Source organism: Pelodiscus sinensis, chromosome 1 (genome assembly GCF_052426305.1).
Source record: "Pelodiscus sinensis isolate ZL-2025 chromosome 1, ASM5242630v1, whole genome shotgun sequence".
Taxonomy (NCBI): domain Eukaryota; kingdom Metazoa; phylum Chordata; order Testudines; family Trionychidae; genus Pelodiscus; species Pelodiscus sinensis.
This window is the reverse complement of record NC_143052.1, coordinates 240025923-240525304: the sequence shown is the minus strand read 5'-3', so window position 1 is coordinate 240525304 and position 499382 is coordinate 240025923. Positions and strand designations below refer to the sequence as shown.

At 43.1% G+C, this 499382-nt stretch overlaps 6 protein-coding genes and 2 long non-coding RNA genes across 29 annotated transcripts; 2 read left to right on the top strand and 6 right to left on the bottom strand.

Moving 5' to 3' along the window:
- Positions 1-21159: 21159 nt before the first annotated feature.
- On the top strand, positions 21160-114633 carry EDAR (ectodysplasin A receptor). Of its 3 annotated transcripts, none has more exons than XM_075918069.2 (13): positions 21160-21740; positions 31162-31195; positions 75810-75878; positions 76370-76492; positions 78232-78413; positions 87966-88051; positions 98141-98227; positions 101333-101458; positions 101554-101628; positions 101902-101974; positions 102722-102881; positions 107561-107621; positions 112317-114633. In XM_075918069.2, exons 2-13 carry the CDS (start codon positions 31193-31195, stop codon positions 112634-112636), a joined length of 1365 nt encoding a protein of 454 aa, XP_075774184.2. In that variant the 5' UTR covers positions 21160-21740; positions 31162-31192; the 3' UTR covers positions 112637-114633. The 3 variants fall into 3 exon arrangements, with proteins under 3 accessions (XP_075774184.2, XP_075774182.2, XP_014424752.3); XM_075918067.2 differs by having other exon boundaries at positions 101330-101458; XM_014569266.4 differs by lacking the exon at positions 31162-31195 and having other exon boundaries at positions 101330-101458.
- A 10007-nt stretch (positions 114634-124640) lies between these two features.
- CCDC138 (coiled-coil domain containing 138) lies at positions 124641-177002 on the bottom strand. Of its 6 annotated transcripts, XM_075918023.2 has the most exons (15): positions 176837-176991; positions 170004-170064; positions 165161-165299; positions 163399-163523; positions 161197-161381; positions 160216-160374; positions 150551-150670; positions 146354-146431; positions 146161-146271; positions 144211-144363; positions 142212-142328; positions 140181-140373; positions 134608-134784; positions 126250-126388; positions 124641-125250 (listed from the first exon to the last, which is right to left on the bottom strand). In XM_075918023.2, exons 1-15 carry the CDS (start codon positions 176915-176917, stop codon positions 125091-125093), a joined length of 1998 nt encoding a protein of 665 aa, XP_075774138.2. In that variant the 5' UTR covers positions 176918-176991; the 3' UTR covers positions 124641-125090. The 6 variants fall into 6 exon arrangements, with proteins under 6 accessions (XP_075774138.2, XP_075774129.2, XP_089631530.1 ...); XM_075918014.2 differs by lacking the exon at positions 170004-170064 and having other exon boundaries at positions 176837-177002; XM_089775404.1 differs by lacking the exon at positions 170004-170064 and having other exon boundaries at positions 134608-134745; positions 176837-177002.
- A 6334-nt stretch (positions 177003-183336) lies between these two features.
- On the bottom strand, positions 183337-250779 carry LOC102450376 (RANBP2 like and GRIP domain containing 4). 2 transcript variants are annotated; one of them, XM_089775403.1, is made up of 30 exons: positions 250641-250779; positions 245720-245787; positions 244844-244955; positions 243691-243843; positions 240970-241200; positions 240343-240488; positions 236577-236769; positions 235951-236041; positions 233579-233788; positions 230860-231038; positions 228814-228989; positions 227844-227967; positions 226034-226195; positions 222997-223134; positions 221380-221526; positions 216431-216610; positions 216268-216351; positions 213017-213155; positions 212714-212811; positions 206895-211893; positions 203291-203368; positions 194286-194453; positions 191556-191648; positions 190401-190603; positions 188898-189111; positions 188240-188335; positions 187848-187990; positions 186136-186409; positions 185675-186009; positions 183337-183898 (listed from the first exon to the last, which is right to left on the bottom strand). In XM_089775403.1, the coding sequence occupies exons 1-30, from the start codon at positions 250710-250712 to the stop codon at positions 183593-183595; spliced, it is 9612 nt and encodes a 3203-aa protein (XP_089631529.1). In that variant the 5' UTR covers positions 250713-250779; the 3' UTR covers positions 183337-183592. The 2 variants fall into 2 exon arrangements, with proteins under 2 accessions (XP_089631529.1, XP_075774028.2); XM_075917913.2 differs by lacking the exon at positions 203291-203368 and having other exon boundaries at positions 183404-183898.
- Positions 250780-251106: 327 nt separating this feature from the next.
- LOC112544353 (uncharacterized) lies at positions 251107-254514 on the top strand. Its single transcript, XR_012900193.2, has 2 exons — positions 251107-252329; positions 254198-254514. It is a non-coding gene; the product is annotated as an uncharacterized LOC112544353 (long non-coding RNA).
- Positions 252746-398485, bottom strand: LIMS1 (LIM zinc finger domain containing 1). Of its 11 annotated transcripts, none has more exons than XM_014569273.4 (11): positions 397930-398134; positions 290649-290808; positions 285977-286043; positions 283036-283156; positions 281673-281822; positions 273279-273429; positions 271196-271288; positions 268658-268706; positions 256664-256739; positions 256296-256431; positions 252746-254335 (listed from the first exon to the last, which is right to left on the bottom strand). In XM_014569273.4, exons 1-11 carry the CDS (start codon positions 397959-397961, stop codon positions 254321-254323), a joined length of 1050 nt encoding a protein of 349 aa, XP_014424759.3. In that variant the 5' UTR covers positions 397962-398134; the 3' UTR covers positions 252746-254320. The 11 variants fall into 11 exon arrangements, with proteins under 11 accessions (XP_014424759.3, XP_075774085.1, XP_075774075.1 ...); XM_075917970.2 differs by lacking the exon at positions 397930-398134 and adding an exon at positions 397395-397542; XM_075917960.2 differs by lacking the exon at positions 397930-398134 and adding an exon at positions 352776-353285.
- Positions 398486-410175: 11690 nt separating this feature from the next.
- Positions 410176-465842, bottom strand: GCC2 (GRIP and coiled-coil domain containing 2). Of its 4 annotated transcripts, none has more exons than XM_075917908.2 (23): positions 465700-465841; positions 458467-458529; positions 457603-457687; positions 454576-454643; positions 453345-453449; positions 447703-450141; positions 446542-446611; positions 445144-445244; positions 444956-445054; positions 443323-443442; positions 440137-440301; positions 439643-439747; positions 437768-437930; positions 436096-436196; positions 435901-435978; positions 433624-433761; positions 429364-429485; positions 426126-426302; positions 424219-424436; positions 421505-421699; positions 417561-417700; positions 415626-415827; positions 410176-414106 (listed from the first exon to the last, which is right to left on the bottom strand). In XM_075917908.2, exons 1-23 carry the CDS (start codon positions 465703-465705, stop codon positions 414036-414038), a joined length of 5031 nt encoding a protein of 1676 aa, XP_075774023.1. In that variant the 5' UTR covers positions 465706-465841; the 3' UTR covers positions 410176-414035. The 4 variants fall into 4 exon arrangements, with proteins under 4 accessions (XP_075774023.1, XP_089631527.1, XP_006114617.2 ...); XM_089775401.1 differs by having other exon boundaries at positions 421505-421615; XM_006114555.5 differs by lacking the exon at positions 465700-465841 and adding an exon at positions 465342-465673.
- A 6769-nt stretch (positions 465843-472611) lies between these two features.
- Positions 472612-482739, bottom strand: LOC102452353 (sulfotransferase 1C1-like). Its single transcript, XM_075920619.2, has 7 exons — positions 482567-482739; positions 481057-481194; positions 479813-479910; positions 479384-479510; positions 475177-475271; positions 474761-474941; positions 472612-473518 (listed from the first exon to the last, which is right to left on the bottom strand). The coding sequence occupies exons 1-7, from the start codon at positions 482736-482738 to the stop codon at positions 473406-473408; spliced, it is 924 nt and encodes a 307-aa protein (XP_075776734.2). The 5' UTR covers position 482739; the 3' UTR covers positions 472612-473405.
- A 446-nt stretch (positions 482740-483185) lies between these two features.
- On the bottom strand, positions 483186-489496 carry LOC149525724 (uncharacterized). The gene is made up of 3 exons (XR_016348788.1): positions 489279-489496; positions 483544-483618; positions 483186-483239 (listed from the first exon to the last, which is right to left on the bottom strand). It is a non-coding gene; the product is annotated as an uncharacterized LOC149525724 (long non-coding RNA).
- Positions 489497-499382: the final 9886 nt, after the last annotated feature.

Here is a 499382-nt window from a genome sequence, read left to right as displayed (position 1 = left end):
AGACATTTATGCCCAGATGGCCGCCTCCCTGGCAGAGCGAGGACACCCAGCCCAGACCATGCAACAGGTCCGGAGCAAAGTGAAAGAACTCCACCTGGGATATGTCCAGGCCTCCGAGGCCAGCTCTCACTCAGGAGCAGGACTCCACACCTGCCCTTACTATGAAGAGCTGCACCTCATCCTGGGGGGTGGGGAAACGTCTCCCCCCCCTCCGGTGGACTCTGGGGTCGAGACCCCCGTAATTGTCTGGCCGGAGGTCACCCCAGAGGAGGAGCAGGAGGGCCAGGGCCAGCTGGCTGTGCTGGAGGAGGAGGAGCAGGAGATGGGGACCATGACCCTCTCCCTCGAGCCAGTCACTGCCAGCCTGGATGTCTCCCAAGCCTCCTCAAAGGCCTGAGAGGGATCTTCAGGTGGGTTGTTACACACACAGGGCGGGGGAAGTGGGCGCACAGGGTGCAGGGCTGCTCAGGCTGCACATCATACTGCGGTGTGTGCATGTGCAGCCATGTGCAGCGGGAGGGTGTGGCATGCAGACACACCAGAATTCCTCACTCAGCACCTCCTAGTTAAGATGGAGATAATAGTACTGCTCTCTCTCTCTCTCAGAATGAGGGGAGGGCAAAAACATTAAAGACTGTGAGATAATCAAACAACACAATAGTGGGGAGCTTCCTAGATAGCCACAATAGATTTTCTCACATGTGGACTACAGATATGCTGAAGTAACAGCATAGAATAGTCATTGTAGCTTTAACATTGGAGCTAAATAACATTCTTGCTAACATTAAAGATTGAACTTCCAAAGGAACATAATAAATTGCCTGCATGACGTGCACATGCATCTGTTGACATATTCATATGTAAGTGAACAAATACATATAAATGCAACTATGCATTTGTGCATACAAATGCATGCATGTAAGTGGATACCTATCCACATTTTGTGGATGCAGTTCTGGAGACTCTTGAAAAGGTTGCCTAAAGACAACAAATCAAGTAAATTGAGATTAAGGCTACTGCTGTGTTCTTATAAAATCTTTTAATTCCCAAATTTGAAGCTCAGAGTACATCAGGTCATCAACTTTGTTAATCATTTAAATTAGCTTGTCTTAATACGCGAAGTCATGAAGTCTCTGATAACTTACAAATGAAGATAATCTGGATGTATTATTGAAACCGAGGTGGCACAGGCATGGGAAAACCAGAAATATGTAAGGATACAGCTAAGGCAGTAAAGCACACTTTTTAAGACCACCACCTGAGCTATATATCTATGAACTAATGCTATTTATGAATAATTTATAATTAATGCTTCAACTCTCCATCTCTCTCTTTCCTCTGTTATCTATCTTGTCTATTTAGCCTGTCAACTTTTGGGAGGAGGCACCATCTTTTACTTTGTGTCTGTATGGCACAATGAATCTCTGATCTTTTGGGGGTATCTCTAGGTACTACTGCAATACAAATAATATTGTACAAATTTATCTATTAAAACTAGCAGATGTACCCGGCATTGAACGGATCTGTAACTGGAGGATTTTTATTTTTTTGAAAAATGAAAAATATACATGCGTTATTTCAATTATTATATTTTTAAAAAATGAAGGAAAATGAAGGCTGGAGTGGGAGTTTGGGAATAAGGTGGGGCAGCAGTAGGTGTCTTAGGGAAAAGGGTTGGGAGGTTGAGGAGTCTTGGGGCAGGGATGCTGAACTCAAGCCATGTGGGAGGCGCAGGCTCAGGACAGGGGACTAGGAGGTGGGGGAGGGGGCGTACCGGGCCCGCCCATGAGTAAAACTGACTTGGGAGGGGCCAAGCTCTGGGGGCAGGCAAGATGGCGGAACCCCAACTCTGCTGGCCACTCTCTTGGTGCTGCAGGTGCCCCCAGTGGCCACTTTCAGTAACATGTTACTCCTCTCTCCACCGCCTCCCTTTCCATGTTATGGGAAACAGTCCCATTCCTAGCACTTCCTGTTTTCCAGGCACAACCAAACCCTGACCTTGGTTAAAGTTATGATAAGAGGAATCTGCATACCACATTTGGTGGTCCTAGCTCTTATCGTTTAGGTGGAGTTCTGGAATAAAGGGACAAACAGATGCACAGACAGATGCAATATAAAAAGAGAGAGAGATTTTAGAGTGCGTCTGTCTGTGTGTGTCTGTGAGTCTGTTCAAGAACTCATCCTAAATGGTAAGAGCGAGGTCCACCAAATGTGGTATGCAGCTTCCTCTTCTCCTAACTTAAAGCAAAGTCAGGATTTGGTTGTGCTAAGAAAACAGGATCTGCCGGGAAAGGGACAGTTTTCCATAACACGCAAAGGGGGCGACTGATGTTCGGAGGGCAGGAGCAGCCTGAGGCAGGCTGTGGCAGCTGGCGCCCCAGGCGGAACGTGTGATCAGCGCCCCCGCCTGCCCAGCCCTTAATGGGGTGATGTCATCATCAGGCGCCCCATGCACCCCGTGATGTCATCATCGGGCGCCGTTGAAGGTGGCGCCCTAGGCAACGGCCGAGTCTGCCTATAGTCATGGGCTGCCCCTGTCTGAGGGACACTATACTGAGAGTGGCCGTGAGCACAGGGGAGAGCTATATACAGAGTATCCACTGGGGATAGTTGTAGCACCAAGGGAGTGGCCAGCAGGGCTGGAGCTCTGCCATTTTGCCTGCCAGCCCACCAGTAAGTAGCCTCCTTACCCGAAACCCTTTCCCCCATCCCAGCCCTTGGCCACAGTGACAAAGGGGAGAGAAAAAAGGCCCCTGGCAGCTGAGAGTCCTGGGGGGAGAGGAAAGGAGCGGAGGATAGAAAAGGGAACCCTGGTGGTCAGGGGGTGCTGGAGGGAGAGAAAAGGCAAATGCCAGATGGAAATCCCCTACCCTGATTCCCTCCTCACATCCACAGCCCTCACTCTCATACCCTTCAGCCCCAGCCTCCTGCATTCCCTACCCCACATTCCCAAGGCCCTTCCTTGACTTCTGCACCCTACACCCCACTAGCCCCATCCTGAAGGAGCTGGGCAATGCCAGGTAAGTCTGCTAGTAATAATATAACATAAAATATTATATATAACAATTATTGGTGATTATGATTATATAATTATTGTGTATTGCTTATTATAATATTATTGCTTATTATTATATCATTTTCATCATGTGCAGTTTAAGGAGAAAGACCTTGCTTTGGAAGGAAATAGCTATTAAGCTTTAGATGCCTTAATCTCTCTGTGCTTCAGTTCCCCATCTGTAAAATGGAGGTAACAAAGCCCCCTTATTTTACAGGGATATTTAAGATAAATTCATTAATGCTTCATAAATTCCATTTTGTAGAACCCTGGAGATCCTCCTCTCTGCCCCGTCCCCCACTCAACCTTTCCTTTAATCCTATGCCTATCCCTGTCCAACCATGCGTCTGTTCCCCTCATGTTCCAGGCCCTCTTTTTCTCACTATTCCACTTTGTTCCTATCAACCCTCCTGTCTAAGCTACCTAACTAGCGCTATGCCCCAGACTATCGCGAGCCTCCAGCATTCTAGTTAAATTGCTTTCTAATTCTCCTGCACACGCCTGATGCCAAGAGAGGGGTGAGAGCACAAAAGCATGCCTCCCTGCTTACAGTTCTGGTGCCTGGCCCCATGTGGGCCAGGAAGAAGAAGAGAGAAAAGTCCTGCTCAGCCCCAGGAAGGTCAGCAAAAAAACATCTCTCTGATTCAAGGCCCTCCTTCCTAAGGACAAATTTCAAATCCTTGCTTGTAAGCATAGAGGTGCAACAACTCATTAATAACACTGTTAAAAATCTAAATATGGAAATACAACTTGTTTTCTCCTAACCTCTTACGTCACTGTCAAGGCTGTTCCCCACTCTTGCACTCTGAGTGCAGAAGGTGGGGACTCACAAGAGACCTTTAAAAAACAAACAAACAAACAAACAAAAAAAACCCTTGCCTCTACAGGCTCTGCTTACCAAAAAAACCCAACAAAAACCCCACCTCCCCAGAGTCACAAATCCCCAGACTTTGGGGAGGTAGCTGCCACCATCAAATGATTTTATCCCTAAAAATGGGCAAAGACTTGAATTTTTCCTCCAGGGTACCCCAAGTTATTTTGTCCCAAAAAAGCTAGAAAAAACAAAAAGAGAAAAGCAAGCAGCAGGCTTTGGTAGACTTTTCATAGTTTGAGCCATGCAGACACACACAGACCGATAGACCTCCTATACATCTAATTATTGAAGAAAAACTGGACTAGAACCCCACATCCTTTAAATCACTGCTGGAGTACCTCACAGTGTGCTCTGGTTAGTTCTTAGAGCTTTCTGGGGTGGCAGGGGTGCTGCACAGTGCACTGCAGGCAGCACTGGGGGGGCACTATGGTCTGGGCAGCTCTTAGGGCCAACTGCCCTTGGCCCCACCTCTTCTACCTCATGCCTCACCCCTTCCAGGAGCACAGAGCACTCCCCTTATCTTGCCAGGGGCCCAGCATAGCTGTTAGCGCCACTGTAACTCATTCACTAAACATTCAAAATTATTACTCTACTAATAACATATCACGTCCCTTATGTGGTCTTAAAGAGGTAAAAACAATGAGAATGAGAATGTTTGGTCTTATGCTTTACAATGCATCAGGAATGAGTGAATATATTTTAAGGTCTTGATAATTTGGTTAATAAAGTGATTCCATGAGCTCTACCAGGACCTTTACTATAAAAATAAATATCATGCCCACTGAATGATTACAAAATAATTCTCAGTTTATTTACAAGATGGGGCTATATTCATACTCCAGCACATGCTGACATTCTGTGCAAAATCAACAATAAAGAGGGCTGATTTCATATTGGTTCTCTATCCTCAAAACACTCAAAGTTTAACAGCATGCAGTGTCTATCTTTCACATAAACTTGTCAAAGACAAAAATTATTCTGAAAAGTCTGGCCTTAAGCTCCTTGGAACAAAAGTAGGTACATTATTCTGCAATACATTAATAGCATCTCTAGTGAGCTGAGCCAGGAAAGTGCTAAAGAGTCTTATCTGTTTCTTCAACTTAACATTTTAACTACAGTTGGAATATGATGATTTTAATAGCTTTTGATAGAATATATTTTGATCACACCACCTTGCCATTTGTTGTTTTACTTACTTACTTAATAATATATACACCATATCAAACATATATACGTCTTCATAGAAGTTTAAAGGAGACAATATATATACTGTCTGAAATTGGCATTTACTATGTCAGAGGACTACTATGTCTGTAAAGTAGAAGTTCTGGAAGTTACTACTAATGGCTGGAATGGTCAAGATGAAGACAAGGAAACACCACCAATAAGAGTCAACCTAGCAACATTCACACATTATACACAATTCTAAAAGACAGGAAGGGCTCGTCTACATTGGCCCCTTTTCCGGAAGGGGCATGCTAATTTTTCAGATTGTAATAGGGAAATCCGCGGGGGATTTAAATATCCCCCGCGGCATTTAAATAAAAATGTCTGCCGCTTTTTTCCGGCTTTTAGAAAAGCCGGAAAAGAGCGTCTACACTGGCCCCGATCCGGCCCGATCCTCCGGAAAAAAGCCCTTTCAAAGTAGGAATAAGAGATCCTCCGGAAAAGGGCTTTTTTCCGGAGGATCAGGCCGGATCGGGGCCAGTGTAGACGCTCTTTTCCGGCTTTTCTAAAAACCGGAAAAAAGCGGCGGACATTTTTATTTAAATGCCACGGGGGATATTTAAATCCCCCGCGGATTTCCCTATTACGATCTGAAAAATTAGCATGCCCCTTCCGGAAAAGGGGCCAATGTAGACGTAGCCGAAGACTGCAGGTATGAAATCAGGATAAACACCCTCAATGAAGGATTAATAAGAATTTCAGGAGGGAGTATAGGTGATGGAAATAAATTGGCACAGCTCTTTCTGGAAGGAAAATGCTTATTGGGAGCCTACTATTCATGCTCCTATGAAAGTTTGGAATAGCCAATAATTAGTCCATAAGCAATTTACAGTCAAACTCCAATAGTCCGGCATCCAATTGTACGGCACTCCCGATAGTCCGGCATCAAAATGGCAAGAGCCTAGTGAGTGAGCTTTGGCAAAAAACGAGTCACAAGGCAGCAGCGGCAGCAGCTGAACAGAGCAAAATCAGATGGGACTGAATCAATCTGCCATTGGCATTGTGTGATGCTGGACAGTGCTTGTGCTACAATAAAAAGGGTTAAAAACACTTTATATACAGTATATACTGTACAGCCAGTCCCTGAGTTACAAACACATCGATTTATGACCATTCGTATTTACGACCAACCTCCTATACAGCCGGAACCCGAGTTATGAACAAAATCTGCACTTACGAACAGTGCAGCCATACGTCAGTGAATGTAATCCAATTTACGAACACATTGAGTTACGACCAAGTGCTTGGAACGTAACTCGTTCATAAGTCAGGGACCGGCTGTGTGTGTGTATGTGTGGCATATCTGATAATCCGGCATCACCTAGGTCCCAAAGGTTCCAGATTATCGGAAGTCTACTGTAGTTAGATGATCCTTCTCCTCAGCTAAAAATAAAATAATATCAGTACAAAGTAGTGTATATTTTATAGAAATGGTAATAAGAAAAAGCACCAGGATTTAGAGTTATATACAAAAGAACAAAACTAATTCATAAAGAGAATTCTTTGGTTCAGAAATAATTTTACAATAGCATGTACAGAAATACCAATAGATGGGAAGGGAGAAGAAATAGCGAAGGGTGAAAAAATGATAACGTGTATAGCTCTAAAACTATACAGACAACAAAACCACAGAAATAGTGATACTCCAGATCCACACAGAAACAGAATATTTTGAGGATGACGGTGTGGTAAGCCTCCAATGAGCTCTAGTCAAAGTGTTTTAACTGAGGTCCAACATTAGAGAGCTTTAACAGCTGTATTTAGCATCTGACCCTGCCTCGTTGATGTCAATGGCAGAACTCCAATTGATATCAGGCTTCCTAAAGTGACTTAGCCAATTCAAACTAAACACAGCTTAGCTAAGACATCCCACTCCACACTGGTGTCTTGCTCTTGGGTTTCCTCAAGTTCCTCCTCCATTCATAGTTTTCTAAAATCACTTTTCTGGAACCCTCAATTATCTGAAAAATGTATCTATCCAGATTTTTATAGAATTTTCCTCCCCATGGTATAAGGGTGCTTGAGGATCATGAAGATACTGTTTTGGATAACAGAGTTTCAGATAAAATGTGATTCAGATAATTGGGTTTCTATTGCATTTGAAAATAGCCATAGAAAAAATTGCCTGAGCGTTCTCTTAACATTTTTCATAGATTTGAAGGCTAGCAGGGACCCCTCTGAGAATCTAATCTGAACTGCAGCAAAATACAGACCAGAGGACTTTTCTGAACTAATTCCTCTTTGAACAAGAGCTGAGGTTTTAGAAAAAAAAAATCCGATCTTCATTTAAATTGCCAGTGATGGAGACTCCCCCACAATCCTTGGTGAATTAACTCAGTGGTTAGTTACCCCTCACTGTTAAAACAGTTGAGCTGTAGAGATGCAGAGTAAAAGTTAGGAATGGAAAAATAGTGATAGGCAAGAAAAACTGTGCAACTTTAGTAAGTGTGTCAAAGTTGAAAGAGTACTTTCTCAGCAACAATACTGATTTTTTTACTATTTTTACAGCAGTCCTCAAATTCTGCATTCTAGGAAAGGAATGATGATTTATTGTGTGCATTAAATTAAGGATACTTTTGTGACACTAGAAATGTGTCAAAGAAAAAACAGTTTCTTGCCATTTTAACCAGAAAGGACACCCTCTCAATGACTTAACCACCTGCATTCTGCTACAAAGACCTTTTACATCTGCACTTGAAAGGGAATCTTCTGAACTGTCATTCATGTTAAAATTCGACACTCTCTGGGAAGGAATGAACAAACACTCAAACTATCTTACCCATTACCAAGATAGCTTCCCCAATTATCACCTCTAATAATTAGCTCACAGACATCCCACTCTCCCCACCTCTAATATCATCAATTCACAGACACTTACCTTCCTTCCTCCCCCCCCCCCCCCGCATCCCCCTCCTGTTCTGAAATGTGATTTGTCCTTTTCATATGTGTTCATTTTTTTTAATTGTATCCTTTGGTATATATGGTTGTGACTATTTTCTTCCACTATTTGATCTGAGGAAGTGGGTCTGGCCCACGAAAGCTCATCATCTAATAAACCATCTTGTTAGTCTGTAAAGTGCTACATTGTCCTGCATTTTGCTTTAGAAATGTGTTGTTATTCTAATGTGTACTAGGCAACAAAAACAGTACTGTTAGCATTGAGAATGTAGGGCAAAGGTAATAACTATCCTTCCCCCCCCCCCCGCCCCCCGATCTGTTCGCTGTCCTCCACTAAGGATTTTATATGATGCTGAATATTAGAGGAATGGTTGAAATCTTTGACTAGGTTGACCCATGTGTGATACAATTTGGATAGGGTCTCAAAATATGCAGTTCTTCTTCGGGTACTGTCCCTGTGGGTGCTCCACTGTGGGTATCAGGCTTGTCCCGGCACCGCAGATCAGAGAACTTTCAGCCAATGTCTGCCGGACTGTGCATGCGCGGCAGCCATCTTGTGGCTTTTCGCACCATTTCTGGTTGCGCAGTCCAGCTCCGCCAGTTCCTCCTAACTGTCTTTGGGCACAGACAGACAAACAGCTCCCTCTCATGTCTTTCCTGACAGGAATTGAGAGAAGGGAAAAAGCTGTTATAGTTGTTATAATTAGTTGTTCTGTTTACTCATAGTTATAGTTAGTTCATAGTTCTTAGTTAGCACATTTAAAAAAAAAGAAAAAAGAATAAGTTATAGTAATATTCGTTATATGTCCCATTATATGTCCAGGACCTGACAGTTTTTGGCCAGCGTATCTCCTCATTCAAGATACTATCATTACCACTGCCATCATTCACCTTCACCAGCTTACTCAAGGAGTAGGTCAAGATCCCTTAGGTCTCTCTCATATTCCAGAAGTTCCAGGTACAGGAATGACCATAGATGTTGATACAGGCATTCACCCTACCATGATGACCATTGGCGCAGTCACTATAGTCACTGGGACCAGTGTTTCCACTCACCTGCCCATTCAAGGGGCATTTCACCATCACCTGCTCCTTCATACATTGCCCCAGACAACAGCAGATCTGCCTCTCCATCTACAGAGAGACCACCTCCGCCCACCGGTGACTAGCCAATAACGGTCCAACAGCTTACAGTGGAGGGGTCACACCGACAATCCCCCACAGACATAGCGACTTCCTCTCCGGATGATGCTGTATTCACAGGAGACACCGCACTGACAGACAACCTGAAGAGGCAATACTCGAAATAGCCAATGACATATGGCAAACTCCTGCCTCCATGCCTCTAACCAACAAAAAAGCGTACAAAAAGTACTTTATGCCAGCCAAGGGAATGGAAATTTTATTTAACCATCCGCAACCCAACTCCTTGGTTGTGGACACGGCACAGCAGAGGGCCAAAGTACCTCATTACAAGAACACCACCAGGGATAAGGACAGCAAATAGCTGGACCTCCTAGGCAGGAAGGTGTACTCGTCAGCAACTTCAACACTCCATATGGCAAATTACTCTGCCCTATTGGCCAATCACAACTTTGATAATTATGCCAAACTAGTTCCTCTCCTTGAACACCTTCCGGAGACTAAACATCAAGTCCTTAAAGCTATTATACAGGAAGGCTACACACAGGGCTGTCCTTAGGCATAGGCAGAATAGGCAGTTGCCTAGGGCACCAGTATTTCTGGGGCACCACAAGCAGTATTTCTGGGGCACCACAAGCAAACTGGGTGGGGTTGCAACTTCTTTGGAGGATAGGGACATAATTCAAAATGACCTTAGCAAGTTAGAGAAATGGTCAGAGGTAAACAGGATGAGGTTTAATAAAGAGAAATGCAAAGTGCTCCACTTAGGAAGGAACAATCAGTTCCATACATACAAGATGGGAAGCGACTGTCTAGGAAGGAGCATGGCGGAAAGGGATCTAGGGGTCATAGTGGATCACAAGTTGAATATGAGTCAACAGTGTGATGCTGTTGCAAAAAAAGCAAATATGATTCTAGGTTGTATCAACAGGTGTGTTGTAAGCAAAACTCGTGAAGTCATTCTGCCGCTCTACTCTGCACTAGTTAGGCCTCAGCTGGAGTACTGTGTCCAGTTCTGGGCGCCACATTTCAAGAAAGATGTGGAGAAATTGGAAAGGGTACAGAGAAGAGCGACAAGAATGATTAAAGGTTTAGAGAACATGACCTATGAAGCCAGGCTTCATGAACTGGGCTTGTTTAGTTTGGAAAAAAGAAGATTAAGGGGGGACATGATAGCGGTTTTCAAATATCTAAAAGGGTGTCACAAGGAGGAAGAAGAAAATTTGTTCCTCTTGGTTACTGAGGACAGGACAAGGAGTAATGGGCTTAAAGTGCAGCAGGGAAGGTTTAGATTGAACATTAGGAAAAAATTCCTAACTGTCAGGGTGGTCAAATATTGGAATAAATTGCCAAGGGAGGTGGTGGAATCTCCCTCTCTGGAGATATTTAAGAACAGGTTAGATAGACATCTGTCAGGGATGGTGTAGACTGAGCTTGATCCTGCCTTGAGGGTGGGGGGCTGGACTCGATGACCTCTCGAGGTCCCTTCCAGTCCTATTATTCTATGATTCTATGTGTAAGCAGGGGCTAAACTACTGCTTGCTCTCAGCCAGCTAAAAGGAGAGAGCTGCCCTGGGGGGTGGGTGTGCTCACTCCAATTGCTTAGCTCTGCAAGATAATTAACTGTTGACTGTTGATATGTAAATACAGCTCATGCCAGGAGGGGGAAGGAATCCGAGGTGTGGTTATGTAAATCCAATTCAGCCAGGGCTGATGGAGGGTCAGTGTTGGAATGGAATGTGGTGCATTGTAACTAAGTTGGGGCTGTTGTGGGGGTCACAAATCATGCTGCCCCTAAATGTGGGAACTGTAAAACATGACACCAGTGCTTGCAGGAGAGACACCATCATTGTAAGAGGTCTCCGAGGAACAAGCCTCCCCCCTGCCAGAGCTGAGTGAACTGAGATGTGGGGGGAGAGGGGGAAAGGGTTTGAGGGCTGAGTCAGCCTGCTTCATGCCTGCCAGGTGGGAGCTGAAAGACTGGCTCAACCTGCCTCCTTCCCTCTGGTTTTAAGAATAGACCTATAGCAGACTCCATGAGGAGTCTTTTTGCTAGTCCAGTGGGAGCTGGAATCCTTTGCCAGCCTAGGTGATGGCTAAAGAGTTGAAATCACTAAGAGCTGAAATCACTGGTTTGGCCGGGAGCCAGACCCATTGCAGCCCGTGGAGTGGCTGGCAGGAATGACTGGCTGGCGGGAGTGGCCAGCTGACTACAGGGCTACGTCTACACTTGCAGCTTCTTGCGCAAGAACAGCTGTTCTTCTGCAAAAACTTGCTGGGTGTCTAAACTACACAAGTGTTCTTTCAGAAGTTAATTTACAGTACAGCATTGGAAAACATGGCTTCTTCCGGAAGAGTTATTCCTCTCCCCACCAGGAATAAGCCCTCTTGTGCAAGAGCTCTTCCAGAAGAGACCAGTGTAGACAGGCAACATGAATTTCTTGTGCATGGTTAAAATTGCCATCAGAGCTTTCTTGCGCAAGAGAGTGTCCACACTGCCATAGATGCTCTTGCGCAAAAGCATATCTCTTGTGCAAAAGCACATGGCAGTGTAGCTGCTCTCTTGTGGAAGAGTTTTTGCACAAGAAGCTGCCAATGTAGAAGTAGCCCAGGAGTAGCACAAAGGTGGCCTAGCCTCAGGCTCAAGGAGGGGACTCATCTGGATGATGTGTCAAGGTCTGCACTGACTGAACAGAGCTGTAAGTGGGGCATGTGAAGTGGGGTATGGAGAAAGTTTGGGTAAGTGAACTCAGTTGTGGTATTTTCCCAAGATAATGCCATGTGACTTCTCTTTCATTACGTTTCTTTTCTTCACTCAGACTCTGTGCTTGCTAGTGGGGAAGCATTGCCTCTCAGAGGCACCCAAGGGTGTGTGAATTTCCCAGGCTACTGGGTGGGGGATCGAGCCAGTTCTGTTTGAGATGGACCCCTAGACTATGTCTACACTGGTGGCTTCTTGCACAAGAACATCTTGCACAAGAAAACGTCCACACTGCCATGTGCGAGCTGTGCTTTTGCACAAGACATCCATGGCCGTGTGGATGCTCTCTTGTGCAAGAAAGCTCTGATGGCCATTTTAGCCATAGGACTTTCTTGTGCAAAAAATCGCTGCTGAGTGTCCACACTGCCCTCTTGCACAGGAGCTCCTGCGCAAGAGGGCTTACACCTGTTAAAAAAGAGTGTAGCTCTTGCGCAAGAAGCCCTCTCTTACCACGCCTTCCTGTACATCTTCTTGTGCAAGAGCGGGTGGACAGTGTGGATGCTTTCTGGAAGAACAGCTGTTCTTGTGCAATAGCCCGCCAGTGTAGACATAGCCCTAGATATTGAACCCGGCCTTGGTTGCTGCCAGGCCTACCCAGTGGAAGGGTTACACATGTAACAGCAGGGCTGGGTCCTAGAGAGGGCCGAATGCGCTGCCTGCAGCACAGTCTGAGGGAGGGGATTGGCTGCTGGGGTCTCTGGGAAGGGAAGGGGAGGGGGGAGAGGTGGAAGAGCAAATCAGGCATAGGAGCACCAGTTTAATAATCCCTCCTAGGGCACCATAAATCCTAAGGATGGCCCTGGATACACAGCCTCCCGTTCCACACTTCACATCGCATTGGACACAGCAGACCGGACCACAGCTACATCTGTGGTCATGCGCAAAGCTTCATGGTTACACATGGCAGTGGTACCTAAAGAGCTCCAAAATAAGGTAGAGGACATGCCTTTTGATAGGCAAACCTTGTTTACTGAAAAGACTGACCAGGTCCTTCACTCTGGTAAAGACACATGCACAACACTCAGGACTCTCGGCATGTATACACCACCATACCATCATAGAAGATACACACCGTACTAAAGGCAGAGGCCTTTATCATATGTACCTTCACAGGCACACCAGTATGACCCACAACGACACAGGCAGTGTCTCCAGAGGCGGCGCCCACAAGCTGCCAGACCAGCACATCAACAACCAAGCAAGCAGCAGGTTTGATGCATGCATCAAGGGACTGCAAACCATTCAACTACTGCCCACTCACAATGCCACCACTGCACTCTTTCAACACCGCTGGGCCACAATAACATCATATCAATGGGTCATGCAGCTTATCACATCAGGCTACGTGATCCCCTATACGTCTCCTCCCTCTCCCACCTCTCCTCCTCCGTCCCTCTTCAGGGACCCATCCCACGAATCTCCTCTCAAACAGGAGGTGGCTCATTTTCTCAACATTGGAGCAATAGAGAGGGTACCAAAGGCCTTCCAAGGGAGGGATTTCTACTCCCACTATTTCCTAACAGAGAAAAAATCTGGGGGTTGGAGACCCATATTAGATCTTCAGCGGCTGAATCAGTACCTCTGCAAGCAGTGCTTCAAGATGGTGACGCTAACAATGATCATACCAGCACTTGAGCACGACGATTGGGTTGTATCCCTCAATTTACAGGATATCCTTAATTCCATATTACTGTTCACCCGGCTCACAGGCAATTCCTCCACTTCCTGGGAGGTGCCACCCACAACCAATACAAGATCCTTCTATCTGGCCTATCATCAGCGCCCAGGGTTTTCTTCAAAATGCTGGTGGTAGTCGCGGCCTTCCTTCATCGACTAGGGATCATAATTTTTCCCTACCTGGATGACTGCCTCCTCAGAGCTCCCTCTTTCAACAAGGCATTATGAGTAGTCAACAAGACAACATCTCTGTTCGATGCCTTGGGTCTCATAATCGACGTCCAAAAGTCATCCTTCAATCCACAACAATCTATAAAGTTCATAGGAGCCCGCTCGACTCCATTACGGTGTGCGCTTACCTGCCTGCTTCCAGACTTCATGCCATCCAAGATCTTGTGCAGATCTTTACTACGAGTCCCATGGTTCCTATACTTATCTTCCTGCAGTTCCTAGGCCACATGGCAGTGACGACATACATCGTAGCCAATGCAAGGCTGCACTTTCAATGTCTCCAACATTGGGTATCCACGATATACGCTTCTCACAGATACAACGTGCATAGAATGGTGGTCGTACCTACCATAGTCAGACAATCTCTAAAATGGTGGACTATCCCCCACAACATGTTGGCAGGTATACCGTTCCACCGACCCCAGCCTACTGTCCAGATTATGATGGACACATCACTACTCGGCTGAGGATCTCATATGCAAAACAGGCAAGTTGAAGGCCACTGGTCCCCTGATGAATCTCTCCTCCACATAAACTTGCTTGAGCTCCATGCTGTCTCCAATGCCTGCAAACACTTTCTCCCACTTATCCGCAACCAAGGAGTACGGGTACTCACAGACAATATGACAACAGTCTATTGTATAAACAGAGAGGGAGGAGCTCGTTCCCACTCCCTTTGCATGGAAGCTGTATGCTTGTTGAATTTCTGCAACTGACACAACAAGACTCTTGCAGCAGCCTACCTTCCTGGGGAGGACAACATCATGGCAGATGCGCTCAGTAGGCGTATTGCTCAACAACATGAATGGGAACTGCATCCAGAGGTTCTTTGCACGCTATTCGAACACTGGGGCCACCCATCGGTAAGCCTCTTCACCACACAGTGCAAGGCAAAGTGCATGCAATATTGCTCGAGGGCAGGCATCAGCCACGCATCCAGGGGGGATGCTTTCCTCTACAACTGGGGTCATTGTCTCCTATATGCATTTCCTCCCATTCCCCTAATTCCCAAGGTCCTGGAGAAGGTAATTATGGACAAAGCAAACGTGATTTTAATAGCACCATTCTGGCTGCACCAGACTTGGTTTCCTTACCTGTCCTGTATGTCACCCCATCCTCCATACCATCTTCCAAGTTGACCCGATCTGCTGACACAGGATCGTGGGCAAATTCTACACCCGCAACCGGATCACCTCACTCTGTCCGCATGGCTCCTAATTGGTTCCAACAAAAGGAAATAAGTTGTTCTCATGCGGTCAAGCACATGCTATTACATAGCAGAAAATCTTTAGCTCGGGATACTTACCTTCATAATTGGTGAAGATTCTGAGAATGGTGCTTGGGCAAGAATCTAGAACCCAGCAAAACTTCTTTACACTCGATCTTGGACTATATTTTATACCTCAAGCATTTTGGGCTCGCCTTTTCATCTCTCAAGGTGCATCTGGCAGCCATTACAGCGTTTCACCAACCTATTGATGGTTATACCGCCTTCTCCCATCTGACTACAAGAAGATCCATGAAGGGCCTGACTAATCTTTTCTCTGAACACAGGAAACCTCTGGACCCATGTGTAGCCAGACAGAGGCCCCCCCCATCACATCCATCTTGCTTGCCCCTGTGATGTGCTTGGAGCATACAGAGCAAAGGGAGCAATAAAATCAGCATAGTCGTTGAAGTCTTGACAGAGGCCCAAATATACTGGCTCATCTGACCCTGGATAACTGTAAACATAGATATGAGAGGGTGATCAAGCCAATAAGCTGACCTAGAGGCTGAGAAAACTGCCCTTGGTTGGCACTTATATTGATACGATCACACACACTCCCGGCCCAGTAAAGAATGTCCAGTACTCACAATTTAGTTCTCTCTCTTGCAAGTGTAAATTAAGTTGAAACTCCCTTGTAAGAACTGGCGTCACAAAGACGGACCAACACAATTTGGCATCTTAGATACGAAAGAGGACACAGGCCCCATGGGTATAAAGATGGGTCCGGCAGCACACTCACTCTGAGCGTCAATCTACCATCTATCTGCAGGTCAGGTTAGGTGATTGGCATCCCAAGGTTCCACGGGGATGCCCACCTCATATTCGTCTTTCCGAGGAATTGAGAGACTGATCCTGGCCTGACACACTGGAATCAAGAGACAGAAAAGGGGGTGAAAATTGTACCCGTATATGTCTTTTTGTTTTAGTGCATGCATATAATAGAGCTCTCTAAAGATTAAGCTGTCACTTGGTACCATTATTTTCTATCTCCTTTTTCCTCTGTAACCATTTTTAAGATCTATACAGGCAGTCCCCGGGTTACGTACAAGATAGGGACTGTAGGTTTGTTCTTAAGTTGAATTTGTATGTGTCGGAACTGGTACATATTTAGGGGAAACTCTAGCCAAACATTTTTTTTAGTTTTGGATAGCATAGGGAAAGGTTAACTCCCCTCTAATGTTTGTTTTGCTGTCTCTTCCCCTGTTCAGAAGATTTCACATCTATTTCTGTTCCTGTGACAAACTCAGGACTAAAGGAGTAACTCATCAAATACCAAACAGCTCTGCACCATGCTTTGAGCTAATAGCTTTATTTCCACACACCACCCAGGGTTCTAGGAGGAGGGTCCTTTTTTTGCTAACACAATGAGGCCAGCACTTTGTTTGTTTTGGTGGAGTCTTTGTTTGCCCAGGGAGCCCAGCATGTATAGAGGGGAGGAGGGGCGGAGAGGCTGCTTTTGTCTGCTGTTCGGCAGCCTGTTGCTCAGGGGAGGGGGCAGCCTGTTGCTGGCAGGGGCAGCGGGCATGGGGAGGCACTTTTCCTCTGCCCAGCAGCTCTGCGGGACCCCAGTCGGAGCCGGCCCGAGGAGGAGGAGGATCCTAGGACCCAGGTGAGCGAGCCCCGGGAATGCTGCTGCGCATGTGCGGGAGTTGCCTCACCCCGTTCGTATCTAGGGATCCGACGTAAGTCGGATCCACGTAAGTCGGGGACTGCCTGTATTTGCTAGCAGTTAAGAAATAGAGCAATAGCCACTGTAACCATATGCTTTAGAAGTCTCTTTAATAAACCTGTAACTGGTTAAGTTTTAACCTGACCCCTTCAGTTGCTGTAACAGAACCAAGCACAATTTAAAAGAACTACAGCCGGTCCCAGGGGAAGACGCAGGCAGAGCTGGGTGTTTGGATCGTGTCTCCTCCAGGGGACAGATCCGTAGGGGCATCTGTTGGCCTTCCATAGGCTGCCCGCTGAGAAGGGACCCCGGTCCTAGCAGTTAAAGACATGGGTGTAATAAGCTCTCCCTGCAAACTTTGGGGCATCTATCAGCCTGTTGGCTGCCTGCTGCGAAGGGACCCCGGTCCTAGCAGCTAAAGGCATGGACGTAAAACTTTGGGGCACCCGTCGGCCTTCCCTAGGCCATCCGCTGTGGAGGAACCTTGCGTTCTAGCAGTTGAAGTCTCGGGTGTATAACACACACACACCATGCACTGCCCTGACCATCAGCTGACACCATGGAACCTAGAATTGGTCTTGGACACCTTAACGTGTTCACCATTTGAGCCCTTGGACACATGCGATTTCGGTATCTTAACCATGAAGGTTCTGTTCCTCTTAGTGATCACATCGGCTCACAGAATGGGAGAACTAGCGGCCCTTGCGGCTGCTCCCCCCTTTCCCATATTTACAGCACAGAGAGTCATTCTACATCCCCAACCTTCATTTTTGCCCAAGGTTAACTCCTCCTTTCATATAAATGAACCCATTATTCTTCCTATCTTTTATCCAAAGCCACATTCCTCGGAGTGTCAAGCAAGACTGCACTCCCTTGATGTACGCAGGGCCTTGGCCTTTTACATCGAAAGAACTCGCAATCAGCGAAAGTCCCAACATCTATTAGTTTCACTGTATGACCATTCCAAGGGTCGCCCACAGTGTGCACAATGAATTCCAAAAATAATAGTTTCCTGCATCCTACATTGCTCTGAATTAAGGAACAAGCCATTTCCACACACAATAAGGGCCCACTCTACTAGGGCAATGGCGTCTTCGGCAGCTATCCTAAGGGGAGTTCCCCTAAAAGACATTTGTTGAGTGGCCACTTGGTTGTCGGACCTCACATTCACAAAACACTATGCACTATCAAACATACTTATGACTGATGCAGCAGTAGCCACTGCAGTTCTTTCCACGGCGGCAACTCATTGACTCCGAACCTGCCACCTTCACTCCGGCTAATGCTGTGGAATCACCCACAGTGAAGCACCCAAGGGACACTCCCCGAAGAAGAAGAAGAAGTTACTCACCTTGTGCAGTAACAATGGTTCTTCGAGATGTATGTCCCCGAGGGTGCTCCACAACCCGCCCTCCTCCCCTCTTCAGAGTCTGTTGTTTATGTCTTCTAGGCTTCGACGATCAGGAGGAACTGGCGGAGCCGGACTGCGCGACCAGAAACAGCATGAAAAGCCGCAAGATGGCCACCGTGCTTGCGTGGTCCAGCAGACAATGGCTAAAACATCTCTGATCTGTGGTGCTGGGACAAGCCTGACACCCACAGTGGAGCACCCACGGAGGGACACACCTCGAAGAACCATCGTTACTGCACAAGGTGAGTAACTTCTTCTTTTTTTGCTCACCTTTAGTTGACTGGTTGAATTCATAGGCAGATACAAATCTCAGAGTTTTGAAGGAGTCAGGAAGAGACATGAGGCTGGAAACTGGGAGGATTTCTGGCAGATAGGTGGTCTTTTCTTGAATGAGTCCTGAGTCAGTGTGTTGTGCTTCCCAATTGCCTCCCCAGCATATATTCCTTATTCACGTTACCACCCAGATATTGTTCCTCAGCCCTAATCAAGAGCATGAGGCAGGTGTAATACAACAGTATGGTCACGAAGTTTAGGGTAGACCTTGTGATGTGGAGAAGCAGGTGAGTTAGTAAGAAAGGAGGCAGGTAAGTAGGGAAAGGGAGCTGGCTGTGGAGGAAAGATTAATTGTATTGCACCTGAATTAGACAGCTGGGGGAAGGTCCGGAGTATTGTTCAGAGGAGGAGGCACAGTCAGAAGTGATGTATGAGTCTATTCCTATTTAATGCTCAGTTAATCTTTAGTGAAGCCAACCTGTGCACCAAATGAGGCACAGGTGGAAGGAGGAAGCTTTACTCAGATACATCTTAGGAATGGGAAGAAAAACTCCAAATGGGCAATAGGAAGGAGGCCCATTGTCTGTGCTGCAGGATGGTCACACAGGGTATGTCTACACTACCACCCTAGTTCGAACTAGGGTGGTTAATGTAGGCAACCGAAGTTGCAAATGAAGCCCGGGATTTGAATTTCCCAGGCTTCATTTGCATCTTGCCAGGCACCGCCATTTTTAAATCCCCGCTAGTTCAGACTCCATGCCCGCGGCTACACGCGGCACGGAGTAGGTAGTTCAGATTAGGCTTCCTATTCACCTCGCTCCTACTCCGTGCCGCGTGTAGCCGCGGGAACGGAGTCCGAACTAGCGGGGATTTAAAAATGGCAGCGCCTGGCAAGATGCAAATGAAGCCCGGGAAATTCAAATCCCGGGCTTCATTTGCAACTTTGGTTGCCTACATTAACCACCCTAGTTCGAACTAGGGTGGTTGTGTAGACATACCCACACAGAGATACCTCTCCTATGCACTTAGGACTTCTGCCACTGAGGAAAGAGCAGATTTCACTTCAGTTGCATTCTTTTTGTTGCTTCGTTTTCCCCAACCCCATTAAACATTATTTTTGCATTGAAATGGATGCCACAGTTTTTGGGACAAATGAAGACTTGAAGGTTTTTGTATTGTAGAAAGAAGGGAGAAATGGTGTCCATTGAAAAGGGGAAGGGGAAGGGAGTCACATAGACAAGGGCCATTTCTATTGCCCTTTGAGTTATAAACTGCAACAGTGGGGAATATTTGTCCGATATACATAGCAGGTGGACACTGTTGGCACATGATGGAATAAATTATATTTTTGGATGAACAGGAATATGTGTTCTTGATCTTGTAACTTACGTGGTTAGGTCCAATGATGGTGTCAGCAGAGTAAATATGTGGACAAAGCTGGCAACGGGGTTTGTTGCAAGGGAAGGTACCAGGGTTGGTATTAGTGTGGTATGTCATGTGGTTGTTGGCAAGAATCATCTTGAGGTTAGGTGGTTGTCTATAGGAGACTATGGGTCTGTCTCCCAGAGCCTCTCGGAGTGTAGTATCCTGTTCCAGTATAGGTTGTAGGTTATTGATAATGTGTTGGACGGGCTTAAGTTGGGGGCTGTAGGTGATGACAAGTGGTGTTCTATTGTTGGTTTTCTTGGGACTGTCTTGAAGTAGATGGTTTCTGGGTATTCGTCTGGCTCTTTCAATTCATCCCTAATATCATTATCTCATAGACACAAGCCTCCTCCCCACCCCACCTCCTCTGTTCTAAAATCTGATTTGTCAATTTTGTGTGTGTTCACTTTTTTTTAATTGTATCCCTTTGGTATATATGGTCATGCCAATTTTCTTCCACAATTTGATCTGAGGAAGTGGGTCTAGCCCAGGAAACTTCATCATCTAATAAACCATCTTGTTAGTCTTTAAAGTGCTGCATAGTCCTGTCTTTTGACCAAGCAGAATGGAAGTGATAAGCTAGTGACAATCTCAGCCAAGTTGGGCACTAGCAGCTAGGATTTCTTCTCTGCATATAAATGTGAAGCCATTAGTGGTACTCCTATGAAGTCACTGTTTCTTGGGAGTGACAACCATTCCATTTAAAAGAATCCTTAACAATATAATACAATCTTGAATGACACTTTCATACCAACTCACAAACATGGAGGCTGACAAGGTGTGGCATGGGACAGTGCCATTTGCACACCAGGTTTTTTATGCCAATACACAAACATTTTGAATATTATCCTAGCCAAAAAGTTTGGTGTAGGGGCCAGCTGCCAAGCTTTTCGATTTTGTGTGTTACAGACCTCATCTTATGGACCTGGAATTTGCCAAACTCTGTTGGAGATGAAATGCTTTTTGAATTCCCTTGCCAGAAAAATATTATTCACTGAATCACCCCACATTGCCAAAATTTCATATTAGATATTGGACAGTATTTATGATACTAAGCAGTTCTTTAACGTCAGTTGGGATTAACTGTACGGTTGGCCAGGGAAAAAAGTACATTTCTGTTTAGCAATAAAGTTTGAGATTTCCAAAGTTGTTTGTCCCATTGCGAAAAGAAACCACGACCTTGTGATTTTTTTTGTAAAAAAATGTGTGAGAGAAAGCAGAAACACACACTACACATACACCCAGCCAAGCCAATAGCCAAGGTGTGAGAGCACTCACCCAGAAGTGGGGCAAATGTGGGGTAGTGTCATGTTCTCATGTTCTGAAACAGGCAAAAAATCTTTTTAATCTTTAAGTGAATTATGTCCATATAAACAAAATTAAAAAATCCAAAAGTGCTATAGAAGTGTATAAATAGTCATGAGGAGAATTGGAAAAGAGCAGGTGTCAGATCTGTGTAGGATAACTGCTTGGCTTTTCTAATCCTGTGGTACACCTCTAGGTGGTGCAGGTGAGTTTCCACAGAAAGAAAGCACCTTTTTCGTTCACTGTAGTTTTCAAAATTTTGAAGCCAGAGAGAAAGCAGCAAAAGAAAAGTTATTGGGAAGTCCTCTGAGACAGCAAGTATGTAGAGAGCTGACAGCAGAACATTAGTACTGCACCTCGGCACACTGGAATAAATCAGTGGACTCTGTGAAGGATGCAACATCTGTCCGAGAGCGACTCTTGCCACCTGTGAAAATCTTTTGTCTTATTTGGATTTCTAGAGCTTTATTCCCAGACTGATCTTGAGCGGATTTTTGTTTTGTTATTTATATCTGCATCAGGTAAGATTTTGTATACTACATTTTATCTCTCTCTTTAAAAACTAGATACTGTTCCAAGGCAAAAATGCAACTGTAATGGGATACAAATCAAGAAACACTTCTGAAAAGCATGTCGTAATTAGGGTTAGTTTGAACAAGCACTACCTTTCAGCATGCATCTTTGCTTAGGGCATTAATGCTAAAGATCTTTTGTTATTTCTGCACACATTACAAAGTAAACTGAATGATGAGCTGCACATTTAATTAAAGAATTAAACTTTTTTCAGATATGTTGTTTAGTGAAAGTACCAATACTCCCATTAGCCAAAAAACTTCTTTGGAAGTGTTCAGCATAATGTGACTTCATTTGAGAGGAAGAATACTTTGGATTTTATTTCACCACCCAGCATACAAATGTAACCTCTACACCTTGCCTTATTGCTATACCATTCTGAACAAAGAATGTTACTACAAGATTTCAGTGCACCAGCTGGGGGATGAGGCTGAATGAATGTGAGTAATTAGGTACCTGCAAATTCAAGTTTAGGAGCATGCCGAGTTTTGTTTCCAGCAGAGAGGTTTCTCAGCCCTGCTATAGGAGAGCACTGTGGAGCCCAAGTCTTGAACAGAAGAGCAAATTATGGTGCTTTACCAGACCCTTGAGTGTACAGTTTAGCATGAACTTTGAAAATACAAGGGAACTTTTGTATGCTAAAAGGAAAATTGATTTTAATTTTTGCAGACTCCAGATCATCAGAAGTTGCACAAACAGCTGCTGAATATAATTTGTGTTCCAGGTTCTGTGAGATAATGGGCACAGTTCTCAGTTGATGTAAATTAGTGTCACTCCATACAAATCATTGGAGTTACATCAATTTATACCACTGAAGTGAATTTAGCTGTGTTCATCTGCTGCAGCAGGGGAGTTGACTAGGAGCATCGATTTTTATGCGTAAGAAAAAGTACAATACCAGGACTTAATCTTATAATTGTCACTCCCTAGAATAAGAGTTGATGAACTGGGCCTACTGGTTCTAGTCCCCCTACTCTCCAAAAGAAGATAGTGATGGATGTTGCAGTATCCAGTTATAAATCTGGAAATAGGTCCATGTCAGAAATATTGCTGGGGCCAGACCATGGAATACCATAACATTAAGAAAGGACATTAGCTTTACTGGACAAAAGGAAGTTAGTTCAAATGATTAAGATCAGGTGTATTCAATTTCTCTTTCTTGACTGTCAATGTAATTCAAAAGCAACTTTGGATTTGGAATACTGTGTTTAAGAATGCCACCAAGAAGAAAAATTATTAAATGTTAATGTATTTAATTATTCCCTTAGGACATGTACATTTACACTTGAGAGTACGTAGGCAAATAAATTACTTTTTGGCAGCAGTCTGTTTGGCTCCAAACTGTGCTCAACAGGTCAAATTCTGAGTTAAACTGATGTAAATCAGAATAATTCTTCTGATTCTGGTTTAATGTAGATCAGAATTTGGTCCATATATTTTTCCATGGGCATACAATGTGGTTGTTATTTACCATAAAACACTGACATCTGCAGGGGAATCAAAAGAGGCTATGGCCAACAAACTCCACTGGGTTTTCTCTTTGTAGAAGGTGGAAAAATCTTTCCATAAATGTATTGGATTTTTTAAAAAAATGGATAGATAAATGAACTCTTTATTTTAATATCAGTTAGTGAGAGATGATGTTCTCTATCAGAGACTCACACTATATTATTTGAAGCAGATGTCAGAACAAATACAGGGTCAAATAGTTGTACCATGAGGATACACACATTCTTTCTGAGAATTACTTCATTTAAATAAGGGTATACGTTTTACATTTATGTTTGACACTGCCAGGAGGATGTGAATATTCTAAAATAGACCATGGCTTTTAACTGAACCATGAATATGTAAATTATCCAAATTTCGCTTTTGAAAAAAACAACAGAATATTCTTTCATAAGTGAGACAACAAGTGAAGATAATATTTTTCTTGTTTTGACATCCTTAGAGTCTTTTTCCCTTCTAATATTTTCAGTAGACAATTTTCCTTTAACCAAGCCAGGTCGGAATTGGGATTCAGATTATAGCTTTGTTGCTCCTTTGATCAGTTAAAATGTTAAGAAATAGGAACATGAGCTATTACTTATAGCTGAATGAACACTCAGAGTACATCTATTCTGCAGGGCAAAAGTCAAATTAAGTTATGCGACTTCAGCTGTGTCAATTGCGTAGCTGAAATCGAAATAGCTTACTTTGGGTTTTAGCGCTGTCTACACAGCAGGAAGTCGAAGGAAGAGCACTCCTCCTTCCACTTCCCTTACTCCTTGTGAAATGAGAGTTCAGGAGTTGGAGTAAGAAGTCCTCCATCTCGACATTATTTTGAAATAATGGCTTGCTGTGTAGATGCACTCTTTGTTATTTTAGAATAATGTCAGTTATTCTGAAATGCAGTGTTCCCCATAAGCTGTGTGTGGCTGTGCAGCCACTCAGGAGAGAGTCAAATGCTACTCAGCTAATTAACAAAGTGTCCAAAGCTAGGTTTTTATGCTTTTACTGGTGGGGCACATTCACACATGCCTCATTGCACATAACAGTTATTCCACGCATGGATGGAAAAAATCTGCACATGGATGGAAAAAATTAGAATTCCATTTTGTACTAAATGCTTAATTATTCATTGGGCCAGAGTGACTGAGTGACTGGATATCCTACTGGCTAGCATGCCCACACCTGGGGAAACAGGCTCCAGGTCCTGGTACAATGACAATGTCAGTATTTTATACACAGTACAACAGCTTTAGCAGGACAGTTGACGAGTCTCATATCAGAATGTTATGTCGTGGGGAGTTTCACAGTACAGGAAGAAATCAGTGGAAAGGCAGAAAGCTTGAGTAGCTGCAGGTGTCCATTTTATTGCATAGCACAGAACTCACTAGCACAAGCCCAGACTAGCTGGGCTGACCCCAGTGACCTACTCAGTTACTATAACAACAAGATCTATATCTACAACCCAAACCACAACACAGAATACTTGATAACTAAGTTAATAATGCCCCATGCCCCAGTGGTGAGCAGACCAGGCTTCAAATCCCTGCGCCCGGGTCTCCCACATACAAGGAGTACCCTAAGCACCTGGCCATTGCACACAAATGTGGCTCCTGTTCCTCCCTGTTTAGTGTGGGGCCCAATCTGGTAGTTATATTTTTAGGTGTTGCCAAGCAAACCTATGAGATCAGGCCCGATAGATGGGGGAAAGCTTAGGTTGTCAATCCCACTGTAGTTTAGGCATAAATTAGGTGCTGAGCAGCTCAATGGTGTCAGGACTTAGGTAGTTATGTGCTTCACCAGTGGCAGAACATAGGTGCCCAGCAGAGTTTACCAGTGGAAATGTAGGGCTTGTCTGCATGAAGCCAGAGTATTTTCTATAGGTGTAAACCCTGCCAGTGTGCACTAAAAGGTGTCTAGCTAACATACACCAGCAGAGTGTACATGGAGCAGTCAAAGCAAACACGTTAGAGTACACTGCCATTCACATCTTCACAGTATGGACTATGGCACCATGCAGACAAACCCATAGGTACCTACGGACTGTAGGCATCTACAGAACTAGGCGGCAGCTGACCAGTGGATTTAGGCACCTAACCTGGCAGATACACATGTAAGTCCCACTAGTGAATCTAACCCAAAGAGTGAAACTCTAGCCCTGCTTCCATTGACTTCAGTGGGGCCAGGGTTTTACTCCAAGGCTATGTCTAGACTGCCTCCTCTTGTGCAAAGAATATGCAAATGAGGCAAAGCATGGCATATTGCCGTGCCTCATTTGCATAATTAATTAGCTCCATTTTTGTGTAAGAGGCTTTTGCACAAAAAGGATCCATCTACATGTCTCCTTTTTGTGCGAAAGTCCCCTCTTGCACAAGAGCCATTCTTCCTCTTTTTTTCCATGAAGAACGGCTCTTACGCAAGACGGGGTTTTGTGCAAAAAGGAGCTCCTTTTTGCGCAAAACCATTTGCACAAAAACAGAGCCTCGTTAATTATGCAAATGAGGTGTGGTGATATTCCATGCTTTGCCTCATTTGCATATGTTTTTGCGCAAGAGGAGGCAGTCTAGACATAGTCCAAATGCTTTGCGTCCTTCTCACTGGCTGCAAGGCAATAAAAAGCCAAACTCTTGACAGAACTCTGTTAACTTCCACTGGTAACTCTCCTGCCCAGATGTCTTGTGGCACAATAATGTGCTTTATAAGTTGAAATTGTGAGGTAAAAGCAGACATGTTTCAGTCTGCTTCCAAACAGGAAACTCTGAGTATAATGGTAGGGGAAAATGCTATTTTCAAATTTCTAAGAGGGTATATTACAAATTATGAACAAAAGGCTAACAAAGACTATTTTAAAGTATTATCAGATATCACATTTTTAAGACACTGTCTGACGTTTTCTTTAAGGGATTTGGCTTTCAGAATCTCTGTAAAGAGGTGAGCACACATCCTCCACATTGATGCTTGTGACTGCCACTTTTTGAACTTGTCATAAAATAGAGTTTTTTATGTTAGCTTAGAACTCAGTCCATTTATCTCTTCAGCTATTTATTTCTATGGGGTCTATAGGACAGCCCATTACCGTAGTATTTGATCACCTTACGTGTCAAATTAACAGCAACAGCAAAATCTTGAGTCGCCTTCTTGGATTCTTTGGTATGTCTCCTTTTTTTAAGAGTGAAAACTCTGCTTGGGATTGGATTTTTGGTTAGGACTTTTCAGGTGTTTTTAGTTTCCTTTTTTGGTTGGTAAAGGATTAGATAGAAGAGGGAATCAGTGTTGTGCCATTCTTCTGATGGAAAGACCTTTTCAAAGAGGAAGGTTCTCCAGTGTTTCCTAAAAATTCTGGATTCTGATCTCCTCTGGAAATAACTGGAGTTCCCTTTTCAGTATTGAGGGGGAGGGGACATAGAAGAGAAGAGGATTCTAGTGTCCTAGCATCTGCCTCACAGCAGACCCAAAGAAGGTCAATATTCTTCTGCGCAGTCTAGGTTAGCAACAGCTGAGTCATGTGTGATGTGGCTCTCATCCAGCATACCTCACACATGTCATGAGAATGATGTTGATGAGCCCAAACACCACAGAGCTGGTACAGCAGCACCTGTGATAAGGGCTTGAGGAGCTTTCTAAAGAATACTTTCGGGGTAGGGTCTGAGGGGGAGGTGCCCACTGGGGCTGTAAATTGATTTTTTGAGGGGTCCTAAAATTGTGATGGATACAGCCCTAATTTAGTCTTAATCTCTCTCTCTCTCTCTCTATATATATATATATATACACAAATTTTTCCTGCAGGATGACAGGGTGATGTCACCATGTCACTCCATGTCTATAGGACCCAACCCCCATCCACTACCAGCCTGGCCCTTCCCAGGGCCCAAATGGAAAGCTGGGGCTGCCTGTGGCCCAGCCCTTCCCGTCCTCTCCCCTTTCCAGTAGCCAGGGGGAGAGCTGTAGTGGCCACAGTCTCGGCCCAGCCCTCTCCAGTGGTGGGGGGTGAAGAGGGGAGAGATGGGCCCACTGTGGCTTCAGCCCGACCCCTCCTGGCATCCGATCTCCTGAGGTCAACCTTGCCCTGTCCCCCGTCCCCACCAGCTGGTGGAGGGGGGGAAGCAAAGAGTTGGGGCTGGGGAGTGTAAGAGGCCAGAGGTGCCTAAGAGCCAGGGCAGTCTTGGGGCTGGGCCCTCCCCAGCAACTGGGGACAGCGGGGAAAAGCCAGGGCCAGAGTGACCTTGGATCCTCCCTGGTGGGGGGTGGGAGGAAGAGCAATGGCCTTGCCCTGGCCCCTCTCAGGGGCCGGGGAGATAGCCAGGCCCAGTACAGCTTTTGCCCATCCCTTCCTCCCTCCCTCCCTCCCCCGGTGGCTGGGGGAGAGCCAGGTGGGACTTCACACTGGCCCCTCACCCTGGTGGCTGGGGATCAAAAAGCTGGGGCAGAGAGGGGGGCAAAAGTTAGGGTGGCCTTGGGGCAGGCTCTCCCTGGCAACCAAGGCAACGGGAGAAGAGCTGGGGCCAGAGCGGCCTTGGACCCTCCCCAGCGGCAGAGTTGGGGGAAGAGCTGAGGACTGGGTGGCATCAGCCCTGGGTCCTCCTCAGCTGAGAGGGGGGCTGGTGAGCATAGCAAGCAGGGGGCACAGCCCCCTAATGACTCAAACACAATGCACATTTTTCCTTTTAATTGTATATAGATTCCACTGTCTGGGTAATGTAATAGGATGAGCTGTGCTATTATAACTTACTAGGTGATAAATAAGCGTTCCACAAAGACTGGCTTCTGTAACTAGAGGACATGACCTACAAATGCACTCTGCATCAAAATCAAGCCTCCTGGTGGAAAGAAGGAAGAGCAAACAGAGAATTTCAGACAGAATGAGGATGAAATTGATGGACTCTTAAAAAGCAACGGGCATTAGACTAGTGTTTCCTCTTGTCAGAAATAGTTACTGTATGCCCTAAAACACAGGACCATTATTCATCTTAAAAAAAATTTAGAATGGGATTTGCAAAAGCATTTACCCTTGGCCTAACCCTATTCCTATTGAAGTCAACATTTTTATCACTGACTTCAATGAGAGCAGAGTTAGGGCAATGCTAAAATTTTTGAAAACCTTACCCTTTAAGTATAACTGCAGGAATACTGAGAGGAGACCAGGAACACCTCATCTTTGTGTGACTTGAAATTTTGCCACTCCCTTTTCTTCACTTTTAGTTAGGGGGGTGATTCATCGGTACAAGATTTCCCATTTCCAAAAAAAAAAAAAAAAAAAAAGGAGGTGGCCCCAGTTCGGTGGAAAAGTCAGAACTAAAGTCTCTGAACATCACAAGGCATATTTATTTCATATTGTTCAAATGCAATTTTCCTTTGAAAAGTGCTTTCATTTCAGTTTCAGTGCAGAAAAAGGATACGCAAGTATATTGTCAGTTAAGGGGAGTGTGTGTGTAAAGTCTGATAATTTTGCACCTGTCACTGTTTCACCTGCACTCTGCCCACTAATCCATCTCCATCAGAACAACCTCAGACTAAAAATGTAAGTCTTAATCTAGTGGAAAAGGAAAAGTCCCAGATTTCCAGCAGGATGCCCCGCAATTGCTTCTAGCCATAACAAATAGGTCCTGAAATATCACACATAGCTGTATAGAGATATACTTTATAATTTTAAGAAGTTTCTAATATTTACTTATTTTTCTCTCTCCAAGTCCTGTGCAGGCAGATTCCCGGCAGTTAAGTGAGCCAAGCTTTGTTGGCAGAGGAATCTGGAAAATAGCAAAAAAGAAATAAATATCTAAAAATATTTCAAAAATAGATTTTTTTTTTCTGTCAACTGAGTGGCATATGCAGAGATACAGAACTTCTCGGCACACAATTGGAAGGATGTACAGAACACATTCATAGCTTCTCTACTCATGAGGGGTATGGTTTTCCCAGACTGATAATATGCTTAATGGCCCACTGAGTGTTCTCTGTCTCTCTCTTCACATAGGCACACTGAATGTGTCCTTAAACTCATTCTAGCAGGAATTTATATTTAGTTTTTCCTTGAACTACTTTTCTTTACTTATTCAGGTGAAACTTCCATTGATCTCAGTGGGAGATTTGCCTGCAGAGAGAGTGAAAGATTTGGCCCTTTGGGAGTAACTATGCCTTTTTCTATTATTTTGTCTCCTAGCATGATCGATTTCTTTAATAAATGGTTGCAACCAGCACCCTTTGTTTTCTAATAGAGATTAAGTTACATATTTTGTGAAGCTAAGCCAGAGGCACAGCTCTTGTTCGCTAAAAATGGGAGTTGTTAAGTGGATTTGGACCTAAAATGCAAGTAGATCAGTCTCATCTTTTTGTTGTAGCTAATGAACACATTATACCTGACTGAAATAACTTAACCTAAAGGGCAAAAAATAGTTATGTATCGGAAGCTTTGAGATGGGCTCGAAGGTAAAAACCCCCCATCACTTCTAAAATAAGATTAAAGCAATTAAAGGATAAGGCTCATACTTAATTTTCTTCCATAGATGCAATTTTTCAAGCAGTGACAGCACCAAACCCTTTTCAAGTTATATAGCTATTTCACATTTGGCAGAAAGAACAGGAAACCATCTGTAGCAAACCAGAACTGTTGTAAACATATTTAGCAATAAAAAAGATTAAAAGAAATAAAATGTTAACTTTAAATGGTACCTTTGAAGATGCGAGGAGCAGGAGGCAAGGATTTAGTGTTCTTTTTTATCTACTAGAAACATATCTACTGAGTTCTAGAATAGGCAATGACGACTTGAAAAAGTTGAATATTTCAGCAGAAGGAATGTAAAGTACCAGGAATGAAATGAGGGATTTTTTTGTCTTTTTTTTCTTGCTTTCTGTGATATAAGTTGTTATATAGATGTGTGGGATATGTTACGATTCAGTTTTCTGTACACTGACTGATCCAGCAAAGCATACAAATACTCAGATAATGTGAGAAGTCCCCTAGAAACCAATGGAACTACCCATGCTTGTAAATTTTTCTGGCTTAGGAGCTGTACTTTTAACTATAAGGAACCTCCCTCTCTAAGTTTTGCAGGGACAGTGCACTGTATGAAAGATAAGGGTCTTGCCACACTGTCATCTCTCATGAAGATTTAGATTTGTTCTTTCGTTGTTCTTTTCCATATGCTCATTGGAGCTATCCAGACTGAAATAATCAACTTTTTGCTCTTTGTGTATGAACAATGCAAAAGTATTCTTTCGCTATAGAGTAATTAAAAAAGCCTGAGAGATGTGCTGAGATCAGTGGAGTTTGCCGGTATTCAGCAGCTTGCCCCATACTGTTCTGCACTCTATGGTGCATTGATATGTAAGTGGTACTAAAATTGCTAAAAAAAAATTGATAATGACAACAAACCAATTATCAAACAGGAGAGCTAATCGAAAAATGAAACAACACAGTCACAAAATTGTTCTTGAAATATTTATTAAAATGAGTTGAAATTTCAGAGTTTGATTACAGTCTCAGAAATAAATTAATTTTGTAATTTTTATATTAATGGAAGTTTCTCAAATGGCTCCAGAACAATATACATGAATCTAATTTTAGAGGATAACATTTCTGGCTACCAAAACCTAAAGATGTCATGGGTTCCGTAATCTCTTTTCATTACTAATGTCTGAATAAATTGCAGTCAGACGCCCAGTTTTTCCAGCTTCAGGACAGATTGTGGTTTTGTTTCTTTCTTTTTTTTTTTTTTTAATAAGTGCCAGGCTGATGAGACATTAAAGGTTTCTTTCCAACAGTATGAATGTTGGGTGGCTCCTACCTCCCACACTGCCCAATCTGGTCTGCCTCCCCAGCATCAACCACTGAATTTACATATCTCCATTATTTCTTTGCATCTATCAACTTGTGCGGCCATTAAGATGGGAATGAAAGAAGAACAAAAGCAGCACAATGGTAAGAGAAGACATCACAATACTCTCACCTCATAAATCTAAGTAACTTGGAATCTCCCATAAGAGAAAATTGTACCAGGTATAGCTGAGGGTTAGTAATCTCATATACAAGGTTAGTTGGTCCGTAGCAGTTGTAACAGTGAGACTATCATAGTACTGATGGAAGTCCATTTGAAAAGGATTCATACCTGTGGTATTTTGATTTGAAATGATGTAAAATAATATTGGTTAGAAAGTTTTTGTGAAGCATTTTTGTGCCAGTTCATTGTTAGTATTGCGATAAGTTTACATGTAGCAAGCTGGTGATATTATTGTCTTCTTTGGAGGTGAAAGCAATTTCCATTTTAAATTCAATTTTATAGTATATATAAATAAAGTTGAAGTGTGCTTGCATATACCGAACATAATATATAAACATATACTTCTGCTTTAGGTGAACTTAGTGTATTTTTGTTAACCCAATTATTCCTTTCATATGTATTTATACATTAAAGTGTTTCATAGACTGAAATGTAAGTGACAAAGTTTTACTTAAAGAAACTTTTAATACCACAAAACAAGAAGGGCTTGAGCAATGTCTAAATGTACTGCACATAAATGTGTGTTTTTCTACATGTAACTCTCAGTGTTAAAACATAAATAAAGAGGTACAATTAAAGAGGGAGGTAACCCTTGTAAATTTTCCTCTAACCCCTTTCAAAACAAAAAAATCTGGAAAGACTACAGTTGCCCATTACGACTGACATATGGTCCTTGATTTCATGGAAAACTGTCTCCAATTCTGTTAACTACAGAAGCTAATTTTAATATAGTGGATCTAATATTTTTTGCTTATTGTCAGATTAGTTGCACAGGTTAGTAAGATGGATGAAAGCTGATACATTCTGAATATTATTTTTAATTACAAAGAGGTTCTCTCTCTAACCTTTTCCCCTCCCCCCCTCACTTATATACAAGTCAAACATATATTCTCAACAGGAAATTAGAGACACGTGTATTGCACCTATCACAATCAGGGGACTGATGGGGCCTCTAGGTCAGGAGTGGGCAAACTATGGGCTATGGACGGAGTCTGGCCCATCAGACCTTTTTACTCTGGCCTTTGACTTCCCACTGGAGAGCGGGGTGGGGGGCTTACTTTGCTCCACATGTGCTGTGGCTCCTCACAACTCCTGGAAGCAAGGATAGCCAGGGGGCTCTGCAAACCCTGCCCCCTAGCCTAAGTATGAGTTCTGCAGCTCCCATTGGCCAGGCACCACAACTTACAGGAGCTGTGGAGGCAGCACGTAGCTTTGTCTCTGTATAGCAAGAGTGGGAACAAGCCACTATGTCCAGGAGCTGCTTAACTTAAGCACCACCCGAAACTTGCACCCATGAGCCCCTCCGAAGCTCCAACTCACTTTTCCTGTCCTGATTCCCCTCCCACCCTCTGAACCCCTTCATACCAGCCTGGCACACACTCCTGCACTTCAAACCCCACATCCCAGTCTTACCCAAGAGCTCGTACCTCCAACCAAATCCTACACCCTCCCACTGCACCCCAACAGCCTGTCTCATCCTCATCCCCCTCCTGTCCTCAAAACCCCTTGATCCCAGCCTCGTTTACCTTCCAGCATCCCAATCCCCATCATCCCTGGCCCCACCCTAGAATCAGAACTTCCATCCAGAACCCTGACTCCCTTCCCATACTCTATTCCCAATATTGTGAGTATTCATGACCCTCCACACAATTTCCCTACAGAGGTTTGGCCCTTTGGCCAAAAGATTTGCCTACCCCTGCTTTAGGTGCTAAGAAAATACAAATAAGTAATAATAATAAAAGACAGTGCGTTGCAGGTGCAATTCCCCTGCCATTGCAGGATTGTCTGCCACAGAATATTTGATAGAACTTTGTCCTGTCTAGATTGTTAGGTCTGGCTGAAAAGTGGAAATACACATATACACACAAAGTTAGAATTCTGGAGGCTTAAGAAAAAGTAAGTGCACTCAACTTATATTACCTGTGCAAATCTGACATTGCCTCTTAATTAAATTGGCATAACAATATATAAAAGTCAAAATAACAACTGACTAGCAGATTATTGAAAAAGGAGTTGTTGAATGAAATCCTACATTTTAGTAACTTTAATTTTAGCTTCTTATAATTACCATAAATATATATAAGAAGAATATACCAGTAGAAGGTTGTAAAATTCCATTTCCTTATTAAGGGTATAATTTCCAATGTTTTATATACCTTTGACATAGAATACAATATAACTTAATAAAAAGTATGACATATTAGTTGTTAAACACAAACAAATGTGCCAACTATATAAACTTAAAAGTCCATATACATTTGATACATTGCAAATCCCTACTGATTTCCTGCTTCATTTATAAAAAGAATCACACTATTCCTTCAGTACATGGATTTAGAGGAAAATTTGCTAATGAATCCTGTGATTAAACTAATAGAGGAGTCTTTACTGCTTCTTCAGCTAAATAGCATATTTGACTCTATATAGTCAACAATATTTATAATTATTTCAAAATACAAAAAGGGCATAGTTGAAGTTGGTGGAGAAAAATAGATTACTTTCAGTGATAAGTAGTGAAGAAGGAATGTGTGTCATGAGTGGAGTGGCTACATCTCATAATTGTTTGTTTCCAGACTTTCACATTTCTGAGGTGGAAGAATGAAAATGATAAAACATGTTGGCTGTGTCTACACTGGGCCACTTATTCCGGAAAATCAGCCGCTTTTCCGAAATAAGCTGCGAGCTGTCTACACTGGCCCTTGAATTTCCGGAAAAGCAACGATGCTCTACTGTACAAAATCAGCTGCTATTCCGGAAAAACTATTCTGCTCCCGCTCGGGCATAAGTCCTTATTCCGGAACACTGTTCCGGAAAAGGGCCAGTGTAGACAGCCCAGTAGTCTTTTCCGGAAAAAAGCCCCGATCACGAAAATGGCTATCGGGGCTCTTTTCCGGAAAAGCACGTCTACATTGGCCACAGACGCTTTTCCGGAAAAAGGGCTTTTCCGGAAAAACAGCCTGCCAATGTAGACGCTCCTTTTCCGGAAAAACTGAAAATGGAATAGTATTCCATTTTAAGCATTTCCGGAAATTCATGCCAGTGTAGACACAGCCCCCATGTGCTGTAAGTAAACGGTGATATGCATTTTCACCCTATTTGGCTTTTAAGTTAGAGATTTTGCCACCTTTCCTCATGTAAACTAGTATCTTACTTCATATGTAGGCCACTTATTTCAATAGCTGGTATGACTCATTGGCCACATGGAAGATTGACACTCCAGAGGTTGATCTTCTGTCATTCGATTTAGTGGGTCTAGTATGGACCCATAAATCGAATTATGAGGGAAGCTCTGGCTGGTACCCAGTATGCCCTCTCTGTGGAGGGGGTGGAAACACGATGTATGATACATTGACTCCAGCTATGTAATTAATGTAGCTGAAGTTGCGTATCTTATTCTGTAGTGAAGACAGGCCATTGTGAATAAGGTTGGTAAAATTTGTCTTTGCATTTCTTGTTGACTGATCTTCTCTCTCTTAAAGAGCTTTGAATGTTATATTGTGTTCATATGTTTTGTATTTCTACAACCTGCTCCTGGATCTTTCTATCAGAGGGATGCCCATGTAGGGGAAAAAATACACACTTCAATACTTCAGCTGAACAGCTCTATTCATGTAGCAGTCTGAGGCCTTGTCTCCACTTACCAGGAGATCAGTGCTGCAGAGATCAATCTTTCAGGATCAGTTTAGCAGGTCTAATAAGGACCTGCTAAATCAACAACCGATCATGCCCCCTTCTACGCTGGTTTGCCATCAGGGTGCAAGGAGTAAGGGAAGTTGTTGGGAGAGTTTCTCCTGTTGAACTCCCCCTCCCCACTGTGGGGACAATGTAGAAATTTGAACTAAGGTATGTTGATTTTATTAATTCAAATTACCTTAGTTGGACTTTGCCCCCTAGTGTAGAAATGATTTGCTCCCGTGGCCCTCTGTAGGCCAGTTGAAGTTAGTCACATTTCCTTGAAATCTGAAGGATACATCATTTCAAGATGCTAGTAACAGGCTTGATGGTGCATTGCTTTTCATAAAGGGGTGTCTGAAGCCAATAAGTATTGATACAGCAGGTTTTTGGTTGTTTCCCATTATCTGCCCACAAAAAAAGTGCTAGCAGCATATCAAACAGCTTGTTAGCAACAGTCAAAATACCCTTGCCCCAGCACACATTGGTGTGTCTATCTTTGATGGAATTAATCATAACAGAAAGATAATTCATTTGCCAATACCTTCACTGTTATCATTAAAAGATAATTTATGGTTTTAATTAAATGTCACTTGCAGTCAGATGTGATATACAAATTTGGCATTGAGGTGCATACATGGATTTATGTAGCTCAAATACAAAGCAGAGCCAAGCCAGCAAAAATTCAGCCTGCAAAGTAACTCACATGAAAATATTACTAACTACAAAATGTTTTGTGCAGTGTTGTTACAGATGTGTTGATATTGGAGAGCCAAGGTAGTTGTGTACTTCACTCACCTTTTATGTACAAAATGCATTGCCATTTTAAACTCTTTCCCATCTGTTTTTATGTTCCCAATAGGATTAGCTTTTGTATTTCAACAGTTGAAGCATTTCAGAAAAATGCTTCAGGGGGCTCCCTGCATTGCGTGACATTGTGGGTTCACCAGTTGTTTTATATTTGATGGCTGTATTTTCCACACCTTTTCTCTCTTTTTTTTTTCACTTTGATTTCCTTCAAACAGCTTTTCCTTTGGGGAAATGATATTGTATTATGTAGTTTTGCTGTTTGGAGCACATTCAATGACTTCGGTATAAAAGCCATTCTTTTTCTAGTTATACAAGGCAGTACTTATTCAGAGCCAGACCACTCCTTCTGGTAACTGCCTGACAATGGCCTTAAAAAAAAAAAGTGGGTTAAAACCAGTAAAAAGTGTCCAAGGTGGGGGAAATGAATGGAAATGGCATCACATCTCTTCCTTTGCTCTGAAGAAGGAAGGTGATGGGGCTGGAGATGGAGGGACATGCTGCTCAACAAAGCATCATCACCCTGCTATAGGATTTTAGATGCAAAGTTACTCTGACATTATTAACACTACTTATGCGGAAACCTCCTCAGCACACTGACCGCCTCCTGAGGGCATCAGGTTTTCAGCCAGCTGACATTCCTATGACAGTATGGCTCCGTTGGAGGTTATTCTGGTACGTGGATGGGAGGAGGGAAGGAAGACACATATATGACATGAGATAGGAACTTGTCCATTTTCTCTCATCTCATCCTGAAGGTGGGGGTTGGTGATTCCACCTCCCTGGAATGCTTAGCATTCTCAAAATATCAACCACGGCCTTTTAAAGGCTGTGTCCCTACTCTGTTCTCTGTACATACATCCCATGAGGAGGAGAATAGGTTTCACCTGTGAGTGACAACTCACAGCAGCTCCTCTTCTATGGAAGGGGTGATTTGGCTCTTTGTCATTACTCAAACTTCTCACAAACTCCAGTGAAAGAAGCTTCTGAGTGACATGTGCTGAGTTGTACCAATAGTTATTTAAATGAGACCGCTATTTCGTAAAATGTACTCAGCCTTACTTTGCTGCCAAGAGCTAAAGTGTCAGAATGAAATATAGAATGCTATTTTTTCAGGTACCTAATGACTTAACTTAAAAAAGCTCCAAGCTACGTGTCAACAATAGAATCCTGCCTCATGGATCTATGTTCCTTTTCCAATCTTCTGACTATGGTCTCATGAAATTGATTTCTTTAGGAACCTCACAAACCTCCTGCTGACACTAGTACAAGGATATCAAACCTTGAGAAATGTTGCACAAAAGCAAAACCTTTCACCTGTGGGAAAAAATGAGGTAATTGTGACAGAGCGTAATTTTCTCTCTGTACTTCATTTAGAGGACTGTATCCCAGACAAGGGTTTTTCTTTTGTGTAAGTTTAAAAACTGACATTTGCATTTTCTTTTTAAATCTTAAATCTATTGCATTCAGACTTGCAATGTGTAGCTGAAAAGGAACACAGTGCATTGTGTCCTAGAAACATTTTTTATTTGTATTGGAAGTTAAATTTATGAGGACGTAATGAGAATAGGATCCATCTGAGTTGGAACAATCAGACCTCAAAATCTGAACATCCCCAAAGCCTGGAAATTGTGCAAAAGACTATTGTCTTTAAAATGGACGGTTAAAACCCTGAATCTAAACATCCCTGAACATTAATTAGAAATCCAGATCCAAAGCCTAATGTTGGGGCCAGCCCAGCATTCACTGATGTCAATGGAAACACTCCCACTGACCTCACAGGCATTGGATCAAGCTTCCCGTGACTCATGTCCATCTTTAACAAATAACTAACGAGACGTGCAGTCTAAATAATATGCGATAAATCAGCCTGTTGAGGCTGTGATGACACGATATCCTTCTGAGACCAGTCCTGCCATACTTCTTAGTGCCTAACCAATGAAAATCATTCTGAATGGATCAATACAAAATATCATTTTCTCTTTGATTTTATTTCAATGATTATTAGGCAGTGACTCTCTTATGGTATTGTCACTATGTTGCCACCTTGGAATGCCTAATTGTCTGCTGCTGCCACCACAAACAACTTCCAGCTACAATGTTCAATATTTCAGATTGCATTCATGTGTTTTTATATAGCACCTACCATATTATGGCTGGGGCCTCTGAGTGATACTGCAAAATTAATGTTAAGTCTGCAAATTGTTGGAGGTTTCTTCTATTTATGACAGGCTTTTTTTCCCCCTGTCCACATCCCCCCAATGTATTCTATAACTAGAGCATTGATGCCTGTTAATATCAGATTTACAGCAACTAAAACTAGAGGATATTTTGTGGTCTGTCCAGAACATGTTGCCCCTCTTCTGCATATTTGGTTTTCTGATCGATTTTCCTTCACACCCTTTTTCTTTTTTACACATGCTAAAATTTTGTGACTTACACTGATCCCACCTGAAAAAAGAGGATGAAAAAGCCTGTAATCATCTGAGCTTTTCTGGAATGTTGAAGCCTGAAGCTTCTCTGTATATAAATGTTTGATGGCATGATGTTTAGTCTTGAAATAGGAAAGGAAGTTGGGAGATAGAAAGTAGAGATCTTCAACTGTTTCTTCTTGGTTCCAATGGTTTTATATAGCCCATCCTCCCACTAAGAAACATGCCTAAAAATATTACACAACATTATTTTATATCATAGCCTGTCTCATCACTGTACTAGAATGTAAGTCTGTCAGGCAAGGGACTCGGTTGATCATATATAAAGTGTGCTATGCACACTTTTGCCTAAATAAAAACATGGTCCCAAGCCTGAATCCAGGAGCCAGGCACTGCTGCCTCCTGCATGTGTACTCTAAGTCGTCAAACCCATTTTATATTTGCTGTCCCCAACCACTCCACTTTTATCTTCTCCCACTGGCTGCATTAGGCATTTGATTTTTACTGGAGTGTGATCACAATTCCATGTGCATTTATCTTAGATTAGGTGGTCATTATAAGATGAAGTACCTGAAACAGTCAGTCAGTCTGTGGTTGATTTTGAAAACAGACGAGTCTCAACAATGTGCTTAAAAGAAGGGTGGCAGGTATAAATCGTGTCTTCAAACAACTAGGCACATTCCAGACTTCAGAAACACTTCTTTGTGTAAAGATTTTTTATATTCCCTCCTTTTCTTTTCCTTGGGCTTGGAAGAGGATAAAAGTGGAAGGGTGTGTGCATTCGTTTAGTCTGATAATGAAGGTGAGGCTCATGGGCGTAGTAATTTGGCAGGCTCTCACTTCCTGTAACAGTTTAAAAAATTATCCAAGGGCTGCTTAAAGACGAGCATTTTTTTTGTGAAGCTGTTGGTGGTTCATTCTTACGAAGGACCCATGCAATTAATCTTGATTGTACTGAGTAGGCAGGTTGTCTTTGTATACTTTTTGGATCTATAATTAATGAGGATCAAAAAAATGTTAGAGGCATAATATTTAACAAGCATAGTTGAGGCTGTACAAAATAGGCAGCAATTAGAGAAGTAAAATTAAAACCAACACCTTTTTCTTCAAAGGATCCTTCCTTATCCAGTGATAGCTATTAAAATAATTTTTGATGAAAAATAGTAGGTTCTAAACCCCAAAGGAATATGGTGATTTCACCACATTAAAAGATGTCTATTCTACAAGGATGGTCAAAGGGTTCTGTGGTACTGATTCCCACCAGCTTAATTGGAACCTAAAGGCTCTCAGCACCTTCCAAAATGAGCTCATAAACAGAGTTTATCATTTATCCAGAAGTTTTAAGGCAAGTGTGTATGTTTGTGTAAAGCAAAACTTCAAAAGCAGCTTCAGGATTTTACATGTAAAAAATAATCTGAATGTTTTTGCCTTTGGGAATTTTGTAGAACAGATTATCTTTTCTCCTTACTGATTATTTAAGTTTCAGTTGGAACAGTTAATAGGTTATTTAGTTCTTGATAATAGCACTTCAGATACAAAAACAAACAAACAAAAAATAACATAGGAATTAATCAGCTGAAAACACAGGACATCAGGACCTCACAATTTGATTTGGCACTGTCCTCTTATTGCCCCACCTCTTTTTTGTCATCACAATAGCTAAAGCAAGGAAATCAAGAAGCAGACACCATCTAGGAAATTCAAAACATGGCTGGCTCTAAATATCACTGATTCACAAAACAAATGCATACTTTGTTCAAAAGGAACATGAATTTTATCTTGATAGGGATCGTTCATTTCATATGAACAGTTATTTTTACATTTGTGTTGCAAATAAATATATGGAAACAACTCCAGAATTGGTCAGGCAGCAATCAGCGAAAATCAGGTTGTGATCTCTCTGATTTAGGGTGCATTTAAATTCTTTTAAATAACTGTTTACCCTGGAGACCCCAGCGTGCTGTACATTTCTCTGTTGGATGTCCAAGGCAACAACAACTGCGGCAAGGGAGGTTTAGGTTGGACGTTAGGAAAAAGTTCCTAACTGTCAGGGTGGTTAAACACTGGAATAAATTGCCCAGGGAGGTTGTGGAATCTCCATCTGTGGAGATATTTAAGAGTAGGTTAGATAAATGTCTATCAGGGATAGTCTAGACCATTTTTGGTCCTGCCATGAAGGCAGGGGACTGGACTCAATGATCTCTTGAGGTCCCTTCCAGTCCTAGTATTCTATGATTCTAATAAATAGAAGAGCTGACTGATACTGACCCTGAGCAACACAGAGGTGGGCAGAGGAAGGCATTTTGAACAGTTCAGTCACAGTGCAGTCTCCATCTGTTGAGGATACCCACACACAATTAGTCAGTTCAGTCCAGAGTGTCAGAGTGTCTGGGGGGGTATGTCTGCACAGCCTTTTGGAGCTTACATGAGCAAGCCTCTCAACCTGGTTGACCCACCACCCCTCTCCCTGGACATCAGAGTCCATGCTGCAGCCCTAGTCACAGTTGCAAAGCTCTGTCTGTACAGCTATTTTTAGAGCACTAGGGTGAGCTCCACCAGCCTAAGACCATGGACCCAGGCTGGGAAGTTCACTGCTGCTCTCTTGACACATTCCTCATGGACGCTGAGCTCTCACATAGGAGCGTCCACAAGTAATATTTTCTGCCGTATTAGCCAGGGGAAGTGATTTGGTCCCATCCCTGCAGATGGGGTCAATCTCAGGTTAGTCATGCCTTCATTTATTCTACTGCAACAATGTGATATACCTGAGCATGAAGCCCTTGGGAAACTCCAACTCCTTCCAAAACGTTCATCCCTTCAGCAACATGGGCTACTGTACTCCAGGGATGTTAAATTGTGTTTAATCAGCTAATCCAGTAGTCGAAGGAATTTCCATCAAGCACTTGACAGTGGGGGAACCTGAAGAGCTGCAGCAGGATTAGGGTGCGTCTCTTAGAGTTGCCAGGTGTCCGGTATTGAACTGGACGGTCTGGTATGTTTGCCTCCTGTCCAGTAAAAAAATCCAGAAAATACCGGACATCTAAAATGTCCAGTATTTTCTGATTTTTTCCCAGCCAGGAGGCAAAAATCCCAGGCTGTCCAGCTCAATACAGAGGCAGCCTGGCAACCCAGACGGGTGGGGATTACTAATTTCCCACTCAACCAAGGCAGCTAAAATCCCTGCAGCCTGGGGGCATTGGGGAGCCGCTCCCGGGGGGGGGGTCTCTCTTACCTGCCCCCCAAGCGCTGCCCTGGGAGAGGTTCCTGGGGAGCAGTGGGTACAGGCACTGCTGGAGATTCCCCTTCCCTGCTGCAACCCGGGCTCTGGGGGCCCTGCAGCAGCCCGTGCCAGGGCTCAGGGATCCGGCTCAGAGCCTGGCCCCAGAGACCCCGCGAGCAGTGTCAGCGAGTAGCTTCCTGCAGCCAGGCCGGAGCCAGCGATTGCTCCCCCCACAGCGGGACTCCCAGCCGCGACTCCCGTACCCAGAGCCTACTGGGGTCCTAGTGAGAGCAGGGCAGGAGAGGGGACTCCCCACCCAGGGTTGGAGCAGTTCCCAGCCAGGGGGCAGGTTGGCAGAATTTTTGGTGGTGCCTACAATGGGTCCAAGACCGCCCCTCCCTCACCTGCCTAAGGCTCTGGGAGGGATTTTGGGGGCAGGATCAGGGCTGGGGCAGGGGACTGGGATGGGAATTTGGGGGTGCAGGCTCTGGGAGCTTGTGGGATTTTCAGCAGAGACAGTGTACTCATAAAAACGTATTTAACCCCCCCCTAATATTTAACTGGAACCCCCCCACACACACACACACACCTGTTATAAACTCTAATTAAGTTTGTTTTGCATGATCACTCAGCCTCGAGAGTTGTTAAGCAACAAAACAAACAAACACACACACACACACACACACACACACACACACACACACACACACACACACACCGTAGCCCCTTAAAAACCTCATGGTGAGGAGGGGGAGGGAGAAAGGCAGCACATGGAGCCATTTTTCACTCAACTTATTCCCTGTACACTGGATCTGGTGGGGTGGCTCAGGGCTTTCTCCCCCCGTTTTCTGCCCCCTATCCCCGCTGATGTTCCAATCTTATGGGGGGCAGTAAGACTGTAACACCCACACTGGCTCCCTGCTATGGGAGGGGCTAGTGAGTTGGGGCTCCAGAAGAGCCATATCTGGTTCCCCAGTGAGCCATATTTGGCTCACGCACAATAGGTTGCAGACCCCTGCTTGAGAATTTCAAATCAATTTCAGAGTCTCACTCCTCATCTTCAAAGTGCTCCATGTTCTGGGCCCAGGATGTCTAAAAAGTTGTGTAAGGCTCTGGGACAAAGACCATGGTCAATAACTCCACTCCTCTGGCCCAGTGGAACTCTCCACAGTGAGTATAACACTCCTCCATACTGGAGATGGAGCTTTCTAAGGGGCAGCCCTGAGACTATGGAAATGAGCCCCCTACCTAGGCAGTAAGGATCATCACAAGCCTCACCACTCTCCAATCTGAACAAGAGGCACCTTACTGGGACCTTGCCTTCTTTAAGATAAACCGATAACAACAGGAATATTTATATTTAAAAGCAAACACCCTTTTCCACACCACCAAACCTAGACACTACAGTGCATATATTTCTCCATCTAGGGAAAGACTGAGCAACAAGCAGCATGTGCACAATGCAGTCACATTGCTCAAGGCACTGCTGGTAAGCACTCATATATTACAGTGAAAAGCATGGTAAAAAAAGAACCTATATATAATTGAAGTCACTGGACTTCATGTGAAGTATGCTGCGAAGAAGCTGGTTCCACCCAGTGTTTTTAGGAAGGAGGAGTGTTCTGACATTGAGTAATGTACAAATACAGGCAGTCCCCGGGTTACGTACAAGATAGGGACTGTAGGTTTGTTCTTAAGTTGAATTTGTATGTAAGTCGGAACTGGTACATATTGTAGGGGAAACTCTAGCCAAACATTTCTCCAGAGCTCAGTTTTATTCTCCCACACCTCACTTCCCTCAGTCCTTTATTCTCAAGCTGAGGTGGCTGCTGAGAAAAGCCGCTCCGCATCTCTCTGGTCTGCTGGGGGGGGAGGGCACTAGCTTTGCGTCTCCCTGGTCTGCTGGGGGGAAGCAGCTAGTGCGGGGTTGCCTCACCCCATTTGTAAGTAGGGATCCGATGTAAGTCGGATCCATGTAACCCGGGGACTGCCTGTAGTCTTACTGCGCTCAAAAACATGTTCCCAGTCTTAAGAAACTCCCATTTGGTTGGGAGAAACTTAGGCAAAATCAAATAACAGAAAAAATATCTATTCATTACATCATACTCCCTTGTGAGTGTTGCATGCCTCCTAAGAAATGGGATTTTTTTTTCAGATGTTCAGAAATGTCTGACAAAGAGCCTCATTTGTTAATTTAATATCTTCTTTCCTAGTGCAATTTCTTTCCTTCCAATCCTCCCCAACCCCTTCCCAAAAAATTTCAACAAATCATCTGGTCATCAGTCTGATGAGTACAGAAAAGCACAGCTTGTCTAGAGAGACAAGCTGCAATGGCATGATATCACTACACTGATGGTGGGCTGAGGGAATGAACAGGAATGTACAACCTAAAGCCTAATAAAACTCAGTCTTAAACAAATGTCAGCAGTTTCCCCCAACCATGAATAATTACTTGTTTATTGGAAGACAATAACTACTCAGGAAAAAAATGGGTACATAATTTTAGCTATAAAAACTGCATGCTCTTAAAATGAGAAATCTGGTTTCTGTGCAGAGGGGCCGACAGCTTTGCCTGGATAAGCTGGAGGGAAGGGCTTCATGCTCCCAGAAGGGGTAGGTCCTTGAGCAGAATAGGCAGGGCTGTGGGCAGCCAGCTCTCAAGCACTGCCCAGAGCATGTTGCACAGAACGCCGATGGCAATTTAAAGGGCCTGGTGCACTGGCCACTGCTTTTGAATCACCAGGCCCTGGAGAAACTGTCCCCCTCTATCAGTGGGCCTGCTTCTGTGAATCCCACAAGACGTGGTATTGTAAAACACCATGAAAAGGAATTAAAACACAAAACCAAACCCCCAAGTTATCCATCTACATCACCCACTGTGCCCTGTTATTCATGTTCCTGTCTTTCAGACTATATGGTTTCTGAGGCAAGAACTCTATTTCTGTGTTTTGAACAAAAGGTTGCCAATTATTAACCAATAATAATGAATATTAATGATAAACAATTATTTATAGGTAGACAAACTGCTGAGCTGAAATTCACATGCGAACTTGACACCACCAGAAAGGGTCTGAATAGAGATTGGGAACAGCTCCCTCACTGTCATAAGTAATTTTGTACTTTAGGTATCCTCACCTTCTTATCTACATCTATCCTGATTGAATTAGCTCTGATGTAACACTTTCATCTCTGTACCCCTGCTATCTGTTTCTTTTTCTTTCCCCTTGATGCATCTGATGAAGTGAGTTGCAACTCATGAAAGCTTTATGCCATAATAAAATTGTTAGTCTTGAATGTGCTACTAGACTCATTTTTTTAATTAAGTGTGTGTATTTCCAATGAGTTCCCACAAGGATTGGTTCTTGGCCCTAAATTATTTAACATTTTTACTAATAACCTGGAGAAAAATGAAATCATTACTGAAAGTTTGCCGATGACAAAAATTGGGGGAATGGTAAATAATGAAGAGGACAGGTCATTAATTCAGAGCAATCCAGATTGCTTGGGAAGGTGGGCACAACCAAACAGTATACATTTTAATATAGCTAAAGGTACACCTCTAGAAATAAGGAATGTAGGCTATACCTAACAAATGAGGAATTCTAGCCTGAGAAGCAGTAACACTGAAAAAGATCTGTGGGTTACAGTGGCTAATCAAGTGACAAGGAGTCCTGTGGAATCTTGTAGGCTAATAGATGTATTGGAGCATAAGCTTTTGTGGGCAAAGACCCACTTCGTCAGATGCGTCAGTGACTAATCAATTAACGTAAGCAACCACTATGACACTGTGGCTGAGAAGACTAATGCAATTCTTGGAAGCATAAATAAAAGGAATTTTTAGTAGGATTAGTCGGATTATTTTTCCTCTGTGCAGGTGCTGCTAATTTCCATTTGTGGTATTCACAGTAAGAACATAAGAACGGCCGTACTGGGTCAGACCAAAGGTCCATCTAGCCCAGTAGCCTGTCTGCCAACAGTGGCCAATACCAGATGCCCCAGAGGGAGGGATCACAACAGGTAATCCTAACGTGATCCCTTCCCTGTCATCCACCTCCAGAGAAACAGAAGCTAGGGATACCATGGCTAATAGCCATAGATGGACCTAACCTTCATGAATCTATCTGGCTCTTTTTTGAACCCTGTTAAAGTTCTAGCCTTCACCGCATCCTCTGGCAAGGAGTTCCACAGGTTGACTGTGCGCTGAGTGAAGAAAAACTTCCTTTTGTTTGTTTTAAATCTGCTGCCTATTAATTTCATTTGGTGACCCCCTACTTCTTTTATTGTGGGAATAAGTAAATAACTTTTCCTTATTCACTTTTTCCATACCAGTCATGATTTTATAGATCTCTATCATATCCCCCTTTAGTCTCCTCCAAGTCCAAGAAAGATGTAGATAAAATGGCTATGAGAATGACTGGAGGATTAGAAGACAAGCCCTATAATGATGCCCTCGTCTATTTATCTTACCAGAGGCTAGGCTGGGGGGAATCTTGTTTATTAAAAAAAAATAGTAATAGGCTCTTCAGTGTAGCAGGCAAAGGTAAAACAATATCCAAAGGCAGGAAGTTGAAGCTGGACTAATGCAGATTTTAAAAAGGCAGACAAGAATTGTGGCAGATTCTGCATCACCGGCAATTGTTAAATCAAGAACGGAGTTTTTTCCAGGAGATCTGCTCTAAGAATTATTCTGGATATGTTCTCTGGCCTGTGTTATACAGAGGGTCAGACCAGAGAAGCACAATAGTTCCTTCTGACCTCAGAATTAATGGACAACAAGGGACTGTTTCAGCCCCTGAATCAGTTTGACGATTACAAAATTAAATTTGAGTACCTAAAATGTAGTCCAGGCTTACAGTTCCTCAAGCAAAGTGAGTGTTTCTATCACAAGAATGGAGGTGGTCGTGGTTTTTTAAAATCTCTGCTTTATCTTTTACCCCTGTCAGAATTTGGAGATTTCCACAAACTCCCATTAAAAAAAGACAAGAAAAGGGAAAGTTGAGGCATGCCTATATTAGGGATATGTCAGAGCGCTCTCTTGCCATTCTGGCAGACTGGGATCCATAAATAATACAGTGTCAGGAAAATGAATGTCTGTGCAGCTATATGTCTGGCCAAACATTACACCTTTTTAAGGTCAGTGGACACTATCACTTGGCCTGCGTCAGGCTAATAAAGCTGCTGATCCCAGACTTTTTATAAGAACATAAAAACGGCTGTACTGGGTCAGACCAAAGGTCCATCTAGCCCAGTATCCTGTCTGCCGACAGTGGCCAGCACAAGGTGCCCCAGACGGGGTGGACCGAAGACAATGATCAAGCGATTTGTCTCCTGCCATCCTTCTCCAGCCTCTGACAAACAGAAACAGGGTTTCTGCTGTTTAGAAACCCCCCTCCTAGTGAGGAGTGTGACTATGGGCCCCACAGGTAGAAAGTCAGGGGGAAATCTCAGAGTATCTGGCACCTTTAATGAAGTACAGTGATGAGAGACTGGTGAATGAGAGAAGTGCTTACCTGTAGTAATTGTTCTCTGAAGCAATATAGCGTGTAACAATAGTTCTTGTGAATCATGCTCCTGTGTGTGGCCATGGTCCTGAGGCAATTGGAGCCAGAGCAGCCAGCAGTCTTGACAAGTTGCTGTCAGGAGTCCAGGGCAGAGCCTACATGTCAGGAGATTAATCATCTTTTCCTAAGACAGACTGGCTTGGCTGGTACTTTGGAGGAAGATGTGTCTTGATATACACCACTTCAATAGTGCACCTGGCTCTAAAGTTGTTGAAATTTAAGCATGTTTTTTGACAGTTACGTGTTGGTCTCATTCATTACTTAGAGGATGAAAAGAGACAGTTCTCTCCTCAGATCAATTTCAAATTCGAAGGCTGCTACAACTGCATTCTGCAGCTGGGACTATCGATTCTGGAGCACATCAAGCCCAGTTTTGTATCAGACTTCTGGAAAACATGGTGGGAGGCAAGGAAAACTTTTAATTGTTCCATCGGGGACTTACCTAGTTGCAGAAACATTGGTGAGCAAACCCAACCACCCAGAGCAATTCCAGGACAAATGATGCTACAGTTTTGTCTCTCCATGAAGATCAGGGTCTGATTGCACTTGGAACCTTTTTTGAAGCCACTAAACTGCTTTATTTCTCAGTTTGCAAGACAAAAAGGCACTGGAGGAAGAGAAAACTAAAACTCATGTTGACCAGTGCCGAGAATGAAGGAGAACCCAAAACCCCACAAAGAGATGGGAGTCATGGAGTGTGTTGACTGACAGGTGATTAGTGATGGAGTGTGTTGACTGACAGGTGATTAACAGAGCTGAAAGTGTAGCTCTGAGTAGGAGAGGCCAGTAGAGTGACAAGGGCTACGTCTACACTGCAGGCTTCTTGCTCAACAGTGCGGCCACACTCATTGGATGCTCTCTTGCATATAAAACCACCCGGAATCAGTTCTAGCCGGGCTTTAGGTCACCAGTTGCCCCCTAGATAGCCGTTTCTCTGTTTCTGCTGCCTGCTTGTAGACCTCCATTGAGGGACAGCAAAGCATCAGAAGTGCCTGCTGTGGTTGTCCTGTTCTTTTTGGGGACACCACAGCTATTTCCTGTTGTGTGCTATGGAGCTGCAGCTGCCCCTGGGCAGGCGACGGCCCCACATGGCCATGCTGCAGTTCCTGCAGCATTTTCTTCCATCTGCCTACATGTTCCTGCTGGACATGGACTCCGAACTCCTCCGCGTCACCCTCTGCATGGCTGCAGCTGCTCCACTCTGGCTGCCGTACCCTGCCATACACAGAAGGTTCCGGATGCTGGAGACCAGTTCGGACTGGTGGGACTGGCTGGTCATGGAGCTATGGGACGACTAGCAGCAGCTGCAGAACTTTCGCATGTGCAAGGCCACCTTTCTTGAGCTCTGTGCCTGGCTCACACCCACCCTCCAGAGACATGTCACCCATCTGCGGCCTGCCATCCCCCTGAAGAAGCAGTTCGCAATTGCCCTCTGGAAGTTAGACAGCTACTGGTTGGTGGCCAACCAGTTTGGGGTGGGGAAGTGCACCGTCGGGACCCTGCATTGGGATAATTTTTATAGTGGGTTAACAAAACTGCAAGCTGCAAGGATGGAAACACTTCAAGGCAGAGGGTGCTGCCAGTCTTAAGTGTTAGAACACCTCTTTTCACATGGTCATAACCAGGGCTCGCCAAACCGCGGTGAGCCCCGCTCGCCAGCCACGCTGTCCGGCGATCTGCGTATGTGCAGATTGTTCTGCGCATGCGCAGATCGCCCAAACCTGGCTCTTCCGGGTTGCAATTTACTCGCCATGGGACTGAATAAAGTTAGAAGCTTTTGAAAGCTATGCACTGGGTATACACAGCAGATTTTTCAATAAGCTGGGAGGTCGTGTTTTTTAAAGATCTATTCTGTGAACATGTGTGAGCAGCTCAGAAAGTGTACACTTTAAAAAATTAGTTAAAAGGCAATAGGCCTACCCCCCAGGCAGTTCTTCACTTTGCTTCTTGTGCTCCCAAATGGTGTGTTTGCGGTTTTTTTTCAGTTAGTCATAGGCCTCAAAATGATTTTAAAGTGGCATAATGCCATATATGTTTTAATTGTATAAATAGATGTAATGAAACTATTGACAATGGCATAAAATAGTTAAAGGGCTGGCTACAGGAATGCCGTAATAAAGCATCACAAAAGCTCATGATACTATATATAAATTTTTGTTAGTCTCTAAAGTGTCACAGGACTACTAGTCTGTAACTTCAAAAAACAACAAACATGGGTACCCCTCTGGGAGGATAGGGAACTAGAGGCAGAGATGGAACCATATCACTTCATGCACTTCTGATGAGGTGTGTTATAAAAGAACCTAAAAGGAATAGAAAAGTGTCCCTAGAGATGGAAAACAAAACAAAACAAAACAAAAAAACAGGAGGACCCAAGCACAAGAAAAAAGATGAAGTTGAGATTATTGTTAACTTAAGTAATAGCAAGAACACAGGCAAATGCCAAGTAGGGAATAAACTGGAACTATCCCTAATGGGTTTGTATTGTGTTGGGAACAAAGAGGGAATGTGTCTGCAAGGCACTGCTGAGCCCATTGCCAGGATCGAGGGGGAAGGTTTGTGCTTTCCCTATCTGGGTTTGTCTCTAGCACAGGCTAGATCAGCCTTGAGGCTACCTTAACTTGCACCCACACTAAAATGGTGTTGGATTGCTACCTTATTTGGGTCAGCTATGGCAACTTGTCAGACTGTAACAGGACAGGCTGTGCTCCTGTCCTGCAATCCCACACAAACGGTCTTGTACAGCTCTGACCAGCTGTGTGTTATTAATATTACCACTACCAGGGTCATCCCCAGCAAGGTGCAGGCCCAGGACATAGGCGTCGAGTTTCTAATTTGCCAGAGGGAGCAAACCCTGGCTGTGCCCAGGCCCTGTTCCCACTGCAGCTCTTCTCCCATGGTCTTATTCCCACCCCATCCCCCACCTCATTCTGACCCTTCCCCAAGCATGCACCCTCACTCCTCTCTCCCCCAGTGCCTCCAGACACCATTAAACATCTGATCCCCAGCAGGGAGTATGTGTGGAGGAGAGGAAAGTGTTGATCGGTGGGGTTCACTGGCATACAGAAGGCATTGGGGGAGGAGGAGGTTCTGGTAAAGGGATTGCCAATGGGTGCTTAGCATCCACCATTTTTCCCTATGGGTGCTCCAGCCCCAGTGCACTCACAGAGTTAGCATCTACCATAATGAAACACAGGGCCCCACAAAGCACAGGACCCAGGGCAGTCCCTCCAGTTCACCAAACCCACCACACCACAATCCTGCTCAGCCCAGTGTCCTTCAATTCTCAGCCCTGTCTCCAGGAAGCAGACACAACCCCACCAGCCAGAGTTAGCTTCCACTAAGCCTTGCTAGCCCACTGTCTCCTCCCTCCATGCTTTCCTCCTGTGCTTATTAGCTACCCTCTCAGCTGCAGGCCTAATTAGCCTCTTAGCTCACCAACCCACAGTCTGATTAATTAAGTACTCTGCCCCTCAATCAGGCTTCTTGGGAGGAGGAGATGAGTTAGTGTGTATGTGATCAGAGTGCTGGCTGTCAGCCCTCTGTTCCACAGATATAATTTACAAGATAACTGAATAAGCACTATTCAGTTCTATATGAAATCATCCTTTAAAGGCAGATCTAAAGCATTATAAAAAAAGCATGTATAAGAGTGCAGGATTCCTATATTTGCTGCTGACAAACCACTCTAAAGCCTTCAGTCTGCTTTTATCTTATTTTTATACCCTACATACTATTTAAAAATCCTTCTGTCAAAGACACTCACTCTTGTTAGAATACTTAGTATGTTCAGAGCCAAATTCTGATCTCAGTTACACCATTCTAAATTCAGGGTAACCATCTTCAAGACAGTGGAATTAAGAGCAGATTCACAGCGAGGGGTATAATAGAGACCTGGATCTGGCCTTATGAGTCTATGACTAAAAGATGTATTTTTAGGAATTCTATTACCTGAACCCATACACACATTCCAAGATTTATAGTATTTGGCAAAGAAAACACTAGCATTATATACTTGATATGACAACATTCCCAATAAAACACCGACAAATACATTTTCACACCCTTTAAATATTTCTGTACATAGTATCATCAAAACAAACAGAAATGCTCTGTTAAGGTTTTCCCCTCTCATCTTTTAGACCATATCATGAACAAAACCTGTATTTAAACCAGCCCAAAAATCACTTTTGGTTTGATTTTATAAATTTATCTTTTTGATTATCTTTGCCAAAGATCAGTATAATATGGCCAAAAATATCAAATCATCTGGGCTGTGTCTAGACTGGCCAGTTTTTCCGGAAAATCAGCCGCTTTTCTGGAAAAACTTGCCAGCTGTCTACACTGGCCGCTTGAATTTCCGCAAAAGCACTGACTTCCTACTGTAAGAAATCAGTGCTTTTTGCGGAAATACTATGCTGCTCCCGTTTGAGCAAAAGTCCCTTTTGCGCAAAACTTTTGCACAAGAGGGCCAGTGTAGACAGCTGGGATTTGTTTTGTGCAAAAAAGCCCCAATCGCGAAAATGGCGATCGGGGCTTTTTTGCTCAAAAGCACATCTAGATTGGCCACGGACGCTTTTCCACAAAAAGTGCTTTTGCGGAAAAGCGTCTGTGTCAATCTAGACGCTCTTTTCTGAAAATGCTTTTAACGGAAAACTTTTCCGTTCAAAGCATTTCCAGAAAATCATGCCAGTCTAGACGTAGCCCTGGAATTTAAGATATTACTCTGTCAGGCTTTTAGACAACTTAATAGGCACTGTCACATACTTTTTGCCCACATTTCCTTAGGGCATTGCAAAGATAACAGGTTTATAAACTTAAAAATACTGTAAAGTACTGGATCCATAACATCTCTTTTAAAATTGGCTGAAAACTACATTCTTTAGTGAAATAGCTACAGAAATCCATTATGATGTTATTTTCTTAATGCATCCCCAGCTCCTATCATTACCACTACATGTCTTCCAAAGCTGGAAAGAGACATATTTTCACTACAGAGGCCTATTGTCTCCACAGAACTAACCCACACCTTGATATGACTGGTAATCGTTTCTCAAGTAGAATCCAAAACAGGAACAGCTGGGGTTCTTTAGGTGAGGACTGAGGTTTGTTACATGAGTTATGTGAAAATACACGCACAGCATTTGGCTCAACTGTACCTAGTTTTTGACAATGCTAATCATTACTCATTTACATTTATTTTTACTGTTTAGTTTTTTACAGTGCCCCACATTGTACCATTTGCAAAGTACAAGAGACAATGTCTCTTCTCCAGAGAGCTGACAATCCAATTCCTGATGTGAAATAGAGAATTCTTTCCCAGGTATCTGGCTGGCTGATCTTGCCCACATGATTGCCATATTTAGGGTGGGAAAGGAATTTTTCCCAAGTCAGATTGGAAGAGGCACTGAAGTATGAGGTTACCTTGCTCTGCAGTGTGGGACATAGATAACTTGTTGGTTTGAAGTAGAGTAAAAATGATGGGTTCTCTGTAACTTGAAATCTCTAAATCAGGATCTGAGGGTTTCACTAACTCAGCCAGTTATGGACTGACTATAGGAGTGCATGGGTGAGGTTCTGTGGCCTGTGATGTTCAGGAGGTCAGATTAGATTATCATTATGGTCTCTTCTGGCCTTAAAGTCTATGAGAGAGAAACAAATATGGAAGGAAAGACTGAGGAAGGGAATGAATTACAGCAATATAAATATAGAATCACTGGGGTTTATTATGTGTATGTCTGAAGGACATTTTCATGCACACATACAAGACAGTCACCTCAAATTCATGCATCAAGCGCAAAATAAAAAATACCCAACCCAAAGAATACTTTCTGAACTACACCACTGGACAGAGGGTTCATTCATAAACCATTCTGAGGTATTTGATCTTAATGCCTTTGCATCAAGCATGAGAAGACATGACAGATGGAACTTAAATGATGGCAAAAGTTTCCACACAGACTGACTCAGGTAAACACAACTATTTTTCTATAGTGGTGTCCCTGGAGATAGTCACTTAGGGTATGTCTAGACTACATGCCTTTGGCGACAGAGGCATGTAGATTAGACTACCTGGCATAGGAAAATGAAGCAGCGATTTAAATAATCACTGCTTCATTTAAATTTAAATGGCTGTTGTGCTGAGCCGATCAGCTGTTTGTCGGCTCAGCGCGGTAGTCTGAATGCTCTGCAGTCGACATCAAAGGCATTTGTCGATCTCCCAGGTATGCCTCATCCCATACCTGTAGCATTTTTTTCCTCTGCGTGTGCTGGTTGCCCTCACTCAGGACACCACAGCACTCTGCAGCATGGAGCCCCCACTCATAGGCACTCTGGTGTTTCTGCGAGCCTGGCAGCACATTCTCCAGGCAGTAACAGTCTCCCTGGTGTGCCCCACTGGGGGCTTGTGCCTCATTCCTCTCTCACGTCCTTCCACTTACCCCTCCCTAACCCCTCTTACTGCTGTACAATAAAAGACACATGTTTATTACAACAAAGCCTCTTTATTGAACAAAGCTGGGGTGTGGGGGGGAATGAAACTGAGTTGAGACTGGGGAAAGAAGGTGAGACAGGGGAGGAGTAAACCTGGGAGGAGGGAGGCAAGGGGAGGAAGGGGGAGGAGAAGCTCAGGGTCTCACCGGGCCAACGGTCTCCCAGCACCATGGGTGCGGGGGCCTCGGTGTCCCTGGCAGTGTGGGGAGGGTGGAGAGGAAGAAGCAGGAGTGGGAGCAGGAGCGGTAGCTGGGGAGGCAGCAGGGGCTGGAGCAGCAGGAGGCAGCAGCTCTGCCCCAGGGTCGATGACCACCGGGGGGGCATGGTCTGTCCTGCCCCCCAGGATGCTGTCCACGACATCAAAATAAGGGCAGGGGTCTGGGTCTGCCCCTGGTTGGGAGCTTCTCTCTGTGGCCCTGGCATATGCCTGCCACAGCTCCTTTATTTTCATGCAAACCTGCTCCTGGGTTCGCATGTGGCCTTTGGTGGCCAGGTTGGCAGCTATCCACCTGTAGATGGTTGCATTCCTCCGTTTAGTGCAGAGATTTTGGAGGTTGGAGGCATCCCCCCAAACCTGAATTAGATCCCTGATCTCCTCACTGGACCAGGAAGGTGCCTGACTTTTCCAGCCCCTGGCAGGCTCCTGGGAGCTGGCAGACTGGTCCTGGGGAGTGGTGGAGGGCTGGCTGCTGGTGGCTTGCTGGCTCATGTTTTGGGGCCTGTGACGGGGCGCCGAGACCCCGCACCCAACCCCCGGGACTTTGTGCCCTTGCAGAGGGGCAACGGAGCACCTACCGCCGGTGCGCCGGTTGCTCTTGCACCGCGGCTCAGCTGAGTGGCGCCGCGACTCAGCTGGAGGGACGTCTCGGTACAGCTGAGTTGAACTCAGCCCCTCCAGCGAGACGGGGAAAGAGGACGCACCGCGTCGGACGTCAAGGGGGCGGGGCGCTTAAACCCCTCCCAGGTCGGCGGGGACTTTAAAAGCTTGCCAGCCACCGGAGAAGGGGGAGGACGAGGAGAGCACGGGGGCTCCCCGGACGTGGAAAGAGACCCAGACGCACTCACGTCAGTCTCCGCAGGGGGGGACACGACGTCGTGAGTATCGACACCCTGAAGACGGGGTAGGGGGAGGAAGGAAGTAGCCCAGGGCAGGGCGGCGAAGTAGCCCGTGGGCTGGTGTGTTTAGGGGCACACCCCCGCCAGCCTGACAGGGACTCAAGTGTAGTCTCCGTCCTTAGGGCCCTGGGCTGGGGCCCATGAGTGAGGGCGGGCCCGGGCTCCCCTTCCTTCCCCCTTCCGAGGCAGAGGCAGACATAGCCAGAGCTGACTCCCAGAGCGAGGTTATTGACTTAAAAGGATGGGTGACTGTACCCCGGGACAGATCGAGGACGGGGGCATGGTCACAAGATGGTGGAAAATGTGGGCACCTTATGCCTACCCCGCAACCCTGGATCAAAAAGGGGGAGGGGGTCAGGGAGCCCCTAGGGGTTAGTAAGGAACTAATTCCCTTTACGTCGCCCCAACCATGTGGACACCTTTTCCTTTTTTTTTTTCTTTTTTTTTCTCTCCTCTCTGTCGTCATGTTAAATCCCAGCACGCCATAACAGAAGAAAGACATGGAGCCGGGAAAGATTTTAGCATGGCTCACGGAACAGCAACGGCAGAATCAACAGCAACAAACGCTACTTATCCAACAGCTCTCGGCCCAACACCAGGAGCAACAAAGACAACTGGTGAGGGAGCTGGCGGAGCAATTTCAAACTCAGCAGGAGCGGTGGGCCCAACAGTTTGGAGCCTCCGCCTAGGGTATGGCCAGTCTGCCACGAGATGAAGAGGATGGGGAGGACACCACACCCATGACTATCCGCCTTACTAAGATGGGGTCAGCGGACGACCCTGAAGCTTATCTCACTACCTTTGAAAGAGTGGCCACGGCCGCCTGGTGGCCAGTTGAACAATGGGCCACAATCCTCGTGCCTTATTTAACGGGGCAGGCCCAGTTGGCATATCGGGGTCTAAGTACCCGCGATGCCCTGCACTATTATAAAGTTAAAGAGGCGATATTGGACCAAATGGGTATTACCCCAGAGACTTATCGCCAGAAGTTCTGACAGGAACGGTACTCGATGAAAACAAGGCCACGCCTGATAGCCCAGAGACTGAAAGAAGCGGCTTGGAGATGGCTCGAGCCCGAGCAAAAGAGTGGCGTGCAAGTCGCTGAGATGGTGGTATTAGAAGAGTTCATGAATATACTCCTGGCCGGGGGCCAGCGCTGGGTGCGGCGCCACCACCCCACTACGGTTGATGAAGTGGTCGAGCTCATGAACGACTATGAGGCGGCAGAGGTGGTAGACACTCAGCTGAAGGTAGGCAAGTCTCCCCCTCCCCTGAGACCGGAACCTCTGTGTTTCTTGTGATCCCGAATGAACCCAGGGCCACAACCAGGGCAGGGCGGAGGTTGGGGCGAAGGGCGGAGGTTAGCCCCAGCATGGACTGCTCCACCACGGGACAACCCCCAGGATAGAATCCGCCCCGCGAAAGAGGGGGACCCGACCAAGTCATGCCCTAGCACCTCAGGAGGGGCTTGCTATCGGTGCGGGCAGGAGGGTCATTTTCAAAAAGACTGCCCGTACATGGATTGCGCCTATGCACATGCACTAGCAGGGGAGCAGATCCACCAGAAAAGGGGTGGCAACAGGATTATGCGAAAGATCCGCATCAATGACTGCCCAGTAGTAGGGCTAGCGGACTCAGGATGCAGCCAAACAATCATGCGGGAGAACCTAATGGGAGAAGGAAACCCCCGTGGTCCCCCGGTACACGTACAGTGCGTGCATGGCGACGTACATCGGTATTCCACAACCTGGGTGCAGATAACTGACGAAAATTGTGCCAGCTGGTGTTTCGTGGTGGTGGCTCCAAAGCTGGTATACCCCGTCCTATTGGGAAGAGACTGGGCGGGGTTCGAGACAGCCTTAAGGGACTGGCAGCAGCCTGGGGACTCCGTCCGCGAAGGAATGGTAGGCCAGACCGGGGCTGGCCGGGACCCCCACCCGAACCCGACAGGGGAACCAGAAGATGATCCAGGTGAAGGCACCTCGGGGATCTCAGTGAACCGGCCCACGGAGAGCACCTCACTGGGACTGTGGGAAGGGGACTTCCTGCGCGAACAGCGCGAGGATCCAGTCCTGCAGCACGCATGGTCAGAAGCAAGAGAAGCCACCAAGGGGAGCGACACCGAGGAGCGACAGGCGAGCCTTCCCTATTTCGAGGTACAAGAGGACCGGTTATATCGGGTAACGAGGGGAACGGATACTCGGGAGATAGTGCGTCAGTTAGTGGTGCCTCGGATGTATCGGCACCAACTTATGGATGTGGCCCACACCAATCCGTGGGCAGGGCACTTAGGCTACGAGAAAACGGTACAGCGGGTTTTACAGCGATTATTTTGGCCCAGGGTGTACTGCGAGGTAAAAGAGTTCTGTGGGTCATGCCCCGAATGCCAGAGGGTTGGGCCTAAGGCCATCCCAAAAGCCCCTTTAGTGCCCCTCCCTGTGATAGAAATCCCCTTCGAGCGCATCGCCCTAGATCTAGTGGGACCCCTTGAGAGGACAAAAACAGGATATAAATATATTTTGGTGGTAATTGATTATGCCACCCGTTACTCTGAGGCAGTTCCCCTGCGGGATACCACAGCCCCCACTTTGGCTACGGAGTTAGTGTAGATCTTCTCCCGGGTGGGAACACCTAAGGAGATTCTAATGGACCAAGGCACAAACGTAACTTCCCGCCTTATGGGGGAATTATGCTGGCTACTCCAAATAAAAGTGTTAAAGACCTCCGTCTATCATCCCCAGACGGATGGACTAGTTGAAAGATTTAATGAAACCCTCAAGGGAATGTTGCGTAAGTTCGCAGACCAAGATCCCGGGGAATGAGACAGGATGTTACCAGCTTTATTGTTCACGATCCGGGAGGTCCCCCAGGCTTCCACTGGCTTTTCACCTTTTGAACTATTGTTTGGACGCCGGCCACGGGGGATACTCGACGTGGTCCGGGAAAACTGGGAGGAACAGACTAGTAGAGTACAGGGGGCTGTCCAATATATCCTTAACCTTCGGCAGAAACTGCATGAACTAGGGGAGTTCGCCAGAATAAATCTAAGGGCCGCCCAAGAAAAGCAGGCTAAATATTACAACGGAGGCGCCGGCCTACGAACTTTTGAGCCCGGGGATAGGGTACTTTTATTATTACCCACGCAAGATTCGAAACTGTTGGCCAAGTGGCAGGGCCCCTTCGAGGTGGTCCGGAGAATAGGAGAAGTAGACTATGAAATAAGGTTGACAAGGGGTCGAGAAGGTACTAAAATTTACCACGTCAATCTCCTTAAAGCATGGAAAGAACGGGAGGGCCTGCTGGTGAGTCCCGCTCCTGCCGGCTCTGACTTAGGGCCCGAGGCGATAAACGACCCCCCTCCAGCTCCATTCCAGATAGAAGTTACACTGACTACGACCCAGAGAAGGGAAATGGAAGATATCTTACGGAGATTTCCAGACGTAATAACGGACCAACCCGGACAAACGATGGAGATATAGCACCATATCGCAACAGAGCCTGGAAAAAGGGTACGGGACCAGATCCGCCCACTACCCAGGAAGATGTGGGAAACGGTAAAGGAAGAAGCACAACGCATGCTCAGGTGGGGGGTAATAGAAGAATCCCGCAGCAACTGGCGGAGCCCAATAGTGTTGGTCCCAAAGCCCGACAAATCGTGGAGGTTCTGCATCGATTTCAGAAAAGTGAACAACATCTCACGATTCGATGCGTACCCCATACCGCGGGTAGACGAATTACTCGATCGGCTGGGGGAAGCCCAATATCTCTCTACTATTGATCTGACGCGGGGATATTGGCAGATACCATTAACAAGGAATTCACGAGAAAAGACAGTGTTCTCAACCCCTTTTGGGTTATACCATTTTGTACGCATGCCTTTGGGTCTCCACGGGGCAGCTGCAACCTTTCAATGTTTGATGGACAAGATCCTGAGAAATCATGGACAATACGCAGCAGCCTACATCGACGATATCGTTATATATAGTAAAACCCGGCCGGAACATTCACAACAAGTAGAGGTCGTACTCAAGTCATTACAGGAGGCAGGACTCACGGCGAACCCAGCCAAGTGCCAGTTTGGAGCCCGGGAGGTAACGTACTTGGGGTATACAGTTGGGAGGGGACAATTACGCCCGTTGATTGATAAGATCGGAGCCCTGAGGGACTATCCCGCCCCGAGAACCAAGAGGCAGGTGCGCCAGTTCCTGGGCCTGGCCGGGTATTACCGGCGCTTTGTCCCCAACTTCGCGACACTCGCTACACCCCTGACAAACCTAACCCGAGGGGCAATGCCACAGAAGGTAAGGTGGACGCTAGAATGTGAGGAAGCCTTCTGGGCCTTAAAAAACCGATTAACCCATGCACTGGTCCTCACCCAACCCGATTTTAACCAACCGTTTACTTTACAAACGGACACCTCGGAGACAGGGATAGGAGCAGTATTATCGCAGGGGGAAGGCCCAGGAGAACACCCAGTTGTTTATATTAGCCGAAAGTTATTTCCGCGGGAGTGTAAGTATTCCACAATAGAAAAAGAAGCTCTAGCCATAAAATGGGCTATTGAGATGTTACGCTATTACCTCCTAGGAGTCCGGTTCCAGGTGGTGACGGACCACGCCCCGTTACGCTGGTTACAAACAATGAAAGACACCAACTCACGTCTAATGAGATGGTACTTAACGTTACAACCATATTCATTTGAAGTGGCCCACAGGGCAGGAATGAAACACCAGAATGCAGACTTATTTTCCAGACAATATGAGGGGGAGGAAAATGAGGACACAGAGGTAACAGGGAACTTAAAGGGGGGGGGGGGTGACGGGGCGCCGAGACCCCGCATCCAACCCCCGGGACTTTGCGCCCTTGCAGAGGGGCAACGGAGCACCTACCGCCGGTGCACCGGTTGCTCTTGCGCCGCGACTCAGCTGATTTACGCCGCCGCTCAGCTGGAGGGACGTCCCGGCACAGCTGAGTTGAACTCAGCCCCTCCAGTGAGATGGGGAAAGAGGATGCGCCGCGTTGGACGTCAAGGGGGCGGGGCACGTAAACCCCTCCCAAGTCGGTGGGGACTTTAAAAGCTTGCCGGCCACCGGAGAAGGGGGAGGACGAGGAGAGCACGGGGGCTCCCCGGATGTGGAAAGAGACCCAGACGCACTCACGACAGTCTCCGCAGGGGGGGAACACGATGTCGTGAGTATCGACCCCCCCCGAAGACGGGGTAGGGGGAGGAAGTAGCCCGTGGGCTGGTGTGTTTAGGGGCACACCCCCGGCAGCTGGACAGGGACTCAAGTGTAGTCTCTGTCCTTAGGGCTCTGGGCTGGGGCCCATGAGTGAGGGCGGGCCCGGGCTCCCCTTCCTTCCCCCTTCCGAGGGAGAGGCAGACATAGCCAGAGCTGACTCCCAGAGCGAGGTTATTGACTTAAAAGGATGGGTGACTGTACCCCGGGACAGATCGAGGACGGGGGCACGGTCACAGGGCCACTGAATCAGGTACAGCGACTGCTGGCTCTTGGCTGGCAGGCTTGGAGCTGGCACAGGCACTGTGACCAGACTCTTTCCTTTAAGGGCTCCAGGTGGGAGGGGAAGGGAGGGGAGTTTTCTTGGTTGTGCTCGGAGTGGCCACCAGGGCATCCTAGGAAGGTCTGGAGGCCCCCTATTCCAAAATAAGCATCTAAACAGCGCTTATTTCGAAATAGTAATTTCAAAATTGGCACTACTCCTCATGGAATGAGGTTTACCAATTTTCAAAATAACTTTGATGTGTAGATATACCCCAAGTGTTTTTATTAAGTACAAATGGTAAGATTTAAGTGGTTGCAAGTGGAAACAGACAGATCAAAGTAAATTACCAAATTTAAAAAAAAGAAAATACATAGCTAGTTCTAATTCACTATGCATACAAATTCTTACCCTAAAGAGCTGTTCTTATTTTAAGCATAATCTTCAAATGAGAGACCAATTCTTTTATTCTGACTTGGTCTCCAGCCCTCTTTGTATCCTTTTAGAGTGTGCCAGGCCTTTTCCAGGCCAGCTGAAAATAAAGTGTTGATAGCTTTTCATTGCTTAAATAGACTATCCCAGGGTGGGACTCTTAGGCTGTGTCTAGACTACATGGCTCCATCGACAGAGCCATGTAGATTAGGGTTGTAGGCAAAGGGAAATGAAGCGGCGATTTAAATAATCCCTGCTTCAGTAAAATAAAAACAGCCACCACGCTGTGATGACAATCTAGACGCGTGACAGTCTAGACGCGGATCGGTCGACAATGGAAGCCTTTGTCGACTGCTCCCTTATGTCTCGTGAAACGAGGTTTACAGTATCGGTCGACAAAGGCTTCTGTTGTCGACCGATCCGCGTCTAGACTGCGCTGTGCTGGATCAGCTGATTGTCAGCACAGCGCGGTGGCCATTTTTATTTTAATGAAACGGGGATTATTTAAATCCCTGCTTCATTAACTATGTCGAGTAAACTAGTTTACATGGCTCTGTCTAGACATACCTGTCTAGGACAGGTGACTACTGATAAGTCTAGAGCCAAGTTTGCATTTTCTGTTCTTATGAATTGTTTGCATCACTTTCTCTCACTCTAGTTAAATCTGTATTCTTTCTTATAATAAAAACAAAAAGTCAACTTTTCTAAGGGCTCCCCAGCGCTATGTGGTTTACAGGAGTGGTGGTTTAACATAATACTGGGGTACACTGTTGCTGTGGGTGCAGAAGATCTGGGGTTTCCTCAGGTACCCTGTAACAAGGACTGAATATCACAGGGAACAATTCGAAGTGTCTCGGGGACTGGGATGCAGGTGATAATCTACAAGGCAAAATTAGGGCTGGTATAGGCTGAAGGACACTGCATCAGTGGCTAAAACTTTGGTTTTGCCAAGAGCTGATGCCCAGTTAAGAAAGACTTGCTTTGGTTGGAGACAGGGGTATCAAGGTGACTCAAAGGCCTGGTTGTCCCAAGAACTGTCACAACATACCCTTCATCATTACTCCGATTTGCCACAGATGCTAGACAACTTCAACTAGAAACTTAATATCCTTCCTCCAGAAATTCTTAGGAGGATATCTCCAGGAATTTCAGGCCAATTAACACTATGTCTACACTACCAGTTTTTGCTGGAAGAGGCAATGCAAATGAAGCGCTGATTAGCATACGGTTGCACTTCATTTACATAATATATTCGGAACTGGTTGTGTGCAAAAACGGCTTGGAATATATTATTCAAATGAAACATGACAATATGCTAATCAGCGCTTCATTCGCATTGCCTCTTCCGGCAAAAGCCATAGTGTAGACAAAGCCCAAGAGTTTGAATAGCAACAATCTTCACATTTGAATTGAGTAGCTAATAAAAACTATAGCTCTAAATCTCAGTAATTCCCCAGTGCACTCCATTTCTAAAATTCCACTTCGTGTAAACAGGCATTAAAAAAGTGTTGCCATTCAGGGCAAGGTAGCATCTTATTTAGTTCTGTCAAAGAGATTTTTCTAGAAATCATGCTGTATATTTGCTTTCATATTACTTTGAAAGAAAAAGACTGACAATCTCTAAACCAGTAAAACGGGGCATCCTGTTTGACAGGAAAGAACCAAATTTGTGTCTTGTTGCTTCATGCTTGGACTTGAATTTTCTAAACAGCTTCTCTGATACAGGACAATACTTAGTTATTTATAACCACTGAACATCCCAGTCATCTATGTGATCAAATCCCATCTGCGGCTGGGTCATTTCAGTGTCAGTGAATAATGACAGAGGTAAGTGCACTTATTTCTGCAGATGTGGAAGGAGACGGGGGAGGGGGAGGGAGAGACAGACTAGAACTAACAATATCTAACCCCCTCAAATGTTATTTTTAATTATTTAAAACCCTCAAAGCAGACTTGCAAAGCCCACAGAAACATTTTCTGATGTGTAATTTTATTCTAGAATGAGCCCAAGTGAGATATTTTCCCTTGGATCATTTTTCTCAGTTAGCCAAGTCCTCTGAACCGCTATCAGATGCCCACACTGCAGCAAGTAGATATAGAAGACTGGCACTTGTAATAGTCAGTTTCAGTTAAGAATCAAGACGAAAGAGGAGACAAGGCAGACCATACATTCTGATAAAGGAGATACAGGAAACCCTCGCCATTCACGAGGGATGTGTTCCCTCACCCACCGCAACTGGCAAAATTTGCTAATACTGGGAACCGCAGCTCCCAGCCCCTGTGGTGAGTTCTATGTGACTCCTGAACTCATCACAAGGGCCAGGAGCCATGGAGAACTCACTGCAGCTGCTGGGAGGTACAGGGGACTCACCGTGGCTCCAGGGAACTTACTGCAAGGGGCTGGGAGTCGCAGTGAATTCCCCACGGCTTCTGGACCCACCATCTTCCCCCAGACAGGGACAGCAGAACCAGAAATCTGCAAATTGTGAGGGTCTCCTGTACTTTCAAAATGGCCAATAGACCCCTTGACAAAATTGAAGACAGATGCCATCTGAATGTTTGTTTAGGTTAAGAAGAGATGTTGAGACTAGGAATGTTAAGATGCATGTAATGAAGTAAGTGTGTAAGTAAGCACTGAAAATTTACACACGGGGGGTAGGCAGCTCCCAGAGCATACTAGCTCCTGCCTGCACTGCTGCCTGATATAGAGGCAGCTGCGCAGGGAGGAAGGGAAGCTGGTATGTGCTGGGAGCCAGCTTTTAAGCTGGCTCTCCCCATGTACTGGGAGCCTGTGTGTATCCATGCACGTCAACTGTTGAGCCCAGGCTTGTTGGTTAACCGTGTACACGGTTACACTTTCACATCACTAGTTAAGACTAGGTCAGGATTAAGCCTGCTAAATTGTGGTATTAGGTACCTGTAGCTGCACTGAGCATAAGGTAGTGGTAACATGCTTGAGTTAAACCCCAGCAAATCTCAAGTTCTTTTTCTAGACTAGACAAACCCCAAATGACCAAGGCAACACTCCTATACAGAGACCCATTGATTAACTATTCGCACATTCTGTACTGAGACAACTTGTGGAATCCATTTTGATGCCTCCAAATACACCTAGTTGGTTACAGGGTCACAGGACTCAGTAAAACTGGTGTTCTGAGAACTTGGTTTGTCCCATCACGAAAACCTCCTGGGGGCAGGAGAAGCAACTGAACAGAATAAGAAGCTAGTACATAGAGAACTAGACTGAGACTTAAGAGACCTGGTTTCTATTCCTGGCTCTATCACTGTCTCATTGGGTGGACACTCTGTGTTCCTCAATCATCAGTAAAATGGGGAAATACTGACTTTCTTTTTAAGTGCTTTGAGAGCCACTGATGAAAAGTGCTATTATGCTATATAGCGCTAAATATCATTATTCTAATTGCAGACTTCAGGAATGCTTGAGCATGATCAGAAAGGAACAGAAACGGAGCATTTCAGAAAGTTGTAACATTACTTGCAGCTACCAGTCCTTCAGTACTAAAAACTCTTAGTCAAATGGGGAGTTCCTACATGTCCTTTGCTAGAAGCACAAGAGCTAAGAGTAGGAATCATTTTAATATGGTATCATTAGAAAAAAGTAGCATATATCTGCAATAGTAATAACTGGTGCAAAGTTTCCACTAACCTGAATATTTTGCAGGTCACAGTATATTTAAAATACTGATGAAGCACATGTACCTTTCTCGGTGATTTTCAAAACACTGGTAGCTGTGGTCATCTGCAAAGGCATGTCTCTACTTTTAGGTCAGATTGACTTGGAAAGTACAGTAAAGCCCCCTGGGCTGTTTTGGTACAGAAATCACTTCTGCACATTGTATCTTTCTAAGTCCCCAAATGAGTACCGTATTTTCCGGCGTATAGGGCGACTGGGCGTATAAGACAACCCCCTATCTTTTTAATTAAAAGATAGGGTTTCATCTTATACCCCAGCGCCCCTCCGCCTCCTTTGCTCCCGGTGTCCCTGGTCTGCTGGAGATGGTCCCCAGCAGACCAGAGGCACCGGGAGCAAAGCCGCCAGGAGCGCCTGGGCTCCCCCCCCCCCCGCTGGAGCCCCTCCGCGGCTTTGAAAGCCTCGGGGGAAGCCGGCGGGGGGGCATCCCAGGTGCGCATGGGCTGCCCCCCCGCCGGAGCCCCTCCGCGGCTTTGAAAGCCTCGGGAGAAGCCGGCGGCGGGGCATCCCAGGCGCGCATGGGCTGCCCCCCCTCCGGAGCCCCTCCGCGCCGCCGCGGACAGAGACTACACTTGAGTCCCTGTCCAGCTGGCGGGGGTGTGCCCCTAAACACACCAGCCCATGGGCTACTTCGCCGCCCTGCCCTAGGCTACTTCCTTCCTCCCCCTACCCGGGGGGTCGATACTCACGACATCGTGTTCCCCCCCTGCGGAGACTGTTGTGAGTGCGTCTGGGTCTCTTTCCACATCCGGGGAGCCCCCGTGCTCTCCTCGTCCTCCCCCTTCTCCGGTGGCCGGCAAGCTTTTAAAGTCTCCACCGACTTGGGAGGGCTCCGGCGGTGGGGCATCCGGCGTACAAGACGACCCCCGATTTTTGGGGGATGTTTTTTAACTTCAGAGGTCGTCTTGTACGCCGGAATATATGGTAAAACAAGGAAGGGGACTCTCTCCTTCACTCGAGCCCCTTTGCCTTGCTGTGTCAGTGTCCAAGGACTGTGAAAGCCCTGAATCCAGCCAGGGAAGGGTTCTCTCAGCGCAGGCTTTGCATAAAGCAGTTTATACTGTCCTGTAGGACCATCACCATAAACCCTGGTCTTGGGACTATGTTGGGGGCGGAGCATGGCACAGGGCATTCTGGGTAACAATGCCACCCTTTGGCAGCTGAGGACAGGCTGCTATAACTTAGGCAGCCTTACACAGAGTAGTCTAAGGCTAGGTCTTCACAAGGGACCTTATTAGTGACACAGCTGTTCCAATGCAGCTGCGCCACTGTAATAAGATCTGCTATGTAGCTGCTCTATGCTGACAGGAGAGAGCTCTCCCACTGCCATAATTAAACTACCCCCAACACATGGCGGAGCTATATCGGGGTAGATGTTCTCCTGCCAGCACAGCACTATACATCAACAGAAGCATTGATTGGTCGGGGTGTGTGTGTGTGTTTTTCATACCTCTGACCAACAAAAAGTGCTCATGTAAACAGCCTATGTTATTCCACAGCCCTCCCCAGCCCAGAATCAGGAGGGCACATACACAGCTGAAACCCAACTTTAACTGCTCTTCCCCAGTGTGCAAGGACAGTACTGTGTCTCCTACAGCAGGGCAATGGTCCTTGGGGATTCTTCAGACACACACCATCTGCTTTTATACTGATCTATCTGCAGGCACCTGCAGGATGGGATGCAGCTGAATTCCTGCCCAGCACTGTACAGCTCTCATTATACATGTTCAACCCTGCATTGCATCCCAGATCTTGACACCAGGCCAAACAACTTGGCTTAGTGCTAGAGCACGCTGCAGGGCTTCTCTCCTTGCCCACAAGGTAGCAGTGGAGCTACCTTGCAGCCCCTACTAAGTTTAGTCTCATGGCAGAACAGGCGCTGCAGCTTAGAGACCCCTGCCTGTGGGGAAAACCTAGAATATTCTCCTAAAGAGAAATCCTCCATTCCTGCTCTTACCTCCAACCACAGCACCAGAGCTGCTGTGCATAAAAGCTGAGCTTTCCGGGTGTGCAGGAGGTCTTTGTATGAACTCCTGATATCAGGCCTCTCCTACACTGGCTTCAAGGTCATCTCTGTACCAGCAGAAAGATGGGAAGAATAGAGAGACAGTGGTTCTAACATTTAGGCCCTAATGTGCTCCTCTACTTGCAGGCTTTTCCCCCTGAGACAACACAGCTGAAAAGCAATTGGGGCTGTATCGATCATATTTAGCCATCGGCGGACTTACATTGCTGTGCTTCCCATTTTGTATTTAGTTCCAAATGCAGTTTGACTTTTCTTTGCAGAGCAGGACTTCCCCACATTGGAATGCCTGCCATTAGCAACCACCCACATTGGCAGCCTATTACATTTCTATAGCACTCCAGAGGAATATGTAACACTCCCAGAGATGCTTGAGGGGTAACAATTTAAAAAACCAACAACATCTTCATGCTTATTTATTCCCTGCACCTTTGTAGCCAATTTAGAATCTACTGATCTCCATGCCAACAGATGGTTTCTCTTTAAACTGCCTATAACTTTGGGGGATTGTTTCACCATAAAATTTATGCCCATTGCACGGCGAGCAGAGTTCTGTAGTTTAACCATGAACACAAAAGTTGTTTATGGTATTTATTTCTGTTCTCTTAAGTGGCTGTGATGTGACGGCTAAACATTCTTGATCAGGGGTTGGCAATAATTTTTGTTGAGGGGAGCACGCCAAGATTTTGGTAAGTGGTCAAGGGATACACTTTTTTATGGAGAGGATGTGGGGTCTGGGATGCAGGCTGGGTTCAGAAGAGAGCTCAGGGAAGGGAACTGAGGTGCAGGGGAGAGTCTGGGTTCTGAGATGTAATGTGGGTGAAAGAGGAGGTTGTGACCTGGGGCAGGACATTGGGAGCAGGGTCTAGGAGGAGGTCTGGGTGCAGAAAAGGATTCAGGCCTGGGGGGGGGGGGTGTGGAGGAGGCAGTTTAGGATCTGGGAGGGAACAGGGGGACCTGAGAGAGGGGAGATAAGGGTTCAGAGGATGTGGGTGGTGAGCTGGGGCAATGGATTGGAGTGCAGGAGGGGGTGCAGGGTTGGGGAGGGAGTTGTGACCTGGGAGAGGGGAGGTACAGAAGGTTTGGGTGGTGACCTGGGGCAGGGAGTTGGGGAGCAGGAGGGCTGGAGTGCCAGAGGCGGGCACTTACGTATGCAGCTCCTGGCCAGCAGCCCAGTGGGATCCTCAGGCAGGCTCCTTGCCTGCCACAGCCCCAGGCCACTCAAAGTGGCTGGCTGCTCCATGTGCCTCTCTGCACAGTGCATAGCTGGCGGGGGGACAGGAGGTGGGCAGAGACTTCACATGCTGCCCCTTTCCCAGCTCCCATTGGCCAGCTTCCAGCCAATAGGAGGTGAGAGATTGTGCTGGGAGTGGGGTAGCTACCCTCCTCCCCCCAGCACATGATGCAAAGAGACATGTGGAGCAGCCAGATGTTTTGAGTGTCATGGGGCTGCTCCATGCCCGAGGGGCGTAGGAAGATGAGCCAGATTGAAAGGCTTGGTGGGCCATATCTTTCCCACAGCTGCTCTAGATGGTTCTTGGTCCTACCATGAGTGCAGATGACTGGACTTGCTGACCTATTGAGGTTCCTCCCACTCCTATGATTCTTCTAGAAAAGACTGTCTCAACAGCAAACTGTGAATATTTTAATATATGTGCTAAGTTACTGCCCTCTAGTGGAATCAGGATCTATTTTAGGAAGGCTTGTTTTGTACTATGCAAAGTCTCCTTATCTTCTATTTGACTCACAGAAAGAAGAGGCTATAAAGAAAGTGTGAAAAAGTTGTAACACAGAATAAGATTAATCGGGGGGGATTGTTTGTTATATCTGAATGTATTTTGGGAAGTTAAAAACTGCAATTTATCTAAATTTTATAATGCCAACGATAGCCTGATCTTGTGAGACCTCTCAGCTCCTATTGGAGTCATTGGGCACTGCGGGTGCTCAGCTATTCATAGAAAACGCTTAGCACCACACACGATAAGGACCAAAGGGAAACCAAATCATAATTTTTAAAGCGCAGTTAAATGTAAAGCCTCTTTAACATCAGGTGGTATAAAGATTATTATTAAGCAGCCCAAAATGGTTTCATTTAAGCTTTTACAAGACCCCTTCTTCCTTTCTGTCAGCATATTGTTATTTCAAATAATTAGTAATAATGGCTTAGCTGAGAATATTAAGTATTTTAGAAATCGGCTTTTAAATCAACTTTATTTTTGCATTTCCTGGTCTCGCTTTTTCTTCGGGATTCTATTGGCTCCCCAAGGACCCTTTCTTGGGTATATTTCTGTTGGGGGCTTTCTACATCCATATACAATATAGTGAAGAAAAGAAGAGGTGTATGATTTAGTTCATGGACACAATCCCACTATCAGTGCATTCCAGAGATTAAAGTTTGTCAATTGGTGGTTTTATGTAAATAGAACCTAAAAGAAATGAGCACTGCTAAGAGAATAGGTTGCAAAAATCTTTGTTCACTTTCCTCCTTCACTCTACTCTCTTCAGTAGTTACAATTGCCCCTGTTGGAGCACTGTGCTATTTTACTCTGGCTCTGCCTTAGGGCAAGGAGAGCAAGGCAGTTGCCTTGGGCCCCGCGCCTTCAGGACCCTGCACTGCCTGGCACCCACCTGCCCCTGCCCACCCGGCTGCTCACTCACTGCCCTGGCTGGGAACCACCGGGCCATGTGGTGCAGCCAACCACAACATGTCGCCTTGGGCCCCACAAACTCTTTGGCTGGGCCTGATTTGACTGATTCTACTCACTTCGTATCGGATTTATTACTTCCTGCCACTTCAGACCATGTCCCCACCCACGTTACATCTGGGCTTGTTTTGGGGGCAGAAAGTGGGAGTGTGAGGGGGGACAGGAATAGGGAGCGGATAGCCTCACCAGGCCACTGGACAAAGTGGGGTGGCCCGGCTTCACACTCTTGGCTCTGCGGGGCCTCAGGCAGAAGTCCCCCCCCTCCCCAGTGATGTCTGCAGCACACCTTGTGGTGCCCCTGCCTCCCCAGACAGCCCTAAGAGTCGGCTGGAGTGCACAGTATGATGCTCCTGTGATAATTTAATGGGCTTGGGGCTCTTGCTGCTGCAGCTGGAGCCCCAAACCCCTTTGATTTACTGGGCCCTTGGGGCAACTGCCCCATTTGCCGCCGCCCTCGCCCTCCTTCCCCATTGGCAGGCCTGTTCAGGAATGAAGGGGTAAAAGAGTGTAAGGCCTATGCACTGCAATACATGGTAAATTTGTGCCATCATCCTGCCCATTGGTGATTCTGCAAAAGTGTGAAAAGTATCTAAAAATCAACAAAAGGAGAGAATGCAAGGGGGAGGGCAAAGGCAGTCAGGAGTAGGGTGAAGATGCAAGAGGCTCCTGTTCTATGTTTAAAAGGCTCACTGTTATGCTGTAGTCCTCGTCTACCCAGAGAAGAAACAGGCAATAGCCCTACCAACAAATCTGCTCTCTCTTTGGAAATGTGTACACTTTAAACTTACAGACGATGGCAAACAGTCTTCACATTCTGGGAAAATATTCAAGGTTTCAAAAAAGTTCTTCCCCTGAATTAGAATAAAAAGTCAAAATATTGAAAATTTTTGCGAACCAACAAAAAAAATTTAGTTCGGCTCAACCTAGACATTTTGTTTCAATTTAAAAAAAACGTTGTTCTGAACTAGGAAAATCAGATTTTCTCTTCATTTAGAATATAACACAACAGGACATTTCAATCATTTCAAAAATTTTTCCAAAAAACCCTGAAGTTGAGAAATGTATCTAAAACAGACCTTACCTGTAAACAGATTTGGTTTTGATGAAGCAAAATTTTTCTACCAGAAAATAATTTACCAAAAATTCCTGATCAACTCTTATTAAAGTAGTTTATTGCTAACTCTTTTGAGCCCAAGCAGTTAGCCATGGTCTTGCATAGGACTTTTGTTAGGAGAAATTGGTGATGAAATCAGGTATTTCTCTGATGCAATCCTGTATATTTACAAAGAAGGCTGTGTCTAGACTGGCAAGTTTTTCCAGAAAATCAGCCGCTTTTCTGGAAAAACTTGCCAGCTGTCTACACTGGCCGCTTGAATTTCCGGAAAAGCACTGACAATCTCATGTAAGATTTCCGGAAAAGCACTGACAATACTATGCTGCTCCTGTTCGGGCAAAAGTCTTTTTCTGTAAGACTTTTGCGCAAAAGGGCCAGTGTAAACAGCACAGTACTGTTTTCTGCAAAAAAGCCCCGATAGCGAAAATGGCGATCGGGGCTTTTTTGCGGAAAAGCGCATCTAGATTGGCCACGGACGCTTTTCCGCAAAAAGTGCTTTTGCGAAAAAGCATCCTGCCAATCTAGACACGCTTTTCTGAAAATGCTTTTAACGGAAAACTTTTCCGTTAAAAGCATTTTCGGAAAATCATGCCAGTGTAGATGAAGTCCTATTTACTGAACACAGAAGGACTCAAACAACAAGCAGCAGTTTCCTTGCTCATAATTCCAAGCCTCTTCTAGCTAAAACTACCCAAAACTCTTGGATTGCTTTTAGGCCCATGTTACAATGTTGGTTGGTTTTGGCTGTTTCTTTGGCTCTCTGCTTCTCTGTCTGCTTCTGACTCACAGACACAGATAACCACATAGCTGAAATCAACTCAGTCCCGAGGTTATTCCATTTAGTCTTTGGATGGTGTTGTCCATTATTTCAGCACTCACTAAGCAAAGAGGCGATTAATTATTCCTTCATTTAGCCTCAATGAAAAGTGCCTCGCATGTCCAACGGCTTCAACAACATGGTGTTATTGCCCAAGATCAAAATAACAAAGTTACTAAGTGCTCCCATCTCTGTTAATCTGCACTGAAATCTTCACTCTTTTAGGTATGCCTACACTGCAGCTCTGAGTGTGTGCCCCAGCTCAGGTAGACACCAACTAGCTCTGCATAAGCTACTGCTCTAAAGGTATCAGTGTGGCAGGAGTAGCACAGGTGGCAGCTAGCTGCCGGAGTACATACCGGGGGAGGGGAGGGTCTGAGTGGCTTTGTACTCAGGCGTCTAACCTGACTACACTGATATTTTTGGCATGGTAGCTCAAGCAGCGTTACTGCAGGTCTGCCTTCCTGAGCTGGGAGGTATGCTGCCACCTGCAGTGAAGAGACACCCTTTAAGTCCCTCCTTTGTCTCCCTCAGGTGCCCACATCAGCAGCACCATTAACTTCAGTAAGAAAGGTTGTGATGACTCTCCCTGAAGCCTACTAACATTACTTCTTCAGTCACGCTGTTATAACATCCCACCTATTTGGATTTGTCCTGTGGGATCAAATGACTATGCTGCCCTAAGATCTCAGCATGTTCCTTTGCAGTATTCACAACCCTGCTAGCCCACACTGCTTGGGATTTCATTTTAGATTTCCAGCATGATAGACCAATGTGCTGCCTCTGAACCACCAGGCTAGCTCAAGCTTCAGAAATAACAAACCCTATTCAAACTCAGTCAGACAAAGAAGGGGTCCTTTTTACCCCCCAAGGTGGTATTAAAATAAGATCTTTTATCTGCAAACAAGTGGCCTTCTTTTCAGAATCTCTGAGCATATGAAGATTCCATGGATTTCAGGGTGATTAGGAGCAGGGCTGGCCCTAGGTTTTTTGCTGCCCCAAGCAAAAAAAATTTTGGCTGCCTCGCCCCCTCCTTTTTGTTGGCTTTTACACATTTGCACTTCGCAATTTTGTTTTGGTGACAGAGACAAGATTTCCAGCTCACACGAAGCTCGTTTTCAAGAGTGGGAAACGTACCTTAAATCTCTACTTTATTGTTCTTATAGAAATAGGCTACTTTTTATTTGTGGTTTGAATGCATGAAAAACTATTAACACAAATAGTTTATATTTCCTTAACTAAGTACCAAAAATAGAAGGAAGAACTTGTGCCACATCTAAAACTCAAGCAGTTTATGGCTATACTTAATCAATCTTCAAACCAATTACAATCAGCTAACAATACCACTCTGTTTAAACATACTTGTCAACCAATTATGATAACTATAGCACATAAGACATCTAAACTACATCAATAAATAGTTGTATTGTTAAACTAGATTTGTTTTGGAATGCAGTGGCTCCTTATGTGGCTCTAACACATCTATGTTATCAGATAAACGGAGATCAGTGGGTGTGCATGTGCACATTATTTTTGTGTGTCCATCTTTTTAGTAGCCATTATATATTCAAGTTTATGAGGTGTTAGAGGGAGTGGAGAGTTGTATGTGCCCAATATAGCTATAAATGGAATGAAGCTTGCCTTAGAGACATCAAACACAAAAGTTTACCCAGATCAGCGAAGTTTAATTCTTTAAAGAAATATCTATGAAACAGCATGCATGGTTCATTGAAGAGCGTAGAACAGTTAATATTCTGTGTGTGTGCGCGCGCGGGCGCGCGCTGCATCCTTGTTTGGTTCTACTTCTACTACAAACATGAACAAGAGAAATAAACTAGGAACAGACTTCAAAGGGTCCGTGGGGTTGAGACTGTTGGGGGCTGGGGCCTGCGGGGAGAGGCCAGGGGCTGGGCCAGTGGGCTGAGTGTTTGTAGGTTTGCCAGGTGTCCGGTATTTTCTGATTTTTTTACTGGACAGGAAGCGAAAATACCAGACACATGGCAACCCTAGGCGGAAAGGTGGCTCATGGCTTTGAGTGGAGAGGCTCTCAGAGGATTTAGCGGCCACTGGGGAGGAGCAGGACTAGGAGACGGGGGCAGCCAGCAGGCTCCGGGCCCAGGCGCACATCGTGCCAGTGCTGGCTGCGCAGCCGCGGTATCTCCTGCAACCCTATAAATTGGCAGGGCAGGGCGGGGCAGGCTAGGCATTGCCAGGGGAGAGGAGGAGCAGGGAAGGAGACGGGGGCGGCCAGCAGGCTCCGGGGCGCATTACATCGGCAGCCCCTTTACATCGGCGGGGCGGGGCTAGGCATTGACGGGGGAGGGGCGGAGCAGGAGAGGAGACGGGGCAGCCAGCAGGTTCCGGGGCGCATTGATGGTGCCAGCTAGCTGCGCGCAGCCGTGGTGTTTCCCAGCGTTTCCCAACCATGGCCCTTTAAATTGGCAGGGCAGGGCAGGGCAAGGCATTGCCTGAAACGCCACCCCTGGCAATGTGCCGCCCCAAGCATCTGCCTGATTTGTTGGTGCCTAGAGCCGACCCTGATTAGGAGGTGCTCGTCAAATGTGAAAATTAAACCAAAGTACAATCAACCTCTGCCTAACATATTTGATTCATTACATCTGTCAGAAAGATCGATCTGGATGTAACTGCTTCAGTCTTGCTTAATGTATTTGTACATGGAGAAAAAAATGCTCCAGAAATCACCCCATTAAAATGTTGGCATCTTAATGGAATGTTAGCACTTAAAAGAACACTGCTGTGTTCTGCTTTAGCAGGCTTCAGCAGCACAGTGGTCGGTATCATAATGGCAAGAAGAGACACAATCATTTGCATGATTTTCATATGCTATGCAAAACAGAATTAACCTGAACTATGGAGCTGTGCCCAGCTCATCTGTGATGTAGATACTATCACCACAAACTTGTCACAGAAGCAAGAAACAAGGTATTTAGGCATTATCTGGCTACATACATGATTTGTGAAGTAATTTGCCAGTGCTAAGCTTATGTTTTGAACCCTGCAATAATAAAACTTGTTGCTTATTTAAAAGGCTTAAATATGCAGCAAACCTAGCTAAAAATGGATTTATTTAATGTCACCACAGAATTTCCTCTGAGTATTCCTTTGACACAGCTCTGGATTTCCTTGCTTTTGTGGTCATGTGCATATTACCAATAATCTTTTACAACGTGTATTAGGCAAATCTGGCTGGGGATCTAATATTTCTCATTTTTCCAGAACCTTATCTGCTTTAGAACTGAACAGGTCTTCCCCTTTAAAACAGAAGATCTTCCACTTTTGCTCTTTTCTCAGGTGGAAGTCCTCAAGATATATGCATGATGTTTTACAGATATCACAAGGGCTACTTTAAAAAGCCTTTGAATGTGTCAGAGCATTGCCAAATGACGTTTCTTAGAGTGTAGTTAGGATCTACTATACCAAAGTATTACAATAACATTTCTACCATTTGAGAATTTTAATTTATAAAATCTGTGCAGCAACGGTATCACTATGTTTTTCATCGTGTTATAGAAAGGATTGTACCTCCTTTCCCAGGATTTGTTTATGAAAAACCCATTTCCACACTCTCACTGGTATTTTTTTTTTTTTAAAAGGAACTTAACATTGTTCATATTTCTAGAGGAAGTTACTAGAGATGCTGCGGTCAGAAAGATTGTGAAGAATGTTTTTAAACTACTGACTTTCTACCTAATACCTAAAGCTATGAGTTGTTAAAAGTTCTGAGCACTCAACTGAGGTCAGTTCTATGCTGCCCGGACATCTCCCTGGGTCCTGTGAAGGACAGTTAACCTTAACTGGTGTAATAGTGCTCACAATCTGCCTTCTCTCCTCCCACAGTAGCAGCAGTTGGGTACCCTGGGCCCTTTAGAATCGCCAGGCACTGGAGCAATTGCTGCCCTTTGCTTCTTTCCTCCTGTTGATGGACCTACCTGTAATCCAAAGTACCATAGGGATTAGGACTCAGTCCCAACCACAGACACAACTCTTGGTCCAGCACTGATCATTCACCGAATGCACAGGGCTGTTTGTAACTATTCTATTTATAACATTCCTCTCCACCAGTCAGCCTCTCCCTCCATTCCCACCCCCACCCCTCACACAGAGTGTTGCTGTTTGGTTGGCTCAGCTCTCAAGGGATAACAAAAGGTATGAACTCTCAAGGTAAACTGCCCACAATGAACACTTCCTATATAGCTTCATAATAGCTATGAGGCATGTTTGGTAACTTTTACAACCTTGGTTCTTGACATTTGGGGGTCTTCCTAACGGAGTTGCCTGCCCTACTCATGTTCAAAGAGACAATGTCCAACCGAGATCCCAGTCTTTACCCCATGGCTTCTCTTCCCAGCTCTGGAAAAATAGTCTAATTCTCTGATACAAAGCGTAGGAGTTACACGAGGACAGTCTCTGTTCTCAAGGAGAGGAAAGGGCTTTACTTCTAAAGTCCATATTTTAGGTTTATATTCCTTGTGTGTGCATCTTTTGAGATTTCTAGAACTTCAGGCATTGCTTATAAGATGTCTTGTGCTGATAGTCTCCATGATATGGGAGGGAGCAACTCCATGCCCCTAGGTGGGGCGGGCCCTGAGTGGCAGGACTTGGAGCAGGAAGCCCTAAGAGCAACCTGGAGCATGGTGCGTATTGCAGGAGCCCTGGGCCCCTTTGAATCGCCTGGCCCCAAAGCAATTGCCCCATTTTTCACCTCCCCTGTCAATGGTCTTGGTGCTGTTCATACTTTGACAGCAGACTAGAACTAGAAGAGCTCACAAAACCAACCCCCAAATTGTGAATGAAACAGCCTTTACTTTGAAGAGCAGAAAGGGGAAGAGGACAGAATACAAACCCACACACAGACACACTTTAAGAATATTTATTGGAGCTTGCATAATAATGACTGGTTATATCTTTTCAGGTAGAGTATCAAGAAAATATGGTTCATTTGGGTGAACGTAAATGGACACATGTGTTCCCTTTTCTGGTGGTATGTATTTAATTGCCTCTATGGTATAACCAACTTGCAAAGGGGTTTGTGTGCATGTGGTTGGTTGATTTTTAAGTTCAGTAAAGTAACATAGCACTTCCTGTCTCAGCCCCCAATTTAGCCACCTATTCCTATATAGCAGAGCATAAAGCATGTGCTAACCATAGTCCTCTGCTTTAATCTCATTGATTTCAGCGGGACCTAACCAAGTAATTAAATGCTTCAGTGAATTGCAACCTCAGTGCTTACGTCCTAGTAAACTGAATTCAACTCTCAAGCTTTAGGGCACCATCCATTTGCTGGAAAATGTGTTTTTAAAATGCCCATAAACCGTTGCATCTCCACTTGCAGGCAATAGTATTAAAGATATTTTGCACTAAAAGTTAATTCATCAGTCTGCCAGACCCTAGCTGGCAGGCAAGGATAACATGTCTAATGGGAAACCTGGTTGATAAAATTAAATATTTGACATGTCTAACCTTGCGTGACAGGTGTGGCTAGCGCACTCTGCTAATGCTGAGTATTCTAACTGCGGTGAAAATGAATACTATAACCAGACCACTGGAATGTGCCATGATTGTCCCCAGTGCAAACCAGGAGAAGAGCCTTATATGGTAAGTTCAGAGTCTCAGTCTTATGGTAAAACATCACACCTAAGCCTGAAATGAGAAAAAAAATGTCCTACAAAAATTAAATCTGGGCTGTTTTTACATTGGCGTAAATTACGAAAATACAGTTTAGTGTGTCTGTGCACTGTTAAACAGAAGTGATTACAGATCTCAGCTATCCACAGGTTGAACCTCTCTAGTGTGACACCCTTGGGACCTGACCCAGTGCCAAGCCAAAGAATGTTCTCAACCCCAGGACGTCAATATTGTCTAGCAGCATTACCTACACTTCCACTGCTTACTGGGCTCTTAGAAGACATTTAGGGGTAAATTAGGACTAACAACAGAATAAAACAACGAGAGCCAAGACTGGTGGCTGTAAACAAACTTTATGGGACTGCGGGAAACTTGGCCACACCCATGAGACCTGGTCCTCCCATTAACTCAAATTATGCTGGACTAGAGAATGCCAGTTTAGAGAGGTTAACCTGTACTACTAATCATACCAGAATAATGATGCTCAGAGGACTGCAGTGCTATTTGAGATCCTTGGATAAAAGATGCTATACAAGTTTAAAGGATTCTTGATTCTCTAAAAAGTATTATTCATTTTTAAAAGATAGACATGATTTGTAGCTGATTTTATATTTGTATTAGAAAAAGAAAGGAAAAACCCAGACTCACCCCCGCACACATGACCGCACTTGCTCAACTTCAAGCCTGTATGGCTACTCATGTGCTTAAATGCTTTCCTGGACTGGGGTCTTACTCTTTTATGCTTCTCTAAACCACAGTCCACAAATAGCAATGTTTTAAAACATTTCTTATATAAAAAGAACATTTCTTATATAAACCCACAATTTTGCCTGGAGTCTCCTCTTAGTTCCCATATATCAGCTAATCAGCAATTTAAAACCTGACATTGGTGATTTTGTGAGATGAATAGCTTGAAGTGCTTGCTGACACACACACACACATCTCCCTGCGGACACGCTCACACAGGGAATTTAATTTTGCTTTCCTGCTGAAACAGTTTGGCGTTTAAAATCTTGGAAGCCTCTGCAACATTTTAAATTACAGTTCCCAAGTAGTCATTTACTATGTAGCAGATAATTTGCATATTAAAAATATAAATTACTGAAAACTTATTTAATAAACTAAACTTCCAATTGTAAGTTTTGCACAGTTGCTAAACCTGAATAAATCCAATAGGAATAGCCAGCTGGTATTAAACCAGAACGCCAGTGCTGTTTTATTAAATCTAAACTGACGACTCATCTGGGAAATCAGAGTTAGGGGGTTACCAAGTATTGTGCAAACATTGCCATAAGGGAAGCACCCCCCCAATCTCTTCTCTTCTCACTGATTATAAAAACACCTAATAATCTGTTTGAATAGTCTCATTTTCAATGGCCTAATGTGCAGTCACCATTTTTCTAGTTGATGAATGGGTGAAATTCACTTCTGAGTCGTCAGAAATTTAACATATATGGCTAAGGGGAATTGCTGTTGAGAAAACAAAAAAGCAGTCCCCTTCTCTTCCTACAGTCACTTTGTGCCGTCTCCTCATCATTTTTCATCCTTATCAATATAGATCACAGGAGACTGACCCACAAACTTGGCTCTGCTTGGAATCTTTGGGATTCTATTGTACTACAAAGCCACCAGGGCCAGATTCGAGTGATCTCTTTTCCTATACAGTAGCACCAAGTGTGGTTCTATCATTCAGCATCTGTCTGTTATAGACTTGTGGCTACGGCACCAAAGATGAAGATTACGGCTGCGTTCCTTGCCCGTCTGAAAAGTTTTCCAAAGGAGGTTACCAGATATGCAGGCGTCACAAAGATTGCGAGGGATTTTTTCGAGCCACTGTCTTGACACCTGGTGATACAGAGAATGACGCAGAATGCGGGCCTTGTCTCCCTGGGTAAGAATATCACAATGAGTTTTTACAGACATAGCCTTCAAAGTGCATCAAGTGTCTTTTCCACATTGACACCTCTGATCTCTTCCGGTTTCCTCACCTGCTTATAAGTACAATGTCTATTAGTCATAGTTTAGGGTATTGAGAAAAATAATACTTGCCACTATGCAAAAGCTTTTAAGTAGTTGTAGTAAATAGGCATGTGCCTTTAAGACCACTGAAATGCAATAAACTGGAGGAATATTTCTTAGGGACAGAATGGGAAAAAGATGATGGCTTTTCCCTTAAAAACAGCAAAGGAGACTTCCTGAAAAAGACCAGCTGTCAAGTTTTGCAATGTAAAGTATTTAGTACGTCTGTAGTACAGCTGTCTAAGATATGTCTACCCTACAGAAAAAAATTCCAAGACAGGGAGTCAGAACTGAGTTGGGCTTGCACTACAGGGCTAAAAATACTAGTGTAGACATTCCCGCTTGGGCTGGAGCCCAAGGTCTGAAAGCTACCTACATGCCAGGTCTCAGAACCTGGTTCTAGCCCAAGTGTTAATATCTGCCCTGCTATTTTTATCCCTGCAGCATGAGCTGGAATCATTTGACACAAGCTGGGGAGGCTGGTTGCTGCAGGATTTTTTGTTTGATTTTTTGCATTGTAGATGTACCCTCAAGAGCTACCAAAACCATATGGCCTTCTAATAACACCCTCTGAGATTAATAAATCAATCTTGTTCTGTGGCTAGTGCCCGTCCTTTATTATGGGAAGACAGCAGTAGGCAGGATAAAAACGAGGAATTCAGAGAGAATGAATTATCAAGCTGGTTTGAAGTGAACATAGAATAAATGCTAGGTACTAGGGTCATCTTTGAGCTATACTGAAAATAGAGAGCATAATTCTGGAAGGGAGAGGAAAATATAAAAAGTGCTAGAACAAATCATCAAATCAAATATATTAGATGTGCTCTTTGGGCAAGTCTACACTAAAAGGTCCTACAGCAGCACATCTGTGCCGCTGTAGCACATCTGGCAAAGATGCTATGTTGATAGGAGAAAATTATTCCATGTGCATGAGAGACGGAAACTATATAGGCGGTAGATGTTCTCCTGCTGGTGTGGACATCCACTTAGGTTCCTGTAACTTGCGTCACTCAGGAGAGTGTCTTTTTCACACCACTGAGTGACACAAGTTAGATTGACTTACACAGAAGTATAGACCTGCCCAAAGATACATTGTCTTAATATCCAAAAGATATATACAAAAGCTTCAGAGGGGTAGCCGAGTTAGTCTTTAAGATGCTGCAAGACTATTCATATTTTTTTTAAGTTTTTCCAGTTACAGACTAACAAACCATGTAGATGGTATCATGAGCTTTCGTGGGTTGTGCCCATGAAAGCCTATGATACCATATACATGTTTTGTTAGTCTTTAAGGTGCTGCAAGACTATTCGTTTTTTGAAAGATATTGTCTTTTAATGGCTGCATACACATGTATGCATTTTTTCTAAAACTTTATTTTAGTTGGGTTTTGTTAGCAACAAAATTCATGATTTTTCTGAGATACATCTTTGCACCTTTTAGTTTACATTTACTGCTCCCACTGACATCAGTGGGAGTATGCAGTACGGGGACAGAAAGTACAAGATAGCTCACACTACTTAAAATGCAGTTGTGCTAGTAAAAAGAGAGATTGCCATAATTCCATAGGGTACGTCTACACTTGCTCCCTAGTTCAAACTAGGTATGCAAATGTAGCTGACTGAAATTGCTAATGAAGCGGGGATTTAAATATCCCATGCTTCATTAGCATAATCTTGCCCGCACGGCTATTCCTCTCGCCAGCTGATTCGAACCAGGAAGTGCACCCCGGGATGCATTAGTTCGAATCAAACCCCTTGGTTCGAACTAAAGCGTCCCAGAGCGCACTTCCTGGTTTGAATCAGCTGGCGAGCGGAATAGCGCGCGGGCGAGATTATGCTAATGAAGCATGGGATATTTAAATCCCCGCTTCATTAGCGATTTCGGTCAGCTATATTTGCATCGCTAGTTCAAACTGGGGAGAAAATGTAGATGTACCATAGAGTCATGGCATCTAAGGCCAGCAGAGACCACTAGATCAGTTAGCCTGACTGACCATATATCTCACAGACTGCCACCAAACCACACAGCACCCACACTCTGAACCCAACACCTAAAATTAGATCAAAGTATTACTAGAATCATAGAGCTGGAAGAGATTTCAGGAAGTCATCAAATCCAGCCCCCTGCCCAAAGCAGATCAATCCCAACTACTGCCTACATGAGACTAATTGTGGGCCATGGGTAGAGAACAGCAGAAAATTGATTGACACATACCCAGTTAATCACAACTAGCAACCTGCACACGGTGCAACAGGTGGCTTAAAAACCAAAACAAAAACAAGGTCTCCCTCCCCATCTGACCTACAGGAAAACGCTCTATCGACTTCACATGTGATGACAATCAGACCGAGTTTATTGAATCAGTGATTCCATGTGAAATTCTCAGTTTATAGGTAAAAAGAAGGGCTTGTCTAGCTGCCAGCCAAGCCAATTTGCCTTGCAACTTGAAAAGAATCCCGCTTGACTTTCTCTTCATACATCACACCAACAGTAAGGAAGAATATGAAGATTAAACAATGGCCTCAGTCACACCTGTATAACCTCATGGAAAACTAATGGAGCTTCACAGGTATAACCCAGGGTTCAATCTGTAAACAATAAGGCTGCACAGCTGTCACTCGAGGCATGATGGGAAGATTCTGTGTTTGCACAGGTGAGAGTAGAATTTGGATTACAGCAGGTTTCTATTGCTAAACGGCTGGTGCGGGAGAAAGACAGACAGAAAGAATTCATTTGACTTTCAGATCCCACAGTGATTTTGTAGGGTTGGCAACTAGAAAAACATCTTCTAACTTGTAAGCTGAAGAGGTTGGATATGAAATTAGTGAGCTAAAATATGGAACTCCACTGTGCAATTTTTACAGACTCAGACCCCATTATGGAGAGAAGCCCTCCAGGCTGCTCTTGCATAGCTGTGGAAAGCTGTAATAACTCCGGGCTGCTCTGCCAGACCAGGATATCTGGAGCAATCAAACTCTTGCCATCTCCTGAATGGGGACAGGGAGGCAGGATGGCATGTAGGCAACTCCCTGCCAGGCAAAAGCTCCTAAACACAGGAGTAATCCTCAGTGGGCAGGGCCTCAGTTTGCAGAGTAGAATGGCAGTTACCAAAAGTATTACGTGGAGTGTCCAAGATGGGTCAAATGCTATGATCTTGACCCAGGACTATATCCTGCCCTTGGTGCTTAAGCAGACATACCTTGTGGAATCAGTGGCTTTCAGTTCACACTTAAGACAAAATTCTATTCTATTAGTAGAGCTCTGCCTGCTGCTAAAGTGAACCCTCACACCACTTGCTTCAAATAACGCAGCAGATAATTGTATAATTTTGCCTCCGTATTTGCTATATTCCCTATAATAAATGTTTGTGAAGATTCAGGTATTTGGTGTGAGACCTTGGATCTCTCACACCCTCTTTGTGCCTAACCTCCCCATAGATAAAATGGGAATAATAGTATTCATCTATGCCTAGGGAGGTTGAGAGACATAAAATCATCAATACTTGTGAAATACTGTGACATCTAGTTGGGAGGGTGTTAAAGACATGAAAAGCATTACAGTGGAAGATTCATGCCATCAAAATCCGTGAGAGTTTTCTTCCTCTTGATCCACACTCTCCTTTCTACAATTAGTGTTTGTGATTTGGTTAGTAAGTCCTTTCCAATATTGTCCAAATACTTGGAGCATAGTACAGTAACAGGAGGGAAAAAATTGCTGTTTAAAGTTCAAAGAAACGGATTAAGGTTTACAATTGGAGCGCTTACCTCAAAGCGCAGAGGAACACTTACATGCCCTCTAGCACCTTCCCCAATTCTTTTTTTTTTGGGGGGGGGGGAGGAGGAACAAAAAATAAACTTGTCATGCTGTATCTTGGTGAAAACTGAAGAAATATTTATTCAGCTTGATTTGATAAACTGAAAGAAGGGCTGTTTATCTTCTAAACCATTGTGGCAGTCAGATACTGGATCTACACTCTCCCATATTTATCTTTAGGGGGCTATAAATTGGCCTGCCATTCTCACTTGTGGTTTGGCAATAATTCACTGCTTATTTATTATGCAGCACTGATAATCCACAGAAGAATAGTTAGCAAAGGCGGGGAGGTAGACTGGGTACGGAAAGAATAAAGAGAAAGAAATGAGTATCTTTTCAAGTCTACTAAAAAAAGCCAATATCCACTAACTTGTGGCCTCTCTTAGTTATGTCTACACTACAACAGAACACCCACAGCTATTCTAGGTCAGCTGACTTAGATTTGTGGGGCTCCAGCTGTAAAAGGCTATAAAAATTACATGTTTGGGATTCCAGGGGTTCCCAGAGCCAAGACTCCAGCCTGATTCTATATGGCTACACTGCCCTTTTTATAGCATCACAGTGTTGTTTAGGTGTACACCCTTTTGTATGTTCAGATACCCTGTTTTTTGTATTCTTACCCTTTTATTACCCAAATGTGACCAGTCAAAGTTTCAGACCCTAAGGATGTCCCATTTGGGAGTAGAACTTGATGATGAAGCCTGGTATTTTCTTTGATAGCATTTTGTTTATTTAAACAAAATGTGCAAATTCCTGCATCTCCAAGCAGATGAGGGAAGAGAACCAACAGGAGCAGTGCCTTAGCTTACAGGCTCAAGCTTTGTTCAGCCAGCTTCCCCGAGCTAGACCTCTCTCTGAGGTTCTCTAAGGTTACACCAGACTTGTAGGTTGTTCCTTGGCTTTTTTGATCTAAACATGAGTCTCATTTTGTGCCTTCACACACACTTACCCAAACAATACTGAGCAAAACCCTTCCACTCAGTACTTGGGTTCACAACACCCTTTTAACCTCAAGTCTCTCGCCAAAGGAAATTTTCTTGACAATTATGGTAACAGAAGGGTGTATTCACATCCCATCTTAAAGAAGTTTGTGATTTGTGCAGTCACCAGTGCCTTGCAGTATAAAACAGTACTTTAAATCATTTATTATATGTACTAGCTGGCAGGCCACAGAATAGTAAGGAGGTCAGTAATTACCTCTATCTATATGTTACACTGTCTGGAGTGACTCATTGCGAGCACCAAGCTGTCAGAAAACAGGGCAGACGCCTCAAACTGGTAGTTTATTCTATAATCAAATTCCACCAAGCCAACAACAAATGTGAACTCCTGCATCACTGTACCAATCTTGTTGTCAAGTCACAGATGGTCCTCTTAGACTCTCTAATCTATTTTGCCATCCAAACCAGACTTCATGATAATAGTTGCAATAACTAAAAAAATCTCATGACATCAGTTTTTCCCTAGTCACGGACCCTCGTCCCAGGTCAAATGATACTCCAGATTTTATACTGAAGACAATACTGGCAGCCAATTCTGTAGGTTTACCAGCTAAGAAAAAAAAATCCAAACAGTCCTGAAATCAAGCATCTTTCTTTGAATCCATATGTATAGTTTTTCACAAAGGACGGGCTAACAGTTTTCCAACCAGGTGTGTTCTGTCTGACAGATAGTGCAGAATGCACTCAGTTCTTGATTAGCATGTCAAAAGATTTCTTTGACAGGTAATTTAGTCGCCAGGGTATCTACCATGTAAATGTTTGTGAGAGCGAACAATAGGGATGTTACTAGTGTTCAATAACTGAATACTTTCTCATACTAGCAAACGCTTTAATCTAGGTGTATCTAATTACAAGGGTTAAATAATGTAATAGTAAACAGGATATAGATGGGCAAAAATTATGCAATTAACATCACATTTAATCTCTATTAACACACAAGTGAATTGGCCTATGGATCTAGCGGCTGAGCTACTCTGTCAGTGTCATAGTCTGTATGATTAGGTACATATTGTGGCTCCAAGAGCCAAAGCAGCTCTTGAGGAAGGTGTGAAAAAATGCACCACCCAATAGGCAATAACTGCTGGCATTATATCTGTGGTGGCCCCCTTTGCCTCTGGAGGTGAGGAAGAGAACATGTTCAATAGCAGTTATTGTTAAAAAACTAGGAATGTACATGAGTACTCCAGTCAACTACTTGCATTCCTTCCCTCCCCGCCACACCCAGAGACAGCAAGGGGGGCAGGAGGGAAGCAGGAGGCAATGCTGGGGGTTGTTGCCTCTCCCTCCTCCCCTTCCCCCATGCTGCTGCCTCTAACAGAGGCAGCAGCACAGGATGGGGCATGGGAGGCTGCCATGATGCAGTCTCTGTCCACAGTAGCCAGGGCAAGTCCAGCTCAGTCCTAACTTGCACTGGGTCTGGCAGCTAACCCCACTCTGGCTCTGCATTTTAAAATGTAGTAATAGCCAGGTGGCTCTTTTACTACATTTAAAATGCAGAGCTGCAGTGGGGGTAGGTCCCGGATCTGGCACGTGCCAAGACTGAGCCAGGCTTACTGAGTTCCAGCTCGTGCTGGGTCCGGGACCTACCCCCACCTGAGGCTCTGCAGTTTAAATGTGGTAGGGGCCCAGCTTCTTGCGGACTCAGCTCCTACTACATTTAAACTGCAGAGCCACAGCAGGGGTAGGTGCTGGACCTGGGACAGAGCACCTCCCCTTATCAGCTAATCACGTAATTGATACAAATTGTGTTGTCTACATGGATTAGCCAATTACCTGCCTCTTAACATCCTTACTAAAAACGTTCCTCATGTGTATAATGGGCTGTCCAGTGCATGTCTGCTTAGCAGTGAATGGAAGACTGAATCATAGCCATGCCTAGACACATGTCTCTTGGGACAGTGTGCCTTCATGAAGCTGCAGTAGGTCATCTTTGGCATTATTGCCTCTTCTGCTTTCATTCCCATTAGCATACCAACACACAGCAGCTCTGTGCAAATACATGACTGAGTATAGCCCTCTGATTGGGAAGAATGGTTTTAAAAACAGTATCGAGGTGAAGGCATGCCAACGGATTTAAATGCCATAGAAAGTCCTTCAGCAATGGGTATTTTGTGACTGATATTGCAGAAGCTATAGTGACTTGTAGTAATGGGTTCCGAAGAGTTTGAATGAACTGTGAGTTGAAATTTCAACAACTAGAGGGAACATCTTCACTGGTACTGTCTATTGCACTAAATCAGGATCAGGCTTAGTAACTGAACATGGGCTCTTGGCTACTTGTTCCTACTTCAAGGTGGTAATGTATTGACCATTTGCATTGGGTTTGGTTTGGTTATTTTGGCATCTGGCCAGGGAAGGTTTTGGTTGAAAGAAATACAAGATCTTAGTTCCCCTGAAACTGGGCAAGTTATTTAGGTTTTAAGGAATTTTGCCACGACTGTGAGTCTGTTTGGTGTTTTATACCTCTGACCACTATTAGAAAGCTGAAATGTGTACATCTGCCATCATCTACGTGACTCTGTATGTTGAAATGCAGATTAAATTACAAGGAAAGAGGCATCTGTTATTTCTTGAACTGTAAAGAGCAAACATATATAATGGGCTATTTTAGAATTTTGGTTAATAGTTTCAGTGATAATTTCTAAATATAAACGTTCAGACAAAAAAGTCACATGTGCATTGTCACAGGGTGGGTATGCCCAGCCCCCTAAGGAGCAGGACCCTAAACCTTTAAGACCCCCCAAAGAGGGCATCCCATGTGCAGCCCAGTCTGTTTGGCTCAGGGCCAATTACACCCCCTTGTCTCTACCATGATAGTCCAGCCTAGCAGCCACAGACAGTAAAACACCCCTTCTTGAAGGGAAGTGAGGCCTAGCAGACAAATTCTGTTCCCACTCCCTTCCCTCAGAGCAAGGGGAAGTGCAGATGCTCCTTCTTGCGCAAGAGCCTCTTCTGAAAAAAATGGTGGCTCAGGTATGCAAATGAGGCTCGGAGATATTCCACGCTTAGCCTCATTTGCATATGACTCGCGCAAGAAGCCGCAAGTGTAGACTTAGCCCTAGTGTACTAAGTCCATAATCAACGCTCTGTTCTCCAGGAGTAAGGCCAGAGTCAGCATCACAACTCTAGCGCCACCCCTTGCGGGTGTGGTAGTGAGGTGGAGGACCCGGGCCCACCCTCTCCACTGAGTCCCAGCCCATGGCGCTGTCAGCGATGAGCTTGTCCCACCACTAGCTCAGCAGGAAATCTGCCCGAAACACAGTGAGTTCTTGAAGAATTAACTCCCTACACTGGGCTACTTCCTACCAGACTCACCAAGGATGAATTCACCAGTTTCCTCTGGACTGGAAGCTTCTCTGGCCATTCCTTGCTGACTGGCCTCTGTAGTTCAGTCCGTCTGTAGCTCTTCCTCCAGCATTCTTCCTCCCCCTTCCCTTCCTCAATGGTGGTCAGCCCCGACTGAGCTGCTCTGCCAGCCTTTATTATCAGTCCTCCAACAGGAGCATGCCCACCAAGGCTGTGGCAGTGGGGCTTTCTTGGCCAGGTAGCTCTGGTTAACCCTTGCTGGTCCAGTGCACAGTTGGCACACCCCATCATAGATAAAAGCAGAATTCAGAAAATATTCAGGGTCAAGAATATAGATTAGATACCACAATGAAAGGTACAAAATAAATGCCTAGTAATAAGTAACATATGTTCGGTAGTAGAGTCATAGAACACTAGAACTGGGAGGGATCATGAGTGGTCATTGAGTCCAGTCCCCTGCCCTCATGGCAGGACCCAGCACCATCTAGCTCATCCCTGATAGCAGGTTGGATAGAGATCTTTTAAATATCTCGAGTGATGGAGTAATTAGACCCATGTATTAAAATTAGGTGCAAGACATAGGAATGTTATTTACTGACCAACATTTTAAGACTGTTTTCTCATCAGTTCACGTATGAATGAGATTCTTGCATGCATACTGCCCAGTTACCATGTTCTGACACAAAACTTTAAGAGGAAAACAGAGGTGTAAAACACAAAAATCTTCTCTTTGCCAAGAGGGACCTAATACAGACCATAAATCTCATGCTAAAGCTAAATAAACCATCCCCCGTAAGGAGTTGTTTGAAATGCTAAATTATAGTCTGATATTCTCTGCAATTGGGATGATTTTTCTAGTCATGGTTGGTGGCCTGCTCAAATTGTGCTTTTTTTCCTCCTTGGTTAAGGAGATTATTCTTGTATGTAAAGAAGACAAAATAAATCCAACTGGTGATCTTGTCTGGAAAATGACTGCTCGAAGAGAAATACTGTCCTTGTTTAGCAAGTCTCATTTCAGGACATGCTGTAAACTGTAGCAAGAACACAGCAGGCAGAATAATGTTTTAGGCAGTGTTGCTGCTTCAAGTCATGTATGGTTTATGGTGCATTAGCTGCCTTGAGGAGGGGAAGGGAAGACAAGAAAGGCTGCCTCAAATCAGGCGGTAAGAAATGATAATGTCATCAAAATGGTTATAAAAATATTAAAGTGATTTTATCTTAGAGTAATTGCTTGCTGCTCAACCGTACTCATCTGTGATGGATGCACTCTTAGTGTTTTGCCTTGTCTTGCCCTTTATTGTAGTTACTACATGTTGGAAAACCGACCAAGGAACATCTATGGCATGGTTTGCTACTCATGCTTGTTGGCACCTCCTCACACCAAAGAATGTAAGTGTTCCTTATTTGTTATACATTTCATTTGGTTTTTACTTCGATTCAGTCAGAAGCTTCATATGCAGCTCAGCATTTTGCTGATGCATATGCCAGTCAAAAATCAGAGTCAACTCTCAGGAAAGTTGTGTTCCAGCAAGACCATACTGCAATTTAATCATACAATTCAGGAACATTAGAACTTTTACTTTTATATCCTATTATTCTGTCTTGTAGTGTTTTTCCATATCCAAAATTACTCATATGTGATCAATTATCCTTTTCTTTAACTGGCTGCTCGCTAGTCCTTCAGTATCTTTAGGACTCGTGAGTTTCCAGTTTCTCTGAGGATACCATACTGGGTGATAAGCAATACTGGAATTCTAATTAAATGCTAGTTCCAATTAGCCACTCCTCTGCTGGGTTCCTGCCCCTTCCTTACAAAGTCAAAAAGCAGGGAGAGAGGGTCTGCCAAAAAGGCCGGGGTAAGAAAGAGCGGATATACAGCTGGTAATATGTTTTAGCGGGAAGAGCAAGGCTAGTGAATGAAGATGGGTCCCTTTTGGAGTTCAAACTAAGAAGGAGAAAAAGGTCTTATTTAATAAAAGCAGAAAGAGCAGGATTAGAATATGGTGTACGGCTATATTGTGAAGAAAGAAAGAGAGGGGAAGAAGCTAAGATTACTTGTCTCCTGTTGCTACATTTGCACAATCAGGGCAAGAACAACTACTTTTGGGGTTAGTAAGGTTAAAACTGGAAACAAAGATATCCCTCACAGTACATGTAACATCATCTCATTAGTTTGGCATAAAGCAGTGGTTGTCTTCTAATCACACAGCCTCACCCTGTGGTCACTGGGAAGCCACCAAATATGCAGTATCTTTCCCTACATGCAGGTAAAAAAGCATCTTGCTTCTTCATGTTCTTGTTCAGTCATGAGATGGGAGGGCTGAGATTAGAATTTGTTTAAGAAGTTGCTGAACTTCCATTTGATAATTGCAAAGCGAGAGATCCTGCACTCCAGTAGCTTGAATTGGGCTGATGTTTGATCCATCTCTGCCCCAGAGGAAGGGGAGAGAGACAGCCAGCACACCCTACTGTAGATAAAGCCTATGGGAGCTGATCACCTCTTTTTGTGGGGAATGGAGGAGGTGATGGGATTAGAAATTCTCTGGGGGTGAGAATGGGGAGTGGACCTTCCCTCAAATAATCAAAAGAGAGAGTGTGAGGAGGGGAGGTGTAGGAGGCGTGAGACAAATGAACACAGGAGGGCCGCACCCCAGCCAGCAGTCAAGAGGGAGGCCAGAGAGCTATTTTCCCTTCAAGCTTTCATTATTATTACAAGTAATAATAATGAAAGCTGCTCAGGCCTTCGCTTTTGAAAAAAAAAAACCCAACAAAATCCATCAAATGCACATGTATCGTGACACTTGCTCTAATGTATTGTATGGGATTGTCATAGAGCCATCTGAACAGTTAGGTAGCTATGTGGCAATTAGTTGATTAACAGACAATCACAGATACACAGCGAACAAAATAAGTGATAGGTTCAGAATAGTTTTGGTCTTTGTTCCAAGAGGTGGGATTACTGCAAGGAACTGTACACTTGTGACTACAGGTTGAACTTCTCTAGTCCTGCACCCTTGGGACCTGAGCGGTGCTGAACCAGAGAATTGTTGAACCATGGGAAGTCAATACTGTCTAGCAGCATTACCAATGCTTCCACTGCTTACTGGGCTCTTAGAAGACATTTAGGGATAACTTAAGAGCTAAATAACAGCACAGAACACGACTGGTGGCTGTAAAACTTTATGGAACCACGGGAAACTGCCACGCCCTTGATAAATGTACATCTGACTAACTAAAATCATCCTGCACTGTGGATGTTGCCGGACCAAAGAGTGCTCTGCCATTTCCTTTTTCCATCCACAGTCAACAGCAGCCACCCCTCCATCTTCTGCTCATGTTTGTCCCATCTTTACATAAATGAGGACATGGAGAATGGATCGGGCTGATATAATAGTCATAACACCCTGAACTGTAATGAGCTTGAGCACATGATTAATAGTCTTGTAAATTGGAGCCTCAATCATGCCAAACATGTAAGATATGGAACATCTGGCAAGAAACCACTGCAGGGTTAAGGCTATTACCCAATTCAGAAAGGCAAGTTCTGTTTTTGTAGATGTATGAGATACACAATATAAACACATCTAATTCTTTGAAAAAAGTCTGTGTACCTGACTTAGTAATCACATTCATTCTGAATTTGCCAAAGGCACCAATAAATGAGTAAGATGCACATTATCTTTGCGAAAAAGTCTCTAAGGGGTAGCTGTGTTAGTGTGTAAATTTAAAAACAACGAGTAATCCTGTGACACTTTAGAGACTAACAAAAGCATATACAATATCATGAGCTTTCATGGGCAAAACCCACTTCTTCAGAAGCTAACAAAAAGGGGAGATGTTCCCAACAGCCTTCAGTTCCTTCCCTAACATGAGAATTCTTGTCCTGAGACGCCAGAGAAATGGAGAAGGTGGGTGGAGGTGCATCTATAGAGAGGTGACAATCTCATCCAAGAGCTACCAGAAAGTAACCTCTCTTTCTTCTTCAAGTGGCTCCTGACTATTCCTATTCATGAGAGATTAGTGAGCAGTACAACCCAATAAGAAGGCAGGTTGAGATGTGGTAGGTGAACAAGACCCTTTTGAACCACCAGGCCCCAGGGCAGTTGCTCCCTTTCTTCCCCTTTCTCCCATCAGCAGGCCCAGAACAAGGACCGCAAAACTCCCAAATGAGCATTAGCTCTGGATGGCAGGCAACAAAGTGCTGGAAGTGACGTCACTTTCACTCTCCCAGATGAATCCTCAATAAGCAATTGGCTTTTGATTCAAGTACAAACAGACCTTCGTTAAGAATCTTGCAAATTCTATGAAGATAGACGGCCTAAAATTGGTGCTGCCATCAGATTAGTTGTGCACCTTTTGATAGGTCCAGGTGAATGAATGCCTGGCAAAGCATAAACAAAGTTATGAAGGAGACTTGGTAAAATACAGAGAAATTAGTGGCCTGTTTAGATGAAAAGAGTGAAGTCCTGTGGAAATGCAGAGGAGGACACCAACTAAATCACACTTCTTATAGGGACTACAGAATATTGGGAAATTGGCCCATCTCTCCATGAACAGCAGCAAGGGACTAATACTTTCTTTCCAGCCCAACTTTATGTTGCAGATAATAAATAGCAAATGAGAGGTCACAAGATCTTTGTGAAAGAAGACTGACAGCAAAGCAACTGAGATAGCTGCCATTGGGATAGTCTTTATAAGACTAAGTAAATACAATCTCTTGTGTTTGACTTAGGCTGTGAGCATCACGTTGCTTTAAAAAAAATCCAGTTTTGGCACACAAAAATCACTCCGATCTCTCCATACATAACAGAAAGCAGCAGTGAGATTAATCAACCTATCTAGGTTTTAAAACTAAAACAAAATAATGCTCTGACAATTTAATTTTTTAAAAGATACTACAGTAATATGTAATTATCAGTGAGTGTACTTTAAAACAGATGAGATTTTTAATGTATAAAATAATTTATTAAAAGGCTGAAGGCTTCGTATGTCATGTTCCAATGAGGAGCTCAATTCTATAAAAATATATAAAAATTATTTTAAACAAATTTTTTAAAAATAAGACTTAAGGCAGAGTCTTAATCCCAAGAAAACTGATGGCCAAATTATAGCCTTCCTAAATAACAAGCTTTATAATGGAAAAGCTGACAATCTCTTATTGATATAGCACTGCTAATGAGCGCCTTTATTACATTCCGAAGGTACTATATACAGGTACCTATAAGAATGTAATTTACACTACCATACAACTGGATTTCAAGTTTTTTCCGTGACAAGTAGAGAGTGATTTCCATATGTGGTGCTTAGAATTTCTGTCTAAACTATGTCTAAATCTTCAGAGGTAAGTGACATCATCCACACTGGAACCAGAATTAGGAATGTGGTCTGAGTACAAGCCAGGCTTTCATAGTCTAGATATGTTGTTGGATAAGCCCCCTCCTTTGTCAGCTCCAAAAAAAGCTGACAAAAGCTGGCAGCATAATTAACAAAAGACCTTCAAAAACTGGCAGTTTTCCATTCACCTTGTAATGCAGGTGCATTATTTGGCATATTCTTCAAAACCACATCTAAAGTAAAATCTTAGTTCGTAATATAATTTGCAAAATTATTAAATTTGATCTCAGGTTTACAATATGTGTAATTACTAACACCCTCACAAGTATATTTGAAAGATAATCTGGTTGCAGCATCAGCGTGGAGTTCATCATAAGGCATTCCCATTCTTTGGTAAGCATATGGAAATTCTTGTTCAATCATTTCTGGATCATGCATGTACTGAACTTTGAGCATGTGAACAGACTCTGAGTGAACGGAGGACACCTCCACATGCTGATGTAGGACAAGGTAGCACCTATCCCTCACTTTGAAGTAGGAAAGCAATGGTATAAAGTGCAGAAATAGTTCTATCACCATTTCTGGGCCATTTGCTTGGACCAGTGTTTCCCAATTGGTGCTCCGGGGAACCCTGGGGTTCCGCGAAGCAAAACTAGGGGTTCCGCAAGGAGCCAGCACTCCCCCGCCCCCTCTGAAAGAAAGAGAGAGCTGGCTAGCCAGGAGAGGCATGGGCAGCAAGTTGTATGGGCTTGTGGTGCCCATGCTCCACCAATATTTGGAGCTGCAGAAGGCCCCAGCCTCCCCCGCGCTTCCTCCCACTCTGACCCCAGAGCGTCTCTCCCCTGACCCCGTCCCTGTCTCATCCCTGCCGTGCGCAACCTTCACTGAGCTCCCCCTTGCTGGCTGCTGTTGCCCTGTGCAGCTTGCTCAAACCGGAAGGCAGGGAGACACCCAGGTGTGATGTAATGTCATGACCCGGGATTTTAAAACTGCTGGGTGCTGCATTGCTCCGTGTGGCTGAGTTGCAGGTTCAGAGTCTGGGGACGGAGCACAGACTCCAGCCCTGCAAAGTGGAAGGTAGAGGAAGGGGAAGGACTGGGACAGGAAGGGGCTTATGCAGAGGGGGAGGAGAGAGGAAGGCACCAAAAGGACAGGGTAGATGAGAGACAAATGCCAGGGGGCCAAGTACAGACAATGAGGAAAAAGGCAAGAGGGGAGGTGTCGGTGGGAGGGGGGACAGAGTGATGCTGGGAGAGGAGAGAGTAAGGACATTGGGGGCTAGAGGGAGGAGGGAGAGGTGCTGGGAGAAGGCTTGAAAGAAGGGGTGGGCATGAGGAAGATGGGGATGGAGCAAATCACGTATGATGGGAACGGGGGCAGAGAGTAGTGAGAGCGTGGGCATCAGGGAAAAAGAGGGCAAAGGAGGTAGGGGCAGTGAGGGAAGGGGGAGGCACCAGGAGGGTGCAGGAGTAAGAGAAGGTGCAGGTGCCAGGAGATTCTGGGGGTGAAACAGAAGGACAGACACCTGCAGGGGAGGGACCAGCCTCAGAGGAGAACGGCAGGGCAGGTTTGTAGAGGGAGGTATTAGGAGAGGGGATGAGCAGGGGTAGCTCACATGAGTGGGACTACTGGAGGAGTGGGCACAGGGGGGAGTGAAGGGCTGGCGAAGGGGGGGGGCAGGTCTCAGGAAGGCTGAGGGCAGTGAGAAGGGCAGGAGTCAGGACAGCAGAGGAGAGTGAGGAGTTGGGAGGAAGCAGGCACCAGGGGAGGAGACATGTCAGCAGAGAGAAAAGGTAGAGGTTTATGAGATATTTATTAATAACTCGAGTGCCACAGTGGCACATCCAAACAAGCCACATGAACTCAGTACTGGTGCTCAACACAAAATTCATTTTGCTCATGCAAGGAAAGTCTTACATCCACAAGCCCATGCCTTGCTTGGCACCCCAACCATCCACTTGAGCCCAACACTTCCGAGCCTGGAGCCCCCTCCCCGAGCCAACATCCCCTTCTCCTGCATCCAAATTCCCTCCCAGAACTTGCACTTCTCATCCCTTCCCACACCCAAATCCCTCATTCCCACCCACACCTCCTGTCTTAACCTAGTGAGACCGTATAAGGCTGGGGATAGCAAGTGATGGAGAGTAGAGGAACAGAGCGGATGAGGCCTCAAGGAAGGGGAGTGGGGGGGTTCTTGGGGAAGGAATGTGATTTTCATGCATTGGTGGGTCCCTCTCCCTCCTGCCCCCCCCCCTTTTTTTTGCTTGAAAAACCTAGGGGGGGGTTCCTTGAAATTCTGAAAAGCTGAAGAGTGTTCCTCAGCCAAATAAAATTGGAAAACACTGGCTTGGACAATCATTTTATGCACCTTTATGTTGCTCCTTCCGTTCATGGAGGAATGACAAACTGTTAACAATATAAGAATGACTAGGAGCCTGATCAAACAAAACAGAAGCAGTTCAATAAATACATGTTTGAACTCAACTAAAAAAAAAAAAAAAGAAGAGGAGGACGAGGGACAAGATAGATCTTGTTGGACTACCTAAAAGCAGACAAAGCCGTATATTATTTCCCTGTGTTAACTGAACTGCAGGATAAGAATAGTAATTGACTTGTTGCAGCCTGCAAGCATATGACATCACAATTGTCATTCCCCCTCCCCGCCCCATATCATTGCAGAGGCTGTTCATTGACTAACATGCCCCACTATCAAATTGTGATGAAAAAACAAATAGAGACAGATCACAGATAGTGAAATTCAGTTCAGTGCAAAGAACTACTACACTGGTAGAGAAATTAGGGAAATATTTATCCTTAATATCCTCTTAATAAAGAAACTAACTTCATTTTGCAATTTTTAGAATGGTCTAACAGTACAGGGTGTCTTAATAGCTTATACCTCACTTCTCTATGGACCAGGTGTGACATAGGGAAGTGACTAGAGGCCAAAATAAGTGCTTATTCTGCAGCTTTAGAAATTAAGGGGAGCTGGGAATAAAAGAAGTAACAAATAAAGACTTCCTTTTGTGGAGCTATTTCAGACTATACTATACTCACTAAATCAAATGCCAGAACGTTGAACTTTGGCACAGGGAGTAAAGACGCCCTTTAAGTATCTCACTGTAATAAGACTTAAAACCAAGAATTAAAACTTAGGGTTAGAAAAGACCAGTCTCATCATTCCTGCAAGAACATTTAAAGAAGTCTATATATATAAAAAAAATTAAAAAGTTTTTGTACTTTTCTAAGGTGCGACGTAGTCACCATCAAGCAAAATAATAAAATTATTAATTCTTCACATTTATCTTGTGTAGCAAAAGGCAAATATTAGGGAGTTGATTCTTAGACTAAAAGTGCTGTAGAAATAGTCTGTTTGTGAGAGCATAAGTTACTACAATCATCAAAGACTTAGTCTGGCAGATTCACACCACAACTGAAAAATGACTAATGTTATTATGCTGTTCTGGGAAATATGGTAAGGAATTTCAGGGTCTTGGCCCATCACTTGAGGTCTACTGGAAATTAAGCTGTCTGGCAGACTATGAAAAATGTCTCATGGTCCATGAAGTAAAGAAATATACGTGATGTTTAAATAAAAATGTTTTTTAGAAAATGAAAATATATTACGCAATGTAAAATGTTCCTGTGTGCATGGATTGATAAAGTCATAACTTGGCATAAAGAATACATTGCAGATGGCTTTAAAAGACTTTTTTTCTAATAATGGCAAAACACCTTCCAAACCTCATTTGGAGGTTTGGAATGAAATAAATATTAGTTTCATTTTTAAAAAATTGAAACAGTATTTATTTTTATAGAATTTTAAATGTTTTGGTTTGTGAACTGAGGCACTTTCAATGCTATATAGGTGAAATAATTACATCTATTTAATCTTTATAAACGTATATATTGAAAGACAGCCTTAGTTTGCAGAAGCCATAGCAACCATACTGATGACTAAGAACCATGGGACGCTTGTGAATTATTGTGAATAAATCATAGAACCAAGTCCTATAAGCCTTCATCAGTCCTTACTTAGGCAAAGCTTTCATTGACTCAGTTTCTCATTTGTTTAAAAATGAGTTTTGCCTGAAAAATAACTTTAGGGTTAGACTCATAGAAGTTAAAAACAGAAAAGACCTAGGTCATTTAAGGTATGTCTACACTGCAACACTATTTCAAAATAACTAGCGCTATTCCGAAATAACTTAGTCCACGTCTACACAGCAGGCAGTTCTTTTGAAATAGTGTCAAAATACTGTCACGCTGGAGGACTTCTTACTCCAACTCCTGTAACACCCATTGTACAAGGAATAAGGGAAGTCGGAGGAAGAGTGCTCTATTTTGAAATAAGCGCCGTGTAGATGCTCCCTATTTCAAAATAAGCTACAATAAACTTCTGATAATGCGGCACCTTTGGGACCTAGGTAGTGCCGGATTATTGGATATGCCGGAGTACCGGGAGGTACTATAAGGGGGCATACTCCCAACCCAATCCCCCTCCCCCAGAGCCAAACACCTCCCCTCCCTGCTGTAACCCAGTCCCCCCATCTCCCCCAACCTTTATGTCTGGGTCCCAAGGCAGCTGCCTGTGCTCAGTGGTCGGCTGCTAGCAAGTGCAGGCTGGACTCAGTGTGCGCTGGGGACCATGAGTGGAATGGCGCAGGGCCGCGAACGCGCATGCGACTCACGGTGGCCCAGTCGTGAGAGCGGCTGATTGGAGTACTTCCGGGTTCCAGTTGATGCCGGACTATTGAGAGTGCCAGACAATTGGAGTTTTACTGTATTTTGAAATAAGATTCGCAATTGACATAGCTCAATTTGCATAGTTTATTTTGAATTGAGCCCTGCAGTGTAGACGCACTTAGAGACACAAGGCAAGGCATTATCTTTCATTAGACTAATTGGTGAGACGGGTGAGCTTACACAGAACTTCTCTCTCTCACCAAGAGAAGCTGATCTCATAAAAGACTTCATCCACCTTGTCCAGTGGCACAGAAACATGAGGAGTAAGGGAAGTCAACAGTAGCATTTGCTCTCATTGGCCTCTTGCTGTGCGGACACTGCCAAGCTTGGCTTAAGCTAAGTCAACTCCAGCTACGTAGAATACATAGCTGGAGCTGCATATTTTAAGCTGACTTTTCAGGTCTAGCGTAGATCTGGCCAAAGAGTATTCCTAGTTTCAGACTTCATTCCCACTGTTTCTCTCTTTGCCTAGAGTCAAAAGAAGCTCACAGAACTGGCATTTTGCCCCAATTTGTGACCCAATTTTCCATTCTGAAAACATAGCACACATATTGCATCACAGCTGAATTTAAAAAAAATTACAATTGATTTTTTGTAACCAGTCACAGAACTCAAACAGAAAGAGCCTATTAAATTATCCTATCCATCCCTCTGTCATTGCTAGTTGTTTTCTATGGTTGATTTCAGGACTTTGTCTGACAACAATGGTGGTTTTTTGTTTTTGTGAAGATAGATTCTAGTTGGCAGGATCAAATTAAGCATGTCATCCTGCATGTCACCCTAACTATGCAGTTTCACCAAAGGGAAGGCATCCTGCAGTATCATTTGCTATCTTCCACAGGAGTTTTCACTGGCATCACATAGCATTAAATACCAATCAGGACTCCATAGAAATCTCATTGAGGCAACCTGAGAGAGGCACTCATTTGAAGACGCTCCTAGATGACCTTTCTACATTGGGGGTTGCACTGGCTAGCTCCAGACTCCATAATGGAGCAGGAATCGTGAGTGACTTGCACCTCCTTGACGCATTGCTGGCAGACATTCTGTTCCCCGTTTGCACGAGGGGAATCTATTGAGCAAATCTGAGCCTGCGTATATCATGGAACACTTTGTCTGCATACAGGTTACCACACTAGTCAATGGGATTTTTGAAAATTCCTTCCAGTCCTGTGCAAAAAGATGCACTATGGTAAATACATTTTTCAAAGTGTCAGAAATTTGGGGATTGTTGGCATTTCAGAAAATGAAAGTGCCTCCGAGGACTATTTTTTAAAGGAATGAGCAATTCAATGAAACTAAGGGAGTGCTCTGCTTACTATGACAAGGTTAATAAGACATGTCTGAAATGATACAAGATAAGCAGAGAAATTTAAGGCAATTTTGTTACTACTGCAGGTGCTGGCACGAGTTCTGGTGTTTCAGCCATTTTCCCAAGTACCTCTGGCACAAACACGCTCTCACCTTTTCAGCATGCACACAAAGGTAAGAAAAGCTTCCTCAAGTTTATTCAACAGCTATTTCTATAGAATACAGTATCAGCAGGTAAAAGGTACTGTTGAACTGAGAAACACCTGCTGTGAAACTATTCTGCATTGTTTTTCCATACGTTAAAAATTACTAACAATAATCATAGTTTACAATGATTTTTAATCCAAACTGCTATTTCAGTGGAGGTGAACATAAAATGGACTTCAACTGAGTTGTCCTGATTTATGCTGGAAATTAATTTAGTTCATTATTTTTTAGCAATAAGGAAATGGCATTAACGCCCCAGCAGGGACTGCCCAGGAATATAAAAATAATTTAATAGAACTATAAGGCCAGTCTCTTTTTTCATTAAAACAAGAAATTCTACACTACTCCTTATGATCTGTCAAAACTACATGAAAATAAGAACAATGCATTTCAAGTGAGGGGAAATTGTCAAAAACTGACCATTGTGTGTGTGTTTTTGTGGTGGTGGAGGCCACATTTCCAGACATTTTATTGTCTCATTTTTAATTCAGCTTTCCACACCGAAGTATTTATCATTTTTTATAACTCTACATGGCTTTTTATAGCCTCGCTTATTGCTCTGATTTTACTTACCTTAACTTAAATTCACCTTCTGTCAATGCTACGCGTGAATGTAGAAAAGCAAGTTTATCAATTCTTTTACACACTGTGGTTTGATCTTCTCCCTTTTCTTACCTCTCTTTTGAGAACATTAAAAACCCCTTGAAGCAAAATGACATCAATACGATCAAACAGTTCTTCTGAAGCATGGAAATGACATGTTAAAATATTCAGATGCTCTTTCTGAAGTAAGGGCAAATGTAGTTACCCCTATGATGAATTAATTTCATGAGTGAGCTTCAGACATTCAGAGAGAGAGAGAGAGAGAGAGAGAGAGCGTACATTAAGTCAGCTTTTAGGTTATTTATTATTGGCTCTGACTTTCAATTCTTCTCTCTGATATCAAGTATATGATACTTGGCTTGGAGTACAAGATCACGTACTTTGGATTCCATTCCCACCTCGCTGTTGAGGGAGAATTTTCTTTTTGTGGCATTGTTTATTTGAGGAATAATCACTCTCTTTTATGTCTGGACTTAAAAATTTTCTTTTCTGATGCTTAATTTTCATCCTAGTTTTGCTAATTTATTTGTATTCAGATATAAGTGGCAATGTGACTTGTCTGAAAATTCCAGTGAGGGTTACAGATTGTGCCATAGCAATGAAGATGGTCTGGTGAATGCCAGCTACGCATTGTTCAGTTCACTTGCAGTTTAGTTTCATTTTATAGTATTGATCATAAGATTCTTTTGATGTGTCTGTTGGGCTGTCAGATACTGCTTTGGCTTAACTTGAGTCCTACTGAAGACAGCACACAGTTACCATGAGTCAAGTTTAAACTACAGCTTTCTTCTCTGTCCTTTGTCCAAAGGGTCAGTGTTAGGACCAATGCTCTTCTGAACATATACGCTGTTGAGTGTTATTTTTAGGGACTAAAACCTATATTTTCATTGGCAGGCCAGACCTACCTCATGCTTCTAGCCACTTGTCATGCTGCTACCATGATATCCAGTTATGGATGTCACATTGATTTATAAAATTATCTAATGCTGATTGCTAGTGGTTTTCAGGTGGTTATGTTAAGTGCCTAGCCTACAGATCAATTTTGGCAATACTCTCTCTAGAAGAAAGAGGATGGGTATTAGAAGGACATATTTATTCATGGTTTTATATTAACATTTCATAACTAGACCCTCCTTCTATTTTTGTCACGATATTACTCTGACAACACAGAATTATTTATCAGCAATTCAATTTTGCAAGATGTACTACTGTAATTTCATCTTTGTAGGATATTCCAAAGATATAGTGTGTAGACAACAGCAACCCTTCTCTGCCAACTGAATTTTTCATTGTTTTAAGATCCCTTTTTGGTTCCTCATCACGTGTAATGATTTCAAAGTTCAGTGGTTTCTTCTCTGAGAAGCATGTGTAAAAATGACAGACTAGTTTTATAATCTATACATGTCAATACAAATTATACTGAATATATTAGAGATTTTACCTGCACTTCTTACAATAGTCTACCACAACCATTTTAAACATGTTCACATTGATGGAACATTACCCAAATGTATGTGCTCGGCTACATCTATGAAAAAATGATGCATTTTGTGGTTTTACTGAACAGTTTCATTATTTTATAAAGAAAGGCCTAATAACTGATTTTACTATTAAGAGAAATACCCAAATTTCACTCATGTTTGAGAGCTAGCATTTGTTCACAAGTTACACACAGTGAACTACAATACCATATGTTATGATATGGAATAACACCATTTTTTGCCATAGAAAGAGTCAAATCCTACCTTCAGATGTGCATACCCAAAAAGCCTGTTGAAACCAGTTGTGAGTGCAACCATGAGCAAAATTGGGCCTACAAACCTGTTTCCATTGTCAGCTGCTGTAAATTTCACCTTACTATTTTCACCTGTTAGTAAGGATGACAAACTTAATTCTCTCAGGAGCAGACTGACCAGGTTAGAAAAGAAAATTACCAAAGAAATATTCATAAATGTTCTTTTTACAATTAATAAAACATTAACAAAACAATTAAAGCATAAACAAAAATTAATGAAACAGTGTGTAGATATATTTCAGGTTTTTAAAATTATGAAAAAAGAAGAAAATATGAGCTATCAAAATGTAACCTATTGAACACTGAAAATTTCACAAGGTATTTGAAAGAGTATAGGATAGTTTCCTCTTAATAAATAATTTTTTAATATTAGTAGACATTAAAGCTTTCTTCACCCTTGCAGAACACATGGTCTAGTATTTTACATAATTAGCATTAATAATTGCAGAATGAACTATACCGATTTGTCAAATTCTGTATATTGGTTGACTTTGAAGAGTAAGAGCCATGTTCTGCAAGGTCCAGCAAAATTTCAGTTTGAATAAATAAGCTAAGTTTTAAGTAAATAAAGGAATGAACTAAGAATTAAGTTTAGCACAGACCTCAAACTGATAAAAGTTCTTTGTTTTCAGTAATAGCTCCTTTATAGTAAACTATTTTTGTGTCTCCAGCAGATCTTTCAGGACAAGGGCATCTGGCTACTGCTCTTATAATTGCCATGTCTACTATATTCATAATGGCTATTGCCATTGTCTTGATCATCATGTTTTACATTGTGAAAACAAAACCTTCTGGTCAAGGTAACTGTGTGGCATAAGAAATTCCAATTGCAAAATGCTGTCTTCAGACAACTGTTGAGAATGACTATTAATAAGTTACATTCTTTATATTCTAGCATGTTGCACTGGCCATTCAGCAAAAACAGTTGAAGCCCAAGCCAATATGCAAGAAGAGAAGAAAGAAGTACAAGGTTTGAGCTGTTATAGTTTCCATTTTTCCCCACACCAGATAACACAGGGCTTAAACTCCCTTAATCCATCTTCCTGAGCAACTTCCAATTTTTTTTTAAACTCTAATTCTATTTATTAAAGCAATATGCAAAAAGGTTTCTGTACCACCAAATTTGCTCTTAATCCTGTGAGAAAAATTAAAAAATGTAGAAGAATTCAGGGAAACAAGTTTACAGTCAGTTGCCAGCTGCAATCGCTCTGCCAATTAAACATCTTTATTTTTTGATTTACAGAAAATGTTGTGATCTTCTCAGAGAAAGAAGAATTCGAAAAACTGACAGCAGCTCCAGCTAAGGCTGTTAAAAGGTAAGTAAAACACAAACATTTTAGCTTGGTTAAATTGGAAAAGGAATGTAACCATTTCCAGATACTTGAGGCAAAGGAATTATTCATCATGGCACAAGGGAATACAACAAAAATGAAATGCAATTAAGACAAGGGGAAAATAGGCTAAAAGCTTCCTGAGATCTAATAGAACGAGGAATAGTTTACCATGGCAGTCCTGCCAGCCTCACTGTGGCATATTTCCCCAAACTCCACTTGTGGTCTCATTCTTTACAGGAATCTTGTAACTTTATTGGTACAGGATTATTCCTGGGCCACCTGCTTATGTCAACCCTGCTAAGGCCTAAATGTGGCTACTTTAATTAAAAAAAAAAAAAATCACACTAACCTCAGCCTGCAGGGCTTTCATTACATCCTTACTTTGCTTATATACCTAACACATACTGTTCTTACATATGTTTGTCAACCTTATACTCCTACAATACTATCTTACTTAGGCCTATACGGTATCTGCTACTTACACCTGTTCATTGTGTATTGATTATATATCTATTGATGGAGTTAATTAAACGGTATGTGTGACTGTGTAACAGAGAGACAGTTGCTCATTGCCAATAGTAGGCTCAAACCTTAATTATATGATCCCTCGGGATAGACATTTTTTACATAAAAAAAATTATTCCACTGTCTTTAAGATAGGAGAAAAGACAGAAATGGACTCAGACCATGAAAGGCTGCATTGCCATAAACTTAGCTTACATTTTCCAGTGAAAACGATGCATCCTCTGAGAATGAACGACTTTTAAGCCGCAGCATGGACAGTGACGAAGAAGCTGCCGTTGATAAACAAGGGACCCCAGACCTGTGCTTGTTATCCTTAGTTCATCTCACCAGGGACAAATCTTCTCCAAACAACAAATCAACTGGGGTAAGGCTTTTTTTCAAAACTGAAAATGGAGAAGTAGTTTGACAGTTTAAAAAAAAAAATCCACAAACTATCACTATATTAGAACAATGTATTACAAGGCAGATCAAACTACCCTACAGGAAAGTTTGCCAATTTCTTATTAACTTGCAAATCTCAGCTGTAAAGACAGTATAGTTTTCCTTCAATGTGCCAAAAATGCTGCGTGTGCACGTATAAAATGCACTGTCATGGGCTGAGAAATTAAGCACTTACAAGTCAGGAAATTCAAAAACAAGTTTCCTACAGCAACATTAACTGTGCTCTTTTGAACACTGTACATTTTAGGATATACATTTTAACAAAAAATCAAAACATATGTCATGCATTTAAACAGACAAATCAAGAAAGAAAAATTAGTCTTAGTTTTCCTGGTTAAATGCACGCCTTGCTGTTTTATTGCCTTTTGTTCAAATGTACACTATAAAATGCCCAGCATTCAAAAAACAGCATTAATGTTGCTATATGAACATGAGTGTATGAACAATGGAACTAGTGTTAGAGGGAATCTTACCTTTTGAATTTCTTGACTTCTGTGCTTAAGCACAACATGCTCATTTCTACATCTTAATGTTTCATTAAGATTAAGTTTTGTACTTAGCTTTCCTATTTATTTTTCAAAGTTACAAGATTCACTTTGAAGGTGGTTCCGGTATTTCAAAGAACTACTCCAAGGCTATGTCTACACTCATGGCTTCTTGCACGAGTCATATGCAAATGAGGCTAAGCGTGGAATATCGCTGAGCCTCATTTGCATACCTAATAAGCCACCATTTTTTTCAGAAGAGGCTCTTGTGCAAGAAGGAGCGTCTACACTGCCCCTTCTTGCGCAAGAAAAACCCTCTTGCGCAATGCCGTCACACCTATTACTTTTCAGGAAAGAAGCCAAACTTTCTAACCCATGTTAAAAAGAAACTTTTTCTTAAAGTTTGAAGAGTATAACTATTCACCCTTGCATAATTTAAATGGCTGAGATGAATGTAGCTCAAAACTTTCCAAAATAGCTCATATTTCAACTAAGACCAGACATGGAAAGTTTTGGCCCCAAGAGAAATGCTTTTAAGCTTTCTTTTAAAAAGCTACTTACAGCTGGTAATTAGCATTAATCGTATGTATGAGTTTTCCCATGGGAACCTCTTTCTAGCTATATATTGCATTAGGTTGAAAACTGGTATATCAGTTCTCAGACCAAGTGACACTAAGGATGTTAAATAGTGACTAATTGCATAGTCTTTGATGGAAATACAGATTGTGTTCAAATGTGAGGCATGGAAGCTGAATGTCTTATGACCAAACCAGGTTCCATGCCTTGGGCAAGCACTTGGGAGTGGAGATGAAGTAATAAGACCGACCATAGAGCTCAATGGGTGTTGAGTGAGGTTAGGGACATCTAGAAAGGTAGAAACATACAGAAAATCTCATAGCTAGTTTTGGCAGCCTGGATGGCTCCTTCCTATTTAAAAAATATTATGCAATGAGCTACAGAGAGATCCAAGGTCAAAACACAAAGATAGTTCATTTACAGCGCAGAGTCAACAATTTCAGCCTTTGTACAAAACAGACAGATTCTGGCATTCCTTTGGCTAGACTAGGAAGGGAGGAGTGTATTAAGTCTCTCTTTGCACTGGAGATAACCAACACAGAGGAAAGCCTCCCAAGTGGAGAGAAAAAAGAGGACATCCAAGATGCTTTAAGTGGAAATTGGAAACCCTTAGGGGAAAAAAAGCTAAGCTCCTGACACATTTATAATGCCACTGCTCCAAATGCAGAACTACTGTGCTTATGTAGCCTTGGGTGGGCTACACTTTACTGCTCGACTCCAGTGTTGTCTTAAAAAAAAAAAAAAAAAACAACCCACCCCCATTCTCATATAAAGTAGCTGGAGACCCAAAGTTCAGTTTCTAAGGAATTTCAGCAAGGATAGAAGACTGCCAGCCTCCCTACATACAAGTCACAAAAGAAATGGAAGAAATGAATATAATTAAATAATTTTATAAAAGCTTATGATGAAGAAACAAATCGTCTAATTTGTACATAACTATTTTATAACCCAGACACTGTCTTCACAGTTACAACAAACATAAATAGAGAAAACCAAAAGTAAAATTTGAACAGTTCAGTCCACACAAAACACAATAAGCAGAAGCTGAGAGATCTCAAAGGCTTAGATTTAATTCACCAACGTCTCAGTTTCTGTCTCTGATCATCAAATCTGCACAATATTCTTGAGTCTGAACCATCTCTCCACATGCTTGCAGGGATCCTCAGTAAGGATGTTAAGGACTAGTTGACTAGCGGATAAGCAAAAGCTTATCGGATAGTCCAGTCAACTAGTTGAGTGCCCCCCCCCCTTGCTGCCTCTATCAGATAGAGGAAGCAAAGGTGGGCGGGGAGGGGATACTTCAAAGCAGCAGTGCCAAATGGAGCCCGTACGTGGGTTCCATCCAGTGCTGCCGCCTTTGAAACATGAAGGGGCATTTCAAAGGTGCAGCACCACACAGCTGATCCCTGGCTCAGTTGTGCGGCACTGCCCCTTTGAAACACTGCCTCAGTGTTTCAAAGCAGCAGCGCTGTGTTGAGCCCAGGGTCAGCTGGGGACTCTGAGTCTCCCGCTGATCCTAGACTCCATGAGGGCACTTCCACTTTGAAATTCACAAGAGCCCCCACTGGGGACTCTTGTGTATTTCAAAGCTGGCTCGCCTGCATGTGACCCAGAGTCAGCAGGACTTCCCACTGGTCCTGGGCTGCATGTGGAGTTCTGCATTCCTCCTTGCAGGGTCTCTTGTACGTTTCAGAGGAGGAATGTGGATGTGCCTATCAACTAGTCAAGTACTAAATTAATCATTAGTTAACATCCTTAATCCTCAGCTGGAGTCCAGACAGACTTCCTCTGCTGTGGTCACTGCTAGACAGCCAGATAACTGATTAACTGGTCAGTTAACTCATAAGTGAACAGACTTAAAGAAAACCCTGTTGCAAGAAAATACAAAAACTGAGTGTAACAAAATAAAAATGACTTTTTCCCCATTACTACCTTTAAAGACAAGCTGAAGAACCACACTGACTAAGGAAGTAAATGAGAACATTTTGGTTAAAATCAAAACAGCATTCAAAACATACAGTTAACACAGAAATTATTTTCCCTCCCAGTTTCCTTTTGCTAACATTGCCCAGGTTCCCAGCTAGAGGGTTAACATCATCACTACCTGCTGAAAAGTGCTTCAGAGGGAGTGACACCAGCCTGTCCGCTGCTCCTGGCTCAAGCTCTCCCAGTTCACCCAGGTTACACCCTTACAAAAGCAACAATCCTATTTGCTTGCTTATGGAGTCTGAGCCCAGCAACTGAGACAGAACCTATTGGAGCAGACCACAAAACTACCATACCCTACTCCACAAGCTTCTAGGTATGGAGTACTAAATTGGCTCAGCAACAGTGACCCAGACACAACTCACTCCTACCTCCCAACCAGGGGTCTCTTAAAGTAGTATCTCCCTATTAGCTACATGGGTTACACAATCCCAAACTTCCAAGTTTTTATTACGAAATTAGTAACACCAAGAATATAACAGATCAAGTGAGCAGTAGTCAGTCACGGGTCTACCACCACAGGTCTAGAAATCCAACTGATTGATGTACCTGGGCTTTTACAGGCCAAAGAAAGTGAACCACACAAGATCATTCCACAAACCTAAAAGCTCAAGCAGGCTTTTTTCAGGGTGTTTTCTAAATACATTTTGTGACCACTGGTGGGTTTGTGAAACAAGTGCTTGGATCCCATGAAAAGGGGGAATTTTTCTAATAGCGCGCTCCTAGCTAGGGCTGACTTGAAGACAACAATTCTGTATTATGACAACTTTTAAGGTTTTAAAATTGTTTTCATTTGGCACTGGAACAAAGACAAAATCTTTTCAAGTGTTTCTGCAAAATAGAAGTGTGTTAAAACATCTGGTTTCACATTGAAAAGGTCAGATCAATTTATGTCTCTCTCATCAGAAATGCTCAGAGTTCCCTGGACTTCAGAAACCCTTCTCATCTAAATCAATCTTTCTGCTCTGGCTTTGACAAAAGAACATATTCTGGCAAAAATATATGTAATTGAAAAATGTTCCCACCAATATAATCTGACCCTCATGCCGCCTAGCAACAACTCCTCCAAGTGCAATCCTCTTGCAGTGTGCTGGGAGAATTAATTAATCACAGCTGGCCCCACCCTGTGTATGTAACAGTCCCTGCATTTGGGGGAAACACAGCTGTGGTATTCACTTAACTCCCTCCTTTGGGGTGGGTCTTTAAATGGAAATTAAATACTAAAACACTTGCAGAAGAAAGTTCATTAATCCAAATTAGGATGACTGGGACACAAAGTGAGAGCTCCACCAGTGGAAAGGTAAAGCAATGCCCTCTCCCCCATATTTACTTTTAACTCATTTACACTTCTCTTACTCTTCTATGAAACTGTAGGATCTTTGGAAGCTACATGTACTAATTCAGTGTGTTTAGAGTCTTGGAAGAATAGCCTCTAGAGAGCACCTCAAGCAGTTGTATTGTGTGTCTGGTAGCCCTGTTTGCTTAGCGCCTCACCTGATTGAAGAAATAAGGAGGTACTAGTCTTTAAAATATGTTTTGTTGCTGCTCTCTTTAGATTCAAAGTAGAAGGAAAAAGATACTTGATGTGTACGCCAGTGTATGTGGTGTTGCTGAAGGTGAGTGTGAACACAATGCATCCAGACTGTGTAGAACTAAAGCATAACTACCGGCTGTGGAATATATTTCCGTTAGCCTTCATAACTGTCAAAAAGTGATCTACAAAAGAGATGATGCAAATTATAAATTGTATAATTTGTACTAGGTATATATTTTAAGTAGGTTAGAGAAACAAACTCATTAAAACGTGTCCTGATTAATTGAAGATGTAGGGAAGATCAGATTTGTATTTCAGCTCTTAGCTTCCTCTCAGCTGCTCTTAAATCCTACCCTGTTCAGCCACCACATCCTAAAAACAGTAGTTTTCAAGTCAGACAATTCGATTTAGCTCCTGATTACTTCTGCTACTGAGGCACAGTGACATGGATTCATTTCGCTACATCACAGGGTATACAATCTTATTCAATTTTCTCTTTAATTCACTCTTCCTCTGTGTGCTCTATGGTTCAGTGAGATCCCAGCTCTCACCAGACCACTGGTATTGAATTTGAAATGGAAAAAGTTTTAACAGCCTCAGAATCAATGAATGAGGGGTACTTACAAAAATCAAAGTGTAGGACTGGAAGGGACCTCGAGAGGTCATCTAGACTAGTGGTTTTCAAAGTGGGGTACACTGACCACTAGTGGTCCCCAATACCTTGCAGGCTGTCCATGGCTCAAGCACAATTCCCCTTATGTCCCCCTACAGAGGGGAGCCTGCGCTGATGCTCCAGCCTCGTGGTCTTTTCCCCCGTGAGGTTAGAGTGCCAGCACCAGCTTCTTGGGAGAGTGGGTGGGGAGAAAGCCCCAAGACTCACTGTGCAATCCGGCTTGCAGGGAAGAAGTGGCTCCGTTCTCCACTTCCCGTCCCCTGGCTGGGGGAACAGCAGTGCACAGATGTGTTACACGGTGTTACACGGTGCCTTGGAGTGTGTGTGGGGGGGGTTTCTAAGGCAGATAAGTACCCCCTTCCCCTCATGCACAGACCCTACACCCCTCCAACCCTCCCACTAAGACCCTGCACCCCAAGCCTGCTCCTGTGTCCTCCTCCTGGGCCAGACCCCCTACTCCTGGCCTGCTCCTGCACCCAGACTCTGCACCCAGACTTTGCACCCTCACCCCCTACTGTACCCCACCTCCTGCCCAGATCCTGCACCTTCATCCCACTCACTGGCAGCCCTGTCCTGCACACTGAATGCCTTATTTTGGACCAACCCCAGAGCTCAGGGAGTCCACAAAATCCACTAACCCCAGAAGCACAGAAGAGTTAATCTGGCCTATGGGAAGCCCTGAAGCTCAGTCCTCCTTCCCGCCATGGGGCTGGAATGCCAGGGGAGTGAGGTGTCTCAATTGGGGGCCACATCAGTGAGGGTTGGGAGTTTCTGGAGGTTTTTTGTGGTTGTTGTTTTGCTTCTTGTGCTGTTTTTTCTGTGGGTCAGTAGCCCCCTGACCTAAAAAGGGTTCCCCACCCCTGCCATTAATAAAGACAATGTCAAAACCTTTTGTGTTGGACATAAATAAGTATTTTACTTTATTTAAAATGAAGTTTGGTAAATAAACATGAGAAAGTTAAAGGGCTTAATCTGTTTAATTCCAATTAACATTTCCTTTCTTACTGGTTAAAATAAACTGTTCTTCCTAGCTACAACACTAGGGCTACGTCTAGACTGACATAATTTTCCGCAAATGCTTTTAATGGAAAAGCACTTTTTGCGGAAAAGCGACCGTGCCAATCTAGACGCGGTTTTGCGCAAGAAAGCCCCGATTGCCATTTTTGCCATTAGGGCTTTCTTGCGCAAAACAGTTTTCAGCTGTCTACACTGGCCCTCTTGCGCAAATTCACTTGCGCAAGAGGGCTTTTTCCCAACTGGGAGCACCATAGTATTTGCGCAAGAACACTGACAATCTTACACTAGATCGTCAATGTTCCTTTCGCAAATTCAAGTGGCCAGTGTAGACAGCTGGCAAGTTTTTCGGAAAAACTTGCCAGTCTAGATGCAGCCTAGCAAAGTGGCTTTGGTGTAATTATATAATTAATGGTGAGTTTCCATTAGCAATTGGTGGTTTGTGGAAAGGTTTGTGTTGAGCCAGGTGGGCTCCAGGCCAAAAAGTTTAAGAACCACTGGTCTAGTCCAAGTGTTCTCACTCAAGGCAAGATAGTGCTTAATCTCCTAGATCGTCCCTGACTGGTGTTTGTCTAACTGTCAGGAATGACAGAGATTCTACAACCTCCAAAGGCAATTTGTTCTAGTGTTTAACTACCCTGACAGTTAGGAAATGTCTTCTAATGTACAACCTACACCTCTCTTGGCCCAGTTTAAGCCCACTACTTCTTGACCTAGCATGCAAGGTTAACAAGAACAATTTTTCTCCCTCCTCCTTGTAACATCTTTTATGTACTTGAAAACTGCTATGTGTCTTCTCAGTTTTCTTTTTTCCAGACTAAAGAAACCCAGATTTTGTAGTCTTTCTTCAGGTCATATTTTCTAGAGCTTTAGTAATTTTTGTGGTCCTTCTCTGGACTTTCTCCAGTTTATCCATATCTTTCCTAAAATGTGATACCCAGAACTGGACACAGTACTCCAGTTGAGGTCTAATCCGTGTGGAGTGGAGCAGAAGATAACTCCTCATATCTTGCTTAAGACTCTTGCTAATACATCACAGAATTATGTTTGCTTCTCTTCCCCGTCCCCCACCACCACACACACTCACATTGTCACACTATTGACTCATATTTAGCTAGTGGTCCACTATGGCCCCCAGATTCCTTTCTACAGTAGTCCTTTCTAAACAGTCCTTTCCCATTTTGTATGTGTGCAACTGACTGCTCCTTTCTAAGTGGAGTACTTTGTATTTGTCCTTGTTGAATTTCATCCTATTTACTTCAGATCATTTCTGCAGATCATTTGGAATTTTAATCCAATCCTCCAAAGGACTTGCACCCCTTCCCAGCTTGGTATCACCTGCAAACGTTATAAAAGTGGTCTCTCTTGGTCATTATCTATATCACTGATGAAGATATTGAAGAGAACCAGGCCTAGGACCTAGCCCTGAAGGACCCAATTCAATATCACCTTCCAGCTTGACAATGAAGCACTGATGAGTACCCTCTGGGAATGGCTTTCCAACCAGTTCTGCAACCACCATATTGTAGCTCCATCTAGGCTACATTCCCCTAGTGTTCATATGAGACAGTATCAAAAGCCTTACTACAGTCAAGATACACCACATCTTTCACTTCCCCATTTTCACAAACGTTTGTTACCGCACCTAACAAAAGCACTATTAGGTTGGTTTGACACAGTTTGTTCTTGACAAATCCATGCTGTTATTTATCATCCTATTATCGTCTAATGATCACAGATTCTAAAGTATTTGTTGCTGATACTGTCTCCTGAACTACATCTAGTATGATAGCAAAACTGTCGAGCAAAGAGCATCTGTTCAGCCACCTGATCAGTGCTAATATTGACCAAGCTCTCCCATGGAGGTACTTGGATTATAAAACCCTTGCAGGAGTTGCTCGGAGGCCATAAGCATCATGGCACCAGCTGTGTTCGCCATCCTGCAAGAATACCCTTCGATGAGGAGGGAGGAGCATGTGTAAAACACTGAACCCGCTGTGGGAGAGAATTATCATCAGCAACGTATGCTCTTTGCCATTAAATAACTGAATGTTGTACCACTAGAAAACTGGTATGAAAGCAAGTTTGCAAACCAAAAAGAAAATCTTCTCCTAAACATGCTTAGCTTTATCTGTTACGTGTGCACTAGGGATACATCTTTAAGTAGCTCTGTGACAGCTACTTTAGGATTAGCTGAGAGAGGAGACTTCCATATGTCAAATCAATGAAACTTGGACTCTTCAGCTTGAAAAAGAGACAACTAAGGGAGGAGGGGTTATGATCGAGGTCTATAAATGAAGACGGGTGTGGAGAATGTAAATAAGGAAACGTTACTTATTCCTTCTTATGGCATGAGAACTAGAGGGTCATCAAATGAAATTAATAGGCAGCAGGTTTAAACAAACAAAGGGAAGTATTTCTTCACACTACACTGTCAGCCTACGGAACTCTTTGCCAGAGGATGCTCTGATGGCCGAGATTATAACAAAGTTCATAAAAGAATGTTAAATTCGTGGAGGATAGGTTCACCACTCACTATTAGTGAGGATGGGCAGGGATGCAAAACCATGTTCTGAAGTTTCCTAGCTTCTATTTGCCAGAAGCTGGGAATGGGCACTAGGGGATGAGTCATTTGATTACCTGTTCTGTTCATTCGTGATGAAGCACCTGGCCATTGGTCACTGTTGAAAGACAGGACGCTGGGTCATAAGGACCATTGGTCTGACCCAGTATGGCCATTCTTATGGTCTTATCTTAATCATTTTGCACCCAAACTCACACATGCATTCTTCTCTTAACCTTTCTCATATCTCATTAATTCATTGTTTCAGTTTTTCTCTTTCAAGACTTTTCCAATTTGATACTGTCATTTATGCCTATTAATTTAGACCTACTCATGCCAAAATAATCATGTAAAAATAACCCAAAGAGTTGACCATCAGGCAGTGTGCTTCTCTCACATGATTTTTGGAGTGTCCATATTTAATATTGTAAGATGTTCATAAGTGTAGTACTGAACTTCTAGTATTTCTAGTCATTATCAAGGTCCATATATAGAATCTTCTGATTCTAAGAATATTTACTTTGTAGGTCTCAGTCCCACAGAGCTACCATTTGATTGCCTGGAGAAGACCAGCAGGATGCTCAGTTCAACGTACAACTCAGAAAAAGCTATTGTGAAAACATGGCGCCACCTTGCTGAGAGCTTTGGACTAAAGAGGGATGAAATAGGTGGTATGACAGACGGCATGCAGCTCTTTGACCGTATCAGCACAGCCGGCTACAGCATCCCAGAACTTCTAACCAAACTAGTGCAAATTGAGCGGTTAGATGCTGTTGAGTCTCTGTGCGCAGATATTTTGGAGTGGGCACAAGTGATGCCTTCACCTGAACCTGCGGTTACAACCTGATGTGAGGATCATTTCCAAAGATTGCACAAGAACATTGATCCCAAGAGCAATGGTTCAAAGACATAGGACAGAGTCTTAAAAAGAACTGGTTTTCTCATACACTACTTACATTCCATGTTGTTCCAAAGAGTAAAGTGAAGCAGGATTTGCAACTGAATTTATCTTGCACATAAATAAACAAGGGCAAAGAATTCTTCGGAGAAGTTCAACATGAAATATTTAGTTAAACAGAATAACTCTTGTTAAATAGTAAGTGGATACTAATATCCATTTGCCACACAGCTTACAAGTATAAGTACAGGTGAGTGTGTGGATACCATTTAATTATTGTCTGAGGATATTTATATCACCTGGGCTCTGTTCAATAACTTAATAGCTCTCTATAGTTTGTTACAGTACCACATACAGATCTATCAGTTCTCACACATTTGATTGACAAATACATTCCTTATACATACCACAGATTTAGTGAATCCAGAAGTGTGTGCATAAAGTTATATAAACAAAGTGCTTAGATTAACTAATTATACTGTATGAAAAAAGTTACTAGTGGAGTCTATATGATCCAAGTGCTTCAAACTACAATATACAATGTGTTAGAGCAGTCTTGATTTATGCGGACATTTCAGAAATTGTAAATGCAAACCACTAACTGACAAGACATGCTGGTGAGAAAGTTGGCAGTGACTGCCCGTAAGCCAAAAGGACATCTTTTTCCTCTTTTCTGTATTTAGAAACAGACAGTTATCTATTGCATTAGAGGACATTTTGCTTTTTAGGCATTAATGATATCAGTGCTTCTTAAATTATATTCCAAACAGAATCAAACAAAAATTGTGCATATTCTATGACTGCAATGCAGAAAACATAGAACAAAAAATGTGGATTTAGTTAAACACTTGAAAAAGAAGAAAATGTAGCAAATGAAGTGGTATTTGAAAAGCTGTGTTCTTGTTGTAAAAATATATGAACATAGAGTTAAACAAACCATGGAAGCTTTATTTTGAGATTGTCCACAGCAGCAATTTATCAACTTATTTGTTTAAAAGTTAACAAATCTCTATTTTTCTTGACAGTGTGGGTTATAAACCTATAATTGCAGGGACTAGAAGCCAGTATCTGTTAACAATCCAGTTGGTTAATCTATAATTCAGTTCGTTGTTAGAATGTGTAGTGACAGATTTCAGTGGGAATTATTACTTAATTAAAACAAATTCCATAACTTTTTAAATTAGAAATTGCATGTCTGAGCTAATGTGTTATAAAAATATCAGTCATATCCTTGACTCTAACAGCCAGTTTTCCACCACTGAGAATACAGAATTTATCTGTGATAGGACTGTAATTATATGCTGAATGGCTAATATCATTTAACACCTAAGTTTGCCAGTTTGATCATACTTCTCTCCTTGAAGGGACATTTTCTGCAGATGAGCTCAAAACTAAAAACCACAAAGTACTGGACAAAGGGATGTTTAAAAATCTGTGAGTAAAATTCTGGCTCCACTGAAGTAAATAACAAAATCCCAATTAACTTCAACGTGGCCAGGATTTCGGGCCAAATCTGTATTTCTGAAGTTTGAGTTCATCTTTAATAAAGAGAAAAGTTGCTCTTTTTCTTATGCCAATATATAATTACACAGTTGTCCTACAACTATCAGACTGGTCTGCCATTTATTGTTTCATTTAATATTAATACATCATGTACTTATGTAAAGACACACAGTAATCATTTTTTTTATTGACTTTGAAGAACATTAGGCCCTTGAAATGACTGGTGCCAACATGTACACAGACTATTTAACATTATTTAATTTAGAATATAGAGGGTTTTTTTTTTTATTGTATTACACAAAAGCTGTACAGGAATAAAAACAAAATATTTCTGTATCTGTCAAAAGGCATCATTTCTAATAATTTTGTATAATACTGTATATATAAATTATTATATTGTACAATATGAATAAACATATATGCTAATAAAATAAAGTATTGCATATATTTGTCATGTCTTCATTTAAATTGCTTATTGATCCAGAGATCTATAATTAAATAAATTACTCAAAGGACTAGCAGGCACTTCAGTCCTATGGGACAGACTGCTTACACAATGCATGTGAATGCTTTGAAATAGCAAAGGCAAGGCATTTGAGAGCCTAAAATCAGGACTGTATTCTTGTAAATCTTGATTTTGGTGCACATTCTGTTCCAGTCAGACTTTAGGAATTGTGTGAAAAAAGCATGAAGTCATACAAGGGCAGGCCTGGCCAAAGAGTTTGCGGGACCCAAGGCAGCATGTTGTGGTTGGCTGCACTGCATGGCCAGGGTAGTAAGTGAGCAGCCAGGCGGGGAGCAGCGCGGGGCCTGAAGGCGCAGGGCCCAAGGCAGGGAGCCCAGATATTCCATTTAGCCAAATTTTAAAAGTAGTTTTTAATCCACATTTTAGACTGAATTGTGTTTCCCGTAAATGACATAAATCAAACCATAACACCCAACCAACCTACTGATAATTAACCAACACCTTTCCAAAAAAGAGAGAGGAGGGGAGCCCCAGAGTCCATCCTGGAAAGCTGATGTACTCTAGTGTTTCCAGTCAGAAGGCTCAACTATGATTTTTTTTAAGATGTATTTCTATCATTGACTGAGTGACAGATGCTAGTGCAAATCCCAGTGTGAGATAGATGCTCTGATTTAGAGAGGCAAATTATCCAAGGCAAAAAATTGATATTACCACTGCCTGTATTTTAAACTTATTCTGGATCAAGGCCTCCACGCTTCCCTGTCAATGAACTGTAGCTCAACACTATTTTTATGTAGTAAGCCATTTTATGCAGATCCTGGGATAGACAGTGGACATCTCAAAGGACAAAAAAGTTATGGAACAGGCTAGTAATAATTTTTTTCTTCTTCGAGTGCTTGCACATGTGCATTCCAGTCTTGATGCCTTACAAGGCTGGAAAGCAGGAAGAGGCATTAGAGTCTATTTGAATGATGACCAAAGGACAATGCCGCCAAATCCGGCATCAGTGCTAGCATGGTGAATGATGTTATGATAGAATGAAAATATGTGTATTGTGACCAAGTTGCCACTTTGCAAATGTCTGAGCCATAAACTTTGGCCAGGAAGGGCCCAGAAGCTGCTAGGACTGCATTGAATGTGCTGTCACTCTGCATGGTGGGGATAGCCTTAGCCAAATTGTGGCATGAGTAAATACAGGAGGCTACCCAAGATGCTAGCTGCTGAGAAGAAACAGGAAGCTCACAGTCAGAGTGTGCAACCTTTCATCATCTTTATTCAAAGGAGGCTTCAGGAAAAAAAATGAAGGCAGGTGAATTGCTTGGTTGATTTGGAAGTTAGAAACCACTTTTGAGACAGAACTTGAGTGAAGATGCAGGCAAACTTTGGCTTTAGACTAGAAAAAACAGGCTAAGAAGGGCTGAACATCAGGGGTTGCAGTTCTCCATCTCTTCTGCAAAAGTGTTGGCCACCAAAAATAGTCCATTGAAAGATGCTGTAATGAGCAGATAGTTAAAGATTCCCAAGCAAGCCCCATAGACTTTGACTATACCAGATTTAAGTGCCATAAGAAAATAGTCTGGTACCTGAGAGTGGCAAACCAGTTCTGCAGAGGCCATGCATAGTCCAGTCTGATTTTTAACAGCACTCTGTGTACCATAGCTTGCTTGTCTGGGGGGAGGGGGGGGGAGCCCATACTACGGATGTAAGAGATTAGCTGGTTAACCTTAACAGGTGATGCGTATTGGTTCCAGTTAACCAGTGGGGGCTCAAGCAATCCATCTGAGGTAGGAGGGGCTGCAGGCAAGCCCTCCCACCCTTAATCAGTTAACCGGTTAAATGGGATTTTACATCCTTAGCCCATATTGTGACCTAATAGGGAACAAAACTTCCCGATGTATCTCATTGTGAACAGGCCTATTGAAAGAGTCCCCGAGAGCTGAGGAATGAACCTGGCTACATCTGGATTAAGTCACAGTGACTCGCAAATGGCCTGTGTAGGTGGTCCGCAAGTTCACTCTGCCTTCCTGGAATGCAGGTGGCTTTGGGAGCAACCAACCTGGCAATGCAAAAGACCCATAAAATGAAACACCTTCTGGCAGTGCAGGCTCAAGGGGGCCCCTTCTTGTCTGTTGAGGGAGAACACTGCTCCTGTGCCGTAGGAGGGTGAATAGGCTCTTCCCTTTCACCTGGCATGAGAACGCCTGATACACTAGCCAGCCAGTTCTCAACTCCTTGATATTTGTGTGTAGAGCCAGGTCCTCTTCAGATCATTACCCCTGCATGTGAAGGAAACCCAAATGAGTCCCCCAATCCAGGGCAGATGTAGCTGTACCGCCACTGGCAAGGGTTGACGGAGAACAAAGCGAATGCGAATGTAAATGGTTGCAGGGTCTGTCCATCAATCCAGAGAGGCTAATGTATGAGGGAGCATCCACAACACAGGGTTTAGAGGATAATGGTTTGGCAAGGGTTCAGCCAACCTTGTAGAATCCTCATCACCAGTTCACAGGGCTGCCTTTCAGCCTGCCGGCAGCTCCCCAGGTTTTTACAGAATACATGGCCGTGGTGGCTTCTGCCTGAGGAAGTCGGGAATACAAGTCCATACCTACTTGGACAGCTCACTTATGAGAGGCCATTCCAGAGCTCAGGCACAGTAGTTTCTTCAGTCAACTTTCAAAGCACTGGGACTGTTGATCAACTGAGAAAAGTCTATCCTCTCACCAGTTCAGAGGGTAGGATTTACAGGGGCAGTTCTAGACTCTACTCAAGTCAGAACTTTCCTTCCAGAGTCAAGGTTTCCTGCAATTTGCTCCATCGTTTTACATCTCAAGATTTACCCAGTCATGGCAGCATGAAATGGGACAATCTGGCATACCAGATTACATATGTACAGAAGACAGCCCAGAAGCCTCATGCAATCTCACTGCCATACATTTTGTAAAAACCTGGGGTTTTTGGGCAGCCCTGTGAACTAGCAATAAAATGTGATTATCAGGAATCTGAGATGCTTCCTAACACCTTGCTAAAAATCACCAGATGGAAGTAGGAATCATTTAAGATCAGGATGGCATTCCAGCCTCCAAGATCCAGCTAGGACAATATGGAAGCCAGCATGACCACATGAAACTTTATCTATTTTAGAGGTCTGTTGAGTTGACTGAGGTCTAAAATTGACCTGAAATCTCCCTTTGCATTCAGTGTTAGAAAGAAGCAGGAACAAAACCCCTACCTGGATGACAGAATGAATGTCCTGAAGGAAGTGCTCCTCATGAGAGTGATCCCTGAAGAGGGACAGGGAGAGAAAGTGGAAAACACAAATTATATTCCACTTCCATGGCATGTAAAACCCATTGGTCCTAAGAAATTTGTGACCAAGTACTGAGAAAGTGGGATGGACAGTTTGCAAACAAAGGGGAAGAAGGGACTGGAATCTCAGAGACTGGTCTGGCATCCTCAACGGAACGATCAAAATGGTTCCTAAGTTCTCCCAAGATCCCTAGATGGACTAGGATGAGCTGTAAAATGAGAAGGAGCAGGCTTGTGCTTCCTTTTTCTCAAAAGTTCCTGCTGAAGCACAAGAATAGGGTATCTGTGGGACTGCTTAGGACAAAAGTGCTTTCTAAAAGGGTCAAAAGTATTATACCCAATTACTCTTGAGTTGCATGGAGTCCTTTAAAGCAGCTGTTAAGTTTCTCCTCTGTCTGATCTGAAAAGAAGGATTACCCATCAAAAGCAGGTTTTAGTCTTCGGATCTTCTTGGAACAATCCTGAAGACTGAAGCTGTGAGCATCTATGTGTGATGATGGCAGAGTCCATGATTCTTGGGCCAAATCGGCCACAGCCAAACTGTCCAGAAGCACTGTTCTCGCCACAAACTGTCCTTCAGTCAGCAGCAAGAGGAGCTGCTTTTTAGTATCCTCAGGCAGCTTTCCTTAGGTTTCAGATTATCAGCCCAGATGTTAAAGTCATAGATATCACCCTAATAAGGCCTGTTGGTTGGTGATGCAGGCTGTGGTATAACAAATTTTTCTAGCCAGCTTTTTGGCATCTGTTAACTTAGGGGTAGAGTTCCCGCTCACTGGCAGCTGAGATAATGAGCGACCCCAGAGTCGGGTGGGAATGAAAATGCTCAAAGCCTTGGGAGAACACAATAGGTGAGTGGGGATTTGCCCCAGACAGAGCCTTGATGGGTTCCAAAATCACCTCATTGATTGACTGCCAATGAGTTGGTGAGAAGACTTCCTAACCTCCTCTACTTGAATGTCCAAGGATGAGACCATCATTTCTAAGAGCTCTTCAGAAGCCCTGTAGTCATGAAGCATGGGTGAGGATACTCCCAAGCAGCTTCATCTGAGAAGGATAAGTTTAAAGAGAGCACGAGCTGAGGCAGAGCTCCTCTGTCAATTGCTCACAGGATCCTTTTGAACATTTCCTTCCTGCTCTGATCCCTAACGCGAAACTCACCCAAATATTTTATCTCAGAAGGCTGGTAACCGTGTAGTTTTAATGGTTAAAAACTATGAGGAGTCCTGTTGCACCTTAGAGAGTAACATTTATTAGTTCATGAGCATTTATGGGTTTTAACACAGGCAGTAAGAGGGAACTGAAGGATTGGGTAAGCTCCAACTTTCATACCTGCATGCAGAGACACATGGCAGCAGAGGGCACTCAAATGTCCCAATGGCTACTGGTGAGTGAAAAATGTCCAGCAACTGTGCAATCACTCCAAGAAAAACCAGGATATTTAATCAGCTTTTACTGGACTGAATCAACCATACCTTAATTGAAAAACTTACATACAAGTCCTTGAATTTCTTCTATAGCTCATTAAAGTAACTGGTTCTCTCCCATGCCCCCCTGATTATTATTTTAAGACACAGACACTGGAATCAGGACTTCTCATAAAAGCAAAATGAGAAATTTGGGAGCATCCATTCAGCAAAGGGAGCTACAAGTCTAACAATAAGTAGCTTTGTCCAAAGATACCTACGAGTATCCACACATGGTATTTCCTTTCCATGTACGCTCTATGAAACCCTACCAGACTCTCATAAAAGAATATACTCCTATAATCCATCAGAAAACTGTGGATTGAAGTTGTCTTTGGTTGCATTATTAGAGACACTCCTTCACAAGAGAACCATCAATGGTTGTTGTCCAGGTGGAAGTTAAACATCATTGAATATGTTTCAGAAAGGAAGAGGACAACCCTGATGATCAGGCCTACTTCTCCTTTCTTAATAATAATCTTTAAAGATTATAAAAATGGGATAATTAAACTGAGACATTATGGTTCCCAGAGTATATCACAGCCCAGCATATGGCCACCAAGAAATAGGAGTTCAGATTATTTTACATAAACTGCCAAGTTTTCAGACACTACTAGATGGGTAGCATGGGCTAAATTTGAATGGATTATCTAGAGCTAAAAGGCTCAGTATGAGATTATCAATTCCCAAGTCTTCCAGTTCTACAGAAAAAACTCTGCCTCTCATTAAATCATGTAATGTCACAGCTGTGAACTATGAATTTTCCTCAGAGCTCTTTTTAAATTTGATGTGATAAATTAAACCACTGCTGTCAGATATTGATGCTTATTATGAACAAATAAGGGGAAACATATTGCTACAGTATAAGGGATAGCTTTTGCCTGAAAGTTTAATTTATCTATCTGCTTAAAAATCTTTTCCCTTTAATTTATTGTTGGGTCCATTTATTTTAAACATTAACTGAGAAGGATTGGGTAAGAAAACTGACTCACATATTGAAGTTGGTAGGTAACTATGACTTGCATGCCATTATGAAAAGGAGGCACTTGATTGGCTAGCAAAGATTACAGCTATGTAGGTATACAGTACAATTGTTCAGGTCAAGACTTGTTAGCCAATATATTTTCCTGAATCCATTGGGTTTATGAAAACACAACAGTCCCCATTCAATCCGAACAACAGCTACATCTCTTTGAAATGTTCACTTAGGTTACATCTAAACTACATCCCTCTGTCGGCAGAGGAATGTAAATGAAGCACTTCAAAAGTGCAAATGAAGCCAGGATTTAAATATCCTGCATTTCATTTGCGTAATCACGTAATAGCGCTCTTTCAAAAAAATGCTATTTCGAAATTGAAACCACAGTCTAGACATGGTTCTATAGAAAATGGGGCGCTTTTTCGAAAGATCCTGTAAACCTGTGGTTTCAATTTTGAAATAGTGCTTTTTTTGAAAGAGTGCCATTACGTGATTATGCAAATGAAGCACGGGATATTTAAATCCTGGCTTCATTTGCACTTTTGAAGTGCTTCATTTACATTCCTCTGCCGACAGAGGGATGTAGTCTAGACACATCCTTTCTGTATATTTTTATCAAACTAAGGGTGTAGCTGAAGCATAAAATATCTATTTGCCCCCTTGTTAAAGGGAAAAGGAAAGATTTCTCTGGTGAGCATGAAGTAGTAAGACATGAAATACTGCCAAACATAACACCTAGGGGCTTTCTTAAACAAAATTTCAAGTCTTGGTTGTGAAGCAAACTTTCCAAGTGACCAAATGCAATGCCTCTTCCTACCTGGCCTCTGTAAAGACTCATAGCTTTGCCAAAAAAACAGCAGTGAAATTAATCCACTTGTGGTCAGTTGCACAGCTCCTAAATCAGGCGGGTGCCACAAAACTAACAGGCAACTTATCAGCTTCATGCCGGAGATGCTGATAGCTCACAAAGGGTACATCTACACTGCATGCTTATTTTGAAATTAACTGTTCTGGAATAGTTATTCTGAAATACCTTATTTTGAAATAGAACATCTACACTGCAGGGAAGTCTCAAAATTAGTCCGAGGCAGCCTTCCCTAATGTAGATGTGCTATCTCAATTTAGAGGCCCAGGAGGGAATAACTTAGAATGGTCCTGGTGAGGGGCTATTTCGAAATACCAGCAGTGGAGGGTCTACACACGCCTTATTTTGAAATAGCTATTTCAGAATAGGCATTATTCCTCATAGAATGAGATTTATAGATTTTGGAATAAGCCATCTGTTACTTCAAAATTATATCGAAATAACAGAATGGCTGTGTAGATGTTCGCATTGTTATTTCCAAATAACGCTAATTATCTTGAAATAAGGGGGCAGTGTAGATGCACCCAAAGCTAGGGGGTGCAGCAAAGGCAGGCTAGTTGTGGACCTATCCACAGAGGACAAACAAAACAGAAATGGCAGGAGGAGGGAAGCTGGAGCTACAGGCTCCTCTTTTCAACCCTTCTTGCAGAGGACAGAAGTGATCGGGGAGAAGGGTAGAGCAGTGGAAATGCTCTAGTTTTCTCACAGCATCGAGGATGCTGTGGAAGGAGTGGGGGGGGGGGGGGGGGGAGGGAAAGAAGGTCCCTTTCCCATATAGCAACTAGGAGTGGATAGAGATTTAAGCTTAAGGTAATCTTGAAGGCTGAGCAAAGGAAGGCACCCTAGTGACATGGATCTATTCCTGACCTGACACTAGTTTTCTCTCTGACCTAAGTTGTATTTCAACCTCTGTGCTGTTGTTACCCCCTCTGTAAAGTGTGATTGATTATTACAGCTGTTTGAAAATTTGTCAACGATTTTCCAATTTAAATATATGCCTCTTATGCAAAAACCAAAATTTTTCATGGGATTTTTTTTTAGTTTTCACTACCTGGAAGGTTTGTACACTGGTGAAAGTGACAAAAGCTTTCTGGGAGGGCTGTCTCCCTCACAGCTTTGGGAAACAGAAGCACAGTGCCCAGGTGCTCAACCTGTCCTATGACTCCAGGAACCCCATGGACAGAGAGCCCCAGTACTCTGCTTCCTCAGCGCTGGGAGCCATACAGCCAAAGTGCTCTACCTCTCTGATTCCCTCTAATTAGAGCTGTGTGTGTAGGTTGCCTCCAGGTCCATAAACCTTCGACTTCCAAGGTCTGCAGCTTTAGGCTACCCTGCTGTGAAATGAGGAGCGGGAAAGCCACAGAATCTGTAACTCTATCCTGGTTCTGTGGCAGGAAGCCTGAGAGCTCCAGGCTCTCTGCCACAGAGCTGAGAAGTCCTGTGACGGGTTTCCAACATCTGGGGCAGCCTGCATAGTGGGGCTGTCCCAGAGTCTGAAATTCTGGGAACTATGGCAGCTGCCCAGAAAAATTGACAAGAAAGTGAATGTCACTTAACAGCTGTGGGTCCTGAGGAGGGGATTTGGTTTTGGAAACAATACCTATGTCAGTGTTTCCTTGACTCATTTTGGTGGGATTTCAAGTTTCCATGACATTTTAAAAACTGGATTCATTCCAGTTTGGAAAAGCAACAAACCCCAAACCAAATTTTGGAACAGCAAAATATCTCATGAACCAGGAATTCCAGGTTTTCCTCTGCTTTATCTGATAATACTTTCTTATTGCTCCCTCCCCCCAAGAATGTTGTGCGTGTGTGAGAAACACTTTAATGATGAAGATGTAGATATTATGCTGGATCAAGTTTCCATAGAAACATATCAGAAAGTTGAAAATTTGGAATAAAAGGCTTTAAAACAATCAAAATGGTTATTAGCATCTTACCCGGTTTTTATCTAGATAAAAAAGCACAATATAGCTGTGCAAACAAATACTATCTTTCAAATAATTATTTTTGTCTTGTTAATTGCAGTGTATTTGCCTCATAAATATATTTTAATTTGAAACTTTTATAAAAAAATAAGATTCTAAGAAGCAGCCGCTTTTCCGGAATAAGCTGCGAGCTGTCTACACTGGCTGCTTGCTTTTCCGGAAAAGCAATGATGATCTACTGTAAAATTGTCAGTGTTTTTCCGGAAAAACTATGCTGCTCCCGTTCGGGCAAAAGTCCTTTTCCGGAAAAAACTGTTCTGGAAAAGGGCCAGTGTAGACAGCACAGAAGTCTTTTCCGCAAAAAAGCCCTGATCGTGAAAATGACGATCGGGGCTTTTCTCCGGAAAAGCGCGTCTACATTGGCCACGGACGCTTTTCTGGAAAAAGTGCTTTTCCGGAAAAGCATCCTGCCAATGTAGATGCACTTTTTCTGGAAATACTTATAACGGAAAACTGTTCCGTTTTAAGCATTTCCGGAAAAGGGTGCCAATGTAGACGTAGCAAGAATGAATAATAGCGAAAAGTTACCAGAAATCTCTCCCCCCCCTTTTTATAAAATTATGTCTCACCAGATATACTCACGAATGACTATCTTTCTTAATTGATGTAGACTGATGTCTTAAAAACTGTCAACAAAAGGTCTGACTTCGGTCACAGCCCTATTTTAAAGACCTTGTAGTAAAAAATATATGACTAGAAACCAAACAAAAATATTTAAAGGGCATTAACACTAATCTTCATACTGACTAGCCACAGAGTTCATCAAATAGTCTTATGGCAAGTTCTTAAATTATAATGATTTCAATTATATAATTACAAGGAGTTACAAAGCATAGATCTTATAGTTACAGCAGAATGGCATAACCAAACACAGAAATTAGTAATAAAAGGCTTGTTGGACCAAGTTTCTACAAAGTGACTCATTTTGTATGCATATACACTTTTATGAGCACCAATACCTATATGCATATATGTCAAAATGAATTGGCTTGAAAATAAATATAATTAAGTGCTTGAAAAGTGCATATAGAAATTGTGTACATAAGTGGGAAACTGGACTAAGGCCTTTTTGGAAAATAAAATAAAAAAGATTCATTTTTATTAAAAGGCTTTTAATTGAAGTAATATTATTCCAAAAATTGTAAAAAATATTTTATATTTTCAGATATATTTCAATCAAATTCCATACAAAAATACAAAACCTGTATTAGGAGTTAAAGCACAGCAATGTACAGAAAATATACATATGTAAAGAAAACACAGTGAACAGTAATTCCTGCAAGATACTAGATATTGCAGACCAGAAGTTTCTCACTCTCATACCTAGTATAATACACCAAGTTCAATTTAATCAAAATTTGACTTTCGTAAATTAAAACAATCATTTTCCTGCAATATATTTGTGAAAAGACTAATATCTCCATATTATGTACCACCTGCATAAACAAAAACAATAATAAATGTTGGTAAAACACTTTGAAGAGTTTCAATTTTAAACCTTTTTAATGCCAATTCATTTTTCACAATTTTGTGAGGAAAGTAGATACTAGTGGTGTGCCTCGCAAAGAGGCATCAGCTGTTTAGAAAAGAATAGCACAGCGCAGAATGTATTTCAGATAAATAAAAAATTTAAAAACAAAGAAAGCTTATTGAAAATTGTGCAATTTCCCACCTTCTCTTTCAACAATACACTGATTTAATAATGGAGGACATGACAAATTCTAACCTATACAGTAATAAAACAAGCTATTGATGTTCTTTTGCTATTTATACAAATAAATATATTGTTTGCACAAATCATACAAACTATAAACCATAATAAAATACAATTCATTAGTGACTGGAGACAAAAGAGTTGGTCTTTGTTAAGCCCAAATTAAAGAGAATTGAATTAAGGTTAATACAGAGAAAAGCATGATCTGGATGTGTTGTCCTCTGTAGCTCTTGGATCACGAGATGAATAGTAAACAATTCAAACATCTTCTTATTACTTCTGTAAAAATTTGTAATATAAAATTAGTCAGCAACAAATTCATTAGATTACTTTGAAGTGTGTGAAGAGAATTTAAAATCACTATTCTAGAAAGTTGACATTTTTAATAGAACCAAATATATTTTATATTCCACAAATCTATTTTTTGACATTGTCAGTGATAATGGTTAAATTATCTCCAATGAAAAATATTGTTTATTTTTGAATTTTTTCTTTCAACTTAGAAACTTATTTTCCCCGCAGAGTTATGGGATTTTATTTTCAAGATCAAAACTAATCTGTACATCCCTAATTTTCTATAAAAATATTCAATACCTAATATGAATAAAATACTTTAATTTAGGCCTCTGTTATTTTATAAGAAAAATAATCAGATCAAGTAATGCACTGAAGGAATTAGTACCAGATGTGATACCATTAGGCAGATGAGAGCATGTTGCAAAAAATTGGTAAAGAAACAATCAAGGAGAAAGTTGCTCAGAAAGGGTCAAAATTCCTTTTTCAAAAATTACTTATTGGGCATTTAGAAGCTTAAGGTCTCACAGTAAGTGGATAAGACTTAAGACTCCTAAACGCCTAAGTCACTTTTGAATATAGGATCTAGGTTCCTATATCAAATAGGCTCTTTTGTAAATTTTACCTCAGAAAGACTATGCTACAGAGTAACTCAGCAAAAGTGAGGGTCAGTTGAGAAAATGAGGCCAAAGAACTATGAGGTGGCATACAAGTTAACTCAAATATAAAATAAATAAATACTAGCCCAAATATGAATTTATATTATGTAACCTGAGATGCACAAGATTTAGGAGCAAATTTTAAAGATTCATTTTATAAGCTAAAAGCTATTCTTTTAATGGAACTAAAGGCAAAATAAGTTTGCCATTGCTAGATCTAATATTTGCAATATTGCTAGAAGTGCAGATACCTAATGAAAAAAGGAAGAAACCAAAAATCATTTTTTATTAAACAAGGACTACAAAATAAAAAAAAAATATTTACTTGATTCTGGAGAGTTTTTGCAGTATAATACTGATTTTTTCCAGTATCAGTAGATCTAGCTTAGGATTTCGAAGCAACACAGAACAAGTACGGAAAAAAGACTCATTACTGCAAGCTTCTAGGAAAGGCTGCAAAAAACCTGTAAAATAATAATGTAATGTTTTCATCAATTAAATTTGATAAACAATCCAATGTTATAGTTAATGAAAAATGAAGTGCACTTTATACTTGCAATGCAACAAGACAAACTACACAACTTTCTGGCCTAAACTTTACACAAAACTCTAACAAAATCAGAAACTACATAAACCTGAATACATCATCAACATTTGGATGTAAAATAAGGGTAAAATCCCGTGGAGGGGTTCTTTTAACTAAAGTGATAGGTATGTCAAAGATGCACAATTATCTAAAACTCATGTATCAACTCATGTGATCAACCAGGCAGAAGAACTAAGGAGTGGCAAATGTGGTTCACCAAAGATTGTTTTAAGAAACTGCAAAATTACCTTTCAACAGATGATGCTGAAATAGTTACAGGAGCTAATGTGAAACTAGGTAGCCTTTCATTATCAAAATGTTTGTTTAATAGTCCTAGGCTTGAAGATAGGTGCAATAGTAACTGAGCAAAAAAAAAAATCCATATAAATATTAATATAATTCCCTTAATGCTAATGCACACCTAAAGCTTTCGGTCAAGTTGTTAAGTTTTATTAACTTTTGTTCTCTTCTCCATAATTTTACTGCTTATATATACCATGGAATCTGTCAGCATTTTACCACAACATTCTTGTACCTAATTAGTTTACATGTCAGATTTTGTGTTTTAGAGTTCAAATGAGAAATAAATGTTAGGACTGACATGGAAAAGTGAATGCAAATACAAACACATGCATCATATTGCAAATTTCCCCACTTACTGAAATAAGCATCAATGTGCATTTGTTCCAACCACTGGCAGAGGATTTAAAATAAATAAATAAATAAACTCAATCTTCAGATTAGTTTTTATTTAAATCAGTTTTTATTTCAATTAAATGTATTTTTCTTTTTAAAACTAAACCTATTTCAAAATAAATTTGAAATTGTGACAATTTATTATAAAGTTTAATCCTACTCTAGTTCATTAAAACAATTTAAATAAAAAAGTACAGTGGTTTTACTAAGTCCTCCTCAAATTATGAATTAAAGGGTTCTGAAATTATATAACTGAGGGAAATAGCTAATCATAGAATACTAGGACTGAAAGGAACCTCGAGAGGTCATCGAGTCCAGTCCCCTGCCCTCATGGCAGGACCAAATACTGTCTAGACCATCCCTGCTAGACATTTATCTAACCTACTCTTAAATATCTCCACAGATGGAGATTCCACAACCTCCCTGGGCAATTTATTCCAGTGTTTGACTAACTTTTTAGGTCAAGTCAAATAAATATAAATATATCACAATATTGTGTGCTAAATTCAATAGCTCTTTTATTTTCAGTCTTTAACAAATGTTAGTATTTACATTTTCACAAATGTAAGTGCTACAGTTCTGTTCTGCATTTTTAGGGCTTTGTCCATCTGGTAGATTTAGATGCTCTACACTAGTATAGTACTAACAGGTTGTGCATTAACTGGTCAATATAGATCTTGCTGAGGCACACTAAAGATTCTCTAGTAAGCTTCAATATAGTACTATTTGTAACAGCACATGTTAAAGTGTACCAGCTAGGATTACACAGATTAATTAATGTCATATTAGTGTGCTTTAGAAATCACATCATTCCTCGTCTCCTCCCTCCCCATAGAACACATTACTCCACCATGCAGACAAATCCTTGGGCACCTAAGTACTTTAAAATGTATATCAATTCACTAACTCAAGATACTACTTCATTTACTAAATCCATTTTAAATGAAAAATATGCTCTGATAAACTTGACTTCTGTTTCTTGCATATAAGGCAATTTGATGAAACTAATATACAAATGTAAAATATGTCCATAACTAGTAAGTTAGCAAAATGAAGTACCAAACTGAGTGTAAAGGCTGTATTTGGTTGCAAATCAACATGTTCCAATATCTATAGGCACCCATGAGAATGAGCTTTACTTTAGGAAAACAACCAAAAAATACAAATACAAAACCAGACTAAAATCAATTATTTAAATCAAGATTTCCTGATTGCTGATGTCAGCCATTATTAAAATACATAATTTAAATCAATTAGCAACAATTAGATAATATCACATTCTAGAGCTGCGTCAACAAATCCTGCTTATATAATGAAACAAACATTGAAAACTTAGTTTTCAATTTAAGAAATAAAGGACAACGGCTATTCACTGATTCAAAGCAGTCTGATATTTCAACATAAATCACAGAAAAGACACAATAAAATGTTTGACTTTCTTACATATACACTATATTTTCTGACAGCATGGTAGTAAAGGGACATGGATTTGGGAAGATGTTTCATAGCTTATTTTTTTCCTTGTTTTAAACATATTTGTAAGTCCTACTCAAGGCAACTTAGCAGGATATGCAAACCACAGCATTAGGTAATGAAGTACAGAAAGTGTTTTTTAATAGCTCCTTTACATATGTTGTGTAAAGTACTTTATAAATGAGATGTCAAAGTGCGGCTATCAATCCAGTGAAGATGGATGCACCTTTGTTTTAAAAAATAAGGACATACATATTTTATTAGTCATAATAGATAGCCTGAGAGTGAAATACAAGATTGTAATTTATTTCAGGAGCTCTACTGAACCCAGTGTAAATTCTCAGAGTGGTAGCCATGTTAGTCTGTAACTGAAGTGTAAATTGTAACCCAGAAAGCACAACTCAAGTAACATAACACCATTTAGAACAAGTGCTGAAAAGTCTACTTGGAAAGAACAAGTGGGATGTTTCTCTTTGTCAGCATGAGGGGTTAACATCAATTTCTGCAGAATTTAAGCTTTCATATATGTTTCTAACCCATATGATTGTGAAGATACTCTTCCAAATGTAAACAGTATGCAAAGCAATGTGATGATGCCAGCCCCTTCCTCACAGAATATAATTAGTTGGAAGTAGAACAATCAAAAATAGTTTAAGTATTCTAAGAGGATTTTTTTTATAAACTAAGTTTACAAAATACAGTATTCAGCAGTATCCTGTTAGTAATCCCATGGTAATATAATATATTTAAATGTGCGTTTATTTAAAAAACAGATTGTAGAAATGAAAGTGTTTCTAAAACATATTTGAAAAATGTCTATTTTGGTGGTCTGTCATCGTAGTAATTAGATGTAATTTTTCTTGTAAATTTTTGGTGACTACAAAGTCTATAACTGTCATGTCAGGAATTCTGTACAAGTTACAGTATTCTGTACAAACCTGCACAGGCATCCTTAGACATTTGTACCAACTTGCATTAGTAGTTCAGTTTCAGACGTACACTGCAATGGACAATAAGCAATTAATTATTGTTGACAGTTTATATCAGACTTCCCTGAAAGTGATCAGTCACCAACTTAATAGACTCAGCTACTACTAGTCAGCAATTGAAATAACACCAATGGAAATTCTTAGTGTCACAATGTAAGCAACACCTCCATTCTAAATTTAGGTGTATGCCATTTTCAAAAACAAAGACAGACAGAAAGTATATCTGTCAGTGTACCATGCTGAATAATTAAACAGTAGGGTTTTTTCTGTGCTTCATGTGGAGATGTAAATTCTATTAGCATTGGTGGTTAATGTACATACTTACCAATGAGAGGAATAAGAGACAGCAGTAATGCAAGTGAATGAAAGGGTAATGACAACGTGGCTGACTGGAGAAGTCTTCCCTTTGACTATGGGTCATAGCAAAGAATTTAAAAGGAAATGAAATTGTTCCCCCACTGTGTAGAGTCAACTGCACTACATTTATTTATAAAAGAGTGGAACAACTTGATAAGTTCCTGTATCTTATTGTGTATGACAACAGTTGTTTGGAAGCAAGATGTATTTGATGTGGTATTGTTTAATCATTATTTTCTGTTGTAGTGTCCAAATTCTCCTAGGTGGTTTCCAAACCAGAGATAATTCATGCCTGATAAAGCAAACTATCAAAAAAGCCAAAGAAAGATGAAGGGTTGAAGAAAGGGTAAGAAACAAAACTATCAGGTCAGCAAGCAGCATATATGTTGGTAGCTACATATTTGTTTAGGTTATATCTATTTATTTTAAGTTACATATTAAATTCTCTGTCCTGTATCATCTGTCCATCGTTCAATCCTCAAGTGCAATACCAGTGTTTTTATGACTGCCACAAAAATTGACACCCATTTCATCACAAGTATAACAAACGAAGATTTGCTTTTGATGTTTATATGCTTAAAGAAAAACGGAACCCATTTATTTAAGCTCAGCCATTTGAAAATCCAAAGGGGATGTTTTGACCAAAGTATTTGAATGACTGTACTTAGAATTTTCTTTTTTGAAGCTGCCATTTTTAGCAACCATTACAGATAGTTTTAAAAAAATGTCACCTAGAAATTACAGTTTAAGTTATTTTAAAAAATTAAAGCACAATAATTTAAATAATGCACACTATTTAAAAACTTATTTCTCTTTATTTGCATTTTAAAAAGTTTTCTATAGTAAAGTCAGTTGGAGACTTGTTTACATCCTCTTGCACAGGGTTCCCATGCTCCGTGTTCAATATGATTTTAATTTTCAGCAAGATGGTCAAAGCCAATGAAAGGGTTTAAAGTACTTGTGTAAACCCCTTTCGTAGATACAACTTGTGACAATTAGTACAACTAATACCACAAAAACAAGTAAGGATTAAATTTTCCTCTTTTCTATTTTCATCCTATTACTTGTAACTATGTCACATTTATTATGCTAATTATATTCTTTGTATTTATATCCATGCAATATTTGTGGACTTATGCCCAAAATATACATCTACGCACTATTAGACAGATAAAGGAGGTTAGACAGTATGACCAAGTTCTATCAATGAGACAAACAAGCTTTCAAACTAATATCTTGTCTAATATCCTGGGACTGACACAGCTATAATACTGCATATTATACATACAGTACGCAAGGTATATTTACATATGGCCCTACTTACTACATGGTGCATTTTGGTCAGTTTCATGATCAAAGGATTTTAAAAATAGTAAGTTTCATGATTTTAGCTATTTTAACCTAAAATTTCATGGTGTAATTATAAAGGATCCTGAGTGAGCCAAAAGAGAGTTGTGTGGGGTCGCAAGTTTATTATAGGGGGAGTTGCGGCACGGCTACATTTATTTCTGTGATGCCTTCAGAGCTGGGGAGCAGGAGGAAAGCAGCTACAACTACTGAAGGCACAACTGCCACTAGAAGCAGTACAGGAGTAAGGATAGCATGGTAAGGTAATGCCACCCTTACTTCTGTGCCTAGCACAACAGCCGTCACTCTCTGGACACCCAGATCTCAAGGCAGTGCAGAAATAAGAGTGACCCTGCCTTAAAATAACTTTGTAGTCCCCCCCCCCCCCCGTAGTTCCCTTCTGGTACACAACCCCTAAATTGAGAAATGCTGGTCTCCTCTGTGAAGTCTATACAGCATAGGGTAAAAGCACACAAACAGACCAGATTTCAATCTGGGAGACCAGATTTCACAGTCTGTAATGCGTTTTTTCATGGCCTTGATTTTGTTAGGGTCCGATATATATATAAACATAATATATATATATTTTGTGTTTTCCATATAAAACCATTTTTATAATCCTCATCCATGTTTGTTGCTCTTTTCTTCTCTCCCTCCAAATGTATCATCTTTCAGGTAATAAGCTACCCAGAACGGAATGCTATATTTCAAGTTCAATCAAAGCAGAACCAAGGGACCTGGGACAAAATGTCCTTATATATTAAGTCCAAATCTCACCTGGCCTTTTATTCTGACACATCACATTGCAAACGTAATTATGAAAATATTCAAGACCACACAAATCATCCAGAATGGCCTTCAGTAAGTATCACAGCAAATTTATTAGCCACTTTTAGAATAGGATTTGTTCAATTACAGAATAGCACACATTCTTTTACTGTGGTTACCAGATAAAAATTCTGCTAGTTATTATTTTTAAGTTCTGCTTAATATGATAAAAACGAACTTAAGAAACCATCACACACTGGTGACTGTTTCTAATAGTATTTAGAAACTTATATTCTTTCAGTAATACAGACTGAATATTTCCATTTGATCTTTGATGTTCCCATCCTGCACATAGTTCCAGGAGACATTTCACTGACTTTAATGTGGCTACTCACACAGGTGAAGTGAGGCACACGTGCAACTATTTGCATAATTGGGACCTTAAGTAGAAAAAAAATGTCCAAACACGATCAAAGTATATATGCTCAAAAGTTAACTTTACATTTACTAATTTACGGAGACCAAGTATGTTTGTGCTTAAATTCTTCCAGCCTAATAGTCTTGGAAAATATCAAAACCTTTGGATTAAAAAAAGGAATATATAAGCAAAAAGGTGCTACTGCAAAATGGAGAAAATATAAGTTAACTATCTGTAACTGGACTTCCAGATGACAAAAGTTACTTTGCCTTCTCAAAACTGTTGTTCTTCAAGATGCGCTGCCCATATCTGTTACTTTGTAGGTGTGTATGCATCTCATGCACAAGCAGTGGAGAGTTTTCCCTTGCTCCTTATACTTTGCACCAAGTGTATAAAGGGTAGAGTAATCATGCCCCTTTCAGTTCCTTTGCATCAGAAAACTGATGTGCTGGGGAAGATAAGCTGAGTAATGGACATATGCAACATCTTGAACAACAGTTATAAGAAAGTGGCTAGCCCTTTCTCTTCAAGTACAGGTTGAACCTTTGTAGTCTTTGTATCATAAAGTTTGTTTACAGCTACCAGTCCAGGCTCTCAGTGTTCTGTGCTGTTATTTAGCTATAATTTACCCTAAATTACTTCTAAGCAGTAGAAGTGTTGGTAACGCAACTAAACAATATTGATCTCCCACAGTCCAGAAAATTCGCTGGTTTGGCACCAGTCAGGACCCAAGGGTGCTGGACTAGAGAGGTTCAACCTGTACTTGAACATCTCTGTTACACCACGGGTGACTCCCAAAGTGCTATCAGAGGAGGTGGAGTTTGAAGAAAAGGGACTGCAAGATTGCTTTTCCCAAGTTAACATGCTCTCTTGATGCAGTAGTAAGAACATAGTGACTGGGAAATGTGTGGACAGAAGACCATGTTGCTGCTCTGCATGTGTCTTCAAGAGGGACCTGCTCCATAAACACTGCTGAGGCAGCAAGCACTCTGGTAGTGTGAATAGTCAACTTCTCAGTTGGCAACTTGCTCCTAATAGCCAAAACAAAGTGATGAAACTGGTAATCCATTCTGAGAGTCTGAGTCATAATAGGATGACTCTGATACATTCCATGTAGAAACGAATATCTGGGTAGAAGCCTGGAAAGGTAGAGACACAGCTCTAGGGAAAGAAAAATGTATCCAAGAATGACTTAAGGCTATGACCTCCCCTGGAGCAAAACTCGGAACATTTCCTGTTCTGCTAAGGTTCAAGTAGGTCCATATTGGAAAACACTCTGAGATACCATAGCCAGGATGTCTGAGTTGAGAGACTATTTGTGGTTTAAGGCACAACTTCTTATCAAACTATCATCTCCCAATAAAACAACTACTTCCCCAAACATCTACAATTATTAGTGTTGGGGGAAATAATTAAGTAAAGGGGGTAGGCCTCAGTGGAGCGTTAGGTATGGTGCAAAATATGAACCAAAGTAAGGCTGTGAACCAAAATAGGCCCTGTCAGAATAGCAAGGCTAAATATCAGCTAACTAAGTAAGCTACATGGGGACCGCAGGGCCCAAACGGCCACTTGTGCTGCTTGCTCCTGTGCAGCAGCCTGGCTGAGCGGCGCAGAAGTCAGCCGAGTGCCATGGCGGAAGGGGAAGGGGAGTGGGGCGGTGACATATACGGCCAGGGGGAGGAACCCCTGAGTGAGAGGCAGGAGGGGGAGAAGAGAAAGAGACAGAGAGAGAGGCGGGAGGTGGAGGAGATCTTGGGGGGAGGGAAGCAGTAGGAGGGGGGGGGGAGGGGGAGAGAGAGAGAGAGACCAGAGACTCAGGAGAGAAGACCGACATGGAGGAGAGACCTTATGACGGGCTAATTGGCTAGTACATGAAGAATGAGATAAACTGCTAACTCATGCAGCTAGAGGACAGTTTTACAAGAAAGTACTACTGGTATTGCATACTGAATTCAGAAAGGAAGTATTTCATTTGGGTTTTAAGTTTCATTGCATTTGTTTACATTGTATAATTCTATATCTTTATTGTTTAAAACTCAGCAAATTTACCAGATTCCACTGTCATCTGAAGTAAACCATCAATGGCATTAGAAAGCAGACCTCTACTGGATATTCTTAAGTGATTTAATATGATAGGCACAGATTGGTACTCCAAAAACAAGGCCTTTCCTTCATCTGTCTTCAAGTCTACACAAAGGGAATCAAATGCTTGAGCCAGATAATCAGCTGAAAAAAACATTAAAATGCAAACAATTTTATAATCATAGTTTTAATGACTGATCTATAAAACTCAGTATAAATAGCTATTGTGTGATTATTATATAGTTATAAAATGTAATAAAATTAGAAGATTAAATAGATCACGTTATTAAAGTTTAAATTGTTAGACCTTTATTTTAATATTTCCTGTATTTCTAATAGTTAATTTACTGACCCTTTTTTCAAAGTAGGGAACAGGGAATTAGGGGGCAGCCCAATTTTTAAAAAGTATGACACAATGATAAGACTTACATATTTGCTCGAGACAAATGAACCCTCTTCTACATTCTATAAAGGTTTATAATCCAGATTACCAGAATTACTTATTTCTATACTACAAGAAAGATGAATGCAGAAATTCAATTTCATGCTCAATATCATATTATTTCCAATATCAACAAGAAATAAATCCACATAACCAGTGAAATCACAATACCCATTGCTATGAACATTACTTTCTTCACGGTATTTAATACTGTTTGCTTTATGGCTTTGAAACATAGAAATATGTTGCAATAGTTTTAAATTCTGAGTTAGTCCATATCCTGTTCTGGGGTGGCTGGCACTACTTGAAAAATTTTTGAAGTAGCCCCCAGGGAAAAAAATTATCGCCCACCCCTGAATTAGATAAATGGATTGTAAGGTGGATAGAAAGCTAGCTAGATTGTCGGGCCCAATGGGTAGTGGTCAACAGCTCAATGTCTGGTTGGCGGTCGGTTTCTAGCAGAGTGCCCCAAGGATCAGTTCTAGGGCTGGTTTTGTTCAATATCTTTATTAAAGACCTACCTGAGAGGATGGATTGCACCTTCAGCAAGTCTGTGGATGACACTAAGATAGAGGGATAGGTAGGAACGTTGGAGGGCAGGGATAGGGTCCAGAGTGACCTAGACAAATAGGAGGATTGGGCCAAAAGAAATCTGATGAGGTTCAACAAGGACTAGTGCAGAGTTCTGTACTTGGGACGGAAGAATCCCAAGCATTGTTACAGGTTGGCTATGTAGCAATTCATAGGACCTAGGGATTACAGTGCATGAGAAGCTGGATATGAGTCAACAGTGTGCCCTTGTAGCCAAGAAGGCTAATGGCATATTAGGGTGCATTAGGAGGAGCATTTCCAGCAGATCTAGAGAAGTTATTATTCCCCTTTATTTGGCACTAGTAAGGACATATCTGGAGTACTGTATCCAGTTCCCTCTCCCCGCCCCTCCGTTTAGAAAGGATGTGGAGAGGATCCAGCCAAAGGCAACCAAAATGATTAGGGGACTGAAGCACATGATCTACAAGGAGAAGCTGAGGGATTTGGGCTTATTTAGTCTACAAAAAAGAAGAGTGGGGGCAGGGATTTGATAGCAGCCTTCAACTTCCTGAAGGGAGGTTCCAAAGAGGATGGAGAGGGGCTGTTCTTAGTATTGATGGATGGCAGAACAAGGAGCAATGGTCTCAAGTTACAGTGGGGGAGGTCTAGGTTGGACATTAGGAAAAACTTTTTCACTGGGAAGGTGGTGAAGCACTGGAATGGGTTACCTAGGGAGGTGCTGGAATCTCCATCCCTCGAGGTTTTTAAATCCCAGCTTCACAAAGTCCTGGTTGGGATGAATTAATTGGAGTTGGTCCTGCTTTGCCAGGAGGCTGGACTCGATGACCTCCTGAGGTCTCTTCCAGCCCTGGGATTTTATGATTCTATGATACATTTTGGAGACATCTATTTATGTACTCAGAGATGAAGAATAGTCCTGCATAAATACAAAGAATGCAACTGCTCCATTTCCACTTACTTTCATAAGGATCATCACTGTACAGTATTTTAAAATATACAGTGATGAGAGACTCAGAATTAAATAAACTCACCTAAATATCGTAAATAACCACAGTGCCTATATTTTAGACTTAGCTATTCAAATGGTTCTCAGTATTTCAGAACACCACCACATTATTTAGTTATGAGATGAAATAATTAAATACAATGGAGCCAATTCTGTAGTAGGAAAAGTTTAGTTAGAGTGCCATCTTCTGGACTTCAATGAAACTGCAGAAGAAAAAAGTAATCTTTTTGAACATCTTGCATTATGAACAGAATAAAGTCAGTGTTTTACTTTCAAGGGGTGATCAGAATTCTGATGTAGTGATTTTATGAATGCACTTTTTATTACTGTAGATCATACTTAGCTATGGCATATAAACTATTGGTAAAAAACAATGAAAAGCTAAAAAGTTTTATCATTTTAAGCACTGCCCTTGAAAAGTCTCAATGTCTAGTTTTTTTTTTTCTTTTAACGTGCCAGCAGGGATCAACACCCAACATAATTCTCATTTTAAAAGTATATTTTACATTACAGACTACTGGTTAAGTAACATTCTTCCAATTATTAGAACTTGTACCTGGTGTAAAAACTTCCAAAATAAATCTAAGGCATACCAAATATCATTATCAGGAATTTTAGTCTTCATAAGATAAATATAGCACAAGCAGTGCAGGGTAAACTTCTACATAATACCACATTAATGTGCTTTCTATCTATTCTGGAGAGACCAAATATATAAGTATGAAAGCATAGTTTAGTCTCCAGACTGCTGAGGCAGTCCTGGACTGATGAGGGGGAGGGAAGAGCGCTTTCTTTCACCTGCCTGGCTGCCTTCTGCTTAGTGAAGCAGCCTGTAGAAGAGCCCAGAGAGCTCAGCTGAATTCACGGCACCTTCTCCTACAGCGGAGTTCCTCAGTCAGTTGGCTCCTTCTTATTGGACTGGCGTGCGATGCCTTACTTTCACCTCTGGTTAATAAATCCAACATGGACTGCATGGAAGAAAACAAGGAACAGATGTTTCCTTCTGATGCCCAACAGGAGAAGAGAACCTTGTCCAATTGGCGAGGTGTGACTTTTGGAAGGCCTGCTGCTTCCCAGAAGAACTTGCTGGACCTTCTCTGAACTTGGTAAATCCCTCTGGATTTAACCATGGAGCAACCATGCTGTGAGGTGTAGAGACGTGAGGTTGGGGAGTAGCAGTCAGCCATGATCTTGCAACAGACAGTCCAGACAGCTGAGAAGGGGCCAATGAGAAGCTACTGCTATACTGCCATGTTCATGAGTGTACTAAACAAGTGCTGGTATGGCCAAGCTAGGGCAATTAAGATGACTCATGCTCTGATGTTCTTGATCTTTACTAGGTCCCAGCTGATGAGGGGAATTGGCATCGGAAAGGGAGCAAGAGTGATGGCATTTGCTGTTCTGCCTGCTGTTGAACAGACCCAGTTTGAGATTCCCCCACCTCTTCAAGAGCTTGCAGGCCACATCTGGGTGGAGGGACCACTTGTGGTGAGACACTGCTGAGGTGATCTGCTATTTGATACCAGGGAGATGAGAAGTCTGCAGATCAATGTTGTGGCTGATACAGAAATCCCAAAGGAATAGAGCCTCTTGGTAGAGGGCCAATGAGCATACACCATTCTACCTGCTGATGTAGCACATTGGAGCTGTGTTGTCTGTCAGGATTGTCACTACTTTACTCAATAGTTGAGGCAGCAAGACTCCACAGGCCAACCAGATTGTCCTGAGTGCTTTGACATTTTATGTGACCCAATATCATTTCAGGGACCACCTCTCCTGTGTCTGAAGTCCTCCCAGGTGCACCTCCCAGCCAAGCTCCAAGGTGTCTGGCTACAACTCAACAGAGGGAGTGGGCTGTTGAATGGGACTCCATCTAGGACATTTTACATAAGAACGGCCATACTGGGTCAGACCAAAAGTCCATCCAAGCCAGTACCCTGTCTGTCAACAGTGGCCAATGACAGGTGTCCCAGAGGGAGTGAATCGAACAGGTAATGATCAAGCCATCTCTCTCCTGCCATCCATCTCCACCCTCTGACAAACAGAGGCTAGGGACCCTGGTTCACCATGGCAGTAAGGTAAGATCTGCCAGAGGAATGGGAACAGCTCTTTCCAGATGATCGCTGGACTGGCAATATGTTGACGCTAACCATTGCTGGAGGGGACACATACGGAGCCTGGCATGGCGCACTGCATATGTGCATCCTGCCATGTGGCCCAACAGGCACAGGCAGACATTGGCCATCAGGGGAAATGCAGATACTTCCGCGATAAGGCTTGACAGGGTCTGAAAACCATCCAATAGCAGGAAAGCTCTGGCATGGGCCTAACCTATCCTTTATACAGGGATTATCATGAACTTCTTGGCAATCACCACCAGGCTGAGAGACCTGCAAGCGGTCAGTGTCTCCTAGATGTGCCATCAAACCGTGGATCTGGACTGGCTCATCAAGAGTCACTCCTCAAAGGTATATTTGCACCCCTCTGTGTCTCATATACACAGAGATCACCACCAACTATTTGGTGAACACTCCCAGAGCTATTGCCAACCCAAAAAAGAGGGAAAAAACCTGATAGCAGCTTGGACCCACCGTAAACAAATGAAGTGTTGGTGTTGTTCCATTTGGGACCAACTTTAACTCTAACTAAACTACTAAGGGATAACAAATAACTATGAATGTATAAATTTTAACAGGAGAAAAGGCCTTTAGACAGAATAGAAAGATAGAACACTAAAACTGGAAGGGACCTCAAGAGGTCATTGAGTCCAGTCCCCTGCACTCACAGCAGGACCGTCTATAGATCATCCCTGAAAGATGTTTATCCAACCTGGTCTTAACAGAAAAGAATGACTAACAACACTAGCACAAGACATCAGAATATTCCAGCACCATCACCGGAGGCAAGAAGGAATCATGCCATGGATGCGCCACTCCACTCGCTAGTATCACTCTTCTACAGATACTACTGAGGGAAATCTTCTGGCACTGGTGCATGTGACAAGCACACACCTAATGTGATACGGACATAAGCAATCACTCAAACAACATAAAATTTCCCTAAAAAGCATAAAACTGTATAAAACTGTTGCTTATTTATTTCAGCTATAAACATCCCCCCCCCACCCCCACAACTATCTGCATCACTCTAAACAGCCATAACACAACTCAAAAAACAAGATTCAATTCTAGGACTTTGCATAAAGCATCCTTTATTTCTGTATAATTTCTACCCTTTTGGATACCTAAATATGCAAACATGTTTATCTTCAACTTCTCTTTTTGTTGTTGATCTACCTTGTCAATATCAATTTATGTCATCTATAAATGAGCATCTTAATATAATAAACTATAACTTCTGAAAGCATTGTTTGTTGCAGCATGCTTACTTTCTTAATAAAGTAAAAACTTCAAGAACATATTCCTCACTTTACATTTACAAGATACTTCAGACATTGATCTGATATCTATTTGATAGACTTTGTGCATTTGGTTTTACCCAAAGGATGTTGATTAAATGTAATAAAACATAAGAACTCACCTTGTGTTACTGTTTTGAGTATAATTAAAGTTGATACAAATCTCAAAGGTAAAATGGAACTCTTAAAGAAAGCTGCTGTCTTTGGTTTACTTTCAGCAGACTGCTCTGAAGAGCTATGTTTGTTTCCCTTATTTGCTATGCCTTTGAATATGTCTTCACCAAGTCTTCTCATAGTTGATGTCATAGTTGAATGCTGTTGAAAATAGTGTATCCATTTTATAAGAGTAGTAAATATAATCAGACAACTTAAAATGAAGTTTATTTTAAAGTACTATATTTATAAATAGGTCTGTACATTCTACAAAGGGATATTACACAAACAGGTGGTAGACAATTAAAAGTATTACTATTAAGCTTAGCCAGTATTACCATTGAACAAGACACAAATACATCTAATCTAATAAACCCTGACTAACACAATCAACTTTTAAATGATCTTGTTTTGTCTTGATACTATCGGATAACAACTTAAAAGCAGTTACTGTTTGGTTAAATCTAGAAGAATACTATATTTGCAATACACCCATCGAGAAAATTTAAGTATACAATTCAAATTTTAAAAATTGAATTGCAAAACTACCAACCTGCACAGTGAGTGTGAACATAAAATTAGGACAGAAGGAAGTTTTAAATATGAGATTTAATTTCTCTATGAATACTGTCAATGGATTTTGATTTCAAGATTCAGACATTCACATGTTAATTTTCTTTAAATGATCCAGTCCACGTGAGACTGAAATAAATGGGTAATGAATGTAAAAGAAGTGATGTAGTTTAGTATTGGTGAAAAGAAATGTTATAAATGAAAACAAAGATTAAGAAAATAGTGGCTGTGGGATGACATTCTATACCCAAAGTTTCAGCACAATGACATTTAAAAGAGACAAGCTAGTTCTCTTTTCAACCACTGCTATCAAATATATTCCCCTATGGAAAATATTCAAAATTACAGCTAAGCTTAAAGAAGGGAATCTTCAAAGTTGCCTAAGGCTATTAGATGCTCAAGTTCCATTGAGACTCAATAGCAGCAGGATACCTAATTCTTTTAAGAGCCTTTGAAAATCCCAACCAAAAGCAGAATGGATTTTGGAAACACTGAACCTAGTTATGAAACAGTGCGGCAATAAAATGCCTTCAAACTTTAAAGGAAATTATCACTCAAGTATATATGCTTGGTTATCCTTTTGCTGGGGTATACTCTTAAAACCCAAGTAGCCTTTATAGTCGTTCATATTCATATTTTTTTCTAAGTCTGATCCACTAAGTTTATTTTCTTTAGTATAAAAATATAAATTAAGTAATCACAATTGTATGCAATTAAATTAGGAGAATTTATGCATAATAAATTGACATATTTGTTCACCAATAAAAGAAAATATTTATCATTGGTGTTCAGGTCACTGAACTGAAAAGACAAATCAGGGGACAGAATATATTTCTCATATTGTAAACGTAATGCATCTTTAGAATGATCCAAATAAATAAAGTACAGATTCTCATGTAAAACAATCTGCTTTATAACTTCCGCAACATTTATTAGAATCTGAGGTGCTGGTCTTGCAAAAAATTAGACACATGCCTATCAAAGAGAATACTCAGAGTACACAAAACTGGGCAAGGACATAAATTTTTGCAAGACTGAACCCTAAATAGGACTCCATTTATGCTACTACAGATATGGTTCTGTAAGAAAATGTAAGAAAATCCTTCTCTAACAACCAACAATAAATTCAAGGGAGCCACATAAGTCCCTAGACAGATAAAACAAGGTTCTATAATATAATACTAAATACAGAGTTGATAAAAACAATTATGACCTAACAAAATACTTTTAAATGACTATCTTTTTTTTCCCCTTTGCCTCATATCTGCAGCAAATTATTTGCATTTGAATGTTGTGAAGGCTACTGGGTTTTTAAAACTATATTCACTATATGGATTTGTGTGTCAGTATCTAAGCATTTTCTAAGAATTATCATTCTGAAAATGAAATATTAAAGAATTATTCTCTAAGTAGAATCCATATTTTACCTGTGTCGCATAGTCTAGCTGTCTTATAGCCCAGTAAATAAACTTAATTACAGGAATATGTAGTTTAGGGTTCACAAATGGCATCCACTGGAGTTGTTCTGCAATGATCGGTAAAAGCTGGAAAAACATATAATAATATAGTTTTATACAGCATCTGCCACTAAGTAAACAACTTAAATCCCTGGATGATAATGGATTGCACATGCAAATATTTATCTGGCAGATCCAATGCACTGTATACTTACTCTATGTGGTAAATGTATTCAAATGTTATTCTAGATTAACAACAACATAGCTCAGATTATTATTATTTTTAAAAATTCTACAAGTAGACATTGTAGTAGCATTATATCACAACACATGTTATGGAGGTGTTTGGTCATGAGACTCTAAGGACTGATTTTTAAAATAAATGAAATTTTCTCTAAAGGCATGTGCCCAACCATGTGAAATTGCACAGAGGATTAGGTTTTATGCCCTATGAACTTTTTGGTTTCCTCTTTGTAAAATGTACTGATACCTTAACTCTGCCCTCAAGGAAAAACTGGTTACTGATCTCTATGGTAAACATACTTCAGGGTGTGTTGTGCATATATATACATTGAACAACAGGTGTGTGTGTGTATGTCTAATGCATCTGAATCAAAGATTTTTGCTAGCTGTACTTGGACATCTTTGTGTATGTAGCTGAGTGCATAAAAGGCAAAGCCAGCCTGATTCCCCCTCAGGTCGTTTTCCAGCAGAAAAATGACACTTCCAAATTACAGGGAAAGGAGGACAAACACATCTAAAGAACAACAGTTACAGTAGACAAAGTAATCATTGTTTCTCTTTCAAGTGATTGTTCACATATACATTCCACTGTAGGTGATTTACAAGCAATTTCCCTCAGTGTAGTGAGACTTTAGACCTATGTGGACAGGGAATGAAGTATAGATTTGTCAAAGTCCAAATTGGCCATGAGTGATGGCATAGTGTTTGGAGAAGTGAAGACATAGCATCTGATGAAGGCACCTACAGATGTAGTCACCTTATAGATGTCCACAGTCAGTATGTTAGTTAGAAAGGCTGTGGAGGTCACTTGTAGACCTGGTAGTTACATTTGCCAATTCATAACAGGATTTTATGCATGAAGATATACAATATGACACACAATGAGCCAAGACTGCTTAACCTTTCACTCTTTTTGCATACGGCACAAAGAGTCTAGATAGGATTCTAAATTACTTGGTTCTATGGATGTAGTTACATATGATTCTGTACACACCTAGGGAGTGCAGTCTTTGCCCTCTGTCAGCTTGGGCTTTGGAAAAAATACTAGTAAATAAACAATTAAACTCAGATGAGTGCCTATAATCACATTCAGGTGAAACTTGGATGTGATCTTAAAGCATTATCATCCTTTGAAAAAGATTTAATGGATACATCAATAACACCTATTAACCAAGAATCTCACCTGGCAGATGTAATCACTATCACAAATGCAGTTTTCATAAAAAAGTGGAATAATGAGCAAGATGCCCTGGGCACAAAGGAAGATCTCATTAGGTGTGACTGATAGGACAGTGTACACAACTAAGTCCTTTAAGAAACCTCACTAACATCAGATATGAGAAAACTGATGAGTCTTTAACATGAAAATGAACAACAGAAAGGATGGGCAGATGAACTCAACAGAAAATTCTGGTTGTTTTGGGGCCCTGAACCTCAGCTCAAGAGCATTCATACAGAATATAAATCAGCATGTCCAGAGAGTGCCTTGTTGACTTTGACCAAACACTTTGACCCTGTAATTTTCTTTAAATTGCCTGTATTTGTGGTACTAAAAGTGTCAAAACACACATTAAATACTACTGTCTGAATGAATCCAGAACTGTTACCCATAAACAATTATCTTTGTTTTTAGGACTGTAAACTACATAAAAAATAAAACCATCTCAAGTTGGCCATACCGTTATCAAGGTTTTTTTTTTTTAAAAAAAAATCAAAACCTCTTTACCTTTGCACACTTTTCTTGTGTATCATTTTTGTGTGTGTATGTTAGTTTGTGATTCTCTCCTCTTTCTTCCTCTTTTTTCACTTTGAGGAATTGATCTGAGATCCAGTCCATAAGAACAGTTAAAAGCTCATAAACATGTGAATTAAGTGGTGCCTGTAACAATCATAATATTAATTAAGGTTATATAGCTTTTCCAAAACATATGGCATATTATTAGATCCTCTCAAAGGGAACAGACTGACATGTCAAAATGTGAAAACTGCTTTCGTAGTCTATTATATGTATTTGGGGTAGGATGGTGCCATGCCCGAGAAAAATTAGTTTAGGCCTTTATTTGTAGTAATTATTGGTTGGCAGAAAATACACACGTACAATTTGCAGGTCATCCTAGGAAAACATCTTTACGCACAAAACAGGACCATTTTACTATGCTGGCCATAAGAATCTGAGATGAATTGTGACATACAACTGCATAATTCACAGGTTTTGTCCACATGTAGTAATTTTTATTTGGGAAACATTAGCTACATCGAACAAAACATGTAACCATCCTGTATGTAACACACTGCTATTAAAATGTATCTCATTAACTATAACTGAATAATATTAATTCCAATAATGAATAAGTTCAGAGAAAAGACGATGACGACTTCAGAAGAATGGACTGACCCTCTCCCCCACAATTAACATTACATTAAAATACATTAACTCAGAATCCCAATGTGTATCAAAATATATTAGGCTTGTCAGGAAAAGAAAAAAAAAAGTGTATTCAAAAAAGTTTCTTGGGGTAGCCCCTCAGAGGGGAAAACCTTTAAAGCAAAGATAAAGTTGCATATAATATTTCAAGCTGTATTCAAAAGAATTGTATTGCTAGACTTCATATTTATAAGAAGGGATAAAATGATAGAATACTGACAGAAGGAACATTATTGAATAGGACTACACTGAGATAAGAAATATTATTTCACAAAAGCAAAAGGGAATGTTTCAAGATGAAAAGGAAGGAAGGTGACTATATTGCAATCATACATAAAACATGACAATATTTAATAAAGTTCCCCCCTCACTTGAGGCCTTTTACATTACAAGCATTAAGAGCATAATTATCTCTGGTTTAAATCATCCCATATCTGACATCACTTACCAGTTTTTCGTTTCAGTTAGCTGTAGAGAGCTGCACATAGAGATTTTACTTACATTATGGTAGTAATCAAAATGTGCTAAGAACTTTCCAAACATAGTAGAAGAAACAGGCATACAATTTTAAAAGATAGACAGATTAAAAGATGGAGAATGAGATGCAACATAAAATCAAAGTGATAAGAATTTGAATAAATGAACTTCTTTTTAGTGGCAAATTTAAATGTAATTCTTTTTCCAGTTAAACATACTAAATTTACCCCAATGCAATCTCATTGTTTTCAATTTTACTGTTCTTATGCCCCGAACATTTCAACCTTTTCTTCAATGTAAATGAGTTCACTCAGGCTATGTCTACACAGCAGCATTATTTCGGAATAACTGAAATAATGAATTTTCTGAAACAACAAAGTCTGTGCCTACACAGCAAGCAAGCAAGCAGTTATTTTGACATATTGTTGAAATAATGTCAAGCTGGAGGACTTCTACTCTGACTCCTGTAAACCTTATTTTATAAGGAGACAGGGAAGTTGGAAGAAGAATGCTATAATTTGGACTTCCTGCTGTGCAGGCAGTGCCAAAAACTGAAATAAACCATTTTGACTTAAACTACGCAATTGACATAGCTCAAGTTGCATAGCTCATTTTGGCTTTAGCCCTGATGTGTAGAAATGCCCTCATAACATAAGTAAATAACTTCATTACTTTCGTGAAGACATAGCAAGTGGGCCTTCTAGAAAGATATTCAAACTTGTAATATCCACTAATTAAAACAGACATTTTCTTTCCTCCTTGCTTATGTCTTACCTTACAAATTTTTGATGTTGCTGTCATTTTTTCCTGCTTCACAGATTTAATTTCTTGCATTGCTTGAGAAACATCTTTAGATTTCTGTATTGTTAAAAATTCATGCTTCCTCTGCAACAGGATACATTAATGAATTACATTTGACTTGTTTCTTACAAGGGAAGACGCACTGAGAAAAAACTGTAAGTCTTACTTGTAAATTATCTAAACGAGCTTGTACTTTTTTTGCTTGAAATTCCAATTTCTTGTTCTGCTCAGTCACATCACTTAACTGAAAGAATTAGAAAATACGTTAAAAATACCTCTGCATTCAAAACTTAAGTTTAAATTCATTCTTTACTGCATATAAAGGTTGTTTAAAAATCACTAAACTAAGACAAGGTCTACAATGGTGGAGAAAATTGATGTAAGATATGCAATTCCAGCTATGACAACTGCGTAGCTGCAGTCGACATAGCATACATCGATTTATGGGGCAGTCCCACAGTGGAAGGTCAACAGGAGAAACATTCCTGTTGACTTCCCTTACTCTTTGCAAGGAGTACCATAGTTGACAGGGATGTCGTCAACGTTCTATTTAGCGGGTCTTTGCTAGACTCATTAAATCGAATGCAGGAAGACTGAACTCTGTAGCACTGATCTCTGCAGCAGAAAAGACAAGCCCTTAGTTATAGACAGCCAGATCTATTAAAGCACAAGTTTATCTGCTCTCAGTGTGAACAAAGCAAGAGTTAAGAGTATTCTCCTTTTTCTAAAATGTGCCTGCTAGAAAAGCTGTAATGTCATGTTATGTATAAGCCCGTGGTCCCCAACACAGTGCCCGCGGGGCCATTTCCATGCGCCCGCCAGGTGCTCGGGGCTGGCCTGGCACCGGGCGCATGGCGGGGGGAGCGCCGGCCCCGGGCGCGCGGCGCATGGCGGGGGGAGCGCCGGCCCCGGGCATGCAGCTATGGGGGGGGGCGGGGGGCATGGGGGGGGGGGGGCCGCCCCCGGGGCGCAAGTGTCCCCGCCCCCTGGCGCCCGGCGGGCAAACGGCCACGCCCCCTGGCGCCCGACAACTTTGAAAGGTTGGGGACCACTGGTATAAGCTATGTTCTGTGAATTGAGAATTCAACTTACAAGCCAAGCACTGGGCTAACTGTCTACAGACACCCAAATACAAAAACCATAATTTCAGAGAATCTCACTCTTCCTAAAAGGACATATACAATTACTTTGAAATTACCTGTGTGCATAGATCTATACCAGGGCTACTCAACTTTGGAAGCCCCGGGGACCACAATGATACCCACAGCACATGCTGAGGGCCACAACTTAAGCATGGTTGCAAATATATGCAAATAGCTTCATTCACACTGACGGGCATTAATACAAAGATTAAGGCAAGACTACACAACACACAGGCCCCATTTAAGTCAGATCTGCTGATATTAATAAAATGCAATATTTACCTGATTTCTACCCATATGACAGCCCTTTTAATGAGCAATGACAGTGCAGCAATTTAACAACTAAAATGCATATCAACAGAAGACCATTATATTGATTATTACCCAAGTACCAGCCCAGACCTCTCTCACCCTGGCCTTGCTGCCGCCTCGCTTCCCAGCTCTGCCATTGCTGATGTAACGTAGCTCAGTGAGGCACTACCACTGTGGCAGATGCAGCAGGTGTGCTTTGCCGCTGTTTTTGCCACCCCTTTTTCCCCCTAGCCCCAGGCCGGCAGGCAGCTCCCACACACATGCAGACGCGGCTCTGCTTGTGGGGAGGCACTGCCACTGTGGTAGAAACGGCAGGCGTGCTCTGCCGCCTGGCAGCTGCTGTGCACGTGACCTGGCTCAAAGCCACACGGTCCGACGCTGCAGCTGGAGCCCCAGCAATGAGGCAGGCAGGCAGCTCAGGAAGTGGGTCAAGGCACCGTGGACTGCATGCAAAGGGGCCACAGGCCGCATGTTGAGTAGCCCTGCTCTATACATTATATTAATGAGTGTACAGTGATAGTTATAGGTACATTTTCAAAGCCTCATCCACGTTTCTAATTTCTCCAGTACACAGTCACTCTGGATAAGCATCTACATGGTAGAATAATGTCAAACAACAATGATTACATAGAACCACAGAACCATACACCACACACCAATTTACATTGGTGCGCTGAATAAAACTGAAAATTCTCTCTCGGGTTCTTCATTGGTTGATTCTTGCTCAGGCTCAAACAAATCACCATAAGCGAAGGCTGGCAAGCATTTGCCGTGCCCCTTGTGTCAGACTGGTAGGGAGCTTGAGGGAAGGGAGGATTGGGATTGCCTTCCTCTGCAGTATGGGGCACAAGTCACTTGCTAGAATCTTCATGGTCTCTCATTTAAATCAATCCCCTACCACTGCCAGGGGTGCAGGCATTTTTGCACAGAAGTCACTCCTGTTGTATGTCACAGGTATACAACAGCTTATCCTATAATGGCTTGTAACAGGTTCGGTCCTGTGTGCGAGTGCCTGTTGGTGACTGAGGGGGTGAAGGTCTCGCAATATTTAACTTGCCTGTCTGCGGATGAATCAATGTCCAGTCCATGGCCGAGGTTCAGGCCTCTTCTTTTACCCTTCCTTGCTCGGGTGTGGTTTGCAGGGGTGTGTGTGTGGGGGGGAGAGACGATCCAGGCCCGCCCACTCCTCTGGGTCCCGGCCCAGGGACCCTATACATCGTTTCATCCAGCCCTTCTCTCAGGCTTTGTTGCTGAATTCCCCTTGTCTGGGATTCCACAGAGTTGTCGCTGACCAGCCTTTTCGTCGCAGGATCTAGCTCCACTCAGTTAAGGGGGTCCAGCTCCCACTCTGAGCTGTCCAAGGTTCTGGGTGTTCCCCAGTCAGCCCAGAAGTCTGCCTAGGTTGAGCTCCAGGAAGAAACTGATAGGCCTTAGCTTGCAGCTCCTTATATAGCAGCCTGCCGCATCCTGATTGGCTGCAGTGAAGGCTGCCCCTTTTACCCTGCTCAGAGGACCTCTCCACTACTCCTGTGGCTGGCCAGGGTGCTGAAAGGCCTCCAGCAGGGAGGTCAGGCTTTGTCCACCTCATCACATGGCTATAATACTTTTGTTAATTCTGGTTGTTACGTTTAGCTAGCAGTAGCTATGGGGGTTTAGTGGCCTGTGATATACAGGAGATAAGACTTGATGATTTGATGGTCCCTTTCCAGCCTTACATTTTAAGAGTACAGCTGACTTTTTCTTACTGCCGTAACATGAAATAGGATGACATCACATACAAAAAATCCCCAATCAATAATCAAAAAGGGGAAAAAGTAAAGTAACATGTATACTCTCCCATCTCCAGAATATGAAATAACTCACTGTAAATCATTTGCAGCAAACCCAGCCTGAAGTAACAAACTGAGTCTACTAGTTGGAAACTATCACTGACTCTTTATATTTAAGTTAAAATGGAACTAAATTCTGCAGCAAATTTCTTCAGCACACTGGTACAAACAAAAAATTATGTTTCATTTCCACTTACACTTCCCTGGGTTATTTATTTTAGTCTGTCCCCATATTTTGAATTTGGAACAGATTTTCATACTGCAAGCATACACAAACCAAAGGATTTGGTAGTTGGATAGAAAACAGATTTTTATTTCCTGGTGAGCATGAGAAGTAATTTCAGATTATGGGGTAAACCTAGTAGGGGAAGATCTGCAATGAAATATAGATTGGAGAGGACAATTACAATATCAATATTTTAGACTTGAAAGTTAACAATTCAGTGAGATTAATAGGACATTTGACATCACTATGAAATGTTGTTTCCTGTTGTTTGAGTCTAAAGACAATACTGTTATCAGTTTACACTTAGGCTATATTGTCAAGGTTATATTTACAACTACAAATGCTAGAATTACATATTATATTTAAAAGCTTGAATTCAGTAGCGTAATTCAACAGCAAAGGATAGATTCCACAACATTATGGAATACATGAAGGTATATATGCGCTATTATCGAGATCAGAGCTGTATTCTGATTATTAGTAGGCTATAGACCTTCTAATAATCAGAATGCAGCCCTGACCTAGGCCTAAGGGTCTCAATTTCTGTGTCAGACTATTGAATATGTTTTTCTTGTGGATTTTTTTTTATGGATAACTTGTTGCTAGCTATTTAGAAGAGTAATTCAAACTTCACCAATATTTGAAATTATAACAAAAGCACCAACCAGTTAAAAGAAAAAAATATGATTCAAGTTGTAGGAAAGTTGTAGAAAGGGAACAAGAATCATTTCTGCTCAATTATATGAATCTTGTTTAATAAGACTGCAAATACAATCAGTCAACTTTCCCAAAATGATTTAAATTGATCCTAATATTTAATTTTTTTAATGAACAAATATGAAAACAGCTCTTGCCTGTTTTTTTAAAGAGTCATTCATTTCCTTCAAGGCATCAAATGATGATCTGAGTCTCTTGTTTTCTTTCGTCCTTTCTTTCAAGGATTCTGACAGCTGTTGAACTTCTGCCTCATGTTGCTATAGAAAAAAATAGGATTCATGATATACCAACTAGAAACAATTTGTGACTAGTATGTTAAAATACAGTGCCTAATTTTCAAAGGATCAGGTGTGCAATTTTGCACGCCCAGATATCCTTGCACTTTGCGCCCATAATCTGTTGATATACAGGACATTCCTGATTTTCAAAAAGAATAATCATTACAACATGGATGCAAGCAATACCTGGCCTTTCTGGTGAAGTCATACCCCTTTTGAAATCCACCAAGGGTGTTTACACTCAAACATCCATTAAGTTTAAAAGTGGACGCTTATTGATTAATGATGTTGGTTACACTCAGTGAAACCTCTTCCCCTGGAGCCAGGTGGGCAAGGGTTGCCTAATCTGCACCTGGGGAGGAGGCTTCATTGACACTAAACTTTATACTGTGGCTCTCAGCTAAGCTTTATACTGCAGAGTCTGCAATGTAGCTAACCGTGTAACTGCTGAGATTTTCCACGGTTATACAGTTACCTCACAATTTTTAACATCCCTAGTAGGTACCATATAATCAAATCATCTCACTTATGTGTGTGTCCAAAGAATCAATTCCATAAATAAAAGAAGTGGAAAAACAAGTTAAAAGTGGAGGAAAAAAGGAAAAACTAATTTTTAAACTGATTGTTTGTAAGGAAATGCTATGAACCTTAGCCACAACGATACCCAAATCCTCCTCAGCAGATCAGCAAATATTCCTAATGGCATAAAGTGTCCCAGCAGCCTGCAATAAAGTTTTACTTGTACTTTGGAAGCTGAATTGGAATTTCAAAGAATTTATGCAGGAGTTATTTTAATACAGGCAGTCCCCGACTTACGCGGATCCGACTTATGTCGGATCCGCAGTTACGAACGGGGCTCGCCCCGGAGGACACGGACTGCGGGACCTCGCGGTCCTGCCGCCCGTGTACTCCGGGGCTTTCTCCGCGTCTCCCTGGTCTGCAGACCAGGAAGACGCGGAGCAAAGCTGCGGAGGGGCTCGGGGAAGCCGGCAGCGGAGCAGCCCAGGCGCGCCTGGGCTGCCTCGCTGCCCGAGCCCCCCCCCCCCCCCCGCGGCTTTGCAAAGCCTCGGGGGAAGCCAGCAGCGGGACAGCCCAGACGCCCCGCGGCTGTCCCACTGCTGGCGTCCTCAGAGGCTTTGCTCCCCGTCTCCCTGGTCTGCTGGTCTCCAGCAGACCAGGGAGACGGGGAGCAAAGCCGCGGAGGACCCAGGCGGTGGGACCGCGGTGCGTCTCGGTCCGCCGCCTGGGTCTTCCTGGTCTGCTGTGGTGGGGGGGGCCCAGCTAGTACCCCCCCCCCCCAGCAGAATAGGCTTTTCTCCAGACGCCTGTGGCAGAGCAGCTGGGGCGCTGCCGGTTGGTCCCGCAGCGCCGCTCTGGGCGCTACTGGACCAACCCGGCAGCACCCCAGCTGCTCTGCCCCAGGCGTCCTGATTCAGCCGCTGCTGGTCAGTTTCAGCAGCGGCTGAATCTGGACGCCAGTTCCGACTTACATACAGATTCAACTTAAGAACAAACCTACAGTCCCTATCTTGTACGTAACCCGGGGACTGCCTGTATGTTGAAATAATTAGAGAAACAGGTAACAGTGAAACTGGGAGATCATGTAATTTTTCCTATACTACAGATTAACAGCAGCAAAGACATGCATCGAAGCAGGGCACTCAAAAATGGAGACTGAAGAACGACAGAGTAGCAGAGACAAGGGGGCTATGGAGTCTGAAAGTGAAGCACAGAGAGGATGCTCCTTTTTTCCAATCTTCTAAAGGACCGTGGAAGGTTTCAAATTTACTTAGACGCCTACTAGCCAAGTTTGATATTTAAAATGACATGCTAAAGTAGACAAGAGACAACATGTTGGTGAAAATGTTACAAGTTTTTTCTTTCCCACCAGCTGTGACAAAAATGGGTAGTGAGAGAAAGGAGAGTTTGCCTTTATCTGAGAATTATGGTCTTTTGTACTAGTTTTCAGTCAGCAACCATAGAATACTAGGACTGGAAGGGACATTGAGAGGTCATCGAATCCAGTCCCCTGCCCTCATGGCAGGACCCAATACCGTCTAGACCATCCCTGATAGACATTTATCTAACCTACTCTTAAATATCTCCAGAGATGGGGATTCCACAACCTCCCTGGGCAATTTAGTCCAGTGTTTGACTACCCTGACAGTTAGGAACTTCTTCCTAATGTCCAACCTAAACCTCCCTTGCTGCAGTTTAAGCCCATTGCTTCTTGTTCTATCTTCAGAGGCCAAGATGAACAAGTTTTCTCCCTCCTTATGACACCATTTTAGATACCTGAAAACAGCTCTCATGTCCCCGTCCCCCCCAATCTTCTCTTTTCTAAACTAAACAAACCTAATTCTTTCAGCCTTCCTTCATAGGTCATGTTCTCTAGACCTTTAATCATTCTTGTTGCTCTTCTCTGGACCCTCTCCAATTTCTCCACATCTTTCTTGAAATGCGGTGCCCAGAACTAGACACAATTTCAACTGAGGCCTAACCAGCACAGAGTAGAGCAGAAGAATGACTTCTCATGTCTTGCTCACAACACACCTGTTAATGCATCCCAGAATCATGTTTGCTTTTTTAGCAACAGCATCACACTGCTGACTCATATTCAGCTTGTGGTCCACTATAACCCCTAGATCCGCTTCTGCCATACTTCTTCCTAGACAGTCGCTTCCCATTCTGTATGTGTGAAACTGATTGTTCCTTCCTAAGTGGAGCACTTTGCATTTGTCTTTATTAAACTTCATCAGACCATTTCTCCAATTTGTCCAGATCATTTTGAAATATGACCCTATCTTCCAGAGCAGTCGCAACCCCTCCCAGCTTGGTATCATCTGCAAACTTAATAAGCGTACTTTCTATGCCAATATCTAAATTGTTGATGAAGATATTGAACAGAGCCAATCCCAAAACAGACCCCTGCGTTACCCCACTTGTTATACCTTTCAAGCAGGATTGTGAACCATTAATAACTACTCTCTGAGTACAGTTATCCAGCTAGTTATGCACCCACCTTATAGTAGCCCCATCTAAGTTGTATTTGCCTAGTTTATTGATAAGAATATCATGCGAGACCGTATCAAATGCCTTATTAAAGTCTAAGTATACCACATCCACCGCTTCTCCCTTATCCACAAGACTCGTTATCCTATCAAAGAAAGCTATCAGATTGGTTTGGCATGATTTGTTCTTTACAAATCCATGCTGGCTGTTCCCTATCACCTTGTCACCTTCCAAGTGTTTACAGATGATTTCCTTAATTACTTGCTCCCTTATCTTCCCTGGCACAGAAGTTAAATTAATTGGTCTGTAGGTTCCTGGGTTGTTCTTATTTCCCTTTTTATAAATGGGCACTATATTTGACCTTTTCCAGTCTTCTGGAATCTCTCCCGTCTCCCATGATTTTCCAAAGATGATAGCTAGAGGCTCAGATACCTCCTCTATCAGCTCCTTAAGTATTCTAGGATGCATTTCATCAGGCCTTGGTGACTTGCAGGCATCTAACTTTTCTAGGTGATTTTTAACTTGTTCTTTTTTTATTTTATCTCCCTTCCCACTAGCATTCACTATGTTAGGCATTCCTTCAGACTTCTCGGTGAAGACCAAAACAAAGAAGTCATTGAGCATCTCTGCCATTTCCAAGTTTCCTGTGACTGTTTCTCCCTCCTCACTGACCAGTGGGCCTACTCTGTCCTTGGTCTTCCCCTTGCTTGTAATGTATTTATAAAAAGTCTTCTTGTTTCCCTTTATTCCCGTAGCTAGTTTGAGCTCATTTTGTGCCTTTGCCTTTCTAATCTTGCTCCTGCATTCCTGTGTTGTTTGCCTATATTCATCCTTTGTAATTTGTCCTACTTTCCATTTTTTAATATGACTCCTTTTTTATTTTTAGATCATGCAAGATCTCATGGTTAAGCCAAGGCAGCCTTTTGCCATATTTTCTATCTTTCCGAGGCAGCGGAATAGCTTGCTTTTGGGCCCTTAACAATGCCCCTTTGAAAAACTGCCAACTCTCCTCAGTTCCCCGCCCTTACCTATCAGCTCTCTGAGTTTACCAAAATCTGCCTTCCTGAAATCCACTGTCTCTATTTTGCTGTTCTCCTTTCTACCCTTTCTTAGAATTGTGAACTCTGTGATTTCATGATCACTTTCCTCCAACCTGCCTTCCACTTTCAAATTCTCAACCAGTTCCTCCCTATTTATTAGGATCAAATCTAGAACAGTTTCCCCCCGGTAGCTTTTTCAACCTTCTGAAATAAAAAGTTGTCTCCAAAGCAGCCCAAGAACTTATTGGATAGTCTGTGCCCCACTGTGTTATTTTCCCAGCATATATCTGGATAGTTAAAAGTCCCCCATCACCACCAAATCTTGGGCTTTGGATGATATTGTTAGTTGTTTTTAAAAAAGCCTCATCCACTTCTTCCACCTGGGTAGGTGGCCTGTAGCAGACTCCTAGACATCACCCTTGTTTTTAACCCCTTTTAGCCTAACCCAGAGACTCTCAACACTTCTGTCTCCTATGTCTATCTCCACCTCACTCCAAGTGTGTTCATTTTTAATATATAAGGCAACACCTCCTCCCTTTTTTCCCTGTCTAGCCTTCCTGAGCAAGCTGTACCTTTCCATACAAACATTCCAACCACGTGTATTATCCCGTCAAGTTTCTGTGATGCCAACAATGTCATAATTGTACTTTTTTATTAGCACTTCCAGTTCTTTCTGCTTAATACCCATACTTCTCGTATTTGTATATAGTAATAAATGAAGTGTTAACATTTCAATAAGTGTCTGTTAAATTTTTCAAGCCCTGCCTTCAGGCTCCTATAAAGCTAAGCTGAAAAACTTGTCTTATACAATATCTTAAAGGTTGAAATATTGGAATCTATTATGTATTTGAGAGAGTTTGTCTGACTGTTTGAGAACTCCTCTTAACCTAAATGGTCAGAGCTAGGACCACCAAATTCTGTATACAGCTTTCTCTTACCATAACTTAAAGCAAGGTAAGGGTTTGGTTATGCCAGGAAAATGGGATGTTACTGGAACAGGATTGCTTCTCATAAAACCAAACAGAAAAGAGACAGAATCACCAAGCAGGTGAAAGCGGCTAGCTGGAAGTATGCCTCCCCGGGCCAGGATGGCCCCAGCCCTGAGCCTTCCACCTCTCAGGAGCTCTATGGGACATGGGGTTGCTGAAAACCTCCCCTCCCAGTTTTGTATGGGGATGTTGTTGACTTTTCTCCTTCATCACTATCAGGGTGATGTGAAAGTGCACAAACTTAATCGAGTTAAGGAACTGAGCAACACTGGGTAAATGTTCTAGTGTGACTTGTGGGGAGCAAGAACAAACATCAGCACCAAAGTCTTTAGTTGGATGTTCTGGAACTTACACCTAAAAGTTCAGTCCTTAAAACAGTATAAAAATAAAATAATTCTAACTTATCTTAACAACAAAGAGCTAGACTCAAAAAATATAACTCACTTAACTGAAAAAGAACCCAGTTTCCTGAAAGACACTTAGGGTACGTCTAGACTACATGCCTCTGTCTCCAGAGGCATGTAGATTAGGCTACCAGACATAGTAAAATCATCCCAGGAGGCATACCTGGGTGGTCGACAAATACCTTTGATGTCGACACCCGTGCATCCAGACTATTGCGCTGAGCCGACAAACAGCTGATCAGCTGTTTGTCGGCTCAGCGCAGCAGCCATGTAAATTTAAATGAAGCGGCGATTATTTAAATCACCGCTTCATTTTACTATATCTGGTAGCCTAATCCACATGCCTCTGATGACAGAGGCATGTAGTCTAGACGTACCCCTAGTAGCTATATTGGTAGGGAACCCTAGGACTGAGGACTGAAAAACTGCAGAATGACTACAGACTACAGGACTGGGGGGGGGGGGGGAGGGAAAGGGGGGGAGAATCAGCAGAACCACCATAGGACTGAAAAAAAAGCGTCTCCATCCTACTGTGTTTTACAGGTTGCTGGACCATATAACTTACACTAAGAAAATTTATTAGGAGCTTTGATAATTTTGCAACATGCCTACCAGAACTTCCCAGGGAATCAGACTTTAAAAGGGAAATGCTACATCCTTAAAAATATATCCCCCTCCTTGGATCTATAGCACAGAGGCAGTAAAAAATGCTGTGAAGATACTACATGTTAAGGTTTTGTTGATTTTTTTAAATAAATTTATTTCAAAAGAGATGATCAAGAGCTTATTAAATTGCTGCTGAAAGAAAATATGGGTTCTTGTGGAACAGGGAAAAGTTTGAGTCCAGGAAACATAGGAAAAAGTAATTTAAAAATTAGTTTAAACAAAATAGTAAGGAAAAATAATCTACTTTCTTTCATCCTTACACTGCTAAAGTATTTTTATCGTTAAAAGATATATTGCATATAATGAAAAAAGTCATTCTAAAATCACTGCAGGAAATGAAATGTAAATGTCATATTAAAAAATAACATTAAAACCACCCAGATTGTTGTTTTGTGGATCATTAATACATATCTCAAATAATACGTGTCTCAAGATTGAGGATGTTAGTGTATAGTCGTTTAACTGATAAGCCTAATCTTATCAGTTAATCCAAACGATTATGCACACTCCCCCCTCTTGCTGCCTCTGTATCTGAGGGAGCAAGGAGGTGCGGGGGAGGTGGGAGCCGGTGCCTGTGAAGAGCCAGCTTTTAAGCTGGCTCCTCATGGGCTCCGGATCCTGAAGATCTGCCTGCTTCCCCCAACCTTGTGCTGCTGCCTCTGGCAGAGAGGCAGTAGTGCAGAGGGTAAGGGGGCAGGTGGGAGCTGCCTCCCTTTCCCTGTGCTGCTGCCACTGTTTCAGAGGCAGCAGTGCAGAAGCTGGAAGGGGAGAAAGGGACAGATGGGATTCCGGAGCAACCTCTGTCCACGGGGAGCTCAAGCCCCCGGTGGACAAGGGCTGCTCCATGGGAGGGCCTGGGCCCCCAGCGGACAGAGGCTGCTACCTGCCTGCACTGCTGCCTCTGGATCTGCTGCCGGCCTTGCCCCAGGAACCATCAAATAATTGTGTAACTGACAAGTTTCGGTTTGGTTACATGATTATTAAACTAAATGACATCTAACATCCCTACTGAAAATATATTACCTTACTATCCACAGCTTTTCATCTCATGGTATTCTTGTTTCTTTTTCTTAAATTCAGAACAAATTACTACCCCATGTTAAGTTTAAACTTTACAAGAGCAGATTTTCCTAACTTCATTCTGTTCTTAACCTACCCTATACCTTATTACAAGGCCTAATCCAAAGCTCATTGAAGTAATTGGAAATAGTCTAATGGACTTCACTGGGCTTTGGATGTGACAGTCTTTTTCTTCATTACTTTATTATTACAGCTGTTCAGGGGCAATTCTCTTTTGCAGCAACTTTCAAGGGTTTTAAAATTTCACAGCAGCTTTTCATCCCAGATCTATCTGAATCAGACAGAGCAGGAACGTGAACTTAACCCAGGGCAGAGAGCATTTGCATCTTTCTTTCTCTCCTCACTCCAGACCCCCAACCCTCTGACAAAGTTTTAGTCAAAAAACAATATGGCTGTGTCTACACTGGCCACTTATTCCGGAAAATCAGCCGCTTTTCCGGAATAACTTGCCAGCTGTCTAACAGTGCTTTTCCAGAAATTCAAGGGGCCAGTGATGATCTAATGTAAAATTGTCAGTATTCTTCCGGAAAAACTATGCTGCTCCCATTCGGGCAAAAGTCCTTTTCCGGAAAACTGTTCCGGAAAAGAGCCAGTGTAGACAGCACAGTAGTGTTTTCTGCAAAAAAGCCCCGATCGTGAAAATGACGATCGGGGCTTTATTGTGGAAAAGGGCGTCTACATTGGCACAGACGTTTTTCCAGAAAAGCACTTTTTCCAGAAAAGCGTCTGTGCCAATGTAGACGCACTTTTTCCGGAAATACTTATAATGGAAAACTGTTCCGTTTTAAGCATTTCCGGAAAAGGGTGCCAGTGTAGACGTAGCCTATGTCTTCACAAATATTTTGGCTTCAATGAAACAACATATCAATGACATTTCATTCAGTTGAAAATGTTTTGATCAACTTTTACCTTTTCTTCCTTTCACTCCACACCACCTCCTCATTCACTCTCCTTCATTTCACACTTACTGTTTTTTATCCACCACTCACTCTGTGATTTTCACTTTCCCACTATGTTTCCCAATCATGAACCCAATTCCTCATTTCCACTAGCTGTACAGAAGAGCTAATAGTATAAAATAAAGTAAAAGCACTACAGAGACTCTTTATACAGCAGGCTGTGAACTGGATAAGCAGATTTCTAAGTTAAGGTGAAATTTTGCTCAACAGTACACTTAAGACACATATTAACACACCATTCAATGCACAATCTCATGGCATAAGCACTCAATACTGCACATCTTCATATGTGCAATGCTGAATCATTTCAAAATTCTAATGGATACTTTCTGAAGAAACAAAATGTAAAAACTAGACTAAAAACCACTTCGTGCTAAGGGGAGCAAATTCAGTCAATAGGAAAGTTGCACATTGCAAAAAAATGTAACTCTGGGTTTGTCTAGACTGCATGGCTCTGTCGCCAGAGCCATGTAGATTAGCACACAAAGCCTCCTCGTACCCTAACCCCGCCCTGTGAGGAGCACGCAGCAATTTGAAGTGCTGCATGCTCCTTGTGGGGCGGGGGTAAGGCAGAGGAAACTTTGTGCGCTCCTCCCACTCCCAGGTCAATCAGGGCCCAAGAGGCGGGGGAGCGTGTGATGGCTCCTCCAGTCCTGCAAGGAGCACGTATCACTGAAGTGCCACATCCCCCTCACAGGGTGGAAGTTTCGTGTGTTCCTCACCCCTAACTGGCCTAGGGGCGGGGAGCGGTAAGGCCTCCGCTGGCTGGATCAACCCGCTTGGCAGGTCGGATTCGGCCCACCGAGGCTCTTTTGCTCACCCCTGCTTTGGAAAAATATATGATTTCACTAATCTTACAGTGGCCTTTTCTTTCCTTAAAAGTTGTAGATTTTACAAGGCTTAGAAAACCTCATGCAAATAAATATTGTTATAAACATCTAACTGTAGAATTTGCAGTTTGGAACAATCCAGCTCGTTTTCAGTACAACAGCAAAACAGAATTATAGGATTTAGATTACAAGAAATATCTAACCGATCACAAAGTTTTAGATGAGTTATCTCCAACCCTTCTTTTAGATATGCAGAACAAAGACACACACAGTTACATTTAAATATTCTTTTAGAAATGGATAACATTGTTCTCCAAATTATAGCAGCAAAAAGCAACCCCTAAACCAAACTATTAAACTCATTTTTCTGAGAAATTGACCAAAATACACACAATAATACTTTATCCTTTATAGCTATATCAACCTTTCATTCTAAAGATCTCAAATCTCCTTACAAAAGTGAATATAGAGGATGAAATCGAGGGGCTGAAGAAATAAGTTAATTGTCTTGCCCCAGAAATCACTCTAAAATAAATTACTGTACCTCCTTTATAATTTGAAATTTTGCATGAACTTCTTCTTCAACACCTCTTATCTTAGTCAAAGCAGCTTCATGTCTGAAAAGCAATGCTTCTCTTTCAGCTAAAAAATGTTCTCGTTTCTGAAGTTGCAGAGCATACTCCTGCTGTGCTGAATTTTCTTGCTGTCAGAAAATATGAACAATTTTTAAAAAATTATAAAAAATACACTTAATTGAAATACAGTCATTTTGTTAGGGATACCTTCAATTTTACAGAGGTGTATATAACCAAATGCACTCATACTCAGTGAACCATAAAATGCTATACATAAAATGATGCACTGGGACACAATGCTGAAAGTCAACTACTTTCAGTACCTCATCGTAGTGATCTGACTGACTCCCATCACGGATTGGTTTCTGCATAATCAGGTCACTTCTACTAGGCACCCAGGATTTAGGAGCTTAATTTTAGGCACCTAAATCTGAAATTTCTGGTTAATACTAAAAGTTTCAGAGGGCTAGCCATGTAAATATGTAACTTTAAAAACAGTAAGTAGTACTGTGGCGAGAGAGAGAGAGAGAGAGAGACGGACGAACAGACACACACACAATCATGAGCGTTTGTGGGCAAAACCCAGTTCTTCAGATGAGCTGATCTTGAGTGGAGCTACTTAACAGTGGTTAATACTAGTTACTGTAATGCTTTGCCTTTTATCTGATGATTTCAAGTCCCCTATCAATTTATAAGACAACACTGTCTCAGACAATCTGCTACAGTCTCATGCAACACATTGGCTTATATTATGCTGCAGAATGATATGAATAGCAACTTAAAAAAATTAACAATATGCAATTGTCCAGGGAAGAACATTAAGAAGGAAAGTAGAGTGCCACAGATTTAATACATTAGAAGTTTTTGAATATTCAATAAGTGCACTCATACTCAGTGAGTTTCTGAGGAAAATAATCTAATAATATTCTAAAATCATTTCCAATTCCTACCTGCAGTTTTTGATGTATGACATATAGTTCATCATATATCTGGTTGATGGCAGATGGTATTAATCTTTGACCACTCAATACCTCAGTTTCAGGCTTGCTTGCAGTCTTCCTAACCAGACCACTACTGATATCATGATCACTACATGTTACTGTGTTTGCAGCCAAACTGGATGGTAAGGTGACATCTAATAAATAAAAAAAAACATTTTATACATTTTATTCTTTGCTTATACTAATATATTACATGACCATTTATTGTTAAACAAAACACAGAAACACATTTTAAGCTTTTGCGATTGAATAGCAGTGCATTAGGCACCAAAGTGAACAGTTAGTCTGAGTATCTTCTAAGGCACTCAGGATATATGTTCCAAATCTTTATAATCTATTTCAAGCGTGTGCAAAATACGGCCTGTGAGCTAGATTCAGCTGGCCCAGCTAATTAGCTGAGCATGTATGCTTACAGACAACAGCACCAGTGTGGTGGTGGTGTGTTCAGCTGTCCCTCCCTCATCTTGCTCAGTCCTGCAGCTGAGCTGCTCCCAGGACCATTGTGCTAGAGCTGTGCAGAGGGGTGGGATGGGGACTATGAGATGAGTATGCTAATGTCAAGGTATCCCCCAGCCCATGTACCCCATCTCTGCAGAGCAGGGATAAGAGAGAGGGACACACAGGAAAGTTGCTCCAATTGGATGTATGAATGGTGACCGAGAGCAGTGTTTCTCAAAGAGGTAGTTCATTGTTCCTAAGATTTCTCCAGCAGCTCGCTCGCTCTCTCTCTCCCTGTCTCTGGGAGCAACTCCCCCTTCAGTCTTTGGGCCACACACATGCACACGCTTCCCCTGAATCTGTGCCACACACATGCAGTCACTGTACACACACTCTTCCAGTCTTTGTACCATACAGTCACACACATATAATCTGTGTCACATACACACACAGTTTCTCTCTAGCCCCACTGCTCCGCCCCTTCCACCTGAGGTCCAGCCCTTAACAACTTCCCAAAATTCATGGAGCAGCCTCATAGCAAACATGATTGCACACCCCAATCTATTTTCTGTTATTTGTTTCCCCCACAGGAGGAAGGCGAAAATTTGTTCCTCTTGGTTTCTGAGGACAGGACAAGGAGTAATGGGCTTAAAGTGCAGCAGGTTTAGATTGGACATTAGGAAAAAATTCCTAACTGTCAGGGTGGTCAAATATTGGAATAAATTGCCAAGGGAGGTGGTGGAATCTCCCTCTCTGGAGATATTTAAGAACAGGTTAGATAGACATCTGTCAGGGATGGTGTAGACGGAGCTTGATCCTGCCTTGAGGGCGGGGGGCTGGACTCGATGACCTCTCGAGGTCCCTTCCAGTCCTACTATTCTATGATTCTATGATTCTATGATTGTTATTAGTTTTCTGAGCAATGTTGTTTTATAAATAACGCCTTCAGCCTACATGGAGAAATCCAACAGATATCATTAGGGCTACGATTACAGTGCAACACTATTTCAGGATACTGGAGTATCCCGTTATTTCGGGCTCACTATTCCAACTTTCCCGTAAACTGTATTCCACGAGGAGTAAGGGACATTTCAGAATAGTGGGTTATTTGGTGCTGTGTAGACAGCGCCAAATTACAAAATAAGCTATATCAAAATAAGATATGCAATTTGTGTAGCTATAATTTGCATAGCTTATTTCGAACTACAGTGAAGTATAGACGTAGCCTAGGAGATCTGTGCACAGGTTGGATGCACAACATAGCTATTAAGTGCTAACTATTTCTCAGTGTTTTGATTGGTTCTATTGGTGATAAGGGGGCAATGAGAAGAAACATTATGAGAGATGTTTTATGAAGTCAAATAATGCCTGCGAACGCTTATTTAATCAGACCACCTAGTCTGAAAATTGAAAAAGTTTCATTTTATACACTTGGAAGTACTATTTTATATGGCTGGGTTTCTGTTTTTCTCTATTGAGCTATAATAATCAATAATCAGAACTGCTTGTCAGAGACTTAAAAAGATCAATCTTTTAGAAAAAACATTTCTTGTCATAACTGTATTATTTATATATAGACTAGATCTACTAAAACATTACATCTCAAAACTAAAATACAGTTTGCTCAATTACAGGTTTTATTAATTGGATTATGAATAAGATTCAGTTGAAACTTTGAAAAGTTGAGGTTGAATGTAATATTTTTCTGATTACCTGTTTCTGTATATGTGTACATGATTGCATTCTGAATTGCATTAGTTGCAGAAACATCCACTGTGACCTCTTCTTCTAGTTCTAGCTGACTTGAATCACTGAGCAAATCCAGCTCATCATCAAAGCTAAAAAATACAAATGGATGGATGACACTAATGTGAAATTATACAGTGCCATTTTAAAATGTTATGCATGTAGAATAAAGATTTGCACAAATACAAATGTTTCTCACTCTAACATATGTACATTTGACTGACTGAAAAGAGATAACACTAATTTGCAAAGTACTTTGAACTCCTTTACAAATGAAAAGCACATATAAAATACATTGAACATTGAAACTGATGACTTAATAAAACACGTGGCACAAATACACAATTTCATACATAAATCCTTACTTGCATGCAACAACTAAAACACTTTTGAAACAGAGCAAAGCACAAACAGAATATCTAGAGAAGAAAATAACAAGTGTGATACATGTTCTCTCTCAACTTGCTGCACTGGGGTAATAAGAACATCTCTCTGTAGTCTTCTAAAACAATCTCTTTCTAAATCGGGGGGGGGGGCAATAATTTTTGATGGGGGGCCACTCCAAGAATTAAGTAGTGGTCAAGGGCTACACTCTTCCATGATATTAATGGAGGAAGTGCAGGGTCTGGGATGTAGGTTTGGTGCAGAAGGAAGCTTGGGGTAAGAGGTTGTGGTGCAGGAGTATGTGTGGAATCTGTAAGGGGGTATGGGTGCAAGAGAGGTTTCTGACCTGGAAGAGGGATGTAAAAGGAGAAGTTGTGACCTGGAGAAGGTGCGTAGGAGGGAATTGTGACCTGGGGCAAGAGTGAAGGAGAGGATGCAGGGATTTGGGTTGTGACCCGGAGGAGGGGTATGTGGGGTGTGTGTGTGTGTGCAGGGTCTGGGAAGAGCAAGCATGCAGAGGGGTTGGGTGCAAGACTGAGGGCAGAAGGTTGGGGGATGGATGGGCTCGGGTGCCAGAGGCAGGGCCTGACCAGGAGGCACTTACCTAGGCAGCTCCCAGACAGCAGCCCTGCCTAGCAGGTTCCTCAGCCAAACAGGCTGCTCTGATGGCTGAGTGCCTCGGGGTAGGAGTTATTCATGCACTGCCTGTTCTGCAAACAGGAAGCTCCCACTGGCTGCAAGATTATGCTGGGAGTGGGGTAGAGTGTGAAGCCTCTCCACTTCTCTCCTCAGCCCCACCCTGGTTTACGACATTCAGAGAGCTACTCTGAGCAGAAGATGGAGATGAGTCAGGCAAGGAGCCGGGTTGAAGCTCCCACTGTGCCCATAGGCCAGATCCAGCATCTCGGCAGGCTGGATCCAGCCTATGGGCCATATTTTGCCCACCCCATTCTAAATACATTTAATACTATCCAGTCAACTCTGGCTATTTTCCTTCCTCCTCACTTGTTTACTCCCTTATATCGCTCAATCCCTGTATCCCACTAGCTGAGCCAAGCACATATAGTTATCTCAAGTAAGTGGGTGAGCTTCCTTATCCAAAATGAGTATTTACATTATTATGCGAGTCAGACAGGAGCTAATCTTTAGTGACCACAAAAACATGTATATATAAAAAAATTATGAAAGCTATGCCTTGCACTTGGCAACCTGCTGTTGGCTCGGCTTGAAAATCCTACATAATGTGTTAAGGATTAACTCATTATTTGTTTGGAATTTGTGGAAGAAATGCGAGGAAGGAAAAGGAGTCCAAAGGTAGATGAGGGAAGGAGGGCACAGCTCTTACCAATCCAAATTTTTGAAACTCCTGAACAAGTCATTAAGAGGTTTGCTATAGTGCTTACTTCCACTCTGGGTACTTTTTGATTGTGAAGCATTTATGGACAAAGGCATAACTGTATTATCTGATGAACTGTCCAAATTACCTATAAAATAATTCAAATATTAAATATTTCATTTTCCCATTCAAAAGCACAAGTTAAAAATGATTTAATATATATGTACCCTGTAAGGCTTATTGCTAAGAACAAAATCCTGAATCATAACACATTAGACCAAGCTCTGACAAGTAAGGAATTAAAATTAGTGATACAAAATATTAGATATATTTATTTTAATAATACTTTAAAAAACTGAAAAGTTTCAGAGATTACTCAAACTAATTAAGTCCTAAAAAAATCCTTAAAAATTAAACTTGATAAAAAGTTCTATGTAAGCTCAAAAGCACCCCGATATCTACATATGGCCAGGTCAGTCCTGCTCCCTGCAAGCCGATTCATTCCCCGCCCCCTGTTCTCCCCGCTGCGCCTCTGGCCAGCCCCACTTCCCCCAATCCCCTCCCAGGCAGCCAGTTCTCCCCCGCTTCTCCTCCCAATCTCCCTTGGCCAGCCCCGCTGTCCACGTCCAGCCTTCCTTCTGGCGGCCGCTTCTCTCTCTCTCCCCACCCCCATCCCATCTTCCCCGGCCAGCTCCCTGCTCCCAACCTTGCGTCCCCCAGCAGCCCTGCTTCCACCGGCCCCCCAAATTCCCCAGCCCTCCCCAATTCTCCCGTCCAGTGCTGCTTCCGGTGGCCGGCTCTCCCCTCCGCTTCCTCCCCTAACTAGGACTCTGCCAGGAGCCGGAACATCCGGCTGCAGACTCCGCCCAGGCCGGCAGAGGGCTTGTGGGACCCGGCGCCACATGGGCACTCTGGGAGTGCAGAACACCCCGGCAACCACTCTGAGGCCCGGTAGTGTTTTCCTGCGGCCCGGTAGCGGGCCGCAGCCCATAGTTTGGAAAATGCTGCTTTATGGTATAGCTATAAAAGCAACATATTGATACATAGCAAGGTAATATTCACTACCCATCTCAAAGATCTCCCCACAAATCAACCCCCTCAAAACAAAACACATACTCTATTTCACACAATCCAACTGACCCGTTCTCATTTATGTGCCAAGAATAACAAAATGCTTCTCTCTGACACACCTCCTCAAACATATATAACAAGATTGTCATAGATATACTATACACTTACCAGGAGTGGGGTGTGCATGTAGTTAATTTTTATTCTATGGATGAAAGTAAGACTGTAGTGCAGTACTAGGGCCACTTATATTCACCCTTGCTCTCCCCCAAAACATTATGGCTACGTCTAGACTGGCCCCTAATTCCGGAAAAGTCATGCACAGCAGGTAAGTCAGAATAGGGAAATCCGCAGGGGATTTAAATAAACATGTCCGCCGCTTTTTTTCCGGCTTGGGGAAAAGCCGGAAAAAAGCGTCTAGATTTTCAAGTAGGAATAAGAGATCTTCCGGAAAAGGGCTTTATTCCAGAGGATCGCGCCAGTCTAGGCGCTTTTTTCCGGCTTTTCCCCAAGCCGGAAAAAAAGTGGCGGACATGTTTATTTAAATCCCGCAGGGGATATTTAAATCGGGGATATTTCCCTATTCTGACTTACCTGCTGTGCATGACTTTTCCGGAATTAGGGGCCAGTCTAGACGTAGCCTATTGGTAGTAGTGTTCTCCTTTAACATCCAGCTACTGGAGCTCTTTAGACACTGTGAGAGCAATACAGACAGTCCCCGGGTTACGTACGAGATAGGGATTGTAGGTTTGTTCTTAAGTTGAATCTGTATGTAAGTCGGAACTGGCGTCAGCCGCTACTGAAACTGATCAGTTTCAACCGCGGCTGAATCTGGATGCCAGTTCTGACTTACATACAGATTCAACTTAAGAACCCCAGGTGTCCCCAAGTCAGCTGCTGCTGAAACTGATCAGCGGCTGATTCCAGGAAGCCTGGGGCAGAGCAACTCTGCCTCGGGCTTCCTGTAGTCAGCCGCTGGTCAGTTTCAGCAGTGGCTGACTTGGGGACGCCTGGGGAAGAGCAGCTGGGGTGCTGCTGGGTTGCTCCACTAGCGCGGCTCCTCGGCGCTACTGGATCAACACAGCAGCACCCCAGGTGCTCTGCCCCAGGCGTCCTGATTCAGCCGCTGCCGAAACTGACCAGCAGCGGCTGAATCAGGATGCCTGGGGCAGAGCAGCTGCGGTGCTGCTGGGTTGGTCCGGAGCGGCGCTGCGGGACCAACCCGGCAGCCCCCAGCTGCTCCACCCCAGGGGTAGGCAAGAAAAGCCTGGTCTGCTGGGCGGGGGGGCACTAACTGCACCCCCCCCCCTCCAGCAGACCAGGGAGACGGGGGTGGCGGGACCGCCCAAGTCCTCCACGGCTTTGCTCCATCTCCCTGGTCTGCTGACCTGGGAAATGCGGAGCAAAGCCGCAGAGCATGCGGGCAGCGGGACAGTCCAGGCGCGCCGCGGCTGCCCCACTGCTGGCGTGCTCCGAGGCTTTGCTCCCCATCTCCCTGGTCAGACCTGCTGGTCAGACCAGGGAGATGGGGAGCAAAGCCGCGGAGCACGCCCGCAGTGGGACAGCCCAAGCGCGCCCGGGCTGTCCCGCTGCGGGCGTGCTCCAAGGCTTTGCTCCCCGTTTCCCTGCAGACCAGGGAGACGGAGAGCAAAGCCGTGGACACGCATGCCCGCAGCGGGACAGCCCGGGCGCGCTTGAGCTGTCCCCCTGCGGGCATGCTCCGCGGCTTTGCTCCTGTCCCCCTGGTCTGCTGGGGGGGTCCAGCAAATTGCTCCTGTCCCCCTGGTCTTCTGGGGGGGGCCAGCAAAGCCGCTGGACCCCCCCAGCAGACCAGGGACACCCAAGCAAAGCCGCCACCTGGGCGGCTTTGCTCGTTTGCCCGGGAGCAAAGCCGCCCAGGCGGCGGCTTTGCTCGGATGTCCCTGGTCTGCTGGGGGCGACCAGCGGCTTTGCTGGACTCCCCCAGCAGACCAGGGGGACAGGAGCAAAGCCGCCCAGGCGGCGGTTTTGCTCGGCTGTCTCTGGTCTGCTGCGGGGGTCCAGAGGCTTTGCTGGACCCCCCCCAGCAGACCAGGGAGACCGGGAGAAGCTTTTCTCGCCCCGGAGGACAGGGGTGGCGACCCGCCGCCCGTGAGCTCCGGGGCGAGAAAAGACCCGTTCGTAAGTGCGGATCCGACATAAGTCGGATCCGTGTAAGTTGGGGACTGCCTGTACTATTTTTATCCCATACCTTCCTTACCTGCAGCCCTTCTCACAGAGAAAATACATAAGCATTAGCATTCCTCCCCTGCCAGACCACCCAAACCTGTAACACAATGAGATTTCTTCTGGAGTACTCCTGTAGAATACACACTAGGGAAAACGTAAACATAAATGTGTAAATGGTTTACGGCCTGGGCTCATTGGTTAACTTTCACGGTTACACGCAGGCACCTCCCCCCCCATACACACATTGCTGCGAGAGGCAACAGTCCGGAGGAGGAAGGGTGTTCACACTTGCTCCCACTGTCTACAGATCATGTCCATGTTGGGAGCACCATCATTTACAGTGTGAGCAATCCACCATATGTATGTATCCCACAGTGCAATATTGTGGGAAGGCAGAGCTGATCACTGTGCTTCTTGGGATTCCAACTTTTTCCACAGCCTCCTCAGATGGAACAGCATTCTGAGTAGCTCCATGAGCTCTCCATGCCGAGAAATAAATAGCACAGAAGTTTGTCCTCCTTCCCCAGCAACATCAGTCTGCCTGCTGCTGTGTTCCTAGTGCAAGGCAGAACAGTAGCATGCCAGTGATATGCTCTTTGTTTGTTCCCCAAAAGGAACAGCACACACAGCTTTGAAATACTTCCTGGAGCTTTGAAAGAGAAGGGTGCGTGTCTATAGCACAGCAGAGATTAGAACACTGAGCAGAAAGATCAGGGCAAGCATTGTGGGATACTGGTAGAAAGACAAGACAAACAGCAGTGTCTACATTGACTCTTGTAGTCAAAAAGAGTGGTGGAATTTTTTTTTGTCATGGAAACTGGATGTTTTTCCCATCAAAAATCATATGACAATGTGTGTTCTCATTGTTTTTTTCTAAAAGGTTACAAAATTTGGTAGGGCAGACAAAGCCTTTGAAAGAATAAAAAACGACTCCCTCAAATCACAGGAATTCCTAAGATAAATTTAAGGAATAGTGAATTTGAACTAGGGATATAATAGTATAGTCGATTAACCGATAAGCAAAAGCTTACAGGTTAATGCTATAGACTACATGCATTTCTCTATCCCCTTCCCCCCCCCCCCCAACCACCAGTAAATTTTTTAGCAGGCTGTCCAGCAGTCTGGCTCACTCCTGACTTCTGATGGGTCTGGGACCTACCCTGCTGCAGCTCTGCATTTAAAGTGTAGAGCAGGCAGGCAGTTCGGCTCAGTCCTGGCTTGCACTGGGTCTGGGACCTACCCCTGTAGTGGCTCTACATTTGAAGTGTATTAGCAGCCAAATTGGCAGGCAGCCAAGCTCATTTTCGGCTTGCGCCAGGTCTGGGAGCTCAGATGTCCACTAGATAGGTGCTGCTGCCACAAGCAGACAGTCTGCAAGGGGAGTTTGTCTCCTCAGGAGTGAGGCCAGAGCTCACTGGCTGCTGGCCCTGCCCCTGGGAACTATAGAATAGTCAACTAACCAATAAGAATACATGAGGTTACTCGACTATTCAACTGACTGATATTTAACATCCCTGATTTGAACTGATGTGCTTTTTTAACAAAGATATCCAAAACATACTTTTTGTTGTATTACCTGTATATATTAGGGAGCTTCCTTTTTTACTTTTGGTTTGTAATGAACAGGAAATATAATCCTAAAAGAAAACAGAAAACAATGTGCTACTATTTTTAATTCCATTATAATGTATGTTAAAATGTACATGCTTATTGTTTATAATGTTTTCATTAAGAATCTGTTGTTAAAAGATGTCCACTTTGAGCAGAAGATGATTTTTCCCAAATTAAGTGATCCTGACACATTCATAAGCAAATAAATAAAAAACCCTATACACTAATCAAGCTATTTTCCCATAATCTAAGAAGGAATGAGTCCTAACATTGTTTCTATTTTTAAAAACTTGAGAAACCTTCAAATATCTTAGTGATAAGAAGGGCACTACCAATTTCACAGCTGTGAAAATCCATCAGGGACTGTGAAAAAAGCCTTTCCCTGGGGAAAAAAACGGTTACTTACCTAATAACTGTTGTTCTTCAAGATGTGTTGTTCATGTCTATTCCAATTAGGTGTGTGTGCGTTGCATGCACAGATTCCGGAGCTTTTCCCCTTAGCAGTATCTGTTGGGCCAGCCAGGGAGCCCTCTGGAGCAATGCTGGTATATCAGTGCATATATACCCCTGCTGGCCCTTCACCCCCTCAGTTCCTTCTTGTTGGAGTTCTCCAACAAAGGGACATGACATGAAAATGGACATGAGCAACACATCTCAAAGAACAAGTTACGAGGAAAGTAACCGTTTTTTCTTCTTCGAGTGCTTGCTCATGCCCATTCCAATTAGGTGACTCCCTAGCAGTGCCCTATGAGGTGGAACTGAAGCCTAACACTACCTACATCACAACAGATTGTAGCACGGTCACATCTGCCCTGGCCTGCTTAGTAATCTCATAGTGCTCTGAGAAGATATGCATGGAGGACCACGTGGCTGCCCTACATATGTTAAGGATAGGTATCTGTGCAAGGAATGCTGTGGATGTTGCCTGCGCCCTTATAGAGTGCACGGCCTACCCATGCTGTCATAGGACTCCTTAATGCATGAGGTAATCCAGGATAGGCATTGGGTCGAAACCGGTGAGCCCTTCATCCTCTAAGCTACTGAAATAAAAAGTTGTGGAGATTTACAAAACTCTTTCATCTTCTCTATATAGAACGCTAGGGTCCTTCTAACATCCAAGCAATGTAGGGCCTGTTCCCTAGGTGAGGCATGAGGCTTTGGGAAGAAAACTGGCAAGTAAATGTCTTGTGACATAACATTGAGACCACCTTAAGGAGGAAAGCTGGAGGTGGACGTAGTCTAACCTTGTCCTTGAAGAAAATAGTGCAGAGGGGCACCGAAGTGAGGGCCCTCAGCTGAGACCTCCCTTGCCAAGGTGATTACAATCAAGAAAGCCACCTTCCACAACTGGTGTTTCAAAGAGCAGGTGGCAAATGGCTCAAAAGATGCCCTCATGAGACCCATCAGGACTAAACTAAGATCCCAGGATGGCACCAGAGGAGGGGAAAGTATTGGGAAACAACCTGTCTACCCCTTTCATGAAGCATTTTACCATTGTTTTGGCGAACGTGGACATGTGACTCTCCCTAGGGTGAAAGGCTGCAATGCATCTTCAAGGAGGATGTAGTGAGGCCCTGATGTCTGAGGTGTAGCAAATAATCCAAGATTAGGGGGATCGTGGCATGCATCGGGTTTATTTCCCTTTGCTCTGACCACAAGGCAAATCGCATCCACTTGGCTTCGTACAGTGCCCTCATTGAAGGTTTTCTACTCTCTAGCAACATCTTCTGCATCTCCTGCAAGCAAAGTTGTTCTAGCCCTGTCAACCACGCAGGTTTTATGCTGCTAGGTGAAGGATTGCTAGATTTGGATGGCACAACTATTTACAGTAACTACCTACTAATAAACTAGTAAAACAACACTCAAGAGATAAGAGAACTATATACAGAACTAAGGATAAGGACTATCAGTTTTAAACAGCGCACCAGCTACTGTCACAGGCGGTAAGAAGGAACTGAGGGGCCAGCAGGGGCATATATACCGGTGCCACTTCAGGGGGCTTCCTGGCTGGGCCAACGGATACTGAGTGCTAAGGGAAAAAGCTCTGAAATCCGTGCATGCGGTGCACACACACCTAATTGGAATGGACACGAGCAAGCACTCAAAGAAGAATCTGGTATCTCCTTTATTCTAGGAGTGCCCCATAAAAAAAGAGATTCCTACATCTGATCGCGCAGGGAAAGGACAGGACCTGTCCCTTCCCTGCAAGCTGTTCTGGCGGCAGGGACCAGATCAGACCCACCTTCAGTACCTCCCCCTGCTGCAGGACACTAAGACAGAGCAGCCTAAGGTTCCTGCAGCTGGAGGAGACCTGTGGAGTTGGATCATATCTTCCTTGTATTATAGAGTGGGTCCTATCAAAGGGGACTTCCTACTTCCAATTGGGCAAAGGAAGGACAGGATCTGCGAACTGCTCTAGAGGTTGTGGTGAGGGGAGGGACCTGACCCAGATCCACTTCTACCTCGACCAGTCGATCGCGAGGTGTTCGGGCAACCCCGCCCCCCATTTTCTCCCCACCCCTGAGAAGCCCCACTACCTACCTCTAGTGTAGTGCCGACTTCCCGCGGGGTGGACGGAAGTCCTCTCTGAAGCCCGCGTCACTTCCGGGGGTTCCGGAAGTGCGCGGGCTGCTCCCCCTCCCACAGCTCTGTTGCGTGCTGAGGGAGGGGGTGTCGGCCCTAGAGAAGGAGTGTTGAGGCTTCCCTGCACCGCCGGCACCAGAGGGGTGAGTTGGGCGCAGGGGTTTCCCTGCGCCGTGGGAGCGGGAGTCGGTCCCGGGGTTTGGCCGCGCTGTGGGAGGGAAGGGAGTTGGCCGGGCCAGGCCGGGCCGTGGGGTTTGACCCCGGGGTAGGCGCCCATGGGGGTTGGCCGCGCATGGGGGTTGGAAAGGAGGTTTGGCTCTGCCGCGGGAGGGGTAGGGGTTGCCCCTGGTGCAGGCTCCCCCGGGGGTTTGGCCCGCCACGGAATGGGGGGGTTGCCCCCGAGGCAGGCTCCCGCAGGGGTTTGGCCCTGCCGCGGAAGGCGGGGGTTAGCCCCGGGGCAGGCACGCTTGGGGTTACCCTGCGCTGCAGGGGGCCCGGAGGAGGCATGTGCTGGCTTCCCGCGGGGGGAGGGAGAGAGAATCCTGGGAGGAGGCAAATGCAGGTGACTCTGCTGCCACTGGCAACCTGTCCCCACTCCCCAGACTCCACTCCCCTGTCCCCAGCTACAGAACTCTGTCTCCACTCCCGTCCCCACTCCCCAAACTCTGTCTCCATTCCCCTGTCCCCAGCTACAGAACTCTGTCCCCATTCCCGTCCCCACTCTCCAAACTCTGTCCCCACTGGCACCCTGTCCCCTGCTGCAGAACCCTGTCCTCTGCCCTCCCAGCACCCTGTTCCCTCTCCCCTACCCCCAGCCGCAGAACTCTGTCCCCACAAAATGTATAATTATAAATACTTCATTTTAGATTTAAATAGCATAAATAAAAAACAGACCATTAATTTCATAACTATAAACACGTGATTTTAATTTTATATATCGCATAATTTAAAAATAAAGTGTTTATCAGAGTGTGTAAGTAAGGGCTGGGGATAGCAAGTGATGGACAGGAGGAGAATAGAGAGGGCGAGGCTTCAAGAAAGGGGCGGGGCGGGGCGGTAGATCTTCACCTGTTCTGAGATTTAAAAAGTGATCTTCGGTGTAAAAAGGTTGGAGACCACTGTCTTAGGACTTCCTGAGGCTACAAGAATCTCTTTGCCTGCTGCCTTTGGAGTCCAGTTTGAAGACAGCACAGAAATGAGGGTGGCAATTCCACGATCCCCCTAAAACAGGTTTATTGACCCCACCCCCTTTCCCGTCTCCTTTTGAATCAGAACCCCACGGTTACAACACTGTAAAATTTCAGGTTTAAAGAGCTGAAAAGGTGAAATTTATCAATTTTTAAATCCTATGGCTGTGAAGTTGGCCATAATGGACTATGAATTTAGTAGGGCCCGAGAAATAAGGACCGTTCAAGCAAATAGGCATAACTAAATTAAGTAACCATAAAAACAGTCCTAGATGTCAGCCCATCGCTCCAACCTTTCCTGCCTGCCTCCTCCCACCCCACGCGGATGCCTCGGATACAGAAACAGCATGGAGAGGGGAAGGGCAGGCGGCTCCCACGGAGTCACCTGCCCCCCCCCATATGTAAACATGTAACCACTGAAAATGTCACTGGTTACACATTTACCAAACTCCTCCCCTCCCATCCCCATGCTTTTTAACATTTCCTAGTAGAGCCAGAAGATTGCCAGTGGGCTCACCTGCTTTATCCTCACCTGAGAGCTGGAAGGCCTCAAGGCCCATGTAGTGCCCAAGGGGTTGAGGAAGAGGCCTGAGAAAATAGATCAAGGTGGATTTATGGGGTGGGAAAATCCAGCCTGATTTCTGCCCCCATCCGATTCACTAAGAGAGCAGAATGGGTCACCGGAGCCATCCATTTGTCTCTAGTCCAGAGAGCTTTCCTCTCCATTTGCCCCATACCCTCTGCTCCCCACTAGTACAGATTGCTATTGCTCCTTTGGCAAAATCCTGGTGTTAAAATGTAGGTCTTCAGTTACTTTGGCACACTGCCAACGTTTTTGCTGAGGCATTCAAGTGAGAGAAATTCATAGTCCATCATGGCCAAGTTCACAGCCATAGGATTTAAAAATGGATAAATTTAATCTTTTCAGATGTTTAAACCTGAAATTTTACAGTGTTGTAACCGTGTGGTTCTGATTTGCTCCTTTGGCAAAATCCTGGTGTTAAAATGTAGGTCTTCAGTTATTTTGGCACACTGCCAATGTATTTGCTGAGGCATTCAAGTGAGAGAAAGGATATGTCAATTTTTAATAGTTCATATCTTGCCAAAAGCTGAACTGCATTTTTATGGGACAAAGAAAAAGTAAATGGCTAACCTGAAGGTGTTCTCTCTGTCAAATATCAATGGCTTTTTGACAAACAATAAGGTATACACATTCTTCAAAGAAAAAGTCCCAAGAATGGAAAATGTTAAGTTTTCTTAACATAAGGATCACTAACAGCTCTCCCTACCACTATAATATGGCTCTAATTCAACAGCAACCCTTTTCATTGCCCCTTTATTGACAATTGTTGAGATCACTATCTTTTCCATAAATTAGACTTTTAACCTCACAGACATCTTTAACTCTTCCTGCTCTCTTGCCCCTAAGTCTATCCAAATTGTCACTTTCTTACATATCATTTCTAATATCTGACCTTTCTTTTCTGTACTAAAGCTCTCATCCAAGCTTCATCTCTTGATTACTGCAACTTCATGACAACCAAATCTTTCTGTCTCATCATCAACCAATACAAACCGCAGCTGCTAAAATTACATATTACTGCCTATTGCTCTCTCTCTCTTTCAATCCATTAGTTCTTCCTATTCCATAATATCAAGTTCTAGCTTCATGTGCTAATCTTCAAGCACATTATTCTGCTCTATCACCCTTATCCATGTTCTTCCTACCACATATGCTCCTATTCTTTCTTCAGCACTCTCCTGATGCACGCAATGACCTGTCTGAACTGATCCTCCTTCAAATCCCTACCCAAAACCCACTTGTATTGTCATGCCACAAGTCTACCAACTAGCAGTCATTTCTCATTGTACAGTTGTTACACAGATTTGTGTATTTATTTAGTAAGTCCTTAGATAGCATGATGGGTTCTACAAAGTACCCTAAAATAGATGCCTGATGTCCCATAGACATCAGGGCTCACTCGTGCAAAGTGCTGAGTAGAGTCTGGTGCCCCGTGCCTGCCTGTACGTGCTGTTATTTCACTCAGTTGCCTACGAACAAGGAAAGACAACATAAGGAGGCACCTATTTCCACGGCCACCCCATTCAACCATGCTGACACACAACACACAAAAGCCTACATGGAGAGGTGAAAGTAAGAGGGTGTGCCCTAATGCTCAGCTCCAGCAAAAGCTAGATGCGCTGCAACAAAAGCCAGCATGGAGCTATTTACAGAGCTGGCAGGGACCTGGGTTGCACTAGGACAGTATCTGTACAAAACGTTAAGTTACTTTCATCCCCAGGTCACACAAAGCTTCCATAGGACTCAGTGGCCCCCATTGCCACTGCCTGGTGAGTCCTTACTTTGGAGGACGTAACTCAGGGCTATTCAACTTTGGAAGCCCCTGATACCACGATACTCACAGCACATGCTGAGGGCCACAACTTAAGTGTGGTTGATACACATGCAAATATACAGTATATGTAAATAGATGCAAATGGCTTCTTTCACACTGACAGGCACAAATACAAAGAGTAAGGCAAAACTACACAACACGCAGGCCCCATTTAAGTCAGATCTGCTGATATTCATAAAACGCAATAGTCACCTGATTTCTACCCACCACAGCCCTTTTAATGCGCAATGCCAGACCAGGAATGTAACCACTAAAGCGCGGATCAGCAGAAGACCATGATTCTGACTCCTGTTTTGTTTTGGCTCCCACCCCCGTGTGTTGAGTAGCCCTGACAGGACCAACGCTGAGCAGTGAGAGAGGGACACGGAACCATGGACCTGTGGGGCACCACGAGCCTGCCCAGTGTCACACGTGGGGGGCGGGGAGGCAGGTCCCCGCCTCGTGCCCCACAGCTACTGGGCGGGTACGTGGGGGGGGGGGGATGCACAGACCCGCCCCCAGGGTCCCGAATGGGGGGGGCACATGTCGCTGCAGGGAGCGGCCCGGGGGCCACCCAGCTCCTCCGCCCCCCGACTCCAGGTTTCCCCCGCACGCGCCCCGGCGTCTCTCACCCCCGCGGCCGGCCCGGGCCCCCCGCCCAGGTAGCGGCGCCGCAGACGCTCCACGGAGCCGCTCAGCGCCGAGCTCGCCATGAGCCGCGCCGCCGTCTCGCGCACATCGGCCGCCCGTCAGTTGGCCGCCGGCTGGGGCAGCACTGAGCATGCGCCGCGCCGCGCCGCGCCGCTCAGAGGCGCGACTGCTGACGCTCTTGCCCGTGGTGAGAAGCTAGACAGCGCGCCCAGCGGTTGCCAGGTCTCCCGGACCGGAAGGACCGAATGACGGTGTAACAAAATTGTGTCCTGTCCATCCGGTCCGGGGGAGTTGGCAACACTAGGTGGCAGCCGGGAAAAAGGAAGGGAGGGAGGGAGGGAGCTGTGCTGCTAGACATTGAGCCCAGGCGGGGTGAGCTGCCTGGAGCGGCTGCACAAATGTACGGGAAGAGGGTCGAGGGGCTTCCACCCCGTTGCAGGATGGAGCATCTCAGCACCCGCTTCCTTGGGTGAAATAGTTTATCCGCCCCCCCCTCCCCCCCCGTGATCCCGGGTCAGTTTACCTGTGTATACAGGTGCAGCTCATACATTTGTCTCCTTTGCCCTCCACGGTGCCTGCCTGCTCCCTGCTATCCACTGGAGATGGAGCTTACTTTTTAAAATGTTATTTGGGGTGTTCCCGATGCCTGGTCATTCACCTTCCATAATATTGGATGGCCTTGTGCTATATAATGGGTGTTTTAATAGCAATCATCATTTAAAAGAACTGCTGGTAGCTTCAGCAATCGCAGCTGTGTTTTAACAGTTGTAACAGTTTTTAATTCTAAATGTTTGTTCTTTTTTCATACACTAATTTATTACCTGGGATCATTGGACATCAAGACTGACTGAATTCTCAAACTGAAGTGAAATCTTAAATGTCCTTCAGTCTGATCACCCCAGCTAATACCCAAACTATAGATAGATAGCTAAGAATGTCTGTTGAGAAATAGAATAGTGATAGAAATGTAGCCGTGTTAGTGTTCATTTTTTTTTAAATTGTATCCTTTGGTATTTATGGTTGTGACTATTTTCTTCCACTATTTGATCTGAGGAAGTGGGTCTGGCCCACAAAAGCTCATCTTTAGTCTTTAAAGTGCTACATCAGTGGTCCCCAACGTTGCGTGGCTGCCGGGTGCCCGGGGCGGGGCCACCCACAAGCGGCGCACCCGGGGGCGGCACTGTGCATGTGCCGTGCACCCGGGGCAGGGGCCGGCAACGCACCCCGGGACAGCACCACGCATGGGCCGCGCGCCCGGGGCACCCACGAGCCCCAGGCCGGCACCGCACATGTGCCGCATAACCAGGGGAGGGGCCGCCCATGCGTCCCGGGCCTGGAGCCGGCACCATGCGTGTGCCGCACGCCTGGGGTGGGGCCAACCCAGATGTTCCAGCGGGTGCCCAGAAATCCCCCGGCGGGCGCCATGGCGCCCGCGGTGCTACATAGTCCTGTATTTTGTTAAGAAATAATGGTAGAAATGTAGCTGTGTTAGTCTGGTGCAGCTGAAACAAAAAACAGGACTGTGTAGCACTTTAAAGACTAACTAGATGGTTTAATAGGTGATGAGCTTTCATGGGCCAGACCCACTTCCTCAGATCAAATGGTGGAAGAAAACTGTCACAACCATATATACCAAAGGATACAATTAAAAAAAGTGAACACATATGAAAAGGACAAATCAAATTTCAGAACAGAAGGGGAATTGGGGGGGAGTGTGGGGAAATGGGGGGAGATAAATGTCTGTGAGCTAATGATATTAGAGGTGATAATTGGGGAAGCTATCTTTCTAATGGGTAAGATAATTAGCATCTTTATTCAAATTTGCCTGTAAAATGTGGAATTTAAGCATGAATGACAGTTCAGAGGATTCTCTTTGAAGTGAAGTCTTAAAAGGTCTTTGAAGCGGGATGCAGGTAATCAAGTCGTTGAGACAATGTCCTTTCTGGTTGAAGTGGCAAGAAACTGTTTTTTCTTTGTGATCCTGTCTGATATCTGTTTTGTGGACATTGATCCTTTGGCGAAGTGTCTGAGATGTTTGTCCAATGTACATAGCGGACGGACACTTTCAGCACATGATTGCATAAATTATATTTCTGGATGCACAGGAATGTGTGTTCTTGATCTTAGACAGGATCACAAAGAAAAAACAGTTTCTTGCCACTTCAACCAGAAAGGACATTGTCTCAACGACTTGATTACCTGCATCCTGCTTCAAAGACCTTTTAAGACTTCACATCAAAGAGAATCTTCTGAAATGTCATTCATGCTTAAATTCCACACTTTACATGCAAATTTGAATAAAGATGCTAATTCTTACCCATTACAAAGATAGCTTCCCCAATTATCACCTCTAATAATTCACAGCTCACAGACATTTACCTCCCTCCCCCCCCCCCCAATCTCTTTTCTGTTCTGAAATTTGATTTGTCCTTTTCATGTGTGTTTTTTTTTTAATTGTATCCTTTGGTATATATGGTTGTGACAATTTTCTTACACCATTTGATCTGAGGAAGTGGGTCTGGCCCATGAAAGCTCATCACCTATTAAACCATCTTGTTAGTCTTTAAAGTGCTACACAGTCCTGTTTTTTGTTTCTGTTGAGAAATAAGGTACCTTGCAAGACTGCTAGCATCTGCCATCTAGTGGAAGCATGCTCTGCAAGCATTGGAAGGCAGAGCAGAAGAAGGCTATTTCACTACTAAGTTTCAATCCCAGGCTTGAATGCTTGGTTTACAGTGGGAATTGAAATCAAACTTAGCCACATTAGGTCAATTTTATAAACAATGAGTCGACACCACCAAGATTTTCAGAGAGGTAGCCTAGTTAGTCTGTAACAGGAAAAAAAAACCTCTAAAACTGCCCCACAAGCGGTCTAGGAGCACCTTAAAGGCTAACAAAATATGTAGATGGTATAACCTTGTGGGTACAACCCACTTCTTTAGATGACAGCTGACCACCAAGACTGTTCTGTCAACCGTAAAAGGCCATTGAAGTCAATCTTGGTACTCCTGCTTTCCCCCACACTCAGTAACACTATATTTGCTCTTCTAAGGTTGACTTTATGATATTGAAGACTTGGGCTATGTCTACACTCGCGGCTTCTTGTGCAAGTATGGCCATTCTTGCGCAAGAATCTGCAGAGCATTTACACTGCCCACCCGCTCTTGCGCAAGGAAATTTACAGTACGGCGTGGTAAGAGGGTTTCTTGCGCACAAGCTACGCTCTTTAACAGGTGTAATTGTGTAGGAGCTCTTGCGCAAGAGGGCAGTGTGGACGCTCAGCAGGGATTTCTTGCACAAGAAAGCCTTATGGTTAAAATGGCCGTCGGAACTTTCTTGCGCAAGAGAGCATCCACACTGCCATGGGAGCTCTTGCACAAAAGCACAGCGCGCACATGGCAGTGTGAATGTTTTCTTACGCAAGACTTCTTGCACAAGAACCCTTGCACAAGATGTTCTTGCGCAAGAAGCCGTGAGTATAGACATATCCCCCGTGTGTTCTTTGCGTCTGGGAGGTGTGTCTCAGCTGTGACTGCTCTGGCCAGGACTTTCAATTCTGGTGCTCTCTAGGTGCACGCGAAGAGCCCTGGATAAAATTGAATTTCATTTCCTGTGGGGCCAGCTTGGCAAGCAGACCTCAGAGCAGGCAACACACCTCAGCAGTACAGCTGACCATGAATGCCCAGGGTTGCAAATGAGAACGACCATAGCACCTGCAGAAAATCCTGGAGCTCATTGCTATGTGGGAGAGGAATCCAATCTTACAGAACTACATACCAGGGGGGAAAAAAAAACCAGATATCTGTGCTAAGATCGTAAAGGGCATGAAGGAGAAAGGATACACAAGGGACACTGAGCAATGCCAGATGAAAATGAGCTCAGGCCGTCATATCAGAAGACAAAGGAGGCAAACAGCTGTCTGGATCATTGCCACAGTCATGCCACTTTTATAAGCAGCTGCATGTGATTCCAAGGGGAGACCCCAACCAGCATCCCAAGCCAGTCTCTGGATTCCTTGCAAAACACTCCACTGGCAGCATCAAGGAGGACAGCATAGATAAAAGATGAAATAAATGCAGTAGCAACCCCTGCTAACATGATAAATGAGAATTTCTCTTATTTTGCTAACTTTTTTATTGCCCTAAAATTCTGTATTAAGCCAAATTTATGTATCACCTCCCATGCACTGAACCATCCATAATTTTGGCATGGGCAGTAATTTCAGGAAACCTCCGGGCATGACAAGTGCAGTTATTTGGTTGTCATTTCATGGCATTAAGGGATTATAGTTAAAGGTCACCAGGGATCTTTCTTTAACTTTGTTGCAACAGGCCAATTTATCAAAATTGTTCACCACTTCCAATTAAGTTTTAGTGATAGAGGTTTCTCAGGTTCTTGTAAAGATGAGACCTCTTCATGCTGGCCGCCAAACAGCCCAAGATTCAGATGTGGAAGACCCAACTTCAAGCCCCTGCTTTGCCATTTGCTTACATCTTAGGTGAGTGCAGAGGTGAAAGTAAGCTGGTGCATGCAGGTGTGCCAACTGGGTAAGAAAGAGCTGACAGACTGGGGTGGTTGGCTGCAGAAGGTGGGGTGCACTACCAGTTGTATTCCCAGGGGCTCTCTTGGAGGCTACCATACTGAGCAGCAGACAGGTTAAAGGAGCTGGCTGGGGTTGTGCTGCTCTACTGGTCCAGGACTGTCCCAGCCTTATGCCCACCCCTTGGCACTACTTAGTGAGGGCAAACAACCCCTGCTGCCTGAGATTCATACTGGGACACTCATATCCTAGCACCCTCCACTCCCAAGCCAGAGGAATGCAGGCACACTGTGCTCTTTCCTCTCACTCCCTGACAGGAAGGGGAAAGCAAGCAGTGTCCAGGTACAAATTTCAGCCTTCCTCAGACACCCCAACCTTGATTCCTGTACCCCCCCATGCTCCCAGCCCTCTACCCTGACAACTGCCTCACACCCCCAACTCTTACTGTGCACCCCCCACAACATCCCTACTCAGGGTAGGGGGTCGGGTAAGGACTAGACGACTAGCAAATAAGCAAATGCTTATTGGATAGTTGACTGGTGGATTCTCCCACCCCACTCCACTGCCTTTATCAGTTAGAGGGGGTTACTTCAAAGCTTCAGTGCCACACAGCTGAGCCCGGGCACTGCTGCACGTGGAGTCCAAGGTCCCCAGCTGATCCCAGGCTCCAGCACGGCATTTCCGTGGAACCCAGGATCAGCTGGGGAGTCCCCAGCTGACCCCAGATTCTGGGGAAACATCACATGAAAACTGTGGTCAGCTGGGGAGTCCAACTGATCCCGGTTCCGATGAAATGCCGCTTGGAGCCCGGGATCAGCTGGGGAATCCCCCATAGACCCTGAGCTCCATGCTGTGCTGCTGCTTTGAAATGAACAAGAGTCCCTCTCACTGGATTCTTGTACATTTCAAAGCTGACACGCTGTGTGCAGCCCAGAGTCAGTGGGACTTCCGCCTGGCCCCACGCTGCACAGGAAGTTCTGCATTCCTTCTTTGAAATGTACAAGAGCCTCAGTAGGGGCTTTTGTACATTTCAGAGGAGGAATGCAGAAGTGCCTATTCACTAGTCGATGGAACTTCTATCAACTACTTGACTACTAAAATAACCGATATTTAACATCCTTAGCTTTGAGCCCCCACACCTTTCAGTCCCTGCCCTGATTAGGGATGTTAGCAAGTAGCTGCTCACATGATTAACCAATAACCTTGGACTTATCTGTTAATCTTAATGGTTACATGCACCTCCTCTTTGCTGCCTCTATCAGAGGCAGCATTGAGGGGGGGGAGAGGAGATGGGAGTTGGTGTCCATGGGGGGCCAGCTTTTAAGATGGCTCCCCCTTCATGCTGGCTCCAGGATCTGCCTCCCCCCACCACCAGAGACAGCAATACAGGGTGAGGGGAGCAGGTGGAAGCGGTGCTCTGGGGGAACTGGCCTAAGTGTCAGCCATCCTCCCCCGCCCCATGCCTCTGGAAGAGAAGTGGAAGCACATGGAGCTGCTTCCTCCCATTGTGAAGATCCAGGCTGTAAGGCTCCTCTACCCCCACAGTGAGAAACACCCTGCTCTGGGGCGGGGCACGGAAGGAGTGGGGAGGAGAGCAGAAGAGGAGGAAGGCCTCAAGCCCACCTGCAATACAGTTGCAGACCACTAGTAATCCACAGACCATATTTTGAGAATATGTTCTATAGTGTTCTAGAGTCAAGGATGGCAACTTATTTGCAGCTGAATGTCCTTAAGAATGGTAAGGAAAATGAGTTGCCAACTCTTTATTTTTCAATGCATCCATGGGAATAAGACTAAATAGTTCTCACACAGAGCTACTTTAGTTTGGAAGCATGATGGCTAATTCTGTATTCCAAATACAGATACATCTGTGTTGGAAATCAAAACAGATTATTCATGTACTATTCCTTGTACAAACCAAAGTGAAGAAAAGACAATTGCTTTAACAAGACTAGGATTTAATTTTAAATTTTTCATATTTTAAAACAAATATCGGGATAACATATGCCAGTGTTTGAACTTTTATTTCACAACATGCAAAGTCAATTAACACATAAAAAAGTACTCTATAAGTTGTAATTTTACATTTATACATCAGAAATGTCAATTTAAAAAAAGCTGAACATAATTAGTCTACAACAGCTCACCTTTGATTTATACTGTTAGTGCACATATCTGTAAAATCACTATTGTGATGTTATATTTGCCCACAGTCTGTGATGACAATGCTTCTGCTCACCAACCCTTGGGGAGAACCAAAAGATTCAATTTTTTTTACAACATCCATGCCATCCGTCACAAACCCAAATACCACATGTTTGAAGTCCAGGTGTTCTGCTTTTTTAAGTGTGATAAAAAACTGAGAAGTATTGGTGTCTCGGCCACGATTTGCCATCGACAGTAATCCAGGACCAGTATGTTTCACTTCAAAGTTCTCATCTTCAAATACATCTCCATAAATGGACTGTCCACCTGTTCCATCCTGCCTAGTGATATCTCCTCCCTGAAAGTATTAATTTATAGAATTAACTCATTATAAGCCTATAATTATCTACAAAGTAGGAAACTTGTATGTTTTCCGGTAAGAAAAAACGAATTAGAAAAATGTTAAGAGCCCATATGTCTGGATATTGACAAAGACAGACAGAATGGTCTCATTCTAGCCTTAACATACAGATGATCATCATAAGCCAACAGAAAACTAAAAACGTAAGCACTCGTGGCAAGGTTTATTATGTGCTAATTTATGACCTGTGAAAGCTACAGAATCCTCTATGCTTGTGAATTACTGGTGTCCTGTTTTCTAGACAAATCTACTTGAATGTGACATGTCAGCACTTTACTAAATTGGGCAGATAAGTTTTTTGGGTTTGTCACAGGGACATCTAGAAAAATTAACTCGTGAATTTGAAGTGAATTAACCGCACCAAATCCCTGTGTGGGCACTACTATTTGAAATTCAAGTGGCCTTAAAGTAAATTAAAGCCAAATTAAGACCACTTAAAACCAAAAGAGAATGTTCATATTAGGGTTTAACAGGATTTCACTAATACACTTCAAATTCACAATTTTAATCATTTTGGGCTAACTTTCCTGGCTGGCTATGTAGACAAGCCCTTTATTTTAAGCCATGTGTTAACAAGCAAAGAGAAATTAAATATTAACCACTAAGGGCACTCTGCAGCTACTATAAGTCACTAACGCCCTTCAGATTAGTCCACTATTTTTTCTAGTCCACAGCTATACTAGCCTGGGCCAGTTAATAAGGTAAACAACCAAATGGATTATTGCTAGCATTATGGAGGATACTGACTGAGATTACTACATACAGGAATAAAACCAAAGTGAAGTGAAGTCCAATAATAACAACTGTAAATTGGCAAATGGGAGGTCCATATGCCAATACAATAGGATTGGATGATAATTGAATTCTAGTGTTACAGAAAGGTAGCCTCTTTACCTGACAGTTTAGGTTCTCAGTCTGAGTACTGAAATAACTGTACTAATATCAGCACCATATTGGCTGGACACTCAGATATAAACAGTTCTCAGGCTACTGTCATTATTTGGCATAGATTAAATCTACAGAAGTTAGTGCATCAAGTCTGCACAGATGAGAAAAAAGTGTGCAAGTCAGTTTGAGAAAAGGTATTCGGCCTACCGAATCTGTGTTACTTGTGATGCACACTGAGCCAGAAAGAACACAGCCTGATTTTCAGATGCAGGTTAAATTTTAAGACCTAACCTTTTGAAAAAAGAATTACTTGTAAATGAATACGTTTAAAATGGAAATCATTGAGGTACTGTAAGAGGAATTGTACAACTTTTTAAAATAAAAATCAATTTTCAAACAAGAAGTACACTTTTAAACTAATGAGTAAAATATTGTCCACTGAATCAAAATCTTCGTGTATGTCTAAATTACATGCCTCTGCCGACAGAGGCATGTAAAATAGGCTACCCCACATAGTCAATGAAGTGGGAATCTAAATATCCCTAGCTTCATTTAAATAAAAATGGCCACCACGCTGTGGTACGCAAGTCAAGACACAGATCGGTCAACAAGGGAAGCCTTTGTCAACTATTCCCTTATGCCTCGTTATTTAAATCCCCGCTTCACTGACTATGTCAGGTAGCCTATTTTACATGCCTCTGTAGGCAAAGGCATGTAATCTAGACATACCCCTTGGTAAAATCCTCGCTCCACATAACAAATGGTTTTAGCTCTAAGAAATGAAAACAGATTTTATTTTAAGAAAAATCTTCAGCTTGCACTTACCTGACAAACAAAGTCAGGAACTATTCTGTGAAATGTGGAATTCTTGAATCCAAATCCTTTCTCCCCTGTGCACAGGGCCCTGAAATTTTCAGCTGTTCGAGGAACAATATTTGAAAATAGTTCCATGGTTATGTGTCCTAAAGGTTCATCATCAGCAGAAACCTCAAAATACACTACAGGATTGGTTTTCTTTGACAGTTCTGCTGCCAGGGATACATGTGCCCTCTGAAGTTCTGACAAATGTTGTTGGCATTCTTCAAATCTCCTCTTGAAGGAATCAGCCATTTCTTGGCTTTTAAAGCGAACTGCAAGCTGTTCTACTTTTGCATCTCCATCTGCAATGTAATTCCCAGAACAGATTATTCATAGCCTACTCTATCAGTTTAAGTTTTGTCATACAAATTAGGAAAAAAGTCAGGTGTTTAAGTAACCTACAGAAAACACTATCTTCTCAAACTCACCAGCATAATCTGTGGCTGTCCACACTAAAGCATTGTTCGAGGTATTCAAGGGCTTTAAATTCATTGTTTTTGTGATTACATGATTTGCACACACTTTGAGAACTTGGTCCCTTCTCATTAAAATTCTGTAATATTTCTTCTGTGTATGGAAGAGAATCTTCATCTCTCCAACTCCACGCTCCTTCCACTGATTGACTTCTCTGTCCCATCGATAGAGTTTTGCCCTTTCTTTGAAGAGAATTTCTTCATCCTCTTCTCCAGATTTAACCTCCACCTAGAAAGCAGCAAAGACAGCATATTAATGCATTTCCTAGACAGATACTGTCACCAGTAATCTACTCATACATTAGATATAATGGGTAAGAGCTTTCTAGTACACTGATTTTACTCTCCTACCCCTGCTTTTAAAAATTTCCTCAAACATACTTTCTATTTAAAATTTTGCATAAACTGGTCTGTAGCCAGAACAGATGTATTCCACACTTTGTGGTAAGATGAACAAGTTGTTTGAGATAAACCTCACCTGCTCAAATATTTCATAATTAGAAAGTTAACTTTTTATAAAGTCATCTCAAATACTGCTTGGACTAGAAAATTTAAATTTGCACTAGAAGTCCTTGACATGTCCTGGGGCATATTTTCTAGCAAAGGAGATTCCAAGCTCTCAGTGGACAGATGCTGCTCCCTGGCAGCAGCCTTTGCCCATGGCGAGGCTGGGCCTCCACGGACAGAGGTTGCTTTGTGGCAGCCTCCCCTGCATTGCTGCTTCTGACAGAGGCAACAGCGGGGGGAGGTGGCAGGGTACAGCCGGGGGGGAGGAACGGACTTTTAAGATGGCTCCCCCCAGCACCAGCTCCTGCATGCCTCCCCACTTGCCTCTGCAGGAGGCAGCAAGGGGAGGCAGGAAGGTCTGCAGAGCCAGCACGCATAGGGAGCCTGCTTGAAAGCTACCTCCCCACATGTATCGGCTTCTGCCTGCCCATATCACCCTCTACGCTGCTGTCTGAGGCAACAAGGTGGGCGAGGAGAAGGAGGAGCAAGGAGAGTGTAGGCGGATTTGGTGCTCATGGAGAGCTGGCTTTTAAGACAGCTCCTCACAGGCACCGGCCCTCCACTCCCACCCCCACCCCCACTCCTCCCTTGCTGCCACTAAGAGGCAGCCGGGGGCGGGAGTGTAGTTGACAAGATTAACCGAGGCTTATTGGTAATCATGTAGTCATCTACACGAGGACATCCCTACTTAAAAGGGTTACTGGTAATATTGTGCACTTTCGCACACAGACTAAAGGTCCCTAGTAGCAGTGAAACTGTACAGGCTTCAAGATAAAATTAAAGTAATTACAGAAGCTTTAAAAAAATATGCCTAAGGCAGCTTCTTCATACAATGTTGCCAATTTAATAGCATTATCAGAGTCATGTTTTCCATCCCATTCTAAGCCAGGTAGATTCCCTAAAAATGACTAGCCCTGATAGTATCTATTTTTCCCTCTGGTTCAGGATCCACTTTGTCCATCTGGGGCCTCAGGAAAACAAAACAATATTTTTAGAAAAAGCAGATGTTTTCAGCCAACCTGAATGAAATGCAAAGCCTGCTAAAGAGGGGTTTAATTTAGACCTGTAAACTACTTCAGTTTTACTAATCAAATGTGTTAGTTTCACAGACATAGTTTAAAGAGATTCTGATAGAACAAGTATCACCAAAGACATCTTACCTCTGGTAAGGACACTATAGGTTCAAAGTGAATATCATCACTATGTACAACTTCTTCATCACTACCATCATCTTCATCTCCTTTACTGGCTGTCTGTACTCCAAATACAGTTGCTCCAGTATCTGCCCATTTGAAGTTTTTATCTAGTTATGAAGAGTTTAAAGTTTCAGACATATTTCCAATTACTCCTATACACACACACACACGTATAGTACAGTTTAATTTTCATAAACTATGCCATTTCTAGAGAAGACATTTAGTTTACAAGTGTTCTGTCATTCACATTTTAGTACCTTATGAACTAGCAGATTTAATGCACATAACATTTGATATCAAGTTGTATCAAAAGAAATTCGAATGTGAATTTATTACCAAAAGCATTTGCATCTTACCTTTAGAACCAAAAGCAAAATCCCCAGAATTTGAAGCTAGATCTGCAAATGACAGGCCAGAAGTAGTGCCAAATCCAAATGCGATTGTTTTGCTTCCTATTCACAATGAAAGTAAAGTGAAAGGGAAACCTTGAGGGAAAGAAACTGGCAAGGATGACTTTCACCACAGCACTTTATAACTGTACCTAATACCAAGATGCAGAAAGTGGCTGATACAACTATGAATCTAGGGATTACAGCATACTATCTCCCCCTCCTTTCCATATGAAGGCCAATGTATTGGGATGCTCCAAAGTGACTAACAGCACCTTAAACATTTACCCCAGTAAAATATAAATATAGATAGATAGATTCTTTTGGGCCCCCTATAAGAACATTTAAGTGACAAATTACCTCTTTGCAAAACTGCAGAATCTTACTAATTTTGCCACACTCCCTATTTTGTACACAATGTACAGTTAATGGATATTTAATAGCAGCATACTGTAGTATGGTCTCATAATACTAGAATTACCTTTGATGCACATGGTCATTTTTCATTTATTCTTTTGATCAGTACAATGATTACATAGCTAAGCAGAATTAGTAGCATTCTAAATCAATCTTGGTTACCTATAGTCACAGTTATCTGTAGAAGTCAGTCCCAAAAAAACACTACCTTGGTTTGCGCAATCTGTTAAATTTGGATCATTTTCTTTTTTAGTTGACAAATCAACAGGTTTTTCATCAGTTCCTGACAAAGTCTGGGATGAGTGCAGGGATTCTGTAGTTGAATCTGGTTCTTCACATTTACTGGTTGATGGAACAGACAATTCAGTCTCATCAGTACGGACTACATCAGTTGAACTTGTAACTTCATTTTCCACAGACTCCTAAAAAGAAAATATCTGTGATTCCAATAAATGCTTTAAAAGAGCTAAAGAAATACCAGAATACCTAGAAATCATCTGCTTAAATACTTTCAAAAGCTGTCAGAACAGCAGCATTAGAAATTAAATGCCACTACCCCCCACAACTCCCAAAAGAACAGGAGCACTGCAGAAAGATGGGAGTATTGGAAAACTATTTAAAAGTTACCACACATTTTGAAAGGTAAAGCAACTTTAGCTCTTATCAATTTCAATGGGATTTGTGGGTAATCAATATGTTTTAAAAAAGCCAGGGCATAAATGCTCATGGAATTCGAAGAAAGAGGAGCACAGAACACAAGTTGCAACCCAACATCCCTGTCAGTTATAAAAAAATTTTCCTAGTGGAAAAGTTTTTGGGATTCAGAGCCCTTTCCTTTGGGTCTGTAACAAATACACCAATATAGCAGTATCAAAAATTAGTAGCCAAAGTGCCTGAGTAAGCAGGCTAATAGATTACAGACTTCAGAATATTTCAGAAGGAATTATTTTGTAAATATAATGAAGTTATCACTTAATACTACTGAAATGTTATTCTCCCATTATCTTAATATATTAAGATAATGTACACTATACTAATATTTTGATTAACTTGGAAAAGTATCCTTATGTTCACATTCTTCTTAAAAAACACTTTCAGAAAAAGTAATGCTCTAAATCTTACAAATCAACCAAATCTTCAGTTCTATAAAATGTCAACTACACTGAGCTCATAGGGAGTTTGAAGATTAGTAAATGGTAAAGAACTTTGAAAATATGAAGAGTTGGAGTGCTAAAGAAATTCCATTGTATTTAATTAATATTAATTAATTTATATATAGATATATTTTATCTCATTGTGCACAAATTTTTAAATTCTGAAATTTAAACTTTTTAAAAAATGGTCTCTGAACAGCTTCAAACATTTTGTCTGAGATTAGAGTTGTTTGCTTTTTTTTTTTTTTTTTTTTTAAAAGGAAAAAATCTGAGGATTACCAACACATTGAGACTCAAACCGAAAAGGAAAATGTTTCATAAATGGTCCCAAAGTTTTAGATGTCTCTACAATAGATTCAATTGGCATCCGAGTGAGATTACTCCAATACAGAAGAAGCGATTTGACTCTTACTACTTGATGTACACCCGATATTTGATTTTAAAAAGCTAAGATTGCTTCAATAACTGTACAGGATATTCATGATGCTAGTTCAGAATTAAGAGTTAATGTAGCTAAAATGAATTTGAAAAGTCATGCTTTGAATTTTAGTTCATACTTTGGCTTCTTGAACTTTTTTAATTTCTGTCTGAAAGTCTTCCAAGTTGTCATTTTCCTCATCAGTATCACTGCCAACACCACAGAAAAATGTAGAAGGAAGCTTTAGAGTTTCTGCTTTAGCCTTCTCTTCAGGAGTTGGTTTCTTTTCCCAGACAATAACACACTCCCTCTCATTCTCTGGTTCATTTTCTTCCATGATTCCTAGAGATACAGCACATCAGAAATTACTGAAAAGTAGCAAACAGAGAAGAGTTCTGAAGCAAAATTTCTAGGATAGAGTATGAATAATTGGTCAATTCCTACTTCAAGTAGCCCAGAAAGGAGGTTTGGACAAAGTTTTAGCTTCTACACCAGTGCTATAATTGTGCCCAATTTTAGTTTGCTCTCCTAGACTTTGTACTTTTTATTATATTTGGAAGCAAAGTTTACATTGTATATAACAGGGGTGGCCAACCTGTGGCTCTGGAGCCACCTGTGGCTCTTGACGTCAATATGCGGCTCCTTGCTCAGGCACCAACTCCAGGGCTGCAGCTACAGGTGCCAACTTTCCAGTGCTCAACATCCTCCTCCAAGCGTATTGCACCTTTGCTCATTCTCTCTCCCACAGAGCCTCCTGAATGCCATGAAACAGCTGATTGTAATGGGTTGGAGGCTTGGGGAAAGAAGAGGAGGCGCTGATCGGTGGGGTTGCTGATGGGCAAAAGATGCTGGAGATGGGAGGAGGCGGCACCTGATGGGGACTGCTCACAAATTACTGTAGCTCTTTGGCAATGTACATTGGTAAACTGAGGCTCCTTCTCAGGCTTAGGCTGACCACAGCTGGTATATATCTATTACCCTCCATAAAGGTGCAACACTGATAGAATACAAGGTATAGCAGCTTTTAAGATAAGATTATTCTAAATATTTAGATATGAAAAAGCAGAGTTTGAAATTTTAAGTTAAGCATCAGTTTTAGGGTTATACTTATAGAAATGTAGCCGTGTTAGTCTGGGGTAGTTGAAGCAAAATGCAGGACAATGTAGCACTTTAAAGACTAACAAGATGGTTTATTAGATTATGAGCTTTCGTGGGCCAGACCCATTTGAAGGGTTATACTTCAAATCAAAAAGTGTAGCTGAAATTCCCCCCTCCCCTCCAAGTTTTTATTTACCTTGCATGGGACCTTCTGATGTTTTATGCTCTTTGGGATCATCAGGATATAACTTTCCATTAAGTTTCTTAACAGCCATTTCATAGTCTTCATCTTAAAGATACAGAATTTAAGAGCGAGTCAGTGATTTTACACCACATACCTTTGGAAAACATCAATTCCAACTACCCCATCCAGATTTGCAGGTCACTCATGTTAGTGACTATGTAGCTCATGATTCCTGCTAGCTTCTAATTTGAGAGAACACAGCCAAACAGGAAAACATTAACTTAAGTATTTCGTATGATGTGTATATTTGTTGATATACTTAAATATTGCAACACTCTCAATATAGACCATGCTGATTCTTAGGATTCATGATGTCCAAAATAATTTCATATCAAGTAGTTCCACAGCAGGATTAAGAACAAATTTACGCATGAACAGCTATTAATTAGCAACTGGATAAGGAAGCAAAGGAAATGGATATTTAAACATTTTAATTTATAAACATGCTACAAAGTCTTTAAGTATTTATTTTTCAGGGCAAACTTTTGCTACGTTAGACCAGAATACTCTAGAGCAGCCAGACAAACTGAAACACTGAACAGCCTAACATTAGGATTTTAAAAAATATTTATAAAATTCCACTATTTTAAGAGATTTTAGAGGACCCTCTTCTGTTTTCCACACCATTTTAAAAAAGTTCTAGGATACGTATATTCATAATTTCACGTTTTCCCAGAATTGCCTCCCAAATGTAATGAGGGTGTGTGACAGGGCGCTTGCCCTGCACTGGCCCTTTAATGGCAAACCCCAGCCCAGAGCAGGGCATGGGAGTTTAGCCCCAGTTGAGGCCGTGTTAGCTGATTAGGGCCCAGCTCGGAGCTATACAAGAGGATGGGCTGCTGCTCCGGGGTAAGAGCAGTGAGAGCCTGGCTACTGGGGGAGTAGGAGGCTCCCTGGAGTTAAGGCAGTGCTGGGGAGGCAAGGCAGGGCATGGGGATCTCTGGTCAAGCAAGCTCCCAGACTGCAGGGCCTGAAGCACGGCCCACTGAAGAAACAACCACCCCTGGAAGGGGGGCTCAGAGACTGATGAGGGCACTGCCGGAGGGCAGTGTCCTGAAGAGGACACCGTGGCCTGGAGGGAAGAGGGGAGACACCACCTGAGGGAAGGCACCAATTCCCAAGACAGATGACTGGTGGTGCTGTGCTGGTGAGTGAGCCCCCTCACAGGGTGGCAGAAAAAAAAAAAAAAAAAAGCAAAACACGTCATCTGTGGTTTCATTTCTAGTCTACCCTGTCTTGATGCTTCTGGCATAGGGATGTTAAATTGCGATTGATCATATATTCGAGTAGTCAACAGAATTTCCATGGACTACTTGGTAAGACAATGGGGAAGGGCGTGCTCGCTACCTTCCCTGTGGCTCTGCAGTTTAAATGTAGCAGGAGCCGGGTGTTCAACAGCCTGACTCTTACTACAGTTAAACTGCAGAGCCGCAGTAGGGTTAGCTCCAGGGGCTGGCACAAGCTCTTACTACATTTAAAAGGCAGAGCTGCAGCATCCCAGGACCGGCGTAAACCGGGACTGCTTAGTCCTAGCTTGTGACGGCCCCGGAATCTAATCCCACTGAGCCTCTGCCTTTTAAATATAGTAAGAGCTGCCTGGCTTTTAAAGCTGACTTTTAAAGGCAGAGCCACAGCAGTTGGGGACCCAGCACTAGTGGGGACTGATTCAGTCCCTGCTAGCACCAGGTCCCCCACTGCACCTCTGCCTCCCCTCCATCCCCCCTCCTCCATCCCACAGAGATGATGCTGGGGGGAACAGGTGTTTAAGCCAGCTCCCCCCAGCACCAGCTCCTGCTCCCCCAATTCCTAGAGAGGCAGCTGGGGGGGGGGGGGGGGAGAGAGAAGAAATGCGAGTAGTCGACTCAATTACCCAATAAGCTTAGGCTTATTAGGTAATCGACTACTCTTTTACATCCCTATTCTGGTGTTAGACCCTTGAGGTCCTGAACATACTATACTGAATCTGCTTTTTATGGTCCCAAGAGTTAGCATAATTGTTATAAGCCATATATGGCTGAGCTTTACTATAGTTATGGAAAAATCTCTTAGGGTATGTCTACACTACTCTCCTAGTTCGAACTAGGAGGGTAATGTAGGCATACCGCACTTGCAAATGAAGCCCGGGATTTGAATTTCCCGGGCTTCATTTGCATAAACTGGGCGCCGCCATTTTCAAATCCCTGCTCGTTCGAACCCCGTGCCATGCGGCTACACGCGGCACGAACTAGGTGGTTTGGACTAGGCTTCCTAGTCCGAACTACCGTTACTCCTCATTCCACGAGGAGTAACGGTAGTTCGGACTAGGAAGCCTAGTCCGAACTACCTAGTTCGTGCCGCGTGTAGCCGCGTGGCACGGGGTTCGAACGAGCAGGGATTTAAAAATGGCGGCGCCCAGTTTATGCAAATGAAGCCCGGGAAATTCAAATCCCGGGCTTCATTTGCAAGTGCGGTATGCCTACATAGTTCGAACTAGCGGGGTAGTGTAGACATACCCTTACACAATCTCTGGCCACAAGAGACCAGAGCATTGGGTCTTCAGAATAGAGGTAATGCTTCCTCAGATCATAAAGATACACCACCTGCTCTTTTGCCTCCAGTAAATTTTTATTGGTCAGGGCTCAAGAATATTACTATTACTCCACTGTAAATCCAAAATGGATCAACAAATTTTTAGCCCCTTACCATCGTCCTCTTCACTTAAGTAGCCAGGCTTATTCTTGTAACAGAAGAATGTTGAAGGCAGTTTGAGAGAATCAGCAAGAGCTCTTTGTCCAGGGGTAGGTGTTAGCTCAAAGACAATGAGTACATCATCAGAGGGAAGTTCTGCATCAGCTTCTTTCTTCCTCCCAACTGTTACAATATCAAAGATTAACAGGATCAAAATGAAGACACTTGAGAACAAATCCGAAAAACTCTACATCTGAAGTCATTCTGAAGACAATATTAGACCACACATGTGAACTACAAATATAGAGAGAGAGCCACAAGAAACTAAGCATCAAAATGACGGAATACCAAGAAAGGGATTTAGTGTGAAGGAATGTCCTTCCAACATTAAAATGCACTAGTAAATACTTAGGTGTCACACCATGCTTTACATTAGGCATAAAACATTCTTCAGTCTTTGCAGCCCTTGTTGATTTTCATCATACAAGTTAAGTTAGATCCAACTGCTGCATGCATTTCTTTTTTAAATTTACTATGGGGCTGTGGTCCCTGCTCGCCAAACTCCGTCTGTGGCAGCTGAAACAGGGCCTCTCTTCCTACCCATGCCTCAGCAGGAGAGGGGCTGCCACTGTCCCTTCCTGTGGCCAGATGAGGGCTGGGCCTCGATAGGGCAGGGTGTGTAGCTGGGCGGGAGGGTGCAGGGAGTCTGGCTAACCCAGGAGAGGAGGGAGCCAGTGCCTAGGGAGTGCACGTGGATTGCTAAAGCCAAGCAACAGTTGCACCTGGACAGGCGAAGGAGTAGACAGCATCTGCTGGGGGAGGGGGAGGGGGGGGGGAGGGGGAGGGGGAGGCGGGAGGAGATGTCAGGTTTCCCTTCTCCATGGGGGGCTCCATCTCCTGCCTTCAGCAGGTTCCTTCTGGGAGACAGGACTGGCTCCATCTAGGGGCAGTGAATGCAGGTTGCCTTGGGCTGTGGAGACTCCTTGCTGAGAGAAAACTTTCCCTTTTGGCCTCCATCAACCAGCACTCTGATTTCCACCCCACGCATGGTGGCTGCTTGCTATCCTGTCTCTTCAATGCCCTCCACGCCCCCATGCTAACCACAGCCAGGCCCAGCGAAGAGCAGCAGGAGAGAGAGCAGCGCTCAAGGACAAAAGCCAAGAGTCTTGGTGTGTGTGGCTGGGTTGGCTGAGGAGCTCTCGTTGGGGCCCTACTTAACTTCAAAGGCTAACCTTGTAGCACCCTCCCCCTAGGGACAGCCGGAGGGTCCTGGTGGCTCACCTCCCACTCCCCCAGGAAGCTAGTGCTGTCACACTAACCTTGCAGGGGGTGGGGGAGAGGACGACAAGGCTGGAGCTCCAGACAGGTGAAGCAGGTAGCAGCCTGAGGCAGGTGGTGGCAGCAGTTCCTGCTGGGTCATGGAGTGGTGGGGCCCTGGACCCAGAAGTATAAGTGGGTCCAGAGACAGCTTCCTGCAGGGGATCTGGGGACCAGAGGGGAGCCTAGGGTTCACCCGAGGGGCTGGGGTGGGGGGACACCAAGCCATGGCGGCTGCTTCCCCTTCTGAGTGTGCAGAGGCTTGGGGAGGTGACGTGATTACATCACTGTGATCCCACAGGAAAGTTTCTTATAAAGCAATTTAAATAGTAAAGTTTGGATATTTTTGGCATCCAAATTACTATGAATTTGAACAGAACATGATTTTGTTACAATTCACTTTAGAAAATACAGAGGCAGAGAACTAGGGATGTAAAATCCCATTTAATTAGTTAACTGGTTAAATATTATGTTTAGCAGGTTCACCAATTAAACCAGGGTGGGCGTGGGCAGGCTAGAGTGGCCTAGAACCACCAAATTAAGCAATATAGTTTCCTCTTACCATAACAAACTAAGTAGAGTTTAGTTGTGCCAGGAAAATGGGATGTTCCCAAAATGGATTGCTTTTCATAAAACCATAGACACACAGAATCATGAGGCAGGTGAAAGGAGTTAGCTGGGAGCATGCCCTCCCCACTCTGGGACTGCTCCAGTCCCAAGCCTCCCACTCCTCAAGTGCCCTTTAGGGAGGAATAAAACTCTCCTCTACCTCTCCCCCGTACCTTTGGGAACATTACTGGCTGTTTGCCTTCATCAGGGAGTGAAGGGAAAGTTCAATTTGATCCATTATTCACTCTGGCTGGGGAGTGCAAGTGGCAGATGAACCAGGACCTCCCCCAGCCATGTCCATTGGAGGTGCAATGGCTATGGAGAGTTGCTTCTCACCTGGCCCCAAGCTGCTATGGTAAGAGGGCAGAGGTAGTCTTCTCTCCCTAGGGCTGCCTTCACTGAACCCCTCATCCCCAGCCCAGAACAATGATTTAAATCAGTGGTCCCCAACCTTTCAAGGTTGTCGGGCGCCAGGGGGCGTGGCCGTCCCCCCGCCCAGCGCCGGGCGCCAGGGGGCGTGGCCGTCCCCCCGCCCAGCGCCAGGCGCCCGGGGTCCCCCCCCGCCCAGCACCGCGCACCCGGGGCCGGCGCTCCCCCCGCCATGCGCCCGGTGCCAGGCCAGCCCCGAGCACCTGGCGGGCGCATGGAAATGCCCCCGCGGGCACCATGGCGCCCGCGGGCACCATGGCGCCCGCGGGCACCATGGCGCCCGCGGGCACCATGTTGGGGACCATGGATTTAAATGAAGAAACAACAAAATTTAAGGACCTGAGAAACCCCGGTTAAAATAGTTTGTAAATCAAGCCCCATCAGTACATTAAAACAATGTCAAATTAATAGATTTTTAGCATAATGCATGAGCCAAACTTCATTGGACTTCAAAAAATCTATTTAAACTTAAAACCAAAACACACATCTGACAGCCAGCAAAAGTTTGATTAAAAACACTTCTTTGGTCTCAAAAATCACAATTACATCTCTTCAGGCTTTTAGAATCATACAGAGATAAATACACCTCAATCCTGAATTGGAACTCTTCCTTCCACCATACTATTAGCACTAATTTAACAGCATCAGATCCAAGTGCTAAAAATATCCTACTTTTTAGTTCATGCTTCCAAGGGTGTCCCTAATCTGCAAGCATTTCCCCAGAGGCTTTCCCCGCCACTACCATAGCAGCGGGCGAATGGTTCCTGGGAATGGCGTGGGGCGCGAAGCCACGTGCGCTCCTGGAAGTGGGACACTGGCTAAGCATCCCACCCCCTTCATGCCCAGATCCCACAGCGAACTTTCTAACCTGGCAAATTCTTTAATCTGGCATACACTGTTTCCCAGGGTTGACGGATTAAAGAAGTTCAAGTTTATTGCTTCACAGAGTTTCATACTTGGCATGTAAGGTTACTCTAAGCAAGCCCACTTCAGGATGTTGCAATGGAAATAGTCCGTCATCTCGTTAAAAGTACGGTTTCTTGTTTGGTATATATAACCTTAGAGGTATGTCCTCTAGAACAAAGCTGAGGTAGAATGGGAAAGCTCATGCTGCTAATACTAGCTATGGTACAGACCCATTCAATAGCTACCCTACAGGACTTCAGTTTCCAATATTGCCAATCCAGAATCTTTTGTGAGCACGAAATTAATGATTTACTCAAATGTTAAACATGCAGAAAACATACATTACATCCATCCAATAAAGTAGTTAGTTTCAGGGTACACTGTAGTATACTAAACAGAAAAGTCTGTTCAGCGTAAGCAAGGTTGAGGCCAAAATCCCATAATAATGAGCCCAATAGTTGTCTTATCACTGGTCAAACATCCTAGTGTTCTAATCCTCACTTCACAAAATGCATAGTTCAGAAGACAAGTTACAAAACAGGTATTCCTGACAAGCGACGTAAAATTTAGCCAGAATTAGTTCAGTTTTAGAAAAAGTCAATTTGTCCTTGGTTTCATGTTTTGCCCAAAAATGTGATTTTCCCATTAATTATATGAGTAAACATGGCTGAGCTAATTATAGTATTTTCAACATAGCTATAAAAAGTTAAGTTAGAATAGATACAAGGAAGAATCAATGCTGTTCATTCCATATGTTAGAAAAAAGGCATTACTCATCCAAAGCAGCTCTCTGCTGCTAGTCTAGCATTTTAACTTACTGATGTCAAAACAGCTCTGTATCAGAGTCTGGACTGCTAGTGTTTGATAGCTGTGAACTTTTTTTTGTTCAATATTGAAGACTTTATAGGCCTGAAGAATAACTGAGTAACCCTTGACTATATTTTAATAGGGTGGATTTGATTTCAGGTATGTCCTTTATTAATTCCTTTCCATTCCCCTCACATCAAATCAGTACATATGAAGGTTCAGCTGTAGGCAAATGTGGATTTTAGTATTTAATATTAACTTCTTAAAAGAATGAAATTCATACCATATTTCCAAGGTCTGTAAAACAGAAAAAACGTATAGAAGTATGGAGTATGTCTTGTAGAGTGTTTAATCTATCTGTGACAGTTAAAAATACTTTGAAATGGCAAAACAAAACATGGATTCTTTGCATTTTCCATCCAACAATGCACCTTAATGGAGCATCGCAGAAATAAATTTTGAGGTAGAAGCAGTTTTTAAAATCAGGAAATATTTTGAGCAACTTCATCCTGTGAATGTAAAATCAGAAAGTGTTCCCTATTTTAGCTTTTCCCTCTTTTACAAACTGAATAAATGTCAAGTTATGGGTAAAATATTACCCTACATATTAATCACTTTTTCCTCTGTAAAGGAGGAAGAGTAAGTTAAAGAAAATGTTAGAGGTGTAAAGAATCAAGGATATTTACTTTATTTCACAGACAACAAATGAGAATAATTGCAGGTTTAAAATTGAAATCTGATTACATTTGGAAGTAGCACCAATGTTCCCTCTAGTCTTCCCCTCCACATGCGAATTTTTTCCATCTTTGTGCAGAACAAATTTTATGTGCACCAAGGCATGTGAGTGTGTATACCACCAGTAGAAACAAACAGCCTAGCTGCGGGTGGTCTGTTAATCAACTGGCATCATGTGGATTTCTCCTGAGTGGCCTCACAAACACATAGCTTGCAGGAGCACTGAGTAGCACTACTGCTCTTTTAACAAATGAAAACTTAGTACTGGTAGAAACATTTAACGTTGCTTTTTAGATAATTACACACTTTTTGGATATTGTAGGAATTAATATGGTTAGAACAACTGGTGCCAATACTTGACCAAGTTTTACTTAATCTTGTTAGAACTGCCAGTATTTAGGTTACAACCAGGGTTTGTTAGATCTGGCCATACATATTTAATTTTGAGAACTGTTGCAGCATTCAACAGTTAGTCTCTACATATTCCTGTATTATTTTTTTTTTTGGAAGATTGGACAGTGTAGTTATATTATTTAAGAAAAAATAAAGTTTATTCAGCAATTAACCACACAAGAATATTTTTTAAAGTTATGTGCAGTGCAACTCCTAATACTTGATGGCTAGAGACCACAGGCCTCAGAAGTAAACAATTAAGGCAGGCATGTCCAAAGTCCGGCCCGCGGGCCAAATGTGGCCCGCGGTCGGATTTAATACGGCCCCCCGCTTCTCCTGGCTCCCCGGTGCTTTTTTCAACTGGCGCGCGCAGCACGCCACTTCGGGCCGCCGCCGCGGTCCCAGACCCTGCCCCTGCACTCCGCTTTGGGGCTGAGAGTGCGGGGACAGCCCCCACTTCCTCCCCCTCTCCTGGCTCCCCGGCGCTCCTCTGAACTGGCGCCGCTTCCAGCCGCGCCGCCACCGTCCATGGCGGCCGCTGCGGTCCTAAAGTCTGCCCTGTAGGGCATGTCCACAGCCCCGCTCTCCCGCTTGGCTGCGGGTTCGCCCTGCCCCCGGGCCGCCGTGAGGCCAGCGTGCCCTGCGCTCTCCGCCCGCCTCTGACCCTGCAGGCCCTCTACCTTGGGGCTGAGAGTGCAGGGACGGACTCCACAGCTGCTGAGATCAGGGACGGACTCCGCAGCTGCTCAATCTCAGTATCTGTGATTGGCCCAGCGCACTGTCAGCTTTCTGGCGGGCTCAGGCACGTGGAGCTGCGAACACGCCGGAGGTCATCATTAGACACTTCGCCACAAACAGCCACAAAGGCAAGAGAATTCTTGTTGGGCAGTGTATTAGTGCAGTGTATTACTTGGGCAGTGTATTAAACCTCTGGCACTGCGCTCACATGATTCCTTCCCCTTCTGGTCAATTTAAAAAAATGGCGACTGTAAATAAGAGAAGGAAAGTTGACAGTGAGGGCCGCCGCTTCCAGGACAGGTGGAAAGTGGAATATTTCTTCACTGAAATACAGAATCACTGTGTTTGTCTGATATGCCAAGAGACTGTGGCTGTTTATAAGGAATTTAATGTCAAGAGACACTACCAGTCGAGACATAGCACATACGACAAGCTTACAGGGCACGACCGCAGTGAAAAGTTGAAGCAACTTGAAGCTGTTTTAATGTCACAACAGAAATTTTTCATAAGAGCCCGTGAGTCAAATGAAAATGCCACAAGGGCGAGCTATGAGGTGGCAACATTAATTGCTAAAAATTGCAAATCTTTTGCTGAGGGTGACTTTATCAAAGAATGCGTTATGAAAATGGTTGAGAATATCTGTCCCGAGAAGAAGCAAGAGTTTGCCAACATTTGCCTGGCTCGTAACACTGTAGCACGGAGAATTGAAGAGATTTCATCAGATATTAAGAGACAGTTGACATCCAAAGGAGTGGATTTTGACTTCTTTGCAATAGCCTGTGATGAAAGCACGGACCTATCTGACACAGCTCAGTTGCTGATTTTTATAAGAGGGGTGGACGATGAAATGAATGTGACTGAAGAGCTACTTGACCTCCAGAGCCTTATGGACCAAACAAGAGAAAAGATTTATTTGTTTCTGTTAGTTCCGCCATAGATGACATGAAACTGCCTTGGAACAAAGTTACTGGGATTATTACTGATGGGGCACCTGCCATGGTTGGTGAACGAAGTGGATTATCAACCCTAATCTGTAACAAGGTGATCGAAGAAGGAGGCAAAGCTATTAAACTCCATTGTATCATTCATCAACAAGTTCTCTGTGCTAAACATCTCAAATATGATCATCTTATGAAACCGGTGCTAAAGACTATTAATTTTATTCGCTCTAAAGCCCTGTGCCACCGCCAGTTTAAACAGTTTCTACTGGACATCCAGGCTGAATACGAAGATGTTTTATATCACAACGATGTAAGATGGCTCAGTCGGGGGTCTGCACTGCAGCGTTTCTACTCTCTCAGAAAGGAAATTGGAGAATTCTTGGAAACAAAGAGACAACCAATGCGAGAACTATCTGATCCTATTTGGCTGGCTGATTTGGAGTTTCTAGTTGACATAACAAAGCATCTGAATGTACTGAACACGAGTCTTCAGGGGAAAGATGCAGCGGTGAACCAGCTTTATTCACACCTCAAAGCCTTTGGGACAAAGCTGCAACTTTTCATAAGGCAGTTGTCACAAACACAGCCCAATACCATACATTTTTCAGCGTTGCAGGAAATAATGAACAGTTTTCCACAGGACAATATCAGTGCGCAAACGAGCAGGTATGCAGCAGGCATCGCATCTCTGGCTGGGGAGTTTAAACGGCGCTTTCAGGATTTTGCAGCTATTGAAAAGGAGATGAGCCTTTTCTCCTCTCCATTCTCTGTTGACCCCGATGATGCTCCAGATCAGCTGCAGCTCGAGCTCATTGAGCTGCATTGTGACAGTGAGTTACGCAGTCGTCACCAACAGCTCTCTCTTGTGAACTTTTACCGCCAACTGGATAAGAGCCGGTTTCAAGAGATTCAAACATTGGCTAAAAAAATGCTGAGCTTGTTTGGCTCAACATATATGTGTGAGAAGATGTTCTCTGCTATGAACTTTAACAAGAACCACGTGAGGACAAGACTAAGTGACTCTCACCTGCGTGACATTTTGCGCATCAAAACCACTGCCTTTGAACCAGACCTAGCCTATGTGCTGCAGTCCAGATCTCAGTTTCACCCTTCACATTAGTGTAGGCAAGTTTTTTTTTCAATTGAGATGAATACATTGTAAAATCTCAGTTAATGTCAGTTGGTCTAAATCAGTTATAAATATATTTGGACACAACATGTATAGTTGGTGTTATGTTCCTGTTCATATTTTTTTAACTTAAAAGTTGATAATATGTAATGTACTTTACAATGTTCCTGACATATATTTCAGCTTCCTGGATTTTTTTTTCATCTGGCCTTCAGATATGAAAGGCAGAGTGATTTAACACTTGTTTAGATTTGTCATCCATGTGACAAAATGAAAAGTATGCCGTTTGCAATAAACTTTGCATAACATAGTTAATTTGCATTTAATTTTAATGGTTCAAAGAATGTCAGGCAAAATGGTCGGCCCTCACGCATGTTCACTTCATCAAATCTGGCCCTCTTTGAAAAAAGTTTGGACACCCCTGAATTAAGGGATCAGTGAATGAACTTTCGAACACTTCCAGTAGAAGACAGGTGAACTCAATTAAGATACTGTCTGGAAAACCTCAAGAGTTCAGGACATCTGTGTCTCCCCCATTTCACAGATGTTTATTTTTAAAGATACACAGTTCTTACTGGTTGGACATTAGGAATGAAACTGAACCAGTCTGAAACCCTCTTCATAAGGAATTCCAACAAAATCCTGAGCATACTCAGTAAAATTTCTCATACCTTTCCTCATATTCCTAAGAGAGATTTTAGCAAACAGATCTGAAGCCCTTATAGTAAATTTGAAGCAATGCAAAAGCTAAAAGCCTATGAAGTTGAGTAGTACAAGACCACTCAATATGCGAATTACAGAAAAAAAAATCTCCAAACTAAACTGAGAGGGAAAACAAATACTCTTTCACTATGACAGGTTCAGACACTAATTCTAACTACTGCTCTTTAGCATGCATATTACATTTGTTTTAATTTTCATACTATTATATAGCCAAATGCTTTATCACAATTGGGCAGCTGTCAATACCGGCTAAAGAGTGATTTCATTACACATTCAGTGCAGTGTATAAATACCTTTACTATCAGATTGAAAGGAAGGTGTGCTGGTCCAAAAGGCCATTGGATTAGATTTAAAAAGGGTAAAATTAAATCCTAGAAAATAAATGTGAGTATAAGTGTTTATTTGGCCTTCTAGAGGGCACAAACATACCTATGTCTGAAGTGTACATCTCTAATATCTACAGACTTCAATTAGTTAACGAATGTTTACATTGCCTGCTGTATCAGTTTATTGATTCAATAAATGTAAACAAGCAGCAATCAATTTTTTTCCTACCAGGATACTTTATGTATATAATACTTTCTATAATTCTGAAATTCACTTATAGCCCAATATTCTGAGTTAGACAAAAATGGACATTTAACAAAATCTGACACTAACTTTCAAATGCAAATACAATCCTGTGCTTCATAAAATATGCAGTGTCCTACCAAATTCACAGCCATGAAAAGTGTGTCATGGACAGGAAATTTTGGGCTTCCCTCTGAAATCTGGTCTTGTGTGTGTTACCACCTTATATTTTACAGGTTTCACGGGAGAAACTAGTTTCTCCAATTGGGGATCCTAACAACAGAAGGATATAGTTCTGGGGAAGGAGGGCGGGGTGTTTCCACAAGGTTATTTAGGGCAGTGGCTCCCAGTCTTTTTTATACTGTAGACCTGCAAGCCCATTCAAACTTTTGACAGACCAGTAATATTTTATTCATTATGGTAATTAATAGAGATGTGAAGAACTAGTCAACTAGGCACTTCCTCCCTCCCCTGCACTGCCTCTATCAGAAAGAGGCAGCAAAAGGCAGGGGGGGAGAGAGAGGAAGGAGTACAGTACTTCAAAGCAGCAGCACTGCTTGAAGCCTGGGGCCAGACCCTGGGCTCCACACGGCACTGCCACTTTGAAACGCTGCATGCAGCCTGGGGCCAGTTGGGGTGTCCCCAGGCCACACGTCGCATTTCAAAGCAGTTGGTTTTAAAGCCCTAGGGCTGTCGCTACACTTCAAAGGAGGAATCGTCCTACCGACTAATAGAACAGTCAATGCAAAATGCATCAACTATTCAATTAGTCAATATTTAACACCCTTAGTAATTAGTTTTAAGAGGTCAAGTATTATTGTACATCATATTCGTAGGCATACAATGCATGCCATAATGGGTCAGTTTGCAGATATCTACAACACTAAAAAAAAAAATTCACAGAAAGAATTCCCCTTTGGCTGCTGGGTGGGGCAGCCTACCCACATGGGCAACTGGTGCCTGCAGAGGGAGGGGCACAGGGCAAATGCATGTGGAACACCCTATTTAGCAACTAAAATTTTGTAAGGGGCATAGGAGCTGGTGCCCCCAAGTGCTACCACCAGTCACATTTGCCCTCCACTCTACTGCCTCATGGGGTGGGGGAGCTGCCATTGTATCTCCCCCATGTCCTTCTATATAACTCCTAACCTGTGTGTCTCCTTTCCCAGGCAGGCTGCTCTTGCTCCCACAGTCTCTCCCCTGCGTCTCCCCTTTCCCTCCTTGTGACACTACCTCAGTTTCCCTCCATTGCACCCCTGCTCCCATCTGCCTCATAAGTCTCTCTTCAACCTCCCTTCAATGCCTCCTGCCTCTCCCTCTAACACCTGCCTCACGCATCCTTATTTCCCCTCATCTGCCCCTGCCCCTCCTCAGCCCCCTCCTGACCAGTGTTCCTTCCCCCTAAGCTGTGCAGCAGCAGTTTCACAGGTGATTAATCAGCCCCTCTCAGTCAGCTCCCTGCATGGAGTCCTGAGGCTCTGCCGGGCAGGGCTGATTGGGCAGGGCTGATTAATCACCTGTGAAGCTCTAATACTGCCCAGCTTAGAGGGAACACTGCTCCCAGATCCCCCCCTCTCCAGGGCTGGCTCCCCCTACCCCTCACACACCTAGAGCTGGCAGCAGCTAGCTCTGCTGGGAGCATCACAGGGACAAACCCTCCCCCTACAGCCCAGGGGCTGGCCAGGCTGTTGGTGGTGCCCTAGGAGAGGATCTTGGGGAGCAGCTAAACTGGCACTGCTGGAGATTCCCCCTCCCAGCTGTAGTCTGGGCTCAGCAGTAGTCCCTTTTGGGACTCAGGGATCCGGCCCGGAGCCTGGCCTCAGAGTCACTGTGAGCAGCAGCTGCAAATTGCTTCCTGCTGCAGAGGCCGAACCCAGCCTTGGTTCCCAGAGGCCCTGCCTGCTGCTGGTCCTAGCACGCAACCCACAACCCTACAGTGTGTTGAAGCTCACTAGCCAGCAGTTCGTGGACTGGCATTGGTTTGCAGCCCAGTGGTTGGGAACCACTTATTTAGGGGGATTGCCAACCTTACTTCTGAGCTGTCTTCAGAACTGGACAGCCAGAGAGCAGTGGTTTTGTCCAGGTGCCCAGATCTAAAGACAGCACCCCAACACCAACAGCACAGAAGTAAGGGTGGCCATGATGTTGCACTCCATAATCTTCACATAAATATAAGTATGACATAGCTGGCATAGGCTTTATGTAAAATACTTTATGTAACATACTAGAAAAAGCTATATTCTGCTGCATGTGTGCATTCAATTTGTGTGCATGTATCATCCCTGTATATGAAGTTTGAAATATGAACTATAAACTTGTTTTACTAACACTAGTGAGGGCCACACTAAAGGTACTTCAGAAATGTCACGATTCATTTATAAGGACAATGACCTGTAAGCGGTGTGTTTTTCCTATGGACCAGCGATTACAGGGGTGGAGCAATAATTTTTGACCGTGGGCCACTTCAGAAATTTAAAAGGTGAACCCCAAGAGTTTGCCTAGCAGAAGATACACCACATTATTCATTCACTGCCTAAACAAAACAGATCAATAGAATCTGTTCAGTGTCTTCAAGTTAGACCTCTGGAGTGGCTGTGGGCTGCTCTTTTATCACATGAAAGACTGGAGTCAAATTTAATATACCACACAATTGTCTTCATGAAGAATATTTCCTGACTTAAATAAGTTTAAGACATCATTCAGCTGCTTAAAAATTTAGGAATCAGATAAACAGTAAGATTAAAAATCTAGGTAAAGCCTAAACAACACACATCAGCAGCACTCAAGTTTGTGTTTTATGGCAGGTTTCAGCTAAACCTCTCTAGGAAGAAATGGAAGCCAAAGTTTTCAAACAATGACTAAAGACATGTCCCTGCACCTGAACTTAAGTACCAAAATAAAAGCCATGACTTTCAGAAGTGATGCCTATAAAAAGACTACCTATTTAGGAACAAGTCCAATTTGTGCATTCTGGTTCCAAACTGTATGCAACCATATTTGAAAATGTTCATCCAAACCTCTAGGTAATTACTAGCTCATCTGAATTCCTAGATACGGACAGTGTTATGCTGACATACTACACTAGTTCAGACATCTCCAACCCCCTTAATATGCACAAAGAGAGAACAATAAGCTAAAGAGGTATTGAAGTTTGTATTAACCACTGAAGAGAACAGTTCTGACATTACTAGGACAATTTACTGTATTTTAATTGAACTGCAACACAAAAACCTCCACTAACTGCTATCCATGACAAATTATTCAATAATAGTTTTAAAAAAAAGTTTCTACTTAGTATAAGTCACTACCAATTCAGGTAATACTTACCTTTTTCTAGCGTTTTAAATGTGTAATTAGAAGATTCTGCTGTTGACGTAACCAAATAATTTTCTCCCTTGCTGTCTGTAGGCTTCTGATTGGCAATGTAACTTTCCTGAGGCTCGGTTACAGTGATCTCTTGCTCTCTATGCTTTATGTTTTGAGACACTGAACTATCCTCTTCATTTTTGCTTTTTGAAGGAGAGTTAAAGCTAAAACCAAACAGAGATCCTGTAGCTGAAGTATTTCCAAATGTGAATGGCTTTGATTTTTCACTACTAAAAATGCTCTTGACTGATTCTGAACCAAACACGAACTTTGGAGGAGAAACCACCGTTTTTGCTGGTGTTTCAGAACTGCTTGACACCTCTGAAACCTCTACAGTCACATCAGAAGTATCACCATCCTGGCTCAGATCAGTTCTCTCTCTGGTAGTTTCCTCCAGTACAGCTACCGCAATTCTGCCACATGGAGACTCTCTTGGTGTACTGGCACGTGAAGAAAGAGGTGTGATTAGAGTATCTTTTTCTTGGGCATGTTTTGCTTCATCAAAAATTTGCTTAAATGATTCTGCAACATCTTGTAGTTTAAATCGCACAGCCAGAAGCTCTACCTTTCTTTCCCCATCTGCAAAATCACATGCAGTCCATACCCATGCTCTCTCTGTTCCTTTCATCTGTTGCATGTTCATGTCTGGTGTTATTCTATGATTGGCACAGAGTTTTAATACCTGGTCTCTTCTCATTACAATACGAACTTGTTTGTTGTCATAGTTCTGCAAGATCTTTATATCCCCAATACCTCTCTCTTTCCACTGATTGGCATCTTTATCATATCTGTAGAGTTTAGCTCTGTGACTGAAGACAACTTGTTCATTTTCTTCTCCACTTGCCACGTCTACAAGGTCAGGTAAAGGTACCACAGGTTCAAAGTACTGACCATCTTTTTCTTCTTCTTGAGTAAGATCAGATTCTTCATCTGTACCCACAGACAATCTGCTCTGATTCTGTTTGGCAGGAGACTTTGATGGGCTCAAGGCAGATTTAAAACTAAAATTAAATCCTGTTGTAGACTCCCCAAATCTGAATAGGTTTTTCCTCACAGGGCTACTTGCCAGTGGTGAGGCATACACAGAGCTGCTTACACTGTCATCTAAAGCTTCTTCACGTAAATCATAGTTATCCCATTCCAGAGTTGGCCCACTACTATCAGCATGTGGCTTTATAATTAAATCAGAGACATTACTGGCTGAATTTGAGTTTTTATTCTCCTCTTCTTCCATCAGTTTAGTTTTATCATCCGTCAAGAAGGTTTTGAGATCTTTCAATCCACTTTTCATTTCTTCTGCTTTCTGTATGAGTTGAGCTGTTCTACCTGTATCCACAAGCTTATGTGGGGTTTGTAGTGGTATATCCAATAGCAGTCTCTGGCACTCTTCAAATTTCTGTTTGAATTCCTCAGCCTGCTCTTGTGTTTTGAATTTAGCCGCCAGCTGCTCCAACTTTGCATCTCCATCAGAAAAGTCACTGGCCAACCACATCCATGCTTTGTCTGAACCAGACAGAGGTTTCAAATTCATTGTAGTAGTTATCCAATGGTTTGCACACACTTTCAGTACCTGTTCACGTCGCATTAGCATTCTTAGTTTGCCATTAACTTCATTTTTAAGAATTTTTAAGTTGCCAACACCACGTTCTTTCCACTGGCTTGTTTCTGGATCAAACCTAAATAGTTTTATCCTTTGTGAATAGAGCACTTTCTCATCCTCTTCCCCTGTCACTAGTTCCACTTTTTCAGGCATTTGGACAACAGGTTCAAAATGGATATCATCATTGTCATCTGTCTTATATGTTTCATCCTCCTTCTCAAGATCAGCAGAAGTATTAGCCTTGTGAGCTGCTTTAGAATTCTGAGAGGAAAATAACTTTTCACCTGCACCTGAAAAGCCCCTGAAGTTTGGATCTTTTTTACCAAACTGAAATCCTTCTCCAGAAGTAGTTTGTGCTAAGTCAGCAAAAGTGAAAGTGCTGCTATTCTGGCCAAAAACTAAATCACTATTCTGTTTGTTAGAAATGCTATGAGACTGGATGCAAGCTGAGGGATTCTCCTTTTTGTCTTTTTCATCACCACTGTTTAAGCCACCAGTGGCACTTTCTTTGGGTGGCTCATCCTTTGCGATATTTTTACTAGGCTCCTGTATACCAAATTTAAATCCCCCTGCAGTCACAGGCATTGAAAAGCTAAATCTTTCTTTTGCAGATTTAGCTTCAGTATCTGAAGGAATCTGAAAGGTGAAGGAAGATGTTTTTCCTTGTTCTGCATGACCAAATTTAAAACCTTTTTCAGAAAAGTCTGACTTGAAACCTGTTCCCAGTTGTCCTCCAGCAGGTTCAGGTAATTTGCCTTTAAGGCCAAATGTAAGAGTTGAGGGAGCATCAGGAACAGACTTACTACATGGATTTGACGCTTGACAAGCCACACAGTTTACTGAAGAGCCTTCATTTCGTACTAAGCAAACATTGCAATCCCATTGTCCTTCCTTTCTAGCGAAGAGTCCCTCAAATCCACTTTTCTGGGGTTTATTTGCATCAGTGGTAGAACCAAATCTGGGAGCAGGAGATACGTGAATAGTAGATGTAGACGCATTAGGCTGATTTGGTGATTTAGGATTCTGACATGCAACGCAATTTACAGTTCCTGCTTCATTTCTAACTAGGCACACAGAACAGTCCCACTGACCCTCTTTTTTAAGAAATACAGCTCCAAAATCACTTTGTGTAGTCTTCGGAATAGTAGATGTAGACACATTAGGCTGATTTGGTGATTTAGGATTCTGACATGCAACGCAATTTACAGTTCCTGCTTCATTTCTAACTAGGCATACAGAACAGTCCCACTGACCCTCTTTTTTAAGAAATACAGCTCCAAAATCACTTTGTGTAGTCTTCGGAATAGTAGATGTAGACACATTAGGCTGATTTGGTGATTTAGGATTCTGACATGCAACGCAATTTACAGTTCCTGCTTCGTTTCTAACTAGGCACACAGTGCAGTCCCACTGACCCTCTTTTTTAAGAAACACAGCTCCAAAATCACTGTGTGTAGTCTTCGGAATGTCTCCTTGGCCAATTTTAAATGAAGCTTGCTGACCAAATACTGGCATGTTAGTTCTATTTTGATTTTGGCAAGCAACACATTTAGATGAGGTGGGTTCATTTCTTACTAAACATATATTACAATCCCAATGGCCTTCTTTTTTAAGAAAAACTGATCCAAATTTATTTTGTGCATTATCAGTGTTGAAAGCTGCAGTAGTTTCAGCTACTGGAGGAGCATACATTTCCTTGTTTCGTGGGTTTGGACTTCGGCATGCAATGCAGTTCTTAACAGTTGCTTCATTTCGAATCAGACATACATTACAGGCCCACTGATCTGCCTTCAATATAAACTGTTCCCCAAATCCACTAGTAGTAGTACATGCGGATGGGATTTCTCTACCAAAGGAAAAGGATATTGGTGTAGATGCCGCTGATGTAACTGGAAAACTGTTTTTGCCATCAGATCCTTTTACAGAACTGCTTGCATTTTGGAATGGAGCCTGGCAAGCATTACATAGGGATGCAGTTAAATTGTTTTTCTTTAAGCAGGCACTACACTGCCACATCTCCTCTTTCTTAAACTGAAATCCAAAATTTGGGGTTCCAGAAAAAGCTTTGCTAGGCTCCTTGCTATCCTGATTTGAGGTTTCTCTTTTAGTCTCAACATTCTGTGTGGCTGGTACACAAACATTTGATCCTGAGGTTCTCAAAATATTTTGCACTTCTTCAAATTTCTTCTTGAAAAGCATTGCTTCTTCTTTGGTTTTGAATCTAATGGCTAGCTGCTCAGGTTTTGCAAACTCATCTGCATAATCTAAAGCATGCCACACAAATGATTTGTCTGAACCTGCATTTGGTTTCAGCTTCATATCCGCATTTATGTAATGATTTGCACAAATTTTCAATACTTGTTCCCGCCTCATAAGGAGCCGAATTTTCCCAGATATTTTATGCCTTAATATTTTCACATTTCCAATGCCCCTCTCTTTCCATTCTTTAGATTCTGTGTCAAAACGGAACAGCTTTGCTCTATTGCAAAAGAATTCTTCTTCATCTTCCTCACCTGTCTTTACTTCAATCTTGTCAGGGAGTGGCACAACAGGCTCAAAGTGTGGACCATCATCATCATCATCACCACCATGCATGCTTCCTCCATCAGTTTCATGGCTTCTATTAGCCAGATCTGAACTTAGAGTTCCAAACTCTTGTTTTCCAGGATCTTGGAAACTGAAGATGTCACCCTTGTCAAAACCTGAGGTTTTAGGTTGGTTGTGTCCCATATTTTCTGTAAATGAAATACCTGTAATATTTTTGTTACCAAAACTGAAGACATTTCTTTGATCATGAATTGTTTTTTGTCCTATATATCTATCATCTTGTAAAGGTTTATCTGATGTCAGAAGACCCAAGAGGCTTTCACTGCTATTAAAAGTTGCATTGGGGTGCTGGGCAACAATCTGAGGTGATGAAAATGTAAAGTCTCCATCATTAGATTTGAAATTAGAGTTGAATTTAAAAGTGGTTGGTTGAGTTGACTGTGCAGGTGTTGTGAAAGAGGATTTTGTTCCATCTGCTGGTACAGGCTGCCCAAATGTAGATTTCCCAAATTCGATCACCTTTGATTCTGCAGATTTTGGAATTGGAGGAGCAATTGAAGGTTTTGTGAAATAGCCTGGTTCAGGCAACGGAGGATTTGTGCTTGTTTGTGGAACACTGTAATTATAATAGTCATCAGCTCCACGTGGAGACAGGAGTCCAGTCGCAGGAGAATCAAAACGCAAAGGAGCATTATACATTTCTTGGGAAAACATGCAGGCAGAGGTGTTCTGCAGTGGTGGTGTATGCATTGGCTGTTGATAAGCATATATATGTTGCTGAGGTGTAAGCCTGTTCATGCCATAGACTGGAGCCTAAAAAAAAAAGAAAAATTATAATTTTCTATAATGTACTATGGCAATGCCCATACAAACATAAAACAATCTCGGCTTTAAAGATTGCTGATGTTTTCATTTTTAACCCTTAAAATAAGCCTCAATATTAAAGTGAAGTATAACAGCTATGATTTCCTTTCTATAGAAACACCCCCCTGCTCGAGCAAATACTTATTTCTTTTCTTTAGGGATATAAAATCCAGTTTAATTGGTTAACCCATTAAACATATTGTTTAACTGGTTAACAGATTAAAGATGGGATGGGCAGAGCTGCTCCTGCTCAACTGGGGCAGCCCCCGCCCTCCCCCACCCACATCTGGGCTAGGCAACCCCTCAGTCACCAACCACTGGGTCTGGAGCAGCCTCCTGCCTAGGGCAAGCTTCTCCAGCCCACACTGGTTAACCTTAACCAGTAAGCCTTACCTTAGGATAGAGCGTGAGGTTACTAGTTAAACAATCACATCCCTATTCTCTATTCTTTCCTATTAGCCCAAAACTTCTTCCAATCCTACAGAGAAGCAGATTTTAGTTACAGTCAAATATCTGTCAATGGCTCTTATAGCAACCATGTATACATTAAACTTGAACATAAGAGGTTGCTCTTTGGATGATACTACCAGAACCACACTTGGGCATTGAGCACAATCCATATAAAAGAGTGAATATCCCACAAAGTTATTGTTAGAAGACCTAATTAAGAATTAATTTCATAGATAGATGTTGAGAATTGTTGAAGCAGTAAATGGACAGATCTTCCAAAGACTATAATTCAAAGCAGTAAGTTAACAGATCTTCTCACCTTTGTTGGTGTTACATTAGTAGCAGCTGTTCTGAGAAGATATTGAGAGTTATAGGCAGGCGACTGGCTATAGTAGACTGATGGGCCAGTAGTAGCAACTAAAAGAGAACACACAAGAGTTTAATTCAATTTTGCCATCCACCCAAATGAGAACCCTCTTCAAAAGGTAATACTTTATGATAGAAAGGTACTTTTAAACTCATTTGCAATGTTGAAACCTTAAATGTCTAATTTAGAGCAGATTTAAAAGCTGACCAAGATCTTCTGAAAACAAGATCCCTTAAACCCTCAATGCCAGTTTACCTGTTAGTGGAGCTCCATGAAAGTTTTGTGTTCCCTGATAGCCATCTGACATTGCATCTGTGCCATAGCCTTCAGTAGGCCACCGATGAGATGACAAGTTTGAGTTGGAATTATTGAGTTTCATTTCATGCATCTCATTCTATCAGGAGAGAGCATTTATATACTGTTACATTTTAATATTAAAGACAGGTTCAGTTGCATGTAAAAACAAAAGTAAAACAGACTGATTTTTAATCCAGATACCTTTGCTATCCACACCTTAATTTTGAAGAGATTACTGCATCTGTTTTCTTCATATATAGCAATTTACATTGAAGAGCTCTTAGTATAAACTAATATTATTCTATTACTGAGCCAATACACAAAACCAATCAAGTACCAGCAATAAATGAATTGAACACATCTGAAGTGCCATGTTCAACATTATATAAATATCCAATTCTTTCATTCAGAAGAAAAAAAGCACACATCAGTAGGCTAAAACAGGCCTGAAGAAAGAAACTTAAGAGGCAAGTAATAGGGTAATTGTGTAGTCAACATAATTTATATCAACTACATGATCAGTTGATAAGGGAAGGCACTCAGGAGCTACTCCCGCTGCAACTCTGTGGTTTAAATGTAGTAAGAGCCGGAAGTGGGGATATTTAAGCTGCAGAGTTGTAGTGGGGATAGCTTCTGTAGCCGACGTGGTCAGGGCCTCGGCTGGCCCCCTGCACTGCTGCCTCGATCAGAGACAGCAGCAAAGAGGGACAGAGGGGCATGCAGCACCATGGAAATGATGCTTGAGGCAACTGGCTTCTCTTCTCTCCCCGCCCCCTCCTTGCTGTTTTTTATATTGGCAGATATAAGCTTAAGCTTATCAGGTAGTCGACTAATTGACTACTCTTATACATCCCTTGTCTAAAGCCAAAATGGAGTCCACAGTCAAAGACAATGGGATGTGAAATTGCTTAGCCTCCCTGTCAACATTCTGACCAGCCTGTAAGTGTTGCTGTAACTTTGCAGGGGCATGTGACTAGAGCACGAGACTATGAACTCCATTTTGGATACCTGTATTTTTCCACAAACTGGTATGGGAACCAAGTCTGAAACAAAAGGTTCCCAGTACAGGCAGTCCCCGGGTTACATGGATCCGACTTACATTGGATCCCTATTTACAAACGGGGTGAGGCAACTCCGCACTAGCTGCTTCCCCCCAGCAGACCAGGGAGACGTGAAGCTAGCGCCCCCCTCCCAGCAGACCAGGAAGACGTGGAGCGGCTTTTCTCAGCAGACACCTCAGCTTGAGAATAAAGGACTGAGGGAAGTGAGGTGTGGGAGAATAAAACTGAGCTCTGGAGAAATGTTTGGCTAGAGTTTCCCCTACAATATGTACCAGTTCCGACTTACATACAAATTCAACTTAGGAACAAACCTACAGTCCCTATCTTGTACGTAACCCGGGGACTGCCTGTATATGGAAAAAGCATTGTAAGGTAGGAAAGTTCATCTGTTCTTCACTCCCCCCAACCCAGTACCTGAGAGAAGCACTGAAACTTAGAACAGAAGTGGGGATCCTAAGCTACAAAGCAAGTGCACTTTGTGCCTGGAGAATCTGCAAGCCCGTGTGTATCATCCGTCAGGGTAAGAAATTAATTTGTACCCAATCTTTTCTAGTGTTTTAGATCAAAGCAGATTAGCAAAAAACCAAAACCGCAAATTAAGTCTGTTTGCTATCAGTTATCATTTACAATTTATCTTTCATAGTTAATAAATTTTATTTTATGTTTTAATCTATCAGTGTGTCTGATAGGTCTGGGGAAAATCTCAGCTTGGTTAATACAAGCATAATGTGCATATTCTTCTCCACATTGCAGGAGAGGCAAACTAAGTAAATTCATACTGGTCAGGATTTTGACCAGGGAAGGATGGTATAGCTCTGTGGTCTTAAACTAGGGAGGCTGTGGATTATTTTGGCTGCAGCCTCTCTGGTTTATGTGGTGGTTGGCAAAATCCTGTAGGCAGGCTGGGTGTGTCCCTAGCTGTGTGAATGGCAGTGGGAATACAAGACTGGGAGCAGTCTAGTCTATTACTGTAACAGTGCTGGGAAGGAACCCAAGCTTGTAAGTCAGAGGGCTCAGTGGTACCCCAGTTTCAGGTAAACTAGGGAATGAACCTGTAATAACATTTAAGTTTATTAAGATCGTTTTCTTCAAACTTTTGCTACATGTAGATTTAATAAGCAGTAAAAAATTCTTCCATTATGAAGAAGATGAAGCACCTGTATCTCCCTCAGGCCTCTTCCCCTCCCTGCTGGTTCTGCTGCTTTTGTCAGCATTGGGAACCTCTGTTTACCCATTTCTCCAGCAAAGTGCATTCACCTTCAGAATGCTTTCCTCATCAGGAACACTCTGCTCAAGACTGTCTACAAAAGCAGTGGTCTTAGAGAGGCTCCTAGCCCGAGCAGAAATAGCGGTTTAAGACAAGCATCTGCACCTTGTCTGTTGTCTAAGCCTAGATTAATACACTGAAATTGAGGGGAAAAACCCCCAAGAACCCAGCATTCCATATTCCCTCCTCCTGCCACAAACACTTTTGGCTCCCCCAGGAACCCTTTGTGGGTTCCCATAGGAGTGTCAGCTCACAATTTGAGAAGCATTGCTCTATGGCTCCTATGCAAAGCAGATAAACCACCTCTTCCTTTGACTGATTTTATAAGGGTCCCTGAAAAGACAGGGATGAGGGACTGAAATAGTTGCAATAGCCATGGGCAATGAACTTGCAGAACCCTTTTCTGTTTTCACAGCCCACACAAGAAAGCAAGCAAGGGTGAAAGCAAGCAAGCATCCAAAATGTGGATGCTTGAGTGCCTGAGTATGGCTCTAAAAATTCTCATGGTACAGCCTGACCAACAGCCTGACAAAAACATTGACTCAGCTTTTTCCTTGGTGGGGACTTAAGATTGTCACTCAAAGTAACTGCCCCATTATATCTGAAGAGCTTGCAATTTTGAGTTGACATGTAGATGCCCAGAAAACATATTAAGGCCCTGGAAGCTTTTGAAAGCATGTAGTGAATTGTGCATACTAAGTTAATGTAATCCTGTGCCCGCAAATACTTTGAAATTTTCTGTGTGAAATTTTCTAATATCGCACCATTTTTAACAGTATGAGATTTGTAATTTAATGTTATCATTAGTACAAATACTGTGTTAGAAGCACTTTTCACTACATATTCCTTGATAAAAATTAATTCAATTAGCTTTTATTTACCTTAATGGCTTCTACTTGCTGACAGATCATCTGAAGTAAAGACTTCTGATCTTCTACCCAACGAGGGGGAGTTTTGGGAGAGAACTGAAAGAACAATGACTGAATCTTATCACGTGAATTCAAAACAATGTATTTCACAAGAATTTTGTGTTATTTGATATACCTTGTAGCTTTTAGTTGGTGATAAAGAAAATTTTGTTGGTGATGGAGTAGAGTGTTTAATTTCTGAATCAGCAATTTGAGATAGACCATTCTTGAAGAAAGGGCTTTCTTCACCACAATCCCCAAGCTCCTGAACTACTGTATCCAGCATCTCCTTGACAGTTTCTATTGGCACTGGTAACTGAGAGAATTACAATAAAGAGCTATGATTTATTCACACATTTTTAAGGCTTAGGAGTATATTCTCATGTTGAATTTAAGTGCAAATCAAGTATAAAGCACAAGTAAGCACAAAGTTTCATGTAAAAACACCACATATCACACTGACTATTCCTGAATCTATTTGTTTAGATGAGTAAAAGTGTTTGACCTGTTAAACCTGAACCTTCTAGCTTTGAATATATTATTCTTCCTTGGCAGTTTCCCATAAGGCTTTTGCCACTGTCAACTACTATTTACATGGTATATTGTGACTTGCCTTTTCCAAAGCGCAATGCCTATTCTGCATGTACATCACTACAGGACAAAAACAGTAAATGATAAGTTTCTGCATGAACTTTAACAGAAAGAAGACTCGTCTAAATAGTCTCTTTTCCTTCTGTAGAAGGACTGCAAAGCAGGGATGGGGTTCACCATTCAAGAAAGGAGAAGAGTATTTGCATACAAACTGGCTAATCTAGTGAGGAGGGCTTTAAACTAGGTTTCACAGGGACAGGTTACCAAAGTAAAAAACAAACATGGAGACCTGGGAGATGAGTCAAATGGGAGGGGCTATGGGCTATAATAGCAGAGATAACATAGGGACACGGCAGAACTGGAGGGCAAAGTAAAATCAGTATCTTAGATGCCCATATACAAATGCAAGAAGTATGGGGAGTAAGCAGGAAGAGCTTGAAGTGATAGTAAATAAATACAACTATGTCATAGTTGTATCACAGAGACTTGGTGGGGCAATACATATAAATTAGAATATTGGTATAGAAGGGTACAGCTTCCTCAGGAAAGATAGGCAGGGAAAAAAGGAGGTGTTGCCTTATTTATTAAAATGTATACAATTGGACTGAAGTTGAGATGGACATAAGAGAGACTTGTTGAGAGTCTCTGGGTTAGGTTAAAAGGGGTAAAAAACCCAAGGGTGATGTCATACTAGGGGGTCTACTACAGACCACCCACCTAGGCAGAAGTGGACGAGGCTTTTTTTTTTTTAAACAACTATCATCATCATCCAAAGCACAGGATTTGGTGGTGATGGGGGACTTCAACTATCCAGACATATGTCTGGAAAAAACACAGAAGGGCACAGATCATCCAATAAGTTCTTGGACTGGACTGCAGTGGGTTTTTTTTATTTCAGAAGGTTGAAAAAAGAAACTGGTTGAGAAAGCTACTGTGGGGGTGGGGGAAAAGAGGTGCTCTTGATTTAACAGGTAGGAATCAGTTAAAAATTTGAAAGTGGAAGGCAGCTTGGGTGAAACTGATCATGAAACCATTCAGTTTGTGTTCTAAGGAATGGTAGAATGGAGAACAAAAAAATAAAGAAAATGGATTTCAGGAATGCAGATTTTAGTTAACTCAGAAAGCTGGTAGGTAAGGTCCTATGAGAAGCAAGACTAAGAGGAAAAATAACTGAAGACAGTTGACTGTTGCAGAGAAACGTTACAGACTGCCCCCAACTTGTGACGCGATTGGTTATTGGGATACCATCACAAGTCAGGGACGTTGTAACTCAAGCCCACATTTACGACAGGAGTTGCGTGCCGTCATAAATGAGGGGCCGCGGACGTAAGTCAGGGGATTTCAGCCCCTTCTACACTTACGGAAAAGGTCGTATATGCAGGGAGTCGTAAATCGGACCATTGTAAAGTGGGGGCCTCCTGTATTAAGGGCCCAAAAGCAAACTATTTCACTGAGTAGGAAAGACAGAAAGCATGAGACCACTTTGCTTAACCAGGAGATCTTACATGAGCTAAAAATCAAAAAGGAGTCGTATAAAAAGCAGAAACTAAGTCAAATTACAAAGGATGACTATAAGTAAATAATGCAAGTATGTAGAGGCAAGATTAGAAAGGCGAAGGCACAAAACAGGCTCATTTTACTAGAGAGATAAAGGATAACAAGAAAACATTCTACAAATATATTAGAAGAGGAAGACCAAGGACAAGGTATGCCCACTCCTCAGTGAAGAGTGGAAAAAATAGTAACCGGAAACTTGGAAATCACAGAGGTGCTTAATGACTTCTTGATTTCCGTTTTCACCAAGAACATTGATGGTGACTAGATGCCTAACAGTGAATGCAAGTGAAAAGGGGGTAGATTTAGAAGTTAAAATAAAAAACCGAACAAGATAAAAATTACTTAGAAAAATTAGATGTCTTCAAGTCACCAGGGCCTGATGAAATGCATCCTAGAATACTTAAGGAGCCGATAAAGGAGGTATCATTAGCTACCATCTTTGAAAAGTCATGGAAGTCAGGAGATATTCCAGGAGACTGGAAAAGGGCAAATATTGTGCCCATCTGTAAATAGGGAAATAAGAACAACCCAGGAAACTACAGAGCAGTCAGCTTAATTTCTGTGCCAGGAAAGAAAATGGAGCAAATAATTAAGGAATTAATCTGCAAACATCTGAAAGATAATAAGAGGAAAGGTAATAGCAGCATGGATCTGTAAAGAACAAATCATATCAAACCCATCTGATAGCTTTCTTTGATAGGATAGAAAATCTTGTGGATAAGGGGGAAGCAGTAGAGGTGGTATAACCTAGACTTCAGTAAAGCATTTCATACTGTCTCGCATGACTATCAATAAATTAGGGAAATAATCTAGATGAGGCTACTATACAGTGGATGCATAACTGGCTGGATAATAACTACTCTGAGAAGGGTTAACAGCGCCCAATCATGCTGGAAGGGCACAAGAGGGTTCTGCAAGGGTCTGTTTTGTGACCGGTTCTGTTCAATATCTTCATTAACAATTTAGATATTAGCATAGAGAGAGTACGATTATTAAATCTGCAGATGATAGCAAGCTGGGAGGGGTTGCAAGTGGTTTGGATAAAGTTAGAATTCAAAACAAATCTGGACAAACTGGAGAAATGGTCTAAGGTAAATAGGATGAAGTTTAATAAGGACAAATGCAAAGTATTCCACCTAAGAAGGAACAATCAATCAGTTTCACACATACAAAATGGGAAGTGACTATCTAGGAAGGAGTACAGGCAGTCCCCGAGTTACGTGGATCCGACTTACGTTGGATCCCTACTTATGAACGGGGCTTTTTTCGCCGCAGAGGACGCGGGCGGCGGGACCGCCCAGACGCGCCGCCCCCATCCTCTGCGGCTTTGCTCCGCGTCTCCCCGGTCTGCTGGGGGGGTGCAGCTAGTGCGCCCTCCCACCCCAGCAGATCAGGCTTTTCTCGCCGCAGAGGACGCGGGCGGTGGCACCGCCAAGACGCGCTGCAGTCCCGCTGCCCCCATCCTCCGCAGCGAGAAAAGCCTGGTCTGCTGGGAGGGGGGGGCAGGGGGGCCCCCCCCCCCAGGGCAGGCTTTTCTCGCCGCTGGTCAGTGACCAGCGGCTGAATCTGGACGCCTGGGACAGAGCAGCTGGGTCGCTGCCGGGTTGGTCCCCGCAGTGCCGCACCTTGGCACTGTAGGGACCAACCTGGCAGCACCCCAGCTGCTCTACCCCAGGTGTTTCCAAGTCAGCCGCTGCTGAAACTGATCAGCGGCTGATTCCAGGAAGCCCAGGGCAAAACAGCTCTGCCTCGGGCTTCCTGTAGTCAGCTGCTGGTCAGTTTCAGCAGCGGCTGAATTGGGGACACCTGGGGTACAATATGTACCAGTTCTGACTTACATACAAATTCAACTTAAGAACAAACCTACAGTCCCTATCTTGTACGTAACCCGGGGACTGCCTGTAGTACTAAGAAAGGGATCTAGGGGTCATAGTGGACCACAAGCTAAATAGGAATCAGCATGACACTGTTGCAGAAAACAGGATTCTGGGATGCATTAACAGAGTGTTGTGAGCAGGGCACGAGAAGTGATTCTTCTGCTCTTCTCTGCACTGATTAGGCCTCAGTTGGATTACTGTATCTAGTTCTGAGCACCATATTTCAAGAAAGACAGAGAAATTGGAAAAGCTCCAGAGAAGAGCAACAAAAATGATTTAAGGTATAGAAAACATGACCTATGAGGGAAAACTGAAAGAATTGGGTCTGGTTGGAAAAGATGGCTAAGAGGACACATGATAGCAGTTTTCAAGTATCTAAAAGGGTATTTATAAGGAGGAAAATTTCCTCCTCGACCTCTGATAGGACAAGCAGGAATGGGCTTAAATTGCACTAAAGCAGGTTTAGGATGGACATTAGGAAAAACTACCTTTGTCAGGGTGGTTTAAAAGTGGAACAAACTGCCTAGGGAGGTTGTAGAATCTCTGTCACTGGAGATATTTAAGATCAGGTATTATCTAGATGGTGCTTGGTCCTGCCGTGAGAGCAGGGGACTGGACTTCATGACTGAGGTACCTTCCAATTCTAGTATTCTATGATTTAGAAGCAATACTCATCAGGGTAAAATCATTGGTATAGAGTTAAAACAAGTCAAATATTTAATTTACATTGTAACCTTACCCTAATGTTTGTTCAAAAATAAAACTTCCTTTTTCTTGTAGTTAATTTTCAGAATCTTGACTACAATATTGATTTCACATTTTTTAAAAATAAAGCTTTTTAATAATTGTATGTGAAATATTTCAAAATAGAAAAAAGCCTGTTGACACTGAATAAAAAGAGAACTCTGCCTGGTTTGGTCTTAAAATGTATAGGTCCTTCTTAAATACTGAATTTGGAAAGTGTTCATGTTCTATCAAATTCTAAAAGGATATTTTAATACATGAAATTTCCTGCTGACACATGGAATCCATCAATAATAAAGCAAACCAAATTACATACCTTATCAATTACTGAAGGGTCTGTAAAACTTTCATCAATGATCTTTAATAGATAGTCTCTACTCTTTTGCAGATAACTTTTGCACTCTTCTTGTTCTTCTGGTGAGACTGCATCATTCTCAATCTCTTCAGCCTTTCTCTGGAAAATCTAGCCAACAAAGTACAGGAAATTCCCAACTTACAAATGGGTTGTGTTCCAAGAGTTTGAGAATCAGTTATTTGGAATGCTGAACATATTTTCCCATAGCAACTATGTTATAAATGGTGTTTAGGTTGCCAGGCTAGCCTACAAAAACCTAGTTGACCCACAATGTAACTGTGATACCGTATATTTGCAATGAAAAATAGTAGAAAACAATACTGTTCCAATATTAATAAACAGAAAAACAATAAAACTGACTAATAGTTTATTTAGCATTGAAGGCTGGTGATTAAGGAAAGGCAAGTTTAGGGGAAAATGAGGAGGTAGGCAGAGATTCTAAAGGGGACTTCTGGGCATTCTTTGGCCACAGTGCCAGATTAATAGAGCTCTGCAGGAATACAAGATTTGTATCCACATCTGCAAAAATGAACAACATATCCGCACCCATATCTGTGGATGTGGATACCTGTGGATATAAGCAGATATCCACAAATTTGTAGGGCTCTATATAGATTAACTTTCTAGGTGTCTGGGGTTATTCGATGTTTGGAACTGCCTTGACTCTGGGGTGGAGCCAAAAGTGAGGGGCTCAGAGTATGGGCAGGAGCTATGGGTTGAGGCAGGTGATGGCTCTGATTGGGAATGTGGGCTTTGTGGTGGGACTGAGGCCGCTTGGGGTGCAAGAGTAGGCTCCAGGATGGGGGACCTGAGTTTGGAGTGTGGGAGGAGGCTCAAAGCAGGAGGTGCGGGTGCAGGGTCTAGGTGGGAACTAAGGTGGCTCAGGGCGGGGTACAGAGTCTGTGTGAGAGATAGTATATATGGGAGGGACTCAGGACTGGGGCAGCGGAGTTAACTTGGGACATCTCTTTGGTGGCTCAGGCCTCGGAGAGGCCAGGGGACAGTTGGCTCTGCATGTTGACCTGCACTTATCTGCAAGCACAACCTCCTGCACCTCCCACTGTTCCAGACTCCTGGAAAATAGGAGCAGCAGGCTCAGCAGCTGTTTGGGAAATCCCCAACCCTATTCCCTAGCCAGCATCCTGCTTGTTTCCAGCCACCATGCCCCTGCTTCCTCTGAGTCCTACGTCCCCTGCTGGCTCAATGTGAACGGGGACAAGGAGTAGAGCCTGCAAAAGGGTGACGGCCAGAGGATGAGGCTTACTGAGCTGCTGCCAAGCCCATGTAAAAAAAATGTATAAAAATAGTAACTGTTATAATGGATAAAAAGTATACATCAATTATACTGTTAACAGTTTAAACTCCATGGGGCTGCTGCAGTTAACAGGAACTGAGAAGCATGAGCTTATCAGTTAACTGGTTAACAGTTTAAACTCTTACATCCCTACTCATTACCACCTGCTGCTCTACTGAAGGGGAACAGACTTATTTGCAGAAGTTTGTAACTGGGAGAATGCTGGTAATTTTTTTTTTAAGCATATTGTATTAAGAACATAAATTAAAATAAATTACACCTACTAGTGCAAGATTCCAATATGAAACAACATTTTTAATAGCTTCAAGTGCTAGCAAAGCATCCTCAGTTTTTCCATCAACTGCATCCAACATAGCAAATGCTATATATGCCTCCTCTTCGTAGTCTGCAACCTGAGAAACCTATCAAAAGAAGGTTTGTCAAAAACTAAACACAAAGTAAAGCTTGCATCCACTAAGCAACTGTTTGATACAAAAGTACATTTAACCTTACATTCTGGAAATACTTTAAAAAAAAGCATTTCAATCGGAAGTTTATTTCCTCTTTTAAAAATGTCAATGTCCTTTTTGTATTTTTGAGCAACTTTTGAATAGTCATGTGACCGCACAAAATACGGTCAGTTACACAACCATTTGATAGTTCCCAGGGACACAGCTGGCAAGCAGGGTGCTCCCAGCTCTACTCGGGATGGCAGGGGGAGCCGGTCCACAAGGAGAGAGAGTTTAAAAACCAGCTCTCTGTGTGGACCGGTGCCTGCCACCTCATGCTGCTGCCTCTAATGCAGAAGCAACAGTACGGGATGAGAACAGCCCGTCTGTGGGAGGTACGAGCTCCTATGGGACAGAGGTTGCTCCAGAGCCAGATCCCCTGCGGACAGGGGCTGCTACCACAAAGCAGCCTGGGTCTGCCACAGACAGAAGCTGCCTCATGGCAGCCACCCGTCTGCTGCGGCCACCACCTCGGATAGAGGCAGCAGTATGGGCAAGCAGCACCATGCAGCTGGGGGAGCCAGCTTATTCTATCAGAGGCAGCAGCACCAGGGTGGACATGGGGCTTATCAGTTAATAGTGTACTCTACTACACCCTGAAATCCCTACATGTACACTTATCTACTACATTTTCCTAAGGCCCAGAGGTTTCTCATAGTAACCATGATATAATCATTTCTTTTTACCAAGCCTTTGGAAGACTAAGTAGACTGCTGTTAGCTCTGGGCTTTTCAGTAGAAAAATGAATCAAGCTGAAGTCCAAACAAAAACAGTTACTGAAAGATGATAGATTATGCCTCATGCAAGATGTTTGGTCAAGTTATTCTACTTATTACAAGGAAAGAGACTAAAAGACACACACGCAGCTCTTCACCCCTGAAAATACGGCTCGTGAAGCCCCCTCCACCTCCCCAGGCACCCCTACAAATGGCCCCCAGCTCCCTGTGCTCACCAGGTGCAGGGGAGCCGTCTGACGTGGCAAAATGGCAGTGGCTGATGGTAGCCTGATGTGGACAAAAAGCCTAACCCACAGTTTTTAAAGGAGCATCATCCTTTTCGTTTTGCTCAATAACTCTGGCTGGTTGGGAGCTCTTCCTTTTTTTTGCGCTCAAGAATTATGGTGCAGCTCTTCACATATTTTCTACCGCTGCTTCGGCTCTCTTTAATGGGTTGGACACAGCAATAGCAGAGTTCAATAATGAAAGACAGTGAGCAACAGCTTAACACCAGAACAGTGAAACTCAAACTGTGGGTTGGGACCGCAAAGCTGGTTGCAAGTCATGACTGAGGCCAAATATACAAACCTGGAAGACTCGCTTAAGATACGCAACTCCAGCTACTTAAATAATGTAGCTCGAGTCAACGTACCTTAAGGTGAGATTGGCGCCGTCCTCACAGTGGAAGGCCAATGGTAACAAATGCTCGTCAGTTCCCCGTAGTCCTCAACTATCAAGAATACTGGTGCCAACTAGGGGTGCCCTTAGCATTTGACTTAGCTGGTCTTTACTAGACCTGCTAAATCCAATGCCAGAAGATTGATCTATAGTGCATAAGTATAAACATGTACACATTGGGGTTGCCGGTGCTGGTTTAAAGTTTCTAGAGTCCGGAGCCAAAGCTGAAGCCCAATCCCCATTGCAAGGGACTAAAGCCCAAGGGCTAGGTGGCAGGGTTAGGTTACAGGCCCCATAGCTTGGGGCTGAAGCCCTTGGGCTCTGCCCTCCCCCCAACCTGGGAAGGTTCAGGCTTTGTTTCCCCCTTCTGTAGTCATGTAGTAATTTTATTGTAAGAAGGGCATCAGTGTGTAGTGAAGTTTGAGAACCCCTGTATTAGATCTAGGTTAAATTAGGCATGAGGAAGAATTTCTGGCAAGGTTATTAAAGCTGTTAAGTAGTGAGGACAGCAACCAAATTATTGAAATGCACAAAACCCCACTAGAAATCACAATTCTTAACTTATCTGAAGCACTAAAGTGAAGCTGGTTCTTTTTTTCCACCCAAAACATTGTTTAGCTGAAAAATGCAGATTTAAGTTGACAAAAACATTGCGAATGTGTGTCTGTTTCAGAAGATTCTATCAAAAACAGTTTTAGATGTGGGTGAGGCAATATCAGGTTCTATTGGTGGGAGAGACAAGCTTTCGAGCTTACACAGGTTTTGGAGGAGAACTCTGGGTAGAAACTCAAAAAGCTTGTATCTTCTCCCAATAGAACTTGATCTAAAAAAATATTACCTCACTCTCACTCTCTAATATCCTGGGACCAACAAAGCTACAGCTACACAGTTTTGGAAGAGTCACAAAACCCCTTTTACTCCACAGTTCAGTGGTCAGGGCACTAACCTAAGGTATGGGTAGACCCAGATCCTTGATGGAGCTGTTCTACTTATAAAAACTGATTTATACTTAAGCCAAAGAAACTCTGAGAAGGTCTCTATAGCCTGGCAGGATGCTCACCCAACAGGGAAAACATCTGGGTTCCAATCCTTAGTCTGGGGCAGTGATTCCAGATCCCATGTAAGTACTCTTTTAGGCTATTGGGTAAATGGGGCCACCACTATTTGTTTTGTGACTCTAGCCCCAAATGTTATTTGATTTTATTTCAAAAGGCAGGTGTCCAAAATTCAAACACAAAATATTTTGATGGTTCCAAATTGAAGTCTCTTCCAACTTTGTTCATTAAAAAAGGTTATGTATCAATGCAAAAACACAAGATTTTTCCAAACTGCCAGTGAACCAATACAACATAGCTCCACAATAGAGCAAGCTTCAGGTAACTTTCAGCCCTTCAATCTTATCCAGCTTATGTTCGTACCTGTATATCTGCACTATGGAAGTGTTTGAACAAAGGATCAATAGGTTCAGGAACACTTTTCTTCTTTTTGATGATTTCCAGAATAGGCAAAACTTTTCTCCAATAGTAAACGCTGCGTCCAATGTACTCCCTTTGGTCATAGAAAGAGTTTAGGCTACTGCCCTGTAAAGGAAGCAGAAAAGCAGTCATTTTTAAGGAATTTCAGCTACTTAATATTTTTCAGATTGCTACTGTTTCAATTAGTCTTCAAAAGGTACTTATGCACCTGTCTGACTCGTCAAGTGAACCTCATACAATCTCGGCCTTAAACAAGCCTATTTAATGCAACATAGCTATATTAAAAAAAAGGAGAGATTTTTAAAGGACCAGTAGCAAATGACCACTGGGAAAAGAAATGCAAAAAAAGTTATTTCGTTTGGCATAACATGATCAGGTGAACACGTAATAAGTTTTCAGTTTATTTCTATTCGTTGTTAAGTTAATGATGAAGTATTTTACAACACTTAAAACAGATTATGTAAGCTATAAACAGGGCTTGACAAATAAAATCTACTCGCCGCAGGTGAGTGTACCAGCTAGCAAGTGCAGGGGCGGACTGGCCCGGTGGGCCGTTGTGATGGCTGGCCGAAGCCCGCACTACAGGCGGCACAGCCCCATCTGATCTGCCGGCTGGTGGAGAAGCAGAGCACTGCCGGGAAGGCGGAAGTGCGGTGATTCCCAGCGTCGGGCTGCTTGCGTGCAGCTCCGGCGTGAGGAGGTGGGGCACGAGCAAGAGGGCGGGATGCCGGCAGATGCCAGGATGCTGGCGTGACGTGGCATCCTGACATCACGGCTGGCGACCGCTGGATTCAAAAAGGCTCCGGCAACCTCGCAAAATGGAAGGCAGAGCCAGGTAGAGGAGGGGAGAGGGTCAGGAGAAGAAGAAAGGGGAAGGCACGAAGGGACAGGGGTGCAGGAGAGAGAAATGCCAGGGGGCCAAGTGCAGACAATGAGGAAAAGGGCAGGAGGGAAGGGGTAGTGGGAGGGGGGACAGGGTAAGCGCATTGGGGGCTAGAGGGGGGAGGGGAAGGTGCTGGGAGAAGGCTTGAAAGAAGGGGTGGGCATGAGGAAGGCGAGGATGGAGCAAGGCATGTGTGATGGCACAGGGACACGAGGGGAAGAGGGTGGTGAGGGGGTGGGTATCAGGGAAAAAGAGGGCAAAGGGGGCAGGGCAGTGAGGGAAGGGGGAGGCATCAGGAGGGTGCAGGTGCCAGGGGATTCTGGAGGTGAAGCAAAAGGGCAGACACCTACAGGGGAGGGACCAGCACCAGAGGAGAGAGGCAGGGTGTGTAGAGGGAAGTGTTAGAAGAGGGGATGAGGAGGGGTAGCTCACATGATCAGAGTGGGGCTACTGGAGGAGTGGGCACAGGGGGGAGAGAAGGGCTGGTGGAGGGGGCAGGTCTCAGGAAGGCTGAGGGCAGTGAGAAGGGCAGGAGTCAGGACAGCAGAGGAGGGTGAGAGGTTGGGAGGCAGCAGGCACCAGAGGAGCTGATGGAGCAAGGGGAGGAGACATGGCAGCAGAGAGAAAAGGTAGAGGTTTATAAGATGTTATTAATAACAGGTGATATTTATTAATAACTTAATTACTGTTCTTATTCTTATTAGGAATTTATGCCATTAAAAAAACTTTTTTTGGGGGGAAGTGGGGAGTGGCGAGGCCCTCTGTCTGGCGAGTAGGGTTTTCCGTAATTTGTCGAGCCCTGGCTATAAAGATGTTATAGTTATAACTACTTAAGTTCTAATGAAGGTAAAAACATTTTTACCGACTTACTGTTTTATGAAGACATTTTGCCCAGTGAACAATTAGGGCAGGTTGAAGTCCATGCTTCCCTAGTGCTCTGAGTGTGTTTATTTCATGCTGGACTAGAAGCCGCAATTTTGCTGCTGTTCCTGGTCTGAAAAATGAAGATGACACATTGCCCAATTAGCCTGATCTATTTTACGGGAGAAATTTTGCTCAATTCATTACAGTAATGCAAATAAATTCTTATTATGCAGATTATCTGTTTTAAATTCCTTTTTAGTTTCCCATTTACCACATAAGCAGAAATACACTAATCAGGGTTGTGCACCCCAGATAGGCTCTGAAGGATTTATGTAGGACTACAAGGTCAATTAACGTACCTGGCAGCACCTATGAGAAACCAAAAGAAAATATAATTGATAATGAATACCTACTGGGGAGAGACTGGGCAGGGATTATAAAACTAATAAGTTTTCAGCAAGGAGAGTCTGCAGTCACTGTCTGGGGAACAGAAGATGTACAGGAAGGTGTCTGAAGGAACAGACCCTGGTTGCCAGCTAAAGGGTTTGAAGGCTAGTACTGAGAGTAGAGATGGACTGGGTTCCCCTATCAGCCACTGAGAAAGGTGACGTCAAACATTCTGGGTATAAGAACAGAACCCAGAGACAGATGAAAAACCAGCTATAAGATCATTGAACTACAGCTGGGCTGGGTCTTACAGTATAAAGGTCACCCCTTCTGGTGTATCAGCTTTAATCACAGGTAACAGTGAAGAGATGGTGGCATTGACTTGTATTTGGGCTAGTTGACCAAGTGTACTACTCTTACCCTTATTTAGATTAAAGGTAGCCTTACTGATGGTACAGTGACACCTTCACTTGCAGTGCATAAGTAGAAGTACATGCTAGGAGAGACTACAGTCAACTGATTAATTGTGCTAAGATGATCATGTTAAAAGTAGCTTAAATGTATAGAATGTAAAAATAAATAAACTTACATTGTTTTTTTGTGTATGAGGTTATAAACAGCATCCCACCAGTTTCTTTGCCTTTCACTACAGAGCTGTTTGCTCACTGGCAGTGGTAAAAACTGAGGTTGATGTGAACTGTAGTGAGTATTAAACGTCTCTTGTAATTGTAAGTGGCTAGTAAATATCACTCCAAGTAAAAATACCTGTTTTCATAAAATAAATGCATGTTACATTGTGCAATTCATAGAATCATAGAATAATAGGACTGGAAGGGACCTCGAGAGGTCATCGAGTCCAGCCCTCAAGGCAGGATCAAGCTCCGTCTACACCATCCCTGACAGATGTCTATCTAACCTGTTCTTAAATATCTCCAAAGGGAGATTCCACCACCTCCCTTGGCAATTTATTCCAATATTTACCACCCTGACAGTTAGGAATTTTTTTCCTAATGTCCAATCTAAACCTCCCCTGCTGCACTTTAAGCCCACTCCTTGTCCTGTCCTCAGAAACCAAGAGGAACAAATTTTCGCCTTCCTCCTTGTGACACCCTGAAAACCGCTATCATGTCCCCCCTTAATCTTCTTTTTTCCAAACTAAACAAGCCCAGTTCATGAAGCCTGGCTTCATAGGTCATGTTCTCTAAACCTTTAATCATTCTTGTCGCTCTTCTCTGTACCCTTTCCAATTTCTCCACATCTTTCTTGAAATGTGGCGCCCAGAACTGGACACAGTACTCCAGCTGAGGCCTAACTAGTGCAGAATAGAGCGGCAGAATGACTTCACGAGTTTTGCTTACAACACACCTGTTGATACAACCTAGAATCATATTTGCTTTTTTTGCAACAGCATCACACTGTTGACTCATATTCAACTTGTGGTCCACTATGACCCCTAGATCCCTTTCCGCCATGCTCCTTCCTAGACAGTCGCTTCCCATCTTGTATGTATGGAGCTGATTGTTCCTTCCTAAGTGGAGCACTCTGCATTTCTCCTTATTAAACCTCATCCTGTTTACCTCTGACCATTTCTCTAACTTGCTAAGGTCATTTTGAATTATGTCCCTATCCTCCAAAGAAGTTGCAACCCCACCCAGTTTGGTATCATCTGCAAACTTAATAAGAGTACTCTCTATCCCAATATCTACATCATTGATGAAGATATTGAATAGTACGGGTCCCAAAACAGACCCTTGAGGAACTCCACTTGTTATCCCTTTCCAGCAGGATTTAGAACCGTTAACAACAACTCTCTGACTACGGTTATCCAGCCAATTATGCACCCACCTTATCGTGGCCCTATCTAAGTTATATTTGCCTAGTTTATCAATAAGAATATCATGCGAGACCGTATCAAATGCCTTACTAAAGTCTAGGTATATGACATCCACCGCTTCTCCCTTATCCACAAGGCTCGTTATCTTTTCAAAGAAAGCTATCAGGTTAGTTTGGCATGACTTGTTCTTCACAAACCCATGCTGGCTATTCCCTATCACTTTATTACTTTCCAAGTGTTTGCATACGATTTCCTTAATTACCTGCTCCATTATCTTCCCTGGGACAGACGTTAAACTGACCGGTCTATAATTTCCTGGGTTGTTCTTATTCCCCTTTTTATAGATGGGCACAATATTTGCCCTTTTCCAGTCTTCTGGAATCTCCCCTGTCTGCCATGATTTTTCAAAGATCATAGCTAAAGGCTCAGATACCTCCTCTATCAGCTCCTTGAGTATCCTGGGATGCATTTCATCAGGACCTGGTGACTTGCTGACATCTAACTTTCCTAAGTGATTTTTAACTTGTTCTTTGTGTATCCTATCTTCTAAACTTACCCTCTCTCTGCTTGTATTCACTACGTTAGGCACACCTCCAGACTTCTCGGTGAAGACCGAAACAAAGAAGTCATTGAGCATCTCCGCCATTTCCAAGTTCCCTGTTACTGCTTCTCCCTCCTCGCTAAGCAGTGGGCCTACCCTGTCCTTGGTCTTCCTCTTGCTTTTAATGTATTTATACATTTTATACATTGTAACAATTCTCCACAGTGTAGTAAGTTACAGTGCTTCAGCTGTTTCCTTACTTCAAGGTCCAATATGCAGATAGTTTCAGGAGCATTGGTCTCAAGTCGTGATGTTTCCTGGGGTAAGCGGAAAAGTTGTTTCAACCATTTGTGTATTGCAGGTAACACTGACATCGAGTTCCCCTGTAAACCAAGCCACGTAAGATGCTGGAGACAACCATTATGCACTCGGATTGCACCTAAACAGCAAAAAATGACTTAGTTTGTATCAGTAGTATACAGAAATGTTAAGGTGATCAAAGCTGCATTTTATTCCATTAAAATATTTATTCAGTTATGAAATCTTTAAAAATTATAATCCAACCATTTTGGTTTCCTGCCTTTGAATCTACTTCTTTTTCTACAACTAAGAGAAAAAAAGTCAACTGTTTAGGTCCCCAGGCCATTCCACAAACAAACAGATCTCATGAGTTATCTTTTTTATTTTAGATATAGAAAGGCCACCATCATCTTATTTATGTGGTATTATGGCAGCCAAGTTGGTTCCAGATTACTAGAGAGAAGAGACAGGTAAAGTAATATCTTTTATTGTACTATTGGTCAATGACAGACAAGCTTTAAAAAACTTACAGAGGAGTTCTTCAGGTCTGGGAAATTTAGAGCATCACAGCTAGATACAAGGTGGAACAGATTTTTAGCATAAGTAGATAATATATTTCCAGGTACCATTCAAAGTCACGTGGCTCATTAATAATCCTCAAATAGAGGGGAAAATGAAGGAGTAGAAGGTAGTTGGGGGAGTTGTTAGTGGGTTATAGGATGGATGAACACTTTTAATAAAGCATAGTAATAGAAATGTAGCCGTGTTAGCCCTGTTTTGTGTTTCAGCTGGACCAAACTATGTAGCACTTTAAAGACTAACAAGATGGTTTATTAGGTGATGAGCTTTCGTGGGCCAGACCCACTTCCTCAGATCAAATAGTGGAAGAAAATTGGCATGACCATATATACCAAAGGATACAAATATGGTCATGCCAATTTTCTTCCACTATTTGATCTGAGGAAGTGGGTCTGGCCCACGAAAGCTCATCACCTAATAAACCATCTTGTTAGTCTTTAAAGTGCTACATAGTCCTGTTTTAATAAAGCAATTACTCTGTATCGGACCTATCAATTCTCATCTACAAAGGAAACATGCACGACACCCACAAGCCTGGAAACATAAATCCATTAACTTTGTCAGACACTAAAAATCAGACTGAACAGAGATACTCTGTTTATGGCTTATACATAAATCTATAACCCTGCTATTAAACGCAAGCGGCTGGCCCATGCCCCCTCACTGTGGCTTGTGGAGACCAGGCTACAGAACTTATCCTGCCGTGCAGATTTCCAGGCCTTGGATGGAAGGATCCCAAAACTTGGGCTGCAGCCTCAATCTGGAAATCTGCACTGCAGTTAAAGAGCTCCACAGACTGAGGCCCATGAGCCTGAGTCATACAGTGGGTTAACAGCAGCACAGATATCCACTCAATACATTTCACAGTCCTGAAGCAGAGCTCTATGGGAACACAAACTTGACTCTCCAACAAAAATTGGCCCAATAAAACACCCACCTTATCTATTTAATCAGCATCTTAAACATTTGCCTACGTTCACATTTCTAAGTGCTCACACAATTAACTATACTTTCAGGAAAGTAAATTTGGTGTGGGGGGAGGGGGAGTCATGAGCAAGTGGAATAATATCCCCATACTTCAGTGCAATGAAGTCTTATGACCTCCATGATTTTGCAGATTTGGATGGAGTGTTTCAGATATCACTTCAGACATCAAAAGTGCACATGCTGCATCAGCCTTAGCTGTCCATAGTCACTTGGCAGCATCCTAATTTTTCCCCCCCACTTTAACCACCCTTTTCTTCTCAATCTCCACTTCTTGGACTGTAAAATGAGTGTAAAAAAAACCATGTTTGTTTATTTTAGCCATCTGGTGAATAATGTGTGCTCCTACTGGAGCAAAGAAGTTTATGCTTCAAGACCAAATGCAGAAGAGTTATTTTGTAGCCAACAGTGCCTGCTTATAATAATGAATTTTGCAATAAAGCTAACAAAGATATCCATTTAGGTCAGCTTTTTATTTTTTCAAATCCCTGTTTGAAAGAATATTTGTGTAAGTGTTTATTCTGCCAGAGTACAGCTGCTTGACCAACTCTCCAAAGTAACTACCATTTCAAACTATCTAGCTAGGACAGCCCAGGAAGTCTGCACAGCATATGCTGTTAAAATTAAAATAAGGATGCTGGAGTATGATATTTAAAACTGGAAATTCACTGGCCTATGGAATATCTTTCTTTTAGATCTAGGTGTGAGCTCTATAACACTGCATCCTTTGCCACTATCAAGTGTTCCTGAGTCATGAGTCCTTTAACAAAGGTGTTACTAATAGATTATCCTCTTCAAGGAACTATGGCTCTTAACTTACTTCACTCCTGTCTCTCAGCCAGGTTTAATGATCTTCTACAGATAATCCAAAGCTGCTAAATTTTCTTCAAGCATTTCTGTGAAAAATGGGTTGCTTGCCTGAGGCATCCATGTTAATATTTGATAAAAATCTATGTTACAGCCACATTGTAGATTTTCCAAAGTCAGTTTAGCATAAAGACCATTCATCCTTGCTTGCAGTCTGTACTATTTGCAGGATTGTTCTTCAAATCAGAAGAAACATCACTATAAGATACAGACAGTAAGCATAAAGTGTTCCTAAGTGATGTTCCTTACCAATATCATATCTGACAAGTTCCATATGGTCTGGACCCTGTACACTGACACTTCTGACATTATCAGTGCCAAGGAAAGATCTCTCTCTAGACGCTCCATTCTCAAAAAGTGCATCAAATAAAGTAGACTGCCCACTCTCATTTGCAAAAGACTCCACAATCTCTTTATAGAAATCTTGCTTGCCATGGCTTAGGTTTAACAGCATGTGACCTGAAAAACAAAAACATTGATGCAGGATTTTAAGAGAGTAGTGCAGTATATAGAAAGCATGTCTCATCAGATCACTAATACATGTCAAGGATTAAAGATAATGGGTGAAATCCAGGCCCCACAGAAGTACATAAAGAAACTCCCACGGATGTCAGTTGGGCCAGGATTTTACTCCACGTGTTTTCAAGTCTTTCATAAACATCATTTGAGAGGCAGCCGAACTAAAGAATTCTTCAATCCTAAACTCAAAGATATGAAGTCTTTGTAGTATTAGTATAATATATAGTAAAACAAGAATCTTGGTATTCCAGGAACCCTGGAATTAATACTCCCAGAGGAATTGTGTCACTGCATAAACAGAATTTATACCCCTCATGGATTTCTTTGCCTCCCCACAGAAAAGTGATTCCTGATGTGGAAGCAGAATGAAACCACAAAACAGCAGTCACATGAGGAAGCATTGTTTCAGGTGCTGAGGAAGGTTGGTACGAATGCCTGGAACAGCCATTGGAGACAAAGCAATGCTGGAGTAAGGGAGTGGAGAAAACACACGGGCTGGACCATCATGTGTGAGGCTTTACGTGGAAGGGCAGGGCTTTTTCTGGGGAGAAAGGTGTGGGGCAGGCTCTGTCCCCTCAGGTAGCACAAGCCTACCTGTTTAGTGAATGGTTCCAACTTCCTTTGTGAATCCACACATTTTACGGCTCCTTTATATTGTCAGAATGGTGTAAAGGACAGTGTGGCCTTATAAATGTTTATGATGCATTAGTGATGAGAACTGGTCTACATTTTTGGACTAAAAACATTTATATCAAAATGTGCTCCATGTACTGTTTCCTACTGACTTTTCTGGAAACAGTCAGTAGTCAATATAAATTGCGAATCTGATGCAAAAAACCCTGAACTTATGGCTGAATATATTTGTTGACTAATAACTAGGGATGTAAAAGGTTAACTGGTAGGAGCAACTCCCTGGGGGGAGTTGGTCAGGGGGATGTTTCAGCCCATGGGGTCTTCCAGAGCAGCCCCTGTTCATGGGGGGCCTGACCACCCCCCTACTGCCCTGGTTACAAATTACGCCAGGAGTGGGGCCAGCAAGGGCTGCTAGCACCACTTATGGTAAGCTGGCTGCAGAGCCCACAGCGAAGCCTCCTCCCTGGAAATGGGGCTGGCAGGAGCCTTGTCCCTGCCCCCAGGGAGGCTTCCCTGCAGGCTTTTCAGTATAAAGCTTATTTAAACTTTATACTCAAGAGACTGCAGTGCATGTAATGGCTATGATTTTTAGCAATTACAAAGTTACATTTTTACATTCCTACTACTAACTAAAAATAAAGGATCAAACAAAGGATCAAACCTAATTACATTCTATTATGTAAGGGGGGGGGTTTGAGGATTTTCTCCCATGCTCCCCACTCCCATTCTGCCTCCATTGTATTGTACTTTCAATACATTACAAAAGTAATTGAAATCATTGTGATTATACTTTATTTTAACAACTATGTAGAATTTTAATTTAAGCCTCAGTAGTACATTTCCTTCAACGTGTATAGCTACTGCTTAAATAGAATGATCCCTTGCAGAACAAGGGCATTTCTCAAAAGCGCCACATCCTAAGTCTTTTGATCTCAGTACATTTATTATTTGTACTATAAAGATGTAGTAGAAAGACAGTCCCTGGTCTTGAATTTATAATAGGTTAATGACAGAAAAAGGTGGCTCAAAACAATGGATGGTGTGATGGGGAAGGAAAACATAGTAATAATATAAAAATGTGTATTTAAAAAAAAACTAGTAGGGCATAACTGATAGCATCTGTAGCGGCTTTGGCAAAAATAATTATGAAAGGATTTAAGACTAAGGTAGCAACTTCAACTTTTTACTTTTTTGAATAGATACAAGAGTTTTTTGTAGTTTAAGAATATTGAAACAGTTCAAAAACTAGTGCACTGCACTGCTAAGTTCAGAGAAAATTATGAGAACTTAGTGTTTCAGAATCAGACTTTTCATATAAACTTACTGGAAGCTTTGAACATTTACATTAATTTAAACAGCAAAACGTTTAAATACACACAAAGTCACTAAAGAACCATCTCTTGCATATGCCATGTGGGAAAGAATATATTAGTCTTGTTTTAAACAATTGCAATTAATATTTTTATTACCAGACTGGCTCTGTCGATCACAGGCTAACATTTCCAGCATATCATGTCCCGCTTGATCTGCCTTTATTTGTTTTGTCTTTGGCCTAGGGACCTGGTGGGAATTACACAAAAGAGTCAGGAACCAAGAAGTTATTACTGCAAAAGTTAAAGTTAGAGGGGAGTTTTTGCTAGTGAAAAACAATTTTTGGATTTTCTATTGAACATGAAGGGAATGTATGTGTCAAGCTACTACTTTTCAGTTACCTTCCTCTGCCCTTAGACAGACTTAAAATATGCATTTTTGCTAGAAATCGCTGGGAAATGTACAATAGCAAGATTAAGATGGCACGAACGCAGACTATTCCCAGATTATGGGTGCTAAGGTAGAGGGCGAGATTTTGATTTAATAAGGTGTAGTCTCAGAGCAAAGATAGTACATTCTAGATTATAAAAATGCTAATCTGACGATAACAAAAGAAAACATGCACTCACATACCCCAGACTTTCTACAAACAACTGTAAGGTGATAAAATATTCTTTAACAGTTGTAAGACATGTACATAATTGCTGCATATCTAAGAATTACAGTTCAAAATTTTAAAAAATATATTCAAATGCATAATACAAAAAACCTGAAACCCGCTTACCTGAAAAGCTATAAGGTAACACAAAGCTGCCAGTTCAGATACAGCTCTCCACTGCTTTTCACTGTGCTGGGCCATTTTCAACAAGAGAGTTCCAGCATACATGTAAAAGTGGCCTCTCATTTCCAGGAATGTATTGGACAACTCATCATTCCCACTCACGTATGGCTTCACGGATTGAAGAGCATGATCAAAGCTATAGTACAAACAAAAAGTCATTGAAACTAAGGAAGCTGTATACAGTGGTTTCAAAGTTGCAGTTTTGTCAATAAGATTATTTAACTGTTAGGTCTGCATGGCAGTCAATCAAACGGCTTGATGCAACAGAATCTCAAATTTTCAAAGCATTTTTTAAAAATACTTTCTACTTGCATGAGTGAATCTTATGCTTTGGTATGCTGTTCCCCCACTCTCCAAACCACTTCTTTAGCAAGGATACCCCACCTCCCCACCATGCCCCTTGACCCAGCTCTCATACTGGCATTGCCTCAAAAATGAAAGGAACTCTTCAAGACATGGCTACACCTCTTCACCGCAGGTAAGCTGATGTTGAGATGGGGAGAAAAGACTGAATCATTTGGTGCAAGATAATAACAAAATAAACAAGTGGAGATAAAAAGAGCATGGAGAAGGTGATTAGACCTAAATGAGCATGTGTTCTGAACTAACTAGAGCCAGGAAAAATCTAAATCTTTTAAATGTTTTGCAGGAATTTGAGCAGCAGCTACAAACTGGTACATGAAACATGTTAAAACTCTGTTCCTGGGGACAAATGATCAGGGCTCAACAAACAGTGTCATCTACTTACCCGTAGCGAGTAGATTATACCCCGGAAGAGCCGGCGCGGTGCGATCTGACCATGCGCAGAGCGCAGAACAGCGCAGCTGGCGAGCAGTGCTCGCCACCACTTGGCAAGCCCTGCTAATGAGGGTAACACATTCTTTAAGTGATCTGACAAGATCACAGCTCTTGTTGGAAATGTTTCAGGATGTACTCATTCAAGCACCATGGGATAAAATGATAGAAAAGGGAAAAAAACCAACACCCAAACAAAGCAAACAGGTCTACAGATAATACTGCAAAGAAATACTATTGGATGAGAAACTATATACAGGCAGTCCCCGAGTTACGCGGATCCGACTTATGTCGGATCCGCAGTTACGAACGGGGTTTTTCTCGCCCCGGAGGACGGGAGCGGCGGGACGCCCAGATGCACCGCGGTCCGCCGACCCGTCCTCCGGGGCGAGAAAAGCTGCTCCCCGTCTCCCTGGTCTGCAGGGAGACGGGGAGTAAAGCCTTGGAGCACGCCCGCAGTGGGACAGCCCAGGCACGCTTGGGCTGTCCCGCTGCGGGCGTGCTCTGCAGCTTTGCTTCCAGTCTCCCTGGTCTGACCAGCAGACCAGGGAGATGGGGAGCAAAGCCTTGGAGCACGCCCGCAGTGGGACAGCCACAGCACGCCTGGACTGTCCCTCTGCCCGCGTGCTCTGCAGCTTTGCTCCGCGTCTCCCAGGTCAGCAGACCAGGGAGACGGAGCAAAGCCGTGGAGTACTTGGGCGTTCCGCCACCCCCGTCTCCCTGGTCTGCTGGGGGGGAGGGGGTGCAGCTAGTGCCCTCCCCCATCAGACCAGGCTTTTCTTGCCTACCCCTGGGGTAGAGCAGCTGGGGGCTGCCGGGTCGGTCCCGCATCGCCGCTCCGGACCAACCCGGCAGCACCCCAGCTGCTCTGCCCCAGGCGTCCTGATTCAGCCGCTGCTGGTCAGTTTCGGCAGCGGCTGAATCAGGACGCCTGGGGCAGAGCAGCTGGGGTGCTGCTGGGTTGCTCCAATAGCGCCGAGGAGCCGCGCTACTGGAGCAACCCAGCAGCACCCCAGCTGCTCTGCCTCAGGCGTCCCCAAGTCAGCCGCTGCTGAAACTGACCAGCGGCTGACTACAGGAAGCCTGAGGCAGAGTTGCTCTGCCCCAGGCTTCCTGGAATCAGCCGCTGATCAGTTTTAGCAGCAGCTGACTTGGGGACGCCTGGGTTTCTTAAGTTGAATCTGTATGCAAGTCAGAACTGGCGTCCAGATTCAGCCACGGTTGAAACTGATCAGTTTCAGCAGCGGCTGACGCCAGTTCCGACTTACATACAGATTCAACTTAAGAACAAACCTACAGTCCCTATCTTGTACGTAACCCGGGGACTGCCTGTAGTAATATTGCAATAGCAAAAAGCACAGGGCACTATATTTCTCAGCTGGCCACCCATTCAACTGATAACCAAGCCAAACTTGTTTTGCTTTAGAAAGTCAGAGAGAGCGCAGTCCAAATGACATGGCCCACACTTTTTCAAGTAATGTTTCCCAATCCTGTAGTGCCTGCTAGGATGCGTAAACTACAACTACACACACACAAAAAAGGAAGTGACTTAAGAAGCTACTGCACAAGTAATAAAGGAGCTAAGGAAAAAGATGACTGAGTATGGGCAAGCAATTTTCACACAAGCAGAAATATTTAAGTATTTACTAGTTACAGAAACCTAATGATTCCCCTCCAGAAAAAAAAAGTGTCCAGCTACAGTGCCTCTTATCCAGCTGTTGAACTATTACTATTATACACAAAGATCTGCTGGGTTGCTCCTGGAGTTAAATTTTTCAGATGCCCAAGCCAAAAGCATGAGATTTCAAACCAGAGGAAAGATTTGTTTGAGGAGTCTGGTTAACAGATCACAGGAGTCTGGAAGGAAAGTATCACCTCAATATTGGTTGCAATTTTGCTACTGGCACAGTATAGGAGTGGAGAGATTCAAATACATCAGTTTGTGTATGTGTGTAAATGCAATTTAGTTCTAAAGAACTTTTACACCAGAGGCTGAGATAAGCTGGTATGCAAGCTTATAAGTGCTTCCTTTCTTCTTTTTTGATGATGAAATGCCCTCCTGTGCTGCTTGAGCAATATGAAGACATACTCTGGTGGTTGTTCAAATAGAAGATTTAGCCAACATTGCTCGGGTCCTTCAGGGCAGGGAGCAAAGAGGGGCAGAGGATTGAGGGAAGGTGTAGGAGTCAGAGTTGGGAGTGAGAAGGGGCTCAGGGCATAGGATGCAGAAGTCAAGGAAGGAGGTGTGGGTGACCAGCAGCTGCTCCCCAGGGTTAGCCTGGAGTCATGCTGCCTGGCTGGCAGCTGCTCCCCAGGTCTGGGGCACTTGCTGTCCCCGTGTTCATTCTGAAGTATAGTTGTCCCTGGGAGTGCCTACTTTTTCTGTTTGATGAGAAATACATTTCAGGCACATCCTATTGTCCTGGCAACCAAACTCTTACCTTGCTTTAAGTTATGATAAGAGAAGTTGTCTACCAAATTTGGTAGTCCTAGCTCTTACCATTTAGGAGAAGTTCTTGAATACATAGACTCAGACAGACAGACAGAAACTTTCTAAATTATATAGTAGATTCCTAGCAAGATAGAACACTTTGTAAAGAGACAAGCAAGGGACCACGTATAAACTTATGGGGAAAATATTACGAGTCTTCAACCCCAGACTAAAGTAAAGATATATGCATCAGTTCTAGTCCAGCAATCAGCAGACTGATGGCAGATGGACAGCACCAGTAAGGATAGAACAAAAGTACCAACCTCGGTAACTAGTGCAGAGTTCTCTCCTTCCTCCCCCCCCCCCCCCCAACCACACGTACACTAAAATAAAAGTCTGTTTGATATTCCATAGCACAAAATGACACCCCTTGACAAGAGATTATACAAGTCTTTTGCAGTCAGAATCGAATGAACATAGTACCTTGCAAGCGATTCTCTGCTTTCTTGAACATCTCTAGTAGAAAGTGTCATTACTACAAGATTGGAGTAGGCCAGCAAGAGATCTCTGTTGGTAGTTCTCCAGTTACTTTTTTCAGACTCTAAGTCCTGTGCAGATTCTAGATATTCCTAAAGAAAGATTTATCAGAAGACAGTTTAGTCACCTTTCTCGGGGTGATAACAGTTCCAACCAGACACCATGTAAGTTACGTTCACAGAATATTCCAGTTTGCAAGGTAGGATCCTAATATTTCCAATATTTTCCTAATATTTTCCCCTATTTTCCAGAGACAAAGGCTCTCCACCAAAGACTGAAGTAAGCCAGCTCTGTTCAAGAGAGACAAACCCAACAGACTTACATATAAAACATTACGCTCAAATGTAATGAAGTACAGAGTATGGTGTACCCCCTTTTTTTGGGGAGGGCTTGTTTAAAAAAAGAGGATGCTTCCACAGTCCTGATGCTCTGCACTATTTGTGTTCCCTCTGCCCCTTCTCCCCCCCACACACACACTTCTCAAAGGTTAGACATTATTTCCACTAAAGAATCATCCTAATACAAAAGTATAGAAAACAAGGTTCTCAAAACCACAGTATGGATTTAACAAACCTTCAGTGTCTGTACAATACACAAGCACCACTGCAAGCTTGATCGCATAGGTATTTTCTTCTCTGCCTCTCGACAGTGAGTCACAGCATCCTTCAGTCTTTTATTTGAGCGGTATAGCTCTACTAGCCTGATGTTTACATAGACATCATCTGGTCTTGCATAGAGTTCTGATTGTATCAGATCAAAAAGCTGATTCCATCCATCTTCACCTTTACAATCTAGCAACTGTTCCTATTTAAAAACAAAAGCAGTCTGTTTTTAATATTTTCTATTTAAAGTTTTTTTTTTTATTACTATGTGACTAGAGAGTTTCCATTTGAAAGTGTCAGGCTTTATGACATGAAATGAGAATTTGTATACTTTGCCTAAACTTAACAGAAGTGAAATTATATATATATATTTTGAAAAGTGTTTCTTTAGTGAAGTAAGCGCATAAGGAGTTTCAGAGAACACTAAGATCTATTAATTAGGCTTTTGGTTTTATAGAATATTCTTTTCCTTATACGCTAATTTATACCATTGTCTCTAGCAAAGGATTAATTTGTTAAGAAAGAAGAGTTAACTTTTAAAGCAGACAACGAGCTACATTATTGCTGCCATACTTAGAAAACAAATGCATTCATATAGAAAACAGACCACAGATCCTTAGTTACCAGAAAACAATAAACTTCACTACTCTTTTCTTTTTGAATGAGTTAAAATACAGACCCACATATTGGGAACCAAAGCAACAACAAAAAGATTTAAAAAGCAAACATTTATCCAAATATTTACTCAAGAGTATAGAAAATAGGAATCTATTTCATCTATGTCATCCAAAAAAAAAAAAAAAAAAAAAAACCTGCTACTTTTCTCAGGGGAAAAGCACAGGAAAGTCAGTCTCTCTGATGGACTTCAGATATTTAAATAAAAACAGCATTTCTATAGATCTATAATCAATACAAAAAGTTAAGGATTCTAACAATTTGAGATGTCCACAATTTTTCCCAGACAATTCAAAAACAAATAAATAAAGTGTGAGTTTTTGAAATGGAGCTTGGTCCTTGACAGGTATAAACTAGTCATAAACGTAGATCAGAAAATGCATCACTAGACAAAGAAATCAACAACAGTTTAAACATCTGCTATCTTGCTACTTGCCAGAACTAGAAGTGTTGTCATATATCAGGAAGTTTTCCCTGCATCAATTTCCCCCCATGAATCAGTGATCATAAATAAATTCTGTAACTTCTCATGAAAAATATTTCAAAAAAGTTAATCCTAGTGAGGACAACAGTGAGGAGCATAAACTCTAAGCAAGTCAAATGGAAAAGTATAATTAGGTATGCAAAAAAAGTATTTGAAGACACAAAAACTAATGGCAATTTTTTAAAGTACATCAGACATCAATCACAACACTTCAAAGACTTCAAATGTGCTGATCGTCAATGATTAAAGACCATGGAGACAATCTCAAATTACAGAAGAACTCAAGTCAGACTCAAGATATGTGATGACTCCTAACCTATTTAGACCAGTGTTTCTCAACCTGTAGGCTGTGACCCAAAATTGGGTCACCAAATGCATCAGAGTTGCAATGCCGGCTGAGCACAGCTCCTCATTTGCAGATGCTGTGATATGCTGCACTGATTCACCGTTCTGCTCAGTTTTGACCCAGCCATCCCTTTCGTCATGACTATGGGGAGCCAGCTGAGCACAACTTTTGTGGCACAGTGACTCCAATCACCAGGCTGCTGCAACAACTCACAAATTTTGCCCAGCTGAACTCACAATTCTTGGTAATAGGAGGTGCGCCCACCAAGTCCTGTACAACAGGAGTCCTGAGAATGTGGTTGGTGTCATACTCTCAGTTAACTACCCCCACCTCAATTCCCTGGCCCACAGCCAAGTGACTCTTGCATCTTACTGTCCATCCTATTCCCCAGAACTCTCCTCACTGTGTGGCCCTTCTCACTTGGGCCCAGGATTCCAAATCCATTCATACCTTTAGCCTCTGTCCCCCAAGGGGCATGTAGGAACTATGGTATTTTGGGAGCTAGCAGCTTGCTGTCTTCCGCTAGGTTCCTATGAACTCATACCTTTCCAGTGTCTCCCATTTACTTCTCCACTACGCCCAGGAGATATTTCGGTGCCGCCCAGCTAATCAGCAGAGTGCCCATAGCACTCACATACAGCAGCATGTGTTTCTATGGTGGTACACACCCTCACATACCTTGGGGCACATCACAGAATTTATTCTGCACAGGGATGGAAAAAGTTAGAGGGAACACTGCTTCCAGGCCTTCGAATCTCCCCACCTCACTTCCAGGACCACTGATCCCCTCCACATTTTACTTTCCTTTCACACCTCGTACCATATAAAAACCCCGTTTTTGGCTCAGCTCACTTTCCCTCCCCCAGACTCCTGCTAAGGGGTTTCCCACCTGTCTGCTTCTGGAATCTTAGCTCTACACATCCTGCCCTTGACTCTCCAAAAGACTCCTGTGGGGAAGAGCAGCATTGGCCCATTCAAGATATAAAAATGGGTCCTGAGCCCAATATGGTGTTCAGAACCACAGGTTTAGATAAACATCTCTCCTTCCTCTCCCACCCACTCAAAAAAATAATGAGATGAAATCGACAGGCTAAAGTTTGGTAGTGAAGTCTGTCTTGGCCCTAGCTTAAAACAACTGCATAACCCCCCCCCCACCACCACATACACACTCAAAAGATTCAGTTTACCTTCAATCTGTAAATAGCAGGGCTTCCAGGGAAGAGTTTAGAAGCTCTCTCAACCCAGTATTTTGTTCTTCCATCAGTAACATCACTGTCACACAATAATTCTGCAATCTTCAGTACAAGATCTTTCTGTGTTGGGTTCAACTCCACTGAACGCTAGTATTTCACCGCCACAAAAAAAAAACCAAACAGCTGTTATTTTTTTATAGTTAGAACTATGAAGCATTTCAGCATATAACTAGATTAGCAAAACATCTATTCATGCTCATCAGCAGTACTCATCTGTATCTACTTTTACAGTTTTAAGTTTGCAATGAAAACAGCTTCAAAATTCTGTCATAGTACTACACTATATGAAAGATGTTTTGAATATGCTTATAAGTAAGCTTATTTTTCAAAAAGTAATTAAGGAGAAGAAACATGCTGGTAGTTATACAGCTTTATATGCTGATGGAACATTCCAGATCAAATGAGCTTTGGCCCTGAATCTGCAATGCAGTTTATTAGCAACTGGAAACCACACCATAAAATTATAGGGATCCTTGTTTAGGGAATTCTAGGGCAATCTCAATGCCTTATTTTAAAAAGTATTCTACCCACTTAAACTCCCTATTAATCAAGTTTCAGTGTGGGAAGAAGTTAATGGTAGGTTTTCTTAAAGATCAGTTCCAGGACAGATACAGCCTACGGTTACTTCAATTTTAATTTTCTTTACTCTTATCTTTGGTATTGTATTAACAGTAGAATTTCTTCTATTTCTTTCAATGTTTTTAATCTGTGCATTTGACAGTACTGACCATAGACTTTCTTTTCCCAGGGATATCAAGTTAGTTTGCTTTGGTTTTGCTTATTTTTAATACAGCAACAGGGGAGAGATTGCACAGGGTAGGAAAAGAGGAGAATTATACCTGTCCCTGAATAACAGACATTATCTAGAACCAGACCAATTATCAGTAAGACTCATGACAATTTTTAAATAATGCAGAATGCATTCCAATTAGATTTTTCAGTTAAGTTTATAACTCAAACTTGAGTACATGTTAACTCAAGGTTTTCTAGTAACACGCTGAGAAAGAAATAAGAAGCAAAACTAAACCCCTTCTGGGATTTGTTCAGAATTCAAGAATCATTTGAACTGATCACTTTTACTTCTCACCTTATAGCAACCCACAGCTTTTTCTACATTATCTTCAGCTTCATAGAGTTGGCCCAGAAATTTGTGCGCTTTGGGATCTCTCTCTTGTACATTAAGATAAGTACATATGTACCTGCAATAAAACAGTTGCTATATCAATATGTAATGAATAATTCTAAAACAAACCCTGAAATACACAGATAAATTTTATAAGACTGTAAATAAGTGTTCTGTACTACAAGGGTGAATAGTAAGCAGCAAGTGCAGTTCCAGGTTTCTGTTTCAGGGTCTCAAAGATCCAGTCTCAAAGATCATCCAATATTATTCTGTTATGGGCCATCATTTCCTGTTTGCCAGTAAACGTGCGTATCTAATAAGACTTGTCTGCAAATCACTTAGGGCTTGTTAAAAATTTAAAGACAAGCCACCAGCAGCACATTAAACTGAAAGTGTGGTCATGGCACAAGTGTTGGGAGAGCTCTGCCTGTACTGTATAGCCTGGTTCACACTGGTGCTTTACAGAGCTTATAACTTGCTGTGCTTGGAGGGTGATTGAGTGTTTTTTCGTACCCATGAGCCAGAAAGTTATAGCACTGTAAAGTACCAGCACAGAATTAGCCTTGGAAAGAATTTATGGAAGCTAAAATATCAAGTCCCGCTATTTTGTCTGAATTACAGACATCTGAATAGAGAATGCTTTTCAGTCCAATATTTCAGAGTTCCCCCATTAGCAACTCAATGGACCTGTATCAAGTAAGAGCCATCAGCACGGTCTGGAAGTAACAATTTTGATCATTCAGTATTAGGCATCAGAAATTACTTTGAACAACTGGTATTGTTACATTTAATTTCTGTAGGAGTAAAGCTCTTTGTAGAACAGAACAAAACATATTTTACCTTTTAGCCAGTTCATACTCTTTCGCTTCATAACAGAGTTTAGCAAAAAAAAATCCTTTCATTGATTTCTGGAGAAAGAAATAAATGATTAAAATATATCTATAACAACATTTCAACATCTATATTTTGACTCAAAATGGCTTAAAGTTTTGTATTAACATACACCATAGTGTTGACTAAACTTTAGACAGTTATTGGCCCAGTTTTTCATTATGATGTGTAATATTTTACCATATGACCTCTTTGCAGAGAAGCACCTAATATCATACTGAGAGAGTACAGTAGGAAATTAAGGCTACTTAGTGAACAGAGAAAAATCACTGCTTGGTTGTACTAGGAGCACCTATGACAAGCAACTTAAAATCACACAAACACACATGCCACACCACTAAATGGAATACCAGATGGAATAGTTTTGGCCACAACATACTATGCTTGCTTCTGGAAAAGTTTGTAATGCATCCATCTTCCAATAGGTGAATGATTAATTTCTTCAATTGTACACTGCAACAAGTGTCATCAAAAGCGAATATTTAAATATAGCACAGGAATCCCACATTATTCCCAAATTACACAAAAGTTGATTTCTTCCTGAGTTCTCCCCATGGGAAAATTTCTGCAAGTGCCACAAAGATATAGTTATGTGACCTGATATTAATTAGGTGTTCTGCAAGGGAACAGAGAAGCAACCAAAAGTATTTGCTCTCTATTCTATCACCCACTGTATCTCAGACAACGGAGGATTATCTCTGCACCTCAGCACAAGTTCTGGAACAGAAACTAGGGATTTTAAATATTGATTAATTGAATAGTCGATTAACCTCATGAACTCTTATTAGTTACTCAAATAGTCTATAGCCTCCGGGGGTGGGGCTGGCAGTCAGTGCAATCTGGCCCCACTCCCGAGGAGCCCCCAGCTACTCTGTTTTGCTGCCTCTGTATCAGAGGCAGCAACATAGGTTGCCAGGCACGAACTGGTCTGCAAGGGGAGCCAATTTAAATACCAGCTCCCCTCATGGACCAACTGTCTGTCACCCTGCGCTGTTGTCTCTGATATAGAGGCAGCAACCCCTGTCCAGAGGGCATCTGAGCTCCCGGACTTGGACATGCTGCTGGCCTACCTGCTAAAAAGTTTACTGGCAAGGGGAAGGGGGAATTTGTGTAGTCTACAGCATTAACCTATAAGCTTTTGTTTATTGGTTAATCAACTATACAATTACGTCCCTAGCCAGAACATAAGTCAAACTGATTAGTTTCTGTCATGGCTATTGTGGAGCAAAAAACTAGGCACTTACTGAAAAAAGAAAGAAGAAAATGGAGATGAAGGGCAACAAAGGAGAGGAGATAAGAAAAGGAAGGAAAGCCACTTTTTTAATTAATGACAGATCCTTTCTCCCTGGACAAATAGAGGTAGTGCACACCTGTGAACATAATAAACTCAGGCATTAGGGTGACAGATGGTGCACACCTGTGGATATAATAAATTCAGGCATTAGGGTGAATGAAGGAACACATCTGTTATCTAGTAATTCACTTTAATTAAGAGGAAGACCAACACTGATGGGATAATGAAAAAAATCCACCAGCAGGCGGAGTAAGAGTAAATATCGCTTTAAAAAAGGAATCATGGTAAATAAAATAAAAAAGATAAAATGAAAGTTTCAGAGAAAAATGTAAAACCAGAAGAGGTGAAAGATGCAGAGAAGAGAGGAAGAAATAAATAAAGAACACTGGTGAAAGTCTAAAAAAGTGGATAAAGACTAGGGATATTAAATTGCGAGTAACTGACTAATCGAATAGTTGATGCATTTTGCATCAACTAGTCAACAGGGCATCTCCGCCTTTGAAGTGTAACAGCCCTAGGCATCATGCTCCTCCCAGCATTTCAAAGCAGCAGCGCCCCTTGGAGCCCGGGGTCAGCTGGGGACTACCCTGCTAACCTTGGGCTCCACGCGGCGCTGCCATTTTGAAACACCGTGGTGAGCGCAGTGTCAGGCTTCATACAGCGTTTTAAAGTGGCAGTGCCACCTGAAGCCCCAGGGTCAGCAGGGGAGTCCCCAGCTGATCCCAGGCTACACAGAGTACTGCTGCTTTGAAATGCAGTGTGCAGCCTGGGGAAACCCCAGCTATCACTTTGAAGTACCCCCTTTTTATTCCTCCCCCTTGCTGCCTTTTTCTGATAGAGGCAGTGGGGGGAGAGGGATTAATCAACTAGCCTGTTGATTACCCGATAAGTATTTGCTTGTCCACTAGTTCTTCACATCCCCAGCAAAGACTGATAAAATAAACCAAATGTTTATTGACACAGCTAAGTTTCAATTTGTATATTTTGCTATGAACTTAATTTTACTTGGCTCTAGCAAAAACAAAGTAACCATACAACCCTTTTTATCTTTAAGACACCATAGGAGAATGGTTCAGAACATAACAGCCAAAAATCAAATGGTGGGCCACAGTCACAGTGGAAAAAAAAAATCTACAAAAGATGTCAATCTTTGTTTAAAAGGATATTTAATCCAAAATCTTAACCCTTTTTGCAATTTGGGACTTCAGTTTGTCCTTGGATTAACTGTGTCTTTGTTTGACGAAGCTCCTTGGAGCATAGACCAAACAACGTATGTGCTCAAATGATAAAGTATCTACATGGTGAGGAAACTATAGTAACTGCTCTATCAAGGAAGTCAGACATAGAAATAGATGTTTTAGATATTATGAAGATTTGGACTTTTACATGCAAATTTGGTCCAGCCATCAGCTTACTGACAAGCCTCTAGCAAGGGCACCAACTGTAAAGGGCCAAGTACTTTTCCTTCCAAGAACATATTTAACTATGCTAACAAAACCAATCAAAGATCCTATCATATTTCTAGTAGAAGTCCAAGTAACTGAAATACTGACATGAGCTCTGGAATATTTACATTTTAACACCGCCTCTTCATAAAACAATTGTATTATGTATCACTTCCTATGTTCACAACTAGAAAATACCCGTGTCAGCTACAGCAATTGCCCATGAGAGTGCACGACAACAGACAACTAAAAATATGTTGAGTCTCTTCAATGCAATTTAAGAACTGGTAACAAGAAAAAAAAAAAAAGGTACATTATCAGCCAGAACTCTGCTAGCCACCAACGAACAACCTGAGGAAAGCTGGAGAACCACTGAATTAACAAGTCATCACCCATCATCATGGTTTGGCTTCGCGAACGAAGATCTAGGAAGGAAATCCATGTAACTCCTCAGCTTTCTCAAATCATCCAGAAAAGAGGAAGTTTAGCCTCCCAGTGTTACAGCACAAAGATATTTTTGAACAAAAGCATGCATTTTTTATCCTTTAATAAGACATATTTAGTTTTTAATCTTTCATAAATATTATATTATTGAACAAATGTGTCTGGAAATTTGTAAAGGTCTGGTGAGTCACATTTCTTTACAATTTCAAAAGGAGAGTTAATTGTTGTCCCTTCTTAATTTTACAATACAGGACAAAAAGAATTTTATGTAACTATTTTCCATTACTTATTTTGTGAACTTGACTGTACAGTTAGATGCATTACCCATGTAAAAATCAGCATCCCCTGTTTGTGTGGGTCTTCCACACAGTGAACAGGATAAAACATTTTAAAAAGTTTTGTTCATGGTAACAAAAAAAACCTCATAGGTGTAACTGTTAAATTTGGTAGATTTGTTGATTGGACAGCTGACAATCTAGAGAGTGTCTTCTGAGATTTGCAGAGAAATAGTTGGTAACATAAAACTAGTAATAATTTTCATTGCTGAACTGCATTCCAGGATACCTTCTTAGCTAACTCCATGTAAACAGTTGTGGTACTTGCCATGCATACCCATCAACAAGCAAGGAAGTAACTCAGCCACTTTTTATGAAAACATGATTGAAGTTTCATGAAAAAAAGAATGAGTCCACAAATTACTATCCCATAAATTAGTAACTCTGAAAACTAGATATCATGCTCTTTTTAAAAAAAGCAATACCAATGTTTATCACACACATCAATTATGCACCATTTCTTTGTTGACTTAAATCCTTTGCTTAGCAGAAGTATCAGGCCAAACTTTCCTGCACTATCCCACTGCTGTTCCTCAACTCATCATGACCATGGGGGAAGGTGTAAAGGAGGGATGGCTTGCCTGGACTTGGCCCCCAGGATCAGGGCTCCCCCCCCCAGCATTAGGGAGCCCAGACGGACACTCCAGCCACCCCCCAACCTTCCTGCTGGCCCACAGCACATAAAACCTACTAGCCTGGGCTCCACTAGCTACGGTGTGGGAGGGGAATGCAGGGAGTGTCTTTCTCCTTCTCAACTGGGGGGAGGAGGTAGGGTTTCACATCAGTGATGATTGGGGTTTTTTCCCTTCACTTGCGCATGGCCCCTGACTGATTTTCCTGTGGGTCAGCAGCCCCGGACCCAAAAAAGGTTCCCCACCTCTGAAGGCTGAAAGAAAAGCCCCCAGCCAACGACAGCTCAAGTTCCTTCCCGTTAGTACAAGACTCAGGAACCCCGGCTGCTACAAGCGCCTCCCAGCCTTGGCTCCAGCCCCGCCCCCAGGCAAACCTCCGGCGCAGGACAGCTCTGGCCGCGGATCCCTCCGTCCCCCGGCCAGGTCAGGGCCCGCCCGGGTTAGCAGCCGGCCCCGCCCACGCGGAACGAGGCCAGCCCGGCTGCCGGGGCAGGGACGTTGAACGCCTGCGGGCCCGTGACTCGCCTCCCCGGAGCGGGCGGGAAGCTGCTCTGTGGGGCCCCGCGGGGAAGGGGCCAGGACACGCGGCCGCTCCGGCCGAGACCAGCCCCCGCTCGCCAACGGGCACCAGCACGCGCCCCCCGCGCTCTGGGCGAACAAACCGCCGCGCCCGCGGCCCCGCAGGCGGGCGGAGACTGGGGAGCGGGCGGCCCCACTCACCTCTCTGGGGGAGGGGGCGGCGGCCTGCACGGAGGCGATGTACCGCTCCACCTCGGCCTTGCTGCGCCTCATGGCCGCGGCGCGCGCCGACTAAGCGAAACCGAAACGCCGCCTCGAGCCCCGCCACCCCGGCTCGCGCCGCGCCGGGCAGACGGGAGACTGAGCTTGGCTGGTGGGGAGGAAAGTCTAGGTACGTTCGCGCGCCTCCTCAAGGTGCGTAACGCGGCGGTGCGTGTGCGTCGTCCTCCCTTGCGGAAGCGGAAATGACGTATGTCGGCTGAGCTGCCCTCCCCAACTCGGCAGTCTGATTCAGTCCCTTTCTCCGCCTGGGGTCGGGGCTTCCCGGCGCGTTCCTTGCTCCGTCGCAGCCCCTGGGCCGGGAGCCAATCACAACTAGCGGAGGGCGGGCCGGCTGCGCGCGCACGGAAGGACAACCTGGCACCTCAGGTTGCGGGGCAGGTCCGCGCGGGGCGCCCGTGGCCGCTGAGGGCAGGACGCGGGGCGGGAACGGGGCTCGCTGCCGCAAGGCGGGTGCGGGCGGGGAAACGTTGAGCATTGAGGACAGTCGGACTGTGCAGGGGGGGCGTGGCGGCTCCATGGGAGGTTTGTAAAACCAGGTGGACAGACGCCTGGGCAGGGAGGCTGTAGGGCGGGGGGCGTGCACATAACACCCCTCTTCCCCGCCCAGCGCTGCGCCTTTCTGTCACCGCCCTACCTTCTCCCCCATTACACTCAATACATGAACTCAGAGGTGAGGGCTCCCAAACACTGCTGCCAGCCTCTCCTCTACCCTCCCTCCTGGCCAGACACCCTGCCCCAAGTCCCCTCCTGCACCCTCCCTTCTGGCCGGAGACCCTACCCCCAGCCTGTCTGTGCACCCTACTTCCCACCCTCTCCCCCTTCTGCACCCTAAGAGTGCAGGGTAGCGCTCATGAACTTTGTGTCTCAAAAGCATGTTTATGCAGATCAGCTTTCCTAATCATTTTTTATTTCTGTGATGTCATGTGTTGTATTACACTGATCATCTTCAGTTAATACTCTTCTGATATTAGAATTTATATCTAGTAGGATTAAGCCTCAGAACAAGCCTACTGATGGACTACCTGGAACCATTATTATGTGTTTATCATGAATTGAAGCTACTTCAGAAACTGTGTCACAATGTTTCATTCTGTATAGCACCCTGATCAGCAAAACTGTGCTTTTAATTCTTCCTCAACTACCAAGTATGTCCAGGGTAGGAATGTAAAATCCTGCTTAATCAATTTAACCAGTTAAATGTTAACAGGATCCTGAGGGCAGGTGTAAATAAAACAAGATGGAACTTAAAGGAAAGGGGCATTCTTCAGCAGCCAGTGACTGACAGGTCTGGTGCTGTCACTAAGCAACCCACATGCAACCCATTGTAATTGATGGATAGATCTTAGCAGGTTAAAAACTGACTAGAACTAAATTGCAAGTAAGAGTAAGTTATGTACATATAACAGTTACACAGCACTGCTGCCACACAAGTGTCCTTAGACTTTTTCCTGATAGAACTCATTAAGTGTATGGCTTTATCATATTTTTCAATGTTCATTGCTTTGCATTTGTCCTCAGTGAAATTCACATGGGATCGTGCTAGCAATTCACTAGCTTTATTTGGGCTCTCTGAAGTTCCTTGGTCTCTTCTAGTGTTTGTTATAACAAGTAAGGAAGATAAACTTATTCTGCATAATTGTTATGTATTAAACATGACCTATGTACTAATGTGAAAATGTGTGATGAGTGGTTGTCTGTTGTATGGGGGTAGAGGGAGTGTGACAGAGGTAAATTTCAAAACTGGGTTATTTTAAATGTTTTTGTCTAGGAAAAGTTAGCAGGTATTTTATTCTAAACATTTCCTTTACAATTCAGTTATCCACTGAATTGTACCGACACATTTAAAGCCTAAATTAAAGTAGGATCTGTGTTAAGCGAAAAGTACAGTAAGGGAAATACACCCTAAACTATGGAGTCACTTCTGACAGTTCCATAATACAACAGAAACTGGACTGTATTCTGTGTAAAGAGAACAAATACAGGGTCCCTCACCACCAAACATCCCTTTAAGAAAAAGTCAAACAGGATATAATTGTGTAGTCTTTATTGATCACACTGGAAAGCTTAGCTTTTAAACCAAGAGATATATTTTCTTAAAAGATATGAAATGAAACTGTAGTTTGTAAAGCATAACCTATACAATCTATGTAGGCTGCTATATTAAATGAAAAAAAATGTTTTATTAATTTGCCATACTACTGCACCTTTATAAAGAAAGGGGGAAAAGCCCTAGATTCTTTATGACTATTAATGAATAATATAAGACTTAGAAGCATGTTATAGTGAATTCTCATCAGTTTGGACCCAGTCCTTCAAGGCTGACATTTTAGGTGCTCAATTGTAGGTGCTCAGCACCTTCTAGCATAGACCATTTATACATACACTCACTGATGTATGACGTGAGAGTGAATTATTGTAGGTACTATTAAAAAAATAATTCAGCCAAGAAACAACAATGTATTTTTTAAAATTCAAGTGTTCTCAATATTTAAAGAAAACAAACGTCATACATCCTATAGAAGTGAAGTAGTTAAAGCATATTATGTTTTATAATACCTGGTATACATTTTCTGCATAAGAATATAAAATAAAAATAAAACTGTATATATATTTAATGCATCCTTTTTTGAATACTGTTGTGAAAGGTACAGAAAAATAAGGCACAAAATGTAAGTAAAATACAAATACACTCACGTTACTGGATTATTTTAAATGGAACATAACAAAATTCCGGTAGTTCTGAATATGGATATTTCTTGCAACAGGAATATATTTTCTATATTTCCATTACAACTTTAAAATCTAATATACAAAAATTAATTATGTAATATTTATCTATTAAAGGCACTACACTTTTGCAGTGGTTGCACTTAGAAGTTTGACTTCAGAGGCATTTAAAATAAGGCTTCATAATGATTACTTGGATCTGAATCTAAAAATGAATAGTTCCATAAAAAGTGATGCTACATCATTTAAAGATTACATGCTGAATTCTATGCACAAGTATTACCCTTAACTTCAATGGCACTATTTGTGTACAGAAAGCAAGGTTTATTTGTGAAGTCATTGCAGGAAATGCACAAGCAGATTTTAGGTCTCCACAGAATCTCACTGAAATTTGTGGCTATAAAGCAGATTCAACTCTAGGACCAGAGCCGTAAAAGAGTTTACAATGAATTTGTATTTGCAGTTTACTATACAAGTACAATATACAGATCAACAGATATGTATAAATGTATATATCCAATACAGAACTGAAGATATATTTTGCTTGTGTTAGTTACAAGTTATATAAAATGTAGAGAGGGTTTTTAGATGCATGTTTTGAGAGAGAAAAGAGGAAAGTACTTTAGTATGAAGCTAGTCATGCATCAAGGAAACTAATTTTCTTTGCTTGTGTATCGCAGATTGCAGCCTCAAAGAAAAATAAAATGAAAGTCAAGTAATATCTGTAATATTTTCTATTTTTTTTCCAGGAACAGGAGATTAGAAGGAGGCTTTACTTCCTCCCTAAAGTTTCAGCTAGTTTCTTCAATCTTTTCTTCAACTCCAGAGGAAACTTCTCATAGCATTTCTTGCAGACAGGCTTCATATCAAATTCAACAAATTTGTTCCTAAAAATGATAAAGGAAATATATTTAGTGGAAGAGATTTCAAAGAGTATGTGTAGCATACCATATTGACGTGGTATAAGCAGCAAAATGATGCTTTTTCAGTATGTTTGCTGAATATTAAAAAAGCTCTAAGCTGATAAATGATATAGCAAATCAATAAATGTAGATGTATCCCTGAATCTATTTTTTAATGATACATACAACTATATTTGTTAGCAGTATCCAACTTTGTCATTGGGTGCCGTCATGCAGGAAGTAAAACAAATTCAGAAGACTTCTGATTTTTTTTAAAACCGTGACAAGTTAACAGTACAGATGAATTTGCTTAAGCTGAGATTTGGGTTTTGAAAAACAGAGGACCAGTCACTGCACATAAAGTTAATATTTATGTGAAAGAGACATGAAAGTCAAAGGCTGAAGTGAAGGAAACAACCGTACAGGAAAACAAAAAGAGAACTTCTGACTACTGAGGAAAATTTTGTTTTATGCAATACTGTATGTTGTGCAACCACTGAATTGTAAACCTAACATGAAAGATACAGACTACATTTTCAGATGTTTATGGAGACCCAGTGTTATGGACCTAGAAATAGATGTCCAATGTGGGTATAAGCAAGGGCAGCTGTGCAAAAGATGCTATGAATTTCCATACTACGTTCAAGCAGTGGATATATAGTTAAGTATCCTGTCTAACAGCTGCAAGTATGTGCTGTTTCTGTGGCAAGAGGAAGAATCCCTATAGAAGGCAATATGGATAAGTCTGCTTACAAGATAGGAAATGCCACTATATCAGCAAAACAATAAAATAGGAACTTCAGTCAAATGCACAGTAAACTGGAAAAACAAAAAAAAAGTACTTCTTTCAAATGCAGTAATCTCGTTATTTAAAACTACATACTATATTTTCATATAGAAATTTAATTTTCAAGTTGACTGATATTTTAACAAGTCTTTCCAATATTTAAACAGTAAAACTCTTTGTTAATCAATTCATATTGGGCATGATTTTCTGATATGTCATGGAAGTCCATAAGTTGAAATGTCCCTTTGCAGCAATATAATGGGTTGGAACAAGAGACTCAGATAGTTCAATGTGAATTATAAACTTTATTTAAAAAAAATAAAAAAACCTTCTAATTATAAATAACTTTTGAAGAATTCAAATAAAATATATATAAACTCTGTATGAACTGTAAAAAAAACAAGCCAATTACTATTCAGGAGGCTTTCAGACAGAGTTTGCAATATGTGGACTTGCATAGTCCTGTCTGCTACTGAATTACAGTAAAATGTCTGAGTGCTGTTCTGATACAGCAATTTAAAAAATGAGCAAAATATTAACATTAGTGGAAAAAAAATCTTAAAACAAGACAATGTACTTGGAATACATTATTATTTTTGGGTACTGGCATTTTATATTAGCTTAAAATCTTGTGTGAGATGTTAAAATGGAAATACAAAGCATTCACTAAGAGTATTTTCACCACTAGCTTCTAAATCTGCATATCTGATTTTTCTGTGCATAATCCTGCATTTGAGCATGCAGTTAGGTTGGTGGTTAGCTGCATGTACAAATGACCTACTGTCATATGTAATGAACTATACACACAAAATGTAGGCAATTTGGGAAGCTGGAATGAAATCATAGCTACACAGTAGTCAGATATTAAAATAGTTGTTCAATGGGGTAAGAATTTTTCTCCCAGAAATATAAATTTATGAATTTTGCTGTTTAAGAAACCTTGCAAACTCAATTCTGAGCACGTCCTAAACTTAACATATTAAAACTTAAGTGCTCGAGATTTCAAATCATAGATATGTGGAAATTAAGAGTTGTTCTTTCACTGATTATTACAGATACATGCAGAAAACTAAAAGTCACATACATGTCCTAAACACTGACCAAAGAAGAAAGAAGCAGAGATGGTGATAGGAGGAAAAGAAAAGTTTACAAACAGACTGGCTTTTTCTTTTTCAGCTTGTCTTTATCCTTTGCTTCTCGCTCTCGTTTGGCAAGTCGACGCTTAAATTCTTCTGGCATTTTCTCATAACAGTGTTTGCAGACAGGTTTTAGATCAATTTCAACAAACTTATCCCTTTAGATAAGGCACAGAGGAAACAGTGGAAAGAACATGAAAAGAGTTAAAAATGAGTCTTAGCTGAAAGAAGAAATGAACACATAGCAAAAACAGATTTTAAAGTAGTAACACATATGTCATTTTCAAGAAGTCTATACATGTCCTATACTATTACAGTTAAAATATGACTATTGATCTGTTTTGAAGAGATCACAACTGTTTTCCATCTTAAACTATGTGATAAACTTACTTGAGTGTTAACTTAGTGTTGCAAGTGGAACAAGCGAAACAGTTCACACACCATGCCTTATTCAGAGCAGACACAACTAGGGGAGGGGAAAAAAAATCATCAGATCAGTAAAAAAAAAAAAAAAAGGCATGTTTAAAACTTCTGAAATTTGCATATTCATAAGACGTATAGCAAAAGGTGATTATTTTTAAACTTTTTTCTTAATTGGGAATAAAATTAGGGACCGTAATAATGAAAAATGTAGTGAGAATAAGGAGATATACACGTGAAGATATACTGTAAGTAAGTGCTGTGTAATTTAGATGCCTCTAAATTACTTCGTTTTTAAGCCGATGCTTAACTTTTAGCGATGATGTTTCTTTTGCCATAGTTTTAGTATGGGAGGGCTTGATTTTGAATGTAAGTTGCCTTTTTTTTCCCCTTTATATCAGTCTCTACTTTCTTCTCCTTTGTATCTCTTTCCATCTTCCTTTCATTACATAGGGTTGCTGAGAATTAAGAAATGAAACCTCCTAAAGCATGCTTTATTAGGAAAAAGAAAACCAAAACTTAGAGAAATGAAACTTAAGAGCCTTTGTTGCAAGGAATGGTGGATGAATGGGAGGAGGTGTTCCTGGGTAATTTGCAGAGATAATAGAGACGAGTGAAATAGCATAAGGGAAGTCCTTGAAGTCCCTATGCAATTGCCAACAAACTGGTCAAGCATTGTTCTAAACCAGTTTTGACAAAGGTGAATACCTAATCTGTGATGTCAGATATTGTTTATTGTAAGACGTAAAAGAGAGCAGGGAATGACTGGAGCCACATGCTACTTGCTTGCTTGTTCAGTTGAAAGCAGCTGTTTGAGGATTCCAGGCCTAATCCTGTTTTAAGTATCTGAACAATACTTACAATTGATAAATGCTTTAAGAACACTAGAATGGACATCGTGGGTCAGATCAAAGGTCCATCTAGCCCAGTATCCTGTCAGCCGACAGTGGCCCGTGTCAGGTGCCCCAGAGGAAGTGGACCGAAGATAATGATCAAGTGATTTGTCTCCTGCCATCCTTCTCCAGCCTTTGACACACAGAGATCAGGGGCACCATTCCTTACTCCCTGGCTAATAGCCTTTTATGGACCAAACCTCCATGAATTTATCTACTCTTTTTAAAACTCTGTTATAGTCCTAGCCTTCACAGACTGCTCTGGCAAGGAATTCCACAGGTTGACTGTGCGCTGTGTGAAGAAGAACTTTCTTTTATTAGTTTTAAACTTTCTACCCATTAATTTCATAAGAACAGTCGTACTGGGTCAGACCCAAGGTCCATCTAGCCCAGCATGCTGTCTGCGGACAGTGGCCAGCACCAGGTGCACCAGAGAGGGTGGACCGAAGACAATGATTAAGCAATTTGTCTCCTGCCATCCCTCTCCAGCCAAGGACACCATTTTATCCCCTGGCTAATAGCCTTTTATGGACCTAACCTCCATGAAATTATCTAGCTTCTCTTTAAAATCTATTATAGTCCTAGCCTTCACAGCCTCCTCTGGCAAGGAGTTCTACAGGTTGACTACACGCTATGTGAAGAAGAACTTTATTTTATTAGTTTTAAACTTGCTACCCATTAATTTCATTTGGTGTCCTCTAGTTCTTCTATTTAGGGAACTAATAACTAACTTTTCTTTATCTGCCCTCTCCACACCACTCATGATTTTATATACCTCTATCATATCCCCCCCCCCCCCCCAGTCTCCTCTTTCTAAACTGAAAAGTCCCAGTCGCTTTAACCTCTCCTCATATGGGACCCGTTCCAAACCCCTAATCATTTTAGTTACCCTTTTCTGAACCAATTCCAAGGCCAAAATATCTTTTTTGAGGTGAGCAGACCACATCTGTACACAGTATTCGAGATGTGGGCGTACCATAGTTTTATACAGGGGCAGTAAAATATTCTGGGTCTTATTTTCTATCCCTTTCTTAATAATTCCTAGCATCATATTTGCCTTTTTGACCGCCGCTGCACACTGTGTGGAAGTTTTCAGAGAACTGTCCACAATAACGCCAAGATCTCTTTCCTGATTTGTCATAGCCAAATTAGCCTCCATCATACTGTACGTATAGTTGGGGTTATTTTTCCTGATGTGCATTACTTTACACTTATCCACATTAAATTTCATTTGCCATTTTGTTGCCCAATCACTCAGTTTGGTGAGATCTTCTTGGAGTCCCTCACAGTCTGCTTCTGTCTTGACTATCCTAAACAGTTTGGTATCATCTGCAAACTTAACCACCTCACTGCTCACCCCTTTCTCCAGATCATTTATGAATAAGTTAAACAGGATTGGTCCCAGGACTGACCCTTGGGGGACACCACTAGTTACCCTTCTCCATTCTGAAAATTTACCATTTATTCCTACCCTTTGTTTCCTGTCTTTTAACCAGTTCTCAATCCAAGAAAGGACCTTTCTTTTTATCCCATGGCCATGTAATTTACGCAAGAGCCTTTGGTGAGGGACCTTGTCAAAGGCTTTCTGAAAATCCAAGTATACTATATCTACTGGATCCCCCTTGTCCGCATGTTTGTTAACCCCTTCAAAGAACTCTAATAGATTTGTAAGACAGGATTTCCCTTTACAGAAACCATGTTGACTTTTGTCCAACAAATTATGTTCTTCTACGTGCTTCACAATTTTATTCTTTACTATTGTTTCGACTAATTTGCCCGGTACTGAAGTTAGACTTACCGGTCTATAATTGCCCGGATCGCCGCTAGAGCCCTTTTTAAATATTGGTGTCACGTTGGTTATCTTCCAGTCATTAGGTAAGGAAGCCAATTTAAGAGAGAGGTTTCAAACCACAGATAACAGTTGAGCAATTTCCCACTTGAGTTCTTTTAGAACCCTTGGATGAATGCCATCCGGTCCCGGAGATTTGTTAACATTAAGTTTTTCTATTTGTTCCAAAACCTCCTCTAATGACACTTCAATCCGGGACAGATCCTCAGATTCATCACCCACAAAGGACGGTGCAGATTTGGGAATCTCCCCAACATCCTCAGCCGTGAAGACTGAAGCAAATAAATCATTTAGTTTCTCCACTATGGCTTTATCGTCCTTGATTGCTCCTTTTATAGTTCGATCATCTAGGGGACCCACAGGTTTTTTAGCAGGCTTCCTGCTTCTAATGTACTTAAACATTTTGTTATTTCTTTTTGAGTTTTTGGCTAGCTGTTCCTCAAAAACTTTTTTTGCTTTTCTTATTACATTTTTACACTTGATTTGACAGTGTTTATGTTCCTTTCTATTTATCTCACTAGAATTGGACTTCCACTTCTTAAAGGATACCTTTTTGTCCCTCACTGCTTCTTTTACATGGTGGTTAAGCCACGGTGACTCTTTTTTAGGTCTCTTGCTATGTTTTTTTTATTTGGGGTATACATTTAAGTTGGGTCTCTATTAAGGTGTCTTTAAAAAGTTTCCATGCAGCATTCAGGGATTTGGCTTTAGTCACTGTGCCTTTTAATTTCTGTTTAACTAACCTCCTCATTTTTGTGTAATTTCCCTTTTTGAAATTAAATGCCAGAGTGCTGGACTGCTGAGGTGTTCTTCCCACCACAGGAATGTTGAATGTTATTATATTATTGTCACTATTCCCAAGTGGTCCTGTAACGGTTATTTCCTGGACCTGATCCTGCACTCCACTCAGGACTAAATCAAGAATTACCTCTCCCCTTGTGGGTTCCTGCACCAGCTGCTCCAAGAAGCAGTCATTTAAGCCATTGAGAAATTTCATCTCTGCTTCTCTTCCTGAGGTGGCATGTATCCAGTCAATATGGGGGTAATTAAAATCCCCCATTATTATAGAGTTCTTTATTTTGGTAGCCTCTCTAATCTCCTTTAGCATTTCAATGTCAGTATCGCTGTCCTGGTCAGGTGGTGGGTAATATATTCCTACTGCTAATTTCTTATTATTGGAGCATGGAATTACTATCCATAGCGATTCTATTGAACATGTTGATTCACTTAATATTTTTATTTCATTTGATTCTACATTGTCTTTCACATACAGTGCCACTCTGCCACCCACCCGGCCTGCTCTATCCTTTCTATATATTTCATATCCCGGTATGATTGTCTCTAACAGATTTTCCTCATTCCACCAGGTTTCAGTGATGCCTATTATGTCAAACTCCTCATTTAATACTAGGTACTCTAGTTCACCCATCTTATTAGTCAGACTCCTAGCATTTGTGTAGAAGCACTTTAAAAATTTGCCACTGCTTATTTATCTGCCCTTCCCTGATGCATTGGATTCCTTTGTATGCGGTTGTTTGTCTGCTCTGGCCCACAGTTTACCCGCTCCCCGTCTCTCTTTCTGACTACAGCTTAGAGAATCTCTATCAACGGATTCTCCTCTAAGAGAAGTCTCCCTCCGATTTATGTGCATCTCCGCACCAATCGGCTTTTCCCCATCTCTTAGTTTAAAAACTGCTCTACGGCCTTATTAATGTTTAGTGCCAGCAGTCTGGTTCCACCCTGGTTTAGGTGGAGCCCATCCTTCCTGTATAGGCTCCCCCTATCCCAACAGTGTCCCCAGTTCCTAATAAATCCAAACCCCTCTTCCCTACACCATCATCTCATCCACGCATTGAGACTGAAGCTCTGCCTGCCTTCCTGGCCCTATGCGTGGAACTGGAAGCATTTCTGAGAATGCCACCATAGAGGTCCTAGATTTCAGTCTCTTTCCTAGCAGCCTAAATTTGGCCTCCAGGACAGTCTCTCCTACCCTTCCCTATGTCATTGGTACCTACATGTACCACGACCACCGGCTTCTCCCCAGCACTACACATAAGTCTATCTAGATGCCTCGAGAGATCCGCAACCTTCACACCAGGCAGGTAAGTGACCATACGGTTCTCCCGGTCATCACACGCCCAACTTTCTACGTTTCTAACGATCGAATCACCCACTACTAACACCTGCATCTTCCTAACTGGCATTCCCTCCCCCTCAGAGGTATCCTCAGTGCGAGAGGATGCCGCAACATCCTCTGGGAGGAGGGTCCCAACTACGGGATGGTTTCCCTCTGCTCCCATTGAATGCTCTGTTCCCTTGAGACTTTCATCCTCCTTAAGAGCACTGGGGCTCTCAGACTGGAGGTGGGACAGTTCTACAGTGTCCTGGAAAGTCTCATCAACATAGCTCTCTACCTCCCTTAGCTCCTCCAGTTCAGCCACCCTGGCTTCCAAAGCCCGAACTCGGTCTCTGAGGGTCAGGAGCTCTTTGCAACATATGCCACCCGCCCACAGGGCAGGTAATCATACATGTTACACTCAACACAATAAACAGGATAGCCCTCACTCTGCTGCTGGGCTTCTGCCTCCATTTTTCTAATGAATAAGTTTAAGTATAAACTGGGATTCTTTTTAAACCTCTGCAATATAGATTATTATAAGAGTTATGTTTTAAAGAAGATCAGAAGTCACTAGTGCCCTCTAACCTGTGCGCTGTGTGAAGAACTTTCTTTTATTAGTTTTAAACTTTCTACCCATTAATTTCATTTTGTGTCCTCTAGTTCTTCTATTATGGGAACTAATAAATAACTTTTCTTTATCCGCCCTCTCCACACCACTCATGATTTTATAGACCTCTATCATATCCCCTCTGTCTCCTCTTTTCTAAACTGAAAAGTTCCAGTCTCTTTAGCCTTTCATACGGGACCCGTTCCAAACCCCTAATCATTTTAGTTGTTCTTTTCTGAACCTTTTCTAATGCCCAAATATCTTTTTTGAGGTGAGGAGACCACATCTGTACGCAGTATTCAAGATGTAGGCGTACTATAGTTTTATATAGGGGCAGTAAGATATTCTTCGCCTTATTTTCTACCCCTTTTTTTTAATAATTCTAGCATCCTATTTGCTTTTTTGATGCCCACTGCACACAGTGGACATTTTCAGAGAACTATCCATGATAACTCCAAGATCTCTTTCCTGATTAGTTGTAGCTAAATTAGCCCCCATTATATTATATGTATAGTTGGGGTTATTTTTTCCAATGTGCATTACTTTACATTTATCCACATTAAATTTCATTTGCCATTTTGTTGCCCAATCACTGTTTGATGAGATCTTTTTCTTCACAGTCTGCTTTGGTCTTGACTATCTTGAACAGTTTAGTATCATCTGCAAACTTTGCCACCTCACTGCTTACCCCTATATGGCTATATTAGTTTTAGCTGAGTGCAGATTGAACACTTGGAATAACTGGGTAAAAGCCCATTTGGTCTTTGGATTAAGAAAGAAATCTTTGGCTGAATTTTGTTGGCCATTTGAAAATTCAATAAAGATTTTTAATACCTTCCACCTCTACTCTTGCCAAAAAAAGATCTGTTTCCTCTATTTCAATGGGTGCAGCTCCATTATAAAAATGCACCTAAGGTTGCCTACTATGAATGAAATTGCAGCACTAGTAATTTCCAATTATCATAACTGTTACTAGGCTCTTCTCTCTGCAACTTATTGGACAACCAGTACCCAGAAGTGTCATTTTGAAGACAAATATTTTGCTGTTTGTCAGTGGTATCCTAATTAGATATGCATTGCTCCATATATGATCCCTCTGAGTTAACTGGCTGCTTGACATGTTCCCCCATCCCACACACTTTGTTAGAATAATGCTGGACATACTCATTAATTGGAACAGCAATGTTTTGTTCATATGTGTATGGAGGAATGAAAGAATACATTTAAAACAAAATGATACCAAGGGCAATGAAATGGCACACTACAATTTGCTCAGTTTAGTAACCAGACCATACAGTATGAGGCAACCAAATTAGACAGTGTAGATATGAAAAACATATACCTAGTTATCACACAAAGCTGACGATACCAGTTTCACCAAAATTTCAGATATTTATTTGTTTTTGGAGGATTTTAAAAGATGAACAGAAAATTTCCTTCAAGACTCCTAGAATGTAGTTTTATAGGTAGAGCAGAGGGTTTCAAACTTGGGTTGCAGATCTGCCAAGGAAAGCACCTGGTGGTCCTGTGCCACTTCCCTCAGCTAGAAACAGCAAACCACAGCCAATGGGAGCTGCAAGGCTCCATGGATGCGGAACTCTAGCGTAAACAAAGCGTCATGGGCCCACATGGGGCTTTCCCTGGTGGCTGCATGATCCAACTTTGAAAACCCCCTTGAAAAGTTTCAAGCACAGTCTTGAAACTATACGTAAAGAACGTCACCTGAATTTAGAGCTCATTCTTTACTGTCATGATTATATTTCATGGCATGCTGTTCTTTTAAAGTGCCTGGGCCTTATCCCAATTAATTACTGGTTTTGGTTTAGCTGGTGCTATTACTGGCACATGGTATTTGTTCAGATAGATGTTGTTGTAATATAGATATTGCTTCCTTTAAATAATCCATTCTTGTGGATTATTGTACCTGAACTGAGGTCTATTAACGTCCTTGAGGATAAATACATGTAGAGGAAGCTGCCTGTGTAAATCTCACTTAGCCCTGGTCTACACTAGGACTTCATTTTGAAATAACCCCCTTACGGTCGAATTTATAAGCAGAGCATCCACACTATCAAACCTGTTATTTCAAAATAATCGGTCGTTTAAATTGAAATCTGTACTTCGGCTTTTCATCAGAAAGAATGCCAATTATGAAATAGTTATTTCAAAATAGTGGTCATGTGGACCTGCTGGTGCTACTATTTTGAAATCTCAGAACAGGCGAAGATCTACCGCACCGCCCCTTCCTTGAAGCCCTGCCCTCTCTATTCTCCTCCTGTCCATCACTTGCTATCCCCAGCCCTTACTTACACACTCTGATAAACACTTTATTTTTAAATTATGCGATACATACAATTAAAATCATGTTTATAGTTATGAAATAAATGGTCTGTTTATTCATGCTATTTAAATCTAAAATGAAGCATTTATAATTATACATTTTGTGGGGACAGAGTTCTGCGGCTGGGGGCAGGGGAGAGGGAACAGGGTGCTGGGAGGGCAGAGGGTGGAGGACAGGGTTCTGCAGCAGGGAACAGAGTGCCAGTGGGGACAGGTTTCTGCAGCTGGGGACAGAGTTCGGGGAGTGGGGATGGGAATGGGGACAGAGTTCTGTAGCTGGGGACAGGGGAGTGGGGACAGGAATGGGGACTAAGTTCTGTGGCTGAGGCCAGGGGAGTGGGGACAGCATTCTGTGGCTGGGGAGTGGGGTGCCAGTGGAGGCAGAGTGTCCCCTGCATCTCCCTCCTCCCAGGATTCTCCTCCTCCCCCCCCCCCCAGGGAAACCAGCGTGCACCTGCCCTGGGGCCAACCCCCCCCCCCCCCGTGCAGAGAAGCCCCGCCCGCGCACCTGCCCAGGGGGCCGACTCCCGCAGGGCTGATTCACCCCTCCTGTGCGGTGCAGGGAGCCAGTGCTCCCTCCTGCAGTACACCCGGCTGGCAGAGCAGCTAGCGCACTTCTGGAATCACCGGAAGTGGCGCTAAACTGCGGGACTTCTGAAACCGACACTAGCTCCGTTCTCTCTTGAGGTAAGTAGTGGGGCTTCTGGGGGGTGGGAGGGAAATGGGGGCGGACAGGACGCCTCGCGAGTGACTGGTCAAGGCCTCGCGATCAACCAGTAGCTCGCGATCAACCTGTTGGTGACCACGGGCCTACTTGGTCTGGTGGGTTGCACAATGGTCTGTTCATGTGGGTGCACGTGGAGTGCCAGTGTGGAGCACTCAGCCCCATGACACTCACACAAGAACCCTTCGCTCATTCTCACAAAGTTCCCAGAGAGGCCTGCCTTACTCCAGCCTCCATGGTGGGACACCTTCCCATGACAAACCACCACTAAGTAGTCTGGGGTCATTGAACCACACAGCAGTACAGCACACGGCCCAGGGTCATGCCCTTATTCAGTCAGCATCTGCTCCCGGTTAAGCAGGGTGATGTGTAGGAGACTAATCTCGTGCATGGGAACCTGCCGGGGGATGAAAAGGAGGGGAACCCATAAGCACTGTTCCCAGCACGTAGCATCTGCCCCTCACAAACAACTCCCCTTGTTCTTCCCTCACCCCCTTCAGTCTACAGGGATAGAAATTCTCTGCAGGATGTCGCCAATGCTGAACCCAGTGTGTGCGGGACACAGAAGGAAGCTGAGCCGCCCCATCACCCTCCTTCCGCTCGCAGGCTCCTGGAGTGGCCAGCACCTTCCCATGTCTGTTTGTCCCCAGGACATCTAGGTCCCTGCTGGAAAGTGCCCACTGCCTAGGCAACATACAGTCTTGCTCAAAACACATCACCATCATCTGAAGCAAGACCTTTGGTGTTGGCTCAGATTAGGGCCAGCAGTGTCTCCTGTGATGTCTACCCTTTGAATTTTTCATCACAGCTGGGTCAGCTGCGAGCTTGGCACGTCCTATGCCATTTACCTGACTGAGTGGGATCCGCAGGAATGCACCTGGGAGGAACTCATGCAGGATCAGATGCCCTGCCTGCAGTCCCCCATCCAGGGACTCAAATGACGAATGCCAGGAATAGGCCACTGACCAAGAGGAGTTCCAGGCCGACCGGGAGGAGTGCTGGGCTGACTGGGAGCAAAGGAAGGCCGCCTGGGACGAACTGGCATGGCAGTACACCACCATGTTTTCCACCCTCACCTCGGTGAGGGAGCGCATAGCATCATGCATGAAGCGAGCCACCAGCCACTTCCCTGCCTCTCCCCAGACCCATGGCTTCCCCTCCAAGCATCCTCTGTGGCTGCCAGGGACCCAGAACATGGGGCAGTGGGACCTCTAGGGCAGCCAAAGCCTCCAGACTATGCAGAGGTAGGCACCACTCCTAGCACCATGGCTGAGCCCCCCACACCTCTCCCTGTTCCTGCATTCCAGGTTCTTTTCTCGGTCCCTCCCCTTTTGTATGTTCCCGAAATAAAGAGTCCTGGGTGGGTTTTTTTTTTTTTTTTATATACAAAAGATGTCTTTATTGTTTGCTCTGCAGGAGAGGAGGAAGGTAAGAATAGAGGGCAGGGGAAAGGAGAGGTGGGGGATGAAAGGCACAGAGGGAATGCAGCAGCCCCTTGTGGAGAGGCACAGAGGAGAGTCTCAGAACTGGCTTTGCATGAAACTCTCCTTCAAGGCCTCTCTGATAAGCACAGTCCCTTGTGGTGCTCTCTGTATGGCACTGGCGTCCGGCTACTCAAACTCCCTGGACAGATGTTCAGCCTCAGCCCCCTACCCTGGCAGAAAAGTCTCCCCCTTTGCTTTCACATAGGTTGTGGAGCACACAACAGGCCACCACCATGAAGGGGATGTTGCACTCACTGAGGTCCAGGTGGATGAGGAACTCCTGAACTTCCCTTTAAAATGGCCAAACGCACATTCCACCACCCAAGGGCGGATACAGGGCTGGGCGAACGGGGCGGCCGCCCCGGGCCCCGAGCTTAAAAAAGCCCCGCGCATGCACCGTGGCAAAAGGGGGGCCCTGCGGAGTTATGCTGCCCGGGGCCCCGCAAAACAGTCATCTGCCCCTGCCGCCACCATACGGCACCTACTTAGCTTGGTTTGAAGTGCTCTTTGGTGGGGTCCAGACTGTCTGTGTAGGAATTCATGAGCCAGGGGAACAAGGGATAGGCTGCGTTGCCCAGGATTACGATGGGCATGTCCACCTCCCAGACTCTGAGAGCGTGTTCAGGAGAAAAAGTGTGGGCATGGATCTTTCAGAACAGGATGGAGTACCAGAAGATGCAGGAGTCATGCACCTTTCCCAGCCATCCAACGCTGATGTCGGTGAAGCGAACCTTGTGATCCACGAGAGCCTGAAGCACCTTGAAAAAGTACCTTCCTGTTGATAAAGTCCGAGGCACGGCGGTCGGGGGCCAGGATGGGGATGTGCATGACATCTATGGCCTCTCTGCAACTGGGGAAAATCATGGTGGCAAAGCTATTCACAATCATGTCCATGTTTCCCAGAGTGATGACTCTCTGTAGCAGCACGTGGTTGATGGCGTTGGCTACTTGTATGAGCACAGCCCCAACTGTGGATTTCCCCACGCCAAATTGGTTCCCTACTAAGCCATAGCTGTCTGGCATAGCAAGCTTCCACAGTGTGATGGCTACGCGCTTCTGCAGGGGTGTCCAGTCGCCTGAGGGCAGGGGCCAGCCATGCATGGAGCTCCAGGAATGTGGCCTGGCACATATGGAAGTTCTGCAGCCACTGCTGATCATCCCATCCCTGCAGGACGATGCAGTTCCATCAGTCTGAGCTTGTCTCCCTCTGCCAGAAGCGACGTTCCACAGTGTCCAGGGGATTGAGGGACATATGCAGCAGTAGGAGTGCCAGGACCTGGGTGAACATGGGCTGGGGTTCATCCTGCTGGTTCCCGTCCTGCTGGAGCAACATGAGGGCAGTGTGGAAGTACTACACCATGAGGCGCAGCATGAGGCCCATGAGCCTGGCATGGCTTTACAGCAGCTCTGGCTCCACTGTGTGAGTGCTGTTGTGTCCGCAAGGGCAACCAGAGCACAAGGCACATGCCCACTGCATCCCTTTTACGAGAGGCAGTGGAGGAGAGGCGTGTTTGACGTGGCTGTATGGAGGAGCCCCCTGTAAGCACATGTCACAGCTTGTTTGACCCAGCAGCCACAAGAAGTATCTACCCTCCTGGTGCCCTCCCCAGACTGCTTTATTTCGGACTAATTCAAACTAATTTTGATGCTTCCCTGTAGTGGGAACACTCTATTTTGAATGTGTTAAATCGGGAGCTACGTCGAATTTAGTAATTTTGAAATAGTTTCCTAGTGTAGACATGGCCAGGTACAATTGATTACTACTATGGCAGCACTCTTATTTTACTCACAGAAACTCTGAAGCATTTAGAAAAAAAGCACGATGGGAGAAATAGGTAAGCGTCTTTTAGAAAGGTTTTAAGCACCCATCTTCCCATTCCCTGTTGCCTCTTTCAGTAACTGCTTCCTACTGAAGTGACATAAAAAATGCAGCTACGTAAATGCTTACCATCTCCTTCAATCACTCGATTACAGTGGAAACAAACATCACCAAACAGCTGTGGATGGGAGAAAATACATTTTTTTAAAAAGTTAAAAATGTATCATACTTTATTCTTTAAAAAAAAACACATTACAAATAAGACACTTCATCATGAAAGATAAAATAATGTTTAATGGATGTTATCTTCTCTTCCAATTCTGTTTCGTTTCATTTTTGCAATTTTTTCATCTTGAAAAATTAGGCTAAATTAGTTTTGTTTATCACTAGTTTATAGTCAATTTGAACTTTCAGGTTCTCCTGCATATCTAGAACAATGAGTTGTTCTTTCTGTTGCGTAATTTCAATTTATATGTATACAGCCACCCACTCACTCTACTTTTGGCCCAAATTGTACTTGTTAATATCTATAGTATTATGGCATTTATTATTTACAGCTATACTATCCATATTTCAAAAGTCAAACCTTTTATCTGTAATGAATACATGTCCCAGAACTCTGGAGCTTATTACCCATTTTTTGTGTGCCAAAAGGTGTATGTATGTGACACTTTACAGTTTGTTCTGTTTAAAATAGCTGCAAAAAGTTTATTTTAACAATTAACGGAATACACATAATATTTTGTGTAGTCATTCAAATATATATGCTATGCTCCTAACTGTGGTATCGGTGACTATAAAAAGCGGGTCTGAAGGGGGAAAAGGTTAAGGGAATATAATCCATATATGAAAACGAAAGTAGTCACTAGGTGGTGTTCTCTGACAAATGCATTTGTTGTTTACAGTCATGGCAAAAAGGTGAGTCAAGCAGGGTTGCACGGCATATTTTCATGTGAAGTCATATCATTATGCAGTTAGCAAGCTGTGAGGAGAGCAACCCTATTAACTAAGGCCCAGTGTCAAACCCTAGACACCAAGCAACACATTTTTAGATTTTTGGAAAAGATGGGTGCCATTAGCAGCATTGACCTTGAAGATACTACACAGTTCACAGCCAATAGTCCTTCATTCACTAGTAAGTACGGATTTGAAGGCTGAGTATATACTGAATGTTTTGTGAAGTCCTTAACAGTTTTATTTTTAAACACTTGAATCATTTGCAGAATAGAACAGGCAGTCCCCGGGTTACGTACAAGATAGGGACTGTAGGTTTGTTCTTAAGTTGAATCTATATGTAAGTCGGAACTGGCGTCAGCCGCTGCTGAAACTGATCAGTTTCAACCGCGGCTGAATCTGGACGCCAGTTCTGACTTATATACAGATTCAACTTAAGAAACCCAGACATTCCCAAGTCAGCTGCTGCTGAAACTGATCAGCGGCTGATTCCAGGAAGCCTGGGGCAGAGCAACTCTGCCTCGGGCTTCCTGTAGTCAGCCGCTGGTCAGTTTCAGCAGCAGCTGACTTGGGGACGCCTGGGGCAGAGCAGCTGGGGTGCTGCTGGGTTGCTCCAGTAGCGCGGCTCCTCGGCGCTACTGGAGCAACCCAGCAGCACCCCAGCTGCTCTGCCTCAGGCGTCCTGATTCAGCCGCTGCTGAAACTGACCAGCAGCGGCTGAATCAGGACTCCTGGGGCAGAGCAGCTGGGGTGCTGCCGGGTTGGTCCAGAGCGGCGCTGCGGGACCAACCCGGCAGCCCCCAGCTGCTCTACCCCAGGGGTAGGCAAGAAAAGCCTGGTCTGCTGGGAGGGGCACTAGCTGCACCCCCCTACCCCCAGTAGACCAGGGAGACGGGGGTGGCGGAACGCCCAAGTCCTCCATGGCTTTGCTCCGTCTCCCTGGTCTGCTGACCTGGGAGACCCGGAGCAAAGCCGCAGAACACGCGGGCAGCGGGACAGTCCAGGCGCACTGCGCTGTCCCACTGCTGGCGTGCTCCGAGGCTTTGCTCCCCATCTCCCTGGTCTGCTGGTCAGACCAGGGAGACGGGGAGCAAAGCCTTGGAGCACGCACACAGCGGGACAGCCCAGGCGCGCTTGAGCTGTCTCCCTGCGGGCGTGCTCCGTGGCTTTGCTCCCCGTCTCCCTGGTCTGCAGGGAGACGGGGAGCAAAGCCTTGGAGCATTCCCGCCGCCGGCTTCCCCCGAGGCTTTGCAAAGCCGCGGAGGGGCTGGCGCTGCGGGGCAGCCCAGGCGCGCCTGGGCAGTCCCGCCGCCAGCTTCCCCCGAGGCTTTGCAAAGCCTCGGGGGAAGCCGGCGGCGGGACAGCCCAGGCGCGCCTGGGCTGCCCCGCAGCGCCAGCCCCTCCGCAGCTTTGCTCCGCGGCTTCCTGGTCTGCAGACCAGGGAGACGTGGAGCAGCTTTTCTCACCCCGGAGTACACGGGCGGCGGGACCATTCGTAACTGCGGATCCGACATAAGTCGGATCCGCTTAAGTCGGGGACTGCCTGTAGTACAATGTTTAAGGAATTACAATACTGCTAGTTGCTACTTTTCAAGTCACAGATGGTTGTCAGAAGGCAAACCTAGTCCTTTAGCGTTAGTCTTCTGTTTCCTATAGATATGAGTTTATGAATCATGAATTTATTAATGGCTAAGATGCAAAATTGAACCTTACCTGATTGTAATGGGTTTCGCAATATGCCAAGCCCTTCCTCTCGTAGTGACGATGACCAAGAAATGGCTTTTCACACTTTGCACAAACAAAATGCTGCAAAGAAAATGGTATGAATTGTCTCTGGACTGGCTGAGTTTATGGCATTTCTTTATAAACAGATACACAAGCCTCAGGATTGAACAATATTAGAGGACAGTCTACTGGTAAAGCCTTCTTTAAAATGAAAAACATTTTTATTATTTGTAAATTTAAAACAATCCCCCCCCCCAAATATTGCTCATTTAAAAATTTTATTTTAAAGAAAAAACCGAACAAAAATTCTGGATTCGTTGTTAGTTGATAAATGGCACTGATATAATGAAAGTTTATTGCTATACAGAAACTTTCTTGTTATACTTCTTGTTTGGCAATCAACAGTAATCTGATCAATGGTTGTGTGTTTTTATTTATTTATTTTAGGAGGAAGGATGAGCTTGTGATTTTAGGAGCAAGCGTAAGCAAATACGAATTCAATTTATGACTCTCCTGTTTTGGGAATCAATTTCTTTTTGCCTCAATTCTCTCAACTGTAAGATGAACATATTAATACTTGCATGCCTCACACCAAATGTGATATAAGGATACATTTATTGATTGAGATTTTTGAAGCAGTTTGTGGGATTTAGCTACATATACTCCATTAAACGTAATGAAATGTGTATAGTTAAATCTTCTGCAATGCTTTGAAATGCTCAACAATTGTAAAATGCTTGAAGATTTTCAAACTGAAGGCGTCATAGAAGCCAAAGTAGTATTATGGTACTCTGCAACAGAATCATAGAAATGTAGAACTAGAAGCAATCTCAATATGTCATCTGGCCCATTCCTTTGCACTGAGACATGACTAATTATCTTTAAAGAACCCCTCACAGGCAATTGTCGTAATCTGTTCTTAAAAACTTTCAATAATGGAGATTCCACAACCTCCCTAGGTCATTTGTTCCAGTGTTTAACTAATCTTACAATTAGGAAGACTTTCCTGATGTGTAAACCTGTGGCTTTCAAACATTTCTCATTTGTAGACCTCTAAAAATTTTCAATTGGAGTTGCAGCCCCCTTTGGAAATTTAACCTGTGGTCTTCAGGCTCCATTTCACAGAAATCTTAGACTGAAAACTGACTGAATTTAGAACTCAAATATAAATGTTGCATCTGCTTTGCTTGGCATTTGAGGCTGAATGAAAAATGTTTCCAAACTGAGCTTCTATGGTTACAATAGTATTTCCAGGTTTTGACCTGTAGGTGGGGTTATACACATACTTTTAATTGATCAGAAAAACAAAATGCTTTTTCTGGGATCTGAATCTTTATTTTATATTTCTTCATGTCTTGCTTACAACATTCCTGCTAACACATTCCAAAATACTGTTTTGCTTTTTTGCAGCAGTATTACCGTGACGACTCATATTTAGTTTGAGTCCGCAGTACTCCTGCAGAACGGAGTCATTTCCCACTTCATAATTGTACAATTGATTACTCCTTCCTATGGTAGCACTTTGCATTTGTCCTTATTGAATTAAATCCTATTTATTTCAAAACAATTTCCAGTTTGTAATTAATAGTCTTTTATGCCAAATATTACTACATTTCTGTATAAAACTTACCACTCCTATAGCGCTTTCTAGCCAATGATCTCAAAGCACATTTTTGAACAGTTAACTTCACACACACTCTGTAAACTAGGCAATGCTATTATAATCCCCATTTTATAGATGGAGAGAGTAAATAATTTGTCCAAGACAACAGAGGAAATGTGTGGCAGCTAAACCATATTTTTAGTGAAAGTGAACTTGTGTATATATTCACTTAAGTTTCTGTTGAAGAGATATTTTGAGTTCTACACTTCATCTGAAACACAGGGAATCCTCTCAAAGTGCAGAATTTTTCACAAGGAAATAAACTGATTACAACTGAGGACATGTTATACAACTTTACCATTTCTGTAGAATTTTCTCATCTTTTCTATTGAAACTGATCCACAAAATTCCAGAAGTAGTATATTTATGCCAATATTTATAAAACACAATATATGCATTGACATTTACCTCTACATGCCACTGTTTCCCCATAGCATTCACCACTCGTCCTTCAATTGGTCTCCTACATGCTCCACAAATGGGGACCCCCATTTTATCATGGCATGGTAAACAATATAATTCTCCCTTCAATTCACGAGCATCAGCAGTAAGTTCTTTCCTGTTCAAAAATTAATGAATAAAAAATGAATACAAAGTTAATGAGTGGTTTTGAAGGCATGACTTTATTTTTATGGATTTATTGAAAAAGTTTTATTTACACACCATTGTGGAATTTGCATATTAGTTTTCAAAGTGGCCTGATTCAGTAGATTTTATCTTGAAGATTGAATGGTTGTATGGAAAACTCAAATGTATGATAAGTACAATGCACTAAGTTTTTTATTTTCTCTAAATATCAGATTTATAATACTTTCATCATTTTCTTACACAAATCTACAATGAACAGATGATCATTTGCAGGACCTAGGGCTAGCCTTCACTATGGGCTAAACCAGTGCTTCTGCAATTGATGCAGCCATGTTGATTTAGTGAGTCTGGTGATGACACAGATATGCTGATGGGAGAATGCTTCCTGCTAAAATAGCGTGGTTTAGACACCGCTGTATGTCAATCTAAGATACTTCCATTTTAGCTATATAACTTGTATAATGTAACAAGAGTAATTTGTATAATGTAACAAGAGTAATTTAGATTGACTTATCTCATTAGTGTAGACAAAGACCTAGAAATACTGAGCTAATATCTGTTCTCAGTGACACTAATGTAATCCACTAGTCATCTGATTTACTCTGGATTAACATCAGCATAACAGACTGGAATGTAGTGCTCTAACTCCAAATTAATCATGCATGGCTATACAGGGTTCAGTGATAAAGAAACACATACACCTATATGTGACAATCATGCATATTCAATCTCTGTATATTGCTTTGTTTTAAACATTACTAGGGGGCAGTGCACCTTGCTCACTACACTCATAAACCCAGTTCTTCCCCCGTTGCCCTGGCACTGCCTATCCCTACCCCAACTCCTTCCTCCATTCCTTCACCCCCATCCTTCCCTAACCCTCCCCATCCCCACACTGCCTGTCCTCATCTCCATTCCTATACCCCCTCATCCCTACCATCACCCCTTACTGCACCGCCTATCCCCACATATACCCTATCCCCATTCCTCCCTCCACACACCCTGCCCCCTCCCACAAATTCATTGAGCTGCGCACCCCTCTCCCCCAAGCGTACCACCAGGGCAGCACAGCTCTGGCCACCGCAGCAGAAGCCACAGCCTGTTGCCAACCCAGCCTTTCCACATGGGCCTGTTGGGGGAGCTTTGCTCCGCAGTGACCCAAGGGAGCCCTGAATGAAGAGCGACTGCTCCAGAGCACTGGGGAAGTGGCCAGGGAGTAAGACCTGCCCAACTTGCGGCAGATCCGGGAGAGCACGCATGAGCCTGGCCACACAGATCGAAATTGCGCGGCAGGTGCATGGACTGCGCAGGTTGGGGGCAGGGCCCAGAGGCAGGCAGATGCTGCTTCAGGCGGCGTGCGGAGATAAGAGCTCCTGGGAGAGCATGCTGGCCCGGGTCACCAGCACATACCGGAGCTGGTGGAAAACCTGCAGCATAGCCCCCAAATGCTGTGGCCGGGCTGCACACATCCAAGCCACGTGGTAGATGCGTGGGCCAGGCAGACTAGGAGCAGGGCCCAGAGGCAGATAGACTCTGGTCCAGGGGGTGCATTGGAATGGAGTGGTCATGTGGTTGGGGCTCCTGGAGATGCAGAGTGACTTGATGATGTCACTCTGTGATCCTACAGGAAAAGTTTTTTTATATATCGAGAGAAATTGGATGATAAATCTGAATAGGGAAGTCACTCATCCTGTGCAGTCACCACAGTTCTTCGAGATATATGTCCTCATGGGTGCTCCACTATAGGTGTTGGAGCATCCTGGTGCCACAGATCCCTAGCAGTAGCCAACTGGGCTGAACACATGCACTAGTCGCCTCATGCTGTTTGCGCCCTGCACTTTGGATGCATGGCCTGACTCTCCTCAGTTCCTCATATATACCCGAGTATCTGAAAAAAAGGAGAGAAACAGAAACTCCAAGAAAGAGGGGAGGAGGGTACGTAGTGGAGCACCCCTGGGGGGACACATCTCGAATAGAACTGTCATTACTGCACAAGTGAGTAATTCCCTTTTTTCTTCAAGTGATGTTCCTGTGGCTGCTCAACTGCGGGTGACTTTGTAACTGATCAAAATGCAAGGTAGGTGGATTTTGGAGTCACCATTTAGCAGTGGTTGATAATACTGCAGTGGCTACTGAGTATCATTGTCAAGATGGTAAAGTATGGTGTAATTCTTCATATAAAAGTATAATTTGATGACCATGTAGCAGCACAGCAAATGTCCTGGATGGGGATACCCCAGAGAAAGCCTGTGGATGTTGACACTGCTCTCGTGGAGTGCGCTCTTGGTAGAACAGGAAACGTTCTGTATGGAGTAACATTGAGTGATGCGGGATATAATTCTTGATATGCGTTGTGATGAAATTGGTTCCCCTTGGAGCATTTCACTATTGAAACAAATAGGCAATATGATGTACGGAAGGATCGGGTTCTGTCTATATATAGTAGACTTCCAATAATCCAGCACCTTTGGGACCGAGGTGGTGCCGGATTATCGGATATGCCGGACTATCGGGAGGTACTTTGGCAGGGGGGCTGTGACAGATCTGCCAGGACCCACACTGCCTCCAGCGGGGGCGGGAGGGCAGGGGCTTGGCGAGGAACGGCGCGACGAGGGCCGAACCCTCCGCCGTTTTGCAGGGAGGCGAAGCCTGCAAGCGGTGGTGGCAGAGAGGGGGCGAGAGGCAGGCAGCTGCTTCAAGAAGTTGTTAGTCAATTACACTGCCGCCGGCTGGATCCGCAGGTCAGTGGGGAACAGCAGTGGAAGAAAGATAAACTGCGGTATTGTAATTGACTAACAACTTCTTGAAGCAGCTGCCTGCCTGCCCCTCGCCCCCTCTCTGCCGCCGTCGCTTGCAGGCTTTACCTCCTTGCAAAATGGCGGAGGGTTTATTTGAACCCCCTCTCTGCTGACCTTCTCGAGGACCCTTGGGATGAGGGGGATTGGTAGGCCATTCCAGTTGACCAGGAAGGCATCTCCTAAAGATCCACATCCCACACCTGCTCTGAAACAATACTGAGGGCATTTGGTGTTGTCGTGGGAGGTGAATAGATCTATATGGGGAAATCCCCATCAACAGAAGATGGAATGGAGCACTTGGTGATGAATCTCCCACTAGTGGTCTGTGGTGAAGTGCCTGCTCAGTGTTCACTGTAGTACTGTTGATGCCGGGTAGGTAAAATGCAATTATGCTTACATTGTTGTAGATGCACCAATTCCATAGCCAAATCGCTTCCGCGCAGAGAACAGGAGCACCCCCCTACCCCAACAATTGACATACTGCATTTTCGTCATGCTGTCAGGAAGTATTCTGATGGTGCGATTGTAAATGTGCGCACGGAAGTGCTTGTAAGCATTGCCACTGCTTGTAATTCCAAAAGGCTGATATGGAGAACTGTTTCATGGTCAGACCATTGACCCTGAGCAAAATGTCCATCTAAGTGGGCATCCCATCCAAGTACAGAGGTATCTGTTGTGATAGGGACAGTTGATCGTGGTGGAATGGGACTCCTGCCAGGAGATGTCTGGGTTGGTCCACCATTTGAGGGAAACAACCACATTAGGCGGAAGAGAGACATGCTTGTGAATATGTTTGGAAGGGACATATACCGATGTCAGCCAATGCTGAAGGAAACTAAGGTGCAGGTGGGCACGGTACACAATGCAGGTTGTTTCTACCACATGACCCATAAGTTGTAGGCAGGTAAGTACCGGTACAATAGGGCTCATGGAAAGCATTGCAACAAGATCCTGTATGGACTGTAATCTTTGCAAAAGTAAGTAGGTGCAAGCAGTATTGGGGTCTAGTCGGGTGCCTCAAGTCCAGAGTCTACATTGGCGGAAATATGGACGTTTGCTCGTTGATAATGAGTCTGAGTGACTCCCAGTCTCTGTCATCCAACACTGGAATTATAGAAACCCGGGTAACCATTTTGAACCGCTGCTTGCGTAAGTATTCGTTGAGCTTGCGAAGATTGAGGATGGGTCTCCAGCCCCCCATTCTTTTTTCCATGAGAAAATATTTGGAGTAGAAGCCTTTGCCTCTGAATTGGTCTGGTATCCTCTCTACCGCTCCAATGGTGAGGAGCCGGTAAACCTCCCTGTCTTAGCAGCTTCTCACAAGAGGGATACCTGAAGAGGGATGGGAAGGTGAGGAGGTTGGGGGAAGAGAAGTAAAGGAGATGGTATAGCCATATGTCACAATCTCAAGAACCCAATCGTCCAAGGTGATGGCAGCTCATTGGTAATAAAATGGGTGCAAGCGATGGTGAAAAATGGGGACATGTTCATAGTGTGCATGTGTAAAGGAGAGGTCAGCAGACCCTCGACCAATATCTCACATTTACTGCTTATTGGCCTGTTAGTTAGAGGAGCAGTTATTTTGTATCCACTTCCTCTGAACTTGTGGTCTAGAGGAAGACTGTTCAAATCCTCTCTGCTGGTTCTGAGAGTAGGAGAAGTCATGGTGTGTAATATCTGTGGTGGTAAGGTGGCATGTACATGCCTAGGGTACGTAATGTGGTTCAAGAGTCCTTACTTGTATGGAGGACCTCATCTGTCTTTGCTGCAAATAGTTTCTCCTTATCAAAGGGAAGGTTTTCCATTTTGTTCTGTAACTTCTTCGGGATTGCAGGAGCTTGGAGCCAAGAAGCTCCCTGCATAACTATGGTCATTGTGGTAGAGCGAGCCGCAATATCTGCAACATCAAGGCCATTTGTAAGGCAATAATATAATCCTCCTGCACTATGAACTTTAGAATAGGTCTTTTATTGTCCAGCAGATATTCCATGGGCCCTGTGACCTTAGAGTAATTGTCAAAGTAATGATTGGCTAGAAGGGCTGAGTAATTTGCAATACAAAGTTGAAGAATTGAGGAAAAGTACATCTTCCTACCAAATAAGTCCATGCATTTACTTTCCTTATCTTGTTCCTATGTTCTCTGTCTAAGGTTGTTCAGGAGGAGGTGGGGTATGGGCACGGGGTGATGGAAGACAATGCCTAGTAGCTGGTGCAGAAGAAAGGGTAGATCGGTGTCTGGAAACCAAACAGTGACAGCATGGTGACCTATGCCTGGGATAAGGTGGTGGGTAATGCCACTGTGTCATCCAAGGAGGTGGGCGGTCACAGGGCTGTCTACGTCTATTGCAGTCATAGTAAGACCTTGTGGGTGAGGAGTGTTGTGATGAAGAGACGCTCCTATGGTCATCGTGGAAGTCACTGCGTACCGATAACACAGGAGATCTAGGAGACCTGACTGAGCTCATGAATGAGGAGACAAAGTAGAAAGCTGCCTACCTGAGGTACAGCAAGATGATCTGGGTTGTGGCACTGAAGCATGCAGTGAAGCTGATGTGTTCCAGGAGCTTGCGTGGTGTGCCCTGAAAGATTCTCCATCGGTGCCAGTGAGCATGGTGCCGATGATGGCGATGAGAGTATTCGTTTGGGGCTGAAAGCCGTGGAAGGGCTCTTACTTGTTTTAGCATGGGCTTTGGTTGGTGCCAAGGGTTTTTCAGGCACTGGCAGTGCCGGAATAGTAAATTGTTTCCCTGGTTTGCAGTCCCACTGGCGCCAGTGCCGGTGACGTTCTGTGCTGGGACTTAGGTTCTGCAGCACTCATGGAACTGGAGCTTGCAGTGCCAGATGTTCCTGGCTAACCTCTGGTACTGACATGGGTCAATGAAGAGAAGTGTGTCGGCAAAGCTCTCTTTTTGGCGGACGTGCCTGGAACCAGGGAGCTGGCCCACCAGTTTTTGGCTCTGGGAGGGTCTGAACGAGAGGTGGAAGCCCTAGAGTCAGTTGTTTGGAGCGCCTTATCGAACAGGAGCATGTATCTCTCTGTCTCCACGTGTCCTCGCATTTTGGCAGGACGTGTACCTCTCCCAGGCACCTATTTCACGAAGAATGCCCATCTGACACAGGCATTGGTTTGTGACAGCTGTTGCATTTCTTGAAGCCAGGCGAATCTGGCATGTTGAAGAAGTATCTTCTTCTTGTCGTCTTCTTTTCTTTGGGGGGGGGGGGGGGACTGTTCATTGCAGCCTACAACATCCAGGGTTTTTTTCCTTTTTAATTTTTTTTTTTTTTTTTTTTTTTTTAAGAACTGGACAAAAAAACTGAACAAGACTAAGAACAGTGAAATGACTAACTAGGAAAAGCTCTAACTAAATAATTTGTCTGACTAAACGAAGTAACTGTGAGGAGAGAGACGAGCTCTGTCTGCAACCAAGGGTGGCAATGAAGGAAATGAGGAGGGCCAGGCCACGCTCGCCAAGTGCAGGGCATGAACAGCACGAGGTGCCTAGTGTGCGTGCATGGCCTGGCCGGCTACTGCTAGGGAAATCTCCAATCTGCGGCACTGGGCAGCCCAACACATACACTGGAACACTCATGGGGACATCACTTAAAGAAGAAAATTATGTTATTAAGAACAGTTAAAATAACATTGTCAAAATTAAGCTTTAAAATGGACTATAATCAATGATGGTCTCATTTCATTGGTCTTGCTTTAGGATTACAGAGTCTTTTTAAGACTGGTATTTGCTGGGGCACTAAATATCTAAAGTGAAAACTTCCCTGCCACCAAATTAGAGGATGGACACCTACAAACTAGTGCACCTATACTTTTCCCCATAACGCCTCCAATATGGCATCTCCATGCAGACATGGAAAACTGGGGGAAAATCTGTGCTAAGACCCAAGTAAGTGTTAGCTCCTTCCGGAGGATGGGAAATTGCCTTGTCCAATTGCTACATAGGCCACTTTGAAAATCCATCAATTCTCTAGAGAGCTGTTTGAAACAGCAAATCTCCTCAGAGTTGCCCCAAGAGATACAGGGTTACAGCTGTACAGAGTCAATACAGCTGCCATCGCAGCCTGTAAAAACTGGGGAAGTACCTCAGCCCTGAAAACAAGGACCAGCTGCCACAGATGAAGACACATTTGTTTCAAAGAAGAGGGAAGAATTTACAATTTGCTTTTAAAAACTATAGTTGCACCTCCCAAAACTGGAATTCTCTGGTCTAACAGTATCTGTGATCCTTGATCAGAGAACCCTGGTAGCCTAGTGGGAGGAGGGCAATTCAGGAGGGGTCAGGTTGAAGCAGTGGGATGGGGTAGGGGCTGGCAGCAGCCTCCAACAGCCTGTAGCACTGGGACCAGGTCAGGAGAGCCCCTGACAGCGCAGGATTGGGCTAGCATCAGCCTGAGGCAGCACGGGGCCTTGGTTAGTGGAGGAAGTAAAGGAGCTGCATTTTTATTTTTTTGAAACATATGATGAAAAATAGAAAATGCAGTGGGATTTCTTAGTTTATAATTAAGATGACTGCCAATTATGGCTTAAAAATGGACCCCGCTAAGTAGCTGTTTATTCAACCTTTGGTTTTAGACATTTTGACTTTTTCATTACTTCAAGCCAGAGTGCTGTAACCTTAAATCTTAGTCAGTATTATATGCCTAACAAACCTGAGTGTCTGTCAGTCAGAACACTGGTAAGTCTGATAACATTTCAAGTGATGCAAAATTTAGGATTACTCCAGGGGTTTAGTACCTTCACTGTTGCAAATGGTTTGCTTATTCTCAAAGACTGCATTCAGTCCATTCTAACATCTTCTATCACCATTTCAAATCCAGTCTTTCCAAAATGAAATTCTCATCTTTCCTCTTAATTCCTTTTTACTTCCTCCTCTGTCTCTTTTGTTACTTAAAATTGGACTATCCTCCAAGGAATGCAAACTTAGTCTCATTTTCAACTCTTTTCTCCTGTTCTCTTCTGCATCTAGTCTTTGAAGTAAATCTGGCCACTTCTGTTTCTTATAGTACAGTATTACCAAAATCTGTCCTTTCCTCACTACTGAAACTCTCAACAGTGCCCAGAGCTAGAACTGGGAGTACATACAGTGGTACTACAACTTCTCCCAAGATGCCATCTTGTTCTCCAGAACCCCAGCTTTCATTTAAGATTGTCTGTGAGAGGACTGAACCCCAGATTTCTGTAATCTATGAACCTCTGAGCTAAAGGATCAAGTCCATGAGCCCAGAGGTATTGGCAGACTCAAACTTCTCTATACATGAGCTAGTCCAGCTACTCAAGGGGGCAAAGAATCTCACTCAGATAGCATGAATTACACAAATACAGCTGATTTTAAATGTTAAAACAGATGAAACAAATAAAAATCAGCCTTTTAGAAAGATTTTTTCTTCCATAAAATACAATTACCCGCAATTGGCACAATTGAAGTGATCAGGGTGGTAAGGATCATTCTTGAATATCAGTGGTTGTTCATCAATAATGGCATGGCACTTCTGGCAGATGTATTTTCCAAGACCCCTGGCTTTTTCCAGGTTGTGACAATGACGGCAAAGATGCCTAAAAACAGAGAAAAAAGAAAAACAGTAACAGTAAATAAATACTTTTTGGAATCTTACCGCACAATAAAAACACAAACAAAATCTTTTAGAATTTCAATTCATTCTGCTATTTGGATAAATCATATAAATCATATTTGGATAAATCATCTATTTCCTTAAGGAAATCAAGCTCAAAAGACAAGGGAAAAAATAGCAGTCAATTTACTTTTGTCCAGCACTTTTGTCTTTTGTTCTCTTGCATTTAATGTATTTGTAAAAGTAAAAACAGAATTAGAATTTTCTCAATATTTTTGTTGCCAAATGAAGTTAGGAAGGGAAGCTAAATGCTCACTTATGCTCTGATTCTGTGAATACTTGTGCACAGACGTTAAGTCACATACTTAATGTTAAGCATAGTGGCTGTAGCACATTTACTCTGAAAAACATCTGACTCTAGGAATGTCCTATTGAGGTTTAGAAGACTATTCCAGGAGCAAGGTACTGCTAGTAAGTCAGAGTATCACAAACTGTCTCACAAAAGCCTGAAAAAAGCTTGCAAATAAGAGCAACATTTTTTTATGTTTTTCAGGCTCAATATAAAATCATCTGTCACATACAATTTTTAAAAAAGTATTAAAACAGAAAATAAAAAGCACTGACTATAGCAATGCACTTTATTCTGGATAAATCAGAATTCCAAAGTGACAAGGTAAGTATGTACACTTATATCTACATATTTAGAAGCTTAGCATCATCGTTGTGAAGCATGAGTTGCTAAAATTACACCAGAAAAGATCTGTCATTTCATGTGGAAGAATTAATGGGATATGTCTGTCTACTTCTGATACACTACTCTCAGAATGTTCTTTCCCTGTTATATCTCAATGTACTGCTGGCACTGGCATGACACAAGGTAACAGATGTACTCAGAAAGTAATCTTGATGGAAAGTCTGATGGTGTAGTGAAATACTGGTTAAGTGTTTTTGTAAATATTTTTTTAAAATCAACAATTAAACGTATACATTTCGTTTTTGGGCAGTGTTCTCTGCAGATGAGACTTGCTTGAACCAATAAAGATATCTTATACATACATAGAGATACTTCAGTTATTCCCTTAACTGTATTAAATGGGTTATATCATGTGAGCTAAAGATTTTTAGAAACCTTAATAAATATAAATCCCATTGCTCCACTTTGGTTATGATCAGTACCATAGGAGGTGAAGATTTACCTTCCAGCATTCTTGACAAATCCAATATCTGCAAGTACTTTTTGGCATAGATCACAGCAGAAGCATTCAGGATGCCAACTATTGTTCATAGCTTTAATAACACGACCAATAATGAACTCACCTGTAAGTAAATAAAATATCTGGATCTTAAAAAAGTTGTTTTAAATGTGTACTTTAAGCAAACAAATAACACTGTACAGTATTTGGCAAAGTAAAATAAACCCAAACCTCCCAGCTTTTCCCTTCAGGTATGTGGCTCCAGGGGCTCTGGTTCTCAACTTCATTCTTGACTACAAATCCAGAGCAAATTCCCTTACGAACAGAGCACTTCCCCTTCTAGCTAACACTACCACCCTCCCTCATATACTTCATTTTCTATATGTGGGGTTTGGTTTGGTTTTTTACCCTCTCTCTTCTTTTTCAGTCATCTGATCTCTTATTCAGTTTTTGTATCCATGCAATTCTGCATGACTTTTTCTTCCTAATTACTTTCTCCTTTCAGCAAGGTTAAATCCAACTTTTTCAAAGTGGATTTGGAGGAAGACTCAGTCTCATGCTTATAAGACTGCTTCCTACTTCCCTGACAAGATGCTGACAAGGGATGTGTGGGGTAAGCTCTTTGCTCGTGAGATGCACTTCTTACTGTATCAGGTCAATGTACAAGGAGGGATCCCTGGCCTAGTTCCAACTGCAGCTTTTGTAGCCTTTCCTGTTAGATGCTTCCTAGGTATGGCTAAGAAACAAACATCAGATACTGGCCCTAGTGGCAACAGGGGCATCCCCAAAGCTGTATATAGGCATTGGTGGTCATTGCTGACTGAGAACGATTGAAAACAGAGAGCACAAACTCTGAAGCTCAAAGTCCTGGATGTAGTCAGGAACCAAATGGTGTATCACCATGGATGCACACTCCCCAGATCAAGGGAGACTGGCTAATAAATGCTAAAACTGTCAGATAAAAAGTCTGGAATATAAAAAAGCTATTTACAGATATCTAAATATATTTTCACAGAGAAAGAAGCTGAAGCTTCAAATACTGGAGGTTCCAACCTGGACTTAGCAACAGTGAGAGGAAACTAGAGAGGCAGATAGTCAGCCCCACCCTTTTTTTCCCTTCAGTGAGAGGCACAAGGTGAGAAAATGGCACATGTGTGGACCAATACTACCTTTACAGTTCTCTGGTTCTGGATGCATGCATACCCACAGTGTAATTCAAATAGAGACCTACACTCAAAGAAGCCGCCCAAGGAGCACACAATACTCGTTTAGTGCTATAGTCAGAGTAGCATTGTGAGATCAGAGATAACTTAGCCCTGTGGTGTTCCAACATGCTAGTTGCAGGTGGCTATTTGGCTGGTTGAGCATGGCTAGTTCGCTGTGGCTACTGCTTCAGAACTGGTTGAACACCACGGATGTAGCTAGTCATCACTCGTTCCCTTCACTGCATTTTCATACTTCAATCCAGGGTTTACATTCAGCCACAGTCTTCTGGAGCAGAGCTCTGATAAATATTTAAAAACCTGCAGAAGCACCAGTGGATCCTCTGGGGCAGAAGCCCCAAGACCTAGAGCCTCCCATAGGGCAGAAGTCCAAGACTCTGGGAAATATTTTTTTTTTTGGGGGGGGGGGGGGAATTTAAGCCCTGCTTCTATCTCATCTATAAAATGAATCAGCAAATGGAACTGCTGGTCAAGACTGAGGTGCTTTGCCAGACAGGCACAAAGTAGCTAAGTAGGAGTGAGACTGGAGAGTTGCACTGTCGCTTGGTCCATACTATGCCTAGCTCAGGCAAGATCATTTACTTTTGCCCAGTCGCAAATGTTTTAGTTCACTCTAAATTATATCCCGTTGGTATTGCAGGGAGAAAGATGTGTCAATGGGAGGCATGACTAAGACAGGCAGCAGAATTAGGGTGGGCGGATGGCTCACCAGGAACTTATGGGGAGAATGGAGGGATGCATGGAGCCTCTTAGCTGTAAAATAAGCTTGGCCTATAGACATAGAAAAATCCATCATCCATCTAGTAAGTTGTACGTCTGAGTATTTATTTGAGTTATGCACACTAAATTCCCCTTCCCACATCTCCCCACCATCATTCAACCCTTCTGGCCACAGCAATTCCTAGCTTTACACCTAGTGTGCATAAGCCTCTCTTGGAGAGCATTCAATCTCTTCCTTTCATACAAATACGCATTTCACACATCCGATAAATAAGACAGACAGCTTCGTGTAGATGTCAACAAAACAGTTCAGGAGAGAGTTAAACGAGGTGAAGGGAGTGACTTTTCAGACCAGTTCAGGAAACACATCCCGTGCACAGGACAATGTTCAAAAAAGCTGAGAAATGATTATGGGAGGAGCAGGCAACAAGAGTATTTTCACTGAAATAGAGAAGAAGCAAGTGCATCGAGTGAGTCAGTGCTATGTAAGGCCTCAAAGATGGTTTGAAGCTGAAAGGGCTTTAATTTGATGCCAGAAGGTAGGGGAGAGAAGGGGGAGAAGAGCCAGTGTTTTCATGAGATAGGCAAAGAAGATTCTTAATTTGTGCAGACTCAAGTGGGACAATGTAGGTACTGAGGAGTCCAATTATGAAATGGATACGATAATTGAAACAGGAGATGGCAAAGGCTTGCTGAGAGAGTTGGCTGCACAAGAACTTGTTTTTTTGTTACATCATATCAAAAGCACATGATGGCCTAAAATGTTAACTGATTCAAGTGCTAAATCACTAATCATTCTGAATTAATTCATCCATCTTTGTTAAGCCTTATTTCCTGATTTTTTTATTTTAATAAGTCACTTGGTTATTCCCAATATTTTCTGAAGTCTATTTCATTCAATCACAGGGAACATTCAGAAAGATTATATTATTTTCCAACGTTATATGTTGAACTTATATTGGATGAGTAGTATGAAATACTTCCCCTGCTATAAAACTTACCACACTGATGGCAGCAGGGAGCAAAAAGCATCTGAAAATCATGTTCACAATACTTCCTGCCTTCAAACTGCAAATGAGAAGCAAACTGGAAGTTAGAGGAATAAACAGTGTATTTTCATTTCACATCAATAACGTAGATATCATCATGACTCTGTAACATTCCCAGATAGAATTAAATTGCAAAAGAAGACTTGGCTATAACAAAGATGAAACACACACAAAAAAGGCTTTTGTGGGAAACAAACTAATCAATTCCTTGAATAGTGAATCTACCTACCTTCCATTAACTTTAAGCAGGCAGTACATTATTTGTGCCAGTATTAACTCTGAACTTATCTATTGTCTGACATAATGTAAATAACAACACAGAGCAAAAGCTTTAGACACTCTGCCTTTTTAAACCAAACAGGATATAGAAAATCTGATGCAACATACAATGCTAGAGGTAGCAATTACATTTTGAATTATTGGATCAACTTATAAAAACCTTTCCTACTAGGAAACATTTTCCTTGAACCCCTCTGATTTTCTCTGCACTCTGCCCTTTCTGAAGGAATAGCCCAGCATACTGGTGGAAGTAAGTGCAGGAGAATGTTCATGTAAAAAATCTCTGCAACTTATTGCGCAAAACAACTTTCCAGTTCAGTATTATAACATACAAAAAAAATGTAGGAAGAGAACTTCCATTCAATCAAGCTGACAAACTGATAAGGCTAAGGAAATTCACGCCTGATCTCTTTCTCAACAAATGTCTAGATTTGGGGCTTTAAACTGGCCCATTACAGAGACTGAGGCTAGACACATGGCTTGGATTTAGATCCGAACTTTCCCAGATTCCAGGGGGATTCAGATGTGGTTCTCTGGTTCAAGTTTGTTTACACAGAAAGAAGATGGGAAATGATTTCAAAGAAGCAAAAATAGTACTGTAGAACTAAGCAGTACTGAATAATATACAGGCAAACATAGCTTGGAATAAAGGGGAGGTACTACTCTTTCATGGTGCCTGCAGGCATCTCATAACATGTTAAAAAGAGACATACATCATTATGTTTACTATAAAATGTTTGGCATTTTACAAATTGATACAAGAATTAAAGTGGAGGCAATGGAAAGCATTTTAAACTGGAAACTAAAAATCAAAATGAACTCAATTAATATTAAGCCTAAATTAAGAAAAGTATAACATTTATAAGTTAACTCCTGTATCCTGCTCTATTATGATTCTCTAAGGATCAGAGAATTTTTATCTTTGTGAATCATTATACAGCAGAGTGAGTCATAGTGAACTGTCTAGCCGGGTGATGATCTTTTATGATGCAGACTGATTTTCACTATAAACTTGAGACCCCCAAGATGAGTTTTCATGCTGAACTTGACTGGAGGCATTAGGAATGAAAAGCCAGTGTTCTACAGTAAGTAAGTCTTCCAACCAATCTGATATTAGCACAAATCAACTGTACCAAACATTCTGTAATATCATGCATCAAAAGGCTATAAAACTGTTTACATATAAGAGTTAGAAAGGATTTGGACATGAACATACAAGAATATGGAATTTGAATGCTTCATTTGTGATACAATGAAGCGCTGTCTATACATGTTAACCCTGTTGCATGCAAATATAGGTAGGCTGAACAGATTTTCCTTCTCTTCCACTTTTGTCAAGGAGGCATACTATTTGTTTTAATTTTTAGCCCATTTCTGCAGTACACTGTGGCAGATTTTACTATTTATCTACCAGCAAAAACCCTCAATCCCAAGTAACTAATTACATAACACACATTTAGTTAGCCATATACAGGCGATCCAAGAATCAATAGTTGCGAGGTAAGAAATCTTATCTCAAAATAATCACTAACTAGCTGCAAATCTCCACATCTTTAATAGCTTACTAGAAAGATATATAGTATAAAAAGATATATAATGTATCTACTCCAACTGAGGTGAGAGTAAGATAACTTTTTACCCTAGCTGCTACCCGTTGGCACCAGTGTGGTGCACTATACATGTCCCTGCCAACCCAACCACAACTCAGTTCCTTCTTGCCGGCTACTCTGACAGTGAGGGAGGAGGATAGGTATGGAATAGGTTTGAGCAACACATCTCGAAGAATAACAGTAACAAAGGTGAGTAACCATGAGGACCACATTGCAGCCCTGTAGATATCCTGGAGAGGAACATGAGTCAGAAAAGCAGCTAAGAAAGCCTATGCTCATGTGCATTGTACTGTAAGAGGTGGCGGAGAAACCTTAGCTAGGTCATAACACATGCAGATACATCCATGATCCAGGAGAAGATGGGTTGTGACAAAACTGACAGATCCTTCATCTAATCCGCCACTACCACAAATAATTGTGAGGATTTACAAAAGGGCTTAGTCCTGTCAATGTAGAATGTGAGAGCTTACCTGACATCCAGAGTGTACGGCTGCTGCTCCCAGGAGTCCTGGTAAAGTGTGGGATGGAAAACTAGAAGGAAATTGTCCTGATCTGTGTGGAAAGCACAGCCCACTTTTGGAACGAAAGCCTGATGAAGGCAATGCTGAACCTTGTCTTTACGGAAGACAGTGTCCAACATGAGGGCACAGAGTTCTGACACCAGTCTGGCAGAGGTGATAGCAACTAGAAAAGCCACCTTCCATGAAAGAAAAAGTAATGAACAAGCTGCTAAAGGCTCAAAGGGGGGAGAGAACCAGGCTGAGATCCCAAGCAGGGACCAGACTGGTGGGTGGAGCCTCCATTCCCTTGAGAAAGTGCTTAACCAGGAGGTTCATAAAGATGAAGCAACCAGTTTCTCTCAGGTGAAAGATGACGGGTGGTGGTGGTTGGGGCCTCCCTCCTGAGTCATCCATCTGCCGTCCAGACCTGCAATCTCGAGAAGTGTGCTGCTTACCAGGAGCTCGCATTCAGGATGTGACCGAGAGCCTTCTGAAAATGATTAAACCTTTGGATCGCTAACCCTTCCTGCTTCTCCATGGAGGAACTAATGATATGGCCAAGAATGACCTACACACCGTCCCAGAAGAGGAATCTGCCACCCCATCAGAAAGAATGTCCGGCCCTAATGATTTAGTTACCTCCACCTCACAGGTGCAAATTAAGCTTTGGACCCCCTGTGGGAATGGGCGTCACATAGACATTCCAACTCAATTGGGATTTTAATGACAAGAGAAGCATCTACGTGACCACAGGGGTATAAAGTGGGGCCCTGTGCCCCACTCTAATTGGAGATCCACCCATATACCTGCTGGTCAGGCGGCCTTGGACCCCCGAGACTTTAGGGATGCCTTCGTCTCGTACCGACTGCTTCCCATTGGGATTGAGAGGAACACTGGCTTCTCCGGAGTAAGGATCGCAGGGATGAGAATATACCTGCTAGGTATCTGTTTTGCGTGCATTTCAATAAGAGCTCAGAGAACCAAAAGGGTTCCACGGTACCTTTAAGTGACTTTTTATTGTATTTTTCTGCTTTGTCTTTGTAGTGGCTGTGTTATCTGTAACACAGCAATAACATTTAACACCTAAGCTTGCCTTGTAACAATAAAATAGTAACTGTTTAAGCTTTAACCTGACTCCTCCTGTTGCTGTAACAGAACCAAACACAATCAAAAAGAACCATAGCCGGTTTGGCTATCTTGCCACAGTCAGGGGCAAACGCAGTAAGAGCTGAGCGTTGAGTCGTGCCGCCTCCACGGGGCAGACTCTTGGGGCACCCGTCAGCCTCCCTGGCTGCCCGCTGCGAAGGGACTTTGTCCTAGCAGTTAAAGACTCAGGTGTGATAGGGATCACAGACCATTCATTACCCCGGCCACCAGCTAACACCATCCGAAACTTGCTAGTGATCACAAACTTGTTAAGCTCCCAAAGGTTAAGATAGGTCAAAGGCCCCCCTTCACTTTGGGAAATAACAGAAATATGGGAGTAGACACCTTTGCCCCTGAAATCCTGAGGAACCCCGTCCACTGCACCCAAGTCATTTTAGTAGCTGTGTTTCCTGTACAAGGTACATAATGTATCTTTATATATGTGTCTACTTCTTTCTATCTCTGCTGGATATTTCTTTTCAAAGAATTGTCCTACCATTCTGTGATAATATTTTATAAACAAACTTGAAGATGTACCCAGCATTGCTCCAGTCCTTGATTCAATTAATTTTTGTTTTTTGGAAAAGAAAATGAAAATGCACATCCTTCATTTAAATCATTGCTCTGGGGTGTGGCTGGGGAAGAGGAGATCAGTTTGCAGACTGCCCTAAGGAGAGAGAAGCATCCTAGCCCCCTCTCACTGTAGCATCTTGAGGACAAGTGTGCCTAAGAGGCGGGAAACTCAGGACTGGGGCAGTCATGGACAGGGGGAGAGCACCCCCAGCCAGCCTCTTTTCACCTGGTGATTCTGTCTCTTTTCTGTATATTTTATGAGAGCAATCTCATTCCAGACACATCCCATTTTCCTGCCACAACCTTATGTTGCTTGAAGTTATAAGAGAAAGCTGAATACCAAATTTGGTAGTCCTAGCTCTTAGCGTTTAGGAGGAGTTATTGAATAAACAGATAAACAGACACACACATTCTCTCAAATATATAGTGGATGACACTTTCCACACTTACCATTTGCACAGCATAGAAAATAAAAGCCCAAGAACATAGGGGAGAAAAACATTTTAAACAACTTACCTCATAAAAGAGACCTTCAGGGAACTGCTGAAAGCACTGGGCACACACAAAACACTGTTCATGGTACAGTTCACCATTGCTGTTAACAATCTTCTCAGCAGGTGCAAAGCCCCCTTTGCAGCGCTCACATATGGCATTTGCAAGAGCATTTGCCATATTACTGTAACAAAAAGAAAATAAAGCAAAAAGAAATTGTTGATCTTCTCTTAAAATGAGAGGATAAAGAAAAGGGAAACACTTCCATTGATTTTATTTCATCTCTCTTTTGAAAAGCCAACTGCCCCAATCAATCTCCTACCAAATTTATGGAAATATTTACACTAACTATAATGGGAGTTGCAGCAGTCCCTTAATGAGGAAAAAGTTGTGAAATATTTCAGTTCTTCCCTCCACCCCGCTCCCCCTCCCCCAAGCAGCACCCTCTTCTAAGAACTTTTGGTAAAAAATGCAGTTTCAGGCTTCTTTGGGAGGAGGTGGCTGAGGGGAGAGAACAGATTATATTTTCATTCAATCAGGTGCTACAAGAAAAAAAACAATTACAATTATCATGGAAGATAAGGGCAAATTTCATCAGTAATTAAAGATCAATGCAAGAATATTGTTCTGAAAGTGAGGATCAAAATCAATACAAAAGGATAGAACATATGTAACTTAAAGGTTATGTCAGATGTCAGAAATAATCAAGAGTCGAGGAATGGTAAATGGTAAAAAGTATTCTTTAGATTTATCAATTTTGCAAAATGACTTGCAGCTACATGGAATTTGAATCAGAGATCAGGAAAACTTCTAAATAATAATGCTGGGAGTGCTTCTTAAAGGCATGCAGTAATAACATTATAATGCAACATCTGCAAATATCAGAGGACAAAGCCTTATCTGCAATAAAGCCACATAGCTCTTTTGGAGTCAAATGAGGAACTACTCTAAATTTTTGAAGTCCACTGTTGATTTTTCATACTGCAAGAAGCTTTCATACTTATATCTATTTAAACTCACAGAATTTAAGTCTCGGAGACTAAGCTTTCTACTGCAGACGCATCTGTAACATGCAGAAAGCACAGGCTAACTCTGAATTTTCACAACATCTGGCCAATATTAGCAGAACAACTGTAGACTGCAAACAAGAACCATGTCAGATATTTGAATTTGCTGGAAATCTCATTTGATCCAAACATTTTAATCAGAATTGTATAAAGCAATCTGTATTTTATTCCTCAATAACCAACAGATTTGATTGTTCAGAAAAAGTCATGCTGCATCTATAGATATAGAAGGCTCAATTCCACATAAGATGCTGAGTGCCCCTGACTCCCACAGATTTCAATAGGAGATGGAGGATGCTCAGTACCTTGTGCAGGAACAATCTCACATGAAATACTAGCACACACACATTTTAATAAGTGAAAGATGGTATATTCCTTATCCTGTATCACAAAAAGGCTAACCTCTGGTTAAGGAAACAACCATTATTAGTAATCTGCTGCTTTTTTCTATTTTACGGCACTTTACGAATGAAGGTATCATACTGCATGAACAATATCCCTGACCAAATCTCTCAGACTAAGAACATGCAATTCCACAGGGGTTCCGGTCACTCACATACAAAATACAAATGCTAAGCGCAAACAGTAGTGAGCTATACAGCTAAACACTGCCTTTCTCCACAATTCATTTCAATCAAAACTACTGTTCTCTATTGAAGATAACTGAATCGCTTCATTTGTCATACCAAACAACAGACTAAAACTGGATTTGATATAAATATTGATCACAATATAAATTGTGACCTTTCTTTAGAGTTCAACAGGTCATGAATACTAAGAATGATAAACGAAGACTTTAGTTTAAGAATTCAACTTTCAGTATTTGTCATATATGAAATAAAATCTAGGCAACATCTGAAAATGAAGAAATTGGAAAATTACAGCTTTTAGCAAAACAAAGCGTTTAAACCTTCCTTTTCCAAACAAAATGCACACATATTTCTTCACTCTCCTTTGAGAAATATGTGCTACTATAGAACTACTTGCAGAATCTAAAAGAAGTCGTCTCTCAGAATACATAGTCTACACTACAAATCCAATCTAGTACATGTAACTGGCATGATACCTACTGAAATCAAAGGACGGTTTTGTTTATAGCATCTGTTGGAAGTTTTAGTAGAGATCAAAACTAGAATTTTATCACAGGAATGGTAAGGTTTACTTTACTTAAGAGAGTGATTCAAATTTTCATTAGAAAAAACACCTGCAGATTTAAAAACAATTCTACCACAATAACATCCCAACCTGAAAAAGTGAACTTACAATCTTGCATAAAAGTCACAAAGTTCTTTGTATACTTTTATGTCACTGTGCCTACGTTGTAACTTTGACACTGCTTTCTCGCCTTCATTTCCATTGGTATTATGGACATCATGAATATCCCTGTGTGGAACTTCTTCATTCTCTGGAATCATATAGGAGTAAGCTCTGCTTTGGAATTCCATACTTTCCATAACTGGAAATCCAATTAATGTAATCCTTCTTAAAATCAACTGCTCTAGTGCAAAGAAGCTGCAGACAATAAAGTGTGGAGAAACAATATGCACGGCTTCCCCTTGTTCCCAGCAAAGTGATTTACTTCCCACAGTTTCACGTCAGTTAGCCAGGCTTCCCGAGATACTCTGCTAGAGTTTCAAGTTAAAAGTTCAACAGCAAAGGAGTTAGAATGACATGCTGTGATTCACTCAGATTCATTAGAACACATTTCATTACAAGGTTGTAATACATGCTTGGGCAGTACGTATAATCTTCACCATCTATTGATGATCATAAGAATTTCACTCAGATACAGGGGCTATTTTATCAGGTAAACATGTATGAGTCAACGTGTTCACTGTCAAACTCATCAACAGTTATTATTTACTGAAGAAAAATTATTCCAATAATACTGAATCGTGAATACATCAGCAAAGTATTCTATATCATTAGATACAGATTGCTTAAAAGGCCTGTTAGGCTAGATTGTAAAATTAGCTTTTTTTAACTGTGTGTGTTCCTTATGTCTCTTCTCAGTCAAATGTGCTGCTGAGTTTATTTTTCTTTCTGCCAGCACTTCAGAGAAGATATGGCTACAACTGGATTAGTTATTTTCCATTTTGTCTCACACATCATTAGGAGAATTGCCAAATAAGTTCTAGATGTAAGAAGCAAAAACAAATTATCTTGATTTTCAGTTACCAGGCTGTGTTTAGCACTGCTTTGACAGATAAATCCCATATAGATCTGAATATAATATAGCTATTAGGGAAGAAGGGAGGAAAGCAGCTTATGAGGATGTCAGTCATCCTGTTATCACAATGATGACTTCTAATGCAGACTATGTACCATTTCTTCATATGGGTTTTATTATACAGCAATTATTTTACTGCAACATTCAATTTGGTATAAGTCCGCTCAGTCCAACTGCAGATTTCTTGGAAGCAGAAGTTGTCCTATCCCAAGAGTTTAAGTAACTTTACAGGCAGTCCCAGGGTTACGTACAAGATAGGGACTATAGGTTTGTTCTTAAGGTGAATTTGTATGTAAGTCGGAACTGGCTCCAGATTCAGCCACTGCTGAAACTGATCAGCGGCTGACTACAGGAAGCCCTAGGCAGAGTTGCTCTGCCCCCGGCTTCCTGGAATCAGCCGCTGATCAGTTTCAACAGCGGCTGAATCTGGACTCCTAGGACAGAACAGCTGGGGCACTGCCGGGTAGGTCCCCGCAGGACCAACCTGGCAGCACCCCAGCTGCTCTACCCCAGGCGTCCCGCAACAAAAGCCTGGTCTGCTGGGGGGGGGGGGCACACTAGCTGCGCCCCCTATCCCCCCAGCAGACGAGGGAGACCCGAGCAAAGCCATGGAGGCGCAGAGGTCCCGCCGCCTGTGCGGCTTTGCTCGGGTCTCCCTGCTATGCTGGGGAGTCCTTCCCAGCACACCAGGGAGACCCAGAGCAGCTTTTCTCACCCCGGAGGACGCGGTGGCGGGACCGCTGCGCTCTGGGCAGTCCCGCCGTCTGCGAGCTCCGGGGCGAGAAAAGCCCCGTTCGTAAGTGCGGATCTCACATAAGTCGGATCCGCGTAAGTCGGGGACTGCCTGTACTCTTTCTGGAAGGAAAAAAAAATCAGGATTTGCAGGCAATAATTATACTCCTTTGTCACATTTTAGTCAGCTATTATAGGCCCAGCCTCTGACAGCTTTGGACTTCAAACCAAAATGGATTTTTTAACATTCTTTCAAGTAACTGACACCTCATGTTCAACTCAGTCTTAGCAGCAATTAATTACAAAAATGAATAGTAAACAACATGCATTTTGCCTTTTTTACAAGAGGGTTTTGGTATTCAAAGAATTTGCTGTTAGAGGGAAGTCTGAGAAAGCGAGAAAGAATAGGGCCAAGGAAGTGCGAACAAATATACAGTTTAGGAGCCGGAAGCAACAAAACCCCTGACCAAAATCAAGGGAATTCCATTCAGATGTTTCACTTTTAATAAATGGCAGTGTCTTTGAAAAGAAAAAGTCCATTCCAATGGGCCTGTTTTCACTATAATTTTTAAACACATTTGAAAGTATTGTCTGGCATGGTTGGCTCCGAACATGATTGGAATCCACATTCGGGATTGTAAGTGAGTAGTCATAGAATACTAGGACTGGAAGGGACCTTGAGAGGTCATCGAGTCCAGTCCCCTGCCCTCATGGCAGACCCAGTACTGTCTAGACCAGTGGTTCTCAACCATGGGCCATATGGCTCCCCAGGGCTCACACCCTACCTCTAGGGGGCCACATGGAAAAAACGGAACATTAGGTAAATTATGTACCTTTTTTTTTTCCAACTAACAGAGGCTATGAGGGGGGCCACAGAGGTAAACGAGGCTCAGAAGGGGGCCATGAGCAAAAAAAGTTGAGAAACACTGGTCTAGACCATCCCTGCTAGACATTTATCTAACCTGCTCTTAAATATTTCCAGAGATAGAGATTCCACAACCTCCCTAGTCCCTCAACAAGTTGCCTCCCCTTCTCCTTGCTGCCTCTGTTAGAGGCAGCGGGGAGGGGGGGGAAAGAGAGGGGAGAGAAGCCACCAGTGCTGGGGGAACTGGCTTAAAAGCCGATTCCCCCAGCACCATCTCCGCAAGGGGCAGGGGACGTAAAAGGGGAGCAGGGACCAGGCACAAGCCGGGAATCAGCTGATTCCTGGCACGCACCCAGACTCAGATGCTGCGCCGCTGCTTTTTAAAATGTATTAAGAGCCTGATAGTTCTTAATACATTTAAAAAGCAGAAGCGCAGCTGGGGGGGAGGGGGAGAAACACCCAACATGAGCCGGGAATCAGCTGCACTTCAGCTTTTTAAATGTATTACGGGCAGACCGGCTCTTAATACATTTAAAAGGCTGGTGCGCAGCAAGGGAACCCGGTGTGAGCTGGGGCAGCTGATTCCTGGCTCACACCGGGTCCCCACCGCTGCACACCACCCTTTTAAATGTATTAAGAGCCTGCCAGCCCTAGGTCCCAGGAGATAACCCCGCTGCGGCTCCCCCACTGGTCGACTACTCCATGGAAAGTCCATCGACTAGTTGATTAAACTACATTTAACATCCCTAACCCACACAAAACATGATTAAAACAGATTGTCTATCACCGATGGCAGAGGCCTAGGGTAGCACATGGGGTACCCAGTTAAGCAGGTCTTGTTTTGTGCTATGAGACAGGTCACAATCGTAAGTACAGGCAGTCCCCGGGTTACGTACAAGATAGGGACTCTAGGTTTGTTCTTAAGTTGAATCTGTATGTAAGTCAGAACTGGCGTCAGCCGCTGCTGAAACTGATCAGTTTCAACCGCGGCTGAATCTGGACGCCAGTTCTGACTTACATACAGATTCAACTTAAGAACCCCAGGCATCCCCAAGTCAGCTGTTGCTGAAACTGATCAGCGGCTGTTCGCCTGGGGCAGAGCAGCTGGGGTGCTGCTGGGTTGGTCCAGTACTGGACCAACCCAGCAGCACCCAAGCTGCTCTGCCTCAGGCGTCCTGATTCAGCCGCTGCTGAAACTGACCAGCAGTGGCTGAATCAGGACGCCTGGGGCAGAGCAGCTGGGGTGCTGCTGGGTTGGTCCAGTAGCGCCCAGAGCGGCGCTACGGGACCAACCGGCAGCGCCCCAGCTGCTGTGCCACAGGCATCCGGAGCAAAGCCGCGGAGCACGGGGGCAGCGGGACAGCCCAGACGCGTCTGGGCTGTCCGCTGCCCACGTGCTCCGGGGCTTTGCTCTGCTTTGCTCCCCGTCCCCCTGGTTTGCAGACCAGGGGGACAGGGAGCAAAGCGGCGGAACATGTTTTTAGAGCAGTGTCTCCCAATTTTATTTGGCCACAGAACCCTTTTCAGTTTGAAAGAATTTCAAAGAACCCCTAGAGCTGCCAGGGTAAAATTTGTCGAGGGAAAAAAAAACAACAAGCCACTGCGCGATTTGTCAAGGGAACATCCCCCTCCCCAATTGGGAAACACTGTTTTAGAGTCATGGTACTCTAGTTCAACTAACAGTGCTACTATCACAGTAATATACATGTGTTCAGTATCCCTCCTGCCCTGACACTGGTGCTCAGTGTAAATAGCACAGGGTGCAGCCATGCTAGATTATGTTGTACCCACTTACTAGCAATGCTGTGTCTGCCACTGTGGAAGTTCTAGCACAGATCAGTAAAGCTGTAGCACAATGCCCTTGGTCAGAGGATAGATTCAGCATTATGGTATTGGAAAAACTGGGAGCCCTGTCTACGAGCACTGCTCCTGCGCAATCTCCACCACTGGAGATTTTTAACAGCATGTTAAATAAACACTCACTAGTCAGGGATGCTCTACATTAGTGATTCTCAAACCATGGGTCCAGACCTCCAAGTGGGTCTTCATCCTATTTGAAAGGGGGCACCAGGATGGACAGACCTGCTGGGGCCCAAGATCGAAGCCAGAGCCCCACCACTTGGGGCTGAAGCAGAAACCCCGGTGTTTCAGTCCTGGGTGGCAGGTTTCCTGCCTGGGACTGAAGCTCTGGGGCTTTTGCCCCCACCCACCTGGAGTGGAGGGGCTCAGGCGGGCTCATCCTTTGATTCCCCCCTCCTGGAGCTGTGTCATAATTTTTGTCAGAGGGGGAGTTGTGCTGCAATGAAGTTTGAGAATATCTGGTCTAGCTAATACTGAGTCCTACTATGAGTGTTTGGGACTGGACAAGATGACCTCATGAGGGCTCTTCCAGTCCTACAATTCTATGATTCTGTTGCTGCACCAGTGATGAATTGTATGTACAGCAGTGGAGATGTAGCCACAGTGATGTCCCTTCTCCTCTTCCATATTAGCTCTATTGGAAATGCAGGATCAAAACAAATACTACAGCAATTTCAACAGCAATTTGCATAGAGAGATGGTCTGCTTCTCACTTAGGGCGCTTTTCTTAGTTTGAGGTTTATATTTTAGATTGCCAGACTAGAAGAGAACACACATATAATCTCCTTTTAAAAAAAAGTTCCCCTAAACCAATAACCTGTTTGAATCTGAAATCCCCTCTCCATCTGAACAGTTCTGTTGCACTCTACCCTATTCCTTTATTAATATTGCCCCTGCCCTATAACTGGGGAAGGTCAGAAGTTTCATCATGGTACCAGCACTGTCAACTAGTACACCGGAAGGGTTCCCAGTGCCACAACAATACAGCAGAGCACTACTGAAATGGTATAATGAGGACAAGCACTGCCTTTTTTCTTTTTTAAACTGAACTTGTCATATTAGGGCAGGGGCAGGCAAAATATGGCCCACGAGCCAGATCTGGCCTGCCACCATCCTGTGGCCAAGAAGGAGCCTTGAAGGAGCCAAGAAGGAGCTCCAGGCCTGCCACACCCCTGCACACTGCCCAAAACACCTGATGCAGGGACCATGTGCATCTTCGCATGGTGTACACCTCTGAGGGAAGGGTAGTTTGGCACGCTACCCCTGTTCCCAGTACAATCTTGCAGTTCCTATTGTCTGATTTTCAGCCAATGGGAGCTGCCTGGGCCATGCTTGCAGTGCAGGCAGCATACAGAGCCCTCCTCCTCCGCCAACGGACACACGGCACCCAGAGACGCATGTGGGGGCACAGCAAGCAGAGAACTGGCCTGAGGGTTCTGCTTAGCTGCTGGTCGGGAGCTGCCTTGGGTAAGCCAGAGCCTTCACCTCTCGGCCAGAACTTTCACCCGGAACCCTACTCACTCTCCTCCCCCTCACCCACAGCCAGACCCCCTCCCAGACCCTGCACCCCAATTTCCTGCCCCAGGTCACAGCCCAAACTGCTGCAGCCTCTTCTGCACTCCTGCCCCAGGTCACATCTAGAGAGGTGAAAGCTTTACTGTTTAACCAGTCACCCGGTAAGCATTAGAGCTACCGGGATGCTTATAAGGTAACTGGTTTCATGACCATCCGTGACAGGCTGGAGCAGCCTTGGTGGTGCGTGAGCGGCCAAGCAGTGTCCCGCCCCGTCTGGAAACCATCATCTTTCAAGCAGCAAACTCTTAGCACTAGGTGGCATGCTCCTCTCAAGGTGCAATTGTCATTTGACTTCCCAATGACATGTTAATTGACCTAAAAAAGGTCAATGTAAACTCAAAAACAGATACATACACCCAGTGTTTGTGCTGATAGTCAGCACCTTCTGTTCCAAAGATTTGAATACTGCTCCAATTCAGAGAAATGTAGTTAGGAGTTTTAATAAATGCATTAATTACTATTTTGTAAAAAGACAAGATACTCTGGTCTTTTAGATGTTTTTACAGTTCCTGTCCTCTTCATTGAATGAACAATTCATTGAAGCATCTTTTTACATAGTCTCTTCAGTTGTCCTATGTATTCTTATTTGTTTTTACTTGCTGAGCTTGCTAGCAGTGCCAAGCACCACTTAAGTTACTCTAAGGAGGCTGCCATAAACTGAAGACCCTGGGGGTTTCTCTAATTTATGTGGTGGCCCTTTTCAGTTCCTGCAGCAGTCTAGAACTTCAAAGGAACAAAGGTAGCATCCTTGCCTTTTGTGCTGTGCCAAGGGGCACAGTATAGAATCTCACCCTGCCTCTCCTTATCTGGGGTGTAAAACACTGCACAAACTTCCGATGCCACCGAAACATTTTGTAACCATAATGAAAGTGCACCCTGAGTTGCAAATTAAAAGTTTTCATGGAACATTAGTCTTGTGTTCCCTGCTATCCTCAGCAGAAGTGGTATAACAAGTGTTGCAAAAAGTTGTTTTTCCTTAAGATCTGAACCCACAAAGGCTATTTTAAATCTTGGTTTTAGGGCCAAATTTCTTGAAGTTACATGACTAGAAACGTAAAATAAATACAAGGAGCCTGATTCTGAACTGCCACTAGCTTCCACTGCTTCGAGTCACCAGTTACAATGGAGAGAAACTAGTGGAAGAAAGAAGCTTACTTTTGGGAATCTTACCCAAAAGATTTTGCCCATTTACAAGGATTTTTGTGCTTTTAAAACATGCTAGGCAGGGGATTAATCCACAATAGATGAGGCACCTACATTTTATATGGCACAAGACAGGAAAACAATGGAGGGATTCTAAGATGAACCTTCTGAAAAAAATCAGATTCATAATGAGGATGTAGCTAAAACACCAACTGTAACATCAGGTAAGGTGGATGGTACCATATAAGTTGGTTTAATTAACAGAAGCAATAACAATGTTTACACTAATTCAATTCTATAGAACATGAAGAATGATTTCAAATTGCCTTTTGGTGCTTAGATCCCATGATTCAAGCGTTTTTTCTAGTGAATATTTCTGGGTGTCTCTTTTAGATCCAAGGAGCGGGGGACTTTTACAGAGCTAGTTCAGCAGGACTTGCTGCCCATAGAACATTTTACTTCATTCCACAAATAGATGTGCAGAACAGTCACAGTTCCAAAGTAGATGCTTGGCAATAACAGCTGCCGTCGGTGCCTTAATTGAACTACAGGTTTTCTGCTTTAGCTGGAAGGCTGCTGTGTCACTGCTGACCTCCTAAAAGCAAAACTACCACATTCCCTGGGCAAGGTCAAGTTACTGTAGAACAGGATAAAAATTCACAGCACAATCCTCCCTTTTGAGAACCATAACACAACAAAAGGATGATTTCATTTAAACTAAATGAATCAGCAATCTTTGTGCAAGGTTATACAACAGCGGCCTTTATGCAGTGGGACAAACTCAAATATACAGTCACTAGTTAAAAACAAGTCATTCAATTTCCCCTTACCATAAAACATACAAAACTGTCCAGACCTTGCATAAAATTCTACATCTTTTTTTTCAAGTACTGAATGGGATCCTGCTTCTCAGCATTAAACTTAACATTTAATATGATATAAAATAATCATCTGGTCTTAAGTGACCAAAAAATTAATTTTTACAACTGTTCAAACTGGGAAAATTGAGTAAGAACTGTTGGTTCTTACAAAATATTTTGCAGAAAGGAGTAATTCTTCAAAAGTGCTCACACTGGCCTGAACTGTGCTCCCATTTAGAAAAGGAGAAAATACCCACTGATTTCAACATGATCAGAATTAGGTTAGATTTGAGTATTTCTAAAAAATGTAGTGATGTTTTCACACAAAATTATCTACAGGGCATTTATCACATAATTTGGTATAAACTTATGCCAGTGTAAACAAATGTACTTTGCATCTGCTAATACAGAACATTCATTCTCCATTTCTTTACTGGAGAATAAATATTATAGGAATCTATAAGAGGCTTCTTCCCGCAGAGATCTTTATAGATCATAATCATCAGTGAAAATCATTTCAAAGTAGAATTTGAAATATTACATTTTCAAGCAGTTATTGATACACCAATGCTTTTTTATGGGAAAATATTAGAATCCATTTAGAATTTATTTTTTTCACGGTGAACTACAATAGACACTTAAGTATTACTGACTGAGAGAAGCGAGGTCAGTTGAACTGGATAGCATTTTCTCATTATGTGTCTGTGTGTACAGTTTGAACCTCTCTAGTCCAGCACTCTCTGGTCTGGCAACATCCATGATCCAGCATGATTTTAGTTAGCTGAATGTCCACTTTTCATGGGTGTGGTCAAGTTTCCCACAGTCCCATAAAGTTTGTTTACAGCCACCAGCCCTGGCTCCTCAGTGTTCTGTGCTTCTGTTTACCTCTAATGTACCCCTAAATGTCTTCTAAGAGCTCAGTAAGCAGTGGAAATATTGGCAATGCTGCTAGACAGTACTGACCTCCTGGGATGCAGCAAATTCTTTGTTTTGACACCAGTCAGGTCCTCAGGGTGCCAGACTAGAGAGGTTCAACATTTCCAAAATTTCAGGAAATGCTTAAGGCAACAATAGGCAGAACTCTTGATTTTGGGGGAAACTGAAGCAGGAAATGGAGAATACACAGGATAAGTCTACACTGAAATTAAAACCCCATGGATGGCCCATGTCAGCTGATTCAGGCTCATGGGGTGTACTTTTGGTGTGGGGCTGTTTCACAGCTGTGTAGTGGGTAGCCCACGCCACTTCCCACAGCTGCCATTGGCAGTGAACCACAGCCACTGGGAGCTGCAAGCAGTTGTGTCTGTGGACGCTTAGGTTAATAAAGCATCTGACCACCCACCATTGGCTTACACTGATCAGCTGCAACCTAAGTTTGAAAACTGGACTAAAGAACTGATTGAGGGCAGCCGTTAACACTTCCCAGCACAATTTAACGCCAATCTCAGTTCTGCCCATTCTCCCAAGAAGAGCTCTGTGTAGCTCAAAATTAGATATGCCGGTCATCTCTCACCAACAGAAGTCAGTCCAAAAAAAATTATTACTTTAGACACCTTGTGTCTCTAGTACCCTGAGAATGACATAGCTACAGCTATTCTGGGCACATCCTCCCAAGAGTTTAACATGCTGACACCTTGAATGACTTATTTCCCACACAAAAAGAAAAGCAGTAGGACTTAGAGGGCATGGGTAAAGATGGGCACGCACAGACCCCCTGGCATGGAGGGGAAGAGAATGCAGAGTTGCAATATGAGAAGAGACAGGTAGTCGGGAGACATGCAGTACCCCTTTCCCCCGGCATGATGGAAGAGGATTGCAGAGAGTCCCCAAAATAGAGGGGATGAGAGGGTGCCACACAGGGAGCTTCTCATCTATGCAATGAGCTCAGCCTGCAGAAGCTACAAAGCATGTGACCCCACCAGTAAATAATATTTTGATCATTTCTCATAAGTATACATATACATTTTCAAAAATGATCTTAATATTTTCTGTGAAACTTCATGTCCCAAAGAAATTTGGTAATGCTGCGTTACAGTGCTTCCCTTTGACACAGCAGTTTCCTTTTCCAATACTTTAGTATTTAATTCATCATTCAAGCTATCATTATCTATCGCCACAGATGCTGTTCCAAACAACAAGCTTGTAAATTTAAACAAGAAATTATATCAAATGTTAGTCCTGCATTGGCCATGTTCTTACAGTAGCTACAACTTATGTTTTTGTCAGCTGAATGTTATGACCTGAACAGATCATCCAGTAGCTATAATTAATATCTTGGCTAACCGAACGCTCAGCCTTCCATGAAAGCCTTCTTGTATGTCCATGTAGTTCCTTATAAGGTTGGGATAACTGTCAACACCAGACTTTCTGGCTCTAAACTACATTCTTATTATAGCAACGATTTCATTGCAAACACCATACTGGAGGACTGACCTTCAGCTAAGGTGGTGGAGGAGAGTGTTTATTTCTTCTCCCAGTCACACATGTCAGTCTTTTACAGATCTCTTCTTAAGTAAACACAGATATTTGCATTGATAGGAGAATCTACTTTATTTCACCTTGCACCTTTGCTTTACTGTAAGTTTTTCTTTTCTAAAATATTCTACAACTTCTGTCAGTCACATGAGAAGAAGCCTGTTAAGTTTTTAGCTGTTTGAATTAAACAAGTTGTGTTGGGGAGAGAAGGAAGATGAGCTTGATGAAGAAAGCAGATCTAGTGACACAACACTATTTTTTCTGCCATAAAGATTAAGTCACATCCGTTAGTCCCTTCAGTTTCAAGTATTGCTTGTAATATTTCTCAAATGTTCATCACTGCACTATCAAGTTCCAAAATTGGAAAAGAGGAAATGGAAAACAGTGAAACAACCTGTATTTAGCTTTCCCCTTAAATATTCTGGCAATCAATCATGCCAGCAAGAGATTAGGTATTAATGGGAACTATAATAGAACCATAAGACAAATGTGAATGATACTCTAACAAAAAAAAAGCAGGCACAAAATGTCTTTTTTTTATAGCTGTTAAGACTCAAACAGACCAATACAGTCATCTAGTCCAGGGGTTATCAAACTATTGCACTGCGATTCCCTTTTGACAACAAAAATCACGACCTGACTCCAGGAGGAGGACTGAGCTCCCAGGGCGAAAGCCACTTGGGGGGGAGGAGAGGAGGAAGAGCCAAAGCCCAAGGGCTTTAGCCCCAGGCAAGAGGCCTATAACCTGAGCTCTGCCACCCAAAACAGAAGCAGAAGCCTGAGCCCTGCTACCCAGGACTGATACCCTCAGGCTTCAGCTTTTGCCTCAGACCCCAGTAAGTCTAATGCCAACCCTGATGACCCCAGTAAAACAGGGTCATGATCATTTTGGGGGTCCTGACCCACAGTTTGAGATCCACAGGTCTAGTGGGATCTATTCCATAACACAAGCCAAAGATCCTCACTTGATACTATGTATTTAGAAACAAAGATGGTGAATTTCAGTGCCATCGACTGAAACAAGAGACGCCAAACACTTTCTAAACTCAGGACTATAGGTTCGGGGTTTCTTTTTAGAGTTTTCTAAAGTGATAGGAATCAGGGTATGTCCTAATTGTCTAATATTAAGTGACTGTAGTATAAAAGAACAAATGAAATGCATGCTAAAGAACACTAGAGACAGACTCGGTGAGGAAAGATGAGGAAGGAAAGATGAAGAAAGTGATTACAATTTAAGACTTAAAAATAAAGAATTCTGTTTAATCCTAAAGACTGCTTTGCATACTGCAGATAAAAATCACCACCATGAACATGGCAATTTACTTAACTGTCCCAAGGCAACAATGCTAGCATTCGTTATTTAAAAAAGCCAATTCAGTCCAGCATAATGTGCACATACTTCCTCCTGAAATGGATGTACGGTGTTAGAGGTTAGTACAGAGCCTAAGAAAATATTGATTTTGCTACTGGTTTAATAATCAATAAAGTTTTCAAAAAGAGAAACATATATAAACATTTCTTATTTAAAAGGATTAAATAAAGTAAAGTCAACTACAGGAAAATACAAACACTGTTTACTAGAACAAAAGCAAATAGACCAGCTCAGGTAATTTGATTCTTATCCACAGCATGGATGAAAACAGTTTTAAATTGCTGCTAAAGGGAACAAGAGTAACCACATTTACTAAACAAACTTTCTGCCAGGGAAATTATCATTTTTAGAAAGTGATATGCATAGGTTTAATATACAGAAATACAAAATCAAATGTCATACTTTCTTAGTCAGTCACTCATTTTTTGACACAAAAAAGTATTTTGAATCTTTCATAAAAGCATAGTAGGAAAAAAAAAACAAGAGTGATCATTGTAGCAGGTTTAGATACTGATGGAAAATGCAGAACAGATTAACAACCAGGAAATTTAAGGTATGACAAGTGGCAAGCAACAAAACTCTATGGAATGCACAGTTTGTTTTAAGTGCCAATACAGACCTGTTTGTTACAATGTGCAAAACTCTTCAGTTTTGGTTCAGAAGCTTATAATAATTTTTATTTTATGTATTCATTTAATTTTACAATTTGTCGGAGTTCACAGTAGGGATGCTAGCGTACAGTCGCTTAAACAATTAACTGATAAGCTTGGGCTTATTGATTAATTCAAAGGACTACACACTCTCTCCCCCTCCCCCCTTGCTGCTTCTGTATCTGCCTGCTGCCCAAGAGCAACAGCTTCTGGGCGCTGTCCTCCCCTTTCCTCCCCCATGCTGCTGCTTCTGGTATAGCATGTGGGGGAGGAGGTGGGGGAGGAAGGCTAAACCTACTAGCCTTGCAGACTGGCTCTGCCTTCCATCCCAGGAGTGGGGCCAGGAGCACACTGGCTGACAGCCCCCGCCATCAGGGAGTATTTTAGTAACCGTGTGTAACCGATTTTTTTTTTTTGCAGCTACACAATTACTAAACTAAACGTTATCTAACAGCCCTAGTTCCAAGCCTGTGATTTTTGCTGTGCATCAGGTTCCTCCCAAAACAAAAGCCTCAGCCAGAATTACTAAACTTTGCCTAGCTGACACCTAAAAGAAACAAATTGCAGAAAGAATTGCAAACCTTTTGGAAAATGTGGGCAGTTTCCTTTCAATAATAAAATGCAAAACATTATGAAAAGCTCATAGGGCTCTTCTGATGAAATTATTGGTTCACCCTGCAACCAGGGGAGTACTTTAAAGAAGAATCTGCTAGTAAGTTGGTAACTTTGAAGATAAAAAAATGCATTTGAAGTCAGTCCTATAACTCATGAATGACTTCTAACAGAAGAGAGCAAGTGAAACAAAGGGGCTCATAAAACCACGTGCACTAAGACATCAAATGCATGCAAGACCAGTCAGAGTTCTATTTATGTTGGGACACTAAAATCATCACAACCTGGAACCCTTTCCTCCATCCCCCACCTCAGTTCACAGCACTCAAGTGAATACTGTGTGGGCTAGAGTCATGTTTTAAAATACAACTTATTAATGACAAGGGTAGAAAAAGTATGAACTCTTTTACTGTCTAGAAGACCGGTGTTCATGACTCTTTCCTGCTGCTTGTGAATCAGTGGGTTTTAACCAAGACTTTCTCTCTGTTACAGAGTATTCCTGTGTGTAATTAATCATTTCATGGTATAGCGTTCATTCAAAATCTAGTTTAAAATACACATTAAGGATGTTACATTTAAATTATTGGAGATTGCCTATCTCCTAGAACTGGAAGGGACCTTGAAAGGTCATTGAGTCCAGTCTAGTCCCCTGCCTTCACAGCAGGACCCAGTACCATCCCTGACAAATTTTTGCTCAAAATCCCTAAATGGCCTCTGCAAGGATTGAACTCACAACCCTGGATTTAGCAGGCCAATGCTCAAACCACTGAGCTATCCCTCCCCCAATTAATCAACTAATCAAATAGTCGATAAGGGCACCTCTGCCTTTGAAGTGTAGCAAGATCCCTGTCAGCTTTTGCTACATTTCAAAGGTGGAACTGTTGCAGGAAGCACTGGGCCAGCAGGGGACTCAAACAGGCACTTGTACATTTCAAAAGCAGGGAGCACAGGGCCGGGAGGGACTGTCTGAGTCCCCTGCTTGCCCCTGCTCCCGTGGCGCTTCTGCTTTTGAAATGTAGTAGGCTCTTGCTAAGCACTCTTGCTACATTTCAGAGGCAGAAGCGCCAGTTCCCCGCTACCCCCCTATCCTCCCATGGAAACGGTGCTGAGGGGAACCAGCTTTTAAGGGGGAGCCTTATGCTATGCACCTTACCAATAAAGCAATATAAAACAATAAAAATGAAAAGGTATTGCATTAAATGTTATTTATAGAATACTTTTGATCTTGTACTATTTAATTAAAAACACTAAGCCCACATATCAAAAACAGGTTTTAAAATAAGATCTATTTATGAAATGTAACCAACTAACATTGAAGGAAATAATTCATTCAAAACAGGCATTGCTCTGGCACTATTTCTAGCCACAGCAGTGTGCTGAATGTTGGACTTGTAACCTATTTCAATAATTTTGTTATGGAATATTTACTGTGTAAAACCTCACTGTTTAATAAAATCTAACAGAAATCAGTATCTGTACGTCTGCTTTGCTACTGAATACTTCTGATACTACCGTTGAGCCTCTGCTGATAGTTACACCCAAAAGAAGCTGACTGGGACCCTGTGGAGCTGAAGAAACAATTTATAAATATTAACTGTGTTTTAAATTTGACAAGACAATTGTGAACAGTTACACACTAAAATTCAAACAGCCACAGTTTAGGAATTCTGCAAATTAACCTTATCTCCTCTGCCTTCCCTGGGCTCTCACTACCCTATGGAATTCAGAAGTTCCACAGGTCCCTAGTTCCACATCTCACTCCTCCCAGTTTCTCCTATAAACACTAAGGGTACATCTAGACTACAGGGTTTTGTCGACAGAAGTTTTGTCGACAGATAATGTTGACAAAGTTTCTGTCGACAAAGAACATCTAGACTACATCCAGTTCTGTCAACAAAGCAAGCCGCTTTGCCGACATAACAGTGTGGACGCAAAGGACAGTATGGATGCTATAATGCCTTCTATCGACAGAACTCTGTCAACAAAAGGAGTTATTCCTCGTAGAATGAGGTTTACGTACGTTGACAAAACTGCTGAGTTTTGTCGACATTATGTCAACATAACTCAAAGGCAGTGTGAATGCAGGTATAGTTTTGTCGACAAAAGTCCACTTTTGTTGACAAAACCCTGTAGTCTAGACACACCCTAACAGGCCTGCAGGAAGCCAAAGTCCATAGACAACTTAAGAGATTAATGAGGGGTCTATCCGATGAGAGGTTTTTAGATTTTACATTGGGAAAGCATGGGGCCCTACATGGTCCAGGATGCAGCTCAAATGTTTCAGGCTTTACAAACTAGGGCTCTAATTTAGCAAAGTATTATACACATGCTTAACTTTAAGCATATGATTTTTAACCCAAGTCCCTTACCTACATGCTTAACTAGGCTTTAAAGCAGTTTGACTATAAATTGGCTTAGTACTAGGGATGTTAAAGACTGATTATCGGATAGTCTTTTGACTAGTCAATTCCACTACCCCCTTTCCTGTCCCCGTCTCCCCCGTTGCCTCTATGAGATAGAGGTAACAAAGGGAGGGAGGGGTACTTCAAAGTGGCAGCATCGCACAGCTGTGCAGCGCTGCCGCTTTGAAACCCCAAGGCAGCATTTCAAAGAACATAAGAACGGCCGTACTGGGTCAGACCAAAGGTCCATCTAGCCCAGTAGCCTGTCTGCCGACAGTGGACAGCACCAGGTGCCCCAGAGAGGGTGGACCGAAGACAATGATCAAGCAATTTGTCTCCTGCCATCCCTCTCCAGCCTCTGACAAACAGACTGACAAAAAGGGGAAGCCCTGGAGCCCGGGGTCAGCTGGGAACTCCCTAGCTGATCCCGGGCTCTGCGTGGCATTTCACCAAAATCCGGGGTCAGCTGGGGAGTCCCCAGCTGACCCCGGGTTCCACTGTCATGCAGAGCCCAGGATCAGCTGGGAGTCCTCAGCTGACCCCAGGCTCCACGGCTGCTGCCCCTTTAAAATGCTGCCTCTTGTGCAGGTACCCAGCCTGTTAGCACATGTGGCAAGGAAGTTCGCCATGGCAACACGCACTGTCGCCAACGCACCCACGGCCACAGCCTGGCCAGACAGAAGGCATGGGGCGAGCAATGCCTGGGCAATCGCAACCTGCTTCCCACAGCCCCACCCTTCTCACCCAGTGCCATGTCCTGCTCCTCTCGAAGTCCCACATACACCCCTCTTGGAAGTGCTGGTGAAATCGAGCATCCAGTGCGTTGCTATAGCCTCTACCTCTGCCAACAGCCCAGGGAACCATGTTCTGATCCGCCTCCTCCATGCCTCCATCCACCTGCCCATGGGGCCACATGCCACCCTGGTCCGCCTTGACCTCACCCCTCTGGGTGAGACCTGGTGGCGTGCTGTGGCCCGGCAGTTGGGAACCGCCACTTTATAGGATTTCTCTTCTCACAGAAGATTAGACCAGCAAACTTCCTGAATAATTGATAAAAATTAAATGAAGAAAGCTAGTACCTATTGTAAGGGTGCCGCTTCACTGGAAGGGGCAGGGCCAGAATACTTCCCTGCTTCCCCAAGCACAGACCATGATTGGTCTGGCGGCGGGGGAGCGTATGAAGTCTTTGCCTCCCTCCTAGACGTTCCCCCTTGGCACCCATGCCCCTGGTGGTAGGAGGAAACTTCACACGCTCACCCTTCTGCCCCCAGGCCCACCAGAGTTTGAGGAGTGCACGAAGACGCTTCCGACCCTGCCAGGACCATGCGGTGCTTCTAAGCACCGTACGGTCCTTGCAGGGCGGGGGCAGCACGGAGGAAATTTTGTGCATTTTCCCCAGCCCCCAGGCTCTGATTGGCCTGGGGGCAGGGGAGTGGCAGGGCCTCCACGAGCAGAATCAACCCACTTGGTGGGCCAGATCTGGCCCATGGAGGCCCTTTTGCCCACCCCTGACCTATTGTGAGTAGAGAAATATCAGCTACTCCACATGTTCTTAATATTTTAATTTCATTTGCTTATCAAGAACCTAAAAGAGTTATGAAGGTACTTAGCTCAAATATTTTTTCAATTGTATTAAATACTAATTTAACAATTTTTTGAATCCATTTTCTTCCAAAATATTCTACCAAACTGTGAAAATAAATCATAAGAATTTTTAGTCCAAACATTTCTAAACAATGTTAGGAAGATCTGGATGGAAGAGGAGGATGTGAAAATAGAACTCAAAGCTGCTGTTGAATGGCTCCCAATAATTAGTCACAGATGTATGCTTACTATTTCCTTAGCATCCTGTTTTCTGGGGAAAGCGGGGGAGAGAAAGCTTACCAGATAGCTAGAATTTTTGTAACATCACTTTAAAAAGTATTTCACAACACAGTACAACAAACAAATCTCTAAGGGGGTTGTTTTGAAAAATGTTTTACTCTATCATTTCCTAAATATTTGCAGAGTTAAAATTCTTCATACAGATAAAGGTGCTAAGAGCAGCACGAAGGAAAATAATATTTTGTTTTAACATTGTAATAGGTAGCAAAGAAGCTGAAAATACAAACATTAGCAGGTGTACACCAAACTTTCACTTACGGTATCATAGAAGCCTGTAGTATAGCGATGACTGTACCCTATGTATAGTATTCTGATTTTATTATGTTTCAAATCTAGGTGAAGAGGATGCGATCAATTTATGAGAATACAAATACATTCAGAAGCCACAGAATACAGCTTTAAACACGAATGTAATGTCAATACTGCTCAAAACACACTCTTGCAGGCTGGAATATGTTTAAGTTTTCAAGTAGAATGAATATAAAGTATCATGAATGTTTTTGCCTTAAAGGCTCGTAAATCCAGTCACCCAGGGTAAGTGGGATGCTTGAGGGAAGTGAAGGAACCTACACACCATCAACCCTGTGCAGAATCCAACCTTTCATTTTCAAAAACCAAGTTTTTAGCCCTGTCATGGAAGCATTCCAAAGATGAATCGTGTGCAAACTGCTGGCTACTGTCATCTGCCCAGATCTGTTGAGGAACAGATCTTGTAATTTTGCTAAGCAGCAGCACCAAGAAATTAACAAGACTCTTGTCAGTTTGCTAAGGATATTCAGAAGTTTGTGGAGAGCAGTGAGACTACCAGGAATCACGTTATTTTCACACTGCTGCTGATGGTTTGGAAAGTTAAAATCAGAAACAGAACACATGGGAGTTATTCACCTATGGCTTGATTCAGTGTACAATGGCCAAACTCCCAATGACTCTAATGTGCATGATCAGCCTTTGACCAAAAAACAAGTGTGCTGGGGAAAGGTATGAATAAAGCGAGAGAGAAAACTCCCTGGACTGCACTTATAGAACTCTGTACCAACAAAGCATTTAAAAACATTTAACTACCATCAAGTTGTAATCCTGAAAAACTGGGGAAACTGACGCATGGAGTGCTTACAGTGACTCATCCAAAGTCATACAGTCTGTGGAGCTATAGAAACTGAATATGGATTTTCCAATTCACAGTTCTGTATTTTAGACAAGGAAAGATATCTGGCAGATAAAGTCTGAAATATTTTCAGATAGCTTGTTAAAATAAGAGATTAACTTAATGAGGAAATAGCACACTTCACTAAAATGCTATTATGAGGATTCGCCTGCAGATTGAAAATGACAAATTTTAAAATTCAAATGTAAAACTCATACAATTTTCCTTCAATACACCCTACAATATGTAGGGAAAATACTTATGGGCTGATTCATTGGAAATTGAACAGCGGAATTATAAACCTCTAAAAGACAATGAAGAAACGTGTTCTGGTTTTTGACTACACCAGAATTAATGTGCCCAGCTTCAAAAGTTAAAGATCTGTTTCCTGTTATGGACCCTCAAAGCTTGCAGTGGATAATCGTTCTCAAAGTTATGTTAACATAGGAAATTACTCTATTTTCCTATTGGTTTTCAAATATTGTTAAGGGATTTTGTTTGAGGTAAAGTCAATGGTATTTTCTTACTGTGTAACCTTTTAGGAATTTAAACCTATATATACACACATAGGGTGGATAAAAATAAATTTTAAAATCAGATTTTTATTTTTTTTGGATTTTTATTTTTTTGAAATCATCAATAAAATACTCAACTTCTCATTTAAAAATAACAGTTACAATGAAATCTTATCACAAACATACTGCACCTACACTTACAGTCCCATAAAAATGAATTAATAGGTGCAGTCTGTCCAGCCTTACAACCAGCTCTTGCTTCTTGAAAGTTTTGGGTCTTCAATTTCTGTGCACAGACAGACTAGAGAGAATTGTGTTTTTTCTGTGCTTGTGTGGTGGTGAATCTGAGACAAGCATGGAGGGGTTAGTTAAGACATTGTCTAAAGACACAGAAACAATGTATAGAAAAGGACAAAGGCAGCATAGAAAGGAATATTGGAGTGGACTGGAAAGAAAAAGATAAGACTTTCTCATCACACACACAACCCTCCTATATTTCCCCACACTTTTGCCACAGAAAAACTGTAATGGCTTCTGTGCGTAAAAGAGACCTTTTCTGAGAATATTTTGAAGAAATTCGTTCCCTCGGTAAAAAAGGAAAATGTATCAAGTGTAAGCAGTGCAAAAAAATGATGCAGGGCCTCACTGCAAGACTGAAACATAAGGAAAACCGCTTATTCGGAGAAAATGATGTGGATGAAGAGTTGGATATGTCTGAAGAACAATGTGGATCAACTTTGCAATGCACCATTCTTCAAGACTGTATGCTTTTTAGTATAAGTGTAATTTAACAAGTAAATTCCCAAGCTGTTTGCTTTGTTGGATGTTGCAAGAAAAAAAGTTTAGCTTAGCTAGTCCTTATGGCTTGTTTAATTAGTGAAGTAGATTCAGAATCTATCACCCTAGCAATCAGAAGTAGGGATGTTAAATTGTGTTTAATCAACTAATAGGCTAGTTGAAGAAATTTCCATCAACTAATTGATTAGTCAATAAGCGGGGGAAACCGGCGCCAGAAAAGGGCTAGCTCCCATCCCTGGGAGATAACCCCGCTGTGACTCTGTCTTAAGAGCTGGAAGGCAGTGCAGCAGGTGGGGTTGGGGGGGGGGGAGGACTAGGCACGAGCTGGGAGTCATTTAAAAACATTTTAAAAGCAGAGGCATAGCGCCTGGGACTGGGCACGAGCCAGAAATCAGCTGATTTCTGGCTCGCGACCGGTACCCCACTACACTTCTGCCTCCCGCAGCTTTTAAGGCAGCTCCCCCAGCACCAGGTCCTGCTCTCACAGAGGCAGCAAGGAGGGGGAAGCAGCTAGTTGGGTCACTACTCGACTATCCAATAAGCTTATGCTAATTGGATAGTTGACTAGTTGCTTACATCCCTAATCAGAACAGAAAGTTGCAGGGAGAGAAACCTAGAGTGGCCAGTTGCCACTGAGTGTCATTTTCTTATTTTACGTTATATAATACATGCCCCTTAATTTTGGAACATCATGACCACAGAACATAATGTTGATGCCGTAAGTCTATTCTCTATTTTATTTTAGCAAACGTAGCTTTCCCAAAGGAACCCCGTCCTATATTTGTTTTCATTAGGGCTTACTCCAAAATTAAGGGCATTCTAAGCACAGTCTTAGCTTTTTTGATAACTTGGAATCTGATCTGCATCAAAATGACAGTTGGACTGGGGAAGATGAGAGCTAGTTGTAGAAGTTTTAAGTACACCGTACATTTAATGTTTTGAGGACTTGTCTGGTAGAGTTAATAAAATTTGAAATTAAAAAAAAGTATAAGGACAGCCGTCAGCCATCAACTCAGGAGACTGCTGTAATTCCAAGTGTGAAAAATTTACGTAACATTTAAAATTTAGTTTAATAAAATATAAGTGCTAATGTGTTTGTATGATTTAGTTCTTATGATTCCTAATGTACTGCTGTTGCATCTGCAGCTTGAAACAGTGATGCGCATATGTATGATTTCCTAAATTAATAAAATCAAGTTCTCTAAAAAAATTAACTGTTGTAAAATGCTGTCTTGAGGTGTAAATTAATATGTTTTAGTGATCATTTCTGCACCACTATTCAGAGAAATATCAGTGGGAAACTTGATTTAAATCAATTCACCATGGGATATATTGTTCAGTGTTAAAATGCAGCATTACAATTTCCTAATTACAATGAAACCTTTGTTATCCGGCACTCTGTTAACTAGAAAACTTTGTTAACTGGCATTGCCCCAAGCTACTATACTGTCACATCTTCAGGCACACTTGCCTGGCTTGGTTTACCAAGATTGGCTTAACATTTTTTTTATTTAAGAAGTACTAATCATCTTTAACTAAAAATAGAAATGTGAGACCAACTGCCTCACACTACAAAACTACCAATATTAAAAATTGAGTTTTACTATTATTGTCCATTGGTTTTTCCTAGATTAATGGGACCTTCAGATAACCAGAATCTGTAGATAACCAGAACGCCCTAATCCCTGAGGGTATGTCTACACTACAAAGTTAATTCGAACTAATGGACATTAGTTCGAATTAACTTTGATAGGCGCTACACTAGCGCTCCGTTAGTTCGAACTTAATTTGAACTAGCGGAGCGCTTAGTTCGAACTAGGTAAACCTCATTGTACGAGGACTAAGCCTAGTTCGAACTTACTAGTTCAAATTAAGGGGTGTGTAGCCCCTTCATTCGAACTAGTGGGAGGCTAGCCCACCCCAGCTTTCCCTGGTGGCCACTCTGGCCAACACCAGGGAAACTCTATTGCCCCCCTCCCAGCCCCGGATCCCTTAAAGGAGCAAGGGCTGGCTACGATGCCCGTGCCAGGTGCAAGCCTGCCAGCACCCAGCCAGCAGACCCTGCACCTGGCATGGCTCGAGCCAGCCACCCGATGCCCCCAGCCCTCCTCTTCTTCCCGGGACCAGGCTGGCGGCTCCCGGGAGCTTGCCCAGGACCGCAAGAGGCGGGCGCCCGCCTGGTCCAGTGCAGACATCATGGACCTCGTCCACGACGTCCGCACTAGGCACAGGAAAGCGGCCGTCTAGGGCAGGAGAGCTGCCAGCCTGGCCACCCAGGAGCAGGTTTGCATGAAAATCAAGGTAGTCCACTGAGACCCCCGACCCTGAGCCCTGAGCTTAGAATGGCCGTACTGGGTCAGACCAAAGGTCCATCTGCCGACAGCGGCCAACCCTAGGGACCCTGGAGGGGATGGACCAAAGACAGTGACCAAGCCATTTGTCTCGTGCCATCCCTCTCCAGCCTTCCACAAACTTGGGGCAGGGAAACCACTCCTACCCCCTGGCTAATACCACTCCATGGACCCAACCTCCATGAATTGATCTCACTTCTCTTTAAACTCTGTTCTAGTTCTAGCCTTCACAGCCTCCTGCAGCAAGGAGTTCCACAGGTTGACTATTTGCTTTGTGAAAAACAACTTTCTGTTATTAGTTTGAAGCCTGCTACCCATTCCTTTCCTTTGGTGTCCTCTAGTTCTTCTATTATGGGAACTAATGAAGAACTTTTCTTGATGCACCCTCTCCACCCCACTCATGCTTTTATAGACCTCTATCCTGTCCCCCCTCCGTCTCCTCTTTTCTAAGCTGAAAAGTCCCAGTCTGTTTAGCCTCTCTTCATATGGGACCTGTTCCAAACCCCTCATCATTGTAGTTGCCCTCCCCTCTCCCACCCTCTCTCTTCCCCTCTCCCACCTCCTTTTCTCAGTCTCCCCCAGTTTTGTTCAATAAAGAGAGATGCTATTTTTGAACACAATTGTCCTTTATTTTGTACATCAGGAAGGGGGGTTAGGGAAGGGTAAGTGGAAGGAGGTGAGGGAGGAATGGGGTACGAGCTCCTGACGGGGAGGACTGGGGTGGATCTGCAGGCTTCTGGGGGTGGAACCTCTCCTGCAGCCCCCCAATTGCCCCCTGTCCCCAGATGGCAGCCTGCGGCAAGTGCAGCCGGGCTGCTGGCCGAGTGCTGTGATGTGCCCAGTGTGGGTACTCCAGGCAATCCAAGCCAGGACTGCTTTGCAAGCGGGGAACCCCTGAGAACTGTCTGTCCGGGGTGGGGGTCGGGTCCCTTTAAGCACAGCCCTCGGCTAGCCTGAGACAGCATCTCCACGCTCTAAGTCCTCATCTGATGCCCTGCCGGCAGTGCTTCTGGCCATCCTTAACCCCGGTTCAGGATCCACTCTGTGTGGACATGCTAGTTCGAATTAGCAAAACGGTAATTCGAACTAGTTTTTTAGTCTGGATGCATAAGTTCGAATTAGCTTAGTTCGAATTAACTAATTCGAACTAAGTTAGTTCAAATTAGCGCTGTAGTGTAGACATACCGAGTGTGCCGTATAACACAGATTTTACTGTATTTGTACTTTAATGATTCAGAATAAATCACATTGCACTTAATTCCAAATTAAAAGTGAAAATACAAAAACACCAAATCTCTCTCTCCCTCTCTATATAAAAAAATTTCCTGTGGGATGACAGAGTGGTGTCATCATGTCACTCCATCCTAATGCCCACCTCCCCCCTCAGCCGAGCAGCCCTACCCCAGGAGCTCTGACCAAGTGACTGCTCCGTGAAATGTGTGTGGGGGGGAGGTTCCATCCCCACATGCCCCTTGGAGCAGCGTCCACCTGCCTCTGGGCCCCATCCCCAGCCTGCACGGCCCACACACCTGCTCCATGGTTTTGCTCTGTGTGGCCCAGGCCTGGCCATAGCTCTTGGGGGCCGTGCTTTAGGTCTCCCCCCAAGCTAGTGGCTCTGGAGTGTGCGGATGACCTAGGGCCAGGCCCCTAGCTCAGGCGTGCTCTCCTGGGCCTGCTGTGAGCTGGGCTGGTCTTGGCCATGCCACACATCTGGCTCTTTGGGGACAATGAAGTTACACTGCACCTCAGCCACTTCCCTGGCTTTCCAGAGCAGCTGCTCTGCACTCCGGGCTCCCTGGGCTCGCCGCAAAGCAGAGCTTCTCCAGAGGCATTTCATACAAACCCCCAAAGGCCCATTCAGAAAGGCTGGGCTGAGCCCAAGCACACAGCTCAATGACTTCGTGGGAGGGGGCAGTGTGTGTGTGGGGAGGGAAGAAGGGGGACAGGATGTATGTAGGGATGGGTGGTGCAGTAAGGGGTGGATGGTGGGAGTGAGAGGATATAGGAATGAAGGCAGGGGGATAGGCAGTGTGGAGGTGGAGGTGTTAGGCAGGATAGGTGGGTGTAGGAATAGAGGTGGGGGTAGTGATTGAAGGAGGGGGATAGGCTGTGGGCCATACAGCTCTGGGATGAGGACTAGCGGCCCAGATTATCCCACCGGGCTCTCTTCCCACGTGACCCAAATCTGGTACTCGGTAGAGCGCAGGATCATAAAGCTGGGGGCTTCCCTATGGTTCCACGTCTCTCCACTGTGCCCTGTCCACATGGAACATGTCCCAGCCCCACAGTAGGAGCTCACTTGCCAGCTGGAAGAGCACACCTGGAGCACTGCCGCCCTGCAGAGACAGGCAGTAACCAGGTACGGAGACCAGGGAATTCTCTCCATACCTGGCCGCCCACACATAACTTGGCACCTGCCCCTCACTAGTGAATCGGGTTCCCAGGAGCACCCAGAACAAAGAGGATTCAGATAAAGGGGCCCATCCAGGGGTGTGGTGGAGCAGGAGCAGAGAAGGATGTGAGTGACTTGGGGCCATGGAGAGCGCAACTGGGCTAAGTGCAAGATTAACAGGCTCTCTGGCCGCGAAAACAGCCAGCGAGGGGGGGGGGGGGGGGCTAGCAAGCGTAGCAAGCAGGGGGCACAGCCCCCTGGTATCCATTAAAAGCTCTTTGGCATTGGCATCACTGCTTCTGCAGCAATCTGTGAAGACAGTGCCAGGAAAAACTGTCTTCCAAAAGATGAGTAGTAAAACAGGTATCTGCTTTTGCAGAACATATGGAATTATACATACATCTGATGAATTATACATACCTCAGGACAGAAGTTATTGTACTGGAGTTCTCATACATTGTGTTCCCATTGTGCTACTTAGTTTTAAAGTAAAGTACATTCAAACTGGTTTCAAGTAGGGATGTTAAATATCGGTTAACTGAATAGTCGATTAACTTCATGAATTCTTATCGGTTACTTGAATATTCTATAGTCCCTGGGGGCAGGGCCAGCAGCCAGTGTGCTCCGGCCCCACTCCCGAGGAGCCCCCTGCCAGTCTATGCTGCTGTCTCTGTATCAGAGGCAGCAGCGTGGGATGCCAGGTGGGAGCTGGTCCACAAGGAGAGCTCCCTTCACAAACCGGCTGCCTGTTGCCCTGCGCTGTTGCCTCTGATACAGAAACAACAGTGTGGGGTGGCAGCAGCCCCTGTTCAGAGGGAGTGGGGGTGGGCAGAGCTCCCAGACCCGGTGCAAGCTGGAACTGAGCCGGGCTGCCTGCCTGGCTCCTAATACACTTTTAAATGCAGAGCCACAGTGGGGGTAGGTCCAGGACCCGGCACAAGCCATGGCTGAGCCAGGCTGCTGCCTAGCTTGCTAAAAAATTTACTGGCAAAGTGGGAGAGGGGGAATGCATGTAGTTGATAGCATTAACCAATAAGCTTTTGCTTATTGGTTAATCGACTACACCAGGGGTGGCCAACCCATGGCTCTCGAGCCGCATGCGTATCTTTGCTCATAGAAATGCGGCTCTTATTAGGGTTACCATGCATCCTGTTTTTCCCGGACAAGTCTTTGTTTTCCCATGTTAAATGGCTGTCCAACTGGCTTATTTAAAACACAAAAAATGTTCACGATTCAGGGAGGGGGTGGTGGCACCTGCCTTCAAGGGAATGGTCAACTGTCTTTCAGAGCCAAGCGCCTGGACAGTTCATGGCCACTCTGCACACACGCCCCAGTGCCTGGAGAGAAAAGCACATGGCTGTGGCAGCAGCAACTCCGGTGAGACCCAGGGTGTTAATAAAAGAATAAGAGAATCGGGGGCTGCCTGGCTCTGGGGGAGAAAAGGGAGATTGGGTTAGAGTGGGGGGGTTGTGGATGCCTGGCTCTAGAGGAGAGGGAGGGCATTGGGTTAGAGCAGGGAGGCTGGGGGTGCCTTAGGGTTATAGATATATACAAATAAATATAATAATACTTTGCACTACTATCCACAGCTATTTTGGCTCTTAGTCTCTAACTGGTTGGCACCCCTGGATTACATTATTACATCCCTAGTTTCAAGTCCAAGTTTCCTGTGCGATCACTCAAGCATTCTATGAAACAGTCCTTCTGTTAGGAAAACCCCAACATTAAAGGCTGGAAAGAACCTTTTCTGCACCCACTCATCCAACACACAAGCTACATGCGCTAAGGGAAAAATACATACTCAGCAAAATACAATCTACAACATGATGTTCATCACTCTACCTGTCTAACACCAAGTAACTGGGCTATGAGAGCAAATGTGGGGAGGGGATCAGTGATATTAAATCTATTCCCTTACCAAGAACAGGGAGTGGGCGTGCTGTACTGTTCCCTACACAAACTAGGGATGTTAAAATGAGTTTATTCTGGTAAACGTGTAAATTAAATTTAAGTGGTTACAACTTTACACTCTGGGGGGTGCTGCTGGCTCTGATAGAAGGCCTTGTAAGTGGGAACTGGTGTGCATGGAGGGCCCGCTCCCAGCAGCAGCATGGGAGGGAAAGAGCTGTGCCCAACTTCTCCATCCCCCATGTCTGCCTCTGATAGAGAGGCAACGGTGCTGGGGAAAACTGGCGAACACAGGCTCCTGCCTGGCCCCTGCCCACGCTGCTGCATCTGATACAGAGGCAACAGCATGGGGGAAGGGGGAAACGTGTGTAACTAAAGGTTAATCAGTGATAGAAATGTAGCCTTGTTAGTCTGGGGTAGCTGAAGCAAAATGCAGGACAATGTAGCACTTTAAAGACTAACAAGATGGTTTATTAGATGATGAGCTTTCGTGGGCCAGACCCACTTCCTCAGATCAACTGAGGCTCATTGGTTAACCATTTACACTAACACATCCCTAATACAAATGCATGCCCTGACCTTGCTTCCCAAAACGTAACCTAGGAAGACAAGTAACAAAAGAAGGGTAAGGGAGAGGGACATAAGCAACATAATGCAGAAAAAGGAACTAGCAGATGACATTAATTGGACTTCATCTAAGGCTTCTTCAGACTCTTTCACAAGAGGCCACTAAGAGTGCACCTCCACTGGGGGAAAAACCCCACCTCCTCTCCCTCACATGTGTCTCAGAGCCCAGGTCAACTAATTCAGGCTCATACTCGGGGAATACAAATAGCAGTATAAATGTTCCTGCCCAGGTGGGAGCTTGGGCTTTCACACCCACGCCTTGTACTGGGTTTTAGAGCTCTGACTTCAGCTCAAGTGGGAACATCTAAACTTTACACTCATAGCACAAGCCCTACAAGCCTGAGTCAGTTCACCCAGCTCTGAGACTCATTACAGCGGTGTTTTTTTTTAGGTGTGTGGGCAAGTCCTAAGACAATTCAGTAGTCATACACTAATGTTGATGCTGTATTAGAAACTGATTATTCTTGGCAAAAGGTTTACAGTGAATTGCCTCGCATTTAATTAAATAACTATGTAAAAGAGGGCTTAGCCACGACTATGAAAAATGAATGAAGTCAATTTCAGAAGGATGTTACAAAGCTATACAATAGAGCAACATTATACACATTGTAAGCTCATGGTAAGTACATTAAGTAACATTTTGTCCAGTTCATGCATATTCATGCATATTGACAGAATCTAACGTAAATAGAACTACTAAGGACAGACACCAAGGTGTAACTGTGGAAAGCAAAATGAAATCAGAGAATGTTCTATCGTCTTCCATTTATTGTTCATGCAAATTAAGGGCTTCCTCCTCCTAATACCTTGTTCTTCATCTTGTACTAAAGTCATAATCCTATAGCTATAACATTGCAATCTTTTGCCATAACACTTACTGCAAGATCAAAAATAAGTCAGCATGGCAACTACAGGATGAAATAAAATATGGGTTAGGAATTGTGATGTAAGCAACTAGCTGAGTAGTCGATAAGCCTAGGCTTACCAGAATACTTGACTAGCTGCTCTGCCCCCCTCCCCTCCCGCTTGTTTCCTCTATCAAAGGCAGCAAGGAGGGGAAGCAGGAGCCAGTGCATCGTCTCCACAGTGGGGGGAGCAGGGGAGGCAGAGCTGCAGGAGGGGAGCAGGTGCAAGCCAGGAATCAGCTGTCCCTGCTCGCATCAGGTCCGCCGCTGTGCCTCTGCATTTTAAATGTAGTAAGATCCAAATGGCTCTTACTACATTTAAAAGGCAGAGCCGCAGTAGGGTTAGCTCCCAGGGCGGCACGAGCTGAGACTGCTTAGTCCCAGGTCATGTCTCCCCAGGGAGCTAACCCTGCTGTGGCTCTGCAGTTATATATATTTAAATGTAGCAGGAGCCAGATGGCAGCCTGGCTCCTACTACATTTAAACTGCAGAACCACAGCAGAAGTAGCAAGTGCCTCCCCCCTTGTCATCTAATCAAGTAGTTGATGGAAATTCCATCAACTACTCAATTAGCTGATTATCTGCATTTTAACATCCTTAGTTAGTAAGGAGCAAAATCTAGTTTAAGCAGAAATAACTTCAGTGAATAGCAAATATAATAAGAACAATTATGAAGAGAGTAAAAGTACTGAATTTACCATATTTTCCGGTGTATAAGACGACTTTTTATGCTAAAAAAGAACCCCCAAAAATCGGGGGTCGTCTTATACGCCGGGGCTTTTCTCGCCCCGGAGGACACAGACTGCGGGACCTCGCGGTCCCGCCACCCGTGTACTCCGGGGCGAGAAAAGCTGCTCCGCGTCTCCCTAGTCTGCAGACCAGGAAGACGTGGAGCAAAGCCACGGAGGGGCTCCGGCAGCGGAGCAGCCAAGGCGCGCATGGGCTGTCCCACTGCCGGCTTCCCCCGAGGCTTTGCGAAGCCGCTGCCGGCGTCCTCAGAGGCTTTGCTCCCAGTGTCCCTGGTCTGCTGGAGACGGTCCCCAGCAGACCAGAGGCACCGGGAGCAAAGCCGAAGTGGCTGCGGCTTTGCTCCCGGTGCCTCTGGTCTGCTGGGGACCATCTCCAGCAGACCAGGGACACTGGAAGCAAAGCCGGGGAGGCGGAGGGGTCCCGCACCTCTGAGGCTTTGCTCTGGCAAAGCCGGGGAGGCGCGGGACCCCGCCACGGCTGCGGCTTTGCTCCCGGTGCCCCTGGTCTGCTGGGGACCGTCTCCAGCAGACCAGGGACACCAGGAGCAAAGCCGGGGAGGCGGAGGGGCGCTGGGGCGCTGCTGGTTGGCCTCTTAAGGGGGGGTAGTCTTATACGGCGAGTATAAGACGAAAACCTATGTTTTAACTAGAAAATTAGGGGGTCGTCTTATACGCCCAGTCGCCTTATACGCTGGAAAATACGATACATTATAATTTTTTTTTTAACTCATAATCAAGGTTAATTAGACATTAACCTTCAAGGCAACTTACAACTCTGGCCTTTCTAGCAATTCACTTTTGACACGTCAGTCTGTTTGCTTGCCCTCTTGTCCCATGAGTTTCTTGACTTTCTTCCATTTCACCTCTTATGCTTAGAAAGCCTTCTATGAAATTAACCATAAGGATATTTCCTGAGCTCTTCAAATTATTCCTCAAGAACCACTTCTGCCTCACATGTTGCTTATCTTAATGAACTGTAACCTACTGAGGGCAGGAATCGCATGTACCTTTATGCTTGTGTAGCATCTGTGACAAAGATAGGCCAGAGGGCTGCAATGGAGTGGGAAAGGCAGCCCCAGAAGGGTAAAAGACCCATCCCTCTATTAACTAGAAGTGGGTTACAGCAGCTCAATCAAGATCAGCTTAAAAAAGGTTGCCTCAGGCAGATTAGGATCAGATGAGACAGGACTACCTTGGACCAGCTGATGTCAGTTAATTCCATTTCAGGTCAGCCTAAGATCTTTTAAACCAGTGGTCCCCAACGCAGTGCCCGCAGGTGCCATGGCGCCCACAGAATCATCTGGGCTGGCCCCGCCCCCAGGCGCATGGCACATGTGCGGTGCCAGCCCCGGGTGCCCGGGCAGCCCCCTGCCCTGCATGCGCAGCGTGGTGCCGGACCCAGGCACATGGCGCATGGGCAGCCCCTGCCCCGGGCATGTGGCACATGCACGGTGCCGGCCCTGGGCGCATGGGCGGCTCCTGCCCCGGGCGTGCAGCACATGCGTGGTTCTGGCCCTGGGCACGCGGTGTGTGCGTAGCCCCACCCCCAGGGCACATGAGCGGCCCGGGCACCCGGTACATGAGCGGCCCTGCCCCATGGCGCCCAGCAGCCCGAAAAGGTTGGGGACCACTGTTTTAAACCATCCCCCGTTGGGAGAAGGAAGGAGTAGACGAAGAGAGGTGCACATGCACATGCACCGACCCATAGGGCTACTAAGCTAGAAGACAGCAGGAGACTGAGCAGCTTCAGAAGGGGAGGCTGAGCTACACCCCAGGGGAAGAGGAAGAGCCAGAAGGCTGATTGCCTGGATGTGGCAAGATAGGGAGTGCTTTACCCGCGCCCATCTCGTCAAAGGGGAGAAGTGCAGAGTGTGACAAGGGAAAAAGCAGGGCCATTGCCACACATCCCAGACAACTTAAATTAGGAAGCTAGCAGAATATCCATGTTGAACAAGAATAATGATATTACTGCTGTAAGGCACGGATCTCTTATTTACCTCCAACAAACCTAATCACAGGTTTTGTTTATGAAAGAAGATTCTCATCCCATAATAGGACTTTGACATATCTACTTTTTGTTTCTTTTTACTAGTTTTAAATAAAGGACATTGACTAGATTAAAAACATTATAAACAAAGGAAAGAAAATGTTGAGTGGAGAATGAACAACTAAACATACCCCATTTGACTTAGCTTAATTACTAAGTGATTTTTTCAGTCTATACAAATGTTATTAACCGAGGGCTTGTCTAAACTGGAAAGTTACATCCACACCTCAGAGAGATGTAGCTATGCCAATGGGAAAACTTCTCCTGGAGACACAGGTAGTATCTACACTGAAGTGTAACTATGGTGCAACTACAGAGTGGCAACTGTTGTAGTGTTGCAAGCATAGACAAGGGTTTGGTGTAACAGTGTTTCTGTGTACATAAAATGCTACAGTGAAGAACATGAATCTGATTATAAGGAAACAAAGACACGCTCTCTAACATTAATGCACAATGGAATATTTAAAGGAGCAGATAAAAAGAAGTATCTGCAATGAGTATAGGCTTTTAAAGAAAAATGTCATTTTTTATTCCACTCAACTTCTTTCATGTTAATGCTTTTGTTAACACATGAACATTATGTTAATGACTTTAGATTGGAAAATATATTATATATTAATACAGATTTATTAATACAAATACATAAATAAAATCTATGCCTATGCACATTTTTTGACGTTTATGGAAATTTCAAGTAAACATCTATGGAATTTTCAGCACAAAGTAAATTCTGAAGCCATGAAAAAAGCAAAGCTTATTAGAAAAAAAAGCTGGCATTATAACTCCCATATGAAACACAAGCACAGAACTGGATGAAGCATTCCAATTATGTAGCTGAATCACTAACATAAAAAGACACTTTTCTTTTCTTTTAAAGTAAGTCATTAGGAGATGGGAAGTACTTCCTCTCCAATGATGCTTTTGCCAGCATTTATGGAAGAATCCTTTTCTGAATAACATGACATTTGAACAGCCTGTTTTTCCATCTAGAAGATAAAAAGTTTGCATTTTTACTGGTCTGCAACTGCATTTTCTGAGGCTACAAACTATTACTCTTTCATGTTCCAAAAGTAGGCCACTAAAAATCTCATGTAATGTTTTAAAAGGAACTTCATATCGAGAAAATAAGATCATTAAAGGGCTTGCAGATTTTTTGTCCTTTCCTTCATAAGGTCATGTCAAGTGGTTCTACTGCATTCTTTTGTCTAAGCCATTTCACAAAGAATCCCTATGAAAAGAAGCATGATTCAACAAGCTGCAGTAGACCACCTCAAACAAAGAAAAGCCCTACAGAATGACATCCAACGATCCCAAAGAAACTATGTAACTTTCCTTGGTTTTCATTAGAGAGCCCTGATGATTAACATTGGATTTTAATCCACACTGCAACAGGTAAGGTTGGGGAAGTTCATTACTAGTAAATTACCAATTGTAAAAAGTATTCTGGAAAGTTATAGACAGGTCATATTTGTCATATTTTAAAAAAGATTTATGCCATTGCCAAAAACTACACTATAACTGGTTCAAAGAGAAGACATCTGCTTCTTATTAGCCCTTTCTAGATTTATTCTGTCTTTTTGGGCTACTTTTACTGTGCACGTTTTACAATGACATTATTAGAACCTCAGTTTGTACTTAGTTTGCTATAATCATTTAAACATATCCCTGTTAACTAAAAAGGCACCATGCGCCTTTGTTAACCATTAACTTACACTCACCTTAGTTTCTCTTCATGTAACCCATGAAGTCCCAAACTATCAGGGCGATCCCGTCTCCTCCTGTACAGGCCAGAATATGATAGCTCTTTCAACTGTAATGCAGTCATATTTCTCTACCCACAAGGGTTTTTTAAAGTTTCTGTGGAGTAGTGCGGCTGCCAAGATGCCTGGAGAGAAAATGCTCAGCAGCGTGTCTGCACACCTGCATTCGTCAGAGTGACAAATCTCTCAGCACAGGCAGTTGCTGTACTGCTTCCTGTTTCTCATAGGTACACACCCTTCAGAAAGGCACTACATTTCCTTTATCACTGAGTCTCACACCTATGGGATGCCTGCAGCAAGCCTACCAAGTTCCATGAAAGTTTCTTGGAAATTACAGCTTAAGTGCCCCATCATTGTAAACAAATTTACAATTTATTATGCAAGCAATTAATCTCTATGCCTTTTGGAATTAGCTAAAGATTTCCAGTAAAATCATGAGCAATTAGCTCTTCCCTACCATTATTTATAACAAAAGGAGACCCATTAGCACTATGAAAGCCAAAGTTACTCAAGCATATAAGCAAACCATAGAGTTGGAGGTTAATCCAATAAACTGAGCAGCAGAAAGAGGAAACAACTTCCACATCCAGCATTCAAACTATCTCTTACAAGCCTGGGTGCCTGACTAATGCTACCAATACAAAACACTTTTTCTCCAAAACTCTAAAAATTAAAACAAAACCCATCAATAATTTTCTGCTTTTAACTGTCAAAAGATCTGCCTCTCTGGAAATGGTCTATTTCCCAGTGGAGGCTGTAAAACATGAATGATATAGTTAAAAGTTTCCTGTAACACAGGAAAGTGACAACGATGGTTTTCCAAGCTGTATTTCTCATTTAAACTGGTAATAAAAAACCATATACTTGAATTTTAAAGTAGGTTTAAACAGACCTGATTTTTTAAAAATTGATTTTAATCTTGGCACAGGTTAATAGACTATAATCCAGTTTTTTTCCTAAAGGGAATTTATGCATGAACCTAATTCAGTTTTTTATTTTTTTTAAATTCAAGTCGGATAAAATGAAGTGAAGAAGCTAAAAAACCCCAAACCTCACTGACTACTTGCAAGACACTCTTTGACCTAGACGGGAAACACATGTCTATGTGGTATGATGCATAAGAGTGTCTGATTTGTAGTGGAACAAAGAGTAATTTCAAATCTCTACAATACAGATAAGTGGAAAGAATTCAAGCTTCAATTTTAAATATGCAGTATTGGATCTGTAGTTTCACATTATTAAATTCTGTTGAGTGTATTAGAAACAAGTATGGGAGTTTTATATCAATATTCTAGGAATAAGTCAGTATACTTTAGTATATCCTCTAAGATTTAAAAAAATCTTGTATAAAACAAAAAATACACATTTGATTTTAAAGTGCTGCTGTACATCTCCACGCACCTGGAAATCACAGCTGGAAAACTAGGAAAATTAAAACAGTTTGTAGTATTTACCTAAACATGCTGCATTCCAGTTTCAACTGGAATCTTCAGCTAAACCCCCAATACACAGCAGGATAATCTTAAACATAAATAAGCAACACCTCCCTAATGTTAGACATAAAATTAGACATCAGTAGTAGCTAATGTCTAGTTAATGCTGTTACAAATACCTGTTAAGCATGGTGCTGATGCATACAGATGAGTAGTTTTTATAAACTATTAGCAGCTTCCTACATTTTAAAGGATATTATCAGCACATGTCCAAACAATTTCTAACAACTATAATGTACTAAGTGAACCCAAAGGATATATGAAACAAAATACAGGACTATGTAGCACTTTAAAGACTAACAAGATGGTTTAAAGTGCTACGTAGTCCTGTATTTTGTTTCAGCTACACCAGACTAACACGGCTACATCTCTATCACTATTCTACATGCAAAGGATATATATGATTGTGATGGTCTCATCCCATGCTTTATTAAATTGGCTGATGAATATAAATGTGTGTAACTCCGAGATGCTTTGGACAAAATTCCTCATGTAACCTATCAATTTTAATATCATCATCTGCTGGATCTGTATATTCTATTTTTGTGCATGTATCATTCATGTATGGAAAGTCAGAAACATGAAGTATCAGACTATTTAGCGTTTTAAATGTGCTAATGAGAGCCATCCAGGGTGCTCCCCCCCAAGCCTTAACGACCCATAAACAGCCTTGTTTGTCCTGTAAGGCCAAAGGTGATTGAACTAGTAAGACATGTGACCAAACCACTAGGCACTGGGCTTCCATTTTGACCAGGTAGTTTTCCATGGAAGGGGGAATGAAAAGCAAAGGATTCCTGCCCCAGAGGAAAGACTATTTAAGAAAGGGGAAGTTATTGGGTCTTCGTCTTTGGCTGACCTGGAGAATGGCCTGGCATGCGAGGATACAAAGAGAACTGGAAACCCAAGTCAGAATAAAAGATAATCTTTGACTTGAAGGCTTGCCTGAAATAAGAACAGATTTTAAGGGCAAGAGCTCGTAAGCAGTAAGTTTTAGTGGATTAGAACTAGCTATGTGTTTTCTTTTCACTTTAATTTAACTTACTTTGATCTGTCTGTTTTCACTTGCAACCACTTAAATCCTATGGTTTGTATGTAATAAAAACACTTTTGTTTACTAACAAGCCCAGTGTATCAAACCGGGGGAGGGGAGAGAGCAACCAGTGTGCATATCCTTCTTTCATTGATAAAGAGGGCTTACCTAAATGAGCTTTCCTTGTATACAATATTTACCCAGAGAATATTTGGGGGTTTGATCCCTTTTGGGGGTTGGATTCCTGGGAGCTGTGCCCTAGAACTGCATCCTCCCAGAGCCGAAATGGTTCAGTGTCTGCATTGCTCTGCAGAGGGGACAGTATCCCCAACTCTGTGCGTTGTCTAGGGGAGATCAGAGTATCTGTTCCAGCAGGACAGAGTGGTGGGGAGCCTGAGAGAGCAAGAAGGCAGGGGTCAGTGGCATGATCTGTACACGGGAAAACAATCCTAAGGGGTCTTCTGTGACCACGCCCCATCACAATGATGTCATATTAAAAAGCTGTTTTGAATTAATAGAAATAAATTGATCTAGGATAGTTACTTGAGAAGTAACTAATAGGTTTTTTTCCCCAAAAAATACTTTGGTTTCTTTTGGTTTTTAACTTCGCATTTTTCTTTTAAATAAGTGGCTCAAAATCTCATGAAGAAAATGTCACAGCCCTTTTTCTTGCAAATGGATTCTGTTTAATTATCAAGAAAAACTGCTCAAATGCCTATCCTGTTAACTCATGGTTTTTTGTGTAAGGACTGCCAAGTGGTCACAGCTTAAAAGGCAGAAGCTCAAGGTACAATGTTAAGGCCCACAGATGCCCCAAACTGAAGTGGTTCTGAGATCAAATCAGTCACAGGACAGCAACGCATCACACTTTACAGCATAACTTAACAGATCTATACATGAACTTTGCAGACACCAATCTTTTAATAAAGAGGTGCTTGGCACCTATTCCTCCTTAAAGATACTAGTCGGCATTTTAAAACACTACAGCAGCACAACTTAACTGCTGTAGCACTTCACTTTAAGGATGTTAAATTGTGAGTAATTTACTAATCAAATAGTCAATGAATTTGACTATTTGATTAGTCGATAGGACACCTCTGTCTTTGAAGTGTAGCAACAGCCCTAGGGCTGCTGCTACACTTCAAAGGTGAAAGCACTGTGTGGAACCCAGGATCAGCTGGGGACTCCCCCACTAACCCCAGGCTCCACGCAGCATTGCTGCTGGTCTCAGGCTGCACGTGGCGTTTCAAAGTGGCAGAGCCACGTGGAGCCCGGGATCTGGTTCCAGGTTCCACACGGTGCTGCCACTTTGAAGTACCTCTTCTCTTACCCCCCTTGCTGCCTCTTTCTGATAGAGGCAGCAAGGGGGAGAGGGAAGCGACTAGAAGATTAGCTTGTCAGCTATCTGATAAACATTTACTTATCCGATAGTCAACTAGTCCTTCACATCCCTACTTCACTTAGGGAAAGGATTCACCCATCAGTAGGTAACCCTTGTTGGAATTATTAATATTTGGAATTATTAATATGGGAAATCAAAGACTAATTTAACCATATATTAATTTATTAAATCCAAATGGTATTTATGTAATTGCTCTAAAAGCCTAACTTATAAGCAATTCACTACATCAGAACAGTAACAAAACATTTATAAGCATTGGATCAAGATACTTACAAATGGGCTAATCACAAGCATATTTAGATATATGTAGATCAGCTCCTGCCTAGTCAGGCAGGTATTAGTAATGAACCCTGTAAGAGTTTACATTTTATATCTTTTAACAGACAAGCAATGTCATTGCCAGCTACTGACTTCAGCTAAAAAAAAATTGAAGAGAGTTCACCCGTACTTCCAGTCTTAATCAAGATAAGATTTACAATCTCTTCTCTCCCTAAAGCCCTTCCTTTTCTCCTTCTTGCTGTCCATGGTTTTCAGATTGCACCTCAGTTCACACAGGCGTCAACATTGGTGTGTGGGTTAGGAAGGACCTTGGTAGTTTTTAAGACAGATACTCCATGCAATTTCAAAACATCTGCAGTTACCCTATCAGGCAAAGGCCTTTTTTTTTTTAAACAAATTATGGTCTTTAGAAATTCTTTGTGACAAACACCCTTACTTCATTTATTTTAGCATTATAACATTATTTCCAAGGCCTTTGTTCTACTTCCTAGTCAGGGCCTTTCTTCACAACCCAAATACTGCCTTAATCAGATTAATTCAATTTAGGGTTTTTTTTTTTAATTTTAGAGTTATCCTACCTTCCATCACCCCAAAAGGCTGATGGAAGAATTCTTCCATTGGCCTAACACTGTCAACACCTGTTACATCAGCTTAACTCCACTGCTCAAGAATATGGATTTTTCACACCCCTGACCAGCCAGGTTATACCAATCTAATTTTCTAGTGTTGACCAAACCCAGGTTGTTTGCTATAGTTCTCCACCCCATCAAATCAACAACAGGTAATCCTCATGTGATCCCTCCCCTATCACCCACCTCCAGAGAAACAAAGGCTAGAGACCCCATTCCTTCTCATCCTGGCTAATAGCCATTGATGGACCGAATCTCCAGTAATCTATCTAGCTCTTTTTTGAATCCTGTTAAAGTTCTAGCCTTCACTGCATCCTCTTGCAAGGAGTTCCACAGGTTGACTGTGTGCTGAGTGAAGAAAAACTTCCTTCTGTTTGTTTTAAACCTGCTGTCTATTAATTTAATGTGGTGACCCTTAGTTCTTTTATTAGGGGAATAAGTAAATAACTTTTCCTTATTCACTTTTTCCACCAGTCATGATTTTATAGACCTCTATCATATCCTCCCTTAGTGTCCTCTTTTTTGTATGCTGAAAAGTACAAGTCTTTTTAGTCTCTCTTAATGTGAGATCGTTTGCCAGCTTCATTTATTAGCTGAGCTTCAGGAGGATCTAAGCTGATCTGATTTGAATGAAAAATGGCCTTTCATTAACGGAGTAAATTTGAGGATGTGCCAGAAACTTTTTAATCTGAAACATTATTTTTTCCCCTTTCTCATAGCACCTTGTTGAAGACTGCATGAAATGTGGGTGGTTCAATTTGAACCCATCATACCACTCAAAAACTGAAATACACTGGAGATAAGATGTGGAACCATACCTTACAGGGGACACTGCAGGAAATGTAGACACTCATCATGAGTTGCACAGATGTTCCCTAACCAAGGGAGAGCAAAATATGGCTGGGCCCACAGGCTGGATCTGACCTAACACTTCTGTCCAGGGCACAGTGCACTGGGTCACTCAGGCAGACTACCGTGGCTGCATGTCACAGCACCACACCACTCCCAGAAGCAGCCATCTGCAGTTGCCATGTTTGTGCACCCTTACGGCCAATGGGCGCTGTGGGGGAGCCTGGACAGCCTTGCCTTGACAATAAATGCTGATGTCTGCCTTCACCACAGTGCGGATCCCTACACAACAAACCCCAGGCCTGTCTCAAGTCTGGTGCACATAGCGCACAGGCATGGTTTGGAAAGGAGAAGCTTTGAGAGGCAGGAATGTTTTGCATAACAATGCAGATTAAGCGTGGTACAGCAAGACCACAGGACAAGCAACCTTGTACTGGAACTTCTGTTTCAGATCATCAAAAATTACAGATGCAGCCATAAAACTGTCAACTACGCACACAGCAGCAACATCCTGAGTAGCAGGATGTACTCCCAATAGGACACTGGGCATTTTAGGTATCTTACCCAATACACAATCAATTGGTAAATATTATTAGAACGACCAAGTCTCACCTTTGCTATAAAATGGGCTTAGTAAAAACAATCAATGGGAGGGAATGAGCAGGACTGACCCACAGGTCCTGCTCAATGAAACAAGAAGTAAATAGGCCTTTCATACCAGCGATCCAGTACATGGCGTTCTGACGCGTGGGAATCAAAAGAAACATGACCTCCTGCTTGGTACTGTAGGTAGCATACAGGTGAAGTGTAAGTGAACTAGGTTTTATTATTGTATTATAGTAGATCTTCTATTAATTGCTTTTTGCATTGCTTTGCGCTGTATTAATTGCTTTAGAATGTATAGTATTTAAGGTTTAAATTGTATAGTAATTGTGTTTCAGGCTTGTAAAACTTAAACAACTGTATTAACAGCTTAAAGCTTGCAATAAATAAGGGCTTAAGTCTCCCTGGAGTGTCCTGGTTTCCCTTGGATCTAAAATAAATCGAAACACACAACAGGAGCTGCGAGGATGATGCTGGGATAGTGCATGGAGATCTATTGCCTTCCTCCTCACCACTCCCCAGGGATGCACAGGCACATGGAAACAGCAACTGGCGACTTCCGAAAGAGATATGGAGCCATGGCAGGCAGGCAGCCTTCCTGAGTGCCCTGCTGCACCGCGGACCAGGAGCCACCTGTGGTAAGCACCTCCCAGTCAGAACCTACAACCTCACACCTCCTTCCACCCGCCAAACCTTCTGCCCTAGGTCAGAACCCCCTGCTGCACCCAAACCCCCTCCCAGGGCCCACACCCCTCACCCTTTTTCTGCACCACAACACTCTGCACGAGCCCTGAGTTCTCTCCTAGACTCTGCACCCCCTGCTGTATCCCAAATACCTTGCCTCATTCTGGAGTTCCGTTCTGTACCCAAACTCCCTCTCAGACCCCACACCTCCTCCATTATGTAGCCTGTGATGACTAACCAAATATAATACAATTATACATTTAGTGCATATGGTCTATTCTAGATTGCAACATACTATATTTAAATTTGAAGATTCATTTTTACTCCAATGAGACATTAGGCGTGGAATGTGTTGAAGAATCAGAATCACAAAGCTGTCTTTATCATTCAACTTCTTCTAAAGGAGAGAAAGCTAAAGGTGATCATGGGGGAACAAAGGATAACCTCGGCTTGCTTTCAGTAGTGATCAGGGAATGGAGAGAGAAATGCATCCATTCTTTACCTCTCTTCCTTTTCAAACTCTTCTTTAAAGGGCGGGGGGGGGGGGGGGGAGAGGGATGTGGGTTGGGCAGGGAGACAGAAAGCTCTCCTTGAAGCCAAGAAAATTAGGAGATTAAAACTGATTATTCTCTCTATTTTAAAAAAGAGAAGTACTTATCTAGAAAATGGTAACTATGGCACTAGGTTCTGAAAGAACAGGATAAATCTTTACAATGGAACAGTCAAGAAGAGGGAAGGATACAACAAAAGGGAAAAAAGGGCTGTGGTCCTCAAGTTCACTGTTACACCAGTGGCTGGTGACTGAATGGAGTTCCCTTAAGATACCCTATATATTAAGGAACCAGAGCCTGACAGAAATGGCCCTTGACTGATTGCCTGATGTGACCACATAAGAGTTTTCACAAGGGCTAAACTCCTAGAGTGCGATTTTGGTACTACTATAAAACTCAATGGCAAAATTCACTGACTTCAACAGGTTCAAAGTTCTACACCTGGTAACCGGCACAAGATGTTTTAGGAACAATAAAAGGTGTAGGGGGGGGGGGGGGGGAGGAAGAGTTTTCACAAAATGCAGACACAAAATGTAAGGACAGTTACTTATTTTGCAAAGTCAAATATTGAAGCTACAAAAAGCCGTATTTATGGTTGTCTGTGCAGCCTTAATTCTACTCCCTTCAGTTTGTTCAGTGAATAAGGAAACTATACTGTGTGATGTAATTAAACACTGTATCATAAATCATATGCAGAAAGAATGGAATTAGGGATGCATAAGCCAGTTTAAATTTGGTGTTGCCTCACTTTCCAACGCTTGACCTGGCAATCTAAATGATTTTTAATGTTTTTTAAAATGTCATTTCCTGCTGTATTTTTTAAAAAGGAAAAAAGTAACGGCCAAAGGTATTTGGTTGTCACTGCGCTTAGTGTTGCAATGCTTAACTTATTTAGGAGTCCATTTCATTTTTTAGAAGTGATTTAGAAGCCAGTCCTCATTGCTAAATCTCTGTTGAGAAAGGAACAGGCTCTGACGTCATGCTTACATTACAACCCTGAGTGCAGCAAGGCTTAAATACCTCTACAAATATTTGACCTGGGCCCAGCTTGTATAAGCCTACCAGTTCCCCAACTATACATCATCAGCACTCTGTGATCACTGAACCTTCAACACTGCAGCACAGATTGCTATCACTGGAACTACAAGTACTAACTACAAACACAGCAGGAAGCAGGAGAATGCTCTTATCTCAGAGTGGGGAAATGGCCTGCTCAATGCAGGAGGGCTTGCAGGGGTCCTGTCCGAGATCTCTCCTATCCCACCCCAAGTACTGGAAAAGTCCCTCCCACAGAAAAATGTGTGTTATTGGGCCCATGTGCCAGGCCTGAGGGAGTTTTTACTGGCCTAGCCCCTTCCCTGGCACTAGACCGCTACAGATGCTCAGGCATCCGAAACACAGTCTTTAGTGCTGTTACGTGGTGGTGGTATAAACCCAGGTTAGCATGTTCGTGCTCAGACGTTCTTTTAGCAAGCTGGCAAAACGTCCCTGAGGTATACGAAAGGCCCAAGGGAAATAATGATTTGAACAGTTTCTCTTACCTACACTACAGAGTTTTGTCAACAAAAAAGGCAGATTTTCTCAACAAAACACAGGAGGTATACACGCTGCAATGCTACTTTTGGCAATAAAATAAACCACTTCAAGGAGAGGTTTCTGTGGCTACATTTTAGCAACAAAGTTTAACACCGGCACTAAGCAGGGTTAGGTCACTGTAAAGGACCTCGAAGAGATGTCCTACAATACCCATCCTGACCACTCTAGTCAGCAATTCAAACTCAGCTGCCCTTCACTAAGATAAACCAGCAGCCACACACACCCCTTTTAATGGCTCTTCCATTTCCTGTTTGCTCAGTGTAGAAACCTCACATGGCACGGTTCCAGCTGTCCATGGTGGCAAATGCTCTCCCTGGTTGGATTGTGCAGCTCAACTACAGTGCTGTTGGATCCGCTGAGAAGATCGTCTCTCCCCCCTCCCCCCAGCTTCCCCCCGCAGCAGGGAGCCCGCACTGGCACCACAGTTTTATGGCTCCCTGCAAAACTGCCAGCACCAGCTTCCTGCGGGGGGGCGGGAGGGGGAAGGAAAGGAGCCCCGAGCCTCCCCACTGGATTCAGCATGTGGGGAACAAGTGGAGCCAGAAATGGCTCTGCGTACTGCTGTTTTCCTTCCCTTAGCTGGGGGAACAGTCTCACAGGGATGCGCTTTCTGGAGGATTCCCCTTTGGTCCCACTGGCCAAAATCCTGAGAATGGCAGCAGCAGGAGGCGGTATTACAATAGTGCCTGCGACGCAACGTGAAAGCAAGCAAATCTCCCCCCACCCCCTCATGCCCAGACCCCACACCTCCCCATTGACTCCCCACCCCGAGATCCCACACCCCCAGCCTGCTCCTGCACCCTCCCTTGCTCCTACCCCCTTCCTCCTGGCCAGACACCCTACTCCCAGCTTGCTCCTGCACCCTACCTCCCACCCAGACCTCACTCCCTCACCCCCCTCCTGAACCCTACCTCCCGCCCAGCTCCTTCACCCCATCCCTATCCCATTCACCTGAAGCCCCGCTGTGAGCCCCTAACACCCCCATAGCTCCAGCCCTCTGCCATAACACTCCTGCACTCCCCCACGCCCTAACCTTGTGCCCTGAGTCCATCATACATCCCAACCAAGAGTCCTGAACCCCCCACATCCTCAGTCCCCTGCCATAAGACTGACAGAAGACATCCTGAATGCGTACATGAAGCTAGATTTGACCCGTTACTATGTAAACTTGAAAGAAATGTGTGAAAAGATGCAGCAGCAGAAGTCCCATTAAATAAAGTCTGCGAGTACAGTGTTTCATTTATGCTATTATTAATCATTATGTCAATTATCAATAATATTAAGTTGTATATTTTCAGTCATGCAAATAAGCATTTTTAAAGAAGCCTTACTGAAGGCATAGAAAGAAACCATCCCAATGCGTAGCAAGAGAGGCAAACATGGTAGGAGACCGGATTGGCTTACAGGGGAAATCCTTGGTGAACTTAAGCACAAAAAGGAAGCTTACAAAAAGTGGAAACTTGGACAAATGACCAGGGAGGGGTTTAAATGTGTAGCTCAAGAATGCCGGGGGGGGGGGTTATCAGGAAGGCGAAAGTGCCAATGGAATTGCAACTGGCTAAGGATGTGAAGGATAACAAGAAAGGTTTCTACAGGCATGTTAACAAGAAGACAGTGATCAGAGAGGGTGTGCGGCCCCTACTGGATGAAGGAGGTAACCTAATGACAGATGATGTGGGGAAAGCTGAAGTACTCAATGCTTTCTTTGCCTCTGTATTCACAGACAAGGTGGGTTCTCAGACTAATGCGCTAAGTGACACAAGATGGGATGAAGATGGACAGCCCTTGGTGGATAAAGAACAGGTTAGGAACAATTTAGAAAAGCTAAACGTACACAAATCCATGGGTCCAGACTTAGTGCATCCGAGGGTACTGAGGGAGTTGGCAAATGTCATTGAGGAGCCTTTGGCCATTATCTTTGAAAAGTCGTGGAGATCGGGAGAAATTCCGGATGACTGGAAAAAGGCAAATGTAGTGCCCATCTTCAAAAAGGGAAGAAGGACGATCCAGGGAGCTATAGGCCGGTCAGTCTTACATCAGTTCCTGGAAAAATCATGGAAGGAATCCTTAAGGAATCCATTTTGAGGCACTTGGAAGAGAGGAAAGTGATTAGGAATAGTCAGCATGGATTCACAAAGGGAATGTCGGGCCTGACCAATCTGATTAGCTTCTATGATGAGGTAACTGGCTCTGTGGACGTGGGAAGGTCAGTGGATGTGATATACCTTGACTTTAGCAAGGCTTTTGATACAGTCTCCCACAATATTCTTGCCAGCAAGTTAAGGGAATGTGGATTGGACAAATGGACAGTAAGATGGATAGAAAGATGGCTAGAAGGCCGGGCCCAGCAGGTGGTGATCAATGGCTCAATGTCAGGATGGCGGTCGGTTTCTAGCAGAGTGGCAGAACAAGGAGCAATGGTCTCAAGTTGTGGTGGGAGAGGTCCAGGTTGGATATCAGAAAAAACTATTTCACTAGGAGGGTAGTGAAGCACTGGAATGGGTTACCTAGGGAAGTAGTGGAGTCTCCATCCCTAGAGGTGTTTAAGTCTCAGCTTGACAAAGCCCTGGCCGGGTTGATTTAGTTGGGATTGGTCCTGCCTAGAGCAGGGGGCTGGACTTGATGACCTTCTGAGGTCTCTTCCAGCTCTATGGTTCTATGATTTTTATATAGTTCTTTGTTGACCACGTGTTCTGAATTTTGATGTAGTTTGGCTCTTTGGTTTGAAACGGTTGCCAATCCCTGCACTAGTCAATCTAAAAATGATTCCAACGATCAGTCACTACCACTAAATGTTAACAGTAGTATTTGTATATGATTGCCTCTCTCTCCAGGTCTCTGCTATGTAATTTACGTCTAAAAAACCACATAGCACAAGGGGTCCTCATTATAATCAGAACTTACATTGTATTTCTTTTATGAAAAATAAAGTTTTAGGAAGGGAAAAACATGAAAGAGTGCGTATCGCTTTCTTTCTCCTAATATTCAGTGGTGGGTCTGCATTCGGAGCAAAAAAAATTACAGGTCTACCTAATGCAGAAGTGGTGAGTGTTGTTGAAGAAATGGGGAGAGAGGAAAAGCAGATGAAACACTCTCCTTCCTCTCCCTCCTGCTCTTGGGCTGGTCTACTGGGCTTCTCGCATTTTAAACTACTTTAACCACTGCTTGCAATACTTTTCCACTAGCTGCTTCTGAGCTGCCTTTCCTGATGCAGTGGCGCTGACAACTCAGCACTACTTGTGTTGACTTTTTAAGTACTACTTAGTGTAAAGAGTCTTATTGAAAGCTTTAAAAGTGTTAACTAATAAATCAGTAAATTAACAAATAAAATACGGGAGTAGCCCAACAAAGCAGTGTGCACTAGGGATGTAAAAATGTGTTTAAAAATGTAGCCGTGCAACTGCTTAAAATCTTGCTGGTTACACACGCTGCAGGCTCCGCAGTATGTAGCTTATTAAATAAGCTTTATACTGCAGAGCCGGCAGCAAAGCCTCCCCAAGAGTGGGATCTACAAGGGCTGCTGGCTCCACTCTTAGGAAGGAGTCGTCCCTGCCACAGCGAAGCCGTCTCCCTGGGAGCCGGACTGGCAAGGGCTGCTGGTCCCACTCCCCGGGCAGCCAGCACAAAACTTGTGATGGGATGACAGGACAGCCTACCATGGACAGGTGCTGCTCTGGCTGGAGCAGCCGCTGCCTGTGGCAGGAGGGATAGGACCAGGCCCGCTATGGAGAGGAGCTGCTCTGGCCATTCTGCCAGAGCAGCCCCTGGCTACAGTGGGCCCCATAGGGCTGGAACAGACCCCTGCCTGGGAGGGAGGGGAGCTGCTCCAGCTGCTCCAGCCCCTATGGGTTAACTGCAACCCTCACAGGTTAACCAGATACCCATTTACATCCCTAGTATAGAGAGAGACATGCTATGCTACAGCTTATGGTCTGGTACTACATTTTAGTACTCCTACAATGTGCTTTACAGCATCTCCCCCTACTGGCCAAATTTAACCTTGGTTTTCATTCACCATCTCTTTTTCCAAACATGAGTTTAATTGTATTTTTACAATCAGAGGATGCTGTTATTCAACCTCTTCTCCCATGCAAAGGCAGAGTCTGTGAGATCATCATTTACTTTCAGGGTGTAGGCGCGGGCATAAGGTAGAGAGGCAGGGAAAAGTAAATAAATGGTTGAACATGCAGGGTGGGGCCATGACTAACAGGTAACAATGGTAGTCAATGAAAAATATCTAGTAGATGGACAAAATCTACATGATACATGGAAAACTCCTCACGCCATGGAATTAGTCAGATATATCCTGCCATTTATAATGAGATTTCTTATGAGCAACAAAAATGCTTAAAGACCTAGAAAACACAAGATATGAGGGAAGGCTGAAAGAATTGGCCTTGTTTAGTTTGGAAAAGAGACAGCTGAGGGGACACATGATAGCAGTTTTCAGGTATCTAAAAGTATTACAAGGAAGAAGGAGAAAAATTGTTCTCCTTGACCTCTAATGATAGGACAAAAAGCAATGGGCTTAAATTGCGCCAAGACAGGTTTAAGTTGGACATTAGGGAAAACTTCCTCTGTCAGGGTGGCTTAACAGTAGAATAAGTTGCTTAAGGAGGTTGTAGAATCTCCGTCACTAGAGATATTTAAGAGCAAGTTAGACAGACATCTATCAAGGATGATCTAGATGGTGCTTGGTACTGCCATGAGAGCAGGGGACTGGACTTGATGATCTCTCGAGGTCCATTCCAGTTCCTAAAATCCTGTGAGGGTAAGTTGCCCAGTAAACTAAGACTAGAAAAGTATCAGAGAGGTAGCCGTGTTAGTCTGAATCTGCAAAAGCAACGAGGAGTCCAGTGGCACCTTATAGACTAACAGATTTATTGGAGCATAAGCTTTTTGTGGGCAAAGACAAAAGCTTGCATCTGACGAAGTGGGTCTTTGCTCATGAAAGCTTATGCTCCAATAAATTTGTTAGTCTATAAGGGTATGTCTATACTTGCAGCCTAATTCGAAATAGGGCTGCAAATGTAGGCATTCGAAATTGCAAATCAAGCCCAGGATCTAAATATCCCACGCTTGATTTGCATGTTCCCGGCCCAGCACCTTTTTTTTTTTTTTTTTTTAAATTGACAAGCCCGGAATAACTGCCCGCGTCAACATGCGGCAGTGAAACGGGCGTTCGAAATAAAGCCCTAGTTCGAAATACCTGTTAAACCTCATTGCAGGATTATTAAAAACAATGAAACAGAATGGTCATCTCGATGGTCAAAAATAAACCCCTTTTCTAAAGGAAAATGATTGTTTTAAACAATGATGGTCAGCAATTAGTTACATTGAAATGCTTCTACCATAAGTGTGACAAAATCCATGTTATTCTCACAGAATTTATGTTTCCAGGTCTCAGTTACATCTAAAAACATCACCTTTCCCCCCCATATTCCCTTATCTATACTTGCAGTTACATCATTAACACCAGTTAAGAAGGAATCCTCATCAGCAATAGGTAATTTTCCTTGGTGTATGTCGGTGGTTTTCAACCAGGGATACACATAACCCTAGGGGTGCACAAAGGTCTTTCAGGGGGTTCATCAGCTCATCTACATTTTACATCAGGCAACATAAAAAGCACCAGTTGCAACAGTACAAACTCAAATTTCATTCAGACAATCACTGTTTATTCTGCTCTATACTATATACTGAAAGGTAAGCACAGCATTTATATTTCAATTGATTTATTTTATTAAAATGAGAAAGTAAGCAATTTTTCAGTAACCATGTCCTGTGACACGGGTTTATTTTTATGTCTGATTTTGTAAGCAGGTACTTTTTAAGTAAGATGAAATCTGAGGGGGGACAGGACCACATCATAAATCAGACTCCTGAGAGGTACAGAAATCAGGAAAGTTTGAGAACCACTGCTAAATGTGAATTCTTAGTACCATGAGACAGAACAGAGACAAAATATTTTCCATAAAAATACATAGAGAATAGTAGCAACTGGAACACAGGGACTATCAGAACAATTTTTAGATGAGTAAAAATGGAATAAATTATTATTCAAAGCTATGTGATCTGTGCTGTTAGGTTTTAACTGTTATAAAAGCCAGCAAACTGACATTAAGTTCCAAAATCCCCAATGTTTATGTTAGTTCCCATATATGGTTTCTGTTTATAACAAACTATTCAACCGGCTATATGATAGTATATCTGTATAAGGCATCAAGTTTGTAGCCTTGAAGAAAATTTAACGCATATGGATACAGAAAACAAATGCAGCCACTGAAAGATCAAAGCATTAAGAAGCAAGTACTTACATTGTGTAGACTTGCCAACAGAAGAATTGCACCAGTAATCTTTTCCATATATAGCTTTACCCTGAACAATCAGCTTATGCATATTTCTCTGGTGGTTATTACTGGTGGTAGTGATAAAAAACAATGTGACTTAGCAAACCACTTCCTACTTTTGTCCAGGAAAGCATCTCACAGAATAAACCAAGAGAGGGAAATCACTAAATTCCACACTCCAGCTCCCGCCATGGCAGAGAAGGAAGAAAAAAATTCCCCTTCAGAAAATAGAGTTAAATTCAAGTGCCCTCCCAATATTTTAAAACAACATAAACAAAAAGACCTACTGCAGTCTTGAAAGAAGAATTACACAATAAAGGGAGGAGATGAAGAAAGGAGAAACACATGGTAAGTTTTGTGTGCATCACCCAAGTGCCATACACTTAAACCAGTGGTCCCCAACCTTTTGAGGTTGTCGGGCGCCGGGGGCATGGCCATTTGCCTGCCGGGCACCAGGAGGTGGGGACACTTGCGCGCCTGGGGGGGCCCCCCCATAGCCGCATGCCTGGGGGCGGGGGCCCCCCCATAGCCCCGCGCCGCCGCTCCCCTCCCCCCCCCGCAAGCGCCGCGCGCCCGGGACCGGCGCTTCCCCCCCTCTCCCCCTGCAAGCGCCACGCGCCCGGGGCCGGCGCTCCCCCCCCCCCCTGCAAGCGCCGCTCCCCCGCCCCCCCCGCACGCCCAGGCCCGACACTCCCCGCAAGCGCCGCACCATGTGCCCGGGGCCAGGCCAGCCCCGAGCACCTGGTGGGCGCATGCAAATGCCCCTGCGGGCGCCATGGCGCCCGTGGGCACCGTGTTGGAGACCACGGACTTAAACATACTGGGACAGACCCAGATTAGCTGGCTGCCGCACACTGATGGAGGGAAGACATGCTGGGGATTGGGTGAACCACTTTCTCTTCCCTGAGTATAAAAAACAAAAAAGCCCAAACATAATTGCAGCATAATCAGATAATCAGCATAACGGGCTACATTCCACATCCTAATGACATACAAAAAAACCCAATGGATACTTAAGAACAATTAGCACCTTCTCTTTCAGCTTCATGCAGCATGAATACACTAATTGACTATTTCTTCCCCCTTGTTTTCTTTTTTCCTTCTCCCTCACCCCCACCTCCGTATTTATTTAGAAACTGGATGTTTAATAACTCCATTCATCTGAAGAAGTGGGTTGTACCACGAAAGCTCATGATTCCATTGACATGTGTTATTAGTCTCTAAGGTGCTGCAAGACTATTTGTTGTTTTTTAAGTTTTTCCAATTACAGACTAACTCTGCTACCCTACTGAAGCTTTTGCAGTATAGGCACCTAGGGTCTATTAGATCGTGCTAGAAGCCACAGGCTGATTAGACACCTGCAGCCAATTAAGACCTGTGGTGCAGCTTTAAAAGGTCTCCAGGGGGAAGGAGTGGAAGGGAACAGAGCAAAGGATAGGAAGTGCTGTGTGGGTGTGAGCAGAAGACCCAGGACCACGTACCAAAGGAAAGATACTAGGCGGGATTGTTTGGGCAAGTGGCCCAGGAAAAAGCTGCCAGATTGAGAGGCAGTAAACCTGCCTGTTGCCCCTGCCTTGGGAAACCTAGGCTAGAACCTGGAGTAGTGGGTCGGCCCAGATTCCCCCCTATGTCCCCACAACATCTGAACCTCTGCCTTGAGAAGGGAGATCAGGACTCCAGAGGGGATTTTACCCCAAACTTATTAACTAGTTGGTGATGAGTATGGCTCAGTAGGCTGTGGCTCCTGCCTCTGGTAAAGAGAAAGAGGTTGAATGGAGGATCACAGTGAACCTCTGAGACTAATGCTATCCACCAGTAGTGTGAGACAAGCTGGAAAATAACTGGAGCTTTGTCATAATACACAATTATTTTAACCACAACTGCACGACATAAAAAAAACCTAACCATTGTAGTCACCATTGGTAGTAAACAAGAATAAGCAGATACCCAATCTTTGGCTGCTAGCAGGGCCATTGAATACAGAGCTTATCCATGTGTTGGAGCTAGGAAGCCCCTTTGCACTGTTCCCCTGGATGTTGACAAAGAAAGTATGGGATCCTTTTCCTTACCTTAAAGGAGGGAATCAGCTTCACTTTTTTCCCCACCTCATAGAAAACTCCTTCCTTTGCTGGCAAAACCACCATCCCCCTTCCTGGCAGCCTCATCAGTGGCAAAGGATACAGTGGTTACAGACACTGAACTACCTTCTCATTCGTGGGCTTTCACGTTGACAAGACAGAGTGGGGGGATCTGGCATGAAAATGGGTGTTCTGTGGATAAATAGGGCACTACCTTCTCCATTTTAAAAAGATTTCTGAAAAATCCTGCATGCAACTTCAAAGGGATGGAGAGATTCTTTATTAGTAAGTGACAGAACCAATACTCTCAAGAGTCAGAAAATGTACTTGCCTTTAGGATGCAATCAGAGCAATTCAGTTCTCTTTTAGGGATGTAAGCAAGTACTCGACTACCCAATAAGCATAAACTTATTGGGTAGCTGAGTGGAGCACTTGACTACAGGCAGTCCCCGGGTTACGTACAAGATAGGGACTGTAGGTTTGTTCTTAAGTTGAATCTGTATGTAAGTCGGAACTGGCGTCCAGATTCAGCCGCTGCTGAAACTGACCGCCAGTTCTGACTTACATACAGAATCAACTTAAGAACCCCAAGCGTCCCCAAGTCAGCTGCTGCTGAAACTGATCAGCAGCTGATTCCAGGAAGCCCGGGGCAGAGCAACTCTGCCTCGGGCTTCCTGTAGTCAGCGCTGGTCAGTTTCAGCAGCGGCTAAATCAGGACGCCTGGGGCAGAGCAGCTGGGGTGCTGCTGGGTTGCTCCAGTAGCGCCGCTCCTCGGCACTACTGGACCAACCCAGCAGCACCCCATCTGCTCTGCCCCAGGCGTCCTGATTCAGCCACTGCTGAAACTGACCAGCAGCGGCTGAATCAGGACCAGAGCAGCTCGGGTGCTGCTGGGTTGGACCAGTAGCGCCCAGAGCGGCGCTGCGGGACCAACCGGCAGCACCCCAGCTGCTCTGCCACAGGCGTCCGGAGAAAAGCCTAGTCAGCTGGCGGGGAGGGGGCGTACTAGCTGCGCCCCCCCCGCACCCCAGCAGACCAGGAAGACACGGGCGGCGGACCGAGATGCACCGCGGTCCTGCCGCCTGCGTCCTCCGCGGCTTTGCTCCCAGTCTCCCTGGTCTGCTGGAGACCAGCAGACCAGGGAGACGGGGAGCAAAGCCTCTGAGGACGCCGGCAACGGGACAGCCGCGGGGCGTCTGGGCTGTCCCGCTGCCGGCTTCCCCGCGGCTTCGCAAAGCCTCAGGGAAGCCGGCAGCGGAGCAGCCCAGGCGCACCTGGGGTGCCCCACTGCCCGAGCCCCCCCCTCGGCTTTGCAAAGCCTCGGGGAAGCCAGCAGTGGAGCAGCCCAGGTGCGCCTGGGCTGCCTCACTGCCCGAGCCCATCTGCAGCTTTGCAAAGCCGCGGGGGGGCTCGGGCAGTGAGGCAGCCCAGGCGCGCCTGGACTGCTCCGCTGCCAGCTTCCCCGCGGCTTTGCAAAGCCGCGGGGGAGATGCGGGGGGGGGGGGGCTCGGGCAGCCCAGGCACCCCTGGGCTGCCCGAGCCCCTCCGCGGCTTTGCTCTGCGTCTTCCTGGTCTGCAGACCAGGGAGACGCAGAGAAAGCCCCAGAGTACACGGGCGGCAGGACCGCGAGGTCCCGCAGTCCGTGTACTCTGGGGCAGCCCCGTTCGTAACTGCGGATCCGACGTAAGTCGGATCCGCGTAAGTCGGGGACTGCCTGTACTTGCCTCCCCACCCCCCTTGCTGCCTCTGTATTAGAGGCAGCAATGGGGGGGAGAGAGGAGAACAGGAGCCAGTATTGGAGGGAGCCGGTTTAAAAGACAGACAGACAGACACACACAGCTGCCTGTATCAGCCCCTCTCTGCGGGGGTCCCAGCTGAGCTCTTACAAAGCAGAGGAGCAGCAGTCCCAGAGTGAGCCCGGACTGATTGGTTCCAGCTCACGCCCACGCGGGGAGCCACCTGCACTACAGCTCTGCATTTTAAATGCAATAAGAGCCCAGCGGCTCTTACTGCATTTAAAATGCAGAGCTGCAGTGGTCCAGAGCCAGCATAAGCCAGGATTGTTCAGTCCCGGCTTGAGCCAGCTCCGGGAGCTACTCCCCATTGTGTCTCTACAGAGCAGCCCTTATCGACTAATCGTGTAGCCAATACAAATTGTACCAACTATACAATTAGCCAAATAACAGCTCTTTAACATCCTTACTCTCTTTAGCAGTGCTGGAGCAGTGTACTCTTAGGCTATGTCTACACTGGTGGCTTCTTGCACAAGAACATCTTGTGCACGCGTTCTTGTGCAAGAAGTCTTGCGCAAGAAAACTCTGATGGCCATTTTAGCCATAGGGGTTTCTTGCACAAGAAATCCCTGCCAAGAGTCCACACTGCCCTCTTGCGCAAGAGCTCCTGCACAAGAAGGCTTACACCTGTTAAAAAAAAAGAGCGTAGCTCTTGCGCAAGAAGCCCTCTCATACCACTCCGTACTGTAAATTTCCTTGCGCAAGAGCAGGCAGGGTGGATGCTCTGTGGATTCTTGCGCAAAAACGGCCATACTTGCGCAAGAAGCCGCGAGCCACATAGCCATAGGGTTTGTCTACACTTAAAAGTTTAAAGCACAGCTGTGGCAGTACCACTGAGGCATCGCTTTAAACTGGAAGTGTGGCCACGGCACCAGTGCTGGAAGAGAGCTTTCCAGTGCTCTACATAAACCACTCCTGCAAGGGGAGCATGGTAACCTGATTCACACTGCAGCTGTACAGAGCTATAACTTGCTGCGTCTGGGTGTGTGTGTGGGGGGGGGATATTTTTTCACATTCCTGAGCCAGAAAGTTCCAGTGCTGTAACATGCCAGTGTGGACTTAGCCTTAGACTACATCTACTTTGGACACTACTTGTGGTGGTGTGTAGGGTTAGTGTAGCTACAAGTTGCACAGCAAAGCAAGCTCTATCCACGCTGCAGTGTGGAGCTAATCATGTTAGTGGAAGACTCTGGCAGGGGGAGAGGAGCAGTGGGGGAAAGGTTGGCTGCTGCTATTTTTAGCAGGATAGTGACCCACTGTTTTCATGCTGATGGAGCCTGTTACTGCTCATGTAGCTATACTCTGAAGTACCTACTTTTCACTGTGGGTTACCTGTACTTTTTACACAGCCAGAAATATAAACAAGGGCTTTCTTTTGGGGATACTACAATTAGCAGATTAGGGTGAAATCCATGGAGTTGTGGATGTGAAAGGCTCTTAGGGATTCTAGGCCAAAGGCTCTTAGGGATTCTGACTTCCATGGGGTTCTATGGGGCAGAATCTGGTTCCCAATTCAGATTTTAATACTAACAGTACAGGCAGTCCCCGGGTTACGTACAAGATAGGGACTGTAGGTTTGTTCTTAAGTTGAATCTGTATGGAAGTCGGAACTGGCGTCCAGATTCAGACACTGCTGAAACTGACCGCCAGTTCTGACTTACATACAGAATCAACTTAAGAACCCCAGGCGTCCCCAAGTCAGCTGCTGCTGAAACTGATCAGCAGCTGATTCCAGGAAGCCCGGGGCAGAGCAACTCTGCCTCGGGCTTCCTGTAGTCAGCGCTGGTCAGTTTCAGCAGAAGCTGACTTGGGGACGCCTGGGGCAGAGCAGCTGGGGTGCTACTGGACCAACCCAGCAGCACCCCATCTGCTCTGCCCCAGACGTCCTGATTCAGCCGCTGCTGAAACTGACCAGCAGCGGCTGAATCAGGACCTGGGGCAGAGCAGCTGGGGTGCTGCTGGGTTGGTCCAGTAGTGCCCACGGGCGCTGCAGGACCAATCGGCAGCGCCCCAGCTGCTCTGCCCCAGAGTCCAAAACAAAAGCCTGGTCTGCTGGGGGGGGGGGAGCACACTAGCTGCGCCCTCCCCCCCCCCAGCAGACCAGGGACACGGGGAGCAGAGCCGCAGCGGCAGCGGGGTGCCGCGCCTCTGAGGCTTTGCTCTGGCAAAGCCTCAGAGGCGAGGGACCCCGCCACGGCTGCGGCTTCAGTCTGGGTGCCTGTGGTCTGCTGGGGACAGCCCCCAGCAGACCACAGGCACCCGGACTGAAGCCGCAGCCGCGGGGGGTCCCGCGCCTCTGAGGCTTTGCCAGAGCAAAGCCTCAGAGGCGCGGGGAACCGCCGCTGCTGCCGCTCCAGTCTGGGTGCCTGTGCTCTGCTGGGGACGGTCCCCAGCAGACCACAGGCACCCGGACTGAAGCCGCAGCCGCGGGGGGGTCCCGCGCCTCTGAGGCTTTGCTCTGGCAAAGCCTCAGAGGCGCGGGACCCCCCGCGGCTGCGGCTTCAGTCCGGGTGCCTGTGGTCTGCTGGGGACCGTCCCCAGCAGACCACAGGCACCGGGTCTCAAGGGGCAGCAGCAGCGGTTCCCGCGCTTCTGAGGCTTTGCTCTGGCAAAGCCTCAGAAGCACGGGAACCCGCCCGGTGCCCCTGGTCTGCTGGAGACGGTCTCCAGCAGACCAGGGGCACCGGAGCAGCTTACGAACGGGGCTCTCTCGCCCCGACTTCCGGGGGAGAAAGCTCCGTTCGTAAGTGCGGATCCGACATAAGTCGGATCCGCGTAAGTCGGGGACTGCCTGTATAGCTAAAAATCCACACAACTCTACAGACATCTCTGTCAATACATCTGCTTTAAACCCAAAGTTTATTACCAGTGCTTTTGCCCAAGAAATGAGGAAGCGGATACAATTTTCACATTGCACAGCATCTGTGCAGACGTAGCTTACTTTTTTCTTTAAAAAAAAAAAAAGGTTTATGCTTTTTCTTTGAATTTGTGCCTGTGCTCTTTGAAATATTTTTAAAAGGCATATTCTCTTATGCACGGCAGCATAGCTTTACCACTTCAGCTGCGCCTCTCTGTATGGGAGAGAGTTCGCCTGCCGGCATAATTAAACCACCCCCAACAAGGGGTTCTAGCTATGTCTGCAGTTCTGTTGTTGAAACTTTGTTGGTTGAGGGGTGGGGGCAGTTTTTCACACCACTGACTGATGAAAGTTTTTCTGACAAAGTGCTAATGTAGACAAAGCCTTAGCTGTGAATATTCAACTCCCATTAATGTAAATTCACTACAGTACTACAAAACAATGAGTACAAAACTGGAGTTCTGATAGTGCTTTGAAAATACTGAGTAACAGCAGCTTGAAATCCCTACATTAGATTTTTTTCTAACTGTTTTAAAGCCTTTTATAACAACTTTTAGAACTTAACTATTTTGGTCAATTAAAAAATGTAGAGGTAAGATTTTTACTGGAACACTCTGAATGACAACTATGTATTTTCAAAGGTACCTTCTGAGTAATTTATTTATGGAAAAATGATTGATAATCCTTCTGTCTACTTTATTCAAGTTGAAATAGCTTTCCTAAAAGGAAGCTCTTTCTCTGAAGGAAAGAACTGCTAGTTAATTAATATGGTATTTATTGGGCCAAATTTAGACTATCAGATAAAACAGTCAGATTTTAATGAGATACCACCAAAGAGTGACATACAGCTTTGTGCAGAGGGCCAGTCCAGGACTTATGACAATGCTTCCATCCCATTCAGCTCTGTTTTAAAGCACGAGTCTTGGTCTGGCCCCCTGCACAGAACTGAATTCCTACATTAGACACTGCTAGGTTGACTTTTAACAAACAAACCTATTAAGCAATAACAGAAATGTTGTAATTATAGGATCTGTGACACTCAGCTGTGAGTAAGGGATTCAGTGAAGTCTGTTACAAAACTCTCTCCTGAAGGGCTTCCTTACAGAAGATCTGCAGTATAAAATTTATGCTCTGCTCTTCATATCAATATCTTGATTATGTTAATCACACATTCCACTGCTTCATAATAAACTTTTATTTTAGGTGCTTAGCATATTTTGCTCTCTCCTCCCCATAGTTGCTCCGTATCACAAATAGGACTGCTTTCTTGGTATCTCTATTTCTGTCTTCTTGCCACTTTAATTCACATGTCAATGTCATTTTTCTTGTGGATAAGTTAACCATATTGTTATCAATACAAGCTGCCGCTTCCTGTACTGCACAGTACTTCCTCATTTAATCTTTTTATTTCTCGCCTGCAACTGTGCTTCAGTTCTATCAAAACTTGTGCAATAGTCACACAACCGTTACCCTGCTGACAAAGTATATATTATAGCGGGACTACTTAACATGCTGCCTGTGGCCCATTTGTTTGCAGCTCGCAGTGTGGTTTGGGTTTACATGGGGCTCAACACGTGACCTGTGAGTGGGGTCCTTTGAACATGGGTTCAACAATGCTCCACAATTGCGAGCATGCTCCACAATGGCGAGTCATTATAATGGTCTTCTGTTGATATGCGTTTTAGTAGTTCAATTCCTGGACTGTCATTGTTCATTAAAAGTGCTGTCATATGGGTGGAAATCGGTAAATATTGCATTTTATTAATATCAGTGGAACTGACTTAAATGGGGCCTGCGTGTTGTGTAGTCTTGCCTTAATCTTTGTATTCATGCCCATCAGTGTGAAAGAAGCTATTTGCATATATTTGTAAGTTTATGCAACCACACTTAAGTTGTAGCCCTCAGCATGTGCTGTAAGTATCATTGTGGCCCCCCAGGCTTCCAAAGTTGAGTAGCTTTATATTATAGCTTTGCTTCTTAGAAGAATAATGACTATACCCAACTAAGCAGTGCATTTTCTGATCATAGATAAAGCAAATTCCTATAATCAAGATACAGGTTAAAAGACAAAAGAGACTGTTAGAAACTTGATGTGTTTAAATTTTACATATCACCAGCACTCCGATGGTTTCTACATATGTAGGAAGTCAAATAGCTTTTTGGCTCTGTCACTGCTAAGAAAACACAGATCAACTGCCATTAAAAAGGAACTAAGACACCAAACATAAGCCTTTACATTAGTATAATTGGAAGAAATTTAGAGTCACTTCTTAGTTACACAGCAAAACAATGTAATTGCATTTGGCAGTTTTGTCTGTATCAACATCTTCTCCAGAGATCTGTGCCAAAACTAAAACCACTGAGAAACACTACAAAGGGGAAGAGCAATAACAGTGATATCAGAGTTGTCATTTTCTAAGAAATCTAAGAAAGGCAGGTGCCAAACTCCAATTAAAAATATCAGCCCAGGTGTATTACATATATTGTATGTTACCCTTTAATCATCTTAAAAGCTCTCCTTTGAACTTGCTTCTGTTTATTAATATCTTTTCTGAAGATCATGGTGAATAACAATCTCCTACTGGAAATATTACCAAGACTTGGTAAAGAATTATCGTCTATTACAAAGAAAAACCTTGATAAAAATACTCCAAATTGGCACACCTCTTATCTCATCAATGTTCATGCACACATATGCCTCTGTCAGTCTGCCTCACCTTGCTAGTTCTCACTACAAACTCAAAAGAAGTGGCCTGTCATTCCATGCAAGAGACCCATCCTGCCCTATCTCCTAGAATAAGAAATCCTAGCCTGACTACTACCTCCACCACCATTTAGTCCCCAGCCAACATTTACTGTATGAACTAGTAGTCAAGCCTTACAAAGATGAAGACATTAGGATTCGCCAAAGTCCTAAGGAAGAAGGCAGAAAAACTGACTCCCAGGTTCAGCCACATTACTATGACAGGTCAATTGATAAATTGTAACTTTCTGTACTTTTTATGCTTTTCTATGAAAGATATTAAGATGATCTACCCGCCATTACTTTGTTGATTACTCAATGAGATTTAGGCTCCCAAGCACAGTCATTTTTTAAAACAAGACTTAAGCACTTCAGAAACTGTATCCATCATCATTTCAGGATTTTTTTATCCTAGTTATCTACAGGCTTGTGCTGTCTTTTCTCAATCATCAAAAGCAAAATAGCATCTCCACTAAGCCCGTCAGCTTTTGATTAGAAACTGACTGAACATATTTCAGAAAGTCACAGGAACTGAGCACTCTGTTTCTCAACAAATACAGGATATTTAATATCCACAATGAGTAATAAATCATGAGATTCTGACGGTGGGATTTCTTCATTTTTGCCAAGGCCTGTAGTAGAGCCAGACATAATTTACCTCCCTTGATCTGTGGCTTTTACAAAATTAAGACAACTAAAACTTTCATCCAGGCCTGATGACTGGAAGAGGGGCAAAGGCGGTGGCTGCCCTAGAGCCCCGTGTTTCAAAGATGCCAGGGGCTCCCAGCCACAGCTGCTACTGTGGCATTGGATAGAGCCCTTAGCCCAGTGGTCCCCAACACGGTGCCCGCGGGCGCCATGGCGCCCGCGGGGACATTTCTCGGCGCCCGCCAAGTGCTCAGGGCTGGCCTGGCCCCGGGCACGTGGCGCATGCGCGGTGCCAGAGCCGGCCCCGGGCGCGTGGCGCACTGTGAGCGCCGACCCCGGGGGCGCCGCGGATTCACCCCCCGCGGCGCATGGGGGGGGAAGAAAGCGCTAGCGCCGGCCCCGGGCGTGCGGCGCTTGGGGGAGGAGGGGGAGAGCGCTGGCCCCGGGCGCGCGGCGCTTGAGGGGAGAGCGCCGGCCCCGGAATGCGGCTATGGGGGGGCCCCGCCCCCCCCGGGCGCCCGGCGGGCGAACGGCCACGCCCCCTGGCGCCCGGCAACCCCAAATGGTTGGGGACCACTGCCTTAGCCCCTTTGAATTGTTGCTGAAGCGCTGCACCATGCTGGACCCTTTGCGTGGCTCTGAAGATTGGAGGGGTGCCCAGCGCCACACTCGGGGTGTCTACCCTCGACCCCATCCCTTCCGCCCCCAACACACACACACACACACACACACACACACACACACACACACACACACAAAACTTGCCCTGGGACCCACAGTGTCTGTCAGACCCGCTACTTTCATCCTTTCCTTCAGCATCTGTATACATCAACCTCTGTAAATCACAGAACATAAGAGTGATAAGGGAGGTAAAATCCCAGTTAAAAAGTTAACCAGTTGGTTAACAGTGATCCTGTGGCCCCAGATAGGCTGGAGGGGCCCCCTTCCCATGGCAGAACATGTGTAGGGAGCTGCTCTAGCGCGGCTGGCCCTCCACATCCTGGACTGCTCTGACCAGGCTGAACTGAGCCTGCCACACTGTGGCCGGGAGCTGCTCTAGTTGGGTGGGGCAAGGCCCACAGCACCATGCAGTGGGCAGCTCCAGCCTGGCCTGGCTGTGGTGCGGTGGATCCAGCCAGGCTAGAACACCTCCTGTTGTAGTACAGTGCAGTGGGCCTGGCTGGACGGACATGCCCCCGGCCCCGGCTTGCTGGGCAACTTGTTAACCCTTTGCATCCCCAAGCAATAAGACTTTTAAGGGTACCTTAAGCTCTTCATTCTTACTTGCCAGAACTTTGTTCTGTTTAGTTTTAAAATCAGAAGTGAGAGAGCTTCCACCAATTTCCTGGTAAGACCACAGTACAGCTTAACTGGTATTTTATTGTGTGTTTTCCTCACACTATTTTCAGATAAAATTCTTCTTTTCCCAATTATATTCTGCTAGCCCCAGTTCTAGCTCCTGATGCTATCCTCAATAACTATTCCTCTTCCTTTGCACCAGCACACTCAAATTACTTGCAACTGGTTGAGATATCCACCACCAATGCTGAAGCAAGTTATACACAATTATTATCATTATTCCTGTTAAGTTAATCCCTTCATCACAATTAAAATAATATTCAGTCCTCTACTCTGAACTTACCTTGTCTCTGGCCTGTGGGTACTCAAAACTCATTACCTAGCTGTGATCTCGTAAAGAGAGAGAGAGAGTCTATATCCTCCTTAGTCCCATCGTATACAAGCACTTGAGATTTCTTCCTGGTCACTGCTAACTACCTAGACTTCTTTTTTCTTTACAAAAATTTCTCTTCACACCCAACTTCCTGTACCTCACTGCAAATTGTAACTCCTCCTTAACTTGCTACTGCAAACCCCTCCTCACAAACTGGACCTAGCAAAATTTGGGCTTACAGCATGCTAGCAGCAATCTTTTTGTCCAGCAGATGGAGTCAGAGATCTATTGGATCTGAAAAATAAAAATGCCCTCTCACTATAGTGTATGAAAATGGAAGTGAAAATGTTTTCCATTTGCAGATGGCCTGGATATTCAAAACACATGGATTCCCTGAGATTATGTAGTTAACAGAAATTCAATAAATATTTCTTCTGCTCAGTTTTTAGCTACTATCTCTTCACACATATAAACAAGAGCTTGAACCTAACTGTTCCCAAAGGAAGCTCCATTAACTCACATACACCTCACTGACCCTCTGAAAATCCACTTCCATCCTTATTCTTGAGCGGGGGTCTCAAACTCCTGGCCCATGGACCAGCCTTGCTGCCGTGGGGAGCGTGTGTGGGGGAAGGAGGCATGATTGCTGCCTCTGTTGGTGCCAGCCACTCTCCCCCCAGCAGTGATCCCCAAAGGCATATGCTTGGAACAGGGTGCCATGGGGGGGGGGGGGAAGACAGCAGAGTAATAGCGGGAAGGGGCAGGGTTTGAGGCCGGTAACAGACAGCACCCCTCCCAGCCTTCCTGGAGCAGTTTGCACAATCGCTCTGGCTGAGGATTCGCCCACGGGCTGTGAGTTTGAGCCTGTAATTGAACTGTTAGTCATAACCAAGATTTTGTACAAATTCCTCTCTTCAGTTGCACCAAAACACAGTTCTTTCCTTTTACAAAACCCAAGCCAAGCAGCAGAGAATGTTAAAGAAAAACGTAGCTCCTTTTCTTTCTTTTTCAACACAGGAAAAATAAGCTCAAAGTTTGCCTAGGAATGTGGCGTTTCAGTTTTTAATTTAAATTTACATGACTGATAACCCACCCTGGAACATCTGTTCAAGCCAACTGCCAACCAGTGGCAAACCTCCCATTCCTAAGTAAGGACAGAGAAGTTATTCAAAGGCCAACTTCAAGGTCACCTGATTTAAACTAATATCCTAAACCAAGCACAATTTGGATTCAGGCTTAGACATGGAATACCCACATTAATTTTAGTGACACTGACGAATCATCTCCTCATGTCAATGAATAGAGGACAGACACCCATTCTCATCCTCCAGGACTACGGTTAGGCAGGTTATAGTCTCTCTTTTGTGAGATTGCCACACCAATGACCATGAGAGAGGTCCTGGCTGGAAAGATGTATCCAATGAGTAACGATGGGAAACTTCTTCTCCACAACTAGACCAGAAACAAAAGTTCCACAAGGATCAGTTCTCATTGTGGAATTATTCAACACCTACGTGCTGTCACTATTCAGATCACATGGGCTGAAGTGCCAGCAATGCGCAGATGAGACATAACTCTACTTATCCATCACTATACATGACTATACCACTACTACTATGATGACCCAGTGACTGGATAATATCAGCTCATGAATGAAGTACAGCCGGTTGAAACTGAATGTCAGCAAGAAAGAGGTCATGTATGTGGGCAGAGGAAAGCTTTTTGAAGGGTCTTCAGCCATAGTGTGATTTCCTCTGGCTGAATGTTCACCCCCCACAATCAGTCAAATTCATGTTTTATAGGTCAGCAACCTTTCCAAAGTGGCATGCCAAGATGGGTAGAGGGGCTCTTTTCCACTGCACACCCCATGGACCACCTGGCTCAATGCAAACCTTTCCGCAGTCTACCAGTTGCTAATGGAATCTCACCATTAATTACATAATTATACCGGAGCCATTTTGCTGCTAGTGCTGCAGCTAGGGAGAATGGTTTAATTTCAGTTATTAAACTGACTAAGCATTTTAACTCTCTCAAGTTAGTTTATCACACTTCAATTTAAATAAAGTCAAATATTAATTATATCAATGTTTTCTTTATCTATGGCGGGGTGAGGACCCTTTTTTGGGTCAGGGGCCACTGACCCACAGAAAAATCAGTTGGGGACTACACAAGTGATAAGCAAAAAAACACCTCAAACCCCCAACTGAAACACCTCACTCCTCTGGCACCCCAGCCCCACTGGGTGAGGGGAAGGGACAGGGAGGACTGAGGTTCAGGATTTCCCATAGGCCAGATTTATTTTTCTGGGGTTCCAGAGTTAGTGGATTTTGAGGACCCCCTTAGGCTATGGGGTGGAGACAAAAATGAGGGGCTCAGTGTGCAGGACAGGGCTGCCTGTGAATAGGATAGGTATGGGGTGCAGGATCTGGGCGAGAGGTGGAGTGCAAGAGGGGGTGCGGGTGCGAGGTCTGGCTGGGAGGTGGAGTGCAGAAGCAGACTGAGATTAGAGTGTCTGGCCAGGAGGGAGGGCGCAGGAGCAAGGGAGGGTGTAGTAGTGAGCTGGGAGTGTGGGGGTCTTGGCAGAGGGACAGAAGGGTGAGTGAGGGGGGATTGGAGTGCAGGGGTATGAGCATGAGGAGGGGCACTTACCTGGCTTCACACCCTCATTGCTCCCAAGCACTGCCCATGCCGCTTCTATTGGCAGGCCAATGGGAACAGCCGGAAAGTCTCCGGACATCACGTCACTACACTGTTTCCCCAGCAGGGTGAGGGAAGCCCCCAACCACACAGCAGGCAGCCTGCACTGCTGCTCGAGCCTCGTGATCGCTGAGCAGCCCGGCTCTCCTCCTTCAGCCACTTCTCCAGCAGGTTGCCCAACACTATGGGGGCTTGATCGGGAGCTGGCGGGGCCAGGCACATCAGTGGCAGCAAGTGTGGCCGTAGTGCAGGGTCACTGGCTCACACAGCAGCCACCGGCAAAAGGGGAAGCCAAGCAGGGGTCACCCTGCACCTCGCCCGCTCCCTTGGGGCTGCCAGCAAGCCAGGGTGTCAGGCACAGCACCTTCTTGCACAGGCTGAGTGCCAGGCTCTCAGCCAATGCCCATAAAACCCCTTGGTCCACAGGCAGGACAGCTAGGCAGTTCGGCCAGCTGCAAGCTGTAGATCTCAGCCGCTAGCTTGAAGTTGTGCTGCGAAAGGCCTCCTCGGCCACCTGCAGCATCTCGGCACAGGGCCCTGTGTTCGGCTCCATACCATCCCCTCAACTTGTCGGCAGCTCCAAGGCGCAGAGGTCCCCATGGTGGCGGCGTGGCTGGACCGGAGGCACCACGCAACAGAGGTAGTCCCACGGGGGGATAGAGGGGACTGCACAGCAGGCAGTGGTGGGGCAGTGGGTGGCAGAGTGGCCAGAAACCATGTGCCATCGGAAGCCAGCCGGGCTGCCCGCCAGTAAAGGTGAGGAGGTTGCTGCGCCATGCGAGGAGCAATGGCACAAAGCCATTTCTCAGTCACTTCTTTCCATCAAGTCATGAAATGTCCGGCAGGGCTTTCCCGGGATGTTTGGTTGGCATAGATCCAGCGGGGAGTCTCATGTGCCAGTGAACAATCGGCTCGCATGCCACTTAAGGCATGTGTGCCAACCCCTGTTTTATAGTGTTTCTACTTGGGTAAACTGTAAAGGTAAAATAGAAACTGAATTAAGCTTGCAAGTATATACTAACTGCCTCCACTACTCAGAATGTGGCACTCTAAATAAAGGTGTAATAATGTCATAGAATATGAAAAATTAAATGTGTTTCCATGAAAAATTTCTGTTCTTCAATAAGTAAGTTCCATAAGTCTGTTATATTGAGTACTTCAGCCTGCTAGGATTTTGGAGGCAGAATCAGTCCCGCCAACTACTGGTCCTACTTGCTAAAGATCCCTCCAATTATGACAATTTACCTAGATAAAAATAATTCAATTCTACTTTCCTAAATTACTGATTGGTTTATACTCCATTGGAAACACCCCATAATGGAAAAAACCCAAATCTCCAGATGCCAATTTCCATCTCCATTCTCAACCATCTGTTTTTCTCCAGGGAGGGCTTCATCTTACTCTTCCAAGAAAGGAAACTGTCAGGTAAGCCTGCATACAGTTTCCTATTCCACACTGTGCTAAGCTCTACAGATCCATTACAAAGGAATTGTCACAGCAGTGTGCCTTTTGGGCTGGAAAAAGGATCATTCTTTAAATATGAACATTCAAAACATGATATAGTTTATATCTTCCATCTTCCCCAGGCAGTAAGGAACACACAAAGCATCTGCCAAAAAAAAGACACTGGGGAAAAACTGCACAACCAACTAGCAGAATTCTTTGAACATGCTGCCACCTAGTGGATCTTAGTACAGAAGAGCTGATTTCTCTGCCCTGATTAAGTGCTCTGTGGACCTTAATGATTAATTGAAGGAGGAATGCCATCACAGTTATAAGGATTATTTGTCACAGAACAATAGTGGGTTGTCTCATAAGAGAAGTCCCACCTTCAAAAACTCTTCCAACCAGAAATAATAGCTGTTGGAAGGTCTAATTAGAAATCCATAAGTAGTACAACACTATGTCTGCAAGAGTTCACTTTGCACTAGTGCTCTAAGGAGCAGAATGAAATTCCCTAGCCTTGGCTGGAAAAAAAGTTGCTTCCCTCAGGAAAATCAAATCCCAACATGAAATATTAAGTAACTGTCCTTAAAACTATGCATGTGCTTAAGTCCGTGGCGTCCAACATGATAGCTACTTGCACATGTAGCTATTTAGCCGGTTGAGCGTGGCTAGTTTGCTATAGCAGTAGCCACTACAGTGGTTACAGCTTCGGAACTGGTTGGATACCACAGGCTTAAGTGTTTTGCTGAATGGGAATGGACTGGTGCATACACCTGTAAACAAAAAGAAATTAACCTCTCTTCGCTCCATCCTCTCCCCTCCCCTTATCTGTCATACGTGTGTGAGCACTTCAACTGACTAGACAGCTTCAAGAGTCCTGTGACTGACACATAAGGTATTAAATCCTAGACAAAAACAAAATATTTGCTGAAAAATATTTTTCATTTAAAGGCTTGTTTTCAACTACAGTTACAAAACATAATGAATTATATAAAATATGGTAGCAGCACTGAAGTAGGAAAAAAGAAGCTGTTACATAGATGAGCTCAGTAAAAGTTTAACTGGCGGAAAAAATGCAGTGAGTCATACTTGCAGTTTTAAAGTGTCTTTGTTAGAGATTCTATCAAGAATTCCTACTACAGGATCCAGGAGCACTTTAAAGGGTTTAGAAAGAGAAGTATGTAACTTACTTGTGTAAGTTACCTAGAAAAACAAGTATTTTTACGTTTTGGGCCTCATTCAAGCAATACTGTATTGGGTTTCTGAGTTGAAACAGTTCTTACAATTGAGTATAAAAAGTAGCTTGAAATGTTTGTAAGTTAAGCAATCTACATCAACTTTTACCCATCCAACATTTTTAGGCTGGTAGAACTCTTAGTCTAATCATCTCTCTCACTTCTCTCCATTATTACCCTCTGAGAAACCAGCTTGTGACAGCAAAGATAATCCCCCTCCCCTTTAATTACATTTCTACTCCCTCTTGTCCTCAATTCTCTTCTTCTGAAGTTAAGTGCTGAGATTGACACCAGAATTCCTCCTCCCTCAAAGCACTAAACACCTACTACTCCAATCTCCCCCTGTAATATTTTTTTCAAGCATAGATACCATACTAGCTGAACATCTTATATGGTAAAAGCAGAGACAGAGCAAGTCAGCTATTCAGCTAAAAAATTCAAACTAGAAAAGTACTGTTTTTTAATTAATATTAATTATTGTTATGGTTTTCTAAGTCACCCAGCATGCACAGCTCTGAGACATAGGGTCTACAGTACTAGAAAACCCTATTGAACCCTACAGTGCCAGTCTACAAGAAACTGAGTAAGTGTGTGTTGGTTTTTGTAACGTGTGGGGTAGTTTTTGTTTTGTTTAAAAGATTTTATGTTATGACACTGAAGGCAAAAACAATCTGTTTCCAAAGCCCTCTTACATACTAGGAAAACCCCCCCACCTTCCTGATGTTCTTTCCACCCTAGTAACAGCTATATTAGCACAGCATAGTGCATGCTGAGAGGACACTGCAGAGCAGTAACACAGCAGAACAGCCAGGACTTTGGAAACAAAACAGAGGCTTAGCTTCCCTGGTCACTCATGAAAGCCAATATACAACTTTACATAATTTTATTGTCTTTAAATATTTGTTGTTCATCTCAAACAACTGAGTCAGGTTTGAAATAGGCATGGTTGATTGCCTCCTTATGTATTTTGGCTGGCCGCAATTTTTTTTAATGAAAAGAAGTAAATAGGGCACAAAAATGTACTGATTTTAAAAATGTGCTATTTATAAAGCAGTTCACATTAGGAAAATAAAATCCTGTTTAATTGGTTAACCAGTTAAACATTCTGTTTAACCGCATAAAAGGGGGTTGGAGTGGTCCTCCTGCTGCCATGGGTAAGAGCTAATTCAACAGTCTGGTCAGAGCAGCCCCTGCCTGTGGTTGGCTCTGAGGGGCTGGAGATGCTCCAGCCCCTCCCAGTTAACTGAAACTGATAAGCCTCAGCTGCTAAGTGCACTGCTAAGGGTGAGGCTTATGGGTTACCAATTAACCATTCACATCCCTAGTTCACATACCAAGTAGTATCTTAACAGTGATGACTAGTTACTCACTGAACAACAAATAAGGATGAATTAATTTGGTGTCAATGTGAGTGCCATACTTTATTCAAGAGATTCTCAGCCTTTTTCTTTCTGAGTCCCCTTTACATCTTTCCAATCTGATATAAAAACTCCACTGCCCACCTATGCCACAAATGCTTTTCTACATCTAAAAGTCAGGGCCAGCACTAGAGGTAGCAAACAGGACATTATGCAGAGGCCCTATACCACAGGGGCTCTTCAAAGACAAGTTGCTCAGATTTCAGTCTCAGACAGAGGGGCGTGGGATCACAGGCATTAGCCCCATACAGCTTTTGTCCTGAGCACTAGTGAGTCTAATGCTTGCCAGACCCCCTTGAAACCTGTTCTCAGTCCCCCAGATGGCCCTGGTTGAGAACTACTGTTTTATGCCATTTCACCATATTTTAAAATATACTGTATCCCTAGACCAGGGTTTCCCAACCTATGGGTCGGGACCCAAATATGTGTCACCATTACATTTCAAAAGGGTCGCCAAGCGTCTCCCCAGGAGGCTCTGCCCTTCCTCCTCCCCCTGTTTTTGAATTGCTTTGGGTCACCAAGTCTTCCTGAATTGTCAAAATGGGTCCCCATCTGGAAAAGTTTGGGAACTGCTGCCCTAGACCAAATGAGATAAGAATTCCAATAAGGTTGGGCAGAAAAAGACCGAAAAATAAAGCAAAATAAATTCTCCAGATGCATAACCCTCTTTTCATTTATCTATCATTTTTAGCACATTAGAAATTAGGGACTCAATATTTTAAGTTTATTTTTCAATGTGTTTGAAAAACAAATACTCATTTTTGGTATCTGGCGGTTACTGATAGAGATACAAACTCACAGACTTCACTACCATTATGGCATTATCCAACTATTTCATCATAATTTGAGAAAATGAAGAGATTTGTTTCCATTAGAAATGTAGAAATTCTAATCTAGAGCAATGAGAAAGCTCTAGGTATTCATGGAGTTCATAAAATATTTAAATAAGCAGCCGTGAAACTGACCAGTGTCTTCTCACTTTTACTGTGGATGCTGCCTGGCAAGACTATTACTCCTGTGATCTCAAAGCTCTCAAAAAAGCACTGATTATTTATACAGACAAACTTTACCTCAATTTAGACATTTTTTTCTGACCTTCCATCACACCCCATGTTTTTATGGCACAAAGATTCTCAGTCTCACTGCAGTATGAAAACAAAGTGATACTTAGCAGTTATATTGTGTTTTTTATATTTTCAAAGATTTGTACTAACATTAACTAATTAAGATATCAAGGATAACTGAAGTGAGCTGCCAGCCTTTCCTACAAACAGCACTGTGCTTTCTTTCAAGCTACTAGGCCAGTGGTCCCCAACCTTTTTAAGCATAAAATCACTTTTTTAATTCAAGTGCAATGAGGATCACCTCAAACCCAAACATCCTTGCCCCACCTCCTTCCCACCCCTTCTCTGAGTCACGACACCTGCTCACTCCCTCCTCCCTTATCAGGCTGAGGGCAGGAGCTTGGGGTGCAGGAGGGGTTCAGGACTGGGGCTAGGGTTCAGAAGGCTAGCTCCAGCTGGGCACCGCTACCACAGGTGGCTTCTGGTTGGTGGTGGTGCAATGGGGCAAAGGCAGGCTCACTCCTATCCTGGCCCTGCACCACTTCCAAAAGCAGCCAGCAAACTCTCTCCATCCCTGCCCCTCTCTGTTCTGTGGAGATGGGGTACAGAGTGGAGGGGGCACCCTGACATCAGCACCCCCTTCTCTTCTTCCTGTGTCCTGCCCAGCAAGCAGGAGGCTCCCAGGAGTAAGGCGCACCTCTAAGGCAGAGGGCAGTAGCAGCACAGCAGTGCTGAGAGGAGCAGATGAAGTGCTGGCACTTGATAGCCTCCAGGCCAAATCTGTCAAGATCACCTGTCAAAGGTTCCAAGATCACCAGTAGATCCTGATCTACTGGTTGGTGTCCACTGTACTAGGCCACACCCAAACACTTCTGTGAAGAGAGGAGACCAAAGAAGATTTGCCTTTAGAGTGTAGAAGAATAATTTGGTTTTTTAAAACAAGAGAACACAAATGGTTTTCAAAGAGAAAAAAGAAGAGCTACAAGAAGAATCAAGAATAATTTCTAACCACAAGGAAAAAGAATGCAGAGTTGTGATTGTAAAAACCTATGTTTGGTGTATGAGTCAATTACCCTCCAAGGCCTGCATTTGTTGTTCTACTCTTCCTACCCCACCCTTTCTTGCCTTTCAAAATCAAGCATGATAGCCTTTTTTATGGTAGTGAGCCCAGTGTTAAGTCAGTCCACACCCTCAGGCTACACTATTTCATCCATAAAGCACATCATTTCCCTCTCAAGTTTCTATAAATAAAACCTACCACCAGAAAATACAGATTTACTTTATGAAAGACTAGAAGATTTACCCGGCATCACTCAGGTTCTTAACTCAATTAATTTTTGTTTTTCTTCATTTAAATCATTACTCTGGGGTGGGGCTGGAGATAAGGGGTTCAGTGTGAAGGCTGCCCTACGGTGAAAGGACAACCCCAACCCTCTCTCACTGCAGCAGCTTGAGGCCAGGTGAAAAGCGTCTCTCCATGATCACTACAGCTCTACGGGCACAGCTAGGGGACGGTGCATGTCTCCGGGCTGAGGCACATCCAGGTTTGTCTGCCCTCTGTGGTCCCAGCCAATGTGAGGAAAGCAGCGAACTGTGCACTTTCTCCCCACTCCCTGACAAAGGGGAATAGTCAGTAATGATCTGGTATGAATCAGGGGCAGAGGGGAGAGCTTCAGCACCCTACCCCCACCCTTCCTAAAGGGCACCTGGGGGATGAAAATCTCAGGGCTGGGGCAATTCTGGACCAGGGTGAGGTGGGGTGGAGGCACATTCCCAGCTAGCCCCTTTCACCTGCCTGGTAATTGTCTCTTCTCTGTACAGTTTTATGAGGAGCAATCCCATTCCAAGCACATCCCATTTTCCTGGCACAACCAAACCCTTACCTTGCTTTAAGTATGAGGAAGCTGTATTCCGAATTTGGTGGTCCCAGCTCTTACTGTTTGGAGGAGTTCTTGAACAGACAGACAGATTCTCCCAAATATAGAGTAGATAATAGGTGACAAACTCACTGTAATTTCCTTTCAAGCCAATATCAGAGAGAGAGAGAGAGAGATTGCTTTTGTGGAAGCACTATCCAGCTGAATTATGCGGTGTTTTTTTCATTAGATGTTAACTGCAAGCAGAGGCAAGGCTCTATTTGCAAAAGCTGGGTTTGTGGTTCTGCTAATTAGGGAGAGTAGAAAGTGAAAATGCATTTTCATATTTACTGTCACTTAGACAACAAATGACAGTGGGGCAGAAACAGGATGTTCTTTGGCACCTAGAGGGAGAACAGACAGTCATTGTGCTTTCTTTCACTCATGCGGTTAGCTTTACGTTGATTAAAGAGAATTACAGAAAAAAATATGAAGCAGAGCAGAATTTGAAATTGAAGCAGGGTCACAGGAACCTAGATTATTACACAATCCAATTATCTCTAATATTTTTATATTCTCGTGTATAATTTTCCAATATGGAAAGAGCATGCCTATGCTGCTCCTTCACAATATGTCTTTCTTAGGGGCCTAATGAAGTTTAAAGTGAAACAGAGAAGACTCATGTAGGGTTTTACTTGGCTGCTGCTGCTCCTGATAATGCTACTTGCCTGGTTTTATTTACACAATTCACAAAATAGAAATTATACAAATGGAAAATGACCCCTCCCCCCCCCAAAAAAAAAGTAGGGAAAAGAAACAGAGGACAGCTCATCTAGACATGAACCCTTTTAATTTAAAGTTTGATTTTAAATCATTTAGTTAAACCAGTGCAAACCTGTTTTAGTTTAAACCAGGCTTATTTCTGTTAAGTTTAAGTCAATTAGGAACAGACTAAACCTAAATCAAAATTAGCCACCGTTACTGAAACAAAAATATCCACAGAGGAGCTTATACCAGTTTCACAGAATTGGTTTAAAAGATGTTTTAAGTTAAACCTGTGCAACGTTTTCCCATAGACAAAACTGGAGAGTGTGAATGGGGTCGTGAGAGAGGAAGGGGCAACTGACTGGGAGGGGGCAGAAAGAGTACAGAATGGGATAAAACTAGCAGAAGGGGACAGGCCATTCCAGTGATCTAGTGGCTTTGTATTTTAGCTCAGGATTTGTGCTAACCAGTGTTGGAAATTGGATGTGAGGCACCCCACACAACCTCTGGGAAGGATGTGTGTTGTGTAGCTATCTGGTAAGCATCAGCAACAAAACTGGCAGCAGCTATAGCTAACCTTCTCAACCAACAACCTGTAGCCTTTGACTAAGACTTTGTGAAGGCAGTCATGGGGATCCAGGAAAATGATTTTAAAAAGGAAGGTAAAAATACAGTGTTGGGAAAAGACAGATCATGGCAAAGCTGGCTTTATCTGTTGGGAAAGCTGCACTGGGTTAACTTAAGGGTTTTTTTAAACCAATTTAATAAGCACAGAATTAGAAGCCAGGAAATTCTTTGGTCTAATATGTTTGGATCTTCTGTATTTGTCATAGATTCACTGTCAATAACATGTGCATAAAACTTGCTTACCAGCCTTTCAATTTAAAAGAGGCCTTTTCCATTTTGTTGCACCCAGTTCCTAATCAACTTGCGTTAAATTGAAATAAACCTGGTTTAAACAAAACCCAGTTTTTTGCAGTGATTTAATGTCATACCTTAAGTTAAACTGATGCAACTTGCGTGAATAGACAAGTCCCGAGAAAGGCCAAGAGTGGAAAGGAAAGAAGAGACAAAGAAAAAGGAGAAACCAGGCATTGCTTTGGAATTAAAGTAAAAAATCTGAGAAATACTACACCCTATTTCTCCACACTTTTCAGACCTCCTCCCCAATACCCTCCCATCAAATGAATGAATGTAGAAAGCAGAGATTCCACTTATGAAGGGCAAAAATGAATCATTTAGATATACATTACATACGGATAGCATTTTACACGTCCAATTTATCACAGCAGGTATGTATTTACTTTGATGCTGAGCCCTCTGACACAATCCTTGACAGCTAAAACACCAAAGGCTAAATTCAGAATTAGTTTGTAAAGGCGGTTTGTGGTATGCCATCCCCCTCCATCAACAGGCACATTCTATGTACTACCCGCCTATATGTCTAATCTCTAGAAAAATAATAAAACCAAATAGTTATGTAGCATCTGACATTTTCAAAGTGATGTGTGAATATTAAAATAATTAATGATAAACACCATGAGGCTGGTAAGCAAGTTTTATGCACGTTATTGACGGTGAATCTGCGCCTCTGCTTCCCCATATCTCCCGTGGAGACGGTGCTGGGGTGAATCATCTTTTAAGCCGGCTCCCCCCAGCACCAATTCCTGCCTCCCCCTGCTGCCTCTGATAGAGAAGCAACAAGGCGGGGGAGAAGGAGGGGAAGCAACTAGTCGAGTAGTGACTCGACTACCCAATAAGCCTATGTTTATCGGGTAATTGACTAGTTGCTTACATCCCTAGCCAGCACCAGTCCTCAAATCTTCCTAGTGAGCCAGTGGGCACCCTCTCTGGCAGGGCTTCAAAGGGGCATCTCCACACGTTTCCCCCCATGCATTTCCTGGCTCCATGCGCCACTTCCTGGCAAATTTAACCTCCCTCTCCCCCCTCTGGGAGGGGTCTGCAGTGCCATCACTGGCAGCTCAGTAGGGCTTCAGCAGCTTTTGGCTGCTAGCTCTGCAGCACTGCTAGCACATCCCTGTGGGCCAGGGAAAGCGTGTGCAGAGCCATCCTGCCTGTCCATAGGACAATTTGGCACAGCCACTCTGGGCCCTGTGATGACTGCCCCAACCATCCTATGGAAAGGTTGGTCCCCCATATTCAGGTTGCCCCCCTTCCCCCGCACTCATGTGATGGCGGGAGTCGGAAGGAAGTGCTGCTACACAGTAGCCATCTCCCAAACCAGCCTGTGCAGTGAAGCGGAGCAACGAGGCTGGCCTGGGAGATGACGGTGGAGCAGAGCAGAAGCTGCTGCATCACTCCTCTTCCATGCAGCTCCCACCACCGGGTGAGGGCAAAGCGGCAACTCCTGCTGCCACCTCACACCAGCCCTGCCCTCCCAGCAATCTCTGAGACTGCATCTCTCAGGGAAGGAGTTTTTAAGGAAGAGGCACAATGGGGGGTGGAGAGAGGGCAGAGCAGGGGCAGGAGCAGGTGCTGAACTTGGGGGAAGGGTACTGACAACCACCCCCAGGACAGCAGCTGTGCAAAGGCTGAGTTGTGCAACTGCTTGGGCCACAGACAGCCTGTGGGTCCTGAGTTTGGGACCCCTGCAATACACACACAACAAATGTGATCTAACCCAAGCTAACTTCAATTCTGAGAATTCATCCCTTCTGGAACACTGCACCTATTGTCACCACAGCGTTTGCCAAAAGTGAGGCCATTTTCTAAATAATTCACAGTGCATTCATATGAACACAGGAAATATCAGAAAATCCCAAAATCACATACTTGCCACATGACACAAAAATGTAAGTTCTGAATTAAGCATTCAGCAAAACCAAGAAAGTTCCAAAACTTACTCAGTCGTGTAAAAGTACTGAAAATCTCCAAGAATGGAGATATATTCCGGATACAGCACATTAATTTAGAAGAGTTTAAATACCAAAGCTACATTTATTTATTTTACTACCATCTTCTGATCATGACAATATCAACAGCATATATTTATCTAGTACATATGCTCACAATTCCTTTTGCTAACATTTAACAAGAGCATAAGATCTATTTTTTTTAAAGTGCCACACTATTTGTCCAGCAGACATTTTTTCAAATAGTAGTATTAATTCAATAATTAAAAAAATATTGAAAAATGCACCAGCCCAAATGCAGGCAAAAAAAATTTTTTAAACAAAAGTGAACATTTTTCCATCACGCTATAACAAAGCTAAAAGCTTTTGCATATGTAACCACACATGGGAAAGTAGTTTAACTTCTCTCATCTCAATTTTAGACATGAAATGCGGAGGAAATTAACAAAAAATTGAACAGATCAAGAGAAAGAATTCTGACATGGAAGTACAGTGTCTTTACAAGAGTTCTCATGAGATGAATGCTCAATGGTGGTTCACAAAAGCCCCTTGTACTCAGAAGCACTAATTATGTTAGTGCTGTTCATACAGGTACACAGCGGTCAGCATTAGAATGGTCAGAGGATAGCCCACTGAAGTCAGTGAGCATAGTTTTACATGCATAAAAGAAGGCAGAACTGGGCCCCTAAACCGCAGGTTTAATCCAGATCACTTTATTTCTCAAAATAATACATGGGATAAGATATTTTTAAAGCAAATTTAATTATTCATTACTCTTTTACACTGACTGGAAACCAGAGGTACTCCCCTTGCTGTTCCTCCACTTCAAATGTGACTTTAAGAACTCAAAATTGCATCCCAGTCTTGTAAATAACATGCTGTAAGCAAATCAACAAAAAAGTTTCTTTAAACATCTGGGATCTCCATATCCTGAACTTCGACACACAGACCTAACAAGAAATCAGCAAAATTCTTGTACCCTTTGGCTTTTTACCACCAGGTGTCACTAACAATGAAAGAACATTTAGATACTGGGACTGCAAGAGAAAAGTGGGAGGAAAGATTGATGGAAATAATGCAAAATCTGCTTCAGCGTGGTCAAATCACCTTCCCTTCTCAGTTGTGAAATTTGTAACATATCAGTTCTTGTGATGTTGTTATAGTACTAGTTCATAAGTCAAATTAGATTAAATAGGAGCTGAATATCTAATGCAAACTCCCCACAAAAAACTGTTTCAGAAACAATCATTAAAAATCAGAAAGAATGGACAACTGTTTCCAGCTGAACTATTTTTAATTGTGAAAAACCACACTAAGGACTCATTTAGACGACGTGGAAGATTGGAAAGAGGAATTTGCATATCTTCTGATCTCACTTTTGAAAGCAGAGCTTTCCTCAAAAAATGAAGTTTACGCAGCTTTTCGAAAAAAGGGGGGTTGCCGGAAAAAACACATCTTGATTACTTTCACTGTTGGAAGCTCCACTTTCGAAAGTGAGATCGGAAGATATGCAAATTCCCGCTGAATTTGCATATCCTCTTTCAAATCTTCTGCGTCGTCTAGATATCAGGTACGTCTAGACTACAAGCCTCTTTCAATAGAAGCTTTTTCAAAAGAGCTCTTTTGAAAAAGCCTTTTTCGAAAGAGATTATCTAGACAGCCACAAGGGTTTCAAAAAACCGATCCGCTTTTTTGAAAGAGAGCAACCAGGCAATCTGGATGCTTTCTTTCAAAAAAAGCCCTGTTTGCGTTCAAGAATGCCTTTTTTCGAAAGAACTCTTTCAAAAAAAGGCATTCTTGTTCTGGTAAAAGTAGGTTTACCAATTTCGAAAGAACGTGATGGCAGTCTAGATGCAGGTGAAGTTTTTTTGAAAAAAGGCCACTTCAGTCAGCAGTCTCTAGACACATATACATAACTGAATCCCTCTGACAGTTTCATCGTTAATGCATTATGTTTGCTCACAAAAATTATTTAAAAAAAATCTTGAGTAACATATATGGACTGCAGCCTTGGCTTTAAACAAAGCCTGTTAGAGGGTCTTGATCCCAGGAAGACATTATATAACATAACTGACTTGGATGAGAGTTGTATAGATATCATTTCATTGCAACATCGTTATATCTGAATGAACGTAGCTAAAGAGGTCTTTACAATCAAGTAAATTACAATCAAGTGATTATGTTGATTAGATTGCTGCATGTGTGCAGTAGTTTCCCAAACTCAGAAAAAGACCAGTCCATTCTCCAAACAAATTACTACCAAGCAGACAAAAAGAAAGAGAGAATAGAGAAACATATTAACAACTACTCACAGACTTTTACCAAGTCACGGGCTACTGCTTTAAAACTGTTTGACCACTGCCTCACCATGCATGACCATGCTATCGAACAACTCAGAAAACGAAACATTGGTAACCTTCTCCCCACCCATACATGAAAGAAGGACCTGGATCCTATTCCTAACTCTGTCACGACTTGCTGTTTTATCTTGGGCAAGTCAATTAGGGCTACATTCAAAGAGAGACTTAGGTGACACTGAGTATCTTGATGCCAACTTTTTTTCGGGCCTAGAAAAACCACAATGGTAAGACTGATATCCACAAATCCAGGTTAGCATTAAGTTAGAAGACAAGTGCCTGAGAACAGTCACAAAAAACCAGTAGAGTAAGCCAGGAGCTACTTAAGAAAGTTAACCATAGAAACTGACAAGAGGGACGTGCTAAGCCCCACCTTTTACAGAGAGAGGCACAAAAGCCCAGGCTTCAGGGAGGTGGCTAGATCTCTGCTGGCGACCCACAGCCAGGAACCCCTCTTCTAAGGTGTTCCTTGTTACAATACTTTAGACAGGTGCCAGCCTACACACACAATGGAGAGCAGAGAAGGAGGAAGAGATAGAGGTACCCCCCATTCTATCTGGAGTGCCTGGTGGTTACAGCACTCACTGGGGATGTGGGAGACCCAGGTTCAATTTCTCTAAACTCCCTCCTCTTCCCCCCGCCCTCACGAGGGAGAAAGGAACTGAAGAGGGGTCTACCAACTCTAAGAAGAGTACTTTGAGCTCTAGACTACTCTGGTGTGGTGCTCCCTCAGTCTCTCCAATTAAGTCTATTCTGCTGTATAGACAACTCAAGGAGTGAGAATGACTCTGTAGCCCAGTGGTCCAGAAACCCACCTGAGAGATGGGAGACCAGGGTCCAGTCCCCCTGCTCTAGCTTTAAGGAATTCTTTCATTACTATTTTGAGAAGATATTAATTCAACCCTTGCCACCAGGGTAGGCTTTCAAGATGACCTGAATAAGGAGAAAAAAAAACCCTGCAGCTTGTGCACTTTTTCATGAATTATGATGACTGTATCTGAAGTAGGTTTTTTTGCAGTTGGAAGGCTCTAATTTGGCTGGTAAACTAGCAATATGGCAACATCACAAGAGTTGAGACAGTAGAAGTTGCACAGCTGAGAGGAGAAGGTATTTTTTCCTCTCAACTGTTAAAACTCTCAGGGCTTGTATACACACAGTGTTGCAACGAAAAGTGTATAGATTCACCCATCTTGTTCTGGTAAAGTTAAAAAATGCAGGCTACACAGACATACATCCTCAGTGGTATCTGTACAACTGTGTGTGTAGATCAGGCCTTAGCTTTGTCAAGGATTAATTAACATTTTGGTTAAAGGAAACTTTGACATTAAACATTTAAGACTTCCTTCGCCTCTTCAACTAAGCAAACCTCTCCCAAGACATTCCAGGGGAGAGCAAATTTCTCACCTTTCTAAAATTAAAAAAACAAACAAGGAAAACATTCATAAAAACCAAATTCACCATTCAGACTTTTATACATCATCATGATAAATTAAAAACAAAGAGCCAGATTCTAATTCATTTTTTAAAATGTCTTTGCTATGCTTCCCTATGCCACTCCACTCCATCTAACTTCTACACATGGGTCTCAATAAATTCACTGGAAGATTATTATGCATTAAAATTCTGTCCTGGTTATCGGGATCACTATAAGCACTAGGATAAAAGAAAGTTTCAGTTTTAATTTTCGGAGCAATTATTTCTAAGTTCTCTTACAAGAAATGTATTCCCAACCTGCTAGAAAGAACCTGAGTAGTGTTAGCCTATACTTCCATTAAGTTCCCAAACTCAGATTCCAGAACACATTCCCTGAAAATTTACCCCGGTGTTGGTTACCCCCTATTTTCCTTCAATCAACACACACACAAAAAAAAAACTCTACCTCAGGGCTGAAGGTACATACCAGGCACAGCAGAAGCTATACACATGAGCTCAGATTTCACTTCAGACTGGACTGAAATCAACCTACTTTGCAGTCAGAATGCAGGCTAATCAAGCCCAAGTGCTATTATTCCTCTTATGCTGTCCCACAATTCTTCCTGAGCTACACTTCCTGTCTATCTCCTCCTTTATATTACCTATACTAAATGAACATTTTAACCCCACATTTGCGTGTTCCATTTTTGCTCTGCTTCCAGTGCATTTAAACAAGGACATCACCCAAGAAAAACTCCTATCATGCTGCCAATTGGCCAAAAACTTGCCAGCCTTCTGAAAAAAATTTGATGTGAGGTCAATAAGACACATAATTTGGGACACTTTTTTGGGTCAGGGACAGAAAAAAAAACACAGAGGCAGAGAAGTCAGCCAATTACAACATAAATCACTTTGTGGTTTATCTTTATGGAATTCAGTCTAGTTAGAAGTTCTTGCTGCCAAGTGCTTGCTGTTCGCTTTCTCCTTCAGAGCTGTCTGCATTAATAATGAGTAGCTCCACTTAGAAGTTATTTACATAAAGTACTATTCTTGTGACACTATCAGACAGCAGCTTTATGCCAGGCAATGGGCCGGGGGGGGGGGGGGGCGAATATCCTGTGAATAACTTCACAGAGCAGCCCAGTTTAACACACCACTAAAACCATAGTATATATAGCCCACCAGAAACCCATCCCAGCACACGGGCTAGTACAGCAGCATTGTGAACACAGACAATGAAGACTTACCCTCCAAGTGTAAGACTGAGTACGGCATGGCGCTCCATAGAATGAGCTCAACTAAGGAGCAAGCAGTGGCATGCTGGCCAGCTTACTGGAAATGATCCTGTTAGGTTGTTTAAAAACAATGAATGAACAAAAGCGGCTTCATTTCAGATACTATCTTATGCTATCATATACATTTCTATTTTAAGGCCACTAGGTAATAGTGTGGCCTGTATACTCATGCCTGTATTTTCAAAAGGAAAAATAGCCAAGTATTTTTGTTTGGAAACATAATTTATTAGAGATGTGCCTTTTAAAACATACATATATGTTAGCACAGATAATCCACATCTGTAAAGGCAAAAATGGCCATATAGACTTAAGCCCTTAGAAAATCTGATGTTTCAGGATTCAGAATAAACCTTATAATAATCCATGATAAGCTTCCTTACAGTTTATATTTTGAACTTCCTAGATTTCAATAGTGTGTGTCACAAATATATAGTTATTTAAACACGGGAGGTAGGACTTTTGCATTTCAATTTGAAGATGATACCATAAAAGTGCCTAAAAGAGAGAGTTTTGAGTCCAGAAAACAAAGTTTTCCTTTCTAGACAGCATTTAACAAGAAGCAGTTTTCAAGGCCTGTTTCAGCCCAGATTTAGAGTGCCACGAAGCTTCTATTACAGTGATTGGAAGATTCATCCTGCCAACTGGCAGCAATAATTTTCAACCATTAAAATAATTATGCTAGCAACAGCAATTTACTTTAAAGCCAGCAGCCAGTTATACTCCCTGCATGTTTCAGATATTGTAACATTACTTTAGAAAGATCAGTTTCCTTATTACTGAACAACATTTAAGTAAAGATTGTGACACAGAGGGTCTTTGGCAAATGGCCCCCGGTCTTTGTCAAGTCTGAGGTAAGATGCTGGCAAACTCACTGCATCAAATGTGTCTTGCAAGTTAATGTACCCATAGAGAGCAGGGATGTGAAAATACACAAATGTACACAGTTAATCAATGAACCTTCATACATCCTCCCCCCCTCCCCCCGTATCAGAGGCAGCAGCATGGGGGGAAGGAGGCGGTGGCTTTGCAGGAACAAGTGCTCATGGGGAGCTGGCTTAAAAACTATCTTCCTGCAAGCACCCACTCCCACCTTGATTTCATTCTGCTGACTTCAGTGAGGTTACCCTGAGGTGAATTTGATCACTCTCTCACTCCTGCCAAGACTCCCCCAACCCACTTCTGCATCTTCCCTCTCTCACCTCCTACTCGCACTCTGCTCCTGCCCCTAACCTCCCAGCCAGACCCCCCATCCTCAGCCTGCTTCCACACACAGCCTCCTGCCTAGACCCCTTCATTTTCAGCCCACTCCTGCGCACAGCCTCCCATCTAGACCCCCCCCCCCACACACACACACCCCCCTTCAGCCTCCTCCTGCATCCTATCTTCTGGCTAGACCTTGCACTACCATCCCCGCCTTCACCCATTTTGTCATCATGGGTGGATGGCTGGCGGTCTGTGGAAAGGTCTGCGTTCAGCAGGGTGGGCCTTAGGCCAAAAAGTTTGAGAATCACTGATTTAGTACATTTCAGTATTTAATTAAATGGAGCAGTTTAGACTAAAGCAGTGGTTCCCAACCTGTGGTCCACGATGGTATTGCAGGGGGGCCGTGGAAAGTAAGAATCGAGTTCCACCGTGGTAGAACTTATCCTTACTTTTCTTTTCCTTTTCTTTTTTTCTCCCCCAGGGAGGAAGGAGGATCAATAAAATTTTAATAGTTTGAAAAGAGGTCCATATGCTTGAAAAAGTTAGGAACCGTTGGACTAAAGCAGGCATGTCCAAAGTCCGGCCCGCGGGCCAAATGTGGCCCGCGGTCGGATTTAATACGGCCCCCCGCTTCTCCCGGCTCCCCGGTGCTTTTTTTAACTGGCGCGCTCAGCGCGCCGCTTCGGGCCGCCGCCGCCGCCGCGGTCCCAAACCCTGCCCCTGCACTCCGCTTTGGGGCTGAGAGTGCAGGGACAGCCCCCGCTTCCTCCCCCTCTCCTGGTTCCCCGGCACTCCTCTGACTGGCGCTGCTTCCGGCCGCGCCGCCGCCGTCCATGGCGGCCGCTGCGGTCCTAAAGTCCTCCATGTAGGGCACGTCCGCAGCCCCGCTCCCCCGCTTGGCTACGGGTTCGCCCTGCCCCCGGGCCGCCGTGAGGCCAGCGTGCCCTGCGCTCTCCGCCCGCCTCTGACCCTGCAAGCCCTCTACCTTGGGGCTGAGAGTGCAGGGACGGACTCCGCAGCTGCTGAGATCAGGGACGGACTCCGCAGCTGCTCAAGCTCAGTATCTGTGATTGGCCCTGCGCACTGTCAGCTTCCTGGCGGGCTCAGGCACGTGGAGCTGCGAACATTAGAGACTTCGCCACAAATGGGCTCAGGCACGTGGAGCTCATCATTAGAGACTTCGCCACAAACAGCCACAAAGGCAAGAGAATTCTTGTTGGGCAGTGTATTAGTGCAGTGTATTACTTGGGCAGTGTATTAAACCTCTGGCACTGCGCTCACATGATCCCTTCCCCTTCTGGTCAATTTAAAAAAATGGCGACTGTAAATAAGAGAAGGAAAGTTGACAGTGAGGGCCGCCGCTTCCAGGACAGGTGGAAAGTGGAATATTTCTTCACTGAAATAGAGAATCACTGTGTTTGTCTGATATGCCAAGAGACTGTGGCTGTTTATAAGGAATTTAATGTCAAGAGACACTACCAGTCGAGACATAGCACATACGACAAGCTTACAGGGCACGACCACAGTGAAAAGTTGAAGCAACTTGAAGCTGTTTTAATGTCACAACAGAAATTTTTCATAAGAGCCCGTGAGTCAAATGAAAATGCCACAAGGGTGAGCTATGAGGTGGCAACGTTAATTGCTAAAAATTGCAAATCTTTTGCTGAGGGTGACTTTATCAAAGAATGCGTTATGAAAATGGTTGAGAATATCTGTCCCGAGAAGAAGCAAGAGTTTGCCAACATTTGCCTGGCTCGTAACACTGTAGCACGGAGAATTGAAGAGATTTCATCAGATATTAAGAGACAGTTGACATCCAAAGGAGTGGATTTTGACTTCTTTTCAATAGCCTGTGATGAAAGCACGGACCTATCTGACACAGCTCAGTTGCTGATTTTTATGAGAGGGGTGGACGATGAAATGAATGTGACTGAAGAGCTACTTGACCTCCAGAGCCTTACGGACCAAACAAGAGGAAAAGATTTATTTGTTTCTGTTAGTTCCGCCATAGATGACATGAAACTGCCTTGGAACAAAGTTACTGGGATTATTACTGATGGGGCACCTGCCATGGTTGGTGAACGAAGTGGATTATCAACCCTAATCTGTAACAAGGTGATCGAAGAAGGAGGCAAAGCTATTAAACTCCATTGTATCATTCATCAACAAGTTCTCTGTGCTAAACATCTCAAATATGATCATGTTATGAAACCGGTGCTAAAGACTATTAATTTTATTCGCTCTAAAGCCCTGTGCCACCGCCAGTTTAAACAGTTTCTACTGGACATCCAGGCTGAATACGAAGATGTTTTATATCACAACGATGTAAGATGGCTCAGTCGGGGGTCTGCACTGCAGCGTTTCTACTCTCTCAGAAAGGAAATCGGAGAATTCTTGGAAACAAAGGGACAACCAATGCGAGAACTATCTGATCCTATTTGGCTGGCTGATTTGGGGTTTCTAGTTGACATAACAAAGCATCTGAATGTACTGAACACGAGTCTTCAGGGGAAAGATGCAGCGGTGAACCAGATTTATTCACACCTCAAAGCCTGTGGGACAAAGCTGCAACTTTTCATAAGGCAGTTGTCACAAACACAGCCCAATACCATACATTTTTCAGCGTTGCAGGAAATAATGAACAGTTTTCCACAGGACAATATCAGTGCGCAAACGAGCAGGTATGCAGCAGACATTGCATCTCTGGCTGGGGAGTTTAAACGGCGCTTTCAGGACTTTGCAGCTATTGAAAAGGAGATCAGCCTTTTCTCCTCTCCATTCTCTGTTGACCCCGAGGATGCTCCAGATCAGCTGCAGCTCGAGCTCATTGAGCTGCATTGTGACAGCGAGTTACGCAGTCGTCACCAACAGCTCTCTCTTGTGAACTTTTACCGCCAACTGGATAAGAGCCAGTTTCAAGAGATTCGAACATTGGCTAAGAAAATGCTGAGCTTGTTTGGCTCAACATATATGTGTGAGAAGACATTCTCTGCTATGAACTTTAACAAGAACCGCGTGAGGACAAGACTAAGTGACTCTCACCTGCGTGACATTTTGCGCATCAAAACCACTGCCTTTGAACCAGACCTAGCCTATGTACTGCAGTCCAGATCTCAGTTTCACCCTTCACATTAGTGTAGGCAAGTTTTTTTTTTCAATTGAGATGAATACATTGTAAAATCTCAGTTAATGTCAGTTGGTCTAAATCAGTTATAAATATATTTGGACACAACATGTATAGTTGGTGTTATGTTGTTTGCCGTTTGCAATAAACTTTGCATAAAATAGTTAATTTGCATTTAATTTTAATGGTTCAAAGAATGTCAGGCAAAATGGTTGGCCCTCACGCATGTTCACTTCATCAAATCTGGCCCTCTTTGAAAAAAGTTTGGACACCCCTGGACTAAAGCATACCATTCTTTGCAGTAATTACAGATGCTGTTTTTACTTTGGCACACTGCACACAGGGATGTGAAAGGACATCCCTAGTATTCTAGTAGAATGATAGAATCATAGAACTGGAAGGGACCTTAAGAGGTCATCGAATCCAGTCCCCCACCCTCACAGCAGGACCAAACCCTGTCTAGATCAGTGGTCTCCAACCTTTTTACACCCAAGATCACATTTTAAATGCCAGGGCAAGCCAAGATCTACCTCATCACTTCCCCAAGAACCCACTCCTTCCTGAGGGCCTGCCCCCTCTATTTCCTCTCCTCTCCATCACTTCTTGTCCCCAGCCCTTACTCACTCTCACTCAGTTGAGACAGGAGGTGCAAGCTTTGGGGTAGGAATTAGGATGCAGAAGGAGGTAGAGGAGATGCTGGCTCAGGAATGGGGCTCCAGGCTGGAGAGTGGTGGGGTCAGGTTGAGGCTTGTGGATGTGGGGGTGCAGAGTTTGGGTTGGGGTGTATGAGGGGCTCAAGGCAAGGAGGTTGGGAGTATGATGGGCTCAGGACATAGATTTGTGGTATGTGGATGGTGCAGGAGTGTTGTGGCACAAAACTGGAGATGTGGGAAGTGCAGGAGTTTGGGGATATAAAGAGGTCAGGACAGGGGGTTCAGGTGTATGATGAGCTCAGGATTGGGGTCGGTGGGAGGTGCAGGAGTGCTATGATGCTGTGGTCAGATGGGGGCTTGGCAGCCAGACTTCAGTTTTAAATAAAATATTATGTCCAACACAAAACGTTTCAGCATTGTCTTTATTTATGGCAGGGGTGGGAAACATTTTTTGGGTCAGCAGTCACTGACCCACAGAAAAAAAAAAAATCAGTCAGGGACCACACAAGTGAGCTGCAAAAAAAAAACAATCCCGCCCAAAAGAACCCCACCCCTTACTGATGTGGCACCAACTGAGACACCTTGCTCCCCCGGCACTCCAGCCCCATGGTGGAGGGCAGGGTAGATAGGACTGAGGTGCAAGGCCTCAGACCAGATTAACTCTTCTGGGGTTCCAGGGTTAGTGGATTTTGTGCTCCTCACCCGCCCAGACTCTAGGGTGGGGCCAAAAATGAGGGATCCAATGTGTGGGACAGAGCTGCCAGTGAGTAGGATAGGGTGGGGGGGATGAAGAATCTGGGTGGGAAATAAGGTGCAGGAGAAAGCAGGGAGTAGGTGTCTGGCCAGGAGGGAGGGGGCAGGAGCAGGGTGCTGGAGGGGGTCTGGCCAGGGGAGAGGGGGCAGGGGCAGCTCATCCGGTACCTGGGAGTCTCCACGGATGAATATCTCTTGGGAAGGAACTGCAGGCAGCGCTGAAAGAAGCGCATGTGAGGTGGCTCCTTTAAGAAATCCAGCCACTCTGGATCCTCCACTGCCATGTTAATCCCCGCCCTTCTCACCTCCCTGGTGCGTGGGGAAAGGAAGGCAAGACAAGAAAGCATGCGCACTGCTGTGCGGAGGGGAGGAGCTGCTTGCACGCACGCTTCATGAGAAGCCGGTTCTGGCACGAAGCTGCAGGACTTCTCCCCACCACTGCAGGAAGCCATCTTTGGCTCCAATTTTGTGAGGGGCAGGAGGCTATAGTGCCAAGGCGGGCTCATCATTGCAGGTGGGCGGGGAGCAAAGGAGGGCTAGGAACACTGTGTCGAGATCAACTGGCAGTGCCTTCACGATCGACCAGTCGATTTTGATCGTCTGGTTGGTGACCACGGGTCTAGATCATCCCTGACAGGGGTCTGGCTAATCTGCTTATAAATATCTCCGGTGATGGAGATTCCACAACCCTCCTAGGCAATTATTCCAGTGCTTTACCACCTTGACAGTTGGGAAGTTTTTCCTAATGGCCAACCTAAACCTCCCTTGCTGCAATTTAAGCCCATTGCTTCTTGTTCTATCCTCAGAGGCCAAAGAGAACAATTTTTCCTCCCTCCCCCTTGTGACACCCTTTTAGATACTTGAAAACGGCTATCATGTCCCCTCTCAGTCTTCTCCTTCCCAAACTAAAGGAGCCCAGTTCTTTCAGTCTTCCCTCATAGCTCATGTTTTCTAGACTTTTAATCATTTTTGTTGATCTTCTCTGGACCTTCTCCAATTTTTCCACATCTTTCTTGAAATGTAGTGCCCAGAACTGGACACAATATTCCAATGGAGGACTAATCAGCGCAGAGAAAGAATAACTTCTTGAGTCTTGATTACAACACTCCTGTTAATGCATCTCAGAATCATGTTTGCTTTTTTTACATCAGTGTCACACTTTTGACTCATGTTTAACATAACTCTTTATGTGCAAAACTGACTGTTCCTTCCTAAGTGGAGCACTTTGCATTTGTCCTTATTAAACTACATCCTGTTTACCTCTGCCCATTTCTCTACTTTGTCCATATCATTTTGAATTATGACCCTATCCTCCAAAGTACTTGCAATCCCTCCCAGCTTGGTATCATCTGCAAACTTAATAATCATACTCTCTATGCCATCATCTAAATCATTGCTGAAGATATTGAACATAACTGGTCACAAAACACACCCCTGCAGAACCCCACTTGTTATGCCCTTCCAGCAGGATCGTGAACCATTAATAACTTCTCTCTAGGAACGGTTATCCAGCCAGTTATGCACCCACCTTATAGGGTACATAATCCTAGTTTATTGCATAAGAAGGTCATGCAAGACGGTGTCAAATGCCTTACTAAAGTCTAGGTATACCACGTTCACCGCTAGTATAATACTAGATTTTTCAGAAAGGAATTGCTTTTGTAAATTACAGCCAGCGTTTCCAGAACTGTAGTACAATGTTTCTTAAACTATGTTCTGTGGAACATTGGTGTTCTGTGAACAACGCACAGGTGTGCCATGACCTCTTCTATGTTTTTCTTACTTGTTTATTTTTGTCTTTTTTTGTCTGACAACAATTTTTTTGAAGAAAATTTTCATAGGTGTTCCGCATAAAAAAAGTTATTGGTGTTCTGTGGTCTCAAAAAGTTTAAGAAACACTGCTGTAGTACATAACCACATGAACACACAACTCTCTTCTAGTCTGCTATAACCTGCTGATGATCAAAAAAAATCAAAGAAAGTCTTATAAAAAAGCTAAGATATAATCCCAGTATTTCAGGGCAAATAGGGTCATATAAAAACATAATTTGAAATACATTAGACTTGGAGTCATATGTAGAAAACAATCTGAGGTAAAGATCTTTCATCCCCACAACACAACATAGAACAGTTGTTTTGGCTTCAGTATCAGTTACATATCTTCAATCTTTAATGGGAAGTAGGATGATCTAAAGCAGAGGTGGGCAAGAGGCTGCCAGCAGCCGGCCCACCATGCCACCACATCCGGCCTGCACCTGCCTTGCTGGGAGCCTTAAGCACAGAGGCAATTGCTTTTAATGTGTCTGCTCTATTCTTTGTGCTCTGCCCCACCCCTCGGCAAAATCTCTCAGCTCCCACTGGCCAGTTTCTGACCAATAGCACCTGAGATATTTTGCTGGCAGCAGGGGCAGCCAATGACACCTCCTCCCTCCCACCCCTACTCCTGTGGATAAATCTCTGCAACATTTCCATATAACCATGTATCATTCTCATATAACTTTGTATTAAGAGAAACTTTATAAGTCTTTATATAGATAGCTCTTGTAGAGATCTTTGCTTCTTATAGACTACAGAAACTTTATATTAAGTCTTTTATGTTATAGGCCTTAGGAATAGGAAAATGTCTTTTGCTAGGAGTAGAATCTCTCCCCTTTCATTGATTGTCCTGTTGAAATGAATGAGGTGTGAATGGAGAATGAAAGATGAGCACCTCCAGCAGCAGTTGCAAGGGTGGAGAGGACCTGGGAGCCAGATCCAAGACAATACCTGTGAAATGAGCTCATTGGAAAGAAGATTGGACATATAGATGGTCTTGAGAGTCAAGCAGCAAGTGTCTGCCCTTGAAAGGACTCTCTTTGAAGCAGCATTAAAAAAGGTGAGATGATGACTAACTGGCTGCATGAGAGGGATAAATATGAGGCTTCTTGCAGAGGGACCCCGGGTTTTCATCTTGTCAACATCGGAGCATTGATCTGGATCAGCAGAAGCCCAGCTCCACCTTTTCCCCATCTAACTCACCTGGCCAGTGCAGTTAGGGGGAGCAACTATTGGTAACAACAAGACGGTGCGTGCTTGTGTATGTGTGTGTGTGAGTGCATGAGTGTAATGTATCATATGCATATGATAAGTACTGAATGATCTATGAATGTTCAATAAATGTGGCGTGTTGCCTTAACTCCCTGAAAAAGATCCCGGATGCTTCTTTTAAGCATAACACTCCCGACTCCTTCACCCTGCCCGAAGCAGAGCCACGTGGAGCAGCTTGCAACTGCAGCCTTCAGGTTCCTGGAGGGCTGCTGAGTGGCAGCTGCCTAGGTAAGCTCCCTCCCAGGCCCTGCACCCTCTCCTAGAGCCCCTCCCCTCAGGTCAGAATCCTCTCTGGCACCCATTCCCCCTCCCTGACCCTGCACCCCATTCCCCCACCCCAAGCCATCACCCAAACCCTCTGCACCTCTTCGCCCAGGTCACAACTCCCTCCCAGTCACTGCACTCCCTCCGCAAGCCCCTTCCTCAGGCCAAAATCCTCTGGCACCCCTACTCCCTCTTGGACTCTGAACCCCCAAGTCTCTGTCCCAGATGACAACCCCCTCCTTTACACAAACTCCCTCTCAGACTCCACATCCCCTCCTGCACCCCACATGGGCAACAGTCAACAAAATGCCTTGCAGGCCACACATAGAATCCCAATGGGACACAGACTGCCCACCACTGACCTAAGGGTTAGGTACTGCGACACTGATCTGCCTTTTGAAAAACTTTTCTGTTTTACTCAGCAGCCATTCACATCTATTATTTCCCCCTCCCGTCAGTGGTGGTTTCCTCATTTGCGGATCCCACACTATTTTCAATGGACCTATGCTGAATAACTTCCATATGCATACGGGAAGAAATTTTTCTGCTTAAAAATAAGAAGAGTTTAGCTCAATAGAGGAGGAACACAAGGATTTTTTCTTTTAAATCTAGGTCTCACTATCCTAACATGACCCTAATTAGTAAAAAGGACTGGCTCCGTCTGTTTGAAGTGTTGCTATGTCCTTGATACTCACTTTAAAAAAATAAACAACCCACCAACTGAGGGTCAGGCTTATTAACTGATAAACAAAAGTGCAGTTATTTAATGGTTTTTGTTTCTTTTTTAAAGGTAAGGAAGGAATCTTCCCTTCTTCCCCTCCTCCCCTCCTTTTTTTAAATTATTCCTCTCCTGGACAAACATAGACTCTGACCCTGGCTACTGTTTAATTGAATGCAACTGTCCAAAAACAGCTTGGATACGCTACTGTTTCAGCAAAACATTAAGCACCAGAAGTCTATTTTAAAAAGGCTTTTTTAAAATGCATGATATATATTATATTGCGGCAAAGCACCTCCTTCACCTCACCATCTCTGTTTTCCCCCTCCGGGGGCGGGGCCTGGAATAAAGCAGTCCCACTCCGGAGAGTTTTTATTCCTCATTCATGGTTTATTTTATTTTAGAAGACAGGCCTCAGGTCAGGCCCAAGCAGCCAAACAAAAGAAACAAGATAATAACACAAAAAAGGAACCCGTTTCCCTGCCCCCTCTCTACAGTTCTGCCTTGTTATGCAGGCTCCAAAGTGGGAGTCCCTCCCCAAACAGGCAGTTAGCTTTTTGTTTCCCCTACGGCCGTGGTGTGCAACACACTAGTCACTAGCCATACGTGGCTATTTGTCTGGTTGAGTGCAGCCAGTTGGCTTGAACAATGTGGCTTTTTGGCTGGTTGAGTGTGGCTAGTTCGCTATAGCAGTAGCCACTATAATGGCTACTGCTTCAGAACTGGTTGGACACCATGGGCAGCTTTCCACCTAGGAGAAGGCTTTTCAGTCACCCTACTACCACTAGCCATACTACAGCTTGTCTCTCCTTCCTCCTGCTTAGCAGAAGAGAGGTTTCTAAAGGCCATAGGCAGCCCTTAATTGGACACAGGTGTCTCTAGTTGACCTGAAGCAACCTCTTTTTATCTAATGGGGAAGAGCCTTTACCATTCTGGGGCTGACATACTTGCCTTCTGGTCTGACTTTGTCACAATACTTATACTTAAGTAGTTTATCATCTTGTTTTCCTACAGTTTTTAAAATTGGATACACATCTTCCCAAAGCCATAGAAATATGAGAACATTCACAAATATTTTATAATATGCAGCCACTCAGAGCTCAAACATCGAATTACAAAGCAAATAGCCCTCTGAAACAAACCTCTCCAGGTGTTTCATCATACATAAAGATCTGATTAAACTGTGGCAAGCCAAAAGAATGTCCATTTCCTGAAGTGAGCTAACAAAAAAGGAAAAAAATTGTGAAAGAACTAACAAAGATTTTTGAATGGCAGCTTTGACAATATCCCATTCAATCCACTTTTAACATAATTACTCACTGTATCTTGAAATAGGAAATAAACTGCATACACTTGCACGTATATAATCATTTTTAAAAGTCTACGTTCAATCACATTTTCAGGAATGTTTTTACAGCAGAAAATGTGTCTCTCTCTGGAGTATTTAAAAGTAGCACAGGAACTCATCATAAACATATTCACTTGACAGATTACTCTCGCTTCCATGGAATCTACTGCAAACCCTCATTACAACAGCCTTTGCTACAACGCTATCTACAATGTCTGAAAAAGCAGCAAGGAGTCCTGTGGGTCTTTGCCTACGAAAGCTTATGCTCCTACACTGCAGTTAGTCTATAAGGTGCCACAGGACTCCTTGCCGCTTTTGCAGATTCAGACTAACACGGCTACCCCTCTGATACAATGTCTCTGAAGTTCAGCATATGGCAAAAGCAAGAGACGGCACAAATTCATTTGTATAGTGGTAGTAACCCACCACCCATATTTCCATATGTGGTTTAATCTGAACTGTAAGCTTTTGGAACAGGAATCTTAACATCCTGTTTTTGTCAGTAATGCAACATTCACAGTGCCACAAAAATAAACAATATGCTAATGTAAACAGCATTTGTTTCCTCAATGTAATGTAAAAATTTGAAGCCAATGAATTAAGTTACATACCATATCAACATTTTCCAGACACATTCAAGAGACACAGTCTCATTAAATGTTAATTATACCAATAAATTAACATATATTTAAACATATATTTGTGTTTCTGTTTTCTATGCCCCTTACGATGATGGATAAATGTGGCTCTCCCTTCCATTGGATGTCATAAGGCTGAATTTTTTAAAATTAGTTCCAGGGCAACAGATTGATGAAATCAATACAGGATAAACTTCACTGCAAGATCAGGCAGAAGGAGAAGCTGGCCTGGGATGGGAAAAGATCTTATTCAAACAGATCTTCAACAAAGCAAGCCCAATACACAAACAAATCTCTAGGCTTACTAAAAGAGAGAGCGAGAGAGCGAGTGAGTGTGTAAGTGTTCTCGTTTCAAGTTCACCACTGCAAAAAGTACACTTTTGTGTACAACTCTGCTCTTATTGTAACATTGGTCTATTCAGAAGTGTTCTCGTTTCAAGTTCACCACTGCAAAAAGTACACTTTTGTGTACAACTCTCCTCTTATTGTAACCTTGGTCTATTCAGATGTCATAAAGAAGACCTCTCTCATACCATAAACTACATACTTATTTCACATATTTCAAACTCTGCGAAAAAATTAAGAAACGTATAGTTTTAATCTGTCAGGTTTCATACCTCGCACACTCGTAAACATGGAGTTCTGTTCTCTCTTTGGGCAAGGGGGACAGTATCCAGCATCCAACGCGGCCTTCTTAAAGCCAAAGTATAATTAATTTAGAACAGGATTTCAGAAAAAACAGACTTTAAAAGACAACAGTCCGTATATATATATGCCAGTCTCCACAGAGCCCCTTTTTCTCTGTCAGCCAGTCCTCCTGACAACCCAGGACAACAAACCCCCTTTCCTCTTCTTAGAAGGATTTTTAACTATTTAGTGTTCTTTTGATCTCTTCCTTCCCAGCACTGATAGAACAACTGTGTCACTATGACTTGGTGCCCTATACCATGCCATTTTTTGTAACTGCCCCCCCTCAATGTTTTCTGAGACTTGATCATCTATAGCTATTGTGTTTCCCCTTCCACCTCACCCATCCCAATTCTTATTAAATAGCACAATCATTCATACAGGAAAGTCTTATAGCCCAACATACAATAGCTTCTCCCTGGCCAGGTCACATGTAGTGTTCATAACATACATCTCCTCAGAGTTTTCAGATTATTACACAGCAGTTCCCCATCCACTGTATCAAGCATGAACACCATCCCCAGAGTTCCAGGGCATTTTCCTCTACTCTAGAAAGCAGTCTATGGAACTCCTGGAATTGGGGAAGGAGTGTGTGGGGAGAAAAGGAGAAAGTCTACCCATCATTCAGGCTTGTGCACACAGTGCTTAAAAACTTTCAAGTTATAATGTGAAAAAAAAAAATTACTCTAAATTTGACATTTAAATAAAACAGAAGCTGCCCACTGTACCAGATCTAATTAGTTAGGACCCACCTCTCTACCTAGTTTTTTGTTTGTTTTGTTTAATTTTATAATCAATGTTTACTTGAAAGAATCATTAGTCAACAATGAAAAGCAGGACTTCCATAGACAAATTTCAGCCAGCACTTTAAGGCTTCCTATTAAAACTAAAGAGAAACCAAACATTCTAAACCAAAAATTGAAAGAACATAAAACCAAACCTGTGTGAAGCTTTCCCAGAAACAAAATGAACTTATGCCACAATTTAAGCCCATTTTAGAACACAGCCCTAATTACTGGAGATGTTATCCGTCACCTCTATAATGCTGAATCACACACCATCTAAACATATGTTAAATGACACAACAAATTTCTGTTCTAAGTCTACAGAAAGGATGGTCATTTTGTCTCAAAGGGCAGGAATGGTGTCCCTAGCCTCTGTTTGACAGGGGCTGCAAATGGATGACAGGAGAGAGATCGCTTGAGGATTACCTGTTCTGTTTTCTCCCTCTAGCCCAGTTGGCACTGGCCACTGTCGGAAGACGGGATACTGGGCTAGATGGACCTTTGGTCTAACCCAGTATGGTTAAAAACATTTTCTCATTGCATAGGCTATTATCATTTGTCTGCCAGTATTCTCCAGCTGATGAAAAAAATGAATTAACTGTGGTATGTAACAGGCTTCAGAGTTAAATAAAACCAGCTGGAAAATCTCTTCATGGAGAGTCTTTACATCCAATTAAAAATTGCACTGTATTTTCAAGATGTTTCAAACCTTTGGCTAGCAGTGGAGCTGAACTGAAGGATTATTTTTCTGACTATATACAGAAAACACATTAATGGCAAGGTGAGTAATGCACACACAGTGAGAGCCAAATACATCCATTAAGGGTTAAGCATTGCCAACTCTTGTGGTTTTACCACAAGTCTGACAATATTTGATGTTTTTCTTTCCATCTGCTGGAATCAATGGAATACATGAGAATCTCAGCTTTCAGTTAAAAAGGGGGATTACTAGCATATGTGGATGTGGAAAAAGACACGAAAGCTTGAAGCAAGTACTCAGTAAAGTTTCCAAAACAAGGAGGCAAATAAAAATAATCAAAAATGTATTTTTTTAAATAATCCCATTACTTTTAAACCAAACTCATAATTGTTTGGGTGTTGGCAACACTGGAAATAAAGCAACGCTCTATATCTCCTAGTTTTCAGTGTTCTTGCCAAACAGCAAAAATATCTGATTTTAATACAGCAGAAACTTCTAACACAAAGGGAAGTTAGTTTACCTTCCCGCATTATGAAGTCTAGGAACATGAGAAATACTACACCAGAAGAGATCAATGGTACATCAAATAATCTGTACATGTTAATTGAAAGAGCTTCAGAGAAAAGAACAAAAAACTCCATAAACAAAAATGATAATAATTTCTCCCATAGTAAAAGTTTCTGCTTAATTTCAAGATTGTTTTATACTTTATCTTATATACGGTGTCAGTTGTCTGATTCGTCAATCTTTAGATTTTTTTTTATGTGATGTACTACTGCTCTTAACAAAACATAACAGGTTAGAGTCTTTTTTTGATTTGGACTTCTATCAGAACTTGTCATGGTGGAAAGGCCCTAACGAGGAACCATTTCTGCCACTGAAAAGCCCTGTTTTCAACTTTGACAATATTAACAACATTTAACATATCCTGGTATGAACAAAGAATAATACAAGCTACATTACAGTGGTAGGGAATCTTAAAATTAAAATGCGAAACAGAACAAAAACACAGAGCAATCAGAATTTTCAAAATGATGCCCACAGCGTAAAACCACAACAGAAAATGCTAAAAGGCTTATCTTAAGTGCTTTGACATAAATATTTTACTGCAACTTGAAAAAAACAACTTTATGTGGAGTATATTGTGTGTCCTTAAATGATTACCTGCAGTAAGCATATAGAGCCAGTTCTGAGAAAAAAGAATCTGTGGGTTATAATATGATTTCATTTCAGGACTATATACAGCTTCTGATTTACAGAGACCCTAACCACTGCATGCCACACAATCTTTAATGCTATAAGAGCCCAGAATTCTGCAGCTTAATTATCCACTCTAACATACAGAATTGGAGTTAAAAAAAAAGCAAAAGCTCTAGGTTGATTTTGCAAACTTACTAAAATGTTCGCAAGTACTGTATATCCATTTTCTTTACTCAACATTTTACTTGTATGTTTCCTGTAAATATCATTATGAGAAAAACCTTTTTGAACTGGACACTATAAGCTCTTAAAGTAAATTGACTGAAAAATCATATTTCCAGTAAGCATTTGTAGAAATGCTATCTTACAATTTACTGCAATATTCCCAGCAGAAACTCCTACTCTGCCAATAACAGCACATCAGGATGACTATTTTCTTCTTTTACATAAGCAGAACACCAATGTCCAAAGGTAGTGTAAATCAGTTACCTACCTCTTTCCCCCAACACATGCCTTAGCTCTCCATCTGAAGAACAGACATAAAAATTCAAGGTTCTTTAGACCCAGATTATAATACAAAAATATCTAAAAAAAAAAAACCAACAAAAACCACTACTTTGATTAGCTACCACCACAAGCAAGAAAAGGCCACCATTAGCCTAGAATGAAAATCATCACACCATATTGTTGTGATATTGTTTCAGTATTAGAGTGTTTCACTGTCCCCCTGTCAAGAGTTCACTGACACGCTTTAGGCAACTTACCTGAAATTGCCACTCCACACATACACTTTCCCCAGGAATCAATATACTTTTAACTGTATATAGCTCTTTGATCCAGAAACTCCCCACTTTGGCAAAACACAGGATCTTTGAAGCTAACAGCTCCACTGTCTTTCAAGTGTATGCCTTTTTTTCCTCTGGGAGGCCACTGTGTCAATTCCCTTTTTTCCTTCTCACTGTCCCCTATCAAGTTAGATCAAATACTTTCATATAGGAAATTCTGGCAACTCTCCACAGTTAACAACTTTTCCTTACTGACCAGGTCACTTACAATATTCATACCATTACTATATATTTGTAGATTAATACATAGCTGCTTCATAATCCTCACACAGTTATTAATGCCAGAAAGACATCCTCTCAAAACGCTACAGAAATAGCAGATAAGGGCTGTTTCTTTTCAATAGTCTACTTTTAAGATAAGAAAGCCACAAACATGGGATTGCCCAGTTCACGTGATCAGTCATTTTTAGGCAACTAATTCATATTCAAAATATGTTACCAGTGATTAAGGCCTTGTCTACATTTGCAAATTTTGTCTAAGGATGAAAAATCCTGACCAATCAGTTAACCGATTGAACATTAGATTAACCTAATGTTTAACCAGTTAACCAGCTAAGTGGGATCCCGGGAGGGGGACTCCTGCTGCCAGCCCCAGCACTGGAGCTGTTGCCGACCCCCAGTCCCAGTTCTGGGGCAGCCTTCCACCCGAGGCAGGCCACAAGCAGGAGGCTGCTCCTGGGCACCCATTAAGCATTACCTGGTAAGGTTACCCGTTCTAGAGGTGTAAGTGACTAGTCGACTACCCAATAAGCATGAACTCGACTAGTAAGTAGGAACTAGACTAGAAGCTATCAAAGAGAGGCAGCAGAGGAAGGGGGCATGACCCAGTGCTGGGAATGCAGGGAGGCAGAGGGGAAATGGCAGGAGCAAGGATTGAAATAGTCCTGCTCATGCAGGTCCTACTGCTACTCCTCTCCCTTTGAAATGTACAGGAGCGGCTCACAGCTCTTGTAAATTTCAAAGGGCAAGAGGCAGGGGAATGCTGAGTCTCTCCCTTTGAAATATACAAGAGCTGCCAGCAGCTCTTGTGCATTTCAAAGAGAGACAGGCAGTGGGAACCACTGGGTCTCTCCCTTTGAAATGAACAGGAGATGCCAAGACCTTTGTACATTTCAAAGGGAGAGAGGCAGTGAGATAGTGAGCGCCCCATTACCAGCTAATCCAGCTGGCGATGGAAATTCCATCATCGACTCAATTAGCTGATTAATCGAAATTTAACATCCCTAACCCGTTCATATCCCTAGTTTTGTCTCCAAAAATACTTGTTGATGACAAAACCCAGGGAGAGTCCACATTGTGACGTGACAAAAGTCACAACAAATGCCCAATTTTAGTGACAAAAAATTTCCACCTCCACATGAGACTTTTATTGTTGACAATCATGTAGTGTGTATTCTATAGTAGGGTTTTTTTTTTTTCAAGTTTATTGACCTCCAACAGGTTCCCCACAAAGCCCAATTAACCACTGTGGCCAGCATTTGAACTCTGCTGCTCCACAGCCATGTAAACAGGTAAACAGATGCGTCCCTCCCTCCTGCAAACCCCAGGAACATTAAAGCCGCATTTCCTAGTGTCTGGCTCACTCCGTGGTGGTCTTCCCGGCATCTTCACAGGGGTGGCTATCGCTCAAAGCACTCTTCTGCTTGGAGCAACAGAGAGCTTTTGGTGTGTTGTCAGTGTTATCAGTGTGTAGGGTAAAGAATCATAGAATAATAGGACTGGAAGGGACCTCGAGAGGTCATCGAGTCCAGCCCCCCGCCCTCAAGGCGGGACCAAGCTCCGTCTACACCATCCCTGACAGATGTCTATCTAACCTGTTCTTAAATATCTCCAGAGAGGGAGATTCCACCACCTCCCTTGGCAATTTATTCCAATATTTGACCACCCTTACAGTTAGGAATTTTTTCCTAATGTCCAATCTAAACCTCCCCTGCTGCACTTTAAGCCCATTACTCCTTGTCCTGTCCTCAGAAACCAAGAGGAACAAATTTTCTCCTTCCTCCTTGTGACACCCTTTTAGATATTTGAAAACCGCTATCATGTCCCCCCTTAATCTTCTTTTTTCCAAACTAAACAAGCCCAGTTCATGAAGCCTGGCTTCATAGGTCATGTTCTCTAAACCTTTAATCATTCTTGTCGCTCTTCTCTGTACCCTTTCCAATTTCTCCACATCTTTCTTGAAATGTGGCGCCCAGAACTGGACACAGTACTCCAGCTGAGGCCTAACTAGTGCAGAGTAGAGCGGCAGAATGACTTCACGAGTTTTGCTTACAACACACCTGTTGATACAACCTAGAATCATATTTGCTTTTTTTGCAACAGCATCACACTGTTGACTCATATTCAACTTGTGGTCCACTATGACCCCTAGATCCCTTTCCGCCATGCTCCTTCCTAGACAGTCGCTTCCCATCTTGTATGTATGGAACTGATTGTTCCTTCCTAAGTGGAGCACTTTGCATTTCTCTTTATTAAACTTCATCCTGTTTACCTCTGACCATTTCTCTAACTTGCTAAGGTCATTTTGAATTATGTCCCTATCCTCCAAAGAAGTCGCAACCCCACCCAGTTTGGTATCATCTGCAAACTTAATAAGCGTACTCTCTATCCCAATATCTACATCATTAATGAAGATATTGAACAGTACAGGTCCCAAAACAGACCCTTGCGGAACTCCACTTGTTATCCCTTTCCAGCAGGATTTAGCACTGTTAACAACAACTCTCTGACTACGGTTATCCAGCCAATTATGCACCCACCTTATCGTGGCCCTATCTAAGTTATATTTGCCTAGTTTATCAATAAGAATATCATGCGAGACCGTATCAAATGCCTTACTAAAGTCTAGGTATATGACATCCACCACTTCTTCCTTATCCACAAGGCTCCTTATCCTATCAAAGAAAGCTATCAGATTAGTTTGGCATGACTTGTTCTTCACAAACCCATGCTGGCTATTCCCTATCACTTTATTACCTTCCAAGTGTTTGCATATGATTTCCTTAATTACCTGCTCCATTATCTTCCCTGGGATAGACGTTAAACTGACCGGTCTGTAGTTTCCTGGGTTGTTCTATTCCCCTTTTTATAGATGGGCACAATATTTGCCCTTTTCCAGTCTTCTGGAATCTCCCCTGTCTGCCATGATTTTTCAAAGATCATAGCTAAAGGCTCAGATACCTCCTCTATCAGCTCCTTGAGTATCCTGGGATGCATTTCATCAGGACCTGGTGACTTGCTGACATCTAACTTTCCTAAGTGATTTTTAACTTGTTCTTTGTGTATCCTATCTTCTAAACTTACCCTCTCTCTGCTTGTATTCACTATGTTAGGCACACCTCCAGACTTCTCGGTGAAGACCAAAACAAAGAAGTCATTGAGCATCTCCGCCATTTCCAAGTTTCCTGTTACTGCTTCTCCCTCCTCACTAACCAGTGGGCCTACCCTGTCCTTGGTCTTCCTCTTGCTTTTAATGTATTTATAAAAGGTCTTCTGGTTTCCCTTTATGCCTGTAGCTAGTTTGATCTCATTTTGTGCCTTTGCCTTTCTAATCTTGCCCCTGCATTCCCGTGTTGCTTGCCTATATTCATCCTTTGTTAGTTGTCCTAGTTTCCATTTTTTATATGACTCCTTTTTTATTTTGAGATCGTGCAAGATCTCCTTGTTAAGCCAAGCTGGTCTTTTGCCATATTTTCTATCTTTCCTACACAGCGGAATTGTTTGATTTTGGGCCCTTAACAACGTCCCTTTGAAATACTTCCAACTCTCCTCAGTTGTTTTTCCCTTCAGTCTTGCTTCCCATGGGACCTTACCTACAAGTTCTCTGAGCTTATCAAAATCTGCCTTCCTGAAATCCATTACCTCAATTGTGCTGGTCTCCCTTCTACCTTTCCTTAAGATCATGAACTCTATTATTTCATGATCACTGTCCCCTATACTGTCTTCCACTTTCAAGTTCTCAACTAGTTCCTCCCTATTTGTTAAAACCAAATCCAGAACAGCTTCTCCTCTGGTAGCTTTTTCAACCTTCTGAAACAGAAAGTTGTCTCCAATGCAGTCCAGAAACTTATTGAATAGCCTGTGCCCCGCTGTGTTAGTTTCCCAACATATGTCTGGATAGTTGAAGTCCCCCATCACCACCAAATCTTGGGCTTTGGATAGTTTTGTTAATTGTTTAAAAAAGGCCTCATCTACCTCTTCTACCTGGCTAGGTGGCCTGTAGTAGACTCCTAGCATGACATCACCCTTAATTTTTTACCCCTTTTAGCTTATCCCAGAGACTCTCTACACAGCTATCTCCTACGTTCATCTCCACTTCAGTCCAAGTATATACATTTTTAATATACAAGGCAACCCCTCCTCCCTTTTTTCCCTGTCTGTCCTTCCTGAGCAAGCCGTACCCTTCCATACCAACATTCCAATCATGCGTCCCATCCCACCAGGTTTCTGTAATACCAATGATATCATAGTTGTATTTATTGGTTAGCAATTCCAGTTCTTCCTGCTTATTACCCATACTTCTCGCATTTGTTTATAGGCATCTAAGATACTGATTTGATCTTGCCTCCCTGTTGTGCTCTGACCCTCCTTTCTCCTTGCCATTATAGGCCGTAGTCCCCCCCATTTCCAACCCATCTCCCAGTCCCACACATTCAGCACTTACCTGTGGGCTTTGCTCACCTGTCCCCGTCGAACCTAGTTTAAAGCCCTCCTCACAAGGTTAGCCAGTCTGTGTCCAAACAGAATCAGTGCAAACACAACTGCCAGTGACTCATAGGAACCGAGACCTGTACACACTAGGGATGTTAGAGTTTAATCAACAAGTTGATGCTTATCAGTTAATGGTACTGGTTAAACTCAACCGGCTCCCAGGAAGGCAGCTTCGCTGCGGCAGGGCAGCAACACTTCCTCCCCAGGAGCCGGGCCGGTAGGGGCTGGCAGCCCCATTCCCAGGGAAGCATCACTGGGAGGTCTGCGGTAAAAAGCTACTCTGCAGAGCCAGCAGCACATGTAATCACTAAGATTTGTAGCGGCTACATGGTTACCATATTAAACACTTTTTAACATCCCTAGTACAGATACATTTCTCAAGCCCTATGTGGGAAGAAGTATGAGTGAGACACCTTGCAATGCAGAGCCAAGATAAAGGAACTCCAGCAGTGGTCCCAGAAAGCAAAAGAGACAAACCACCAATTTGGTGCTGCACCCACAACTTGCTGTTTTTATAAGAACTGGACGCAATCATGGGTGAGGATCCCACGTCCACATCCAAGGAGAAGGTAGATACATCTGAATACACAGCGTCAGAAACACCTGTCCAGTAGACAGAAGTTATCGATGAAGAGGTGGAAGCAGACGAAGAGGTTAGGGTCAATCAGGTGACAACCAGAGTGCCAGGAAGCAAGAAATTGTTCTCAAGTCCTGATGTTTGTGAGGACTCTAGGCAACTGTACATGGAGCATGAAGGAAGGGAAGAGATGCAGGGTAAGTCGCTGTGCAGGTGCGTGGCAGAGGTACCACTGGCAGCCACATGGGGCAGGAAGTTGATAGTGCAGCCGGAGGGGGGCATGGCAGCATGGGACAGTCAATTGTTCTAGTAGAGCCAAGGGAGGTTGGGGGCGGAGGTCATGTGGGCTGGTAAGTCACGGGTGTATTGCAGCGGGGTGGGGCAGCCCTGGGCTGTAGCGGGAAAGGTGGGGAGAGATGTTCCAGCCCACTGGGGGGTGAGTAGTCCCTCACTCACCCTCCTTTAATCAGTTAACCAGTTAAACAATATGTTTAATCAGTTAGCCAATTAAGCAGGATTTTATATCCCCAGCGTAGACATAATCTAAGTACCAGATTCAGACTCTCTCCTTCAGCCACAGGAAGGATTCACCCTGAGGAGCAGCAAGCCTGCAGTTTCTACCAGTGAAGAACTGCTAGAGTTGCAGTCACTGCCCTGCCAGGAACCCTGCTAGCAGAAGCTGCCATGGGGATGTACTAAAATCAGCACATCCGCTGGCTACTCCACCTTTTTGTCCAACACCATCCACACTTCTTGGGCTGTGCCAGACACCCATATATCCCCAGCTGGACATGCTTTGTTTTGCACTGCAGAAACTTCCTTCCTGATGGCTTATGAGCTGCCAAGAATTACACGGATTTCAACAGGAGCATTTTGTCTATTTCATTTCAGCAAGTTTCTGCAAGTACGGACACCAAGCTGCGTTTGCCTCAAAATTCATTACTGCTCTCTGGGTATTTGGCAAACTAGTTAATTGTCTCAATTTATCTCCTGATGAACGTGTCAGAGCAGCATTTAGTGGCTATCACAGCAAAAGAGATGCCAAGGACTTAATTGTTCTACCACCTGGACAGGAAGTCCCTCCACCTCAGAGCTCAGGCACACTAGCAGGACACAGCAGTGTGCACTGCAGCGGCCATGGACAGACACTTCTCACCTGGACCCAAACAACTGCAGTAAGAGGGCTGGAATTTACCTCTCTCCCTGGGGCAGCCTCATCTCCAGCCCCACCACACAACAATGATTTAAATGAAGAAAAACAAAACTTATTTGAGTTAAGGACCCGAGCAAAGCAGGGTAAATCTCCTAGTTATAAATAAAAGTTACCACTAGTGAAGTCAAACAGTTCAGCCAAATTACCTCTTTGTTTTCTTAGAGACAAAGAATAGCAATAGATAGCTGAGGACCAAGTAGTGGGATTGGGGGCGGAAGAAAATAAAAAATACAGGATTAATTTGCTAGTTGATAAGCACATCCGTAGTCTGCCTTTGAAACACACAAGAGCCCCCGCGGTGGCTCTTGCATTTCAAAGTTGGAATGCAAGGCTCCATGCGGGAGCTTTGGGAGTCCCCAGCTGATCCCAGGCTGCACTCAGTGCTGCCCCTTTGAAATGAGCCGGGCGCCCCATGACATTGAAAGCAGCAGCACCGCACGGAGTAGCTGACTCCGGGCTCCATGTGGTACTGCCACTTTTAAGTACCTCCTCTTTTCCCCCTCTTGCTGCCTCTACCTGATAGAGGCAGTGGGGTGGGGTGGGGGGGGGAGAAACTAGTCGACTATCCTGTTGACTATCCAATAAGCATTTGCTTTTTGGATAGTTGACTAGTCCTTTACATCCCTAGTTTTCAGAAAACTATCCACAATGACTCCAAGATCACTCTCTTGAATGGTTATAGCTAAATCAGTCCCCATCATTTTATAGGTGTAGTTGGGATGCTCCTGTTTCTGGTGTGAATTAAGTCATAAAGTAGGGTTGAGCATTTGACCAGTCCAAAAATATCTGGTCAACTAAGTGGTCAAAAATTATCAAATGAAATGTCAAAAACGGTCATCTATTTTAAAGTACTAATTTATTAGAACAGTGGCAACACTAATAAAAAAGAGTAACAAATCAGTGGGCTCCAAAAGGCTTAGATAGATATTTGTAAATAATTATAATGACCAAGTTACGTAACTGAGTTATTTTTACCTGAAAACAGAAAGCAAACACACGCTATAATGCAATAAAAAAAGATGGCCATCACCTAACTCAGAGCATTCTTGCTGGAATATTTAACAATGCCTGACTGTGATCAAAATAACAGGTGGTCAACTGACCAGTCTGTCAAGCTTCAGCATAAAATTGAATTCTTTATTTCAAAGGAAGGAATATCTGTGCTTTTAAATTTAACTGTTTTAGGACCCCACTATAACAGTACAAAGAAGTTGCATGAAGAAAGACAAAAGTCTATTTAAAGATTAAAATGCTTGAGCAAAGGAAGAAAGAATTAAAATGACAAAGCGCACTTTTTTTTGTGGAGTAGTCTCTAAGTTCACCTCAGTGTAAACACCCCACTCACCATATGGAATTTAAATAATTAAAATGCCACACTTTACATCTGCAGGGTTCAAATGATAAATAGTTCTTCAATGCTTTCCTTTCACACGCTTAATAGTTTAACTTTTATTTTGGTAAGAATTAACTGTATTCTCTCATGTGTCAGTAGTCACAGGTAGTTCACAACACAATAGCGAAGATGTATACCAAGGATAGAAACCACTTTGGAATGACTCAAATGTTTACTACATAAAATGTTATTCTGCTTACATCAACTGTTTAGACTGGGTTAGAATCTAAATACATGAAAGAACTTGAGTAAAAACAGAATGCCTTAAAAATAACCACCAAAATCCCCTTACTGAGAGCTTTAATTGTAAATAAAATGAAACATGCAGTCTTTCCTCCAGATGAGCAGAGTGGGCAAGAATCTGGTGTATTTGGGTCAGGGAGTACAAAAGCACCAAATGCTACCTTTTTTGGCTTTATTCTGTCCTTTCAAGCCAGCTAGACATGTCCTGCTGGGTTTAGTCATTAGTAATTTGGAGGAGACAGGGCTTGTAGTAGAGATGTTGAAACAGTTAACCAGTTTAACGAGAGCACTTAACTGATTAACGGTTTTGACTCAGCTCCTGCCACCCAACCTGCTGCCTGACCATGCTGCAACCATGGGGATCCCGCCATGGATGGGAGGTCCTGCTGTGAAGCCCACTGGCCTCTCCGAGGCTGGGGCTGTTCTGGCCTGGAGTGGCTGTCTGTCGCTGGGGTTCACGGTCAAGAGTTGGTCAACCAGTAAGCCCAGGCTCACCAGCTGGGGGAGAGAGAGGACAAAGGATGCAGCTGCCCCAAAGCCCGGAGGTTCAAAGGGGCCCAGGGCTGCAGCCGCCACTGTCACGATAGCCGCAGCGGTGGTTGGAGCTCCAGGTTCCTTTGAATCGCTGCTGGAGCGCAACTCTGCATGGTTCTGAAGAGGCAAGAGAGAGGGTATGCAGCAGTCCAAGTGGCTCTGAGGGCTGGCTGCCACCAGCTCCTTCCCTTTTACCCTACCACTTCCAGGGGTGGAGATCTGGGCTTCCCACACACACTTTGCCCTGGGACCTACAGTGGCTGTCAGCCGCCACTGGGTAAGCCTGGTGCTTACAGATTAACCATTTAACACCCCTAGCTTGGGGAAAATCTACCTTGGTGCATTTACTCACCTTTCCCCACCCTGCCAACCACTCAATAGTCCCTTATAGTCTAAATTTTCCTAGCACCACTAATCTAAACTAGCCTGATGGTGGTTTCCAGTAGAAGCTAGGCAAGGCCCTGGCATGATGAATTTTGCAGAAGTCATGCTGTTCGGGAGTGTGAGGCTGGGAGCCAGTACTGATACACAGTGCCTTCAGATCTCAAGGTCCACACCCTCAGCTTTTTCAGGGCTCGTTTCAGTGCAGTGTTCCATGCATCAGGCTCATAAGAACAACCATACTGGGTCAGACCAATGCTCCATCTAGCCCAGTATGCTGTCTGCCGACAGTAGCCAATACCAGATGTCAATACCATACTCCACGTGGCGTTTCAAAGAGGCAGTGAAGCATGGACCCTGCTGACCCCAGCCTCCACGCAGCACCCCCTTACCTCCCCCCCCCACTCATGCTGCCTCTTTCTGATAGAGGTAGTAAGAGGGAGGGAGGAAGTGACTAGTTGACTAGCATGTCGACTATCTGATAAGCAGTGGGTTTTTTTGGGATGGTACTGCCCAGTACACTGTACCAGCACCTCCAGTCAGAGATCAATAACTTTTCCCCGGAGCACCTTTTTTTTCCTTACAAAAAAACCCATTGCCAATAAGCATTTGCTTATCAGCTAGTCAACTAGTTGTTCACATCCCTAAGGCAGACACAGTGCTTTTGCCATTTGTGGGGAGGAGGGTGGCATCTCTAGTTTCATATATGGATACAAAGCACACTTTTGCTGATATTGCTTCATCCAGGCATGCTTTGCTTGCCAGTATAATATGCCAGTACTTCCATGCTGGTAAAGCATCCCTGGGGAAGACAGGGGAGCTGCAGTGGAGAAGTCAGTGGTGTATAGTTGGGGCAGAGGCAGGCTGGATACCACACCCACTCCCCCACCACAAGAATGCCTAGACAACTCTGCACGTACAAGCTGGAAGGAATTCCCTGCTGCCCCTGGGGAGCGCCGGGTCACCGTGGAAGCATGTATGAGAAAGCGGGGAGCCCTGGCGACTGCTGACACAAAAGCCAATCCCTGTCTGGCTCTGGCTGTTAGAGCCCACAGGCGTTGCGAGCCGCAGGAGCAACACCCCGATCGGGTCACACGTGCTGCATCTGACTCACCGCTCCCCGCCTAAACTCTTCTCCCCCGGGCCCAGCGGAACTGTGTTTCACTGCCCGCGCTTTGTGACTCCCACTCCTGAGCCTCGAGGAGCAGCCACCGGGGTGCGGTGACCCGCTGGCTCTGCTACACAGCAGGGGACGAGCAGTCCCGCCTCCTGCCCTGCTCCGGGCCGCCCCCGGGTGCGCGGCCCCGGCCCTGCCGCATGACCCAGTGGGGGAAGTGGGGGAATCGCTGCTCTCCTCCCAGCGCACATCCACCCCGCCTGGCCGCGCCTCCGCCGGCGGCGAGCAACGAAGCATCCCCGGAGCTTGGGGTCACGGGGGGCCGGATACTGCAGCCCCCGGGGATCCCCGCCGCCCCCCGGGAGGCAGCAGGGAAGCGGCGGGGCTGGCTCCCGCTCAGCGCCCGGCCCGCACACGCCGCCCCCGAGAGGGCAGGGCCCAGGGACCCAGCGCCGCCCTGTGAGCAGGGGAGCGGCAGCGCTGCCGGCCCGGGAGGGATGAATGGGGCCGGGCGCCGCTGCCGGGCTCTTACCTGTTGGTCATTCCCGCCGCGACCCCCAACATCCCGGCAGCCGCCTCCCGCCAGGCAACTTCGCGCCCTGCCCCGGGCCAGTTCCGCGCCGCAGCGAGGAGGAGCCGCAGCGGCCGCGGGAGGAGCAGGAAGGCGGAGCGGGGCTGGGGCGGGCAGCAATGGCGCTCCCCGGCCCGCCGCCTGCAGCGCTGCAGCTCCGCCGCCAGGGAGGGCCGGAGCGGGAGGGGATGCACTTGCCCCGCCCCGCCGGGATGGCAGCGGCCCGGGCGCTTTCCCGCCTTCTAGGGGCTGCCGCTGCCCCGGGGGTGCAGTGAGCGCCACAGGCGGAGCGCGCACGCTGCGGGGCTGCCCCAGGGCTTTGGGGGCGCTGGCGACCTGCGCTGGCACAGCGGCCCATTGGGCTAGGCACTGTGCGAAGGCCAGAGATGGGGCTTCTCCCGGGGCTCTCCCCTGGCGTTGGCTGGCCTCTCGGGGGCTGGGGCAGAGCAACTTTTGCCGCCCCCTTCCTCTCGCCAGTGCCCCCCGGCCAGGCTCAGTGCCCCCCCCCCCCCTCCCGGGGGAGCCTTCTGCGTTTGAAGACAGGTTCGACCGGCACTGGTCTGAACTGCCCGCCCTGAACTCAAGGGGAGTTTTGTCACTGTGTCAATGACAGTGGGAGCAGCCAGCTACCTTAGCCTTTTGGTGTGTGCTTCAACTCCTCCTCCTTATTAAAACTTTTAAATGAGCGGGGGCGCGGGGGAAGAGGTAGAAAAGAGAATGAGACTGGAGTAGCTGGGAGAAAGCCATCATGTTCCCTACTTACTTGGCAGCGGAGGTAGTTTCCGCTGAAATCATCTCTTGAGGTCTGTTTTTAAAAGCCGCACTACTCTACTATTCAGTTAATAAATGTTCTCTCTGAATTTAAGAGCAGAGCTGAAGTTGAGTAAAGGACCACTGGTTGCAGTTTATTTTCTTGACTCATGTTTTTCCAGTAGACAGTGAGATGTTCAGGACAAAGGCTGTCCTTGGTCCAAGTCCATTCAAAAATGACCAGACCAGAGGTTTTATGTGTCTAGAGAACATAATCAGAGGGAATGGTTTCATTAAGAAAGCCAAGAGAACTCAAATGAAGTAGACAGACAATGCCCAGAACCAAACAGGACTATTTTCTCAGAACTGTAATTGCCATCAAAACAAAGTTTCATTCTAATTCTTTTTCAGCTGTGTGTTCCACACTGAATATATTATGCAGCTATAAAACTAATAACTTATACTGGCAGATCTATTCTCTCTTTCCCGCAGGTAAGAATGACTCAACACTTGATTGTTTGTTAGGTGCTTATCTCAACACTTTCTATTCTACCGGATTCTATTTTAGCAGCATTATTTTCAAATCCATCTGTACTATTTATTAGTGCTCTCATAGAAGAAGGTATTGCGAGTGCCTAACTTACTCAATTTAAACAAGATTTCTTTATTTATGGATGAGACTCCACTGTCATCAAAATAGCCAACAATATGAATAAAACAAAGCAGAAAAACTAGGGCAGCAAGATGCAGAGAAAACAGGGGCCGGGTATATGGCCTTATATTGACACAGTATCATGATCCGGAATTCAGCAACAAAAACCCAAAGTCTTTCTTTCTTTCTTTCTTTCTTTCTTTCTTTCTTTCTTTCTTTCTAGCACAATGGCTTTTTAAAGAGAAGGTTGGGCTTTTCTTGCACTGCATGTTGGAAAGTATTCTGAATGAATAAAGAACAAGCTGTGGCTATAGTTTTCCCACAAGACTTAATCCTTCAAAGAAGGAAAGGTGGTGACCATGAGATCAGAGAAAATTCTGTTATTGATTAAAATCTGATTCAGTGACAGGAAGCTAAAGTAGGAATGTGTAGCCAATAATCAATACAAAAAATGGCCAAAGCAAACTATCACACTCACGGCATAGGAAGTAACCAAAGACCAGAAATCTACCGTTTCTATGACTGAGTTTGGAAAACTGATCATTTTCCAGTTTGCCAGGGAACAAATACCTGAGAACAAGTACTAACTGACTTGGATTACAACATGTCCCAGAAATCTGTGTTAAGAATGATGCTCTATATATTTATACATACAAAAGCCACATGTTAAAAAGACTATCAAGGTTGCAAAGTCAAGCATACAAAAATGGTAAATAGAAGAATTAAGGTAGTCTGCAACTTTAATTCCGCCCCCTTAGGTGTATGCACTATTTACATAATCACTTAATTCCTCCTCTCTTCCCCCTAAAAATCTTCAAAATCTTTTAAACTTCCCCTGGAAATCATCCCATAGCTGTGATCACTGGTGTGCACTGATTATCAAATGCTTTCTAAAGGAAACACCCCTTAACAAACTGGCAGATATATTCTGCATTATATGCAGTTTTCAAATGGCTTTAGTATAGCCCCATATCAAACACAATGCACTAGTAAGCTACTGCTAAAATCATGAAGGCATTAGTCATCACAGAGATGATCGTGTACAACAGGTGTACAAATTCAGCTAAAAAAAAAGCAGCTTTTGCAAATGGTGCTGTATGAAAATCTGGAAGTTGATGGGTTTCAATGCCTGCCCCCTCCTCCAGGGGGAGGGACATACCAGTCCAGGCCAGTTTGCTGATGTAATCTGTTCTCTTTTTTCTGTTCACTGGTAGTATGCCATATCATAGAACCTCAACCAATCTGCTACTGTACAATATACATTCTAATTAAGTTGTGAAACACACTGTAGTTTGGCCTATGCTTCTGGCCTTGTATACACAGACCTTTCTCTGAAAATCCCCTACTATTGCTGAAGTGCCAATGGTAGCAAGGTTATTGTGTAGATTAGTCACTTGCTTTGACCATGCATAGGTGACCCGAAGTGTTGACACCTGTGAAGTAAAACTGTAATTGCAGTTGGTGGTGGGATAGTTTGGGGAGGCAAAGGATTAACTGGTTACCTGGTAATCATCAGCCTTACCAAGGTAACTAGATAACTGGTGGCCTGGCCTGGCCTGGCCTGGCCTGGTTGGGCCGACTGTACTGCGGGCGAGGGGGCCGCCCCCTATCCCCAAGATACTTGTTAACCTGTTAAATGTAACATTTAACTGGTTAACATTTTAAATGTGATTTTACATCCCTACTGTAGGTACAGCTGTACAACCAAACTGGTAAAAATACAGTTATCTGCCTTCTGACTGAAATGAATTGCTGTGAGCATTCAACACCTTTAGTTAATGTCTTTGTTTTGGTTTCTTATTTATTTCCAAGATAAATTCAACTTGATGGGGGCAATCAATAAAGTAATTGTAGGGCATGTCTACCCTCAAAGCACCCTCTGCTGGCAGAGTGTGGCACTGCTGGAGCTCTCTGCCTCAATTTCCTTCTCCTCTGCGGATTCTCAGCCTCCCCCACACAGTATAATAGCTTAGCTGTATGGCCAAGTCAATAAAAAACAAAACAAAACACACACAAAAACAGAAAACCACACCCTACCGCCTTCTGTGTTAACAAAAATCCAAACAAATCAATACTGCTTTTGTGTTACTTGGACTCCCTGCTGGCCCTCCTTGTGGTCCTCCTTATAAGTCTCTATGACTCTGAAATACAGCCCTGACTCCTGAGGTACTGCTCTCTGAGTCTCTATGCTCCCTTTTAATCTCTCTGGCTCTGAGACAGAACACTAACACCCAGGTGGCCTCTTGTGAGTTTCCTGCTTCTTCCACAGCCTACTTCAGGAATTCAACTTGCCCCCTCAGCTCCATCTACTTCAGTCACGTCTTGATTCTCAGCTTTCACATTTTTAACTCCCACTCTGCACTCCCAGGTCCTTAAGTGCTCCCTTGCTATGTCTTTCTACCCAAAGTTCAGGTTCTTCATAGGTTTTAATGTCCTGTCTTCTCGCATTAAAAACTTTTACCCCTGTGGGGGACTTGCCTTTTTTCCTCTTCAAGAGTCAGACCATCCTTCTGTGTCCCATCTTTCCACACCTAACGCACACAGGTTATTTATTCCTGCCAGTGGTGAGGCATTTCCTACACTGCTCCTTTTTAGTCCTCCAAAATCTGCCAGAGGATTGCCAGTGCCTACCTTTGATGCACCACCTGCAGGTGTTAAATGTCTTCCATTCTTTTCCCTTTTGTTAGGAGAGGTATGCCAGCCTGGGAAGGTGGATGATCCTGTCAAAGAAAGCTTTCCCCTAATCCCTCCTTGATTGGAAGAAAGGGGGAGTCTCATGATTCTACTCCTTATGTCAGATGCAAGTCTGCCCCGATAGTGTCCCCTGCTGGCTGCGCAGGGCACAACAGGTACTCTCTACCTCAGTTTCCTCCTCCCTAGTAGACTCCATCAGCCTTCCCCATACAGATTAGAGTTGATGCCATGATTTAGTCTTCTGGCCTCGTCAATAACTAAACCTTAATCTGTTCTGAAGGCCTGGTGCAGGGCAGCAGCAGATGTCGGCTCCCTCTACATACTTATCACGTTAGTGGGAGCCCAAGTGACCCAGCAGTCCGCTGTGCTCTGCTTCACCATAGCAATGGGAAGCAGAGTACCTGAGCCCATCCTAGAGCAGGAGAGGGAGGGTGGAATGGAGGTGTGCCAGGAACAGGGCCTGCAGTGGGGGAGAGGAGTGTTGCTTCAGGGCCCACACCTGGGCATTGGGGGTAGGACTGCCCTCGACCCAGTGCCCCACTCAGGATGGCCCTGTTTGCAGTCTTCTAGATACAGAATTTGTATCTGCATCCTGTATCTTCAAAAATGAGTCATGAGTATCGGCATTGACAGCCACGGATGCAGGTACAGGTGGATATTAAGCAGATATCTGCAGATTTGCAGGGTTCTACTAATTAGCTCTATCCCTGTATTTGGGAGACAGCTAATTATGGGACAGGTGGAATTATAGAGTGCAGGCTAAATCTATGGCTCCTGGCTCTGTTACAAAAGCCCTGAATAAGTTGGGATACAGATACCTGACAATCACACATTCCCTTATATTCTTCACTGTCTTAACTGCCACTGTGAAACTCTTTCTTCAGTTATTAGACTAAAAATCTCTGTGTGCACAAAAGGGCTTTCTTAGTTAAAGGTTCTGACCATTGGAAGATGCTGCCCTTGAGAGACTGCTGGGCTACATCTACACTGGCATGATTTTCCGGAAATGCTTTTAACAGAAAAGTTTTCCGTTAAAAGCATTTTCGGAAAAGTGCGTCTAGATTGGCAGGATGCTTTTCCGGAAAAGCACTTTTTCCAGAAAAGCATCCGTGGCCAATCTAGACATGCTTTTCCGCAAAAAAGCCCCGATCGTCATTTTCGCGATCGGGGCTTTTTTGCAGAAAACACTACTGTGCTGTCTACACTGGTCCTTTTCTGGAACAGTTTTCCAGAAAAAGACTTTTGCCCGAACAGGAGCAGCATAGTTTTTCCGGAAAAGTACTGATGATTTTACATTAGATCGTCAGTGCTTTTCCAGAAATTTAAGCGGCCAGTGTAGACAGCTGGCAAGTTTTTCCGGAAAAGCGGCTGATTTTCCGGAATAACTTGCCAGTGTAGACACAGCCCTGGTGTTTAAATCTGGCAACATCCAGGGAGCATTCTTAGACTAGCATTTAACTTTTGCTTCTTCTCGGAGCAATATGCAACAGCAGATGCTATTTGTATTAATACTTCATTCTTGATTTTGAATGGCTGTAAGCATAGCAGTTAAATGCTTACTTGCAGATTATATCACATGGATTATAGGACTATAATTGCATAGATTATATTAAGATAAAAAGAATTAATTGCTAATTTTGTACTCTGTCAAAGTTAAACAGAAGGTAGGAGGCAGAACTAGTATAGCAACATTAGGTACATTTTTCTTTTGGTCATTCTGCACAGCCTTTTAAAGGTTTCAGCAAAGGTAATTTTTTCCCTTCACACAGAATATCCATCTAAAAATGCCTACTAAAACTTCTAATGAACCAGCAGTTAGCATATGGGGTGAACTCTTCCTTGTATTATTTTCACTCTGTATTGATAAAGTTTCATAACTCATTTGTAGAAACAAGTGTATCTGTTCAGTTCAACCACTGTTTCTGTTGAATTTAGTTTTCACAGAACCATTTATAGAGAACAAAGGTTTATCTTCCACTGTAGTTGAAAAATAGGACATGATTACATTCAGTATATTGACAGACTTACGTTACTGATCAGTTTGACTTCCTCTTTGGTTCAATGCCAAGTTTCTGACTGAGCCGGAGACATGCCTGATGCATTGCATTTTAGTCTTCATGGAAAGCAAAAAAGGAAAAGCATGGTAAGACTATAAGAAATTCAGTTTAGTACATTAATCTCCACTTCTGAAGAATTGGTATATTAAAACAAAAATCCAGCATTTACCAGCAGAAATAGCAACTCTGTGACTAGATCAGTAACTGGATGTGTAAATTTATATTGTTTCCAGTTGCAATAGCAAAAATCTGAAATAACAATGAAACAAGTACATTTAACATTGGTTTAAGTGACTTTTAGTCAAAGATGTTAGATGAACATCTTTTTGTTATCTAAGCATGTGCTCCATATTTATATATAATAGTTGATTTCTTGATTCTAATGTGAAAGTTTATTGCACCAGTCATATTTTGAAAATACAGGGCATGTATTTAAATGCCTATTCAAAGCTGAATAGGCATTTAGACAAACTATAAAAGACATTAAGACAAACTATAAAAAGTATATAAATTTGGTACATACAAATCTTTCTAAAACTACTCCCATTTCTCCCAGCAGAGCACTTGTGTACCACACCCATAATAGAATAATCACCTCTCTCAACCATCCCACATTCCTAAACCTCCCAGCAGAATACATGAACCTTGTAGGATGCCTTAAGGTCACCAAGGCTATGTCTACACAGCAGCATTATTTTGGAATATCTGACATTCCAAAATAACATAGTCCACATCTAAACTATAAGCAGTTATTTCGACAAAATGTCAAGCTTGAGGACTTCTTACTCTGACTCCTGTAACCCTCATTTTATGAAGAGCAAGGGAAGTCAGGGGCAGAGTGCTCTCTCTCAGACTTCCTGCTGTGTAGACAGTGCCAAAAACCAAAATAAGCTATTTTGACTTAAGCTATGCAATTGATGTAGCTCAAGTTGTATAGTTTATTTCAGCTTTAACCCTGCAGTGTGTAGATGTGCCCCAAGATTCTGTCAGGCCAAACTAGACGGGGAGTTCCAATGTAGGATTGACCTCAAAGTGTTTTTTGTTGTTGTTTTTGTTTTGTTTTTTAATCAAGGGATTGTTAGCTCAAGTAAAACTGATCAGAAAATTTCCAATTTAATCTTTTTCATTGGAAAATGGTGATTGGTCAAAGAAAACATTTTCCGTGAATGTGTTGGTTTTGTCACATCTTCCAATAGAAACCAGACAGGTTTCCCACTGCCAGTTTGCTCTCTGCAAAGGCAGTGTTCTCAGGGGTTCCAGGAGCTTGGCAACTCCCTGCTTTTGAGTTTGGTCTGCCAGGCTCCTAGTTTCTTGGTAGTTTGCCGCTTAAGCAGCTGAAACACCAGGAAATTCGTCAATTTAGATACACTTATGTGTAGTGCTGGGGAGGAGCTGGTGGTTGGGGTACATGTAGGTACCAAGTACATAGGTAAGGGTAGCAGAGACGTCTTGGAGGCCAAATTTAGGCTGCTAGGAAAAAGACTTAAATCAAGGACCTCTATGGTGGTATTCTCAGAAATGCTTCCAGTTCCATGCGCAGGGCCAAGCAGGCAGACAGAGCTTCAGAGACTCAATGCGTGGATGAGACGACAGTGTAGGGAGGAGAGCTCTACCTTTATAAGGAATTGAGGAAACTTTTGGGAAGGGGGAGCCTATACAGAAAGGATGGGCTCCACCTAAACCATAGTGGATCCAAACTGCTGGCACTTAACATTAAAAAGATCGCAGAGCAGTTTTTAAACTAAGAGATGGGGGAAAGCCGATGGGTGCAGAGGAGCACGTGGATCGGACAGAGATGTCTCTTAGAGGAGCGTCTACGATAGAGATTCTCTAGGATTTAGTCAGGAGGAGAGGATGGAAGAGGATAAAGTATGGGCCAGATCAGACAAAAAACATTCACATAAAAAAGAATCTGACAAACAAGTTTTAATGTGCTTGTACACAAATGCTAGAAGTCTAAAAATAAGATGGGTGAACTGGAATGGCTCGTGTTAAAGAGGATACTGATATAATAGGCATCACAGAAACCTGGTGGAGTGAGGACAATCAATGGGACACAATCATTCCGGGATATATCAGAAGGACAGAACAGGTCGTGCGGGTGGGGGAGTGGCACTATATGTGATAGAAAATTTAGAATCAAATGAAGTAAAAATCTTAAATGAATCAACATGTTCCATAGAATCGCTATGGATAGTAATTCCCTGCTCTAATAAGAATATAACAGTAGGGATCTATTATCGACCACCTGACCAGGACAGTAATAGTGACTATGAAATGCTAAGGGAGATTAGAGAGGCTATCAAAATAAAGAACTCAATAATAGTGGGGGATTTCAACTATCCCCATATTGACTGGGTACATGTCTTCTCAGGACGAGATGCAGACACAAAATTTCTTGATACCCTAATCTATTAGAGTTCTTTGAAGGGGTCAACAAACATGTGGACAAGGGGGATCCAGTAGATATAGTGTACTTAGATTTCCAGAAAGCCTTTGACAAGGTCCCTCACCAAAGGCTCTTATGTAAATTAAGTTATCATGAGATAAGAGGGGAGACCCTTTCATGGACTGAGAACTGGTTAAAAGACAGAAAAAAAGGGTATGAATAAATGGTAAATTTTCAGAATGGAGATTGGTAACTAGTGGTGTTCCCCCAGGGTCAGTCCTAGGACCAATCCTATTCAACATATTCATAAATGATCTGGAGAAAGGGGTAAACAATGAAGTGGCAAGTTTGCAGACAATACTAAACCGCTCAAGGTAGTTAAGACCAAAGAAGACTGTGAAGAACTTCAAAAAGATCTCACCAAACTAAGTGATTGGGCAACAAAATGGCAAATGAAATTTAATGGGGATAAATGTAAAGTAGTGCACATTGGAAAAAATAACTCCATGTATGCATATAATATGATGGGGCTAATTTAGGTACAACTAATCAGGAAAGAGATCTTCGAGTCATCGTGGATAGTTCTCTGAAAACGTCCATGCGGTGTGCAGCGGCAGTCAAAAAAGCAAACAGGATGTTAGGAATCATTAAAAAAGGGATAAAGAATAAGACGGAGAATATCTTATTGCCCTTATATAAATCCATGGTATGCCCACATCTGGAATACTGTGTACAGATGTGGTCTCCTCATCTCAAAAAGAGAGATACTGGCATTAGAAAAGGTTCAGAGAAGGGCAACGAAAATGATTAGGGGTTTGGAATGGGTCTCATATGAGGAGAGATTAAAGAGACTGGGACTTTTCAGCATGGAAAAGAGGAGACTAAGGGGGGATATGATTGAGGTCTATAAAATCAGGAGTGGTGTGGAGAAAGTGAATAAGGAAAAGTTATTTACTTTTTCCCATAATATAAGAACTAGGGGCCACCAAATGAAACTAATGGGCAGCAGGTTTAAAACAAATAAAAGGAAGTTCTTCTTCACACAGCACATAGTCAATCTGTGGAACTCCTTGCCTGAGGAGGTTGTGAAGGCTAGGACTATAACAGGGTTTAAAAGAGAAATAGATAAATTCATGGAGGTTAAGTCCATAAATGGCTATTAGCCAGTATGGGTAAGGAATGGTGTCCCCGGCCTCTGTTTGTCAGAGGGTGGAGATGGATGGCAGGAGAGAGATCACTTGATCATTACCTGTTCAATTCACTCCCTCTGGGACACCTGGCATTGGACACTGTCGGCAGACAGGGTACTGGGATGGATGGACCTTTAATCTGACCCAATATGGCCATTCTTATGTTCTTATGTTCTAATTTTATTCTGGAAAAAAAAAAATCAAAGAGAAAATTTTGGACTGCCTCAATTCTGTGGGAAATTTTGAAATTTCATGTTTTTGTTCTGACGAGCTATTCAAACTTCAAAATTTGCCATGGAATGGAAATTCTAGGTTCTTACTAGTCATAATCTTGTACCCCTATTTACTGCAACAATAGCACATAACCATAATGATAAAGAAACAGTCTTCAGGTATGCCAACTTCATTCCACAACACTTAAAAGTTAAGGTAAAAAAAATCCTATACTCTACTCAGAAGCTATTACAGGCTGTACCTCCCAAATCCGGGATTCTCTCATCCGGCAACATCTGTGGTCCAGTATGACCATGGATGTTCCTGGATGAGAGAGTCCCGGGGCAATAGGGCCAGAAACTGGGAGCCTGGTGCAGCCCCATGAGTCTGCTAGCCTTAGGGCTACAGCAGCCTGGGCAGAGTGTGATTGGGGCTGTCTGCCACCCAGCAGCGGGGCTGGGACCACAGCAGCCCAAGAGGGGAAGCCTGGCCAGGCTGTGTCAGCCTTGGAGGCAACAGGGCTGCAGCAGCCTGGGCAGTGGTGGCAGTGTGATTGGGCCTGTCTTCCACCCAGCAGCAGGGCTGGGGCTGCAGCCCAGGATGGGACGCGGGCTGGGGCCACGGAAACCCAGCAGAATCAGTGCAGCCAGGGCCACATACTACCAGGCAGCAGGGCTGAGGCAGCCCGACTGAGCAGTGTGCCATGCTGCAGAGGGGCTGAAGCTGCCTGGCCAGCTGGCAGCAAAACAGGGGCTGGCGTGCAGACAGCCCAGCGGAGCTGAAGGAGTTGGCAGCGGCAGAGAGGCTGGTGTCTGGGGACTCCCTTTGTCCAGCAAATTCCCTCAGCTGGGAAAGGTCAGGTCCCGAGGGTTTCAGACAAGAAAGATCCAACCTGTACCATTTAAAGACACATTGGAAAGTTTCAATGCATTTTGGAACCTTAAATTGCAAGTTTTTCATATTAGTACATTTTCTTATTAGACATTTCATTAATAATTTGACATACTCCAAATGCTATAAATAGTACTGTTAACTGCTTTAGATTGTAATGTCTAGATTATACTATTATCAAACAGACCAACACCACCATAATGGGGGACCTTCAAAGTAACTAAACTATTATGTTTGGGATATTAGATATGGAAAGTCAAAATGATACCTTTAGATATGCAAGTTGCTGGCATTTAGAAAATGCAAAAGCTAAGGGAATATGACAATGAAATGGCTAATTTGTTGGTTTTGTGGGGGTGAAAGAGGACTTTATTCTTATCTTGCACTTTACAATGAACAAGGCATTAGAAAACAAGATTCATAAAAATAAACATTAGTATATCAAATCTCCACCTAAGAGTAGCATTTTTACACTCCTTCCTGTACAAGGATGTGAATGAGTATACAAGCTACAAAGCAATGGAGAGTTATATTTATTTTAGTCCATTATGCACATAACGGATTAGCTTTGCTTTAGCATCTTTTCATTTAGAGAAACATCTGTGCGCAAGCATCTTTCTGTTTAAGATTAAGCACAACAAACCTTAAACTTGGTCAACACTTCAAAGTTATATTAGCATAGTTACCTCGGTCAGGGTGTGAGACAGATCCTTCCATTTTATTCCCTAACCTTCCTTCTCTTATCAGGATGAGTTCACAGTGACTGTATATTTTTATCCAAGGAAAACAGACTGGGGGGAGGGGCAGGGAGGAATTGGACAAAAGGCACATATATTTAAATCTTCCGTGGACATAAGAAATTGGATGCTATTTGCAAGAAGAGTCCAACTTTGTGAAAGTATTAGTTCCAGATTAGGGTGGCTGGTGTGTAAATTAAACCAGAGACTCTCTGAAGCAGTTCTCCTACCCCTAACACCACACATTCAGCATTTTTAACCTGTCTCAGCTACTAGTTGTCAGCCATTTGCTGTCTAGTAGCATATGCTAGACAAATAACGGGAACACCAGTCTTTTTTAAAGTTCATTTATTTTTTCCTAATAAGATACACTAAGATAGCAATTTTACATTAAGTTATCTTACAATTATGTTTCTCCCCACACACATTTTCACATTCATTTACCAACATGGTGATCCTATCCCCAAGTCAGGATTGTGCCAGTATTTCTACAGTAAACCCATAACTCACATTATGCAACGTTTTACTTAAACCCTTCTGCTTTTGTGCTGCAGGACAAATCAATACTAGGAAGCCCTGAATAACATTGATACAAATTATCAAAGAAAATAAGCATTCAGAACAAAGGCACACACAGAGGTGAATATGCATTTTATCAAAATGAACACAATATTAGACCATCAATTCAAGTGACATTTCCAACTGAAACATTATCTACTTTTGTTATGAATAACCCCTAAGATTAGAACAGAAAGAGAAGTTCTCTTCCATTTGTTCACTTGGCACTTCTGACACCACGTACACCCAGTTTCACTGTTTTGCAGATGTTGCCCGCCCTTCCTGAGGCTCTGCAAGAAGGTGTTTAACAGTAATAGCAGCAGCAGCAGAGCTAGTACAAAAAAAGGTAAGGAGGTAGATGTGCAGAGACAGAAAGGTGAAGGGAGAAAAAGGGTGGACCTGAGTATGTTCAGTGGGGTTGCCTTCAGGCCCACTGAAAACATCCTGGTGAATAAATGGGAACAGTTATTCTTTAAATGTTTGTGTGTGTTTGTTTAACCAGGGTATATTTTAATGGGTGCACCTTCAGAAAGAGGTTTTAATAGTGTTTAAAAATATCTGACTGCCTCCTCTCTGTGGCCAGTTATGCCTCTGCAGGAGATAAGAGAAACACAACCCAAATGGTGGCAGCGTAGGTAGCAGTTGCTCAATCGCAGTCCAACGATATGCAGGGAGTGGGGCTATGGCACTAACCAAACACTCTTCCTTTGCAGTTTCTAGCACTAGCTTCAGAATTAGCAGGCTCTTTTGCAGTCCCCCCTGCATCTAGTCTCAAACCATGCCCAAGGGTAGAAAGTGGGGGCATGTCATCTTACTCCTCAAACCCTCTTCCTCCTACTGCTAGGGAGCCCATAATTTGGCCGTAAGTATGTAACTCTGTGGGGTATGGGGCATGTCTCCCTGCCAATTTTGTAAACAATTTGGGATAACAGGGTACTGTAAAAATAGTGAAGAGAACAAAGACACAAAGTGAGGCCAACCTGTATTCTTTGAAAATGAGCAGTAAAGTGCAAAGGTGAGCAGAGTATCAGCCTTCCCTTTCAATTTAAATTGCCTTTGGAATTTGAGTCATAACTAGGGTGCCCTATTAGCATACTAACATGGAAGTTAATGAAATACATATTTACCAGTCAAAATAATTGTGCTTCTAGCCCACACGTCCTGTCTATCCTGTTTACTGTCACTATATATTTAAAACCCAGACACTTGCTTACAGCTGAAGTTACTTGCATAGCCTGGCAAGATATGGGTTCAGAAAGCACTGATAATTGAATATTACCCATTATACAAAGATGTTTAGCTGTAATTACTAAAATATTCTTGGCAACACTCTTTCAAGGCCTCAGTGATGGTCCTTTGTAGCAGAAGCACATCATGCAAGGAGTGCATATTACATTCATGAACACAGTATTTGAATTTCACTAAAATAGTGACTATACAAGTCAAGAGTCCGAAAAAAAAATCCAAATGTAATTGCTATTTAATACAGACAGTGTTACATTATATGTTGCTTGCATACTTTTATTCACAGTTTGCAAAGTTAAATAAAATCTTAGGATCTGAAATACACCTTTAAAAGAGAGATTCCCTTGTCACAGCCTGTAACAAATAAAGTTGTGTAGATATTGGGCAGAAAAACTCAAAGAGAAAACAAGTATGACAGCAGCAAATGTTCAGTTGAACTAGTTTTGAAGTCAACTTAAGAATCAATACATTTTTAAATCACAGCAGGAAAATGTCTGTAAGAGCATATGAGCGAAATACTATGAACTGAAATCTTTTACCACCAACTTTGTCCTGGCATTGTTTTAATTAGACTAATCACAACTGACTGAATAAGACAAATTAGGATCACCATCTAATGATTTAGAAGAAACCAATGATGCTGGCGGGGTGCTTAACTTAAAATGGCTCTATAACCACCACAGTGGCAACTCCATGTCTTGTCTCAGCTTCCAAAGCTACAGATGTTCAAAAGATGGTTTTCTAATTGCGAGTCCTGTAAGCCACAAGAAAATCAAACTGGGTTCAGACTCATCTATGACCTAGGACAATTCTGCAGCTAGAATTTAAAAAGTGCATTAGTATGGACTTGTGCCAGGAAGGATTCACTCTATAGTAGCTATTTTGGCTTTGCAGTGATAAGTGCAAGTTAAACATTTCCTCCACTGCCCCATATAGTAAGTTAACTGGTTAACTGAGCTTGAAATAGACATAGGAAATAGAGATGACTAAAAAGTAATTTACATATTGTGACTTTCGTATCAATAATCTTTGAAGAAATTCTGTTCGCATAGCAAGACTATCTCTCCCGCTCTTCTTACAGCCAATATTAATCAGGATTGTGGTTAAAACTATGTTATTAAGGGAGTGAACACCAGAATCTTAGGACTGCTTTTCCCTAACCTGGTCTTATTGATTATTTGTACAGGGTGGTATGGCAGCAGTAGCAGAGAAAGACGCGCTAGTGGCTCTAAGCGTACATCATTCCTGTTCTCTGTGCTCAGAAGTGTAGTTTTAGGACTGAATGAGAGCATATTGGAGAAGAGACAGATGCTTGAAAGTCTAGGATGGCTGGTGAATAGAATGCATATGTATATTTTATAAATTTACACGCAAATAATGGAGTAATTAATTAAGAGAACAGAACAGAAATATGAAGAGAAAAAGGACAGCATGGGCTAGGAGGAAAAAAAGGTCAAAGAAAACAAAACAAGCTGAGGAAGGAGGAAAGAGTTCACTGTTTACAGTAGAATTATTCATATTCTTGTACGGAAATGAGGTTTCTGGAAAGGCTATGAAGTAGCAGACTCTAAAATGAAGTGCAAATCACTTGACCATAAAGGCAGAGACAGTGAGAAGTGAAAAGAGAAGGGAGTAATTTCTTTAAATGAGAATGCCTGCAAATGGCATCTATTATAAATGTTTTCCAAGAAAACATGCTTCCTTCTTTCCTAGCAGTTTTATTTAGGATGTGTAAACTTCCAGCAAATTCAAATACTTCCTTCAGGGTCTTGTTACTACCATCATTCAGTACAATGAAGTCCCTTTATTTCAGTATAGCATGATGGTGCCAGTGCCTGCTCACAGTTTCTTGGTTTATTACTCTCAAGCTGCCTATGCAGATTCCAACCTCAGACTAAGATACCTTAGTTTAAACTCTCTCTCCTAGAATTTCAGCCTACTTGTGCCACTGATTCTTAAAAATGTCTGTTCTGGGCCTTCCCTGAGTGCTCACTAGCATCTGATCACAACATATTCTGAATATCCGACACATTAATATCCCAAACACAGGGCAAGTTTTAGGGGCCACTAATCTCTTTGGCCCTACACTTTATAGTCTGTTTTTGTTGCAAACTTAACAGAGAATTTTAACTTTGGCTAAACAGAAAATGCCATGCATCTCCAAATCACACAATGTTTTATAAAGATAATCATGCAGTGGAATCAATTTGATTTTACATTGATACGATAGTGTATGGGCAACAGATTTATAATATAAATAATTAGATTTCTTCAAATACATTGAGGGAAAATAACATCTTAGAAATGTATTTTGAAGTACTTCACTAAATTATTTAGTCTGTTCTTCCAGTTATTAAATTATGCAACATAATTTAATAAAAATTGGAAAATGTGTGACTAGTTTGCGAAATTATGTTTTCAAGTAATCAGTAACTTTTCAGCCCAAAAATGTTCACAAGAAACAGTGAAGTAATTTGGTGCATTCAGAACCTGGCATCAGAAAGTAACAATGCACATTCTTTAGAAACCCTCTATTCCAATTTTTAGGCTAAGACACATTGCTTAAGCTAATTTTCAAAATTAGAAAAATGAAAATGATCAATGCTACACATTTAAGGTTCATTCTTCTTCAGTACAAATTTTCTGGTAGTGCAATTGGGGAATGTGAATGTCTAAAAGATTTCCATTGTCTCATCGAAGTCCTGACCAGCTGTGGAGGTACGAAGCCCAACCAGAGGGCCGTGATGCACTTTCTTCCTCACCTGAAGGGGGAAAAATATGCTTATAATCTTCATCAGCACTGAACAATAATTATGCACAAGTGAACTGAATGATGCAGTCTTATGCAGAACAGACACAGAACATTTACTTCTGTCAATTTTCTTACATTCAAACCCCATCCTTATGTTTACTGGTTACCAAAATTTTGGAGGGATATTCTTAAAATATTCTCTGGAAAATTGCTATCACATTGAAAGATATCATCATTATGAAATGCCACTGTCCAGAATACACTTTGTTTCGAGTATTTAAGGAAACATGTCTGCATTTGGCAGGCATAAAAGGTTTGTTTCAACTTCTTTATTGACTTCCCCTTCAAGATCCCATGTTTTAGAGGTGAGGTCTAGTCCACAGGGACTGCCAGAATAGCAATACTCAATGCTGGGAACCTTTTCTGTTTTGCCATTCCAATAATAAATCCTCCCATTTATTACTTTAGTGTGTCAATACTTTTCATGGTCATGCTCATGTCTCCTTACTTAATGTTCAGTAGTGACTGACTTATTCCTTATTTAAAAAATTATCTGGAAAGTGCATACACTATAGCTGAATTTAAAATGTTTAGGGAAACTAATTAGTTAACTAAGGGAAATGACAACGAATGCCCATGTTTTGAAAGGGATAATAAAAAAAGCATGTTGAAAATTTCAGAAGGAATTGTGTTTGACAAGTACCTTAAACATTTACCATCAGAGGGAGTGCTCTAGTTACAAAGGATACATCTACACAGCAGCGTTATTTCAAACTAACTTAGTCCATGTCTACACAGCAGGCAGTATTTCGAAATAATGTCAAAATACTGTCAAGCAGGAGGACTTCTTACTCCGACTCCTGTAACCCTCCTGTATAAGGAGTAAAGGAAGTCAGAGCAAGAGTTCTCAGTTTTGAAATAAGAGCTGTGTAGATGCTCCTAATTTCAAAATAAGCTAATGTGAAAAAAGCTACGCAATTGACGTACCTCAATTTGCATAGCTCATTTCGAGTTAAGCCCTGCACCAAATTTATTGCAGAGGCCTGAATTTTCTTAGATTCTTCTACTTATGGGATATTTGTTGGAAAGTATTTTTAAAATTAATCATTAACCATTAAGAAGTCAGTTTTATAATAGGGCCTTTTAAAATTAAAATTAGACTATAACTTCTAGTTTCTTGGGAGAGCATCTGCCACGAGAGCTATTTCACAGCTTTTTCCCCAGAAAAGGTATTTTGTCTGCTATAAGTTTTAACAAGAAAGGAAGTGATATCTCACTGTTTCTTAGGGTTTGTATTTTAACTTCAGATAATTTTATTTTTAACTTTTGGCTAACGTTGTTTTCTGACAGTTATGAATATCTTAACTCTCCTCTAAATGACCAGAATAATTCTATTGCTCTGTGGGTTTACACAATATTCTTGATCTTTATTGTTCTGCAAGATCTGCACAGAAGTCACATTTCATTTTTCTTTTCTGCTTTCACATTCTGTTTCTGCAACTTTTTGATAATATAGAAGTACCTCATACCATGGGCTATTGCAACAAGTTTTCCCTTTTCTTCAGGGCTGAGCTGCAACATGGTATCCATTACTGGAAGAAGCCTCTCTCTTTCACTCCCTGACTTCAGAAATATAAATTGCAGCAGTACATTTTTCAAGTATTCCAGATTAGCAACAGACTTCTCTCGTTCTTGGTTTCTTTCCAGTCGTCTCACTTCACTCTTGAGAAGCTGCAGGCAGAAAGAAACCATTAAATATGACATTACCTTACTGATTTTTATAAAATGAAAGACTGAATATAATTAGTCTGAGGAACACGGCATCTGTATATTATATACGCAATAAGGTATTGAAAGCGTTAAGTAGTTTGCATAAGATGTGTTCTGGGCAAAGATCCCATGGAGCCTGAAGGTGGCACAGAACTAACTATGCCTGAATTTGGATGTACAGCTGGCCTCCAGATAACTCAGAATTCATTTAAGCTATTCATAATCTTAAACACTTTTTGGATAAGTTTTGCATTATTATTTCAAAGTAATTTATTTATAAAGAAAGTATGGGGTAACAAGGTACAGATTGCGCAATTCTGATGACCAGGATAAAATTCAAAGGGTTGAATTGTTACTTGGATTATGTTTTGGCAAACTATTCACTCACCTAATCTTCTTAATATATATGCATTTTAGAAATGAGTATCTCTGAGTTCAAGAACTCCTCCTACACAGTAAGAGCTAGGACCACCAAATTTGATATGAAGCTTCTTCTTATCATAACTTAAAGCAAGGTCAGGATTTGGTTGTGCCAAGACAATAGGATGGCTGGAATTCAATTGTTTCTCATAGAATGGAAAGAGAGGTATCTGGTAGTTATAATGTAGCATGACTACAGAGGGGCAGCAAGAGGCCAGAGATGGGGACTGGGACAGCTATAACCCCACTGGGCCAGCAGGGGTGGAGAAAGGGACATCTATCTACTATATATTTCAGAGAGTTTGTCTGTCTGTCTATCTGTTCCCCAGCTGGGGGAAATGCACCCTCCTCTAGCTGTGCTTGTTTGTAGCTGCAGTGGCCATGGACAAGCACTTCTCACCTGGCCCCAAGCTGCTGCAGTGAGAGGGCTGTGGTTGTCCTCTCTTCCTGGGGCAGCCTGCATACTGAACTCCTCATCCTCAACCCCAACCCCCCAAAATGATTTAAATGAAGAAAAACAAAATTTGTTTGAGTTAAGGTCCGAGCAATACCAGGTAAATCTTCTAGTTAGGAAATACTTATAAAGCAAAATTTGTATGCACACAAATTGTATTAATAATAGACTGTGAACCTCACAAGAATGCTGCTTTGAAGACTGGCTTTAAAAAAAACCTGTTACTTTCAGCTGCAGAAAATGCAAATTGGTTTTGTTAGAAAAGCAGTAAAATAAAGGGCAGTCTTTGAAAATAGGAATTTTGAATCTGCCAACCCTTATCAAACTGAGTAGCTCCTAAAATGCAATTAGATAAGTAACTGTCATCTGATGTTATATCAGTTCAGTATTCAAACATTCAAGAAATTTAATGCTCAACCAACATTTACATCCAGCGAGTAAGGGTGCACTTAAAACCCTTACGGAGGATGGAAGGGAAAAGGGAGTAAAAAGAAAAATCAGCTATATGGGAAGAATAATTTAACTTAAAATGTTATGATTTTTCTGAGAATTATGTCTTTTTTGCATGTGAACACTGACTAATCATACCAAGTACAGGGTGTAATTTGACAGTGTTATGTAAATATGTGGAATCTGAAAAAATAAACGGGTAGTAAAATTTTGCATCTCACCAGATTTCAAAACATTCCAGTTTGAATAATAAGTTTTGTGAAACAACTAATCTGTTAAGGTATCAAAAGGATTTTCTTTAGGAGACAGACAGACACACACACAAAACCTCTAAAGAAACATATCTAATATTTTAGTGACAGCTACTAACCTTAATTTGTTCCATTAGTATTGCATTTGTTGCTTCTGATTCATGAAGCAACCTATTCAAATGATCAGCACTTTTTGTTGTTGTGTTTAGCTTCTGGAGCAATTCTTCTTTGGTGAGTTCTATTTGCCCTTCAGGTGGTTCTGCAATTTAATATTTCAAAAGATTAATTTGTAGCTTAATTTACATTAGGACTGTTGGTTTATTATGGTCTTTTTTCAGAATTACACATCACAGTGGCAACATCAAATCACAGGAATGAAAAACGAGAAGTCAGGCTTCACCACCCATTCTTAGTCTTGCTGCCAAAATATTTGTCATTTAAGTTTGTAGCAACCAAACTATTTTATTTTTTAGAAACAGACTTCCGTGTTTCTTTAAGTGACTTGGGGGAATAATCTCATGTTCTCATGTTCCTGTCTGATGATTTCAGTTTTTCCTCAAAATAGTTTTTGGACTTGTAGTCATCTCTGTAATGGATTAGCTGATGTTCTACATTTCCTTGCTCTACTTTTTGAGACTTCAAAAGCAAATTCATGCACTTTGGCACAAGTTCTTTCTGATTCCATGTTCTCTAATGTGAATGGGATTGGACTAGTAAAGTCAATGTTCATTTTGCCTCAATTTAATAGGTGTTAGATGAAAAATTAGCTTTCTATGCAATATTGTGAGATATTTTCTTCATATGCACGGTTCCTACAGTTTACCTACTCATTCACTCATCTGTTCTCTTTCCCATGAAAGTCCCTAAATGTAAAAAAATTTACAAATTTGAAATAATCTTGGAATCTATGCATAGAAATGGTAACAAACATAACCCTTAATCACTATTCAAGGACAAAGCTTATACAAAAATTAATAATGTTAATGTACACTCAGTGCTAAGCAGTAGATAAGGGTTTAATGTCTGCAATACGAAGGAATCAAAACTTGTATTTCTAACCTCAAGGAGATATTGCACAATTTAGGTTGAGGCACAATTTAGGGTGAGCATTACCTCACCTAACTTTTAGGTGGCCTGCTGCCAAGTGGAATTCATAGTCCCAAGTTAGGAGCCACAGCTTTCTATACAATGCGCTTGGAGCATCAGGTACCTAGAAAAAGGACTTACAGAAGCCAGCATGTTGAGTGGAGAGACATCTAAGCTAGCCAGTAGGAAATGCTCAGGAAAGAGGGGTGGCCAAAATTCCATCCTTCAAAAGGATACAAGTGCCTGTCTCTACTTAGGTGTCACAATCATGATCATCTCCTGGGATAGGTGCTGAACCCAAGCCAGTCATTTTTGTGTATATACAACCCTGCCTTATCCCCTAGCCTATTCTGGTCTCCAGAATGTAGGTGAGCTGGGATTGAATCTCCACTTTGCCTGATGGATAGCAAGGACTTGAAGCCAACTCTCCCACATCCCATGCAAGTGTTCTGACCACTGGGTGAAAGGGTATTAGGACTCAATCTCTTTTGTTGAAGCTGTTTCATTTCTATAAAACATTTTTAAAATACTAATAACATGAGAAAGAGACACACCAACCTCTATTATCCAGTGTTTAGGACACTCCCCTGGGATGTGGGAGACCCTGCTCCACATCAGGCTGAGTGAGAACTTGAACCTGGGTCTCCCACATCCTAGATCAGTGTGCCAACTTTGAGACTTGGGTAAAAGAGCATCACCACCCCCATTTTCCTCCATTTTGTGTAGAGTCCAGTATAGAGGATATGATCTATGCTGGCCTCTGATTAGGTCTATTGCATGAGGTCTTTCAAGCGAGATCTTACTTTCTGAATCCCACTGATGCTTAAGTGTGGAACTGCTTGGTGGTTGACTGAGGCAGCTATACACATGTCCAAAGGCAGAAATTTAGGCACATGGGGGACCTTATCATTGGAAATTTAGGTGCCTATAAGGTTAGGCAGCAACTAGGCAGGGATTGTGAGGATCTAGATTTGGGACTTAGGCATCCAAAGTGGCTGTCAGGTACTCAAGTCTCTATTAAGAATCCCACCCAACACTGTTGCAACACCGGGGGGGGGGGAGGAGTTATGGTAGTAAAGTGGAATAAAGAATGACAAGCTTCTCAATGCTCTAAGGCGGGGGGGGGGGGGTTCCTCAACAAATGTTTTTGTGGCCACATAGTACAGCCTCCAACTCTTACTAGTGGCCACTCCGACAAACAGGGCTGGATTAACTTTTTAGCCTGGTATCAAATATAGTCCTTCTCCCCCCCCCCCCCCACCCCCAAGGAATGATTGTAAAAAGGAGAAGCAGGAGCATGGGTTGCCAGCTGGAGCAAGGCAGGGGCCAGGGCAGGAAGGATGGGTCCTCAACTTAAACAAGGCAAGCTCTGCAGGTAAGAGCCTAGTAGGGTGGGGGATCAGGGTCAGTCTCTGGAATGAGGGAGGGCCTGGGGGTAAGCACAGCAGGGCAGAGGAGGGGGCAACAGGATCCCCTACTCACCCAGAGCTGTTATCTGTCTCTTATCAGTCCTAGCCAGTTCTTTGTCTCTCACTGAACTGTCCTTCATCTAGCAGCAGCTTCCTGCCCTCAGGGGTGGACGTAAGTAAGGGATGGGGGTAGGCTAACTGAGTTTATTCCTGTAACCGGATTTTTTTTTCTAGTCAGCACGGCTAACCAGACCAGAAACTACCAGGTCTCCTTTTCTGCCAGAGTTTCTGATTGAAGAAAACTGAATACCTGGCAACAGGGGAGCCAGAAAAGCTGTGTGTGGGGGGGGCGTCATTTTTTAAAGTGAGAGGGCTAAGCCTTAAGGTAGCAGGGATGGGGATGGGAAATAAATGGTGGAAGGGGGGCCAGAGGGTTAAGGAGAGGACCTAGTGGGCAGGGCCATGTCTTCTGTGCTGTCTAGGTAGGGACACAGTCAGCTGATCCCATCCAAGTTTCCAACCTACAGTAGGTAGGCTAAAAACGGTGGGACCAACTGATTGTCACCAACCCCCAGCCCACACATGGGCAGAGATCCCCATTCCCAGCACATTGCATGGGTGAGGATCCCTGACATTGATGCTCCCTCATCCTCCCTGACTCACACCTGATACCAACAAAGTGTGAGCAGCTTGGGACCTCAGGGACCTCTTTGCTACCGCAGCCTCAGAGCTGAGCAAAGGAGATCTTAGCTGGTGGGAAGCTGAGAAAGGAGTGAAACTGGTGTATATGTGTGTGTGTGGGTGGGGGGGGGGGGGGGGAGGGTGTTAAGAAGCCTTGAGTCAATCAGCCAGGAGCACAGGGGAGGGGCCAGAGAGCTGGGAGAGGAAAGCCTGCGCTGCAGCTAGCAGGCTACACAAGAAGGCGGAAGAGAGCCAGCCAGACAGGTGTGCCCTCTACTGTGCGTAGGCCTGGGACAATCACATCTTTGGCTCCATTGTAAGTCCAGTGTTGCTGACAAACCCAATCACTCTGTCTCTGCCTCTTGCGGACCTACAGCTAGAGTCCACCCAGGGAAATGTGGGTTGGGAACTCACTGGCCACTCAGAGTCCCAGACTCACTATGCCCTGTATGGGTGGAAGCAGAGAAATTGTTCAGTGGAGTGCCCCTGCAATCGAACTCCACAGACACCTCTGTTGACAAGAGCTGCCTCAGGCGCCATACACACTAGGCCCATGTGTCTCCAGAGGTCTTGCCAGTGCCTCTGAGGAGGCAGCGTGGGGCAGGGCGATGATCACTGCTGGCGGCACTATTGTAAACGCCAAGGCGGCACTCCTTGCTACCCCTGGTAACTATTCAGGAGCAACATCTGAGCAGTGCATGGAAAGTCTGCTGCTTTGTGCCTCCCAACCTCTGCTCATGTTTGGCCATACAAATATCTGCGGGTGGCCACAAATGCAGTTCTAAGGACAACTTTCAGAAGAGTACCAAGTAATACCGATTCTATAGCTCAAGTGTTTAAACACTTATTGGAAAAAAAAACAAAAACAAAAAAATATTCATACTTACCAAATTTTGCTTCAGGAGAACTAAGAAGTTGTTCCAATGATGGCATGTAGGTACTGGCAGAAGACACAGACTCTGTGTCAGTGGTTTCCATTCCTTCTCCCTCTTCCCTTGCTACAGCGGGCATATCAAGAAGAGGAAGGTCAGTGTTTCTCCGTTCTCGCAAGTTCTTCACTGGCACGTTTGAAACAGATGGACCTGAAAAAGAATGTTTTTCTTGATGGCATACTTTAATCAATAAGATGGCTGTGCAGTGGGGATGATCACCCAAAAGCCACTGAACCGGATGTGAAGGAGAACAAGAGAACAAAAGAGAGGGGTGAATACATCTTTTAGTGCTTGAAATTAAGGAGATGTACACAAGTAAATAAAGTATCATGTGAGAAGTTCAGTCATCCTTAAAGAATGAATACAGAATATTTCACAATGAAACACAGAGTGTCTTTCACTTTGAAGATACCACTATACGTAGAATCCAGATTAACAGGGATCCTTTAAATTGACTATGTGAAACAAGTCATTGGTGTAACTATTTTAAATTTGAATGGTGGGAGCAGTGAAAGGGACAACAGAGGAGTGAAAAACTGGCAGCATCCTCTAGGATAGGCTTGGGCAAAATACGGCCTGCAGGTCACATGTGGCCTGCCAAGCCACCGGATCAGGCCTGCAGAGGCTGCGGGGAGCCCCAGGCAGGAATCCCTGCTTGCCCCGCAGTCCTGCATGCCCTACAGAAACAAACCCCAGCAGCTGCATTTCTATTTTAAAACTGGAGGGGAGGGGGAAAGTTTCAGGAACCACCCCGCCCCCAGCACAATCCCATTGGCTGGTTTCTGGCCAGAAACTTGCCAATGGGAGCTGCTTGTTGGACTAACAGGCAGCCAAGAAGAACCACACCCCCCTCTCCTCCTCTCAGTTATTCACTGAAGCACATGGCAAAGCAATCAGGCTGGCTGGCTGGGAAACGTTTTAAGCTCTGAAAGTCTTAGCTCTGCAGGCAGGCAGGTAGGTTTGGCTACTGGTTAGTAAGTCTGGCCACAGCCCGCCTCTGGAGCCCCAGCCCCAACCCTCTGCCCTTCCCATTCAACATACCCAAACCCTCTATCCCCCTTTAACACTCATGCTCCCTCCCAGATCTGGCACCCCAATCTCCTGCCCCAGATCACAATTCCCTCCTACTCTACATCACATCCCAAATCCCCGCACTCCAGTCCCCTGCCCTAGGTCACACCTGCCTGCTTCACCCAAACTCCAGTCTTCCTCCTGCACCCTTGTCTCTTACCCCAAGTTCCCCTATGCACCCAACCGCCATCCCAGGCCCCGCATCTCCTCCATTAATATCATGGAAGAGAGCAGCCCTCGGCCACTTCCAAAATCTTGGAGTGGCCCCCTGTAAAAAATTATTGCCCACCTCTGCTCTAAGACATTGCACTTAATCAAATGGCTTGTCTCATTCCGGTTTCTGATCTGTACCCACTCACCCACCCAAATCACAGCTGAAAACATTCTTGATCATATATTTTTTTCAGTACACATGCTAAAATACATGAAAGGCTGATGCTTAGCTTGTATCTTTCAAAAGGTAAAACAAGAGGTTTTTTTTGCTCTTTTGGAAGGGTAACCATTTCACATCACACTTGTTCATTTAACTATAATTAGTGTATGGTCCAGTAATAGTGATGAGGGACTTTTTAAAATAATGTTGTAGTGTGTTTCAATTTAGAAGCCAAACCTTAATGGAGGTTAGTGATTTTGAAAGTTGCATGTTGACAAAGAGAGACACGTCCACAGAAGAAATAAAGTACAAGGAGAAGCAGCATAAACACAAAGCTCCCTCCTCCCCTCACACAACATACCTAGATCCTGAGCTGGGGTGACCCTTCTAAAAATAACAGTATCTTAGCCTCCAGAATCAGTCTTCAACTTATTTTCTGAGACTGCCAATTCCGATGGTAATCTTGATAATACAGCCTGACCCATTAGGAAATGAGCTGAGACAACCAATTCACACTACACATGTCACTGAGTAGCGAAATAGCATTTTGGGATTACCGACTTCAGTTAGGTTTCAACCTGTGACCTGAGTTCAAAGGTTCTATTTCCTACCAGTACTCTGAGCCATACAATAACTCTTGCTTCTTAGTAAATTTTTAAATAAAAACCAGCAAGACAACTCTCATCTCTAACAGACACATATATTACTGCTCTCTTTATAGCTAAAAAAGTGTTTTATAACTGCTTGGGACAACATTTAAGAATGTATTACAGTTTACCACACATTATCATAGTCTCTTTTGCTAATCCAAGATCTAAACTACACATCTGTCTGCTGCGACGAGAAGTTGTAGCATTTTTTCTGTGCACCCAATCACTAGTTTTACTTTTATCTTGGAAGGAGCTGTCCAATGGACTCTCCAAAACCTGAGACAAAGGGACAGGCAGAATAATAATACTTACTAATAATTCCTCTTCCATCAGTAAGGAGACAGAATTCCAGATGTCACAGAGGCAATAAAGTGAGATAACTGACATAAGTACTATATCAACAGTTGAGAACAATATCTGTGCTTACGATTTTACATGGTAAATGTGTACACCATATGTTTTTGGAGATATTTGTATGATTCATCACTTTTCTGTGGCTGACCATCTGACAGTTGAATAAATATAAATAATCAACAAAAGGGATTTTTTTTGGCTGCATGATTAGTCAAACTTACCTCTTGTGGTAGGTTCACTCTTAAGTTGAAAGAATTGGGCTTCTACCTTGGAGAGCTGCTGTTGCAATGTCTCTACAGTCTTCCTATGCTCTTCTTGCAAATGCCTCACTTGATCTCGGAAACTGTTCCGAAGAGATTCATTCTGGGTTGTCAGCTGACTCACAATCTGTGCATGCTCAGATTTCAACACCATGTTCTCAGACTGTATTGTACAGATCCTGTGCACACAAAAACAATACTAATGAGATCTTCCAAATGTTTTTAAAATTTAAAATAGTATTCAACTCAGGAATCTCATTCATATCTTAGGAATTTAAGTGAAATAAGAAAATAAAAATATGGTCACATTATTTTTAAATGGTTAAGCCTTAGATTGCCAACCATGGGATAGGGTATTAGCTTACACTTATTCAGTGCCTTGAAAATTTATGGTGCAAAATAAAGATCTAAACATTTTAAACAAATGATTCTAGCTTCTATCATTATGAGATGTAGGATGATTAGAGGCACTGTGAGCTAAAAAGCTGAGCAGAAGACTAAGAACTTGTTAGTTCTAATTCTATCTTAGCCACTCATTCATTGTGGTATTGGGCAAATCACCTATCTGTAAAATGGACATAATTCTTGTTTAACTGTCTCACAGCAATGTGTGAATATTAGCTAATTAATATTTGTGTAATACTTGCAAGAAGCATTGTTACTATCGATGGTACAAAAATAAAGTCTGAATGCCTTTTTATATTTACCAATCGTAGGATAGGTAAAAGGTTGTGGACTACTAACTGCTACAATTTTTGACCAACCATAACGTGTCCAGTGACCTTTTAAAGGTTGTTTTAGCATTTGTTATACCTTTTACCTAAACTTACTATGATTCATTATTCAGCAGTAAAAAAAATTGTGCCAAATTAATCTAGAAACATATCTGTTTGAACCAACAACTGCTTTTAACAGTCTGTCTCAATCTAATAGTTATTTAGTCTTCATGCTAAATTCTTATAGTTTAGATTGACAAATACAGTTAAAAAGAAAATCTAATAATACTGTATTCTACGAAAACTGAAATGTTTAGAAATAGGAAATTTGCACAAACATGGAGAATATTTACCTAACAGAGGATTCCCAATTATGGATTTCCCCTCCCCCCCAATAATTATGCCAAGCTGAGGAAAAAATTATGCTTGGTACTTCATTGCTAAGCAAAAGATCCAGTTCATTTATCATATCTGGTCTCTGTTTCCATGACCAACAGAAACTGGAAGTATCTCTACCCATACCAAATGCCAACACAGAAGTAGCACAGAAGTAGCAATAATGAGGAAATCCTGCCCGCTGTGACAAGAAAATAAAAGTTCAGTATTACACAGGGAAGAAGGAAGAGAAGAGGAGAAATGGAGTTTGTTGAAGTACCTGGAAGTAGAAAAAAATTAAGACACCGATATCACTGTCTGAAAAATTAAGTCACAGAAGCTCCCTAATATAAATAATGTAGTGGGGATTGTGGATAAGAGAATTAAAAAATGTTACCTTTCCAAAAGGGTATTATTTGGACTTTAAATTTCAACAATGGGATTCCCACCAGTCTGTCTGTACAACAATTTATGTAGAGGTCTGAACTCATTTTCCTACTCGGAAGTGGACATTTGCATCCGATTACTTCACTAGATTAAATCTTTCAATACAATGGCAGTTCTGTACATGGTACTTACAAGTAGCGAGAAGCACTCAATGAGCTGCAAAAATGTAATCTTTAAAGTATATGGTTAAAGAGAAAAAATCATGAGGACATTTGAATTCCTGATCTTTCTGAACACATTTATACCATTTCTATGAGGACAGAACAATTCAAAAAAAGGGTTGATACCAACTGCACACATAATACAACATATCTACTCAGAGAATCATACTTTTCTCGGAGTTCTGCCTCTTTTGCCACAGTCTCCTGTAACATCTTATTGTGCCTTTCCAGCAGGGTGTCATGTTCCGACTGCAAGGCTTGGAGTTCAGTAACACTGATTTGTAAATTATGTTGGGTGTCTTGCAACTTCACTTTCAATTGGTCGATCACCATTTCCATGTGTTCTCTAAGTAAAAAATAATACGTATTTTAAAAGCTTCAGAGGGGTAGCCGAGTTAGTCTGTATAGAATAAACTTAAACAACAAATAGTATGATAGCACTTTAAAAAATGTTAAGTGCTTTAAAAAGTCTTTAAAGAGAGTTATCCCATTTCAGAACCGCTAAGGCTGTGTCTACACTGGGGCACTTATTCCGGAAAATCAGCCGCTTTTCTGGAATAAGCTGCGAGCTGTCTACACTGGCCCTTGAATTTCCGGAAAAGCAATGATGCTCTACTGTACAAAATCAGCCGCTATTCCGGAAAAGCTATGCTGCTCCTGCTCGGGCATAAGTCCTTATTCCGGAACACTGTTCCGGAAAAGGGCCAGTGTAGACAGCCCAGTAGTCTTTTCCGGAAAAAAGCCCCGATCGCGAAAATGACGATCGGGGCTCTTTTCCGGAAAAGCACATCTACATGGCCACAGATGCTTTTCCGGAAAAAGGGTTTTTCCAGAAAAGCAGCCTGCCAATGTAAACGCTCTTTTTCCGGAAATATTTATAACGAAAACTATTCTGTTTTAAGCATTTCCGGAAATTCATGCCAGTGTAGACACAGCCAATATGTATCATAATTATATTGGGTCAACTATACTGCTAAATCTGAAATCTCTTTTCATTATACAAATGGTTTGAATGATTCAGTACTAGCTGAAATGGCAACAAAATACCTGACTTTGGGATTGTCCTAAGAACACGTCACCTGCTTGTGCCTCATTTTTCCTGGAACTTCTCATCCTGTTGCCTAATTGGGGATAGGGAGCTAAGAGAGAGTTTAATAATCCTTTCATCTTTAGACAAATTATGGAAGACAAAGCTAAAGAAGATCTGGGTGGAAAGGAAAATGGACGAGTAGCTTTCAGGTTTAAAAAAGAATGGTCTCTTGGGTGTTTTTTGTATTTGTTTTGCACCAGCCTTGCAGGGGTATAAACAAGGAGAGTGTAGTGGAAAAAAAAGTGGGTTGAGAGGGAAGGGAAGATGTCAATCTGCAAAAATTAACACCAGAAAAACAAGTCACTGTGTTATATTCAAATAAACTGATTCAGGCAAGAGGAAAAAGGCCAATTTTGAGAAAAATATAACTTGAAGGAACTGCAAAGTTATTCAAGTTCTTAGTCCTGAGTGACGTGAATAATACTACTGACTTCTAAAATGAACTATTTGTATGGTTAAGAGTTGTAGAAATAAGTTTAGCTTCCTTTGAAATTTTATCCCAAATTTTTCAATTGTTGATCAAACTGTCCCACTTATAAATGTCTGACATTTCCCAACAGACCATGTCCAGTAGTAACACAACACTGCTTCCCATCAGAATTCCTCTGCTGGCAAAAAAGGAAGATAAATAAATGAGACTCCCTTGCAACTAATTCATTTCAAAGAAACTCATGTCCTGACTAACTATAGAATCTGATAAAGTCCTCTGAATTCTCAATATCTGTTTTTACTATAATAGATAACTCTTTAGATGCTGTTTTATAGTTTCTAACAGGGATCTCTCTAACAAATCATAGGACTCTGCTGGATCTGCAGCAGTATTTCCAGACCTCTGTCAAAAATCAGTTAATACATAATGATCCTGATTATCTTAGGGCACTGACAATTTTTTTTGGACAATGACTATCAGGAGTGGTCACCCTAAAACTGATAAAAATATTAGCATAGATTCCATACAGAATTAAGTCGAAGGCTTTCTGAAACTGCACTAAATTTGTCCGGCCCATACTTGCACTTACATTTTTTGGACTAGTTCAGTTCACTTCACCTTTTCACATCTGTGTCAGGGAAAGTTTACAAAAAGGGTAACAACCAGTAAAACCTTTGTATAAGCAGTTTTTTTTTTAAATCACCACATTAGAACATAAGAATGGCCATACTGCTGAATGCAAGTCTAAATTATATGATAGTAAGAACTGGATGGGCCCAGTTCCTGGAGCTTTGCCTATGCTAGATCTTTTGTTGATGCTAACAATGGTTCAGCTGTGCTAGTGAGAACAGCAGCTTTTTTATAAGCAAAATTGTAGCTGAAAACCATTTTTCAACAGTTCATTTTCATGTCACAGATCAGGCTTACACTCAAACTGTTGACCAAAAGGCAGACATGCTGGTTTCAGCTTCATACTGAACTTTAAGGGTCCCTCCCACCTCTGGGACAAGGAAAAAACCCAACAATCTGTACAGATGAAAAAAAGTGTTTTGCGTTTTGGTTAGGTGGAATAAGAGAGTGGAAACAAATTAATTTAGTATAATACATTACTTATCTGTTTTCCTTTAAATCATGAAAATACCTTAAGATGTGTTATATAGCTATATAAAAACAAAATGTAAATGTATCAAACTCAAAGTGTTTTGCCAACAGGCATTATATGCAAACTAGAGGTTGCAGCACTATTTACAGAAAAAGGGGTATGGTCGACTTGGAACTCGAGTGATTTCAAATGAGTGGAAAATTAGATTCAGATATTAGACCTGTACTTGAGTTTTCCTGCCAATTTTTGGGGGTTTGAAAATCACAATACTATTCTCTCACCCGCTAGTATTTTTTCAATGGGGAAGACCCCACAAAAAAGGAGAAACTGGATTACTGTAGCATGTAGGAGACCTCAGGGAAACAGTGAAAAAAATTCTATTTTTCAGTGTAATGTCAAATGCAGAAACTGCCTTAAATGCTAAATTGGGATTTTTAAAATCTTTCCGCTATAGTAACATGAATAAGTGAAAAATTTTAAGCTGAAATGTGATTTATAAGTTGATGGCATCCTTTTAATGTGCTGTCTCTGGGTACTTCTATAATCCTCAATCAAAAATATTTAAATGCCAAAAAATAGACAGTTCTCAAAATTTGAAACAAGAATCATCACATAGATGAATATTTGACAGATTATTATTGTCAGTCAAGACTACTAAAGTGGATTTCTCGTCCCTCTGTCCCTTTATTTAAATATGTATATAAAATAGTAAAAAAAAAAAAAATCTCCATTATCTTTTGGGTTCACTAGCTTTTACTAGCAAGCACTTGAGACACAATTTTTACCTTTCTTGCTTGGCTCCCTCTGTTTCAGCCTGAGAAGCAGATTTATTCTTTTGTTGTTTTAAAACATTATGAACACGGACTTTGTAGCTTTCAAATTCAGAAGTGACAGTAGTTTTTTCTATCTATAATGCAAAAGAAGTAAACCCTCAATTATATAAACCAGTTATATAAAAGCACAGTTGCACTTTTACTTTGTGATCTGTATGCATATTACACTGTTTAAATATCAAGAACTATGAATATTCCAACTGCATTTCCTTTTTTGTTTTGTTGAATACAAGATTAAATGGTTAATATATTAATTAAGGCAGCAAGTTCATTTAAAATGCAATATTCTATGACTGGTAGATAAAAAAAAAATTAAGAAAAAGGAGGACAGTGTTAACCACATTTGTCTTTCAGACAGTTTACAAATACACAATTCTATACAGTTTTTATGTAATGTTCAAATAGAGCCAAAACAAATTACAAAGTTCTGAAATATTAAAAACAGTAATTCCAAAAAATGATGGATATGGAAACAGCATAGGCCAGTGATCCCCAATGCTGTCATAATCAAACAACTGTTACGGTAGCATTCAGACCTGATTCTGAGTCATTCTGGTATTTTATTCAAGAAACCAAAGTGATGGAAAAATTCCACAGCTTGTTTCTATAAAAGAATATATACACACTTTATTTTCTGTCTTTTCATTATGTTTATGTTAAATTCACTTAACACACAAATTTAAGTTTGATGAAAATTTCCTGCCATTTAAAAAGAAAACCAGGTAGCTTCATATTTAACCACAACTCTTACAGGAAGAAGAGTGTGTACTAATCACATTGACTTGACAAGCAATGTTTTGTTTTCCCCAGCTCTAAAAATACCATACATGCAGGATTTTCACTCTTCAATCGCAGCAAGAGGTTGGTCGAATTCCCATAGCTTGTGAATTTGTTTTTTTAAACCTTGAGGGCAACACAAGCCATGCCCTCTATTGCATGTATAAATGTAAATATAAATATCTCTCCAAATGTTCCAGTCATGTTAACTGTGATTGGCGAAGGAGCTTCCACAGCTGTTACTATAGCTCTTCTGGCTCCAGTCATACTTGTCAATATGATTTTTTTAAACAAGTCCTTTACTTTTCCTTCCATTCAGGCATGTGAAAGTACTCTACCCCCAAAATATTTGATAACCAGCCTTTGTTGTATTCAATGCATCTTCACTTGCTCTGCCGTTTCTGCTCCTAATTTCTTAGTTGTGGGTTGGCAACTATCTTGATGCTCACCTTTGCATTGGTCATGTGCTCATCTTATGTGTCCGGACTCCTTTTCTTTTGCAGATGTAGCATCCTAGGAAGAGGGCTGGGCACACAACAGCTTCTTTCATGTCAATGTGGCAGAACACCACCCATGATGGATGCTTTTCATTGTCCATCACGGTATCAGCCATGATATGTAGAAATGTCCAATGAATTTTCAAAAGGTTGCCCTGGATAGCGAACAAAGTTGGTGAGTTGATTGCCTCCAAACTTTCCTTGAGGCAAATCAGACACGTTCCTAGAAGTCTGGCTTCAAAAAACTATTCCATTTGTAGCTTGGCATTTGACAGATTAGAGATTTGTATGCATTGGGCATTCAAGCAACTGATTTAGAAGACATCTACTAAGTAGGCACTACTGTCTCCAGTAGGAAAGGTTTGCAGTTGTGGTACAATAAAGGCCCAGATAGACTCCTTTACTTGCTCTATAAAAATTGCTTGACTGTTTTTTCTTCACCTGTCTCAGTCTATTGTAAAGATTAACTCCTTCCAGGAACATGTTTTTTGGGTTATGAACCAGTCTGAACCAGAAATGCATGTCTGCAATCCCTTGTCAATTTCACACAGGACTTACCTCCTAATCTCAAATTAAGAAATGCAAATGCAGTCCCCATGAAAGTACCTTTCAAAAAACCCTCATTTCTGTGAACTTTTCTTCACTGACAGTCATTTTCTTTGTGCTAGTATACCTTATATAAGATTCATCTTTACAGGGACTCCCTTGAGGTTCTCCTCCAAAGTTAACGTCCAGTATTAGAAATCCTTCGGAGTGTATTTGAGAGACTAACTCCACTCAATTTTATTTTATTTAGAAAACAAATTTGCTGAGCAATGCTGTTTCAAAAAGAACTAAGTCCAAATAGATGTCCAATGGCATTTCACATTGTCATTATCTGGAAGCCATGTCAGGGCCAATTAGATGGATGTGTCCACAACAGAGAAGTGCAAAGCCACTACTTAGTTCTCTCTTCAGACATTTACTAAGTATTATTCCTTGCAGTTTCCAGAAGATGCTGTGTGCTCCAGAACTTTCCCTAAGAAGAATTTTATGTTAAGATGTCCTCTATTTTCAGCATTGAATTCTCTCTAATTGCTCTTTCTTTTGCTGGACTTGAATGTTGTTACACCTCTGTTTACACTATATATAAACAAAAGCCTCTGACTTCACATAGTTGGCATTACCTTTGCTACTGCTGTATATTGCACCTGTACTTATGTTCATTTGGAATGTGAGAATCCTACACAAACATAGTATCTTCAAAAGAGAGAAAATTACTAATTTTGAACTCTGCTTTTCAGACGATGTTGTTTTTAGGACACTCCCTTACCTATTCCCCCCTCCTCCCAAGAGAGTTTGGAGTTTCTGGTTTGTGAAGTTATTTTCTTTTTCCTCTAAGGAACATGTATGTTGATCATCTTGATGTGATTTCTTTTTCTGGGAGATGTTTTATCTCTGTATCTCAAAAAAAAAAAAAACCCATACAAAAACCCAAAATCTTTTCCTGTGGGATGATAAAGTGACATCATCACGTCACTCTGTGTCCTGCAGCCCCTACCCCCTCAGCCCACCCTGTCTCCTCTCTGCTGCTAACCCCATTAGCTCAAAATGTGACCTGCGCCACCCTGGCCCTTTTCCATCAGCCAGAGGGGGCCGAGATGCCAGGCCTGCCTACTTCCAGAGATGGGGTTGGCGAGTACAGCGAGCAGGGGGCACAGCCCTTAGTATTAATTTAAATTAAATAAACAGGTCAAAGGATTTAACATATCTCAGTCACGTGGTCTGGAGTTTGTATACAGAGACCTCCACCTACTTATGCTATGGCAAATACACTATTTAACTTTGTTAAAGGGTTTAAATAAGTTTTCAGAAAAGGAAACAGTTAAAGCTTTGAATGCATTTTAACAGGTTTTTTTCCCCCCTTCCTTTTTCCCTTTAGCTGGAGAGTATTTTAGAATGAAAAAAATCCTCTTGATTGACCACCTCTCTGATGGTAATAAATGTCCTGTTGGGGCAAAGTGCAGTTAGCCGAGATGGACTGATGCTGTCGTTGCTGCTGAAGTCTGATCCTGTTTTATCTCTAGTGGAATTTAGATTCAGCTTGAACTAGTAAGGCTGGCGATCTCATCAGGATCCCACTCTCTGGTCTGCTCAGGACATCATTCAGAATTCAGAAGTTGAGGATAGTGAAAGCTATGATTATGAAGCTCGTCTGTCCTTTCCTATTTTCCTCCTACATTTTTTTCTTTAAGGACTATAAAAGAAACAATCGGTGGCATACCTCATCCTCTCATTATTTTGCCCACCAATTAAGGCTAATATTTGACAACATTTTTGGTTCATTAAATTTCTGGTTCTGCATTTTTTTGTTTTTACCTTGCATGATTTCACGTTAGTCTTTGAGTTACACCAGTATGGCCTGTTTTTGTTTGGACTAATTGAGTCTCTATATCTGGGTCTTTTATACTGAAAGACATCTGACACGCTTTCCAGCTGCAAGACTGTGTAGTTCAAAAACTTACCTTTTCCATCAATAAAAGTTGGCTCAGTATTATCTCACCCAACTGGTATCAAACATTTGTTGTTATATCAGATTGTAAACTTTTACATATTTTTTTTACAACTGAGCTCACTATATAGTACATTTGTCAGCCCAATTACCACAACAGGGCCTCAAATCTGGTACAGCTAAAGAAACTAACTGGCGGCATTTATATTCCACTGAGGATGGTGCAAAAGAAGCAGCACAAGGCCTAATTTGTCCTCCACTCTGTTATTACTGAAAAATTCAAAAAACATTAAAAGTTATGAGAATTCCTTCCAGTTCTCTGTCAAGGAGCAAAGATCCAGGAGTGAGAATCCTGCAGGATTCATCTTTAGTGAAGCAAAACTGCAAATTAAGTATCTACCTCTTCTAATGGTCTAAAGAGCTATTACTTATTTTATAAAATAGTACCTTTGCTGTATTGCATTCTTCTTGTAAGGTTGAAATCTTGTGTTGGTAAGCACTCAAAGTGCGCTGGTGTTGCTCTAAAGAGGTCCGCAGGTGTTCTTGAATCTTGTGTTTTTCTGATGTTAGTTCAGCTAGCTGAATCTGAAAATGAGAACGTACTTCAACAAAACTAGAATTTAGTCTAAAGAATTGACTCTTCATTAGGTGAACAGAGTATGAAACAAAGCTCCAGATAGTCCGGTGATGGAAAACGTAGAAATGACTAGGTACAATTCTATTTTTAAAATTTAAAAAATATTAACGTGATGTTGGAAGCTATCTGAGCAGTATCACATGCAACACATATCATTTGAATTTTACTTAAAATTGAATGGCAATGTGTTTATTTAAAATACTTTCAAAAAAGCCCAAAAAAGTTTAATTAGTTAGGACTAAAATGTAGATTAAAAGTATTTCCTTGTCATAGGACTCAGATTTAATAATTCTCTTTTGAAAGATGAAATATAAAAAGGAGACAGCAGCAAACCAACTGAATATCTTAACTGATATGCATCAATTCTGAAACATAAGCAGCAGTACTTAAACTTTACAGTGCTTTACACCAGAAACATCAGAGAAAATATGCAGAAACATAGTCAGATTCAGTTTTTATCTTTATGGAAAAAATTTATATAGACATTGTACTAATTACCCTAATTTTACCACTCATGCGATCACACAAACCCATACCATGATTTCAGCAATGTGAATGCAGATTTAATTCTCAAATGAATGGACTGTGAGAGTCAGATGTGCCTCAGGTCCTCAGGTGATGGTAACAAATCAGCCCGTCCGACTTAGTGTGACGGATGAACTGATCTGTAGATTTAAGAGCTCATCAGGCTTCATCAAAGGGCTAGAAGACAGGTGATCCTGAGTTTGAACCCTGCCTCTAGTACAGATTTGCTGCACAGCCTTGGTCAAGTTACTTCATCTTCCTGCCTCAGTCTTCCCTCATCCCTTGTGAAGTGGGGATAATAATATTTATACATTTCTGCCTCAAATACCCATTTTAAGAATTAACTAGGGTCTGTGAAGAGCTTTGTAAATTTAAAATGCTGGAGCACAGGTAGGAACAGAGTGATAAATTTGGGGTACATATTGCTTTTCAACATCTGTTGGAGCTGAACTGAAAATCTTATGAGCATGTCACTGATTATGTTGTAAGCAATATGAAAGTGGTAAGGATTGTAGAAAAAACTTCTTTCTTACACATTTTTAAGGTTCTGAACAGATAGAAAGTGTCCTGGAACAACCTTAAGTGTCACAAAATGTAGTTTTTGTTTATTTAAAAAAAAAAAACCTAGGAAATTATTGCTACACCCTTGGTTACACACAAGTCAGGAAGCAAAGAAGAGTTGGATGGGCCTATGATTATCAGAGAGAAGCTACACTACTGAACCCACACCTGACTAGGGATGTCAATTATTAACCAGGTAATCAGTGGCCTGGCTGGGCCAGAGCAGCCTGCTGTGCTGCCTTGTCTGTCGGGAGGGGATGGCATACTCCAGCCCAGACAAGGGAGTCCCCAGCTGATCCTGGACTCCACATGGCAATGGCGCTTTGAAATGCCGCGAGGAGCCTGACACCAGGCTCCTCGCAGCATTCAAAGCGGCAGCACCGCACAGAACATCTGACCCTGGGCTCTGTTCAGCGCTGCCACTTAAGTACCCTCCTCTACTCCCTGCCTTGGCAGCAAGGGGGAGGGAAGCAACTATCTAATAAGCATTTGCTTGTCCGATAGTCGACTATACATTTACATCGGCCCCTGCGCTGCACTGCAGGTGGGGAGACACTCTTGGAGCAGTCCCTCACCTGCCCCCATTTAAGTTCAACTGCTTAAATGGAATTTTACATCCTTAGTCCTGACTGTGTCCACACTCTAAGGGAGGTGAACTACTATGATGTACCTCATAAAAATCACTGTAAGACTTTTCTCTTTCTAGAGGAGACACTGGTATGATTGTTTCCTCTCCAGGTAGCAATTTTTCTCCACGTGATGAGAGACTGGAAGAGGTTTAGCCCTGTGGCCAAATCAACAGTCTTCCAGAGTACAGTATCCAATAAAAACACCAACACAAATACAGTTTCAAATACGTTACTGGCCTTCTGAAGGCTCCAACTGTTTTCCCTTGGAGTAGTGATTTAGCTACCCCCTTAGTGCAATAGCCTATACTACCCCGTAGCATTCTTTCTGGTAGAAGAAAGGTTGTGCTAACAACAAAGTGTGAAGTTTCTTGCCTTATAGACTTCCACTTGCTGCTGATTTGCCTCTAACTCTCCTTTTAATGATGCCTGGAGTATTAGATGGTCATTTGCCTGTAGGATAAGACACCTTGGTTAATTTACAATACTTAATATATTTAAATTTTAGATCTGCAACTAAATTACAAGCATTTGGTCAAAAAAAGTTTATGCAATAAATTAAGCACTTACAGCTTGCCTTGAATCTGCCAGTTCTTTTTTGGTTTTCACTAGCAGTTGTTTTATCTGGGAGTTTCTTTCCTCATACTGTAGCACAGAAGATTGAAGAGAAGCTAATGCAGAAATAATTTTTTATGAGAAAAGGAAAAATTATTGTATAGCATGGTTTTATAAAAGTTCTCAAAGTGTTAGTCTGTATCTATAAAAATGAGGGGTCCTGTGGCACCTTAAAGACTTACAGATTTATTTGGGCATAAGCTTTTACAGGTATGGATGTAAAATCTCAGTAAAAAAAGTTAACTGGTTAAATGTAATGTTTAACAGGTTAACTGTGATCCCATGATGAGGGTGGGCACTGCTCCAGCCCTGCTGGAGTGGTCCCCTGCCCACAGCATGGTGGGCCTAGCCAGGTTGGAGCAGCTTCTCACCCATAGCAGGATGTAGGGCTGCTCCAGGTGGGCTGGGCCTCCTGCCCAGAACTTGATTTAGTGGGCTACTCCATCTGGTCTGGAGCGTCCCTCCACCTGTGACAAGGTACAGTGGGCCTGGCACATTTGGCTGAGCCAGGCTGAAGCTGACCCTTCAGGTTAACCAGTTATACCAGGAAGCATGCTGGTAAGGCACGTGGTTACTGGATAACTGGTTATCCTTTTACATCCCTATTTATGCATCAAAACCACTTTGTCAGATGCAAGTGGTTTTGACACATGGAAACTTATGCCCAAATAAATCTGTTAGTCTTTAAGATGCCACAGGACTCCTCATTGTTTTGTAACTGAAAGTGTTATTCATAAAAATATTCTAAGTCAGAATTTCCTAAAAATTAATGTTGGGAACAAGCAGATCATCAAGAGGTTCAACTTCTAGTTTCCAGATATCATGCTTTTTTTTTTTTTTTTTTTTTTTTTTTTAAATACAAACATCTTTAAGCAAATACAATGTTTAAATACACCAGTGTTTTCGTAAATGTTTTAAGTAGATGGTGATAACCCCACCAGGGGTTTTCAGTCACTTAGCTCGTAAAAAGATTCAGAAGCATCATCAGCTCTCCAGCTCTGGGATTAACACTGACGTGAGAAATGTAGTTTGTCCAGTAAAATATCTGACTATTACTTTAGTGCATAGTAAACAAATGAACTACAGTAATTCATTTAACATATAAGAAACTATTTTCTTGGCAGCTCTTCTTGTCTGCTAAGACAAGAATGTTAAGGTATACACGCACTTAATGGCTACGTCTAGACTGGCATGATTTTCCGGAAATGCTTTTAACGGAAAAGTTTTCCATTAAAAGCATTTTCGGAAAAGTGCGTCTAGATTGGCACAGACGCTTTTCCGCAAAAGCACTTTTTGCGGAAAAGCGTCCGTGGCCAATCTAGACGTGCTTTTGAGCAAAAAAATCTCAGCTGTCTACACTGGTCCTTTTGCGCAAAAGGGACTTTTGCCCAAACGGAAGCAGCATAGTATTGCTGCAAAAAGCACTGATTTCTTACAGTAGGAAGTCAGTGCTTTTGCGGAAATTCAAGCGGCTAGTGTAGACAGCTGGCAAGTTTTTCCAGAAAAGCGGCTGATTTTCCGGAAAAACTGGCCAGTCTAGACACAGCCAATGTCTGTCTCCCCACCATGTTGGATATAAGAAGCCCTATTATAGATGAGAAATTTAAAAAGTTAATGTCTTACTCACTTATTTCTTCTTGTAGTGTTTCTTGTTTTTGTTTTTGAATCTTGATCTCTTGTTCAAGATCTTCCATTTTGCAATTTTTATCTGTAATCTTCTGATTAAGTTCTTTCACTAAACGCTCATAATCCGCCATTTCCATATCCATTAGTGTGCTCTTCTGTGCATCCTGTAGATTACATATTTCGTAGTCCCAGTTTAAAATTGCTTGGGCTGATTTGAAGGATTTTTGTTTTGATTATTCTTTATGGCAAAACTGTTCCTCAACTCCAATTTGTTGGTCTAGAGCAGTGGTCCTCAAAGTGTAGTATAGGGATGTAAGCGACTAACTGACTATCCAATAAGCAAATGCTTATTGGGTAGCTGAGTAGGAACTAGACTAGTCAATTCCTCCACTTGCTGCCTCTATCAGAGAGAGGGAGTAAGGGGTGGGCAGGGAGCATGAGCCAGTCTCTGCAGGGGCAGGAGAGGCAGGGTACAGCGGGGAAACAGCGTGAGCAGGGAATGAAACAGTCCTGCTCACGCTGGTCTGACTGCTGCTCCTCCCTCTCCCCTTGAAATGTACAAGAGCCCCTGCTGGCGCAGTGTTCTCCCTTTGAAATATACAAGAGCCGTGAGCGGCTCCTGCACATTTCTGAGGGAGAGAGGCAGTGGATTAGCAAGCGCCCCCCTTATCAACTAATCAAGTAGTCGATGGAAATTCCATTGAGTACTCCATTAGCGGATTCATCCAAGTTGAGCATCCCTTGTGTGGTCCATGACAATCTTGCAGGTAGGCCGTGGGTTTGGTCCCCTTCAGTGGGGAACCCATGCTGGCGCTCCAACCTCCAACCACTGTGAGGTGGGAGTGTCCATGCTGGCTTCCCACTGCAGGACGGGAGGGGGACAAGGTGAGCCTTGTGGGCTGGATCTTGCTTGCGGTGGAAGGAGAAGCAGCTCCATGCTGTGTCGCTTCCCCTCCCCCTTGCCTGGGGGAACCGCAGTGCAGGAAACCATTGGCCTGGAGGTTTTCCCTGCTGCTCCCATTGGCCAGAATCATGGCCAATGGGGACAACGGAGGGTTGTCCCTGGGAGTGGCATGAGGCACAGAGCCAAGTAAGTGCCTCCATTCCCCTTTGTGTGCCCCCTGAACCTCCATCCCACTTATGTACCCTCTCTCCCACCCAAACCCCCACCCTCAGTCCACTCCTATACCATACCTCCCACCCAGACTCCCTTCCTTACCCTACTTCTGTGCCCTACATCCCAGCCAGATTTCCACCTCAGCCCACTCCTGCGCCCAACCTCCTGACCAGACCCCCACCCCTGCTCCTGCACTCTACCTTCCAGCCAGACCCACTTCCCTCTTGCTGCTGCACTCATTTTGTCATCATGGGTGGTTGGTTGGTGGTTCCCGAAAAGATGTGTGCTAAGAAGGCTGAGCCACAGATCAAAAAGTTTGAGAACCACTCGTCTATGGCCATATACGCAACAGAAGAAAACTTACCCATCTGTATTCTAAATTTAATTTGTTTGAATCAAAATAAGGAAACAATTTAAAATATTATAGACCTGTCTAGCATGTCCGGATAAGCACTCTAAAGGAATCTGGTTCTGGAAAAACAAGTGTAGCCTTGTGATTAAGGCACAGGAATGGAACTCAGAAGATCTGGATTCAATTTCTACTTCCATTCAGCCTTTTTTTATGTGCCCTGGGCTAGCAGCAGTTTCTCTATGCCTCAGTTCCCCATCTATAAAATGGGATAAGTTTCCTTATCTCTTACTTGGAATTTCAGCTCTTGGAGCGGGGGTGTTCTATCATGTGTACAGCAGAAATCACAGGGGGATTGCAATCACACTTGGGTCCTCTGAGCATACTGTATATAGAAACAGTTACCCTACCCGCCTGGCCAGCTCTAGCTCTTGCATTGTTTTCTGAAGTTGTTTCTTTTCTTTCTGATGTTGCAGCTGAAGCTCTTCAAGCTCTCTTACAGCACTGCTGTGATCCTGAAAATTAGTTTAAATGCTTTTCAGTTACATAACTTGAGTTCAAGAATGTTTGTTCATGATACATGTCACAAAATTCAGGTTAGAAAGGTTAACACCGTTTTTGAAAAAAGTCTATCTTCCAAATTAAAGCCCAGATGAATTATAAAATGAATGTAACGTCCATATAAGGCTGCATCCTACTATTACTACTGATGGTGACAAACCTCTCAAGATTAAAAGGCTCAGCTAGGCAACAGAATGCGATGCTGCAGCTAATCAATAAAGGGAACACAACCAAGCTAGTTAAAATATTAAAGATCCCACCATTTTTTAAGAAGCCATTCCTTCAATTCATTCAGAGAACAGCCTATGCTTCATTTTTTATGGTCCCACAACATTGCTTTTACCTTTATCTTTTGCTCTTTTAGAAGTGTTTCAGCTTCCAGTTCTTTGTCGACTTTTGATTTGGCTTTTTGCATTTCTAATATCTGGGCTTCTAGCAGTTTAGTATTAGACTGGAGAGTTTCAATACGAGCCACAAGGTCTTCATTGGCAGAGGACAGTTGGTCTTGCTAGAATGTTAGTAACAAGATGAAAGTGGGTGTTAATATTCTTCAAACTCTTGCAGGAGGAGATGTCAACTGTGTGTTTTTTTAATTGTTGTAAGCATTTTGCAGCTGCTCTTTTCTAAGAGCTCACATACCACAGTTGCTGACAAATAGGCTTAAATTTCAACTTTCTTCAGATTTGGGCCCTGATCCTTTGTAAATTATTTCTGTAGATGCATAAACATGACCGGACAGACCAATATCCATATGAATGTTTAAAGCCAGAATCAGAAATAGTCTGATTTAAAAATGTGGATTCCTACAACATAATTTTGAAACTATAATACAGTAAACTTCTGATAATCCAGCACCTTTAGGACCCAGGGGGTGCCGGATTATCAGATATGCCGGAGTACCGGAAGGGGGGCTATGAGGGGTGGGGTGGTGGGGATTTGGCAGGGAACTGCACAGCCTGGGAGAGGGCGGCGCTGTGGGACCAACCTGGCAGCACCCCAGCTTCTCTGCCCCCAGCTTCCCCAAGTCAGACGCTGGTCAGTTTCAGCAGCAGCTGACTTGGGGAAGCCAGGGGCAGAGAAGCTGGGGTGCTGCCGGGTTGGTCCCGCAGCGCTGCTCAGGTGAGGGGTGGTGCTACGGGACCAACCTGGCAGCACCCCAGCTGCTCTGCTCCCGGCTTCTCCAAGTCAGCCACTGGTAAGTTTCAGCAGCAGCGGACTTGGGGAAGCTGGGGGCAGAGCAGTGCCAATTGTCTGGCTGGCCAGAGCACTTCCGGGTTCCAGTTGGTGCTGGACTATCAGGAGTGCCAGACCACTGGATGCCGGACAATTGGAGTTTTACTGTACATCCCTGTTGTAGTTTTCTTAGAAGCCAGGGGGAGACCAGTGGGTAAGCTTGGAAAACTATTTACTAGCTCTTTAGGAACAGAAATAGGAACTCAGCTACCCCTCTGAAATCTTTAGGAACAGCATGCCAGCCAGAGTGGTATGCACAGCTGCTTCCCTTGGCTCAAATACAGCTGCCTTGGTCCTGAGCAGATGTTAATGGCATGAACCCCAACACCAAAGTTGTTATTTCATTTCCCCAAAATGTTGCCAATGTGTCTGTTTTAAGTGGCATAAAGCTAAGGCACAGGTACACAGTCTGTCCTGATCTGCAATTCAAGTCTAGACATTGACAGGGCTTGTTTTGAACTAAGGATGTGAAGGTTTAACCAGTAATATCACCCTAAACAGGTAATGCTTACCAGTTAAGGTCAACTGGTGGGGCTGGAGCAGCTCCCTCCCTGCCATGAACAGAGAGTTGCTCCAGCCGTACAGGGGCCTACCACAAACAGGGCTGTTCTAGTGCAGCCCCTGCCTGCAATGGACTCGAGTGCCCCAGAAGCAGCTCCTGCTGACAGTGGCAGGGGGCAGGCATTGTCATCTCAGCCCCCTGGGGGTGCACCCGTGGTGTCCCAGTCCCAGCTTCGGCGGCCCAGGGCACCACTGGCCACATGAGGCAGGCAGATGGCTCCATTCCATACCCCTATCCCAGCCATGTTGGGGTGGCTGAGGCAGAACAAGCATTTAACCAGTTACACGCTAAAATTTTAGACGCTGAACCAGTTAACTATTTAAACGCTTTTTAATATCCCTATTTTGAACCACCAACATTTTCACCAATGGTCTCACTGTCCCTCCCTTGTTGTATAAATCTAGAATTAAGGATGAAGGCACGAAATACAAAATTATCAAATAGCTAAATTATTAGTCACATTTAGTTCATGAAACATTTCATATCAATTTGAAAAAATTCACCTGATAGATAAGCAGTATAATGTATTCAAGAGTGAGATTGGGGGCAAAAAAGAAGATTTTAAATTCTCATAAGAGTATTTCAACCAATCAACGATTGGATTTAGGCCATCAAATGACCCACTCAGTTTTCAGATATTTTGGGTGTTGACGGGACACGTTTTGCCTCTCTCCTCAGTATAGTAAACTTCCAATAATCCGGCACCTTTAGGATTATCAGATATGCCGGACTATCAGAAGGGCAGGCTATGAGGGGTCTGGGGTGGGGTGCGGGGGATGCCACCCCAGACCCCTCATAGCCCCCCCTTCCGATAGTCCGGCTCTGCCCCAGGCATCCCTGATTCAGCTGCTGCTGGTCAGTTTCAGCAGCGGCTGAATCGGGGATGCCTGCAGCAGAGCAGCTGGAGTGCTACCTGGTTGGTCCAGTAGCGCCGACCCTTGGAGCGGCAAGACCAACCCGGCAGCACCCCAGCTGCTCTTGGGGACGCCTGGGGCAGAGCATCTGGGGTGCTGCTGGGTTGGTCCCACAGCGCCGCTCCTCGGCGCTACTGGACCAACACAGCAGCACCCCAGCTTCTCTGCCCCAGGTATCCCCAAGTCAGCTGCTGCTGATACTGACCAGCGGCTGACTCCAGGAAGCCCGAGGCAGAGCTGCTCTGCCCCGGGCTTCCTGGAGTCAGCCGCTGGTCAGTTTCATCAGCGGCTGAATCAGGACGCCTAGGGCAGAGCAGCTGGGAGGCTGCCGGGTTGGTCCCACAGCGCGGAGGAGCGGCGCTACCGGACTCCACTACCCATTAGATAAAAGGACTTAAATCTGTATGACTGCTGACAGCATTGTGCATTTGCTCTTCTCTGAGAGCCTGCTCAAACTCACATTACTACAGTTGTTGACAAAAGGGCTCAAATTTCTTCAGATTTGGGCCCTGACCAGTAATGCCAAACAGGCCCCTAGATGCTTGCAGTTCTGAGAGAAATCTATATATTTCTATAATGTCGCTAGTCTCATTTATTTTTTTCCAAATCCAAACAAACACTCTAAACATTAGGATATCTACTTACTAATACAAATATTAGTTTATTTGCTTGGCACATATTCAAAAATTCAGATGGAATCACAAAAATATTTACAGGGATAATTTAGGTAAATGTGGGTCTATCACATTGAATTGGGACTTAAAATCAGTTACTTCATATCTGTCATACAAAATATTTGCTCAGTCACAGCATAAGCTACCTGCTGCATTGAAGTCTGTAGTTGTCTTGTAAGGTCATCCATCTGGTGTTCAAGATTACTTGATCGGTCTTTTTCCAAATCCAGCTGTTCAGCTTGCTTGTCATATTCCAGCAAAAGATTCTTGAAACATACATAAAGCACTTTAATTTTTGTTAAATACATGGAAGCTGTGATGTGCTTATAACATGGGTGTTTGGACATTCTTATTATTGTTCAGTACTTGATGTTTCTTATTATGACATCAGAAGTACCACAGGTGAATTAAAGTTGTAATTCCATTCTAGGTTCAAGTGAAAACTCTTTCAAGTTTTCCTCTCTAGGTTTAAATCATTCATTTCACAGATTTTCTGTACTTTGATGAAGTGAGGGGGCCTGATTTACATATAGAATATGCTTCATATGTTACAAAATACATTTTGATTTTTAAGATTACATTATTTCCAGCCCTTAAAAAAAAAGAAGGCATATTAGTAAAGGACTTTTTGGCAATGGGGGCTGAATTATTTTGCTTTTGGAACCTTATCTTTTTATACTTCTTAAATTGACAATTTATCTGCATTAACAAGTGTTATTTTTCATTTAGATTCTTATATTGTTCTTTGTCTAAACTTAATACCAACATTCAAATTAAACTTTGAAATTCACACTTGAATTAAAGTAATGGGGGGAGGAGGAGGAAATCCCCAACTTTGATATTGGTACTGATTTGTGGGAAACAGTTTTTACACAACTCTGGCTTCACAAGGCAGCAGCCTTTTCTATTGATTTATATTTTTCCACCAGAAAAATAATTTATTTAAAATTAAAAGAACTGAGGAATGGCAGAAGTTCACTGAAAATCTAAAATGTGGTATATATAGTTCTCTCTTACCTCAGACGCTACAGGTAATTTTGAGAACACTGTTTGTATTTTAAGGACAGTATTCCTCAGTATCACTTGTTTCCCTGCTTGACCACTCTGGTCATGCCAACCAAATAGAATGAGTCAGTGGCACTAAAGCAATGAGCATATTAACAAAAATCTATTTCTGAGTATGTAATCTTACAACCTCACAACTGCACTGAGGCTTAGGCCAATATTTTAAAAGTATGGTTAGATTTATTAATCTATTTTTAAACCAAATATACGTGCAAAGGTGAATTGCTTATAACACAAATAAGTTACGCAATTTTTTAAAGTCAGTTTTGGCCAGCATGGACTATTTCCACATGAAAGGATGAATGATTCTAAAGCTGAGCCCATAAAGACAGGTATTATTACACAAAACTCTTGCAATTGAAATTATGAACACAACTATCATTTTAATTGTTCTAGTGCCCCAACATACACAGTTCATGTGAATAACAAATTTAATAAAACAACTATAATATTTGCTAGTAGATGCTATGTATAAATTCAAGGATTACTTCATCCAGGTTAGATATGGCAATTGTTGAACAATGAACAGCAACAATGTACAATAGTTTAGGATAGGAAGCAAAGAGCACTGTAGCTACAGAGGGAAATTAGGTAGGGTGACTTATGCAAGTAGCAAGTCATGGACACATCAAACTAGCATCAGGCTGGAAAATGCCATGTCTAAATAATAGTTTCTGATAAATGAAGCATTTTTGAAAATATAGTACCTCTTACCTTATAGCTTTCTGCTCCATGGATGATGTCCCTCACAGAAGACGACAGATGATCTCTCTCTGACCGTACCAACTCTAATTCTTCTCGCAAAGACTGCACCTTATTACAAAAGCAATATGTAACAGTTTGATTACAACAGAACCGTTCAGTGCCAGAAAGCTCTTCAATATGAGGTCTAAATAAGTTACCTCTTTTCTACTGGAATCTAATTCTTTCCTTGCTTTCACAGCAATGACTTTAACTTTATTTAACTTCTCTTCTCTCTCTGCAGATTCCTTTTCCAGACATACTAACACAAAAAACAGAAACTAATTCATTTACACCATGGAATGAAGTCAAATACAAACTAATATTGACATGAATTTGAAAACATTAGCAAAATAAAAACGTATATGCACCCATTGCTACTGAAAAAAAACAAAACAAAACAGGAAGACATTTAAAACATTTAAGCTTTTGAAGACCTGGTTTGAGAGCTAAGATTCCCAGCAACACACAAAACTATAATAGTGAACACTTTCCATTGTTCCAGAGAGTACCATTAGCAAACTTTGGTTTGTTTTTGGTTTTCTTTAGGATTTTGAAACTCAAAAAAAGCATTGGTCAGTTATATGTTGTAAGAATGCAAGTGGTGGTGGGAGGTTCTTGTCAGAGAGGTGGGAGGTTTTATTTCCTCTCTTTCCCGAGGAGCTCTGGGGAGTTGTCCCATCCATAAACTATTGTCCCTTTAAATAAAAACAAATAAAAACACACAAAAATAAACCCCCAAAACACCTTGCTATCATTTTCCTATACAAGGAGAAGTGCATGAGATCCTCTCTGTAACAAGTAAGTACTTATTGAACTGCATTGGTTGTGTAGGGACCAAAATTGGGAGAGCAATCAAACCCAGGGTTATGGTGCAGAAAAATATTTTCTATTTCACAAAACCAGCAACCATACTATTTTTAATGCTTTTTTTTAAATGCAAAAGTGACTAGGTTTATTAGTATTATGATGCTGGCCACTAATCTGTACTGTCATCTTGTTTTTTAAATGAAAAAGACACTGAACTATCAAGAACAGCTGACAGACAAAAACCATTTCTGAGAAAACACATCAGATTAAAATATTCCATGAGGAATCTATTGTCTTACTATATTACCAATCATCTTGGTAAAATTCAATGGTTTTGCCTACATCTAGTGCTAATTTTCTTAGTTCAGAAGGCTTACTGTTCTCTCTCAAAGAAAGCTATATTGCTCAGTGGCCAACAGTTATATTGCTATAAAGGTATATTGCTCAACAGTTACCAATTGAAAATATTAAAGATTATTCGATCTTCCCCTCCACATGGCAGTCGTCATTAATTGGTATCAATTGTACAGCTCCAGCTGTGCACTGATGTCTACCTTAAAATAAAAACTATTTATCTGTTAGGGTAACAGACTATTGGCATATTTTGAACCCTTACAGGACACCAGGAAGTCATTTGCTTATTTGTACTGTATTTCCCATTGTGTAGGGTTAAAAATGAAATAATGAATTAAAAGTCACAACGAATTAAATGTAAAAAATAAATAAATAAAATAAAATAAGAAAAGCACCAATTTTTTCTTGTAGTTCTGCTACTGAAGATTGTTGGTCATTTTGAACTGAAGACTTCTCCATGAAATTCTGTGATATAAAACAAAGATAAAGGAATATTACAAACCTTTTTGTATCTGCTATTTCCTTACATGTCACAATCAGAAACTGATTAATATATATTAAACTTAAGGCCAGAATCTGGGCTATTTCTATATGAACGAGAAACATGATTTATGCACAATTTTATATATCTTGTTAATTTACAAAGATGCTTAAAAGTAAGGGCAGGGAATTCACCCTCATAGCAATTGCTTTCCATCCTGCCCTATTAAGAACAAGAAAGGACAGACCATGAAGTTCTGGCCAACTACTATTTCTCAAACATTATCAGGCACTAACAATGCTCTCATGTGAGGAAGATCGAGCAAACTTAGCATAAGCAGAACAGGGCAGATAACTGATCTAACACCAACTAAGTTTTGCTTATTTAACTTGTAGATATATAAATGTTAAGAGATGGAAGAAATTAGGTCATCTATACATTAAATGAAGAGTAATTCATGGGGTACTGGTAGGAAAGGGAGAAGACATTTTACATAACTAAACTTTTAATTATCAAGTTAACTTTTAGGGCATGTCTAGACTACAGGCTTTTGTCGACAGAAGTTTTGTTGACAGATACTGTCGACTAAGCTTCTGTTGACAAAGAGTGTCTAGACTACATCCAGTTCTGTTGACAAAACAAGCTGCTTTGTCGACATGACAGTGTAGACACAAAGGACAGTGTAGATGCAATAACGCCTTTTGTCGACAGAAGGCATTATTCCTCGTAGAATGAGGTTTACAGTCGTCGACAAAACTGCTGAGTTCTGTCGACGTTATGTCGACAGAACTCAGCGGCAGTGTAGACGCAGGTATAGTTTTGTCGACAAAAGTCCACTTTTGTCGACAAAACCCTGTAGTCTAGACACACCCTTAGTGTTGTCTTTTTGGTGAAGACAAACTCTCAATTAGAAATACTTATTAGAGAAACAAAACAAATCAATTAATGGGGGGAGGGGCGAAGGAATGGAGAAATAACTTTTCTGAAATGAATCGTGAAATAATGTGAAAATCCTTTTTAAACTTTCATTAAATCTTGGAAATTTAGTCTGTATACTGAAATAACAAAAATCAACCTTTAGAGAAGTCAATTCAGCTTTCACAGTTCTAAGTTCAGTCTCTCTCTGTTCTAGACTTAGTTTTAGGTTTTCTTGCTCTTCTGTAGAAGATCCACTCTGTTGCTCATGCGTTTGGGTTTCATTCCTTACTTTTTCATTGGCACTCTTCATCTCTTGGATCTCTAATGTCAATGTTTTTTTTTCTGACAAAGCTACTTCTATTTTTTCTGTTAAGAGACTCTTTTCTTTTTCAAGGTTGTCCAACAAAGATCTGAGCTCTGCACATTGAACTAAATTTTCTTCCTGAAGTCTCTCGACCTTCTGTTGTAAATTAAGAATGTGTTCATCATTCTGCAAAGTAAGGCTCTGTTTTTCTTCTTTCATTTTTGCCAAGGATTCATTTGCAACCTGCAGTAAATTAATAGCATCATGTTCCTTCTCATCATCTGAAAGTCTGGACCCTATTTGCTCAAGCAAATGGTACAGCTGGGTTTTGACAAGTAATGCATGTGCTTGTTTGTTTTCAAGAAACATAGCCAACTGGTCTTTTTCCTCAACAGCACTTTGTAATTTATTTTTTAAACTTTGAGCTTGCTCTTTAAACATTAGACAGTCTTCCTTTTCAGAGATAACCTTTTCCAGATCACTACTTATTTTGTCTTTTTCTTTACTGATTTTCTCATTTTCTTTATGAAGAGTATTTGCTTGAGATAACAGATTATTTCTATCAAGCAAGAGAGCTTTCATTTGTTCCTCTAATTGCACTAACTTTTCGTTATTCTCATCCTTCTCTTTTAAAGTTTCTTTTAGTGTCTCTGTTAAATCCTCTACATTTTTTTTCAGTTCACTGTTGCTCTGGTTAACAAATTCTGCTTGTTGCAGAAGTTCCAGAACCTTTTCTTGTTCTTTTTTACACATTTCTTGGAGATTTTCTACCTCTTCAGCAGAGCATTTCAATTCATTTAGGAGACCGTCTTTTTGAGATGCAAAACTAGTCACTTTTTCTTCCAGTTCTTTTACCATGGCCTCTTTTTGATAGAGAGAGATCTCCATTGCTTCATTCTTCTCCTGAAAGGTGACTATTTCATGCTTAAGTTCTTCTATCTCAGCTTGCTTAGATGATAATTTTTCTGCTTCTTCCTGAAGACGATTCATCGTTTCAAGAAGAACATCCTTTTCATTGAAAGCAGCTCTGAGTTTCTGCTGCAGCTCACTGACATCAGAAGCTTGCTGTTGCTTCATCGATTCAAACTCCTGACTTATCTTCCCAGCGGATTCCCCCAATTCAGTTTGTAGAGTTTCCAGCGTTTCCCTCACACTCTCATAATTGAACACTGCTTCTTCCTTCTCCTGTATCAGCCTTTGACACTGTTCCTTCAGATCCTCCATTTCATAAACCAACGCCATATTTTCTTTTTCTGAACTTGACAATAAAGTCTGATGTTGTTCAGAAATCTGTCTCTCTTGTTGTTCTCTCAGATTTTGAACTTCTAGGTTATGCTTTTTTATGGTGATTTCATATTGGTGCCTAGCTGCTTGGAGTTCTGATTTTAGTTTTTCAATTATACAACCATGATCTTCTTTAGCAAGTTGCAGTTCATTAATTTTAAATTCCAAGTCTTCCCGCTCATGAAAATACTCATCCTTTGCATGCTGGATTTCCTCTTCCAGTTTTAATTTAACATTATTCATATAGGTTAATTCATCTTTTAATATACTATGTTGAGATTCCAGTTCTTTTAAAATATGTTCCAAGTGTTTGACCTTTTCTTCCATTTTTTGGTCTATGTAAGTTTCACCTTGTACATATGTACCATCTGTCTGGTTTTCTTTATTTTCATTTACAGATTCTCTTAGCTGTTCCAGTTCATGTTCATATTTCTCATTACTAGCATATAGTTCACCCTTCATATTTTCTTTTATCAAGTGCTGCTCTGTTATGTCTGGCTGTTGCTGATTTATCTGATTTCTCTCCTCTTCAGATTCTTTTGAAGAGTTTTCCAGTTGATGCATTAATTCTGACACCCCTTCCTGCTGTGTACCCTTTAGTTGTATAAGCTCTTCATGCAAATTATTGATTACACTACAGTAATGTTGAGAATTATTTTTGATAATTTCTTGCAGATTTTCAATTTCTTTGTTTTTATCTTGACTGATAACTTCCAATTGTTTATTCAGGCATAACATCTGTTCCTCATACACATGTTTCATTTGCTGGACCTCTTCTTGGAGTCTTTTAGTTTCCTCTTGTTGACTACTATGAAGTTCAAGCTGTTCTGCAAGTCCCATTTGTTTCTTCACTTCTTCCTGTAGTTCTTTCTGCAGTTGTGTTAAGTCTTCATTGTATTTGGTCTGTGCTTTTATTATTTCATTCTTAAATCCTTCAATATCTTTCAAGTGGTCAATGCTTGATTGTTCCAACTGCTTCTGCAGTTCTTCTGTCTTGATTACAGCACCCTAAAACAAACATATGTCAATAAATATGTAGAAACAAACAAACTGAAAGTAGATGAAAACCCAGTATATGCCTTCCCCAACTGAAAACAGGTAACAAAATAATTCATCTGTACAATAAATGCCATTTTAAAACATGCTAACGTGGAATTTAGATATTAGTTACCAAACTTGTTACATTTTACAATCTAATAATGTATCAAGTAATTCAGATAGCTGCAAATGTGGATATTGTGATCTCTAAACTGAAAAATGTATGACCAATGAAATCAGGGAAGAGTTTGGAATAAACAAGTCCTTGATGTTGATTAATGTACCAGAGATGGATGCCATTAAGTTTTGTGGCCTAAGAAAAAAATACTTTAAAATCCTACATTATTTGGAACAAGGAAATGACATTTGAGGCTTGAATTTAAAATTGGACAAATAATGTACAGGAAAATTAGGGGAGATAAAGGGCATAGTAGGTAGGGCAGAATGTGTGGTTAAAAGACAAAATGTAATAATGGTGGCAAGATACAAAGAGAAGTGGAAAGGAAAGTTTTACGATTATAATAGTTATTAGATATTTTCTTTGGTAAGGGCTGACTGATGTTGGTGGACAGATTAACAGACTTCTAGTTCAAAAAGTATCATCACGGTCATCTGGTTTGCCCTCCTGCACATCATTGGCCACAGAACCTCACCCACCGACTTGTAACACACCCTAACCTCTGGCTGAGCTACTGAAGTCCTCAAACCATGGTTTAAAGATTTCAAGTTTCAGAGAATTTACCTTTTACACTGGTTTAAACCTTCAAGTGACCCATATCCCATGCTACAGAAGAAGATGAAATCCCTTAAGAGTCTCTGCTAATCCGATTCAAGGGAAAATTCCTTCCCAACACCAAAATATGGTAGTCAGTTGGAACTGAGCATTTTAGTAGGTCCTACTAGCCAGACACCTTCAAAGAATTCTCTGTAGTAAATCTCCCCATCTACTACTCCATCATTGGCTACTGGAGACATTTTCTACTAGTAGTGAAGTAGTCAGTGATTGGCTACATGCCACTGTAGGCAGTCACATCACTCCAACCCCTCCATAAATTTATAAAGCTCAATCTTGCAGCCTTTTTTCTTTTGGGGGGTGGGAGGGCCTCTACTGCTCCCCTTGGAAAGCTATTGTAGAACTTTACTCATCTGATGATTAGAAACATTCATCTAATTTTAAGCCTAAACTTGTTGATCATCCCTAAGCTTCCACTGAACACTGACAAATACATAGCTGAAATCAGTTTGGCATTAGAATTCCAACAGTGTGTTTAGTGTGTAAATGTTATTGAATGCTTGTGAGTTGCTGTAAGCATTAATCTCACTTGTAACATGTACATCTCATATGGTAAGATAATATTTAAGGAGCTACACTGCAAGCCTTTGTAACTGTGTAAATCACCAAACAGAAGAAAGACCTTAGCAACAGGTTGAACCTCCATGGTTTGGCACCCTTGGGCATGTTTGGTCTTGAACCAGGGAATTTGCCAGACCAGAGGAGGTCAATGCTGATCCCTCTGATGCCACTGGCTGTAGGGCTCCTCTCTGGTGGCAGAAGAGGGGCTGGCATTGACTGAGGGGGACTTAGGAGGACTCTTGGGGGAAAAAGTAGGGTGGCTGAGGCCCACCACATTTGGGGCCAAGAACGCACGAGTGTGGAAGCGCACCAAGCCTGGCATCTGCAGGCTCCACTCCTGGCCCCCACAGCAGCCAGCCTGCCTCTTCCCCTGAGCATCCCCTCTCCATCCCTGCTCCTTCCTGAACTTGAATGCCACAAGTGAGCTATTTGCTATGCTCCAAAAACTCTGGGAGGGTGGGGGAGGAATTAAGTAGTGCAGGACCTAGACTTTCCCTGAGCGCTCCCGCATAGGAGCACCCATTGGGGATGCTGAACCACAGATGTTGAGGGATAAGGAGAGTCCAGATTATAGAGGTCCAACCTGTAGAAATGCTGGTCTCCAACAAAAGGGGTTGTCCTGCCTAACAAGGAAGGTCCATCAACATCACAAAATCTGGAGTGAGATATTAATGGGGACAAAAGATTTTGTTGTTTGCTCTCCCCCACTCCCCAGGAAGTAGAGTTTTGGAAACTAAAAGCAGAAATGCGGAGGAGGGAATTAAAAACCCCTAACAAGGAGGAACTATAACTCAGTGATGCTTGGATTCTGGAGGCAGGGTTTCTAGATATAAACAAGGGATCTCCAGCTGCTTAGCCTGAGTTAGGTTTATAGGTCATAGAAGCTTCTCCAATAATCATGCTCTGTATTATCTCATGAAACTTAGGATTGTACCTCATTTGTGTATGTATGTTTAACTGTTTTAACCTTATAAATAATTATTATTTCCTTTTCCTATTAAGGAAGTTGTATGCAATTTATTATAGGACTGGGTACATGTGAGGTCTTCGGTGCAAGATCTACGATGCAACCAACCTGCAGGAAGTGACTGGTCTTTAGGGACTGGAAGTAACTTGACTGCTGTTGTGATTCATGTATAAGGGACTATCTATCACAAGGAGGCTTGCCTATGTGATGAGGAAGACTAGAGTACCCAAGGGTACTGTTATTGTTCTTTGTAAACTATGCACTTGGGCAGCAGCCCAGGAGAGATTAATTCATCTGATTGGCAAAGTGCCCACAGCCACCCAGAGCCGGCAGCATGTATTTCTACTGGTGGTGCATAACCGCACATGCTGTAGTGCACATAAAATTTATTTTGCATATGGAAACATTTACAGGGAAGACTGCTGTCTATGACTCCATATTTAGGCTGTTGTAATGCCTGCTATAGACATTTATGCTTGAGAATTAATAGTTGAAATCTAACTACAGAAACCAAGGCTAGAGAGATTTATGCACTGGTTCTAAGCAGTCTGACTTGAGGTTTGCTCATGTTCCTGAGTCACGGCAGGACACCTTGACAATGACCATTTAGTCTGCATATAACCCATTTGTTTTAAGACTTGTAAAGAGATATAATAATTTTGGAAAAGTATTCATTTCGATTATAATTAAATATACATGAACTATATGAGTATTATGCACTAACAAACACAAAAGAATGAGAAAAAAGATATTACAAAGTGAACCACACAATCATAATTATTAAACTATGAAACAAAAATATAATGGACTAGAAATGTTTTTAGCAAAATATGTTATTGCTCATTTCACTACCTCTGCTTCTTGTTTCCTTTTAGCATTTTCTTTTTTGAGTGCTATGCACTGTTGCTGGATCTCTGCTTTTTCCAGAAGAACAACATCCAACCTCTCTGTGAGAACCTAATTAGGAAAGAGCAAGAAGACTATTGGAAAAAAGTGAAAATGCAAAATTCTCAGCAACCTTTGCGAGGCATTGCTACAGAGTTCAGACACTGGCCTTGATATGTTTTGCTTACCATTCAATTAAAAAAAAAACCAATCTCATTACAAGAATTACCTTCAGTCCACAGAGAGAAGACAGAGAATAGTGACAGCTATATTGCTAACAAAACACCTCTCACAGTTAACCATTGAGCGGAATGAATTTGCTGTACTAGAAATCTGGTTTCCTACCTATTATTTATATCTTCAGAGGAAAAAACTGTGTGTAAATAATTGTTTTAAACATCAAACTATTTTTAAACAATCCAAATCTTGTTTCAAGAGTTTATATGTGCTAACACTAACTTTCATCTGAGTAACTACTTAAGTTACTTCACTTTCAGCAAGACTGATTTTAGTAGATGATGCATCTACGTGCCAGTTAAAATCTAAAAATATTTGAAAAGAGCATTTATTGTGATAAATTCATAAAATAAAAAGTAATTTTAATGGTTGGACCGAGTAAGGCTGCTACATCATTTCTTTATAGCAGCAGTGCAAATGTTCATCATCATGAGCTGAACTACGCTCCTATAAAAAAAAAATTAAGAAAAGAGGATTGGTATTTTACTAGTAATTTTTAATAAAATTGACACAAAAATTAAATATTTCCATATATGATCCTAAAGATACATGGAAGAAAGAAAGTGCTTTCATTGATGAGGACTGGTCCCAGAGGGTGCATCTATACTGCATTTTTACCTTGAAATAGCTTATTTAGAAATTTGGAGCTGTCTACACAGTGCCAAATTTCAAAATAGAGCACTATTCCGAAATGGCCCTTAATGTTCATGGAACAAGGTTTACAGGGACACTGGAATAGTGCACCAGTTATTTTGAAAGATATTTCGAAAAGACGAGTGAGCTGTCAAGACACGGAAAACGCTATTTCAGGCTACCAGAAGTATCCCAAAATAGCACCGCTGTCTAGATGCACCAGATAGTCTGAGTAAAACAGTTTGCTATTCAGTAAACACCACCACTAGAGAGATTCACATGGCAATGTATTATGTATAGTACTTCAAAAACAATTATACATGCCTACCTGAACAATATCATCAGCTCCTCCAGTGCCTGGTTTTGATTTGAGTTCATTAATCTCTTTTTCCAATTCTAGAATAAAAAAAATAAGTTCTCCGTAATCAGTTAGACATTTCATAGAGCAGCTTCTAACTTAGAAGAGAACGTGTCACTTTATGAGATTATAAATATAATAAATATATTGCAATAGTATAGTAATGACATCAGATTTAAAAGTTTGAAAACGCCAACTCAGCTTACGTTAAGAATTTCCTGAAATATTAGTATTCAAAAGTCACACTCATCAGAACTTACACTAGGCTGACACTTGGAATATAAAAATGTAGTGTTGGCCTCAAATAAATGGGTTAAAAGCTGTGAAGCACTCAGAGCAAAACAATATTTAGTGCTATCTCAACCTGTGATGGGGTATACCAGAGTCTCTGAGGCTCCAGAAAAGAACAGTGGATAAGGTCAGCCAAGCTTTCTAGAATGGCTGTGTGGGACACAGCCAACCAGAGTGTCCCTATCAGAGCCCAACAGACTAGTATAAAAATCGCTGCATGGCCATTATGAAGACTGGAGGAATGTGGCTGGCTGAGGGAGCTACAGAAACTTGGAAGGAGCAGAGCTGGCAAATATGGAAGAGGGGGAATAAGAAGGAGCTCTGGGTTGGTTGCTGGGACTTCATCAGGACAAGGTCTTTATGTAAGGATGAAGACACAGCTTAGATAAAGTGACATGGCAGATGACTGCTATCTACAGAATCGCTGTGCTGGGATCTGGAGCAGTGGTGGTTTGGGCCCTCCTATATCCATTAAGCTCTAGTAAGTGGCTTGGGCTTTGACACACTGAAAGGGAACTGAATACTTTAGTGGCCAACAGGAGACCTGGGGCCTGAAACGTCCAGAGAGGGTGAAGACATTGTCTTCAGTGGAAGATCTGAAGTACAACTCGATACCAGGGCTGAGACCACTGATAGACTAGTAGACTAATTAAGAACCTAAACCCAAGGAAGGCTACAGGGAGAGAAAGTGCAGGCCCACACACCCTCAACCAGGGGGCGATCACGAGAGGTATGTGCACACCATCACAGTGTCATCTTCAAGCTCTTTTCTAAATCAGACAATCTTTCCTACTCTAAATTAACTCAAAATTATCTTGGCCATCTTTTACTATTTATTTTCAAAGAAGCAACAATGAGTAATTATACGATTGCTAAGTTATTTAAAACTAGCAGACTTATCAGGCTTTGCCTGGGCCCTTCAGTGCAGGGCCTTGGGGAGCTGGAGAGGGTGCAGAAGGCAGTGGGCCAAGGGCATGTTTTCCCAGAAAGGCCCTCTCCCCCGCCTGCTGCCTCAACCTGCCTGGGGCCTGTTCTCTCCCCTCCCTCTGGCACTGTGGCCAGGAGTGGGGGGAAGGGGAGGGGTAGAAAAGGGTTTCGGGTAGGTGGGCTACTTACTGGTGTTCTGGCAGGCAGGATGGCAGAGCTCCAGACCTGCTGGCCACTCCCGTGGTGGTACAGCTGCTCCCAATCATCCCTCTGTAGTACAGCTCTCTCCTGCTGGCTCACTGCCCTCTGTGGGCATTCTCATATCGCATCCTCATAGCAGCCCTTCCCTTTGCATGTAATGGAAATCTGTCCCTTTCTCAGACAGATTCTAAAATATGTCTACCTGTTTTAGAGTGTGTCTGTCTGCACATCCGTTTGTTCAAGAACTCCTCCTATACAGTCAGGGGTGGATATAGGGCAGGGCGAACGGGGCGGCCGCCCCGGGCCCCGCGCTTCAGAAAGCCCCGTGCATGTGCGGTGGCATCGCTGCGCATGCGCCGTGGCAAAGGGAGGGCCCCGCGGAATTACGCTGCCCGGCGCCCCGCAAAACTGTCATCTGCCCCTGCATACAGTAACAGGTAGGGCCACCAAGTTTGGTATGCAGCTTCCTCTTTTCCTACCTTATAGCAAGGTCAGGATTTGGGAAAGTTTGCCATAACATGTAAAGGGAGGGTTCTGGGGGACATAGTATAAGAATGGCCCCTGGGGGGCAGCGAGCACAGAAAAGAGCTATCCAGTAGCATCCGCCAGAGGGAAGCCATATCACCAAGGAAGTAGTCAGCAGCGCTGGGGCTCCATCATCTTGCCTGTCAGCACAGAGGTAATTAGTTCCCAAACACGCCTCCGCCCCGCAACCCTTGGCCACAGCATTGGGGGGGGGGGGGGGGAGGAGAAGGGGACGGGAAGAGAACAGGACTCAGGCAACGACAGATAAGTGTGCGTGTGTGTGTGTGTGTGTGTGTGTGTGTGTGTGTGTGTGTGTGAATAATATTATAATATACCACACACACACACACACAAACAACAACGCCATAACATGGTTGCATTATATAATTTTACATATGTAAAATCATATTATTTGGCTTGGAGTTTCCACCTCCCTCCACCAACATCAAAACATGTTACTATACAGGAGGCCCCCGAGATGCAACCGCCCGAGTTGCGACCCCTCGCACTTACAACCATTTTTGTAAGTGCGGAAGGGGCTGGAAACCCCTGATTTATGTCCTCAGTCCCCATTCACAATGGCGCACAGCGCCTACCGTAAATGCGGGTTTGAGTTACGACGCCTCCCGACTTGCAATGCTTCCTCCAGAACCAATCGTGGTGCAAGTCTGGGGCCTCCTGTATACTATGACAAAAAAAGCAAACATTCTAGCAAATATGGGGAGCAGACACTCCATGAAAGGCCCCACATCAAGATGCAGTTCAATTATTCTTTTAAGCAAGTTTTCTCCCATCACGCTCCTTCTTGCTTGGTTAGTAAGATTTATTGGGAGATCATTGCAATGTCTCCTCCACTTTGGACTTTCTACTCTAATCTTCTCAAAAAGGCAGGAAAAATGGAACAAAATGAGTTCCTGGAAAATGTAAGTTTTTCACCGGGGAATCAAATGCAGTGGTCAAATACAGTAGCATAGAAAATTACTTTGTCGATACTGATCTCATTTATTAAAAAAAATCTTGGACAGCCAAATAAATCCCCTTTATCTATGGTACCTGTGCATCTTGACTTCACTTTCTGTATAAGCACCATTTGCTTCTTTGCAAATTTGATGAGATCTTCTTTGGGCAGCGTATCCAGCTGTAAAATGTGACAGTTTACAAAACATGCTTTCCCAATGCCTTTAAAATTGAAAACAAGAAATTTTAATTGTCTGACTTTCAAGATGTTAAAATTCAGGGTATGAAACATATTTAACCATATGTCTGTAAACACAATGTACATGTACAGTATATCTACTAATTCTATATTAATTCTTACAAGTTTGAGCCCTATGGAGTAATGAGGCAATATCAATGTGAAAGTAAGATTCAGTTGTGAAGGGTTAGCATACAGAGATGGGTTAAGACTCAAACTAAGGACGTATTTGAGAACAATTTAAATTGCTGAATGCTTTTAACCTGGCATGCTGACTTGACACAATGGTACAAGTGGCCCGTAAATTTAAATGAAGAAATTTATACCCTGAAAAGTCCATTGTTTGAATTGGATCCTGCCAAATGTTTTCTAAAGTGTTAGTACATTTGCTTCCAATAGTAACTGCCAGAATTAACACATTCTTTCTTCAGCATTCTCCAAAGTTAAACTTAGAGCCCTATTAAATTGTGTTTAATAATTTAATAAACAGAGGAGTCAGTGTTTCCCTTCTAAAAATTAATTTCTCTTAAATATTCCCTCAGTAGCAGCTAGTGCAGCAGATTATAAATCTGTCCCAATGACTTATATTTGTAAATAAAGTTTCACAGGTGTAGCCATGTTAGTCTGCAACTGTAAAGATGCTTAGTCCTGTGGCACAAATATATAGGATCATGAGCTTTTGTGAGTAAAACCCATTTAACAGATTTATAAAGAAAGTTTACCTTCGATTTACCAGTTCCTGGTGTGGCATAGGAAGCCACCATATCCTGTCCAGCATCTTGAACCTAAAAAACAAAGCATAGCTTGTCAGAACTCATTTCTTTTCATTCCTAACCAGTTAAGAACCAGTTAAGAGCCAGAGGTACCTTCACAATAACTAACTCCTCCAGTAGAAGGTAGAACTCTAGAAAATTAAAATTAATAAAAAATACAACAAAAAAATGGAAGAAATGAGCTCAGGCATCTATCACATCAAGATCTGGATAGATCATTCACTGCATGATGTAAGCCAATATAGTCTTAAAAATTAATAATAATCCAAAAAACTTGTGTTTAGAGGGTGGACAAAATCTTTTTTATTTGCAACTGGTCTGGAAAGTATAGCTTGATAACTTACTAACAAAAGACCAGTCTTAAAAATGTAGACAAATGAAAATACTAGAAGAGGGATATCATTTAAATGAACAGTGATTTTATGGTAGGATCTTCCAAGTTACGCTCAAAGATGATCATCTTGGACTGGATTTGAAAGGTGACAATGTTTACATATACTTGGGAATAGAAATGCAGGGCTAGGAGGAACCTCAAAAATTAAAGTCCAGCCCCTGCACGAAGTAGACCAAGACCTCCCATAAAAGGTATTTGTTCAGCTTGTTTTTTATCTAACCTAAATCCCCCATGCTACAGATAAAGTCCATTAGTTCTTGTCCTATTGTCAGCAGACATAGAATAATTGGCCATTGTTCTCTTTATAACAGCTCTTAAGACTAATAGTATGTCTTGAAATATGTTCTCTTCCCATTGTTTCAGCCTCTCTTCACAAGTCAGATTTTCTAAATTTTTAGTAATATGTGTTGCTCTCTTCAGGACTCTCCCTAATTTGTCTATATCTTTTCTAAAGTGTGCTGCTCAGAAATGGATACAGTACTTCAGCTGAGACCTCCACTAGTGGGTGTAGAGCAGGACAATTACCTTCCATATCTTGCATGAATCCCTTTGGTTAATGTACACCAGAATAACAACAACCTTTTTTCAAACTGCATCACATTGTTTACTCATGTTCAGTTTGTGGTCTACTGTACAGATCCTTTTCAACAGTACCAGCTAACCAGTTATTCCCCATTCTGTAGCTGTGTCTTTGATCTTTCCTTCCTAAGTGAATTCATTTGCATTTGTCTTCTTTGAGTTTTCTCTTGTTCATTTCACACCAATTCTCCAATTTGTTAAGGTCATTTGAATTCTAAACTTGTCTTCCAAAGTGCTTGCAATTTCTCCCACTTTGATATTATTAATAAATTTAAGAATTCTCACCACTCCATTTCCTAAGTCATTAATTAAAATATTTTAACAGTACTAGATCCAGGACTGACCCCACTAGATGTGACCTTTCAATGTTTGCTGTCAAACTGGAAACTACTCTTAATTCTGCAAAAATCCTGCCAGGAGGAGCTGCCAGCACAGACTGGGGGCTCTCAGGAGCAATGTTACTATGCTCCTCTCCATAGGCCACAATGATTCTTGGGAGTAAAGCCCTGCAGATCAGCAGACACTGATGTCTATCCACACATATCCGTCTCCATGAGTTGACATTTGTATCCATGCAGGGCTTGCTACATATTTTATTTCTTAAAACAACACAATGATACTGGTTTCAATTATTTTGTTAATTTTATTGAAACGATAGTATGGAGAATGGGATTGGGGAGCATTGGAGGAAATCCCCAACCCTCTCTAATAGCAATGTAAATAGTATTGATCCTTTACTTCTAGTTACTAGTCAAATATAAATATCCATACACTCAGTGTTACATCATAGGCAACCGACGAGCAAGTGAGGGCTAGGGACTCAAATTCGCAATTTATCTTTACTTTTGACCATCTTTAGAAAGATCAATAGCAAAAAATTCATTGCCATTTTTATAGGAATTTTTTTAGTGCAAAATTTTAGTTTTAATCACTAACTTATTATAAGCATTTATTAGGCCATATTGTGCTTTAATAATTTATATATCTGGTTTATACTCCTAGGGGAATTCATTAAAAACAATAGGAACAATTCACTAAGCTGGCAGGCTGCTATATTCTGCTCTGCCTGAGGGGACAAAGCATGCCTCACACTTACCTCCTCGGAAACACCCCAAAGCGCTGACCCTCTATGCCAGTGGACCCCAATGCGGTGCCCGTGGGCGCCATGGTGCCTGCCTGGACATTTACGTGCACTCGTCGAGTGACCAGGGCTGGCCCGAGCCATTCTTGCGCCTTGGGTCCCAGGCGCTCGGTGCATGCGCGGCCATGTCCCCACCCCCGGGCGCCCGGCGCATGCGTGGCCCCACCCCCGGGCGCCCGGCGCATGCGTGGCCCCACCCCTGGGTGCCCGGCAGCCCCAAAAGGTTGGGGACCACTGCTATGCCAACCATGCTGCAAGCACAGAGTCTCTCTCTCTCTCACACACATGCATGACCACCCAGCCCCCACAGCTCATCAGTGATTTTACATCTTTATGAGCTGTTCTGGGTGCCCAAACTGACTTGCCAGCCTTGCTGGGGAGGGACTTGTGACCAGCCTCATGGCTTCCCTTTACTTCCCCATCGGAAGTTATTTTTCTGTAATGAAGCAAAGAAATCTGCAGGGGACATGAATTCTGCACATGTGCAATGATGTAGAATTCACCAACAAGTAACTCTGCACAAACAGTCTTTCACTTTATAGGAATTTAATGTAAATTACATTTATCTATAATCTATGCTATCATGTGCCGAAAGTGTCCGTCTGCTATGTACATTGGACAAACGTCTCAGACACTTCGCCAAAGAATCAATGCCCGCAAAACAGACATTAGACAGGATCACAAAGAAAAAACAGTTGCTTGTCATTTCAACCAAAAAGGACACTGTCTCAATGACCTGCTAACCTGCATCCTACTTCAGAAGACATTCAAATCTGCACTTGAAAGGGAATCCTCTGAACTGGCATTCATGCTAAAATTCGACACTCTCTGCAGGGTACTTAACAAAGACTCCAACTATCTTAGCCATTACAAAGATAGCTTCCTCAATTATCACCTCTAATACTATTAACTCACAGACATCTCCCCTTCCCCACCTCTAATATCATTAACTCACTGGCATTCACCTTCCATCCCCCCCCCCACACATCCCTCTTCTGTTCTGAAATGTGATTTGTCCTTTTCATATGTGTTCATTTTTTTAAATTGTATCCTTTGGTATATATGGTTGTGACTATTTTCTTCCACTATTTGATCTGAGGAAGTGGGTCTGGCCCACGAAAGCTCATCATCTAATAAACCATCTTGTTAGTCTTTAAAGTGCTACATAGTCCTGTATTTTGTTTCAGCTACTCCAGACTAACACGGCTACATTTCTATCATTTATCTATCTTATGAGAATGTCATGTGGATTGTGTCAAAAGCTTACTAAAAAAATTATCAAGATATCACATTTATTGCTTGCTCCCCAGCCACTAGACTAGTAAGTATCAGAGAAGGAAAGTTGGTTGGTTTGGCATAATTTGCTCTTAACAAACCTATGGTGCCTATTCCTTATAATCCTATTATCCTCTAGATTATCACAAAAATTATTGTTTAATAATGTGTTTCAGTCTCTTTCTGGGTAGTGGTTAGGCTGGTTGGTCTACAATTCTCTCAGTCCTCTATTTAAAAGATACAAACAAGATTTGGCCTTCTCTAATCCTATACAAGTTATGTGCATGTTATAAGACTTCAGCTTCTTTCTAAATTGTCCATCAGTGATGGCTCCCATTTAGCAGTATTTCAGAGCTAATTCAGATTTCCCTTAAACAGAAGCCGATTTAATGACAAATTATCAAAACAGAGAGACTTGTACAATAAACATGAAAGTACAGTAAAAGTCTGATGGTCCGGCATCTGACGGTCCGGCACTCCTGATGGTCAGGCACCATCAGGAACCCGGAAGTGCTCCGGGCAGCCGGCTCATTGGAGCTGCTCTGCCCCCAGCTTCCCTGATTCAGCCACTGCTAAAACTGACCAGCGCTGAATCCGGGAAGCAGGGGGCAGAACAGCTGGAGTGCTGCCGGGTAGGTCCAGTAGTGCTGCCCCTCGGTGCTGTGGGACCAACCCAGCAGCCTTCCAGCTGCTCTGCCCCAGGCGTCCTGATTCAGCCACTGCTGAAACTGACCAGGGCTGACTCCAGAAAGCCCGGGGCAGAGTAGCTCTGCCTCTGGCTTTCTGGAGTCAGCCGCTGATCAGTATCAGCAGCGGCTGACTTGGGGACACCTGGGGCAGAGCAGCTTCAAGACTGCTGGGTTGGTCCCACAGCACCGAGGAGCGGCGCTGCGGGACCAACCCTTCAGCACCACAGCTGCTCTGCCCCAGGCGTCCCCAAGAGCAGCTGGGGTGCTGACGGGTTGGTCTCGCTGCGCCAAGGGTCGGCGCTACTGGACCAACCCAGCAGCACCCCAGCTGCTCTGCTGCAGGCGCTCCTGATTCAGCCGCTGCTGAAACTGACCAGCAGTGGCTGAATCGGGGACTCCTGGGGCAGAGCCGTACTATCAGAAGGGAGGGCTATGAGGGGGTCTGGGGTAGCATCCCCCCCCCCACCCCACGCCAGACCCCTCATAGCCCCCCCTTCTGATAGTCCGGCATATTTGATAATCCGGCACCCCCTGGGTCCTAAAGGTGCCGGATTATCGGAAGTTTACTATAAATGCATTTAGTCTGATGTTTTTCACTGTAAAAAAACCTGGTGAAGTGGGCATACAATTTATATAGAACAGAAATCCTGCCTACAACCATCTAAATACATCTTACTGATCTAAATATTCTTTAACATGTTATTTTCCTATGTAGGCTTCTCCCTTGTTTTAATATTAATTGTGATTTGTACCTGGTCATCATTAAGCTTTTTACTGAAGACCAAAGTAAAATAGGAACTGAACAGATCAGCCTGTTTGATATCATGATATTCACTTTCCTTCTCCATTAAGAGGGCCTACACACTTACATTAGGACCAAGAGAAAGAAAGTATTTTAAAAACTCCGTTGTATTGTCTTTTACATCCCTTGCTAGGCCTCATTTTGTGCCTCTGCCTCTCATTTTCTCTGTATACAAGTGTTTTTCCCTCTTCCTTAGCAATTTTTCAGTTTCTACTTTTTGTAGGATTACTTTCTGATTTTCATGTTATTGGAGAGCTCTAGACCTGAAGAAACACTGGCAGTTTAAACTCAAAGTTCAAGCAGAAGCATATGAAAAAAGGGATTGGGACTCTACACAGAGAGACCTTACAGAACTCTCAGCAGACAGGATGAGACACAGTATAAACTGTGTAGCCACAAAAGACTTTGCCACCATGCTATACATACTATTTCCACACTGTACAAACAGTATGTTTGATTCACCATTCTGTTTACACTATCAGACTAGATGCGTTTACTTTCACTTTATGAGTCTATTTTGCTCATTTGCAATTAAATAAGCTTCTAACAAGGCATACACAATGCAAACAAATTACACAGAAGTACCAAACTATTTTTTTGTGGAAAATACGCTAATCTTTTAAACTAATCATCCAAAACTATGCCACGTTCTGAGATGCGATCACAACTTTACAATTACATTTCAAGAAAGGCCATAGATTACACTGGATTTATCAATGTATTTGACATTACAAATACAATGATTTGAAACTTTCTTTGGAAGCCTTTTTGTTTCTCTCTGTAACTGCAAAAACTACACAAAATATACCTGCCCCAGTACTTATGAGAGATGAAAATTACTTGACACTTGCCATTACATTTATGTAGCCCCTGGGTTATTTTACTTGATCTGCAGAATGGAGGAAATCTAGTCATTGAGCAGACTTCTAAAATATCATCAAGGTCCCTTAGAGCTTGAATGCTCTTATTAGGCTTTATAAAGCTTCTAAGTATCTACAGATCTAGTCACCCCCAGCTGTGTTCAGGATGGATTTTTACCTCCCACAGAGAAACCAACTAACCTAGGAGGTGCATAACAGTGTTTCCACTTTTCTCTGAAGCATGAATGCGGTTGGCACTGCTCCCAAAAGGAAGATACCAAACTGGAAAGGTTCATGGGGTCTAGTTTATTATGGCAATCACCACCCTGCTGTTACCCTAAAACAATCATAGACAGTGTGAAGTGAGAGGATGTGCAGACAGCTCTCCTCCCGCCCCTCCAGAAATGCCTCTGCTGTGTAGTTTTCCAGTAGTTGGGTGGTACAAGTCATCCTCACTATGGGTACGTCTAGACTACCGCGTTTTGTCGACAGAAGTTTTGTCGACAGTATCTGTCGACAAAACTTCTGTCGACAAATAGCGTCCAGACACATTGAGTTCTGTCGACAAAGCAAGCTGCTTTGTTGACAGAACCCTGTAGTCTAGACGCAACCCTACAGGCAATAACACCTTCTGTCGACAGAAGGCGTTATGCCTCGTAAAATGTGGTTTACCAGCATCGACAAAACTGCTGAGTTCTGTTGACGTTATGTCAACAGAACTCAGTGGTAGTGTAGACGCTGGTATAGTTTTGTCGACAAAAGTCCACTTTTGTCGACAAAACTCAGTAGTCTAGACACACCCTATAAGTCCAAGATACATTCCAAAAAAGTTGGACTTAGAGCTACACAACTTAAAGCGGGTTTTTTTCCCCCTGCAACCAGCTTCCATTTGTGGAAATTGGGGTGGTTGTTGTTTTGGGGCAACTTAATAGCAGGGAATGGGAGAAGTTAGAACACCTCAGTGCCTACAATCATGAACGACTCTAGGGCGGAACAGATGCGCACGGGGGCAACCTATAGCGGCCCCATCCCCAAGAGCTGCCGGGACTGGCGGGACTCCAGCCCGAAATGACTCTGGACTCACGTTGCTGAGACAGTTGAAAGGGGCCCCCTGACGTCACTTCGAGCGCTGCAGCGCCCCTGCCCCCGCTCGCAGCAGCGCGGGGTCCCCCCCCAGGGAAGGAGCGGGGGGGGGGGGCTCACGAGCGCGCGCAGAGGAAGGGGGTGACCCGCCCTCTGCCCCGAGACTGGGGAGGCGGCCACGCCCACACGGGGGGAGACTTGGGGGAGCCGCGCGCCCAAGGTCACCCACCGCCCCCCCCCCCGGCCGCAGCGGGGTGGGAGGGGGCGGGGTTAATCCCCCGCGCCGGGTCTCGCTCAGGGAGGGCAGCGGCCGCCGGCCCCGCGCCAGCGCATCAGCCCGCCGGCGCCTCCCCCGGTACCTCCATGGCGGGACTGCAGCCGGCAGGGTCCGGGGGGGATTTCAGCGCCGCCCCATCCTGCTTCCCACTTCCGCCTTCGTCAGCACCCGCGTCCGGTCAGAGGTCACCAATCCGGGCCCGCCGCCTCCCGAGTGTTTCTATGGTAACTAGTGAACGTGGGAGAGGGTTGGGTTCTAGCGCCTGAACCCAGGCCCCGCCCCCAACACCGTCCCCGCCTCCTCGCCTGTGGCCCCGCCCCTCCCAGGTCTGGGCGCTGCGGGGCCGCTGCTCGCTGCAGCCTGAGTCCGAGTAGCCCCGCTGCAGTCGCGCGCCCAGGCCACCAGCTGCGAGCGCCGCCCGAGCCTCCTGCGTTTCTTCCCGCACGCTGCGGTGCACACGCCTAGGAGGAGCCAAACTGGGTCAGGCTCTGTGAGAAGCCAGCGGGAGCGTCCCTGGCGGCCGGCAGACAGGACTGGTTGGGCACAGGAGGGTTTGGCTGGGCACCACGGCGAGGGTTGATCATCTTCTCATTTATATTTTCTCAGTTTGTTTCCCGAACAGAAAGCTCAACTACTGGACTGTCCGGTTCAAAACCGGACACCTGGCAACCTTAAGCACAGCTTTTAACAGCAAGGCCTTGTCGCTAAGTCAGCAGTGTGATCGCTGTTTGAGTACGTCCTCCCCTTGAAAGAGGATGCAGGAGAGCGCTCTGGGAGAAAGCACCATTTGTGCTTTCACTTGCTGCAGCAAAACTTTTTCTGGGGGGAGGTTAAGCTAGTGTTTTAAACTACTACATTTTGTTGACAGCGAAAAGTCAGAACAAAAATCGCCGGAGCACGTTCATGTTCTTCCACTCAGAACAAAAATCGCCTGAGCACGTTCACCTTGTTCCCTCTGTGGACAGATCACATCCATACTGGGAGTGCCATCGTGACAGTGTGAACAAGGCACTGTGGGAATGTTTGCCACAGTGCATTGTTGTGGGAAAGCAGAGTTGATCGCATCTTGGGTTTCCCTCCCAAGTTCTCCCACCACAGCCTTCTCAACTGGAGCAACATCATAAGTAGCTCCATGAGCTCTCTGTATTGAGGAATGTCAAAGCAGCACAGCTATCTGTTTCCCTCCCCCTGCAGCTGAAGTTTGCTGTGTTTCTAGTATAGGGCAGAAGAAGAGCAGTCCAATGACTTGCTCTTTGTTTGGTCCCCAAAGGGAGCAGCTCACTCAGCTTTCAGATACATGCCAGTGGGGAGAGCAGAGATCAAAACTCTGAGGCAAGTGATTAGGACAGGTGCTGTGGGATAGTGGTGGAAACCAAACAACTGATGACAAAACAGCAGTGTCTAAGCTGGCTCTTTGTTGACAATAAATACAGTAAACTTTTGATAATCCAGCATCTTTAGGACCCAGGGGGTGCTGGATAATCAGATATGCCGGACTATCGGAAGGGGGGGGCTATGAGGGGTCTGGGGTGGGGTGGGGTGGGGGGGGGGATGATACTGATCAGCGGCTGACTCCAGGAAGCCCGAGGCAGAGCTGCTCTGCCCCGGGCTTCCTGAAGTCAGCCTCTGGTCAGTTTCAGCAGCAGCTGAATCGGGACACCTGGGACAGAGCAGCTGGGGCGCTGCCGGGTTGGTCCCCACAGCGCCGCACTTCGGCGCTGCGGGGACCAACCCAGCAGCCCCCCAGCTGCTCTGTCCCAGGTGTACCCAAGTCAGCTGCTGCTGAAACTGATCAGGGGCTGACTTCAGGAAGCCCGGGGCAGAGCAGCTCTGCCTCGGGCTTCCTGGAGTCAACCTCAGCAGCGGCTGAATCAGGGACAGCTGGGGTGCTGCCGTGTTGGTCCCGCAGCCCCAAGGGGCAGTGCTACGGGACCTACCTGGCAGCATCCCAGCTGCTTTGCTCCCCGCTTCCCCGATTCAGCTGCTGGTCAGTTTTAGCAGCGGCTGAATCGGGGAAGCTGGGGGCAGAGCAGCTCCAATGGTCCGGCTGCCCGGAGCACTTCCGGGTTCCTGATGGTGCCGGACCATCAGGAGTGCCGGACCATCAAATGCCGGACCATCAGAGTTTTACTTTAGAAGGAAAAAGAAAAACCTATCTTGTGGGAGTGGAAGTTTTTTTCTCTGAAACTGGGTGTTTTTCCTGACAAAAATCACATTGCTGTGTGTATGCTCTCTTTGTTTTGTTGCTAAAAGGCACTTTTTTGTTGACAAAATGTGGTAGTGTACACATACATACCCTTAGTGACCAGATTATGAGGCTGCCTTGGCCTTATACTTTTGCATTAATTAATTTAAATTATGGGGGGAGGAGTTTAGCCCGGATTCCCTATCTTTTAGATCAGGGATGGGCAAAATACGGCCTGAGGGGCAGATCCGCCCACGGAGCCAGGAGATCTGGCCCACGGACCACCCTGCGGGACTCTCAGGCACACAGCTGCTGCGGATTTAAAATGAAGTCCTGCACTTCTCTGCTCTGGAGGGAGGGGAAGGCTTCCTGTGATCTCCCTCTCCCTAGCCCAATCTTCAGCTCCTGGTGTCCAAAAAGAACCAACCAATAGAAACTGACCTCAGCCAATCTCTCAGCTCCTATTGGCTGGAAACAACCAGCCAATAGGAGCTAAGAGATTGGCATGGGGGCAGTGCAAGCCTTTTGCCCTTCCTGGAGCTGAGCGCCTCATGGTGGGAACAAGCCTGCAGTTTAAAGTGATCTGGAGCTCAGCCTGCCTTTGGGGTGCTGGCTGGGAGACACTTAGGTAAATGCCTCCTTGGCCAAGCCTGCCTCTGGCATCCCAGCCCCTCCTGCACCCCAACTCCCTCCTCCAGGTCACCATCCAAACCCTCTGCACCTCCTTGCTCCCTGTCACAACTCCCTATACCCCCTCTTATTGCCCTCCCCCAGGCCAGAATCCTGTATTGCACCCAGATGTAACCACCACCAGACAGATTTGAACCTGGGACCTCTGAAGTTTAGTATAGGACCCTCTACCCTTTGAGCTAAAAGATAGTTACTTCTTAGCCCATGCTATGGAGGTCTCTTGTTCTTATCTGTTGTTGTGGTCTAGGTAGCACTGCATGGGACAGTGAACCACACTAGGGCTATGTCTAGACTGCCCCCTCTTGTGCAAAAATATGCAAATGAGGCTAAGCATGGACTATCGCAGTGCCTCATTTGCATAATTAAAGATGTTCCATTTTTGCGCAAAAGGCTTTTGCGCAAGAGGGTTTTTTTGTGCAAAAAGGAGCCGTGTAGATGGCTCCTTTTTGCGCAAAAGCCTCTTACACAAAAACGGAGCCTCATTAATTATGCAAATGAGATGCTGTGATATTCCATGCTTTGCCTCATTTGCATATTTTTGTGCTCAAGAGGAAGCAGTGTAGACATAGCCCCCATGTGTGGGTTACACATACACCCTCCCAGACCCTACACCCCAATCCTCTGACCCAGGTCACAACACCCTCCTTCACCCAAACTCCTTCCCAGACCTCATACCATCTCTTGCATCCCAGTCCCATAACCCATGCGCCCTTCTGTACCTAGCCTCCATTCTGGATTAGTGGAAAACATAAACATAGAACAATTTCTCACAAAAGGAGTGGCAAGAAAAGTGAGACAATCCAATGATAAAGTTACCAGGGGTGGGAGCTGAACTCTTACTCTTTCTGTAGCAGTTAATTTTTCGATCAGCTAGTGCTTATCCTTTATATTCCGTGTTTTTTTTATATATATATATCAGCTACAGTGGATCTCCTAATTATGTCAATGACAGGTTTGTACAAAGACTGATGGTAGACTATGGCCTTTAGCACGTGTGTAAATTGGAGGGTCAGGGAACTGCAAGCCTTGGGAAGGCATGGAATTTGCTCCACCATGTGCAGCCCCATTGGAGCTGACTGGAACTGCCCCCCAAAATACAGAAGTCAAACTATGCCTATGCCTTTATGTAATAACCAAATGTTTAGTTTCAGATTTTCTGTTAAGGCTGTTTTGTTCTGCTCTGGAAATGAAAGTAGCCATAAAGGTTTGAAATAGTTGCTTGAGAAATTCCTTATTGTAGGGAAACATCATGGTGGCACAGAGTCACAGAAATAACTCTTGAGGTACACATCAACCATATAAGGAACGTGACAAAGGAAAAATGTATATGACCATCAGTGTTCACTGTTACCTGAATGCTTGGGTAGCTACCCAGGAGAAATTCAAATGCTGTCCAGCTAATTAGCAGAGCACCCATAGCCACCCACAGCTGGCAGCATGTGTTTCTACTGGTGGTGCACATCTGTACATGCCTTTGTGTACATAATAATTATTCCACACACAGATGGAAAAAAAGAGAGGGAACACTGATGGCGAGGTCTCCCTTACACCTCAGTGATCCTCAGCTACCAGATGAGCTCAGTGGGAACAAGGGCAGCTGGAGTAAAACAGCACTATGGAGATTTGGGGCAACATAAGTATAACATTAGACTGTCTCAAATTATCATATTTGGCCCCTAGCTCCACCGGAGGGCTTGTCTGACCTTAAAACTGCAGTGGCTATTGCAATTCAGTAAGATGCTACATACAGCAATGGGAGGGTTTCTCCTGTTATATATAATCCAGCTGCCCAAAAGTGGCCTCTAGGTCCACATTGACCTAACATTGACTACACTGGGGTTTTGGTTGGTTTAACTAAGGCTACGTCTAGACTACATGCCTCTGGCGACAGAGGCATGTAGATGAGGCTACCAGGCATAGGAAAATGAAGCAGCGATTTAAATAATCGCCACTTCATTTAAATTTACATGGCTGCCGCACTGAGCCGATCAGCTGTTTGTCGGCTCAGCGCGGTAGTCTGGACGCGCGGGTGTCGACATCAAAGGCATTTGTCAACCACCCAAGTAAACCTCATCCCAGGAGGCATACCTGGGTGGTCGACAAATGCCTTTGATGTCGACACCCGCGCGTCCAGACTACCGCGCTGAGCCGACAAACAGCTGATCGCTCAGCGCGGCAGCCATGTAAATTTAAATGAAGTGGCGATTATTTAAATCGCCGCTTAATTTTCCTATGCCTGGTAGCCTCATCTACATGCCTCTGTCGCCAGAGGCATGTAGTCTAGACATAGCCTAAGTTTATTAAGGTGTGAATTTTTCACATGCTTGAGTAATGAAGTTATACCTACCTAATTTCCTAGTGTAGATCAGGCTTTATGGAAAGAATGAGGCTATAGGAGTTACATGCTCAGCACTTTTGAAAATGAGGCAGGCACCAAAATATGGCTTTAGGATCTTATTTCTGAATATTTCAACTGAAGCACGGGGGGAATAAGTGATTTGTTGGTAGTCATACAGATTTTTGGTATCAGAATCACAGAGAAAAGCCAGACATCGTGGCTCTCAATTCTGTGCTTCAGTTAAGGGACATTCTTTCACTCCCAGCAAATACCCACCATGTACTTTTAAAATGTGTGCAATTTTTATTCCAACTCTTCCTGTACTTTCAACGTGATGTTTGACATTTCACTACAAATAATTGATTTTTGATAAGAATTAGTTTGGGAGAAATATATTAGTTATTCTGTTTACAATTCACAAGTTAAAACTGAATATTAACTAATTAATTAAAGAAGAATAGCTCTTACGTTAATGAAAAATATTTTGTTAGTCAAAGTATTCTGCTGTCTTCAGGGAGCAATAATTTGCATTTTTTCAACTCTCCCTATAGTGGCTGATATTTTTAAATTAAATGGCAAGGACCGAAACGAGATAGAATTGTTACTCATGCAAAGCAAAAAAAGTTAATTTGAATAACATTTTATTAGGGCTGTTGATTAATCACAGTTAACTCACAATTAATTTTTAAAATGAATTGCAATTAATCAAACTATTAAACAATGGAATACCAATTAAAATGTATTAAATATTTTGGATGCTTTTCTACATTTTCATATAATGACTTCTTTTACAAAGTATAATACAAAGTGTACAGTGCTCACTTTATATTATTTTTATTACAAATGTTTGCACTGTAAAAATGATAAAGAAAAAACCATATTGTATTTTTCATTTCACCTCATGCAAGCATGATAGTGCATTCCCTTTATTTTGAAAGTGTAACTTACAAATGTAGACTTTTTTGTTACAAAATTGCATTCTAAAACAAAACAACACAAACCTTTACAGCCTACAAGTTCACTCACTCCTACTTCTTGTTCAGCCAGTCTCTAAGACAACAAGGTTGCTTACATTTATAGGAGATACTGCTGCCTGCTTCTTAATTTATAAGGTCACTTGAAAGTGGGAACAGGCACTTGCATAGCACTTTTGTAACTGCTGTTGCATGGTATTTACATACTAGAAATGCTAAATATTCCTATGCCTCTTCATGCTCTGGCCACCATTTCAGAAGACATGCTCATTAAATAAAATGCATAAATTAATAATGCATAACTCCTTGAAATAAATAATGCATAACTCATTGAAAGAGCAACACTCTGTTGTGCAAACTACAGTACCTGAACTACTAAAAAATAAAATCAGCCTTCTGCTAGCCGCATCTGATTCAGAGGATGAAAATGAACATGCGCCAGTCTGCTCTGCTTTGGTTTATTATTGAACAGAACCCATCATCAGCATTTCTTCTCAAATGGTAGTTGAAACATGAAGGGACATATGAATCTTTAGCCAATCTGGCAGGTAAATATCTTCTGACGTAAGCTACAATAGTGCCATGCTAACACCTGTTCTCACTTTAATGTGACATTGTAAATGAGCGGGCAGCATTATTTTCTGCAAATTATAATCAAACTTGTTTGACCAATCGAGTGAACAAGAAGTAGGACTGAGTGGACATGTAGGCTCTAAAGAGGTACATTGTTTTACTTTTGAAAACAGTTTTTTATGCATAAGTCTACATTTGAAAGCTCAACTTTCATGATAAAGAGGTTGTACTACAATACTTGTATGAGGTGAATTGAAAAATATTTTTTCTTTTTTTTACAGCACAAATATTTGCAATCAAACTAAATATAAAGTGAGCCCTGCACACTTCATGTTCTGTGCTGTAATTGAAATTGTGAGGGGGAAAGAGCTCTGGGGGTGCAGACTAAGGGATCAGACTGGAGATGAGGGTTTTGGGAGGGTCCAGACTGGGGGATGGGGTCAAGGGATTCAAATGTGTGTGGAGGCTGTGGGTTGAGGCAGAGGATTGAGAGGTGGAAGGGGATGAGGGCTCTAGGGTGTGGCTGGGGATGAGGGGTTCAGGGGATGGGAAGGGGCATTAGGCTGAGACATGGAGTTGGAGTGCAGGGTGAGAGCTCTGGGGTAGGGCCAAGGGCTTGTGAGCTTGGCCCAAAATGACACAGTAAAGGAGCCTCAGGCTGGCAGAATAAGTGGACTCAGTGGCAACTCAGCATATCAGATGACCTCCCAAGGGGTCCAAGCTGTCACAATTAGATATTATCTAAAATTTTACAAACGTTATAAATAAACAAACTCCACAACCCTGTTCTTCAGAAGCATTTTTATGAACATGAAGAAAAAGCCTAGGAAAGCATAGGGGGATAAATTCCATCAGCGAAATCACCCTACCCTGGCTCCATTCAATTTGGAGATGGATTTTGAGGGGCTTCTGCAAATTCTCTATCATATATTGCTGCTTGGCGTTAGTTTATCTTATCTATTTATCTCAAAGTTAGGTCTGCACAGAGGAAGAGGAGTTGATCAGAGAGAATAATCTATGGCCCCTTCTCAGAGCTCCATACGGAAAGTCAGAGAGGTTCTAGCCATTTTCTTCCTATAATCTTCATCAAATTTCACATTCTGTGCTATTGTGAAATGGTTCTTCCAGTCCCCAACAGTCCCTATAATACAGCAAAAGCAAAGAGATAGTCACCATTAGAAGGAATACGTCCACTTTATCCCAAGTCCTGAAATCCATTATCACTAACACAAACGATTGAAATGAAGAGTTAATTCAAAACAAACTGGGAGGAAGATGAGACAATTCTAAAAACAAAACAAAACCTCCAAAATCCAACAACCCACCCCCAAAACAAACAAAAAACAAAACAAACCCAAACAGCAGCACTATAACAGGTGAGCTACAACCTTACAATAGAATGATCAATACCTGTGAGAAATCATGCTCAATCATGCTCAATGACTGCTCAATCATGCTCAATGACTGCTCTACAATCATTGAGAAGCCTGGGAAAATTATAGAGACTGTACGGGGGGAGAGGGGGAGGTAAAGGGCTTCTGCAGGGAAGACTCTGAGTCTAAGGAGCTGGAAACGTCTTTGGAGAAATCCAGACAGAATTTGGACCTAGAAATTTTTGCAGCCCTACAAGCCAGCGGCCAGAGGACTAAGCTCCAGCAAGGAAGAGCTGGGAGAAGGAACTGGGGGTATGTCTATACTACCCCGCTAGTTCGAACTAGCGGGGTAATGTAGTCATACCGCACTTGCAAATGAAGCCCGGGATTTGAATTTCCCGGGCTTCATTTGCATAAGCCGGGCGCTGCCATTTTTAAATCCCGGCTAGTTCGAACCCCGTGCCGCGCGGCTACACGCGGCACGGAGTAGCTAGTTCGGATTAGGCGAACTAGCTGTACTCCTCGTGGAATGAGGAGTACAGCTAGTTCGGATTAGGAAGCCTAATCCGAACTAGCTACTCCGTGCCGCATGTAGCTGCGCGGCACGGGGTTCGAACTAGCCGGGATTTAAAAATGGCGGTGCCTGGCTTATGCAAATGAAGCCTGGGAAATTCAAATCCCAGGCTTCATTTGCAAGTGCGGTATGCCTACATTACCCTCCTAGTTCGAATTAGGAGGGTAGTGTAGACATACCCTGGGAGAACTAACAAGCTATGACTGTGAGATAAGACACCAGAGCTAAGTACTGACTGTTGGTTCATAATGGACTTTATTTTTTGACAGGAAGGATTGTTAGGAACTGATTTTGTTATTAAAGCAGTCACAGGTTGTGGTGGTGGGGAGATGTTATCCACAGGAAAGCCTATATGCAGTTCTTAAGGGGCCTGCAAGAGGGTATTAAAGGGGCAGCATGTCTGCAAAGTGAAACCAAGTCACACTGCTACAAGCACCTTTTCTCATGAATGGGGAGATTGAATGGTCCATTACTGCTGGAGGTTGAAAAGTGTAGTTTGCCATGGGGTTGTCCTTCATTATCTCAAATGAGGTGTGGTAGATAATTTTATCTAGAATCTCATTCTCCAAGTCCTTCTCCAGGAACTGTAACACCTTTTGGATTTCTCGCTTTGGATCCTGTGGAAACAGTAAAATTGGATAAGAAACCAACTCAGGAAGAGGAAACATCAGATACAGGAAAAGGTGGTGATGAAGTGTGAAAATCATGCTACCTATCACTGTGGGGTGGGTGATGGAGAAATTAGATCAAATGGGGACCCACCTGGTGTTAACTTTGTTGTGGGAAACTCATACCTGTTGGAAGCAAGGATGGCAATAATAGAGCACTATAAGCCTTGAGTCACCTCCTAACCTCCTTTAGATCTTCATAGAAGAGGTAGAGAATCCGGTGGTTCTCTTTAGCTTCCCACCATCCTTTTACATGATCATACCAACACCCCCAAAGCACTGAAAGAGAAGGAGAGTAAGAAGTAATCAGCAAGTAGAAATGTCTGGTCTATCCAGCTATCCTAGTTACTTATATAGCCCCCATAACTGGAATATCTGAACACTTAATCTTTAATGTATTTATCCTCAGTATCCTCAGAGTCCCTGATTAGTAGGGGTATTTTATAGGTGGGAAGCTGAGGAGGGGGCGTCCTTTACATTGAGGTGTGGGAGGAAAACCAAAAACCCATGGCATTTACTCGCAGAGTCAGGATACTCAGATTCTGGCTTTTGATTATAGGGTGTAACAGGTTGTGATTCATCACTGTGGTGTCTACTGCTGGTTTCTTTGGGAATTAGCTCTTCAGACTTGGAGTATATTCTGTTGGCTGGCATCTTGCCTTCAGTTTTCTATCTCCTGGACTGGTTTTGGCCCAGTCCTACGGCATATTCCCACTCTCTGGGACCCTCCCCTTCCAGCCTTGCCTTAGTGACCGACTGCCAGTCATCATCTAGCCCAGGCCTGGGGAAAATATGGCCCATGGGCCACATCTGGCCCCCCCAAGCGGGAAGGCCCAGGCAGGCTCCCCTGCTTGCCCTGCAGCCAAGTGCACCGTACTGAAATGCATCTGCCCCAGGTTTTGTTTCTATTTTAAAACTGGAGGGGAGCGAGGAAGTTTCAAGAGCTGCCCCACCCCCAGCACAATCACATTGGCCAGTTTGTCACAATCACCTCCTTTGCCCAAGCTCCCTTCAAGACTCCAGTCTCCCTCCTGCACTCCAGTCCATTATCCCAAGCTCCCCTCTGCACCCAACCTCCATCCCAGAGCCCTCATCTCCTCATTAATATAATGGAAGAGTGCAGCCCTCGACCACTTTCCAAAATCTTGGAGTGGCCCCCCCATCAAAAATTATTGCCCACCCCTGATGTAGCCCCTGCCTCAGGGCAAACTGCAGTCTGAAATGGCCACTCTTCATTGGCAAAGAGATGGACCTGCCACCTTCTGCTGTTCTGGCTGCCTCCCTGCAGCCCTGGTACCTGTCAGATCTTCTGTATCTGTCCTGCAGCCTGGGAGTTGGGGCAGGCCAGAGTTCTCCTGCTTTGCCTGCCTTTCCCCAGCAATGCTCTGACTCAGGTACCCTCTCTGCATCCCCAGACAGCCAGGTCTCTCCTGCTCCACAGCTTGAGCAAGAGTGTCCCGTTTCTCTCCTCTCCAGGAGCCTCTATTTATGCAGCCACAGCTGGGCTCTAATTGGCTGTTATATGAGGCAGCGGCTTGCTCCAGAGTACATCATCAGTGTTAGGTTTAACCCTTATTACGGCCAATGCGAGGCAGACATCCCATCGCAAAGGGCTAAATATACGCATGTAGACATTCCCACTTAGGCTCTGAAACCCAGTGTGTGTATATGTGTGTGTGTGAGGTGGGGTATATAGACATACACTGATATATAGAGAGACTGAGGACTTAGAATCATAGTATACTAGAACTAGAAGGGACCTCAAGAGATCATCAAGTCCAGTCCTCTGCCACCATGGCAGGACCAAGCACGGTCTATATCATCCCTGATAGATGTCCGTCCAACCTGCTTTTAAATATCTCCAGTGATGGAGATTCTACAACTTCCTTAGGCAATTTATTCCAGTGTTTAACTACCCTGACAGTTAGGAAGTTTTTACTAATGTCCAACCTAAACCTCCCGTGCTGCAGTTTAAACCTATTGCTTCTTGTCCTATCCTCAGAGACCAAGGAGAACAATTTTTCCCCCCCCCTTCCCTGTGACACCCTTTTAGATATCTGAAAACTGCTATCATGTCCCCTCTCAGTCTTCTCTTTTCCAAACTAAACAAGCTGAATTCCTTCAACCTTGCCTCAGAGCTCATGTTTTCTAGACCTTTTGTCATTTTTGTTGCTCTTCTCTGGACCTTCTCCAACTTCTCCACATCTTTTTTGAAATATGGTGCCCAGAACTGGACACAATACTCTAAGGCTACGTCTACACTGGCCCCTTCTCCGGAAGAGGCATGCTAATTTTGAACTTTGGAATAGGGAAATCCGCGGGGGATTTAAATATCCCCCGCGGGATTTAAATAAACGTGGCCGCCGCTTTTTTTCCGGCTTGGGGAAAAGCCGGAAAAGAGCGTCTAGACTGGCGCGATCCTCCGGAATAAAGCCCTTTTCCGGAGGATCTCTTATTCCTACTTGCAAGTAGGCAGCCACGTTTATTTAAATCCCGCGGGAGATATTTAAATCCCCCGTGGATTTCCCTATTCCAAAGTTCAAAATTAGCATGCCTCTTCCGGAGAAGGGGCCAGTGTAGATGTAGACTAACTGAGGCCTAATCAGGTAGAGTAGAGTGGAAGAATGACTTCTCATGTCTTGCTCACAACACTCCTGTTAATGTATCCCAGAATCATGTTTGCTTTTTTTTAAAACAGTTTCATAACTGTCTACTAATGTTTAATTTGTGGTCCACTATGATCTCTATACCCTTTCTGCAGTACTCCTTCCTAGACAGTCTCTTCCCATCCTGAATGTGTGAAAATGATTGTTGCTTTCTAAGTGGACTATTTTGCATTTGCCCTTATTAAACTTCACCCTATTTACCTCAGACCATTTCTCCAGTTTATCCAGATCATTTTGAATTATGACCCTATCCTCCAAAACAGTTGCAACCCCTCCCAACCTGGTATCATCTGCAAAATTAATAAGCAATCTCTCTGTGCCAATATCTAAATTGTTGATTAAGATATTGAACAGAACTGGCCCAAAACAGACCACTGTGAAACTCCACTTGTTATGCCCTTCCAGCAGGATTGTGAACCATTAATAATTTCTCTCTGAGAATGGTTATGCAGCCAGTATGCACCTATTTTATAATACTTCCATCTAAGTTGTATATGCCTAGTTTATTGATAAGAAGGTCATGCGAGGCCATATCAAATGCTTTACTAAAGTCTAGGTATACCACATCTACTGCTTCTCTCTTATCTACAAGCCTTGTTATCCTATCAAAGATAACTATCAGATTGGTTTGACATGATTTGTTCTTTATAAATCCATGCTGGATGTTACCTATCACCTTATTTTCTTCCAGATGTTTGCAGATTAATTCCTTAATTATCCGCTGCATTATCTTTCCTGGCACAGAAGTTAAACTGACTGGTCTGTAGTTTCCTGGGTTGTTCTTATTTTCCTTTTTTTAGATGGGCACTATATGTTCCCTTTTCCGGTCTTCTGGATTCTCTCCCGACTTCCATGATTTTTCAAAGATGATAGCTAACGGCTCAGATACTTTTTTTTGTCAGCTCCTTGGGTATTCTAGGATGCATTTCATCAGGCCATGGTGACTTGAAGACATCTAACTTTTCTAAGTAATTTTTAACTTGTTCTTTTTTTATTTTAACTTCCAAACCTACTCCATTTCCACTAGCATTCATTATGTTAGGCATTCCTTCATCAGAAGACCAAAACAAAGAAGTCATTAAGCACTTATCAACACTACAAGGTACGGCACATCAAGCCGGGATGTCAACTTATTGTGCACCAGCTTGCCACATAATAATGTCCTTTGTAGGCACTTGTAGTCATAAGTGAGGCTGCACTCTGGGACCTCTGGAGTGCTGTAACAACGGCACATTTACATGGGATGTTACTGCATGACAAGCTGCTGTAGTGAGATTCACACTTTTGCTTGCTGTGCAGTGACCTGGCCAAGGTTACAGACTAAGGCTGCACAGAGCTCAGACTAACACCCTATGTACTTGGCCAGCCTTCCTCTCTGTCTGACTGCTGAGCAAAATGACTTTAATTATAAAATATTAGTAAAAGGATATCTAAAATTTTAAACAGGAATTTATGGGTGTTGATGAGCATGGAGGGGAATAGGAGAGGGAGGAGCTCCCTGGAGTGAGAATATGAAGAAAGGAAACATTTGAGTGTTAGTAAAAGACACCAGGATAGAACAGAGTTCCTTCTGGAATGTTTGGAGTACATTTCTTTGTAGTACATCATCAGTGTTGGGTTCAGAACAATGGATAGAGGCTTGAAAGAAACAACCTCACAAACAAATAACATAAATAAATAGCGTAAATTATATGAACAGGATGTTGCACAAATGGTTCTATTTACCTTGTCCAGCCATGAATTTCTCTAAAAACTCCTCCCAGGTTCCTGGCTCAGGCATATTTTTATTCATCCTGTGGAAATGGTAGTATGACACCAGGTTGTCTTTGGCATTTCTTGCCACATAGATTATCTAGATTGGATGTGAAATCAAGAGAGAGAAATAACTATGTTTATTTCACTTTATAGATGTAGACATGTACAGAGGGATCCTGTTGTGTTCTCGCTCAAAAGATGATCATTGAAGCCATAAGGGTTTTATATATAGAAGATACCATTTTCTAAAATCAATTTGTTGTTGAATTAAATTCCTTCACTCTCATACAGAAACTATATTACAGGGAAGATGGGCCTCTAGATTTCAGCCGCAATCCTACTGAGTTTTCAATTCATAGCCAAATAAAGTAGATTTGTGCCCCACTTTCCCCTCGTTACCTTACACTTTTGCTCCCAGAAGGAAGGAGGCACCAGTTGTACAGGGAGATGAGTTTTTAGTGTTCTTGGGGAGGGCATCAATTCTGCTAATTCCAGGCCTGCAAAACATTTTGTAGGAATTCAGTGTCCTTGTATCTAAGCTTCTCTACTTTGTCACCATCATGTCTGGGATTTTGATTTGATTTTCTAGGAAATGCTAGTTTGTATCAGTTACATATCCAATTCTACCTTACTGCAACCCCTCCAGAGAAGCATTGTGTAACAACTTGGCTCATCCATCAGTATCCTTGAGAGTTCCCTACATTCTTGAGGAAGAATAGTGAATGCTAATTCACATTAAGTTTCTTTTTTTCTAGCTTTCTTGGGATACCATCTGAATCCCCTGGGGCAATGGTGAACATTGACTCATCTTCCCTGATGGGCCTTTTCCCATTACAGTAGTCAGTGAATTTCCATTTTACTTGTAGAAGATTATTTCATTTTAGATAGGGTGACCTGATTGTCTTAGTTTTTCCCTTTGACAGTTTGAATGGGAGGCAGTGAGGGTTTTTATTTTTAAATGAGGATTCAGGATGTGTGCATGTGAGAGTTCTGTCTCGTTGCTCTATTCCCTTTGAATAAAATGAGTATTTTACAGGAAATAATGTGTTGGAAGAAAACAGTATTTATTTTCACTATTTTCTCCTAGTCCCAACTCAATGACAGTATTTTCAATCCTAAACTTCAGAGTCGCATATTTAACAAAAATTCTTCCATTTCTCTCATCACTGTACTCTCCTAATGTAAGTTTTCTGTTCTTACATTAATTTCTACACTTTTGTCTTCATCTCTTCTCTCCTCCCCTGCCTTCTTTCTCAGTCCTTCCTCTTTGACCTCTCTTCTTTCCCCCCAAAACAGGTTTCCTGTTATCCCTCTATGCCCTGACATTCATGTGTGGGGGAGGTGAGAAGAAGTACAGCTGCTAATTCCCAGTCTGAGAAAATTTCTTTGACTGTATACTAGGGAGGATTGACTTGAGGACTCCTGGCAATGGAAAACCTTGTTGAAGAGCTCCTGCTAATAAACCCGAACAATCATACGATCTGTGTAGAGATCTCTCCAGATAGCATGACAAATGGAATGGAGATTTCTTGGAAAATTGGCATTACAATGGATACAATGGATAACATTTTCCATTATTCAGTAAACAAAACTTTATTCCATAATTTTGGACAAAAATCGTGTCCTGTTTTTGTTACACTTACCATTTGTATCAGAGCTGAAAGGTACAGGCAGAACCCACTCAATGAAAGGGTGTCGCAAATAAGTGGTGGCACGTTTACATTTTTCAGTGTCTCCATCATGTTGGATCATATCCACAATCTCTTGTATCCAGGTTGTACCTGAAAATACTAGAATTTTACAAATTTCCCCCAAATGTGGTTGAAAAGCACATTTCTAAAACAGAAATGGAAGCTTGTTAAAAACACTGGTTGGGTAGTGACCACATTCAAGGAAGACTGGGGAAGTCACAAAGCTGTTGCTACAAGGTGATGATAGGCATGAGGGTCAGAAAATGAATCAGAGAGAAAATGCAATGGCAGGAAGGGAAATTAAAGCTTTTAGTACTTCTTGAGGAAAAGGCTCTGAGATTACATTCAGGACTGTGTTCTTTTGCCTGGTAGAAATGGTTAAATAGATAAATTAATGAATAAAAACATTGAGTTCAATTGGGATTGTTTATTTGTAGAGTTGAGTTAAAGTCATAATTTCCATCCTGTGGGAAATTCCGAAATTTTGACAGGTTTTTTCATCCTGAACTTGGACAAAAAGTGAAAAACCAAAGCTTCTAATAGAGGAAAAGCTCTGAAAATTTTCAATTTGGAATAACAAAAATGTTCAGTATTCCTGAATTGAAAAAAATTGTTTTGAGTCAATTTGACTTTAAATTGAATCTGGCTGACCGAAAATAAATACTAGCTAGAGAAGACAGACTGAACAACCTGTAGGTTGAAGATTCATCCAAACCTCTTGGCAAATTTAAGCTATGTCTACACTTAAAATATTACAGTGTAGCCCTAAAATACCCCACTGTAGCTCTTCAGCGTAGATACTACAGTGACACAAAAGGTTCTTCCACTGCTGTAGTTAATTCACCTCCCCATGAGATATTAGCTACATCAATGGAATAATTCTTTGTTGATCTAGTACTGTCAACACCAGAGGTTAGGATGGCAGAGTTACATCTCTCAAGGGCATGGTTTTCAAATACCTCTGAGAGATGTAGCTATGCCAATGTAAATTTTCAGCATAAAGGAGTCCTAACTAATGAACTTGAAGAAATCAGGAATGTTTCATACCTGAGTCACTAACAGAAAAACCCAACCCTCCTGCCAAAATCTACCAGCCTTAAGTTCTACCAATTCCCTTTGCTTCATTATAAATTGAATATTTATTTTAATTAGGATTTTGTTAAATTAATACTAATTGTGTGTTACTGACTGTACTTTTACATAAACTAAATTAAACTACTGATTTAATCGTATGGTGTTAGACTATTTACATTGTGTAGGTGGTTAGTTAGGTTTTTTTTCTGCCACGGAAGCTAGAAGTCACTAGACTCAGCCTTCAGCTAGTGGTCCAATTAAAGGCTGATGCTAGTGATTACACAAATCTCAGTCACAAGTCTTGATAAACTTATTGCAAAGTAAGAGTTTCAGTGCAAGCAGATAGTTCTGCCTCAATCCATTTCCACTTTCCTCCATTCCCACATACCTGCTTTTGCATAGGTTGCGATGAGCAGATCGTCAGGTCTGGCTTTGAAGTTCCAAATTTGATCCCACCGGTCACACACTATTTTTGGAAGGAGAATTCCGCCCACTTCATCTGTTTCAGAATGTGTCATGGAGAACGTTAAGCTCAGATCTTTGACCTTGTCCCCAGCCATTATGTACTGCATGAAGAAGAAACAGGTTACCTGTAAACAGGTGTGCTGTAAAGAAGTGCCTGTATATGAATTTACTATTCTAATCTCAGGCAGGAATTCAGTGCATTTAATATGATAGAAGTGTCCACAATTTTCTGACTCAATTGCTCAAAGTTAGGAATAGCTAGATCAATATTTAGGGAGCGTAAACTGCAGTCTAATTTTCAAAGGTGCTAAGTACTTTGCAGTTCCCATTGGTTTAAATAACAGCATCTTTGAAAGTCATGCCATTTACTTAGATGCCAAAAGAGTTTAAAATTCTAGCTTTAGGTACCCATGTTTGAACATTTTCAGCTTTGTATTTACATGTATTCCTTAACGTAAATCAGTGACCTATGAAGGACAGGCACTTGCAAATTACAAACTCCATTAACAATTTGGAGCATAATCCTGAGAGGATTTAAGTACCTAGTTTCTGCTGAAGTCAGTTGAAGACACCTCACAGGACCAGGTCCTTCTTTACTAAAGAAAACAAGTGAAAAAGCTTTGTAAATATGTCAGTGCTCCTACTCATGCTACTGAAAACTAAGTCACATCGGTCCTTTGTAATTCTTCCAATTCTGCACTTTTATCTTCTGGAATAATGTTACTGTGACCTGTAAAATGCATCACCTCAGTCACCCTTTTCAGTGCAATGCAATGGCATCACAGCTGGACATTTCTGAGAAACCTGGAGTTGAAATTGGCTCATTGTTTCTGCTTGTCACAGTCCTCCCACAGAACAGCATGATTAGAAATGGCATGTCTGCTGCAATCCAGTACTCACAAAACAGACCGATGAGGGGTTTTCTGGATTTTGTTTGTTCCTTGCTTCCTTCCACTTCTAGTTTCTTTGCTCCGTCTGGGGAAATGACATGAGTAAAGGTGCTGAGCTTGGAACTACAAAACTGCGAGAAACTTGAAGCTGGAGAATTTCACACATGTGAATGCTTCCTGTCCCTGATGTTGCAGTTCCAGGATGAAAAGTATATGCTGTCTGGGGGCTGTTCTATTTCTAATCCTATACACACCTTCCTTAGTATACGTGCTGTCAACAAAGAAATAGTGTGGGAAATTGTGCACACCTTAAAAAGTCATCTGTAAATGCAGGAATAAGAAGAGGAGGTGACATAGCAACAGCCAATGGCTAGAGAGTTTCTTTGCTTTGCAATGTATACCCCTTTTTAATATCTGGGAGATATGTTGTTAATCATAATGAAAAAAATGTTTACTCACCTATGACACTATTAACACCTGAGATTATTAAAAGAGAAAAAGTTCCAGTGAGGGTAATCTGTACCAAAATTTTAAAAAATTCCCTGATATTTAACCTAATGGCTGTGTCTAGACTGGCAAGTTTTTCTGCAAAAGTACTTGCTTTTGCGGAAAAACTTGCCAGCTGTCTACACTGGCCGCTTGAATTTCCGCAAGAACACTGACTTCCTACTGTCTGAAATCAGTGCTTCTTGCAGAAATACTATGCTTCTCCCATTCGGGCAAAAGTCCTTTTGCGCAAAGCTGTTGCGCAAAAGGGCCAGTGTAGACAGCTCAGATTTGTTTTGTGCAAAAAAGCCCCGATTGCAAAAATGGTGATCGGAGCTTTTTTGCGGAAAAGCGCATCTAGATTGGCACGGACGCTTTCCCGCAAAAAGTGCTTTTGCAGAAAAGCGTCCGTGCCAATCTAGACACTCTTTTCCACAAATGCTTTTAACGGAAATCTTTTCTGTTAAAAGTATTTGTAGAAAATCATGCCAGTCTAGACGTAGCCAATCTGTACATATAATAGCTTAAAGGGAAAATAAGTCTTTTTATGTGTGTTACCATAGCACCAAAGTTAATATGGAGTGATTTTTTAAAAAGTATCTTTAATTTTCACCACTTATTGTAAACTGCCTGTTTACTTTTTGCACTTTATTCATTTTGGACAAGGAGAACTGATTCCATGGCCACTAATTTTTGTTTAAAGGCTGTTTCTAGTCAATTTTATTTCTAGACAATTTCTGATTGTCAGTCAGTAGCATGATGTGCAATATTTTAATCCAAATGTATATTTAAAAGTTTAAACAAGTAATTGCTTTCAGTCATGTATAGTAACATCATGAGAACATTTTCAATACCATTAGATTTTGTCAAATAGTCATTCAACAGGTTGTATTGGGGCATTAAATAGTTGGAAGGAATCTTTTAAGTCCTTTCTTGCCCCACACAGCAGAAATGCTGATTTTTCAACTGAGGAGTTATTTAATACAGGAACATTTTAGAGCCAACACTTATCTTTTGGAATAATGGTAGTAGAGGTTCCTCCTACTACTGCTCCTCCTGAAACCTTCTTCACACAGATTTTTATCATACGGAGAAGAATGCCTCATCTAACTTAGGTGACTTTTCTCCACCATATTAGAGAAGTTATGGTCTTGCTGGCAGTGCCAATTCCACCATTATTACCTTGATTTACAGATGGGCCAGGTAAATGGGTAAATAAGTGCCAGAAATACAGCAATACCTTCTTGACTGCCCTTTTTTGGGTTAGGAAGGAATTTTCCCCCAGGTCAGATTGCAAGAGACCCTGGGATTTTTCCACCTTGGTCTGCAGCATGGATTACTAGCTTGAAGAGGGTAAACTACAGCCCATGTGCTATATCTGGCCTGCAAGATCCTTTGGTCCAGCCCCTGAGCTTCAGGAATGCTAGCTCCTGGCTCTTCCCCTTCTATCACCCCTTCCCTGCAACCTCAGCTCCTCTAGCGCCTGGGCAGTGTGCTCACCACACTGCCCACCCCAATATTCCAGCTGGTGTATCTACAGCTCCATCCTGGTTGCATGTCCACAGTTCTGGCCGAACTACAGGTCTAATGGGCAGCATGTCTGCAGCTCCAGTCAGGTGGCACAGCTGTAGCTTCACCAGCTCCCATGCTCTGGATGGTGCTGTCGGGGCAGACAGCAGGCAGGTTCCAGGGGGCAGTTGGGGTGGGGAGTAGGAGGTGTTGGATAGGAGCAGAGGTCTTGGGAGCTGGTCAGGGGACAGGGTGTGAGGGGTTGGATGGGCAGGGGTCCCAGCGGGGTTGCCAGGGCACAGGAAACTTGGGTTGTTTAATGAAGGGTGGGGAGCAGAGGTATAGGATGGGGGTGAGTACTCCATGGAGGCAGTCAGGAGCAGAAGTGTGGGTTGGATGGGGTTTGGGGTGGGGGCCAGACCATGCTTGGCTGTTTGGGGAGGCACAGCCTCTGTCAAGGGGATCTGGTTGTGAAACAGATTTCTAGAGGTAAGGTGAATCCAGAGTCTGCCTGTCTTTAAGAAATGATGCAATTACATACTCTTTGAATAAGCCTTTCTATCATACAACACTGATAGCATCTACTACACATTAAAGCTTAAGAAATCTAAGACAAAAAAGCTTAAGAAATCTAAGACAAACTTAAGAAATCTAAGACAAAACCCAGAGCTTTTACCGCCTAAAAGAAGTCCCAAGAATCCATGAAATCCAGTAGGGACTTCACTATTACCACTGATTTTGTGTGGAAGACACTCAGGTACTATGGTTATGGGCTGCAGTATAAAACCAGTAAGTAGAAAGAGTTGAAATTCAGCTATCAGAGAGCAGTATTCTATGATTCTATGAAAATGGGGGGAAGGACAGAACAAGAGAGCGAGATGGATACAAAAGACTGAGAGGAGAGGGAAAAGAAGGTGTGGGCAAGAGACTGTGACTGGACGGGCTGGGGTGATCTGGAGGGAGCAAGATAGGGGCAGGAAAAAGGAATGGAGAGGAATAGAATTACAACTTCCCCATCTCAGCAGCTGATAGCAGCTGGCAGAGGATCAAATCTAGCCCCTATCTGGGTGGGGAGGGCTGTATGATAGAGTTGTTTCAGATTAAAATGGTCACACAGAGATTCAGGGGAAAAATAGTTAAACTCAGGAGCCACCCTCCCCCAGTTAAAATATCTTTGATATTTAAGTCAATATTTATTTTTGGGACTCTGACTCAATATTTTTACTCCTAGAAATGTCAATCTTGGAACAGTTTGTTCACAAGCAAACAAGCAAAGAATAGAAGACACTCAAGCAGCAATAATTTTGGTTTTGTTTCCTTGTTCAAATTTACAGTGTAAGGTAATCTCCTTACAACAGTTATATAGCATTATGAGATCCTGTATGGTTTATGGTCTAACAGGGGATATGACATCCTGTTGTTTGTGGCAGCCACATTAGATTTTGTTTGTCTCTCACACACCTGCACCTGGTGGTTTGTTTCTTGGCTGATACTCTCTTCTTTCAGGTTAAATAACCTGAAAGATAATGCCATTAATCCCTGGGATAAACTAACTAAAAAGTGAGCGTACAAAGAAAAATTATGGAGCTGTTTAGTGTTTGTTTCTCCTTTATCATTGCTATGAATTTGAGTAGCCTGTGAACAGAGTGGTGTACCAGGTGTCCTGGAGAGAGGTTAGAAAGCCCTACCCACAGCTTTAAGCTTGCTTTCAGTTTGGTAACTGAATGAGGGATTTCTTCCCATGTGAAATCAGTGGTACTGAGAGGCTGACTGCTGGAGTGTAATCTGTATACCTGGGTCACAATCACTATCCACTCTGCTACTCTCAAAGCAGAGCTTTCTAGTGGACATGCTTCCTTCCCAGGCAGATCTCTAGGGATACGTCTACATTGTGGCGCTATTTCGGGATACTTCCAGTATCCTGAAATATCTGTTCTACATCTTTGAAACAAGCCTGTTATTTTGAAATATAACTGGCTCGCTAGTCCGACGTCTCTGTAAACCTTGTTCCAGGAGGATTAAGGGACATTTTGGAATAGTGGTTTATTTTGAAATTTGGCACTGTGTAGACAGCGCCAAATTATGAAATAAGCTATTTAGAAATTGACTCAAAATAAGCTACGCAATTTGCATAGCTCAAATTGCATAGCTTATTTCGAGCCAAGGGTGCAGAGTATACACACTCTAATACTCCTGATACTCAACATCTTCTTCCCATGTAAAATGGACTGTTTTTTTGTCTGGATAAATATAGCTAAAAATGTGCTTAGCTATTAAAAAAAATAGCCCATTTATCAGAGCTAGTAAGAGTCCATGATGAATTTGCAGTGGGAAAGAGGGGAATGGGGAATTTGGAGTGGGTACCGATATGTAGTGGGGAACATCCTGGGTCAGTCCCTCTTTGACAGAGTGTAAAATTTAGGTCGAGTTAATTTTAAGTTTTGGATTTACTGAGCTTAATGTAAGGCGAATCTTCTCAGCAAAGGAACCATGAGGAGAAGACATAGGTGCCAATTTCCCTTTTAGCTGAGGGGTGCTCAATCCTTCTCCCCACCTCTGCCCTCCCTCCATTCCAGCCCTTCCTCCCAAGCCGTGCCCCCACCCTGCCCCCTTCCACTCTTCCTCCAAGGCTACATCTAGACTGCATCCCTCTGTCAACAGAGGGATGCAAATCAAGCACATCAAAACTGCTAATGAAGCAGGGATTTAAATATCCTGTGCTTCATTAGCATAAACATGGCCACTGCTTTTTTTCAAAATGGAGTTTTTTTGAAAAAAACCCCCGGCAGTCTATATATGCAGATCTGTCGAAAATAAACCCTTTTTCGACAGATCCTGTATTCCTCAAAAAATGAGGTGTTTACAGGATCTGTCGAAAAGGGTTTGTTTTCGACAGATCCGTGTCTTGACTGCCGTTTTTTTTAAAAAAACTCAGTTTCGGAAAAAAGTGGCAGCCATGTTTATGCAAATGAAGCACGGGATATTTAAATCCCTGCTTCATTAGCAATTTCGATATGCCTAATCTACATCTCTCTGTCGACAGAGAGGTGTAGTATAGATACACCCCAAGCCTCTACCTCTGTCCCACCTCATCTCCACCTCCTCCCCTGAGCGTGTCCCATCCTCTCTTCTCCCCCTCCCTCCTGAAGCTTCCTGAATGCTGTGAATCAGCTGTTCATGGAGCTCTAGAAGCACTGCGAGGGTGGAGGAGGAGTTGGTGGGTGGGGCCACTAGTGGGTGAAAGGTGCAAAGGTGAGGGAATCAGAGGGGGGAGCTTGACTGCCAGTGGGTACTTCATATCCCATATTTTTTCCCCATGGGTGCTCCAGCCCTGGAGCACCCCCAGAGATCTATGACCTCTTCTAACCCAGCTGTGTCTTTTTACTCACCTTAGAACTCCTTGTATGTTTACACTACTGGCCAGATTGACAGACAGCAATCGATCCAGTGGGGGTGGGATCAATTTATCAAGTCTAGTGCACTGTGGTACTCCAAGGAGATTTGACAGGAGAGTGTCTCCGATTGACACACTGCAGTGAAGACACCACGGTAAGTAGACCTAAATATGTTGACTTCCAGTTACATTATTCATATAGCTGAAGTGGCATACCTGTAGCGTAAACCTGCCCTTAATGTAGAAAGCCAGAGAACTTGCATTCACCACTTTTCTCTAGTCTTCTATAAATTGTTTTCCCAGGCCCCAACAACTCCCAGTAGACAGAAAAACAGATTTGAGGCATATGATCTTACCTGTATATTTATCTTCATATAGTGTCTCCTTCACCAGGTCAGTGTAGTTCCAGTGGGCAGATCTACCTCCTTTTCCAATCAGCTTTGTTTTGAAGTACTGTAACTGGAGTTTTCAGTAATGTCATCTGACCCCTGTCTTTACATATGTATCTATTTGTACTGGTGCTAGAGTTTCAATTGTTATGCTGGTTTTTTTTGTTTCTCCTGTATGGAAAAATACATGTGTAGCGGGTTTTAAGGGTGCGAGCTCCACACCCCGGATCCCACGGGCTGGGCCGGCGGGGTGGGGTGGGGCTCCACGAACCCACCGCCTTCGGAACGCCCAGTTACCCTGCCCTCCGGGGTTCACGGGCGAGTCCGGGCCCGGGTGCGATCACCCCTCACCCCAAGTAGGGCCGAGGGGGCTCGGCGGACCTGGGCCGGTAACTTCCCGGGCGGCCCCCGGCCGGGGGCCCGACCGGGGTTCTTGAGCCGTCCCTCTAGTCTTTGCCCCCTTGTCTTGCTGTCCCTCTCCGCGGGGAAGGGGAGGGGTGGTGTGTGTGGCCGTCGCCGCCTTGTGGACCTACACTGAGGTCGGGGCGTGGGGGAGTGGGGGACCCGGGCCCGCCCTCACCACCGGGTCCCAGCCCGAGGCCCTAAGTGGGATGGGTGCTTTAAAGCGCTCCCCCCACGGCCGGCGGGGCAGCCGCCCGAAACTCGCCTGCCCACGGGCGCCAGAACGGTCCCGCCTCGGGCTCCTTCCACTCCCGCTGCGCCGGTCCCCCGGGCCGGTGCAGAGTCAAATCACTTACCCCGTCGCAAACGCCGGGCTCGTCCCAGGGCAAGTCTCCAGCTGCCGGGGTCGTCTCCTTTCGTCGCCCGGAAGGCCAGGTGCTTGGGGTGCCGGGAAGCCAGGGTGGCTGCCCGCTCGCTTCCCCCCGCTTGGGCGTCTCGGCGCCCCTGTTATGGGCGCGGGCGGGTGACGTCAGGGGCGTCAGCCCCGCCCCCTCCAGGGTGTTCCCACGCGGCTCTCGCCGGAGCACGCCCACGGCTTCCGCCCTGGGCGCAAACCGGGGCGCCCTCGCCGGACGTCTCCCGGGCGCCCGGGGCTTCCCCCGTTTCCTCCGGCGCGCGCCCGCCCCCGCCTTTGGCCGCGGCGGAGCCACGCCGAGCGGCTTCTGGCCGTCCCTGGCCGCCGCTTTCCGCTGGGGAGGGGGGGCCTCCCCCGCTCCTAGTGCGGACCCTGCTGGGTCCGTCACAACATGTATGTGTAACCCACACACTTCCTGGATGTGGTGCTCTGTCCTCTCTAGTGGCACTGAGACCACTTAGAAATTAATGAGTCTGCTACACTCTTAGCTAAGAGCTACATGGTTTTTAACACACACAGCAACAGCACATGCCTTTAGATCTAAAGCAGGGCTACTCAACTTTGGAAGCCATATGGCCACAATGATATTCACAGCACGTGCTGAGGGCCGCAACTTAAGTGTGTTTGCATATATATTCAAATAGCTTCTTTCACACTGATAGGCATGAATACAAAGATTAAGGCAAGACTACACAACATAAAGGCCCCATTTAAGTCAGTTCTGCTGATGTTAATAAAATGCAATATTTACCCGATACCCACCCATATAACAGCACTTTTAATGAGCAACCCAGGAATTTAGCTACTAAAACGCATATCAATAGAAGACCATCATATTGACTCGCTGTTGTGGAGTGTGTTCCCAGTGGAGGCCATGTTCAAAGGATCCCATCCACGGGCCACGTGATGAGCCCCAGGTAAATCCAAACTGCACTGCGGGCCGCAAACTAACAGATCGTGGGCTATATGCAGTCTGTGTATTGAGTAACCCTGTTCCAGAGGACCCTAGTTTTGATCCTGCCTGCCATTCACCAGGGTCTGTTGCAATGCTCCTTCTAATTTTTTCAATCCCTGTGTGGAATAAATTATGTTATGTGCACTGAGGCATGTGCAGATGTGCACCATCAATAGAAATGTATGCTGCTGACTGTGGCACTCTGCTAATAAACTGGGTGGCATTAGAATCTCTTCTGGGTGGTCACTAGGGATGTGTATGGTTAACCAGTAAGGATCACCCTTAGCGCACCACAGGCGGAAGACACTCCAGCATGGCTGGAGCAGACTCTGTCTCCTGGCGGGTATGTGTATGCAGGCCCGCCACATGACATCGTGGGTGGGGGGCACTCCAGCTTGGCTGGAGCAGCTCCTGCCTGCCCCTGTTTAAGTGGTTAACCGATGAAACATAATGTTTAACTGGTTAACTGATTAAATGGGATTTTGCATCCCTAGTGGTCACCCAAGTACTCTGCTTACAGGGAACACCAGTCTGTTGGTATTACACATGCACTGAAAACTTGATGGATTCCTGATCCAGTTGATCTTAACTTGTACCTGTTCCAAACTTCACCGCTTTCTATCTCCTCAATCCTGATACTTCATGACTGACCTATTTGTGCATGTTCTGGATGAGCATGAGTAGAGCCAGTCAGAAGCCATGGGATAGAGAACCTAAAGGGAGTTAAGCAGACAAGCAAATCTGATGCACAGTAAGTACTGGAGGCAAGAAGGGAAGCAAAACGATGGACCTGCTTCTGTTTTGTCAGCTCTCCCTGGCCTTCGAGCCAAAATGTGTACTACTTGTTGGTATGTTCCACTTGGTTATATCATGCTCCATTACTTTTAATGAAATATATTGATTATCAAGCTTTATTAACTTGACAGAATGCAGTAAGGAATTTATTGAATATATAGATATATTTCTGAATACACTAGATTTAGCCTTTTACTACTTTACATCAATACTGGTAGCAATGTTCCCATTAACAATTCTATTAATATAGTTTGGACAGATTTCCATTTTTTTAAGTAAGAGGAAACATTGGTATTTTATCATTAGATCTCATTACTCTCTTTTTACAGTAAGAGGATTGCAGGAATTACATGAAGAGAGAAAAAGAGTATTCAGTGTAAAGGATTGCAGCTAGGTTGCTATGAGTACAGTGGAACCCCCTTTCTGGCTAGGGTTGCCAGGTGTCCGGTTTTGAACCTGACAGTCCAGTATTTGAGTTTTCTGTTCAGGAAACAAATTGAGAAAATATAAATGAGAAAATATAAATGTCTGGTATTTTCTAAATAAGATATAATGTAGATTATGATGTAATGGCAAGTGTGTCCGGTATTTTTGTTGAAACCATCTGGCACACCTATTTCCAGCCTACACATCATCTTCTTTTTGACAAGCATGTTAATGTGGATTAAAGTATAGTTCAATTGTATTAATCAATATGAACAATACTAAATTACCAATCTTTAATGAATATGAAAACAGTTTCCTTTTGTTTTGTTTAATTTTGTGTTACATTTAAACATCTCTATACAAATAAATTCAATCATAATCGTGAGTCTTGGTAGGAATGTGAAGAATGGATTAGAAAGAGTATTTCTATTACTGTTTATATAGAACCAATGATGGGGATTCTTAGTTGCTATTCTGAAGACAACAAGAAACACGAAGTATTAAGTCACTTTTTTATGAAATTTTGCCTACATATAGTTGTCTGCATGAGTAAGGAAACAATATTTGATTTAAAATCTGCAGTCAATATGTTGAAGTCTTAAAATCACCTTGCAAATTTTACATTTGCATTACATTAATGCAAAACGTAGTCTCCCTCTGGTGGCCAAAACACCATCTTTAATTTCCCATGTATGTTAGCAAAATAATGTTTAATATACTTAACATTAGAATTCTAAGGTATTTTAATTCAATTCCTGTGGTGTTTATAATAGGAACCCCCCTTCTCTCAGGCAAATGGATAAACTATATTTAAATACTTGACTTTGGGAAATATGAAAACTGTGTTGGAGAAACAAAACACAATGTGTAGTTTTAGAGTAAATTTTCAAGCTTGGATTTGTAAAGCCAGGCTCCTAAACCCATTTTTAGGCGCCAGAATAAAAGTAATGTGACTGTCACTCACTGAGGTACTGAGTAAGCCCAGATCCCCTGAAGCCAATGGACGCTTTAGATGCAATTGAGCACATGTAGAGTAAGACCTCTCCTTGCCAACCTCTTTAAAATGAAGATGTTTACAAAAATATTCTATGTTTTTATGAAAATTGTTTCCACATAAGTTCTCTAGTCAGCTGGAAGGGTTCCTTTCACACACTCCTCTTCTCAAGCACTTGTGCAGGGAAGGCATGATTCAGTGGTTCTCAGAGTGTGGTCTGCAGATGGACTATCTTGCAGGTGGGCCACGGACTTGGGGCACAGACCTCCTTCCCCTGTTGTGGGAAGTGCTCCAGCCCTGTGAGGTTAGAGCGCCAGTGCAGGTTTCCCACTGCAGAAAAGTGGGGGGCAGGAGTCATGGGCTGGATCCGTCTTGCAGGGGCAGGAAGCAGCTCTGCACACTGCTCCACCTCCTCCCCCAGGTTAGGGGAATGGCGGCACAGGAAACTGCTCAGCTGGAGGCTTTTTCCTCCTGTTCCCATTGGCTGGAGCAGTGGGGGACAGTGCCTGGGAGCAGCAAGGTACATACATCCAGGTAAGCACTCCACCATCCCCATCATGTCCAGACCTCTACCCTCCTCCCCCTCATTCACTCCCATCCCGCTGAGACCCCACACTCCCATCCCACTCCTGCACCCTCCCTCCTGCCCAGATTTCCAACCTCAGCCCACTCCTGCAACACAACCTCCCACCCAGACTCCCAACCTCAGCCCTCTCCTTCACCTTCCCTCTCTCCCAGACCCCCATCCCTACCCTACTCCTGCACCCTCCCTCCCACCCACCCACCCCTTGGACCCTCACCCCCTCTTTCACCCCTTTTATTATTATGGGTGGTTGGCTGGTGGTCCGGGGAAAGGTTTGCATTGAGCATGGTAGGCCATGGGCCAAAAAGCTTGAGAACCAGTGCCCTAATTAAAACTTGAAATTCACATTCTATTCTTAAACCCCACGGGCCCTACGTGTTACAGCATACAGTATATATATTACTGTGGCAGGGTGTCTAGCCCAGCGCAGCTTGGACCTGGGGTCAAGTCCTTTACAAACAGGCCCTGTGGCCTAGTCCCTTAAACACAGGCTCTGAGGCCTAGTCCTTTATAGCATCCGCGCTTCCTGGGGGGTGTGGGAAGGAGGGGTAGAAGCGCCAGGGCCCGCCTTTTCCACCAGGCCTCAACCCAGGGCCCTATCAGTGGGGGGTGGTTCCCACCACTGGCTCGGCGGGGAGTTTTCCCTGAAACACGCCGAGCCCGCCTGGGCTTTTCCTGCTCCCCGCCCTGGGTTGCTTCCTACCTCCTCCCCCTGACCAGCAGAGGTCCCACCTGGAGATGAGGGTCTGGCTGCGGCAGTGGCGTTGGCAGGCACGGCGTCTGGTGCATCTACAGCTGGTGCGGTGACAGTGGATAGGTGGGCTGTATGGCGTAGCCGGCATTGCGGATGCGCTCGGCCCAGGTATGATGGGGTGGGGGCAGCTGGCCCGGCAGCTTTTGCTCCGGCTGCAGCAGCTGTGGCTGTGGCTCCGGCGCTCGTGCAGTAGCTCCTTCCACTCCGGAGGTCAGCCTACACTGAGCTGCTTTGCGGGCTTTTATACCTAAGCTTCCCTGGGAGCATGTCCAGCAGGGCTGCGGGGGAGGGCCGTACTCCACCCAATAGGCAGTACGGGGTGGGCAGACCCCGTCACAATTACCAAAGAACATTTACTGTGTTATCTGCCTAAATGCGGGGGGGAGTGGAGTCAGATTAAATCTGACCTTTTTATCAGTGCTGTGAGGTACAATTAATTAATATTCAGGAGGTGCCTAGAAACAGATAGTAAGTACAATGCAAATGCCTATAAATAAATAAAATACTAAGTAAAATGGCAAGTGTTCTGGATGGAGTGCTCGGTCTTAGGCCTCTTCCATTCAACAATACATTTAAGCACATACTTGAATCCATTGCTATTAAGCAAATCACTTAAGCACTTAGTTTACTTTAAGTCTCATTGACTTCAGCTGCAGAGATATCCTCATCTTCAGCCTTTAGTTTCCTGTACGTTTTCCTGCTGTGGGAGAGGATGGAGCCAGCAGTTTGTAATAAATCTGTCCAAGCACTGCATGTGTTGGTGACACAGCTACATTAATATATGAGGTTGTTATTGTAAGCATGAATAATCAGGTGATAAAGTTTAATTGGACTCCTACAAGCTTTTCCTAATACCTTTTGTCAAGAAAATATGCCCATGAAATGCTGCTGTGTCACTTCTTCAGTAGCAGGACATGGTTTTGCATTGTTTCTATAAATTACTCTATACAAATTAAAGGTCAGGTGTACGTAGGCAGAGTAACCCATTTTCATTAGATACATGAGATTTGGTTTAGAACCGCAGGGCATGAAACAAACTTTGTAGTAAACGGTTACGAAACGTAGTGCCCTTTATAAAGTAAAATTATAGAATTTACTTTAAATAGCTAAACTTGCCATTAAAGGTTTCCTGAGCTAAATGGAATGTGGTGGTATGTAACAGGGAAAAATATCACCAATACACATAATTATAGAAATTATTTACTCTATACAGCTGCGGATATTAAAATTAAAAAGTCTAGTGGTTAGACACTCGGGCTAGGCCTACACTCTAGGGTTTTTTGCGTTGCTTTTTCCGATCACTTTTCTGGAAGAAGTATCCAGGGCTCCCCAAAAGAGTGTGTTTGCTATTGCACAAAAAGAAGTGGAAGAGCAAACGTGTTCCTTGGACGCAGTGGAGTTTTTGCAGTTTTTCCTCCCGGAACCCCGCCGCAGTGTATATGTACTCTCAGAGGCTATCTGGCACTAAAAGTCTATACATTATTGAATATACAGGAAGGATCACACAGAGGTTCATCACTAAAAGGGTGTGTCTAGACTACATGCCTCCTTCGACGGAGGCATGTAGATTAGCCAGATCGGAAGAGGGAAATGAAGCCGCGATTAAAATAATCGCGGCTTCATTTAAATTTAAATGGCTGCCCCGATCTGCCGATCAGCTGTTTGTCGGCAGATCGGGGCAGTCTGGACGCGATGCGCCGACAAAGAAGCCTTTCTTCATCGGCACAGGTAAACCTGGTTTCACGAGGCTTACCTGTGCCGATGAAGAAAGGCTTCTTTGTCGGCGCGTCGCGTCCAGACTGCCCCGATCTGCCGACAAACAGCTGATCGGCAGATCGGGGCAGCCATTTAAATTTAAATGAAGCCGCGATTATTTTAATCGCGGCTTCATTTCCCTCTTCCGATCTGGCTAATCTACATGCCTCCGTCGAAGGAGGCATGTAGTCTAGACACACCCAAAGAGAGAACGCACTTCCTTAGGGCTTAATCCTATTTTCTATTGAAATCCATTAACATTCACGGGAAAGACTCTGGACCCACCTGGATATCTTGGAGGGATGATATAACTAGAATTGCAGATTTATATTGAAAGAGAGAAACCATATTTATGAAGTGACAATGAAGGGGTTTTTTGTTAGGTTACGTCTAGACTGCATTGCTCTTTCAGGATATTGGAAGTATCCTGAAAAAGCAACGCCATGTCCAAGGAATGCGTCTGTTTTTTCAATTTTTTTTCCGAAAGAATGGACATGCTCTTTTGCCATCCCTATAAACCTTGTTCTAAGAGGAATAAGAGATGGCTTGAAAGAGCACTTTTTTCCAAAATTTGGCACCGTGTAGAGCACCAAATTTCAAAAAAGCCTCTTTTGAAATTAAATAAAAAAAAGATACACAATTTGCACAAACTGAGTATCTTTTTTATTTAAGAGTGCAGTCTAGACGTAACCTTACAGACTACCATCTGAAATGCACAGTCATTATATGCCTTTTAACCACTGGTCCTTATCTAAAGGATGATGTGTACGTAGTGCCCCTCACCCATCTACTTTTTCTGGCATAACTTAATAAAAACAATGGAACACCTATTTTTGAAAAGGACTTAGAAACAATATTGTTCTAGGGGCTAGCAATAGCCGTAAGCTCTCCCATTGGCTACCACTGATGTTTTTCCCTTTGGTTTTCCTTTCTGGAGAGGAGGAGCCAGGTATCCTTTTCCTGTGTTCATCCCCAGGGAGATTAGCCCCTTTCCACTCACATCATATTTTGTGAGCAGAAGACATCCCATAATTCTGTTTCAGCTCATTGGTCTTCACACCAAGGGCAACTCAGGGGTTTAACCTCATCCCTCTCACCCTCTTTACTCTGGGGCAAGGCCTGTCCTGTCCCTTCCCCCCATTGTTCCTCTATGGACTCTTGATCTCCTACTCCTACCCAGTCATATTGAGGGCTCCTCCTCTTGGGGCCTTGGTAGCAAACTTTCTGTGGATGGTCCATCTCCCTCTGATAGAGCCTGTCTTCCCCTTTTGCCTAATTCCTGCTTGGCTAATTCATCCTTTTATCTTTCCACTTCTATTTGGAGTGGAGCTGGTGGCAGAGAGGGACTGGGTGGCTTTTCCTCCATAGCTCCAGTGGGGGGCTGACCTGGTTCGGCGGTGCCTTCTCTACCCCCCTCACAACATTTCTCACGGACAGTTTGGGGACCACTGCTCTAGAGTGAAAGAGCCACATTGAGCTGCCCTGATGGCACAGCGCAGCTTGAAAGCAGAGGTCACTGACGTATCACCTCATTGTAAGGGATGCTCTGGTGTCATGGAGCTGCTTTAACAGTTCCTGTATTACCCATGCAGCAGCTGCCATAGAGGTGGTGGTTGAGAAAAAGGAGCCTGGTGATTCCCTAGATCTGGGCTACTCAATTTTGGAAGCCCTGGGGGGCACAATGATATTCACAGCACATGCTGAGGCCTGCAACTTAAGTGTGGTTGCATATACACACAAATATATGCAAATAGCTTCTTTCACACTGATGGGCACGAATACAAAGATTAAGACAAGACTACACAATATGCAGGCCCAGTTTAAGTCAGTTTTGCTGATATTAATAAAATGCAATATCTACCTGATTTTCACCCATATGACAGCACTTTTAATGAACAATGACAGTCCAGGAATTTAACTACTAAAACACTTTAACAGAAGACCATTATATTGACTACTTCTTTGTTTTGGTGCCCACCCAGGGTCCACAAACAAACGGGCCATGGGCTGCATGCGGCCCACTGGCCGCGTGTTGAGTAGCCCTGCTCAAGAGCCAATGGCAATCAGAGCAAAATTAGATTGGTGCCTAAGGTACTCTAAGGTTATTCTGAGAACAGAGAAAGATCAGAGGATTTGAAAGGTGCCTTAAATCCACTTTGACACCTTCCTGAGTTGCACTACTCACTCCTCAGCAGCAACAGAGATGGAGATTTAATTCTCAACTTTTCTGAATTTGACTAGAGAGATTGAATTCTGTCCTGTGCCATCTTAGCCCCTAAAGAAACATCTTGACCTTTCATCTGGAACAGCGAAGTGAAGTTTTGTTAAAGTGGCACATCTGTTATTCAAGCTGGGACACCACTCAGTGCAGGCTCCAATCCTCAGTAAAAAAAGACATTTGCTTAGCCAACCAGAGAATAAAGTCTTGTCTTCTTTTTACAACATCTGTTTGGAGCTGTGAAATCCCTGATGATATCAAGAATCAAACAGCAACTTTAGAAACTTCCAGCCAAGATAGAATGTGTGATCATAGGTCAAGTTCTACTCATCCTTTTGAAATCTCATTTTGATTGTGGTCCTGCTGGGAAAATAGATGTGAGAAACCTTATGTGAATGTTATTTTTTTAAAATAAATATCCAGGTGCTACAAATTGGCAGAGATTTTGGAATGCATGTTCTTTGCACGGGGTTGGAGAACAATACATTTTTCACAATCTGTGTTAGGTGACAGAAGGACCTACCTGAGCACTTAGGAGACATTTCTGAATGAGGTTAATAAAGGTTAATATTTTGGCAGTGACTCTTTATGACTATGTATAATCATAAAAACCTTGCTCTGTTAAACGCATTGCTATGAGGGAAAACAGGGCTACAAACATTTTAGGAGGGCTTCTTGCAAGTATAAAAGTTAATTTAGTTCATGCCACCACCATTTTATCAGGCACTTTCATGAGCATCACAGTCCATGGATTTCCATTCCCTCCCTGGGAAA

Excerpts from the sequence above, each read along its gene's own strand:
- GCC2 (XM_075917908.2), bottom strand. Across the intron at positions 437,931-439,642 it reads AGCTAGAGCTGGCCAGGCGG|GATGCACAGAAGAGCACACT; the intron begins GTAGGGTAACTG and ends TGTAATCTACAG. Across the intron at positions 415,828-417,560 it reads TACTAATGGAACAAATTAAG|CTTCTCAAGAGTGAAGTGAG; the intron begins GTTAGTAGCTGT and ends TTCTGCCTGCAG.
- LOC102452353 (XM_075920619.2), bottom strand. The coding sequence starts at position 482,738 with ATGGCTGGGGACAAGGTCAAAGATCTGAGCTTAACGTTCTCCATGACA. Across the intron at positions 479,911-481,056 it reads TTTCAGCTCTGATACAAATG|GCCTGGAATTAGCAGAATTG; the intron begins GTAAGTGTAACA and ends AATGTTTTGCAG. Across the intron at positions 473,519-474,760 it reads CTCCCCATTCATGAGAAAAG|GGACTGTTGGGGACTGGAAG; the intron begins GTGCTTGTAGCA and ends GCTGTATTATAG.
- LOC102450376 (XM_089775403.1), bottom strand. The coding sequence starts at position 250,712 with ATGAGGCGCAGCAAGGCCGAGGTGGAGCGGTACATCGCCTCCGTGCAG. Across the intron at positions 236,042-236,576 it reads GTTACCTTATAGCTTTTCAG|GTCCCTAGGCCAAAGACAAA; the intron begins GTAAGCGGGTTT and ends AATTCCCACCAG. Across the intron at positions 221,527-222,996 it reads CATATTGGAATCTTGCACTA|ATTTTCCAGAGAAAGGCTGA; the intron begins GTAGGTGTAATT and ends TTTGTTGGCTAG.
- LIMS1 (XM_025180378.3), bottom strand. The coding sequence starts at position 293,145 with ATGGAAAGTATGGAATTCCAAAGCAGAGCTTACTCCTATATGATTCCA. Across the intron at positions 290,809-292,954 it reads TGTGACTTTTATGCAAGATT|TAATATGGCAAATGCTCTTG; the intron begins GTAAGTTCACTT and ends TTTTTGTTACAG. Across the intron at positions 281,823-283,035 it reads TTTGTCAAGAATGCTGGAAG|GCATCTTTGCCGTCATTGTC; the intron begins GTAAATCTTCAC and ends CTCTGTTTTTAG.
- EDAR (XM_075918067.2), top strand. Across the intron at positions 101,975-102,721 it reads CCAGCTAAGGCTGTTAAAAG|TGAAAACGATGCATCCTCTG; the intron begins GTAAGTAAAACA and ends TACATTTTCCAG. Across the intron at positions 102,882-107,560 it reads CAAACAACAAATCAACTGGG|ATTCAAAGTAGAAGGAAAAA; the intron begins GTAAGGCTTTTT and ends TGCTCTCTTTAG.
- CCDC138 (XM_075918014.2), bottom strand. The coding sequence starts at position 176,987 with ATGCTCAGTGCTGCCCCAGCCGGCGGCCAACTGACGGGCGGCCGATGT. Across the intron at positions 144,364-146,160 it reads CAACATCAAAAATTTGTAAG|GCACCACTTAATTCACATGT; the intron begins GTAAGACATAAG and ends TGATTGTTACAG. Across the intron at positions 140,374-142,211 it reads AGCTAGACTATGCGACACAG|CATTCAACTATGACATCAAC; the intron begins GTAAAATATGGA and ends TATTTTCAACAG.